General features: G+C 39.7%; 4 protein-coding genes across 13 annotated transcripts; 1 reads left to right on the forward strand and 3 right to left on the reverse strand.

Annotated features, from left to right (window-relative positions):
• Positions 1 to 11,001: 11,001 nt before the first annotated feature.
• On the reverse strand, positions 11,002 to 64,845 carry DERA (deoxyribose-phosphate aldolase). Its single transcript, XM_071549782.1, has 9 exons — positions 64,740 to 64,845; positions 55,149 to 55,246; positions 51,616 to 51,763; positions 50,407 to 50,502; positions 48,418 to 48,552; positions 40,539 to 40,667; positions 18,426 to 18,538; positions 14,778 to 14,927; positions 11,002 to 13,364 (listed from the first exon to the last, which is right to left on the reverse strand). The coding sequence occupies exons 1-9, from the start codon at positions 64,768 to 64,770 to the stop codon at positions 13,308 to 13,310; spliced, it is 957 nt and encodes a 318-aa protein (XP_071405883.1). The 5' UTR covers positions 64,771 to 64,845; the 3' UTR covers positions 11,002 to 13,307.
• A 1,509-nt stretch (positions 64,846 to 66,354) lies between these two features.
• On the reverse strand, positions 66,355 to 73,829 carry STRAP (serine/threonine kinase receptor associated protein). Its single transcript, XM_071551379.1, has 10 exons — positions 73,640 to 73,829; positions 72,569 to 72,704; positions 71,753 to 71,834; positions 71,422 to 71,494; positions 70,632 to 70,728; positions 69,563 to 69,700; positions 68,888 to 69,024; positions 68,033 to 68,182; positions 67,643 to 67,708; positions 66,355 to 67,298 (listed from the first exon to the last, which is right to left on the reverse strand). The coding sequence occupies exons 1-10, from the start codon at positions 73,749 to 73,751 to the stop codon at positions 67,231 to 67,233; spliced, it is 1,059 nt and encodes a 352-aa protein (XP_071407480.1). The 5' UTR covers positions 73,752 to 73,829; the 3' UTR covers positions 66,355 to 67,230.
• A 33,820-nt stretch (positions 73,830 to 107,649) lies between these two features.
• Positions 107,650 to 251,201, forward strand: EPS8 (EGFR pathway substrate 8, signaling adaptor). Of its 7 annotated transcripts, none has more exons than XM_071551386.1 (22): positions 107,650 to 107,715; positions 144,158 to 144,297; positions 192,909 to 192,999; positions 194,050 to 194,123; positions 205,750 to 205,817; positions 207,763 to 207,924; positions 208,120 to 208,269; positions 210,553 to 210,635; positions 212,625 to 212,761; positions 214,514 to 214,587; positions 215,670 to 215,796; positions 216,138 to 216,226; positions 219,738 to 219,812; positions 220,332 to 220,480; positions 222,761 to 222,944; positions 227,126 to 227,259; positions 231,103 to 231,214; positions 232,117 to 232,260; positions 239,919 to 240,156; positions 244,342 to 244,522; positions 245,027 to 245,156; positions 249,951 to 251,201. In XM_071551386.1, the coding sequence occupies exons 3-22, from the start codon at positions 192,938 to 192,940 to the stop codon at positions 250,062 to 250,064; spliced, it is 2,487 nt and encodes an 828-aa protein (XP_071407487.1). In that variant the 5' UTR covers positions 107,650 to 107,715; positions 144,158 to 144,297; positions 192,909 to 192,937; the 3' UTR covers positions 250,065 to 251,201. The 7 variants fall into 7 exon arrangements, with proteins under 7 accessions (XP_071407487.1, XP_071407481.1, XP_071407486.1 ...); XM_071551380.1 differs by lacking the exon at positions 107,650 to 107,715 and adding an exon at positions 108,472 to 109,320; XM_071551385.1 differs by lacking the exon at positions 107,650 to 107,715 and adding an exon at positions 108,472 to 109,268.
• Positions 251,202 to 254,639: 3,438 nt separating this feature from the next.
• On the reverse strand, positions 254,640 to 417,755 carry PTPRO (protein tyrosine phosphatase receptor type O). Of its 4 annotated transcripts, none has more exons than XM_071551389.1 (27): positions 417,313 to 417,755; positions 324,736 to 325,009; positions 314,618 to 314,776; positions 312,474 to 312,626; positions 310,379 to 310,825; positions 309,257 to 309,418; positions 306,336 to 306,535; positions 303,905 to 304,025; positions 301,310 to 301,503; positions 299,053 to 299,164; positions 293,229 to 293,380; positions 290,117 to 290,237; positions 287,066 to 287,205; positions 284,619 to 284,751; positions 283,178 to 283,298; positions 281,223 to 281,291; positions 277,720 to 277,803; positions 274,528 to 274,563; positions 272,868 to 272,949; positions 271,738 to 271,828; positions 271,163 to 271,239; positions 268,763 to 268,897; positions 267,278 to 267,400; positions 265,638 to 265,792; positions 260,929 to 261,064; positions 258,528 to 258,645; positions 254,640 to 257,453 (listed from the first exon to the last, which is right to left on the reverse strand). In XM_071551389.1, exons 1-26 carry the CDS (start codon positions 417,706 to 417,708, stop codon positions 258,541 to 258,543), a joined length of 3,978 nt encoding a protein of 1,325 aa, XP_071407490.1. In that variant the 5' UTR covers positions 417,709 to 417,755; the 3' UTR covers positions 254,640 to 257,453; positions 258,528 to 258,540. The 4 variants fall into 4 exon arrangements, with proteins under 4 accessions (XP_071407490.1, XP_071407491.1, XP_071407492.1 ...); XM_071551390.1 differs by having other exon boundaries at positions 258,515 to 258,645; XM_071551391.1 differs by lacking the exon at positions 277,720 to 277,803.
• Positions 417,756 to 462,751: the final 44,996 nt, after the last annotated feature.

Below are 462,751 nucleotides of genomic sequence, written 5' to 3' on the forward strand. Positions count from 1 at the left end.
TGGAGCGTTCGCAGACAATCACACATGGCACTTCTATTGTGTATTAATAACTGCGCCTGATGGCATCCCATTTTCATGCTGGAGTGTTAATGGGCTGGGTGAGAGAGAGAGAGGGAGGAAAGGGCCCTGAGAGACAAGACACACATCCTCACAAACTGTGCAAGTGAGATCTCTCTCCCAGAATGGAATTCAGTCCATCCATCCAATGGGAGGTTTGATGTGGGTTTCACGGGGCAGGGGACAGATAAAACCTCTGACAAAACCATAGACACTTCACACAGGATCAGTTCAGGTCCTAATGCAAAAATACAGTGTGTAGGGTGAGATCACAGCAACTCAGTTTGTTGAGAAGTATGGCTGGCTCCCAGGCCACCATTTCAGACATGCTCTTCTGCTTAGGCTGAAAAATTTGTTACAGAGCCAATACATGCTAAAAGGTTCTTCACTGAGTCTACTCCTATTTTTGCTTTAAATGCAACACAAGGATTAAATCACTTTTTGTTGCATCTTGCATTTCTAGCAGCAGCTGCCCTGTAAAAATTATGGCTTAGCATTTCTAAATCAAATCAAAATTAGAAAAAAAGGAGGAACATTAACCTACTATGCAGATGGTGAATTTCCCCTGAGTTATTTTTTATTAAATAGGTATCCACAGGTGCCTGTTACTGTCAGAGAAGCCACTGCTCAGCAACCTTGTCAGTAAAATAGGAAGAGAGATCAAGGCCAGACTGGATGCACAGAGCAAACTAACACCTGGTCTGTACAGAGGCAGAGAAGCTACAAGTCTGCAGTGCCTCAGCTCAGGCTTTGAAAGGAGTAATCCTGAATGGCTTAAAGCCCTTTGGTTCGGCACAGTGGATGAGATATAATGCATACAGAGAGATACCTGACTGTGGCGGGTGGCAGAGGGAAGTTGCTTTACAACTTCATTGGTTTACTTCTGAGAGATTGACAGAGAAAGATTGGTGTTGTTGCAGGGGAAAGCTGCTCAATTTGTATGTTTCAGAGCAAATCAGGATCAAAGCAGGTTATTGATTTATTAATGGCATGTAATTAACAGACAATCAGTAAATTATAAATCCAGAGTCAATATCAGCAGTGCAACAGATAAACCACAGTATGAGAAGCTTGCAAAATGTAAATAAACACTTGCAAATTCAAGAATGGCCTTCCATAAGTAATCCTCAAAGGTTTTAACCCCACATCCTTCCACTGCTCCATGTGAGTGATCCCACAAGGTTGCATACGTGGTGCAAGTTCCCACGCCTTGTGCTCTGTACTCTCAGTCCATTCACAGTGTCGATGGGGGAGGAGACACTGCCTAGCCTTGATGGGGTGGGGATGTGAGTGGCTCCCCCAAAAAGGGTGAAAGACCTTGCAGGAGTTTAACACCCAGCACAGGAAAAGTCACACTCAGCAAACACATGCAGAGTTTTATAAGACAGCTCCTGAGCTGCTGGCTTTGAAGAGCCGACCTCCAACCAAGTTATAAAAGTTGTTTTGCTGCACTGCCCCAGGACGGGAACATCAAACAGATCAGTAGACAGATACAAAATTAACCCTTTCTAAGAAGTCAGCTGTTGGAACAGGTGGAAGAAATGTTTTGATACTGTTTGATACAGGTATCCACATAAGAAGACAGGCAACACTGGGAGACGTGTAAGCCTTTAACTGAAACCACCATCCATGTAGACAACATTTTTTAAAATTTTGTCCCAGCTGTGGTCAGAAGCAGTAGCAATCAGACAGGCTTGCTAATCCAGATGTATCCAAACCAGTGGCCCCTTTCAGTACATGTGTTTGGCAGCCCATGTGGGACACCCCAGAGACACCCCAGAAGAACAAGAGGCACAAGGCCAAGTGCTGAAGGAGTGTTCAAAGCTGAAACCACACAGTGAAAAAGCTGCAGAGGGTTTTGTGTCCATGTCTCAGGGTGTCACTGGTTTGGGGCAGGATTAACCAACATGCCCATATCTGAGATACACCAGATAGCCAAACTTTCACTCACATCACCACTGCTGTTGCTTACATAAGCAAGAGAACACTGCCTGCAAACCACAGTCTTTCATCTCTCAGTTTATAGTGAAAGATTTTTTAAGAAAACATATCTATACCAGTACTAGAATTGTATTTTAGTGAAACATTTAGCAATATTTACACTAGAAGAACACTAACAGATAGTGCTGCATCTTTTTACGTATGGAGCAAAGGGCTGACTTGCAACAGACTGCTATTTTGATATGAATACCTTCTGCTTGGGAACTATTCTTAAGTTTATTTTTCAAGTGTTATTCCAAGTCCATGTTATAAAATGTTTATATTTGCACTTAGGAGCATGGTTATGGTATAGATGTAAAAGGGGAAAAAAGCACCCCACAACTGGTGTCATTTTTCATACTTAAAATGTCAGAATGGATTTGCAGAGCTCTCAACCTCAGGCTGTGCAAAGCCAATCCTCACAACATGGGGGGTGCTGCTAAAGTGCCCAGATGCCCCCCAGCCCCCAGCACACTTCCACGGTGCTCGCACCTGCAGAGTAGCCCAAGAAATCCAGAGGGAAACAGAGTGGGTCTGTCACCTTAAGGATGTGAAAGATGTTCCCGTGGCAATAAAAGCATTCCTAAGTGCACCTCCAATCATAAATCATTTTCAAAATTGCTCCTGGCTTTTTAATTTCTTTCATTTGGAGGATTTATAGCACTCTGATGTGCCAGAATGTTTATTCCATGGGCTGCCCGTCATGTGGCGCCCCATTGGCAAAGTACCAGGGTCTGGTCCACGTTAATCTAAACCTCTGCAATGATCATCTGCAGTTTCTAATAAATGACTGACAACTCTGTGTGCAACTCTAGCAGTGATTAAAGTTAACATCAGCACAGAGTGCAGGCTGTTGCAGCTGCTTTTTGACGGCTATTTGCCATTCTTCCTTTTTAGTATTGCCATCACTGAAACAAAAAGCTTCTTGTTTGAAAATTATTTATGGAGTGTTGCAGTGCTTTATAAGATTTTCATACACTACTCTGTGGACTGCTATCCTTTTGGATTAGAGTGTATTCTCAATTTCAGTCCATGGATGAGAATGACTTGATTTCTTTTCATAGTTTTCAGCTCCAGATATGTCCATGAATATGTATTCCATCTTTTGACATCTATGTGCTGGCTTTTGGGGAAGGCTGTGCAGAATCAGAGAAATTAAAGATGGAGCAGACCCATTAGACCATCCAGCTCATCTGGCTCCCCACGCAACCTGGTGCTTTCTGAATGTAGCTATCTTGTATTCAGTTGGTTCTCAGCTGAGGGGCTTCTGCTGCCTCATCGGTGCGCTGCCAAACAACTTCAGAGAATAACTTAAAGACCTGTTGGCACTCACCCTAAATTTCCCCCTTGTTATTTTTGCCTGGTTCCCCTGATATAAACCCAGTATTTTGTATCAAACCATTCTCCTCCATTGCTGGCATTCACATTTACCTCCATCGACATGATATCGCCTGTTTGCATCAGTGACATGCAAAGGCACTGGCCAGGAACCACAGCACACCTCAGGAAGTGCTGAGTGAAAACAGAACAAAAAAATCAATCCCTGCCTCAGTGAGTTAATTGCTCAGATGAACTGAATTTACAAAATGCACCACAGGTAACAAGGAATAAACACTGAGGTCTGGAGGGCAAAGCATTTCAAAGTGACAAAAGACTAAGTTGTCCACACTACCATCTCTCAAACTTTGTAAATGCCACTTTCAGTGACAGTGTTCTTCCCGGGTCTGTCTCTAACTCTTTTCCAGCCATTCTGGAAATGGACATGAGATTACGTCTGTGTACCATTTGCTTTTGATCCCAGTATTCCTCCTCTCCTGATGAGGCACCATGTTTCTGGGCAGATTCACCATCACTCTTCCTTGGATCAACTCACTCTTGATGTGCACATGCCAGCTCTTGCTTCTGGTCTTCCGAGGCCTTTTCCCCCATGCCTTTCCTTCCACTTGCCCTGATCCCAGTCCCTATTTCCTTTATTCCTCTAATCCATTCCATTGTCTTTCTCTCCCCCCAGGCTAGGTTTTGCCTGCTGATGGAATTACACTCCAGCTGGCACCATGCACAATGCTGACACCACAAAATGCAGGTGCTGTGGATCAAAACCATTTTACCCCTTGCCACAGGTTCATGCTCTGAAATATGGGAATTTCACAGATCTCAATCACCCATTCCTAGGTGTGGGCTGAAAACTCCCAGCTCACTCCCTATTTTTATTCAGCTTTATTTTCTGACATCTTTTTAGAAGAAAGTTTAGTCAAGCAAGACATCTACCTAGAAAATTTCAGTCCAAGCAATTAGCTCGCCAACGCCACAATTGGAGCATAATGGTGAATAAAACTTTTATGGCTTTTATAAGTGTTTGAGACTCTAACTTCTGCCTAGAGTAAGTGTAATTTCTAAGGAAGGATTTAAAGCTCTATTTGTGCTTTGCTCATGCACTTCATTACTCTTCTCTGGAAACATACCCTATTGACCAATTATGCTGTGTTCAAACACGCAAGCAGCAATTAACTTACTCATCTGCCTCACCTGTCACACGTGTATTTAAAATTCTGTCTTAGCATCTCAGCATTTCTTAATCTTGTCAGCAAAACCCAAAGCACTGATTCTGAGGTGCAGCACATTTTTTGTCTCTCCGTGTGTTGTACCAGTTTTACACCCCACTGAGTTCAGGAGAGCTATACTGCAGAAAATTAGGCCCAAAGTACATACAGAAGTTTAAATCCGATCCTAAAACACTGTAACACACTGCTCTGAGGCCCTCTAATGGAGACAATTGCAGACACAATCAGCAAAATGAAATGGAATTAACACTTAACAAAGAAATTTCTACTGGAGGCAGCAGCTTGGGGAACACATAGTTAAGAGTGGATAGATAATTTTTTGTTGAAATTATTTTTAGTTATGTATTTATTTGTTTATTCAGAGAAGAAGGCCATGAGGGGTTTTTTAGTGAGAAGCAGGAGTGGGGAGTGAATGAAATTTGATTAGTGGAAAGAGCACAGGTGAAACCTCCTGGAGACCTCTGCCTGTCCATCTTCGCTGGGAGGACCTTTCTGCTGGGGTTGTTCCTGCTTCTCTGCTGTGTCTCTGAGGACAGTCTGTGGGCAGAGGTGGTCCAGTGAGTGGCCATGAATACCTGGCCATCCTCTCTGAAAATCGTACATTGCTAATACTGTCTAATTAGACTGTAGTCTTACACAATAGATGTAAGAAGCAGTTTACCCTCCCGTGTTGCTAATGATGCCTTCAGAGACCTCAGAAAGCAGGACTCCAAGCCAAGTTAGTGTGGGATAAGATAAAAAGGTAGATTCTTTAATGTCGAGTCTAGGGCCTTCAGGAATACATGATGATGTGCCTCCAAATCCTGGTTTCCATGATTTTTATAATATTGTTCATCCAATCCTTTCTTTACACATCTCCTCGGTCCAGCCTCATCCTGCCCCCAGCACACCCCATAAGGATTTGAGTCTGGGGGACAGTGGGACCCCTTCTTCATCATCTTTCTCTTCCTCGTAGTATGCAGGGCAGTTGGAAGTTTTCCAGTATTTTGGCTTTGAGGTCACTCTGCTACTGTTTATGTCTCGTAGCACAGGCCTTAAGATATTATTCAGCTTTTACCTTGAAAAGAAAACTAAATAGCTAAAAGAATTTGAGGCATTGATATGGGATAGGGGTTAGAATACATAATATTGAACTTAATATTAAGACATTCAAATCTGCATTCTGCTACAATTACTTTTAAAATCTATAAAGACTAGAAAGTAAAGAATCAAAAAAACCCTAGGCAACACTAACATAACCATTTCACCCTGACTGGCTGTATGGAATTGCTTTGGGATACAGCTGCTCCTTCCTCTGTGGCACAAGCCAGCACCATGCCAAGATGCTCCTGCTCGTCAGCAGTTCTTCTTAGGACTCTGCACTGGGATCTTACCTGGCACTGCCAGAACAAGCATAAGAAAAGTTTAAGAAATTGTGAAACAGCTTTTCCTTCAGTCTGCTGTGGATACCTTTTACTTCTGTCTCAGCTGCCTCCTCCTTAAGTGTCTTAAAGAAATAGTTGTGGGAATTTGCTCAGGGTAATAGTGGGGAAAGGTAAAGATATTTTTCTCTATCACTGTAGAAATATAATCACTCTAGATCCCATCGGGTTGTTTGAATACACTGGACATTCACACTGTAACAGTAGCCAAAGAGATCTGTCATTTCTGACTTTTCCGGTAAGCTTAGGCATTAGTCACAGAGTTGTGCTTTTTTATTTAAACCTGCTTTCCACACTCAAGAATAAAGAAGGAAAGCATATGAAGATTATTCTCATTTCATGAGCTAACCTGAAAAAGCCAAGTGACCCGTGCTAGCTCTCCAAGAAACACAGCAGTTCCCAGTCCTGCCTTGGTATGTCTTCAAAGTATTTAAAGTTTTTGAGCTTCAAACAAGTGCAGGGCAGGTCACTTTTCAGGTCATGAGTTTATAGGAGCCATTTTGAAGCACATTTAGTAGAAGAGATCTGAGATGACACTATTTTACAGATTAGCATAGGTATTTTTGTGAGTACTTGTCATCTCCAAGGATGAGTGTGGTCTGGCTGCCATGGAGGGAAAAATTACATGTTTGTGTAGATGTTCTCCACTCTGCTGTCATCAAACACTAAACCAACCCATTTGAAAGTGCTGAAGAAACTAGAAGGAAGTCTCTGATGCCTAGATTTATAGTTAGAGGGGCATTACTGGATGATGTGATCGTACCAGATTGCAGGATTTATTTTTTTACAACATTAGAGGACTCATCAACCCTGAAGGGACTAAGGGAGAGAGGATAGCAAGGATGAAACCACCTGAATGTGCAGTACTGCAGGTTTAAAGCTCCAGCTCCCAGGGCTCGGCACACACAGCATCTATTTAACATCCTTGTGGCTTCTGGACTTCACCCTGAGAATTGCTCCAGCACCATGTGCCACAGAGAAACCTCTCCGCACTCACATTATGCTTTTCTTAACATTCAGAGGGAAACAACAGAAGTTCTCCTTTTCCTTTACAGCTCTTTCATTTTTCATCTAATGAAGGTGGAATATAAAATGATGAAGGAAAAACCAGTTTTTCCCCTACAGTAGAATTTCCTTTTCAGTTATTTTTAATCTGACATCTGTTTTAACATGCACTCACACACTACATTTATTTTAATTTTTTCCCTCCCTTGTGTTTTATTATTTACCTCCCGTTCCAAAGAGATCACAAAAGATTACACTTCTGTGAAGCAATAACAGCAGTGGTGATATCTCTCTTACTTCTCACAACTTCTCTTTTTACCCCTGTTTTTCCTTTATCTACATCTTCCCATCACTGCCCTCCCAGAGGCCTCATTACAGTTGGTATCAGACAGGGTGAAGGATTTCACTTTTTTTTTTTAATTGGACAGATACGTACTAACTAGAACACAAAGCACTTCTTGTTCAGAGCCTGGATAGTTGTTCTTTGCTCTGTTTCAATTCATGCCTTTAAATAAGAAAGCACGCTTTAGGTCAGCCGGTGCCTGTACTTTGAAGAAAGCCCCAGGCTCTGCTGAAGGCAGCAGAAAGCAGCCAGTGCTGAGACGTGCCAGCCTACAGCCACACTTCTCACATGATGCTAGCTGAATGTTTCATTTCCCTTGGAAAGAAGATAACATCCTTAATCATCTTACGTGTAATTAAATTAAATTATGGAGCATATGGATTCTTCAGAGTCTCCTAAGAACCTGGTTGTTCAGGTCTGAGCATTAGGGTAGAAAAAAAACAAGAGTTCTCAATGGACCAGAAATCACTACATAGAGTTTTAGCACCTTCCAGACCCAGGACAACCTCTCAAGCAGTGAGAGCACAGGCTGGCTCATGCAGCTGCTAGGCTCATTGGTAAAGCTTTCCACCCTCTTGCTCTCCAGATTGGGGCAGGGGCAGGGACCCCTAGCCCAAGGATTACCAAATCAGCCTTGCCACTGGCTCAACCTAGATGTAGAAGAGAAACTGTTTGGCTGGTTCGCCTGTCTGTTACATAGGTGAGAACTCATTTAAGCCTTCAAATAAAAAGAGTACGTGTTATTATTGAAGTGAAAAAATCATCTTATGAAGTGTTTCCTCATTTTTCTGAGCAAATAATTCATTTTAGGGTTTGGTTTTTTAGGACACTGTAGTGTATAGAGATGATGCTAATCTCCACCAGCTGAGCATGCAAAGGGTCTGTTCAGCAACAAGAAGAGATGACTGAGAAGGGATCTCATTAATGTCCATCAGTATCTGAAGGGAGAGTGCCAAGAGGATGGAGTCAGGCTCTGTTTGGTAGTGCAAGAAATAGGACAAGAGAAAATGGGCAGAAACTGATGTTCGGGAAGGTTCACCTGAACATAAGAACTTCTTTCCTGTGTGGGTGACCATGCACTGGAATGCCCAGATAGGTTGTGAAATCTCCCTCACTGGAGATACTCAAGAACCACCTGGGTGCAATCCTGTGCCATGTGCTCCAGGATGACCCTGCCTGAGCAGGAAGGTTGGACCAGATGTGGTCCCTTCCACCCTGACCCAGTCTGTGATTCTGTGCTTCCTCTATTCCCCCCATACAGAAAGCAAGGCTTGAAGAAAACAAGTGTTGACAGTTCCAGTATGGCTTCCTCAGTTTGTTAACATTATTTAAAAAGCCCTTTGTTTTCATCTCAGCTAAAGAAGCAATTTTAAATTTATGCTTTTACAATTCAGTGTTTTCAAACACTCCCTGTGATCTCAAGAGATCTGAAACTTTTATGTCTCAAGAAAGCTTTGCTTTTAGAAGACCATATTTTCTGCAATTTTGAAGAATTAGCAATCCACAAGATGTCCCCAGTGCTCAAAACAGAGCCCCTTAAAGTCACTAAACTCATTAGGAATAGCTAGAGCATCTTGTTGGTATGTCTTCATTGCATCAATGTTAAATTTCATTACAGGATATTAAACCAACTTTCTCCTGCTAAGTGGTTACTGTGGGTCCTCATGGAGCGGGAAGAATCTGTCAAGCACCTAGAATGGATGAAAAGTCTCTACAACACAGCTAGTTGAGACCCAATAGTCACCCATCACTTGCTGACTCTTGTTTAGTGAGTGGAAGAACTGCAAGCTTTCCTGATACTTCCTGGTTCCATCCATTTGAAATCCTCCCCTCAAATACTTACATACATTGAGATCTCCTCTCAGTCATCTCTTCTTGAGGCTGAACAGTCCCTTTGCATGTTCAAAGATGGAGACTAAAGCTGAAAGCTTTGATCATGCTCAAAGGTGGAGATCAGCATCATCTCTACACATTACAGTGTCTTAGTTTAGCACAATTCTGACTTTCTGGAATTTTTAATAGAAACGGTCTATCAGTAATTTCATTGATGGTGTCTTTGCATATTAAGAATACTCTTCTCCTTGGTTGCCCTGTTAAATAAGAACTGACCAGATGGACAATTTTCTGTCTTTTTCTCCTGGGCAGGTTACATCTAATTAAAAGCAGTTCCCTCCTTTTACTTCTATCCCACATGATAGATATCATCCAGCTGCCAGCACTGGTGATTTCAGCAAAGCTCACCAAGATGTGAATAAAACCTGCTGTTGTTATTTGTGGGGTTTTTCACCCCCAGAGAGGCAGGGAGCCAAAGTTCCAAGTGAGCAAAATAAAATTAAAAGTAGATCAGTTTTTTCTGTCTCAGTGGCATGTGTTATGGTATATAATGTATGTTCCTTGCTTCACAAAGGAAATTAAAAAATGAACTTATATGACTGATGAAATAAAGATATCAAAGTATTACTTGTCCCAGCTGCTATGTGCACTTCACGTATAATTACTATTTAATATCTTTCTTTCCTACAAACCAGGAAAAAAGCTTACCCTCACTCCCAATTCCCTCTTCTTGTAAATAAGCTGATGCAGAATATTCTAGATTTGCAGTTTCTACTTGACTTTCTTCTTAAATTTATTCTCATCTTTCCAAAGTGATGTGGTCTACAAAATGAAGCTATTTAAAATCCTAAATGAATAAGTGTTATAAAAATAAAAAATTAGTATACAAGACCGAATTGCACAAAACATATGCTATACTCTGAAATATATTTAGACATGAGCGCATAATTGCCTGTTCCTTTTCTAATGGCCTGAAGCACAGTACTAAATCTGAACTTTTCCCAAAGTCTGCAGCAATGGAGTGCACCCCCCTCCACAGTTCCCAACTGGGCTCAGGTCCTCCTCCTTTCACGTGCTGTCTGTACAACTGACAACCAGCTGCAACAGACTCGGTAAATCTCAGCTGACCACAGGAACTAGATAGCAGCAAATGGCCATCAGGAAACAGATGGGAAAGATGGAAGAGAGGGCAGTAGAAGTGCCAGTCAGGGTGAAGAGCAGCAAGCCTAGGAGCCCACACTGTGAGCACTTCCAGCTCGCTGTGGGTGGGGGTGCAGATCTTGCCATACCAACCTCTGACCTGAGCTCAGAACACATTAGTCCCTGCATCCTCCTGCATTTGGCTCTCATGGGTTCTCTACTGGCATAAGCCCAGTGGTGCTTCTGGCTCTGCCCAGCCTTCTTCCAACCACAGCAGGGATCCAGGAGCCCCACTTCCAGCATAGCTGGTCTCCAGCCCTGCCTCTGCAATGGACCTTGGACCTGTGCTGTTGGTAGCAGTCTCCTGGATGGCCCTCTGGATGTGCCTTGTTGCCTGTCTCCAGCCCAGTCCCCTACTGCTCCTGATGGGATCCCTGGCCAAGATTCAACCCCTCACATCACTTAGGGCTGTCAGCAGACCAATGCTTGGCTAGTACCAGCAGCTTCTGTAGGAAGAGTAAGAGACAAGGCTCTGGGTCATGTTGAGGGAACAGACACAGACAATGTGAATATAACTTGTGTCACCAAGGAGTTAACAAAGACAACCAGTTGCTCTGAAACACTGAGCTTTCTGCTTATTCCTTAAAAAAAAACACCCCAAAACAACAATCATCTTTATTTAGATGTGTTACTTTTTTCCTTTTTTTAAAAAAAATTATAGGTTTCAATGGAAAAAATGTGTTTCCAACCCAGCTTCTCCCACAACACCTGTTGCTTTGGAGTTGTATAGTATTTAACATCAGTATGTTTGTAATCTTCACAGAAAAGGGAAATTGGTTATCTTTGACTTCTCAGGAAGCTGAACCTCTCCCTCTGCAAATGGTGCCTGTTACCTCTGAAGTGATTAACCAGCAGCAGCACATGTGGACATCAAAACAAAGTGGGGCTGTCCACAGAACTCCTACTAAGTTCATCAATTGACAACAGTTCTGTGGAAACAATGAGCTGTTCTCGGAGTTGAGACTTGCCTCACACAGAGCTGTAACAATGTTGGACCTCCATTAATCTTAAGGAACTACACAGAGTCCTTCACTTAGAAACTAATGCATCTACAAAAACAGTTTGTATCTTCACCCTCAACATCCACAAGACAGACAACAAAAATGGATACTTTGAAAGTGGCATTACTTTCTGTTATGAAAGTATGGAAATACACACTGACATTTATACATGTCAAACTACACAGCAGCAAAATCCAGTGTGTGGTTGCTGGGAGGGCATGGCAGAGGGTCAGCCTGGCAAGCACCTGATGGGAGTTGACTTTGAATAACAGGCTCTGTATCTCTGAAAGCTCAGCAGCAGAATTTTCCTCTCAATACGCAAACAGGCACTGGATTTTATTTTGAAGAAAGTGGCAATGAAATCAGAAAGAAAATCCATGGCAAGAAGGGCCACTTTTCAGGAGAACAAACATCTGAAAAGAGTCACAGCCTCATTGTCTGTGTAGGTACCTAAAGCAGAAAAAGGCTGAGATCCTCAAATGAACTACTTCCTGAGAAATTAAGGCCCATTTTTAGTACTGAGCATTGCATATAGGATTTTGCTTTCTGTAAATGCTGTTTCTCTGATTTTTTTCCCTAATCAGCTTTCCTGTCCAAGTTGGTTTGTAGTGCACTAGTTATTCACGTGGTATAACCAGATAAATAACTGAGTTATTATCTTTATAATAAATCTCTTTGTAATAAATGTACCTTGTAGCTTGATTTACAGCAAAATCCTCCTACTCTTACTTCCATGATGAGAACTATTTAAGTCAGTGAGACTAGTCATAATGATAAGATAATTAAGTTTTTAGCACAACTCTGGTTAGCGAGCAGAATGCTGATATAATGAATCCACTAGCTACAGTTTGATATTCAAAAAGTGGTGATGATTTCAGTATTATTGTTAATGTGCTCTGAGAAAAGTACATTTTTTACATTAAAGGATTAAGCTCCATATAGGACACAATTCAAATCACCTTTTAAATTAAAGAATTGCTTTTAGAATGGCAAAGTTGAAGTTCAGCCAGCAGTGACACCCGCAAACTGACAGTCAAACAACACCCTACATTAAAATGGAAAGATTTGCATTAATGTCTTTTAAAATGACAGGAGACAGGAATGAGAACTTCTAAGCAAGTTAGACTAAAATTTTAAGAGTGAAATGTCTAAAAATAGGCCTCTGAATGCATAGTTAGGCACCTATATAGAGACTGCTTGATTTTCAGTTGTTCTGATCACCCAGAGCTCCCATTAACTTCAGGAGCAACTGTGGATACTCAGCTGTTCTAGAAATCAAGCCACTTTTATTCAGGGGTCTAAATATGGATGTCTGTGCCCGAGTGTGGGGAGAAAAATAAAAAAATAAAAAGAGGGGTTTTTTATACAGAAGACATTTTATAAAAGAAAGTAATAGCCAAGTTTCATTCTTCTTTCCAGTTACAATGCTTGAAAATGAATCAACATAACAATTAATAGTGCAACAGAAGATTTTGTGCCAGAAGATTTTGTCTGAGGTGAATGGAAATCTATTCCAAAATCAGTAGCTCTTAATTAGCAATCTGAAACATTCCATAGATATTTCACATTCTGTGATTGCAAAGTGCTACAAGGCCACCTAAATCATACTCATAGTATTTCAGTGTTGCCATTAATAAGCTTTTCAGCCTGGTCTGAGGAACTTTGCAAGATTAACTTTGCAAATCTGTGAGTATTAACTATTTAACTATTTCAGAAATACCCCTTTTTTCTGCTTTTGGATCAAGTACAACCAGCAGACTCTAGCATATTTTTAAATACTATAAAATATGAAGATGGGAGAATTAGGTCTTTAATTCCATCATATGCACTTGGTTGTCAGAAGATTTCTGAATGCTGTTTGCTTAAAGACCTCTTTTGTAAAAGTAATCCTGAGTTGATTTTGTGTCTAAGCCATTGCCAGTTCATGCTGAAGTGCGTAAGAGCCAGTCACATGATAGAAAATCTGCAAGAAAAAAAGACAATTTATGATGGAATTATATATGACTATAAAACTGAAAGTGTCAAGGAAGTAACAAATTAAAAGGCATGCCAGATGAAGATGATAGATATTTGTTTGTGTGTGTATGTGTGCATAAAATATGAGGTAATGTACCTTTATATACTTTTGTAGGACATGAACTAAGGCTCTTGATGCTGAGTTTGGAAAAAAAAGGTAAAAAGCAAAGACTCTTGATGCTTTTAACTAAGCTTTCAAAAATAGCCAGGTAGAAGCCAATGCTTTACTCTATCATCTGACTTTGACGATTTCAGTATGTTTGTTTTATTGAATATAATGACTGGGACATTTTATCTTCCACATTTTTAGAGCTTTGGTCACAACTGGGACACTTGTGCAATCCCTGGGAAATAAAAGGATACAACCCTCAAGAAATCGGAACAAATCATGTGACACAATAACTGGCTGTGTTCTAAGGCTCAGCAGTAATGGCAGTAGCAACAAGAAAGCTCATGCTGCTTTGCCTTAACCAGCGACATGACTTTAGGTCAAGAGTCAGGCAGAGAGAGACTGGCAATGAAGCAAGCCAATAGTATTCTCATTGTAGGAGTGAGCCAGGGGTTTGCACCAGTCATGAATATAACCAGCATCTCTCAGATGTTCTATATTTCTTACAACGTGTTAGTATTTCAGTTGCTAGGAAAGGTGGGGAAAGGGAACAGATTGGTGCTTTTCTCCTCTCCTGAATCTCCTATATCTCCTGTTTTCCCAGCAGCAACAGCACAAGGACTCTAAAACTTCTTTCTTGGTTAAAGCTATATCACCTCATCTCTTGAGTTTAGTGAACACAGGAGCGAAGTACAGAGGCCTTAATGTTTTGGTAGGTCCTAGGACACTACACTGTTCCCAGCTATGCTGCATCCTTTGGGGTTGATATCCTATGCCAGTGATGTAGGCCATGGGTAGATAGGTGAGAACCCTTCTTCCCACCGGGAACTTCTTCCCCAGGAAATAATCAGCAGCATTATATGTAAGATGAGATGGAACTTTCTCCACAGCATGGAAATGTATTGTGAACAGTTGTGGTACAGTGACACAAAGGGTCTGTCAGGTATTCTGAAGGTCAGCTGAACTGGCAACAGCTGGGAGTGCAGGTGAGTGCACGGCCTTGCTTTTGCAAAAGACTCCATTTATGTACAAACTGAGGCTCTTTGCTCACTGCATTGCAAACATTGCCCAGACAATGGTCAACTGCTGGAATATCAGAGTCCCAGTGACAGTCATGACAGGCGATATTTAAAGAAATACTGGGCTGGAAGTGAAGCTCTACTAATAATTAATTAGATGCATGTTCTGTAAGTCAGCATATTGAGAAAGATGACTTTTTATCTCCACAGTTAAAAGCTGTCAACAACTAACCTGTTGTTCAATGTCTCCCAGCAAACTACTGGCACCCAGGCGGAAGAGCTCTGGTGTCAGCCATTCCACTCCCAGTTCCTCCTTCACCAGCATAAGCCAAGTAATAGCTTCTTTTGCTGTCCGAATACCCCCAGCAGGTTTAAATCCAACCTTGATGGAGGAAAAAAATACATATTTACATTCATCAGCAATCCTAGAAGAGCAATCAGTGTTTGTACATCTGCAGTCTCACAGTGTCTGTGGTGTATGCAACAGCTGTACCCGGTAAGGACCTGACTGCAAACAGGATAAGCTCTGGACTAGCACTGAGAGCTATCAAGCCTCAGCCATTACTGTGAAAGGTAACATTTTCATCCTGAGGGAGTAATACCTTTGACCCCCATGCACTTTCTCAGGAGCTGGGCTTGAGGTCTACTGCACATATTAGACCAAGGGCAGGGCCTCGGACACCTGCATAAACACCTAATGCCCATGTCACAATGTAATTCCAAATATATAACAACAAATACACATGCAATAACATAACACTGAAAATGCTGAATTAAAGCATGTGAGGAAACTGACTCATGGACAGCAGCGAGAGATGGTTGTACTTTATGAAAAGACTGTGTACCACAGTTACACATGATTTGGTTGTACATTCAAACTTATCAGAGGTTTAATTTTTACTAAAATTTTCTAAACGGGAATTAAATTAGATCTGTCTTTATCAAAAATCAAAAGTTTGTGCTTCACAGAAACTGCAGAATTTCTCTCCCATGCTGGATATGCTTTCCAGTCACTCGATGTGAGATATGTGTCGTATTTGGTCAGGTGAACTGCCATGTATGTAGAGGACACATGCCAAGTAAAGCCTATCTTTGAGGTAAAGCACATCTTGAATCCCATGATGGACCTGCTGTGCAGAGCCAGCACTGGGGTGACTTGGCATATACCCCTAATACCAGACTTTTATGTGCCATTTGAATGCATCTCATTTCAAGACAGAGCTTGTGACACAGAGCTATCAAATCCCTCATCAAACATTTTGACACCTGCATTAGTCAAAATATTGGTCTGTAGCAGCTAACTAAATTCTCGGAAAATAAGGAGAATTAGGAAAAAGTGGTTTTGCATTAAAACAAGTAAATCTGAACAGTATGTAGCACACAGCAATTCTTCCTACATTTCCCTCTGCATAAACCTCCACCTTCTGCAAGAATTATCATTTTGCTTTTTGCATATAAGTTCCTGAAATCTCACTGCCTTGAGGATTTCTTTGTACCTCATGGATATAATAGGGGAATCAGAAAGTATCCGTTTTTAAATGTGTTTGGTAATCTTTTCTATATAGTGATTTCAAGACCAACAACCACAGAATAAATCCTTCTATCACACTGAAGCATTGTGATAATAGCGTATTTCCAATAAGATTATAAAGAACAATAGCAGGAAAAGCTTGATAAATCCAAACCACAAAGACTGTGTGTTTGTGGATGGACAAACAGATGAGTCAGTGTATGCATCCATCTGTTAACATTACAATTCCAAAAATAATTTGAACCACAGCAACTGGAAAAGCATTTTCTAGATAATAAATTAAAATAGTTGGAATGTGTTTTCCCTCAGGAAGAGAAATTCTAATGAAATTCGAATTTAAATTTCTTCCTAGAAATATTACAGCTCTCTGAGATAATCTGTGGCAAAACCAAGCAAAACTAAGTTAAGAAGAGAATTAAAAACAACGTTCAGAACTCCTTCCCCTTTTAGCAAATTCTGAAAGTTCTTTTCTTTGCCCCCAAAAAAAGCTGCCAAGACAAGCCTATCCTCTCCTCCATTTACCAGCTTTCCAAACAGAACATCTGACTGCCATAAAAATGCAAAAAGGAAGGGGAGGGTGGAATTTAATTCAAGAGCAGTACAAAGTCCAGCTACCACTTTCCTGCTGTTTCACAGCATTTCATTATTTTGCTTAATAAGTTCATCTCCTCAAGAATTTTCTCTTCACCTTACATTATTAAAAGTAATAAGTTTTTCTGGATTGGGGGTTTTCCCAACAGAAAAACCAATTTATGTATGTCCTTCAATAATGACAGGAAAAGATTATTTCCCATTATATTGCGCACTTTTCATATCACCACCACAGCTTATCAGTCAATAAATGTTACTCTGCAACTTGCTCCTTTCCTTGAAGAAGTTTAATTTCTGTATTAACCTGTTTTTCCAGGCAACGCCTTGCTAGAAAGCATCACTACAGCAGCAAAATTAGTTTGTTAAAGAAACCATTTAGAAATCTCTTGTCACTGATAATATTGTCTTCAGTTAATAAAAGTACACAAAGTCAGTTTACATCTAATTCACTGACACACACATGCACACAGACATAAGCACTTATTCTTAATAACACATTTTATGCCAAGAATGCATCCTTTTAAAGCAAAAGGTGAATTCAACATTTATATCCAATTATAGGTACAAAGCTGTGCTAATGCAGCAGAGCCCAACTTCTGGCACACAGCTCCTGTAAGCAGCACTGGTGCCAAGGTGAGTCACCCAGCCCCAGGGATCTGCCTCTCACTGGTGCAGTGATGATGCCCCCACAGAAACACGACTGTCGGAGCTGCTCAAGTTGTTGTGTGACAGACAGAGATGCAGGCTGGGGAAGTGAGGAGTGAGGACAGCCCAGGGATCCATGATGGCCTCATCTAGATGACTACAGAGAGCAGATGAACACACATCTAACCTGGACATATGTTCCTCAAGCTCCAACAGGCCCTGAAGACATTACAGACCCTATCCCACTGCTCATCCCATGTCCTGACATTGTACCTTGAAAGGCCACCTGCAGAAGGGACAAAAGGATAAGCTGGAGGGGAAGGAAGAGTGGCCAAGAAATAGGGAGAGCCTCTTATCTAGACATATGGTTCCCTTCCCTGAATCTGAAGGTGAGGACAAAGCCCACTGCTGAACACTAGCATCAGATCTAACTGGCAGCCCACACTTGTGTGTGTATAAAAGAGGTGAGAGGTGGCTTAAGCTCTCCTATTAACCTCCTTCTTTCTCAATGTTTCAGCACAAGGGTGAATGCATAGATAGTTCACTACTATGCTCCTTGCTGCTTCTTTCCTCTACTGATACCACTCGACAATGATCTTGTGTACCAGAACACAATGTTCTTCCAGTCCCCGTCTGTCCTTTTTCCCATCCATCCCAGACAACAGGATACAACTGGATCTGCCCTCTTGTTCCCTTGGAAAGCCTCTCTGTCAAGGGAGGCAAGAGTAAAATTTATCCCTTGGGTTATCAGAACAGTCAGAAAATACATTTGTGCACACTGTACAGACTCTTGATGACTCTGAATTTGTATAGCTTGCTGAAGTTTATGGCATTGGTCAATCACTATCAGTTGGAAATTTGCCCTCTTATTAATGGAGATGATCGTTTAAATACCTTAAAAAACAAAATTCAAATCTAAATGCAGAGGGGATGCATTAAGATTGCATGACCTTTTAGGGAATGAAGTAACAGTTACTCAAGGAAGAGAATCCAAAAGTATATTTTTTTAAAAAAGAAAGAGTATACAAATACTAGCAAATAAATCTTATAACAGTGTTATTTCTTTCTGAGTGAGCCTGTTAGTTTAATTTTTATAAAGGTAGTGAGAATTACCTTGTTGCCAGTTTGCCAGTAGTATTCTTTAATGGCTCGCATCATGACTATTCCAACTGGAAAGGTTGCATTTTCCACCTCCTTACCTGTAGATGTCTTTATAAAATCAGAACCTGAAAGGAAGCAAAAAGCTTTACGGTTGCTTTAGAACAAGAGTCACTCTGCATATAGAGAGCTCATACCCTCCAAAGATGTCCTTTCTGCTTCACAGCCATGATGAAGTATTCCTTTAGCCGTGTGTCCCTGTGGCACCCCTTGCTCTGGTGCAGCCAGAGAAGGAGGATGATACTCACACAGTTTCAGAGTAACTAGACATCCAGAGGCTAAATGAACATCCCAGTTCCTAATTATTGTTCTAGCTATCAAACCAGCAATCTCTTCAGGACAGTCCAACATATGTTCCTGTCTAGACACTCAATAGGAATGTGTCTCACTAACCAGGACAAGGGAAATTATTTCCTCAGAAAAAATTCTTCATACAAATCAACATTTTAGTATTTCCACAAGGATCTTTCTGAATAGAAATTATTTTCATCAGGTTTTTTTTTTTTCAATTTAAAGTTGCAACTACTTAGCCATGGTCTGATATAATGCAGCAACAAGGTCAAAGCATCTGTATCATTTGAAGAACAAGAGTTAGCCTTGGCTTAATTTTTTCTGGTTTCTCACTTGTGAACAATCTTGTCCACTGCCTGTGTTAATACTTGGTTAACATTCTTGTGTATTCTTGCTGTTCTGCCTTGGCTTTAAATGAATCCTGCAGCAGAGTAAAACAAAAAGCAAAGAAACTCGCCCAAAAAATTGCTTTGCAGTCTATGATCCTGCGTTGACACAACACAATGATAAAACTTCTTTCATTTCATTAGGATGCACTTCATCCCTAGGAACCTACTTCTTAGAAAAGGTGTACTGTGGGATCATTAATTATCAAAAGTAATTGGGAGAAGAAGAGGCATAATTCAAACATCGTGTAGTAGTGCATCATCCACTTAAGTCAATTGGAACTGCATCTGCTTCCACTTCAAATTTGGCTTAGGGTCCATTTTGTCTCTTACGTGAATGATGATGCCTCTACAACATCCCCTAGAGTAAGGAAGGGAAGTTTCACTACTGGCTCAAACTAAAGAGTTGCCTAGGCTACATTCTGATGGTGTGCTGCAGCACACTCCAGAGAGCCATCTTCCTGAGGACACAGCTGACTGGCACACAGCTGGATCTCAGCCTGATGGGAAGTTAGGACAAAGCCAGGCATGTTTCTATGTCCTGTGATTCAAACATAATCGAATGGTATCAGCAGCTTTGGCTTTTGTAAGACTATGATTTTCTCTGTAGGTTTCCTGACGAGGCACCAACTCAGCCCACTGGTGATTAAGTTGCACCCTCCTGTGACAATTTCCATTCTAAAGAGAAACAAGTTATTTGTGAAAAAGATTCTAACTTCAGAGAATGTGCAATGTGCAAAAGAGGCAATTAATAGTTGATTGAGCTTTGCAAAGAACAGAGCACACAGGAGAGCCAATTGAGTTACACATTTCAGAGTTACTCCCTTCCAGAGAGACATCTGATAGTCACATTAAAACAAGGAACAGTGGAACTTCAACATTGCCAAATTATATTTTTAATTTCCCTTTCGAAATGTAGCACTTAAAGTCCTTCAGTGCAATACTTTTCATTTTTTCTACTATAAGGTAAGTCAAAGCTTTTATAAGTCTGATAATTACAAGTCTCTATGGTACAGTTTCATTAAAAACTTTCATTAAACAACAGCTGCCCTTGTATATGGTCTTCTAATCAATTTGGTCAAACAGAATGACTTCTAATCAGCTGTTGATAAAAATAGAAGATGAAATTTTAATTCTAATAGATTAACCACAAACTCAAGATAGTCTTCAAAATCCATCTAGTTCTATTCTCCAGTGGATTTAACGACTATTCAGCAACTCATTACTAAATAGAACAAGATGAACATTTTCCAGTTCATTAAAGAAATGTACTATGTATTTTTGCATTGTCCTCATGATTCGTTACAGGGAGTCTTAATTACAAGATAATGGATAATGGTTATTAAATGCAGACTCCAGTAATGAAGCTCTATTCATTTGCGAGCCTCAGAGACTGCAAAGAGGGGAAAATAAAATTACTAGCTTCAAAAGATTAACGGATCAAATTATTATTCAATTTTGAAAATCTCATTCAGACTTCATAGAAACAAGAAGAGATTAAAAACTAGTATTAGTACAAAAGTAGTGCATTTATATATTTATTTTTAAATAATATCTTAAGGCTATTACCAGAATAATCAGCTCTAGATGTGATTATTAGACAAACATACAGCCAATTTAGTAGCATCCTCTAACAATGAAAACAATACATTTTTATTTCCCAAACAAATTCTTTTTATGACACAAGAGCTTGCTAGCAGGACTGCACACAGCCTCTCGCACAAGACAGAAGATGCACACTAGCAGAGAGAACCATAATGAAAGGTGTTATTAATGTTTGTATTTCAGGAATGAAAAGGGGAATATAAAAATCAAATGCTGCCATAAAAGGCACCTTATTAAGTAGACTTTATGCCAATCTTGTAATAATAATAAGAGAGTTTCACCAAGTCTCATTCAGGTTTTCAAAAACAAGTCTAAGGAATGAAGTTCAGCAGGAGTTTCATCTGGAAATTTAGGTGATGATTTAGAAACCTGAGTTTTATCACCTGTCTTCTCATTTTTCTATGAATGTATACACTCAAAAAATCGAGGCTAAGGCTAAAATACATGCTGGATGGCTTTTTCCTTCCTTAGAGTAAGGTTACGTGATTCAATGAAGCATTAAATCAAAGATTTTACAAAATGGGTTATTCGGGGTAGATTTCTGGGCCCAGTGAGATTGGAAAATAACATACTTTCTACTCTTTTCCAGTGTAACCACAAGAGTACATTGTCTTTCAAATCAGTGAGTCATGTAAGACTCATTCAATCAGTAAAGAGTGGCAACATCAAAGCCTTTTTGAAACAGCAATATCACACGCCTGTTCTAGGTGGGCTTGCTGCCAACCCAGTGACCCATTGGCATGTGATGCGTTACAGCACCACAGCCTGGCAAGCACCAGCTACACTGGCTTGCTTTCACCAGAAAGCAATGAAATGTCTGAATGAAACTTAAGAAATATGAACAGTGCTGCAGCCTCTGAGAGATTCACTCTGGTCAAAAGCAACTGAGTTCTCAGCACTGCTGGGAGCGAAACCACTCAGGCTGCAGTCACAGGTCTTGTGAAATCAGGCAGAGTGTTTTCATTGAACCATAGAACTATTTAGGTTGGAAAAAACCTTTAAGTTCATGCAGTCTAACTATTAACACTGCCAAGTCCATCACTAAACCATGTCCCTAAGTGCCATATCTACACCTCTTTTGAATACCTCCAGGGATGGCGACTCAACCACTTGCCAGAACAGCCTGTTCCAGGGCTTGACAACCCTTTTGGCTGTCAACCAGTGTTAACCCAGTTGCCAGCCTGCTTGGTTTGAGACATTAAATCTGCTCTTTCCTTACACTCTAACCCCATACAGTGACTCTCAGCCACTGCACTTCAACAAAAACCACTCAAAATAATCAAGCTGAATGTGCAGGCACTAAAAATGTCTTCATACCGTGTTGCCCGAGTTCACATGAATAGATCAGGATGAAGTTGATTATATTATTTCTATTCTAGATACAGAGCCTCATTTATGGTAGCACCATAACAAAGGTGTAGAGCTGAGGTATACAGAAGCTGAGCTCTCTTAGCAAGCATTTGACAGGGCATGGATTGAATGCCCTGGTCTGCCAAAGGTCAGAAGAGCTTACCTAACTGGTCTGCCCTATTGCTCTCCTCTACATCATCTCAAAACGCTACAAAGCCTTCCCGTCCACATAACACTGAAGCAGAGCATGAGAAGTGGAGAATCTTACTTAGATGACATCCAGGAAACACACTCTGATTCCATAATTAAGCAATAAGGAATAATAAGCAGTACAGCAATCGTGGAGTAATCACAACCTTTTGGTTGTGAAGTGTTCCAAATGCCCTTGGGGAATGATTACTTCCTGATAACTACAGAATTTGTGTTGTTGTCTTAGTCTTAATAAAGAACAAAGATGTGTCTGGCAATTTTAAACAAGAGTTTAGATAGAGACATTTACAGAGGAACAATTATGTAAGTATTTGCAATGAGCACAAACATATCTGGGTTGCTGCAACTCAGATATAACAATCCACAGTGACACGGGGGAAACACATACCCTTACAGGACTTCTAGGACTGATGGTAAAAAGAAGCATGCTGCTGAGAAAACCTGCAAAATCACCAGCTGTTTCTACTGACAAAGTGTAGGCCAAACTTCGCGAATGAAGATTTGGGAAGGGCTCTCCCCACGTGGGTGTGCCCTTCCAGCCTGTGCAGGGGATTTTTTAGGTGAGGCACAGCGTGTGCAGAACTGGCCCCACTGTTTAAGTCCTAAGGTTCATCCGCCACGACCGAGCGAGCTTGGGCAGTGACAGTGAAGTCCTTGGGACTGTCACAGCACCTGGTACTAACTGGGGCTGACCCTGCTCAGCATCCGAGATCTGCCAGGATTGGATGGCAGGGAGTCATTTAACTGCCAGGGAATGGTCCTCACTGAGACTCGAACTCAGGTCCGTGGGATTCACAGTCCAGAGTGCTCTCCTTTACACCACGGGACCGCCCTTTGCTGACAAGGTAGCAATGATAAAATAGTACAGAATGTACATAAAGTGTACAGAATGTGCCTTTCCCATTAGCAAGTCATCTTTTGGTTTTATGAGTACCTAAACTAAGGGTCTTCAGATTCATACACAATTAGCCTGACTAGGGTTATCAACCCTCTGAAAATAAGAGGCAGGGCAAGACATAAAAGACCAATGTAGTAGCTAATTCTTGACAACTGAGTCATTATAATTGTTCTACTCTAGCGGCACAATAAAATACTGCTAACCTAACTTTCCAATTGAGAAGAGAATACAAAGCTGTGACAGCTCCCTTTAGAAGTAGCTCACCAGGTAGCTTAAGCTCCATCACACGAGGCTACACTGCCAGACCACTTGGTTAGGTGCTCATGCATGTTTTCACATGCCTGCATCTCAGCTACCATTTCGAAAACTGCTAGTTTAGAACTTGGTCTGTTGTGATCTGTCCATTTTTTGCAATTCTTTTTAAAAAATGCATGCACAGAGAGGAAAAGAAGTATAATAATCCCATCATAGGGCTCCACATTTAATGCCTATTTACAAATAAGACAACCTTTATAAAGACCCATTGTAGCATCTCAGCTTGGTTTTCAAGACTCAGAATGAATATTTCCCCTCCTGTACAGCACCTCTGGAAATAGGGGTCCTGCAGGCCAAATGATGCCCTTAGGAACAATTATGCATGCACAAAAAGGCACAAATTATTAAGTCCATACTTATGCAAAATTCCCATTAGATGATGTCTGAAAGAATTCAGCATCACTGAATTATGCATAGCTTGCTAATGCACTATTATAGTGTCTACCATAGGTCTCCATAGAGTACTATTACTTAATTAGTGTTAGTTTCTTGTGTGTTCATTTAAAATGTGTTTCTTTAGAAGGTTCAACAGGAAGAGCCATACCACCTTCTGTTGCTCAGCTACATAGCACAGGCACATGCTATTTTTAGAGCATTCCTCCCAATCCAATCCCTATGTGGTATGCAGAAATAAATAATTGACATATGCTCTGGGTCCAAAGACCACAGCTGGACTCTCTGTCAATGGTGGTACTGGCTATGGGCCACACTAAAGCACAGAAGGAAACATGTTCCCAAGTCACCTTCCCATATTGCCATGTTGAAGCAGTGTTGGGGGATGCCAGAGTACAGGACCAGTTCAGGCAATTATGTATTGCTGGAACAGACATTCCTCTTCCTCTTCAAAAGTAAAGCAGCAGTATAGCCTCCCATGAGTGATTAGTGGCAGAAAAAGAAGTTTAAGGAATTCCTGTATTGTTATCTGCTTGCTAAGTTTCATGCTTCTTTACCACAATCTCATTTTTCTTCTTTAAAATGCTGTACCATGTTACTACACTCCAGAGTTTACCAGTGTGTGACCTATATTAACCTTATTTCTTTTTGCAGATGGCAATACTGGAACTGGTTAAGCAGTTTTCCTAATGACATATGACAAGCCCAAAGGTAGAAAGAAGAAATAAAACAATGCATCCCAACACCTAATCCTAACCCTACTATGAACATTGAGAAAAAACACACTGTTCCTCAGCTTATTTCCTCATAATGCTGTTTTCCTTTACAGACTATTCTGAGGGCTACTTTTTGTCATAATCCTCTTGATTTTGAGCAAGACATGAAAGATAAGAGACATCAGTCCAAATCTCATCTCTACTCTAGCACAGGCGCAGCTTGAGAGCACAGCGCAGTGCACCCAGGGCAGGAGGCAGTGCTAGTGGCACAGCTCTGGCCCCAGATTCCCAAAACCATGGCCTCCTCTGCCACACAGTAATGACAAAACAAACAGGCAGCCACAGCACACTTTATTCAGTGGAGAGAAGAGTGAACAGAGTCAAAGGAGCAGTCTGTTGGTTGCCATTAGCTCTAAGATGTGCCTGTTTCATCATCTACCAAAGTAGCTGAAGAGTAAAGGGGGAGCAGAAGAACTACAAACAAGTGAAAAAAAGCATGGAGAGTGTGCTAGTGGTAAGAGTAAATACAGGACCTGCCTCAACACTAGTGGAAGTGCTCTGCAGTGTGCATGGAAGCACAGAGCAGCAGACCTGCTCCCTCTCATTGCCACCATCACCATGATCTCCACAATTACACAGCAACCACCTACAAAAAAGGCAGTCACACCTCTCAATACCTTGTTCTCCTTCTGCTGAAAAGACAGTGATGGCTGAATTCTGCAGATTGCTTTAACATCCAGAAGTCACCATTTAGTCACCATTTAGATTACACAAAATACAGGTTATAAAATAACACATTGTCTCTGTGCAAGGGTATGGATATGGACAGGGGCTAGGAGGGGAAGGAGACTTTCCATGATTAGGCAGAGTGTCAGAGTTCCACATACAGCAGCTAAAGGCATGCTGGGTGTTTGAGAAGGAACACACAGGTTGCTGCTAAAAGAGGTGGTTGCTTCTTTATGAAGCAACATAAGGGTTGGCCTCTCAGATTAGATGCATGCACTCGGATTCTCAGTGCTGAGCCATGTCTGCCTGCTGGGCTGGGTGAAGAAGCAAAATGCTGTGGCAGAAACTGGACTTGATTTGAAAATCTCACCCTTTAAGTTTCCTTTACAAACACTGAAATGCATTGCATCACTTACTTGTTACACTTAAACTAATCTAAACAATGATAAACTATCTCAAACTGCAATATAATTAAAACAGCACTGGTCCAGGTCAGGCTTTTTCCCTCTTGGCATTCTCAGATTCTTTTGGATCAATACATCTCAGCCTCTCAAAATGTTGTCCAGTACATGACATATTACAGACTGAGTCTAAAACGCTGATATATCTACCAGTAATAGCATTGCAATTTGGAAGAAAATAATAAATATGTATGACGGTTTAGAATCACAGCACTACATAGCATATTGCATGCCATGTTTTAGCAACCACATTTAGCTTTGTGCTTTTTAACGTTGATAACAACTTTGAAACAAATATGTTAACATTAAAACTCAGGTACACTTATGCATTGTCTATTAGCTTGTAACAAATTACTGAAATTGAAGAAATAGCTGCTTAAAATCAATTTGGAAATATTCCACACTGAATAAAGCAAGTAGAAAATTTGTCTACTTTATCAAGAAGGTGCTATGAATTTTAAAGGTTTAAAAAACCCACCATACATAATACAGTCAAAATCATGACACTTCAATGTCATTTTGAGTGTTTTTCAACACCTCATATTAAAAGCAGTTTAAGATTCTGTTCCTACTCTAACCCAGAGAAAGGCAGGATTGATTTTTAAGATTTAAAAGTCATGTCTTAATGCCACAGTCTGAATCTGTCCAGCATCCAGCCTCTTTGTAATGCAGATGACAGCCAGCATCAGTCCCTCTTCCACACTGTTCTTTACAATTAAAGGCAGCTGGCAAAGGTGGAGGCTTTAGCACTAGGGGGATTTCCAATATCAAAGGCATTTTCCTTAAACACTTGGAACTGCCAGTGTTTTGATTTTTGGCTTTGCCCAAAACCAAAAACTAAAAGGTGCCAGATCTCCACAGACTCATCCATGCTGTGTTTGTTTCCACCTGGCTTTTACAAATCAGGTAGAATAGATTACTTGAGGGCTTGCATATAGAGGGATGAATATTCCATTTCCAATAGTCATGAGATTAATAGGAAAATGTTAGGCACTTTTATCTCATTTTTTATGGTACTCAAAAGCTCACAATACAAACAACTTGCAAACATGTAGAGTCTACCATAGACTTCCTGGGTACAGGTGTACTCCTGATGCAACAACATCTAAAGGGATAAGATAAGGGATAAGACCTTGGAAGGCCTTACCTACAAATCAACAGCATAGCACAATGGAAAAAGGTTGCCAGTTCCCTCCAACAAAAAAAACCCACCAAAACCCCTGACTGTGCAGCCACACTCCAAGCAGGAGGCACCTCTCTGCTGGGGGTCAGGGAACGACACACTTCGAGAAATCTTTTTTCCTCCCACTGCATTATTAACAATGCTTACATGGCAAAACTAACAATTTTATTTCAAAGGGATGCTTTATGAAGGCGTGTTGCTGATAAATTCAGTCGGACTTTTCTAGCATAACAATCTACTGAGCAATACTTCAAAAAATGAAGGAAATCAAAAAGACTCTTAAGCACCATCAGAAATAGGCAGCAACTCTTAAAAAGGTATTTAATATGCCAGGGCATTGTTCTCCACCTCCATTTGTCAACAGCCTGTGTGCTGATCTTATCACAGACTGCAGTCATGGTGAGCATCTCAAACCAAGAGTAACAACAATCTGATTAAACAACTGTGGGTTTTGGTTTAAAAATTATTGAAACTGATAGAGAAATGTTCATTTTGTTAGTCCACTGGCGAAATGAAGATGATATTTCAATCTTCAAATCTAAACTTTATATATAGGTTTTATAATTTTAAAAATATACACTAAATATATATTCTAATTTTGAACTTTGGTATTATACTCTTCTTACTAAAATAATATGAATGAAAGAAATTGAGTATCAAACTCTCTTTGTGTTAGATGTATATATATCCTCTTAAGTATTTAGTGGCAAGTTACCAAATGTCACTATTCATTGTGACAGAACATTTTATGTCTTTCTTACAGAAAAAAAGAAAAATCATCTGTATAAAATTTCTTGCAATATTTCAGAGCCTCCCTCTGGTATCAATGACTTTTTCATCCACACTTACATGTTCAGAAATAGAGGTGGGTAAGCAAAACACTACCTGCGTTACACTGAATTGTCTTTTGCCAAACTGCAGTGGCAGTGACAGCGTCACCACCACTCCAGGAAGTGCAACTGCCCTCTCTCTGCCCCTCCTTCTGTAATCCTGAGCTCCTGACATAACAAAAAGTTATGAGAAATTATGCATTCAGCATTTCACTACATCAAATCACATAGAAAAGCATCTAATGAGTATTTACACTGGAAAACAGTGTTCTGAAGTGTTGCATATTCCTTATCTATCAACTAAGCACTGTATTCACTTTGCTACACATCTTCCATAGAGTGCTCTAAGGCCCCCAGACACTAACCGAAAGCAAAACCACACTGTCTCCATTTAATTACCTATCTCTTCATACTTACTGTGATCAAAATGACTGAGTTAAACAAAATGGTTGCTAGTAACAGGAGACCATTGATAACCAGCAAGCTAAGGTGGGTGTACGTGCGTAGAGTTCAAAGGAAAAAGATGCTGCTGTCGTGCTGTTTACTTTTGGAATGTGAATTTATAAAGGGGAGTGAAAGTGCAATATCAAGTGAATTAGCAGGAATTAAAAGGATTTAAATCCCAGGAACCAATGAAGTCAAAGAGAAATGGAAAATGGATTCAAGCCCTAAAAAGATAAAATTTAACAACTTACTAAAACAGTTCATCATTGTAATTAAAATTCAAGTGCCTAGAAAAAAGTGCCACAAGAAAGATAATTATTTATGAGAATACTTTAAAAAGCCATTTATTGTGAATTTGGGAGAGAATCAGCCTGAAAGAGGTGGTAGTAAAAAGAAATTGTTTGTTTATTCATAAAACTTATTTCAGTCTAGCATACCACTAAGAATCCCTAACATCTGCTCAATGGCAGCTGTAAGTAACATTAGGAACACTCAGCCAATTTATATCTTTCCTTTTTATTAAAAAATAAACAGATCTTTTTAAATTATTCACTAGTAAATTAACATAAAAATCAGTGCTGTAACTATCCGCATTTTGTGGAAAGGAGTCTGCAAGCTTTGTATGATCATGATGATCTAAATCTTTCTGTGTTTCACAGACTACTTTATTCTTTATGTAATGTCCCATCTAATTTAGCAAATGAAAACTTAGAAAACCTACAAGCCATACCAGTGTCACGGCCATGAATAATATAGACAGCATTACTGCTACATCAAGTGTCTTATTAGTCACCTTCTTCTGACTTGAACATTCTTTTCTTACCTTCTCTTTGCCTCCTGCCATTTAAAAACTCCACTCAAACAACCTCAGATCTCTCCTGCTTCTGTCTTTCACAAACAAGGCATTAGACAGGAAGGAGTAACAAAATGCAGCAGTGTTACTAATTACTAATTACTTGTTCTTGTCGGCAGCACACACAGCATACATAGATGACAAAGTGCTCTGCACGTTCCTCTGTTCTGCTCCAAAACTGTGTTCTTAACACAGTAAAAAAGGCACAGGCACACTTCAAACCTAAAAACTTCTCTCTACACCTCATTAACACTTTTTGTTTTTTAAACTTAATCTCTTCACCATTTCAGAAGAAAAATATTACTTTCTTCCCACATTTCTTTCCTGGCTTCAGTTCTTAACAACCAAGTTTCTGCAAACGACCTCTCAAAGTTATTCAAAAGCTTGGAGTAGTTCTGTTTATTTTACCAGGATTTTTTTGTTTTACCTCTAAGCAACAAACCAGCATTTCTGCAGGGCACACTGGAGACAGTTAGTTTAAAGCTAAGTGAGCTGCAATTCCAACCCAGGCACTGGAAACGCTGGGAACAGCATCATTACAATAGCACAGGGCCCATCCAGCTGAAGTTCTGGAGGAGTCTGCCTTAAAGCTGCAACCACGCTGCCACTGGCAGCCAAGCAAAGTGCTGAGAAGCTGAATTTGCTACCATCCAGAGCAGCTGCCAACACAAGATATGACTACAACATAAACTTAACCAGTTAGCTATCGACAGCATGTATATGGTATCAGGGTGTCAGAGCACCTCCTGAAAAATGCTACCCCTCCTCTTAGCAGGGACTAGAAGTCACGAGAAACATGGCAACCCTTTCTGTCATATCCCACCAAGCTGATTTCTCATCCTTTGTGCTTCCTTTGAGTTTTCTACAGCTTCACTATCCAGGACCAGTGGGAAGGCGGCTTTTGAAGATGTAGGATTCATGATTTTGTACTCCATAATTTAAATATAATGCGGTGCATGGAATATGGAACATCATCACCTGTCTCCTTTTTGATCCATTAGAGATGAATTAACAGATCTTCTTGATAAACTACAAGACTTCACCCTTGTGATGTTTGGGATAGGCTGGTAAATTGGGCACTGGATTTGCAATGGAACTGCAAAGGCGATGGAAAAAAGACATTTTACTTAAGATGAAGTCCTAGCATCACCAAGGAACAATCTTTTCTACCGTAGATTTAGGGAGAACTCAACTTGAGAAATCAGCTGCAGCTGTACACTGCAGGGAAATCATTTCATAGCCCAAATGCTAGTGGGGAAGAAACATCAAAAGTACAAATGACAATCACACGTTGGATCCCTGTTGACTTGTCATGAAGATGATGGACTTTGCTGTCAACTTTGTCTTTGAAAAAAATCTCTCAACAGCAGGACTACTACAGACAGCTCTGGGAAAGCTATTGTCTCCAGTAACTATAAAGTAAGCACAGTCAGAAACCAGAAGTTGTCTTATCTGAGAGATGCTGAATTTAAAAACTGTAATTTCAGAAAAGGAATTTTAAAAAAACCCAAACAAATTAATCAGGAACATTTCCCAGGGGATGAAATATCAAAATACAGTATCAAAGAAAGGCGTATCTTCTGTTTCTTTCAACATCTTCCCAACAAAATGTGAGCTTTGGCAGCATGAATCAGAGGAACATAGAATGGCCAGGAGACAAGCTCCAAGTAACCCAGGTACCTAGCAAGCAAGTTCAAGTCCTTTGTACAACTCACCAAAAATACTGAAAGAAACCACAGAGGCAAGCTGGAAAAATCTCTTTCCAAACACCACTGAAATGAGCACATTCCTAAAGAATATTGCTATATCCTGTGTTCATATTCTGATAGAAACCTTTTCCTTTGAGAAAATTACTAATATAAGCTGAAAACATCTGTTAAGAAGACCTTTTGAATTCTTGTTAAACCCTTACAATTATAAAAGGAAGAAACAATGTTAAACACGAGCATAAATGCATTTGCACTTGAACAGTCCTTTTTAGCTCAGCAAGGAATGTTTGTCACATCATGCAGCCAGCAGTCAGCTTGGGTATTCAGTCTGTTTCTCTGCACTTCATGATGTAACACTTCAAAATACAGTGTTAGCACCAGCAGGAAATGATTTGGTAAAAGTGGTTGTCTTTATATTGATCTCAGTGTGTCTGAACACACAGCTTTAACATTCCAGGTAAGGAAACAATCCATATGCTCCTCATGGAAAACTTGTTTCATATGAGTAATTTTTGTACCATTTTATGTCTCAGTATATATTTTACTTACATTTGTGCTCATCTCTTGTTGTGTTTCTTTGTTTTCCACTGTATTCCTGTTCCTTATGATTAAATGGGAGTATTGAAATGACTGTTCATAGTTCTTTAAAACAACCTAATTATATTTAAGATCACATATTCCTAGTGTATTTTTGCATTCAATATCTTTCACTTTACAAGTCTGCCATAAGCACATACCTTCAAATTAGATAAGCACGATCACTAGGCCTTGATACCTCAAAAAACAACAAAAAATGCCAGGATCTACAACCTTAAAATCACGCTTAGTTTTTTTTCACATCTATATTAAGTTTCTGTTAAGGGACTGGATTTCCTAAGTAGTTTTCCTACTTGCAATATCTTAAAAGATACTTTAATATTTCATAAGCCAATTTTATATAATTGATAGATACAGTAAATTAAATATTTATTTCTATTTTTCACTGGTTAGTAGAATTTAACACCTGCTGCTGACAGAATAAAAAAACCAACATGAAATATCAAAGAAATAAATCATACTCTGTTCATCTATTGATTTTACATAATATTTCCATGTTTTAAAATTGCATCCTCTCAAACCATTACCTTCAATACTGGAGCTTCACAGATGCAAAGTTTTCTGCTAGGAAGCCGTGTTATTTTGATAGCATGTTTGACTAGAACTATTCACTGTGTAACAATTTCTGCATCTGAGATGATATGAAACCTCAGAAGTTTTAACTCAAATTCTAACAAATTATTTAACATAGAAACAAGGTTTCATTCATGGGGAAAATTAACACAATAGGGGTGCTTTCTCACCTCTCTGCATCAGTTGTTATAAATTGAAAGTATACCATTTAGATATTCCTTAATTAACTTACTTTGGAAAGATCTTGTACATCAGCAAAAAAAGTGCTATTCAGGCACTGGGGACAGTTTGCTAATACAAAGTTGACCCCTCTCAACAGTATGTTTCACTGTTAGTACTTACCTACTCACTATAACCTACTATTTCACAACAGGTTTCAAAGGTTGAAGAATAGCCACTTTCATAAGGGTCAAGAAGCAGAAATATGTAGATCAGCATTCAAACCCTTCTCCTCAGAGAGAAGGACAAACCTGGGACTTCTGTGGAGTTATCACACTCCTGCCCCTCTACATTATGCTCAGTGCAGGGACCACACCAAAGCACAACAGAAGAAGTGTATGGAAGCACAGCAAAAACCTTTCGTTAAAAAAGAACATTTTGGGTGGAGTGCTGTGAAAAGAGCTGAAGTGAGGTGACCTCCCTGCTGCTACTGTCTCCTGCAGTACACAATACCATCAGCCTAGAGTACCACAGCAAGCTGTGCCAACTCCCACCTGCCTGCCACTACAAGGGCTGGCTATACTAGTAAATTAAGAGTCAGCAATTCCCACCAGAAAATTTCCAGACTTTTTGTTGTTCTGTTTCTCAATTTCAGTTGTGACCTAGGATATTCTATCTTCATGCTCATGCATGGAAAATTTCTGTCTTCTAATAAGAACACATTTCTGTCAATATCCTAATTTACTAAAACTCACAGAGGTCCTATAAAATGTGCAATGTTAATTTTACATAGAGAAAACCAGAGAGGCAAAGAGAGTTGTCAAAAGTCATTCTGCTACCACAAACCCATCTTCTGGATTCCTGACTTGGTATTCCTCTGCTGAGAAGTGCTTGAAAAGAGCACTTCTTTCATAAGTGAGGATGGTGGAGGGACAAAGTCAAGTGGTGTTGGTCACACAAAATCAAACATGTACAGAGCTGACAAGTCATCTGTTTTACACTGTTATTTCTTCTTTGACTTCATTAGAGGGTGCATATTCCTATTTTCTGATTACTGTTGAATACCATTAATAGAAAAGACCTTTCACAAAATTAGCAAACTGAGTTGCCAGGCATCCTGCTATGATGAATATGAATGGCCCCAGAAAACAACCTCCCCTCAGATATGGCTGTATAGGCAGGCATGCAGTTCAGCAAGCACATAAATAAACACATAACAAAACGTGGCATTGCATGCACATCTGCATTTCTAGCTTAACAAACTGCAAACAAATGAGTTTTACTGTATACAGACTCTGTTCTCCCTTCACAGATGTTTGTAACTTTATTTTTCCCGCAACATCTTTGTTTCTCTTATGCATTACTTCTGTCTCTACTTATCCATTCAGGGTTCTGTTGACTCTACTGAAAAGACTTTTCATTATAACCTGCCCTAGCATTTCTCAACCACTTTCCATTCCTTTGCTTCTGATTCTCTACACATATATTACTGAGTTCCAGATAGAATTTTAGGTGTACTTTACTCAAGACCCACATTTTTTTTTGTATTACTAGTCTTAGTATGAACTCTCATCAGTAATTCAAACCTGAGGATACTGTGATTGCATTGTTAGAACTTTTCAACTCTGAGTTTATCTATCATACCAACATTATTTCCAGTGATCAGCTACAGTATCACTATTAAGCAAGTAGGCAATTACCTCATTTAAGCGAACAGCTCTGTAGTGCCTTACTGAACATGCAGTTCTCTACATTTTTACACTACCGGCTTTTTTATTTTTCCGCACTCTGTACCAGAACCAATGAAGTCACTTTTCCCTGTCACAAGCTCTTTTACATTGATTGTATTTAAAGACCATTCATCTTTTGATCTAACTCCTAATTCAAAAACTTTTGTAGTCCATAATATTATTCAAAACTTAGAGACAGACTGTGTCACACTAACTGGCTATACATCTTGGTTTTCCACAGGGTTTTTTGTGCCCATTCCTTGCACTAAACTTTCAGTGATGTTAACCAGAGCTTTGAACATTCAGAATAATCACAGACTACGCAGCGTGAAGGACATCTGCTGCAGCAGACAGGAAAGTGATCAACTTCCAATATAATTCCATAGCATTATTTACTGTCCTGATAAAGAAGGACTGCCTCTTAAAGAAGCCAAATGCCACCACTTCTACATATTCAAGACAATAACAAAGGTTATGTTCCTAAAACGACATCCAGTGCTCCAACTGCTTAGTGTAAAATGCTAAATTAATCTGCAAGTTCAAATTTGTCTAAAAATTCTGAAGGAATGGGCAGATCTTTGGACAAATGAGGTATTGTCTGCACACATGCAAACAGCACAAAACTGACATAAACATCATTTTATGCAGGCCCAGTAAACTGACAGAAATTCAGAAATGTGCTCATGCCCACACTAAACCTAATTTGTACTGCCAGAAGATCACAGCCAAAGAAAATTGGGACTATTTGCTACCATTTGATGATGCAGCTGGGAGAAATCTCTCTGCACTGTGCTTTGTTCTCTGAAGACAAGCAGTGAGATGCAAGAATGTGTTGCATTTCAACACCTGCCTTTCCCAGCCAGTGAGCACAGCCAAACTGGAACACCAAGCAACCCCCCTCACAGTTCACTCTTGGTTGGAGGGAGAGAGGAAATGGCCACTGGGCATGACCGAGAAAGCCTCAGCCACCAGCCAGTGGTAAGTCATCTTCCTCCACAACAAAAGAGGAAGGTGTCACTAATTTGGTCCCAGCCCTATACTGGACTTGCAGACCAGAGTTTAACACCATCTATCACCCTCAAAAACATTCAGGGACAGTTCACATCTGTACAAAGGAGTTGCTTTTAGAAGATGACAGACACATACTGCCCCTGATTTCTGACTTTTTATAGTGTACGGTCTACCCTTTACAGATACACTCTAAACTCAGTACACTTGGTTGAATTTCAGACACCTAAAACAAGACACAAATCAAAATCCTGTTTTATATGTGTTACCAAGCCCTCTTCCTTGGCTTGCCTTGCATTTGGAAATGCTCTGGGTTCTAATAACTAACTGACTTGGTATCAAATTACACCTGAAACTGTAGAGACATAATTAAATCAATACATAATACAATTCACATGCTACTGAGGGAACCCTGGACTTTGGGTTGAGCGTGAGATTTAAAGCCATGAACTCACAACTGATCTCAGTTTGACTGTTGACTTGTCTGTTATTATCTTTGTCTCATACTTCTCAAGGCAATTATAAGATTTATTCTGTGAGTGTCAGTGTATGCTTTCAAGACCAAGTGTATGCTTTCAAGTGCCAAGTACTATTACTTATTCAGTAGTCTTGTTTCCTATGTTAATTGTGTTTGTGCAAAGCAGACCTAGCTTTTCACTCAATTTTGTTAGTTGGTTTCCTTTGCCTCTTTCATTTTTCATGATACATTTGCTTGGCAGAAGTTTTGGATCATGGTGGTCCACATCTAGCAGGAGGAAGGTTATCCCTTGCACTTAGAGGAGTGCTATCATCTTTACAGGCACACCACATAACCCTGCTCAAAAGAAATCTTTGCAAGGCAGCACTCAGAACAAGAACAGCTATTGGTATCTTAGAATTTGTCTTCCCTAATCTTAACCAGAGTATAAAAACCTTATTTAGAGTTGAGGTAAAAGCTCTGTGTAGCCAGGCCTTACTTTGTGATGTTTCAAAACATGTGTGCTCACCTGTGAACTGCAACACAAAGCTTTTTTTCACTGTTTGGCTATATTATTTCTGTTCACTTTGGAATGAACAGCATCAAAGGATCTAAGAAAATTTCTGCTCACACATTTAATGTGTTCAAATTTTCCCCTTCTAGACTATCATCTTATTGCCTCAGACACCTTCTTCTGCTACTTTTTACAGAGGGCTTTGTGCTAGGGGCTTTAGAAGATAGATTTAGCACTAACTTATTTCCTTTCTGAATTCAATGTTTACATTTGTCAGTATATAAACATACAATTTATTGGATTCAGTGCTTAAATGACCTATGAAAAAATTGTTTAAACTCCATACATTAGTAGAACCGCAGAAGAACATACATCACTTCTTCCCGATCTTTACATGGGTACTTGATGAGATACATATAATGAAAACAAGTCTCTTTCACTTGTCACTGTGCTCCCTCAGCTTCCCAAAGAGTGATGTAAAAGGAGCTGTACTATCAAGAGCCATTTTCACAGTCGAAACGACATAGATGAAGTTTTAGCTTTTCAAGTACTTTTACTTAATCACTTCGTCCACCTCTTTTACAGCCTGCGTATCTTAATGAAAATGAATAGTTACACTGAACAATAAAGACTTTGTAACTTGGTAATATGGTTAAAATGTAGTTTTCCAGAATATAAAAAACTTTTATATGACAGAAATACGCAAAAAAGTAATCACAAACTTTACTGAAGTGTTCCTTTCCCACTTCAAGTTCATCTTCCATTGCTTGTCTGGTTTCCTTGACAGTTGTTGATGCTTGTGTCAAAAAATAAAAGTTAAAAAAAGGCCTACCTCCCATACTGTGTACAAGAACCGCTTAAAGACACTATGACAGAGACAGAATAGTTACCATTAGTATGGAGGAGTCAGGCACTCCCACTTATGTTTTTTAGGACTGTTTATTCCAAGAGACTATGAAGACACAGGCTTTAGCGTGTCCTGTAGAAATGGATGTGACTCACAGAGGTATATGCCAGACAGTGAAAACCTCTAGTTTCTCATTGTCCCAAAGCAGAGTCAAAAATGCAGTCAGTTTTCTTGAAAAGATCATGCATTTGAACCATCATCAGGACTTCAAGAAGCGTAACAAATGGCAGTGAATTTTATAAACCAATGACTAAAAATTCCCTGATTCAATACTAACAATTTGTTTTGGTCAGCTTTCTGAAAACAATGTGCTCCTTTGGTAGTGACACAGAGCCACTGATGTGCAATGTTACCCTGCCATCATGTCCCCCTTAGCACGGCAAGGATTATTCTTGCCAGGTGAGTCACTGTCCTTAGAGGGTTGTTAGCCTCTTTCACTCAGAAATAGGTTCTTAAATATTCCACTAGAATTTATCAGATGTCAGTCAAGTCTGTAATGGTATGGTTAAAGGAATTTAAGTTAACTGTGTGCCTGCTTCCATTCTGATGTCTTTCTCCTTAGATACTGTGCTAGAGAAGGAAGAAAACGTAACCATGGAGAATTATTTCAGAGACAATAGGAGCCAAGACCCACTGCTAAAGAGAGGCAAATTGTTCTCATACATCACTGTGAAGCAACACTTTTTCCCAAGTTCTTGCAGGTGCAAGTATTAACATCTTATAAACAGGCATGCTGTGCAAAGCACCAGTTCTACAAGTGGCCTCCACCTCCACTGCACTGCTGGGATCTGCATGTCTCACTCACTGGTGTGCAGCGGATGGCTTCCAACAAATCCTACAAGGGCTGTGGTTCAGAGTACAGCTGTTTGCCCATGGAATTGTCCTGTGCAATCTCCTTTAAATACAAAGTGCATGGGCACACCATCCCAGCTTGAGTGTGGCCCTTACTGTTCTTTTAAAATCCCAGTCAACATGGAGGTGCCCATTTTTTGCCCATTTACCATCCCTTTCCAAGTCAGTGACCTCTGCAGCCTGGACACATGTCCAGCGGCTGAACCCCGACCTGAGAGCTGAATCAGACCAACCATAACATGCCATGGTCCCCACCACATACCAGTAATCCCTCACCCGGCACAAGGAAGACTGTGTAAAAATTTTTGGAAAAGTTATTTGGGAGAGGAGAAAACTGTGCAGTTAACTGCTTTGTGCAAAGCACAACAACCTTATCAAGATGGACTGAGATGGTTAACAGCAAATATACACTGTAAAACTGATCTCCATGTCGCAGAAGAACCTCAGTCAGAGAAACCAAGTCCTACATATCCCAGGCAAGCTTTTCAACCACGGAACTACTGACAAATCCCAACTGTGTTACTCTATCAGAAGGCTGAGAGACATTTTATAAACTTTCTGCAAGTTGTCTAGTGTCTTTGTGCTTCAGAACCTAGGTGAAATGTGTGCATGCTCAGCAAGGGCAACAACATAAACATATATAAGCCTAGGATTTTGTGCTCCCTACATGACAGGCTGGCATCATGTACAGTGAAGTGAAAACAGTGTGAGGACTGCACACCACATCCTCAACAGCACTGAGACAACTGCATGCAAGGCAAGTCTGTAAACCAGATTACTGAAGCTGTGATCATTTTTTTAAAAAATCATCACAAACCAGTAACAAAAGCCACACAGCAAACTAGTTAACCTATTTCTGGAGTCATTTGCAATTGTATTACTTTGAAAACTCAGCTGACAACACTGCATGAGAAGCACTTTCAACAGCACAGCTGAAGGAGCAGCAAATTTTGCTGTAAAGGACAGGAGCAACTGGCCAGGGCAGCACAAACTTCTAAAGCCAGTTTTGCAGTTGAATTCACTATTATACCGTGTAACTAATGTCCTCATATAAAACTAAATACTAGGGTCCAGTTCATCAGCATTGTTACTGTTTGATCTTCAGATAAAACATGCCAGGGCCTGCCATATACACAAGATCATCGGAGGTTTTTTCGTTCTTTTAAATCATGTCGCCAGTTGAAAAAACTGGATAACAAACCGATATTAAAGTTAGGATTGAAAACTACTGTGCCAAGTCACTTGCTCCAAATGCTATAAATACACAAATCAAACAAAATTCAACTGGAATTTGAGGTTCTCAGCAGTTCTGACAAGTTGAGAGTCTGGAAATCTGGCCCTCAATGCATGTGTGTATGTAGGGCACCAATAAACTAATTTTTACACCTACCCACAGAGAGAAAACAAGAGACTGAAACAAGGAAATTACTGCATATATTCAGATAGATAAGTATGTTGGAAAATGAATAACTAGGCAGGGAAAATCATTAACAATAGAGCCATCTGCTGTATTTCAAAAAAACTACACTAGCAAAAATTCTGAAAATGGTAAAACAACCTGAATTTTTCACTACTCTATGTTACAAAAAGTGATCATAATGATTAGCACATCAGTGTAAATGACAGGAAATGTGTATTTCTTACACCTCTTCTAATTAAAAGCAATATTTAGTGGCATAATACTGATCCTCTGTGTCTAATGACACTAATTGATAATGCAGATGAGCACATTAAAAGCCTCAAATGCTTTCCATTCCATTTGAATCAGATAAGGACAATACTGTGCATGGTGACAATGAGGTCAGCAGCAAGTTGAATATTTATTTAAATACTGATAAGACACTTGATTATGCTTTTCTTGCTTTAAAATAAGAATTCCATGTCTGAAGAGTTTACAGTAGACAAAAAGGAGGGGAAGTTTAGAAGACAGATTAATCCATGTGGTTCTTCGTATTTCTTTAAACTTCTAAAAACAAACCTCAAGAAGCCCTCTTCCAAACATGCTGGAAAAAGCCAGTGCCTACAAGCAAATTCCCAGTTTTGCATCTTAAAGATGGCATTAAAACACAGATCTAAAACCCTGGGTAAACTAGGAAATATTGTACTACCACAGCCTCAAATGGATGCTACAGCTTTGCAAAAAAGTAAGTCCTACAAACTATACATAGCCTCTAAAAATTCTCTTCTGTTCATGGGAATGTGTTTCTTATCTTAAAAGTTCAGAATAAAAGAGAGACAGACTCTAAGCATCAGGTTTGATGCAATCAAGTTTTCAAAGACAGGGAAGACTGAAAACCTTTTGAAGTGCCAATTAATTGCAAGTAGTGAGTGTCATTGCTTTTGAGAGTGCCTGTTAAACCCAGTTATACATTAGTCCATCCCAGTGCCTGCTGGAGCCTGCAGTGTTCTTCTGTTCACTGCATTTCCCATACAATTGACTTCTTGAACCTCTCAGAGGTGGTCAGAAGAAGTGATGACAAACCAAAAATGGGACTTGTCAGCACCAGTCTTCACAGGGAAGTTCCTCTTGTATTTAAAATAAACTGATGAGCCATCTACCCATATCATATCTATAGGTCACCACAACTGCCTCGATAAATGTATCTGCCCCAAATGTATGTGTCTTTATTAAATATACCAGATGTTTGACAACAAATATTACTTGCTCCTACAAATCCTGTCATTTAGCAGTTTGAAGTGTTATTTAACATTTCATTCTGTTTTTGCAGGTTATACAAAACAAGAGACACTTCATCATTACACCTGCAACTTCAGAAATTGCTACATTGCATTTTTTTCTACTTTTGACAAAACTAAACTTCTACAACTAGAATTTTTAAAGCATCATAAATAATATAGTAAAGACTTTCTTAGCTTAAAAAGAAAACCACATATATTTACCTGCCATCATAGCTATCATACTGGCTTTGTAGACATTAGCAAGGGACCCGAGTTCACCTGTTGCCAAGATTGTTTTCATATGAGCTTCTCCACAGGCCTTACGGCACTGACAGATCTCCTCATAGAGACCTGTGGATAAAAGAATGTGAAAATTATCAAAGTTGCCTGAGAGACGTTTTCAAGTATGGTTGTAATTTACACTTCTGGCCTAATTTTCAATCTTATAATTAGTCATAGCACTCAAGAACTTCAGATTTGTAAGTTCAATAAATTACATGACTGGAGGTAATTAACAATGCGATGCATTTTCAGACTTTACTTAATAGCTATTAATGTAAGTCCTTCAAAACTATAAATGTGCACAATATGCCAAATACTCAAATACATCAGGAGTAAAAGATGCTATGATAGTAAAGATTGATTTTAGAACAGCTTTTCCAGCAATAAATATGGTAGTACATGGAATCAGAAGTCAGGGACTGTTCCTGTGGGATTCCTTCTGCGTCTGTGTGGCTGTCTGTTGTAGGCATGCAATCTGCAACGGTATGATGATTCCCCTGGCCCTGGAGTTTAGTCCATTACTTAGGAGAAAATGTGCTCCCCACTTTCCCTGATCACGTGGTCCCCGAGAGCCCCTGAGAAGGACACACAGAGACCACCGGAGAGGGAGGAGAAGAAGAGAACGTTTATTGCTGGTCAGGGGTTTATATGGGCCTTGGAAGGATTCAAAATCCACCGATGGGAGTGAGGGGATTTATATTCAGTAGGAGAGGGGTTCAGGTAGCAGGCATGTCGCAACCTTCCTCCAGAGCCCTCAGATAACAGGATATTCTGGGAAGGAGAAGCAGTGACTTTGCAAAAAGACATTTTGATTAACGTTTTGTGCATTCAAACAACATTAAAAACATCAGTTGCTAAAGCATCAACAGTGGCTTCTTGATTTTCTTCACAAATCCATTTCTGGCAGGATTTTCTCCATTCCAGGTATATTAAACCAATTCCTACAAGGGACAGATATGTTTTCTGTGTCATCACTCTGTCTCTTTCACCCACATTTGCCAAAGTATTCAGATGCCAAAGGTGTGACCAAGTTGTATAATCACAAACAATAGTGCCACCTGAGATGCCATAACAAATGCCTCCACTTCCAGCTGCCACTTCTGGAGGATACACACCTCACTTAAATTTCCTACTGCTCTCCCTAGTACCATAGAACCATCTAAGGAAGTCTGATAATGGAACTCAGTGTCTGTGTTTAGGAATCTGAATCCCGCTTTAAGCTTCTTGGAAGTAAGAATTTCCTGAGAAAAATCAACACAGTCTGCTAACATTCTTGGTGAGGAGAGATCAATGCCTGGGATGACACCTCAAGGACCAGCAATTACACATGGATTTGTGTTTATAAACCATTACCACCAGCTGGCCACCAGCCACAGCCAGGGAGCAGCAGGGCAAGCCAGCGTTTGGCTGCTCAGGGACATTGTCCAGAGCAGACCACCCCCGAACAAACTCCTGCTTTCAGATTTACAAAGTGCCATGGCCACAGAAACATGCTTAACTTTCTAACAGTTTCATATTTTCACAGACTCAGTAAGGCCCATAATTTGGACGTAACCAACTATAAAAAGGCCAGAACTTGTGAACCCAGTCAGGTAATGGGGAGCACAGCAAAACCCTTCCACCCTTTCCAGTAAAATCCAGCAGTGCTCCCACTAAAGCTTAAACATAGGAAGACTAAAAGAGCTAGAAATTAATGAAACACAGCTGTCAGAAGTTGGCCACTTGGCAATGTGTAAGAGTCCTCCTGTGTGGGAAGAAAAGCAGCTCTTCAGGTGTACAGCCACCATTTCCGGAATTTAAAATATTTTTAAGAGATGCAAAATAAACTAACAGGGTCCTTTCTACAAATTGTACTCAATCTTCAGACATGTAATCAAAAAGTTCTTTCACAGAAGGCTAAAATACAGATTTAAATAAGTCTTGCTAAAACAGTCCAGACTATAAAGAATAATTTTTTTCAGGAATACTAGATTTCTTTTTTCCCCTCAGTCCTTCAGTGAGACCTGGGAATATACAGCAGGGCTTGCCAGCTGCTGTACAGCTGGACCTCCCTCCATCCACGATGCTGCTTCATCTGATTGATGCCATTGGCACACCAGGTGTCCAGGACTGGAAATGCTAGGGTGGACCTCTGAGACATACTACACACATTAGGAGACAACTGGCTAATGCACTTAGCTAGTCCCTTTATAGACACCAGGCTTCACCTTGTTTCTTACTGTGTACCAAAGGTGTGAATTAATCAGTACTAGCATGCAGTCTAACATGTTTTATTGATCAATTGATGATGCTCCAGAAACCTACATCAAATCGAGACTCAAAAAAGAAACACAAAGGATCTGTGCTCTTTTTTTGTGCATTTAATAACCCTGCTCATGTTAGATCCAAACACAATCTCTTTCCTGAAGCTTTTGAAAAGCCAGAGAAAGCAGCTTGCTTGTTCTTCTACTTTCGGTAACAAGAAGAGAAGTTTTCTCTACCTTTAAGATACGCCACAAAAAATGTCAAAATAAAATCAACAAAATGTACATTTGGGTTGAATTCCATGAAAAGATATTATATCCTCACAGCTGTTGTTCACTGGAGTTAGTACTGCACCTACAGCACCCTCCCTCATAGCTGGAAGGTACTTTTACATGCAATTAGCGTCAAGCTCATTTAAACAGCCTCACTACCTGACAGCACACATCATCCCACGGACAGGAACACTGAGGATCTTCAATCAGCCGTGTCTGTCAGGTGAGCTGAGGTGGCAGAAAAGTGGGCATACTCTAATGGGGCAGGTGTGTAGGTAAGAAATACTGTTCTTTATTCAGAGACCAATTATTGCAGACAACAGGACATTTTCAACCCCACAGTAGAAGAACAAAAAAAATAACCAGAGCATCCCAGTCCCAGTGCAAGCCGGAACTGCTCTGATACAGAATAAGCACAAAAACACCTACTCCTTTCAAATATACAAAGAGACATTTCAGTACTCAGTCAGATTTAAATCAAGACACAAACGACTGCATTATCCTGAAACTTCTTAGCAAATGTCTAAAGTATGGGTGGAGTTAATCACATCTGAAAATGAACACAGTGCTTCAAGGGGTCCCAGGCTTCCTGTGGCACAGTTTGCACTGCCAGGAAGTCCATCACTCAGATCCATCAAGCTGGACAGGAGCAGAATCAAAGCTGGACACTACAGTTCTGGGAATATCTGTGACCTGTGCAGAACACAAGTAACTGACATAGCAGACACAGCTTCTCTGGTTAGCTGTAGTGGCACAAAGATTTTGATAAACCCCAGAGGCATATTTTCCACCGTGAGCTGAGATCAATGAAAAGGTTGTAAGAGACTTTCCTTATGACTACTAATAACAAAGAAAATAAAATCAGAAGCTCTCAAAAGAAATGGCTGGTAGTGTGTAGCATCTTGAACACAGCACCAACATTACCCATTCTCAAAGAGGTCTAAATCTTAAGCCAGAGGGGAAAAAACCAACCCAACCACCTCACAAAAAACTCCACAGCCAGATATCCCATTTAGAAAATACTTGGAGCCACTGATACAGTCTGTAGTAGCTCTGTCCACTGACTTTGCTGTTAAAATGGATGTGACATAAGAACTCTTCTACTTTACACCACTTACTAAAGATACCTGATAGGTTTCATGAATTTTAGATCTGCCTTTACTGGATGCATTTACAGGAGTCAGAAAAAATCAGATTTGTAGAAAAAATGCTTTCATAACTGTGATTTTAATTTCACTGTTATAAAACATAAGTTTTGGAGGATGGTTTTTTCCTAGTTTTCCTAAAATTGCAAATACACAGTACATTATATTGAATTTTAGCAGATATTACATATATCAAAGTAAGTATTCTTTCCCTTACACATTTCTCAAGGAACCATTCTTGACAATTTCCACAGGCTATAATCTGCACTAGATTGTCTAGATGGTCTTTTACATTGGTCTAATACATTAGTCCTAAAAGCCATAAAATAAAGGGGATAATCCCAATCTCTTACAAAGGAAATGAAAATATTAAGGGAGAAAAAACCTCACTGCTTAATTTTTTATGGAATAGCTCTTCTTCAAAAATGTGGTGACAAAATCACTTTTTTTTTAAATTTAATTTATTTGGTGTTTTTATCTAGTCAGTCACATTGACCGATGCTAAGGGTAGAAATTGAGACAAGGAGGTAAGATGTTTTGATTTCTGTTAGACCAAAAGATCAAGGTAATTGTGATAGGAAACTGGAAAATGAGCTGGAGTCCCTTCTGTCTGGCATGTTAATGGCAGGTTTGTTAACAAAATGACAAGAACAAGGCTATCAGCACAACACAACTCTCTCAGTTCTGCTCTCAGCCACATATGTGCAACTCCAGGCTCCAGTGATTCACATGAAACTGGAAAGAGAGCTCAGCTTCAGGAATCTGAGCTGCTGCTGACAATGTAAGACAGAAATTATGCGACTCGATTTTAAGTCAGCTTGCCCATCTAGATACAATAAATCCAACTATAATGTTTCTGAACAATGTGGGGTCTTTTCCAAGTCTCTGGAAAAGGGAGTGTCTTTTCTCTGTACTGTTTATAAAGTGTGTAGCACAAAACGGGATCCCAATCCCTGAACAAAGCCTCTAAACTCATAGTTGAATAATTAACAGAATTGAAAAGCAGTTTTCATAATGAGGTTATATCTAAAGTATTCCATGGATGCAGCCACACTCAAACTTCTTACGGTATAGCTGTTTTTTTCCCTTTTCTACCAGGAAAATTCAACTGACATAGAGCAAGTGATGGATTAACAATACTGCTAAAGCCACTGCAGTATGTCCATGTGTTTCCTAAAAGCTGTGGAATTAGAAGTGACATTACAGCACCCCAGACAACTTCAGAAAGTACAGCAAATCCAACATATTGGCAAGAGGGAAAAAGAGAATAATAAATAAATCCATTTTCTTTCAACAATTTTTTGGTCAATTTGATCACTCCTTACATAAAGACTCCACATTGCGTGCCCAAAGGAAGTATCTAAATTGAGGTATTTAAGCTTAATTCATACTTTGCCAAGTGATACAAGCCAATGTCAAGTACTTTTGAGTAGTATTACTATAAAAGGTAAAAGATTGGAAAAGGTATGTAAATTCATAAATTTAGATCTCTTTTAATGTTGTTTTCAGATGTGATTTAGCTGTCCAATGAAGTTGCTTTCATATTCAGCATTATTTAAAAGATCATTACAATTACCTCATAAATATCTACAACATACATTCTGAGTGTCATAAAGAGCTTCAGCAATATTCAAAAACTGCTTTAAAATAACTTGACATAATTGGACATACACTAAAATATTTAATAACCAAACAAGACTTTGAAGCGAATCACAAAGCAACACTCTTCTATCACAGTGACCCCAATTACTGCACAGGCAAGAAGAAAAGCTAAAAATGAACAGTAAGATAAAGCACTCTACCACATACATTTTTGTCAATAACTTCTGAAGTTGTGAAGACTGGCAGCAGGAGAAAATACCCATAAAAATACATTATTATCATTACAAGCATAAGAAGAGGTTCTGTTATAACTACAAAGCAGCTTTAGTTGATGAAGTGCCTTGAACACAGCCATGGTTACTGCAGTAGACTTCTCAATTTTATACAATATAGGAATTCAGCCTAAAAAGACTTCATCACTCCTAGATTCTTTAAAAGTTCTTTACACATTACTGAGTATCATATCTAATCATTAGATAGAGGTGAAAACCTGCATGTTCACACAGATAACATATATCAATTGAAAGCTAAACAGGAAGTCAGAACATTAGATTTTCACCAAAATACTCAGATCACCTAATGAAGTACTTTTTTTTGCAGTGGGAAAGTTAGATATTTTAATTTTTCACCTGTGGCATCATTATCTGGATGGCAAGTGAATTGTGTTTGTGAGGTAGCTTTTTTTAAGACCATGTAAACATGTGCCACAAATAGATTCATATTCGTGGACAAACTTAGAGAAAACATTTGGAAATTATTTGAATTCTGCCCTTGGTGAAAAAAAAATATAAGCTGCTGCCAAAAATAAGGATGGCTTTCAATCTTGTCATGACTTCAGCTCTGGATAAAACAATACGCGTACCAAATTAAAAGCACTCCCTAATTTACTTATTTAGTAAACCAACAGCTTTATACCACATCCACCATTGTGTACTCCTCCCTTGTAATTTGTGACCACAAAACCCAGTTCATCTCCCACACAGAAAAACCTAACAATGTATGTCCAGTTCATTTCAGTCATCAATACAAACTCTCTCTGAATCCATCCCTGTATTCCTCCTCTGAGTTCTCCTTCATGTAATCCCAGGCAATATAACCTCAAACCTGCACACACAGTTGCCTTATGTGCAGCAAATTGCTGATCTCTGCTCTGTGCAACTTGTATGTTACAGTGGTTTGTACAGTGAAGCCTGAAGCATGATAACCATAGTCATGTCAGAAATTGCTACAAGACAGGCTTTTTCAGACATATTGCAAATTGCCGCTTAAGTCCATCTTAGTGGTCTTTTTTGAGTCTTAGTCACAGATCACTGTCTCAGCTCACTTTGTACTCAAGACTAATACGTGTTCCCAGCAGACCGCAGCTGCTGCAGGGGTACCTGCTTTGCAGACCACAGTGTAGACCCTAACAAAGATACAGCACTGGAAGGTGTGTGCATAGCCTTGCTGCCAGCTGGTACAGGACTTGGTGCATCATTCTGTCTAATTTAAAACCACTCAATCACCCAGTTTTCATATACCAGCAATTTCTGAGGGGATACCTGAACTTACAGTCACTCTGAAAGAAACGAAATCTGCACAATGCACATCCTCAAGCACTCAAACATTTGTAAAGCCTGATAGATTTAAGAGCAGAAGGATGGAGATAGTAAATCCTGTAAAAGAGGTCAAGAGGTTATATCAAACGGAAACCAGGATATCAGTACTGAAGACACAGATGCAGAAACATGTGGATTTTTTGGTTCAATTCTAACTGCTAATTGAAGGAAGACTAAAATCAGAAAACACGATCTATTACCACAATGAGTGTATTTCCTTAACTAAACTCAGGTACCAGGGGTCCCTTATGAAGTCTTCCAAGCAAATAGCATCATAAGGCACTGCATTATACAACTAAAAGGAAAATTCATTCCAAAACAATGATGTGTTTACCTTCGCATGGAGATTAGTTATAGGAGCACTGTCAGCACTTAAAGCAAACCATTCACAGTACATTAAGGAAGCAATTAGAGCAAAAACCATCTTCAGCATTATTGTTCTTACTAATTAGTAGTAGTCTACAGACACCAGAACATCAATAATAATATGAACAGTCAATTTGTACCCTCAATTTTCAGGAAAAAGAAAACTACTAAAATACATATTTTTGTCAAGAATTGAAACATGTATATTTAACAAGGTATCATCTACATTAACAGCCCCTTGGGCTTTCTACGAAACAGTTCAAATAATTAGGCTTTCGCTTGCTAGTTTTTTAATGGTGTACACAAAACACTCTAAAGGCACGGAAGGAATAGACCTGAATTTTCAAACCACAAAGTCATTCTGCATACCCAGCCTGACACAACTTGCAACAGCATTCTTCTAAAATAATGCAACCCTTTGTCATTAGTTAAATAGGGTTTATTTAGCTCAGAGCCCCAGATTATCAGTGACTATTGGGGAAGAGACCAAATTCTTCAGGGGCTGATGTGGTGATTTGGGGAAGAGAAAAAGACAGATACTGCATGTACACAAACAGAGGCTTAAGTTTCTTGCCAAAGAGTGGGTACTTACCTTCCCACTGGCCAGTCAGCACCAGACTTCTGCTAATGACAATGTCAATCTCTCTGGCACCATATTCCACAGCCAGCTTTATTTCAGCCAGTTTGGTTTCTAGAGGGGTTTGTCCAGACGGAAACCCTGCAGCCACTGGCATGAAAAAGGACGCAGGTAGAGGGAAGAAATGTTTTATAAATGTTTTGCAGTTTTATAAATTAACCATAAAATTGTTTATACCTCTAACACACCAAAAAGTTTAAAAGTTATTCTTTTTTTATCCTGACCATAATTCAAAAAAATCTAACAGCACGTCATCCTCTTCACCCCCCAGGAAGCATTAGATCTACCCTCAAAAACCAATGTCCAGCCAGATACTAAGTGAATCTTGTGCAAAGATCTTTCACATGTCTTAAAATTTCCCAGAGTAGCCTACATAAAAAGCAAAATATCTATTGCTTCCAGTAGAACTGAACAAACAAGGAGTGAGCTCACATACAAAGCCATATATAAATTTTTAATTCTCTCCAATTCTTTTAAGCAGTATCTCAAGTTAAATCATAGTAATATTGCACAACAGCTAAATTACAATAGAGCAAAAATTGCTTTCAGTGAGATCTACTTAATACTATGTTTATGATGTTTAAGTACAAAATCCAAAGGTAACTTTGGAAATGGAAAAAATAATGGCTTTTCCAGAGCTTGCCTTTCTCTGACATATACATGCATTTAGTACGTATTTTTCCACTACACAACAATGAAACAGCAACAAAAAAAAATCACCAGAAAACGTGCACCTTAGCATTAAACACCTGATCTAATTTCAATGTTAGCCCCTGCTTTGAGCAAGAGGTTGGACCAGGTGACATCCAGTGCTCCCTTCCAACCTACATAATTCTTTGATTACACTGGATTCAGGACCTGTCTCACATGTGTGGTGACTGGAGAAGAGCTGGTACTGTTGGATTTGTATGTAAAGGCCCTGAACCTGTTGGCTGCTCAGCAGGACATAACCCTGGGCTCTGCACGCAGCTTCAGGATGTGCTGGTTTGGGCTGGGATAGTTATCCTTGTAGTAGGGCCTGTGTTTTGGATTTGTGCTGGAAACGGTGTTGGTACTACAAGGATGTTTTGGTTACTGCTGAGCAGTGCTTGCACAGAGTCAAGATATTTTCTGCCTCTCACCCCTGCCTCCAGTGAGTGTGCTGAGGGTGCACAAAGAAACTGGGAGGAGACACAGCCAGGACAGCACACCCCAACTGCCCAAAGGGATATTGCACATCACAAGCCATCACATCCTGTATATAAACTAGGGGTAAATTTGGCTGAGGGCTGCTGCCTGTGGACTGGCTGGGCATCTGTCACCCAGTGGTGAGCAACTGTTTGTGTCACTTGTCTTGCTTCTGTTTTCTTGCTTTTTTATTATCTTCCTTTTCATTGCATTTATTACTATTATGTTTTATTTAAATTATGAGATTGTTCTTAGCTGAACCCACAAACTTTCCACTTTTACCCTTCCAATTTTCCTTCCCCCTCCCCATCCTGGGAGGGGGGTTGTGAGCAAGCAAGTCTGTGATGCCTAGTTGCTGGCTGGGCTTAAACCTTGACACAGGATTACACTTAAAAGCCAAATAACTGATAGAGAAAATAAACCTTGTATTAGAACTACTATTATTATCATCATCACCATCATCATCATCATCTACTTCATGTATACTAATACTTGTCCAACACACTATCTCAATTTCTCCTATTCAGGTGAGGAAAACACTGATATATTTTAAGGACCTCTTTGAAGAGCTTCCAGCAAAACAGACCTAGTATTCCTGATAAGCTTGAAGTTGAAAGAAAACAAAAGATTAGACAAGAAAAAAATCCTCCCCTTCATTCCCTTCCTTCCACCTATTACCTTTTCACTTTACTCCCTGACAAAAAAGCAAGTCCAAACTATTTGATTTCTCCACATATATTATAACATCAAAATTGTATATTTTTGAACAAAGCTTACCTGAAGCTACAGGTATGTTACAGCCAGCAGACTTTAAGGCATTAACAGCATCAGTGACTCTTGCAGGATATACACAAACTGCTCCAACAGTAATGCCTGCAAAAGCCACAATTCACTTTTTCAGACATAGAAGTCCACTTTCTTGAGTGCAGTCCATATTGTAAGCATGTGTGCATTGCTCTCACCACTCACTTCTGTGTTCGCACTGATGCCTAAGAATTTAATGTAATTTTATTAGGTTTTAGAATCATATAGGCTCTGCTAAGTTGCTCAGATTTTAAGTGCACATATTAAGTGCCTGTCTCACGAGTTTGGGAGCTATTCTCAGGCTTAGCCAAGGCCGTGATGTTTTTTTGAGAAACCACCTGCAAGATAACAGGAGACAAACAACGGAAGGTGGCCCAAATGCCCCTCCCATGAAGAAGGGGGCAGATTGACAGGTCTTTTGGGTGGGCTCTCAATGAAAAGAAGAGTACTGATTGGATGTTAATAAGGGGTATAAAACTTGTGAACTTCCTGACCTAAGGGTCAGAACCCTCAGGTTTGAACCTTGGAAGCTTCTAATAATAAATGACTTGTCTATCTTACTGCATTATCTTGTCACCAGAGTGTCTCTGTTCACAGGGGTACGGGATCTGAAGGCAACAGCACAAGGATCTTAAGCACCTACAACAGGGATATCTGTTCTATTGCACAAATTGTTCAGGTAATTCTCCATATTGCTTCCTCCTTCCCCTGACCTTGGAGCAAGTCTACATCAGCAGGAGTTAAAACTCCAAGATTTTTATTGACAGATTCACAGTTTAATGCCAACACATACAGTTAAAGACATGCTTAATCAGCAAATTACTGCAAGAGAAACTGCACTGCCAAGCTCTGTTCTTACTTGTTGAGCCAGACTGAGCCCAGCAGCAACTGAGCAGTCTTTATGTTAATGCAGTCCTACTTAAATGGTATTCTCTCAAAGTCTCAGATAACTGACCTCATACTTAATACTTCAGCTGTCTGCTGAGTCCATAAATCCAAATTTTAAAAAAAGAACAATCTTTGATATTTTATGTATATGGCTTAAACCAGAGGCCTGATTCCCCTTTCGTGTTCCATTGTATAACTTTAATCAACGGACAAACACCCTTTCTGAAAACTGAAAAATAATGAGGAAATATAGATATTTTCTCTATGAAATACACACAACAAAAGCTACCATACCTTTATCATGCATATCCAAGGCTTTGAGCAGATCCTCTCTGATAGGATGCTTTGCTTTAAAACACAGTCTTTGAACATTTGAAGGAGTATCATCGCCTGAAAGAGTGGTGAGGTCTATGCAGGTGACAGCTTTCAGCAGCCAAGCAGCCTACAAAGGGAGCAAAACAAGGACTGTGGTATTCCTGTTTCCACTTCCAAAGCCAACTGATTTATAAGATGCAGGAATTGGAAGCCTGGCTCTCACTCTGACACTGAGGAAACGTACAGGATATAACATGGAGGATATACAAATAATGGCTTATGACAGACAGGGTTGGCGCATATTTGTTCAAGTCTTGAGCAGTATCTGATACAGAAAAGATATGGAATCAACAGTCTACACCCAGAACCAAAGAATTAAATTCCAATTTTTGCTGCAAACAACTACCAAATGGGGCTCTGAGAGAATCAAACATTTTTATCTGGAAAAAAAGAGCATCCTGTTTCAAATTTAATTCTTGAAGACAGAGATAAAACCCCACCTATGTGAGGAACCTCACTGCTATAATAAGCCCTGTCCTCCACAGTATGTCTGTATCTTTGAGGCTTGTATGCACAAGCCATTATACACATGCTTCAAGAGAAGCACAGGTTTCCAATTGACAGTACCCAGATGAGTGTACATACACATCAGCAATTTGCGCACTTGCATGTTTGCATGCTTATCCTGCTATCAGAGTGAAACGTGGAATCAGGGGGGTTAAGAACCCAAGCTTCTTCAAAACTGGGATCTAGACTCTAGATGGTTCCACTTTCTTTTTTATGAATAGAAATAAAAAAAAATCTGTAATTATTTGATGCAAAGTAAAAAAACAAAAAGCAAGAGCTAAGTGATAAGGCTAAAGCATCTTTAGAAGAAAATGTTACAGAATTTTACAAGACTTATTAATCAAAGAATGGAACAGAAGCATGACTAAAAATTTTATGAGCTTTTTTGATGAACAAAAATTGAGCTTAAGACATTATTTTCAACTATTTTTTTAAGGTATTCCAGCAAATGTTCATTTACAGTGATGGCTTCACTAAAAGCTGACATCTCTTACTGGTCACTTGTACAAGGGGAGACTTTGCAATGGCAAAGTCCATTTGAGTCCATAAAACCCCTCTCTGACTGTCCTGCTCTGTGACATGATTTGTCAGTACAGGCAGCCAAGCTTGTTTCTGCATGGAGGTATTACTCTGCAAATCTTCTGTGGCTGGCCAGCCTACAAAACTTTCACATTTCACTGATGGGAGTCTCCTTTTGGAATCTGCAGTCAATGTGACACTGGAACCTGCTTTGGGGTGACTGAACGAAGTAAAGAACCACCACTGGCCTCTGTTACTCTAAGCCTGACTGTTTGTTTCTGATTTCTCCTTTCACCCTATAATACTTCAAAAGGGTTTTTCACTTTAAATAGTTTTGTGTTTCTTTTACTTGGATTTTTTTATCCTTCCAGGAAATTTTTATCTCATTTCTTACAACATGAATCATAAAGTCATCATGACAAATGTAATCAGGGAGTTCCAAGAACTTTGTTTTTTTTCAAAGGGTCTTTCAAATGTGTATTTTGGGAAACTGGCTGCAGAATTTGAATCTGTGATGCTCCTTACGTTCAAACATGCAAAGGTTCAAACTCATCTCTGAAAAAAATAGCACATGACTATCCTGCAATGATAGTGTTCAAGTACAGAAGAGATGCTTCTGACATTCTTCAAAGTAAAACCTTGCTAAAGTACCAATATTTCTACACAGAAGAAGTGCTAGTAATAAACATTTGTCCTTCAGCCCTTTCTTCTCAATGATTCTTAGTGAACAAAGCCTGTGGCTCTCTCTTTGTTATTTATATAGTAACTTTGGTCAAATCAGAAGACTTCTTCCTACATTACCGCAGCTCCAGTAACTGAAGATAGCCAAGGTTAAGCAATACCCTCTGGATTTTCTCATTGATGCTACTTCCCAACCCAGAAGTCTGGACTGTTTTTGGTATCAAGTAACTTTTTATATACAAGAAACACTTAAGAAATGCTGAGCTGGTTTCTAACTTTCCTCAGTTAACATTCATTTTTTTATTTAATCATAACACAAAAAGCACAAACTTTCAGGAGGCAAAAACAGGCAGGAAGGTTTTTTCTATCACCTCCAAGTAGGATCTTACAGCTACATCAAATTATCCCCAAACTCTCATCTGCAAGATCTGTGCTCATCTGTCTCAAACCAAGACATGAACACACCTTCAGCCACTCCAGAATGGTTGCATGTCAACTATTTTGAAAAACTTTATTAATACTTAAGTGTTATTAAATGGTTCTTGTTTCATTCTATTATGTTCCACTGTTAAGACTGATCCTTCATCATCTCCTTCCTCCAGCTTCCAAGTTTTTAGTTACAGTTGCACAAAAACAACTTGTTTAGTGTGCAGATGGGAGAAATCCCATACATTTTCTTACAGAACAGATGTTTGGTGGACGAGCAATCAGTTTACCTTTTGGACACCACTTAAAACCCCATGGCTGGGAGCATACTGGGAGCTCCAAGTCTGCTGCACAGCCATTTCTCAGACCTAGCCCTTGGCTGAAAGCTGCTGCCAAACCACCTGGAGCATCCCGCAGGCAGTTCTGCATGCCATTGCCCTCTCAGCACTTCCCATCCTGCCACCAAGGGGGCAGATGCCAGCATGTGGCCTTGCCTCACCTGTTCTGCACTGCAGAACACATCAACTTACGCTGCTGACTGCATGACTTTGCATTACGAGCGTCATGTACAAACCGGAGAAACCAAAATGCACACCAGGCCAGTATCTGTCAATTCTGCCTGCAGGGCAGTAACCAGCAGAGGTTGAGGGTAACTGCTAAATCACTCTAAACGTGTGTTGAATGAATTCAAGTCAGCTCTGAGGAGAAGTTCATTTGCACCACTGGCTTTAGAGATGGTTTACATGAACCTATTTCATAGTAAGGTGGACAATAACCCACCATTTATCTTATCTCAGCGGTTGAAAAGTAAGTGGGCTCCTTCCCTCCTCCAAATGCCACAGCCAGTCAGGACTTTTGAATTTTAGTTAAAAACTAGTTAAGCAATGAAATCATACATGTTGAGAATGCTTAAGTAAAGGAAAATCATCCAGGTAGGTCAAACTTGACAGGGACTGTGATCATATCTTACAGCTTTAAAATTAAAAAAATAAGATGGCAGCATACAGAAAAGTCTGTCTGGGAAACAGAATAAATGTGGTGGGATAGTAATATACAATTTAATCCACTCATGAATAAAGATGACTCAAATCCATTTGCGGTTTTGCCACTCATGAGTTAGAAGGTTTTTAACTTGTTTGGATAAATGCGTCACCTTATTCCATCGCATTATCATCAAATACAAATTATTAAAATAAGACATGGACAAGCACATCATTTAAGTTTACATGTATCTTGGAAAAAATTCAATATTACAGCCTGGAGAGGGAGAGTGACTGCTTTACAAATACAGGAACAGAATGCATAAGAAGAGCACTTACTTGCCAATTACCTTTCAAAGTTTTCCATTTTTGAATTCGTTCTGCATGCCTCACAACTGCAGGTCGATTCACATACACTTTTGAGATCCAGCCAAGCTCTGGGGGGAAAAGTAAAAAAATTAAAAAAAGTCTCATCTATTTCTGTGTTCTTTTAATATATGGCATGCTACTTTAGAAGAAAATTGTACCTTGGTTTGGCCCCTTGAAGAGCAAGTTGTGCTTTCATGTCCTTTTAGGGGTTTGTGTACTTATCATCAGTCCAAAATAGCATTAACTTCTGTTAGGGTATGATCTGTGAACTGGATTTTAACATAGAATGTTTTGTTTGCCATTACAACCGAATTAACTTACTGCTGATGAAAGAGGCTTTGTTGCCAGTCCTGGACTAAGTTTATTATACATGTAACATTAAAAAAAAAAACCCACCCACAAAACAGCCTTTTGCCACTGTTTGCTGATTTACTTCTTGATTCTGAACAAATGGTAGCACTTACTTCAGCCCTTTGCTTGCCTGCAGGGTCCCAGGATACAACAGCATTTTTTGCGCATGTGAACCTTTGTTTACAGAAACTGTACCCACTATGGTCAAAAAAACCTCTGGACAAACTCATGCATAACCAAGCATGTTGTTATTGTCTGGGGCTAATTTTACTAAATTTCCTACTAGGGCTGACTAACTGCAGGTTTCCAAAAGTACTGAATTCCTGGGCAACATACCCTTCTGGAAGCTGCCCAATCAGTGCTCACCTTACCAAGGGAGGACTCAAGGTACCATCTTCAAACTTCATGTGCCCACTGAAGGCAGACTGGCACACAATTTCAATGAGTTTCACTACCCATAAACAATAACCAGAGGCAAAGAGAAGCAGATGCTCAACATTTACTACAATAATGAAATTTTCTAGAACCCAAAGAATCAAATATCAGACACTGCATAACAAAGGCTTACGAAGGCTGACTGAAAAAGGAGAACACTGAGGGTTCACGCTCTTGAATCTTTACATTTCCGCTTAGTATGATAAACCAAAAGTGTAATTTTTAATATTCAGATAATACAAACTGTTCAAGGGAGTACACAGGAATCTTTAAAATCTGTCATATCTCAAAATTTAAATAATTTTTCCTAAATACTAATCATATAAACATTCCATAAAAATGCTCTGAAAACAGCATCAACAATCATTAACCACCAATCATCAGCAAATCACCGCCACCAATCAGCAAATTGCATCACCAGTTAAGGTCAGAATAGGGACATGGGTACAGATACTAGGAGATAATAATTCTGTATGACTAAATTTATTAAGACCATGTTATCTCTATGAATCTTCTTTACTACTGCATTAAACTTGCATTTCCCTCAAGCATATTGATTTAAAAAAAGGTTTAAAACTTTAAAAGAAAAAAAAGGCTGATAGCCAAAATCACTAATTTTGTACAGAAATCTTATCCTCTTCTTTTCTTCCTGAGAGCTTTAATAGCAAAAAAAAAAAAGTAGAAAATATTCTAGCCAAAATAAAAGCTCATTTTCCTAGACTTAGAAAAAGCTCCAGAGAAACCAATGTCGGGGAGAGATGACTCAGTGGAAATGCGGGACAAAAGGATTAACAGCTAAACAAAATCTTATTCAGAGTGTAACAAGCCACCGTGCTACCATTTCCCTATTACTACATACAAGATATTAATGAGTGGTGTCTACAAGGTCAAAATGTTGCCTAAAAGCAAAAAGAGTAAACCAATGAAGGAATTTCAAAGGAATCCTAAGGAAGTTATGGATTTCTGTAAGAATTTAGTATCAGAAAGAAAAGGAGTAGCTTGCAAAGTTGCAAACTGGTCAAACAGCAAACTCTTGTTACTTCCCTCTGCTTTGAAAGCCACAGGCTTATCCATTGTGCCCCAAAAGCAGGAAACTCAACTGACATGTAGAAAGCAGATGGGATAAAGCTATTGCTACAAAAGCTACAGCTAGAATTCTCCTCCTTTTTGCCCATCAACAAACGCAAACCATACAGACAGCTGAAACACAAACTAGTGAAACCTTTGCATCCCCTGCAGTCACCTTAAGGTTGAGGTTCCTCTGTGATCAGCAGTGCCCATACACCACTTCCCTCGGGGCCACTACAGGAAATATCTGACAAAGTCCATGAGGGAAGAAAACACAACTAACTAACTAACTACTAAATAAATAAATAAAAGCAGGAAACACAAACTCTGTGTTATAATTCTCTTACTATGTGCCAAGTGCTCAGCTAGTATCATTTCATCATATATTTTATTATTATTATTGCTTTTGAACCCTACTGGGTGCACAGTGACTTTCCAACCCCTTTGGAAAATGCAATAAAACCAAAGAAAAAAGTTTAGATGAAGAACTCAGTTTCTCACTGTCTAACAAGGATCCTTTCAGTTAGTCTACTCTAACTTATTCTGTCTACATTATCAAAGAACACCAAAAAATCCAACTAATGATTAACTTATAAAAACTTCAGCCTTCTGTAGAAGAGTTTGGAAGAATATGAAGACACTGTCCAGTCTGCTAGATAAGGAAAATTCAAGTTTGAGATGAAAATTTAAATGAAAGAACATGGATTTCCCCCATGAGGTCAAGTCTTCATTAGTCATTATTTGCAGAGGATTTGGTCTGATTCATCTTGTGCTGGATTGTGTAGAAACATACACACAGCTATTGTATCTACCCCACCTGACTTTTGAGCATCACTACTCAGAAGGTCTGAGGAATCTTTTCAGAATGTAGAGCACTGCACACTAGATTAGCTGAAAGGAGATAGTCAAGTACTATGCCATTTGGAGAATGGATGAAACAAAAAAGAAAAAAAACCTGTAAACTCATAATCAGGGGAAGAAAAGATGTGGAAAAAGTGAGGAAGTGAAATAAGTTACTACTTTTGCTTTGCCCAAAGCCACCTGTCAAAGTTACCATGTATCAGCTGATCAGCAATAGCTGACCAAATGTTCTCTGCAAATACGATAAAATTCATTGTCTTAAGCCCTTTTCTCTGTGTAACACATTTTACCTTCTGTTTTCAGTAAGTCAAGGCTAATCACAGAGGTACCTGACACATGGCAACTCAGTAAGGTCTCTTATTTAATCCTTGTGCCTACGACAGTTTCCTTGAAAGATCATAAACTTTGGATCTCCAAGTATTTTTCTGAATGTGGAATCTCAAACCACTGTGCACAGCACAGGCAGAAAATAAAGAAAAAAAATAATTCAACAAAAATCAGAACCCCATCCTTTTTTATACAAACTTGAGGAGAGACATTATGCAGCTTACTACATGAAATAAAATCGTGCCATAAAAATTGCACGGCAAGGAAGGACAAAGGTTCTGGTAATACACAGCAACAGATGGAGACTTCCATCTAACACAGACCTTTTATTCAAGCCCATTTCTACATTAATTAAAGCAATAGGCAAGAAAAAACAAATATGTCTCAGTGTAATCGTCTCAAAATAGACTCAAAGTTTGCCATGTGAGGTCTCACCAAATCTTCACATGTATCTCTAATCAGCAAAACTACTCACAGTTCCAGTTTTTCTTTTTTTCTTTTTTTTTATTAAAAATCAGAATTAAACTATTATTTGAAATAGGAGTTACTGCCTTTGGATTCTTGCCCTCCCTCACTCCTCCAAGCTCTATGATGTAGTATCTGGCTAAGGAAAACTATATTTAATTAGGCTCATTAACCTTGCAGTGTGAACACGTCTTTTTTTTTTTTTAAATAAGTCATCTGCTAGTCATCTGCACAGTCATGTGGCTTCAGGGATAAAAGTAATTAAAGCAGTTACACTACAGCTAATTAGCCAATATTCTGTAATCACTCTTCAAGTTTACTTTTTTCTCTGAAGACATTTGAAAAAAATCATTTTCAATTTCTTAACAGGAAATTCATCTCCTCTCTTTGAAGAACATGAATCCAAAAATACAAAGCATTTCCTCAGAAAACAATAAATAAAACCACTTCATTAGGATAATTACATAAATATCTACGGTACCTAACACATTCCTCATTAAACCAACCAAGCTCTCCAGAAGCTTTAAAAAAATGTGTCGATGGCATCCCTTCAGATGGTGAAACAGAAAGCTCAAGAATGCCCGAGGCAGTAGTTTCACAAGCATTTTAAGGCAGCACCGTCCCCAAAAGAAGCTGTCCCCCAACTGGTTGCTTCCATCTCTGTGCCAGAAACAGCATGTGTGCTCCTGCTCTTACCATGAAGACGCGATCAAATGAGTAAGGGAAGTGATGAAAGCTGTTATTTCTTGAGAAGCGAGTGAAACTGTGTCCTGAACCTTCAGTGGAAAATGAGGTAATTCAGCTGGACACAGGCTGACCCCAGCTGGCCATGCACAGCCAAGCAAAGCCACTGAGGATCAGGTCTTGTTACAGTTGTCTTACAATGTATGTTATTTAGAGGCTTGGGGGCTATTCCAGTTTCCTGGAGACAGAAACTGTAGTTATTTTTCCGTAGTGACACTTGCTATGGACCAACAGGTCCATATTTTCGGATGTTTCTTTCTTTATATGACATAAGTTCAGTCTCCATCACCATTCAGATACTCAGGGTGCGACTTCAAAGCGTGAGCACTGAACTAGAAATCAGCTCTACTATCTTGTGACATTAGTGAAATCACACAAGGATCATGGTATCCTCCAAAGCACTTTGAAAAAACACTGACAAGCTCTTCCTCAGAAATCAAGCTGCAGAACAGTAGGAGCCTGGATTCCTGCAGGTCCAAGTCTCCAGTTATTCCTTCGCTTCTTCCCTGGCCTGAAATCTCTCCTCACTCCAATAAACCCAGTTGTCCTGATATAGTCCTTACAACCATGGATTAAAACAGGATGTTGTTACTTGCATAAAGCCACCCCCCAAAAAAAAAAAACCAGTAGCAATGAAAATTCATGTAAATGTTGTTCTGTACCTACTTTGCCCTCCACAGAGGGACTAATTTGACCAATCCACTCAGTGCCTTATTTATTTCAGAGACATCTACCTGTCCTTCAAATTTGATTAAAATTTTCCAGCAGATTCAAAAAGTGTTAGAAAGCAACAGTGAGGAACCAGAGCCACAGTACAGACTAAAAACAGCTATTAATATATTAGAACAGAATTATGCTATCATGAAGAGATGCAACACTTCATTAACTAAATGCCACTTACCAACAGGCTAGCTTTCACATGTAAATGGCTCCAAAATACCAACTATAATTAAAAACATCAATTGAAACTAATTAATGTATTTCTGGCCCTTCAGCTAGAGGGTCTAAGCAACATGGATAGATTTTGGGTTTCTTAGACCCAAGAACATTGCAAAACAACTGGAACTCATTACTCAGAATAAATACATATATTTATGTACATACATACATACATTGACATACATATACATATAGAGTAAAAAAAACATATAATCATAGAGTAATTTGAGTTGGAAGGTCTCTGAAGGTCATTTGTCCAACCTCCCATGCAATGCAGCATCAGCACTGAGCTCAGATCAGGCTGCTGAGGACTTTGCTCAGTTGAGTTTTGAGAGTCCCTGAGGATGGAGCCTCTCTGGGCAACCTGTCCCACCATCTGACTGTTCTGCACAAAGTTTTTCCTTATATCCAGCATGAACTTCTCTGCCTGCTTTCTTACTCATCTCATCAAACAATGCTGTAAAGAGCATGGCTCTGCCTTCTAGATAGACTCCCTGCAGGGATGAGCCAGCTGTGTCAGAACCCCCAAGGCTGAACGAGACCGAACCAGCCCAGGTCCCTCAGCATTTCCTCACAGAGCAAGTGCTCCATCCCTGGACCCACTGTGGTGTCCCTCTGTTGAAGCTGTGACAGTTTATCAATCTCTTTTTCCCTTTGTGAGGCAACAAAACTGGACACAGTCTTCCAGACATGCTCTAACAAGTGCTGGGCAAGAAGGGATGGTCCCTCTTTCCCTGTGAACTGTCCATAAATAGTCCATGTCCCCATTGGCACATCCCAGGAGGCCACTGGCTGTCCCTGCTGCCAGGGCACTGTCGGCTCATGCCCAGCTCGCTGCCCACCAGCCCTGGGGCCCTTCGGCAGAGCTGCTCCCCAGGTTGGATGGCCCCAGCCCGTGCAGCTGCCAGAACTTGTCCTTCCAGGGGGGCAGGGCTTTGTCTCCAGCCCTGCTGGATGTCTGACCCATATTCCCAGCCCATCTGAGTCCCTATAAATGATCTCATTTGCAAACTTTATGAGCAAATAATCCATTATCTCTTCCAAGTCACTGAAAAGAATGTTAAACAGGACAAGTCCCAGGCCAAATGCCTGTAATACCCCGCTTGGTACCAGCCCCAAGGCCCATGACCTTCTCAGCCCAACCATCCAACCAGGTTTTTAGCCATTTCAGTATCTATCCATCCAAATGTCTCATTGTGGATAAAAAATGCTGCAAAAGACACTGTCAAAAGACTTGCTAAAGTTGAAGCAAATGACATTCACTTCTCTCCCCCTGTCAGCATATCCAGTCATTTTATTATGGCAGGAAATTAGGTTAGTCAGGCCATTTACCTTTTTAAATTATAAAAGTAGTAGATAACACTGCCTGGTTTTAAATTTTCTAGTTTACCATTTTTTGCCTTTACCCAAGCTTATTAAATGCCTTTCTCCATGACTTCTGAAGTTGTTGCATCAAAATTGCATCTGCAGGGAACAGAAAACCCATGTCTGCATCCCCACAGTAAAACCAAAGCAGTACGCAACTAGCCTACACTTACAAACCTGACACTCATTGATATGTTTCACTATTTTGTTGTGAAGTGGCATTAAAAAGTTGCATCTGATACTTTTCTGAAACATGACAAAACATGAAACATCTGGTCTATTGTAACTCAGCAGCCTTGAGAGCAGAGCATGAGAGGCAGACTCCTTGCAGCCAAGTACACAAGTATGATTCCATAAACAGTCCCTGTGGAATGAAAAACTTGTAAAATTCTTTATCCAGTTTCTTTAAATGACTTTATGATAGCAAACGTATCAGTGTATTAGGCTAGTGACCTTCTCACTGTGCACATCAGGGTCTTTATCTGTGGAACATGTACCTGTTCTTTACTCCAAGTAAACACCTTCTTCTTCAATAAATGCGGAGTGATAAGGAGAGAAGCAGGGAAGGATTAAGGGCTTTTACAAAGATATATTTATTTTACAAAAAAACCCAAACACATGGGAAAGCACTACATGCTATGACTTGTAAAGAGTTTGGCTTGTTGTTGATAAACAAATAGATGCTTTCTAATGGCAGGATCAGAAATTTACTGTTTAAATAATGACATTATGTAGCAAGTACAGAAACAGCAGATACAGAAAAGCACTCATACAATATATTTTTAAGTAAAATATATTTTACCACTAGATGTCCCTGTTAGAAAACTATAATCCTACACAGTGTTGTGCGAGATACAGGGAAAATCACTTGAATTACTGTTAAAGCTGCTGGTACAGATTTGCAAAACCTTAAAAAGCTGAAGCGCCTAAATCGGAAAAGCAGCAACCATGAAAGAAAAAGGTAAGGATTCAACACGTTCTTTTTGAGTACTGTTGCCAGCTAAGGAACAGCGTTAAGTCAGAAATGTTAAGTGCTGTATTAAGTACATTGTTGTGTTTCAGACACTTATTTAGTGGGAGATCAAATGGCAGGGAGATTCAGTTCTCCCTTTAAAGCAGCCAGCACAAGGCAGCTGCTGGAAGCTGCCACTTAAATGCAGTCACCACTACACCACTCCTCTACCTACACCTGTCCTGAACATCTAACCTAGCTCATTTTGACCACAACTGGTTTAAACAAAGACTACTAGAAAGGGATGGCAACAAGTATCTGTGGATAAACTGAGGGCAGTGGTCTTTACAGGTAATTTGGTTGCAGCTGTAAGGTACAGCCCTGAAGATACCCATCCCTCTGTGCTCTCTTGAGCAGTAGTTGACCATGCCTCTTGGGCAGGGAAGAGCTACTTACAGAAGACACAGAACCTATTTGGAATATACTCAAAGATTATTCTACTGGGTGCAGAAAACCCCAAAGATTATATTGTCCTGGTCTGCTGCACACTGAACACTTTTCCCTTGACTGTGGCTGCACAGCAAGATCTGGCCATACATCAGTGAGGTCACCACATCTGTTCCAATAATTTCCACCTAAATAGTAAGGCCTTCCTGAGTGTATGCCTCTTGGAGAATTACCGTTTGAGAAGAACTGAACTGACTTTACATTCAAGTTTCTGGACTCCCCCCACACAGCAGCACTTAATTGTACTATTCGATTTACAGTAAGGAAAAGCACAACACACACCTAGTTTAAAATAACTGGAGTGCAAACTTTTGTGCTGGCTTGTTTTCCTAAGAGACACTAAAGTTTTATCACTACATTACTAACATATTTGTTTCAGCAAAAAGATGCTGTTCAGATGGCTATAACTGAAACTTGCCTGTCTCTACAAGCAGCCCACAAATAAGCATGTCAGAGAGCAATTACACAGCTCACTTTTAGGAGTTGCAACACGCCTATGATTTCCGTGAATGAAAATGCAACTAACTCTCACTTGTCCACAGGTTAATCATTTAAACTGCAAGTTAATTCTTTAAAAAGTGCCTGTGCTTGTTCTCATAACAGGAGTGCAGCCAGATGACATCACGTGCAGCACATTCCCTGAACTCTGCTCGAGCTCAGGGATATCCCTGTTCCACACCAGCTGCCCTTTGTGTCCCATCTTCCATGATGCCATCCCTGTGTTTCCTCCACTCAACTGTCCAATTACTCATGCTGACCAAATTATCACACCTTAACGGCAGATCGTGGGAAGGCTCATCTCGGTAATTCATTCCACTGCTGCAGTTGGGTTTTGCTGGGCAAAGTGAGAGAGCTGTTGCCTTTTTTCCTTTCCTGGCAGTGAGCAGAAGAGAAATTCTCCCAATTGCTCCAGCCAGGGAACAGCAGAGAAACCCTTTCTTGGCTGCTCTCTGCCTTACCTGAGGCACAGCCACCTTACGGACCTGGAGACCACTTGGAAAATCCCTATCACTCTTCAGAGAGCTAACAAGAATGGTAAGAGGTGAAGTGCCGAGTTTGCAAATATTAATCCAACTAATTCAGTGTTTTGAATCTCCTGGGGAGGAAGAGGGGAAGGAGGATTGTTCCTGAGAACTAGACAGGTGTGTATGAGAGGACGAAATCCAGACTTGTGACAGAACTAGGGCTGTCGAGCCCCGCAGCCCGGCACGCCGCTCGGGGCCCCTCCAGCACAAGTCGTCTGTGACAGGGAAGCCTCAGCTGTGTTCCACCTGGAGTACCGGAGGGAAAATCAGCCTCGTGCCGGCCTCCCGGTTACATGTCACGGGAACGCGCTAGAAGACCTACAGGAACTGTATGTCTGTTTCTCTTCTGTCTTTTCACACACGGCTGTGCAGCAGCCTTGCTCCGACACACCTGGGCCGGCCCTTCCCCGCCCCGGAGCTCCCGGCACGTCCCCGCCCGTTCCCACTCCCGTGCGCGGCCCGCGCTCCGCAGCTCCACCGGGAGAGCCGGGCCGGGCCCCCGCCCCGCCGGCCGCCGCTTACCCAGATCGGTGCCCGGGTTTCGGCCCGCCATGGCTCTCCGCCCCCGCCGGCCAGCGAGGCGGGGCGGGGCGGGCAGAGTTCGGCCCCGCCGGGCCCGCCCCGCACGGGCAGGAAGCGGCGGCGGGCACGGCCCGGCCCGGCCCCGCCAGCGCCACGTGCTCGGCGCTCCCGCGGCGGGGCAGGCGCGGCTGCCGCTCCGCCCGGCCCTTCTGCGGCGGGACCCGCGGGCATGTGCCCTTCCTTTAGCGATACATAACGCTGAACTCGCATGTTTGGGTGGCCATGAGTCAAGTCAAGCTGTAAGGACACAAACATGCACGAAAAAGTATGAAGAATTGCTACTATTGATATTTACATGAAACATCTTCCAGTTTTAGCCCTACCTGCTCAGTGGTAACAAAGAAACCACAAACTCATAACGTCATTGGGTAAAGCAGCTCCAAACACTGAGGCCGCATCCTTTTGCATTTCCCATACCAAAACTACATGACTGCTTTGAGAAGCAACTGTTCCAAAGACAGCAGTCACAGGAGGAGTATACACCATTTGCACTGTGTACTTTATAATACATAACTGCTGTGCAGAAGTTACAAGCTTTCCCATACTTTGGTTGGTTTGGGTTTGGTGTTTTTTTTTCTTTAATTTCTTCCAGTATTTTAGTAGGAGTTCCCAGGTATTAGGCCTGTAGCATCATTAGGTCTATTTCATTTTGATGCATCATATAGCAAGCTGTAAATGCAGAACTAGGGGCACAGTTTAGTGGTGGACTTGGGAGCATTAGGTTAACAGGTGGACTCAATGTTAAAGGTCCTCTCCCACCTAAACTTCAGAATTATACTCCAGACGTCTCTATGAATGAAAACACAGCCTACTTCAAATGTGGCACCAAACCCACAAACTGCAAGAAGTTTCACCACTGGGGAAAGGTGCTTGAATTTCTTGTTTTAAATACATCCTTCAACTTGTAAAAGAAGTTTCCAGAATGAAGTACGAGATTGGGAGCCCTCACTAACCCTAGTGGAATTCATGGTAAGATTGATACAGCTGTAAATCAAAGGGTTGGAAGTTGCCCATTTTTAGAATGGAATTCAGATAATTGAAACACTAATTTTAGAATATAGTCTGTGAAATAATATACCTTTAACACCCCTGATGCACTAAGAAACCATAATTCATTGCATCATTCTTTGTGCTTTGTTCTTATTACTTCCCCCCAGCCCAAGAGGTGAAGCTGAAAGGGACCTCTGTAAACCTCCTCTCCAAACAGGTTCAGGTACAGCAGGCTCCCTAGGGTCATGTCTTGAGTATCTTCACCACCTTTCCAGACAACCTCTGCCAGTGTTTGATTGCCTCTCACAATGGAAAAGTATTTTCTTATGTTTAGATAGAACTGCCCATGTTTTAATTTATATTCAAATGTTAAGCTTCAGTTTTCTAAGATGACAGCATTACTGTACTCTTGGGAAAAAGTCTAAAAGGATAGTAAGGACAAGTATGAATATTAAAAAGTAGAAAGGCATGTGAATAAATATACCTCTGTATAACTTTCTTCTTTCTATACAGAATGCATTATGTAAAACTTTCAGCATAACATTAAAGCAAATGACAACTGAAAGAACAGCAATTATTTTCTTTAATGAAGAAAATATGATTTGTAACCTTGAAAGAGTAACTTTTTTATCCAGTCTGGAGGACTAAACCCAAGCTTTATACAGATTTGCAGCCAACCTCTGAGATTTTCATGTACAACCAAGTATTTCAGGCAGCACGTTTAGCAGTTTTCACTGTTTTTCATTTTAGAGACTCATGTTTACATTCAAACATTAAAGAATAAAAAAAGACACAAAGCTTACAGATCAAAGAACTTGCCACCCTTGGTACCAACATGAAAACATTCTTTTGATTTCCGTCTGTATAATACAAATCCAAGATGCTAGAAAGGATCACGTGATTAATTTGGTTGCTTTTTCATTTTATGAACCCAATGCTCAACAGTAATGTGTGAGTTTGAGAGGCATTTTATTTAGACAACTGAAAACAGTTAAACATTCAGAAGCAGCATACAATGAAACAAAACCCGAACCAAATACTTCTAAGTACATAATCCCTTCTGTTCAACTTGAGCCAATTTTTCCAACTTTCAAGAAAAAAAAAAGGGTAAAAGCCATTGTATCTCTTCTCCATAATAATGAAAACACACTACAATGAGTCTAACTGAAATTGGAGAGATTGGATCTTGGCTTGCACACTTCTTTGAAAACACAGTAGGCAGTTATGCCAAAAAGACAGCAAAACTCCACTACTTGTCTTTTGGGTTTTTATTTGGATACTCAGTTCTCTTACAGACAACACCTAGCCAGTTCCACCGCATTCTCATCAATTACTGCCCATCTTTGCCTTACGTAGAGAGCTCACTCTGGAAGGCTGCTGTTTGTCACTGCTCGCTTGATTTAGTCTTGTATGTCCATGTGTCACGTAACAGTTGCAGTAATCAGGCCTTAACTTCAGGAGTTGAGCTGTACACTGTATCTGAGTTTTCAGAGGGAATCTCTTCTGCAACTAAATAAAAAGAATTTTATTTAACTTTACCTTAGATATATAAACCAAAGAAATTTTGCATCAATATTTTGCATGATTTTTTTAAAGACCAGTTCATTTTGTTTTCTCATGCAGCCTGATCCAGCTATTCAAACCCATCTGTTCAGCCTGCACAGCTCCAGGCACCAGTCTGACACTTACCACATGGTCATTTTCAAGAAAATCCATTCAAACACCTTTTGAAGAGAGTGAAAAATGCCAGAAGATACTTGAGGGAAACTACCTCTTGCATACTAAAGAATGCTATCGTCTTGACTGATCTTTTAACACTTAGCTGAGTGGAAGCTGGCAGTTCATTGCATTACCTATTTCCTCCTCTGCAGTTCCTGGAAGGGTAGTCCTTGCTTTTGCTGCTTCTGCATTCTCCTCTTCTGCAGAGGAAAAAAAAAAACAAACAACAAATAAAACCTCAGTCAGTACCACCCACCCACCCTAATAATAATTTAAAGACAGTAGCTGTCACTTAATTTAGTGCTGAGAAAAAACACCTGGGCAACCAAGTCCATTAATGAACACTCACTTGCAGTTATTGCTTCCCTCCCCCCCAAGCTGAAAGAACCAAAGTACAATATGAAACTACCACCCATAATTCTTTCTAGAGATTCTCTCTTTCAGTTATGAAGGCGAAAATTCATTTTTTACCACTAATGGTAGATATTACTTAAAAAGTACACATGGAACAAGCACACACTTACCAGGAACTACACATTTCCAAAGACCATAGGTTTTTCCTACTATTGTCTGCCACAGCCTTAGTGTACCATCCTCAGAGCCACTTGCATATAACTCCCCATCAGGGCTAAATCTCACACAGTGAATTGGACCAAAGTGCCCTTTGTAAGACTCTATAAGAGAACATACCAAGACCATCAACTTCAGATTTCAGCCAACAACTGAAATTATCAAGTACAAACCGATCAGAAGAGGAGAAAAAAAGACACTCATGGGGGGGCACTTTGTCAATAATTACCTTCTGATTGAAAATAAAGCTTCCATGAATTGGTATTTCAGCAATGTCTAATTTAGGTAAAGTATTAATGTTTTGTTCACTGCAATCAAAAAGGTGCTTATTTATTCTAGAGAAAACTACAAAGCAAGCCAACATGAAATACACATGCTCTGTTCCTTCAGCCACTCCACACACATACAATTTTAAACAAGGAGAGGATCAATAAAAAACTTTAGAAATACACTTTTTGTTTTAAATAAATTTGACCAACATGTACCATATTTTTCATAAAAGCAAGTAGCTGACATCTAATAAATCCTAAAGTGCGACACTCAACACACACCTATTGCAGCAATACAGAATGTGATTTTTTTAATAGGTGCAAAAAGCTGTTGTAGGTTTTAATTAGCTCTAGAAGAATAATGTTAGGTATTTTGAGATAGGAAAAAATGCTTAAACTGATAATATACCTTTTCATCCTCTTGCACAGCATGCTATGCTAAGACCTTATTTGTGTACAGCAGCTTCATTTACTAGTCATTATTTCATTAATTTAATACCCATTTCGTAACTCCTTTTTGATTATAGAAAACAAACATACCTAATTCTTCTCCTGTATTATAGTCATATTTATACAGTTTAAAATCTTCACCGCCTGCAACCAAACATTCTTTAGCAGGATGAAGTGATGCAGAATTGATTGTAGCAGGTGCTTCAAATGATTTAATCTGCTCTAGACTGAGGAATAAAATTTTGTTAACAAAGGTCATTTAAAAAAATAATCCCAAGAGCAAAGAAACTTTGATTCTACTAATCTCAGCTGCTTTTAAGAAAAATAGAATATAACCCCACAGCATTTCTGAAACAAATTTTAATACCTGAAAACTATGCTCATCAGGTTAGAATAAGCAAAACAAAAGCTCACACATTCAGAACTACTTTCTGGAATATGTTTAAGTGTGCAACTTCTTTCTTAAGGACATAACAGAGATATATAATTAATTAGTTCTCTCAAAAGCACCGTACTGACCTCTGGCTGAAACATATTTAACCACAATTACAGTTAGTGTGAAATACAAAAATGGCACCAAACCTTATAGACAGGTGTCACTACCTTATAGAGTAATTGTTTCAAACTCTGCCTCTGACAAGACAGCAAGGAAGGATGTCCACTGATGCCAGTTCTGACAGCTTGGTGATTTTAGCCTTGTACTGTCAGCTTTCACCCACAACCAAGCCCACTACTCAGCCCGTAAACACTGTGTTGTGTACTCACGTTTCCGCACTATGAAAGGCAATAGTCTTCCCGTAGGTTATCACAAGTATCTGTCCTTCTGGAACATACTCCATGCTGCTGACTGACATTGCAACATTTAGTGACTTCACTTCGGTCATGGTACTCCGGTCCCACAGGCTTAAAAGCAAACAAAAATGAAAAAAAAACAAACTCTCAGACTGCTTCAGCAAGTCAAGCAATTTTCACCTCCCATTCATGGCAAGACCCAAATCAAAAAGGCACCTAAAGATTGTGGCTTGAGTCCACACATACTTCATATTTTCAGTGGCATTATCTGAATTGTCACCTAGGCCAAGCTGAAGACACTTCCTTTTTAAAACAATCTTACATTTGCAGGTTGATGCGACAACAGTAAATGGTACACACACAAGTTACTCAAGGATTCTCCTAGAGATTAAAAATCTTCATTTAAATCTCTTAAGTAACGCTCTTTCTAGAAGCAAAGCTTAAAGAATCCATTCTGCCTTTACCTCACAAGACCAAGGGGTACTAATGCAAATTCATATAGAGATTAAGATAATACAGCTTTCTATCTAGGTGCAAGAGCTATTAAATAGAAATTACATTGTTCTGCTGCAAGTAAGAATCTCTGTTCATTAGCTGGCTCTGCTAGGCATGAGATGACACTGGTCTTATCATCCAGACAGCTTAGGAAGCAATCAGGCACATCTTCCACCCTTTCTGAAGAGCATAGTCTGAGGAAGAGTTTTTGTCAACCCCAGCAGCTAGGTTTGTCTGGTTTCAGCACATCTCCTACCAGCTGGGGACAAAGTAAATTAACCATCACTGGACAAGACATCTTACAAAAACACTAAAGCCTAGTCAATTTACCAGCATGGCCAAGAAAGGGGGCTATGTCTATCAACTGTGCACTGCTTCCAGGTAATCTTCCCAGGCTTTTATCCCATTGGATTGCATAATAATCTAGGATCAAATAATCTGTATCACTTGTATCCTTTACCAAAAAAATATAACTATATTCTCACAGAGATTATGACAATAAATAAAACTAAGCTTCTTAGAAAGATGAAAGCTGACATTTTCTTACCGAACAGTTTTATCATCAGCTGAAAGAATCTGTTTGTCATCACTGCTCCATAAAGCCTTTTTAATTCCAGAAGTATGTCCACTGACAACGTCAGGTTCTTAAAATAAAGCCAAATATTTTAGTAAGTGTAAGAAAATGAAATATGTCACGCAGCAGTTCAGGAGCTTTCTTAAACTATATGGATTTCCATTTACTAGAAACTGTAGAATTATTTCCAACGTTTTTGACTTTATTTGTGGCTCTTTTTCCACGAACAGGGTAAATGTAAACTGGGTATCTAATTGACTAATTTTCAAAAACTTGACTAGGTTAACAGCAAGGTTATCTACCTTCATATCAACTACAAGTGGTTCAGTATCAACACAAATTTAAACAATTATGTGGAGTCTTTTTTTTCCTTTCAGACTACTAAATTTTAATTAATTAGACCTATTTTTAGTAAGTCTGCATTGAAGTGAAACACGCTAAGCTTGAAGCCCATTATAGATTAAGTTATGGATGACCCATCCCTGGAAGTGTTCAAAGCCAGGCTGGATGGGGCTTTGAGCAACCTAGTCTAGTGGAAGGTGTCCCTGCTTATGCTTGGAACAAGGTGATCTTTAAGATCTTAAGGTCCTTTCCAACCCAAACCATTCTATGACTTTACTACAGCAAAACTTATATAGACACTACATTTGTAAAACAATCCTCAACTTTGTCTTTTGTAACTCCTAACAGAAAGTAACCCTTTAATTTCAGAATTTGTATTTAACTCCAAAGAAGCAAGGATCAGTTCTGAAAGCAGACTCACCTGCTTCTGGCTTGCTCAAATCATAGATACGCAAGAGCTTATCTTGTCCACCTGTTAACAGGTAATTGCTATCCTGGAACAGAAGTTACAGAGAGTCAACTCTATTTTGAATCAAAATACTAGCCTTCATCTGTAAGAGTTCAAATAACAATTCTTTTTCTCAGATGGCTTCTAATACATTTACTACATTTAACCCACAATCTTAAAAATGAGCAGTAATATATTAGATTATTTGCCTGTTGAGATACACATGTAAAAAGCAGAAAAGTAATAGCAAAACACACTCAGGAGCTTACTTTCCTGGTGAATAAGGTATAAAGGTTTCTCATACCTGTGTAAAATCCACACTTTTGACAATGTGCTTGTGAGCCAATGTGATTAGTTCATCGCCAGACACAGCATCCCACACTTTGCTAAACAGCAAGAGAAAACATTTGTATTTTAGAAGCACCACAACAAATCAACTTGGACAGATCAGTTTGTAAGCAACACTTTCTGATGCCATTATAAGGTTTATCACAAGTGTTACATTCTTAAAAGTTATAACCCAATTATTCAACAAGAATACCTTATATTCTTATATTACCAAAGCTTTTTTTGGACTACCCCATCACTTTCCTTTTTCCTCTTCTTCAGGACCATGCAGACTAATTAGCATTTTACTTTTAAGACAAGGGTAGTTCTCTGCAACTCTATTAATGGAGATTGCCCTCTACTAACAAGATTCAACTTGCCAAATATTAATTTATACTGCAAACAGCACAAACAAAAAACAAAAAAAAATCAAGAACTAATTCAGTAGAACTTTTTTCTAATAAAAGGAAGGTAACTGCTAGAAGCAAGATAAAAATCACTCTTTCAACTCTGCTATAACTGTGGTGCCAGAAATTAGAGCTGCACAGAAAGTTACTCCAGCAAACCAGGATGATAAATAAGCATATCAAGAAGCAATCACAGTGGTTCATCATGTTGGAATCAACTGCAGCTGCTTTCAAGATGCTAAAACTCAAGTTTTTAACTTGGTGAGGCAAAAGTAAGCTAACAATTACTAAAGGAAAAAATTAATCAGCAATTTACTACAGCTGTATCATGTCATCACTACATACTAAAATCAAAACACAGACCATGAAGACACTTAATCACTTACGCTGTAAAATCTGCTGCTGCTGTAGCTGCTTTAGTGGCATCTGTGTTCAAAGTGGCACCCCAAACAGCACCTTTATGGCCTAGAAATGTGCCAATCCAGTCTCCTGTGTCTCCCTGACGAAGCATAGGCTTGCCATCTTCACAAAAACAAAGCCAACATTCAGGTAACATGATAAAAGAAGAAAGCTGTTTTGTCTTTTTTTTAATTCCCCTGCATATGGAAATACCCTACACTCTATAAAGCCATTATTTGCTGAACAGCTTAGATGTTCAGCTGTACTTGCTGTATGCATCTAAACTGCACAGACATTCTAATACTTATCCAAATGAGATAAAAGTTTTCTGATAGAAGTTTTCTTTAAGTTTGAGTTGAGCATTAAAGTTTTATTTTTTACTAAAGTTTGCTTGGGCAGATTTGGTTTTTCACTCTGGGACAGTATCATCAAGCTGTCTGTACGCAGGCACAGTTTGCAACGAGGTACGTTTAAAACATACAGATAAAAATTTAAGTAGTAATAAAAACCCTTTTCTGTAATTTTTTTTCTGGGAAGCTATTAAAGCTACACAAGATACAGAGCTCAACTGGAAGCACTTCTAAGGCAGAAAGAAATATCCTTCTAAACTTCTGCACACACATACAGGTATAATTAACACAGACATCTATGATTAACACACACGCATGTATGAAAAGGAAATGCTGTTCACACACTGAGAAGAACTCTCGCCATTCTGTGTGCAGCAAGGCAGCTGCCCCGGTCAAACGCGAGCTCAACTTAAAGCTCCAGCCTGTGTGCGCAGACGGCAGAACCGGCGAGTTTAAGCCGTTTTGGCGGCTTCCCACCCCTTCAGCAGTCCGGACCCCAACTGTGCGCACGCAGGCTTCGATATCCCGGGATAACCCGGCAACTGAGCACCAGTTGAGCGCTCCCTCCGTCATTCCACAGTCCCTGAGCTCGAGTCACGGAGAGGTGCCCCCGGCACAGCCCCTGGGCCTGCGAGCAGCGGGGCTCGCCCTCGCCCGCACCCACCCCCGGGCAGCGCCGAACAAAGCGGCCCGGCTCAGCCCCCTCACCCTTGCAGGCGCTGATCAGGAAATATCCGTAGGGGGTGACGCCGCTGAAGGCCAGGTCTACCACGGGCCGCGTGTGCCCGGAGCAGGTGAGCGGGGTCTGCCTCATGGCCATGGCGGCGGGGCCGGGGCAGGGCCTGGCACGGACACGGGCCCGGCTGGTGGCGGCGGCGGCGGCGGCTCGGGAAGTGACGCGCAGGAACCGCTTCCGGGCGCACGCGCGTCACGGGCGGGGCGCGGCCCCGGGATGGACGTCCCGCTCGTGGCCGGCCCCGGGATGGACGTTCCGCCTGTGCCGGCCCCGGGGTGGACGTTCTGCCCGGGCCCAGCCCGATGATGGACGTGCCGCCCGCGCCCGGCCCGGGGATGGACGTCCCTTCTGTGCCCGGCCCGGGGATGGACGTGCTGCCCGCGCCCGGCCCCGGGATGGACGTCCCTTCTGTGCCCGGCCCCGGGATGGACGTCCCTTCTGTGCCCGGCCCCGGGGTGGACGTTCCGCCCGTGCCCGGCCCCGGGGATGAACGTCCCTTCTGTGCCCGGCCCGAGGATGGACGATCCGCCTGTGCCCGGCCCGAGTTTCCCTCCCGCTGCCCGGAGAGGGACGGCTTCACTGCCTCCCATTCATTAGCAGCAGGCACGGGCCAGTGCTCCTCTGTGGGGACTGAAAGCTCTTCACCAGTTCCCAGCCCTAGCCTTGAACTGGATTTTCAGTCGTTAGTGGTGCAGGTAAATCGATGCCAGTGCCCGCATTGCCCTGCCCACCTCCCCGTGTCCTGCTGCCTCCCAGCTCTCTGTGCCCTCGGGGTGCTGCTCTGCTCGCTTCGGGCCCCCAAAGCAGCAGCAAAGGACTCCACGCAAAGACAGCCCAGTGCTTTCTGTAGGGCCGGCTCCTCTCGTGGCTCACGGCGGGGCCTGGTAATCCTTTCCAGCCGGGAAGGTGATGGGAAAACACTGAAGGGATATAGGGATTTCAGGAACACATTGCAACATCCAGATGGACTGACAAAACAGACAGGGAAAGCAAGCTGGTGGTGGTATCTGGAGCTGCCATCAGAAGCGTCGAAGGTGGGGTTTGAAAATGTGTCACCAGCCTTACTTAGAGAGAAGGCAAATGGTGTTTCTCTTAACAGCTAAAAACCAGAATGATTGACAGTTACTCATCTCTTTTTGAGTTTTACAGCTAGGAAACGCATTTAAATCGTTAACAGATAATTGAAGTTTAAGGTAACTTCAATCTTTCACAGCTTCTCTATTTAAAGAATAGGCAGTGTTTCGCTTTCTTCTGATATTTCACTTATCACGGCAGAGTTCTCAAAAGTAACTCCCAATGATTTTGTAATTTCATGTACAACGCTATAACTGACATTTCCAGTTTTTCCCCACAGAGCCACAGATTACAACATGGACCTTTTCAGTGTCTTTAAGATTTTCTGGATTTCTTCCTAACAGTGGTATCAGTCTCTCACTGTACTTTGACACAGGCCTGTAGCATGATCTGTTGTCTCAAACCACAGATTATAATCCTGGGAAGTTCAAATGCATGTCCCAAAGCTTTTAACATTAAAAGTCATATTTAAGTAGAATTCCCACGATGTGTGTTTATCTTGATAAAACTGTGACTGAGGAGGTTTTTTTGCATTTATCCCACACTTGGGAATACTTTGAGATCTTAATGTATAACTTTTTTTTCAGAAGAGTGGCTAAAACTTCAGGGCACAAAAGTCAAGTGCATTTTTTATACTTTATATTATAGCAGTGTTTCCAAAATGTATATTAGTCTTAGGGTTCTAAACCTTCCCTGTATCTTCTCTATCCTTGTAGTCATTATTTTTAACTTCATTCCTACCTGTACATCTGTTTTGATTGTGAGTAGAGTCAATGCACACCCAAAAGTACAGGTACTGGGCAGCAACTAGGACTAAACAAAGATTTATTACTTTTATATTTACATTTTTCGAAACCTCATCTCAACATAGGGTTATGTCTCCTGGCTAGAGATGCTGTTTGCATTTACACTTTAAAAATACTCTTCTGGTAAATGATGTTATCAACTTTCTGAGTGAAAAAAAGAGATCCTAAGGGTCAGTGCAGATAAAAACATTCCATTTAAATTATCTTCTTAAAATTCAAGGTTGAGGAACATATAGAAGGGGAACATTGTGTTTAGAGAGGTTTATTTGTAATGATTGCGTAGCTTTGATTGATTTTGTCCTCTATTAAATGGAGTGTGATTTTTCCCCTGCACAAAGCAACAATATGACATCCACTTAGGAGGACACAAAATCTATAACAGGCAGAGAAAGGCAAAAGTATTTCCAATTTGTTAGTAAATAGCTGAAAATTGGAAAAGGAGAAAAACCATGGAGATGTGGAACCTGTAAAATCTAGACATAGTAGAAATCCCACTAGGGCCAAGCAGAACTAGAGGGTACTGTTATGTATGAAGTTTTTCATATGCTGCAGGAACATAAAAATTCCGATGAGGAACATGACAAGTGTTACTAAAGACAGATCCTTAAAATGGGTTTTTGATACCTACTGTGGAACCCAGGCAAACTTTGGGCACGATCCTGCTAAGGACAATAATTATACTGGGTAGAAACTGGTGTATTGATTGTTATTAGCCACTGCCCAATTGTATAAAAGTTATAATTCTACTGGTAGATGGACTCAATACAAGCATGTAGATGATTACATGAACACTGATCCCACACAGTGACCATATGTGCTTCTAGCAGCAGGTGCTTGATTGATTCCCAGTTAAATCTTGATACTTCCCTGCTAGCCCCAACCTCTCTGGCTGCATTTTACACCTGCCAACTCCCCTGCAGGAGCTTCCAGAAACTCATTTTTTTCCCCTTCTGCACTGAAGGTGTTTCCATCCCTACATACACATGGCTGGTTAGGAAGAGTAGGCATCAGGCATCAGGCACTTCAGATACAGTGATACAGAAGGATATGACTTCTTAAACTGCAATTCTGCAAAGCAGAGAAGAACTTTATTATCTTTGGGAAATACGACTAAGGTCATACAGAAATAATACTGATAATAAACCTATCAACATTTTTTTCTTACATCTCTAGTATTGAGACAGAACGGAGGAATTGAAAGTATCCAATGTTTGTCCTAGGCCTGACTTGGGGATATATCACACGTAATTCAAACAGATGGTTTCTTTAGCAGCAGTCTCAGACTTTTTTCCTGCTGCATTCCAGGATAAGTTCTGCATCTCCAACCTAACTCCAACTAGAAATCGCTAATGCTGTGTTTTTTAAACTGAGCATGAGGAGGGCAATTACTACCATGAAGCACGGTTGGAGTTGGGAAAGGAGAAACACTTTGCTGTGGAGCCACTGCAAGTGGAAGAGAAGTGTGTGCAGAAGTGTTCCAAACAGAAACAGGAACAGGGGTGAGAAGGGGAGGGAGGAGCCAAATACACAGCGAGCAGGAGCAAAAGATGATGCTGAACGGATCCAGTATTGTCAGCGAGCTCTTGCTGAGGAGAAACACATTAATGTGGTCATTTCCATTAGAAGAAGTGCTTCCTCTGCGTGTTCAGAGCTGATGCTTTCCTCTCTTGCAGCCAGAGAGCCTTTAGCTGTAGCTGCAACTGCTCTGGAATTTCCTCCACTAATGCCCTCCTTTTATCTCCCTGGTAGCACCTCCATTTAAACAGTTTATTCCCCACAGTCTGTTTGTGTTAGAAATACACTCATTCTGTGCCCTCAGGTTGACTGCTTTTAATACAGATTGTTAGAAAAGATAGGAACTATGAAACAGATCTGTTTTTCAAGTCTAGAGACAGTACAAGAAAAAGAAGGAAAGATGCAAAAATTACTTACAAATTAAAGTCTAGCAAACTTAAAATTAAAAGAATTAGGTAATACTGAGTTTTATTGTTTTAAACAAGATGACTATGTACCATTTAACAAGGTGATTATAGATGAGATTCCAATATTATTACAAATAAAAGAAATATTATTGACAGCTTTTTATTCTAAGTTTTATATTTGTCTATTTCATTATCTAAATAACTGTCTTGTAATGCTAAATATCCATCAACCCCAACTTGTCAGGAAGTAATCAGGCCCTTGTAATTGTACAGAGTAAATTACCCCATTACTGCACAAAATCACAAGTATGCCCATGGTAGATTATACAGCTTCTGAGCAAGATTCTCTTTTACTTAAACATCTATAATTCAGTGTGTCTGCTTCATTAACCAACATCTTTCCAAAGCCCAGGACTGAATTCTCTCAGAAATGATGCGGACAATGAATAAAGCTATCCTAGTGAAAGGTCACGATTCTAATGCTTTGATTAAAATAAAAAATGTGGACACTCAATTAAATTGAGGGTGTTTATTATACATATTTACATTTCAAAAGACTCCTTTATTTTCATGTTCTGTTAGATATCACAGTTGAAAGTGCATTCTCTTGCCACTGAGTGGAGCTCCTTACATATTTATTCATACATTAGTGATCTAGCTGAGATCTACTGTGAGGTGACAGCGATGGTTATTTCAGCTTGTACCTGGCAGTTGTGTGCACATAGCCCTGGAGAAGTTAGAGATGCTTAATTCTCTAAAATAAATTGCTAAATAGGTAAATGGAAATCTCCCTGTGCCACAAGAGACAGCAGCAGGGCAGCTGCTTTGTTAGCAAACCTGAAATATCAGTTATTTTAATGAATGGTGAAAAGTTCATTGTACTCTGTAGGTACAGTGATGTTGATTGTTTTTCTTTGGAGAAGCGTCCTCTACTAATGTGTACAGCTAATTTGGGGGAGGGGGGGAGAAAAAGAATAGGTGTTTGCTGAAGGATGAGGTGTTACTGATGCTGCATGCAGATATGTGAGAGCAAATGCAGAGCGTGTTGCTGTGTTTTCACCAGGGAGAATAATTAAAAATGAGTGCCAGCCTTTAGCAGTCAATTATCACTGAATAACAAGATGAAAGATAAAAGGCAGATGTAATCATATTTCACAAATAATAGATCAGTGTGCTTCTAGTCAAGAAGTCCTTTCTAGATCAGCCTTTCACAGCAACTGACCATATTTCTTCTGGTTTCCTGCAACTTCTTGTGACATAGGTCTAGGGAATGTGGGTGCTGGACCATAGGCACTGTTCTGTTGGGCTTGCATGGCACTACAGTTCGTGTGTGTGAATAGAGGCCAAGGGCATTAGACAGGGAAATGGGATGTGGAGAAATAGGGAAGAGCGTGAAGAGGAGTTTGAGACAGAAGCAAGGAAGAGAAGTGTTTTAGTAGGCGATATATAACACATGGAGGGGACATAGGAAAGTTACCTCAGAGTCCAATTGTGTACCTCATAGTTGCATTTGTACCTTTTTTCCTGTCTCTTCAGGTGAGGTCAGATGTAAGATCACTCCTTGAATGACCATGTTACTGCTAGGATCTCAAAAGGACTTGTTCTTATGAGAAGAATATTGTTCCTAACATTGTTGGGAGCCTTTCCATCTGTGTGGGGCAGGGATCCAGCACATTCAGAGCATACAGGAACATGGAAACCAACCACAGAATGATGAAACCAATAAGGAATATTTAAAATTTTTTTGTCTCTGCCATAATAGCTTCTCTGTTCATCAGTCTTGTGGTCCCTTTCTGTCTTTTGAAAGGAAAAAGTTGATAATGCTGGCCAGATAGAGAGGAAAGTGATCAGAAAGAGAAAGGAGAAACTTTAAGTAGTAAATGTTTTCACTGAAAATATGAGTCACTGCAAAACCAAAGGGACAACAATTGAATAAATTATTAAAACCAAAACAAAATAACAAGGAAATGTTTCCCATGTTTCAACTCAAATGCCTTCAGAACATGCTGTTGCTAAAGTTAATCCTCAGAAAATAAAAGAATGTAAAGTAAATAAATATTCAGGATTTAGGCTGAAAAATGTAAAAACAAAGTTGGGAAAGCCCAGGCAGTCCCAATATAGGAATGTCATACAGAGAGGAAAATACAGTGTCCCTGTGTTCCAAAATCCTGTACTAGGACTGTGCTCAATCAATCCATTTAACAGTACAGAACATTGCAGGAAGCCAATGCACATGAGAGTCACTTAGAGAAGGATCGAAGGTCCATGAACAGCATTACAACAGCACACACAAGGCTTGGTGGGATAGGCAATCTTTAAGTGATAATGAGGGAGATGGGAAGGGGAAATGGTGAAGAAGAAAGAAACGTAGAAGCCTGTTCCCATGCTTACAGTTCTTGTAACCCAGAAGAAGTGAAACAGCTACATTACGGGTATTTTGGTTGCTGAGCTTTGGCTGAAATAAGCCATTTCTATATTTTCTTTCTTTCTAAACCATTCAAAGTGTGATTTCACAGTAAAGGAGGAGACATAGGAGTAACATAATATTCTTTTCCTACTTCTTTTCAAGCCTCATGTTGGAACAATTTGATAATTCAGGCTACCTAAATAAATATTTACCTCTGCAAAAAGAATTTAAATTCATAACAAACCCAAATCCAATTGTAAAAGCTTTGGTAAATGAGAATTTAAATTGTCTGTCACTTTGTTTGCTTTCAGGAAGCAGTTTAGCAAAATTTGTATTCTCTATGGATCATCACATCTGTAATACCTCTCTCTGAGCTTACTGTTTGTAAGAAACAGTAATACAAATTTCCAGGAATGGGCTTTAGCTGAATTAATTCATAATTTTAGGCTGCTTTGATGTTTTCACTTGGAAGATGTTTGTCACAATGCACGATGTTTATACTTACTGTTCTAAAAGACTAAAGTAGTTCAAACATCAGTCTCTGAAAATCAACCATAACAGTCAGTCTCAGTCCTACTATCCTACTGTTTCCTGGTGGGAGTCACCTGTACATACTTTATATTCAAGCACTGACCTGATTCCTCAGAAGCATATCTTGATCCACTGCTGAATTTTACAAGTCCTTCACCTTCATGCTCAGGATGTCATCTCACATGTGCTTCCTGTGTATTAATGAGTCTGTATATCAGAGACGATGCTGACTGATGAAGGATTGCTGTAACTCAGTATTAAATTGGATCATTGAAAAGGCTGATACATCTGCTTCCTTTAGTCACACAACCAGATGTGGCAGGGAGAAGATCAGTAATACTCCTTCAGTGACTTCCTTGCATTGCAATAATGCCAAGCTAGGGTAGCAAATGCTTCCAGCAATGAAAAGAGCTAGACTAAATGCAGAGAACACAGTGAAAATTATTTATGTAATCCATGGCAGCTATCAAGACCTCTACAGGGCAACAGATGTGGAATTCATTTAATATCAACATGTATTGTATTTTTTTCCTTGTTTTCAAAGATACAAGCTCTGCTGAATTCAAGAGTTTGAAAAGAAAGAAGTTAAACCAGGTAGTGTTAGTCAGTCTTGGTGATAAGCCTTTTTTAATCACTTTTTGAACAATTATATATTCTGGTTTTTAGCAGTCACTTACAAGTACAGTTGTACCATTAAAGTTAGTAGTGTAAAATAATCTAATTTCTGATAGAAAAGATTTAGTTTGTAACTTGATTGTGAACCTCTGTTCACCAGACAACCTGACATTTGCTGGTTTATCAGAACAAGTTGAGCATCACAGAGAAATAGCACACAGCAATGTTGTTTTGCTACTACAGTAAATTAGATTTTTTTTTTTTAGTGGAAAGTACTATGTAGCAAACTGCATTTAGGACACAGTAGCAAAATAGCTGAGCTTGAAAATAGAGGATAGCAAGAAAAAGTTAAAAGAGACTACTCATAACTCATATATGACATACATTTATGTTATGTAGAAATATTACTAGATTCTATACAACTTGTTTGCATAGACTGCAATTAATATGATTATCTCCACCCTCAACTTTTAAACAAATACTGTTGCTCTGCAGAGATTTGAGAATATGTTCCATTTCAAGACAACTTTAAGCTACATTTGTCTCTGGACTGAATCCACCAATGTCATCAGTATTAGATCATGGATTAATTTGGCTCATGGTATTATGCTTGGAGTAACTACAATTGTGGGGGTTTGGTCTTTTGCCATGATCAAACTTGGAAAGAAGTTAATAGCAGTGATGGTAGAAGACGATGACCATGCTTTTACAAGTAGGAGACAGAACAGATATGCTTGCAAAGATTTCTCAGGTTTCCCCCCCCCCCCCCTTTTTTTTTTTATTTTGTGGTACAAAGATTATTGCCCCAAGATAAATAAAAATTATATAACTTCAAGGAACTGAAAATATAACAGTGGAGTGAGTAAAAAATATAGGAAGTACCCTCATTACTCTTGAGAAGGACTTCACTCATGAGGCTTATACACGTATTTGGAAATTCCTTAGTGCAATGAAGGTATTTGCAAACTGAGTTTCTGTGAGACTTGTACATTTGGTGCTGCACATCATGTAATTTGTGCCATGCAAAATATGAAATAGGATTTCCAAAAGTGTATTTCTTATTTCCTTTTCTTTCTTGATGATGACACTAGAACAGCTTGACAAGCTCAACGGAGGCTTTAGGTCATCTCAAAGTCAAGTCCAAGTCAGTCTGTGCTAGTAACAAGTCATCTGCCATCCCTACAGGATGCTAAACTCAAAAATCCGATTTGCACATAAATGTTGATGTGACCCAGGTTTTATGTAGTATTTAACATAGATGTATGTATGACAGAGAACTTTAGATCTAGTTTAGAAGTGGCTGGTTGTCAGACTGGACAAAAATAGAAGAAATAGTCTTTGTACACCCAAACTGCTTGATTCCAGGTGAAACCATCATCTTTGCTTATGCATGTTTGTCAGCTGACTGAACAGGAAGCAGGAAGAAATCACAAGTTCCCAGGACAGCTTCACACCCATAAAAAGCCTTTGAAGTTTAACAACAAAGCTTAACTCTAGGGGCATAAGTATAGAACCACAGTAAGGAAAAGTCATTAAGCAGTTAATCATAGGATTTATCTCAAAGTACTCCATTTCTATGGAAACTGAGTAGCTGGCTCTGAACCTTGGAGCACAGCATAGGAATTCATTGTAAGAGTATTGGAGCAGAGATATCCAGTTATGTGTCAGCTAGGATAACATTCGCTCGTTTTCTGCTTGTCGTCTCTTCCCCCTCCCCAATTTCATACCTAATCCTTTAGCTTGATTTTTGTCCTTGTGTTTGTCAGACTTGGATTGTCCCATCTTTGTGGAGGCAGTAAATCCAAAGGAAACAGTGTATTCGGGCATCTTAGAGACATTCCCAGAGATAGCTGGGGCACTCTTGGTTTTTACTGATGTACAGAGGACCAGTTTGGAAATTTTATCAAGTGCAGGCTTTTGGAAAGGAATTTTTCTGGCAAAGAAAAAAAAAGTCATTTTACAGAGCCAGCAATACTCTACAGCTCCTGCAAATCCCTTGAACGTTTTGACCACCTAAGAGCTGACAGCTTCAAACAGATTACAGGCAAAACCCCATATCACGCTAGCATATCTGGACCTTCAATTCATGTTTTTACATTAATAATAACACTAAAAATAATTAATATAGTGCTATAATCAATAATAGGCTCCTGGTATTTCACTTGTTCAAGGCACAGAACAAATAACCATGTGTGAAGTTACTTGGGAGCAGAATTTGGAAACTAATAGCTGGTAACTTATAGAAATTCTATGAGTAATTTAACTGATCGTGTTACATTATAGTGTATCAGTCAAAAAAAAAATAAATCCATTAAAAATCTGCCCAGCACCTGGGAATGGGCTGTTACCACAGCTGGCAAGAAGTACAGAGATTTCCATCTGTGGATCATAAATCAAATCTGTGCCAACTTAAAAGATCAAAACCTATCAGTTAGTCATTTAAAAAAAATAATCAAAAGTATCAGAAAGCCCTCTTGTCAATACCATCACTTGAGAGGCCAACTACAGTTTAATCCTATCGTCTGAAAAAAACTTTCCTTCTTGTGGGAGTTAAAATACATTGGTGGAAAATGATAAAGCTATGCATTAATTCATTAATTGCCTTCTACTGGAAAAAATGGTTTAATTCTACATATTACATTAAACAACTGTCGGATCACCAACACTTATAGGCACTGCCTGACTGTAGCTGAGTCCGAATTGGTTGCTGGAAGTGAAATATTTTTTGTTCACTGTCATAACGAAATAACATTTATGTTCCTGAAGGCATATGGGCTTTTGCCCTGGGGCTCCTGACTAGGCTTGAATACCTTTCTTTGCTTTTTCTGTTGTCTCTTCTGCCTCTTATCAGCTCCTCCATTAAAGCCACAGCTAGTTTGCTGGACATTATCCTTATTGCTTTGCAAATGTTTTGCTAACTAAATTAATGTATTCTCTTCACCCGTTTTCCACCACAAAAGTTGATGACAATGCGGAAGACTCAGATTAAAGCTGCTTTTGTGGCTTTCTGTGCAAGCTTTCAGTTCGCTGCATATTCTCTTGGTCTCAGGAGTGCCAGCTGCTGGTTCGATTCCATTTGCAAAACTGGAATCGGAGTACTCGAAGCGGAGTGAGTTTGAGTGGACACATAGTTACAGGATGTTTGTTCAGTGCTATAATGTGATTGGGTAGATTAAAAAACCCATCATGTTTTCATATGCTCATGATCTGACTGCAAGTAACGCGGAAAATAGTGATAGGAAACATAAGGGTTTCAGGATGAAATCTGTATTAATTCCTTTGCTGAGATTCATAATACTTCTAAAAATACAGTGTTGTGCTTTTATCTTAATAGATATTACTGAAGGTAGCTGAGATTCCACATGACTTGGCATTAAGAATGTAGTTGCAGAGTGTTTTACAAGTAGATCCCCTCTTGTATAACACATTGAACCAAAAGCTAAACTTCCAACTCTTCAAGTCTGTATTTGGATTATTTTTACAAAACAAGTTAAATGAGTTTAAATTACTTCTAAAATATTTTCCAGAAAACTAAATTTAGCTTTTAAATTCCATCTTCACTAGAAAATTAAGATTAAATATTTTTGCTTTGAGATCGGGGTTCATTGAACTCTCCCAAGTCCTAACACATGCACGAGCCAAAAAGCTCCATGAAACAACAGTTCACACAAACTCTTGGGAACCAAATCAGCTGACTCTGGCAGAGCGCAAATGTTTTTAAATTCATTTCAGCTTCTTTTATGAAGATAATCCAAGCAGTACCAACCTGCTCATTCCACAAGCATCTTTTCTGCTTCTCTCAGGACAGAATGATAACATAGGACTCAAAGACTTGCAGTGTTACAGAGTCACAGCCTAGACTTTTTTGTACTGTAGCAACAGATCTTCAGGAGAGCAAATATTTGTTTTTTAATATGGAAAAAATGTCTTTTTTTTAAGAAGCCACAGTATTTTAGAGAAGGCTGGAATGCTCTGTCTCTAATGTAAACGTACAGTACTCCATTTAACATACTTCTTTTATTTATTGTGTTTTAGTAATCAACTGCTGCCTTTGAGAGGATAATAAAATTAGTTTTTATTCCCACACACAAACACACACATACAATGTAAGGTATTGTGACCAATTTACTCTTTTTAGAGAAGCTAAAAAGAAGAAATACACAAGAGCACCCTTGTTTGAATAAATACTGGGCTGTCTGTATGGAATAACAATTATATGCTGAAGCTAGAGCAGATGTATGGGTGTGAATCACATAAGGGTAGGTTGGGGAATTATAATCAGCCAAACAGACCTAGGAATCAATCAGCAGTGGAAATTTTTCTGTGGTTGAACAGCAGATTTTTCTAACTATTATGGGGTAAGATGGGAAAAGTGATTTTTCAGAGTATGTTTTGCAAGTCTGGTGTGAAAGTTCTCAAAGTGTAGGACATGTATTTGTGGCACAGAAATGCAAGAGTAAATGAGATCTGGCACTGCCGTTGGCAGCCACCATTCAGACTGATTGGGAAAAGTTTGCAGACTTTATTTAGTACTCTGCAAGAAGAACAATTCTGTAGTTAAGACTAAAGATGTGATGCTTTTTTTCCTGGTTTTGCTATACACTCTGACCAGGGCCGGATTTGGACTGATTTGTACCACCACTAGCTGTTAGTCTAGTCAGTAGGTGTCAATAAAAGTCACATCTTTGAAAGATGAGGTCAGTGTCTCTGTTAGAAATGATGCAATATAATGGTATATCTTTGTGGACATTTGTGATGTTCCTTTGATACTTTCATATACAGGGTGATCTCTGTATATGTGTAGATAAATGTCATTTGGCTACTTTTCTTGGTCATTTCTGCACTATCATACAAAACATTTCATTCAGTGAGGTCATTCAATGGCTTTCCCAGGACTGTGTGGCCCATTTACTCTCTTAGTTATAAAACAGCTTTACCTTGAACCACCAACACAGACTCACTCCCAGAGATCTTTGGCCAGGAAAAGTCATGCTGCAAATTTTGCTCTTTGTCAGGTCCTTTCTTCCCTCCTGTTGGTTTTGCATTTCATGTGGTGTCATGTATCTCACATTAGACAGTTGGAAATTAATAAAGGCTTCTCTAAGCTGGGTGTTCTAAAGCACCCTCCAAAAATCTACCAGAAGCTCTTCCATCGACATCTCCCATCCACTTGAAGTTAGAAAGCAAATGGGCTGAGAAGAGCTGGGCATTAGCAGTGATTACACAAGACCATTTGACAATTGGGTGGCATGCATTCAGTGACCCACCCAGCGGTTTTTGTTCATCTCCCTCAGATGTTTGCCAACTAAGAAAAGCAATTTTGTCTAGGTGCTTTTTGGACAGTCTTAGCTGAGAGCTAAGACATAAAGGCAAAGGAACAGAACCCAAGCGCTGGAGCTAGAGGGGAGTGTGGGTTCTTGAAGTCCTGTTCTTGCTGCTTTATACCTGCTCTAAGTGGAGAGGTGACAGTAGCGTTTGTAATTTCATCACAAATGCATTAATCTACCAAAAGGCTTATAATATATTATACTCAGTTCAGAACTGAAGGAATATTCTATACTATTACCCTCTACAGAAATTCCATGTGCATTAACTACTTCCCAAAAGACATACAGCTGGTCCTGGCAGTTAAGGGATTTCTAGCCCCTGAATTAAAATAATTCAAAATAATTTGGAAAATGTATGATATTCCAGATATTTAAACAATTTGTAAAAGAAATACGAGTCTTTTCCAATAAGCTTGGATCTGATTGTGGAGTGGTGACTAAGAAAAATCAACCCTATTTCTAGTGATAACTGAAATGTGTCAAGACTTGTTTCCAGTTAATTCACTAAGCGTTTGTAAAATGATATTTTAATGAAAGTAGATTGAACACCTAATTCTATTTCCACGATCTTTATTAGGTAAACTTAAACATTATGTAAAACTTATTTAATTGAAGAAAATATTGTGCTTTAAAAGCAGAAAACAAACCTACTGATTTATCACTTTAATTAAAGATGTAAGAATTTTGCCTGTCTAAATATGCCTGAAATTTGATTTTGGCTTTGGGTTCCTTTTGCAGTGGCAAGAAACCACTGTCACAATATATACCATCCCCTCTACAGACTTTTTCTCTTTTTTTGCAGAAACTATAAATCTTCTCTTACATAAATCTGAGAAACTCATTTGGTAAATGTACACATATGGCATTACTTACAAGCAACACAGTGGTAACACTAGGGAGCAGATATTTGGTAGTTGAATTGATAGGTGATACAAAAAGCATTGAGACAAAACCAGCTGGGCCAGTTGCAATTAGGACAAGGAACAATGGTTTTAAACTAAAAGAAAGTTGCTTTAGATTAGCATAGACTGCCCAGAGAGGTGGTGGATGCCCAGTCCCTGGAAAAGTTGAAGGGAAGATTGGACAGGGTTCTGAGCATCCTGATCTATTTGCAGATGTCCCTTCCATTGCAAGGGAATTGGACTAGATGACCTTTAAATGCCCCTTCCGACCCAAGCTATTCTATGACTTTAGGGTTCTATGTAAAGAAGTTACAGTGGATTTATACCATCATGAAGTGCATTTTCCATTTGTGTCCAGTGTTTCTTCTTGCAGGAGGCACACAGCATCTCTATTTCAAATAACATTGTTTGCAAAGCTAGGTCACCTAGTGCCACTTTTTATTTCAGCAGATCTTGTAGTTTATTGTCCTGTTGTACTAACAGTATGATACAACCACAGCAGTGATATCTGGGATGACTACCTATATGGTCTACAGACAGAATCTGCCAAGTAGGAGTGCCACTCGCAGGGGACAGAGGATTCCTGTCTCTCTGAATAACTTTTACACATACAACAAACCTGTCACATTTGGGCTCCAAAACATGACAATCTGCAAAACTAGCCTGGCATGTCTTCTGACTGCCAAGGAAGCATATTTTTATTACAGGAAATTAAGAGCTTCCTTCAGAGAAGTAAGTCTACCATGAATTTCATAGAAACAGTAGAAGCCTTAAGATAAAAACAGATATCGAAAGCCTCCCCATTTATCACACTATTTCATCCCGGTTTTAGACAAAAATAGTTCTCAGGAAGTAGTAAGGTTTGCAAATCTTTCTGCTCTTGGATTAACTGGATATTAGTAAGATACAGAGAGGATAGCAATGATGCAAAGAAAAACAAAGACTTTCCTGTGACACAGGATAGAAACTGTATGTGGATATTCAATATTTTGATAACATTTTGATAGAATTTCTGGCCATTGATGCAGAAAAACCATTTATATAACACAGTGGAACAGAATAATGTACAATTTGGCCACTCAATACTACAAGGGAGTCAGTCATTCCCTATGTTGTGGTTTAAACCCAGACAGGAACCAAACACCACGCTCATCCTCCCTGCTGGTGGGAGGAGGGAGAGAATCGGAAGAGTGAAAATGAGAAAACTCGTGGATTGAGATAAATACAATTTAATAGGTAAAGCAAGAGCCTCATGCACAAATAAAGCAAAACAAGGGATTTGTTTTGTTCACCACTTCCCATGGGCAGTGAGTGTTCAGAGATCCCCTGGAGAGCAGGGCTCCATCATGTGTAACAGTGACTTGGGAACACAAATGCCATCACTCTCAATGTCCCCCACTTCCTCCTTCCCCCAGTTTTATATGCTGAGCATGGGTAAGGGATATGGCTTTGGTCACTTGGGGTCAGCAGTCCTGGCTGTGTCCCCTCACGACTTTTTGTACACTACCAGCCTTCTTGCTGGCAGGGCATTATGAGAAACAGGAAACGCCTTGATGCTGTGCAAGCACTGCTCAGCAATAACAAAAGCATCTCTATGTTATCAACACTGTTTCCAGCACAAATTTAAGCCACAGCCCCATGCCAGCTACTGTGGAGAAAATTAACTCCACCCCAGCTAAAAGCAGTATACCCTATCAAAAGCATTATGAGATCAGGAAGGAGCAAGAAGTAAGTCCTTTTTCACCAAGTTGTCCTGGACAGAAATCCTGCTCCAGTAGTTATATGATACCACTTGAGGAAAATGGAGTGATATCAACTATGCATCAAGTATAATTGTTTGGATATATAATTTTCCAAAGAACAATTCAACATCAAAAATTCCACAATATTTAATGTTTTAATGGAGAACCAGTTATTCAGATTAATGGTGTGCTGTGCCAAAGTAACAGTAGCTGCCTCCTGGAGCTGATCTTTGTAGTTAGGATGTATTTTCTTCCTTCCATCCAGATTTTAATATGATCAGAAATATCAGCCAATTTATCAGATCAGAGGCAGCATGGCAAAAGCTCATCCTTAAACTCAATCCCATTTCCCTGTATCGTGCTAGTAAAGATCCTGACTACAGTAGCCTATCAGATACAAAGGTTGTCCAAAGGTAAAGACAACACTCAGGTTTACTGCTGAGGAATGCAATGTCTAATTTTCAGGGGGATTATGAGCTGCAGCTATTCTATGTCATTCCTCTGCACTGATCTTTTTAGCTTCAGGTCTGCTCTGGCTGCCAGTTGAGGGGCAGATCCTAATCTTCAAAGCCATCACCAAGTTTTAATCTATTTGTATTGGCAGGGCATCACTGTCTGCATGACAGCTACAGAGCTGCATCCTCTCAGAAAAGCAGCTCAGAGTGTCCAGGACAAAGTACACTGAGGCTGAAGACAGATGGTTTTGGCAGAGAATCTACACTACTGAGTATCTCCTCAAGGGGGTCACACACAGCAATCCTGAACCATAAAACCACTCCTCATATCCTTTCTAAAGTTACCTGTTTTCTCTGTGAAATTTTTCCCTCATCTTTATGGTACAAAATCATATTTTTATGTCAGAAACTTTGAACTGTGAGGTAAGATTACTCAGACTTTTTTACAATCTAGAATGAGTAAACCAGCAGTTAATTGAAAAGCACTTGCACAATAATTTTTAAAAAAATTATGCTGCTCATTTTGGGATACTTTTGACAGACACCCTGGAGTTTGCCATTTGGAAAGAGATGCTGTTATTTCCCAGATGTAAATGATTTTTAATACATCTGCAGACCTTTCTTGTGAAAGACCATTTTTCCAGTAAAACTAAGTTAATTTGAATTATAAAGTAAATCTTTCCTAAAAGAGAAAGATTTGTTACATATTCAACTCTTTTCAGAAATGGTCTCTTCTGCCTTTCCACATATCCTGATGGAGATAATCCCCTGCAGCTGGTGATTCATGCTGAGATTGCTCAAGCAACGGTTTGATGCAAGATTTACATTTGCAGTAGAATGGCTACATTGTGCAAAGGGACTCTTGCAGAAAAATAGATTTATCTTTCCTTTATAAGCAATCAGTGGTGTTCCAAGAGGTGAGGCAATGCTAGGAGTCAGGTACCAGCTTGAAAATCACCCGACCCATACAACAGCCTACAGTTTGCTCCATTTTTTTTAGTGAGGAGCAAAAAAAGGGGAAGCATTAAGCAAAAAATAATGAATTACTGAGCCCACAACTCTCACCTTTATTTTGAAGTTCCTTTTCTGCCTTTTAGTAGGCCAACAGGAGAACTCTGCCTGTTGATATTTATATGAAAGTCTAAGAGAGAAAGCAAAGAGAGATTCCCAAAGGTGCACGTTTTCATACCCACCCTCATCCTTGGACAAAAACAGTGAAATAACACTACTGATTGTTGCAGCTTCATTTTCAGTCTTTCAAAATATCCTGGTTTTACTTGCTACTTCAGACCCTGAAGAATCACAAACTTCACTTTTATAAAGTCATTAGGTCTCACAGAGGAAAAAAATAAAATATGAACCCAAGTGCACCTTAAGGGGTGCTCAAAGTTACAAAGAAACTAAAAGTAGTATCTTAATATTTCACAGCTACATTGCATAATTTGTGATGTTTACAACTAGCAGTTTTGCCAAATACTCTGTTCTAGCTATCAATTTTTTCTGATGAAACCTTTGATAACTTAAATATTAAATGGTCTCCCCTCAAAGACATTTCAAAGATTCCAGTTTCATGATTCACTTGTGAAGGGAGTTATTTTGAATCTTTCCCATGATCTCAGTGTCATGGGATTTTTATTCTCTGGGACCCTGATGACACAAATAACATTAACAGCAACAAATGGTTTATCCATTTTGAATTTATGATAAGAAAGAAAGTAATGACTTCTGGTAACTTCTTAGTGGGCAGTAGCTGTTGTTACCTGCCACCAGTACAAACCTGACTGTCATCAGTTAGGGAAGGCTGCATAGACTCAACTAGATGTCATAAGAGCTGCCATTTATTTTCATGTTTTTCTTGTGTTTTCTGTGTAATTTGTCAAATCACGTATTCTCTCTGCCTCATATAGCATCTGGAAAATGGGATCCTTTATATTTCCTTCTATTTTATGATTAACATACTGTTACAGTGGGGCAGATTCTGTCATCTTTGCTCTTCATAAAGGAAAATAACAGGAGTGCATGAAAATGATAGAAATGCATATCAAGCGTATATCAGAATGGGACCTCTAATTTGAAGACTGTAGATGTATTCATTTATCTGCATGCAATGAATGAAGTTATTAAAAACCTGATAAAACTTTCAAATGGGGTACAAATTCTAGGTACTGCAAGACAGTTTGATTAGCACACTAGCTGGTGGTTTCCCAATGATTCAATGCATAGAGAAGTCCCTATCGCTTCAACACATTTTCCTCACTTCAGACAGACTCTGTGTCCATTCTGTTTCTGTTTTGTAGTTAAATTAAGGACATCAGTTTCTTGGAACATCCCATACTAAACTGACACAGAAAAATAAGTAACGTTTGAAAAGAACAACAAAGGCAATACCAGCGTGCCTGCAATTCTCCTCCTGTACCTGCTCCCCCCTGAGCTCTGTGTGCTTGGTCTGGCTGCTGGAAGAAGATATTCTGGTGAAGCATTGCAGAGGGCTGCAAGGTCACTCTGAACCTCCAGCTCCTCGTTCTGCAATGAAAAAATACTGCTCTTCTGTTCAGGCATCTGTGTCAATGTTATCTCCCTGGAATTTGGTATCAAATGCCTCTGCCTGTTCCGGCTAGATCATGCACTGTGCTTGGGAACTACCAGCTTGTGCTGCATCAGGTTAAGTTCCCACTGTGTCTCATGAATGGCTTGCTTCTGTGGAACAATTGAGGAAAATGTGGCAATATATATTGATATTCATACTGTGTTTTGGCAAAGGATAGAAATTTTTAGAATAATTTAAGCCAAAAATTTGTCATAGCAAGTACCTGAAATATAGACTCCAGACCAGATAGGAATTTTGCTCATGGTCTTTTAATTTATTTTTATAGCAGGAATAAGTATATAAGGGAAGTGTGTTATCTGTCTTTCCATTTCCTACCATGGAATGAGACAGATAATTGTTGTCTCTTCCATTAAGTTTTGAATATAGTTAAATTATATTTGTTAGACTCTGGGAGGTATAAGAACAAAATAGGATTAGTTTAATTTTTTAATCTACATTTGTTGAAAATGTAGATTGTCTAGTCAGGAGAACACAGCCATACCTTACTATATAAGCTATTTTTGTTATTTTGAAATGTTTTATCTTGTTTTTAAATGTGTCCCAATGAAGTTTAGTATTCTTGATGGGATCCTTATTTTTTCAGAAAAGTTTTAAACTGAACAATTAATAATATGATCTAAAGTATCTCTAGATTGGATTTGTGATTTTATTTTAGAGACTGTTCTGGTTTACACTCAGCGTGTTCTAGGATAATAAATCCTGTTGCAAAAATGAGTGAAGTTTTTAATATTAGTAAGATTTGTTTCAAGAGAGATTTGTTTCAAATCCTTGCAAATGAGAAGGACAGCTTTCTTCTAACATTTTTTTGTTTTGTTTTCAGTCTTGCAGGAATTGGATGCAGAACCAGTATCGCCTCTCAGGCGCCTGTTGCCAAGGTCAGCTCTGCAAACTAACTTCATATTTTTCACATGGCTGTTCTGTGCTTCAGCTATTTCTCTGGTGTATTAAAAACAAATAGGCTCTTCTCCAATGCAAAATGTTCATGTCTTTGGTTTATTTCTCTGCCTCCTTTTTTAACCCTTACAACTGTTTAAGCCCTAGGAAGATGTCCTCACCCTCCTACCCCATCCAATCCTGAACTGCCTGCTCTCCAGCAGCCTGATTGCTGTATCAGCAGGAGCTCAAGGTCTGTCTGGGACACAGGAGTAGGCTATACAAAGTTGATAGGGAGGAATTCTTATGGATCCCAGAGTGGTAATGACTAAAGTCAAGGCTGCATAGTGAATTGTTCCTCTAAACAGCTGTGTGGTTCCAGAACTGGGTAAAAGATGGTGGTAGCAGTTGTAGGAGAATGATGGGATTTACAGTGGATTGTCTGTCCTTTTGCAACCACAGTATTTTTTTCCCTGTCTTAGATGTAGGACCCAAATACTGAACAGACATTAGGAGGTTTTCAAAATGAACTGGGGCATTGCAGTGTACAAAACGCTGACCTTCTAAACTCACTAGTTAAGTCTTTATGTTTTTGCTACTTTATCCTGAGTGCTGTGGGAGTTAAAGTCTGGGCTTTAGTCTTGACTGAGCTTGGATTTAAGTGTTCAGAACTTTGAGAAACTGATCGAGTGAGCAGTGTGTATATACCTACACCCACTGATGGCTAATATGCATGTCCTTCCTATGCATGTAAAGTTCTATAAAGAATCAACCGGAAAAAGCATTATGCCTGAAATATGTGCATCATTTTTTAAATGAAAAAATACATCTTGACTTGTGACTGCATAATACTAGTGTCTATGCTTCTTGCTTCTGTATCATATCCTCCTGGCTCCCTGCTGTGAAGGATAGTGTGCAAGCAGTCAGGAAAACTTCCTGACACTGAAAGGACCATGCTGCAGAGATCCTGCTTTCACATGTAATCCCTTTGTTTAAAGATGCCCCAAAAGCACTTAAAGAAGTTGGAGGAGAAATATCCCTGTCCAGGAGCTGTAATGCCAATATAGAGAGATGTGGCAGGCAGCCTCACAAGCCTTGGTATAGTGGCCATAAAACCAACTATAAGTTATCTATCTAGTATTGGAAGTGAAAAATACAAAACAGCTGAGCTTCTCTATATGAGAGCATCCTCTGGACTGTTCAATGTCCAAATTCCTCTATGCTGCACTGCTCTGTGCTTTTACAGTCCCAAAAGTTTAGAAGCCTGACACTTTCTGGCTTTATAACTCTATGCTAAATAAATCCTTTTCTGTTTTATATCTCTAACTTAATGACAAACTTCCTTTTGTAGTAAGCACAGCTGTGACAACACAGGCCTGGAATCCGCAGGATGCAAGAGCAACCCTTGAGCTAAAGAAGTGTTGGCTGTTGGTAGAAGAAAGAAGGTCTCTGCAGCTCTTCATTCGAGTCCAAAAATTAGCTTAGTCGTAGAAAAGGCAATTCTAAAATACACCGTTATGACCTTCAAAAGTATATCTGGCAACCAACTTTTTCTAATTCCATATATCAATACAGAGCTGCAAATGTAACAACCAAAACCAAGAATGAGCCGCAATACAATGAAATAAAGCGTACTACAATTTATGCAACTTAGTGAGAAATCGAATGCAATTTCTTTGCCATATTCCCACAGTTTAAGTTAATGCAAACAGTAAAACTATTAGTAGTTAGCTGTTAGAGTTTATTGCTCTCCTTCTGGGACCTCAGAGGAAACCTGTACTTCATTTTTATTCCTATATGGTCAAAATTGCCTATAAGTGAAAAATAATTTAAAACATGGGTCATTAAAAATCTCTAGTATAAAATAATAAATCCTCTGAAGAGGAAGGTCTATTGCAATAACATTGAAGATTTACTGTCCTTAAATTTCCTAAGGATAGAAATTGATGACTAGAACAAGGATAAGGTCAATATAATATTGTAAATTCAATGAAATACATCAATAAGGATGAAAAATGTAGCAAATCACTTGCTGACAAATGATGATGGGAGACTGTGATGTACTTATTTCCAATGTATTGTGAAATCCACAGTCAAAAACTTCAGTCTTGTCATGAGTTAATCAAGTTCTTTCTCACTTTACTCCAACCCTTAGTCCATAATGACTTGTTTAATAGCAGCAATGAAATTTTCCTAATATGAAAATAAAACTTTATGAAAAGATGTTGATAAGAGGAAAGCCTTCCTGTTGAAGAACAGATCTCCTGCTAAAGAGACCTTCACTCTGTTAAAGCCATCATTCAGAAATGTGGGTATTTTTTCACTATGATAAACATGCTTTGAACAATATTCCTTTGTTGGGCAGCAAAAGAATTTTATTCAGAACTAGAGAATCATTCTAAACTATGCAAATAATCCTTCATATTCCATAAAAATACAGTAAAACACTCACAGATAGAGGAGCTGGGATGGTTACAGTTAAATGGATGCAATAGTCAGTGAAACCCAAGTCCAAAACAGCTTACATTGCTAAGAATTCTTTCAGTTCCTGAAGATTTCTATGAACTGCTTTCTGAGACTACTGGGTTATTCATTAAGATTACAAGATTACCATAATAATAGCTTGCATAATAAATAATTTTTGTTATTAAGATGTATTATTATAACATATTGTTAAGAAGACTATGTCATGTATTGTCTTTTTCTCATTATTTTTCATTTACTCACTCTTAGATTTTGCAGACATTACTATATTATTACTGTTATATTATTGCGGAACAGAAATGCTCAAAAGCACTCAAACCAAGGTTATACAGCAGATAGACTATGGCAATGGACTTACATTAATCCCAGTCCAGATTCCTTAAAATCAAATGCAAAATGCAAAACAACAGCTGAATTAGTGTACAAATGCTTGTGAAATACCACCAAACATGAGTGTCCTAGTTCAGCTGGAGGGACCAGCTAACCCTGTGTGGTGGTGATCAAACCTGTGTATTCCACCCCCTCTATTCATTCCCCAAGGACAATGGGCCATTAGCAGCAGCTGCCCAGGGAGCCATTATCAACTTCACACCCAACCTGAGGGGGGCGGAGCTGCTAATGGGCCATCAACAGCTCAACACCCCCTGGCTCCCAGAGTTAATCACCCATTGTATGAGTCCCCGCCCAGAGGGAGGGACTGAGTGCTCCCTGAGGGTACATAAGTGGTGGGTAAGAAGACCTTGGGAACCTCTTGTTGGATCCAGAGCAGCAGCAGGACCTTGACAGGAGGAGATCACCGCTCTCGCCCAGACCACAGCCCTCGCCTGCACCAACAGGTTTTTCTTTTCCTTTTGCTCTGGATTTGGGGGAACCACAGGGGTCTCAGCACAAGGGCAAACAAACCCCCTTGGGTTTGTGCCCCAGAACACTGGGTTATACTGCTGGGGTTTTGTGAGTTGAAAGCAATTTCCCTTGTGTGTCAGTGTTGTTATTGTAATATTATTATTAAATTTTAGGTCTGACTTATAATCTCTCGTGGTGAGTTCATTTCCCCTGCTGGTTCACCTTTAAACCAGCACAATGAGATAGCCCTAGGGCTACAGAGCTGGGGACAAGCTGGGGACTGACTGGGCCGTGAAGGACTTGGGTCTCCTGGTAGAAAGCCAGGTTTGAACATGCACCAGAGAAGATGGAGGCTGAGCATATGCTGGGCAGTAGCAACCAGAAAGTACCTGCAGATCACAAGAAGTGGTTCTACTTCTCCAACAGTGCTTGTGAAGCCATGTCCTAGAGCAGGGTGTCTGAATACAAGAGCAACAGGGACAAACTGAAATGAATCTAGTGAATGGCCATTAAGATGATTTATTGGGTTGCTGTGATGAACAAAGAGAGTCTGAGAAAGCTGGGTTTCTTCAGCCTTTAAAAGAGAAAGGCTAGGGAAGACATTATTGCTGTCTGTAGCCCCCCAGCAAAAGCGTGTAGAGGAGACAAAGTCAGATATGGCTCAGGGGTGCACAAAGGAAGGATAAGAAGTGATGGGCACACAGGCTGGAGCATGGGAAATTCCAACTGGACGAAAGGGGAAAAAAATCACCATGAACTTGGTCAGCATGGGGACACTGACACAAGAGGGCTGTGGAATTTTCATTTCATGGAGATATGAGTCCTTAAGCAACCTGAGCTAACTTAGAATAAGCTGTGCTTTGAGCACCAGGTTGTACTAGATGACCTCTACAGGTCCTTTCCAAGCTGAATTATCATCTGAATCCTTAATTTTGCTAGTTCTCATTTATGTTAAAATCTCCTTTACCCCAATTCATGCAGTTGTTAAGGGCTTTCAAGGAAATGCAAATAAATAAACAAAATATGCATATAAGTAAGGACACTGCTATAGCAGGGTAAAAAGTAATGAGGTCCACCAAATCTCAGATTTGGCCATGAGTGGCCATCAGCTGGAGTCACTGCTCTGGGCAAGCTGATGAATGGAAAAAACAGCCCACAGTCTGAACGGAGAAGTTCATACCTGCTTGAAATAGGAAAACTTGCTCAGGTCACATGCTGGAGTGTGTGCCAGTGCTTGTCACATCAGTGTCCAATGGGAGTTAACCCCACACAGAGAAGATCCACTCATACCCACAAAATTTTCATTAAAGCTTTCCATTTTCTTGGCCAGTAGCTCCTCAAGGGAGCTGCACATGGAGTTGCATGAAAATTCCTGTGTCCCTGTTAGGACAACCCGATCTATTGTGTATGTTCAATAGTGAGTAAATGGAGACTGCTGACAGGAGTGAGTAACACAACACGTCTGTCTGTGTCTCCCCTAAAGAAATAAGCTATCAAACTGTCTCTCCCTATGCTTCTTGGGAGAAGCACACTGAATGAAGCACACAAGAGAATTTTTCATTTGCCACTAAGCTTTTGAACTCCTTCAAAACTGCTGTAGCATCTTCCTTGTAAATGAGGAAAATTAATTGTAAATTGCTCTCAGCACAGAGAGCCAAACACTGGGGGAGTATTGTCTGTCCATGCTATAGTGATTTGACTGGGGCTGCTGTCAGATGTTATATATGTTATGTTCATCTCAGCACTGAAAAACAGTCTTTGCCATTTGCCCTGTTCTCACAGACAGGGAAGCTCAAACCATTGTTGCTGATTTGTTTTCTGTGTTGCAATCTTCATGCTGATAATTTAACAACCTATAACTTAGATGAGGCTAACAAGAATATCTCTTTGAAATAATTCAATGCAAAGGCACATGAAAGGATAATTAATTCTAGTTTCATTGTACTGTGTGCATCCTGATTTATCTGTTTCCACAGTCATTTACTCGTAAAGTTCAGCAGTAATTTTGCAGTATACACGAGGCTGCTCCGTTTTCCCATAAATTGAAGATATCCTTTTGGATTCAAAGGACTTGGGATTCAGTTTTATCACAATTCTCATCTCACGATCTCAGACTGTTTTGTAGTAATTACATCTAAATAAATCTTCACTGTGTCTCACTCTCCTTTATGTAACAGTTCACTTTTTGCAGAGGGCAGGGTAGAATTTAGAGGCAGAGAATAAGAGAGGAATACAAAGCTGACCAGAGTGCCTGGTTAGGGGAGAGTCACTATCTGGCGAGTGCGTGTGTGAAAACAGAGCCTGCCTGCTCACACTCCCTGGGGATGGACCTGCACTTTCTTTTAGGTGTATGGAAGTCTGTGTTGATTTAAAAAGGAAAAGAAATCTGAGGTATGCTTATTCTTACCCTCATTCCATTTGGCTATGGCATACATGTAAAACACTCTAGGAGGAGAACTTCTTTTTAATTCAGATACAGCACCATGGAGCCTCTGTTTTAAGGGAAATTTAGGAGAGTGTTACAACAAATTTATTGCCAATTCCTGTGGCTTGTACAATGTGTGAATATGCTTAAAAAGAAGGGAGAATAATAATTTGTACAATAGCTATCAAAGCAAATTAGTAATAAATTTAACTTTGCAATAAAGAAAAGAACCAGAAGTTTAAAGAAATAAGAACAGTTAAACATTTTTGTTTTCAAAAGAGATTTGGGATCTTAGGGTGGAAATCCCATTGACTATCTCATTTGTGTTGGCTTTGCTTTTGTTTTCAGACTGGGAAAGAGGAATGTTCCAGACATCTGAGGTTCACTTTCCTCACTTCCATCAAAACAAACAAAAATACACCCCCAAGTTTTAAATGGAAGGAAAAAACTGTTGTAAGCCTACAATGGTTTCTTCAGATGCCACAAATCCACAAATTATAAGTCCTTGAAATAGGTTTCTGTTAGACCAGGTAGGCTAACAGTGCCTTGCTGTGTACATTTCTGGTATGTATTGCTGTCTTACAGTTGTGAATCTGAAAGCTCTTATGGCCCCTCCAGGGAGTTTCCCAGATTATCTATTCTGTTATTTCCAGTAACTGTTTTTCTGTTTATTTTACTTGGGGATTAACTCAATTCCTTCTCTTCCTATTTTTCTTACAGTCTAGAAATACTTGCATCATGAGTGTGTTTCCAATCCATAGTTTATTCATTCTAGGGGTTAAATCATCCATGTCACACTGTAAAAGTTTCAGTCCTTCTCAGTTTTATCTTTTGTCTCCATCCAGCTGCACCAGCCACAAGCATCGCCTGATTGAGACCATTCAACCCTCCTTTTTTAAATTCAACAGCAGTCCGGGTGCCCTTTGGAGTGGTGAATTCTGCTGGCTGACACCACTCCAGAGGAAGAAGAAATTCTTCTCTTAGCCAAGTACTTGCTTATTCTTTTAACATAGGGTCATGTAAAGAGGAAGCACTGACACTATTTTTGTTACTGTTTTGCCTAATTTGTTAGGATACAGAGACTTTTCTCAGCACAGAGCCCTGGCCGTGCTAGGCACTGGACACATATATGTGTGAGGACAAGTCCCAGCCTTGAAAATCTCACCCTTTTTAAAACTGAAACCACAAAAGATGTGGGAAAATGTCTCTGTAAACAAATAGGGTGATTATCATCCTGTGCAAGCTCAGTTTCTTCCTTCAGCTCATTGAAAAGCGTGCTTGTGAAGCATCAGGAGGAGAGGGCAGCTCAGGTTTCTCCTGCTTTCACTGGTGGTTGGGTGCAGAGGCAGGGATGGAGCATGATGCTAAGCTTCAGCGTTGGACCCTTTGTGCTGATATGCTATCACCTACAATGTGATTTGATGACTTTTCCCCATCCTATATGCCTTTCCCTCATCACCCTCTTGTGTCTAGGGTCATGGAAGGGGGGAGAAGTCCTTGATTTCACCATGGTGTGCTACCGAAGGGCATATTGAGATCAGTGGCTGTCAGTCTTGCACACCTCTGGTTTTTGGACCTCTGGCACAGAGGGGTCAAATGCCTGGCCTCTTCCTTCCCCTGGAAAAGACAAAAATACTTTGGGCCCATCACTGTGTCAGTGAGTGCACTTACTTATAAAGAGGTGGGAAAAGTAATGAGGCATTATAATAAAAAGGAAAGGAAGAAGCGGGAGGAATGATGGAAAGGGTTTTATGTGCAAAATCTTGCTATTGATGAAGGATTAACATACAAGCCAAGAATTTTTTAGCCTAATTAAAATCTTAACATACTAACTAATATACAACACACAATTAATTAGTAGTAGTACAGTTACAATACACAAATATTCACAGTCCAAATTACCTAATTAATGTAAAATAAGTCTTATTAATTAAATCTTTAAAAATCATTATACGAGGAAACTAGCCTCACAAATCCACCTTCATTCTCTGGTGTTATGCTTCTTTCTGCTGCTTCACTGTGTCCCAGGGCCAGTGACACAAGTCTTCCTTACAAACAAAAGCCAATAGTGGATTTGTAGCAAGGCATCAGTGTCCCGCATGTCATGTCCCTTGGAGCACTGCCAGCCCTTGCTGTCCCTGTCCAACCCATAGCCCAGGACCCTATTTCAGCCTCCAGGGCCACAGGTCCCCCCAGAAGTGCTGCAGTAGGGCTGGTCTCCAGCTCCCCACAGCCCTGCCCTGACCAGCCCTGAGTCTCTGGAGCCAGACCCAAACATGGGCCAACATCCTGACCCATCCCTGTCCCCACAGCTCTGCCTGGCCATCCAGGGCCCATATCTAACCCTGGCTCATCAACCAAGGGTGAACGGCTTACCACCCTGAAATCTTTAGTGTCATCCTGTGCCTGTACTTCACTGAGCTGTTTCTCATGTCCCCACTTTGGAGGCTTCTGCTGTCCTCCTGCATCATTATACCAGTGTTATAAACATGTCATAACACACAGACTATCAGCTCATTACTATTAGCTGTGTAAAAATTAATATGCCATATGGTTATAGCATATGATTCTGCCATATGATTTTACTCAGCTCTAGAACTAAGTGAAAGTTAAATTCAGCTGAAAAAAGTGAACAAGCTGATGGTAGGATGGCCCTTAGGAGATGGTGCTCTCAAAGACCCCTCCACTATTCAGGTCTGGTGAAAGGCAGTGGCCTCCATCCAGGAGTTTTCCTGAGTACTTTTTCCATGTCCCATCCATTTCTGTTCAATACTGCTTGAAATGTGTGTCATACCACTGGTGGTGCTCCTGCCCAATTGCTGCATCAGTGAGAGAAGGTGCCAAACACTATGAATTTTTATAAACTCTCTGTCCTAGTTACGGTGGCTGGGACCAGTTTATCACTGTGTGGGTGCAATCAAAGCTGTGTATTCTACACCCTCTTTGTCATTTCTCATGAACTGTGAATAATGGACTGTTTGCACCAGCTGTCCAGGGCACACCTGACACCTCAGACTGCAAGCTGGGTGTTAAAGAAGCCTGTGAGATAGGAGGGTGTTCATGTCTTCACACCCAATGACTCAGGTGTGGTAACTCCCCTTGAGGGAGGCATTGGCACCTTTACATCCAGCCTGAGGGATCACATCTGCTAATGGGCCATCAAAGATTCCAGAAATATTCCAGGACTCACAGAATTAAATCAGCTATTGTGGAACTCCCGGCTCTGGGGATGTACTGGACTTTCCTACCTGAACATGAGCATATATAATCTTTGTGGTTTGGGACTTCTGGCAGCACTCATTGAATCCAGAGGGGGACCAGAACCTCAACAGGACTGTGACTGCCACTCTCAACCAGACTGTGACCATCATCCTCACCAACAGGTTTCTTTTCCTTTTACTTTGGACTCAGGGGGACCACATGGGGCTCAGCATGGGGGCTGATGAACACCATTCTGTTCATGCTCCAGGGTGCTGGGTTATACATCTGTTCTTTGTGGATTAAAACCAGTTTTTCTTTGCATCATAATATTTATTGTAATGGTTTTTAGTAAATTGTAACTCTGACTTGTAATCTCTCATGAGTCAGGTTAATTTCTCCTGCTAGTTTAACTTTAAACCAGCACACTCTAGGGTTAAAAACCACATGTTTTCAAGGTTTATCTCTGGAATAATATGGATACAATGGATGTCCTCTGAACTCTCTCACCCCCTCTTTCCTAAGCAGGATAATTTTGAAGTACAAAAGGTTGTTCAGACCTCTGGAAGAACATCTCTCAGTACTGTCTGAAAACCACATACTAAGCCTTTGTTTATTTAGTTAAAGGGGAAACCTTTTGTTTCTGAATATATATAACTGCAGTGAACTTTCAAGGTAAGAAATAATAAGCTAGTGGTGCAAAATAACAATTGGAAGAATCAATTTTAAATTTCATTTTTGATTTTTAAATTAAAAACATGGTTGAGGAAGTAAATGGCATACAAGAAAAGTGATATGCTGTAAACTGTACAAGATGCTTCCCACTTTGTAATATACACACAGTATGTCCCATAGAGTTTGGGATATTTTGGTGAGTTATATTGTGGAACCACTGTCCTCAACTCCTTCATTTACTTGAAGTTGTCCGAGAAGAAGAAACATAGGTTTCTGAACAAGAGGTTCATTGGTCTTTGAGGCAAGATCCTAGACAAAGGTGATGAAACCAGGAGTAAGCCATGAGATAAATATGTGAGGCAATCAAAATATAATATTATCCAAGGCATTCACAATAAAGGTTCAAAAATTGCTTCAAAAGCATGTATTGACTGGTACATCTTTTATATTCCATTTTTTCCATATCTCATACATGGTTCTGCAGTGAATTCTGTAGTGGCAACAGATACTGGGCAAAATTCAACTCAAATAATTGAACCCTGCCTTTCTAAGGCATAGGTTTGTATGGTTGTATTTATGTTCTCACTTTGCTTTATGCTATTGTGTATTGTGCTTGTAAGTTGTTAAGAAGTCATTGCAATCCACCTGATGAGCTTTGTGGAGTTAATTGCTTTTTCTCAGTAGATTTTTATTCAGTATCTGACAGTAGGCTTTAGATTGCTTGCTCACAGTCAAACTGCCTCAGGGCCCTTAAGCCATGTTTCTGTGGGCTCCAGGAAGGCTGCAGAAGGTCTGCTGTGGTAGGTGGCTGCTCCTTGCCCCAGCATATCTGAGCATCACCTCAGTACGAAATCCATCAGTGGCTGACTAAAGTAACGGTAGGATTTAGTCTCCCTTTTCATTAATATTAACCTTCTCTTACTTGTAACAAGCTCAGGAAGGGTCCTCTTTGATTTGGTAGTATGTGTGTTTCAAATGTTGATATTATCACAGGGTTTGTGGTGCCTTAAGGCAAAATCATAGCTGCAAGTAATGCACCTGCAGACCTGCCACATCTGTCACAGACTTAAGCAATTATGAACTTGGACTTTACATAAGCTTATCTGAAAACTGTATGGAAATTAAACTATCTCATGGGAGTCTTCTGTAGGAAAGAAAATGCTTGTAGAGTCTGATTGAGTTTGTGGCTATATCCACATCCTGAGTTGTGTCCTCTCAGTCATAACTCCCAGGACACCTGTGACTGACCCTCTGTGAAATCAGAGACATAGTTCCACTTTTGTACAAGGTGCTGTAATGTCCAGAGCACCATGTCGGGAGCCTGTGTTCCTGGATCCCACTATAGCTCTGCTTCCATGGGACTGGATGCAACGTCCCAGTGTGATGGAGCCTCTTCAACTCTGCCAATGTGGTGTGACCATAAATAATGAGGCATGTTCTTCTACCCAAACGTCATGAGATTCATATACAATGTATTTAAAACTATACATGTACCCATAAACACAGAGTTATTTTATTTGCATTTATTGTTATTTTTATTTCTGATCTCCCAGTGTCAAATGGTGCCATCTTTCAAATTCTGTAATTTTAGGCTTTAATAAAAATACAACATAATGCAAATTTCAGAATATAACTGTGAGGTTCTTCAGTATTAGCTGAGTTTTGGCCATTCCTCCTGTACAATGAAGCTGGTCTTTCCAGATTCATTAAAACTGGTAGACAGTTTTGAGGTCTGTGGCAAAAGCTATGTAACCAAAAAATTGTCATTAGCATTATTAATTTCTTTCCTCAGCTAATTAAGTAATGATGCAATCAGAACTAAGCAATTATATGCAAATGCAGAATTTCAGGTGACCTACACATTCTCTGAACAGGTTGGGCAGTTGAACCAGGCCTTTCTGTCCTTAAAAACAGGAACTGGGACTATAATTTTCAAAATTAAAGTTCAGCACAAGTAACAATAAAACCACATTTTACAGAGTAGTTCTGTCCAATCTAATGATTTTGGTATTGTGGTAATGATATTTCATATGTTTCTCAGAAGCTTAACTTGGTCTTATGAATGCCCCAAATCCTTGTCATTTGTTAGAAGAAAAAAGCCTCTCTCTCTGACATTACTGTTAGGAAACATGAAATCTACCAACCCCAAATCCAAATAAAAGTGTCAGCCTCTTTTTTTGTCAACACCTTGATTACTAAAGAAATGTATTAATTTTAGGTGCTTGACTCAAGAATTCTGAAGGCTTTGGGATGAGCCACATGGTTAAGACTGTTTCCCCCCTCCACCAGAGAAGTATAGTTCAAAATTACAGAAGAGAAAAGAAAAACCAGAAAGTTCTCTAAATTCTGGCAGAACAAATGAAATTTTTTCCAGCAGTTATATGTTTTTCTTTCTGCCTGCCCTCTTTCTTCTCTTATGAATCTGAGATACAAGAAAAATAAAACATCTGAGTTGTAATGGCCTATCCTCTACCAATAAACATACAACTGTAATAAAGCACATCTGTCATGCTTCCCTATAAAGAGCAGAGCATAGATATAAAACCACTGATTGTCTGTGTCTTAGTTTTTTCTGTCTCTGTATGATAGGAATATGGAAGTATCAAAATGCATAACAACATTTGTATTTGCTTTGTAACCCGCTAATTATTTGCTTAAGTTCAATTAGAGTCTCATTCATCAAACATAGTGTGGCTCTTGAGAGGGGACAGATCAAATTCTAGTAATCATGAACATGCTGAGTTTTGCCCAAATGATGTCAGTGGTTCCAATATGGCTTTTCTTACACCTCAGGTTTCTTTCTGGACAGGGTCCCTGACTTCCAAATCCAAGTGTCAGCCATCCAGCTCTCAGTGCAGAGATTAAGTAATGCGCAAATTAAGGATTTGGGTCTGATTCTATTCCTGCCAAAATAAATGGCAACACTCCTCATGGCTCCAGTAGGAGAAAGGTCCTCTGCATTACTTCACTGGCTGATTGTGATCCACATAGAATTGTGCAGAAAGAGCTGCCAGATAATTTGTAACATCACAGAACCCTTGTCTTACTGGAAGGCTTTTTATCATCACACATTTAGCTTCAATCCTAGCCATACATTTACGTGGTTTGTAGTTGATGCATTAGTAGTTGGAATGGCTGGCTGGCAAGTTTTTAATTCATCAGTAGTGGCAGCTTCAGGATGAAGAGTTGGTTCATTTATCCTAGTCAACTCTGTCAAATAATCTCCTCCATGGCTGTAATAACTAGGAATGAGGAATAAAAGTCTGAAACCTCTGGCAGCTAGACTATGGGGAAAATAGGGAAGGTGCATGTTTAGTGATGCAAACTCCAAATAAAGTAAAACAGATCAGAACACCCAGTTACACGATAGAGGTGTAACTCCATTCTCTCTGACTTGGAACACAGTCATCACAAGGACCATGAGCAATGACTGATTTTTTTTTTCTTTTCAAACACCAAAATTTTCTGCAGTACAGAGCGGTCCCTCATATAACTTGGTCAAAGTGTTTCTCGACAGCTCTTCGAGGCAATCTTATCTATCAAAGTCACTGAGAACCTCCGTGGAGTTCCACACCATGACTGGACTGTGAGAGACACCTTGTTCTCACCTGACATATTGTCTGCCATATCCTTGAGCTCTTCTGCATAATAATTTCTTGGGTGGAAATGAGAATTCTGGGAATTCTTTGCACTTCTTTGGCTCTGTACCTGGGATACGGTGTATAAGTCAGCCATGAATTTAGAACAATTAATTACATTCATTTAGTGTTTTCTAAAATTGATCTAAATATATATATATATATATATATATATATATATATATATTTATCAAAAAAGGATGACATGGCATATTTAAGCAGAATATTTTAAAACCAGACACAACCAAAAGGAACTCCCAATCAAACTAATGAATGACCTTGGGACTAGAAGAGTCTCTATGCTTATTCTTCAAATCATTTCTTCTGCATAATTTTCTAGATGGTATCATGTTTAGACTTAAGCAGAATGTTTTCTAAAATTTTACATAAGCAGCAAATAAATACTTTCTGTATTTGTGACTTTATTTTTCTTTTAGCCTAAAGAATGGAGGAGCATGGACTGATAGCCAGTCTCTTTTGTTTTTCTCATTTGCTGTGGATTCCTCTGGGTTTACCTTGCATTTTTATGACCTAAATCAGGAACAATTCTGCTGTTTCTCACTGAGCTGCACGTGCCTTAAAATCAATGGAAGAATCAGCCTTGCTGTGTATATTTTTCGTCTGAAAACTCTATGGATACAGTCGTGTCTGTTTTCAATGAGAGTGGAAATTCCAGTATCAAATAGTTAATCTTAAATCCCCAGCCTTGCTGCAGCCAATACTGTACAAATTGAACCCTTGCCCATCACTTTTCAAAAGAGCTTGAGCAGTGGTGCTCCCCACGGGTCTGCAGGTTTATTCCCCGCACTGTGCCTTCCATCCCTGCAAAGGGATTGTATACACCTGCAAAGGAGATTTGGACAGGCTGGGGCTGTGGTGCTTGGCCAAATTCCATACAGGAAGGGGGGTGTCAGCAAACTGCTGGGTCTGCCAGAGCGTTGTGTAAGTCGTTCATTGCATGTAAGTCCTTCTGCAGGTTCTCAGCATGGAAAGTATCTTTAGGCTGTTCTACAACAGGAGAAAATTCTTTGGCATATTTTTCTCCAAACAAACATTGATGAAATGCCTTCTTCATCCCCTATGTTATAATAGTCTGCTTCCTAAATGCAGAGATGCTAACTTCTTAATCATATCAATGTTCATACCTACTGTACACATCCTGAAGAAAAGTCCATAAAAAGCAGAAATAGAATTTATTCTTCCCCAAATCTTTCTCACTCCCATTTATCCTTCTAGTTTCCCTTTTCTCATTCTCACATCTCACTTTGCACATTCTTCTTTATTGTCTCTGTTCCTTTAAAATATTTTCTTCTCAAGTAAAACCAAACAAAAATATCAGCCCACAGTGGTCTTTGCATTTGCATTCTGTCCTTTGTTAAAGGGAATTGGAGCAGGGGGTGGTCTTGGGCTGCTATCCAGGAAAGAAGGGGGAAGAGAGGCACTGTTTATCCCTGCCAAGGACTGAAGCAGTCCCCAGCCTTTTCTTTAAGAGCATCTCTCGTATTCCTTCCACCTCTCATGGGGTAAGCACTTTCATGTATAAATTACTGTTATTATTTACCTAGGAAGAGTGTGTATGGTGTCTGGCACAGGTAGTTTGGAAATGTCTGTTTATATGTCAGTATTCCTGTAAGCTTCATTCACACAAATTACCTTGGTAGCCTCTGCATAATCCAGTTCTTTAAGACTTGAAAGTTTCTTGGAAACAAACTAGGTAAGTTTATGGTATCTGCACATTTCAATGCTTGTTTAGGTACATAGAAGTGGACTTATTTCAAAGGGGTTTTTGTGCTTTCCTGTTTTGCGTAGGGCTATCTGGACCATAAAAAATAGAACTATCAGAAGAAGATGCAGCATGACAAGGGGCTGAGCCAGGAAGGGGAAGTTGGCTGAACTGCTTTTTTGTGCTTTTTTTTTTTTTTTTTTTTTTTTTTTTTAAAGCAGGGTTAAGGTGAACTCCTAAGCAATCCTGGAGTGAGGCCCCACCTCTCCCAGCCTGACCTGCAAGCTCAGGTTACTTTCTCCTGTCTGGTTCACAGGATCCCTCAAGAGTGCCTCATGCCTGCCTGCTGCCCACACTGCCTTCAGCCCTGACCCTGCCGAGAAGCCTGGCAAAATAACACAGTTTGTAGAGTTCAGACCTTTTTTCAGGAAGATTTGCTGGCAAACACCAGGTCAAGCATGGACTAGCATCACTTGAGAAGAGATTCAGCAACCAAGCCACTGCAAGCAGTAGCTGAGTAATATTGTCCTTTCCTCTTTTTTAAAAATGGTAAAATCCAAGTCTTTCCTGAAGGAGCTGTCAGGGGCACGACTCTGGGAGTGATGGCTCTGACTTCACCTGCCTCTACAAATGAGTCACAGAGTGTTATAAAAAGCAAGGACCTGCCAAGTCTCACTTCTTGGAACTGAGTGGAAACTTAAGCAAGCAGCTGCTCTTTCATTAGTTTATACTTTTCTACTGCAGGTTTCTTGAAGAGGGCCTGGAATCACAGAAACTTTGTAATATATGCCATGCTTGGATAGCAGTGACTCAATGGCTGTTTGGTCTAGATAAGATTCTGATCTTCGTGAGGAATTTTGGTGAAGCCTGGAAGGAGCCTCAGAAACATAATTAAGTAGGTGTGTAAGTCTTTCAGGACTGGCAATTGAATCTTATCAAAAATCAGGAACAGAAGCTCAAAAATCAGATTTGCCCTCCTGTATACTACTTGAACAGAGGTTCTTATATCTGATGCTGTCAAAAGATTTATGTTTTTAAGCTTTTCTCTGGAGTCACAAAAGGCAAAAGCTTATTTGAAAGTGAAATCAGTGAAAACAGGTTCTCGTGGAACAACACGATTTTTTAGGAGAGGAAGTGGCTCCTCATAGAAATCACGGTTGTAGCGTGAGGACTTTGGCTACCTGTAAGCGTGCCAATAGTGTCTGTACACGGGACTGTTCTCTGCACTGTAACTTGTCAGAGTCGGGAGCGATGTGGTGCCAGATGGAAACGACATAAACAGCTGGGGGATTTCATCCGGGATTTCAAGCGAGGATGGGAGACATGTGTTCTCGTCGTCCACTCGTTCCAAAGGTGGCTTAGAAACACCTACTTCTTCGGGGAAGGATTTTGCTTTGGAGTGTGGGTAGGTCTGGCGTGTGGCTTTTTATTTAATTTTTTTCTGAACGCTTACGATGACTTCGAACAACTCCCATATTTCAGCGCTGCTCCGGGAAGCAGCTCTCAGCACCTTTGCTTTGCCTGAGCGCCCGGAGAGGCGCGGCGGGAGCGGGAGAACGCGTGGGCAGCCCCGCAGAGCGGCCGAACGGCGGCTGTGTCGGGCCGGGCCGGGGCTGTGCCGTGGCTGGGGCCGGGCCGGGGCCGTTCTGGGGCCGGGGCGGGGCGGCGGGCCGGCAGAGGGAGCTCCGCTCCGCTCAGCTCCGCTCCGCCGCTGCTCCCGGTGACCGGCGCCCGCCCCGCGCCGCTCCGGCACTTTGTTGGCTGCGCTGAGCGGAGCCCCCGCGCCCGCCCCTGCCCGGAGTACCGGCTGTCCCGCCCGGAGCCCCGCGGCCACCGCCGCCCCCGGGGCGGGAGGAGGACTCGGGGGAAGGTAAGGGGCTGGCGGGGCGGGATAGGATTTCCCCCGGGCGCCGAGCGCCCCTTTTGTTCCGCGACGCCAAAAGCCGGCGGGGCAGCGCCAGGCGTCGGAACAGGGCGAATTGTGCGGCGCTGCCCCGGCCCCGCCGCCGCGCTCCACTCAGGCAGGGGCGGCCGAGCACCTCCCGGCTGAGCACCTCCCTCCCGGGCGCCAACGGGCACGGCACTCGCTGCCACAGCCGTGCCCACCGCCGTGGTTTTTTGGCCACGTCCCTCTCCGTGTGTGTGTGTAGGTGTGCCTGTATTTCCCTCCTCCCGCTGCGGTGACGCCGCCGCCACACCTGCGCGCACCTTGCCCGCCGGGCTCCCGCCGGCAGCGCGCGGGGTGAGGATCCGCCGCTGCCCGGGAAGGGCTCCATCGGTGCCGGTGCCCTCCTGCTCCTTCCTCACCTTCTACCAGGTGACTTGTCTTTCAGTCCTGATTGTGGTGCTTTTTTAGCCAGTGGTCGAGCTGGCTTTTCCATCTGTATTGCTAGGAGCGGGCGAAAGGCAGCTTTCGGGTGGGATATTCCTGTTGCATGCCCGCGTTTCTTTGATGCTTTCCCTGCTATCTTTCGTCTCTCGCGGTTCAGCCCTTTCCCTCTATCTAGTAACTTTCCCTGGCGTTTTTCCTCAGTCTGCCCCTCTCACCGCCATGACGCGTACTCCTCCCCAGCGTGCCGGTGACCAGGCACACGGTGGAGCAGGTTCGTGGCATTCTGCAGAGGGATCTGAGGTGCTGCTGTCCCCCTGTAACCTCAGCACGACTACTTTGTATCCATGATAAGCGAGGGGACGTCGCAGCTTCCCCTAAACCGTAGTTTCAAGCCAGTGAGTAACAGGCAATAGAAGAAAGGTTGGAACAAGTTTTTCTAAAGGATGTTGTTTGGGAACCAATCCTCCCACTCAAAAATTGTGCTTTACCTTGGCTCATGGGGCTTATACCTTTCAGAGTTACATACAGTGGTATGACGTTTTGTGGAGTCTGCTCTGTTTACTTGAGGTGAAATACTGAAGATAAAAGTATTGCTGCTCTGCATTGTGTCTACTGAAGTATTAACCAAATGATGGATCTTGCTTGCCTTTGCAACGTAGATTATATTTAAATTATGCCTCTCAATCATCAAAAATATGGTCCTCCCTATTGACCATCTGTCTTCTCATTTGTGATTGTGCAATGTCTATAAGTCAGCTACAAAAGTTGCTTACATGGGAGAACATAAAAATTACTATTTTTGTTGTTAGCAACTGGAAATACTGAATCAGCATTGCGTGTCCAGTCTCTATTCCATGGAGCACCCATGGAAATGCTGCAACCCTTGCCTTCTGAGAAGAGGCCTCTCCTAGGCCAGGCTTGAAATGAGTTTGTATCCTCTCAGCGAGCAGTGGGATTTCCAAAGAGCTTACAGGTTTTCCAAGGTGTAAGGGAGATGCAGCCTATCTCCTCTTGATTCACAGTTCACAGTGAGTGTAGCATTATTAGCATACAGGTATTATCAGGTAATGAGATACTGTGCTCAAGGCTCCAGGTTGCAGCTGCTGGTTGCTTTTAATGGGAGAGTCTACTGTGGAGATATAAGTGGCTTAGGACTGTAATTGTCAATACAAGCTGACTTGTATTGTCAAACACTCATAATGGCTGCAGTATTGAGTTATGCCTTCTCATAGCTCAGAATGTGTGTTTCTGGTTTCATATAATTTTGAAAGCAGTGAAAGCATCCCATTAGATTTATTTGGAGGGAGGTAACACCTCACAAGCAACAACACCCAGTAGTGATTAGGTGCTGAGTTATTTATAACAGTAATAGAGAGGGCAGGATTAATCTAAAGTTACTTCTGCTGTGAAATGCACGGATGGAAAAAAGATACAGAAGTTGTGCACTTGGTGACAACTAAATTATTAAAATATAGTTTATTTTCTTTCTGTCAGTAGTCCAGCTGTAGATGGAAAATCGGTCACATTAACTGCTGTGTTGTTTTGTCCTGTGTGTGCAAATTTATTAAAATCTGGTCTCTGAAGTCAAATAATTGAGGCCCTGAGGCTCAAAATAGATCAAATATATAAAAACCTCTAAGTTACTGTGGTGAGATAAGAGAAAACTTGAAGTCCACACGATGAAGACTGCACGGATAGATTGTTTGCTAACTCTGATTTCAGAGTCTGCCACTTGTTGCTCTTACCCTCCTAATTACAGTTCCTCCCTCTCTTCTTTAATGGTACATGACTGGTCCACGGTGTGAGATTTTCTCGAAGACACAGCTTTTAGCTGTGCCAGACAGAAAACGGAAGTCGTTTGGTGTGTGACCCATCCAGACTTCTGTGAAGTGGGGCTGATGGCCAGAAATAAGAGACTTAACATGTCTTAGCTGTGGTGCTTATGGTGCAGTGTGAGTGGCCTGATCCTTGTGTCTCCATTCAAAAGTAATCAGAAAGTTGCTTTTGCTTGTGTGTGTGTTTTCTGCATGTGGATAAGTCTGTTTCTTACATTTCATTTGAAACCAGGGTTTCTTCTTGCTTTCTCACTTAACAGCATCTGGTTCTGTGTGCCCTTTGTCCATGGGGTTTCAGAGTTTCCATCATTCTAGTCCTGAGCTGGATTTCCAAGGAGGCTAATCAACAGCTCATGGTTAGAAGGCTTTTCACTGATGTTGTGTACAGAGAGCAGTGTGATGCCTGAAATACCCTTTTTTCTGATGGTAAGGCCATACTTAACATAATACCTATTAAATTAACAGTGCAGTTAGTGTGTTTTTCAATGTGAAAACTTGATATATGAGACTCACTTCTTGTTCTCAGTATTAATTCTCTAATTTTTCCAGTGTTAAATTATTTGCATTACCAGAAACTAGAATTCCTGCTTTTGGAATCTATATCTGGTACTGTTTTATCTTAACTCCAGAGCTGGATTCTGATTTATCCAACAATTTATTTGTCCAACACACTGAATTTCTCAGTTTTGTACAGATCTTGGTTTAACTCTGATACTTAGGAATTTCAGTTTTCTACCCTGGATCCCAAGTTAGATGAAGGCTGTCATCTGAATTTTACATTTTGCTGGGAATTTCTCTCCATGGTGCCCATGGAGGAACTTAGGTATAAAGTTATAGAAAGTTTTATCTAAGTTAGTGAGACTGTCTGGGGTGTGTGTAGAAAACATTTGCATAACTGTTTATAAAACAGAGCTCTTCAGTCACTGAAATGGAATGTTAAGGTGTCTTTTATAGCTCTTGATACTCAGAGATCCTGCATAATTCTGCTTGTTCCCTGTCAAGGTTAGTCACAGCCTTCTTGGAAAGACCATGACAACGTGAGAAGAAACAACTTTCCCATCTGTTTTGTGGGGAGGCCTTTTTTTTATTTTTTTGTATCTAATTGCGTGTCATGGACACTGGGGGGATAAAAAATGAATCACAAATGGAAATGTTGTTAGCATTAGCTTTTTAGGATCTGTTTTTATTTTGAACTGTGACCATGAGCCCATAATCACTAACACATGCCTTTGACTCTAATGTCAGTTTTAGTAAAATTTTTAAATATTAGTCAACTCAGGGCCTTGAATTGCTACCAGTTGAATGCTTCCAGTCCTTTCTTCCCTTCTCTCTCTATGCCACTGTCTCGGTAATTAAAGTTAGGCATGCTGTGAATCTCCACAGGGTTAAGATCTAACATGGAAATAGCAAGTTACAAATTACTTTCTTTGCATTTATTACCTTTGTCTCTTTGTGAATGGACTTCAACAACCTTATACATTCTGGATAGGCAAAGTTAGCAGAATGTGTAGCCTCAAAGGTTCAGAGTTAGTATTTTCCATGAAGTTACCAATTGCTATGGGATCTTCTGTTGTGTAGTTTACTGATGCATCTTCATTACTGTGGTGGTGTGACAGGGTATTCTACTTGCCTTTGTTCTTAAAGCCTCACTCACGTTGTCATTTTGACCAACCATGGAAACCACTATGCTCTCTGTAAAGCTACAGAGGAGAGGAAAGAAGAAAAGCAAAACAAAACAGTATAAAAACTCACGTGTAAAATGGTGAACATTTTGTTCTGTAATACTGAGAAACTTTTAAGTATTTCAACAGAATATTTAGAAAAAAAGTCACAAATTTCAAGAATGGTATCTGTTGAGGGTGGCTTGGTGTTATGAATGTTCAGTAACTAAAAATAGATTTTGTACAGATAACTTGATGTTTGTTTTGGGGAGAGGTTGATTTGCATTTTGATTGGTGGTTTTGGTTTTTTTTAAGAATGCATTGGTTTTAGATGAGTTAGAGGATTTATCTTTTAATAATCTAAAATGTTGCAGGTATATATTTTCTAGATTTTGCAGATTACTACTGCAGGTAAGGGAACGTCCTATTTCTTTCAAGATTTCCATGAGTGCAGAGGAGCTATGTTAGACTGACTTCATGGTGAAGCTGCCAGAGCTGGTTCCTGGGGCAGGGGGCTGGAGTTTGCAGTAGCTGCTGGATGCTACAGACTGAATCTACTGCAAGAGTTTTACTGTAAGCCCAAATGTCTGTAGCTCAGGAATGTTGTAACTGGAAAATGCAGGGATGCCTCCTGGGGATTTGAGTGTATTACTTTGATTTCTGCTCCTGCATGTAAAAGCATTTTTAAAGATTGACCAAGTAGAGAAACAGGCACCAGGATTGGTGCTTCTCCCATCAGTACTCCCTTCTCCTCCCGCTCACCTTCCAGAATTGTCTCAAGTGTAACTTGGAAGCTGAAAATGAGGTGTTAGCAGTACCTGTTTGTGGCTCATTACATGGGCCCAGATCATTAGGAAGCCGTGTGAAAGCATATCCCACCTTCCCAAAACAGCTGCTTAAATCTTGATCCAAAAATCATGGGAAATATATGAGATCACAGAAGTCCCTTTGCTTTTCAGTACTTGCAGATACCTGGTGATACACAAGATTACCCCAATTTTATCAATGTTTTAACTTCAAGTAGGCTTTCACGTTGTTATGATTAGTTCCCTTAATGCTCCTAGTGAATTGTATTTCACCTGAAACGTGAACTTTGCTTAATGAGCACTTTCTTTCATTCTGGGGTGGTTGAGAGGGCTTCATTCATCCCTCTGAATGCTCCTTTCATGAAGACTGAGGACTCTGCTCTTCATTCTCATGTACTCTTCCTTCTTCCGATGCTGCTGCTCTTTTTGCTTGAGTCCACAGTGTTTGAGGTGTTGTCTTCTCTATTTCCTGAGTCAAAGATCTCTTTGTTTATAGTGTAAAATATAATTTGGAGTAATTAGAATTGAGAAAGCTTTCATATTCTAATCCATAAGGGATTTAACACTTGGTGTTTTGGGGAGTTAGGTATCTGGTTAATGCAGGGATTTGATACAAGTTCAATGCCTGTGAGAATACATCATAAAAGTATTTTTGATTGCACAGTTCTATTACTCAGAGCATGTGACTGTGAGACCTTTGTACAAAGAGTGAGACATTAATCTCATACATTGAATTTTTCATGTAGCTGAGTGCATATGACAATGATTTAGCAAAGAGAATGCAGTAAAATTGAGTTACATGATGAAACGTTTGTGATATCAGGTTGTAATAAAATTCAACTTGATGTTCTTCTATGCAATTTTAAAAATTGCGTGGAAAAGTCAGTCATTTATATTTGTGTCTCTAAAGTAATTTTGAGCTTTGTATATGTCTTGAGAAGCCGGCGAGTGCATTATACTGCCTTCAGTTGGAGATATAAATATATATCTATGTTTTAAATTCAGAATTGGGTGCCAGGCTGTGTATTTAAATATATGTTTTCTTCCTCCATGTCATCTCAGATTCATGAAGTGGAATTACTTATTCTCTTCTCCACTTCTAGCATTATTTATTGCTTGGTGATTCTTCCTGTGCTCTCACAACCTTAGTGTAATGTTTCATCTTTGTTTCTTTCTCTTCCTGTATTCAAGGATGACTTGTCCAGGGATGAGGGCAGAGGGCTGGGAGTTAGGAGGGTGGAGTCTGTTTCTGTTTTAGCTGCAAACTTCGTTATGGGTAATAAATCCATGCTAACTCATAATTAGACTCTTGGTGCTATCACATAGAGAGGGCAGGACAGCGGAAGGAATCTGGACTTTGTACTTTAGTGTCCATTGGGTAAGTCAGTCCTGTGTGACGAATGTCCTATCTCTGCCAAGAAACAAACACAGCTTCTCCATTTCAGTCACAGTTTCTCGTCTTATGGCTGCTTTACTGCTGCAGTACTGCTGAATTTTGAGCTTACATTCAGCTTTGGTCTCAAATCCCCCTGTTCAGCCTGGCCCCTGGCTCAGCTCTGAATGTCTTCCTTCCTTCTTCACTTGCCTGAGTCATGTTTGTGCACCATCTTCCATGTTGTGGTCCATCCTACAGTTGAGTCTTGATATAACTTTAGTCTCCTGTTGGTTTTTTTCCCTTACTCACAAGTCAATTCTTTTCCCCCTTTTATGTCATTAGATTTTATTCCAATGTCTTCTGAAAAACATTTCAAATCTATTGATCTCAGTGGGGAATATTGTATGTGAAATTACATGGGTAGTCAAGTCTTTGTGGGTTAGGGTTTTATAAGTAAGGTCTTCTCTAAAGGCTTAATGCTGTGTATTTTGTCTAAGCAATAATTTTAAGCTCTTTTCAAGCAGTTCTGGAACTCAAGACCTTCATGGGAGGTGTTGGAGTGTGTAGGCTTTTGTTTTTCCTATGTGAGTGAGGTGTCTAACACACATAAAGTCTGTTCAATAAATGTCTTGCATGTTTATTCAGAAAGATACTCAATATATGGTGGAATTGTTCTTTTCTACTTAGGTTTTACAGTTTTTCTCACTTTTTATATGAAAGCTAAATGTCAACATGCAAGAAACAGAAGTGTTCATATGTTTCTTAACTAGTGACAGAGCAGAAGATTGAGAGCTATAAAATCTTTGTGGAGATTTCTTTTAAAAGATTAAAAAAACTAATAACAAAAAAAAAAGTCTATAACTGGGAAGGAATAAACCCTCTTCTGCAGCAGTGCAGCACTTACAGGTCCCAGGACTGAGAGGTAGTCTGTGCTGTGCAGTATTTCACCTGATGAGGAATGAGCTGACAGCACTTACATTCTTGACATTGGCATATAAAAGAAGATATCCTTTAGAGATGATTGACAATTGGTAGTATAGGAAAAGAAACATAGTATAAATCACAATTAGCCTTTAGGATTTTTTTATTTAAGGTCTGCTTTTGTAAAACATTCATGACTTAATGCTGAACTGTTTTTATTAATGTTCTTGTGCTTATCTCACATAACCAGCTTGTTAAAAGCGGATATGAACACTTTTTAAGCCTCTGGCTTATAAATTGTGAGAAAGAGAAAAGAAGATTGATTCCAACAGGCTTGGAGGTAGATTCATTTCTCTTCTAGTTTTCAAAATTAGAGGAGGAAGAATTAAACTGCACTCTTAGTGAGCCAGTCAGTTTCAGCCAGGTTGAAAATCATTGGAATGAGCTCTAATGTACAATGTAATTGTAAAAGCCTAACTTAAACTGAATGCAGAGGAATTCTGTTTTGGTAAATTGATGATAGTATCTCCAAGTTATTTCTGCCTGAAGTAATGAGTGTGAAAAAAATAATAACAAAGGAGCAGTGAGAGGGAATAATTATTTTGCTAATGTCTCCTGAGGATTGGAGAGGGCTACTCAGTCACATTATAAGAATATTGTGCTCATTGAACATGGGAGAGGATTGATAATAATTGTGCTTTGTAGAAAACTTCTCTGTTCTTTTTAGTATAAACATCTGAGATAAGATGGAAAAGTCTGGAAGAATGCAACATCATCTGTGAGTTCTTTCAGCATTCTTAGTTGCTTGTTATGAGATCTTGATTTTAACATTGGCAGACATTTCTGGTGGGTTTTGGGGGGTTCCAGTTTACTAAGTGGGGCAAACTCCCTATGGCAAGTAATCTGGGTCGAGTAGTATCTTAATATTTAGTAAAATGCTTATTTAAATTGCAAGGATATTTCCTAATAGCTTCTGGATTCATTCTAATTATGAAGACCTGAGTTAACATGTCAGAGAGATCATACAAATCTGGATCATGAGTGTCATGACTTCATAGTGTCTGTTCTGCAAGGACTTTTACAACAGAGATGATGCAAAGCAGGTAACTGATTCAGTCCTTTAGGATTATGTGTAAGCAAATTTTCAGACAACTTTGAACGGTATTAAACAATGAGAAGAAAAGACACCATCCCTTTTAAATTTTTTTAATGTTAAGGAAATCTTACCTTAAAAACAACCATCCAATGTACAACCACAAAGTTGTTCTGCATAGAAAAAGAAGCAGTTTAAACACACATAACCCTCAGGCCCATATGGAGGCAGTCCAAATGCTGCATGGTAGGTTTGGAAAAGGTTACTTTAGGTGCTCAAAATGTTTTCAGTACCCAAGTGAAAGACAAATCGTAGAATTGTATTAAAGCTGTTCTCTCTTTATTGTATGAGAGTGGTGACATCTCATTGTGGATAAAAGTCTGGAGTTTCTGAATAGCTGTAGGAAAGAGCAACTATTTTATGCTCTCTGTATACAGCAATTAGATAGGACTTTATTACTGTGTTATCCTAGACTGTAACATATTGTAGGGTGATGTCCCTGATAAGGCCTGATGGGTTGAGTGAAATGCCTCAGCCCCCCTGGAGAGATGCTCCAAGCAGAGGACAAAGGCTTTCAAACTGATAAGATTAACAAAAATGGAGTGTTAAGACATAGCATGGTCTTCTTTTAGGATATCTTCAAGGGCCCACTTCACCTCAGGGCATCATCATCACCTTCCCAATAGATTGACTTAGCCACACAAACCCGCGTGGAAGAAAAATAAAGGTATAAAAAGTGTTTGGAGTTTAAACTCCAGCAGAGGAGAGGGAAATATGCCAATGTCTCTGTGAGGGTAACTGCTGCAGCTCCTCTTGGAACAATGTAGGGGTGAGGAGACCGTGTGCTTTCTATTTTTTCTAACTTTACTTTTTTAACTTTACTTTCTTCCTTTCTCACTTTGATTCTTACTTTATAAGCATTTCTTTTACTAAATGTGTTTTGCTACCTTAATACTAATGACAGTAACTTGCTTCACACTTTGCTACTTTATATTGGTTATTGCTTTTTGCTTTGTTTATTTTGTAAGACCAGCTCTGTTTTGCTCTATAGTAACTTGCTTCACTTTCAAGGTGTAGTTTTTTTTCAACATGTATGTTGATAAGAAGCAGCTCTGCTCTTCCCTTTTGTTTTGTGTTACAGAGAGAGTGGTGTGCAAGATATTTTATTGTCTTATGTTATTGAGAGAGTGTCTGAATAAATGTTTTATGTGGCTGTGTTTTTAGTTAGTAGTTCTTTGTTGCTAGTTTCTGTCTGTCGTGAAAATGGGATACATTGCTGTATTGTAACTTGAGTTTAGTGTGTTTGTCTCTGTAGAATGTGTTTGTGCTGGTTTCTTTTGGGATCTTTTATTATCAATTAAATACAATCTTGCAGCTGAACGTTATCACCAGCAAAGCAGAATCCACAATAACTGTCACATATTTGTATTAATAAATGTTATTTTTGGAGCTGTTGTGAGAAAAGTTCTTTTTTGGCTTAAGTGTGGCTTCACATTAGAAGTCAGAATCCCTTCCAACCTGTGGACTGTCAGTTAAAAACCAGACAGTGTTGGGGAACATAAGGCTCTGATTCTCTAGAAGTGCTTATTGCTAATAATTTTCTCCCTGGCTGAAGTGAAGCTTCACATTAGAGGTCAGAACCCCTTCCATCCTGTGTGCTGTCAGTTAAAAGACAGTGTTGGGTACATAAGGATCTGATTGTCTGGAAGCACTTACGGCTAATAACTTTTAATTAATACAGTTAAGACTAGAAATCTTTGCATTTCTGTCTCCCTCCTCCCTTTCACGTGACACATATAGTAGTATAATAGCTATCTCTTGACGTACTAAAAATCTGCCTCAGGGTTTATAATTTTAAGGCATAGTATGAAGTGCTGTTTTAATAAGGTTTGATCCTTACACATTTTAAGTGCACAGAAATGTGTGTGTTGAAACCCTGCTAATCCTTCATTTGCACAAAGTCTGACTCTTTCCGTGTCAAGGAATTAATGGTGTTCTTCAGTGAGATCTTGCATTACTAGATAGTAATTATTTTTATAAGAAATTCTACACTGCATTTGATAGTGCTTTATGAATTATCATAATAAATAAAATGAAATTGCTGTTGTCAAAACATATGAGCAAAGTAATCTGATTCTTATTGTTTTTATATTCAGTGGCTCATGGAGTTAAGTGATATCCAGTGAACTTCTAGGCTGTTCCTACAAGCTGGTGAGCTTTGCTATGTTGTGTTGATTTGCTTGTACTTGTGACAAGTTAAACAATGGTGTAGCTGACAAGGAAAAGCTCCATTGAGGAGATGACAACACATCTCTCCTCTACTTCCTCCTTTGGCCATGTACTTGAAAAAGGAGCAAAAAGGCAAGATGTATATTGGTTCACTTAATGAATTCAGGTCCTCATCTGACCCGTGATGATGTGACCTCTGGCAATTATTGTATGGTAATAGGCTTTGAACTAAATCATCGGAGGAGTGCCTACAGCAGACATGTCAGGGCAGTGCAGACATATAAAGCTGATTTTAGTTGTACTCTCCCACTACCAGAAGCAGGTTCCAATTGCATGGGACACGGTGGTCTCCAGGCCTCTTGGCTGACGATAGAAGTCCTTGTTGCTGTGGCTAAATGGGTCCAGTACCCGAACCTGGGAATAATGTCTTTACTGTAGACACGTCCTCTGTCTGTGTGCTTCATGGAATTCTGCACCTAGCTAAAGCAGGCCATACAGAAGATGGTGTAAGTTACATCATTTGTTTTTCAGGTGGATAGAGTCAATGCTATTCAATTTTGGAGTATCTACCTAGGATTTTTCCTTTGGTTTATTACAAATACTTCTATGGTCAGAGTTCTTTCAGCCAGTGACTGAAGGCAGTCAATTTCAAGAGAAGGTTATTATTTAAACATTGTGTCTATTTTTAAGTCAGAGAATCTATAAAACCTGTTTAAAGCCACAAGAGTTCATTACATCATCTAGTTTGACCTCCAGCGTGTATGAAGGAGGTGAGTTTCTGCCCTTCTTTTTCTGGTAGAAAAATATTTATCAAGTTTTCTTGTCCTTCTCCTCAGGAGAAGATAGACATAGTAATTTAAACTAACTGTCCCTGGCAAACATTGGCATTTTTCACAGGTGCATTAGTGAATTTTCAGTTCTGTGTCTGAATCATGTGAATGCCAGTATGTGATGCAACCCTCTAGAAGTTAGCATTTGTGTGTGTATGTGTGTGTGTATATATTTGTATATATATTTTTTTTTCCAAATGGCAAATGCAATCCAGATTTCCTCTTCTAGATCTAGACCTTTTCCCCAAAAGGCTGATAGACTACAAGCAGCTGATCCTGGAGTCTCTTATTTCTTTCTCTTCATGCTTCCTTGTATGAATTGTGTAAACTCAAATCACTTTCTGAACTACTGTAACCTTCTCTGCATAGTAATGTTTTGCTAACTTGGCAGATAGAGCCACTTCTCTGCGAAGTAGTTTGTAAGAGTTAAAAGTTATATTACCCTGGGTGGGGGTAATCCATGGAAGTGTTGGGGAAGTTCTTGTGTAGGTTTACTTTGACTTTTGAGAGATTTGGGGCCTTCCTACCACCTAGACCATGGAGCCGGTGCTGTACAGAGACTGGCATGTCCAGATGCATGCTGTGCTAGTACTTCCAGTAATGCCAGTAATAATGCTTTTTCTTTATGGCCATATCTCCCTTAGGTCTTCCACTAAACAAGATTTGCAGATGGCACTTTAGGGAATTCAGTAAATTGAGTTCAAAAATTGGATTTGTGTGGGAATGTGTCACAAGTCATGCAAGTCCTCCTTGATTTTAAAACCTCCCTCACAGAGTTTCAGTGCAGTGACTTCTTTAGGATGTACAGAAAAGTGCATGGTAATTTTACAGATGGCAGTTAAATGCCTCCCCGACGCCCGATCCCATCAGATCTCGGAAGCTAATCAGGATCAGCCCCGGGTAGTACTTGGATGGGAGACCTCCTGGGAATACCGGGGCTGTAGGTTCTAGTCCTGAGGACTTCGCTGTCACCATCCAAGCTCGCTCGGCCGTGGCAGATGAACCTTAAGAGTTAAAGGGTGGGGCCAGTTCCGTGCACCCTGTGCCTCACCTAAAAAATCCACTGTGCAGGTTCGAAGGACACACCCAGGTGGGGAGAGCCCTTCCCACATCTTCGTTTGCGAAGCCTCGCCATACATACAAACATACAATTTTACAGATGGCTTTGGTCTCTTTATGCGCCCTGCATGGGACTCCTGCTCCCAGTAATGAGGAAATGTTCTGAGGGAGTGTGCTTGCCATGATGACATAAAATAACAGAGACTTCCAGTTATTCCCCAGTTCTTAGCCTGTGATAGATGTGTGCCTTCAGGGATCAACTGACCTTAAAAATGATGCAGCTCTGGAGCTTGGGGTCATTTTTGTTGTACAAAATATTTTTTAATAGGCATTGGGGTGGTGATAGTGCACTTACTGATTAGAAACTGTATGTGATTAGCATTCTCAGTCTGAGTGTGTGCTCTCAACTTTAGACACATAGTCTCCCTAGAGCTCCTAGAAATGCACTGAGTTATTGGTCTGGCAGAAAAAAAGAAGAGGGCTTTTGCCCTCCCTTTTTCCTCATTTATGCCTTTAAGACAATGTGTGTACATATTACATGCAGATAATTTTTCAACTTTCTTTGCAGTTTTACAACAGCTATGTATTTTGTTTTCATCTAGATCCAGTGTCTTTCCAGCAAACCCACATCTCATAATGTATATATTGTATGTAATGTCTGTTCTGCTGTCTTCTGCAGTTGCTGTGTTCTCTACAATGATACAGCTCATGTATTGTGAATCTGATGGCACACGGGCTCTGGTGCATGGTAGTACTCAAATGTTTGTGCCTTAGCAAAAAGTCTTCTCCCCTTTCACTGGATGGAGAGAAATCTGTAGTTTCAAAACTTACCAAGAATTGCCTAAGACTTTAAATTTACCAGTTCAGCCCATTTGGAAATGTTCAGGGATAAATCATGGTAGCGATGTTCGTGAAGGAGTTACCTCAATTGTGGGTAAGAGTGTTGTGGCAGGGTCAGAACCTTGATCTCTAAATGCCTATTTGTTCCACTGATATTAATGGAACAAATTGCCTGTCTACCTGTTTAACTTAAATCATTGTGAGATTGAGGCTCAAAAATCTCAAATTAAAAAACCAACATCCCACAACAAAACAATAAACCAACCCCCAAGAAAATTTGTGTGCTTGTTTTATTAATAGAAAGGGAGATCATTTGGAAACAATTTAAAATAATTTGTCACCATTCTTGTAATTTTTTTCTGTCCCCATCCTACTGTGAGACACATCTTCTATTTGAAATGTGTACTATTTTAAACGAGCATTATGTTTTCATGAAAACTCTGCTGGGCAATATCGAACTCCAGACTTAAAAAGCAAATAAACAAAGAGAAACCCTCTGTTTATCTGAGATGAGAGGACTGTTTTTAAAAGAAGGAGAGAAAGAGGATCTAAAACAGCCTAATGGTCTGTTTTGTCTCTCTTTAATGTTCCTTAATGTTCTTCTGCAGTCCTCAGGAATTACACTGTCTCATTGGTATGTCACTGGGGTATGTGCTACAAAGAAATCTTAAAATGCTGCTATCTTGAGACGGCATGGTGAAGAGAGGCAGAAAGTGCTGCAATATGTTGTTTGATGCATGCTGATTCTGATTTTACTCTGTTCAGCTGTAGGTTTCAGATGAGAGGTGGACATTCAAAATTGATGTAAATGCTTAATGACGGGTGATGTCTCTTAGATGCTACCTGTGCCCTACTGAACTAAATTTGAGGACTAACATCTTTTTTAGGGGGCTGTTAATTTTATACATAGCTGAGATCTCTCTGTGTGCAAGGTTGGCTCTTTGGGATTTCTAATGCATTAAATTTGGCAGCTCATCCCCGATTTTACTTGCCATTGTCTAAAACAAATCTAAGAAGCTTACTACTGTAAACTGTCTAACCTCTTCCTCTATTGAAATCCATCGCAATTTCCAGCCAGTTGTTAGGCTGAAGAATCAGTTGTCATGTTTGAGTATTGGCATTGTAGAGGTGGGTGTATTAGCAGTGGTAAGTGATGTGGAAGTGAAGAAGTGGGGGCTGTTGACTGGGGAATGAGCAAAATAGTATTGTATGGGGGCTTACTTCACCTCCACTAAAAACTTAACGATCTGACTGTTGAGAGCTAGGAGAGCTTCCAGGGTGCCCTGTCACAAGGCACTTCAGTTTGTTTTCACTTCATTTTTTAGCTAGACTTATCCCTGTGAAGGCTAACAGTTAAATGGGAAATTAAATTGACATTGTTAATTTTTTTGCCTATGACCCCTAGGTTTTTCATAGCATATGGATGGAGGGTTTGTTTCCACATATTTTTACAGTGTCCAGATCTTTTGTGCTGGCTGCAGACCTCTATTGCCAACTACTAGACAGTGAAAGCCAAAATGAGTGCCCTGACCACCCTTGAAAATGAAACCCCCAACGATGGTACCAGGTGAGCCTGTGACAATGGTAGCAAACAGTGGTCTGGAGTGGGGATGTCAGTGCTGCCACTCGGGGGAAACAAGAGCTTGTAGCTATTATCCTTTTTTATCATAGTTCAGTCCGCTAAGTCTTGTGAAAACAATAAACTGGCTCACCTCCAGTACTGTGATTTTTATCTTGAATTAATAATAAGTTGTCTTTTCTCACAAAGGCTAGTGCTTTTGTTTGAAAGTAAAATTGCTTTATCTTCTTGAGGATTCTAACATGTTAGTTAGTACACTAAATATGGTGGGATTATTTTGATAATAATCCTTGTGCTATCAGACACTTCGATCTGCCCTGGATTTTAATGAGTCATTCAAAAGCAGAGCTCTAGTTTAACAGTCTGACTATGATGCTCTCTCTCAAATCAGTTACCATTTTGAGAATGACATCTGAGTCTGCCTATGTTTCTGCATGACTGGAAACTGTCACTACTCATTTAAACTTACTAGTGCTGGAAATGGATATGCTGGTTCATCTAGAGGGGATGAAACATGAGGCACCAGCATTCAAATTTAAATGTTGTTCCCCTGAGTAAAGGAAGAGGTGACTGTAGTGATGAGGGCTTGGACTAGGCAGGGGTGAGAGCTGCTTTGCAGCTCAAAGACGTGTTGCGTGCTTTACCTACTGGTTGTTAAGAGCAGGTTGTGGCAGTTTTTTGACAATTCAAGAAAATAGTGTGCTCTAAGATAAAAGTTTCATCAGAGGATACAAAGAAGATTATACTGTGGAATGCTGAAGATTATTATGCTGTGGAATGCAGGAGATTATACTGTGGAAGACACTAAATTTTTCTCTCAAGAGGAACCTAAGTTGGGGATGCTCTTTTTTGGAGGAGGAAAGAGCATTTGAGAAATTAGACTTTTAAGAAAGCAGGTGCAAAGCTCTGGCTCTAAGCCAAGCTTCTGTAATAGCTCTTGAGAGTCCTCACAGACACTGAAGGTATGCAAAATGATTCTTAAAAATACAGACCTGGGAAATGAAGGCCATGACCCTCCATCTATCTTTCAAGGACCCGAAACCCTCAGGATATGTGAGCATTGCTGGCATGGTCCCTTTTCTCATCTAAAGGGCTGTGAGCCAAAAGAGTGGAAAGACAAAAGGAATCCCTGTGTGACTTCAGCTGTGATTGGCCCTTAACTCTGCATTGAAGCTGCTGGTCTTACAAGGCTGTGGTGTGCAAACCTGCATAGTTTAATTTCTTCATTATTCTCCCACTTCATTATATCTAAGTATATTCCCAGTACAGAGATTATTTTCCCCTACCTCTTCTCTCATTCCTATGCCTAAATACAAACCCAGAGCTTGCTTGTAATAGGAGTCTTTTGAATGACAGTACCTTCACCATTTGAGACTAGTGGTGTGCTAAAATGTTCAACTGACATTTCAGAAACTTAAAACTGACCTGACAAAGTGTGGTTTATTTTTAATTTTTTTCTTTCTTTTTCCGCCCTCTTTCCCTTCTTACAGGAAGTTGTAGATGTGTCACAATTTTGGTGCTGATAGAGAGTTGCAAAGGTGACTTTCAAGGGTGATGGGAATGGTTAGGACAGACTAGATGTTACTAATGGATTTGTGATTTCCATACTACCTCTGAATAACCCATTTATTTCTCTGAAAACAAACTAAGAGTTGTGACTGTCGGCTTAACCACCAGCTATTTTAAGGTAAGCTTACAGTTCTGCCAACCTCTGATGCAATGGCTTGGAGGCTCTTTCTTGACAGATAATAATATTGGGAGGAAAAGGAAGTTTTGCAAACCTTAAACTTCCTGAAGAAAAAAGGCTGTCAAGATTCCTTTGAAAAAAATTAAAAACAAAACAAAAAAATTCAGTGAGTCATAATTTACAGGAACATCAACTTGTTTTTCTGTGATAACAAGATATAATTTTTTTCTCATTTATGCCAAAGGAAGGCAAACTTTGCCAGCTTTTTCACTTCTGCTACACTTCAGTGTTGCAATTACATTTTACGGAAATAGTATGCAATTTCATTCATCAATAAAATGAGGATGCTTCTGAATAATTAATAGAATCTTTTCATGACAGGTTTAAATGTTGAATAAGCGCAAATGAGGAATCAGTTGGAAAAAAGTAGGAGGAATTTCGAAAAGGCAGTATAAATAACCATATTGGACATTTGCAGAAATGCTTATAAAGGAAAGCCATTTCCATTGTAGCAAGTAGTCTGCAGCTTACTGTTTTGGAAGAGAATGCTGCTTCAATTGACAAAATTGATTTCTATAGCATAGTGGTGAGACTGGCTCAGACTAAAACTGAAACATTCTCTTATCAAAGTACTAATGCTAATTAGTGAATGAAAGATATCCGATTTGAGTAGAGGTATGTTTCCTATATGAAGTAATGACCTGATCTTAAAGAAGAGTCTTTCCTTATCAGCCTTTGAGGTATTGCACTAGGCATTGCACATTTTTACAACTCTTATGCTAAATAACATTTCTAAAGGATATGCTTTCGTTTAACTGAGGTGTGCTAAATGTCAGATTTTAAGCTCATGGAGACCATCCTGTTCTCTCTTTCTTTTCCCGTTCATAACTCATTGGATTCTTACTTTTGAATACCTGTTGTGTATAGGTTTTTATTTTCTCAAGACCTACTGGGGGAAAAAAATGGGTTTATGATCTTAAGTAAAATATTTTTGTTCATTTTGTTTTGGTTTTTTTTTTCAGTCACTTAAAATAGCACTATATCAATAGTTACCTTGGGCATTTTGTTCTCGCAGTTGCAGCAGTGTGGAGCATCAGAAATCTGGTTTGTCCTGGACCTTGAAAGGAAAGTTGCTATGGTAACTGGTCACTGGATATCCCATTTGGGACATGAGTTAGGTGTGCACACTTCATTTAATTTTCTAATAGTCCTCTGCAGATGTGTTAAGTGTGTGAACTCCAATAAAACATCTTTGGTGTACTAAGAAAAAGGAATCCCTTCCTCTGTCTCTGCCTCCTTGTTGCTACTGCCTGTTTGTGATTACCTTCTCACTCTGGTGCTGAGTGAGCAACTGGAGCTGCTGCTCCGGAGTTTCCCAGGTGCTAATAGGCAGGGATGAAGTGTCTGGCCCAAGCTGCTGATCTCTGGTCCTATGGCTCTGTCTTCATCAGGGCAGTGGTTGTGGGAAGGGGATGCTGCAGGAGCTGAGCACAATGCTCAACACTGAGCAGAACTGATGCCGGGGCTGAGCAGGTACTGTCTGCACTGCTGGGTTTCTGCTCCTGAAAATCTCTCTTCCCCATGTTTAAAGCAGCTGGCCTCCTATACCCTGCCAAGGCATTGTTTCCTTCAGAAGCCCCACACAGGTAAGAGCTTGCCTTCAAAGGTAGTGCCTCAGAGGCTGGACCCTGTCCAGAGCAGTTCAAGCATCTCCTTTTCATCACCCCTTTCCTAAGAAGATAACAAGAGCAGAAAGGGCTGCATATGAACTTAAAGGAAAGAAGGAAATCTTGATGGGGATGAAATGTAAGGATCCATTGTGTAAATATTTTTACATTATCTAGTAAGATTAGTGCTCTCTTCTTTGATTTCTATGCTTTTTTTGCCAAACTCTAGTCAAAAGAGATTTTTTAAGAAGCCAGCGTCTCCCACATGCAAGAATGTGATGGCTGCTCTCTTTTTTTCTTCTGTGTAAGATGTTCTCTCTTATTTTGGGTGATGGTTTAGCACTCCTTCTGTGGTAAGGCAGTGGGCCAACCCTGTTGGTGCCCCCAAGCACTCAACGGAGCAAAGCACAGTCTGGATCACAGATGATGAGCTGGGTGCCTCTCGGAGTTTGCTGCTGGATTGAATTATGGTGTTGGGTTTGGGTTTCTTTTCAGTCTAGCTGAGGGGTTTAGCACCACATGTGAGCTGTTTGTAGACAGCAGTGGGTCTCACGTTCTGCAGTACATTTGGATGAGGGAGAAGAGAGGCTGGGAGGGATGACAACCCCTGCTGTTTGTGTACTTCATGTGCACATTCGGTTGAGATACACCTGGACTAATTAATAATGCCAAAAATTCTCTGTGAGAGTCTCTCTCACCGTGGTCAGGTCCTGCTAGCTTCATACATTCAACTTTTGTAATTTTTTGTTAGGCTTGTCATATGCCTGTAACTTTATTCAGTTCCAACAGTAAGCTTCCTGTTGCCTGCTTCTCATCCTCAGCTGATTTGCCTTAATGAGTGATGGCTGTGGTGCCTTTGGGGTAAAAATAAAGAACAGATGAGTCTTGAGCCCAAACTGACTTTGAACCCTGATTGTGGTGGGGTTTCCTTGACGTTGTGGTAAGTAAGAGGCCCTTTTCCCAGTTCAGGAGGTGGAAAACTCTATAGCTTCCATTTGACAGGATATTACAGGGTGGCAATTCTTTTTTTTTTTTTTTTTCCCAAGAAGCACAGGAGAGAATCAAGTTCTCAACTAATACTGCCAGTTCTTCTTTGCCCTTGAAGAATATTCCTATACAGGTTTTGGGGGTTATTTTTGATTTGGTTTGTTGTGGGGTTGGTGGTGATTTTTTCATACCAGTTTTAGTAAACAAGTTGAACTTGCTCAAGGCTAGAGATACAAAAAAATTCAGGGTGGTGACTTGAGATTTATGCTGAAGCATGTTTGCAGAAAAGCTCTGTTACCAGCTTGGAAGCCATAGGTAATTTGCTCTCTGTAAGTCTCCTTGAAGAGGAGGCAAATGTAAAGTATTTAAAAAAATAAAGCTCATGGCTGACTTTCTGCCTGTCCTAGAGGTGGAGGAGAGGGAGTTATTGTGCATGTCCACAAGTTTTTTTTTTTTGTTCTTGTTTATAGTGTTGGATAGTTGGGAGTGGGGTGATACTTTACATAGTTATAATTAGAAATCTGTTGTTGATGCTTTGCATCTTAGTCCTGACTTGAATGCAGGTAACTATTCAGTTTTGTAGAACAGGTATAATTTATACCTCCAGGGCACTGATAAGTGTGTAAGGCCTCAGATATTTGCCTTCCCTCATGCAAATTTACTGAAAAACATTTGTCCAACTCCCTCCTTGTTATGCTTTGTTTTATGTTTTGTTTAACCTGGAACATAATGAAGTGAAACATGAAATTAGTAACAGCTTGCAAAGGGGGAAAATAGGTAATACAGACTGTTTAGTATCGATCTTTTCTTCATTGTTGGGCACAAGCTAAATAGGGAGCTCCTGCATCTCCTTCTGTGTCCCACTGTTTTCCCTGGGAAGTGCTCAGCTGGTCTTTGAGGTTTGGGCGAGACATTCTCCTGTAGGCTGTGATAGATAAATGTAATTTTCAGCACCTGTATTACAAGGAAATTCACCGTGAAAATAGTATTGGAAACTGTCAAATCACAAAGGATTTGCAGATTTCTAAAAACCCCCAATATGCCAAGCTAAAGTTAGGTTTTTAGGAACTGTCCAAGCACTGATATATGGCAAAATAATTCTTTTCTTGCCTGGCTAGAGGACTGCCAGCTTTCACATTTTTAAGAAGAATCCACAGGTAACCTGAGTAACACATACTCATATCTCACTGGAACTTAAAAATTATGATTTACAGGACTGACAGACTCTTTGTTGTATCAATATTGAGTGGTTCCAGTGCAAATAAAAACACACTTCAAGTACCTAGAAAAGAATTAGACTGAAAAATAAGTCATATTTTTAATTTTCTGAATTGTTATGTCTCTGAGTAAATCTTGGACGCAAAACACTTTTATTTCCCTCAGGAAGACAGGGGATTATACATAACATCCTCATTTTCCTGTTACTGCAGTATTTTTACAGCTCAGTAGTAAGTATTTTTTTTAATCCATCAGTGCTCACTGTGTTGGTTTTGCCAATGCATGCAGTCATCATTTCTGGCAGTTTCATGGAAATCTGTAGTGTTCCTGGGACAAAGCTGTGCCGTACTATTGCTACTCACTGCCAGAGGAGGTATTTAAATTCCCAGCTACCTGTTGACAGCACTATGGTCAAAACTTTTTTCTTGGTCCCTTCTGCAGGCCTCCCACAATTGCCAGTATTGGTATAAATAATGAGTGGTTAAAAAAAAAATTACCAAGTGACTCTTAACTCCCTTTTCTATAAATATAGCTTCTTCCTGCCTATTTTCCCAGGAGAATTGGCTCTAATGTTGTTTGTTCTACAAACTATGAAGTGTATGTCTCATTACTTTCACAAGGCTAGATCAGGGAATCTTGTGAAGTCACTGGCCCAGTGTCTCAGTTTGAGGGGCAAAAACCAAAACGTTTACCCACAAGCGGAGGAGGGGGTTTCCTCCACATAATCACGCCACTCTTTATCAAATTTAAGAAAAGGAACTTTAATCAGACAATGCATACAAAAAGGATAACTGTTCTTTACTGATATATAATATGTAGGTATAGATATAACTGTGAACAGACCAGACCAAATTGCTTCCCCCAACACCACAAGAAAAAAACACAACAACAACGAAACCAGTAAGTTTCTTCCTGAAGAAAAGTTATAGGCAGTGTCTGTGTCACAACCCGGCTGGCTGCAGGGTGAGCTCCCAGATGAATTCTGTCTCTCCCTCTGTCTCTCGTCCCAAATGAAGAAGGAAAACTGGAAGTGGGGAACCGCCGCGTGTCCTGGAAAGCAGCTGTAACTTCTCTCTCCCAGGTCGCTGCCCCAGCCGGGGCGGGCAGGCCGTGATGCTGCAGGTGGCGGAGAGACTGGGACCCCCAAATGCAGAAACCAGAACAGCCGTGGCAAGGAGAAAAGAAGCGGCTCAGCAAGAAGCAACAGCAGCAGCAACGAGGAGCAGGAGAAAACCGGCTTCCCTCAGCAGCACACACCCCACTCCGCATTCAGCCGAGCTAGAAGTAAAAAAAAATGTCCCCAAACCCAAAAGGGACAACCTGCCCCCACCCAAGAAGAAGATGGTAGCAGTTAACTACCTCTTTCGTTAACTAATGGCATGGGCAGTAAGTGGCAGGGGAGAGAATTTACATAATAATTCCAAACTACAACACCCAGCATCACTACTAAGCAAATATTTACTGAGTTAATATATGGATGCTATAGATGATAAAACTTTGAGCTGTTACAAAGTACTTAGGTGTTTTTACATTGTAGGGGTAATGTGTCATCTCTCAGTGGAACAGCTGCCTTAGTCTCAAGTAGATGATGACGCACACAGACTGAATACTTTATCTTCATTCTAGTGCTGTACTTGGAGTCATCCTGCATCTACATTAATTTCCTATAAGGAAAGATTTAGAACTTTGAAATCCTGGCTTTGAGCATCATTCTTCTGAAATAATAAATTGGCATATACCCTTGCCATGTCATGGTTTGTTGAGGTCCTGAGGCAATATGTAGTGTAACAGAATAAGCAGTGCTCCAGTTAACACAATCATTTCTTATGTAGAGGGATGCATTTATGCCTTTCAAGACAAAGAATCTTTTCACTATGTGTCCAGCTATTCTCATAATTCTTTGTGGAGAATTACCACATATTTGTTTTTCTTTGAGTGGAGAAAGAATTTAGCATGTTCTTACTGAAAAGCCCAGTGTTTGAAGCTACATTTACACGAGGATTAACTTTATTAAAAGACTTGAAGGTCCCCGTGGAGTTCCCTGAGCCCAGTATTAAAAGTTTGAATTTTCAGCCTAAGATATTAATTATGTTTGTCCAATGCCTAGAGCACTAGTAAATCAAATTAATCTTAATTAAATTTAAGCCTGTGGTAGAAGGGAAAAAAAAAGAAAATTGTAATACTGTAGAGTTTAAAGCTTGAAAGGATAATCAGACAAGCAGTCTTAATTTTTCTGGTTAAAATGTAAATACATTTTACGTTCACATTTCTGTAAATACATTTTAAGTTACTCATTTTTAGACTGGAGAAGAACTCCTGTTCTTATGTCTTCCTGGGAAGAGTATTTTTCAGACCAGTAGGTTGAAAGCTCATTTGATAAAACCCATCTTATCATGCTAATCCTGTAAGTTATTTTGATGAAATTTGCAACTCTAATATTAGTATTAGAAACAAAATTCCTACATTGGATGTTTCAATATGCTCTAAAGAGAAAAAGCTAAAAGTGATAAAGGTGATAGCCACTTGTATGTGTGGGTTTTGTGTGTCTTCTCAAGTTGACTTAAATCTTCCATTTAAATCCTGTGCTAGGAATCCTTAGATGTGTGAGACCGTGCAGAATTACTTAATCTCCTAAGGATGTCTGCTTTTTAACAAAACAGATGCCAGTTCTGCATCTTGAGGTATATTTCTTGTTTCTGAGGAAAATTTTGCTTTTGATTTAAGTCTAGGAGAATCTTTTTAAATGTTTGTCCTCATCGGACTAATATTGCCCTCTATCAAAGCAACAAAACATCTCAATTTCTTATTCTGTAGGGTGTATTTAGTTTTCTTTCATATCTTCTTTTTGTGTCTCTTAAGAAAATTTGTGTACAAATAAACATAATTAGCTTTTTTTTTTTGGGTTGCTGTATTAGATTTCAATGTTCTAGAGCTGTGAAAGACAGTTTTGGTCAGTCTTTTAGGAACATTCTTGTTACAAGCTGTCATTTACTTCTTCCCCTGGGCCGTTCCTTCATCCATCTTGTTCTAAAACAATTCCTAGAAGCTTGCAGGAAGTTCTGCACAGGATGTGCTTGGCGTATTCCACTGACATAATTTACATGTTTTATAGGTTTGTGTTCTACCTGGGTAACCTGATGTATTTGATGTTTAAGAGTTTTTTGACATGGCCTGACATTGACAGCAGTGTTTTGATCCTCCTGGGAAGTGAAAGTGTTTTCTCTGGAGTATGATCTTGATGCATCAGGTTTCTCGCTCTTCTTTTTCATATGTACCTCCTGTGTACATCCTTCCTTTATTTTAACAGTCTTTATTTCATCCTGGCAAACAGAGGGAATCTGTGGATTTATTATTAAACTCCAGTAAGGGTGCACAAATTGTTTTGAAGTTAAAGACAAATGACACTACTTGGGCTGTGTAAATAATGCAGTTGGTTACCTGACATAATGGCAATACTTCTAGAGTTTCTCACCTCCTCACATCTCCCACAAACAACTGGTAAAGTTTAGCTTTCTGTTAAGCTGGTAACTGTTACTTTATTCATTAGGCTTAAAAAGGAGTGTCTCTGCTCTAGGGTCTTTGTAATGTTCCAAAAAAAAGAAATTTCCCAGGAGAGTTACCAGAATTTTCCTCTTTGGTGTAGATGAGTTTTGCCTTAGGAGAGGTTGAGAGGTCTGCTGAGCACCCAGCCACTCTCCTTGCTTTTGAGAGGCTTCTGAGCAGGTCACTGAGACCAGTTTTGTGACTAAGTTAGCGAGTCATAAAGTAGTTTGGGTTGGGAGGGACGTTTAAAGGCCATCTAGTCCACCCCCCTGCAATAAGCAGTGGCACCTGACCTTGAATGTTTCCAGGGATGGGGCATCCACCACCTCTCTGGGCAAGCACCTTCATTGTAAAAACTTCTTTCTTGTATCTAATCTAAATGGACATTGTTTTAGATTAAAACTGTAATCTCTTTTCCTATCACAACAGGCCCTGCTAAAAAGTTTGTCCCCAGTTTGTTATGCTGTGGTTTATTGGACTATCTAATAAAATGCAATGATACAAATGTTAACTTTAGTTAAAATCACAACATACACAGATATTCTGTGTTCACAGGCAAACTTGTGTGCTTAATAACAGTATAAGACCGAGGACTTGGTGGTTTGGTGACAGATTCCCACACTTCAGCTGAGCCGTGTTCTCGCTTCTGGTAGCACAAAAACTTGGTTCCCTTACTGCCCAACAGGCAGCTTCCTCTGCAGATCCCCAGGCACCAGAATTGTCCTACCCAGCGGGATATTGACAGATTTCTGCTCTGTGAAAGGAGAGAGATGGTGAAGAAGAAAAGAGATGAGAATTGTTTAGGAACTTTGTGAGTTTGCAGTAAACCTGCTCTGAACACAGGAAAAGCTTTCTCCTTTTTTTCCAAGCCTGGTAATACACATGTGCAAGATGTATTTTGTGGTACTCACATTGCCAGCCTTTCCATTACAAACTTGTATCTTATGTTTTGTATTTTGGCCCCAAGTTTATTGCTGTGTGGAAAGATGTGGCTTAACCTCTTTCCAGCTGCAGTGAACACTGTTTTTCACATTTTTCTTGAATTTGTTTACCAATTCAGGTTTTTAGCTTTTGTTTCATCACCATGAATGTAAAATTTTATGTCCCCGATTGCAAGTCTGAAAGTATCTTTTAGAGCAAAAAATATGAAGGTATTTTAAATGGTTAGAGCAGATTTCTGATTTTGTTTATCATTTCTCCCACAAGAACTCTGGTGGCAAGATTAAAATGATGAAACATTGGATTAGGAACTGTTTGTTCAGAGGGATTTTATGTTTGAGTGTGTTCAGCACTGGTAATGATAATACATAACTCTATGCAGTGAAAAAAACAATTAAAATACTTTGTTGATATTGGCAACACAAAATTTTAGGCATTTTTGGGAAACTTAAGGACTTTGACCTTTTTTTGCTTCTGGATGGGATACATAGAAGTCCCTTTTGGTTATGTAGAATTTTTAATGTCCTTATTCTGTTTGTTTTGTAGCAGTGTTGATTTAAGTTATTGTGCATTGGTCATAATTGCCAGGCAAAAAGCAGTGGGGAAATGCAAGAGATATACAGATTGATTAATACAGAACTAGGGAAAAGTATTCATATAATCATGGTTTGGGCAATTTTCAGGGAGGTAGAGCATTTTGCATGTTTGTTTTTACCAGTTAGCCCAGGATTAGGCTTTTTTTTCTGTTTGTGGTGTAAATCCTGCCCTTAGCCTACAGTGAGTGCTAATTAGACTTCTGTACTTACATGTGCAATGTTGCACAGTCAGTTCCTTATTAGTAAGTCAGATAAAAGCACAGATGAGATAATATAAGAAGGTCAAGAGAGTCTGGGATCAGATCAAGGACAAACATACTTGTTCCAAAATTGTAAAACAGAGGAAGAGAGATACTTAGAAAAGCTGGAAAGTATTTAAGCGTGAGGATTTCTGTTTTGTACACCCTTAACTTGCAGAAGGGCATTAGTGCAAGACATTACCAAAAGCATTACATTTTAATAGGCTTCAATAAAAGAAACATTAGCAAGAAAACCTTTATAGAGATGTGGTGGTTTTGTGTTGTTGGTCTGGTTTTTTTAAGAAGTCGAACCTTTCAGAAAGCTGTCTCCTAGCTTGGTGGGCTTTTTGTTTGAGGTTTTTTTTTTCTTTTTGTTTGTGTTGTTTTGGTTTTTTTGTTTTTGTTTTTTTTTTGTTTGTTTTTGTTTTGGTTTTTTTTGTTTTTTTTTTTTTTTTTGAATAGGAATTAGTAGTTGTGCTCTAGTGGGAGCATTGTAGATTCTTTGGAAGGAAGACAGTGGCCCTAAGAAAATTGCCACCTTGTCCTCGTTGCAGACTATTAGATTTCTAATTCTTCATTTGTCACAATAGCATGTTGCTTTTTTTGTTAAACCTCATAGTTGGCCTGAAAACATGTTTGCTCTCTTGCTCTCTCTTTTTTTTCTTTTTTTTTTCCCAGATGTATTACTAGACTAATAAAAGCTCCTACAAAACTTGCTTTTCATAGTGCATTGATTTTTAGGAAGATTTAACTTGGAATGTGATACAATGAAATACATTAAAATATAATAAACCATTAATTCATGAAGTAGAGATCATACAGAAAATGATGATGACTGCGGTCAGTACTAGTGATGGAGTAAATGAAAAAAGGTCATTAGCTGCAGAATTGTGTAACAGGTTGCTCTGAGTTAGAGTAGAAGCTTTGTGACTTTAATGGGCAATAACAGAAGAGATTAGAAAACATCACTTACAGTACAATGCTTTGATCCCAGGGGACTAGATGGACAGTTATGGTAACTGGAGATGAGTATAAAGGCATAGGTAAGAAATGATGTTTGAGAAAATGGGCAGATAAATTGAAAATTCTGGCATCGCCAGATGTCTTGATTATGTGCCAGTTTGTGACTCCGAGGGAGAGGGTGGAATGTACTCATGAAGCGTATCTGGTTTCTATAATTGAATATAAACAATGTGACTCTATGAATGAGTATGGGAAAACAAGTACAAGCTTGATAGAAGTTTTAGGTGTTTCAGAGGCCATGCTTATGGAGGCTCGGTCTTCTCCTGAGAAAAAAATTTAATGAATCCAAGTTTTGATATAACTGTAAAGCAACTTCTGATTATATCATGATGGGGAAACTCCCATTGCTCCTCAGCTACAGAGAGAAAATTATTGGCACACAAACTGATTTATTACTCCAGGCCATGCTCAAAATAACTTTTACTATGATAGTGGCCATAATGTGGTGGAATTCTGTAGGTATACTTTCCTTTGAGGAAGCCCCTGTACTTTCCTTTGAGGATGTTATTGCAAAGGGTTGCCTGAATTTGTGCTTTACTTAATAAACAGAAAATATTGAAGATATTTCTGATGATCAGCTTTGCAGTGTGGTAATGGTGCTAGGAAGGGCCAGATTCCTTAACCTATGAACTAATACTGTGCACTAATAAGTGCACAGTATTAAATTTTTAGCAGTCTGAACCAAACTTTGTCTTTCACCTTTTGGCCATGAGTTTTCTTCTTAAGTATCAAATTACTGACCATTCGTTCATGCTCCTCACCCATCCTTTTTGTGAATGGATTCCCTTTTTTCTGTCTTCCTTCTTTCACATCTTTAGAAGTCTCACACGGTCAGTGAGCTATAATGAATTAACACAAGGCAAAATAGACAATTTTTTCTAAACCAGCTTCTTTATTTTTTGAATTAAAGTCCAGATGCTGAGAATTCTGTGTAGTGTGTTTTGCCTTTCTGAAAAAGTGAGAGAGCCTGACTTTTCAGGCTACAGTGGAACAATTGCCTGGATTATTTCAGCTCTGATTTTACAAGAGAGCCAGCAAAGAAAGGGCTTGATAGCAGGCAGATGGGAATGTTAATTTTCTTTGCTACTGAGCACAGTGGACATTTTTGTAATCTCTAGTGCTGAGATACTCAAAGGATGGATGTTGTTTTACACTGACCTGTCCATACCCTCTGTTAGCCTTTTTCTGTGGAACGTCATGTGGGGTTTTTTAATCTTTTTTTTTAACCTTTGCTGAAGACAAAAACTGCTAGAAGAACCAGCACAGTTCCTTTTCACAGCCTGAGCACCTGTGCAAAAACATCCCCTTCTAAGCCAGTACTACGAGAGAATGCAAAGGGTGAACAGGGATATCATGGTTGTTTTTGTCACAAGGTCATATCTGAAAGCTGGTATTTAGAATGTTCTTCAAGTCACATCAAACCTAAGTCTGGGAGTCAAGGGCTCAACATTGCTGCTCTGAGCACCCTTCGGAGTGACTAGTAAGAAACCTTCCTCTTCCAGAGCCCCCCTGGTCCTTTTCAAAACCCAAATTATTTTTCTTAGTGCTTTTTCTGATACCACATGTGATGCTTCCCACACATCTTTTAAGCTACATCAGTCCTTGTCAAAGGTCTGAGGAGTTGTAGTTTTTAGAGCATTCACAATCTAACAATGCCCTTTCGTGGGAGTAGGTGCTGAATTTATGCTGGAGCTGTGAACATCCATGTTTCTGTTCCCCACTGTGATACGCTCTATGCTCATCCTTTTAAAGCCTGTAATGGTATTTGAAGACAGTAATCTAATCTTCCTGAATAATATGCTGCTCTGAGTTTTGTTTCCTTACCTTTCCTTACTGAGTTTTGTTTCCTTACCCTTTATGCGCATGTGTCTAAAGGGACAGATTTTGTAGCACTAACAAGAAATCCCATCTATATGTTGACTTCATAAAGGCAGAAACTTAACCTCTGGAGTTTTTTTATTAATAATCTGTCTTCAATTTAAAAAAAAAAGAATAGTTTTAGAAAATCTACCAAGATATGCCTCTGTAAGGGTTTATATATGAATGTATTTGACATTGTAACTTTTATGTGCTCAAGTTAAAAAGTGAATCCAAGTTGCATATATGAAAAACCATAAAATCTGAGACTAATACAATTTTCTCCCTATTTCAAAATAAAAATCATACTGATTGGCTTTATTGTCAACCCTGTAAGAAATTGAAGCTGGGAAAAAGGCAGAAGAAGGAAATAGTGACAAGTAAGCAGCCACTGAAATCTAAGTTAGCTGTCAGTAAACTAAGTAAGGCAATAATGTACAGAACCAAGGAAAGTAGAAACATCCGAAGTGTGGTGGTAATAATAACAACATCTATAGTAATTTTGAGCTCCTGTGGCAATGAAGACAGACAACTTTTATACATCTGACTCAGATTTACAAAACTTTGCATCACATTTTGCAATTCTGTTGTCTTTCTATCAGATTTCTGTTTGTTTGGTTTTTTGTTTGTAACATTCCCAGTTTCAGGTGGTATTTTATTGGTCTCTTTAGGATAACTATTCTCCAGTGAGATTGTAGTGCCGCATTTGAAAATTATGTTTTTGAATATAATATTTTAAGTGTTTGACTATGAGTTGTGTGGCAGCTTCCATTTCTTTTGGAAATCTGACACAATGATGCAGCATATTAGCCCATTAGACTGACAAGAGAGTGGTATTTGTGTAGCAAGTATGATCAATATGCCTGTGGTACATATTGGTTCTGGAAGCCGTTTTACAAAATGAGGATTTTGTTAGTGAAGAAACTATGACAAATGTACATGTGAACAGAACTGTTGAAGAGTTGGGCATTGTAATAACGCCAAGGTCATGGGTTCAATCCCCTGTGTGGGCCATTGACTTAAGAGTTGGACTTGACGATACTTGTGGGTCCCTTCCAACTCAGAATAGTCTGTGATTCTGTGATTAATGTGTTTTTTGGAGTGCTCAGTGTCCTACTCTAGGGTAGAGGGTGTATATTACATTTTTTAGTTTTAAATTCATTACTAGTTCTAAACCGGGATTACAAAACATCACACTAAAGGGTATCTTGTTTCTTTTGACCTTACCAATAATACTCTTCTCTTTGTCTTGCGAAGAAGCTTATCCCTGTGAACTTACCCATCAGGAGTAAGACCAAAGGAAGTAAAAGGTGAAACAAAGTTAAGAACAAAATATGTGAAATAAATTGATATGTGATGATTTCAAGTTCTTTTTTCCGTGCTGTGTTACCATCTCAACGTACTGCATCTCTTTTCTCCACAACCTCAAACCCTGCTGCTGGTGTGCATCAAAAGACTAGCATTAAAAAAAGAAAAAGAAGACAAAAAGCAAAAAAAGTTAGTTTCAGCTGCTTAGAATGCTATGGGAAAAGTGGTTTTAGAAAAATAGTCAAACCCCTCCCACCCCCCTTCCAAACTATCATTACTAATTTCACAGAGCAGACGTGGTTCTAGATCTGTTCAGGTGACCAGTTCCACTCACTTTGAAGGGTGTGACTGTACTTTTTCAAGACAAGGCTATGCCAAATTAATTGATTTTTTCCCTTATTATTAAATAGGTTTGGCTAGGCTACATTTACTTGGATTAAATACAAGCAAAAAGAAAGTTCACATTGGTTCAGGAAGTTTGTTTTGTGGTTCTTTGGAAAAGAACATTCTGTCCTCTCTTTGCAAAACTAATAACAGTCTTTTGGCACAGACGCTGTTCTTTGTTGATACCTTACTTTAAATTATCTCTCACTTATTTTGCAAGATTAAGTATCACAGTTCCTATTTCCTGGCTAAATTCTGCCTTGTATAACTGTGCTTTCACTTTTTAAGTCACATCTGCAGACGTAGTTGGACAGTACAATTAGATCTTCTAAATGGTTTTTTTCCAGATCTGTTGATGAAAGATACAGAGTAATAGAAATGGTGATTTTGAGTTGTGGGATAGTAAGTATTGTTTATAAAACAGAACTTCTTTAGAAGTGATTATATCTCACTGTAGAAATGAGCATGTAAATATGGGCTGTGTGATTATTGGTGTTAAGGAAGAAGAGCTGTAGAGGCACAGAGTAACAGTAAAACATCCAGAACTGTGAGAGATTTTTATTTATTGTGTAGCTGAGGAATTGTGAGTGAGTTTTGTAGAGAAACATCTTTTTCCCTTTTAACTTTAAAGTACATTATTAAGCTACTCTGTTACTAAAGGAGTGCTGAGTACAATGCATTAGTGTGCTTATGTAGGCATTTCTCACATGGGAGAATCTGGCACGAACTCCTGGAACTGGGAATGACAGCAGGGAAGGAAACGCACTGTGCAAACTTAATCAAACAAGGAGCAATCTTTAGTGCCCTCTTTTGATAATATATTCAGTGGAACCAGCTAGGGAGGATCTTAAATGATGTTAGGAGGTTATTGGACTGATTCTTCGAGTGACTGTAACTTCTACTGTCTTGGGCTTTTACTAGAAGGGAAATGAAAAATATTTTGTACCTTGTAAGAGGCAGTTCTTCTTGTAGTAAGTAATATTTGCAGAGTGATAAAAGCAAAACAAATCTCTCCTGCAACAGCTTTGAAGTGAGCTGAAGGTTTCCACACACATTTGGATGTAAATTTTGAGAGAGATATCTTTTATTATAAAAAGAAAACACAATGAAACCCCCCAACCTTTTGAACTTTCTATTTCCATACATTCAAATCCAAAGACTGAAGTATTTCAAATGTCATATCTGTCTTATCTTTCCAGCAAAGCCTTTTCCTATAATTAAAAGGGCATCAGTTTTTCTAATTGTTGCCAAATCCAATCCAAGCTGCCCACACAGTCATTTCACCTTTCCATCCCCCTCCCATCATTGTCTGATATTTTGTTTGCACAGTCATTATTCATTAACTGTGTTCATGTCCAGGGCTGGAAATAGTAGAATCAGATTAGCAAGGAGGAGCTCAGAGACTGACCAGTGAAATCTTTTTTTTTCTTTTTCTGTTTTACATTGCCTTTCAGATGAGAATCCCCAAACATGTCACAAATTTCAGAGATAAGGAGCTTGGAAACAATGAGTAGGCTAATGTTTGGTAGTTTCTTTTCTTAGACTTCTTTAGTCTTTCATTCTACTGAGAAAAATTCATTTCTACTAAGAAGCTACTGAGGTCAGAAGTTACTGCTGAAAAAAGAAAGAGGTCTAGTCTGTCCTCTCTTTTTTCCTTTTCTATTTTTTTTTTTTTTTTCTTGCAGAATCACATAGAATCACTAGTTAGGCTTAGAATGGACCTCTGGAGATCATCTAGTTCAACCCATCTGCTAAAGCAGGTGATGCAGGAACACATACAGGTGCATTTGGAATGTCTCCAGAGACAACTTGACCTCCCTCGCAGCCTGTTCTGGTGCTCTGCCACCCTTAGTGTAAAGAAGTAATTCCTCATATGGAGGTAGAACTTTCTGTGTTTTAGTTTATGGCCATTGCTCCTTGTCCTGTTGCTGGGCACCACTGAAAAGCACCTGGCACTATCCTCTGGACACTTGCTTTTGAGATATTTTTATATATTAATGAGGTCCCCTCTCAGTCCTCTCTAGTCTAAGTAGGTTGAGATCATAAGAGAGATGCTTCAGACCCCTCATCATCTTTGTGGCCTCTACCTGACCTCCTCTAGTAGTGCCTTATCTTTCTTGAACAGTGGAGAGTTGAACACAATGTTCATTCCAGATGTGGCCTTGCCTGGGTGGAATAGAGGGGCAGGATCACCTCCCTCAGCCTGATGGCCACACTCTTCCTGATGCACCCCAGGATGTTGTTGGCCCTCCTGGCTGCCAGGGCAAACAGCCAGCTCATGGTCAACTTGTCACCCACCATGACTCCCAGGTTGTTCTTAATGGAGCTACTCTCTAGTAGGTCAGTCCCCAGCTGGTGCTGGCATTTGTATTTATTACTCCTCAGGTGCAGTATCCTGTACGTGCCTTTGTACATAGATATAGATTTATCGATATATATATAGGCATGTGTGCAGCTAAACATATGCCCTGTCTCAGAGCTTTATAGATGACCATGTTCTATTTAGAAGTAACTATTGAGCATGCCCTTTTTTCGTCTGGCATATCTTCAGGTGGCTGAATCTGCCCCCCGCTCTTTTGAGACATGCACACATAAAGATCTCACTGTGATTGCTCCCAAAGGCTCTTTGATCTGTTGTATTTTCAGCCTTTGGCTTTGGTTCCTCTTAAATCAAAGTCAATCCTCTTGCTCTGACCCAGGGTATTGACAGGCATTGGGTGTACTACTAACCATACCTGGCTCTTAGTGCTCCTCAGCACTTGCAGTGTGGTTCATTAAGAAGACTGACACCTTTTATCCATGTTCTGGAAGGGAGAAAGTGGACATGGAGGCGTAGAGGTCCTTGCCTGAGGTCAGTGAGCTGGGAAAGGCTAAGGGTCATGGCTAGGAAATGAGTGTGGGCGGAAGGCAGCCTGTGCTGCCTTAAGGTGTTATGCCCATGTCTTGCCCTTTCTTCAAAGAGGGCTTCTTGGTCAGAAAACCATTAATTGTCTGTCTCCCTTTCAAATACTAAAATGTTGAATTTTTGACAGAAATATGTCATCAACAGATAAACCACCACTATAATCTGGTCATATTAGTAAGCAACTTGATATGGTTTAGTACATCAACTAGTTTTATACACTACTTCCTTCTTATATTAATACACAACTACTGGATCAATTCAAATTGACTGAACTGACATATTGTCTTTTGCCCTATTACCGAATTGACTTTGTTATTGCTTCTTCCTAGTTCTGTTGCTATATCAAATTGATCTGTATTTTCTAATTATTTTTAATTGGATTTATTGTAAAATGGAGGATATCGCTATGGGGCTGGCCCTATAAGGACAACAGAATGAAACCTCTTGTTGAAGTCACAGAATTGGGATAAGGTCAAAATCAAAACGATATCCTAAAGAGGGTAACTCATAAGAACATTTCACCATAAACTGGATGGGTTTGCTAAAATTTGAAGGACTGGCCAGTGCCTGAAGTGGTGCAGCTATGAAGCTGGAAGTGACTTGTATTACTAGTTTAGAACAAAGAGTTAGATACGATTGAAGAAATTAAATAAAAAAGGACAAATTCTTGAGCATCAGATTCAAAATTGTGGGATGGCAGAATTTGAAGGGAAAATTGGAGAATACCATGACTGTCATCTTAACAAAAAAAAACCAAACACAAAACTCCACGAAAAAGACCCTCCAAAAAACCTAACCTACCTAAGCTCAAAAATTAAAATATTTGCTGTCTCCTTTCTCTGCCTCTCATTTTGGTGTTCACCTTATTCATCTTTTCCTCCCCTGAGTGCCCCATGGGCTCAAGCCCTACTGGCTTGGGAGTTTTTTGAGCTGTCCCCAGTTTCTTCCAATATGTCTCTTATTCCTTTTGGGTTTGCAGACTTCTCTGCTGAGCCTGTCATTTCAATGGCTTTGTAAACTCCTCACCCCACCCTTGAAGAGGCATCCGGCCTCAAACTGTGTGAAGCAGGTTTTAAGGTGGAAGCTGTCCAGTTATCCTGACTATGAGGTTCCTGTTAACTGTACAGAGGAGTTCTTTTTGATATTACTGGTATTTAAAAAGTTCAGTAGTGGATAGTAGTGGATGAACTCTAATCAGAACTATACTTCTCCCTGTCATGCAGTAAAGGAAATCACATTTTAAGAAGGCAGGGATTAGCAAGTGTAACTCATTGCATAATGTGTAGTGGAATTGCAAAGCTGAACCTGTTTCTTTTTCTGTTTTTTCAGTGATTTGACCTGTTGAGCAGCTGCCTTTGAGCAGCATCTGGAGAGATGCCAGCTGCTTGAGGTGAACCAAGCAGTGGCAGGGACAGCACCTACCTGGTCTGAAGTTTCAATCCCCGTGGCATTTGCACAAGTGGTCACTGGTGAGTTGTACATATGCGCATCTTCTCTCTCTCTCTCTGTCTCTTAAACAACTGATATCTTGTTGCAAAAACTGTAAGTTTCCTGATGCAAAGACTCGCCTGCCTTGCTTGTCTTTCCCAGAGAGTGACTGATGAGCTTAGGGAAAATAAGAGTGATCTGAGTTACCAGCTAATCTTAGGAAATACTTCCTATTTTTTTGTATGGACGGATTATTTTCTCCTTTCTTCCACTCAATGAGTAACATCCTAGTGAGACCAAACTTCAAATCTGCAGCATTTGTGTGTTATACTAGATGGTATTACTGTGCCTTTTTAATTAGAGGAGATTTTATACTCCCATCCTTAGGGCTTCATAGCCTCATAATGCAAGCTGTGAGGTTCTGATAACAGAGGTAGTGACTGGCTGCTGTCAGCATGAGGGTGAATAAAAATGTGTGTGTATACATGCTGGTTTGCTCCCTCTCCAGCTGAACAGAAAATGAAACTACTCAAAGCCTTTTATGTAAGTGCATGGATTTTGGTTTTTGTTTCTTTTTTTTTTTCCTATCTAAATCTCTGGATGGCTGTACACAGACAAACTTCATCCCCAGCTTCCTTTGGAAAATACTTGTATAGAAAAGAGCGTGCTTGTTTTGACCTCTGGAGCATGATCCCGTTTCTAGTTCAATACTAGACATACCCTCTCTGCAGAAGATAATAGCTAGCAATTTTTTTTGAGGGGAAGGTGATTTCTGTGATTTTCCTTGATAAAACAATGTCAATCTGCTTCTTCCAGCTGCTGAAATGCTGTGATTCTTTGACAGAATGTGTGGAGTACTACCATACACCTTGTAACACCCTGCTTTATTTAAGACTCTCTCATGCTGGGCTGACTGCTCTCTTCCTGGAAGTGTGGCACCAAGAAATTATTGATGAGATGCAGCCTGGTCTACAAAGCGCATGTTTGCTTTTAAAAACAACATGTGCCTGTAGCTCTAGCTAATAATTTAAATATCTCTGTGGAATTTGGGGGAAGTAGTCCCTCTGTACATGGATAGGTTTCCATTTTAGCATCAGCATAGTACAGCTCCGCATCAGGTGCTGTACTGTCCTATGGAATGCCAGGGTTGATGATTGGTGCTTTAAGCAGAACCACTTGAAGATGTCTTCTGGAGACAATAGAAGGAGCCCCCTGTAAGGATGGGCGCAGAAAGGGTAATACACATGTGGGGCTTGTCTGACTCTTTCAGGTTCTTACCATGTTGTTAAGAATGCTCGTTGGAATGTTTGGACAAAAACCTGAAGGGCAGTGTTGTATTACAACTTAGTCTGGCCTGAAAAGTTATGAGGGTAATTCTGGCTTTATGCTGGAAGAGGCAAAGGCAGAACAAGGAACTAAAGTGCAGTATTTGAAGGTCCAGTAGCCTATTAAGCCAGGCTAAAACAAGTGGACTTTAATTAATGGGAAGTTTGGAAAAACAAAGTTGGTGCTGTTGTCACATAGCCACTGTATTTTTGGAATCTGGAAGATACCTGTCCTTAAGTTCCTTTCCTTTTTATTGCTGCTGCTCTTCCTGCTTCAATTCAAGTGTAACAGCTGCTATCTTGGGAACCACTGGTAGTATATTCAGCTCCTTTCTGCTGGTGGAGAACTCTGAACCCCAGGACTTAAATAATATAACAACTTTAGTGCTACTGGCAGCAGCTTTGGAGGAGAAAGGTTTTTAAATTGTTGCAATTGATTTCCACGGTGCCTAGAAATAGAGAAAGCAAGGTGGTAATTGAAGTAATGTTTTTTATTTAAAACTGTTATCACTTGTGTAGGTGCAGTTTTTTCTGGCTACATCGTTATTAGGAATTAGAGACCACAGATTTTTCCAGAGTCCTAATAGTTACAATGGAAGCATGTCTTTGTATTGGTCAGGGAGGACACAAATTTAAGACAAGTTGCTGTCTGTTGTATCTCAAGTCCCAGTCTGACTCAGAATGCCAACATGGGTGAGAACACAAAAACCTTTGCTTCCCTGTAAGCTGGGTGGGAAACCATCTCCATGTGGAGAGGTTTACTCCAAAACCCAAGATCATCAGGAAGGTACATTGAAAATTCACTGCACAAATAAAGGTTGAGTCAGCCAATGCCTACTTATCAGGTTGGGTAGTGATTATGCCATGACATAAATCACCTTGTGCTAGGGGTACATCCAAGTTGATGGGTTTGCCTGTGGCTGCACTTAAGAAAAGTGTATGAGCTTAAATGCAGGTTTGGGTTGGTTTTTTTTTCTTTGTGAGAGCACTCTAGAGCATAGAGCTTCAAGTGCAAAGTACATGGAGAGTGTCTTGTTCTTGGGGTTATATAGCACTTTGCTTGCAATCCCACTCTATTGCTTTTTGCTATCTGCAAATACAGTGTGATCTTTTGAAACTGCAGTTTGGATATCCATCTGTAACATGAATTTTCTCACACTTTAAAAAAAATTATCCTTTCTTTGCATTTCTATTCCATCTTAATTATAGTGTTAGAGCAGTATTATAATAGAATCATAGAATATTTTACATTGAGGGAATCTTTAAATTCCATCTAATCCAGCCCCCCAGCAATGGGCAGAGACATCTTTGACTAGATCAGGTTGTTCCGAGCCCAGTTCAACCTGGCCTTGAATGGTTCCAGGGCTGGGCTATCCATCACCTCTCTGGGCAACCTGTTCACTACTCTCATTGTAAAAACTTTCTTCTATTTATTTCAAACTTCTTTTAATTTAAAACCATTATCCCTTGTCCTGTTGCTGTGGGCCTGCTGTAAGGTTTGTCCTCATCATTTCTGTATGCTCCATCCAAGCACCAAATCACCAAAGCAATTGGCTAATACAAATATTGCAGAATCAGGTGAATGAACCTGTTTCCTCACATAGTTGTTGCTGGGATGCTGAAATGCACTGACAGAAATTGTAAACCATCAGAACTCCACAAAAGATTAGTGACTAGTTATCAATGATTGTTTTGAAACTTGAGGAAAATGTAACTTTAAGCAACTGATATAAATCAAATCACTCTTTTCTTAGTATACATTTTGGTTAGGTCCATGAATCTTGATAAGTATTTCTGGTTCTTTCACTACAGCAAAATTTAACCTGTTTCTTAACAGGAGGAAATGAGCGATGGTGAGATTTTGTTATCTGCTCCAATCACCTGTGTTTTTGATTTAAAAATCAAAATTTCTAGGAACCATTGAATTTTTTAAATCCTATATTTTTAAACAAATGGTTACCTTATCTTTTAAATCCTGATACCTGGCTGCCTAGCTGGGGGATGTGCTTTAGGAGAAACAGAGAGATCTGGATGTTTTGTGTATTGTCAGTGCATGTGGTGTGGCTGCTGGTGCCCATGTGCCCGGCTCTGCAGGCAAAAGATCAGTGTCACAAATGAGAGCTACGCTGCTCGCCGGGTGTTGACAGCTTGTCATTACAGACTGTTTTTTTATTCCTGGCTTGTACTTGTAAAGATTCAAAAATGATTGTAATCTCTCTCCTCAACTGACTTGGGAAGCGCTGGGGTTTGCTCTTTCCAGATTTGGGAAAAGCTTTTAATTTGTGCTGAGTTTACAATTATTTTACTGTCTCAGCTGGATTTTCATAACATATCCAAAATCATTAATCTCCTGTGGAGTGAAAGAGGATGTTAAGAAAAGTGATGAGGGAAGAGGAAGGATGAAATGGTAGTTAAATAGGTTGGGGATTTCTTGGTTTTAGGTGGGGTGTTTATTTTATGGTATCTATTCCTGGTACGTCAGGGAGCACGTGGGAAGGTGGGGTGATGTTGGGTACATGTAGCAGTGTGTGGCACTTGCTCAGCTATGTGGCAAGAAGGAATTGTATATCAGCTGGTTTTTCTCTCCCCTTTTAAGTGGGGCTGTAGAATTTTTTTGTTTAATGCGTAAGCGTGGCCGTTCTCTGCTGGGCTGCTGGAAGTTAAAACAGTAAATGAAATCTGATGACATAAAAATAAACCCAAACAAACAAGTCTGCTGTAGGGTGCAGGGGGATAGCACCTCTCATCCTCTGCCATCAGAGGAACAGGGCTCTTTGACTTGGCCTCCACCTTTGTTTGGAGGTTGCTGTGGTGATGAATAACCTTCGCAGAGGGTGTGTGAGTGAGAGTGTGCTCTTGTATCCAACAGTGCTGCTGAGCACACGGCTTCTCACTCCCCCATCGGAGCGTGTATCCTGGCAGTGGTCAGTCACTCCCCAAAATTAAGTTAAATAAAACCCCTCTTGTCTTAGAGCTAGTTATTGACATGGTATATATCTACTGGTCACTTCCCCACATTGTTTTCATACCAGGTGGCAGGAGACTGGGTGGTGTCAAAACAAAAGTTTTTTTCCATTACATGGAAGGGGAGTTGCAGGGTAGCTGATAGGCCTTATTTGTGCAAGCTTATGACATGTGAGCTTTGTCTCATTATCTGGATTTAAGGAAGGATAGTAGGTAGACAAATAGACTGGCAAAGATACTCTTTAGAAGGAAAGAGAAAAATATTATTGTCTAAGAGGGCTTTCTTTTTTCTTTCCTTACCATTGCAAAGGTTACATTTTTTATAATGACAAAAATTTTTTTCTTTTTACTCTCAAATTATTAGTAGATATTGCAACAAATTATTATTAAATTTGCTGCAGCTCAAAACAAGTATGTTTTTCATACTAAGATGCAAAAGTCTGGTCTTACAACTGCATATTCATACAAAAGTGACTATGAAAACTAGAATTCTACATGAGCATTACATGCTTTCTTCATGAAGTCACAGATGTACAAGTATACTTTGATGGTACAGGTATCTGAAGATTTTATAAATATCACTTCTAGATAAAGAATTGCCTTTGAGAAGATCTTGTAAACTTAATTTGTTTTTCCCCACCTCAGAAAACCCTAGCAAGGGTTGGCAAGAATGTATTATCACCTGAGGCAGCTCATGGGGAATTTTCTTCCTTGCATATTCCCCTCATTCCAAACATCTGTGAAGGTGCCCTATACATAGCTTGTAGGAAGTGCTCTGTGAAAAATTGAGTCACTCAGAGGTGATCCAGTGGCCATGACGAACAGTGAATTCTAATTCATAATTCCTGAAATTAAAAAAAACAAACAGAAAAACTCAAAAAAACCCAAGAAAAAGATAAAGGTCTGAATTACCTAGCTCTGTGTCAACTCCCCATCTTTTCTTATGCTTTCATAACGGATGGTTTCATTTGTGAGGCTTGTTCTTGACTGAAGCCATACTGAAAGACCAAAGAGGCAGATGAAAACTTTTTTAAAAGCAGTAACACTCTTTGCAATATTCAAAATGAAGGAAGCAAAGGTAGATCCATGGCTCTCCATTCTGTGGCTGGTGGGTCTTCTTGTTGAATTAGAACACTTGGGGAATTAGCATCCTCTCCCTCCAGCAGCTGTTTGAGGCTTGTCATGTTCTAGTTTTCCCTGGCACAATTTAAACATGCTGTCAGCTCCCTTTAGTGGCTTGTTCAGTTAAAATCACCTTCAGTAAGAAGTATTTAATTACATCTTCTAATGCCTTATTTAGGCTGCCCTCCTGGATTTTTGAGACTCTGGAGAATGTTGCCAATAGAGTGGAGCCAGCATTTACAGGAATAAATTAATGGCAGTCCCATAGCTGGGCTTTTTACATCTGACTCATTCTCCAAGGCTGACATCGTACCTCCCATACTTCTTCAAATTCATTTGTTCCGTTTCAACTCAGTCTTTTGAAATATTTTGTGATGAATGAGTTTGCTGTACAAGCCAGTGATCAGCACCAGCTGTTCATAGTCATGCATTAAATTGAATCCATTTGTCAGTGGACTCCTTAAAGGGTGAGTTTCACATTGTCAGGGGACCTGATTATACCAGAGCAGTATCTGGGTGCTGTTTGCCAAAAGAAAAGAACAAATCTAAACAAAATGTACTTGAATGGGTTCTGGGATACCCCTGAAGCATCATCTGCAGAGCTGTGATTTAGGCTGCTGAGATGAGAGTGAAATGGTTCCACACAGCACTTCTGCACTGACATGCAGATTAGTGTTCAGATGTAGGCTGAAAATAGGAGATGACCTGCAGTAAGCTTTATAGAAATCATATGTGGTGCTTGCTGTTTGTTTTTTAATCCTGACCCTTTAATGAATCTCATCACCAGCTCTTTACAAATTTGTATTGTTGCATTGTATGTCAGAGGATGAGCTGAAGAGAAGTCATGTAGTCATGTTTTATTCAAATTAGCAAAAGGAGACAACACAGCTTTTTTTTTTTTCCCCAGTATGCAAGCATCATTTTTTTTTTTCATCTACAAGTGGAGGAGGGTGAAATGTATCTCCCGAGGCTGTTTTATGAACTGCATTTAAGGCACCATTTGAAAGCAGCAAATGGTTGTTTCCTGACTGCATTAATTGTTCTTGTAATTTTAAGTGAAAGCTTCAGTCCATAATGTTCTCTGTAAATTACATACTGGATATGGAAAACAGCTGGTTCATGGCCTGCAGTCTGTTGGTCTTATCCAGAGGTAACTTCTCTTGTTTTCCTTCTCCCAGTTTGTTCCTTACCAAGACTTATGTGGTGAGGACTGGACTTGTGCTAGGATACATGTATAGCTTTATGGAAGAGCATTCCCTACAGCACAAGCTTATTCACCCAAGTATGTAATTTTCATTGCATCATTTCACTTTAGGAAAGAAAAATTTTCTTAGAGGAGCAGAGCAGTGGTACAACGTCTTTGGCCACTGCAAAACTCTTGCTTTTGTAATAGCAGAGTCGTATTTTATTTCTGTCGTGGTCTCCAGTCACAGATACGACTGATTGCTGGTGATCAGATAAATGTGATTTTACATTGCTGGTGGCAGTAGGAGATGTGATGCAGAAGTTGATCCATTTCCCTGTTATAAGCTTCTCTGTCTCACTTCTGCCATGGCAGTCTGCAAGCATTGCTGCTCAACAGTGCAGCTTGCATTGCTGCTGCATTCCTAGTGCAGGGCTGAGCCAGCACTTTAATTAACACTTAATTCAATGCTGGCAGAAGCAGAGAGTGAGTAAAAAAAAAAAAAAAGTAATACACCAAAATGGAACACCCACACTGGCTTTATGAGCTTGTATTTCATGTCAGTGGCAGCTAGTATGGTGTCTTTGAAGCATCTGTTGTCCTGTGGTAAGAGAAGGACCTCTTTAACTTTTCTTTAACATGTAGAAAGCAGCACTGGAGCCTGTTATTGTGGTGTACCTGGTAAATACAGATGATTATATTTTTTAGCGGAAGCTCATTAACATGTTCCACATGGAGAGGGTGAGAATCGCAGTTTGGGTGAAGAGATTGATTGATGTTGGCTTGTATTAAGAAAATATGCTTGACAGAAGGAGTCAATACATGCTCTTTTTTTTTTTTTTTCCTGTAGAGTGCATTGTTTTTCCTGCATGTATTTAATCAGGAAAATTAGTGAGGAAATGCCATTTCTTAGCAGCTCACAGTGTCTTGTTATCTTCCCTTAAAATACTTAATAGTGTTAAAACATAGTTATTAAGGTCTGACACTCATTTGAACACACACTTGGGACTTTGTATTATCAACATGCAGTATCTGTAAATTAACTGTGGAGTGTTCAGTCCTTCACCATTTAACCCAACAAGCAGTAAAAGCTGTGCACCAGTGAGTGTGTGAAAAGCTGTGTTCTGTGAACCCATATATTAGTATGTTGCTCCTCCCTCAGAGTGCTCTGACCTCTGTAAACTGCTGGATTCTGATTTCAGCTTTTCAAACTTAACCTGATGGGCCTGAAAGGAAGGATTTGTCAGGAGAGGCAAGAGGAAAGATCTTTTTCTTCTCACATAGAGAAATGGAGGTGGACATGGAGAGCCTGCTGAAAGGGACAGAATGTCCACATCAGGAAGAGCCACATGGTGTGTCATCTCCATGAAAAAGCTTAGAGGTGTGTCTGGAGGCAGCATCAGCCCACTCAGCTCCCACATCTCTCCCCAAGATCACAGAGTTGCAGAATAGTTGGGGTTGGAAGGGACCTCTGGAGATTATCCAGTCCAACCCCCCAGCTAAACCAGTCACCTAGAGCAGGTTGCACAGGTTCACATTCCGGTGGGTGTTGAATATCTCCCGAGGAGACTCCACAGCCTCCCTGGGCAGCCTGTTCCAATGCTCTGTCACCCTCACAGTAAAGAAGTTTCTTCTCATATTCAGATGGAACGTCCCATGTTTCAGTTCAGTATGAACAGGCAGGGTGTGCTGAGCCCACCACTGCAAAGGTATTTGGAGAGGCAGTATTGATATCTGAGAGGATTATGAATTATATTCTTGATACCTTGTCTATGCTGTACTGGTCATTACGGACGAAATTATTAATGTTTAAAACAAAGTTCTTTTTCTTCGGCTTTTACTACTACTTGTAAAAAATTAGCTTTTTGGCACCATGGTATGCTATAAGCAGAAAAACTGATTGGTTTTGGGGGATCTTTGTATCTTTACTTTCTCACTTGAAACTAAATGAATAATATTTTTGATGAATATCAGTGACTGAATACGGATTTACATCACTGAGATAAATTCATAGCATGAGTGGTATAATTAGTACTGTGTAAAATTTTAGTTTTTTTCTGATTTTATTATATTTGTAGTAGCAAGTGACATGCTAGTATCAGATTTAATTTTTATCAAGTGTGCACGTGCTGGTATTGGTTAAACCATGACAGCACAGATACTTTATTCTTGGAAATGCAGAGCTGGGAGTGGATTAAGGAGCAGACAGCACTGACAGAAGAGCTTTGAAATCTGTAACTTGCTGCAATTCTTAGTGAAGGTCTGAAACTGTAATCGTTGAACCAATAAGGATGTGTTAGACAGCAAAACATTTTGAAATTGCTAGCAACCTGATTTTCATGTAGTACATTTTAGTAGATAGTCCTATGCCAGTATTATTAAATGTCCTCTGTTTCTATTGTAGCTATTATAGCAGAAGCTAAAATACTCTTTGATGTCATTTGAGGATGGAAATTCCTTCCACTTTATTTATTTATATATTTAGAAATTAGATATGAAAGCTCTATTGATGTATAGAAGATGTAAAATTAATAAATTTTTTGCTATAATATATTGTTGCCAACATCTTTACTGCAGGATTTTTTCTTGATGCAGCCTAGGTTACAAATGGAAGAGTTTACTTTTTTGGAAATTCCTTTCGGTAAGTGAGGTGAAATGCAGCCTGCTGTAAGCCATGCAGAATTTCTTACTCTTGCTTCTTGCTCCTTACTCTCTTATCTACTACATCTGGAATGACTTGTGTAGAGGGAAAAGTAAAAGTCTACTCGGTGCTATTTGGTTACAGTCTGTATTCCCTAAAAGCACTGTGTAGTAATATACTGTGTAACCAAATAGCATCTGTTGTGTAGTAGCAATGAGCTGAAGGTTACATTTGTTTCCAGATTAATTACCAGATTTATTTACCTAGAGACAATTTACTTTCATCTCTTCCTTAGTCAAACACTGCTGTGATAAAGTTGTACCATGTGAAATTTCACTGGGTCTTATGAAATTTGCTTTTGGCAAAAAAGGAAAACTACAGTGACGTGATGGCTCTGAGTGAGTAGAAAACCCACTGTGGATTGACACTTCACTGAAACCTCGACCACCAGCTGAATACTGAGCTATAGCTGTTGGTGCTTATGTGCATTTTAAGGTGACACAAACTTATGTGCATTTCTTCTAAACTTACCATCTGCTTCTATTTGTGGGCAGCACATCTTGAGTAAGCAAGTAGGTGCATTAGGAATTATCTCATGTTTTCTCTCAGGGAGAGGAGTGCACACTTGTAGTCATTGATGTGTCGCTTGCTGTTGGTCTCCTCTTTGCAATTGTTCACTCAAATGCATGTACTAGTTAGTGAGAGAGGGCTGAATCATAATATGTCATTTCAAAGAATAGCCACTTTCCTACTGGTGTAATTTACATTTCACTCCTCAGCTGTTGCAGTTAGGTCAAGGCAAACCTGCAATTTTTTGTTACAGGCTGCTCTGTTTGAAGCTGGGTATATGACAAGGCATCAGTTTAGTATGAAGCTCCTAATATCATAGATTGATAGAATGGTTTGGGTTGAAAGAGGCCTCAAATGTCATCTAGTTCCCATCCATGCCATGGGCAGGAACACCTTCCATTACACCAGGTTGTTCGAAACACCATCCAGTATGGTTTTGAATACATCCTTCCAACTTCATCCCTGTCTGTTGTCCTTTCTTGCAGCATAATCAAGAGGCCTTGCAACATACCGTAGCTCTTGCACAGGTTGTGCAACACATGCTCTGTGTAACTCAGGGCTGCACATGTGTTTTGTCTTTTGTGCCTAAATAGCATTTTGGGTAAAGAGGATGCTGCTGTGCTACTCTCTTGGTAGACTTAATTGCTTATAAATAGGGATCTGATTCAACTGACAGCTTACACAGTATTGATATGTTCCTGTGAATCTGTTTTGAGTAGTGGAGAGCTCTCCAGACAGCTTCAGGAACCCAGGAACTTTGGCACCTGCCTGTTTAGTGGAAGGTGCAGCTGGTTTCCTGTAACAGAGGTGAAGTGCAGAAAAATACACTCCATAGCAAAGAAGGAAATGCAAATTCCCTCTGTGAAAAGCAAGACTAAAGTTCAGGATACTGGCAAGATGCACCTGTACAATTTTATAACATTCAACTGCAAGCTCCAGTTCAAAGTTTGTTTTGAAAGAGGAAGGGTATAATTCTTAGTTTGGTTTTCACGCTGATCGCTCTTCAGGATGAGGAACGGATTTTATCTGTCTAAAATTTGTAGTGAAGATCACAAAGATCACCTGCTTTATGTTGTCGTCCGCCACAGAGCATTGCCTGCTAACAAATGTGTATCAAACATGAGTCATAATGGTTGTGTATTGCAAAGATGGGCCCATTTTTTACTTGTTTCCTATTGTTTTTCTCATTTAAATAAACCTCTTGGCTTTTCCTTGTTGTATAAATGAATTATTATTATAGTTCTTACAAGTCTTTCCTGTGTGTTTTAAAAAAACAGCAGAGTTTTTCTTCTGTTAAATTGTTTTTCATGCTTCTTACTCTTGTTTGGAGAAGAGGAGGTCCAAAGAAGTTCAGACCAGAGATCTTTCTATGTCTTTGTTACTGTTACTTGACTTCTTAAAAAACCCCCACAAACCCTTTCTACCATATGACCATTTATAAAAGCAGTGTCTCACTTATATGTTTTCAGTTATACATGCTTTTAAAATTCATTATCAATATGAAAAATGCAACTAGTCAAGCAGCTTCAAGCCACAGCCCCCCTTCCCTACTCTCTTCCCCCAGTTAGTTCCTGCTTTCTGTGCTTCTGACACACACGTGTACATGGAGCACTGAGAATTGTTTTCTCCACTCTTTTCTCACTGGGCTTATTTCCATCTTTACTGGCAAAGAAACTCTTAGTATTGAAACAGACAAACTCTTCAGGTGCTGTTTATAATTTATTTTAGAGATTAAGTTTGCACCCACAGATTGTAAGTGGGATGAGTTCCTGAAATCTTTTGCTGTTTTGACATTCCAGCTTTGGTTTGAGCAGCTGCCGTCTGCTCTCGGCTTTTCCTCAAAGTTATGCAGCTGAGCTTACTTCCCATATGTTTTCAACCAGCTCTTTAATCTCCTGCCTTGGTACCTGAGTCCTGGGTGACCTGGCAAAGCAAAGCTTTGAAGGGTGTGTGCCCTGCGTGACTTTCTGTTGCATCTAGAATACATGGAACCTGTTACTTTGTGTTCTGAATTGTACTGTGCTCAGGTGTTGGGTGTTATGTTTGCTGTTGAAATAACAGAGCATGACCGTGTGCCATTGGTAGAAAATGTGAGGTGAACTTTGTGGTGTATGTGGGAAGCCGTAGGGATGGTATTGAATTAAACACTGCTCCTGTAGATCTCTGTAGATTCAATCCCCTTTGACAAGTTTGGTAGGTTTTTCAATGCAGATTAGAGAACATAACCCTCCAAGTAGCATTCATGTTGCTAGGAATTCTCGCTGTTCTCTGTTCTGCTTTGTAAATTTAGATTTTTTTTTTCTTTCAAGTTATGTTCTTTAAATATTACAATAAGTAGTCAAGTATACCTTTAAAAAGTCCTTATCATTTGTGGTGTGACAGCACAATAAAATGGACCTTGGTACTAGGAGCTTTGAAAAGAATGCAGTAAATGACTGGATGTTTACCTTGTAAAACTGCCTTCTGTGCTTTGCAATATTCACTGACTTAGTGCTTTGTTGATAGTACATTTATGATGCCTTCAGATAAACTACCCTGAGTAGTTATACTTGGATTCTCTTCTTTCCTCTTACAATGGTATTCAGTGTTGTAAAATGCTAATGCAATGGATAGGTGTTGCACAGAAACAAGGTAACCATTTACTTCATGAAGAAAAGGTTTCTTGGTTAACGCCCTTGGAAAACTCAACGAGGAATGTCATACAATACTTCACTCATAAAGAAGAATGACACCTCTTTGCTGATATGCAAAGTTATTTGTCATTTAGGGAAGAGGTAAAGCAGCATCTCCAGTGTAAGTAATGCCTGTATCTTAAAACTTTTTTTGAGTTGAAGGTTTGAAAGAATGTGTTATTAACTATGAAAGAATGTGATGTTTGCTGTTTGAGTATTTTAAGGATTTCAATTGTCATTTGTTGAAGTAGGTAGCAGGGTGTACAACACTGATAAATCTTAGTCTGTCCTTTGAGCATTTAAAGCTTATCACCACTGAAGGGTCTCATAAAAGATCTTTGTTAAGAATTTAAAGCACTGATATCACTTACACTTTGTACAACTTCAGAATCTGATTGAGATGATAAAACTGTGATTATCACAACAGTTCTGGGCTTCATTCGAAATTACTTTCTGGACACACTTCTGTTTTATAATAGAGTCCAGCTCAGGTTGATTTTAGCTGTGAGAACACAATTTCCTTTATGAGTGTTAGGATTTTGACCCAGAAGTTATGAAGGGTGTTGATTCTAACTACTTTCAGCATATATTTAAGGTTTAGGGTCAATGTGTACATTTGCAAGCACATCCTGCAGTAGAAGATTTAAATTTTCAAGTTTGATCATAAAGGAAAAAACTTGTCTGGAATCTGATCTGGATTTTTTTTCTCTGGTGGATTATATATAAAAATCAAACTGAAATTGGTTTCAAATAGTGAAGAATCACTTGTTTTGCGTACTGGTCTAAAATAAAATTATGTTCCTATACTAAATTTCACTCTAACCATTGAGAGAGGATGTGATGAGAGCAGGCAAGACTGTTCTTAGTTTTAGAGACTGGGGAAAAGGAGTCATTGGGATATGAATCAGTGAGAGTCTGCAGTGAATCTAATTAAGGGGAAGAATGAGAGTCACCTCTCTTGAGAAATTATTTTCTTTATGGAAGAAGGAAATCTGTTTTAGGGATGATGTGGGCAAGTGGCTCTGGGACATCTCTGAGGTGGCAATGAGTAGTAGGGTTGCCTCTGGTCTAGGAGGAGCCATGAAATGATGCCTATTCTTCTGTTGAGCTGTGCCCACAGCGTGTTTGGCACTTGCTGTGGCTGCAGGAGCAGGTTCTGCTTCAGCTCAAAGCAAATCAAGTATCAGTGGAACCTCTGTAGGAACATGGAGGACTTTTTTTTTCCAAGGGTATTTCTTTAGTCTAACAGATTATTCAACTATTTTCCTGTTGACTTATTGCAGTCACTGTTTTCAATTGCAGCCTTGAAGTAGGGCTTGTCTGTCAGTAGATACTGAGGACAGCTGTGAATTCAGGGTGAGGTAAGAGGAGCTCTGCAGAGGTGATGTGGAGCCATGGCCCAACTGGGTCTGGGGAAGGAGAGAAATAAGACAATACACCCTTTGGAAAGGAGCACACTGTGGGTTTGGATGAGCATGGGGCTGGGTCAAGCCCTCTTGCTGGTGCAGTGCCTGTGGGTCCCTGCAGTGTCTCCCTGTGCACAGCTGTCCTTTCCCTCTCAACAATGTAAATCTGTGTTGAATTCAGCTGAACTGAAGCCACTCTCCTGTAACCACTTCTAGAAAGTGGATTCTTGACTATAATTTTTTCCCCACTTGGCTTAAGAATTTCTATACATTTTCAGTACAAATTTTATAATAAATTTTATAATTTGTCTAAAAATTGACATGTTAGCTCGATGTCCAAAGAATGCTGCCATTTAGACTTTTCTTTCTTTCTATAGTTCTATGTGTTCAATTCCATATCTACAGGCAATCAGGGATTACTAAAGATGTCACGCTCAGGAGAGGAAGAAACTCCACCTCTCCTATCAGAATATTTATAGCTGCCACATTACTTATGGTTATGCCTGTGCTATGTTAGTTATTACAACTTTATCATATTTATATGCCATTTACTAGTCAAATGCTAATAAAACAAACCCAGAAAATTAAAGTATGGTAAAATATCCCATTTTATTTTTTAAAATATTTGATATTGATATTTTTGTAAATACAGAAAATACTTTAAATTGTATTTTAACAAGTAGTTATGAAGAAATATGCCTTCTATTGGATCCTAAATGACTAAAAATTACCTACTTTAATTTTATTCATTATCTCTGTTATTAGAACCTATATTTAACGTGGTTATTCTTTGATCTTTTCAAACCATATTCATTCTTATTAAGAAAGCTAATGTTTTTACAGTAAGCTTTCTTTTTTTTTTCTTTCTTTCTCAACTGTAAATGGTTTGAAGTAAATGGATTAAAGTGCTTATCAGTGCATTATTGAGAAATATGAAAGGCCTGAGTCCAAAGTAACTTATGACACCTTGTTCATCCTGTATCTTGATGTATTCCAGTAACAAAAACTCTTTCCAGAATGTCTGGAACACTTTATACTCTGATCTTGTGAATGGTAGAGACAATACTATGGTTGGTCCACCTGTCTGTAATTGTACTATCTTTACCTCAGTTCTTTTCGTAATGAGACTTGAAAATCCTGGTGGTTTTGTTTTTGTTTTGATTTTGAAAGTTCTCTTTTTGAACTGAACCTGGAGGACTGTTTTATATAATATATCCTTTACTGTTTGAAGGGAACAGGGGTGTTAATTTGATGAAGTTATCCACCATTGCTTTTTTGTCACACAACTAAATTAGCCAAGAGGACAGCAAAAAAAGAGTGCCACAGGATGGTAGAAAATCATATGAGTTTTCAGCAACGCTGGTTTAGTTTTGGGTCAGTAGATGAATGTTTGGGCAGTCCAGAGATCAGGGTATTGAGTCCCTTTGTGTTCTGTGGTTATTGTCTCAAGGGAGTGACTCACAGATGTAAATGTCAGGCCACACCTATATTGTCAGGCTTTGGTCCTGCTGGGGAGCAAGAGAGGAGTTGTGTCAGAGTGCCAGGCTGTTTGATCGAAAAAGAGGGCTGTAGGGAGTGGAAAGGAGGGATGCTCCCAAGTTACCTGCTCTCCTTTTACCTGGAGGGAAGGTGGCAAGCAGGGCAGGAACTTCCCACTATCTGGAATCAGCCTGTGGGAAATTAGTGGAGCCACAGTGAACTAACAGCAGTATCACTCCACTGTTTTGGCATTAGCTCTTTTAATTGCACTACGTTTTTTATTTTTTATTTTTTTCTTTCTCCTCAAGAACAAGGTCTTGCCTTTTGACCAGCTTTGCTTCTCAGTTCATTTGCTAGAAGCAGTAGTTTCTTCCTGTGGATGTCGATGTCCTCCTTTTATTCGTGTTTGACCTTCAGAATTAGTCATCTAATTAAGGAGTTGGTTGATCCACATAGCCTGTCTTTGACTAAATTGCTAAGAAGTAATTTTTTGAATATTAATGGTGGTAAATACGGACCCCTTGAAGTCCTAGTGCTTACAGAAGAAGCTGCAGGGTTTTTCTGCTCCTGTGTTCAACCAGCCCCAGAAAAGAGCACTGTGATTCAGCGTAAGTGGCTTTTTGCTCAAACTCCTTACACTCAAACCCTCGTTCAAGCTACACTTGAAAGCCTCCCTTCCCATCTTTGTTTCTCAGTGACTTTGTCATGATTTATGGTATGTTTTAGTATTGATGTAACATTTCAAAGATATTACTGTAGAATGACATCTTCTGAAGGTCCTGTATTGGCATTTGGAAAATATTGTTGAAGTTTGAAGTCTGAGTTAAAAACCCAATGGTACTGAAGTTTGAGGTCTTAGTAGTAGTGAAGTTGATAGTAGTAGGAAATGTTTTAAAGATACAAATTCTACTTTCTACTTCAGGTAAAATCTTACTGCAGATTATTATAACCTAAATATTTTTCTTAAAGATTTCTTCTAATATTTTATTTTACAATATTTATGTTAAATAGTTTAGAGAATTAATATTTTGCCATCTCAGTAAAACTATTAAATTGTGGACAACTCTACTTGGTGTTCTTGAGAGGGTTTTTAGACTTTTTCCATGTATTTTTAAAATGCCCTGAATCTCTAAGTGCTGTGTGCTGTGCATACTGAGTCATGTTAAAGGATTCCCAGGTGCAGCTTCCCCTGCATCTCAGTGCCTTTTAACATGAATTCAAGATACTAGTTGTGCATAGGCTACAGTAGCTTGATGAGCAGTGATGACTACTTCAGATGCAGCACTGATGGCTGTCCTACTTTTGGGTTTATTGTCCCTCAGTTTCATTCTCCATAGCACACAGCCCTCTCTCCTCTTTTCCTGAAAAAGACAGTATCAACGCCTCTATATTTTAAAAATACTGTATATTTACTTTAGTGCAAAGGGGGAATACTACATACAGTTCATCAGACTTTGTACAGCAGTGTTTGTAATTATTTTGCTTTAGAAAGAGGACTTTAATTTATTTTCATTTGTGTATTTATTCATTGTGAGCTGTTAAAGTGCTTGCCGAGTTTCCAAAGACAAGTTCTGAACATGAGCTAAGTGGATGTTTTCAAGTAGCTGAATAGTATTTGGAGACCTAAACACGTGGGAGAACAATACTCTTTCCTCTTTCTTTTTTTTCTTTCCTTCTGAAAGCTTATATTTTTCCTTCTTTTTGTTCTTTGAGCCCTAGGATTTACAGTGATGTTTGGCATTAAAGAATGCTTGTATCAAACTCATCCAGTTTTAATTCCTTTCAATACATAATTAAAGAGAGCAAAGCAGAAAATGCTAGATTTAACAGTTTCATCTCTCTCTATTTTTGTTTTTCAGTCACAAAACAGAGAAAGACAGACTTGGGATAATAGCAGCTATGAATCTCAGAGATGTTTTGGAGCGGGCATACAGTACTGATGCCAGTCCGTGTTTTGCTTCCTCATTACAAGCACTTTTGTTTCAAACCTCTTTTGTTTATAAGGATTCTGAAAACACTCCTAGATTTAAAATGCACAAGGCACTTGGATTCACCAGAACAAGTGTCAGTGTTTAGATATTCACCAAGAACGAATCAGGTACCATTTTAGCATATTAGTGTGCCTTTATAGTTGCTGAGCTTCTGTCACTACTAGTAAAGTGCTACTATTAGTTGTCACTAAGAGATACTTTCTGAAGTATCTCTATGGTTCCTGATTTATTTTTATTTAAGTATAACACCTTGTAACTTCACAGTACACAGATTATTTTACAGTCTCCCACTTGGATTTCTTGTAGAAATTAATTAATTTAAACAGCCATCTAAATCTGAGTGATTGTAGTACACTGAAGCTGGTGCTGTCATCCCTCTGTTCTGCTTAGTCCTTAAAGACTCTGCTTGGTCAAAGGTATCAGCAGTTTCATTTGTACTATCATCAACTTCTGCCTGCCTGAGTTTTTCAGGTGACTTGCATGTGTCTAAATCCATGTAGTTAGTAACTCACAACATATACAATATCAAGACTCCCTAGCATTGGCTGGAGTCTTAAACTATAAGTTGATATAAAAACCCAATGGTACAGGGAACATTTGTCGATTAACCTGACTTGATTAACTTGTCGATTAACCTGTCTCTAAACTTGAGTTTAGAGACAATCCTTTATGATGGGCCCTGATTATGTTCTGGCTTAGCAGAGTTGGTTTATACTACAGTAGAGGAGGGTGAATAAGAGATGCAAAACAATGAAACGTGTCTCTGCTTCTTCCCCATGGGCCAGCACCTCTCATCTGGGTCCCAGTTGGACTCTTGGTGCTCATAAACACACTTTCAGGTTTTCAGTTTTACTCAGAATTTAAGGAGAGAGAGGGTAGTGGAAACCACATGAATGAAAGTGCAGGACTGCAGCCATAATGAAGAGCACTGAGGACAGTCTGACTTGTAGCAGCCTCTCTAGGAGTAGGATTGAGTAGAGAGTCTTATGAATAAGTTTTTGACTGTATTTTTTTTTAATGTATAGCACTGTACTGGTTTTCCAGTCATCCGTTCTCTTCTCAGGAAAAGAAGGGTATGCAAATTTAAGTTGCGATGAAAGAGGCATGCAGAAACAAAACTGAAAGCATCCTTTCTCCTATCTCTTTTTCCTTTTTTTTCCTTTCTTTGCTTGTAAAAAGAAGCTGAAGATGTGTCTTTGCTTCAGGAGAGACCTCCTTTCAGCACTATATCAAAGTGCAGGGGGCTGTTAACCACTTGTGAGTTTTCATTTGGAAGAAAAAAATTAGTCCAGTTACTCCCTTTACTCCCTTCTATGATCAGCCAGGTACATAACTGAGAGCTACGAGGGGCTATTTTTTTTTTTTGTCCAGATCAGGAGAGGGAGTAAAATGTTAGAAGTTAGCAACAGTTTTAATGCACAGATGTGAATACTTTAGTAACCCTCATGTCATATAAATTCCTAACACCTATCCAAACATCGACATTAGTCTAGGAAAAATATTGTTGTTTATTTTACTGCCTGGCTTGTTAGTTTGTACTGAAATCTCTGTTTGCAGCTGAGCTGAAATGTATTTTAATTCTGTTTTTGCTAACAAATGCTTGAAAAATCTAGAACTCTCACGCTGCTTATGAATTAGAACACCTAGCTTGTTTAACTTTGTAAACAGTAATACAAACTGAGAACATTGTGGCAGATCAGTAGATGTGTTATGTGGAGAAACTGCCCATCCAGAGCCAATGCTCTTTTGAGCATCTGTTCAAAGGGATGTGGGGTGAGTGGACCTGCGTATATTCAACAATCATTTCTCCAAGCCTTTTGCAAAAAAGGAATTCAATTTCAAATCATTATGCTGAAAAGTTTTCCTGTTTCAAGATTGAAAATTTGGCCATGAAACCTTTAGACAACCAAGTGTATGTTTGTTTGTTTTGTTTGCTTGTTTGTTTCTCTCTCCCCTCCCCCCCGCCCCCCCCCCCAAGGGTACAGCAGAAGCTTTAACTCTGATGCCCATTAACAGGAGCTCATGCACAGTTTGCACCCTGTCCTTCATAGTGGTGCTGTGCCTGCTTGGGAGGAGGCATTTGAGTGACTGTTCCTTACTGTCATTTCTAGACAGATGGTGGGTTAGTGGAATTTCAGGAAAAAAGGTGGTTTTCATCAACTTCTCCCCATCCTCTGTTTCCTAGGAAGGATAGGGAAGTATCCAGATTCTTACTGAATAACTGGGTTGAATAGCAAAGGGCAAAGGTTCTGAAGTGTTACAGCAAACACAGAGCCCCATAAAGCACTATGCACAGTCATTTCAGAAAGCAAAAATCAGCCGAGGATTGGAAATGCAGGTGACAGGACAACTTTTAAAGTCCAGATAGGTGGAATTGAAGAGACACTTCAATTGTCTCTGCATGTGTAACACCTTGTGTCATCGCCTGATTCTCCATGGCAAGTGAGCACTTCAAGAAGTGCAGAAAAAGGTGATGATACACAGAAGTGCTTAGGGGAGTGGTACAGATGTTGGCCAGGAGGTAGAATGGGGTTTGGAAACAGAAGTGCTGATGTCCTTAATTTTTTTTAACATGCTGGCTCAGCTGTGTGCAAGGTTTATATGATTTGGGTTTCTTGATCTGTGTTTTTTATGTAAGCTCTTCTATAGCAAAAGCTTTGATGTAGTGATGCAACTGTACTCTGGTGGGCACCTGTCCAATAGGAATCCATCTGCTCCTGCACTGTGTGGTATTTGGTTGCAGAGTTGAAGGCAAGTCCCTTCCAAAAGGGATGCTCTGTTGCACTTACCAAAACAGTATGTGTAGCCATAGGGTAAGATATGCAGCCAGCACAAGCAGCAATACGGTGATGCCTAGGAATTGATGCTTCTAAGACTGGACCAAAAAATCTTGTTGTGCTGCGGTGTGGACAGAGGCTCATGTGAGAGACCTTTGATGTATTTCTTCATGCACAAACACAAGAGCTACGTGTACTGTAGGTTTGTTTAGCTGGTAGAGAAAGGCCAGCACTTAGCAGGTTATGCTTATCAAGCCCAAAAAAGGAAACAGTCCATGAATTTGAGGCAAAATCTGCTAATACTCTCTGAAAGTTTGCCTTTGTCTTCCACTTGAGTCCTAGTAACTTGCAAAAAAATTACATCTTGGTGATTCCTTGTTAAACAAGAGAACACCATATGCTACTGTTGGACTGTCAGCGGTACAAAAGGACATTTTCCTGATACCAGCCTGACACTTGCTGACTGAGAGCACATGCTTGCAAAGTCTTTTGTTAGAGAAAGTAAAGCATGGAGAGAAATCTTCTTCCTGTGGTGGAAGATTTGCTGGACTTCGAGATTCAGGAAGTGTAAAAGAAGCCAGATGTAAAATTTTGAGAAAGGTAGAATGTGGCAGCCTGGAGTAACAAAGCTGCAGTTAGTGTGAGGCCTCAGAGGACCAGGGATAGCTTCAAAGCTGCCTTGGGAGGGATAGACAGAAGTGATTTTCTTGCTCTTTGAAATAGTGGAGTAATGAATGATATATTTTGCTGTCATGGCAGTTTCTCACCAAAAGATGCATTTATTTTTAAACCAAATGTCAGCATATGAATATCAAAAAACTAAGTTGCTATATGCAAATTTTTGAAGCATATATACATGTGTGTTTCACAGGTAGTGCCCCTTCATATTGGCAGAGAGGTGTTTAAAAATGGAATTTCTTCTCCTGTACCAAAGTGGTCCGTGCCAGGCCCGCAGCTGGATCAAGATGTATTGCAAGCCTGCAGTTGTACCACCTGCCTTTTAGTGCCTTCCCTGGGGTACAGCCTCACCATGGACATCTTTGAGCAGTTTGAACAGCTGCCTCTGTTAGCAGGGTAAAAGAGGACGTAGCAGTAGTAACAGATAAGTGCTGGAAGGTGAACTGGTAGGAGAAGCCCTCTCTCCTCTCCCCAGAGCTACTTTGGCTTTGCAGGTGAGCTCTGGCAGGATTCAGTCCTGGCCCAGAGACAGATCTTGTGAGCCTCAGGGTGCAATGGCTGTGGAGCTCCTGAACTGACAGCTGTGCTGATCTTCACCTGATAAGGACCCAGCCTTTTATGCCAGGTTAACTTGAACAGTATTTAATTCTTGCAGAAGCTTGGTATAACTAAAAGGCTTGGCAGCTTGGGTCCTAAAAAACCAGGAATTCGAGAGGAGTTGATTTTATTGTGTGCCAAAACTCTACTTGAAGTGTCTGACCTCAAGGTGCAGTGAAAAAGAGAACAAGCTCCCTTGATCTTCTTTGGCACCATTTTCAGACACTTTGAATGTAAGGAAAATATTTTGTTCAAGTCAACCATCCTTTTAAATCTGAAATATGCAACGAATGGAAAGCTCTTGACTGTCAGTAACAACATGAAACTTCTAGTAGATTTGTTTCTGTTCTCTGTCCTAAGTTTTTGTCTTGTTCTTTTGTGTCATGAAATGTCTCTGACATTGCACTAGTACATCCATAGTTACTGGCACAAATGGAGTGGGTTTAGTAATGCTTTTTTAGAATTGATATTGCCTCCTCAGTCTCTGTGTCTGTTCATTAAGATAAACAGTTTATTGAAGTTTTAACAACTTCATTGAGGCTATTTTTTATAAGGGAAAGAATATGGAAAAAAGAAAATTAATATGACAGAACTTCTTACCTAAAAGTGAAAAATGCTACTTGGCTTCTTTATAAGAAATTTCAGGCTTGATATAATTACTTTTGTAGGGACTTTCTATAAAAATTGGTAGTGTGACAGACAGTAGCATCTTATACCATCTTACTGAGATGCTAAGAAAGATGCAAGCACTTCCAGATGGAAATACAATGTATGCTGTACTTGAGAGAAATAGTTAGCTTTCAGGAGCTTCAAGTCAGATAATGGTAAGAAAATAATGGTGTTGTATTTTGTCTATGAGTCCTGGGAGGCTTTGGAAGCAGGTCTTTTTGTTTTCCTATCTGTTCCTTCTTTCAGAAGTTTTCTTATCTCTCTGACTTTGAGATTCCAAAGAGCAGACACTGGTACTATTATTTATTCTAAGTATTGCCAAAATATACTCAAAAATATTTTAAACCCTTCACTTTCAAGGATATGTTTCCTAATAGTTTGTAAAATGTAGTACTTTAATGCTGAGAACTTGCATGGTCTGGTTCTTTTCCATCACTGACCAAGCAGTCCCGTAAAAAAAAAAAATAGTCATATTCTGGTAGTATCATAAAGTTTTTTTTTTCTGGTCTATATTCTTCCTTGAAACGATGAGCTGGTATTTATGACTATCTGTAGGTTGTTTTTTATTTTACGTGCTATACCTGCAGGCTACACATGTGACATTAACCTTTGGCTGTGAGAACTGTTTGTTAAATCTTTTACATCAATGCACTTACAGATTTTTTTGTCTAGTTTCCCCCCTTTAGTGTTGCTTGCATCTCTAGCATTCTACAAAGAAAAATTGCAGCTCTTGAATTTGGAAAGTGCTTCTTTAAGTACAAGGCTGGAATTTCTGTTTGGGTTAAACATTTCCCGGTCTCGTAGGCCAGTTTCCCTTCCTGAGCACTTTTGCATCATAAAGATTGTGCAGAGTGAAGCGTGCTCCGATACTGTCTCTGTATCCCATTACCTGTTATTGAGTGGTGCGGCAAGAACTGTCCAGATATGTAATTGAAAATTAATGAAGAACTTTGCTTTATATAGAAGACAATAATACTCAGTTTGCTGCACAACAGTAGCAAGGATATCCTGTTTCAAGCAAGCATGAAAGTAGTAGAACCTTATTTATCTCACTAATCAGCAGCAATCACTCCTGACTGCACACCAGCAGCAGGTCTGCGGAGTGCAAAGATGCCATTTTTATATTGCTGTTTATCAGACCAGAACTACTACCTCTCAAGGCATTCATTTCATTTATTTTGGAGACTGCTACTTTTGCCACAGGAAAGTATAAATCCATTTGAGCAGAGTCAGCATTCAGGAAAAGTGCTTCAAGCCTGCTTTTAGAAGTTACTTCCTTTATTTTCTCCATTATTTCAATATTTATCAAATAGGTTTAAAGAAACCTTCTGTTTTAGTCACCTTTATGCCACCCTAGAGCTGTGTGCTGGTTTAATGGTAAACTGGTGGAAGAAATGAACCCAGCTGAATAGAGGTTACAAGCGAGTTACAATTTACTAAAAAGATTACAATAAATACAATGATCCAGAGAAAAAGTCGGTTTTAACCCAACAAAACCCAGATGTATAACCCAGCACCCTGGGGTATGAACAGAATAGTGTTCATTGGCCCCTGTGCTGAGCACCACATGGTCCACCTGAGTCCAAAGTAAAAGGAAAGGAAAACTTGTTTGTGAGGATGATGATCACAGTCTGGTCGAGAGTGGCAGTCACAGTCCTGTTGAGGTTCTGGTTTTCCTCTGGATCTGATGAGTGGTACCAGAAGTTCCCAAACCCCAAGATTATATACCCTCAGGTTCAGGTGGGAATGCCCAGTACCTCCCCCAGGTTTAACTGTGAATCATGGGATATTTTTGGGATCTTTGATGGCCCACTAGCAGACATGACCCCTCAGGCTGGGTGTGAAGGTGCTAATGCCTCCCCAGAGGGACGTTATCACAGTTGTGTCATTGATGTGAAGACAGGAATATTCCCTATCTAACAGAGTTCTTTAACATCCAGCTTGGAGCCTGAGGTGTCAGGTGCGCCCTGGGCAGTTGGTGCAAATGATCCATTATTAGCAGTTCATCAGAAATGACTCAAAGGGTGTAGAATACACAGTTTTGGTTATACCTACATAGTGATAAACTGGTTCTGGCCCCTGTAACTAGGACAAGCTGTTGATAAAGTACTTATGGTAAAACACCCATCAGCCTGCATGGAAGTAAAGCAAGCTGGAGTGTAGCACTGGACCAACACGGTGTTTTCAGATACATAATATTTTCATTGCTTTGCTGTTTTGGGTATGTGCAAATTTCCTTGACTTTATTTTTATCATTTAGCCAGTGGATGAAGGTCCAAGAATACTGTTACTGTACTGTTTGCAAGCACATAAAAAGATACAACTTAGGTGTGAACCAGCATTGAGTTATGATGGAAAGAAGAAATAGAGGGAATTAATTATATTAGAGTAATATTTTGTCTGGATGCTGTAAGAGGTTTGGGATTTGAGGTTAATTGTTGAAAAGAAATATTGTTTCCAGTTTCTAAATATGTGATGTTTTAACATGAGGATAGCTGTGGGGGCAGAGAGAAGGTGAAGTAGGTTCAAGAGTAAGAAGGTGAGCATGAGTTGATGCAGAGTTCCTGGGAGGCAGCTGCAGCCATGCTGAGGCTGAGCTTGCAGTCCCTATGGCAACTATTCCTGTCTGTTATTTAATGTATACTCTGTGGCTCCTCACCCAGCATCTTATCTTGACTTTGAGACATAACCTGAGTCTAGAGGACAAGCGTGGCATACAGTAAACTTCTCTTTAAAATTGAGATTATTTCCCTTAACAGGAAAACTGTCAATGTAAAGGTAAACATGTTTGTCTGTAGAAACAAAATAAAAATGCTGACAGCTGACTATCCAAAAGTTTGTAAGTCACCACTCCAGGGTACAGAGAAGCTGTCTGAACTCAATTCCATATCTTGACAGGTTTTGCTTATTCATGGAGGACAGGAGACCAAAAGAATCTGTGAATGAGCAAAAATACAAATAAAACCAATCTTAAAAGTGACCTCAAAAAGTTTCAAGGGGTTTATGTGAGTTTGCAATATTCAGGGCAAAGTGAGAAGTATGTGAAGTTAAAACCAAGCTACCCCCCACCATCCCTTTCCTGGTTTCTTTTCTTTTTTCGGTGGGTTGGTTGGTTGCTTCGTTTGGTTAGTTTTCAGTTTGGTGGTTTGATGTTTTTGAGATTGTTCATGTTATTGCTTCCTTGACTTGCAAGCAAGGACTGTTGGGGGGACTGGGCAGGTTCAAGTAGTTGTTCTTGGAACTTCTGCATCTTCTTTTAAGTTGCAAGACTTTAGTGTTTTTAATGAAGTTGGCTTTCTCTCCAAAGTGTGAATTTAGTACTTAAAATCAAATAGTTAATCAGTGTTTTAAAGACTCTTTTCTCATCTACTCTGACCTTCTCCCACCAAGGTCATTCAGCTGTACTACAGAGAGGAAGTGTGGAAGGAAAAATGTTTTCAGTTTGCCAGGAACCACTATAACCACAAGGGATTTTCAGCAGTTGGTCATAATAAGCACTGTGATTTGTTAAAGTACCTGGATTTTTTTCAGAACATTCTTGTTGCTGCTGTTGCTGGTGGAGAAGCAGTTACTCAATTTTCCAGTATGGTCGAAATGTGAATAGAAAAATTTATTCTTTTTTGGACACACCTTCTACTGTGGCCTGCTTTCAACACTATCCAAAGTGACTATTTTCAGGCTTGTTAACTTAAGGGGGTTTGTTTCTGCGTGTGGGAACCATGACAAACTATAGTGTAGGATGGTCAAATCAGTGAATAATGTACAGTCTGTTGCATTTGGCATAGCTCCATATCGTAGCCTCGATGTCTATGTCATGTCCAAGGAGACAAAGCTTACTGGGGCATATTGAGGTGCTACAGTTCTTATTTAAAAATATATCTGTGTGTACCTATATATGAATTATGCTTATCCCAAGCATTTATATTAATTTACAGCTTGAAAGATTCTCTGTGCTAGATAGTAATGTTCATTCTCTGCTCTGTGCTGGAGGATGGAGCTTGTAACTCAATCGCTCTTCTCCCCGCGGCCCCATAGTGAGGCCCTCGGCTAAGGGGAATGTATAAACAGCTGCAGCAAGGCTGTCACAAATACGGATGTGTCTTCATGCAGTGAGATCTCTGGGTCACCAGGTGTCCGGGTTTCAGCTGGGAGAGAGCTCATTTTCTTCCTGGTAGCTAGGACAGTGCTGTGTTTTGGATTTAGGTTGAGAATAATGTTGATAACACACTGATGTTTTGGCTGTTGCTAAGAAGTGCTTAACCTGAGTCAAGGACTTTTCAATGTCTTATGGTCTGCCAGTGAGGAGAGGCACAAGAAGCTGGCAGGGAGCGTGACCAGGACAGCTGACCTAAACTGGCTAAAGGGATATTCCATAGCATAGAACATCATGCCCAGTATATAAACTGAAGGGAGTTGGCTGGGAGGTGCCAGTGGCTGCTCCAGGATGGGCTGAGCATCTGTCAGCAGTCGGTGAGCAATTGCATTGTGCATCACTTGTCTTTCTTGAGTTTCATTTCTTTGTCTCTCTCATTTTCATTACTGTATTTATTATGCTTATTGTTTGTAGTAGTAGTACTGTATTTTACTTTATTTCGATTATTAAACTGTTCTTGACTTAGAGTTTTACTTTTTTTTTTCCTGATTGTCCTCCCCATCCTATCAGGGGCAGGGAGGGTTCAGTTCTGTGGTACTTAGTTGCCAGTTGGAATTAAACTGGAGACCAGGGACCATGGAAACCATTACTAAAAGCGTTTTCAGGAACCCTGTGTTATCCAGCAGGCTGTGCTTCGTTCTTCAGAGAAATGTTCTGTTGACTTTCACCCACAGTCCTTGCTGCTGCCACACTATCCAGCTTCCTCCTCTGGGTTCTGGCTGCTATCTGTACTTGATATGCTGCCTTCTCCTTAGTCTGGTTGTCTCAACACCAGCTTTCTTGAAGTGCTGCTGAACCACATTTGAGTCACAGGTTGGCAGCTGTGACTTGTCAAGACCTGTTCTTGATCCTATTCAGATGTAACAGGACATAAACAGGGGACTAAAATGGAAGAGTTTATTTTACTTGAGGTCAGGAGCTGTTTATCGATCACTTCATGAATGTCTGGTGTTTTGAGGAGTCAGTGTGATTATTGTACATGACTCATAGATCATATCTTGGTCTAACTTAGACATTAGTCTTGTTTTGGTAAGGAGATTGTCACTAATGTCCTCCAGAGATCACTCCCAACCTAAATTATTCTGCAATTTATACTATTATTTAAATATAATACAAATAAGGAGTGGACACTGCAGTAAATTAACTGGTTAGCACAGCTCAGAATTTGGAAACAACAGGTGATTCACAGGCTAAAAGATAAACGAGAGCGAAGTATGTATCTCTTTTGCAATTCAATATACTTGCATAGGCTGATATTCAAAGGGCCTTGTTAAACCACTATTTATTTGCTAGGTCATAGAAATAAAGGTCTGGTATATATTTGTTATGAATGTTGTTAACAATTCTTCTTCTTAACTCTCCTTAAAAGAAGGCTATCCACAAAAAGTTTACTACTAAGGCTACACAAGTGGTATGTGTGGGGCAGGGGAATCAGCTTAGGAAAGAAGGAGTAACTTGCAGCTTTTCTTCACCTCTGATAGGTCATTAACACACTTGTATTCATTTATGCCCATTTAAAAACAACTCAGTAACAATAAGGTGATTTGTCCACTAGAATAAAACTTTCTGCAATAATAGATTTTATTAGTGATGTATCTGTGTATATTAATTTTGCAGTTGACTTATGTTACTGAATCATTGAACTTCCATTCCTCCTATAACTAAGCGTTTGTTTTTCTGCTACTAATGTTCACAAAATATAAACACCATTGGTTATAATGATATGTGCTCTCCTAATATGTTTATACTATAAATGGTGATTTGTGTTCTAATATATATTGCCTACTGGTGCATAATGGGGCATTTTTTTCCTTGAAGTAGAAGAATCATCATACACTTTTGGAACTAGAACAATAAATACCGGTCTTAAATGGTACCAACATGTTCTTGGACAGAAAGATCAACACAGGAATTAGTGCATGTTTTATACCTTATGATAATCAATCTTAGTTACGTGAAGCTACCTTTATTTTCAGAAGGCAGTTATTGAAAATTATCCTCTTATGGCTTGCATGATTAATAACTATATTACAAAGTTACAGCGTTCCAGATTTCCAGGGCTTTTATTTTGGGTCATCTTTGCAAGGTGTTCAAGCCAGCCTTGGGAATTTGTGAGGGTGCTGGCCCCACTGATAAGGGTTGTTCACGTAAGCCATGACATGGAGTGTCCAGATATTGCCCTGAACCATGCCTTAATTAGTACTCTGTTCATGATTGTTCTCATAATAATCCTGGAGGTTTGGGGTTTCTTTTGTGGGGAGGAGTATTCTCTTTCTCTGTGGAGAGGGAGATACCTTTAGGGCCATGATGGTTGCTGCAGTAAAGATGCAAATGCAGAGGTAGCTGGGATGACATCTAGTCCAAGCTATGGAGTATAACCACCAGTTTTGAGTTCCCTTGTCACAGGGAATTGTGGCACATAGGTCCTTCTGCTCTACTGGGTGCACCCTCCAGCTGTGGCCAAGACAAATCTGGTTGATTCTGCCTTTTTTTTTTTTTCACTCTTGAAGTCTGTCCTGTGGTGTTACTTAAAGGTGGGTATCTCCACTTACTCAGCTTATAGTTCTTACTGAGTGCTGGGGGTTGCACTGTAAAAATAGAAACCAGTGATTTATGTTCCTTCTTGGTAATAAATGACCTTGGGATCTAGCCTGTTAGGACTTAAACTGTAAATAATTAAGCTTTACCTCTGTGGAACCCTCCTCATTCAGCCCAGTCTGTTTCTAGCTGTAACTTTGTAACAGTTAACTTCTAATTCTTTGCCGGACACTGTGGTCTTGTAACGTGGTCAAAACAAATAAAAATTAAAAGCTACGTGCACTTCTTTTTATGTACACGATGCAATAAACACTGTGCACAGTCAAAAACCAAAAAGCTGTTGTAAGTGCTGAATAGCCATGTGTTAGTTCCAACTTGGTTTACCAGCTCCAAAATGGGAGCAGGCTCTGAAGCTCATTGATTCTGTATTTAATTTGAAGGTCTGTCAAAACCATGTTTTGTTCTTGACTAGCCTGATACTGACAATTGATACATTTTTTTCACTTCCTATCTGAAGAAAAGGGGGTGTGAAGAAAACATGGACGGATGCAGTTGATGAGGTGGAGGTTTGTAAGTTTCTGAAAAGATTAAATATCCTTTTTATATAATTTTTTTAAAAAAGGTGGATAATTCAAAAAGTGTCAGTTGTCTTTCATGGTCTAGGTTTTTTAATCAGGCAAGACTAATATTTTGGGCATTCTGAGCAGTCTGATCTGTGAACAGCAATGCTCAGATTACAATATGAGATTTAATCCTGTGAGCATATTGTGGTGAGATAAATTATTGACTGAGGCATTTGGAAGCAAGTGTTAATGATGACAAAAACATCCAGCTGAATGCACTACTGCACACACAAATACTACGTCATGCTTTTTCTTCTGAGAATTGTGTAGGTGCATGTGACTGTCTTGATTGTTAGAAATATTTTTCAGAATCTGTATTTAAAAGAGACTAATGTAAGCTGGGCAATTGGCTGCTCTATGGTTCCTTCAACCCTTTTCCCTAAAACTCCCTGAAACAGAGGTAAAAAAAGGGAAATGACAGCTTTCCTATGTAATGAGTCTGGTTTGCATCTAGTGATGCTCTTTTATCTGTTACTCTTGCAAATCCTGTGGACTTATTTTTCTGCTTTTGTAACTTGATTTTAAGTATTGACCTGTTGATCTAAATATTTCTTTTATTAGCAATCACTTTTCAAGTGTATGTTTCCTGTGTGCAGCAAGGTGGGGATTAAAATTTACCAGGGATTTAAACCAAAAAAAAGCAAATGAAAAATGAAGTGGAAGCAAGGTTTTCTTCTAGTCTTGTTTGTATGTTTTGGAGAGAACAACACAGCTGGGTGGAACTCTGTAGGATGTGGACACCAGGCAAAAATATATTGTAGAGATACAGTTCCCTCTAGATAATTGAAAAATACACAAAAAAATCATTATGCTGCTTACAATTTCCGCTGTTACTCTTGTGGCTTGAAATGTATCCCAGATTCCTCAAGTTTTGTGCAATCTTTCTTCCATAAATCTGGAGCTGTGGATGCTTCCTCCCTGCTCTGCCACACTTTACTCTTGGAAAGGGAGTCGTCCAAATGGCACTTCTGAGTAATGAACCATCTTGTGTTCAGGCCAACAGTGTGAGTCAGGAGTGAGAGATACCTTCCATTCCTTGCCTCCACTTGGACGGGTTTGGAAATCTCTGCAAAAGCATTTGTTGTCAGTTTGGCATTAATTTTGATACTGCATGTGGCTAGTTTTCTGCATCGTATGTGTTATCCCCTTGGAGTACACTAAAACATGAGCAGGAGAGGAACATTAGATAAAAACAACCTCATATTAGGGAAGTGCAAATTACATGACTTCACAGTTTACATATTTCCATTTCAGGAGCAATCCAAGAGAGGATCATCTCTGTCATCAGAGCTGCCTTACTAATTTATGTACTTGAGGATAAAGACTTGTTTGTTAACCATTCAAATCAAATGTCATCTGCTGTATTTCTTTGTGTTAGGTTCATTACTGGGAATGAGGATGGATGCTGTACAATGTATGCCCAAAATTTTGAAGGAGAGCCATTGCTGCCACTGTTTTTGTGATCCCGGAACACTTTGTCCTTCTTGTCACTTGGCAGAGCCATCTGATCACGTGTTAGGGCTGCAATGTCACTTCTGCTCATGGCTAAAAGGAAAGTGGATGTTTAGCATCTCTGGAGCTTCTGGATTGCACCAAGCCTGAGCAGGAGAGGGGGAGGTCATGCTGTTGGTGGTACAGGTGTGAAGGGAGGTGGTTGTGAAGTCCGGCAAAGCAGTGTCTGTCCTTCTAGCGGACATGAAACCATTCAGTGCCAGGGAGGGGAAAGCCCTGAGCACAGTGAGAAGTAGCCATCTGCTAAGCCATACTGAAACTTGGCAGGAGTGAACTACACAGGAACCCCATGTGTTTGCCAATCGATCTGGGCAGCAGAAAAATTGTTAGGACAGCTGCTGGGATTTCCCTGATTGTAGAATGAGGAATTCACTCCCTGACAAAAATCTGTCATTTCCTAATAAGTCCCTTGCAGAAGCATACAAATACTCTGTGAACTTTCAGAAAAAGAGCTATATGTGCCCTTCAATGGAGAAAGAGGCAATGAGGGAGATGGAAGCAACAGGGCTTGGCCTTGCAGAAGCAATACAGGGCTTTGAAACTACTGGCCACAAGTGCCCTTCTGTGAATTTAAAACTGTGTGAGCTTCTCCCCTATACCTAGATAATAAGCTCTCAGTATTTTTTCCAAATAAGGGTGCATTTTGGCAAGTGTTAAGGCTGCCAGCTGAAAACTGGCATGTCTTTCCCTTTTAGCCAGGTGTGAGAATTGAAACTGAAGCCGGCCCTTCCCCCCCCCCCCCCCCCCCCCCCCCCCCCCCCCCCCCCGCCCGTGAAGTACAAGATAAACTCCTGGGTGACAGGATTGCAGGAGAGGAAGGGCAGTGCAATTGTGCTCGCAGGACTACATTTCTGCTGAAGAAATCTCGTGTCTCTTCTGCGTTTTTTTTCCTTTGGGTGTAAGATTTTCAAGGGGCGCTGCTCCAGAAGTAAAACTGGAAAGCTTGTGCCTAGGAGGATGGTCTTGTAGAAGGAAAAGGGCTGAATCCAATGGCCTTCTCCCTTTCTAATTTCTGTAATCCTTAAACTCCCCAGTCTGTTTAGATCTGTGATCTTATTCCATATTCCATATTTCTAACTTCTGTTGGAGGAAATGGATTTATATATCTCCTGTGAACATCACCTGAGAGCCTGGCACTGACTGAGATGGATGTATGCCTGGAAGAACTGAATCACAAAGCTGAATAATGGCAAAGGAAGCAAATTATTTTTGGATATGTAGTTTACCTAAATGTCACCCTCAATGCTCTGGACTGCAGCTGTGCTATGTTCCTTTCAACAAAGGTCATGAAGGTAGTTGGCTTGGCCAGCCTGACTAGATATTAATTGTGCTGATGCCTTTGGCTAGAAGTACTGGCCTCATTGTGCATGACATCTCTGTTCCTACCATGCAATGCACCATCCCAGTTAATGGCTTTGCTCCCACCAGCCTTCCTTTGTGGCTGATGAGAGAAACAGCCACAGCATCCCCAGAGTGGGTGATGTGGTTGGGCCACAGGGTCATTACTGGAGGAGTTGGCTCAGGCCCACATGTGAGAGGTGAAGGATAAAGAAAAACTCTCTGCCTTGGGAGAGGTTTTTGCAGACCATCACCAGCTGTCACATGGGTATTTACAAAAACAGCTTCACAGAGCTGAGCAGTAATCTGAGCATGATACAGGGCAGTCTGCTGCTGAAATACTAGCTGGAGGTGTGACTGAAGGTCTGCCCTCACCCATGGCCTCACTGAGAGTGGACAGCTGAAGCCCTGGGACCATTTTACTGTGGGATGGGCAAGGGGCATGGGGGCTGGGAAGGCTCGTGTCACTGGAGCAGTAGACTGTATCTCTCCAACTTGCTTTTGGAAACGAAACAAAATGTCATGTTTCAAACCAAACCAGTGGCAGTTCAGTGACACCAGACAGGTGCTGCTGTCACATTGCCATCTGAGAGACAGAGCATCCATCTGCAGACTGCAGCAGAAGGAGACGTGGTGCCTCTGATGCAAAATCCATGCTGACCTGTGGTGCCAACTGCAGTCTGTGAGGTTTCCCATGGTATAGTGATGTCTTTTTGCAATAAAACTTGGTTAGAACATTGATGAAGTAGTGTATGGATTGCTGGTGATGGGTAAAAGCAAAATGGGAGAGAACAGAAGGTTTTAAAATCTTTTCAGAGCCTAAGAAAGTGGCTGAGGACCATGAGGCCAGGCCCCTGCTCAGCAGAGGTTTGGTAAGTAGCAGTTTAGTTGCAGGCAGTCTCACAGGGTTGGTTGGTAGTAAATGTTTTTAGAATGTGACTCAAGTGTGGGTAGTCTGGGGACTATCTAAGCTGTTTGTGGGTGGGCAGAGGTGAGGCATCTGGCAGCCTTCCTGCTGTCCTAGCAAAACGCCATATCCCTGTGGAAAATCTTACCTGGGTGATAACCTCAACCCCTGCAAGTTGCCCCTCTACATGAGACCTCAAACTGACACCTACAAAGAACTTGAGGTATTTATGTCATGTTTTTATATCCTTATAAAGGCAGAAAGAGTGCATAGCCAATTAGAACAGTAATTGCTTTTGCTATTTCACCTAAACCTACCTGTGAATGAGTTTTCAGAAAGCTTAACGGAACAGATGGGAGACATAAAGTACTGTATCCATTCACACACATACACAAAAAATTTCCTACATCCAATTCTTTCGGTCCCTCTGTTGAGAAAGGCAATATTTACAATTGTCAGTGTTAATTTTCTCAGTTGTCATCCAACCTAATCAGACAGGAGATGAAGAACAGTCATGTCCTCAGTGCAGATGTCAAGCTCAGTCCCCATCTTGAAGCCTTTGCACAACATCAGGAACTATTTTTGAGTCTACATTTGAATTATTTTTTTCTCAAATAACATTTTTCCCCCCAGAAGGTCTGCTGTAGATGTGCATGAAAAAAAGGAAAAGGAGGAAAAAAGCATAAGGCTGAATTAAACAATATGAGGAAAGAGAAGAGGTTATACAAAGTTCAAGAAGCAAAGGGATATGGTTTAGAAAAACACTGAGAAAATGAAAGATAATATATAGATGAAGTAACTGTAATATTGTTCCCCCTGAAACTTGCCTTGTGGGCTCCTATGGGAAAATAGAAGTTGATGTCTGCTTACTTTGGATTGCCTGTCTGGAAAAACATATGAGATGATACCCATGAGATGACATCCTTGTAGACCTATTTCAGTGTTGATATGAGTGATAAGTTATAAAAGAGAGAGGAGGTAGCAGTAAGCCAACTATTCTTGATCAAACAAGACTGAGGAATAGGATATTTTTATAAGCCCAGTTTAACACTGATTCAATGCATGTTGTTGTTACCTTTTTAGACTTTTTCTAAAATTAAGAACATAATGTATTTTGGGGTTATGTCATGGACAGAAGCTGTATGAAGGGAGTTTAAATTGCAACAAGGATTTAGATACTTATGGAGAAAAACTTTTCCAGAGTAAGCCTAATGACAGCCTGGATTTCCCCAAGCTTGGTTTTTAGCTTCTCCCACTAGAGGCCCAAGGAAGAGGTAGGGAAGTACTACTTTTTGGGAAATACCTTGGCACAGTTGTCCCTGCCTTAAGGATGTGAGATGACATTCTTCCTTTTCAGCCCCATTTCTGTGATTGTTTAGGAAAGTGTTCAGAAAACCATTGAGTTTTGGGGAAGCACATATGCACAGGCAATTGCTATGTTCTGAATAACTTCCCAATAATTTTGTCCAGGGTCTTTTTTACTGTGGGTCTGCCACAGCCCTGCCCTAGGTTAAGCAGCAAGCATCTTGTCTAGAGGTTTGCATAAAAGCATAGATATCTAAGTATTTATGTCAGTATGTGTCTTAATTCTGTATATGTCTACAACATGAATATACTTTAGCCTCTTTTATATTGTTTAAATAAAGTTGTTTTCAAAATGATACATGATAAAGCTAATGATTTAGCATGATGATGAAACATTATATGAAGATATCTGAAAGCTCTTTTTCATAAAATGTCTTCTTCAAAAGATTTATTTTTATTCTTCAGTCTTAGTTTCCTCTTCAAGTTGCTTCTCACAGTAGCATAAAGGCAAATGTAATGGAATCAAATACTAAGTAGCGAGAATGGCAAATATAAAAAAGGATAAGTAGAGGTAAAAAAGGTTCTGCTTTTCATAGGATTGCAGAAGTCCTTGGGTTCTTGCTAGAAGTGCTGGATCTAATCCAATGTGCTTTTGTTGGCATACATGAACAAATTATCCAGGACACAGCTATTTTTCTTACTGTAGTAAAAACAGGGACACTGAATAGAGGCTTTGTGAAGGACAAATATTTTCCTTTGAAATGGGGTGGAAGTTTAAAGTTTATCTAGGGTGCCCTCTAGAAAAGGGAAAAAAACTTCTCTATCTCACTGAATAGAAAATGTATTATAGGCAACTCACAGTCTATTAAATAAATTAATCATTGATGTAGTAAACAACATTTCTTAATTGCCTAACAGTGTGGGAGAAAGCTCTGTTTATATAGGCCATCATCCCTCAAAAATTTTCTATGGGTACCCCTTCTCCAGCATCTTTTGCAGGGCTCTAATGTTTTCCAGCCACATGGGTGTAACCAGGAGGATAAGGGTGTTATGGAAGATAGTATTTAAGATAATGTTCTTTAAGGGCTGTCTCCATGGGTAATTCTTATTTCAATTGAAGTTGTAGCTCACTTTGTTGTAGTATCATTGCCATTCAGAGTCAAGCAGCCCTTGAAGTCTGACAGTTCTGTTCAGTATCATGTATTAGAAGTATCTCCTGTGAGTATCATTTGTGCAAGATCCCCATAAAGTAGTGACTCAACTTGAAAGATAAAGACCTAATTATTAAATCATTCTTAGGTCTGTGGGAGGATAACCATATCTTTGAAAAAAGATTTTAGATGAGTATTTCTTCAGTTATGTTAAGATCACTAGAATCACCTCTAGAACAACTCTTGAAGAGCTTGGAATTGAATGGTGCAGTCAAATTTCCCCAACTTCATCTTATTTCACTTATTTCACTCACACTTATTTCTAATCAAAGAACCGGTTGAAGAACAGTAAATCCATGTTCTGAAAGATTTTTGAAATTTATCTTCTTTCAAAACCTGTTGGAACTTTAAAAAAAAAAAATCTCCTCTGAGGTTTCCTGAGAGCAGAGAGTCTTGGTCTCCTGACCCAGACTGAGGTTTCCATTGGAAAACTGTCTGTCATCAGTTTAAAGAAAAATTTACACTGAAAATGCCTCAGCAAATGTTTTCAGTTGAATGAATGAGCAAATTGCAATAAAATTCCTGGTTGTAGCATTTCAGAATCCCATTCTAGTGACAGCTTGTTGAATTTGGCTTGGTAACTTAGCAATGACAAATTTCTGGGCAAAATTTTCTTGTAATATGTGAAAATTCAAACTCCATAATTAGAGGAAATTGGAGCCATAAACGTTTGTTTTGCACTGATTACAATTTCTCCTTCATAAAGGTTTCTAATTTTGTTATTTTTAATAATTGCATATTTGCTGGAAACCTGGTATGTGATTATAAAGGCATGAAAAAAAGTATATATACTTCTGAAAATCAAGCCTGGATATTCATGTTAGAGACTGCTTTTGGAAATGTGAATTTGTTAATTGATTGGGTGTGGGGGGAAAATCACATTCATACATTTGATCAGGTAATTTAAAACAAAACAAAATGTCAAAAATTTGACATTAAATATATGTTTTCATAATAGTAATGCATGTATAGGAAAGGCTTGACCCACAGTAGTGGATGAGAAAATTTTATCTGTACAGAGAAACATAAATAATTCAAACTGCAAAATCAGAGACATGAAACCAAAAGTTTAAGTCTATTTTCTTCCCAGAAATTGTGGGATCTGTTATTGTTAGGTCTATTTTCTTCCATGGAACAATTGCTGAGTTACGTAAGTGCACTGTAAATACTGCAGCAGGGCGTGACTTCAGTCAGCTGTGACCTCAGTTCAGTAAGTTCTTTTACACTTGACTCACTTTGTGCTGAATAATTGTAGCCTCAGTGTGGACTAATCAGTTATGCTTAGATGTTTAAGATAGTCCCTTTTGTTTACTCACTGAATTCCAATATATTATTTTTGGATTATATTCACATTGATGTAAACAAAAATTGATGCCCAAAATATTTTTTATGATACAGACAAGCATCTCCAGCTGATGTTTGGATAGGGGTGAGTTAATGTGTGTCTCCAAGTGCTGAGAACTGCATAGACTGTGGTCAAGGTCATGCATCATGCACAGTCATATGCCTATTTTTAACTTCAGGTGAGGGGAGGTTGGCCTTGAAGTTTATTGTTTCAAATTCACAGTTCAGAAGGAAAACACATCACAGAAATGCTGTCTGATATTAGAGTTACTGGCTATTTGACTTCACAGTTCTGTATGAGCAAACATATCACACAACTCTTCTGGTATCTCATTACTACACCCTGCTGAGGAGCAGGAAACGATTTTGGATTACCTGATTGGTGTCAAGGAGGAATTTCAAGTAGAAGGAAGAAAAAGTAATGTTCCCTTGAAAAACACTTTTTTTTCCAGTGCATATTTTTCAGTGACAACAAAATAGTGGTATTTTTTGACAATATTAAACTGAGTATTTCACTTGGCACCACTGAGTGATGGGATTATAGGTTCTGTCTTTCAGAGGAGGGAAAACTGAACGAGGCTTGTAAAAGTGTCTGCTGGTGCTAGGTCTTAAAATAGCTTATAGTGCAACTTATTCTCCAATTTTATTTAAAAATTAATTTGTTTGCTTCTGCCTTTTCTCTCTTCTGCCTTGTTTTTAGAATTTTCTTGTTCCCTTACTGTATGAACACTGTATCTAGGCTGCTTCTGACAATGTCTCCTACTATTAATGAAGAATAAAAGAGGTAGTAATCTGGGTAGCAACTTAGATACCAATTTTCAAGAGCAGTATTTCCCCCCATAGATTAAAGACAAAGCAGTTTTTGTAGGTCCTAGAGTTTGAAAGAAATAAGCTTCATGTAACACAGGGTAAGTTTTAAAGAAAACATACAGTTTTCTGTTGCATATATCTATAAACCAGCTTCAGAGTCAAACTTTTTGCTGAATTAGGGCAAAGGTTTGACTGACAGGTATTGGCATTGTTGCTGCTATTACCTACAGCTTCGTAACTGTATGACTTTGAGGACAAAGTCTAGTTTTTTTAGGTGTTTTAGGTGTATATGACAAGTGAAAACCTGGTCCCTTTTAGGAGACATGATGACTAGATTTGGAATTAATTCAAATGCTTTCCAGGAATCATGTGTTAATTTAATATTTTTGTATATATATGATGTTGCAAGTACATTGAAAATATAGGGGAATATTTTGAATTACTTCTGAAAATATGAATGCTTTACTAACTTCTCTTACATAAATATATTAAAAACTTGTATAATCGCCCAAGCTGGTGTTGGTGGTGTTTGGTTTAAATTATGTTACCTAAAGTCTTGATCTTTTGTATATTAGCCTTGTGAAGCCTTATTTGCTGCTTTGTTTGCATGTTATTTGTTTCAGTCCTTCGCTAGGGAAGTTTGAAGAGTTGGCGTTATTAGAGTAGCATTATTAATTTATTTGTTAAGTTTTAAAAGAGAAGTTTTAGATTTGCTGTTGAGCTCCACTGTAAGCTTACCTTTCATCTCAGCTTTGCTAATTTGCCGTGGTCTGATCAGTATTTTTCAATCTTAGGTATTTGTTCATGTTCGTTAAAGAGAGACTTTAATGGTAACTAACCAAAGGGAAACGGCTCCCCAGAGAACACGCCACACTCAGTGTGGGGGTGAACCCAAAAAGCAGTTTATTATTGAAAGAGCCGACCTATACAGGGTCGGTTAGGGGAGGTACTCGGAGCTGGGTGGAAACTTAAGAGGGATTGGGTGAAAGGGGTGTTGGCAACCATTAAATATTCAATAAGAACAGAGTCCTGGAAAGAGGAAGGAAATCTGAGGGGAGGGTTTTGGAACTTGGGCGCGATCAGTCAAGGGGAAGGGCAGAATGGATAACTGACAAACTGAATGGCCAATGGGGAAACACTTGTCAAGTGACAGGAGAACTGACCAATAGGGACTCATGGATTGGGGCACGATGGGCGGATGGGGCAGGCCCATTTCCAGTGGCTCACTGGCAGTGGCGCAGGGATAATTCCCTCAGGAGGGGACGCTCTGGTTCGGACTCCCCGGCAGGTCCCAGAGCTGCTGCGCGGCAGTGACACCCACTGTGGTGGCTGTGGCTGTGTTGCAGCGTGTGGCAGGAGCTGTGCTCGGGAGATGGCCCCAACGCCTCAGCGGTACAGCATTAGGGACAAACCGGAGAGGGAACACATGGGAAGGGAATGAATGTGGGAGGTAGAAACAGTGCAGGGGGGTACAAAACAAAAAACCCATACAAAATCTTCCAACATTCAGACTTCCAGAGTTTCAAGTCCACTGTCTATCCCTATTCCCATAGGTTCTTCTTCTTCTTGGTCTTCATCCATCCAATTCTGACAATATTCTCTCCATTCTTCATATGTTACTTGTTTCCCTACATTTCTCCCTTAAATGAGCTTCACAACAACTGCCTTTAATTTTTTTTGCACCTTATGGAAAATTTGAATCTTACAGTAAGATACAGAGTATGAACTCTTTCCACAGTAAAGTTTGAGGCTTTTCAGATATATCTGATTTTGCATTCAGAGCACTTTACTGGTGAAAGAAATGAAGATTTAATTAATAATGCTCTATCATGAAAGAATACCATCAATGGGTGGTCCATAATGGTATGAAACTTGTGTTTTTAAGATGATTGAGAAACCAGTGTATGTTGCTTCTACTTATTCTTAATTTTGTGTCTTTTAATTCAAGATTGTAACCTACGACTGACATAGAAATTTGTTTTTCTGTGTGACTAGCTGATGGACTTTAATAGACATGGGCCTTTATTTGATTGATTCTGTGTGCTGTCACATTCAGAATGGATGTCAGCTGTGTGGGACATTTGTATATGCCTTGCTTTTTTTTAAAAAAATGTGGTTTGAGTAGGGAGCAATAAGAAAGTCTTGCAATGGGAGTCATCTCTTGCCATGTCTGAGCCCACAGTAGCTGCAGTGTGTGTGTGTCTGGCTACAAGGTCTACAAAACAAACTGAGAAAAGAAAACTTGTGAAAGCAAGAATTTAATTGCCAAAATTTTATTAAACTAAATTAGAGAGGCATTGATGAGTGTTCTTGTCCTTTTTTTCTCTTTCTCCTCCTCCACACTACTTTTAATGATATGGTTAGAGTACGTCATTATATAGTTCCAGTTCAGCTTTTGTTATGAACTCTACCACGCCAATTTTAATAATGTCACTGTGTCATGTCACAGCTATTAACTTGCAAATAAATGTGGATAGGTGGTTAAGCCAGTTTCATTTTGTCAGCTTGCAGGTGTTTTAACGATGTTGGAAGTTCTTTCATTTTTTTGGCCAGAATGAGAGGAAAACTTTATCTAAACTGAAGGATGCTGTCTTGTTCGTTTTTATATACTTATAGTTACACCACAGTGAGTCTTATAATTTCTTGAAATTTTCGCAAGTGCTTCAGTGCAAGAAATTGTTGAAAAGCATTTCAGCAGCTACAGTCATAGCCTGTTTTCAAGGTGAAAGGGAAAATTATGTCGAAAATTCATGACCTCTTTGATGTGTTATCTTCAGGGAAGCACGATCAAGTGGCATCTGGATGGAAGTACCCTTTTAACACTGTTTCTTGCTGAATTTTCTGCTTAGTTAAACATGCACATTTGTATTATAATATTGTTTATGTTTGTATTTCTAAAGTGGAATTGATGGCTTGTTGGTTGCACACTGCAAATTGACTTTCAAATTAGTATCTTTTGAAATTTAACGATCTTATCTGAAGTATGATGTAACAAAGAATAAAAGGAAGTAATGAAAAAAATCAAAGTGTGAGGAAGGGAAATACAACTGTGGTTTCTGTGCTATGTGACCAGAATTCACGAGTGAGTGGTTCCAAGGCAAGTTGGGTTTGTTTGATTTTGGTTTTATTAAAAAAAAAAAAAAAGAACAAAACAAAATGAAAAGCAAACACTAAACCCACCAAAAACCCAAACCAGAACAAGTTTTTGTACATCTCTTTTCAGGTGGAGATATTGAGTATGTTGTAGCCATGTTGGAGTTTGGATTTATGAGTAAAATAGTATCCTTTCCTAGCTCACTACTGTACTTGAGGTAGACTTATCAAAGATACTGATTTTTATGGTAAATTATAATCACTTTTTTCTACTTCCCTCTACAAACTCCATCATATGCCATAGACACCTTCCTCTTTAGACTGTTCTGTATGTATGGAGGTTGTTGGGAGGGTTTGAGGGTTTTTTCCTTTTTTTTTCCTCCTTTTTTTCTTTTAAACAAGAGACTAGTCTTCCAGCTGTGGTGTCACATTCTGCAAGGTCTGCATAATGATCCTGATCTTGGTAATTAATACTCATGTTGCTTTAGATGAGGTAGTTAATTCCCTAATTAAAAATAGCAGCTTCAATGCTTGGCATATTTATTAACGTTCCTTTGTTGCAATAGGGATTTTAAGTCTTTGAAGCTTTTGTATCTGTTTTATTTTCTTTCAATACAGTTAATTATAAATCATGGCCCAGACCTGAGTGAAATGAATTGAAATACGTTGCCATGCCAGAATAAGAACATGGTTTTGAGCAGGATCTTTATTAGTGTGTCAATAATAAGAGCTAAGTCTAGGAACACGATCTATCTGAAATTTATTAATTCAGTTCTTTCTGTTGGTCTTCATATTTCTCCCCTTTCTTAAAATAAAGGGATAGCTATCTTAATTGTATTGTTAATATATTTCCTTAAGAGTGAATCACTGGAAAATATCATGGTGAGAAAAAGAAGGCCTGAAGAACATTTTTTATCCCAGTAGTTTTTCTAACAGCTAGCTTCTCTTTTAGCTAACAATTATTGCTCTGAAGAGAGGTCTTGCATTAACATATTCTAGTCAAAGTTTTATCATCATCATCATCATCATGGCTAAGCTTCGCGAACGAAGATTTGGGAAAGGCGCTACCCATGCTTGCTGCAAACGTGCTGGTGGCTAAAAAGGCCGATGCGGGATAGGCAAGTCTGGTCACAAAAGGCATAGTGGAATGTCTCCTTAGGTGATATTGGTGAGGAATGGTTCTTTTTGTGTTGTCTTTTCTCCTCAAGACTGATTCTGCGTGTGTTCCCAAAGGAAGCAGCAGTGTCATAAATGGTGTGTCTCCATGAATCCCAATTGGAGGCCAGAGTGCCCCATTGGTGACAGTCAATATGGCCAAGGCTGAGGTGTTCTTTCAGGGACTCCTTATATCTCCTCTTCGGGGCTCCTCTCTTGTGGCAGCCAGTGGCTCCATCCTGGAGACATGCCCTGCCCAGCACAGCTGCGTTCTCATCAGCATGGCCTCGGTACTGGTGCCCCTGCCTGTTTAAGAACAGTCACATTAGTCCGTTTAGGATTGAACGGAGGCAGTGCTGATGGAAGTGTTTGAGGAGCCACCGATGGTGGCAGTAGATGACCCATGATTCAGACCCATATAAAAGAGCAGACAGTACAAAGGCTCTGAAGACACTGATCTTTGTATTTTTCTTCAGATGTTTATTGGACCATACTCTGGTATGGAGTTTTCTGAAGGCTCTGTATGCCTTTGCCAGCCTGTTGTCTATCTCTTTGTTGATCTTAACCATCCGAGGAAATGATACTTCCTGGATAGGTGAACTGTTGGACTGACTTAAGCTCTGAATTGCCTATGGTGATGTGGGAATGATAGAAGACTTCTTGAGGTGCAGGTTGGTAGAGAACTTCCGTCTTCTTCAAGCTGACTTCCAGCTCAAAAAGCTCAGCAGCCTCTGCAAAGCAGGATGTTAAGCACTGCAGACCTGCTTCTGTGTGAGCAACGAGGGTGGCATCGTCAGCAAAAAGCAGCTCACGGACAAGGTGATTCAGGGTCTTGGTGTGGGCCTTCAGTCACCTTAGATTGAATAGGCTTCCATCGGTACGATATCGGATGTAGATGCCGTTTTCTTAACTGAGGTCTGCTGTGGCTCTTTGGAGAATCATGCTGAAGAAGATTGTGAATAGAGTTGGTGCAAGAACGCAACCTTGTTTCACACCATCGGTTATTGGAAAGGTCAAAGTCTTCTACTTTGATAACTATGACAAGAAATTTTCATATATAATTTATCCTAACCCTCCTGCTGAAAGGAATATTGCTAATGAATTTAGCATATTCCTTCTTAACAAAGGACTGAGAAAAAATAATAGATTTCAGAAAATGTCAGTGAAAATCAAAACACTTTTTGAAACTGGAAAAAACAGCATTGATCAAGCTTGTCTGCTGCTCTGCACGGTGGAGGTGGAGATGAATACACTTACCAATCCTTCTTCCTGGGCAGTGCTGTGTGCCTTGTCCTGCAGTGTTGTCCCCTGCCTGGTCAGAGCTGTACTCAGTTGTCTGCCACTGTTGCTTGATATGCTCCTACCTCTCTGACTCCTTACACAAACAGGTAAACAATATTCTGGGTTTAAGTTCAGCTTTCTCTAAGGAGTGAAATTCAGGGAGGAGAGAGGGGTCACATCCGGTCCTTTCCTCTCCATTCCCAGGTTTCTTTGGCAGAAACTCCAGTTAGCTGTCATTGCATCCAGCAGAAGGGTTCTTTGGGCTGCATTAAAATCTAAACATAGAATTCAATTTAGTGCAAGTTTGTATAAACTAAAATGCAGTGTAATTAGTGCTAATGGCCCTGCCAAACAATTGCTCTGAATCCAGAGAAGACCTGAAAGTTAACAGCATTTTCAAAATCATGTTATTGTGGCAATTTTATTACATTTTTACTTGCTTGGACCCAGGACTGTACACTCGAGTATATATAAATATTCCTTTCTCAGTAAACTCCAGCTCCCTCCTTTCCCCCCCTCATATATAAAGAGTAGCTTGAGAGAGGCAAGGGGAACAACAGCCAGAGCAGTTGGGAGTGAAGTCCAAATGTTTTGTGTGGAAACTACCTCAGTGGAAGGGCCTGACTTTCAATTTTCTGCGTGATTTTTGTTGTCACCTTTTTGACCAGCCCTTTGGATGCTCCAATCCACTTAATAGGAATCTGAAAACATTGCAACGCTGTTGCCAGCTCAAGCAATAGCAGTTTGTCTCAGAGAAATTCTGGTATCAGTGTACTGGGGGTGTAAAAATCTCAGGATCATTTCTGAAGTATTGCTTACCTATGCATGCATGTGCATCTTGGTGTTTATGTTGAACAGCCAGCAGAACTCGTGTTTGCTCTTGGTTGTGCTCTGAAGCAAGCCTCAAAGCAGAGGGCAGCAGCAGCCTTTCATGTGGCTCTTCAGGATGTATTTCTGCCAGGAATTTCCAATTTGTAAAATCTGTGCCTGGATTGAAGATGCATATAGGAGACTGATGGGTCAGAACAACAAGGTAGACACAAGGAGATACTATTTAAAAACTTAGCATGGGTAGGAAAAATGTGTATGAGTGAGCACGATGAGGCTGGAGAAGAAACAGGTGAAAAACAGCAAGTCACGCAGCGAGTAGATTTTGTACATTCTGTAGAAGAGTGCTCAGTGCTGGGAGATAGCAATATGGTCCATTTTTACTGAATGCACAATGAGGTGCAGTGTAGCATGGGTTCATCAAACGTTTTAGTTGTTTTTGTTGCTCCGTAATAGTTTTAACACGGACAGCTGGAGACAGAGTGTCCTGGTCTGACATTGCTACACTATCAGATCTGCTTTCGAAAAGTGTTGCCTTGTGGCAGTCCGCTCCTCGTGTCTTTTAGGCAGGATCTGCACCCAGTGCCTGTGTTCGGGATGGGGAAGAATTCTTTGGGGGTTTCGGGAGCACATGGTAACAATGGCTTGTTGCTAACAACACTTTCTTAATTGGTTGCTAATTCTCATTCCAGCTGTTCTGCTTTCCTTTTCCTTACCCTACATCTTTCTCTCCTTAACCCTTACCCCTCCATTATTTCTAAAATACCCATGTCTTTACATTTTTTCTTCTTTTGTTTCCATATGATATTGTGATCTGCCACTGGATGGGACCAGTTGCTTCAGGATAACTGGTAAAGAGCACCAGTCTCTGGAATATCCAACTTTCTTAAAGGAAATAGCTATGCCTTTCTAGAAAAGGTGGGAGGTTTTTTAAATGAATTAGGGGCTTTTGTTACTTTAAAACTCCTAGGAAATTAAGTGACAGGACATGCGAGTTGATGTGTCAGTTTTTTGCACATGAATTGCATTACTTTCATTAGACTGCTGTGCTACAAGGTGAGGAAGACAAAGAGTATTTTTGCATTTGGACATTTTTAAAGAATTAATATTTATAACTGATCTCCCCGTGCTTGGGATTAGACCACCTGCAGACTACTAAATAATCAAACTTCTGTCTCAGAAATGGTTTGTCTGTTATAAAGGCTGGGCCCTTGTCATTTACATAGCTGATGGCTACCAGTATACTGGAGTCCTTTCAAAAATAAAGCTGATGGCAGCAGTGGATTTATTTTTGTTCAGTCTCTGATACTGTTGGAGGACTATTTAGTGTTTATTTGTGTTTATAAGTTTCATATTTAAAACTATTTTCTTACTGGGCTTAATAACATATTACTTTCATATGTTTAAAGATAAAACACCTTAATATTTGTCTTATGCATTATTATTTCATCTGTTTTCTTACTATTCTTTTCTTTGTAAATTCTTATTTAGTTTTTCTGCTTGCAAATACTTCTTTTTCAGAGTAGGCTTGATTTCTTTGCAAGATGCTGAGACATGAGCATTTTTATCCATATTCAGAAGTAAACTGTTGATACTTCAGGCCTGCATAAAGAGGGATTGTACTATTAATTGTGAAGGATGTTTATTGTAAAGTCTAGGACACCAGTGTATGTTGCTGTGAACTGCTGGGCTGAGGTGAAAGGGAAGATTAAAGAGGAAGTGGAGTTTATTAATAGGCACCTGTTTGACAATGGCTTTGCAGTGTGCAGTAGTTGACTTTTGCTACAGGACTGACTGGTTAAAAGAGATGAAAGAGCATTTGAGATGAGAAATACAGCTGAGAGAGCTGTACAAGTGGAATAATAAACAGAGTACTGCACATTCTGTTACCCTTCTGTGGGTTTTCCCATTTATTCATCATGCACTTAATTAAAAAAAAAAAGAGTTCTCCTAAAATGGTTTTTTCTGAAACATTTAGGTTGAAAGAGATGAAATTGGCTGATAGTTTGGGGGGATTGTGAATAGTTTTGTGGGGCTTTTATAAATATATAGATTAGTTATAAATAATTATGGTAAAGCATTTGTTTGTAGTCATATTCAAGAGCTTTCTTGAACCAGGGGGCAGAAGTATTGCATAGACTCTTGAAATTGTCACATCAGGGTTGTTGTCTTGGCATTTCAAAAGCATTGGAAAATTGAATGAGGGACAGGAAATATTGTTGACTTTACTCAGCTTTCAAATAGCAAGTGGTGTTTTGTTTGCATATCAGCTAAAACTGACTAAAACTTTTGTGCTTACCTGCCAGAACAAGCTGCTCAGCTTCATTGCTGCTTTAAAACATCAGTGTCTTGCTGACTTCAGAGGCTCAAGCTTGAATTTCTAATATATTACATTCCTTCTACTTAAAATATCTGTTTCACCACTTTCATAAAATTAAGTGGAATACAAATACAAACCAAGTATTTGTCAGATTAAGATGTCAGAGGAGAGGAATTATTCTGAGTTTTAAACCCAAGGATTTTTCCCCAGATCTCACTTTAAAGCAGATAGTTGCAGAATTTGGTATAAATAGGGCTATGAAAAAGATTACAAATGCTTGATTATGCCAAACAGAATTATTAAATAAGTGCTATTTTATACAATGTGTACATGGAAGGTAGAGGAAATTGGAGATACCAAAAAAACTATGGAGATAATTTTTTTAAGTTTTTTGGCTCTGATCACAGAGTAAACTGTTAAGCAGGGCAGCAAACTGGGCAATGCTTGTAGGTGGTAAGAATTAATAGCTGATAGGAAGTGTTGAAGAACTTAATGGCATCATGAGCATGAGCTGGTCCATGGAGCCGCTGAAATGGAACAGGGAGTGCACAGTGGACTGGCAAATTCTGCTGAGAAAATGAGTAGTTGTATCCTTTCAAGTCATGAGACAATTTCAGGATGCTTCCCAAAGGTTGTAATTGCTAATGAGTTGAGCAGCACTTGGATAGTAATTTATTGGAGACAGTTGCTAAGGACTGCACTCTATAAAAAGCATCTTAGAGCAGCCAAAGAGGCTACCAAGTTGGACATGTGATATGTTTGCAGAGAAATGAAAGTAAAATGTGGGTATGTCAGTAAAGAGGTTTGGCAAGGAGCAATGGAGGATTTAAAACTAAATCTAATAGATAAAAAAAAAAGATATACTAAGCCAAGTTACTAAGTATTTGCCCACTAAAAGCAAAATCATCCTTCCACATGATTTCATTTGGAATGTGAAATAGTTTGGTTCTAGTTTGTTTTGTAAACTGCATCTGAGGCAGGAGGTGTCAGGTGTTCCTCAGAAAGATATGAAAACTACTGTGTTCTTCCAGTACAGAAGCGCAAAAGCAGCTTGCATATCTTTTGAACTGATAGAACTGTTTAGAGCTGAGAACAGATTGCTATTGTCTTTTTGCATGAAAGAGAAAAGTAGCAGAATGTATGTGGATACAAAGTGCAATAAGTCCTGCAGATTCATCATCTGTTGCTTCTCTGTAAAACAAAGAAGAACAAAAGTGAGGCAGTAAGTTGACTTAGTGATTCAGAAGATAAGCTGGTTATAAGGTGACTTTAGTACAAAGCCTGGTTGTGCTTACTTTCTAAGTGAAGCTTGTGTTAGGTAAAAATTTTATCTGTTATGCTTTTGACTATTTTGCAGAGTTAAGTCTTTTTCTTTTTCTATTTAATGACTGAGATGTTGACAAATATTCAAATAGTATTATTCATATATGTATGTAAATGAAAGAATATTTATCCATGGTAAATTTGAATATGAAAGGACTATGAAAGTCACTTTCCATAGTCAGTTTTAACTTCAATGCACATATTATTTATTTAAAGGAGAAGGCATTTGTTTAACTGTTTCGTCATAGCCTCGTTAGCATGAAAGGTTTCATTTAGCATGCTAGACTTTGAGGATGTTAAATGCTGTTTAACACCCACCCCCCCCCCCAACCTCCAAACTTTAAGTCCCAAAATAGCTAACCAAGTTTCCTTTTGTTTTTATACGGCATCTTTCTAACCCTTCAGCTGATACATTTCATAGAATATGTATCAAAAGATCATTTCAAAAGGTTCATTTGAAAGAAATGAACTGAAATCATGCTTGACTATTAAAGTTACCATTTGGAAGATCTTGTTCACTAATGCAGTAGATGTTGTTCTTTGTTTTGTGAGCCTTTTATTTCTAAGGCTATTCCTAAAGACCATTTTATCAAAAATAATAGCTTTGTTCACTAAATTATAAATTATTTGAAGCAATAACTATCAAATTGCAATTGGGAGAAGTTCTGTAACACATCTTTAAGGCACCACTGTCATGCAGTTAATAAAAATTGAGCTTGTTAATGCAGTTTCTTTCCCATTTCAACCATAATTTTCTCATTATGTTTGTATTACATCTGTGTTGAACTTTCATCTTTTAAGAGACTTCAATTCATATGCTGTTGTTTCTTTTCCCAGGTCGTTTCTCCAAGTAAGTGACAGTAAGAATGAACGGACACATATCAAACACCCCTCCTGGTGGATATGGAAGTTATTTTCCTCAAATGAAGTAAGGTTATGTCTTTGATTTTTCTTTTATGGACAAAAAGAAAGTTGTATTTTCTTCTTTAAGCTTTTATTTCAGATAGAGCAATAATTATTAGATCCCTTTGGAATTATACAAAGCCAGTTTCTGTAAAAGAGTGTGCAGCTTCCAAACGATGGAACTAAACTGACAGATACCATCTGACTGGTTTTTGTATTAGTATAAGGGTAAATCTATATTACTGAATGGACTAATCTCGAACAGAAAAATAAATTGCTGTAACCATAACATGCTTATTGTGTTACTCAGAGAGGTCTTTATATGCCTGAGATGTTTAAGAGTTAGCTCTAAGTGAATGCATGTTTATGTATAAAAGATGAGGCTGCCTTTCCTATCTGTGAGAAAAATAGTTTCCCAGTAAACAGAACTGAGCACCTGTTAACCTGAAAGTGCTACATTGACTAAGATAAGAGGATGATCTCTGTATCAGGAGCATGACACTAGGCTAATTCGCAACACTAATGAGAATTTACCCGTCTGATGCCAAAGAACGTGTATTCCTATATGGAGCGTGACATCTGTGATATCCTTTGCTTTTCATATTGTTGTCCCTCTAAGGTGAGCTTGTATATGACTCATTCTTGTTGTTACACAAGAAGGAAGTCATAATGCCTTTTCATTTGCTGTAGACAGTGATAGTCTTACATTAAAAAGAGTTAAAATGGTTGAAAACAATCAACATTTGTGTATGCAGGGAAAAAACCTCAAAATCCTACCCAAGTCTTTGGCATAGTCATCATTATTATTGTTGTTATTGTTATTATTAGTATTATCATTATTTAGTGATATTGGTTACTTTACATTGTATTAATGCAGCAAGAAAGAGTGCTGAAAGACATGCAACCCAAGTGAAACGTTGTTCATTATATTCATGGGACAGAACAGACATCATTTACCTCTGTTACTGATGTTGTAGGTATGGGTAGTCCTACATAAGGGGAGGGTTTTTTCAGTGCCTCTTTCTATGTGCCAAATGCATCTATACAGAAGTTAATCAGAAATGTTTTCTTCCAGTGGCTATGGCTCCCCAGCATTTGCTCAGGCAGAAGGGGAGCAGAACTCAAGAACAAGTGCAAAAGCTCTTTATGGTAAGACAGCAAAAAGTCTCTAAATTTCTATGCTAAATTGTTGCTTAAATATTGATTGTGGTGTCATGGTGGAAATATTTTATACATATTAATCTGAAAGTGTATGTGCAAACACATGGGTGTGTATGTCAACTAAATTAAAAAACGAAGTGATTTTATGCCTACTAAAGTGAACTAGACTAACTAAAAAATGGTTTTGCAGTTTCCTAAGCAGAGAACTCCCACCTGCTCATTTTTAAGACAGCAATTTATAAAGCATTTGTCACAAAACTAAGAGTGATCCTATAGCTAAGGTATGTACCAGGGAGAAGGCATTTGGGGCCTAGCTTGTGCTACAGGTTTGATTCATGACCTGTGCCTCCCCCTGCCCTCCCCACCTTTATCCTCTTAGCAGGAAAGGGATTAACAATATTATTCTACTTTGACACAAGGATTTAATGGAAATGAGATTTGATGTAGCAGATTTGGAGTCCTGTTTGGCTTGCTATTTTCAATAGGCTTTGTGGCTGTCAGATGTGACGTTACTTAAAAATGCCTAAACGCTGTTGCACTTACCAACCTCAAACGCTGGTATTTGTCTTGGCTGTATACACTACTCTGTAGCCTAATGCCAAATCACTGTGGAGGCAGAATGCAGTCATGTTCCTTGCCAGCCAAATCGCACCATTTTCAGGTCATCCTGCCCCACTGTGAATATATCCTGTTCATAGGTGTGCTAGTAATGGAAGTAGAAGCAGCAATGAGTTCCTGAGATGTTCTGCTGTGTAAATCTGTGTCTGTTGTTAAACGCTCTTTTGAACGTCAGTGCATCTGATGAGACTGGAGGTTTGCAGTGAGAACCTGGTCCTGTGCAGGACTCCTTGCACCTCAGCCTGCTCTGCCCTCTTGCATCTGCCACCTCTTGTGCAGGTTAACAAACTGAAAAGCTCAGAGAGCCCTGGCTAGTAACTGCAACATGCCAAATAGTAACTAATCTTCTCCCTCCTGTTTTGGGTGTGGTGGTGGCTGGGAGTGACCTTAGAGGTTAGGGGAGATATGGTAGCATGGTGTAAAATCATAGAATTGTTTAGGTTGGAAAAGACCTTTAAAATGATTGAGTCCGATCATTACCCCAGCACTGCCAAGTCCCCCACTGAACCATGTCCCCAAGAGTCACATGTACATGTCTTCTAAATACCTCCAGGTATGGAGACCCAAACACTTTCCCTGGGCAGCCTATTCCAGTGTTTGACAACTCTTTTGGTGAAAACATTTTTCCTAAATATCCAATCTAAACATGATGTTGCATGTGAATCATTCTAAATTTAAATTTACTATTTTTTAGTGGTGTGCTACAAAAGTCAGTCACTTGACATAGTGCTGAAGGCTGGAACTGCAGCTGAGGAGAATTCTGAACTGATCATTTTAAACAGTGATTTCTGCATCCTGTATGAGTTCATTCAACAAACTGAGTGCAAGTGTTGACAGAAATAGTAGGTTGTAACAGAAACCAGCAAGAGACTTGTGGAAAACTCTTAGCAGATTATTCCTATATGAGACGTTATGAGAGCGTTGTGATTTTCTTTTTCATTTTGTGTCATCATCATAATTTTTCAAGGGAACATTGTTAGATCACTAAGTGTCTTTAAAGTTTATGGGCTTTTAAAATATCATCTCTCTGAGGTTTTTCATATCAGACATGATGGGATAGTCATATATCAGTAGAAGGTGGGAACAAGTGAGTAAATTTGATGTATAATGATAATCATCCTTTTACTTCCAAATTACTTAATTAAATTCAGGTACTAATTGAAAATTATTGCCATGTAACTGCTGCATGGTGGCTGCTGTAAAATTAATTGTTGATCTTGGTTCTCTTCTGTTGCTGTAGATGTATCACAAAACTGTAGCTGCAGTTGCCAGGAACTGAGCGAAGTAGACTCAGTTATACTGGAGCTCCAAGTGAATGTGTATTAGCACAGCTTTTAGAGTGAAGTTTGCACATTTTACTGCTTTTGCTCTGTTTTATATATGTAAGTTATGGGGCTGTCAGTATCATCAAATACATGAACTGGAGAAAGCAAGGAAAACACCAAAAACCTTTCTCAGATTCAGGGCAATTATATTTTTCTAATTTTTAGCAGCCAAGTTAGTATTCTGCTGCATCCCACATTTGCCTCTTCTTCCTTTGTGATTTTAAGACTTTTTGTGCATGCTGTCCTAAGGAGGGTGGAAAGCAGTTGACTGATAGTGGAATTGTTAAAATGCTTATTATGTAGTATTTTATTTATGATTAATAACTAACTATTTTATTTGAGATTCATGAGACTGAAATCCTATAAAGCAGATTGGAGGCATCTAAGCCTTTTTTTGTATTTTACATTAGGTACATTTATATTAAATATATGTATTTTATGTAAATACATAAAGCTCACATGTTTAATAGATTTGTTTGTATTATACTGGAAAATATATTTATAATTTTACTGTAAAAGTAAAATGAAGTGTTTTTTTGTTTTGATAAAATGTGACAGTGTGACATTAGCAGCAAACAGTCCATGAAAAACTTCTTTTCTTGGAAGACTTTTGAATGTCATTTGGACTAAGCCACCTATCCATGGGTATCAACAAATGAAGATGGTACCTGGGCTCCTAACTGACTACTTGATCTTGAAGTCAATTACTTCCAAGCACTGTAAAGACCAAATTAAAAAATATTTTTATTATTACTACTACTATTGCTACTGCTTATTATTATTATGTATATGTATGTGTATATATACATACAGGCACATTTATGTCCTGGCATGAAGTTTGTGTCTTAAATTCCAGTACTGAGGTGATTCATGATTGTTCAGTCTTGAGACATAAGGTTGGCCACAGTGCTATGGGAAGGGAGGCTGCAATTTTATTGGTGTTACTGACAGTTCAGTTAGAAACTAGACCAGAGACATCACTATCTCTGATGTGGCTGTATGATAGCATAAGCTTCCTGCCTTTTTTCTTGTGTCAAATGATCCCTTTGTTTTCACTTATTTCTTTCCTGAAATGAACTGATTTCTATTTGCACGATATATCTCCCTCTGAGCTGGGAGGGAAGGTGCCCTCTGGACATTATTACAGGGTTTATTTCAGCACTTACTTCCTGATCATTCCATCTGAAGTGGGTTTTGGCTTGTACTGTCATCTGTTGTCCTAGCATTGGCTTCTCCATCTGTCTTCAGCAGCTCTGCTTTGTGGGGAGACATTGCAGCGTCAGTTCAGGACTGTGCTGGAGTTTTGCCAGTTAGTGACACCATGTGGAGCTAAATTGGTCTTCACAGCACATCAGAGAAGACTAAGTGTTTTATACACTGTGTTTATATTCTCATGGCTGTGATTAGATGCTAGAAGTGAAATTGCCTGTGTATTTTTGCATCGCTCAAATACCTCATTCAGAGCAGGAACTGTAGTGTAACAAATTCAAGGGAATCACAAGCAGGACATAGGTGAAGTAAATGAGCTCATTGAAAGAAGCTATCCAAGTTACATGCTTGTATTATTTGATGATCAAATGCGTTAAATTGACATGGACTTCTAAACGACACACTTTGTTTGACAGCTAGTTCCACACAGCCATCAGAGAGTAGCTTGTGATACAAGTCTCTGAAGGTGATAGTGTTTGCTTCTCTGAAAATGAGATTTGTTTTGAACTCAGGTTTTGACTTTCCTCCTTGGATGTTTAAGTCACCTCTCTTGCAGTTTGCTCTGTCTTGCACTGAGTTTTTCCAGCTACTGCAATAAATTCTTAAAGGGCTGTCAGCAGTCAGTTCAAGGCAGATGCATGACAGTAAACTAAGTATTGGGCTTTTCTGCTTGATAATGTGTGGTAATAATTTATAGTGTTATTCCTGGATTCTTAGGGCAGCTTGTGAGGGATACTCTTATTCAATGTCCGTGTGGATTGCCATCAGAATTCCGAACTTTGTCTCTTTGTATACTGTATAGACAATTTCCAGTTTGCCTGTGGAAGGGGAATATGGACCTACCTTTACCCTTCTTTGTGTTTTCATAACCATAGCATTGATAACATTTATTACATCTGACCTGTGCAAATATTTGTAAGATATTAATTGAAGTCTAAGCATCAATATTCCTCCCTTCTCTTTCATTCTTTTAGAACCTGAAAATCTATTGTGCCTAAATATCATAGCCCTAAGCAACACCACCCATGCTTCAGGTCATGTTAAGACAGAGCCTGAGATCTTTTGGTTCTGAAGAAAATTTTCCTTACATAGATAAGGACTGTGTTGGTTTAAAGGTGAACCAGCAGGGGAAATGAACTCACCACGAGAGAGATTATAAGTCAGAGCTAAAATTTAATAATAATATTACAATAACAACACTGACACAAAAGGGAAATTGCTTTCAACTCACAAAACCCCAGCAGTATAACCCAGTGTCCTGGGGCACAAACCCAAGGGGGTTTGTTTGCCCTTGTGCTGAGACCCCTGTGGCTCCCCCAAGTCCAGAGAAAAGGAAAAGAAAAACCTGTTGGTGCAGGCGAGGGCTGTGGTCTGGGCCGAGAGCAGTGATCCCCTCCTGTCAAGGTCCTGCTGCTGCTCTGGATCCGACGAGAAGTTACCAAGGTCGTCTTACCCACCACTTATGTACCCTCAGGGAGCACCCAGTCCCTCCCCCTGGGCGGGGACTCACACAATGGGTGATTAACTCTGGGAGCCAGGGGGTATTGAACTGTTGATGGCCCATTAGCAGCTCCACCCCCCTCAGGCTGGGTGTGAAGGTGATAATGGCTCTCTGGGCAGCTGCTGCTAATGGCCCATTGTCCTTGGGGAATGAATAGAGGGGGTAGAATACACAGCTTTGATCACCCCCACACAGGGTTAGCTGGTCCCTCCTGCTGAACTAGGACAAAAACTTAGATTTTTCTTGCTGTGATCCATATCTCTGTGTGGACTTCTGGACAGTGGCACAGAGCCAGGCTACAGTAGAGTTTATTAAGCAACTTTGTGATTTGCAACATTGCGGCACCCCCTTCCATTTGGAAAATGGGTGATACAAGACTCTGGCTATGTCAAGTTCTTTTCCTAGCTCTAGTACTGTTGCTTTTGTCTGAAACAGTGAAATAGTTATCTTTCCAAAGTATGAAATGGTCCTTCACAGAAATAACTGGGAGAGCTCAGGAGTTCTTGGTGTAGCGAGGGCAAGGAACGGAATGAGCTATGGCAATCTTCAGTCCTATTTATCTGTGTCGTGTTCTGTCTAGTAATATTTTGACTTGGCTGAAAGTCTTCATTTAAGAAGTTTCTTTTTGTTTTCTGGTGGTTTAGATGCTTTCAAAAATGGTAGAAAATCAGTACCTTTTGTTATCTCTGAAAACAGAAACATAGTCTGTTCCTGCTGATTGGTGAATTCAGTCATTTCACGGAACATGGATAGCAGTAACATCTGTCCCTATCAGACAGCAGTAAAAGTAATAGTTTCTGTGAATCAATGTGTCTGTTCCTTTGGAAATTTTAGTGGCTGGTAGATCTTAAATTCAGGACCTATGAATGAAGTAATATGCTGCTTTTAAGTTCATTGTTGTTGTGTTGTGAGAGATTTTATTTTACTCAAATTCCTCTGGGTTGCATTTGCTATAGATTGTGATTAAGAATTTAACTTAGGTATCTTCTGCCATGATCCATTGATTTTTTTTTTCTTTTACCCGAGGGAAAATCCTTTTGGTAAATAGTGTATAGTGTGTCAGCAGGGTTTGAGCTAACTGTGGTGTTAAGGCTGCACTGTATTCTAAGTGGTAGATGCAAGAGCTACAATCAGTAGAGCATATAGAAAAAACCCAGTAGTTTTGGTAGTTTTATTCAGCCTTTGATAGTTTTATACCTCATTTCTGGAAGTCTCTATTGCAGTATTTTACTTTAGCTTCCATAGCCTCTTCATGTATGAAAGGATCCGTGAGAGGCTGAGATTGATTGGGAGAGTGAAACAGAGCATACAAAATAGTATTTTGTTTTCAGTATCCGTGGTTGACCCCAACCATGAGGACCTACCCACTTGCTTCCTCACTCCTCCTGTCTTCTTCCTGCAGCAGATTAGTAGAGAGAACTGGAAGAGCTAAAGCAAGAAAAAACCTGATGGATCAAGATAAATATAAGTGAAGGAAAGAGCAGGAGGAAAAAAGACTGAGACAAAGACAGTCACTCACTACCTTCCATAAGCAGACCAATGTCCAGACTGTCTGGGCAAGAACGTTTTGGAAGGACTATCCACCAGTTTTATTGCTGAGCATGACAGTATACAGTATGGAAAATCCCTTTGGCCAGATGGGGTCAGCTGTCCCAGCTGCGTCCCACCCATCTTGTGCACCTCCAGTCCACTCACTGGGGCAGAAGAGTGAGAAATAGAGGATGCCTTGACACTGTTCAGCAACTGCTAAAACATCTCCATGTTATCAACACTGTTTTGGTTGCAGATTCAAAATTAACTTCATCCCAGCAAAGCCCCGTCGTGTTTCAGTGCATCAGCAAATTCTGTTGCTCATTTTCAATATTAGAGTATGTGCTACTTACACTTGAAGATAAGTCAGGAGATGTTTCAGAGTTTCTCCTAATGCAGTCAAATTATTATTGATAGACAATAATCAGCCACTTTGAGATGTGAAAAAGTTGAGAGACGAAAGCTGCATTTCCAGAAGAATGGCAATGGGCAACTCTGTAGAAAAAGAGGGAGTTGTATATGGATGAAAAAGACTGTGAGAGTCATGTGCTTAGATATATCTGACTTGAAAGTAGAAACACATAAGGATTGTAGGAAGGAGCAGCCGTCCCTTATTTCATATGGATAAAGGAGGACAGAGAACAGGTTTGCAGGCTTATATCAATTTTCTTGGAAGTTCAGGGCACGTCAGCAGGATGGGGTATGAAAGAGTTTGTGTCCCTTCTGATGGCAAGGTGAGAAGTTGTTAAGGGTCGTGGTAGAATCTAGGAGCCAGGCACTAGGAGAAAGTAGAGGTCGAGATTTAATTTTGAGCTCCTGGCAAAAACTGCGGGAGAGGGGATGAATTTTAGATGCCTGCTTTCCTTTTCTCCTTTTCTCCGTTTCTCCGTTTCTCCTTTTCTCCTTTTTTTTCTCCTTTTCTCCTTTTTTTTCTCCTTTTCTCCTTTTTTTCCCCTTTTCTCCTTTTTTTTCTCCTTTTCTCCTTTTTTTTCTCCTTTTCTCCTTTTTTTCTCCTTTTCTCCTTTTTTTCTCCTTTTCTCCTTTTTTCTCCTTTTCTCCTTTTTTTTCTCCTTTTCTCCTTTTTTTTCTCCTTTTCTCCTTTTTTCTCCTTTTCTCCTTTTTTTTCTCCTTTTCTCCTTTTTTTTCTCCTTTTCTCCTTTTTTTTCTCCTTTTCTCCTTTTTTTTCTCCTTTTCTCCTTTTTTTTCTCCTTTTCTCCTTTTTTTTCTCCTTTTCTCCTTTTTTTTCTCCTTTTCTCCTTTTTTTTCTCCTTTTCTCCTTTTTTTTCTCCTTTTCTCCTTTTTTTCTCCTTTTCTCCTTTTTTTTCTCCTTTTCTCCTTTTTTTTCTCCTTTTCTCCTTTTTTTTCTCCTTTTCTCCTTTTTTTTCTCCTTTTCTCCTTTTTTTTTCTCCTTTTCTTTTTTCCTGTTTTCCTTTGTTTTTTCCTTTTTTCCTACTTTGCATTATGTTCATATTATGGGGAGACTTTATTCATTCTTCTCTCAGTGGAATTTATGCCAGGCACTCAAGAAAACCATCTCTTTGAGCCTGCATGTTGAGCATCTGGGATGACCCAGTATGGGAAAGGAGACCCACTTACTAACTATTGAATTTGTGAAAGGGTTGAAAAACAAAGGTAGAGGAAACACCCTCCCATAACAGAAGCATTTTGCCTCATGGCAGGGTACATCTTTTAAGATGTATTTTGAAGGGTGAGTAATTTCATGGTGCAGCCATAGTTATCTACCTCCAGATCCTCTATAGCACTGTTGGCAACTTCCAAGACTGCTATAGGCTACTTCTTAGCTCATCCAAAACCGAACAAGAATCAAAGTATATCCTTAGTTGAATGGGACCCACAAGGATCATTGAGTCCAACTCCTGGTCCTACATGGGTCACATCATGGACCTGAGAGTATCATCCAAATGCTCCTTGAACTCTGTCAGGCTTGGTGCTGTGACCTACCCTGGGGAGCCTGTGCCAGTGCCCAACAGTGTTTTTTTAGCAGAAGGGCCTACAGAATAACAAGAAATGTCGGTTGATGCCCCTAGGCCTGTCAATGTTTAACAGGCATTTGGACAGTGCCTTTAATAACATGCTGTACTTTTGGCCAGCCCTGAAGTGGTCAGGCAGTTGGACTGGATGATTCAACTGGAATATTCTGTTCTACTCTAAATGATAACTTAGGTCTCTAGCAGGTTCTAATACTCATTCTACCTGTAAGAAAGAAATAAATGGGTAAATTGGAATTTAATCTCAGTATGGACTGTCAGTTGTTGTGTCCATACTTTTTTGTTTATTAATACAAACACTGGTTGACTTCTGTAAATTGGAAATTGTATTGAAGTTCTTGTTACTATTATGTTATAATTAACAATGCAGAATGTGCTGATTTAAAGGTAAACAGCAGGAGAAATGAACCCAGCTCAGGAGAGATTATAAATCAGAGTTACAATTTAATAAAAATATTACAATAAATGCAGTGACACAAAGAGAAACTGGTTTTAACCCACAAAACCCAGAAGTATAACCCAGCATCCTGGGGCACAAACAGAATTGTGTTCATTAGCTCATGTGCTGAAACCCACATAGTTCACATGAGTCCAAAGTAAAAAGAAGGGCAGTCCTGTTGAGATTCTGGTCCTCCTCTGGATCCGATAAGTGGTCCCAGAGGTCTCCAAACCCAATATTATATACCCTCTGGTTCAGGTGGGAATGCCCAGTACCTCCCCCAGAGTGGGGAGTTCCACAATGTGTGATCTAACTCTGGAAGTCATGGGGTATTTTTGGAATCGATGGCCCATTAGCAGACACGTCCCCTCAAGCTGGGTGTGAAGGTGCTAAGGACTCCTCGGAGGGGAGTTATCACAACTCCTATCTCACAGCTTCTCTAACACCCAGCTTTCAGCCTGAGGGGTCAGGTGTGCCCTAGGCAGCTGCTGCAAATGATCCATTGTTAACAGTTCATGGGAAATTACATAGAGGGTTTAGAATACACAGCTTTGATCACATCCACACAGAGATAAACTGGTCCCAGCTGCTGAACTGGGACATAGAACTTGAGGGACTTTCCATGGCTCTCAAGTGTAAGCAACCACAGATTGTATTAACATTCAGAAAGCTCTCTCTTCTATAAACTCTCTTGTTCTCACCATGACATTGTGTGTTGAACACCTTTCCATCATGTGTAATTGTGAATGTGCTGCTCTGTGGAAGTAGGTAAGTTAGTCAGTCTTAGCACAGGACAACATTTACGTGAACTAGAATAAGGAATGTGTTGCAAAACTTATTCTGCTTTTTAACTCTTTTGGAGCCTCTACATATGTCAGACTTTATTTATTTTAAACAATTCCAACTATTATTGTTTGCAGCATTTGTAAATCTTACAGTGGATGTAACCTTTCTTATTCTTGTTTAATAGTGTAAAAGTTATATTTTTGCTCCCCAGAAAGAAAATAATAAAAGTCAGAACTGAATATTTAATGTATTGTTAATTGAAACAAATGACTTGGGTTTTTTAGAAAGCATATATTCCTACTGGACAGCATTTAACTAGCATTTACAGTCCACAGCAGAAGACTGCTAACTGATCTCCTTAGAGATGCAAATAATTTCTATGAGATTAAACTAGATACTGCTTTTTAATCCCCTTATTTTGTTAGGAACAGATGGACTTTACTTCTTCAGATCATCATCCAAACAAAAAAAGAAAGGTAGCAAATCAGACAGTACTGCTTTACTGACTGGTGTGCATGCACGTGTGTATGTCGTGGTTAAAAAACAACTAACTAAAAAAATAATATAAGTAACATGCTGCAAAAGCAGAAATAGTAGTTACAGTTGGAATCAATGGTGGTCCTCTGCCCTGGGATTTCGGAATAATGGATAATGAAAGTAATGTATCTATTTTGAAATATCCGTACACCTAGCGAAAAATTCTGATAATCTGTGTTCTTAAGTTTGAGTGTTTGTACAGTACACTTCTCTTGCTAAAAGAAGCTGAGTAGCTGCTGTACAGGAGCAGGATGACTGATGCATGAGCAGCATTTTTCACCATGGGAGAGGGGCCCCAAGTCTGTGATGCATTTCAGAAAATGTATTGATTTTCATGGAAGTTTATTTTCCCTGAGAAGGGGAGAGATAAGGTGTTTACATAAGGTGACAAGTGCTTCTCCAAGTGACATCTGAAAGTGAGGTCACTGCTGTCTTTGTCAGCCCTTGGAATTCCAGTATGAAAGAGCCCTGGTCACAGAAGAGACTTTTGTGGTGTGGCTTTTATGGTGTCCTCACTGCAATCTCTGTATGTCACAGATCATATGCTTGGTAGTATTTAGTATTTTTTTATTTTGCAAAAAGTAACTTAGCCTTCCTATCAACAAAATCATACACTTAATTAACCTCCAAGTACTCCAGGTACGATTAAATTGATGTATTTTGTATGTAGATGAGGTACCTTGCTTCTGAACAAAATCAACCTCCCTATTTTAATTGAAAATCGGAAATCAACATTTTTAATGAAATGAAGACAAAGAAATCGCTTACTTGCAGAGTTTCCTTAGACCACTCACCTACTGAATTTCCCAAAACAAAGCTGGTGTTTCAGATCAGGCACAAAAGTGGTTGTAGTGAAAAAAAACCCAAATCTTCCGAATGTTGCATACAGCTTTTTATCACACAAGTTGACAAGTTTTCTTCAGCATTCATCTAAATTCATTATTTTGTGTTATGGGTGCATGTTGTGTTTTCATTTTGCTTTTCCCCTTCCATCCTCTCTTGATTTAATATTAATCCATTGTATTGAGTAAAAGGTAAATGATATTTCTGATTTTGCAGCATTGTGTCTTGCTGACAAGTATTTCTGTTTTAGAGATATTTTGGTGTGTATATGTATTTCCATGCCTATTTCTACATTAGTAATTCATCAAAACTGAATGCTTTATGAAGAAATAAGGGATGAATCAGGTCTGCTTTGCGTGCGGTTTTGTTGTTTTGCAGATTTAACATAAGAAGTATGTTATGTATGTATCAGAAAATACTTTTGCTTTCAAGGACCTTCATACAAATATAGTAAGCCTGATGCTAGTTATGATATTGCTACTAAAGTGGCAAGCCAATGATTTTCATAATCAGTCTTCCCAAGAAAGTGTTTTCAGTCAAAACACTGCTCCCTTCCAGTGTTCCTGGCTTACTGGGATGAGATAGCTGGCTTTTGTTTGCACCCGCCAGCTCTCCGTTAACATTGTTGATATAAGAGTGGTCCTTGTGCTGGACTGTGTGTGGGTGGTGGTATTTTCTGTTGAAATACAGAAATTAACCACAGCTTATCTCCTGTTCTCATGTACACAACTTGTCTGAAGTATCTCTGAGAGATAGTCAAAACACAAAGATAAGAAATTAAAGGAATAATTATTCTTCTTTTTCTTCCCTTCTCTAGAACAAAGAAAGAATTATGCACGAGACAGCATCAGCAGCATATCTGAAACGTCACAGTATCACGTAGAGGTGAGATGAGGAGTTATATACCAATTACAGCTTTTCAGTTAAATGCAGGGGGTTTTGTCTACATGATTTTTGAGGATACATATGCTTGAAGACACATATATCTTCCAAAATATCCTGCCAGCCTGAGGTCACTTCAGAATAGATTACAGTGAAATGTCTCAAATTCTGTAGCTTTGCCATAATAAGCTGAAATTTTAGATACAGAAGAATGTAAGTAAAGTGGTGTGTATTTGGCAAACAGACAGACCTTCTCAATGGGGTATCAATTCAATGTGTTATGCTGCCCTGTCTCTGAACCTGGCTTGTTACAGAGATGAGGCAAGCTGGACAACGCTGTGCTGTTGGCAAGGCATGCTGGATGATATTTAAAACTAACACTTTGATCAGATATAATCAGCAGAGATATTAGCATGTTCATAAAGAGTTGAGCATTAACCCTTAAAGTCCCAGTTAGTCTAATATGTAGTAGTTAAATATTCTGCCTGCACACATTCTTCCCCAGTATGAAGTACAAAGTATGTGCTTGCCATCTTAAGCTGCTTTGCAGAATTACTTGATGCTGCTGGCGTATTTTATCCAGGAATAGGTATATTTAAAATATTCAGCAAAGTAAGCCTGAGTACCTATATGTAGCCTATTAAGCACTTTTGAATGTAGTGCCTAATTTGTAGTCTTAATCTGGCTGAAACTTCTCCTGCTGCCATCAGACCACTGTCATGGGTTAAGTCAAGTCTTGCAAATACCATATATTCTCAGCTCCTTTTTGCAAGGTTTTAAATCAGCTGTAGGTTGTGAGATCATATGCAGAGGAGTCTCAATTTCAAGTGCTTCAGTCCTGTGATCAGCTTGCAAATGAATATGTGTTGCTTCTAATTGCCTGTTTTTCTTTGGTTTCTTCATAACAGTTTTGGTCCTGTACTGGCATAACAATTAGTACTTGCATTAGGAGTCTAAGCATTTCTGTGTGAGCAGCCAGTAGGGAGTTTGTTTCACTTCACTTCTTTTAAATACTTGGATTATATGCAATTTACACCGACCTTCTTCTCTTTAATTGCTAAGTGTCATTATCCTGTAGTAGAAGAAAGCACAGTTAATTTTATTTATTGATTGATTTTTGAAAGTTATTTAGAAAACAGATGTGCAGACATGTATTAAACTTGGTTCAGTGTTACCAGATCTTCAATAAGAATGTGAAGCTGGATTTATGCCTGAGTAAAATGAAATAATTTTGTGGGTTTTTTTGCATGGTTGGCATGTTGAAGGAGAAACTGCCACAATGATAATGTCAGGGTAACTAGTTGAGGGGATGTTTGTGAAGTAATATTTAGTTTCTTGACCATTAATTGAGTCTGGAAAGTATTCCAAGTTGATGGTGAACACAACTAGTTATTAAACCATGTTTCTACTATGTTCCACATAAACATGAATGTCCATAAGGTACCCCCCCGGGATGCAAGCCCATCCTGGTTGCCATCAGCACACTGGCTGGCATCCCTGGATGAGGTGAGGACACTCCAGGTCAGGTTGGTAGTGGAGGTACATTGGCAGTGTGTTTCTGGGAAGCTTCTGTTGGCACCTCCTGAATTCAGGTTGCCAAGAGAGACAGGTTTTCACTCCTCAAGAAAGCTAATTAAAACTCACAGTTTAATTCTAGCTTTGATACCCGAAAGATGTCAGAATATGCCTTCAAGTCTAACTGCTTACCACAGTGAGGAAATGACAGAGGGTGGAAAACAGCAAGCTACAAAAATCAGTTGACTTAAAATGGCATTACGGACTAAACAATATTTCTTATGTCTTATAGGTGGAATCTGTCATATACAATGGCACTTTTAATCATGAATAATTTGCATTGCTACTTCCTGGCAATTTGAATACTGCCACTCCTGAACAATAGGGAAAATTGCAATCATAATTTCTTTTAAATGTATGTTCCATTCACTAGCACTTGACCACCTTTGTTCTGGACCGAAAAGAGGCAATGATTACAGTAGATGATGGAATAAGGAAGCTGAAATTGTTGGATGCCAAAGGCAAAGTGTGGACTCAAGATATGATTCTTCAAGTGGATGACAAAGCTGTCAGTTTGGTGGACTTGGAGTCAAAGGTAAGATCTGTGAGTGACAGGCTCATTTTCAGAGAGAGAGAAAAAAAGAGAGAAGCAGAAGAATTATGTATGTGGGATTGAGGATTTTAATTAGCTTATTATCACTTTCTCTTTTTAACTCATGCAGTTTGTCTGAGATCAGGACACTGTATAGTAAGGTGGTGTTTTGTGTTTTTTTTTTTTCTCTTCTGGCAGAATGAACTGGAAAATTTTCCTTTAAGCACAATTCAGCATTGCCAAGCTGTGATGAATGCATGCAATTACAATTCAATTCTTGCATTAGTATGTAAAGAACCAACCCAAAACAAGCCTGATTTGCATCTTTTCCAATGTGATGAAATTAAGGTAAGACAGTAACCGAGATCTGCTGTGACTTATTTGAATAGGGGAGATTTTATGAATTGACAAGTACAGTGGATAAAGTCAAATGAGCTGATTCATAGAAAACAATTCTGTACTTTTATTCTTATAAATATGCCGTAAGTTTAAAGCACTTATGATATCAACACTATTTATAGTAATTAGTAATGTGGTGTAGTATGTATTGCAAGAGGGTGATCTGGTTTCTAAGCTGAATCCTGAGTGCATGGTCAAATACATCCTTATTGTAAATATTGATTCTTTGGCTCTGTAGCTGTTAATTTAGGTTTGCAAATGTGTAAAGCTCTGAAAAATGTGTATGGTTTGCATTTACACTTCTGAAAAGAGTGGTGTAAAATAGTTTATCTTAAATTTATCTTATAATCGGCAAATAACTGATCTGAGCCCTGAGTCTCACCTAGTCTTTCCCCTTTTTCTGCTGTTTTTGTTGCTGAGCAATTAAATATTCTCTGTATTCTCACCTCTCTGCATCTCTCCTCTGCTGGAGAAGTCATGAAAGGGAAAATGTTACTTGCGGGAGGGGCAAAAGGAGGAAAAAGATTTTCTCTGATTAAAATATTACCTTCAAATGTAAATTTTTTTTAATGTATTCTGCAATACCTCTATATTTCCAGAGTTATAAATTTTAATTTCTATTATTTCTCTGTAATAGACATTTCTTTCAATTCAAAATGATAGTTTCATGGGGATTTTTTGGTAGTAGTTCGTTTCATTGTCCTGAAACAACAGATTGCTAATCACACTGTGCAACCAGTTTGAAATTGGTATAATGAGGGAGATGTGAAGATGATTGTGTGATTTGTAGCACTGAATTTGCTGTTTCAAAGGAAAGTGGGATCCTGTCTGAAGTTCAGGTGGCGTTATGTTGAATAATGCAGGGATCCCTTTTAAGGTCTGTTTGGATTCAGCTTCCCAGAATGTAGAGGTGGTCTCTTTTCATCAGACTTTCATTTTCGAAGTTGTTCCTCTGTGTGCTAATGTACGTACAAATAAAAATGTAGAGTACATAAGCATGACATGAAAGTTCAGATTCTGCCCTTTCTTCTGAGGTATTGCTTGAGGTGGTGATGATACCCTGGGTTTTTTTCCTTACCCATGAAACAACTTGTCTAGTTTTGAAAGTTTAGGTCTTTGTTGGCTTTTTCCTGCTTTCAGTTGGAAGTTACCATGAACTGCAGGAGCTGCTGCAATGAAAATTAGTTCAAATCAATACTTTTTGGGGCATTCAGTATTTTCTAAAAAAGAAAAAATTAAAATAGTAAAAATCAAGATGATTGCTTTAGTGGAACTCTTCTGGATTTAAGTTCTTCTGATCCCCTGAAGTTTTTTCTATTGATTTTATAATCTTAAAGTATCCCTCAAAAATTATTCTGTAGTACAATTAATTATAGCCTGAGAAGTCCCTTAATCCCCTTGGATTCTAAATTCAACAATGTCTTCTGGTCCTAGCAGAAGGTATATATTCCTTCCAAGAAATTACGTACTCTTCTGCATTATGAGGATACATGGTCCTTGTAGAGTGACCCAGACACTGATAGATTTGAGCTTTGACAGCCTTTGTAGGAAATTAGTTTGTCAGCTCAAGACATGTAGCAGAACATTCTAAATCCTATGAGAAGCCATGACCTATTTAATGCAAGATCTATTAAAATAATGCTTTAGATGTGCATCAAAATTTCACTTGTGGGCCACTGGTGGAGGCATTCTGTAGTTATGGAGTGGCAGGAACCCACAGATTAGGGAATATTCCGAAACATTCATCTTCTGTTACGCCAAAGAGAACTTGGAGGCTATCATTATTTCCAAAAGGAATTTGTATCATTATGAGTTACTTTTCTAATTATGCTGCTGCTATCTATAGTAGTTTTGTTGCTTCTATATATAGTAGATTTTGGTTTTTTATAGTATAAACAAAATACTTGAGAGAGCCAAAAATGTAGTTTAGGCAATAATGGTTGACATGAGATAATTACAGCTGTTCAGACAAATTTGATATCTGGATTACGTACTTGTCTAATGAATGTGCTTGAGGTTGGAGTAGTGACAAAAATACCAACTCTCAGACTTTATTCTGTTGTTTGTTCTGCTTATGTGTAAAATAATTAGTCCCAGAAATTTTAAATAAATGTGATTTGATAAGGTATTCTCTAATCTAAAGGTGCTCTACAGAAAGTGCTCTACAGGAAATAATTAATATATCTGGGTACTCTAGCTGGTGACTGATGGTTTCTGCCTTTGTCTCTTTAGGCTAGCTTTATTCATGAAGATATTGAAAGTGCAATCAGTGACAGCAAAAGTGGGAAACAAAAGAAGAGGCTTGAAACCCTGAGGTAAAAACCTAATTTCTTTGCAGTGTATCGGATCATGAAGTAGTGTAACAGCATTCAGAAGCTCTTCAGGTCTGTCTGCTGTATTTTGGCTTTTTTGTTTTGTTTTGTTCAGAGTTAATAATATACTTTCAAAGCCCTATGTAGAGGTCTTGCTTTAATAATGTTCTCATGTTCTCTCAGTTTATAGTGTCACTCTTACCTTTACTGATTCCACCTTAGTAATGAAAACATCTGAGATCAATACCACTTGCCAGAGAAGGGCATTGCATGTCTCAGTTCTCCATATGGGTCAAGTAGTTCAGAAGTTAAATTAAAACCATAAATGCCCCATAATTACAAGTAAATAAGATTATGTTAAAAAGTTTTGGGATCTGAAAATGTTAAATAAAGCAGCGAGTGAAGATTGAATAGTCTTCCTGCTGAAGACTTCTTGTTTCCCTGGTAGCAAAAGCTTCTTTACCAGTTGGAAAACATCGGGGGAAATAACCTGTTGGGTTCAGAGAAGACAAATACAGAAATCAGAGGTGGCAAACAGAGGTGTAAATACAAGGGCATGACTGTATTAGATAGTGAATGGTGATGGTAGTATTTGAAAGGTTAGTATGTAGCTGCGTTCTCATAGTATCTCTCCACAGTACTTTTGAGTTCAGACAGAGAAGTCTCTGCTGGACAGAAATCATTAAATTGCCACCATTATGTGAACGAGTTTATAAGAGTTTTGACTACCTGTGAAATTCTGATGTGCAAATTATAAAGTTTTCCCGTAGTAAGTGACACTTCTGTAAAACAAAGAAAAAACTGAATTGTGTCTAACTTCATTTCTATTTATAAATTTAATAAGTAGACTTTGCTGTTTGTGGGACTGTAGCAAACAGGTATGAGCACAAAGAGGCAGTCCAGAGGGACTCAAACACACTGGATGTGCTGGGAAACTAATGAGGTTTAATTGGGAAAAGAATGTAGGTCAGTGCATCTGTTGGGACAAATAATCTGAGATCTCAGTCTCTGAGGGCCGTGAGGCCAGGAGGTCATGCGTGTGTGGCAGCTTAGTGCTGGTTACTCCCTGTCATGTCGTGTGCCTGCTGGCATCAGGTCACAGGGAGAGACCCTCCTGCCTGACATCACATTGTTGAGTTGCTGCAGGTTATCGACAAGTGAAAGGGAACTAGAGAAAGGAAAGGCAAAGAAAATACTTCTTTGTGGTTGTTTACTGTTGAAAGACCAAACAGCATTTGACATTTTAGGGTGCTGTTATTGAATGCCATGAATGAGATGGGATTATAAAGAGATGAATTTAAGGTGAAGCTCTTGCATTTAAATAGGGGTGTGGGGAAGGGATGGAGGTGTGTATGGCTGGAGCTTTTGGGATTTTATTGTCTGTTGGTATCAAGCTGTAGAATGGCTTCAAAGACCTGTTTCCTTGTGGTATTTAAAATGACACTAAGAAATGGTAAAGTGGAAAACTGCATGGGGGAAGATAGATAACATTCGTATCAAAACAGGATGAACAGGTCCCTGTTACAAAAAAAGAAAATCAACCAGTTAGCTTGCCTTTTGTTGGTAGGGTTTCAAGAAAAAGGTCAGATTTAGGAACTAAATACTTGTGATCTCTGAAAGGTAACCTCTTCTAATTTTCTTTCACACAAAAGGCAAGCCCAGACAGTAAATCTGCATATGGTGGTAACAATGCCACCTACTAGACCTAAGCCAGTGAGTTTACCCATATAAACTGGGAGGTCTCATCATGTTCTTTGGCACTGCTTGGGGATTTCTCAGGTGATGGAGGTTTGCTAGCCCCATCATGGAGTGGGTTTCCTGCTGTGTTTAGCATATTTGCACATCAAGGTCTTGAATACTTCTTACTTGGCAAGTCCATAGTATGGTCTGCAGTAGAAGAGGTCCTTGTGAAGCCTCATCTCTGATTACACACTAGAGAATAACACATTTTTCCTTCAAGTGTCTCTTGTGGGCTTTCTCCTCTTCCTCTAGAATGATATCCAAAGCTGACAGTGCCATCCCACCGCCACCACGGGCACCTGCCCCGGTGCCACCAGGGACCATCACCCAAGTGGACGTGAGGAGCCGCGTGGCAGCGTGGTCAGCATGGGCTGCTGAGCAGGGGGACTGTGAGTATCACTGGGTGCCTGCTGCCACACGGAGGGGTGCAAGCAGTTGTTCTGGGCAGTAGATTTTTATGATGCTTGGTAAGAAAAAAAGTAATTTGGAAGGACCACTTTCATAGAGATTGCAGTAACTCAATAATGAAGTGGTTGTACAAGGTCATCCCTCTGCCCTTGCTGAGAGCAGATATGATTATTCTCTGAGTCTAGTTTGAAATGCCCCAAGCCACTGTCCCCTGATTTGAGGAATAAGATCTGACTGTCATAATCTGACTTGTCATTTAAGTGCATTTAGCCATTTTCTGATTTCTATTCAGAGCTGCCTTTTACTTGTGCTTAGCTGGATGAGGGTGTGGGCCACTGGTTTTAATCTGGGCTTTTTTGTGAATATGATAACATTCAGAGAAATCAGTACTGTCATAACTCCAGTCATCTAATGTTCCAGTCATCTATTCTTCATTAATGGGAAGAGCATAGGCCACATATTTCGGACAATTAAAAAATATAATTGGAGATTAAAAGGTGACTTGAGATCAGCATTATTTATTTATGGTACATTTATCTTTGCAAGGGCCTGTATGGCTAAACTGCCTTTTTTTTAAAGTTATTTTTAAAACCTTAACCAAGAAATATTGTATCATTCCCAATGGGTTTGGATTTTTGTTTGCTGGTTGTTCATGGGGTTTTTACATCTCTAAGTGAACATATTTTGATCAGATTTCTTTATAAGAAGTTCACCAGAAAGAATAAAGTTTCTTCTACAAAACAGACTAGTAAGATTAAAGTGAGGTCTTTTTTGGCTTTTTGGCTTGGGTTCTTTTAATAATAAATACTGAAACTGTAAAAGTAGATCTTGGAGTCTTTGTTAGTTTTTGTTTATTAAATTATATCACTTAACAAAGTGCACAACTATACAAAGAAAACAGCTTAAAATGTTCAGAGAAATCTGGTATGTTAAGAATTATTTAGTCTATGTATCTGATCTGTCTTGAGTAATGACTAACTTGTTCTTCTGCTTGACTTCACACTTCAAAAAAGTCTCATTAGTTTGTCAAATGTCTTGTGCTCAGACCAGTTGTGGATCTGAGTTCCTGCAGTTCCTTTTATTGCACTCATGTGGATCTTTTCTAAAATGTTTTCACTGAAATCCCACTTGTTCACAAAGTGCAGTACTTAGTGTAAGTTAAAAATGTAAAACTTAGAATTTCTCAGTGTTTGCCCTTGTTGTTTTCAAACCACATTTACTGATTCTGTTCATTGTTATTTGGAAGTACTGGTTCTGTCACATCATTCCCTCCTACTTCGGTGTTGTTAGAACTGGCATCCCTTTTTGCTAATTACCTTTTACATCAAAATTGTCTTCAAAGTTGTTAGTCATGGCTGCAGTCTTTCTTGCTTACTTTTGCTGGAGAAGCTTTCAGCATATTTTCAAAATAAAATGATTCCCAATTATGTTGTATTTATAATCTACCACTTTGTGCTGAAATCTGATTTTCAGCTTCTTTGATTAAGTTCAGTTATGCAGTTAAGTTGACTGAAATTCAACAGTCTTAGCTTTTTTGTGAGACTTAGCAGGATCAGGCATTGGAGTGCAGGATTTTCAGGTTTTGTGGAGTCCTTGCAAAGTGAATGGTACAAACAGTTTTGTCCATCTTTTTCTTGGCAGTTGTATGGTTTAAAGCATAAGCTATATAGAAAGTATTATATATTAATATACTAATTCCATGTATATGGATTCTCTTCTTCCCTTTTTTACAGTTGAAAAACAGAGACAATACCATGAGCATGAAGAAACAGCAGAGATGATGGCAGCCAGGATTGACAGAGATGTTGTAAGTGAGAAACTACAAATGATGTTGCTTAATGTCTGAAATTTTTCAGCTCTGCTTTATGAGAAGACTTTTACCACACAGGAAATTCAGTTCTGGGGAATAGCTTTCCAGGCAGCCTCTGCTTGTGTGGTAGATCTAAAAATGAATGGGTGGTAGTTCCTTTTCTTGATTTTGTTCTTTAAAAACAAAAAAGAAAGGTGGGGGCTTGGGGGTGAGAGAAGTGACAACACACTGAATGTGTTGTCAAGTTTTCTGCTTCAAAGAGCTAGAAATACAAATTGTGACTTTGTGTAGTAGACCAAATTTAGCAACATAAGGAGTAAAAAAGGACCAATTTTAGCTAAGTAAGAAGTAAAAAATTGCATCGGTGTCGTGGGACTTGGATATGTGTAATATCTGGAAAATAAACCTGATCCCTTCTGAAGACACCTGGACCGTATTTACTGATAACTTAAATTTTTCTTGCCTATAAGCAACAATATTGAGTGTATGTGAGATTAAATATTGCCCTGTTTTTCAGGTGTAACTTTCTACTTTTCAGTCTGCAGTTGCCCTCAGCAACATCAGAGGGTCTCCAGAAAAGCATGTCGGGGCCTGCTGGATTTGTGTCTATGTATTTTCCCCAAGAGTTCATTCATTCTCCCCCACTTGCTCTTTGAAATAATTCTTAAAAGAGCACTTATCTACAAGTAGCTTAACTTGTAGAAAACTTCACCAAATAGCTTAATACTTAGAACTAAGGGAGATCATGAAGTTACACACTTTAGGAAAATGCTATCCATTCAAATAATTAGAATTTTTTCATGTGCTGTGAGAGAAAATGTAATACTTGAACAAATTGTATAATTGCAGTCTGAACATAATGTTGTTGCTCATGTTTTAAAAACATCCAGTGGCCTTAAGTTTTAAAAAAAATAAGATTCAAAATGCTTTACAGGTGTGTAAAGTTAAGAGCACAATGAATTAATATGCAATGTTCTAGCATGAAGTTTTCCAAGGAATCTGGTGTCTGAGAAACTGGACATTTCATATATATTCTATATATTCTGTAGAGAAACAGTTGCTTTTCTTTTCTCCCACAGCAAATTCTAAACCATATTTTGGATGACATAGAGTATTTTGTTACCAAACTTCAAAAAGCTGCTGAAGCATTTGCTGAACTTTCGAAGAGGAAGAAAACTAAAAAAAGTAAAAAGAAAGGTCCTGGAGGTAGGAGTTCTTACTGGACACAGTTGTGTTTCTCTAAGGATCATTGCAAATGTGTCTTTATATTGTTTTTTTATCAGTGTAGTAATTTTTTTTACTTCAAGCAAATAAATTCCTATGGAATATATTCTTAGACAAAAACCTGTAGAAACTATTTGCTTGAAGGCAGTGGGGAGTGACTAAATAAAGGTGTGACCACAGAATATGCTCACTGCCTTGGTTCTATATTTACAAAATTCTGTAAGTTGGTAAATTTATTATGTATTTATGTGTTTACTGTATCTGGAATATCTATAGAAGTTATTTATGTATAAATGGATATATAAAAGTCTTTTGTTCCCCAGAGGGAGTTCTTACTCTTCGTGCAAAGCCACCACCTCCAGATGAATTTGTTGACTGCTTCCAAAAATTCAAGCATGGCTTCAATCTTTTGGTATGTGATCAGTTTTTTCATAGGATAGCTGATATTAAATATAACTTGATCTTTGGTTTCCCTGCCTCTGCAAATTAATTTGAGTGTTAGTTTTGCTTCATTGGTTTTCCTCTGGCTTATTTCACTAGTTTGGAGTGAAGAACTCAAATTATGGTAAAAGATCAACAGGAGAAGGAAGAATCAGTAATGTGATGGATTTGCTTTGTAGTTACTTTTAAATTTTCTTGGAGGTTTCTGCTGTTCCAGAGGGTGTGGATTGTGGATGCTTATGTTTGATGCCCCTGAGGCAGCTGCAAAAGGTTATATTGTTTTGGGAGCACATTAGTAAAGTTTTCTGCCTTCTGCCTAACCTTCCTGTTGCCTCGACCATGGAGAGAAACCTTCTGGGGACTTAAATGCTCTACAGCTGCTGTGCAGAGGTGGTTATGCCATCCAGGGAATGGTGAGCCTGGATCTGCACTGTCTTGGTCTCTACTGCTCTTTCAGAAGAAGCAACCCCACAAGTATTTTCTTCAGGACTGCTAATATACCTGGAAATGTAATCTTGTTTGTTCCTTAGCTGACACAGGGGAAGATAGCTCAGCTGATACTTGGCTAACCTTAGCCTTTCTACTTTTCCCTCTCCATCCAAGGCTGATCTGAGGGAAGACCAGGGCTGACCATCTCTGGCGTAGGTTGGCCTTTGAGCTTTGGAGTGCTAGTCCTCAAATTCTCTACAGAGTGACTAGATGAGCATATTTCTTTTTCAGCATTGTTGAGTTTCTTCTTTTCCTGGTTCTTTAAAGCCTTTTACTTGGGAAATTTGAGTTTGAATCATAAAAGAATTTCTAGGAACATCTCTTGGTATCACAACTCTGTTGTGTGCTTGCCAGCATCACCAGCTGTGGCTTTCATTTAGTTTTATTCAGCTATGCCCATCAGACTCTGTTCTTGTTGCCATCATTACCACAGAACCTTCTGGGCTCAGAATGTTCCATGCAACAAATTGCTGTTGCTTTGTAGGTGCTCAGTAAGAGATGCTAATTCAAGAGCCTTCCCTGGCATCTCCTCTTCTGCAAGTGGGAATCTCTTATTCAAGGGAGGCAGCAAGTAGAACACCCTCAAAGCATTTACTGTCAGATACTGTCCCTTCCAATTGCTGGGGAAGCTATGCCAACAGGGAAAATACTCTTGTATTCACTGAATCAAAACAGCTTTTTTAGTTCCTCTTAGGGAATGAATTCTGATTGCTGGTCTGTAAGAGATATTTAGAAACATTAGGAATGTCTGTTTTTTTAAAAAAATCCTTGCATCAAGTGCTGTGATTCTGACTTTAAATGGTTGCTGTTTAGAGGGGGACTGGATGTCTTGGAACAGGGTTATCTCATCAACAGTACTTGTAAGGTTTGTTTATTGACATTCTACTTACTGCTTTCTATATTTAAAATAGTTTTTCACCCAAGAACAATCTGTACATCCTTGAGCCTTTGTGTTCTGTGGGGAAAGCAGTTCTTGTTTTGGTGCTCAGCAGCATCTAGGGACCTGCGTTCTAATGTTACACTTGAAGAGTTTGCTGTAACAGTGCTTTGCTTCAGCATTATTGCAGGAGCCAGAAAAGCCTAAAGTTTTGTTTCTTGACAGTTCATGACAGACATAGAGAACTGTATAAAATGTAGAATTTTGTTTAAGAATAAAAAGAGTAGCTAGAAGTATAAAATCTCTGCCAGTAGAATGGAAACTCTTTTAAAACTGTGCTGAAAGCTTCTAGAAAATGCTTGCCATCTGTCAAAAACCTATACTGGAAGTAAGTTGTTATGACTGAAGAACAATATATAGGAAGTTATTAGAAGTAAAAACACATTCTTCTCCTTCCTTCATTTGGAGGGACATGCTAGTAGGCTAGGTATAAAAGCAGAACAAGGCTAGCCAAAAACAGTTTGAGGAACAGATGGCAAGATGCAATAAAATCTACCATAACTTTTAAAAACATATTCAGACATGCTTCTTATCTCTGGAGCCTGAAAGGCCAATAAATCCTCCAAGAAGCTGTATCAGTGACTTTTAATATTTTTTTCTCAAATTTTTATGTAATATTGTTGGGTTTTTTGAAAAGCTTTGATAGTATAGTATGTTTTTGAAAACTATTTTTTACTGTTAGGGCACAAGAGATTTTCAGTTGCGAATTGAAGAACTGGTAACGGGTTAAAGAACAGCAAATCCAAATGGCAAGTTAAAGGCCGATGGATAGAAACCCTCTTTGAATGGACACCACTCACCCGTCTATTCCAAAAACTATATCAGCATACCACACAGTATGTTACATAACCTCTTTCAAACTGTGTTTCTTCCAGAGGAATGAAAGTGGTTAAGGTAATGCTGATAATCTTTAAAGCCGTTTCAAGGATCTGAGGCAACCAGATATCCTTGAGGTACCTGCACAAGGGGTGCAGTTCGTAGGAATGTATATTAACTTGAGGAAGAAGCAAACATACATCTTGCAAAACATAATAATGTCTTCAGATCCACCTCTCCTTTGATCTTATTTCTTAGGTTTTCCAAGACACATCCAGCAATGTTGCACAGTTTCTAAAGAAACTGAGCTACTGTGAGGTTGAATGTAGCTTTTTAGATACCTGTAGCTTCTTAGATGCTTGTTTAATGAAATAGAAAACAAATTATAGGACTAAAATACCAGTTCTCAAAGTGTAGTAAATTAGCAGTGGTGTCCCACACATGCCTCTCCCGAGGCTATGACTGTCCCACATATTTACAGGTGTTCGGACAAATGGCGAGCAAAGTCTGCAAATGTAGAAATACCTCATAATAAGAGAAAAAGTGATAGATGAAATTCAGTATTGATAGACATGATAGTCGTGGGCAGGTGAGGAAAAATCTCATATATAAAACAAATGAGAACAAAATGCTGATCTAATAGAGATTCCTGGGAGAAAGTAATCTGTGTTCAATGCAAACAACCAAGCAAATGTTAACAAACATCAGGGAAAAGAAGACAACTGAAAATTAATGAATAAAGAACATCAATATGCCATTATGTTCAGGACTTTATTTTGTTGCCAGTCTGGCAAAATTGAAGAAGTTTCAGGGAGGACAGGAAAGCTCAAAGGAATTAGTTTAGCTTGGAAAAGACCAAGCTGAGGAAGAATGTACTAAATCTGTAAATGGTTATGAGCATTGCTGGAAAATGTGAGTAGAGAAGGGCAGCTTAGTTTTTATTTGGAAAAGAATTTACAGAATGCTAATGAAAGTAAGAGGTGTCAAATTTCCAGACGAGATGCTGCTTCACAAAGCATGTAATTCAGTTGTGGAACTTCTTGTTTTGTACAATAGTTGCTACAATATGCATGGATTCAAAAGCAATTGGAGGAATGTGCACTTGGGCTTGGTGGATGTTGCAGATAAAACTCTGGGTTTAGGAGCTGTGGACTGACCAGAATGGCCATTCTTATTTAAAGTATTTATGATCATAATAGTTAAATATTTCTTAAAATTTGTCATTTTTCCATTCCTTCAGGCTAAGTTGAAGTTCCATATCCAGAATCCTAGTGCAGCTGATCTGGTCCATTTTCTCTTTACCCCACTACATATGGTAAGCTTTTACAATTTTCTCAGTGTTTTCCTTCAGAACTCTTGTATCCTCTGTAACCTTTTCAAGGATAACAAGTGGACAATAACTAATAAGAAATGTGTATATCTCAGTATGAAGTTTTCTTTAGAAAATAATTTATACCTTTTTATGCATATATGCCTATTAAATATAATTTTTTAAATATCTTTAGCTTTGTGTTATGCTTTGTCATTATAATTTTTAATTAACAATAAAAAAACCTGAGATCTTCTAGATAATGAAGAATTGAAAGCATGGCCATATGTTTGTTTAATGGAATTATGTGTGGCTTTGATCAGTAAAGCAAAAATAACATTGCTAAACATGGGTCTAAATAAAAAATGGTTGGTGACCAGAACAGCAGTTGTTCAGCAGTGAATAGTTTTGTTCTTCTGTAGGACATTAAGACACATTGGCAGCACTGTAGGTACCGTATATTCACAGTAACTTCCATACTGACAGTATGTATGCTGTTTGTATTCTTTTAATCCTTGGATTTAGGTGGTACAGACAACAGGAGGCCCAGAGCTTGCTGGTACAGTACTCAGCCCCCTCTTAACAAAAGATACTATAGACTTCCTGCGATACACTGTCACCAGTGAGGAAGGACAGTTATGGATGTCATTGGGTGACACATGGACCAAAGCCAGGTGAGGATGAGTCTTTGCACGTTTCAAGAAGATCTCTAAAATCAAATTTATTGATGTGGTCTTAAGCAGATTATCCAGCCCTCAGTAAATTCAATATATTTTATTAGGCTTTGGACTCATAAGAACTGTTCTTTGAAGTTTTTGGAAAGGAACTTTTTAGTCTAATTGGGATTTGGTATTTCGAGGAAGAGAAAGTGTGGACTGTTGTTTGTTTTGGGATTTTTTTAATCTGTGATATCCTGAATCTCTTGACAAAACCTTTTGCAGTCATTTTTTTCTGAACTGTTCCTCGCATTTTTCCAGCTGTTTTTCGTAGTTATTTTTCCAACCCCATCTGTCTGGTCTTCATTAAAAATGAGTTTGAAGAAAGTGCAATAGAAAGGTGCCGAAACATTAAAGAAGAGCATACAGATGTCTATTCAATTTCCAATAATTATTAAAAATTTACAATATCTTCTTTAAAAGTCTATCAATGCTATAAAAACCATTTATAATTTTGAAACAATATTTATTGACTCAACTGTGCTACATGTGCATATGTTACATTTAGACTTAGCTGAAAGTTAACATCTTTATGCATTTGTTGATTGTGAGGTAAGTATACAGTTTGAAATCAAGTGAAATGGACATGCAAAAGAAAAATATTAGCAAAGAACATTTTGACTTTGTAATCTGTGGTAGATAAATACATTTGATGATGATAAAGTATGCAATCTTTTGGGCTGGTAATGTATCATGGATTTTGTGTTTATTTATCCTTGCTCTTAGGTCTCAAATTGGAACATAAATGGCTCCCAGATGCATTAAAAAATTAATTGGCTAATTAAAAACTGATGAGTGTTTTGCTGGTAAGAAAAGCATCATGGAAAGCCCAAGAGCATGAAGCGACAAAGATCATCAGAGTAGGGACAGTGATGCACAGGTCTCTCCCTTGATTTCACTCTGTTGCACGATCAGGAACGTCCAAATTTGTCCTTTAGGCCTATTATTCAGCCTGCTGCTACAAAATGAGCTGGAGACAGGAAGTGCAGCTGCTTGTGATATCCAGAGAGCTTATCCCAGCAAAGCACCATTCACTTGCCTTTGCTTGCTTCAACCTCTGCCAGATTCATAGCAGCCTGTGGGGTACTGGCAGGGGAAATTGCCTCATAGCACTGGAGCCCCGTGCAGGGAAAATGAATCACTGGCTAAAATAATGAGCTCCTTGTCTTGGGAACTACCCTCATCCATGCATTTAGTCCATTCTTAAAAGAAGGTTAATGGAAAGAGAAATAGCTCATGTTGGGTAGTGAAGAATGAAGCACTTAGAATGTAGTTGGTTGACCTGTGCAGATTAGAATTGATGCTCTGACTGATCTCAGCAGCCAGAGGTACACCGAGGTGGGATGTAGCAGCAGAGTTGAATGATAAAACTCAGGGGTAACTGACCTAGCTCGGGCCTGCTAACCAGCTAGGAATTGCTGACTGCTCGTGACACTGGCAGCATTTGTCCCTTAATTTTGAGCAGTGTCATCAATGAGCCTATTAAAAGACTAATGTACATTCCCATTCATGCTTCCATTGTGAAGACACATTAATTTATATTGCAAGATGGAGTGTTAAGTGTAGTGCAGAAGCAGAGCATGAAAGCATTAATTTGGGTATTTTATGTTACAACACAGAATGCTAATAGAACTCTGAAAAGTAGTACAGTATTTTATAAAGATCAGTCTGGACTATGAAATAGCAAATGTGATGATAATTCCTGTGTCTTGGAGCATGTAGAGTTGGGTGAGGGTTTTTTGTCAGTAAAAGCTATTTAACTTTTTGGTTTAGGTGTAGCTAGGCCCCCTGAGCTTTCATGCTTAACACATGCTTTCAGGTGTTCTTACAGAGCTGGCTGTTTCTTTAAAGTCTTTTGACTGGTGCTTTCGCACAAAAACAAACCATAGCAATATTTTTTTCCTTTTCACTATTAAAACAAATCCCAGATTTGTTTTGATTGATTCTTCTATTGCCAATCCTTTGGTACAAGGTAGAAGTTTGTTTTGTTTTAGTACTGTGGTCAAACCACAACACGTGTCCTTACGGCAGGTGCAGTTTCTTTCTGCAGGGAGGGTAGTTGTGGTGAATAAATGTTTTCTGCTGATTTTCTGTGTTCTAACACAACTCTGCCTGTACTATAATCCTAGCCTCTCCTGTATGCTAATAAAGATTCTAAAGCATTTTAATTTTTAGTAACCTATTAAATCAGTATTTGTATAGCCCTTGATACAGATACTTAATTTACTTTTCATACAGAGCCGATTGGCCCAAAGACCATTTTATTCCACCGTATGTCCCCCGTTTCCGAAATGGTTGGGAGCCTCCTTTACTGAACTTCATGGGAGCTCCAAAGGAGCAAGAACTCAATCATTTGGCTGAGTCTGTGGCAAATGTTGCAGAGCAACAGCGAAAGCAAGAGATGAAAAGAATATCTGCTGAGGTAGGTTACCTGTGACAGTGTTCTGCAAATTAGCTGAAGTCAATACCAACTGCTTCCTTCCTCAGGAAAATCCTCATTGATACTGTTGTAGTAACCATTTTCTGGCATCTGCCACATCAGTGCAAGCTCTTTGCTCTTACATTAAAGTTGTATGAAACCAAATACCCGTTCAGCCACCAAAATTACTATTAGGAGAAATTTAAGGCTTTTGCCCACTGCTCTCCTTGTACTTCAGAGGACTGTCCAAGCCCCTGAGGTTCAGTTTGATTCCAGCCCTCTGCTATCAGATCACTTTGATTTGGATCATATATACTTCAGGCAATATTTGAACGAAAGTACTCTCAAATGTGCTCTCCATGCACAGACACATAGACTGAAAGAAATAAAGTACCCTTTTTGTGGAATTTTGAGCTTAAACTGCTTCTTCATAAATATGGAATATTTCATTAATTTCTTAATACTTTCACTGTATTGCAAGTAAGTATTCAGAAGTGCTATCAGGGCAATACGTACAAGTAATACCTGCCATACTGTAATTTAGGCCTACTTCTGAAACATAACTGCTGGCTGGGAGAATTATTATATGAAATACTTACCCAACTTTTTTTCCAAAGGAACGTGATAAATTTAGCAAAAGTTAGGTTGTTCTTTTTAGAGAGTGGAACCATGCACCACCATCTAAAGCCTTCAGAGAAACCAGAGAGTATTTACTGATCAGCTTTTTAGTCAGCCCCTTTGTTCCTCAACCAAGATTCTATCCCTATTTTTTCAGTAGAATTAGTCAGAAAATGAACTTTGATTTTTGTCAAATTTTTAAGGATATGTGTGAATTTTCTTGCTTTCTAATAAACAAAAAACCCCTATCGCCTTTTTAAACATGTAAAATTTTTCATTGTGAGAAATTTTTGGAGGGGTGTACATTAGATATAATTTGAATTTTGATTTCTTTTTCTGTGCTGGTTTTAGTTTAAAGTTACTTAGGTAGTCCAAGGTCCCCTGGTAGCAGCTATGATATAGAAGGGTACCTAAGAATTTTCTAGGTTCACTTTATAGTTTTTTGTCTATTTTTGTGGAACAGTCTACATCAGTACCATACTTGGAGTACATCTTAGTACAACAATACTGAATTTTGTCTTAATTTTTAAATATATATGGTTTAATCTGTCAGTAAAAAGGTTGCATTTGGAAGAATATTGGGGGGGAATGATTAATGGCTGTTTTGGGATGGTGTTTTCTTGCAGAGTAATTCTCTTATTGGAGACAATAAAGCCTCTCCAGCAAAAATTTATCAAACCTGCCTAGTCACAGTAAAACTTTGTTTTCATGAAAATCTCTGTTAGTAAAAAAAAAGGTCTGCTCAGCTATAAAGATAAACAAATTTGGTAAAAAGTCTGCCAAGCAAAGGAGGGTAACATGGTACATATCTGATTGCTTAAAACACTGTTTGGCTTTATGCCTAACAAGATACACAAGAAGAAATGTACCAAAAACTAAGTTATTGCCAGTACTTCACGTTAAGCGAAAAAGCATTCAGTAATGTTAATGGGTGCAATAATGTGAAATGTAGGTGTTGCCATTGCTGTCACCCCCTTCCCCTGTCATCTCTCCAGAAAGTCTCATCAAACACTGTCTCATTGTTCACTGCTGCTCTACATTTCCATGTGGTTTTTTGTTTATATTGTGCTCAATAATAAAAGATAACAACAACGATAATGTATGTATATGTATGGCTAGGCTTAGTGAAGGAAGATTTGGGAAGGGCTCTACCCACTTGGGTGTGTCCTTCAAGCCTGTGCAGTGGATTTTTTAGGTGAGGCACAGAGTGGGCAGAACTGGCCCCACCCTTTAGCTCCTCAGGTTCATCTGCCACGGCCGAGCAAGCTTGGATGGTGACATTGAAGTCCTTAGGACTAGAACCTACAGCCCCCAGTATTCCCAGGAGGTCTCCCATCCAAGTGCTACCTGGGGCTGACCCTGCTGAGCTACCGAGATCTGACAGGGTCGGATGTCAGGGTGACATTTAACTGCCTATACAACAACAATAATAATAATAGTAATTATGACAATAGTAGTGAAACCTTTTCAGTAGTACAGAGAAAAGAACTCTGATTCTAAGATTTTAATTTATATGTATAATAACCTAAAAGAAAATTGAAGGGGGAGAATATATTGAGGCGGTTTGGGTGCTTGTGTTTCAGGGGGTAGATTTCATTCTTTTTCCTGATGGTAAGGTTGGTTGCATTGGTAGTTGTTTATGCAACTTAGCCTCTTTGTCTTAACCTTCAAGAGACACACATATACACACACAAATATATATCTGTATATCTATGTCTACCTATCCCGGTTCATTGGAGCTGTTTTTGTGCCTGGCTCCTGGGATGTCAGGCCTTAGTTTCATGACTGTCACTGATTCCCCCAAGGTCTTGGGCAAGTGCTTTAACCTTGGTACCTTGGCTCCCTGTGCCCATGCCTCCTCAGCACATCCCTTAGGGGGAAGAGCACTGAGCTGCTTAATAGCTGTGAAATGCTGTAGGTACTCAGCTGGGAAAAGCTGCATGAGCGCAAAATACTACTTATCTGTAGCAAAAAGGCCACCCTGGAGTGGGTGATACCAGAATAATTATTCTTTCTTAAGTCTGACATAACAGCTTGTTTAATGAAGAGTGATGGAAAAATATGATGAGAATTTAAGTTTTCATCTCTTGCCACTAATTGGCCCTGTGTCTCAGTGTGTCATTGATCTCCCAAGGACCACGTTTGCCTGTGGAGAGCTGCGCTGTGCTGGCAGTAGAGAAGGGGGTGCATGGTGCTGTCCTGCCTGATAGGCAGGGGTTGCTCTGGCACCAAGAAAAGTACATTGGAGGTTCCTTCTCATGAGAATATTTTTTCTTTTCTATCCCTGAATCATAAGATCTAGTCACACGTGCAACTCCCATCAGAGGGATTTCAAGGTGGAGTCAGTTCAGCAATGAGGACTTCAAATGGTGAAACAATCATCAGAGAGTCCAGTGAGGCTAAGGCAGTGCAAATTGTGTGTGAAGTAAAATGAACTCCTGCTTCCAGGGTGTCTTGTGATGTAAGGTATATGCTAGATGACACTTGCGATTCTTTTTCGAAGAGGTCTTAATAACACAGTTTCAAAGAATATTCTGTGGTGTGGGGAGTTTTGTTTGGTTTTAATTTCTTTTCCTAAACCCTCAGTCCCCTAAGCAAGTGTCTCTGAGTGCCAGGTCAGATACTTGGAGATAGGTTTTTCTTGTAGCCACACAGAGAAAAAATGAAAACCAAATAGTAACCCACAAGAAAGCAAAAAACCCCAACAAAGTAGGCTTAGAGATTTGACAACTGCTCATGAATCTCTGCCATTCTAACTTGGGCAACTGGATGGTGGTATAAGGAAAAGATACAGAATGAGCAATTTCAATATCATAATGTCTAGAAATTAACTGTTTTGCTTGTTTTTGTTTGGAGGAATGGTGATTAAAATATTTCTTACTTAGAAGTAGAGCATCATTGGTGGATTTAGAGTGGGTTTTTTGAAAGAATCTCCTAAAGGCTTGAATCTTCCTATGTATGTCCTTGTGATAAATTGTAATGATTTTCCTTAATTAAATTCCTTAATTATACCAGTCAGTACCCTCCCTTTTGCATTTCTTCATTGACTATAATCATGTTCAGTGAAAGGGTGTGACATAAATGAGCCGCTTCATATTATGATCCCGCAGTAGAGGTAATTTTCCTTGTGAGGCTTTATTTCTTATACAGACATAGTTGGCTAGCTAGAGATTTCTGGCTTCGAGTGTACCCCTAGAACAAAAAGCAGTTTTGCAGTGCAGCTCATTTTAATGCCGTTCACCCATTGTTTGTAAGTTATGTTGCTGTAGTGATATCTGAGAGATGACATGGACCTTGCCCCAAAGAACTGTTTTTCTAAAGACTATCCACTGCAATATTAATGCAGTAGGATGACACAGGATAGAAATTCTTTTATTCTTATTCTTTTGATCTCCATGTTTATGTATTTGAAATGCAGAAGTTATTAACTTTTCATGGCAGAACCACGGGCACCTGAGGATGCGGGAATGCTGACAGGGACCCTAGGGGTGCTGGATTAAGTGAGTAGGTGGTGCCGCTGATGACACTAATCCACTTTGTGGCTTTGTTTCTCTTTTGTCTTGCAGCCTCCCGGTGTTCCTGACTACCCTCCGTCGGATGGGTATGCATTCAGTAACACAGTTTACAAAAGAGGGCCTCTGCTGGACCAGGGGGCGGCTGTTGCTGCCTTTAAGCAAACTGTTACCCGGCATGTAGATAGGTAACCTGAATAAACGGCATACGTGGTGCTGTGGAAAACTGTCCCGACTTACTGCTCTTGGGGTGGCGGTGTCTGTAATTACCTCTGGTTCTGTCTGGATCAGTTCAATATTTCTATTGAGGAAGTGATTCTGGTTAGCAATGGGTACTCTGCTTTTGCTTCTCTACGCTGTATAATTAAGATTCTTTTCATATAATTTCTGTGAAACTACCCTGTTTATCTATGATGTTAAGTTGATGCTTTTGTCAAAAATGATACAGTGGAATTCCAACCCAATTGCAAGCACAGAATCCTCCTGTTAGGGTTCAAATTTTAGTTCTAATTTGCTCCATATGTTTAAATATACTCTTTGCTCTTTTCAGCACTACAAATAATGACAAGTCCACTCTGAGATCCACCTGTCCTGGTTTTGATTGATTGTTTGATTTGCTTACCTGCTCACTATGTGGTCTGTAGTCTCCTACTTTTGATTTTCTGGGTTGGTATATACATATCCATTTTCAGAACAGCCTTGTGTCTTCCATTCTTTTTCAAATGTTACAGAAAATGCCCTCAAATGTTTGCACAGCAACCAGTGTCTTTTTGCACATCCTCTTTCACTCCCATCATTTTAGCCTACAACTGAATAACTTGACAAGATCAAATGCAGCAATCCTTGGCCCTGTCTTTGGGGAGAATTTCTACCAGCACAAGCTGTGGAAGTAGATCAGTAAAGAAGTGTTGGAGTTGCACCCTCACACCAAACCATATTCCATATAAGCCATATGAACAGTATTTTGGCTTATGTACCAAACAAGAAGTTTTAAGCTAAGTTTTTGGGATCAGATTGCTGATAAATGATACAACTATTGTAATCAAAACCCTTGCATAGTTCCTAGTTTTACTCTTAGTTTTTAACTGTGTGCTAAAAGATCCTGTTGTTAACCTGCATGCAAATTCCCATGTGGTGTGTAGGTTGAAGACTCAATTCTTTTCTTGAACTTCGGACTTACTCTTCATAACAACAACAGCAGAGTAGTCACCTCTTAATTGTTTCCTCAGACTTGATTGTCTGTTGCATTCTTGTCTCAGGACCAGTCAGCTTGAAATAGAGATGATTTGTTCTAAAAATCCCTTACTCTTATCTATAATGTAAGGTAAGACCCATTTTATCCTTTCAGAGCAAGAGTATTCTGTGTAAATGTTGTTGCCTCCACTTCATGTTTAGAGAATGATTGAACTGTTGTATCAGTGTATCTGGCTGCAGCTGAAAGAGTCATCCAAGCCTCCTTTGTGATGGGTAAAGGGTATTTCTAAGAAGCAGTTCATGAAAGGTGAAATTAGTCTTTTGAAAGCTATGAAATGGAACATGCCTGTTTCTCACCACTGATTGTAGAAAGGAGTCTAGATGGCTAGTACTGATGCAAACATCCACAGTGTGTCCCTGTCTTACAGTCCTTTCAACACAAGCTTCCGTTTGTTAATCGGCCTTTGAGACATGTAATACCTGCTTGGTGGGAGCTGATTTAAAGTTACATTTTGAAGCATCTGTGAACAAGGAGGAAAGGGTTTGGGGAAGGGAGTGAGAAATTCAAGTTGACCCTTTCAGCCATTATTTGCGGGTACTTGATCAAAGCTGACATTCCTAATGAGCAGTCTGAAGGTAGTGACTAAGCCACCCACTACCTGTTGAGGGGCAGGTAGGTTTAACCTTGTCCATGGAAATTTTAATCACACCGAACTTATTCCAACATGCCAGGACCACCAGTAAGTAGTGCTTACCTTGGGTGATGTAAATAAACTGTCAGAATCTTAAACTTTCAGTGTGATATTAGTAATTTTGGAAACTATGATGATGAAAGAATACTAAATATTTTCAGCAAGTTTTGCTGTCATTTGAAGAAAAGCTCTCTGAAAGACCATGCAAACCCCTAGGCTCTCAAGGAGAGTGCACTGGAGAGCAGAGGGCTGAAATTAGGGTTTATCTTGATAGGCAGTTGGGAATCACAGGAGTGGATAGATGGAGGGAGGTGTTCAGAATATTTGTGCCCAGAATAAACTGGTTCGTTAGGATGGGCTTGAAGCATTAGAGTCTCTCCAGAAGCATGCAGCCATTGCCTAGCTCATGTTCTGGGCATGTTGCTGTTGAGTGGAGTAAAACTGAAATGTAGGCATTTTTAAAAATTCTTTCTGAGTGATGTTTTTTAAAGGAATCAGGATAGTTAGGTATGGACAAGGTAGGAAGACACAGTCATTGAAATCATAGAATCAAAGAATGGTTTGGGTTGGAAAGGAACCTTGAAGATGATGCAGTTCCAAACCCCCTGCTGTAGGCAGGGAGACCTTCCACTAGACTGAGTTGCTCAGAGGCCCACCAAATCTGGCCTTGAACACTTCCAGGGATGGGGCATCCACAGCATTCCTGGGCAACCTGTTTCAGTGCCTAACCACTCTCACAAGTAAAGAATTTTTATCTCATGTGTAATGTAAACATGTCCTCTTTTAATTTAAACCCATTCCTGTGTCCTGTCTCTACATGCTCTTGTAAATAGTCTTGCCCCATTGATAAGTTCCATTCAGGTACTGAAATGATTTTGGAAAGGCAGCTTAAAAGTAAAACCACTGTCAGAGCTGAGATAGTAAGAAAGGAGTTCAAAATTGTAAGAATTTTAGGTGGATGGCAGAAAAAATTGGATTACTCACACATTGTTCAGCCTCATAACAACTGTTCTGCAAGTTGGGATTCATCCCCTGCTTTTCACTCTCCTTAAACACCTTTACTGTTTTGTCTTTCTTTCAAAATAATCTTTCAATCTAAATATGACTCTTCCTTGGTTCTGCTCTTCAAATCAACTGAGACAGTTCTCCACAGCCATGCAATAGCCAGGTAACTGCTGGATTGCTTAGGCACACCTGGGGGACCCACAGCAACCCTCTGCACTTGTATCCCTGTTCTGCGATGTGTGCAGCATTTCAGGCATTGATTACTGCATGTTTTCATTGGCTGTTCGGACATATTTATTTGGTTGGTTTACTGTCTGGTATGGGTTTATGTTGTTGAGTGTCATTTGCAATAAGTGAATAATGTTACTGGGGTACTTTTTGGATCTCTTGTGAATGGACTGGGGACCTCTCAACTTGAGGAGGTGCTACATCAAAATAAACCTGCTAGGTTCTTAACCAAAGGCATTTTGAACAGATCTTTCCTCATGGAAACAGAAAGACACAGAGCTAAATGGTGGTATGCCTCGTTCTGCCATTAACCCTGTTTCTAACTGCCAAGAAATTCTTTCATATTTTTAATTGATGAAGTAACCTGAGATTGTTAGAGTTGAAGGTATCTTATGGTCAGTTAAGAAAACTGATCTACAGGAGGTGAGTGTTTTTTAGCGTTTAAGTCCACTAGTGTTGATGGTAAGATTCGAAGCAATTTATGATGAACACTAGAAATACAATTTCATACAAAGCACAAGCTATCAATTATATAGTAAATGTAGTCATTTGTTTATATGGCAAATGATCGTTTAACCTTCTATGGGAAAACAAACTAAATATAGTGTACATGTTTATTTTAAAACAATGGCACCTACTAATCATACATTGTGCAAGCAGTGAGCTGATACAGACCTCAAGAACTGGTAACCTTTGTAGTTTAACCACCTCTTTCTTTAGTTTTATTTATTTTTGATTTCTTTTTTTGGCACTTAAGTCAGTGTATTACAAATAGGTAGTTCTACAGGAGCATCATGTTATGGCTAAGAGGAAGGGGGTTTTTAAATGTTTTGCTGCTTGTTGGAAGAGGGCATTTGTGTTTTTATTTGCTTGAATGTCTCACTGAACAATAGTCTGATCTTTGCTTTGCAGAAACTATGAAGCGCACAATAAAGCACAGAGCAAGAAATATGCCAAATGCAAGTATGAATTTATGGCAAGAAACAACAGTGAGCTTTCTGTCATGAAAGAGGAGATTGTAGAGGTAATTTTGTTTGCAAAGAGAACACAAAAATTTCTGGTACTACTCAAAGCTGAGAGTACCTTTCCTGTGGACAGTGTGGCTGTCCACAATGTTTGCTTCAACATGCTTGATTTATCTCCCTCAATATGGAAAATTCAGTTAATTTGGTTTTGCCTCATTTTTGCAGACTTAAGAAGGGTGCTGTAGGGATCCATGCTAGAAATATATTTGTCTGGTTTTTTCCATCTTCTCTGGTGTTGCTGTTAAACAATTAATAGCATTTAAATAACTGGTTCTAGCAAACACTATCTGTGTACACACACTGGGTATAGTGCCAGACTGTCCTTTCCTGGAGGAGCTGATACCTTGAAAGCAAGATAGCTTTGGAAGGAAAGGAGCAACAAAGAGAGAAAATGTTCTGTAGGAGATTGTACAGCAGGTAGTCAGATTCCTGGCTGTTCCTGGCCATCCTGCTTCAGTTCCCTGTTTATTCAGAAGTGCTGTCTCTCCAAATTTGTACTTTGCCAGAACAATGCCCTTTTACTTGGGTTATTGGTAATTACTTATTCCCTTTGTCAACAGCATATAGATTGTAGAGATGCCAGCCTCTCTTTGCAAGTACTTGGTTTTAATTCCCCTGTCTGATCCAGCACATCTGAGTTTACAAAGCTCCATTACACACTTCTCTTCCATATGCTTTCTTGAGAGCCCTGTTTTGAAAAGTGCAGTTCAACCAAGTAGAATTAATGATGATGATAATCAAGGAAGCTACAGTGATTTCTTAGGGACATATCTCTGTAAGATCTGTTGGCAGTCACAGAACGCAGCAAAGTTATGCCTTTCTCTTGAAATTATGCACATCCGGAGTGCTGGCAGGAGGAAAGTCAGAAAAAATATGTAATTAATTTACCAATTTATTTCAGATTCTGGATGACAGAAAGCAGTGGTGGAAGGTTCAGAACAAGAGTGGCAGCACAGGCTTTGTGCCAAACAACATTTTGGACCCTCTGAGGAATCAAGAAGGTGGTCAGGGGTGGCCAGAGCCTGTGTATACCCGCACCATCCAGGTACTGTCTCCTGTTGGGAGCAAAATTTTCCTTTGAAGTGTGAATGTGTGCATGTGGAGGAGGAGGAGATTCACAAGGCTAAGATAGTTGCATGTTCCACTGATACATCAAAAATCATTTACATTTCCTGTACAGGCTGAGTGTGATTTCTGTATTTCATATAGTCCAACTTGAGAATAAAGGTGATAAAGACATAGCAAAATGTTTTACTTTAAGTTTGGGGTTTTGCTGTTTATATGCTTAAAGGTGGTAACCTGAATCCTAATGGATGCGTATGTATTTATTTTAATTGCAAATATCCTTTGTGGATTGATAGCTGTTGATGCCAAAGAAGGAGTTTGAATTATTTAAGGTAGGGTCATCTTTGTTTTTCCTAGGAGAGTGAACTCGAGCTATTCTTATTTTCTGTCTTTATATGTCTCTATCTCAGTCTTGAATTTATTGAATTATTGTAATTTTGTAGTCATACAAAAGAGACATATTTGCTTTTGAATTCACAGAGCAGGTATTTTTCAATTACTATGTCTGTGCATCAATAGCACTCTGTTATCCTGTCCTAATTCTGGTTTTCTTTCTTTCATGTAGTGGTGTGGAATTAAGATTTTTGATGTTGTTGTTTCTTTTATGTGTTCTACAGAATTAGAGAGTAAAATACTTAAAAAAAATCTTACATCAGTGCAATTGTCCACTCAAGTAAGGATATACAGGATGAAGTTTTAATATGTATTTTTAGACAAAATTTAAAGGCTATTAAAATAGGAGGCTATATTTTCTAAGACTTGTTTCTTTCCTTTTATTTCTAATGATCTTGAAAGTTTAGGCAAACAAGTTTGGATTAAGCAGAAATTCCAGGCCTCCCTGTCAATCAGACTTTTTAAGTCCAAATGCAAAACAAATTTCTGTTGAAACTTGACGTTTAATTTAATCTAAAATTCATTCCTAGTGCCTACACATTCCAACTATGACTGAAAACCAAGAAATGCCATAATGTTTTGCACAATAATGTAGTAGACCTGTCTTGAGCTTCATGGACTTGGATCAGACTGTTTCAGAGCTTTCCTATCCATAATTGTTTGCCTGTGATGTATTGGCTCATTCTGAATTATGGTTTTGCCTGTCTGCAAAATGAAGCATGCATCTGGAGTGCTTTTCAAATCCTTATCTAAAGATCTGACTTGGCTTTTTTTAATTCATGTGCATGTCCTTTTATGTGTTTGGAATTTGCTAACAAGTCCTGAGCAAACCAAGTACAGTTCTGAGTAGAGGTTCTTACACTGTTCTTTGTAATGCACTGCAGGCTTTGCAGTTTTCTGTTTGAAATAATGACAGGACATGGCATATAATAATCATTTCCACAAAACATTTTCCATGGATGTATGAAAATTAAGAGTCAGAGAACTACCATAAGTTTGCTTATTTGTCTGCTGGCAGGTTATTCCCTACAGCTTGATCATATTCAAATGTGAGCTTGAAATACTGTGAAATTATTTAAGAATAGGATGAATTGCACAGGAGAAATGGAGTCTTTACCAAGACATGTCAGTAATGTTGTTCTTAACTTCAGGGTGTTTATAATAACTTTAGCACTCCTGTGCATGCTCATTTGTCTGTTTTCCTGTGATAGATGCATGGTTCATTTGGGATCTGTTTGCATAATTGTATTTATTTTCATAACAGTGCTATGAGACATTGCTGCTGTTTCAGAAAGAAATGAGGCATTGAAGGGATGACTGCCTTGCCCAAGGTCAGACAGGAGAACTTGTGGGTAGAGCAGGAAATTTAAGCGGTTCTTGTCAGTGCCTTTGCCAGACCCTGAATATGAGCAGGCTGAGCACCTGGTCTGTGCAGCTTTTGCTATTCTCCTAAGTTGTCTTTGGTTTTCAAAAGGCTGCTTTCAAAGTAGTCTGTCCGCTGCACTAAGCCACAGATGAGAGTTGTGTCCAAGGTTAGTATCTTCATTTACAGACTAATGGCCTTCAATGCACTGTTCACCAAAGGATGTTTCCAGATTACTAGGAAGGATTAAGGATTCCATTGAAAGAGATAATTTTTTTCATTTGACTGTGCTACTGACAGACACCCTTTCTCTGAGAGATGGATGCCTCATTATCACACTTATTCGCAGAGCTGCAAAGTTTATTTTACTCTCTGTTCCCTTTCCTAGTGACATCTGAGCTCACACATTAGTTTAGGCCCTGATTTTTCACTCAATCCCTTTCAGGATCCAGGTCTCAGATTGTTGCTTGAAAGCACTAAGGTGATACTTGCAGGAACACTGCCAGCAAAATAGTAGATATTTCATTGTTGTAACATTGTCTGTCTTCTGGTCAGCTGAATTAGTTTCAGGAAACAGTATTTTTGCTTCTTTGGTACCTTTGTACTTTTAGGAGAGGGTTTTGCTGAATTCTTCTATTTTCTACTAATGTTAATTTTTGTTTATAAGAGTTTTCTGTGCTGTTGGTCATTTAATCTGTCTTTTTATTGTGAACCAGCAGTGGTATTTCACCATTTCATTATGTGTGAACATAAACAGTTTCCCAAGCACTGTGATTTCTTAATTTCTACAAGTACTGCTGGTGAACCTGTAATTCATCATAGTATTTCCTATTTACTGTGCATTTTATTAATTTTTTTAATGCTCTTGAAAACAAAATTTGAAGAACTTCTTGGTGGGCATGTTAATTACTCTCCTGACACCTTTTGCTAGGTGAGACAGTTATATTATCAGTGATGTGTATGAAATCCTTAGGCCCAGAGAGTAAATGTTAAGTCAAATGCAGTCCTGTAGTCTTATTTTAAAAAAACATGACAGTCCACAGTGAGCAGGTACATAAGAAGGAGATCTAAGGTGGGTAAACACCAAGACATGTCTCAATCTCATTTAGGACAAGTGTCCTTTGCCTTTCTTGGTGATCTGCCATCAAAACCTTCTGCTCAAGTCTGTCTGTTTATCATCTCACTGAAAACACCGCTGTGGGACGTTATTTTGCCTCAAGCACAGTGTTTGTGCTCTAAGTTAGTGTCATAGTATCATACTCTTCTTTTGCCAACTGGTATCCTTCCTGCAGATCATGAAGTGTTTGATAATGAAGAGATGCAGAAGCCAGGTGTTCATTTTGCAGTAGCCAATGAGTGAGATGTCATAATTCTTGACCAAGAGCCAGTGTCTTTTTTTACCTCATTTCATATCAAATTCTCTTTAAAGCTGCCATCAGACCAAGACTTTTTGAGGGCTTTTAAAAAAAATGAAGAGTTGTTTCCTGTCCAGTTCAAAATTGTTCCAATCCCAAATTACAGGATGCCACATTACACGAAAATATACTCAGTAGTTATATGTTGATAAAAGATAGGACTTGAAAGTACCCTGTTTGTTCTTCCTTTCCTTCTTCCTTTCCTTCTTCCTTTCCTTCTTCCTTTCCTTCTTCCTTTCCTTCTTCCTTTCCTTCTTCCTTTCCTTCTTCCTTTCCTTCTTCCTTTCCTTCTTCCTTTCCTTCTTCCTTTCCTTCTTCCTTTCCTTCTTCCTTTCCTTCTTCGTTTCTGTTACAGGTTTAGGTAGGTAGGCAGACCTAAATTTAGGCTTTAGATTTCAGATTAGGCCCTCCCCTCCCCTCCCTTCCCCTCCCCTCCCTCTACTTGGAAAGAGACTAAAACAGGCAGTTTTGTGTCTGCGTTAATGAGAGCATTTCCCAGCACTAGCACTAGTTATGGCTTTTTCCAATGCCCCTTTAATATTGTGCATTTATCATAGTTTGAATATGCATATTTACTTTAATGCTAAAATGCATTTGAAAATACGTTGTTCTGAGTCTTTCATAGTCATGGAGATTTAGGGTTGATAGCATTAGCACTTTTACTAAAACCTATCTTACTTTCATTAAAAATAGATTGAATTGTATTGAATCCCGGGGTTTTTTTACAAGATGCAGCCTGTAGTATGTTGAAAACAGCTTTGGAACTTTATTTTTTTCCTGTAAAAACAAAGATTTTCTGGCAAGAAATAAGAAAACTAAATGTAGTTCCAGCAAGTTTTTCAGGTATATCCAGATTCTTAATCAGTGTGTGCAGGTATCATCACCATTCCAAGTAATCTAAAGAATTTGTTCCAATTCACATGAGTTGAAGATTACAAGTTTATTCTTAAAAGAAATAAAAATATGAGGAAGAAGGAAAAATAAAATGCAGAACTGTTCATTGCTCTTATTGCTGTGATGAAACGAGTGAGTAGCTAGTCAGCAAATTGTCCAGGGAGGTGATTCTACCCCTCTAGTCTGCACCAGTGAGTCCCTCTAGCCTGCTGCAGACCCCACCTGCAGAACTGCCTGCAGCTCTGGGCTCCTCAGCACAGCAAGGACATGGACCTGTTGGAGAGAGTTAGAGGAGGCCCCTAAGATGATGAGAGGGCTGAAGAACCTCTCCTAAGTGGAAAAGCTGAGAGAACTGGGATTGTTCAGCCTGGAGAAGAGAAGGCTCTGGGGAGATCTTCTGATGGCCTGTCAGTACCTAAAGGGAGCCTACAAGAGAACTGGAGAGGGACTTTTACAAGGACATGTAGTGATAAAACAGGGGATAATGACATTAATATTAAAGAGGTTTAGATTGTATGTTAGGAAGAAATTCCTTACTGTGAGAGTGATGAGGCACTGAAACAGATGGCCCAGAGAAGGTGTAGTTGCCCCATCCCTGGAAGTGTTACAGGCCAGCTTGGGTGGGGCTTTGAGCACTGTGATCTAGTGGGAGGTGTCCTTGTCCATGGCAATGGGGTTGGAACTGGATGGAACATCAAGTTCTCTCCCAGCCCCAAACCATTCTGTGATTACATGTCTGGCAGCAGTGACCTTTATCTCATTTTCTGAGCTGAAACAAATAAGGACCTTTTTAAATACTTGCTGTGACTTAACTCTTACTGTTCCGTTCTACAGTTGCAAGTGTTCTCTACGTTCACTTGATGATCTTCAATTCATTGTCAGCTTTTTCTTTGGGTTTAGCATTTTATTAAAACTCTTTCTAAGTTTCTTTCTGGGTAGATTCTTTGAAAAGAAGTGATTGCTTATATGCATGTTTTGCAGCCAGCACTCTGTTTATTGTTCAAAAGAATATGAGAATAACTCACTATGTGAGCTAGAAGAGTAATAATTAACACTGATGTTCCTTTGTTTTAAATTGCTAACGTGCATGAAATTTCAGGAGTGATGTGTGAGGCAGTTACTTTTTACCTTTCTGACAATACTATTTGATGTGATTTACTCCGTTTTCCTCACAGCAATTACTGGGAGAGCTTTCAGAGGTAACTGAATTACTCTTCTGATATTGAATCTCAAAACTTACTCTTTTGTACTATGTAGTCACTAAATTCCATAGTGCATGCTTGGTTCTTTTTGTAGCAATGAAGTGGTGGGATGAATGTGTGGATGTCCTCAAAAGATCTGGAGTTAAAAAAAGGAGTATAAAAAAAGAAATGTTAAATGTGATTCAAATATTCAATTGGCTTTTGGGCACTGTTCAACAAAATCCAAAGTGAATGTCACTGTGACTTCGTCTGTAAATTCAGAATTTGAGTGATGCTTAGAGATTAATTTTTGTGTTCACTCCAGCAAGTTGTTTTGATGAGCCTTATGATTGCAGTACAACATGTCTTTGAAACTACTGCCGTAGCATCTGTTGAGAGCTACATGTAGTTTTTATCTATCACTTTTTCTGGATTATGATTGTGGTGATGTGCAGTTGATGCCTTGCTTTGTAATGAATCCTCTCTATCATAAAAAAGTCCTTTTTCTTTGTATGTTTTTTTTAAGAAGGTCAAGGCACACATGAAGGTACATTGTGGGGATAACAGTCTAATAATTGAAATCTGTGAACAAGATTAAAAAATGGGAATATCATTAGAACATTTTTAGTATCTGTGAAATTTTTAAATTCATTAAGAAGATTTTGGATATAGCATGGTACATCTATATATCATAAATTATGGTTTATTTGCTACATACCTAGTAGGGCACTCTCTTTTCACCAAAGAGCAAATTTCATAAATATATTTATTCTGCCTGTTCTCTTTTGTACTGTGCCTTTCACTTTTCTTCTCATTTGACATTCTAAAAAGTATTTATAGTCTTAACATTGAGAGAATAGAATACAGAAAAGTCAGTTGTGATTATTTTCTTTTATCTCCCCACAATGCACTGCACAAGGTAGACACAAAACAGTTGAGAGAGGAATGCCTTTGAACATCTAAATGCTAAGATAAAATAAGCGAACAATAATGTTTGTTTCAGTAACTGATTATTACAATTTAAGTGAAAAATTATGTAAGGGGAATAAAAAACTGATTTCTTGGGCTTAATTTACTGGCCATAGAATCCGATGGGATAAGTCTTCTGCTGGTGTAACGTGATTGAGCTGCAGTGGTCCCAATTTACATTCTGTACAAAATGCCTTGTCCATCAGCTCGCCTTAACCGAGTTGGGGATTCCTGTAGAAGGGCAGTTGCTGACATTTAATGAAACTTTGATTGTTGTTAGGGCAGTGATCTGCTGCTCAGATTCTAACATATGGCTCCTACAAATATTTCCCGTATTGATCTGCTGTATACCCTCTGCCTCCAAGGAAATAGGGAAAGTTATTTCAGGAAGGAGCAATGAATCTGGGGAATGTACTCATCTATCTTCATACTAAAGTAAACAGACTTCTCATAACTAAGAAATGAGACATCCTTATTGGGTAAACAAACTTTAATACTGAACTTTCAAGCTGTATTAGTCCAAAATTGCAGAGAGGGAACACTGTTAAACAGTGAGATATGGAGTTTGAACTGTTTGAAAGAAAAGGGTAGCATAGGTTGCTTATGGACTTGTCTGTCATTGGGATTGCTTTGAGAAAATACATGCACCTTCCTGTAACTGGTGCCATTCTAAAGGCAAAGAAGAAGAAATTCCTTTCCAAAGTTATTCTTGAGACACCTGCTAGTTAGTTATTAGCAGCAAGATAACTTGCATGTTGTTAGAACTTTGCATGAAGGGATGGGAAAAGAAACAACAGCCCTATTCCAAGAATTGTGGAATTCCGGGATTGGTTGGTTTGTTTTTTTTTTTAATTGGATCATTGCATTGCGGTGATATGCAGTGATCACACTGATAGCTGAAAAGGTACAGCAGAATCAATAGGAGGAGAAACCCCTTAAATACTCTCTGCAGTTCAAGAAACAATGTGTTATCCTACCCCTAGTGACATTTGTAAGTTAAAACCTTAGCTGTGCTTAGATGTGGCCACTTGTGTTCATTTTTCACTGTCTTTTTATGTAACATCTCTAAAATACATATTTTGACAGTGGTCAGTAGTTCAGCAATTTTAATGCTATTAAAAAGCATCAGGTAAGAGAAGTTTGGGATTAAAAGCAATTTAATTTAGAGAATTCATCTGTTTGAAAGGAGAAAACATGATTCAGATGATTCCATTGCTGTGAGCTTTGTGTTCCACAGAGAAGGAAGTTGATGGCAAGCATTGATGCCAGATCAAGTTTTGGCAGTTTTTGGAACTATATCTGACAATTGAGATGCCTTTGTGTAATAAATGACAGCAGTTGGTGCAAAGCTTTCAAGCAGAAACCTGAGTTTGTCTGCAGTCCAAATTTTGTTGTTGAACTGATTTTCTCTGCATCTTTCCAGAAACAAAAGACGGACTATGTAGCAAAACAACCTGATCCAGTTCCTGCTACTCCTTCGCCACCTCCCACACCTGCTCCTGTCCCGGTGGCTGTCCCTCTCCCTCCCAATGCACCAGCTCCTATTCCAGTTCCCGTGCCCAAAGCACCGGCAGCCGTCAGCCGCCAAAGCAGCACCTCCAGCGACAGCGGTGGGAGCGTTGCACGAGACACCCAGAGGCAGAAACAAATTCCTGTGGATCGTAAGTTTGCCTAAGAAACAATAGAAAAAATATTTCTCCCATTCCTGTGTGTTTTGCTTAATCCTAAAATTCCTTAAAATTGTGTTTCAGATAAAATGATTATGAAAAATTTAGTTTTAACCCTGTGTTTAAAATACAGATTTTCTGTGTTTTTTTGTTCTGACCCTCCATAGTCATATTGGTAAGTAGGGGCAAAACACTGACACTTGTCACAGTCCTAAATTGTCTCCTTTTATGAATGTCAGGGATATCCAGTCAGTGGTTTTCAACACTAGAAATGCCCATGCTGATATTCTGGCTATGGACATTTTCCACCTAAACTCACGGTCACATTGCAACTAAATTGCTCTTAAAATTAGTAACACTGTTTTTACACTTGAGTTCATGAACATGCATATTTCTAGATCACTTGCACCATTCTGAAACATGTATCCAAGGCTTGCAAGAGGACTTAACAGATCTGGCTGATGCATATTGCAATAGTGTTGTTGGAGACTCATGATCAGGTCCCCCTGACTTGGTCAAAGCAGCAGCAACTAGCAGGCCATGGAGCAGATTTTCATGGCCTTGTCTTATGAGGCAGCTCTTTAGCTGAAAAAATTTGGTAATGTGCATCCAACAGTCTGAGGCTTTCATGAAAAGTTCTGATTAAAGCCAGTGCTGAGGCTGCTACTCTGTGCTGACTGAAAAGCAGGTTATATAGTCAGTAATTTCTGTCCTAATTGCACTGCAAGCAATGTGATTGCTTGGCTTAGAAATAACTGAAACATGTAGGCAAGCATTTGCTGTAGCTTTTAAAGTAATAGCTGTTAAAATAATGAGCTTTTTGTAGTTCAGGAGTCAACAACTTTTCCCATCCTCAGCCTCCCTGCCTCATCAGAAAATCCTACTCCCACCTAAGGTTAGACACTGGCATTGAGTGTAATCCTTTCTGCTGAAGGGCTTCTTTTTCTCCTGTCCTCAGTGGATGGGAATTGTGTTTCTGTAGATAATAATCACAGTCAGTCAGTGGAGCCTGTGTTGGCATTGCCTGGTGGAGGGCAAGCTCTAGCCTAAGCTCTGAACTCAGGAAAGCTCTGGGACCTTTTTAAGAGATTCACCTAAAGGATAGTCTGGCTGGAAATGATAAATGACAAACAGCCTGGCAGGAGAAATAGGCTTCACTGCTGCTTCTGAAAGAAACAATAGGGCCAGCTTCTGCCATGGAACTATTTTGGGCAGTTTGTTACTTAAATAAAATCAGAAATCCAAGCAGTTACAAAATGTGGAAAATGAGAGTGAATCTGACACACACGCTTGCACAAAAATGATAGTTTTATTTCCATATAAGTACTTTGCATGCCATAGCATATCTGTGTCCTTGAATCCATGATGGCCTTCTCTATCCATCTATGGAAAATGAGAAGACCATCTGTCTCAGTTTAAAAGAAACCAAGATGTCTATCAAGTGAAGTGAGGAATCCTTCTGTACTAGAAAGGGGGCCTCTTCTCAAAAACCACCACAACCTTTGAAATGAAGAGACTTTAACCAGAAAATGTAGAGAAAAAGGATAACAGTCAGGGGCTGTGGTGACTCACTCATGGCCTCTGGCGAGGCAAAGATGGGTAGGGAGAGGTGTCGATCCCAAAGCTCATGTGGGAACAGCGGCCACAGAGATGGGCTGAAACCTTTCCCGCAGACTGTGCAGGAACCCTCTCACCATCTTCTGTCCAAAAACATTGAGGGTTAGCAACTCCTCTGCAGATGACGCCTGTAGCAGATCCAGTCAGTGGTGATCATTCTCTCGGAAGAACAGCACAGGGCGCCCAGAGTTGAGGGGTGAGTCAGGACTCCCCTCCTAGTGCTTCCACCAGCCCAGCAAGCAGCAGCTGGCACCCAAGCAGATGGAGGAGCAAAAAAGTGTGGTGAGCACCAGGAAACCTCTCTCTCTCCCCACCTCCCTCAAACCTGTCCCCAGCCATCATGTTGGAATTCAAAGCTATAGGCTATTCCTTTGTTTAAGCTTTAGACAGTTAGCTGGCTCTGGGAGCAGGTAGTGAGGGGCTGGGCTTCGACAAGCCATCTGGTTCTGGCTTCCAACTCCCAAACCACTGTGTTGGTAAGGGACAAAAAAAATTTCCATGAAAGATTTTTGAAACTATAACACAATCCTGGCTTCAGGTGCAGGATGTGAGGTGGGAAGGGTTGCTGTAGACTAAGTGGTTACAAGAAATCTCTTGCCCTCTCAGCCCCGCTGAGGCCCTGGATCACACACAAGAGCTTCTGTATCCTCCCAGAGTTGTCACTCAAGCCCAGTTAATGGCTTCAGGTACCTCAAAGCCCTTGTAGGATAGGGACCTCTCCAAAGGTGATGGGCAAACCCTGCCTATGCACCTGCTGCCCAAGTACCCACCTGACTCCTGCAGAGAACAATGCAGAACCTGCTCCACACCCAGGGTATCTTGTTTATTTCTGATAACGTGTCTAACAACAGTAAGAATCTGTTATCTAACAGCTAAATATTTGTCTTTTGATATAGTCATGTCTAGATTAAGTGTAAGTCTTTCAAAATCTGTGTAAATAGAAAGAAGACAGCAATGTTCTCCCTCTCTTCCTACTTGGGAAAATAACAGGTGCATGCTTTGGTTACATTGCCTAAAGGCTTTACTCATATAACCTATTTCAGATTTTCAGTATCACTGAGCGTATGCCTCTTGGGCTCCTGATTCACACTCTGGGGAGGGGGAAGCCTTACACAATAGGGCCCGAATGCCTTAAATATTATACTAGAGGGATTTTGTCATCTTTCAGCCTGGGGCTGTTCGGTAAAATAAAAAATGGCTAAATCAAAGTTTTTTCTTTTTTTTGTTTTGGCTGTGATGATTAAAAAAAAATAATCCTAGAGGCCTGTGTAAATCTTGTTTTTATTTGTGTAACTGCCTAGAGATGTTGATCCCTGGAGAGGTTTTGAGAGAATAATCTTACATTTTTTTCATATTGAAGTTGTGTTGTTTTCTTCTGTTCCTATCAGTATAATGGGAAAAAAGGAATAGCTTTTGCCATGTGAGTACATCAGCAAAGGTGCTATTGTTACTGTTTGTGTATAAAAGTGAGAAGGTTGAATAAAGATCACTAAAAATATCTTGGCAATAAAATCCTGAGGATTTTTGAGATAATTTGTGTTGCTTGTCAAAGGATTTTTATAGTTGTTCCAGAATTTCAGCACAGAGAGTTTAACTTTGCTAAATCAGTACCTTCTGTGAGCTCAAGTTATTTACATCCTTCTGGAGTCACCTATTTTAGTGAAGTTATCTGTAGAAATTTCTATATACATTTTAAACAGTTTTCAGGGTTATTATAATTGATTTTGTTGAAATGGCTGGAAAAGCATTTCAGTTTGTTGCCTGCTAATGACCAGGAACTGATATAAATGATTCAGACAGATGGGTTGTGGGGGATAGGGAATTCATACAGTTTTGTTTAAAATAAATAAACAAACAAACTCTTGCCCATGACAGCAACTGCTTTTTTTTTATTATTATTTTTTAATGTAAAATGTGGCAATGTTTCAGCTAACAAGTCACTCCAGGCTTGGAGTGAATTCAAATTTTTTAAAATCCCTTCAAAAATGTGACTATTGTAGTAGCTCACTAAATGTGATATGTGTCAGCAGCTGTGAAATATTTTTCCCTACATCAATTTGCATTAAAAACTTGAACTTTCAATTAAAAAAATGTTAATGGAAAGTGCTACCTTTCCGCAGTGTAAACAATGTTATAACCTTCTTGTGGTAGTTTTGTCCTCATCTTTTTTTGTTTTAATTTTTAAAACATGACAATTGTAGTTGAAGAAAGGCAGACTATGACTACTGAATAACCCTCTCTGCCCATTTTCTTCTGCAGCTTGGGTGCTGTCAGACTGATCTACACCTCTGTATGACATCCAGCTAATCTCTCCTTTCTAGGGTCTTGGTTGAATTCATTTTGGGTTTTTATTTTTCACCTTTGTTTTGTTTTGCAAAGAGAGGATTGAGAATACTGAAATATCCGGGGGGAGGTGGGGGGGGTGGGGAGGAGGAGAACAATAATTCAATCAAATCTGATGAATGAATCTTTAAAGGTAAAAGATTTAAAGTGGAGTGTAAGAAGTGACCTGGCTTTGATAAAGCATCCTTGAGAATAACTCCTGTGGACCTCTCTCTCTAGGCAGGAAATCACAGATGGAGGAAGTGCAGGATGAACTTGTGCACCGGCTCACTATCGGCCGGAGTGCTGCCCAGAGGAAGTTCCATGTGCCACGACCCAACATCCCGGTAGTTAACATTACTTATGACTCCTCGCCTGAGGATGTGAAAGCGTGGTTGCAGTCCAAAGGATTCAACCCTGTGTAAGTTTGAGGGCAAATGTAGGAAAACTTCTTTAAACTCTTCTCTTTGGCAGTAAGTAGGATGAGGTCTGACCACTTTTTAAAATTAGGCAGCCTTCAGGAAGTCAAGAGATGTCAGTCTCCCTCTGGGAAAAAAAAACTGTGGGTTTTTTTGTGATATATATAGGTATATAGATATATAGATACACACACACACACACACACACACACACACACACACACACAAATGTATATGTGTGTGTGTATATGTACCTAATATATATCTATATACAAATAAAAGTACATTCAATGTGGTTATAAATCTACAGAAGTATAGATACATATTAGCCTCCACCAAAAGGTGGTACTTAGGTACTCAATTGACTTCAAGAGTCCTGTTGCATAAATGTTTTCCTTAATTTAGTATCACTACCTGAGGTAATGTGGGATGAAGACAACCTACTTCTCTCCCTTGGCTGGTGTATTTTTACTTATTCCTTGTTTGTTCTCTTGGTGTGACCCCAGGACTGTCAACAGCCTTGGTGTGCTGACAGGTGCTCAGCTCTTCTCCCTCAATAAAGAGGAACTGAGGACTGTTTGCCCAGAAGGGTCAAGAGTCTACAGCCAAATTACGGTACAGAAGTCTGCCTTGGAGGTATGGATAACCCTTCTTACTGACCTAATCTGGGTCACCAGTTTTGAATCTGTAGAAGTAAGTAACTAATTCTGTGAAGCAGATGGTTTTTCCTCAGTTCTCATCAGATTGATAAGCATTACTTGTATGAGTTATTTGGTATTAATTCATTGAAAGAGGGGTCCAAAAAGCATTAGAAATAGTACTGAAGTTTAAGATATTTTGTACTGTAACCAGACTGCAAAAAGACAAAACAAGCCAAAAAGGACTTTGGGGGAAACAATGGGAGAGGGTAAAATGCCCCTTTTTTTCCTTTGCTTGATACTTAGAATCATAGAATCAGTTGGGTTGGAAGAGACCTCTGAAATCATCAAGTCCAACCTTTAATCCAACCCCACTTTGACTGTTAGATCATGGCACTAAGTGCCATGTCCAGTCTCACCTTAAAAACTTCCAGGGTCGGAGAATCCACCACCTCCTTGGGCAGGCCATTCCTATGCCTGAGCACTCTCTCTGTAAAGAACTTCTTCCTGATATCCAACCTAAACCTCCTCTGGCAGAGCTTAAGCCCAGGTACTCCTGGTACTTTTGGTGGTGGTGTGTTAGTTTTGCTTTTTCTTTGTAGGGGAGATTTGATTTATTAGGCATGAGAAAGTGGTAGAATGAGGTTACTGTTGAATCTCAAGGCCTTTCAGGCACTTGCATTGGAGGGTTTCTAAGTGTAGCCAATACTTCGAACATTGTGCTAGCAGTGAGCAAAGGATAAAATATTGTATCTCTTTTGCTCTGCAGAAGTTTGCTTTAATTACAGCAGAATTGTTTCTGAAATACCTTAAAAGCTTGTATGTGCAGCTGTGCTGGAGAGAATGCTTGCCAATTTTAAAACAGCAGAATTAGAGACGCACCTACTTCTCTTTTTTAAATTTGATGTGGCATATGGAGAAATGGACTTGATAATGTCTAGAGGTGAGATAAACCCGAATGAGAAGCTATACTCTCCACATCCTGTTTAAAAGAAAATCTTGGCATTTAAAATGGTTTTCTATCCTCTCATGAAGCCGAGTCTGTGTTGCTAAAATGATTTTAAGCATTAACTGCCAGGCACATTTTTAAAGACAGATTTAAGATTATGCATATTTTATAATTTACCTGATCAGTGTGGATCAGAGAGCACCACTTTTCAACACTGTTAAAATTGCTTTATTCCTTTTTTCAAGTCCTATTTTCCTTTTAGAGGAAGGGAGAAATATTTCACTTTTATTCTTAGGAATATAAGTCACTACAATCCAGAGCAATCCATCATTTCCTAGAGAAAATACATGCATGTTCTTCAACTTTTTTGAATGTCAACAATAATTTCATTTTTGTAAGGCTGCTGTGGACTGAGATGGAAATGCCTTTGTAGTGGAAGTTGGTTTGAAAAGCAGAGATGCATTGGATTGGAGGGATCTGTCCTTTTTTCCCTTTGTGCTGTTATTCTGCTTTCCTCAGTTAGATCTTGCTCTCCAGGAAACTGAAAAGTCCAAACTTGTCTAATAGATGCTCTACAAGTGTTAATAAACAGGTACTGACAGTTTACCAAGGTCATTCAATTTTGTTAGTGAAAAGGTAATTGAAATACTTATTTCTGTCTTGACCTTTGAGTTTTAAGTGATGAATTTCAGAATTTATGCAATTCCTGCTGGCTTTAGCCTGTTTGTTTAATGTTATCTTCAAAGCAAGCTGCATCTTCCTTTCTCTCCCTGTAATATTTCAAATCACAGGGGTTAGGAAGACTGTTCTTGTTTATGATAGGCTATAGGAATGAGTACCATAATGAAAATATCTACATGTCACCTATCAAAGATGAGCTTACATGTTCCTCACAAGGCTGTGTCCTTACTGCTGAAATTGGAAACACTTCTAATAACAGAAGCATTTAAGCACACACATACTTGTACCAGTGTCAGGCCTATTCTACAATTTGACTGCTTTTTAAATGCAGTTACTGCATTATGGGGTTTGACCACCATAATGGTCCTACATGATTAATCAGTGATAAATTTTCATGAAGGTCTCTGGCATCCTTTGTGTAGCATTTGTGGTGTCATATTGCAGTAAGTGCCCTGGGTATTAAATATAAATAGCAATAAGAGCCAGAGACTGAGCAAACCCACACACTCTCTAGCACTACAGAACCCCATACCTTGCCTTTTTTTGTAATTTCTACTTGGGATCTTCCACAGGTGTTTCTGGTTTCAAACCATTTCCGCAAACAGGGAAAAGCCTAACTCTCAGATTTAGAGCTGCATCCTAAATACAAACAACCAGATCTTCACAGTTTATTTTCAGGGTTCTTCTGCCTTAGGCAGAAGAATTTAGTATTTTATAATTGTAATTCCAGTTCTTGGAATTTAATGATTTTACCCGTACAAGGAACAAACTTTATTTTCTTGATAACTCTATTCAGCCCTGAATCACACCATAGTTTAAAGCATCCAAGGAACTCCTGTTGGAGTTGTGTGGCCCCCTGTATGAACATGACCAAGTAACAGACTGCAAGTGCAGGGAAGGTGTTTGGGGTTTAAGAGCTTTCTGGGCCCGGCCAAGCAAAAGTGAAAGATAACTCTGTATGAGACTGGTGTGTCAAGACAGCAGAGAGGTGTCATAGCCAGGGCCAGACAACTCTCCTCTGTCAGAAGAAATGGTGGTGGCCAGCAGTGGTGTCCCAGGAGGAGGTGGGATGCACCATGCTCTGTGTACTGATCGTAGTATCCCTCTTGGGAGCTCTTTCTGGGGCTGCTCCAGAGAGCTGAAGTTGACCTTATATGACAAGCACAGGACATTACAGCAGCTTCCCTGGCTATATTTACTTTTACTTTACATGGTTTTTCTTTTTTGTTGCAAGGTGAAAATGTTAATAGCTTCCATGATTATGGGGTTTTTACGTGTCCATTTCCTTAACTACTGTTGAGCATTTCAGGCTTTGGTGTTGAAAAGCGCAGACACACAATGTCCTGAAACAGCACTTCTCTCATCTCCAGAAGGGAACACTTGAGTTCCACATTCTAAATCTCTTTCTGCTCCATCAATGGGAACAACAGGCACACATTGCTTTAAAAATGGAAATGGTTTCTGTCTAATACATGTATCGGATTGTCTGGAAGATCAGCTTATTCTCTTTGACACCTTGGTGAAAGTAATGACTCAGGCACAATCCCAGAAGAAGGAGTGACTGATGGAGTTTATTGATACTTGATGATCTGGTTAGAGACTAAGCTGGGTAAATCACTATGACCAAGGTCTAGCAGTCTGTTCCAGAAGCTGTATTCCTAAGAACGGCCCTAGGCTGCTTAGCTGCGCAGTACCTCACCTGGGGTACAGGATGTGCCTGTTGTGCTGTGCCACAGGTGTATTGCGGTTGCTTTAATCAAGCAGCATTTCAAGCTTATCAGTCATGTTATCACTGATGTTATCAGGAAGGCAAACTGTTTCAGCTTGGGCTGCTCTGTTATTTTCAGAAAAATATTTCTATGTGCCCTCTGATAAAGCATGTTGTTGGGTATCTGTTGATGTTTTCTATGCATGACTTCAGTAGTGGGCAATTGCTGCACCTGCACTGTATCTGAAACCAAAAAGGCAAGGACAAGAATTAAGACAAATAAAACTGCTTTCTCACCTTCAAAGAATCACTTACAAGCCCCCTGCTTTGCCCTTCCACTCTGGGAGAAGAGAGCAATGGTAATTTAAATAGAAGGAGCATTGTAGCCTCCCTCTCTGTGGACACCTAACCTGTCTGGCCAGGTAATGGCACCAGATAATGCGTTGTAATGGATATTATGGGATAAATCTAAATTAAAATGTATGTAATAAGATACATTTTCAGTGTTCAGAATCAGTTGAAGGATTTTCCCCTCAGCAGTCCTCAAATTTCTTTCGCATATTTCAAAAACAGTTTCTGCTTCTTTATTCAAACACTATTTTGGAAGCTTTGAAGGTCATGTCATGGTCAAATAATACAGTAGCAGATACGGCTCTTGCTTTATAATATCTTGGTTTTATTCAAAGTCATGCACACTTAGGGAAGTTCTGCTCTAGTGGATTGGATATGTGTCCTAGCCCTGCTAATAACTTCATTTATGTTGTCAAAGCAATCTGCAGCTGGTTCAGCAGACCTGTTTTTCACCCTTTATTTCAATAAAGCCTTGTCCTTAAAGTACTTCACTGTTGCTAATATTGTAATGTGATTCAGTTCCTAGTATTGTGCTCTAAATTTGAAACCTGTGTCTCTGAGTCACAAATTTCAATTCCCAGTACTGTGCTCTGAGTTTGAAACCTGTGAGCAGCAAATGCATGATGGTGTATCAGGTAATGGGAGTGACTGAGACTGAATCCTTACTCAGGCTGTGGCTGTGCAATCCCGTGTGTGTGCGTGAGCTTTGTGTTTACATAAACCTCAAACCATCAGGGATTTATTTTCAGTCTTTTAGTTTCTAAATATTGCTGCCCTGGTTTTTAAGTATTCAAAAGTGGAATCCTAACAAACTTGCTGAGCTTTAACCCTGCTTTTGCTGAAGCCATATTTCACTCCATAAATATGCAATACTTCCAAGGTCTTGTGTGAGGATTAAAGATACTCAACAGTGCTGAAAGGTGAGCTCACACTTTTAATCTGCAGAGTTTTTTCTGCTCTGTATTTAAGAGTAGTGTAAATACTTTCCTATTGGAACTGCAAGGTGAGTTTAATTTGTTCAAAAACCTGTCTTAATAAAATGTCAGAGGAACTTCATCACCTGCAAAAACCACAAGTAAACTCTTTTTCTTTTTTGTTTACAGGCCAACAGTGGTAGTTCAGAACTGCAAGAAATTATGAGAAGACGGCAAGAAAAAATCAGTGCAGCTGCCACAGATTCAGGTGTGGAGTCCTTTGATGAAGGAAGCAGCCACTAAATGTGTTTCCTCTTTTCTTTAACTCCATTGCCCATAGCATCATACTGATCCAGCTTTGCTTTAGGAAGCAGTGAAGGGGAATGTCTTACAATATTGTAAACTTAAGTAGGCAACATAGAGAAAATTTTCAATAGTCTCCACAGAAGGACCTGCTGCTGCCTTCTCATCGTGAAAAATAAACAGATGAGAAATTCAGTGGAGCTTCCTGCCAGGTGAAAATATTGGTACATGATTCATTTACACCCAAAGATGAGCCCTGGATTTATGGGAATTAACATGACAGATAAATTGGAGCATGTCGTTGTGATTCTTCTGAAGGAAGCTGAGCCAGCAATAAAAAAGCATTTGAACCCTTCAGTAACAGTAAGATTCTGAATCCCATCTCTTGCTGTAGTGTGCAATTAAGTCTTTTTGGCTCAGTCTTTGTCATGTATTTGGCTGCAGGACGTTTACTTGAGTTGTTGATGCCAGCAATTGGAGAGGAAATGTTTAGAGAATGAACAGCAGCCCAACATAGACTGAATCTTTCTTGCATCACTCCCAAGATGTTTTATTACTAATGATGCTCTTTCTAGCAAAATAGTACTCTGTACATCGATTTTATCACTACTTCACCTGTGATGAACTATAATATTGCACAAGAAGTAATAACTAGAATAGAGTAACATAGCTCAAAGAGGTGAGATCTGCTGTAGCTGGCCATGCAACAACTCACAGTACATTTTTTTTAATATACTTGCATTTTTTGTCTATAACTTAACCCATCAAAAGAACAGTGTATAATCTAGACTTCTCTGTGTGTTGATCCCAGATATCAGTTTTTCCTCATGTAAAAAGCTATTATTCCTTTATAAATGTAATCTTTTGAAAAAGTGAATTCCTGAAGGCAAACAGGGGGGGAAAGAAAGAAGGAAACATCCTTTCCAGAAAATGTTATTTTTGAAGATGAAATGATTTTTGTCACAAAATGTTCTGTTATGTCACATGGTCACGTGATTTTATATATAATATATGTATTATATATAATATCACTTAATTTAGACAAATTTAATCATCTAGTTCGATTGAGTTTCATAGTGCCTTTTTCACATGAATCAGCTTAAAGTCTGCAATAAACAGTATTTCTTGTCTGTTAAATTGTTGTATCTTTGTGGCTACAAAGTACTGAAATAAGAAAGTAATCCTGATTTTGGCCATTAGTTTATTTTTCCTCTGCATACAGGGGAAATAAATCCTATTAATTTCTCACAAAAGAAAAATTAAAATCTTAATAAAGGTGTTTAGTGCCATTTATTATAAGTGCCCAGACAAGTACTACTTCTGTGTGTTGGTTATGTGTCTGCGTATGTTTTTACATTGAATATATGTTACTTATGCCTATCTGCATAAGCATGGTCTTATTCAGAAATCGATCAATAAGTGATGAATTCTAAACTGAAGATTCCAGCACTAGTTAGCAATCACTGAAAATGGATTCTTGTCTTATCCAGTCAAAGAAGCAAGGATTCTTGATTGCTTTCTTCTTCTGGGAAACACTTGAACCAGCAGATCTGCATTATGGCTACATCCATTCAATGTACATTCAGAACTTTAGAGGGGAAGATTGTCTATCTCACTCACTGCCTGTCATTAAATGCCAAGCCCAGACCTCCTAATGCTATATTCTCCATCTCACAATTCCCTCTTCCCCACCCTCTCCAGTCAGATGTGAAGCTGCTCTCACTTGTAAGTACAGGAGTAGGAAACTTGTTAAAAGGTCTTTGAAATTCCTGTTTAAAAATTAGTCACTGTTTTTTCTCATGGAAATTATCCAATTCCATTAAAAGCATTGTGGTGGTAACCTGCACCTCTATTCCCCTGCTAGTTACCAAAATAGGAAGCCAATATTTATCTTCTCGGCAAGCTTATTCTAGCATTCAGCATATAGTTTGCTTTTGCCCAGAAAGCAGCATCAGCTCTGAGACTTTTCTGAGTTTGTGGAGTTTGGCATGCCAGGGTCTCAGAGGAAGGACCCATGTTTCATCTCTGAGGGAAAAGAGGTGGCTTCATAGTTGGGTTTTTATTGAAGCTGGATTTCTCTGTGGTTGTTGTTTAGAAAGAGCCAGACAAGTTTTAATGTGGTCAGTGTGCTCAAAGGCATCTTTGGAGATACTCGGGGCAGTGGGGTGGGGGTGGGGTGGGGGGGAGGAAACCTCTTCCATATAATGAAGGGATAAACAGAATAACCTGGGATCTGTTTGTTTCTGTCTTTTTTCATAGTTTCTAAATCAGCTATAAGGACTTAACAATCCAGTACAACTTGAGTTGTATTTTACCCTTTAACTTTGCTGAACTATCTTTATGATTTCTTTGTTACAGTCTGTAACAGTCTGGGGCCAAGGCAGATTATTACACTTTTTGCTGACATTTCCTTGGTGGTTTAAAGCACTGCAGGGAGATTCACCCTTATGCTGTGCAGTTTTTAAATTTTCAGTTAATTGGGAGTTATAAGAAATCAAAAGGAGATCTCATTTGAGGTTCCTCCAGTGAAAATGTTTCCTTCAAAATATTCAGTGGTTTAACTGAAAACAGTAGTAAAATGCAGTGTTTCATTCAAAATGTTTTCTTTAGGATTTGAGCAGTGAAGCTTATTTTTTAATACTAATTTTTTAATACTTTCATGTGATACATGAAAGATGTCTGAGAAGGAAACAACTGTTTTTTAAATGGCAAAAAAAATGCCTTATTAGATGTTTGATAAAGTAGGGACTACTTTGCTATTTTGCTATGAACAGTCTGCCTTTATAACTGTGTGGAGGGAGAGAGTTCTAGCAGTGTATATTCCCTCAGCAGTTTTATGCTTTCAGAGCACAAACTTTTTAACGTCAGCAAGGCACTTCTTCCCACTCCTTTAGGCTGCTTGTTCCTTTGGGATGACGTGAGGGGAGTAAACCACTGTGGAACCTCACATTTAATTCAGAAAGAACACTTCTAACCAGTACTGATTTATGGAGCAGTTTACTTACCATCTAGCAATCCAAATGTTAAACAGTGCTTTATTCAGAGAGATTGTGATCTAAAAGTGAGATTTTATACATATTTGTATTGCTCCAAATATTTTGCTGTATAAATATTGGTAGGTTTGGAGGTGTCTGGGAGATGAGTACAGACTTCCATGATTGATGCATGCAGAAATCAATGGTTTATGAGGCAGGACATACCCAAAATGATATGATATTTGAAATGTGCAGAGCTCCCAGTGACTTCGAGTGTATTCATCAGTGTTTGTGAATCTCTAAAAGCATCTCTTTTAAGTGCTTTGCTGACAGTAACATCAGTATTTCAATAATTTAAGGGAACAAGCAAAAATAACTGTAAGATGTGAATTAAGGCTTTCTAATTTGGAAACCTGTAAATCACAGAATTTTTACTTTGTTTCTATTGTGAAGGCGTTTTGAGTTTTCAGCTTTTTAGGTCATATATAGAAGCAAGGTATAGCTTGAATACCATGCCCTTGTCCAAGCATGTATCTCCACTCAGTTTCCTGGACTGTGTCTCATGCATAAGGGAATCATGATTATGAATAGCCAAACTACTGCTTTATAGGAGCCCAGGGTTTTTATTATATTTTCCCTCAACTGTGAAGTCTGTGTAGTGTCTAAAACAGCCCTGTATAAGGACTGAGTCTGATATAGCAAGACTACTTGAGGGAATACTTCCATGCTCAGCTTTTGCATACTTCCCAACAGCATTATGTATGGAAGTGTATTGGGTTCTGTATTTCAATATTTCACAAACATGTTGAATTTCTACTGTGTCTATGTTAATTTTCTGCTAGTAAGTGCCTATTTAACTGTCTTTGGCTCTCCTGTATCTTCTTTCAGTTTCTCTGCGTTGCTTAGTTTGCAACTCTGGCCTTCAACTACTCCCTCAGCCTTCAGACCAAAATGAGTAACAAGATACTAGTCTGTGCTTGTACTCTTTGATAATTTTTTTAGTTTAAAAGAGGAGATGAAAAAAATAGGGATCCTTTCAAGATGTTTCCCAGCCACTGCAGCAGAAAAGCTCAACCCAGCCTGATCCTATGCACATCAAAAGCACTAACATCATTATCCTCTCACAAGAAGGGGCTGAAAGTAACAGCTCTTGCTGTGTTAGTGAAACTACAGTTTTCACACAAGCCCTTTAAAAAGTTAGAAGTGGGAGGGGTCTGACACTGCGGTTAATGAATAGAGGGAGGAAAGGGCCATTTTGATTATTTGGCAGGGGAAATTTTCTTCTTTTGATGGAGGAAAAAACCCAGTAAAATGAAGTAAGGCATAAGTAAGGCTTCCCAACCTGTTCTTAATCCTTGTGTAAGGTTTGAAGGAAAGAGTTCTGAAGACCCAAGGATGTCAGGGCTCACTGCACAGGACATGTTAAAACATTTCCACACATGGCCCTAAATACTTGCACTTCTAAATGCTGTTCTTAGGTTTACTTGTTTGTTCCTTGCATGGCAGCACACACAGTATGAGGCAACAAGAAGAAAACCTGGTCTGGTTTCAAATAATGGTCACTCCCTTTGCAGAGCTGCTTTTACAGCCATCTGAGTCAGTAGATGCTATAAGAGCAGCAGATCAATACAGAGCATCAACAGTGTCAGCACAGCTATGGATGTGAAACCCTTAATTCCAAAAACCTATTCCAAAACTGAAGCTTCAGGTAGCTTTACAGCTGCAATGACTTGAGAGTTTTATTTTGACAGATGCTGGAAACAATATTAACATGCAGCATGAGTCCAAAACATTCTTTAGACTTCTTTTGACAAGGTAAAACCAAAAATATGACATGTCAATTCAGGCTAAAAGGCTCTGCATGAGTCTTCTGAACCACAGTGTCTTCCAGACTTGTTTGTTGCTTTACTGACATTCTTGAACACTGGGAGTTACGGTTTCCACTGTCATCCCAACATGCCTACTTATGCAGTTTTGCATACTTTGTGTGGTAGGAAAAGGTATGTTTCTGAAGGAGTTTTTGTTGTAATTGGTTTTGTGATTAAGTAGCTGTTAAAGGCAAAATATACACTTATTACTGTGCAAATGAACTATTTTTTACATGCATTCAAAAACTGTCTAGTAAATTCAGGCTATTCAGGCAGTGCTGTTTGCAACAATGTGATTTTGGCATCTTTGCAGCAATCTTGTACAGCCAGCTCACACTGTTATATTTTGTGGGCACATGAATGATTTAGAAGTAACGTGCTTACTCTGGTCTGTGATACAGAATAAATGTAGACTCAATGGGCAATGGCCAGCAGGAGTGAGGAGGTTTTTTTTCCCCCCTGCAAGTTCTCTAGAGGGATGCGAACATATTTTCTGATTAAATATGTAATGAAACTCTGAAATACATTTTTTAAAAAAGCGTGGAGGCAAGGTCTAAATGGTCAAATGCTCATTTATAATTCTGTCTTCTGTTCACATTAAGCCAGACAAATCTTTGCTATTCCTACTGCAATGGTTGGCCCTCCAGCTGTGGCATGCCAGTGAAATGAGAGAGAAGTGTGTATCGTTGAAGCCTTTCTTGTTAACAACCTACTTTCTGAAGATGGTACATCCCTCTCTATGCATCACACATGGAGAAACAGCATCTCTGGTTTAGGACTGGGATTAAGTATTAGATTAGATGCATGGAAACAGAAGGAGGGAAAATGAATATCATACCCATTTAGTAATGAGAGCTAGAGTCATGTTTCTTTAGTACCTTTCACAAGGACCTGTTTTATTTGTGGTTTATGTTATGCAGATTTGCATATTTATGTATGGGATAGTTTGAAAGAAGTTTTGCATGGTAACCAATACAATGTCGATGCAGATATTAAAGAAGTATACACCTGTTAGTGGAATAACTTTGGAAGAAAAAAAGAGGAGTATCAGCTGAAGGAGATTACTAGGCTCCTGGAAGTAGCTGAGCTACTGAACTACTCTCTGGTACTCTGCCAGGTGGCAGCAGACCCTGGAATGAATGACATAAAAAGCATATGGATGTATGTTTGCTGTTTTGCTGACAGTGACTTCTTCACAGGTAAGCAATCCAGTGTGTTTACTTTCAGTTCAAGTTTGTTTTGTTTACAATGAGTACCATTGCTGCTGACTTCCAATGAGGTGGCACAAAGCAACAGGTTACAGAAATGCCATCAACATCCATTCTGACAGCATCCATGTCACAATACACAATGATGTACTGGAATTATACAAAGACAAAAAAAAAAAAAGAAAAAGAATATATATAGCTAATTATTCTGACTAGAACTGAAACTGACAGCCACAAAGAAAAGAGCCCCCCACCCTGACCCCAAAGCCCCTGCAGGAATCCATACTGACGCTTTGGCAGCCTTGTAGCAATAAAGCAATAGCCCAAAAGTCCTTCACATGCCAAAACCTTGTTTTCATAACATCATAAATACCTGGTTCAGAAAGCACTTTTTTCTCTTTCTGCTCCACCCCTTCAACCTGAGCCAGCTTCATGTTTTTACACTGGGTTAATAATTCTCAAAAATAATAAACAAATGAGAGGTATAGGCACCATAGACTGCTCAATGAGTTAAATGCTGTAGTAGATATGCTAAGATATCCCAGCTTCAAACTCACTTGCTCTGTGATTAGATTGATCTAAAACAAGAGCCTGATCAATGGCATTACTGAAAAGGCTGGCAAAAAGAGCAATCCCTCTGCTTAATTAGCAGCATAGTCAAGAACCAAAGCCACCTCATCTCTGTGTTGGCTGCCGGCTTCATGGTTTGGATTTCTGCTCGTCAGTCCATTCCTCAGGTCTTGTGCTCCCCCCAAGCCCCACGTCCATTAGTGCTATAAGGAAACAGTCAAATTCATGTACCCAGCAACACCCCCCGCCCTCCCATCCCCTTTTCACAATCTCCAGATTTCTTCATGTATGTTCATGCCTTGCTATTCACTAATGAGGTATTATTAGATACTAACAATGCCTGTTCTCCTAGGGACATTAGCACTGACCAGTGACATGTGAAGAAAGCTCTTCAGTCAACCATTAAAAAAATATTGCACTTACTTTAACCTTAAGCCCAAGCTGCACAGCAAAAAATTTTAAAAAATCAAAGAAATTAACCCCCAATGCTCTGGAACAATCTCGTATGCACAATAGTGTCTTTTCCTTCATGTTGTTCAGTTGAATTTGGTCCAGTATTTAAAAAAAAGTCCAGAAATTAAACAGTTCAAAAGACACCGCAGGCTTGTTAAGGCTTTGTCTCCCCAGTGCTTCAGAAAGGTAAAAGTTTTTTTCATTGCTCGTGTACTGCAAAGCAGCAATCTCTTATGGCACAACACCTGGCCGCTCAAACCATCAACACAAAAAAAATCAGAAGCAAGGGAAGATGGGTGTGCTTCATGGTCTCACCTAGAACCAAACAAACAGAATGCTTTAGAAATAAGAAAAGGAAATAAATACAGTTCTTGGCATTTGTTTTTACTGACCCTACATACAGGCTGAGGTGGCAGCCCACCTGTACAAGGCAGCTGGGTTCTGGGACTCAGATTAGACAAGTAAACTGCCTAAACATTAGAGAAAGTGAGGCAAACTGGGGCTCGTTTACAGGCAGGGGAATGATGGTCACAGAGGTTAATAACAGCACATAATAGACACACAGTGGACAGAGCTGGTGGTGGTGCCCTCAGCCCAGCTCTCCCCCAGCTATTTGAGGAACCAAAGTGTGCTGAAAGACTGCAGCTTCCTGCTCCACACAAAAGTGACTATTACAGTTATGGCTCATTATTACTGCCACCTACTGAACCAAAGCTCAGTGGCAGGAAGAGCAGTGACATACATCCTCATAGTTTGTCCTCAACAGCAAACCTCTTGCTAGACCACAGCCAAGTGCTTTGCTCTGCAGATGGGGACTGGGCTGGGCCAGTTGCATACAGCAGGTCAGGCACAAGGCCTGTGTAGAAAAGCAAGGTGGTCACTTTGCTTATGCTAGTGGAGGTAGTAGCATGAGACCCTGCTGGTTCCCTGGTTCTAGATTTATGAAAAAATTTCCCCAGCATTTCATGTCAGAGCTTTTTAGTTACCCTTTCGCCCTCCAGCAGAGCATCCCCAAAACTCCGCTGGCCATGGTAAACTGGAATTTGGTTAAGTTGAGCTCAGAATAACTGAAGATATTAAAGTAAGCCCTCCTCTCCTTTAAGCTTTGTAAGGAGTGTTAGGAGAGGTTGCAGGGAATGGTTAGATGCCTCACTCAGGAGTTCTGGATTCTCTGTGAATAACAAGTGAGCCCATATACTCTTCCACTGCCATGGAAAGTATAAGGGAACAGGCTACATGGATTTTCCATGCACTCTCCATGTGAACATCAGAGGGAAATAAGGCTTGGAAAGCTCCTGAAACAAACATCTGTGATGCTGGCTGCTGCTAAGCAGCTGGGATGCGAAGCTGTGGACATGGCACAGGGCTGGGCTTGCCTTGAATTACCACCTGTGACTCTGAACTAGGACTTGCTGACGTTCTCATATATGACATCGCTGATGCAGAACTGCTGCTTCTTCTTTTGCCACATCAGTTGCACACACTGGTGGATAAAAATGTACTGTTCCTGGAAGAAAAGACCAAATGGGTGGGCATTTTTGCACCGTAGCATGGCAAAAAGAGTGAAACAGTTTGATAGTTCAAAGTAACATCCTGAACAGCTCTATCTCTTCCATCTCAGCCCCTCACAATGTACAGTGAGCTATCAGCTCCCAAAATAATAGCCCACAATTGTTACAGAGAGCCATGGGGGAAGCATGACATCCACCTGGCTAATAATCACTTGCTAATAACCTGAATGATGACAGAAGAGAGGAGTTGAATCTGAGCTAAAGTGGGTTTCCTTTACATTGCCTAAGAATGAAGGAATTCTAAGAAAGGTATCTGAACGCTTTATGTGCAACAAATTGCATCCATGCCATATGTGCACCTGAAATATTTTAATGAGAGTTCTTTAGTGTTTGACTTTCTTTACCAATAAAAAGATAAAACCTGGTTTTGTTCACATAGCAGTTAATTAATTGGAGAGTTACCAACTTCTGTGCAGGTTACCCTGTAAGTAGGTTGGGTCAATCAATGCACCCCTGTATTTATGGAAAGGTTTTTGTTCAGCCAGACCGTGGTTATCTTTGGGTTTTGTTACAGACTGACTTTTCTTAGCATTATCATCAGGCAGATTAAACACTGTAATTCAATTTAGAATAATCTTAATTGATGACTTTTTGATTTCAAAAAGAGAGAAGGCAAGTCCTGATGAATCCTTACACTAACCTTTATGTGCACAAGGCATAGGGAGCAAGTGGATCTCAAGCAAAAACATCTGTCCCAAAACCCAAGTCTGGATTTCAGGCCCTGTCCCCAGTGGCCTACCAATGCCAGAAGATATCAGTAAGAGTCTGAAGCATGTTTCAGATCACAAAAATGTCAAGATTTGCTCACCCCCACTAATTTGGTGTGACTGGTTTCATTTCAAGGTATTCACCATTCTCATGCTTTTTTCGGGTCTGTGCCATTTGTTTTTTTAAATTGCACTTTGAGACATTGCCAAGTTTCCAGCATACAGAGCAACATGAACTCAGGTGAGCTGTCACCAGTTTCAGATTTTGTAAGGAAAGACTTAGCAGTGGCCCTGTGCCTGAGCATCAGTGTCACATCTAAGGCCAATCTTGGCTACTGCCTGGAGCAGCAGGAGCTCAGCAACTGCCTTTGACATCAGCCCCGGCAGGCAATGAGGTGCATGAAAGAAAAAATCAACCCAAAAACCCCCCAAAAAAGCAACAACAGAAAACTCAACAAAAACCCCACATCAGTTCTGGAGTGATAAACACAGCTGCAGCTGAAAATACCATGAGGATTTTTTATTCTGCTTTTTACATAAGATCTATCTTTGGTTTAACACAGTGAATTGTGATGAAAAGTGGCAGTTTGATAGGAATGAACCAAAATGGACTGAGAATAATGAACTTATTTTCATCTCCAGATGCTAGTTACTGTCACTGCAGGCAGGTGTTTTTCCTCCCCTCCTTGCCTCTCTCCTCTCCTCTTTAAAATTTTGTTGCTTTGCTCTGGATTCAACAATCCTTGGCAACAAATTATCTGCCAGACCTATCCTGAAACAGTGATGGTGGCACTTCCAACAGGATGGAGGTTGCCAGCATTTACTATGTCAAACCTTATACTGGAAGAGCACAACAGGCATGAAATCTTTCCCTCATTACCAGAGCAACAGGGAAGTTTCAGATGCATAAAAGCTTTGGCTTTGAAATACTTTCTGATTTTTTTTCCCAGTACATTTTCTCCTGATGTTGTCCTTCAAACAGAGAAAGAACTATCCAGCAGATATTTAGGCAGGGAGAAGGCTGAGGAGGGTGTCTGGCAGTTTCAAAATCCTTCTGTCTGTTCTGCTTCTTATGTGTATTTCCATTGTGGAATTGAATCCCTATTCTTGGCTAGGTGATACCAACATGATACTCAAACAAGGCTGCCCAATACTGATATAATTTCATGAGCTATTAATCCCCCCAGCAAGACCAAGTCTTTTCAATGTGGTTTGAAAATTTTATATGTTAATCTCTTCTAATGCATTTTTTGCATATTAATTTCACAGAAGATGAGAATAACTCATTCCCTCTGGAAGACAACACTGAGATTGCAGATATATTATCAGACTCACCTATGCAGCAGATTAATAACACAACAATATTACAGCAAAGATGGCAACTTAATTAGATCTGTTCATAGCCATTTTGTCAACTGTTCTGGGGTAACAACAGTCAATGGATGCAAATACGCTCTGAGGGGTATGAAATGGAAGCAATACTTTCACCATGTTGAAGCGAACTGATCTTACCTCTGTCTGCACCATGGACATTCTGTAGGACCTCATGTCAGACACCAGGCCCAGTATATCGACGAACTCATGGTCACGGATGTGCTGTAAGAGCCGATCCAGGGCAATGAAGGTTCCTGTTCGTCCCACTCCAGCACTGCAACACACACAGACATACATGACATGCATCTCATTTCAGACTTTTCTGAAGGAAACACAGAGGATAATCAGCAGCACTGCAAAAGGCAGGAGTTCAGCAGCTGTGATAATCAGATGGAACAAATCTCAGGTCAGGCAGGCTGGATAACCTGTTGGATTTAATGCCATGCAATCCATCATCCGCTGATGCAGCAGAGTGCATGGCTCTGCAAATATTTCAACTTTTTATGCTAGTCTTCATGCATTTGCATGCAGAATGTGCATGCACATGCTCATCCACCCTTGCTTATCTGCTCTTCTTGCTTTCGCTGCTGCCGTCACAGATTTCATGAGACTCCTCTAACTCTGGGGGCTGTAGCCGTAAGTGCACAGACCTGCTTGTCAGCGATCACTGGACAAAGGCAGTGAGGGTTGAACTTGCAGAACTCAGTTCCACAACTCTCCACACCGCAAAGCTCTTGGCTTGCAAAGGCACTGCACTATGGCACTTCATCCTCAAAGAACAAATCACCCAGAAGAGTCTGCACTCCAGGTTTCTGACTTAAAAGCATGAGACAGAAATAGCAACCACTTGGCTGAAAATCTTCTGTTCCTTCCCAAAACAGTTAAGTAGTATAAATGGGATTTGATTTTCTAATGTTATATAGAATCATAGAATTGATTTGGTTGGAAAAGACCTCCGAGATCATCAAGTCCAACTCTTTGCCCAACTCCAGTCTGTTTACTAGATCATGGCACTCAGTGCCATGTCCAATCTCAGTTTAAAAACCTCCAGGGATGGGGAATCCACCCCCTCTCTGGGCAGCCCATTCTAATGCCTGATTACTCTCTCTGGAAAGAATTTTTTTCTGATATCCAACTTAAATTTCCCCTGGCAGAATTTAAGCCCGTGCCCCCTTGTCCTATTGCTGAGTGCCTGGGAGAAGAGACCAACCCCCACCTGGCTAGAACTTCCCTTCAGGTAGTTATAGACAGTGATGAGGTTACCTCTAAGCCTCCTCCAAACTAAACAACCCCAGCTCCCTCAGCCTCTCCCCATAGGACTTATGCTCCAGTCCCTTCATCAGCCTTGTTGCTCTTCTCTGGACCTGCTCCAGCACCTCAATATCCTTTCTGAACTGAGGGGCCCGGAACTGAATACAATACTCAAGGTGTGGCCTCACCAACACAGAGTACAGGGGAAGGATCACTTCCCTGGTCCTGCTAGCCATGCTGTTTTTGATACAGGACAGGATCCCATTGGCCTTCATGGCCACCTGGGCACACTGTCGGCTCATGTTGAGCTTCCTGTCAATTAGTACCCCAAGGTCCCTTTCTGCCTGACTGCTCTCCAGCCACTCTGTGCCCAGCCTGTAGTGCTGCAGGGGGTTGTTGTGGCCAAAGTGCAGGACCTGACACTTGGCCTTATTGAACTTCATCCCATTGGAATCAGCCCATCTCTCAAGTCTATCCAGATCCCTCTGCAGAGCCCTCCTGCCTTCCAGCAGGTCGACACTCCCTCCCAGCTTGGTGTCATCAGCAAATTTGCTGATGATGGACTCAATCCCCTCATCTAAGTCATCAATAAAGATGTTAAACAGGACTGGACCCCACACAGACCCCTGGGGAACACCACTAGTGACCGGCTGCCAGCTGGATGCAGCTCCATTCACCAGCACTCTCTGGGCCCAGCCCTCCAGCCAGCTCCTAACCCAGCAGAGGATACACTTGTCCAAGCCATGGGCTACCAACTTTTCCAGGAGTATATTATGGGAGACAGTGTCAAAGGCCTTGCTGAAGTCTAGATAGACCACATCCACAGCCTTCCCCTCATCCACCAGGTGGGTCACCTGATTGTAAAAGGAGATCAGGTTGGTCAGACAGGACCTGCCCCTCCTAAACCCATGCTGGCTGAGTCTAATCCCTTGTCCAGCCTGAAGGTGCTATATGATTGCACTCAGGATGATCTGCTCCATAACCCTGCCAGGCACGGAGGTCAGGCTGACAGGCCTGTAGTTGCCAGGGTCCTGCTTGCAGCCCTTTTTGTGGATTGGGGTGACATTCGCCAACTTCCAATCATCTGGGACCTCCCCAGAGAGCCAGGATTGTTGGAAGATGATGGAGAGCGGTTTGGCAAGCTCTTCTGCCAGCTCCCTCATCACCCTTGGATGGATCCCATCTGGTCCCATAGACTTGTGAGGATCCAGCTGGCTCAGTAAATCACTAACTGTTTCCTCCTGGAATACAGGAGTGCTATTTGGCTTCCTGTCTCTGTCTACCAGCTCCAGAGGCCAGTTTTCTTGAGAGCCACCTGTCTTACTGGTAAAAACTGAGGCAAAGTAGGTGTTAAGTACCTCAGCCTTCTCCTCATCTTTGTTAATTATATTTCCCTCCAAGTCCAACAGAGAATGTAGGATTTCCTTGCCCCTCCTTTTGTTATTAATGTATTTATAGAAGGAATTTTTCTTATCCCTAACAGAATTGGCCAAATTAACTTAAAATTGCACTTTTCGTTCCCTGATTTTTTTCCTGCATGACCTAGCTCTATCTGTAAATTCTTCATAAGTAGCCAGCCCTTTTTTCCACATTCGGTAAACTTTCTTTTTATCCCTGATTTCCTTCAGAATCTCCCTATTTAACCAACCTGGCCGTCTTCCCCTCCGGCTGGCCTTTCGGCACACTGGTATAGGCTGTTCCTGTGCACCCAAGACGTCCTGCTTGAAACATGTCCATCCCTCCTGGACCCCCTTGTTTTTAAGGGTTGTTTCCCAGGGTATGATCTGAATTAGTCTTTTGAATACGCCAAAATCTGCCCTCTGGAAGTCCAGTGTAGAGGTTTTAATGATGGCTCTCCTTGCATCTCTGAGTATTGCAAATTCTATTATTTCCCGGTCGCTGTGCCCCAGGCGGCCTCCAACCACTACATCTCCCACCACCCCCTCTCTGTTTGTAAAGAGTAGGTCTAGCAGGGCCTTACTCCTGGTAGGCTCATTTACCAGTTGATGAAGGAAATTGTCCTCTATACGCTCCAGAAACCTCCTTGACTGCCTCTTCTCTGCAGTATTAAGCTCCCAGCAGATACCTGGCAGGTTAAAGTCACCCACAAGAACAAGGGCTGGAGATTTTGAGACATCTGCCAGCTGCTTGTAGAATAATTCATCTCCTTCACCAACCTGGTTGGACGGTCTGTAACAGACACCCACAAGGGTGTCAGCCTTGTTGGCCTTCCCCCTGATTCTGGTCCACAGGCACTCAACCTTGTCACTGCTGATCTCAACTTCAACAGAGTCAAGAGACTCTCTAACATTTAAAGCCACCCCTCCACCTCTCCTTCCCTGCCTGTCCTTTCTGAAGAGCTTGTAGCCACTCATAGAAGCACTCCAGTCATGCAAGTCATCCCACCACATTTCTGTGATGACAACTACGTCAAAGCTTTCCTGTTGCACGACGGCTTCCAGCTCCTCTTGTTTGTTGCCCATACTACATGCATATATATATCTCCCCTGGCTTACAGCACCATTCGTGATACTAAGACTCCCAGAACAATATCCCCCATGAATTTCTCCATGAAGTTACAGGGGAGAGCTACATGATTTGCTGCACTTCCAAATGCTGTAATTGTTTGCCCTCCAGTAGAATATTAAGTACCCTATCTGGAAACTAGAGCTGATATTGCTATACAAGACTATTTTCTGAGAAGGAAAGTGTGCAAAGTGCTGGGAACAGTCACTCAGTAATGACCATCACATCACCACGAGGAAAGACAATGCTGATAGGTCCTGACTCATTGTGCACCAATCTAACTATTTCCTCTGGGGTGGGCAACGCAAACCTGGACTTCCATTAGGAGTAGGTAACCATAATGTTACAGGTATTCATCCAGTACAAACATCTATTTATGTATTTCTAAGAAACTTGTGAGTAGTAACAAGGGGCTACAAAGAGGTTTGAGGCAGTTGGGAAATGTGTATCAGGAACCAATCACCACTAACATGGCAGCTGCCCCCAGAGAAGACAAACAAATGAACATCTTAATAAATAGGGCCAGATGACATGAAAGAGAGAAATCTGATAGTATATAAAATAATACTCCTTCAAAAAAAAATCAGAAAAAAACCCATGTAACTGCTAGCATGGGATATTAGTATTACTGCTGGCACACTGAATGTTCCAAAAGCCAAATAGCCAGAGGAGGATGATCTGCACAGACACACATCTGCAGGGGAGCAGCACGCTGCAGCAACGCCTGGTTGTACTACACCATCCACATCACAAAGGGGTGGAAATGAGAGAGCAGGGGCAGGCTCTGAGCTGGCGTAATTCAGGATCATCTGCTGGGCCTCTTTGAAGCTATTTTTGGATTAACACTGAAAATGATGACTCCTTAGAAATAAATGCTTGGTGTCTATGGCTGCAGGTTGAAATTCCAGCTACTCTGCAATCAAAGCAGGGGAGTAGTTCTATGCCCGTAACACCAGAGAGAACCATCTTCAGCTAATATGTGAGTGGAACCCAAAAATCTCTCCTTCTAATCCTTACCCAACCTATTTAATGTCACAACTTAGAGTTCTTCATTTCCTTGGAGCGTTTACCTGCAGTGTATGATCATGGGGCCTTTAGTCTTTGCTGATTTCTGCCTGACCATCTGTACAAACTGGAGGATGTTTTCGGCAGCATTGGTTGTGGGGACACCGTGATCTGGCCAGGCAGTGTAGTTAAAATGCACCACATCTTGCACCTCATCAGCCTAGTGGGAGAAGCAGAATAACAGCAGGTTCACAGGAGTTTTAACAGTACTTTCACACTGAGAACTACTTGTCATTTTGTGGTGGTTTTCTTCCCCAAACACAGCCTAAGAAAGTCAAGTCAGACCAAAAAGTGGTAAAGAATGTACACTATTTGATTTAAAATGGGAAGGGATATCAGGTCATTATAATCAAAGGGGTATGAACTTCTTGTTTGTGGGTTTTGAATTTAGTTTTTGTTTTTGTCCCTGTGGTGGTTCCATTTTATGTTGCTTTTAAATGAAGAACTGTTGCATTTTTCAAGTTTGGACTTTTCCTATTCCATTCCCTCTCCTTTTGTCATTTTGCCAGAGATAAAGAACAATGCTGTTGGCAAACAATCAAGACTGTACTCTAGAGATTTTCTTTTCAAGTTTTAAAGAAAAAAAAAAAGGGAAGAGAAAATCATTATAGGGTGAAAGGAAACATTTATGAAACTACTCATAATAAAAAACTTCTATAATGCTAAAAATTCTAACTGGCTTTAAATGAAATAAGATCCTCAACACAACACATTTTGGTTTTGAGACTTTAAGGAACTCAACACATGATGAGGGATGGAGGGCTGTCCTCACTAAACCCCATAGCAAGCAATTCCTTTGGTTTTTCCATTCTGGTCTAAATTTCCTACTCCTTAACCTAACAGATAACAGCTGATCCTTAGGCACAGGATATAAAAAAGGGAGATCAGAAGGCACCCTGGGTTTGGTAAAGGACAGTTTTCCTGACCTGCAAACCACAGTCTTTTCAATCAACCCCCAACAGCCCCACACATCGTGATTTATGTATTTGCACTCACAGCCTGCCCCCTGCACACAATTTGGAACACAGTGAGGCAAGGCTGGGCAGGACTAAGGTCCTGGGCCAGTGTGGAATTGCCAGTGTACAGCTTTTCCCATGTTCCCTCTATATCACTAACCTTCCCTTCATGAGCTGGTGCTGGCAACGAGCTGATGTAGGAAACAAGGGTGGTAAGAAATGCTTGAAAGTCTGGAGAGCTTTAATTTGGAAATCATATGCTCTCACGTGTGTTTTAATACTTAATAGGAAGACATGATTATTGCAGAGTTACCTTCTAGAAAAATAGTTTCAATTTCTACATTGGTATTTTCAAGTTTTCAAGAATAATTTATAGCAAGAAGGTGTGCCCAAGAGACAGAAAAGAAGAAATCTGCACATTTGTTGTCACTAATTATTGGCACCACAGAAGCATCCATTGCTCTGGTACTACTTTTGTTTCAGTTTTCCACTTCGCTGAGAAATTCAGAGAGACAACAATTTTAGAGGAAAGTTTTGCAATTTAGTTATTAGCCTGTGTGGAGTGAGTAAGGACATCAGTCTCTCTTAGGTGTATCCCACTGAATGGGAAATGGACAAAAGTTAAGGAAAAGTTTGGACTGAATTTACTCCCACTCCTTAGGCAGGACTATGCAAAGTTTTTCACTTACATAGCTAATTCGGAAACTTCTGTAAACCCAGTCTGTGTGCTCTTCCTCGCTCAGCATCTCCACTGTGATATCCCCATATGCAACAGGGTCTTCCGTAAAAGGCCAGTAATGGTCACATTTCACCTAAAAGGGACATAAATCCATACATAGATGTATTTATATAAATATACACACACATAAAGAAGCACAGTCAAAAGTACACAGAACCTCTGGTTTAGAAATGCCTACAGTGCTGTTCCCTTGATGCTGCAATAAGAGGTAATTTATCCTGCAATGACCACTCCTATTTGTGTAACTGGCCATCAGCTGTACATTGGAAGGGTAGAATTAGAATAGCAAAGAAAGGAAAAACAGTGTATTTGTAGATTGTTACTTTTCCTAATACAATAGGTCTAAATGGAACAAAACAGGGGGAATGAACGTGTACTTATAAACTTATATTCCAAATATTTCCCTTATAACATCAAGAAAAAATATAAAGCATCATACTTGTATTATTATTTAAAATTAGAAGAGCAGAATCACAGAATCTGAGGTTAGAAGGTTCCCCTGGAGGTCCTCTTGTCCAACCCCCTCACTGCTCAAGCAGGGTCACCTAGAGCCAGCTGCTCAAGACAATGTCCAGATGGCTTTGGATTATCTCCAAAAATGGAGAATCCACATGCTCTGGGCAACCTGTGTCAGTGCCCAGTCAACCTCACAGTAAATAAGTGTTCCCTGATTTCATATTTAATTTAATGTGTTTTTTGATTTGTGCACATCACCTTTTGACCTGTCACAAGGCACCACTAAAGGAATCCCTTGTCTCCATTCCCTTTCATCAGGTATTCATATACAGTGACAAGATCCCTTGGTCCTTCTCTCTTCTGGGACGAAGAGTCCCAGTTCTCTCAGCTTCTCCTCATGTAAGAGAAAAGGCTTCATAAGAAGGTCAGGGAAGGTCATAAGAAGGTCAAATAAGGTCAAGGAAAGTCAAATAAGGAAATTCAAATAAGGAAAGAATGAATAACGTCAGGGACGGTCAGAGAACATCAAAGAATATGGGAAGGGTCAGGGAAGGTCAGGGGAATTCAAAGTAAAAAAAGGTCATGAAAGGTAAAAAGATTGAAGACGGTCAAAGAAGGTCATGGAAGGTCAAAGGGGGTTGAAGAAGGTCAGAATAGTCAAAGAAAGAGAAGGTCAAAGAAGGTCAAGGAAGGACAAAGGAGGTCAAAGTTCAGGAAGTTCAGGGAAGGTCAATGAAGTTCAGGGAAAGTCAAAGATCAAAGAAGGCTAAAAAATTAAAGAAGGTCAGGGAAAGTCTGAGAAATTTAAAAAAGGTCAAAGAAGGTCTTGGAATGTCTGCCATAGGGGAAGTGCCATTCCAGGTCAGGTTGAGATACTGCCTCATATTTAGAAAACAGTGCAAAGACATTCACTCTCCAGAAAATAACAATGCTTTCAGAGTAGTTTCTTTTACACTTCATACAAGATTTTATTACATACCCGTCTTTTCTCATTGCACTGAGTGAGCATAACAATAATTTGAGATTTTTGCTGGAGAATCATCTTCCAAAAATCATTCCTAGTTTCTGGCAGTGGTCCTTGAGTTGCAATGTATTCCTGGGGTGCATTATAACCCTAAGAAACAAAGAGATAGGTGCTGTTTACAAATATGACTACTGCTTCAGAACATGTATTTTTCTTTGACATTCGTATTATTTTTAGCTTGTTCATGTTCAACTTGAACGTCTACAAGGGATTTCTAATATGAAGAAACTATTTTATGATTTTTTTGTATTTATTTTGTGGTGACAACTTTTGCCAGATTTTGATGCTCCTGAAATGTAAGCAATCTAAAATGAAGAACAGAAGATGAAATGGTTACTATATAAATAATTTGTCCAGAGAGCAGAAAAGGCAACATCAAAAAAGCAAGTAAAAAGAACCCTAAAGCAAAGTTTCAGGTTCTTCCAGATTATGTAACTTTAGGGTTTGTTTAATTACAGGCATAAAACTAGTTATAAATGCTCAGCTTGCTCATCCCAAGCAGTGCCTGTGGTGATTTTCAGTCCCTGGTGTAAATGGAGGGTAGCAGTGAACAGGATTATATGCACTTGCTTATGTCATAAAGACTTGAATTAATAAAATATTAATTAGAATTCTGCTTAAAATAATAGAGAACACGCTGAGTCAATGTTCTTAACAAATGCTCAGATGCTTTAAATCCACATATTCCTTTTTTCTATTCCTATCAACATGCTTTTTAGTTGGAAAGATTCCTGCCATGCTCCAAAATCAAGAGAGTGTTTTTAAGACCATAATAAAACATCCACAGAATTACTATTTTCGCATCGGCTATAACCACATTTGCTGAGACTGTATTAAAACTGCATTTTGAAAGTTATTTTATATTCCTAGGAAGAGTGAAAAATGCATGCAACATGCACCATGATCCTATGCAAACTAGGCAAATTCTGTGGATAGTAAAACTATTTGTGATGTGGGAACACTTTCCACAAATGGCTTCCTCCAGACATCTCTACAAGTCAGCTCAGGCTGAGCTTTTGCACTACACAGAATTTGCTCTCTGTTTGTCTGCATGGGCTATGTCTAACCTAAGTGTCAAATCTCTGTTAGCACAGGGACACAGATCCCCCATAGTTTCTGTTTGGAGGCAGGGACTCAGTGGAGAAGCGATCCTCAGGAAATGCTAAGCATTCAGATGACATGTTTGTCCCAGTTTCTATCATTAGCATTGTGCTATAAGTATTACTAAAGAGATGTAAAGCAGAATGGAACATCAAAAAGAGACCTCTACTTAAAATTCTATTATCCATAATCCCATGTCATAGAAGTTTCCTGAGTTCTTCATGATGCTTTTGAACGCTGGAACATTTTTCTTTCTTGATTCTCAGCGAGCTCAGGCACTTGCAGCCTGAGTGCTCAAGGTCATGCTCTTGGTACCCAGAAGCCAAGTACAGGCAATTTGCTTATTAATCCATATATGGGCAATGCCACGGTGACAGAGAAGTGGCTTCACTGACTCATCCGAGGGCTCCTCCCTTTTCCATAATGCTGACTGAGCACTCTCGACAGCCAGCTCTATCTTCTGTTCATGACAAGAGGGCAGAAATGCTCATCTCTCTGTGGTTCCCAAGTAAAACACCTTTTTCTAAATGGATGCTGTAGTGCTCTACCTCCTGTCCATGCCAAGAACCACAGTGGATATTGCTCTCCAGTTTCCACTGAGCCACAGCACGCAGGGATAACAGAGGGACAAACCTTTGTGGCAGTGACTGCACAGGTGAGAGTGGGAAAAGCTGATGAGGTTTCAGCCAATCCCCAGTGTCAAAATGTTTGGCTACAGCTCTGTGCACGCTTTAATTATCCTAAAACCGTGGGTGCTACTCTCTCGTAAGTGGCTGATCCCTGCTGGGAGCACCACAGACAAGGCAGAAAGAAGAAATTCTCTTCACACACCATCCGGGCTTTGTGCATTTTGTCAGTTGTGGAGTGTCTGGCTTAACCCTTTTATCTTGTGCTGTAGAAATCTAGAAAAATTTCTCATTTAAAAGTTTATGTTTTTCCTAACTGTCTTAACAGGCCACTGAATCACTTAACATTTCCTCCCCATTTCCCTATCAGTCCAATCTAGGTGTCAAAAAGATTCACAGATCGCACAGTGCTACTGTGGCAAAATTTGCTAAAGTCTTCCCCTCTGCCATCTTTTTTTTCCTTTTATTGGTGGTTGGCATAAAACACAATTCCCTGTAGGTAAAATATTGGAAGCTGGTGCTGAGAACATGACTGAGCTTCCAGGATCTACTGTGCTATTTGCAGGGAACACATTCTAACTGCTATGCAGGACATTTAACTTTACACTGACAAAATCTCTGTACTCACAGGAATGTAGTTGGCATTAATGTAGTCAGATCCCTCTTCTTCATTCATTGAGACTAACCGAACACGACTAAAATCATCTGTAAAAGGAAAAAAAAAATTAAACAGTTTGTCTCTCAAACGTGGCACTCATCCCCAATCAGGCAAAATTAAAAACAGTCCTATAGAAACTTAAAAAAACCCTATTAAAATTAGAAAATGCTCATATTTACCAAGAAAATGATGTTTGATTCATGGACACATCCTCATTACTGTTCTGGAAAACACACCCTCCAAGTGATGTCCCTTTGGGCTCCCTGAGGTTTCATTAAATTTTTAAGAGAAATATAGTAACACTACTCAATAGCAGAAATGACCTTGTGTTTCTCACCTCCACACTCTTGTGATAAACATCCCCAGGAAGTTAAGTCTATTCAAAGCTAACAAAAACCATCTCTTGCCTAGTTCTCCGTAAGAGCAGATTTTTACAACAGGCTTTTACCAGTCAGAAAATCTGTCCTGATTTTCCAGTTTTGTTATTAAAATTCTTCTTCCCCTTGCTAGGGACTTCAGCAGGATTTAGTATGAATCGTACTTACATGGCAGGATATTTGTGTAGCGATTTTTACAGCGATTCATGGGAAGATCAGCAGCAAAGTGGGGTATGTCAAGCCCAATCAGTTTTAGCTCCTGAGGTAACAGAAAGAAAAATGCCAAGGTCAAACTCACAAACACTCAAAAACCAGTTTTTTGAGAAGAATTACTTGTGACAAATACCAGACAGAAAATGTTCATAAACCACTTTATAAACTGACAGCTGGAGTACCCTGACTTTCCTTATCTGATGCCTCTGCGCTGGGCTCCAAGCAGCTGGAGAGCAATGCTGGGAGCAACTCTGAATGCTGCTAAGATGCTGCTGCCATCCAGGCTGTGACTGCAGATTGTTCCTCTCTACCTACACTTAATTAGCCAAAATAGTGTCAAAAAAGAGGGTTGCAAAGTTACTTCTGTGGTGGTCAACTGCCCCACTTAAAGGGCTTTCTTCAATTCCTCAAGTGACTTTTAAACTTGGGGGAATGCTTGGAAGATCTTTCTAGTCATTACCTTCAGTAGTTACATCTAGAATATGATGCATCAAAGGAATTTTCACTGCCAGCAAGGGATCATGGCAGCCACCCTGCATGCTGGTAACACCTTGAGAGTCCTCCCCACACTATTCCCATGTTTAAAGCTTTGGGAGATACCCTGAGGATAGGGATTTTTTAGTTTTATACTATTAAAATGGCTTTAAATTCTGGGTTCTAAAGGGAGTGCACCTGAATTTGTCTTAGAGAGATCTCCTTGCTCTTACAGAGATTTTTGATGCTACTTTCTCATCCTAATGAGATCTCTCAAATTAAGGGGATTTAAGATACAAAATAAAGACATTCAAATCCCAAATTCAATTCAGGCTACCCGAATGTTCTAAACTTAAAACGAGTGTGTTGTTCTGACGATTATCTTGAATTTGATAAATGATGAGCCAGTCAAATAAGTTTACTAAAAATGCAGACTTTAGCAACAACAAGGTCCATTTTTAAATTCTGCAGAAGTGGAAGTGAAGCTGACCCACCCAGCAGCAGCTCACATGGACCAACACAGAGCACAGAAACACACCACATGAACTTAACATCTTGAAAACTGTTCGGGCCATGGCAAGTAACAGAGAGCAGAATCCTCAGAGATGTACCTCAAATTGCAGAGAAAATTTGTAATCTGAATCTTTGGCCATATCCTTGATGTATCCATCAAAATCATCCAGCTGGACAGGGCTTTAAAGGAAAAATACACAGAAATTAAGTAAAAAAAAATCCAGCTTTTGTAATATCTAATTTCTATTTCCCCCAAAATAGTGTGACCCTTGGGAATGGTCCTATGCAGGGCTAAGAGTTGGACTCAATGGTTCTTGTGAGTCCCTTCCAACTCAACATGTTCTGTGATTCTGTGACTTTCAAGTGATAAATACACATTTGCAAATGTTAATGCTAGAAAGCAACAATAAAGAGGAACCTTGTGGTTCAGGGCCACCAAATGGTGGATGTATTCTTCATTACCTGCATCATAACTCAACAGCACCATAAAGAGAGGCTGAGAGGGGAGTACTGACCCCTCTAGGTGTGCTCAATGCTGCAGCTGCCACTGCTGATTTGATAAGCACCCTGGTTTGAGGGGTTGGACTTACTCTACCCACATGAAACCACTAGTATGAATGTCCATGCACCCTTCCTATGATTATTCATTGGCCCCTGAACTGCTCTTGCAGGTGGGTACATCCCCAACACACAGGTGGCACAGTGAGAAGTCATGATCCAGCACTCCATCACAGGGCCACTCTCAGTACCATCCCACCAATGTGCTTCTGGCACCAGAGCAGCTGTTGCTTCATTTCAGTTATCTCTTGTGCCATGAGAAGTGTTGCTTTCAAAAAATTTCACTTCTGGAAGAGACACTTTTAAAGTTCATCTGAGCGTTGCTCATGAAGAGAAATGGATTTCATATTTAGGCTTTTATTGTTTTAGAAGGTCCACCAAAAAAATTCCCCTAAACCATCATTTTAGATGCCACTGCCCTGACTTTCTTTGCTGGCTTTGAGAACTATACACATTTATCATTAGAGGTCAATTTCTCCCAGAGAGATGACAGTTAAAAAAAGTGGTATATAAGTATAGAAAACCATGGAGAGGTTCAGCAGGTATTGAACTAGCCTAGATTTAGTAACTCTCATCATTCACTTTTTCACCAGGTGAGGATCTATATGTTAGTACAGGTAGAGTCTCTGAATATAATGTAGAAATAATTAGGCTGATGCTCTGAATAACAAAACACAGGTAAACAGCTTCTCTCATCTAATTATCATGCACTAATTTACAAGCTACTGAAGCATGTACACAGTAATCTTCTCATTTACTTTGAGGCAATATGCCCAAAGGAACCTGTCTTACCACACTTAATTACTCCTGTTTACCCGTTAGCATTAATGACCTAATGTTCTAGCAACAATGGTAATGAGAGCCTGATGTCAAGAGGGAAATATCAGTAGAAATAAATGCATCCCAGTTTTCCACCCTTTGTCATTTTTAACTAAGGATAAGCTCTGTTGAAATCACTAAATTGGATAATTGATCTTTTCCCTGATGACTAATTTTCTATCTGTAAGGAGCTCTTTTACTACAATCTGTTGAGAAGAACTGTTTTAGTCCAATTATTGTTTGTTTTTCTGCCTTCAGATATTTCTCTCAGGATAGGTTTATCAAGAAGTTTTCTCTTTCTGTAACTGCAATACCACTATGCCACGTGCTCCATAATGCATATTTAGTCTTATTCCTTTAAATATCAAAGAAGTTACATACTTGGTCAGCTTTCTCTTCTTTAATCCATTTTTACTCCTGTAAAAAAAAACAAAAACAAAAAGAAGTGTTTTCCATTCATTAAACTGTCATCTTTATTCAAAGAAAATACTGATTTAAGAATGTATGCCTCCTGGTCACCATCACACTCAGGAGGAGATTGGTGATAATAGCTTGGACAATTTTAAGGGGATAGCAAAATTTCTTTTGACTCCAAAGTGATGCATGTGAAAAGAAAAATCCTTCAGAAAAGGAAAATCTGTGCACAACACAAGCAATGGGTCCTCTATAAATCTTGACCCAATGGCGCTGTTGGTTTAGGGTGGGCTGGGGCTGAGTCCCCAGGGCCTGAGCCTGGCTGAGCTCAGCAGGGGGCTGTGCTGCTGCAGGGAACATGGCACCAGTGTCACCTGGACTGGGAAACTGGATGTCAACACTAGAGAGCAACTGGAAAACCATTTGTAGACTCAAGAAATGGGGAAGGAAAAAAGAAAGGGCCCATTTTATAACTTGCTTACGATGATCAGTGAAGACAATGGCCAATATCCTACTGACCTCAGTGGGACTCAGGCTTAAAACTTAGATAATTTTAACTGATTTTAACAGCTAGAGACAGTAATGTAGTATAGTCTGCACATGATTTATAAGTGATACAATTCACTGGTGACAGTTGTGAGCAAATTTTTGAATGTGTTAAGTAGTACAACCCAAAGGTCTAGACTTAAGAACTGCACGACACAACTAACAACGTGGTTTTTTGGAGGGAGGTGTTTGTTCATTTCATTGTTGCCACCAAAACTTAAGCAATTGATCAGCTTAAATACACAAAGTGACCACCCTGGAATAATTTGGCTAGAGGTCTGAAAACACTGATAGCTTTTGTTAAATCAGCCACAGGGCCCAAATAGATCCTTGCTTAATCAGAAGGAATTTAAGCAGTGTAATGTTTTTCTTCCTGGGCATTGAACAATATCTGTTCATTTTTCACATTATAGTAATGCTATTTTTTATTTCATGATGATATGAAAATGATTTCTAGATAACTTGGTTCACAGCTTTAATTAGTAAATGAAAAGAGAGGCTTTTAAATTCAAGACATTGAAAATATATAGAAAAATATTAAGAAGTGGAGTATTTTTATTTTTCTATCCTACTAAGTTTAGAAGTTAAATTAAAAAACAATAAAATACTAATTTCCAAAATTAAGTTTTACAAAATGTTCAGTTTCTGGAGCAGCCATATCCTGTAGCAATTTTGGTATTTTTTCAAAGTACAGTTCCATTTAGATGGGGAGCTTTGCCTGCAGAATTAACAAGACCTATAGCAATACCAGCTTTACATTAATGTGGAGATTTACTTTGCAAAGCCTTACTTTGTAAATACTATAAAACTCTTATAGCATCTGTACATTCATGTGTACTGTACATATAAACTAATTCATTCCAAGCATCTATTCTTCATATTTGAAGAATTTTTCCAATGAATTCTTAAAATTAATTTCACTAAATTATTCAGCACATCTCTATCCTCTGTGACTATGGTAAACCTTTTAATGTTGGGCATGTTGGAATTAATTTGAAAAGAAAAAAAAAACAAACCTAAATGTTCTTTATGATGGGGATGCTTCTAAGAATGCTTCTCCAAGGAACACTTCAAGAGGCAATAAAACAAAGATCGACATACAATTCTCAGCAACAATTTCATGTGCTTTGATAGTCTCAAGAGGCCTTTCTTTCTTGGCATTGCAATTGTTTTCTGAATGTTCATAAATATTTTAAGCCAATTTGTGCACAAAACAAAGACATCTGAAACATTATCTGGTGTTTCATCTGTTATTCCATTTACTCTACAGATTAAAATACAAAGAGAGGGATTAATCTCATTCAACTTCTGCTCCTGTGAATTTAATAATCTAGACTAAACTAGGTAGATTGATTGAAGAGAAAACATCTGGAAAGGTGAGTTAATGCATATTAATGCATATTAAAGGAAAAAAGGCAAAGGGGCAAAAGAAAATGAAAATTCTTTTTTTGCAGCAGCGCCACCACTGTATAGCTCAAGAGTTAGCTGAGTTTACATCAGACAAGTTACAAGTCAATATAATATTAGCTTTGGAGAGCTGTGGAAGACTTCCATCTGCTCTTTAGTTGGGGGTATGTGTGCAGAACACGCTTTTATTTTCATGAAAGAAGAAATGGACCTCTCTTTAGTTACATAAACACTCTCATTTCTGGGCCTATTCAAAATTTGGATAGGTTTTTCTTCAAACCCACTGTGACACAAGGAAACTCAGCCTCAGAAATCCCTGTGCTGAAGATGCTGATGTCTGCTTGCGAGTGCTTTGGTGCCTTATGGTAAGACCAGGGAAAATGTTTTGGGAAAAAAAATTCTTAACTTCAGTACCACATTTTTTGAAAATCACTATAGCTTGGACTCAAGACCATCAGGAAATTATGTTTATATAAATTAGGCACTTTTGGATCATAGTGAATTATAGTTATTTGTTAAACAGTTTGTAAAACAGTTCTGGGTTTTAAATACACCCATGGCTTTGTTATGTATTTTCAAAAAAATAATGAGTTGTTTGCTAAGTGTTTATAAATTATTTACAGGCTAAAGTATTAAATATACACACAAACACAATGAAATGTGCACACAGTGATCCAGTTCTTTCAGTTTGGAACTTCTAGCTGTATCAGTTCTCAGTGAACTGGTTTTTTCCAAAAGCAAAACTTATACTATGTCAGGAGAACATAACCACACCTTTAAAAAAACTAAAGATATTTGACATCACACACCAAAACAGGTGGAGCATGATCAAGCCATTTCAGTAATAGAACAGCAGCAGCAGAAGTCAGTGCCAGGCAATGAACAGGTGAATAACTGGGACAGAACAAGCCAGAACTTACAATGAAGTGGCAAAAATTGCGAAGACAGCAATGAGATGAATGTGATGACCACCACAAGATTAGCTTTTTAAAACCAAAATGGGTTGGAGCATAAACGGATAAACCAGATGAAGCAGGGTAGCAAATACTTTGATACCCACATCCTCTCCAATTCGTGTTCTAGTACAAGAAAATTATATTTTCAAAAACTTCAACCCATTTGAAAAAAAGGTATCCCACATTTATCATGTAATAGAAATTAACATTGTTTACACATTGCATATGGAAAAACAAATAAATCACTTACCAAGGATTAATATAAAATGCCAAAAGATAATCAGTCCAAAGGCATGAGGGTAGCAGAGTTAGGAAAGCAAATACACTTCTACGCCTGTGAGCATTAATAAATAACATACATAAAGATGAAAAAGTGAGGAGAGTTAGTAAGACAAACAAAGATTAGGAGATCAGCAAATTCTATTTTAAAAATCAGCTAATCCCATATATCCTTCTTCTTACTTACTTCATAAGAATATTATTAGCATGCCTAGAATTTTTACTCTTCATCTTGACACCTTCTGCAGGATTTTCAGCTATACAGCACAAAATTCTGTATGATCAAAATAAATGTGTTTTATAGTATTGATTCAGACCTGTTATTCCAAATTTTGAGTAAAATGGGTATGAAAATATCCTTGACAGGTTTATAGCTATTACATAGGTAGTACTATTTTCTGATGTTTTGAGATACTTCAGGACTGACATGGCTTGTTTTTACCATATATAGCTTTGATAATCTCCCATGTTTTTTTCCTGCAAGTGAGCCTGTGGATATCAGAAGATCTGTAACAGAGATAAATTCAGATGCTTCCAATATTTCTTAATACCTTCTATTGAGTCAGATTTCTGAAAGCATCCATTTAACATTTTGCAGTGCTTTAAATTATCCCTTAGGTTTTCAGCTAGACAGTGTTAGAAGAGTTTTTCTAACTCTGGTTTCTATTAATAACTATTCTTATCATATTTAATTGTGGCTAAAGGAAATATGAGCACACTAAACTTCTGTATTTGTGAACTGTTTACTAGATTTTGCTATGCATTAACCCAGTAAACAAACATTGCTCTAGTGGAAGGATATTTGGTTTCGTTTTTTGGTTTGTTTGGTTTGTTTTTTTGGTTTTGGTTTTGGGTTTTTTTCCAAATACACTCTCAGTGTGTTTTTTCACCTTCAGAAAATCTCCCATCTTAAAAAGCAATTTCATCCTCCTGCAGCAATTCTAAAGAGGAACCACAAAGTGAAATTTCCTTGTTCAGTACTCTTGGCTCTTAGAAAGTCAGTAGATACTGTTTTACCCTGACAAACAAGTCTTGTCAAATGTAATAATCTCTAATCTTAATCTTCCAACCAGTGAAGGAAACTTTTGCCCACACATTGAAAACTCCAAGTTACGCTTTAATGGGTTTTGCTGCTGTAAAGAAAATGGGCAGCAGTTTCCCCAGGCATTGGTAGGAATTGTGTGGGTCAGCCAGAAGCAAGAGCTCTTTCTTGTTAATCATATGCCATAGCAACTGCATCATCAGGCCTTAGGGCTCATCAGTTGTTTGAGTTTCTGTGGGACTGAAATAAGGATGAAATATGGCTGTCCATAAACAGATCTCTGGTGCCACGATGAGGTTTCCATTAGGCTCAGAAGAGAGATGTGATGATTTTGCTGGAATACTCCTCTTCCCTTTGGAAAACTTTTTACTTCCTCTGCCTACAGAGGCAAAAGGAATTATTTAGGCCTAGGCTTCTTTCATCATCAAATCGTCAGGAAAATTTTTCTCCACTTTATCAAATCTCAGGCTAATGTGCTTGCAAACCTACTTAATATTGTTCACAGATGAGGAGCTCCGATATCTAAATCAATTGATTTAATTCAACATATGAAAAATGTGTAACTGCCCAATAAATACAAAATTGCTTTCATGCAATTATGTAGTATCTCACATACTGCTCAGGTGTATTGACCAATGTTACTTAAGTAAAAGAAAGGGATGCAGAGATTGCTTAAATCCTGAAAACTCTGCTGACCTGAGCTTCCCTTAGGAATCAGTGGATACGGCCATACCCCCCTTACTAGATTTTCTGGAATGATCCCAAAAAAATTAGGGTTCTTAATCCTTCTACCTGTCTTTGGTGCCATAATTTCCATTTGGTTGCCTGGATGGATGGTGAATCTGGTCTTGACATTAGACAACAGACGCACACAAAACAACTCTCAGAGAAATAAGGACCATAACATTAGGGCCCACTGCCATCAGTTACAAAAAATTGTGGAGATATTAAGCAGGAATTTTTTCCCCATTTTATATTTTTATAACATAATCTATGTGTGTGTACATGTATGCGTATATACACATACATATATACACACACGTACATACACATATACCAAATAAAGCAACAAGAACCTTCATTTTCACATCAAAGCTTATTAATTAATTGCTTTCCCCTAGAAAAATACTCCAACCTTTTATGGTTTTAATACATCTGTTGCCAGTTTAATAATTTCATTCAGGCTTGGCTATTTAATTACTGTGAGTGTTTGATCTTCTGCCTTCTTTGCCATTAATACAGTCCAAGCAAAAGAAGCTGAAAGATGGCCTCGTTTGTATGGCATACAGCTGGCTGCTATTAAAGCTAAACCAAGCAAGGGAAGCTTGTTTAACATCCAGTTAATTAACAGCACAGTGAGATATTGAGAAGATTCGCAGGGCTTGTTAGTTCAGTTTGCATGCTTATTAGCAAAAGGCTTGTTGTAGTGCAGTGTCAATTCATTTAATCCTGTCCTTGCTGGCAGACTGTGTCCTATGAGATCATGGAAGCAGTTCCCTGCACACCAAGTCTTCTTTCCAGCTTTTTAGCTGTCAACAAAGCTGACCATGGCTGTAAAACCAAGGCATGTATTTTTTCCTTCTTACATATTGGAATGGAGCTGATGGTATGCTTTTAAATACCTGTGTTTGGACTTGCCTTGAACGAGAAGAGGCTTTTGCAGAGATTTCTAGTAACAAAACAGTAAACCTTGAGTTTATCATCCCTGCTCATTTGATTCGCAAAATAGAAATGGAAATGGCCATGCTGGTGCCAGTCAGGTAGTTCTCAAAGCCTTTTACTGCTATAAAAACTAATCCTACAGACTTCCTTTGTTCAAATACTTCTCATCAGCTGATGGTATCAGTGATGGTTTAGGGTCCATACTCAGTGTCTGCAACCCTTGCAGGTGTTTTTCTAGACTAGTAAGAGTATATTTAGGATTTTTTTTTTCCCCAACTGCACTGAACATTAAGTTACAGTATATCGTTGATTTGGCTTGTCCTTGTCTTGCAATGTAAGGAAATATTAATTAATGTCACTGTATGAAGACAGTTGCTAATTAGCCACCTATGGGCAAGCTTACTCCTGGATTTAAATATATGGAAGTGCTAATGGATTTCTAGATCAATCTTCTACAGTTCTGTTATTTTAGGAAATGTGTCTGTAAGAGAAAGGAAAAAAATATCCTCCCAAAACACGTCTATGCAACTTAGCTGACACGTATACACATAATTCTCTACTAAAAATAGCAGGTGATAGAATGCATGTCTTCAGTCATCATTCAAGAAATAAAATACATTCAAGGAATAAATTACTAAATTAGCAAATATAGTGATTTAATCCTAAAGAGGGACATCAATGACTTAAAAAATAAGGACTTTAAAATTGTAGATAATATTTGCCAAAAACCAGAGATAGGAGAAAACATAAGCTTTGCTTCAAATACTCACCAGTTATAGGGAAGCTTTCCATCTCTCTCTAAAGATGCAAAATTCACAAAAGTTCCAGCTCCACATTCCCTGTGTCAGGAAGACCATTAAGTTACCATTTTTGGATTTACAATCCTTGCAATTACGTTGATTTAACAGAGAACTCTTGAAGTTGCAGAAAAGTGCTAAACACTCACATCTGTGGCTAGGTCTGAGATAATCTGTAATAAACAGGACTGAAATCCCTTAACACAGTGGTCTGAAATCAATAAATGTTCAGCACCACCTGAGATCAAATTATCTAAAAATGTTTATAAAGAGTGAAGTGAAACAAGGGAGAAATTGTTAACAAATTTCTCAAATAGACCTCTTCTTCTGTCCAGATTTGTGCTTGCCATAGTCTGGCACTAGCCCTAGTTTCTGGCCTGAGTATAGATGCTAAATTTTTACCTTTCTATACCAAATATTTACTGTTCCCACTCTAAGGAGATGTTTAATTATGTCCTTTCCATAGGATCATGGTAATTCAGAAAAAAACTGTGAGGAAAAGAAAAAACAATTCCTGAATAACATTTCAGGGAATTTATCATACATCCACTTTTTCAGCTAAAAATTATAAACTTGACTGGTTTTGATTCCTTGATTTAAGCAAACAATTTCTTGCAGCTTCTTATTTGATTTGTTTTTTTAAAAAAATTCCTTCTGGGGTGTTTATCTTCTGTGGCTAGAAGCAGTGATGAAGAGAAGAAGAAAATCTGAGGGTTGCCTGCACAGTAATTAAATAGGAAAGAGAATTAATTTAGCTCAGATTTTCACGGAGCCAGTTACATGTAATAGGAACGAATCACATAATGTTTTTCTTCTGAAAGAGATAACCTGCAAAACAGGTGTGATATGGTCATCTGTTGCATGGAATAAATAGATTAGATACATAAAATGCAGTACCTACTAGGTAGTTAAGTGCAAGATTTTTCTAAGTTTTTTTACATGGAATAATTTCCTTTCTTGACACAGTTAAGTAAAATATATTACATAGAATATAAAAGGATGAAGACTACATGACACTTCCAAAATCAGGAGCTAAAACACATATCTAGGATTTGAAGAAATTGCCACAGTTCACATAGGCCATAACATAACCCACACTAAAGTGAACTGTTACAGATAAGGTCATCTAAAAAAGGGAAATTGAATTTCAGTAGTCAGGTAAAGTGATTGCTGCATATAACTGAAAATTCTGTCAAAAAAGAGTTACTCTGATAAAATAATTTTTTCCTTTTGCTTGTGTGACAGAACAAAATGGTATCATTAATGATATAGCTGAACAGCAGAACATGAGATCCTGCTGGACTAATGTCTCTCAGTGTATAGTTGGCTGCATCCTGACTGCATAGAAACACAAGGTGTAGGTGAGCCAATATGGCCTTTCCCATGCTCCGCTTCTCATTTGGGGGCAGATCAGCAAATGCTCCAGAGAGAGACTCTCAGGACCCTGGGCTCATCCTCCCGTGTCCCAGGGGTTTGGCTTCCATGGCTCAGGCCTTACATAATTTCCAGAATGCAGCACCCTGGACCAGATGAACAAACTATGTTATCTGTTGATATGGAAAATCTCATGTTCCAAACCATACCAAAAATTTGTGCAGCATCCTGATGTCCCACTCATGTCCAGTTGCCTCAAATCCTAATTATTGTTTACGTTTCTGAAACAACCCTTTTGTAATGTGACTGCACTTCTTATAGACTCAATCTTGCAAACCTCAAAATGAAACAAAGGTTGAGACTTATAACTGAGGTCAAGAAAGAAAGCAGATAGAGGGAAAAGATATGCTACTCCTAAACAGCAATAAGACAATTATTTTAAGGTATCCTGTTGACAAGCATCTTGAGTAGCACATTCTTAATTGAAACTATTGTCATGATGTGTTTGTTGTTGTCTGATTTTTTTTTTGTAATTAACCTAAATTTGGACTTACCTGGCCATTTGTAGATGTTTTCTTCTGAGTACAACAAGAGTTACCAGCAGCAGTCCAATCAGAAGGATACTCAGGATGGCTAACACAGAGATTACCACTACATTGGGATTCATCTCAGTGACTGTACATGCAAAAAAATGACTCTCAGTTATTTAATTCAGAAGAATTGACAGCTTTGTTTTGTTTTCCACTGTATTTTGATAGTGCTACTTTTTTTTAACTGATCTCAGTCTGGAGTGTTGCAGAGAGAAAAATCTACTATAAGAGATAAACTTAGAAAGTTTCTTTGGGGAAATGACTTCACTCTCGCATTTTTGTTAAACTTTGGCATGTTCTGATTTATTTTTTTTCTTCCCTTCCTAACTGACATTTATAACGCAAGAGAAAATGGTGACAGTTATATGAAATACAGATATCCATCACCATCTATGTCTGGAACATTTCAACTCACTTTTTCTTCAGCAATAATCAATACTTTTTCTGACTCAGAAGTAAAATAATAGGTTTAGGCTCTGTCATATACTGGGTTGAAATTGATTAATTATTCTGGAAGATAAATTTAAAGAAAATATTCAGTTTAAATAAGAACTGAAATCAGCTTTCAATAACAAAACCTTGATTTATTTTTGTTCTGTATTATATGGTTATCAACTGTACTACTATGAGACCAGATAGCCTGTTCTGCTCATTATATTTTACACTCTCTCTACTTTAGGTGTGCAGAAAAACTTTACATTCACAGTTTCTAAAGAAGCATTTTTTAGATTAAAAACACGGAGAATTTTAAGCTAAATATCAGACACTGAACTCCAGCATGGAGTGGTGTATGATGTATGGGACAAGTGACTAAAGCTATGCAACTCCCTAACTAAGCAGAGATGACACTGATCATTGTGAAGGGGAGATTTTACAGAAAGGTCCAGTGTTTTGAGCAGTTCAACATCATTATTTTTGTTTCAGAGTCAGTATAGAGCCAATCTTCATGACATGCCCACAGATCCTCCATCAGGAGCCTTTTGGCTGTGTCTGCTCAACATCCTGCAGTGGCCCTTCTCTCTCACTTCTTTGCTAAATGCAGAAAGCCTTAACAGCTTATGAATGTGATTTTGGTCTTGTTTGGGCTTGTCTGAGAAAACATTTTTCTCCATAAATGTCATCAAACATTACCTGATGTTCAGTATTGACACCACAAACTAGGTCCCTGATTTCTAAAACCCAGTACATAATTTAGCCTCAAGTTTATATTTTTCCAAGTCAAACTCCATGTGGAGACTTTTCTAAGGGCTTTTTAAAGCTGCTTCCCCATCCCATCCACATCTGGCAGCCTTTCAATGATACAAACAACCCCTGGGACCAACATTACAAAATGCAGCTTTAGCAAGCAATGGAAAACAGATGTAGCTGGATGAGGAAGAAAAAAAAGCAGGGAAGTGCTGCTTACCCATGGTGGAAACCACAATGAAAGTGGGGATGCTGGGGCTATTGTGGCTGAAGGTGGTCACGCTGCAGTTGTAGGAAGTGGCAGGGGTTAGGCTGGAAATGGTCACAACGTGTGAAGAGACGGTGACAGGTTCCTGCAGACGTGGGGACGAATACACAAAAGTTTGTCTCTCCCATAAAATTGAGAGCACAAGTCAGTGTTCCATATATTTGACTAGGTAAAGTCAGACCGGGTGAAACAAATCAGCACCTTGAAACCTAGGGAAGATAATCAGAACCTACCCTTGAAAATAGGCAGGTAGTCTGGCAGAAAAGGGGAGAGGAACAGGCTGAAAACAGCAGCAAGAACAGCCCAGAGCAACTCAGGGACCCCAGAGCCTTTTGGGGAGGGGAGGACAGGTGCCTCACAGCAGGTTGGTCAGGCATATGCCTGGTGGGGGAAAGTGCTGTGACCTCCAGGACAACCCTGGAGGTGGGTAGAGCTTATGAGCTCTGGTTACTAAGCTATACAAGCACGAGGAAAACAAAGTTATTTTTATTCAAAACACAGCCAAGACAGTCACAACCTCTCCACTCTCATATGAATGCATGTCATCTCTGCCTCTGGGGCAGTTCCTCCGGATGTGAAGACCTGTGAGACCTTTGAGTGGGTAAGGTGAAAAACAAAGCTAAAGAAAAGCCTTTTGGCAGTAAAAGTGATCAGAGATTCTACACTTCAGTTTTTCTAGCTAGTAGAAACTCTTTACATAGCATATTTTGAAAATGTTTTCAGTCCTGGCCTAATTCTAGGCTTGCAAGGGGTCCTGCTGTAGTACAATTCTGAAAGGGAGAAGACTGAGGTGAAAGGAGGGGTGACACTTTGGCAATTGGACTTGGTTGGATGTTTTCCGTTTTCCCCTCTGGGAAATTTAAATTAGTCAACCAAAATCCAAGACATTCAGACCCAGAAATCTGTTGCTTTTCATTTTGCTGATTTAAAGATGGAGGAAAGGGACAAAAATGTCCATGTAAATAGCACAGAAAATCACACAGAATTTTCACCAGTCTAATTGGAAAGCATCCCTTTTTGGAACTCAAAAAAGGAGCCCTTCCTGTTTTCTTCATAGAGACAGAAAAGAGACTGATGAATCTAATGAGAAGTGAGCTGACAATTCCTGTGCATTACCCAGTGTCAGATGTTCACGTCAACGAATGTGACGCCCACTAAAGCATCTGCCAAATGGAGCACTTTTCCTGATGTTCTCAATCCAGATTTGCTTTGTACTAAAGTTGCAAATCCTGTGGTACCTTCCTTACCTCACTGCTATTTTGAGTCTCTGCTAAGTGATAAGTGATGACGACTTCATGAACTTTAACTATAAAAAGTAAAAAAGCAGGAACCTAGATGTGGAATCTCAACTATCCAAAAGATTAAATTACATTTAAATATTTTTCCCCTTTAATAATTGTCCCTTTTTTATTTAGAAAGAGTATTATATAATTCAGATTGGTATTCCATAGCATTAAAGAGTGTGCAAGTCTCTTGTGTGATAATCAGTGGTTTAAGTAGGTTATTTTTCTGAATGATTCTCCATTATGTGTGGCAGTCCACATGAGACAATGATGTTTCATGGCACATAATCACAGCGATCCACTATACCATCAGCTAAACAAAGTAAACCTCATATATTGCACTGAATGACAAGCAATTACAACTACTGCTGCTCTCTATTTTTCACAGAACAGCATTTTCATCTTAAACACTCCTATATTCAGGTGGTCTCTGAGCACAGGTACCTAACTGGACAGAGAGAAAAGGAGATTCATATCGCTTTTCTGAAAAAGTGGATCTTGAAAATACCCTCCTTGGAGAAAATACATCCTCCTGAATGAGGAGTAGCCACATTTGCAGCATAAAGGTACTCCCTGAATTGCAATAAAGCTACTACTAAACTTAACTGGGACTACTTAACAGATCTCAAAACCAGAAATAAAGTATGTAAAAAATAAGTAGATGCTGCATGCATGAAAGATGTCATGGCATCTAAATATATCTGTTGTCCCCATTCCTTATCAAGCTACATGACCATTTTGCCCTTCTTGCTAATTGACATTCCCTTACTTTTGTGGTCCTTTAGGTTTTGCATAGTAGTATTTTAGAACCATTTTCATGAGTTTGACACTGTTGGGTGCACTGTCCATAATTTCTGTCCAACTCATTATAATGTCACCAGTAAGATAGAAGCCAATCTTAATATTGAAAAATAACAAAATATTTTAGTATTTGAAATGCTTTATTAGTTTAGCTTTCAAAGCTTTAATTCTGAACCACCTTTCCACATCTGGTATATGATATCATTGGGCTTTACAAGCACATGCCAAGTAGCAGAAGCCCAACCAGAAAGCTGAAGGACCCTGTCTCAGTTTCAGAGATGAAGAGCACAAACCAAAGAAGAGAAACTTACATACCTGGACTTTTGTTTCCTGACCATGTCCAGCCTGCTGGCAGTAGACTTCAAAAAAATCAGCCACTCCTTCTTCCATCCACAGCAGAGTCACGGAGGTCTGAGTCTTGTTGACAGCAAATAGTGATTTTGGAGGGGCTGGCTCTGATTAAGAGGAAAAAAAATATCCTTATATTAAGCTTATCTGTAAGTTTCCAGACAACTGAGAAAAATGAAAGAAATGAAAGCAATGCCTGATGCCCTTCTATCTTTCATTTCCTTCAGATAAAGTCTGGCAATGTAAAACCTCTCACAATGACAGACTACCACTGTAAAATGGGAAGATGATGTGTGTTGGTTTTTCTTCTCTATTTAAACTGTTCTCTATTTGGACAGATGGATAATTACTTCACTTCCCTTTTCAGCAAAGCCCTTGTTTGAAGATGATCAGTGGATTCCATTAATAGAACAATGTTAGCAGAAACTCTCTCAGAGAAGATGATTGTCCACCTGTTAGCAACACATTTGGTCTGAGAAAGCTTTTCTTCTCAAGGCCTGCTCCAGGAGATGATAAAGAAGCCGCTTTCCACAAGCAAAGACTGTGTAGGTTCATTTAATTGTTGCAGAGGAAATATTTAGTCAATTACCAGTTTAAAAAAAACACTTGCAGTCTTGTTTTTTCTTCTACTTTTGCCCCAGGCTAACATTTAAGGACCTTGGGCATCCTGGGCTCTTCTAGCTTGCTTTCAGAGACTGCAAAGTTTGGTTGTACATTTCTGAGCTGTTCTCCCCAGTTTTCAGATTTCCTAATTATGGATGTTTAATTAAAACTGTAATTCTCAATCAATGAACTGATTCCAGGATTCTAACAGACTGCATACAATGAGCAATGCACAAGAACATTCTGGTTTTATTTTCACCCTTCACAAACAGTTTCTTATTCTCATTCTGTAACATGGTGTCAAAGGAACCTGGATGTGATGTGTAAGATCCACCACGCACAAAGGCACAAAGGACTTGTTCAAGTAGTTACTGACATTTTGGAGATGTATTTGATCCTGAAACAATCAGATCTGTGTTGGAGGCTGCCAAAATTATATTGGCATATAATTTTGAGGAACTGAGGCACATTGACGTGTCACAGGGATTGCAGTGTATATATTGACCCAGGACTACATAGGAAAGCGCCCCTCTCCCATAATTACATCCATATATCTGCTCTTGGATTCGGAAACACATTCCATCCCTCACTCCAGGTAAAAAACTGGCCTCAGATAAATACTATGTTTGCATTTGGGCATCATCCCAAGCAAATCCTCCTTTTGCCTCCAGCAAATGGCTTGATTTTTCTGCAAGTGGAAAGTTGCCAGGATGAAGCAAACATCATGGAGGGGAGAACATTTGGCAGGAATGCTTAAGTGACTGCCAAGTGCCGAGTCATCTATCACTTAGAGTCAGTTTCCACTACAGCTATTTACAATTCCCACTGCTCCCCTCAGAAACAGAGAGAAGGAAAACCTCTGGTATAACACCCTTAGTATTGTCTATTCAAAGTTCAAACATCATAAAGGAAAAACCCCAAAACTCAACCCCACAAAAAAACCCCACACCTAGAAGTCTAGAAGCCATTTATCAAAAAAGAATTCATTCCGTCTTCTCTTTCTTGTCTATGAAAGGGAAAATACCCATCCCAGTTCAATAACAATGCCTCTCCATAAGGAAAGGAGGATATAACTATGCTACAAGGTGATTAATGAACATGAATAAAACACCTGAATAACACAAAATGAATAATACTTGTGGATCTGACTGTAGGATACAGCTAACTGGCATTTTGAAATACCCCCCTAGAACACTCGGACAATGGTAGCAGGGTACTCACTGTCACCCACCCACCCACTCAGCCATAGGAACAAATACATGTAACTGTGCACAGAAATGAGGCACGGAGAAAACAGGGGACAGGACTTGCACTGGGAAGAGAAGATTCATGGAACTTGTCTACATCTTTCAAATATTGCCTTTGGTAAAAAGACATGGATTGTTGTGACTGCACTGCTTGCCCCAGCACTCTTTAAGAGATTTGACTAAGAGTTTTGTGAAACATGAATGGACAATGTTTGCTTCAAGACCTCTAATGCAGTTAGAATTTATAGAGTCCTTTAAATTAACTTCCTTCACTGTGACTCACAAAAGTTTTATTATTAATGTAGAGAAGATAATCTAGTTTGAAATTACAAACTTGTCTTTACCCACCTTCACAGTGGAGTTAAGGCCTGTCAAAGCAGTTTGGCACATTTGGAAATTTCATGATTTTAGGTACCTAGGGCTCAATTCTTTGTACATTCAAAAGACAAGTGAAATTTCTTAAGGTACAATGGTGCAGTGTCCAGCCTTCCTCCCAGGTAAAGGAAGATGTTAGGCAGAAAGTTATACTTTAAAGTCTTACCTTAAGAACCAAGTTCTCAAGTCTTCTTTTGTTTCTTTATTTGTTTCAGAACGAAGGTGGGTTCCACAACCACAAATCTGACTGTTTTTATCGAGAGTATTGTCATTGATTTGTATTTAAGGGTATGTTTTTGGTGTTGGAAGACTATGCAGATGACCAGAGAGAGAGAAGGGGAGACAGGAAAACAGACCAGGTGGTATCTGCCAGGAGTGCAGGCCCAGAAATAGGATTCCCAGAAACGAGGAAGGTTCTGCTTTTTAGTGAAAAATTGGTATGTGAATCCTGAGTTGCTATTCTCAAAACTTGCATGTGTTCAAAACCTTAGGGAAGCAACTATGAAGTTGTTCTCTTAAGAGAGGCACTAAGTGATTTCCACTCTCCTACTTCCACTTACAGTCAAATTTGGACACTCTTGCTCCTCTTGAGCAAAACTATTTTAGGAGAGTAGTTTCACGTATAGGAATGAGATAATATTCACAGTAAGGTGAAAATTAAAGCTTAGCAAAAGAAATTGGGTCACAGGTACATAACTGAAATAAAGAAGATGCTGCATCTGCTGACAGAGTTACTTCTGCAGTCAAACAAGAGAAGGAATGAGTTTCTAATTTACAAACAAGCATTTCTTACCTAATTTCACAAGCTGGGGCAGGGAAGTATTGCTCCCTCTTTCAGTACAAGCAATCACTGAAAGGTTGTAAATGTCCCCCGGGGGCAAGCTCAACACTGCAGTCATCACATTGCGTGTTACCTAAATAATCAAGACACACCAACTTAAATATGATGCAAAATTAATCTGGGCACTTAATACACCACAAAGAAAGTTCTGTGCATTACAGCACATGTCTTCTGCATACTCTAGACTTGCTACATGAACCAGTTCCCACTGACAACAACTATGAAAACATCAATGCTTGGCTGAATAGCACAATGCAAAAACAAGACAATCTTAGACAACATTTTCTGTATAAAAATTTTAGGAAGAAAGAAAATTTCCATCACACCACACACACCAATCTTGCATCTAGATTTTTCAAGTTCTGCAAAATGCTAAAATGCTCAAAAGCCAGGGACTTGGGTACCTTGCAATTTTAGAGCAATTTAAATCAGGTCAGATACCTCTAAGAAGAGCATACAACCAACATGCAGGCAAAGCCTTTATATAGCCTACAAATCTGAAAATTAAATCCAACTGGGCATGTCTAAAACCTGCTTGGAGACCTGTTGACTTGACAATAGATCTCTGAGCTTGACTTCATTCATCTGCATGTTTGAAATAAGGTATGACCCAAAACTGGGCTAAGCTTCAAAAGATTGTGAGTAACTTCTTCCTGTTGTTTTAGAGGTAGGCTCCTCATTTCTCCAGGGTCATGGAGAAGGATGGAGAACTCAGAACAGACTGGTTTTTGAGCACTTGTAGACTATCTACAAAGGGCATGTTCAGGAATCTTGTGCTGGTTTTCACAGTCACTTAATTTTCAAGCTGAAGTTTTCAGTTCCAAGAGAAACTGACAGTTCTGAATAAAGACTAATAGGACACTGCACATAATTTTCATCAGTTCCCTAAAAACTGATGAACACCTGCAGCATCTTCAGAAATATGCAAGTAGTAGGAAGACAAAGTCAGCATTGTCTGTGACAGTGTTACCTATTTATTTCAATAATCCCACAAGAAAAACAACCATAAAAATAATCTTAACAACCTCAGTAAATCATATTATGAGATTACAATATAGTATGACTTTTAAAGGAAACAATTTCTGAAAGTGACTAACAGAGCTTAGGAGAACAAGTACACCCTGATGCCTGCAAGTGTGTACTCATATGAGCAGGACCATAAATGTTAGCTATAAATAAGTTATTGAAGGATTTTCCTAAAGAATACTGTCTGGGTTTCCTTGTCTTGAAAAGAATATAAAGACAAAAATTTCTAAAGACATCCCTAAAGCTTTTACTTTATTTGAAGATATACTGTATTGTAGATACCCTCTATTTGTAACATTTGTGTTTAATGTAAAATTACAAGTTCAATTTTATTTTTAATTTGATTTCATATTAGATGTTTATTTTAGATTAATTTAATATACAATTTTCCTAGTCAATAAAGCTAAGTGACAGTGAGTCTTTGGATCCTCTGATGTCTGAAGTAACTGATGAGGGAATTTATCTTAATGAGTTCAAGGTGTATCCTTGAAAGAAAAGCAGTTTGGAGTGCACCCTTAAGGAGGAAGGAATCACCTAGAGAATGTGACAGACCTTGTAGCCAGTAAAATGTTTCCATGTATGCTTAGAGAACTGACTAGCCAATAGTGTGATGACACGCTGTATACAGGAGTAGATAAAAAGTGAAGCTGTAACTAAAAATAAAGCTTTAAGCACTTTGTTCTAAGTTCAAAGCCTTCTGTTCCTGCTGCTGCCTGAACCTGTATTGGCCTCTTCTGACCACCATAACTAACTAACTAATTCACCTCTACCCGTACAGTTAAATTGCAGAGAAATCAGATTTTTACTGGAAGAATAACCTTACAGAGATCATGACTTTTAGAGTGAAGAGTAGAGAGGGATATCATTGCACAAATATTTTAGAATTCAATTGCTAGAATATTTTATTTGTAGGAAAAAGTAAAATATAGAGTTTTCTTTCTTGTTTGAAACAAAGATCCAAATAGTGAAAGTTCTTGCTGTTAAGAAACGTCATCATTTCTACTAATCATGTAATTAGATTCATGCTGGAACAAGCTCCAGATGGATACACTCTTGCAGCCATAAGGAATCCAATGAAAGCTAGGTTACTCCATATAAATCAAAAGTTGCTGATGGATTTGCACTTCTGCTGAAAAAACACTTTCAATTCAGCATCTGCTCAGTTTTCAGTAGATGGGAAAACTTCCCTTTGAAAAAGACCAGATACTTTCGTCCTGTCAGCTATTGAAAGGTCAATAGTGACATGGAAGACAGTCACAGGCCACAGGCTCTGTGGAGCTTCACTGCTGGCTGTACACATTCCTGCTCTGCTGTACTCCACCACTGCAGCAAACACTTCTCACTGCATGTCTAGGGCCTGCTCTTTCACTTTAGCTTAAACCTGTATCTCACTACCCTGCAGCACCATGACTTTCATCCATAATTGGAGTCCCTAGATTTCTTTTTCTAAGTGATTTTTCAAAGTGTTAAGGAGAATATATCAAGAACACATCAAAACATCTCACAAGTTTTCTAAGCAGTGCACACATTCTGGGTGAAATTCTCATTCCATCAGTTAGTGAAACTTGTATTCAAACATGTACAATGAAAACCACATAATTTATACTGATTGCTTTTTACTAAAGTCAGAAAATGGGAAGTTATCGTACATGGCTTGAATGAACTTAAAAAACTCAGCCAGTAATTTACTCTGGTTATTAATACATAAAATTTGAAAAGATCGTATCTGTTCACTAAAAAAATTACTCTGTTTTACTGTCTGCAGCTCAGAAGTTTGTAAGCTGTTTTGAATTTATCTAGATTACCAAGACTAGCACTGGATCACCATAGAAATATTTTGTCCCCTGGCTATTTCAAGATCTCAAGTCTTTGGAAGCATGCGGTAATACTGTGGAACTTTAAACTTGCTGAAACTTTGTAATACAAAGTTATCAACTCAGGAAAACAAGTCTAACCAAGTCAAGGAAACAAAACCCCACAACAACAACAACAACAAAAGCAGCAAGCCCAGAGAAATGAGTAACATATCCCCACTCACACTCTTCTTGATTTTTTTCTTTCCTTCTGCAATGACCATCCAATGCAGCATCCTGGAATGAGAAAGGTCAGTACCATCTCCTCCATAGGTCCAGGTGACATACAGAAGGTGGTTGTAATATTCTGTGGAGGTAATCTCAGGTGCCACTGGTGCTGAAGGAAGGAGGCAAGTGTGTTACAGACAGAGTCTAACACAGTTGATTACCAAATCTAGTAATAAACTCTGAATCCTTCTTCAAATGGTACTGTTGTGAAGAGAGTATCACAAAGTTAGCAGAAAAGTATTAGTAAAAGCTAATGTATCTGAGCTCTTCCTGAAAGATACAAAAACCACCATTTAACTTGGGGGATAATCAGACTAAAATACACTTCTTTTTGCAATCTTTCAGTTTATAAAAAATATCATGAAGCTACTGGTTGATACAAATAATTTTTTGAGTCAACATTTATAAATGGAATCCAAAATCAAGTTAAAAGCCTCACATGTTACTTCACTGTTATTGCACTGAAAAGAAATAATGAATTGTTACACTGAATAATTGTGATAGCTTTTCCATGGGCAAAAAAACCCAAACCCGAACATCTTTTCACTGAGCTCACATCTTTCTAGGAGGAAAAGTCAAAACCCTGCAGTTTTACAAAGAAAAACTTCTTGCATGAAAGTTATGATCACCTTTGTTCCCAAGGTGAAAGTCCCACCACCACAGAGGGCAGCCACAGCCGACAGCCATCTGAGCACCAAATGTCCAATCTTACAGGCATGTGGTAGCTACATACATTATTAGGTATAAAGTGAAACAGCTCTTGTCCATCCTCTTTCTCCACACACTCAGCTTCTGCCCAGTACTGTCCTCTGTGCTGCACAGCTCAGACTGCCCCACCACAGGCTATTTGATGGCTTGTTTTGTGCTGCAGCTGACAGCAAGTCCTTGGCTCCCCATGCAACCCAAGAACCATACAATGATTTAGGGTGGAAAAGAACTTTGAGTCCAATCATTAACCCAGCAGTGCCATGTCCATCACTAAACCAGGTCCCTAAGCAACACATCCACATGTCTTTCAAATACCTACAAGGATTGTGACTCAACCACCTCCCCTAGTTACATCTCTCACCAGCTGTGTCAGGAAGTAAGACACTCCACATACTTCCATGCTTTGCTGTATTTCCAGCTGACATCTCGTTAGTTGAAGTCCCCCATAAGAACAAGGGCTGGCAACTGAGAGACTCCTCCCAGTAGCTTACAGAATCCTTTCCATGGAACTCTGTCACTGAGCAGAGGAGTTTTCCACCTGGGCACACCTCCAATGGGGTTGCTCACTTCTGGCACTAGTACTGGCCCAAAAGCAGGGCACTTTCTGCAGCTGGCACCTGGGTGACAGTGTGTTCCCACCAGAGCTCCGTCTGGGCAGCTGCACCAGCCATGGTGGGTGCAAAGCTTTAGAGAGGCTGTGACTTTCTGGCAGGTGGTTGATTTGGCAGGACTTCAGCACCCTTCCTGCATGCCCTTCTGTGCAAACTGCCATGTCAGCTGCTGTGCTGTTTGCTTGCCCTGTTTGAGGGACTGCTGGTCACCAGCATTACCCATATGTGGGATGTAGAAGAAACATAGCAAGCTCCAGAACAACTCACCTACTCCTAACATAGGTATTTTAAGACGAGAATTACCTCCTGGAGGTGTGTCTCCATTTACTGCAGAGGGAGCATAGCTGGTCAGTTCACCTTAATTGCCTAATTAGAAATTGTAGGTCTTCAGTGAGGAGTGAAGTTAATACTGAGTGGAAACCCAGAAGTGAAAGTCAGCGATGGGTAAAGATCTCAACCCCCTCTCAAAGTGATAGTAGTGGGATAACCTGGATAAAACAGGGAAACGTATGAACCTCTGTGCTTGGCAGATTCTTAGGAAGAAACATAGGGAAAATAGTATGGACTGATTGGTCTTCCCCTGCACAAGCCCCATTGAGACCAGTGTGTTTGTGCAAAGGCAGGTCAGATGCAGCTTCCTCCCCACCCCCAGGTCCCTGGGTGCCAGCACAGCTGCGGGTGCCATAGGGCATCGGAGCTCAGGTCCGTTTGAAGGGGCCACAAGATGTCACTGCTGCTTTCACGAAGGCTCCTATGACTCTGGCATTGAGATATTAATTAGTGAACAGGTTTACTGAAGTAATCACTGAGGAAGGCAGCAAATGCAACGCACAGACAATTTAGAGCCATTTAGAAATGTTTAGTAAGGACATTCTCCCAATTTCATAACGAAGATGCCCTTTTATGCTGTTGAGAGGAAACAGCTCGATTTATTTAAAGCAATGTTTCTTTTAACTTTTTTAACTTTTAACATCCTTCTGTACCTTATTATTGATAACATGCTTTCCTTTGTAATGTTCAAACAAATGTTTGCTTTAGTGTCTTACAATGAATGTCCAACACATGTCAAATGAGATCAAGGGCCAGGGCTTATGTGAACAACTCCCCTAACACCATGTTGCACTGGGAGCTGAGTAGCACAGAGAGGCTGTAGGAAATTACATCCCACTGCTGATCTGGTCCAAAGTGACAGCTGAAAGCAGCTACAGGCAGCAGATGTGGTGGTAGTCACCAACACCAACAGTCTGTCTTCCTCACTCCTTTTGCTTCTCCAAAGATAAAAGCATTCTCATTGCAAAAAGAAAATGCTGGGGGTCCAAAGAGCCCTTGCTTATGATTGCTTTAAATCCATCAGTCACCACAGCAGCACTGGCAGCACCACAATCTCTCCCTGATTTAAAACAACAGCATTCAACTGCTGCTGCAGGACATCCAAGTCTCTTGGATCCCCCAAATCTCCCCCATGGTGCTGGCGACATCTGACCCGTTGTTGTGGGAGAGAGCTATGTGTGTAATCTGGTGTCTTGTAACAGCCTTTTCATTCCAAATACTGCAGTTCAGTAAGGCCCCAGCTTCACTATAGACTTCACACAAGCAGTGGGATCCTGCTTTAGGGACATGGTTTGTCTGCTCTGAGCTTTCTGCAAGGTGCATTCTCAAACTCCAAGATGATCCCTCTACTTCGTTTTTAAAACTCAAGCTTATGGTCCAGGTGCAGAGGTTAGCTCTCCAGTTATATATAAAAGAACTGACAGATCGTGTACTGTAAACACTATGAAACCTCCACTCCAGTATTTTAAAATTCAGGGCTTTTTGGTGCGGTTTGTTATCTGTTTTAATTCCTGGCAACCTGTGCAGAAAGAGACCAAGTGCTCCATCAAACCATCTGTTCCCTCTCTGGAAAGAAAGAGGCTGAGGGTGATAAGAACTCTGTAGTCCCTTGATAACTTGAAAGAGTGAAAAGGCAGCACCTGCTGGAGACAAATATTTCAAACCTGCAGACATGACAAATCAACATGCCACTTTCTCACAAGTTAGCCCGACAACAGTCCCTGGGTAAAGTTGAAAAGATTGTAAGTAATAAGGCAATCAGGGGATAGGAGTGTATTTAATGCTCACATTAAGTGGTGACCCTCTTGATAAGCACTTGTAATTTAACCAAATCAGCTTTCTTTGTTAGGACAGTAGGATTTTATTAGCTCATTGCTATTCAACATTTTCATCAATACTCTGAAAAAGCAGTGTTGATGAACCATGCAAGTAACATGGCAACTGGTAGAGGAGTGGAGGATTTGGATAGGGCTGTGTTTCAAATTATTTCCCTCTATGCTGGTCAGGCTCAGAAAAAATGTATTACAAAGTGCCAGGTGCAAAGTTGAGTCTTCTGAAAAATGGCATGTAGACAATACTTCCCAAATGATAAATTCTGCCAGAAGCCACAGAGTGGAAGTAAACCAACACAGACCTCCAGTGGGATGTTACTGCAAATGCAATCATCTAGTTGCACAAACAGGAGAACTTTGAATAGGGAGCTGATTTTGCCTCTAGGGGAGTATTCAGCAGGCTGGTATTACACTTTCAGTTTTTATGTACTTTAGTAAAGACAGTAATAATTAGAAAGGCAGAGTAGGGAAAAGAAGTAACATGGGAAAACACCTTGTAGTGAGAGAACCTGAAGAGTTAAATGGAAGCAATTTATTAACATAAAAAAGTGAAAACTAAACTCTGTATAGTGAGAAGAAAAAAATCTTCATATCTCTTCAGTCAATAAGGTAAATGTGCAACAAGAATTTTAGACTGGATACTGAAACTAGAAAAATTCAGATCAGAAATATAGGGTGTAAACTTTTGATAATGAATTAACTATTGATACAACTTTCAAGTTGGATATTTTCACTAATGACCAGTGCCCTTTTTTAAGAAAAGTTTTGTCAATCATAAATGGATGACATTAAGAGATTCATCCATTTCTGATTTTGTCTACATCTGCTAGAAATTGATCCATTCTTCATTTAACAACAGTAGCAGTCTTTACTGTCATCATACAGAGATTCAGACTGATACTGTTGACAGCTTATATTTTAGAAGAACCTTAATCTCCCTCATTTCTGCTGCTGCTTTCCAGTGACACAATACAGAAGTGAGTGTCCCGCTGGAACATTTCCACTCTAAAATGCTGAGCCTGGTACCCAAATCAGTTGGAAAAGACACTTCTTCCCTCATACAGCAACCAACCAGCTGGAAAATTGCTTCCTTACAGTGCTACAGAAAAGTTGATTAATGCCAAGGGACAATGAATACCCCTGGAGACCCTCTACAAGGCTATGGTGGGTGTTATGAGTTTCTGATACACTGGAAAAGTGCCAGTGTAGCTTATGATCAGATGTTTGAGCCTGGGAGCGTTTCTGTTGACTTCAGGGGAGCTACGACTGATCTTTTTTTGTTGTGGCTCTGTCAGGAACAGGCACTGTATTAAACATCCTTGCAAATAGGTCTTACTCAGTTACTTCCTCAGGTACATTCTTTTAGCCTCTCACAAACAGAAAATCTGAGACTAGGCTAATGTCTACTTTAGAGTAAATGGTTGGGACATTATAGCCTGATTTTTCTCACAATTTGATCACCAGAAATTGAAAATCTGTAGGATTTTCAGAGTCATTCACTCATTTTCAGTCATTCAGTCACTTGATCATATTCAGAGTGAGTCATAGTTCATTTCCTCTCATGGTGCATCTGAAATATTTACTGCCTTCAATCACCTATACTTCTGCAAGGTGAACAAAACAGTGGCACATAAAAGCAAAATGATTCAATGGGGAACTTGGACCTAACTAGCCTGGTTGCTAAGAACATGTGGCAAGTTGCTAACAGGATCTCTTTTATGCCAGTCCCTCTATGGCTGATATGTTGGACATATTGAAGATTCAAACCTGAAGACTGACAAGAGATGCCAGAGTGTGTTAAATACATGGCTGTTCCCAGCTGGAAGAGGGTAATCCACGTGGTTAGACCAATTTACTGCAGCTACGAATCCAGACTACCAATTATTTGCCAGAAAATACACGGAAGCCTGTTTCATAATAGTAGGTAACCTAAGAATTCAGGTTTACCTATTTATTTAGTACCTTCTTCATATGTCAAGCATATGATGTGGTAAAAGATGAGCAGGACCACTGGCCCTCACTGGAGCCAAGCATTCAGCCACTTGGAGGACTGGAACAGTGTAATCAAGCACTGCATGGCATAGGAAAATTTTATATATATTTATTAAAACAGTCTTCAGAGCCTTCCTTAAAAATAAAATTATAAACCAAAAAAAGCCCTAAACCAAACCAAAAACCACTTAGCTAGTAAATATCCTAAATTCCAACTATCTGTAGGTGAAACATGATACCTAAGTCAGACTTTCTTAGTGCTTCTCCACCAAGGAGCATTCACAAAGTTTTTCCAGCTGGCTGCTTACCTGTTATGAAGCTGATGGTGGAACTATCACAGCAGCTCAGCTCTGGGTCCCCCCAAGTCACCATGGTGACCCGGAAATTGTAATACCAAGCAGGCAGCAAGTTGGCTATTCTCTGTAAAGGGACAAAATCCACCAGCGTGAGGTATGACTTATGAAATACAACGTTTATATATCTAGTACCCACATTCATTTTACTGAGCTCTCATTTCTTACTTCAGTTGAAACCTCTGAAATTTGGCCATCACAAAATTCTGACGTGATGAAGGCAAAATATTTCATTGGAAAGTGTACACTTGTCTATTCTGATTAAACAGGTTTTGAGGATATATTAGAAACCATGGTGTTGACTCAAATATTGTCACTTTAAAAGATGGGGTTTTTTCCAATTTTCAAAGTGTATTTCACTTTCTATTATTATTTATTATCAATGAAATATGAATGAAACATAAATGACTTATGACACATAAATTATCTATGTAAATATAAATGAGATAAGAATGAAGTATAAAATTCAAGATACATTATAATATCACATATAATATTTCAGTTAAAATTCAAATACTTCCCTTGACAGCACAAAGCACTTCCAATATTTAATTTTTATGTTTAAATTAAAAGCCTTGTAATATTCCTAAAATTCAAAATAAAAGAAAATTGGAAATAACATATACTACCAGACAATGCAAACATAGGGTATGTGATCTATATGATTTTTGAAAAAAGTTGTACTCAAATTGACACCAAGATCTTGAAGATGCTTGGACTTCTTCTGACATGTCCCTGCTGAAATACTGAAAATAACAACATCACTTTGACAACTTTAAAATAAGTTGCAGAGCACAAAATGAATGAAGCAACTAAACAGAATGAAAAGGCAAATTCATTTCCAAACTTTTTCACAACTCTTAAGCCTTCAGGAAATAATATCTGATGATTCAAGTTGTTGGATAACTTGATTTTTGATTCCCCTGCCTTCTCACTGTTGCTTCAGAATACATCACTCACAAATGTCCATAGATTATTGGGAAAGTTGTAGGCCATAGTGAGATTCTGGAGCACCACTACAGAACCCAAACAAGGATCCACCAGTACCTACCTGTTTGTTAAATGCCATAACAGAAGAACAGGTAGACATTCTTTTCCTAATTGAGTCTTGCTCTATAAAATTATTCTTTAAGAAATGCTGACTTTAGCTGTGATACAGCACTGTCAAATTTCAGACTGAAATTCAGACAAAGGAACTTTGTTGGCTTCCTTGAGCAGGATTTGCAACAGTAAGTGACAACATCATCTCATTTTCTAATGAACCACATTAACTCTGTGTGATAGTTTTACTTCTTAGATGACCCAGCTCACTCAGCTAGTAATCTATTTGTGCTGAGTCATGATTACAAGATATTAATTATTTGTTTACTAAGTTATTTTTGTTTTTAATTTCCCTGGAGATTTATAGTCACGTACCCAATTACAGTTAAGCCGCTGTAGCCAAAATGACTCTACAAATGGTATTATGCAAATAAATTACTGCGGCTATCACCAGCAGCAAAAGTTATTGCTGTCCTTTTTGCATACTCAGAACTTTCTAATGAGCCAGTTTCAGCTAAAATTGCTTTCTGTCTTGCACTACAGTGAAATCTGAATAAAATCTGTTCACTTACTCTAGGAAATAATGGAAAAGAGGAAGAAAATTTCACTTTATACCTGCAAAGATGCCTGTGAGTATATGTGTATGTGTGCTCTCAAAGAGACCAGTGTACACCTAATTAAAACCCTGACATAAATCTTTTTAGCCTCAGAAAAATGAATGCTATTTTCACAAAATCATGTCTGCATCTAAGCCTTCTGGATGGCACACTGCAAGACTAGTCCACAAGCCCCAAATCCATATTATCAATATTAATTATGTAGATAAGGCTTTGGACTGCAACCCCTGAGGAGACGATGGAACTTTTAAAGCCTTGACTGATAAACTGACCCACAAACTGAACCTGCCTCTGGATTGCTGAACAACAAAAAAAGAGGCTTATCTCCTGTCTCATCACTCTGAAATTTAGCATGGTTCAGCTGGCATTTCCTTACTTTAGAACACAAAATGCCTCCAGCATACTAGCCCTTAGCTCTGTTTTGCTTGGAAAAAATGTGCCAGGCTTAAAGACATATATACATATTCATGGAGAAAAAGGTGCGCAAAGAAGTGTCACAAGGTGCCAGGACCACGCAGGCATGGAAAAGTAATAATCAGTAATAGTCAGTTTACCACGGAGGCAGTTAAGGAGATGGTTGCTGCTATTTCATAGTAGGTTGTCCACTCAGAGGTCATTGTTGATGGGTTGAAGTAAAACATTTCTACAACATATTTCCTGAACACCCCAAGGAAAGGCCTGTTCCAGCTCAAAACCACAGCGGTAGGTCCCAAAGGGTAAAGCGTCAGATCCTTTATTCCAGTGGGCACTATATAAACCAGAAATTATAGTTAGTAATGTGTATGTGTTATCAGTTTCACTTTATTTTAAAACAATACCTTCCCTTAATCAAGTTCTACATATTCTGGTTTGTTCCTTACTTTAATTCCCAAGAGCTCCCTTGTCACAAGCAATTGAATACCATTTTTTTAGCATTTGTACTCCAGTTTAAAACTGCTTTTGCAGAAATGACTACAGACCACTTGGTGTTGGCTGTTCAGCTTGAGATAAAGTACAGAGCTTGCTTTTTCTTAAATGAGAGTTCCATTTTACTTTGAAAATCAGGATGCTTAGGAGATATTTCAAGATGCTCAAAAGCAAAACCATCAAAAGCCGTAACACCACAAGAAAGAACATTTTTTATCTTTAACCCTCCTTCCCTGGGGGACCTAAAGGTTCTGTCATGTATTGCTATTATTGCCTCACAGATGGTGACAGTGAGAAAGAAGAATCAAGTGATTTGAAAAACGTCCCGTAAGGGTCAAGTTCTGCAACCTGTACTGGTCTGGAGGGCAATTATTCTTCATTACTTAACTAAGGCAACTTAAGTAAGTACATTGCTAACCTTTGCAACAGTTGCAGAGCCCTGACTATTGCACACCAGGTCAGAACTGAGACCAGCACCCAGATTACTTCAGCCCATCTTAGCACATGATCACTTTTATCTTTTTAAATCATTTACAATGCCTTTTCTTTGCTTTCTCCAAAGTGCTAATACTCACACAGTGAAAGTGAGCCTTAGGATAAACATGGGGAGAATGGAACACTTTTTAAACTGGATTTTATTTTATTTGAATTTCATTCATCATTAACACCCACTGATAATTTCACAGAACCAATTTTTTTTGCAGTTCTAGTATTTTAATGTCAAATTCAATATCCTTTTATGAAATGAAAACTCATACAACTGTTGTGTTAGTGCATAAAAACTTCCACTTTATAATAATAAACCTATGAGATGTTCTGTTTAGAAACCGATTGCCATTTTGAGTTTAGCAAGACACTTCTATGGATGTGAGCCTACATGAAAGCAGAGAAAATGAAGGAACTTACTTTGGGAATACATGACTTTACTTTCTCAAATAAAAATAGAATTTTGTAGTTTTTTTGAACTACAGTGAGAAAGAAAATCAAAAGCATTTGCAAAACTTGTTCCAAGAGAGAAACTTTAATAATAAACCATATAAATATATTTCACTATCTTTTTACTGTACTGAAATATACCATACTTCTAAAATTTTTATTCAGACACAATTTATGCAAATATATAGGGAGTTTGCCTAAAATGAAAAGGCCTTTATCATATTTATTAGCCCACATATTTGCTTTTATATAAGGATTTAATTGTTAAAAGGTTATTTTTCCATTTCACTTTCTTCCCTACATCACAGAATGAAGCAGAATTAAAATACAAAATATCTGTAACTTTCAGCCACCTGCTCTCCCACTGGGCAGACTAATTGTCAAAAGGAGAAGCTGGGTGACTCAGGTTGAATACTTCTCTGGAAAAGTAACTCTGTACCCTGAATCTCTTTCTCTTTGCCCTCTTCTTAATACATTTTGTTTAAGTGATAAACTTAACAAAATAAATTATACTGAAACTACTACATTCTGAATTCTTTCCTAAATGACCCTTTATTCAGGAGCTTGGTGGAATCCTGAATTACAGGTATAGGGGCAGCAGCTCTGCCTGTCGGACATAAACCCACATTTTTGAAAATGTTGCTCTCAGTCTCAGAGGGTTCTTCCCATCTTCAAAACCCAAAGCAGAGAACATCAAGTTTCACCGTTATACTCAAGAAAATCAAGGCATACACAACTGAAGTTGGTTATGGTCATTTAGTACTATAGGAGATAAGCTAGTTCCCCCAACTCAGCATTGTGGTCTTCAGACTAGATCACTTTATAACCTTCATAAAGCACATTCGCAACCAACTTTTTAAGAGCAGTCCCACACCCTTCAAGAGACAGTGGGAATGAACCACCTATAGGAAGTGCCCACATCTCTCCATCACAACCTACAGCTGGCTACACCTAAGTGAGGTGACTCCCACCCTAAATGGCATCAGTGATGAGCACCACTAGAGACAAACACATATTCAAGTGTCCAAGGGTGAAGACAGTTCTTTGCACAGGGTTCTCTGTGTATAATTCCTGGCCATAACTGCTCTATTTAAGTTTCATAACATTTAAATGGAAAATATCTTCCTTCCACTGAGAAGGAGTATTTTCATCACCTCAGTAATGGGCTAGGCAATAAAAGAGAAATAATCTCACTAATGTTCATTAGACTTGAAATAACCAACATGACAACTCTTTTATGAACATACTACACATATTTAAAAACAAACTTAAACAAATACATTTCAAAGAGTAAGTGCTGGAATTACCAATGGAAAATGTAACGGGGTCAGAAGGCGGCCCAACCAACGGTCCTTTCCGTAAGTAGACCACAACTTGGTACTGGGCACCAGGAACAAGATTTTCAATGAGGCTGCTGCTTGAATTCACCTAATAGGAAGGGAACGTGTCAGATATGAAGTCTTTACTTGGTTAATTAGAAGAATATTGAGACTCTACTTGAATGACTCTAGTTACAAAAGCATAAATCTGAACCCACTGGCATCGACAGCAAAAACTCCACTCATTAAGCCCAAAATGGCAAAACTGTGAAAGTGGTCAGGACTGACTTGACAAAAGATCTGACTCAGAGAATCACACTTGCCTGGCTGCATAAGGTCAGCTGTCACACTGCAGACCAACTCTCTCCCGCTGTCAAAGTTTATTAAAAAATTCAGGCTAGATTATTCATTTTCAGGTGATATTATTCAGGCTGGAGTATTTATACTCTGAGTTTTCAATGAAAGCCTGAGGCTTTTCATCCGTCACCTGATGCAGCCATGTGAACTAAAAGCAGCATTATGGGAAAGCTGCATTATGGGAAAGCTGTCTTCTCAATGCATGAACTAAGTGACTCCAGTGAAATCAGAGATCTCCCCTCCACAGCATTAAAAAACGTGACTAAGGGGCATTTATCACCATCAAAATTTCTGCTGTGCCACACCAGGTTTCAGTCAGAGATGGAGGCAGAATGCCTGACCAAGTGATTCCTGGTCTGATACAATATGAAAAGTCTTATCTCCTGACAACTCTGCTAACAGCAGTTGCACAGTGCAGCTTGAGGAAGAGTCTTCACACAACCCTTCTAGAACTGCAGGCTGTTATTTCCTACTAATATTTTCTTCACAACCTTTCCAAAGTCTGTATCGCAGCCACATCTGCACTGGTGGTTTACTGCAACGCACATGAATGTATCAGTGCCAGCACAGATTTAGTGAGGAACAGAATTTGTCTTTACCAGCTGCTTTGGAAAGCTGAACCACTTTAAAGTCATGTACCATGTTAGAATGGATAGAAATCTGCACTTAATTTTGCCCTTTTCAGCTTATCAAGAAGAAATCAAACCAGCAGCTATATTGAACAGGTATAATGAGCTTATAGAATTTGATAAAAAAATTGTAATGGCAGAAAGAAACAAATAACTGTATTTAGAACTTTCTGCCTACTGGCAATAAACACACATTTACAGATATTTTCTTTATTCACAGATTAGCTTTAGGTACTTGTTTTTGAGTTTGCAGATGAATCCTGTAGTATTTACTTAATTCATAAACTTTTGATCTGTGGTTTCTAATCACCTACTGTACAGTTTTGCTTCCCATTTAAATGACTGTACTTTTAATAAATACAAAGAACTTAATGAGATTATAAGCTGATTCTGAAAAATAGTTCTCAAATTGTCATGAAAAGACACTTCCACACCTTTAAGTTCACAGCCATTCTTGAAATGAAACTCAAATTTTTGATAAAAATTCATTTAAAAAGACATTTTTAAGGGACACAGTCTCTCAATTAACTTGCAGGGCTATAATCACAATGTTGAAGGAGATGAAGATTTACAGGGAGTGTTAGAGGTCTCCTTCCATTCTCATGGGTCAGCAGAGGGTGCAGCAGGACAGCACTGCAGTCCTTTGCAGACTCCTCTATCACACATATTTAGGGAGCCAGACAGAAGTCATGGCACTGCTCAGAAGATGGCCTTATCAACTTCTTGGTAGTGTTACGAAGACATGGGCTTAGAGCTCTTCCTGACTGAAGCCACATGCCACTGATCTGTCACAGATACAGAATCTGATGTGGGGTTGCCCTCATTAATGGTTTCAAGTAACAGAAAACTGACATGTTTTGAGGTTCAGGATTCCTGATGGTTATAAACACAACTCATACAACAGCAGTAAAGAACTGTTGTCCATACAAAATCACAGATGGTTTGATTTGTTATTTACTTCCCAGTGCTGACACCTTTTCCTATGGATGAAAAGAGCAGCTGACTTCTCATCATGTCTAAACTTCCAGAAAGTTTACAGTTGGGCTCTGTATTAATATGTAGGATAGCTAAGAAATTATTTATGCTAATTTGATGCTAATGAAGCATGTGAACACTTCATTTAATACAAATGGATTACAGCACAAACCCAAGTGTTCTTAGGGCATGGCACCATCTTGCCTACTGCCACAAAAACGTCTCAAAGGGTACAAAATAACTCACAAGCTTGAACAAAGAATTTGTTGCAGCCAGTACAACAGAAACTCAATTTTAACAATGCTGTGGTGTATTCCACACTTCCTTTCCTAAATGCTGTGCACTCTGGTACTCCGCAGTCCTGAGTCTGACACAGCCCTGAGGCACGATGATTCCAAACTGCAGGATGGTGGGAAATTTTTCCTAGATTTGAAAAGCCTCCAGCTTCTGCTCCTTACCTCAGTGCAGTAGTGTTTTTCAAGTCTTTGACTTTCCTTTTGCTTCTGACATGTCAGGGAGAGCACAGACACAATGGTGTTGTTGCCGCCACTCTCATGTGATGCTGTCCAGGATGTCAGGGCAGTAGTGGAGCTTAGCACTGTCACAGTCACATGCTGGGGCTTTTCAGTGAGCTCCTCTATCCATTCACCTGTGGGACCTGGGACATGCCCCAAAACCACATGTAAGCAAGCTACTCTGTCCATTTGAGGCACATATGTTAAAAGACCCCTTCTTTCATGGAATTATTTATTGCTAGTGAGCGAGGCTGGACTGACAGTTGTCCATCTCCACAGCCTTCAGACAGTCAAGGTGAAAGCCCTTGGGAAACAGTCTGTGGCTCAAGTAATTTCACCAGTAGCAGAGCATATGACAAAAGAAATGTGACTGTCTGAAAATTCCGATTACAGTATTTTGTACTGCTTACCAGAAACCACCCAGAAATATCAGATTTGCTTCAAGGTAATGTTTAAAAGCAGTGATAAGCAATAATGTACAGACCATTGACCAATATTAAAGGATAAGCACACAAAATTTTTCACCTCTCCACATACTGGCATACCCTCCCAGCATGCTATCAAGCCTTGAAGCGTGAAGATCAAGTTTGCAGAGGTCACCAAAATGAAGTATCTCATTCTCCATCAGACTTTTTGAAGCACTTGCTAGACAACACAGCTTTATAGATAAAATAACAGTTTGGAAAATAACTTCAGCTAGACTTGGTCAAAATTTCAGATTTCATGAAAATAGCCAGTTTGTCTTGTCACTTCAAAGTAATGCTTGTGACAACTCTCTCCTTGACATTCCTTCTTCCATGCAATCCTAACAGCAATTTACATTTATTGATAAAATAAAACAAATGCCAGAGCAAGAATGTGGTGTAAGATCAGCCTACAAGATTTGACAACCCACACTACTATCTGAGTACAACAAAACCGTCCTATAATACTACAAGCCAGTAATTTGATGGGATGGTTCACTGACTGAATGCTACCAGGATAAGATAAGACTGAAGTTATGGGCAAAATTTATTCATGGGCAGCAGACCCATACCCATGCAGATAAAAAAGAGTAATTTGATCATTAGTCTCTGTAGCCAGTGGATGTATAGGTAGTTTTTACTATTCAGAAACTGTTTCAGCATTGGCATTAAGGGAATGGAGATACTTCATGTCACAACTCAAAGCTGTAGCCCCCACAGAAAAAAGTCTACATTCTCAAACTTATAAAGAGACATGGAAGAACAATTTCAATATAAGAACATTTATGCACATCTCCAATTTGGCATACATAAAAAAAATCTATCTAAAATACTAAGGATCTTGCATTTAACAGAATAAATAAGAAAACTGTCAGGAATTCTCATCTGGTTCTAAAATCCTGCAAAACTAACAGACAAACCCCAAACGTTCTCATATGTTATATGTAAAATTGAAATATCTTTATATTCCTGTAACATCTCAATACTTTATACTCAAGGAGATTCAAGTTCTTCCTTAATCTAGCCACCCCCACCCCTATATTTTGGATTAATATGTCCTCATTTCTCCCAGGGCTCTGCCTGCAGGGAGTATATTTGATGGAGGACACTAATTTTCATATTGCTTAATGAGAGTAAGCCACACTTTGTAAAATGGAATAATTTTTGGTACTAAAAGCAATGCTACATATATGCATACTTCAATACTTTTCATATAATGAAGCTGTCTAGTAATTATTCCTAAAGAAAGCCAGAAGACCATGAAACTATAACAGCAGAGATACTTTCTCTCATGTGCTGCTTTTTTCTCTTTTTCCTTTGGTTTTCAGTTACTGTTTCTTTCAACTATAAAGTTTTTTTTAAAAAATAGTAGTGATAGTGGAATTGCTAGATGCAGTCAAGCATTATGAATCTAAGTCTAAATAGTTAGCATTTGTAATTGTTATGAGTTACTAAAGATGCAATCTTTATTTGTAACGTACTTAAGTACTTGAGTACACCCCCTTTTAATACAAATTTTTCTCTCAGCTTTAGCTACTGTGTCTTGTTGCAGCATTCATGATTTGGGGAGACAGTCTTCCATTTGGGGGGACAGTCTTTCCATATGGAAAATTGTATCGTGCTGCAAGTATTCCCCTTTCTCATTGTATGGGCACTCTGTAGGGTATATCTATTTGCTTTCATAGAAAAATATGCAAAGGTGACCACAACCATCAGGTGAATAATGATCTGAATTCACCAACATCTGTCTCACTTGCTGATCTAATTGCCAGTCAGGGTATTAGTTTACACAGTAGTGTATTATTACTTTGTCTTTTACTAAATTTCCCATGAAGAAACTCTGGGATTCTACAGGGAAATAATAAATTAATTTTACTCCTTTAAATTTAGCAGGTTGAACTACTTCACCTACTGTAATTTGCTCCATATTCTCTAAGAGACCGTGCAATTTCAGAGTTCAGTGTGTGCAATTCCCATACCCTCAGCCTGAGCTGCCCTTCATCCCTAACCCAGTACAAACAACATATTCCAAGAGTAAAGAAGTTAAATATTTCCAAGACTCTTTATAACCACCAATTAATTCTTGGAATTAAATCCTCATTTTGGAAGATGCAAAAGGGTAACTTGCTTCAGCAAGCCACTTCTGAACACTGGCTAGTGACTCCATCACATCACTTGCTTTCAGTTCTTAAGTCTGCCCAGATGACATGATGAACACCCATCCAGACAGGAGATAACACATAATATATTTGCACTATATTTCCTTCTCTGACACAGGGAACTCCAGAAGACCAAACTCTTCTGATCTTTCAGGAGATGCTAAAGATGCCACAGTGGTCAAACTCTACATTACAGTTATGCTGTTCTGGGAGAAAAAGGTGGGTTTGTTGAAATACTTACTGATATAAAAGCTAAGTGTTTTTGCTGATTGACTTCCACGAACTTCACAAGAGCCAGAAGAGCTAAATGTTGTTACAGACAGCTTATATTTTCCTGGTTCTTTTAGTTCAGCAACAAATTTGTGAGTGTCCTCACTTACTGTCAAAAATTCCGTTGAGTTCTCTAAAGCGGGGAGGGGAAAAATGTGTAGATTAATTGAAATTTGAAAGGCTCCAGCCACTAAGAAATTTATTCACATCAGAAATGTTAATGTTTTTTCTGCCGTGAGATTAAAAGATATTCAAAAGGACTGGATTTATGGGGGTATTTCTTGCCATCAGCACAAGTGTAAGTAATGACAAATTTTGCAGTATAACAGTACAGGCCAAATTTTCATTCTGTGGAAGGGATGATAAAATAGGGTTGCCGTGATTGTACAAGTGAAAAATATCACATCATGGGAGAAAAGGAGCTTCCAATTTTCCACCTATGACATTATATTCTGAAATAGAAAATAGTTTTTCTCAGCATGGAAAGTCTTATGAAAACTGTCAGAAAATAAAATTAATTTGGATAAAATAAATTTTAAACAAGAAAATCTTAGATCAACATGGCAATTTTCTTGTATCTCCATCTCTTGAAAAGCTTCCCCATTCTCTACCACAGCTACCTTGTAGCCTAAGGAATGTATTTGGTAGCTGTAATCTGTGACAACTGCTGATTTGAATCGAGACTGCCTTTTCTGTGTGTCCCCTCCAGTCCAGCTCTCCCTGAGAACCTTTCCAGTGGCAGTCTATGGTATAACATACCTTCTTTGTGTCAAATTTCTATCAGTTTATTTCTCCTTCCTTTGATACCAAAATGAATTTACAATAACTACAGTGTAAACAGTGAGACAGTATGTACCACAGTATAAATGTTTAACAAAAGAGAAGTGCAAACTGTGATTTACCTCTCCTGCCTTACTTTTATGATGTCTAGCCAGAACTAGATGTTATTCAATGCAAGAAACTGCTCAAGAAATACAGGGGATCTAACAACACCCTCTGAAGTACAGTACTAGTTAATTAATAATTTGTAGAAATAATCCACCAATGGAAATAGAGACAAGTGGTATGAGAAGGGCATAAGGCTCTGCTTTACCTTCCCTTTCAATATTAATATGGAAACCATCGAACGCAGTAGGTGGCTTTGGAGGTAACCAGGTCAGCACCATTTGTACAGGAAGGAAGGGAGTAGCCTCTGGTGTGGGTCTTCCAGACTTGTTGGCATCATTGGCCTCATAATCACTAGAAACTGCATTGACAAACTCCTCTTCACCCTCTGATGACTCAGCTTCGTTAGACCACCAGTATGGCTGTGATGTGGTTTCATACTCAGTGTTGTTAGAGTATTGGTCTGGCCAGTCTGCAGATGTGTTTGCTGCTGGAATTTCAGGAGGATTGTCAGAAAAATGGCCAAGTTTTTCTTTCCTTATGATGTCTTGTGGTCCCATAAATGATTCTTCTGCAAAATTTCCACTGTGCTCTTCCCAGTTGTTTCTATTGATTGGTACAATCTGAACAGAAATGTTTCGAGGTGGGTAAGGAACTAAAAGAGAAGCAAGGATTATCCTTTTAATGTGTGTTCTGTGCACCTTGAAGATGTGTTAATTCCCCAGACAAATAATATTTGCAAAAAAACAGTGCATCTAGGGGTACTTTGAAATAACTTGCTCTCTTAATATTCTCCTTTCTCTTACATATACATATAGCAGATGTGATTCTAGTGGGATCAAGCTGAGTATAACTTCACAGAAAAATCACAATTCAAGAATATCAGGAAGAAAAGTAGATCTGAAGTCTTCAGACTTCAGTCTTCAGACTAGTGTTATTACAGCAGCAAGGCTACTTGAGCGTGAACTTTTAACAGTGTATCTTCATTTATTTCATTTTAACAGTGTATCAAGGAAGACCTTGATCATGGTAAAAAATACCTCTATAGAAATGAATTGAAAAATATATGCAAAACTAATACACGACATAGTTCGTATTTTAAAAAAATGACCTTTGCATTGCTGTAGGGCTTTTCATATGCTTTTAGCAGCCACCTTTTCACAAGCATTAAATATCAGTTTAAATTTTAATATTTGTGAAAGCTTGATATTAAGATTTAGATCTCCAGAAGACAAGATTCTGGCACGCAAAGCAGTTACTTCACCTCATGCCAGGAGATGATCACATGACATTTTGTCTGGCTCACTGTAACTGCCTGTCTGCATCTCCTTACACACAATAAGTGTGAGTTGCTTCTGCAAGTAATTTTGACTGGCAACTTTTATGCTGGCATTTTACAACACACTGATTTGTTCACCCATCCTGGTCCAGCCACGCCACTAATACAAAACCAGATACTATATTGTCATTGTAGTTTATGTGAGAAATAATGGATAGAAGGGCCGTAGGAAAGAAAAATGAGATCCTGTTTCTTGCATTCTTATGGTTCAGTATTTCAATAATTATATTTAGGATCTTCAGGACAGAACTCTGCTGGCATCAGTTGGCTTTGTTCTGTTCAAGGCAATGGACCAACACCAGTGTATTCACCTGAAGATTTGGCCTTTTGATTTTAACACTGGTTCAATTCACTTTGGATCCTGAGAAATGTCTGTGGTCCAACAGATAAACAGAAAAGTTTTGGGCACTGTCCCAAGACCAAATTAAATTAGTTCTGGACCCTGAACAAATGTAATTTTCAGCCTTTGCAATATTGCTGTCTTTGAAATTAAAAGTTCATGCTTCAGGGCACAAACTGGCCGCCAAGTGGAGCAACTATGACATTCTTCTCCATGATAGAAAACTGCACAGTGAGGAAGGCCTTCTCTAACAGTTTAGCTATGATTGACTGCACGAGGAGACAGACCAATAGAGATAGATCAATAGTATGCTCAGTGCAGCTATTCTTGTGGCTTAAAAATTAATTCCTAGCACAAGGTCTAGGATAACTCATGTGAAGCAGAATTTATTTTCTAAAAAGCAAGCTTCATAACAGAAACACTCACACAAATTTCCCTTTGCACTGCTTGTACACATAACCCTATGGAATAGCCACAGCTTTCTCCCATGCTTCTGGCCAGGAGCAGCTTGCAGGACTGTTTCCACACAGATCCTCCTCTCTGTGGAGTCAATCCCCTCCCCAAAGCGGAAAGAAAAGCAGTTATATAGAGTTGAAAGAAACAATACGTCATAATTTTCTTCACCTGTTCTGTGCTGTTTGGGCTCGTGCTGGACTCCACTATATTCCACTAGTGTGCTCTTGTTGAAGGTTGCTTCTGATACCAATTGGAATGTGATGTTACTGTAGCATATACCCGGCAGCCAGTGATTGAAAACTGTTTTACCTTTAAAGAAATCTGCAGAAGGTTTAAAAGGAAAAGAAGAAAGGAAAATGGAGGATAATGCATCAAACCTTCACTTTCTGATAATGCAACTGCATGTGCTGAACTGGCAGTGTTTCAGATGTTTAAACCTTGCTCAGACTGCTCTGAGACACGAATTGTAACATATCAGTTTGCCAACACTTTTTCTGGCTGTCAAAGTCACTTTGCTACCAAAAAAAAAAAAAAAAAGGAAAAAAAAGGAAAAAAAAAGGACAAAAAACCCCAGCACAAGAAACATGAACTGCTTTTCACAGGCAAGGGAACTGAATCTGGCAACCTGTTCCACATGACACTGAATATCTCAAAGAGCATCTGACAGTTCCTGCAGACCTTTAACTGCTGCACACAAAAGCCTCTTTGGTCTTTTGCTGACTGAGGCACAATGCTCGGGGTAGATGTTCAAAGGAACATCCATCATGCAACTGAGCACAAGCTGCAGTGCTGAGGGTTGAGCTCACGTCCACCATCAGTTCACATGCAGGCTGAAGGGAAGTTGTTTAGGGCTATTTGGTTACAGGAAGGAGTGTGCAAGCTGATTAGTGAATCTCTTAATTTAGGCTGACTTTTTTATTTAACAGCAGCTTTAGCATTATTGCCCCTGGAACCATCTATTAGCTGTAGAAGACAAAAATTACTGCTAGTATCCCTTTGGTTCTCTGGAAAGAGGTCACCCATATTTTCCGCTGTGATCCAGACTTACCCTTCCTAACTTTTCACACTTCACAGCACTGGATATGTGATTTCTAGCCCCACTTTGTATGGAAGCAAAGAGACACCAACATTTTTTGACCTCCTTTTGGAGGTGCTTATCTCCCTCTGCTGACTTTAAAGAAAGTTTACAGTGATCAGTCTTCTATTCTGGGAGCCTCAATTCAGTGCCTAAAATTCAATCCAGCATCTATTGGATCGCTCAAAGGCATTTTACTGCCACTATGCAATGTAAATCATTGAGGTTTCAGGGCCCACAGAGTATGTGGGTCTTTCTCGCCTCTTAAGGTGCTTTCCACAGGACAGTCACATTTACGTCTCTGAGACAGATGCTGTGCTTAAGCTATAGTGCAGGGCAAAAGAGAGTTCAGTTATAAACAAATGAAAAAAGAAAGCAGAATTTACCCTTATTAGATAATTTAGGTGGTTAGGCTGGTTGTTTAAATTGTTTAGGCTGAATGTCTAGACAGTTAAATTGATTGCCTTTGATTAGATTATTTTAAGAAAATTGAAATTTTTATTATCCAGCAGGGTTTAGCTTAGGGATAATACTGCATGCTACAGTAAGACACAGCATAGTGCTATTAGCACTGTGTCACTGTATGGTGAAAAATAACTGCCAGGTTTAAATCCTGTACCAAGAATCGGGCATATTGAAAGGATTTCCCTGCTCCAATGCATCCCAGAGCTTTCCTATCAACTATTCACCAAAGATGAAACCTTGGCTAGAGGGAAGAGACTGGGAACTTTTGTTATGCTTTCAATCCAGAGATTTCACCAAACATACATAGAAAGCAAAAATGTATATCTCTCTTTCCTACTGAGTTTTGGGTTTCTTTCCTTTATTTCTTTTCTTTTATTTTGAATTACAGGGAAGCAGGGAAGATAAAAAGAAATGATGAAAAGATTTTTCAGATTTTAGTGTACATGTTAATTTGGAAGCATCAGAAACTGGGAATGTCTCCCCAGGTTGATTTCAGACTGAACTAAATAAAAAATCTAGACCACCAAGTCTTCCTCCAAAAATCCAAAAGAAATGAAACATCACTAGAACTAGAACAGAAGCAAGTTTAAAAATCCCAAGTGAACCATCAGCTCAAATCAAAGATCCATCCCTTACCTCATGATATAAAAACTATCATATAAAACAAACATTACCAGAAATATAAATCGTCATAAACCACACCCAGAACTACTGTTTAAAATGTTTCCAGAAAGAGTTAGTGTTAAGTTTTAGCAGTATAGTTTCCACCTACCTTTGTACAGCATTGTTCGGTAGTCTTTCCCTTCCCAATAGCTTATATTTACCCTGGTAAAAACATTGTACTTCTCTGGGTACTGAATTTCAAACAATACTCCTGTTTCTGGAGATGATTTGTAATCATAAATAGAAACACTGCTCACAGGAAGGGGCTCTAAAGGATATACAAACAAAAAGGAAAAAGAGTAAAACAGGAGGAGATTAATAGGCAAACTGAGTTCTTCACATACATACACCACCAATGAAATAAATTATTTTCCTAGGTATGGCACAGACACTCTTAAATCTACCATGTGATATTCAGAGCTTCACAGAGGGCTAGGGCAAAACTACTTGGGACATGGTCAAAGCCACTATTTCTGTGTCTCCTCCTCTTCCAAAACAATTTATGTTCTTGACACTCATGCTTTAAGAGAAAAATGTCTATATTTGCCATAAAAAATATGGTTGGATTATAGCAGTTGTTATTTAAGCACTCACAGTCATCACCTCAGAAAGATTTTCACCTTTAATACTTGCCAATCATGTAAAAGCGCCCGGACAAAAACAACAAAACACTTGAAATTGCTTGTGACTTTGGCATAAATGTAAGCTTTCAAGACTAGCTGAGAAGCTTATCAGTGTAATAGCCAAAGGAAGGTACACAAATGAAGATTTTCTATTTTGATATCTACACATTTCTTTATTTCATGGGTAGTTATGCAGTTCCTATTCTTACCATGTGAGAAGACCACCATCTTCAACGTGTTTATCCACACCAAACTTCTATAAAATATAGCAGAACCAATACTACCACTTAACAGATGAAGAACTGAGCTATAGAGAAGTAAAATGGTTTACTGGAGGGCAAAGGGAAAGCCTGTGCACAGAAGGGAGGTAAGCATGTCACTGCCAATCTAGTGCTCTGAACTCTGAGCCAAGTAGGCTATGAAAAGTAAGTATAACATTCTTGCCTCCTGTGATCTGGAATATAGACCAGTGTAGCTCCATAACCTAAGGAAAGCTGTGTCAATTCACTGCAGCTAGGAGTCCAGATTATTGCTAACAATAAGAGAGTCACAGTTTTATTCATTCTTCTTTTGACACCAAAAAAATCCCAAAAAACAAACAAAAATAATCCCTTTTGCTTGATGGTCTCCTCAGCAAGAAAAAATTGATAGCAACCCAACCATATATTGGTTAAGAAGGCTGTCTTGGTTTTGTCCCAGCCTCCAGCTTGAGCTGACCCTCCTTCCCCCTCCTTCTCCCCCTGCTCCCCAAAGCAGGGAAAAGGAAAAAAAGACTTGAAAGAAGCTGAGCCAAGTCAGTATATCTATCTATCTATACATATGTATATTGTCTAAATACCTACAATTATATGTATAAAATTAGCACCCACAATAGTGAAAAGGGAAAGGGGAGGGGAAAAGGGAAGGGAAAAACAGGGGTGACAAGAAGAGACAGAACAAAAAAAAATGGGTACAGAAGAACACCCTCGTCCACCCACAGAGTAAACCAGTACAACACAATCCCACCACCACTCTTAAAAGAAAACTAGCTTTTCCCTCTCACATGGGGTGTCTCATGCTATTTCCCCTGTCTCCTGCATGACTCTGATAAGGGACTGAGCAGCAGCAGTGGTGAACCCTCTGCCCTCTTTCTTCACCATAACCCCAAGTGAGAGCAAACCCCTTATCTCCCCTTCTCTTATCCGTGGGAAGGGGAAGAAATGGGTGAGGAATACCTAGGAAATAAGCTCCTTCCTAGTTACATCTGGTTACCAGGCAAGGCCTGGGCCAAACCATTACCAGGGCCAAGCAGATATTCAAAACAAGGTTATACTGTTAGTTGAAATTTTTCATGCTACCTAGAGATATTTCATGTAATTATGCCTATATACTTATAATTATTGGCATGTTGATTCAGTTCTTGCACACTGTAGTGATTAGACTGCAAAATTCAGGCTGTTGATCAGCATGGCCTTAGAGGACCATTGCAGTTCAAGTTCTGCTGCTGTAGGCCCTGAAGAAAAACTCATAAAATAATTTTCTACAAAGAGCATACAGTCACAACAGGCAAGAAAAAGAGTGGATGAAAAGGACGATCAGTATCAGTATCAAAAGGGGAATTATCCCACAGATGATGGAATAGGTTAATTAAACATAGAAAAGCAAAAGAAAACTAAATCCCAATGACCAGCACAGTATTTTCACTACAGCATTTACTTTCCAGATGTGATGAGAAACAGAGATGAAAAACAACTGCGAACAAAACCACAGATGCAAACAGAATCTCTCACCAAGTCTTAAGAAGTAGTTGTGTCGTCACTTTTAACTTTGTCAGAACATTGAAATGCAATGGTGTGGGATTATTAAACTATTTCTCATAGCAAAGACACTTCATTAGCTTCACCAGATACATATCAGTATATATAACCTCTTACTAATAGAAACTCCCAATTTCACAGTGATGAGATCTGTGAAAATTCTGCTGACATTTCATTAGACTAGAAACAAACAGGAGTAAAGCAGATCACAGGAAACAAAGCCTACCCTCTTCTTTCCGCCAAGACTCTTCCCATTCCTTATTCTAAAATAAATAGTGGATCTGACTATCCACATGACCAAAGGGTTCATATCACAGCTCACACAGCACACCATAGTAGTTTAAATGTCAGTAACCAACTCTGAACAGCATGCTTACATGCAGTCATTTTTCATGTCAGCGGGTGCGCCCTGGGCTTTCTTCTGCTATCTCATTCACATTTGAGGTCTTGTTGCTGAAAGAATTACTGAAACTTTCTTACCTCAGTGATTAAATTACCTCATTTATTCCTTCCTACAACAAATCAAATAAAGGGTGGAAGTTATATTCATTTTTAATCCAAATGATTTTTCCTCCTGATGCTTTGATTTAATTAACCAATAATTGAATTAAGCGGTAATCACCACAGACTCTCTTTCGTGTTGTTATCTTCCACTCACTCTCCTCTCCTTGCTCGTGGCTGATGTTAGCAGAGTAGCAGGAGTAATATAATGCAATTTAAAGATTCCTCCATTATCTTACTTCCTTTGGCACCAAATCTTCACATCAAAAGCTATTTGCACACTGTGAAATTAAAAGAACACTCAGCAGATAAACACCATGTTCTGTTTTTCATTTACTATCTGCTGATAGAGCTACTAAAATTAAAGAATATGTAAAATGCCACTCTTCACTATCTATATTTATAATTCAGATCATAAACAGTCTGGTCTTTTTAATTTTACAATTTTCAGTATTTAGAACCCAATTTGTCACAAATTTCAGTAGTTCTCAAGAAATAACGTAAATAAAGTGAAATCAGAATCACAGAAATATAATACTTAGAGCTTTATAAACACTCAGTACTACATTGAATTTATATTACAGAAGGGACCTAGAGCATTTCAGTGTCCATCTAGCAGCTTGTTTAAGGCACTTCTTCATGTACAATCTATTTTTAGACTTGCAGATTATATTAAACACAATAAACTTGCAAGATCAAGACCTAAATTTGCCTTTTTTCTTAGTGTCTTAGAATCTCTTGCTCCTATAGCAATTGCTTTCCAATTCTATCTGTTTATCAGAAATTCAATTTCTTTGTTTATCTAAGACTTTAAAGCATTTTGCATTTAGTATATAACTTGCGCTATACAAGCACCAAGATAGTAAATAATAAATAACAGTAAATAACAAGTGCACCTCACATCTTCCTCAACTGCCCTGGAAAATTCTGTATCCTAAATCCTCCCTTATTGCATTTAATTTGTGCCAGACACATTAATCTTTGCAATTTGGGGATGGGAGGGGTGGGCTGGGGGTTACATTAAAAATCAGCACCATATTTCAATCCAAATCAATTTTTCTGTAATATTTGTAGATTGTGTCACTCTACAGATTGAATTAATGATTTATTATTGTGGTAGCTTAAATGTAAGCATTCCATGCAGATGGTTGAAATGGGACTGAGAATCACTCTTTTGCTTCTCACACTCAAACCCAAATTAATCATTATTTTCCTCCATATTGTGACTTCCATTAAAAAAATGCTCCATTAATGGAGTCATATAACTCCCCTGGGAGTCCCCTTTATTCACATGAAGAAGTTGTGAATTACACAATTTTCTCTCCAGGATGACATTATTTATGTATCTATATGACTACTGGGAGTAAGTCACAGCCAGGGTAAAGCTTTCATTATGCTATAAACTTTAGTATTGTTTTATCTCTTGCTAAAACAAAACCTTCTTTTGAGGTTAAAAAGCTGTTGTTTAACAGTTTGGGTACATAGTGTTCAAGTTTATGACAGGTAATATAGACATCATGTGCTAATGCTTATGAAAGGGAATGTAAAGGAAAATCTAAGTAATGATGGTATATAACGTAATTTCTACATAGGATTACACAGGATGATAAATAAAAAGATGATATAAACCAAAAAGTAACGTCGTCATAAGAACAAAGGCATATCTATTGTTCTTGAACAGATTTAGGCCAGTAGTTTAGATTATCCTTACAATGGAAATTACAGCAGGAAATCATACGGTTGCAGTTCTTTCTAAGTTTTTTTTTTTTATTCTGTTAGAGAGTTTTGTTCAGCTTAAAAAGAGGGTAACATGATTTACTAGGGAAAGCTGAGTACTAATGGACCTAGATGCTATTCTGAGTTACATTTCAACCAGCCTTTTAGAAGATATTTCCCATCATCCTTTGAGTAAGTTTTAAATTTCATTAGGAAAAAACCCCAAAACAAACAACAACCAATCTCTGAAGCACCTAGTTCAACAACTTTGATCCATTAACAAGCCAGAGGAAAGGATCTGACCTGCTGAATCAGTTCCCACAGCATCTGGCACAATGACAACTGAGCATTAACTAGGTCTAATGCCAATTGCTTTCTGAAAGCTGTAGATCAGAGTCCATTGGTCTCAAGGAAAATATTTTTATAGAAGACAGAGGCAAAACTCTCCCTAAAGGGAATATATTTTACAGAGATGTAGGTAAGAAATCATCAGATTTTGAAACAATGAGACATTTAGCACTCAAACCTCTGAATCATCAGCTAAAATAAGTCAGGAAGAGCTACTTTTAATTACCATCAAAGATCCTCAAATCCCAATTTCTCCAGTTTCCACCAGAGATATATTTTTCCTACAACACACAATAACTTTGCCATTGACTGCTTCCCCCATTCTTTCAAATGTACAAATATTTTCCCTTCGCAGTAAGAAGAAAAGTTGACAGTGAATTTGAAAAAAAAAAAAGAAAAAAAAAGAGGCTATATGGGTATGAGTCACCCTAGAAAGACAAAACAGGGCTTCAAGGTGGGAAATGGAGGATGAGTGAGAATTTCAGTCACTGATTTTACAGTCGTGCTCTTTATTTCTCTCAAACTACTTTGAAATCAATTAGCAATAAGGTGGAACTTTCTTTCAAATATTGGAAAACACTAAATGAATTATATAAATTCTGGAGTTACTTCGCTTCCCTTGAAAAGCCAAAGCTTCAAGAGGACAGTAAAGCAGGTTTGAAATAGTTGTGTTACATACCAGAACTACTTATATAATTTTCCAGACTAAAGATTGTAAAGAAGGTCACTTTGACATGTAATAACAAAATTGCACGCACAGGAATCTGGACAGCTTGTTGAGATTCAAATGTTACAGGTTTCCTATCTAAGAGCTGGAGGCACTCTGTTCGTATCATTCTTCTAATGTCCCAGCTCAGGAAGCAACGCAAGGATGTGAGCTGTGCTCAAGCTGACAAAATCCCTGGGCTCTGATAAGACATATTGCAACAAATAGCTCATTCTTTGCATTACAAAAATCTTGAAAGAACCTAAACAAGGAAACCCTATAATTTGCATTGTTTTGATTAACATGAGAAAGCCCCAGTCAGAGACAAGCAGAACATAAATTTAGAAAAGGTCCAAATTAACTATGTAAATCTCAAACGGGAGCATACCAATGTGAATATATGCATGTATGGCATGCACACATGCAAGACAAGGACATGATCCAAAACAGCCATCATGGCTTCACCGTGGACAAATTGTGTCTGACCAATCCGGTGACCTTCTGTAATGGAGTGACTGCAATGGTCAACAGGGGTAGATTGACTGATATCACCTACCTAGAATTCTGTAAGGCCTTTGATATAGTCTCACATGGCATCTTATCTCTAAACTGGAGAGATATGGATTTGAATGGTGTGGAGTATTCAGTGGACAAGTAATTGGCTGGAGGGACACTGACAGACAGCCGTTATCAATGGCTCTATGTCCAGGTGGAGGCCAGTGATGAGTGGTGTTCCCTCAGAGCTCCGTCTTGAAACTGATGCTCTTTGATATCTTCATCAATGACATAAGACAGTGAGTCCAAGTGCGCTCTCAGCAAGCCTGCAGTGATGCAGAATAACGAAGGGATGCCCTCCAGATGGACACATTCTAGATGCAGGCCCATGAGAACCTTATGAAGTTCAACAAGTCTTAAGTGCAAGATGCTTCACTTCAGTTGGGACAATCCCAGACATGGCATCATGGTTTGGATCAGAAATAGTGTGTCCAGCAGGACTAGGGCAGTGATCATTCTCTTGGACTCAGCACTGGTGAGGTTGCATCTCAAATCCTGTTCTTGGGTTTTGGCATCTCTCTACAAGAAAGATATTGAGGTGCTAGAGCAAGTCCAGAGAAGGACAATAAAGCTGGTGAAGGGTCTGGAACACAAAATTGATAAGGAACGGCTGAGGGATCTGGGGTTGTTTAGCCTGAAGAAGAGGCTCAGGGGGGACTTTATTTCTCTCTATAACTACCTGAAAGGAGGGTGTAGTGAGATGAAGGTCAGACTCTTCTCCCAAGTAAGAAGCAATGGAACAAGAGAAAATGGCCTCAGTTTCCACCAGGGGAGGCTTAGATTGGATATTAAGAAAAAATTCTTCACTGAAAGGGTGGTCAGGCATTAGAATAGGCTGCCAAGGAAGTGGTTCAGTCACCATCCCTAGAAGTGTTCAAAAAACATGTGGATGTAGCACTTGGGAACATGGTCTAGTGGTGGACTTGGCAGTGTTGGTTAATGGTTGAACTCAATGATCTTAGAGGTAATTTATAATCTAAATAATACTATAATTCTATATTATATATATTTATGGAATGTTATTTTATGTTTTTATATATCCATATTTATGCACACATATATGTACAAATATATCTTTTGTTAGCTTTTAAAAACTTTTCTGGCCAGAAACCTTTAAGGGGTAAAATAAGAGTCTTCTCTTACTCAAACAGGTTCTTCTCTTCAAAAGTGAAGAGACAGCCATTTCTTGCCAATTTACTTAGATGGAGCATATATCACTGAGAAATGCCAACAGGAGAAAGGAAAAGTCATCAAAATATACCATTGGAAAGCAGAGGTCTTTCATTACTCTCACTGAATTTCTAAGTAGCCAATGTCTTTGAAGGACCTTGGTCTCATTTTGACATGCACAGTTTGGATTGACACTGTTCAGATCTCCAGCATATGGCCAAGTTGAAAGACTGCATCTCCCCACACAGTTTCCTTTGCAGACATCAGGACATCCCAGAAAACTGCTGTGAAAATTGAAGTGCAGCCTTGGGAATAACTGCATTGGCATCACTGGCTATCCTGCTTGATTTATTTTGTGGCAGCCTAATGAATGGGATCAATCTGACACTGGTAAAGCTCTCTTAATACCAATGAAATTAGAACAGGAATTTGGTCCTAGAAGTTAGTTGCAATGTGCCATTATTTTATCTGTAAGATGTAGATGGAATAAATTAGTTAGTTCTAAGTCTTTTCATGGTTAAAATAAAACAAGAATGTTAAACAGGCTGAGAGAGCATATGGCATGAAGAAAAACATGAAACAATCCTAATTATTGCCTACCAAAAAATCAAGTTAATTAATAGTCATAAAATTATGTAAAACAGGCACTGGACAATACCAATAGGAGGAAAAAAACCCCAAAACCCAGCTATCACCTCATGAAGTTTTGTAGGAGAAGCCAGTGGTCACTACAGGAGTTTTAAGTTCTCATCTCAAAAGCTGAAAGATACTGAAATACCTTAAAAAGGCCACCCTGCCACACTGTCTTTTCATTCCAAATTTACTTTCAGTGCTGTAGTTCTGTGTTCTAAAAAATGAACTGTCTTAGTAGCAGAGGCTGCTAAATGACAGGTAGCACCCATCAGTCTGCCTGACAGAAAATATTATGCAGAAAGGTGGACCTTTTCCCTTCTGAAGCTCACAATTTGCTTTTACTGTTCAGTACAGCATCCTTCAATGCTGCCTGCAGGAACGTGTTTTCTTTTCCATGAACCTGGTTGTTTTTCTGTTGAGACAAAACCAGAGAAACCCTTTGTTCCCTTTTTGTTATGCAAATTCCCCAAGCAGCGCTGGCTGACTGCCAAAATCACTGGTCTTTCAAATGTCTGGGTGAGCAGCAGAGGCCACAGCAGGAAACCCCAAGATGCTGCCAGCACACCCCCATAAGACAGGTGGTGAAAAGGGATGGGGTCTTCTCCATAAGAAAAGACACCACCAAGATATGGAGGAGGGAGAGTGACGTGGGATATGCCCCTTGGAGCCATCAGCCTAATGCTTTTTCAGGAAAGCCTCGAGGAAACCCCCTGAACCAGAAATGGGAAGTCTGGGGCTGGCTTTGGTGGGCTTCCCTCTTCCTTCAGAGATTACCTGCACACCTGCATGTGCACCATCTGTCATCTTGGATCACACTTTCCCTGCTACTAGAGACTTTTGTGGGCTCTTGAAATCAAAGAGCAAAAAGCCCTGTCTCATAGCTGCAAATGCAGCAATCAAAACCTGCTAAAAATGCATACTGGGGCTGTTTTTTTCCAGCTGTATATGACACTAATTGGATTAGAATTAGTCTTTTGTCTGCAAGGTTAAAGCAGTCAAGGAAAAGGAAATTCGGGCTGCCTATGAATCTCAAAGCTGCTTGCTACACAGAGATGTTCTTGCACATATGCCTTAAGAGTTTCAATACCCAACAACATGATATTTTTCTCCCTTGGGAACTCTTTATGGTTGTCCTCATCATGGCAGAACTTGAGCACACTAAGGAAGGCTGAAGAAAATATAGGTGATGCAAAATCCTGTTCCTCCTAAAATTCAGGCACACTCAGTAATATATGAGCCTGCTTTAATAGGCTTGGAATGCTATTACAGTGGATGATGTCTCCCCATTGACAGAACAATAGAGGTATACAAAAATCATAGGCATTCCTCAACTGTAAGCCAACTAAGCCTACCCATAGATTCCAAGGTGCCATTTAAGAAAAAAAAAATCTGGAAATTGGTGAATTTTTATCATCTTCCAGATGAAGAAACCATCTTATATTCTACAAATTGCTTTCAGGTTGGCACATGGAAACAGTTCTGGAGCAACTTCAGAGCCAGAAACATGGCTGTAATCACACAAAAATCTGTGGTACTTCTCGTGATGACAGAGTAAAGAAAATCACATGTCTCCCCCATGATCAATGTACCTGGAAGTAGTCGGAGACAGGCTACCACAAATATGGTCTCCATCAGAAAAACCTTCAACTGTACTGGCAAGAAACACATGGTTTTGGTGACTTTTAGTACTGCTTCAACATATAACACTCAAAGAACATTGTTACAGCATTAAAAACAGAGTAAAACTCACCATGTAACAGGTGTGCTTACACTGAAATGTCAGTCAACACTTTTCATGGCTTTTACTAGATTTTTGGAACTCCTGGTTCAAAGGATTTAGGAGGAACATCTGAAAAGGGGATTCATCCATCATACTATTTCAGTATGTCACACCTCAGTGTTCACAAAGGGACAGCCCAGGGAAACCTACAGTCATTCCTTTCTCCTTTGCCCAGACCTTGTGAATTTTCACTCAAACCTTCTTAGGGCATCTTCCCTACTATTCTCACACACAGATGCATCCTACACACAAACAGAACCTACTGAAAAAAAAAAGACCCCATGCAACCTTCTTCAGAAGAAGAACTTCTGAGGAACCCGCCTCTTTCCCCCTTCCCCTTCCCCTCCCCCCCCCCCAAAGACAAGAAACAGAAGGAAAAAAGAGTAAGGTGTCACTTACTGGTTAACACAGTGACTGATCTTGCTGACTTGGAAACCATATTTGAGTTCACTACCAACAGAGTTACTATGTAATACAGGCCATGGTATTTGGCATTAAACACCACAGGGGCAGGTAAAGTGCTATTGAATTCTTCAAACTGGAAAAAGTAGTTCTTGGATTCTCCAGCTATCTTCACGACATATACAGAGGATGAGCTCACCACATCAGATGCTTCCAGGGAGACAATGATACAATTGTCTTCTCGGACAGTAACTTGGAAAGGTTCTGCATTCTATAAAACAAGAATAAAGAGTTTGCAGAAGTAAAATCAATTATTTTGCTTTCATATATTTCCCTTGGTATTCATAAGATACTCAAGGTATATTCGCAATAAAGTTACACTATATATGTAAGAGTTAACAACAAATCCTAGCAATTATTTCAGACTGCAATTCAGTCAGCCACAAAGTCCACAGGCACCTGGTTATCAGGCCCGTCCCTCTGCAGCAGAGACTCGATTCTGCCATGAGGTTTCTGATGCTCTGGATACTCCATTCCTTACATCCCAAGGAACAAAGGCTCTGTCATTCTTTTCTGACAGAAAGTGAAGTAGAGCAGAAGGATGAAATTGAAAAGGGTATAGGGGCAAGAGAATTTCTGATAAGGTCTCAAAGACATTTAAATCCCCCAAAAGAGAAGATTAAATCAAGACTCCTTTATCTTGCAGAAACAGGATAATATATTCCTCAATGCAGTATATTCTGAAAGCCTACAACTGAAGAATAATTCTTGGCACTGACTAAGCTTTTCCAAATATGCCCATTCCAGTGAGTACCAGATGATAAGCAGTTCTCAGCACTATGTCCATAGCTTTGGCTGGCACTTACCATTTCCTAAGATATAGCATTTCATTTCTAGTATTTCTTTTATTAGTAGTAGAGACAAAGGAGAAATTTAAACTTGTTTTTATGTATCATGAGCATGTTAAGTCATTGACAGCTGAAAACCCTTTGCTTGTTATTAATTTCAAACCAGCTATCAGGACAAACACTTGTTCTCTACAGGAATTTCAAAACAGATTCATGGTAATGAATGAGAAGGAGTAGTTCAAGCTTACATTAAGAGTTGCTTTTTTGTTTATTAGATCACACCATTACTTAGAATTTTTTACCCCCTGTAAAAACTGTAATATCTGGTATTTTCAGTTACCAACTTCACAGCATCTTTTTATCCTTCATATTTTTCACAGGTTGAGAGATCTCATGGCAGGGTGGCCAACCATGGCTAGTTTGCAACTCACCCATTCAATCAAGTTCTTCCTGCAGCAAAGAGCTAGACACCTCCTTCAGGGATTAATTCTAGCAGCCTGGCTACCTCCTGTCCTATTGTAGTTTTGTTTAGTGGAGATTCTTCCATAAGAATAATCTTTCTGGGGTTTGTGCTGCAGGAGCCAGGATCCCTATTTGGAATTCACACATATGGTGTTGCCAACTCCTGGCATTCAAAAAACCCAACAACAACAAAATCCTCACCAAGAACAAAGAATACATTCTAGGAGTGTAAGATTTTAAACAGTAGTTCATCTTTTTGTATATTTATGCTACTATCAGTGGGCTTTGACATTTGCAATGTACCTAAGGCCATATCATCCCATAGGCAAAACTACAGGCTTGAGAAAAAGGACTTAAGCAAACCCACTTATCTGATTCAACATGAGAACAAGGCAATAAGTATATAACCAGTCCAGCCCAAACAGGAGAACCTGTCTAGACAGCTTCAAGCTTTCGCTTAAAAATACAGGCAATGCAACTTCAGCTGCTGATTTGACATTTAATTTGATTAGTCTTTAAAAAAATTACTTTTAAATTGTTAAAATTTTAGAAGGCAACGCTATCAATGGAAGAGTATTTTGGAAGAATATTTTGGTGCAGAAGCCTAGGTGATTTTTGACAGATGGCAGAGCAATTGCTTCAAGGGGTTTACAATGTAAGACTACAATTATGTAAAAGCTTCCATGTGTTCTCCTTAGCCCCAGCTGAATTCAACAGGCTGACCCTTGAGTAGATCAAAACACTACATTTCGAGTGATTGTATTTTGTCTTAAATCACAGTCTAGCATTTGGATTCACAGATTCAAACCTTTAACTGGGGATTATGTTTAGATCTAGTAAAAACCAAGCATAAGTCCTCTTATCCTTCTTCCTCCCTATTTTCTGTGCACTAAGAAAATGTGGAATGAATTTTACTTTAGCCCCCCTGATGTCCAAAGACAGGAAAAGCAAGCTGCACATGAACTGACTTATCATGAGTTTTATAGTGAACTGGCTCATCTGTGTGTTATTGTATCACAGAAACCAGGGTTTTCTTTGAAGACCAAGCAAGGATTCAGCAAGGTTATTTCCACATATTAAGCTTGAAGTGCATGTATAATCCCTGTTACAGTTTCAGAATCCTTCATGGAATTTCCTTCTAACAGCATAGAAATTTTGAGAGTTAATGCCCAACCCCGCATGCCACCAGATAACAAAAGGGTGGCCAACTGCTTTGAATTCCAGCTTGATGGCTGAGGGAGGTGGGGAGAGGTTTGTGGCTGGTGCTGGGAGTTCAGTTAGTTTCTGGTGGCTGTGGTGTCTGGAAGTTACTGTTTGCTGAACTGGTGAGCTCCTTTCTAGCTTGGCTGTTCCTGCTTTCCCCCCTCGAACTTCTCCATGTACCCTGGGCTTCGGAGGGAGAGGGAGCCCTTTGGACTTGCTGCGGACTTTCTGAAGACTGATTCCAGCTGCAAGGAGTTGCTGAGAATCACCACCCCACTCATCCCCAACACCCAGCACCTCCTTCTTTGGACAAAGGACAAGGAAAGAGTTTACTCTGCCAGCCCCTAAGGAAGGGTTCCATCCTACCCCCACATGAGTCTTACAGTCCCCTTGTCTCTGCCTTGCTGGGAAAAGACAGTGATCTTGTCTTGCAGCCAGCCAAAGTGAGACACTGGCACCTAGTGTCTGCAAATTGCACCAAGGGAACAGATACAAAAAATTCAGTTTCCTTTAAAGGGTTCATTCTTTCCTTTGGGGGTGTCACGTTAAAGGGAGGAGGGAGACAGAAATGCAAAGATTTCTAGTCTTAACTGTATTAATATAAAGTTAATAGCTATAAGCACCCTCACGATAATCAAAGCTTTATGAACCCAGCACTGTCTGTCGACTAACGGACAGCACACAGACTGGAAAGGTTTTTACTCCCTGAGGACCTCACTTAAGCCGTGGAGAAATTATTAGCAATAAGTGACTCCAGAAAGATTAGAGCCTTATGAACCCAGCACTGCCTACCGAACTAGGACAGAACACAGGCTGGAAGGTTTTCTAACCTCTGATATGAGGACCACACTTAAGCCAGGGAGAACTTATAGATATATAAGCGCCTCTAGAAGAAAAGTTAGAGCCTTATGAACCCAGCACTGCCTGCCAAACTGCTGGACAGAACACAGGCTGGAAGGTTTTCTAACCTCTGATATTGAGGCAACGCTTAAGAACAAAACAGAAAAAGAAAAGGACTTCCCTCACGATAGCTCCCGAAATAGCATTTATTAATACAGGTATGTGACAATGACTATATGGGTTACTCAGTCGGTGATAACATTTAGCTGCAGGATTGTACAAAATACCCCCAAAGGCACCGGCACAACACACATGTCAAGGGTCACCCCAGCAGTATCCCACTCCCACAACAAACTTAACTAACAGAAGATTACTAAACAGAAGCACAACAGTTCAACACCACCTGTAAACACACTCAATAACCCAAAAGAAAAGCAACAGGAAAAATATAGCCACTTCCCATTAACACACATACACGCAGTGAGCTACAACAAATTATAATTAATAAGGTATAAGAAAATAAATTAAGAATTTAGTTGCTTACCCCTGCAATGTTGATGGAATGGGGAAGACAGGGTAGCTCGTAGGTTGTCCTCCCAGAGGTGGAGGTTTTTCTCCCCAAGTTGCAGTTAAACTGCAATTCTTTTTATATCTTTTTTTTTCTTCTTCTTCAGGTGGTTGTGTGACTAATAGTCAATCTATTGGGGGCAGGGGAGGATGATGCAGATGCCTGAGGCGGGGGGGCCCTTGAGCAGTCATAGAAGATACAGCAAAGGAAGGCCGTGTTACTTTTTAACATCCATCCTTTGTTAATCTTATCAGTTTGCCTTGCTGTTGTCTTCTGCGGGAAGCACCCCTCCAGGGGGCTGGGTGTCTCCCTCAACCCATCAGGCCTTATCAGCTCATCACCCCACAAGGGGTACAGTGTAGGTGTTTGTTCTGTCCTGATTTTGGTTACATACATATATATATATATATATACACACATACACACATTTGTAGCTAAGAACTGTTATCCTTTGTTTCTATACATTTTTCTGACAAAAACACCTAAATTTCAAAGCTGTGGTGATTTTTGGGTGTAGGAGGCCCTTCTTTTCAGGCCCATATAAATATCTTAGTTTTCTTCTAAGATAAGACAATCTGAAAGAAGTCTGTGGGTTTTGACCTTCCATAGACTCACATTTGAATACTTCACTAGAGGAAAAAGAATGGTGTTATCTCTAAAATTACTCTGGTTTTTCCTTGGCCTTGCCACTGAATCACATGGTACTAACTCAACATGCCTACCTTGCTATGAAAAGACAGATAAAAGTGCCAAACAAATTTATATATGCCAACAAACAGTTCCAATCAAGTTCCTTATAGCTGCTTGTATTAGAAATCATCTCTGATGTTAATCAAGTACAGCTGGAATTTGAACATATAATTGCAGTCATCAACACTCCTAAGATATAACTAGATGCTTTCTAAGAGGGCTCATATGGGTTGTGGTTTTATTCTTTGATTCTTCCATGGGATTTATATTAAATATGTTGAAGACTGTACTTTCACTTTTATCCCTCAATGTTTTTGTGAATTCATAGCAAAAACAATTCAGCAAATGATTTGCTGATCTTGAATAGTTCTCACAGAATTGGCATAGAGTGCCTCTGATAGCTAAAGAAAACCTCTCAGACACATGTGTGCTGGTTTAAAGGTAAACCGGCAGGAGAAATGAACACAGCTCAGGAGAGATTATAAATCAGAGTTACAATTTAATAAAAAATATTACAATAAATACAATAACACAGAGAGAAATTGCTTTTAACCCACAAAACTCAGAAGTGTAACCCAGTGCCCTGGGGCACAAACGCAAAGGGGCTTTCTTAGCCCCTGTGCTGAGCCCCATGTGGTTCCCCTGAGTCCAAAGCAAAAGAAGGTAAAAAAACCTGTTGGTGCAGATGGTGCTTGCAGTCTGGTGAAGAGTGGTGTTCAGAGTCTGATCAAGAGTGGTGGCCTTCTCCTGTCAAGGTTCTGATCCTTCTTTCAGTCCGATAAGTGGTTCCCTGGGGTTTTCAAACCCCAAGATTATGTACCCTCTGGCCCAGGTGGGAGCACTCAGTCCCTCCCCCAGGGCAGAGAGTTACACAATAGGTGATCTGACTCTGTGAGTCAGGGAGTATTTTGGAATCATTGATGGCCCACTAGCAGACACGCCCCCTCAGGCTGGGTGTGGAGGTGCTAACGACTCCCTGGAGGGCAGTTATCACAGCTCGTATCTCACAGATGTCTTTCACACTCAGCTCACAGCCTGAGGAGTTGGGTGTGCCCTGGGCAGCTGCTGCAAATGGTCCATTGTTGACAGTTCTTGGGAAATGAATAAAGGGTATGGAATACATAGCTTTGATAATCCACACAGTGATAAACTGGTCCCACCTGCTAAACTAGGACAATATGCTATAGTTACCTATGGCAATACCTGACTAGGGTAAATAACTTTTTCTGAGTCCCTTACAACCTTAAGCATGTGGGGATTGTGAAATGATAGCTTCCCTCCTTCCTGTGCCTGTGTCCAGCTGCTCTTGAACCACTGCTGCCACATAGAAGCATTTTTGAATGACATCTCTTTAGTAGCTTCATGCCTCATCCATCCCATGCCTGTGCCCCCCTGCATAATGCATCCCTCTCTTGAGTGGTATCTTTTCAGTGATTATGTGTCCTTCTTCCACACCACTGTATGCTCACAGGGTTTTAAACTGCTGCATGCATGAGACACGTGATTTGAAGGAGGCATCTGTTGTTTGTTATCCATTGGCTTTTGGAATAGCACTTATCCTTTAACTTTATCTCTAAGGTTTGGATTATAGAATGAAGTGGCAGATAAGGGATGAATAAAAAGACTTGGCAATTAACATGTCATAAGATGAAATCTCCTTTGGGATATGGATTTCACTTTGTCACTGTTTTAAAAGAGCAGACCACTCTGGTCATCCTGTTCTTCATGTTGTATGAGGTTAAGTATACCAGCCAGAACTGGGCTTGTGATTTTGAAAGTAAGGCCAGGAAAAAAACTGAACATTTTTTCCTAAGCACCGCTGGAAGTGACAAACGTGCCCTACTTAACTAGATCGTAAAATCAGTGTATCTAAAGACTGACAGCATCAGTAGGGTAAATACACATTTCATTACTTCTGGTCAGCTACCTCCAGGATTTAATTTGCTGGTGTCACAGCTTGAGCGGCTGTTTCATGCCTGTGGGGAAATTTGGCAGGGCTTGTGCATTCAGAACCAAATGATTAGCTCCTACTTCCTTCCTAGTTTATTATTACAAGCTCGTGCCACGATAAAGCACTAAGAAACAAAAAAAAAAAAAAAAAAAAAAAAGAGGGGGGAAGTAAATCCCACAATGTTGATGCCTGTTCACAGTAATTTCCAACATGGGGATGAGTCATGCTACTGGAATTTCCAGCCAATATCCAGGTCTCAATTAAAATAAAAAGGAAAGGGAAACAAGGTGATATATATCATGTCAAATAAACAGTATTCAAAGAGTAATAGGAAAATAAATATTTTGAAGCAGAGCTCAGAGTTGTCTTTCCTGAAGTCTATATCCTCAGTGCATTTCCTTATAACAGAATGAGTTTTACAGATGAGGAAGAGATCAAAGTTGCAAAACTACTACTAATTTTAAATTATCTAGCTTTTGAATGTCTCACTCTGAAACACATTGTACCAGAACCCAACTACCAGAAGTGCAAGTAGTTACATGTTCTGCTCACTTTAGTGGAGCTGTGAATGCTCATCAGCTCTGTAAAATTGAAGTACTGGTGACTACGTCACCTTATCAAATGCTAAACAAGTGGAACCAAAATCCCAAACAAATCTTTGTCAGCTTTTACAGAGTAAATACTGCAGTACCACAGTGTTCAAAATGGGCATTTGAAATCCCAAAAACTATGAGGATCTACTTCTTAGGCATAAATATAATCACCTACATATATAATGTATAATATTAGACAAAAATAACACCAATGCAAGTACAACAAGACGATATTGAACACTATATCCAGACCTCTTGGAAGAAATACTGACTATTTTGGGAGTGATTCTACTACACTCAGATATATTTTTTTTCGTATGGCCAATAATGCTAATTTCATTCTAAATCATATGATGATTCACTCTCACCATGATTCATCTTAGTTGATTTTACGTACTTAGATGGAATGACTAAGGAGCCAGAATGACCTTTTCACAGAGTACCTGTGGATTCATCTGAGATTGGAATTACTTTTGAAAGTGTGCTCAACAGCCAAAGGGCCCGTGGTCCCAGACTGGCAAAATTCCTGCAGTCCTCTATCACTGAGTGCAGTGAGTCCAAGCCTTACAACAATAACAGATTTCAGGATCTTGGCCTCTGCTATAGTCTTGCAGTGGTACCTCCACAGAAAGTACTGAAGAAATAAATAGTATCACAAAACATGCTTCTTTGGAATTGCTAGCTATAATGACTAGATCCTATAGTTTAGGGAAAAAACCATCCTTACAGAATTTAGGGAGTGCACCCTAAGCTTTTCACATGTTGCAGTGGATTCTGGAACAGTCACAGACTTGAGTGCTGACTGCAAGAAGAAAGGATTGCTTGAGAAGGCCTTCAAGACTCTGAACAAAAATATTACAGCCTTGTAACAAAAACTTAAAAGACTTCTTGAAAATAAGGGGTTTTTTTTCTGAGGCTTTTGTTTTTATCTACACTTCTCCACAGGTTGAGAAAATCCCTTGATGAATAGTCTTTAGAAGAAATCCTCCATGGGAGAAATGCAAACCCATATATTTAAGATTTTCCATGCTAAAAAGGAATATTTTAACAAGTGAAAAGACAGCAAAAGCAATTCTCAATAATTTATGATTTGTGATTCAGGTTAACACATCATTTCTGGCATTCTGCTCTATGAATAGTGCCCTCAGCACTGTTGCTATTCCTAGTCTGAAAAAGCCAGTAATAACAATCTTCTGGTCATATTTTATAAATGAGCTTCAACATTTCTTTGCTCTGGGAGACAGTTTTAAAAGGACAAGTATTTTTTCGCATTTCTGCCCCCAAATGTAGAATATGAAGGTGTTTCTTTTAAAGAAACATCATTATGGTATGCACATACCACCATGTTTTGGTGCCATTCTGAAGTTAATAGTCTGAAATAAATTTTTCTTCACACAATGGTACTACGATAGCATTAAGTAAATGATAGAATGCTAATTTCAGTAATGCTAATATCTTTTATGTATCACATTATTAACATTTCCAATATTTAATCATTTATTGCTAAACATATACTTTTATCCCATCTTTCTAGTGTAAATTGGAGAGGGCAAAGCCCAAGCACTGTCATTCAGAGACCATGATGCTGAAAAAGTTTAAAACTAGGTTAGAACTTCACACTCTAATGGCATTTCTCCCTGTTATTGATTCTGACTATGTACACCCCAAATACAACACTAATTCCCACCCAGGCAGATACAGTTTGGTTTCTGTCCACTCTAGATCTTTAGCTTCTCCCTAGTACTTATATTATATCAGAAAGGATAATTCTGAAATAAAATGTGAAATTGGTTCCCTTCCCCAATTCAGACCTTCACAGAGCCTTTGCAATTAAAGTTTATCCATCCCTTGTGGATGTACCCAAACACATGCCAGATAAACCATATATTTTAATTCAAATGCATCCTCCCTCTTGACCCCGTATGTGAATAAGAGAAATCAAAAAAGGGCACAGAAAACATCACACTACCTCATCAATTCCCTTAACTCTACCAAACTGCCCCTTCTCCAGTCAACACTTGTTCTTTGCCTCTGAGAGAAGAGCATGAGCAAATTTCTGCCTGAACAAACATAAAATAATCAGAGTTGTACATACACAAGGTGAGAGGATGGCATCACATTAGATGGTTTATCTGCTCAATTCCAAAAAGGACAAGTTAGGGAGAAAGGGAAAGAAAGATGTACTTTCCCATATATATTATCCTAAGAATGGACACACCTTCCATCACTTGGGAGTAAGTGCTTTCACAGCACAGCATCTACAGGTCAAAATATATGTGACACTTCAGTCTGCTCTCCATCATGGAGAAAAGGAGAAACAGATAAGGCTGAAGCAGAAGGCAGAATGAATGAGTTAATTAATTAGCTAATTAATGTAGATTTTGAACAATTTGAATTATTAGAAAGAAGTTTCTCCTTCCATGATGTGAAACAATCTCTGAGGTGTCTTACATTTCAAAGTGCCCTACAGGAGATGAGAAGGAGTAATGGAGAAGATGTGTTTTGTTGATGATGAAGGACAAATTCATTCATGCTGTTTAGTGCTTCAGCTCCAGAATTGTGGATTCACCTCTGCAAATAATGAAAGTCTGTCATATCAGCTTCTGATGCTAAAACAGCTTCTGAACAACTACTGATGCTGAAAGGTGATATTAGAAAATCACACAGAAAATTTCTGATGTTCAACAGAACATCAAGTCTTCCATCCCTATTGTGTAGCTGAGAGGAACTGCAACGGACTGTTGTCGGTTGAACTTTGTCTTAAATGCTTTGGCAGAGAGTATGACAGTAGGGTAGAGACTGTGCCTTATGGGTACTTCAGAAGTGGAAATGTCTTAAGGTCTTAATTTTTAATTGGTAGGGTGTATATATACCCTCTTAAGTACACAAGTGGGCTAGTTCTCAAAAACAGAATCCAATGTTTTGCTATTAGAGTTCTCCCTTGGGGAAACTGGAGACCAAGGTGGTTATCCAAGTCATTTGTAATCACAAAGAAACATAAGGAAAATGGTGGAAGAGAACAAGACTTTTTGTTCCTCTCTCATATTAATCTTCAAGAGAACAGACCAGACAAAATGAATTTACTTGTAGATAGAGGTTATTCCAGAATCCTAACTCTTTGTTCCAAATCTGCAAGTGATTTTAAGGGGAATTAGGCACCAAAGTGCTCTTAGGTATTTTCAAAATTCTGAGTCTACTGGAGAGGTTTTAAAATTTGAAATCAGAATCCATTCATAGAAAAAAATAATCCAGATTTTGTTTTGTAACATGAAGAATTCAGATGCAGATCCCCATTTAAGCTGCTGACTTCACTTGGTCTGGCGGTCACCTTAAACAAGCAGTCTGCCTTATTGTCACTCATTTTTCTATCACCTCCCACCCTAAGTCCCCAGAAGACAAGCTCCAAACACCAACCACTTTCTTCAATGGTCAGAGAAATCATGACACAGTCAGGAAAACAAAAGTCTAAATCCAGATCACTAGTTTTCATATTCTATGCTCAAAAATACTTATTATCTTTCTGCCCCAAGCCATAACCATAATGTGGGTATGGCTATCTCTGAAAGATTGCTTACTCAGGCTCAAGTACAAGTTTACTTTGCTTTCAGATCCAAGCGGAACTTGATGTTCTGTACTTTGATTACCTTGTGGTGTTCACGTCTTCTCTAAATTTGCAAGAACTGATAAGATAACCTGATGACATTTTCTCTTGTTATTTATACATAGTTTCTGCAGATGAATAGGTTCTTTTCTTGCTAAAATATTTGTTGTGCAGGTTGGGGGAGGGGGATGTGTGGTTGTTTTGCCCATTTTTTGTTGTTGTTGTTTTTCTTCCCAACCTGTACCTAAAGAGAGACAAGCAGACAATGCCATTTCCCTGATTACTAGCAAATGATGAGCTCTGTAATTCTCTGTACAGCATAGGGTAAATTGCACAGAACATTTCAGTTGTGGTTACAGCCTGATTTTCAATTCATTTCTAGTGTGGCTTTAGGCTCAGTTCAGCTATTTGTACTGATTTGATAAATTCATATCCATGTAAGAATGCTTTGTCACACTAGTTCTGGCAACATGCTGTTCAGAAGCCATAAATGCTACCAAACTCTTAACACTGTAGAAACTCATAAGTTGTCACTACCACCTTCCCTGCAGGGATAACTCCAGCAGGATTTATTTGGTCATAGTGAATCAAACACTTGGATTTTAGTGCAGCTGCCACTGGTTGACTTGAAGGAAGTGAATGAGAGGAGTGAATACCAAGAGCTTAGGAAATGTGTCAGGATGCTCAGCTGTTGGAAAACCTTTCCAAATGTAACACTGCCACCCCACCTGCCCAGAGGAAGAGACTGGCCAGAGGAGAATTGCTACTGTTGCCTATCAGAGGGATGACGGCCCAGGTTACTGGATGATAGATGGCTTTCATGAAATACATAATTCTGCTGTAATGTCCTCTCCTAACAGCTTAATAGCTTCAATTCACTGAGCTGGATCTTCTGCAACTGTGTTTACCAGACCAGGAAAATAATTATTCCTTCTAATTCAACTCTAATACACAGTCACCACATTTATGTTTCATGGGACCCACTTGTGCACTGTCACAAGAACTTGAAATATTCTGCACGGTTTTGTGAGTATAACTGAGACTAAATATGCTGTTGCCTTCAAAGTGAGGACATCTTAATGACACATTGGTCAGAACATTTATGGTGAGACTTCTGAACTTAGTGTGGGATTAATCTGGCTTCATTTTATCAAAATAAAAATTGGGCATATGGTCAGATCTTATCATCTAGGTTCCTTCTGTACTCTGTAAGGAGAGAAGGATCTGACGAATTTGATTTATCCACTTAAACTGCCTTCTGTGGATGCTTTTCTGTCTCTGTGCAACTTCCATTCGAACTCTATCAAGAGTTAAATGAGACCAGAAACATCAGCTGTGTATGGTATGATGGCAGCTGCAACTCAGATTTGTAAAGTCCTCTTTATGTGTTTTGGTTCCTAATATTTTTTGTCTAAATTGGCATTACAAGGTTTTTTTATTTACCTATTCTATTTTTCAGCAGTCTAAAAGTACATGATGGCCATGAGCAAGGCAAATAACTTTCAGCACACAAAGGGTCCTACTCAACAAAAGATGTAAGCATGTTCATAAATTTTTTGTGATGTCACAAAGGCAGGCCCTGCATACAAAGAATCAATCAGAAGACCAAGGTCTCTCTTCTGGAGTTGCCTAAGAGTAATAAATCCCCAAAACTTGCTTTTAATTTGTTTTGCATCTTTTACGAAGTGAGGTGGCTAAAAAGTCATTCAAAGGAAAATAAAATCTTGATTCATTACGTGATGCTGAGACCACTGTTCTGTGGGTCTAGTGTTCTCTTCACAAAAATTATTATTCCTTGATGTGGTAATGTTTTTTTCACACTTGATTCAGTGGCCAAGAGGGATGCAGATGAAAGGTTAGAAATACATTAATCAACCTAATATGTTAAGCTGAGGTAGCTCAGTAGTAATGGTATGGAGAGTATATAGATTAAACTTCTAGCTGGTTTGGCAGCTGTATACCCTGTGAATGCAGAATTTAAAGTACTAAACTTCAGACAGTAGTTTTCTTTTATATATTTCTCTTTTAATACCTGACAGAGCTTTTCTCTAGGCATGACATTGGCTAGCCAGGCAAGAGAGGGCTTAATAAACTCAGAGACGAAATCAGCTGAGAAAAGGTTCTGTGGAAATCTTCAATGGGAAAACTGTTCCCTATGGTAGAATTGACTGTAAAACAAAAATAGATAATTTTAGAACACTGTTACCTCATTTTAACTCGGGATCCTAAACCTTTATAGTATCTTCTGAAAAGTATGAATTTATAAACAACATGACTTTAAATGAGTCAACATGACCTTTCGCGGACAGTAAATATTTACTGTGCTTTATTTCAGAGGCATTAATTCATTTGTAATACAAAATAGACAATACAATATATAATACTGTCATTGTGACATTTAAAAATATGCACAGCTTAAAAGTGATAATGTTTTCTTTCCTAGTTAACTTCTAGATATGAGTTTCCCATGCATCTGTTTATGCCATTGTTTCATTTTTCCATTTTATGAAGTATTTTTGCCACCAGTGAAAGAGAAGGAAGAGGATGAAGGATGATGACATGGATTTTTTTGGCTTTTATTTACTTCATAGCAAGTGGTGCTTCCGTACATAAACACTGGTCATTTTGCATTATACTAATCCAGGCAAAAAATACATTAGTCTAGCTGTCTGACTGCCAATTGCAATCTTGGTATGGTCATTTCTCAATAACTGCAATGCAGAGATACAAATCTTTCTTATCCATTCCTGCATTCAAAATTCAAGCAACAAATATATTGCCTTAGCTCTTATCCACTTCACTGACTGAATCAAAGCATTTTTCACGATCCTCCTGGGAGCGCACCTGCCTGTACTTAAGAATACCAGCATATATGTGGGTCTTCTTCCACAAATGTGACCATGAAAAGTTGCTAGGCTCAGTTTTGTGAATGTATATAGATGTCTTAGATTTAGAAAATATCTACAAGACCTTTCAAAAAAAACAACAACAACCCAGAGCTGGGTGCCAAGATATTATTTTTGTGAGTCAAGTGTGCCCCTTTAAATCTCTTTGGAGCATGTTCTCTTATGTACATGTGTATGTGTATGTACATATACATACACAACCTACCCACTAGAAAAAGATGCAAGAACATGCACACTGACAGCACTGAGCTCCTATGGTAATGAAGCTGTTTCTCTTAGTTATTTATGAATGGTTTCTCTTAGTTATTTATAGCTTTTTTAATCTTTACTAGGTCCTTACTGACATCATTGAGTTTTCCCTCCTTCTCCATTCCAGTGTGCTCATACAGCAATGAAACCTCTTTTTCATTAATATCAGTCTACGGTGTTGTTTCTCAGCTCAGTTTTACTCCCAATGTGGTTTTTGCCACCTAACTCAGGTACCAACAGACTCAGTGGACAGAAGCACACTCCTAACCTTGCTGCTTCCCATCAGCCTTTAGAAATTTAAAGCAGCAGAAGAGCAGGAAGGTTTGGCATTTCAACAGGGTTCTTTATGTGGCTGGTAATAGGTTATATTAAATACTTTAACTCCAGGTATGTCCTTGTGATGTGAGGAGTGGGGAGAGCACACAGAAGAAAACCATGGAACACTTATGTCATGAAGTTTTCTGTCTATCCCTGAGACTTCAGAGGAGAAACTCATCACCCGACAGGACTGTGAGCGCCCCACAACTCACAGCTCCAAAAGTTATTCTCCACAGCTTAAACAACAGCAGTCACAGACTGGGTGCACACTCATTGCAAGCACCAGGTAAAAATGACTGGCTTAAATCACCCCAAAGATGTGCTTTATTAACACAATCAGTTACCATAGATCAGTCTAGAAACAAACAAAAAAAATATTTATCTCTGGTAACAAAATTAGCTATACTTTCCTTATCTCTTCTGCTGCCAACACATCTCCTAGTATGAGTGAACACTCATACTTGCAGTAAGTATTTGCATGTTCGTGAATAAACTATAATCAATTTGACAGTATTCTTTTTTCTCATCTTATTAGCCCTGTGAGCTCTTCATTCAGTTTTCACACTTCGCATACCAAAAAAACAGGAAAACGTCAGTGTCCCTATAAAGTTGCACATAAGTGCAGAATGTCTATAGAAATAAGATAATTAAACCCTAAGACCAGAAACCATGTTCCAAAAAGCAGGAATGTCTTAGTATTGGCTACAGTAAAAAGGGAAGCTGGGGAAACGTTCAATTTTTTCCCTCCATTTGTTTCTACTTGAAAGCAAGTAAAAAAGGACATGCATGAGTGATGGTAATGGAAGGCCTATTTGTGTTCAGTTCCCTGCAGAAACAGTACAAGGACATATCATCCTTGTGAAATAATTTGTCCTCTATTCCTTGAGCCAGATGAAAATCCTGTTATGTACAAAACAACATGTGCGGATGAATACAGATTTGGGGAGTTTTATTATTCTCTCAATACACTGCCTTGGTGTAACTTGTCTTCACCTCTGTCGTAAAATGGCTTCTTTCTAAGTGTCTCACGCTGTCATAATGTGTGTCTTTTTCAACTAACCAAGAATAGAACTGAAAGGGCACATCAGCACTGAGCAGTCATTCATGTTTAGGAATCTTGCTATAGAAGAAAACTGACATGTGCTCCTGAAACAGAGCAATTACCAAGCGTGAAATCAAAAAATCCCAGCACACCAATAGTTAGCAAGGCATGCAGAGCAAAACTAAAATGAGAGAGCTACATATATCTTCATAGTCTGGACAGCTTTGCATTTCAGACATCTCTATGAGTAAATAGCAGTTTCATTCTCTAAGATGAGCTCTGTGCCTCATGCTGACGGATTTGAACTCCTGAAAAATCTTCATGCTGCTATGAGTTACAAGGTACAGTTATCTCACTCAGTCTCCTCATTATACCCCTAACCTGACAAGAAGTTTGTGGAGTAAAAGAAGATTCTGAGATCTAAAGAAAGATTCAAGACCATACCTGTGTCACTTAAGTTGTGACCTGTGTGCCAAAGTTTTCTGCTCTAGCAGTGTTAAGAAAAAAAAAGTAGGTCCAGTAGTGTGCCCAGTGCAGCACAGTGCACTGGAGCTTCTTCATCCCATGAGCCATTATGTTACCATTAAGTTTTAAGGGCTTATAGAGCAACTCCTTCTTCCATATCAAATTAAATAATTACAAAAGAAAAATAATTGTAATTCCTACAAGAATGAGGCACCACTCGGTTGAAATCTGCTGCAATCACATTACAAATAATTCCAAACACACAAATGCGCAACTTTGCCAGAAAAAAGCAGTCTACACAAGGGAAAACAGAGGCTGAAAATTAAAGACCATGCTGTTTTATTAAGCTGTCCTAGAAAAGCCAGTAGCTATCATTCAGATGCAAGTCAGAAAAACACAGTCATCCAATATGGCATGAACATAGCTACAAATCAAATGCTTACAGTTATCATAAACTGATACTATACAGTTTCATCATTGTAGATGTGAGGATGTCACCTTTTCCATTCATATGTGAATCCAGTCAGTTCTCCTTGGCTTCCAGTTTACCACGTTAATGGCAAGATCATCCTTCCTTATTTCACACCACAGAAGTTGTGATCTCAACACGTCCCAGGATCATGCCATCCCTTGCAGCGGCTAACCCCAATGTTGCTTTGATTTGATCTCATGGCTAGGCAAAGTATCATCAAAGGCTTTTGCAGTAGCTGCAGAGTATTCTCACATTCTTAAAGGTATTTACATATCCAGTATAAAAATTTTTGCTTTTAAAAATCCACTGGGACCAATTTGTACACTCACAGACCTGAAAATCTGACCTTTATGACTTCCATGTCATGGGCCAGAGCACAATTCCTGCAAGCACTAGGCTAACTCTCACTGATGTTAATGTTGATTTATATTTGTCAAGAGAACTCACATATTTAACTGGAAGCTTTATTCCCACTTAAATGTTGAAAAAAATATTAAGAATGTATTTGATACCCTCATCTTATATGGCTGGCATTGTTTTGTTTCATTTTAAGTATTTCATGTTAGCTATTCCAAGAAATTCCAGCATGCTTTTGCAAAAGCAGCTCAGAGAGAGGATCTAGGGACAAAGACCAAGAGCACAGATAGAATAATTATCACAATTTAAACAAAACTCCTCAAGGGACAGAAGAAGCTACAACTGTGATAGCTAATTGATTTGATTCTACATACACCAAAAAATGATAAGAAGGATTTCATCCTAGTTAGACAGATTTATTTTTTTAAGAGGGATTTAATTAAATATCCCTCAGATTTTTTTTTCTTTGAGATTTTAACTGTCAGGCAGCATATTCAAAAGAAAAACAATACCAATCAGGAAGTAATTTGCATTATGTGTGCTGCTTGACTTCTTCCTGGCAGAAGGAGAAAGAAAGGAAGTTGGGGGAGGAGGGGAAAAAATTGATTCAGTAATTTAAGAAGTTAAATACATTTCTCTGTCTCAACAGAGGGGGGGTGTGTTCTGCTGTGGTGCAAGGTCTATTTTATTTTTATATATATATAGTTATATATAGTTATATATATAGTTATATAGTTATATATTATGAAAGCAATATATATATATATTATAAAAGCAAGGTCTACTTTAGTGTCTGTATGTCATGTTAGAAACTGGAGAAACATAAGGGGCTTGACAGAGCATTATTTGCTCTGAATAATAACCCCATGGAGCCACTGCTAGTCAGAACTGTTATTACATCTTGGGTGATCAAATTCGGGGGCTCCATCCACACAGCACAGTCAGTGCTTGATATGGGCAGATGTTGAAGCTCTGTTAGACTGCCTTGGCTCTTCCCCTGGTTTGGCTGCCTGCCCAGGGCTGCCACACAAGGACAGATGCACTGCACAAGCCATTCAGGCTCTTCCCTTCTCCACTGGCTCCAGTTCAAAACTACATATTTGTTTATAAAATTTCACGGTGGATGCATTGCTCATATTCTTAAAGCCTTGTTTATAAATGTTTTATTTCTCCTGACTTTGGTTTATCTCAGCTCCTGTTATCCTACATGAGTGTTGAAATGGACACTTAGTATTGAAAATATATTTCCTGTTGTTTTGATGATGGCAGCTTTCTTATTGAATCCCTTCACTGGTTATCCCTCACAGACTAAGGTTTTGTCCTTTCTGCTGGAGACTTTTGCTACCATTACCCTGCTGTTCCCTGCCTCCTGTTCTGCCTGTAACAGGAGATACAAGTACCTATATCAGCTTCTTTCGCTACTGCTCCCTATATATGATGCTGTCTTGCCATCGAAAATAAAGAATGTCTCTGTTTTACAGAGGTTTGTAATAAACCTCAACAGCTTGTGTTAATTTGGTTCATGTATATATTTAAAAATTATACAAGTAGGAAACATATTTCAGTTAAAACATACATGTAGTTTGCTCCTATATTCCTCACCTTTAAAATTAATTTAAAAAACCAGTAGTTTAGAACCTGTTTTGTATCTATGATTGATTTATCTGTGTTGCATTCAGCAATCTCTCTCTCTTTCTTCTGCGTTGGTTTTTTCTTGCTCCTGACTGATGTGGACTGATGCTGCTCCTTTGGAGACCAAGCTAGTTACCTCATCCACTGATGACAGCAACAAGCCCAGTATGTTTCCAGCCCTAGTGGGAGCTCTCACTGCTCCTTCAGTCTGCATTGCAGCCATCCAGCACAGCTACAAGATAATGAATCTATTTCAATTTTCATTGTTTGCTCCCCAAAATGACAAAGGTTTTGCATCTCCTTTGTTCTGTGCAGAAGGATGTCATCCTTAACATGCAAGACCCTGACCTGAAGCGACAAGACAACCCCACCAACAATCTTGTTTGAAAAGCCTTTTGTTGTGAACTATTTCCTAATGTCACTCACGGTGGCCCACAAAATCCTACTGCTAAGTTTCCACTTATTCTGTGCACAGAAACAGTGCTTTCTGACAAGAGACTGAGAAAGCCAGCCTGAAATAATCATGTATTTCTCTATGCATGATCGCGCCAGTGACTAATCCCCATTTGCTCCCTTAACTGTCTACTTCTGTCTCTCTCCCTTTCAGAAGGCAGCAAGCCCACTCAGTTCTGAAAACAAATGACAGTGGAGGAGAAAATGTAATTTGTCCTCATGTTCTCTCCTCCACCATGTTTCCTCCCACTCCAATTTCAGTAGCAAAGGAGTATGTTTTGGTTGACAAGCTGAGCCTGCATTTTTAGCTATTATGTCAACAAATAGTAATGAAAGAATATTTTTGGTTAATTATGTGGCTCCATTGTTTGTATTGCAGCTGACTGCAAAAGACTGGTGAAAATCTGCATGGTTCATGGTACAAATGTATTGTGAGAAGTGCACAAAACATAGACTTCTTGGACCATCATTCAGTTTTCCAAGAAGTTTGAGAACACTTCAGTCTTGTAACTTTCTTGCCACTCTGAAGGACAGGATCCTAAACTGAAGTTCAGATCTAGAAAATTTAAACTGAAGAACTTACCAAAGCTGATGTCAAGACTGGAAACTGCTCAGTATTTCTGTGATTTTATATCTTTCTCTGAAGAATTTCTAAGTACTTTTCTAATACATCTTAATGAGATCTCAAAAAGAATGCTATAAATACAGTGTCATATGTATATGACTCATGTGGCTCATTAATTTTACATCACCTAGACTGTAGCTTGAACAAGAGTGCGGAGCAGCATTCAGGCAAATTCCTCTGTAAGAATTTCACCAAAATAGCAGTACCTGTGTCTCTTCAGGGCTCAATCTGCCTCAAGACTGACTCTAGTTAGCAAAATTCATGCTAAGAGAATTGTTCCCTGCTTACCACAACCCTCTCATTGCATAATTGTCTTGCAAAGCCACAACTGTACAGTTCTCTTGACAAAAATTTAGAGCATTCTCCTAATAAGAAAATAAACTCTAAAACAACGTGCATCTCCTATGTTAAACACACCATATTACCCCAACTATCTATAGCAGGGTGTAAGGAAGAGAAGGAACTTTGCTGGGCAATGGAAGTGGATCCAAAAGGTACAGATCCTCTGTGGGACTTGATTTTAATTATAAAGCAGGAGGAAAAATCAATATTTAATCTCTGAAACTTACATATGCCCTTAACTGAAAGACATTTTTACTTGCTTAATTAACTATTAACACTGAGTTCCTGAAAAGCCCTTAGTAATTTCAAAGTGTTCACTCTACTCCTGTGGCAATTACCCATTAAGAAGGTTCTACAAACAGAACAATGATGAAGACATGTGAAGGATTTGCTTGCATGGTACTTTACAGGAATTGTGAGCCAGATAGATGCTTTTTAATTGAGATAGATAGGACACTATGGTCATACATGTTGAGGAGAGGTCAAGCATATTAATATGAGATTAACACTAGCTAGTGTAGCTTCCTGCTAGCTTAGGGGATGGGTAGGTGAGCTAATGCCTGTCAGTAAACTGCCATAAGCTAAATCAACGGTTAAAGGCCCTACAGAGAGTAAATAATAAGAGTTGAAACCACAGCAACTAGATCTCTTTAGCCCAGTCTCAGTGGAATCAAGGAAGGTGGAAGAAACCACCCATTTTACAGTGATTTATCTCTTTGCTGTACACAGGATGATTGGCATGGTGGAATTCGGCCAAAAGAAGTAAGGTAAATTCAGCAGCAGCAATCACACAGGTGAGAGCACTGAGACAGGGTGGAAGGAAAGTAGAAAACCCTCCTCTCCCAAAGCAAAGAAAGCAGGAGGAGAAGGAGGAGAGGAAGATGCTTCAAATGGGACTAAGGACAGACAGAGCAGCTTTCTAGAAGTCTCAACTCCTACACTTCTTACACTGAAACCCATATTCCTCTCCTGTCTTTATGAATGGTTCCTCTCTTCCTGATACTAAATAACTCCAAGCTTCTCAATGTTCAAATCCGAGAACAGATTCTATAGCTAGAATCTACCTCTGAACTCTAAGCCATCCATAACCACAGCAAATTCTCTAAGTTGCTATGATTGCTAAGAATTCAAGACTGTAGATCTTGATTTAAATGGAAAAATGTCTGTTCTCTGCCTTTGACAATTCAAAAAACACACTGAAGTTTAAACCAAGTTAACTGATACATTGAAGCCTTTCCTGTAGTAATTAAAGACTGAATTAAGAACTTTGCCTTTGAAAACATTTTTATCTCACCCTAGTGTGCTGTACTGTAAGTAGTCTGCATGGATGTGTGTTCTGTTTCTTTGTCAGTACAGAAACACTCTGGCATTCAAAAAATTTCAGCTGGAATTGTGGGGGTAACATCAGAAAATTCAAGTGTATCTGCTTGCATGTTGCAGCAACACAGCACAGCCCTCACCCTATTAGCTACCGACTTGCTAAGGATGACCAATCCATGAAAAGCTAAGAAAAAAATTGATGACAAAGCATGTGCAATCACTGAGAAACAACCCAAGAGAAACTTCTGTGCACTGGCATTGGTCGACCATGGACTATCTGGGAGACAGCTGCTCCTACAGGCTGAAAAGATTTATCACTCTTTGTGGTAGGCTATAATTTGGAAAAAGTATCATAGCATCATAGAATCATAGAATTGATTGGGTTGGAAAAGACCTCCAAGATCGTCAAGTCCAACCCTTGGTCCAGCTCTAGTCCATTTACCAGATCATGGCACTCAGTGCCATGTCCAATCTCAGTTTAAAAACCTCCAGGGATGGGGAATCCACCACCTCTCTGGGCAGGCCATTCCAATGCCTGATTACTCTCCCTGGAAAGAATTTTTTTCTGATATCCAACTTAAATTTCCTCTGGCAGAGCTTGAGCCTGTGCCCCCTTGTCCTATTGCTGACTGCCTGGGAGAAGTAGTGCTCTTGTGAAACACCTGATAGAGTTAAAATTGAAATGGTCCCTATTCTAATGAGATAATAACTTGGTAAGAAATTACCTTAGAACACTACTGTATTTCAGGGGAGGAAAGAGACAGCTGGGGAAAGGAGGTGGAATACCTCATGTGGTGGGAAGAGCAGCTTATTCCTTTGACCTGCAGAAGTTTGGGTGAAGCTGTGTAGCAATTCACCAATGTGTCTACCAGTTTCTGAACTTTTTCAAGACCAGAGGCTCTAAATTTGGTACTTTCCACTATATATATTATATCTGCAAGGAAGCTGGATTATTTATATATATTTTAAATTAGCTGGTTACCTGAGCTGTATCTATCACAGTCCAAATGCAGTTTATATAGCATTCATTATACAAATGAGGTTTTAAATGAACATAACTGTTTATTCAGAAGACATCCATTTAGTGTTAGCATTTCTTCATTACCCAAAATGTATGATAATTGTCCATGTAATTCCTTCAGCAAGTTAATTGCACGCAGTCCTGCTCCTCAATGGGAATTATCTGTCAACTTCACATAGTAATTATGCATCAGTCTAAGTTAATATTCATTCATGTTTTTGCATATGTAGGACAGTACTGAAGACTCACTTCACAGTAAGGTGAGCTACTTTTTCAAAAAACTATAACAGTAAGGCTTTTACAACAAAACTAAAAAACATGACTCCTGATTCAGAGATTTAAGTGCTACCATGGCATGTGATGGGCTGCTCAGTACGTAGCGAGAAAAATCTTTGAGCAAGGGGTCATGAGACATGCACTTTCCTCCAGGTGTTGGATACCACCAAGTCTTGTCTTCTGTACTCCTCAAAGTCAAAACAGTCCCCTCCTGTCATGGAAGTGAGGGTTGATGCAGGGTATGATGCCAGCCATAGGCAAGCTGGGAGAAGATGGCAACCTGGGGGACCCCGTGGTACCTGGGCAATGCCTGTTGGAATGCTCTTCCACCTTCACCTGCTCCCCTTTCTCTGCATGGGCAGGCTCACTCCAGCTGGGTTTAGTATGCTTCAAGCTGCTAGCAGCACCTGATCCCATTGCTTATAGGTGACTGCAGTGTAAATTAGTCTAGTATTTCAGAAAGCCTGGGAATCTTATCTGCCTGTAGGTAAATTCACAGCAGTACATTTCTCCTATATTCATTTCACCATGAGTCATCACAGTAATGAAAATACTATGTGTGAGCTCTGTGATTCCCTAAGATCTTAAAATGCAATGACCCACTGTCCATCAGTAATCATTAAGACATAACACAAGACCTTGAGATCGTAAGATCTTAAGTCTGAATCTTCTGTTGTTCCTTGTACCTAGTTCCTCATTGTCCATCTCAGGCATTTGTACCACTAAAAACAGGAAGAGAAAGGTGTATGCTGAAACATCAGAATAGACAGAGCCATATCACTTTTGCACACACATGATTACAGGGTGAAAGATAATGGTAAATCATGGTAGTAACATTCAGTCCTTCAAGAAAAGATTCCCTTTGCAGGAGGGGTTGGACAATGCATTTCTGCAACTGGAAATGTATTTTGCATTTTGCACTAAACTGATCAATTTTTTTCTGCTTTCATTGGAAACTGACTTTCATTTTTAACATAGTTCTGCAAGTGTATCTGAAGAGTTTTATTGTGCAAATGGATTCAGTTCTGACGGGAAGTATTTTTTACCCCTGCTACATCTGAGACTGAAGTACAGATCTTGAGGGAAATCCTTGAAGGATGGAATCACCATTGCCTTCAGATCACATACCAGATACTAAATCAGGCACATTGTTGACTGTCATCTCCAATTTATCCTATGTGAGACAGCACAAAACAACACGTACCACAAAAGGAAAAGCATCAAACAATATGTGATATAACCTAGCAAATCTGTCAAGAAACAACATCTTATATACGTACTTGCATGTGCATATCCCCAAAACCCCACAAAGAGTATTCAGAATAAATGCAAATACCCAAGCCCAAAAAAATCTGACAGAAGAAGATCTTAGCAGCTAAAAATGTGAGGATTGAAACTCAAAAAGAAAAACTGACTATCTAGGTCAGGTTTTGTCATCTGTTGGTGGCTTGTCTCAGCCTTTCTGAATATTTTTGTTCCTGATCCTTACACAACCTCATGTTACAACTATAAAAAAAATGCAGTGTGTTTTCAGATCCCATACCTTTTGGTTAACTCAATAAGGCGCTTTACAAGACAGGTATTTATAATACTATATTTTTATTAGATATTTATAGAGGAAAATACATTGCAATTGAGTCTGTATTCAGAAGGGAAAATAAATCTCTAGAATACAAACCCAATCCAGTCAAACCCTTTATGATCATCAGGGCATCCAACAATGATGCAGAATATGAAGTAACTTCAACAAGTGTGTATTATGCAGAGTCTACAACATTTTATACTCTGTGCAGGGAGTAAACAGGAAGATCTAAATTAAGTGACTCTACTGACGTTAGCATAAATCACTTCTTCCAGGCACTGCTGCATTCTTGTCATACTCCTCAGACGATTAAGAAGAGCACCTCCCTACCAAAATCACCTCCTCTTTTAGACTTCATATTTCTGTAACCAACACAGAGAACAAGATTTAACCAAATTGCAACAAACGTAGTCCAGTATTTATCTTTTACTGGATTAAAAAAGTAGGCAATCAAAACTTGTTTTATAAGAAATCTCAGCACTCAGCACCAAAGTGAATCCAAGGTCAGTAGTGCCCTCATGGGTCAGTTAGAGACCAGCATTAACTGAGACCTCAAAAACCAATTCCTTTCTCACAGGGAGTCAGTAAGTTACAAAGGAAGGTTTCAAAGAAGCAAAATCAATACAGAGAAACTTCCAATATCAAAAAACAGACTGCCTGTTCCCTCAGTATCTTACCACCCGTCCAGCACGAGGAAGTAGAATGTGCATTTCCATTTTTAATGCTTTGTATTTCATACAGGTGGGGAATATTTCTCATTCATTCCACCTCCCTACCAAGATGCAGAGTCAACAGACAACAAAAGGAAGTTTGCAGGATCCATGCAGCATTAAAGTGGTTTATGCCTCCAAAGTAGAAAACTTTGGAATATACTTTCTCTACATAAAACTCTCTACTCCAAACCCAGGTCCCCATGTCAGCTTTCTATTGGCAGCATTCATTGGTTACATTTATTTTGGAGGTAATGTCTGACCATGTACAAAAATCAGACGTAATTTTCTTTTGAGTTTTGATACATGTTACTCTATGTCTCTCAGAGCAGACCTCAACACACCTCTAAGGGTCAAGGGTGATACTTAAAGTTGTCAGCGATACGCTTGTAGCTCTTCTGCTGACTTCAGAAGGGCTTATACTTCTTAGGCTCTGTGGAGAGGAAAAACTATGTGAATTCATCAACATCTTTAATGCCCATATAATAGGGTCTTAGATGCACAGCTCAAGATGATTAAGGAATGGAAATTGTAATATTTTAAAAAAATCTAATTTCTTATGTCAGGATCATAAAAAAGCCTAGAGTCAATGAAATGCATCAATCTTTCTAAAACGCTATATAGATATATGACAAGCACTTAAAGATTCTGCCTATTCAAACACATTTCTGTACATCTAAGTAGGCCAAGGATCAAAAGCCAGGTTCAAATTTATGCCATTTCGAATTTAATACGGTGAATAACAGATTTTCAGCTGGTGATCTGAAATATTTTTTTTGCTATTACAGTTCTTCGTTCAATTTTCCTGTTGTGTTTCTGGTACATTCAAGTCCCTATACTGAATGGATATCAGGTATGGAAAAAAAAATCAAAAATTCACCAGCTGGAAAAAGCCTAGATCTAATCAGCAGTAACATTTATTTGCAGGACTTAAGAGGAAATACTTAATTTTTTGAATCTGCTTAGCTTAGCTCAGACCTGGTTATGGGATCTCAGAAAATGATAATTACAAGACAGCACTATATAATCAACTGCCACATAATTCTTTTTGCTCTCTAAGCAAGTTCAAGGAAACAGCCAATGTGCTTTTGTGCATGAACTAGCATCCTATTTTATTATAGAATTTCATTAAAGTGGTCTAATTATACTTTATAGGAAATAAACAATTTTCTTTTTTTTTCTTTATGTCCCAGAAGGCAGATCCCTGACGAGAAAGATGTGAATTTTGCTGGTTTTTATATGAAGTCTAACTATAAGAAAGAGAGATCTGTCACCTGCACAGGAGATGTCCAAAAGAACAGGCGCATGGCAAAATTGCATCCTGAAATAAAGAAATAAAATATGTGGAAGGAAATTAGTTAGATGAGGTGTTAGATCAGATTGATGAAGTGTCTGTTTGATGACCACTGAAAAGGGAATACCTCTCTTGTCAAAGATATCTTACACATTTCAGCTGGTATAACGAAACAGTAATTAGCTTTCAATGGAAACTCAACAAAAACAGAAAATAAAGAAACGGCTTCAAAAATAGTTGCTGAATAACATAATTCAATATTTTCTGTCATTTAAGGCAAATGAAAATCAGATTTTCACACCTTGGGGAAAAAAAAGTTTTGCTTTTAAAAGTAAAGTACATAATTTATGATTTTTCAAAAACCCCCTGTCTTTAAATATACAAGAATAGTAGGTTTCTAAGGCTATTTAACTAAACGTGATTAATGTAAACCAAATAGGTATGGATAGCTGAACTTGCTTCCTCATTAAAATATTTGTAGTCAATGTAAATATTTGAAAATTTTGGTTAAAAGTATTGCAGGTGGTACATCTCATCTCCAAGACACCAAGTGTTGGGGTGACAGTGAGTGCATCCCTTAAGGAAAGCTGTTTGGAGTGCACCTTAAAGACAAGGAGCTACCTGGAGTGTGTGTGGAGTGTGACCAATGAGAGGCTTTGGTGTATGTGAGGTGAATTGGTTAACCAATAATGTCATGGCATATTGGATGTGAGAGGATATAAAAGGTGTGGATGTTACTGACTGAGATTAGAGCTTCTAGGTTCTGAAACTATCTACTACTCCTGCTACTACAAACTCTCTGCGAATCTATCTTGAATAAAGTCTTGTAAGCCTTCTGATCAAGCCTTCTGATGCCTGCTGTGCCTGAGCTCTTCTGACCATCATTCACAGTGCACCCCTGCTTGGGACTAAGGGGCTACTCCTACAACCAAGCATGCAAAAACCTTGTTTATTCAGTATTTTGTATTTTGCAACTATGTGCATATAATTCCTTTAAAAAGTTATCCATAGCAAGAGCCAAACCATAGACTTTATGTGAAAGCTTTTCAGTGGAATGAATAATGAAAATAGCATTGACAAAATTATTTAATGCCATCTGCTCTTTTTGCAATGCTCCAATCTGGCAAAGAGCAAGGAAAGTCACAGGATTTTCCACCTGCCAACATGGGCAGCTTCCTCTGCCCTTCCTGCAGCTGCCAGCATGCCCTGATGGAGCCAGGGCAAGGGACATGGCAATCCTGTACAGCAGCATGTCTGTCTTTGAACGCTATGGCTGGAAAACAGGTTGGAGCTATCCTAGCCCTCAGGTAAGGACATCCATGCTCCACAGACTCAGGGAATTCATTTTAGTGCACTTTGTCCCACACTGTCTTCCCATTAACCAGTACCTAAAATGTTGGCTTGGAAATTTAGCCCCGACATTTTGGAAAAACCATAAGGGGTCCAAAACAACAGCTACTGGACATGTCTGAAGTAAGTACTCCTTGAACCACAGATAGACTAACCCTACGCCTTCCTTTTCTGACCAGGCTCTTTTTCCTATATTACAAGAAAGCAAGCCTTTTTGTAATTCCTTATCTTTCCTACTATCTCACCCTGCTGCTGAGCCCACACTAGCAGGTGACAGATTGTGGAGTGGGCTTTTAGAGATCTTGTAAATGCTTATCTGTTGTAAATCACAGCTTCATCACTTTCAGTGCTGAGCTGTATCAGTCCAGGGTTTGACTCTGCATGCTGCACTCTAGAGCTGCAGTGCTGTCACCGTCTCTGCAGAGAAGCTACCAGCATTCCATTTGTAATTTAAATTAATGAAGAATGAATGTTATTATTTCTGCCACAGAAAAGGAGCTCCCAACACACCAAGAAAAAATAATGATACCAAGTTCATTCTTCAGCTGCGACTCTTCAGTGGTTTTACAAAGGAAGAAAGTAACATTATCCTGTTCCACAAATTAATGCACAAAAAGGAACATGTACCCAGCAGAGCTACTAGCAGATCCAGGGACAGGCTCTCATGAAAGGCAAGGAAAAAAAAGATATCCACAAGAATGTAGGACAGATTAGAAACCTAGAGAAAAACAATTCAGAAAACTCAAGAACTAGATGCCTAATAAAGCAAAGCTGATCTGATGGCAAAACAAGGGAATAGTGTACACACTTCTAAACATTTTACAATGAAGCAGGGATTTCTTTTACTGTGGACTAATAACTTCCCTGCATTTGTCCATCTAGATTCAATTGTAACTGAATAAACTAACCTTTCTTTTGACAAGACAGATCATAAAAAACCCCACCAACCAACCAAACCAAATCATAAAACCCCAAAACAACCCAAACTAAATCAAACCAAAACAACAAAAAAAGTCCTGTGGAGAAACTCTGAAATGCAGCCCCAAGGACCTGACCCAACTGCACATGCAGGATTTATTGTTGGAGTTTATCATTAATGTGTTTTTCTCTGTAGGGGTTTATGTTTCAAGAAGTTCTGTATCCCCTGCCCCCTGCAAATGTATTCTACACATTCTCCCCACCGCCCCGCCCCGCCCCACAATCCCTAAGCCTCTATCGGTCAGTTATGAGTGTTTCCCCATTTGTTACTCAGGTTGTCAATTATCCAGTTTGCCCCGCCTCAGACCCATCGTGACTGAGTTCTTGAGCCCTTTACTCAGATCTCCTGTCATTGGATGTTAACGGTTACTGACACATGTTTTACCCAACCTCTCCTAAGGTTCCACCCCCTTCTAAGCCCTATCCTGAACCAACTCCTTAAAAGCCAGCTCTCCCATTGAATAAAGGCCTCTTGATTTCATCCCCATGTTGTGTGTGGCATGTTCTCTGAGAAGCCGCTACCTCTCAGTTGGTTTCCGTTAATACGTCAACAAAAAACAAATAAACAAACAACCCTCTCCCCAAACCCCACATGAAATTATTACTCTATTTCAGAAAAAACAAATAAACAAACAACCCCCCACCAAATCCCACATGAAAATACTACCTTATTTCAGAAAACAGGTAAAGTGTAGCAGTCAAGAGCCAGGAGCACGATAACAGCATTTAAATTTCTTCCAAAGCTTGATAAAGATCCCTACAAAGACCCTTAATGCAATTGCTCCAAAGAGTTACAGCACACAGGGTCACTTCTAGCTTGGCACAGCTTGAAGGGAGATTCATCTCAGCTGTGAACTTGATCCAACTGCCTCTGTTCCAATGTGAACTGCCAAACTCTCTGTTCTACTCCATGGGGCAAGATATAGAACATGAGCGAGGCCCTGGGCCATGGAGGTCCCACATGGCTGCACTTTCCCAGTGAATGCTCCGGTCAGGGCCCTCAGCTCCTCTGAACATCCCATCCTGAGACAAATCATGGCCCATTCAGAATTTCCCAGTTATCTCAAAAAACCGCCCTCAGTAATCTCTCATTTAATGGTAATGTGAGGTCTCAATATTTATGCAAATGTAAAAGTAAAGTTTTAGAATTTTAGGATTATGTATATTTTTTTTCTAACCTGAAATTAAGCCATCTGGATTAAAATCTTCTGGCTGTAGCTGTCAAGGAATCTTAACTAGCATTATTAATGTGTGACAGGTTGTCCCTGCAGATATACCCCTTTCAGGTGATAAATGACAACATGTGTAATTATGGTTGTAAGAGAATTCTGGATAAAACTTCTATCCTTTAACTGTCCAGTTACTAAGAGAATATGTATGACCAAGATGAGGAATTTTGTCCCACATGAAAAAACCAAACTCAAACCAATTACAACCAAAATCCACAAAGTATGGTGGTATAAATGAGACTCTATATTTGGTTTGTTAGTAACAATTTATTATTGTGACACTGCTTATCAGCTTATCTCCTAACCAATAAAGTGGAATGATTTACTAAAGCCTTTAAAATAAGACCATAATCCTTATTTTAGGGACCACATTATTGCATAAGTTCATATAGGTAATTCATTTATGAAGTTCCTAGCAGAGTTGGAAAGAGACTCTAGACATTCTAATTTCTTATCCTGTGCTTAGAGGTAGCAGCTTCTCTAAACATTTACAGACAAAGTCTACTCCAGATAATTCTCCAACTCAGTCCTCCAAAAGCTTAAATAGCCTTTATGTCAAACACATCCAGAAACCAAGTGCTTTCAAACAGCTGTCCTCATCCGTTCACACTATTGGGGCTGGTGCCAAAACACCCACAAGCATACACTAAGCATCACTGGCTGCATTACAGCTTCACCACATGTTTGCTGAAAGCTGGCCCTTTGCACTTCACCTGACAGTTTTGAGTAAAATCTCATTTCTCTCCTCCTCCTCCTCAGTTTCAGTTTTTAACTTCAGTTTTATGTTTTATTCAGATCTCCAAAAGACAGGGTTGGAGTCATCCACATCCTCATTACCTGACTGTGCACTCATCAGCGCACTTGAAATGGGAATCTGAGCATTGCTTTGGCCCAGTAAAACACATATCTATTGAACTCTCAAACAGGAATTGTTTTTAAAAATGTGAGGGCTCCAAATGCCAGCTTATTTATCCACCTCCAGCTGTAGCTCACCCTCCATTGTACTGCACTAACAGAAATTTGCTATTTGTCTTTTGGAGGTGAGCTTGGCTACTCCAGCTTTGATGCTGTGCTTTGCAATTAAATGTATTCCAGCAGCCACATGGGGGAGAAGGAAAAAAATACAGCTTCCAGTTCTGCAATGACCTACTTACAGCATTAAAGCACTGAGGGGAAGGGGGAGCGCTGGGGAGGAGAGAAGAGGTCTAACTACAGCTTAATGCAAGCTGACACTGATCTGTGCTTCAGACTATAGAGCAATCAATAACAGATATGACTTCACATCCCACAGAAAACATTGCTAAGACAAGGAAAGTTAATGACAGGAAGAAATTAATAGAAGACCTTGGTTCTTAAAACCTGCAGTAGTTTTAATATCCTCAATTCCTTTCTGCCTTCCCTGCCATGCTCCATACCACTGCATTCCTAAACTCCGTGTTCAATTCATGACATTATTCAAGCTAGAAACATTGTATTGATTGAGCAGTGTACAGCCACAGGCTCCCTGTCCCAGAATACCTTCTGCCAAGACTAGTACAGACTTCTCATTCCTCCTTCTCAATGAATCAAGCAAGGCAAATGAAGAGAATCAGATTTATTTAGCATCACTAAGCTAAGTCAATGTCTGAGCCACAGATTGGCTCCAGACCCTCTTGCCCATGTTTTAAATTCCTGCCCCGTCTCAACCTTTTTTTCCACTTCAGATTGTCTTTAAGGCAATTAAGTAGAATCATTAGAAAAAGGTGATCATGGGAACATTTTTTGCATTCTGTCAGGGATCTCAGAATGCATTGGATTTTTAAACACAGGATGTGCTTATAGGTATGGTTTATGTTTTCAGTGTTCCACTACCCTGGTTTATGGCACAGACAACTGAATTCCCGGACTTCATAATAACCACAGTGCTTATTGGTGACAAAGTCAAATGGAAGCCACACTTAGCAGTGCTATAAGCTAGACTCTTTCAAAATGAAATACAGCTGTAGTGTGTGAAATGCCTACTGTTTAAGTATCCATGGGTTGATAGCCCTGATAAAATCTTGATGGGTTAAAGGAAACACCTCAGCCCCCATAGGGGTGCTCCCAGAAACCTTTATCAGAGAAAAAAACCCCCAAAGAACAGTGGCTCTCCAAAAGTGTTCAAGCCAAGTTGACAAGGTTATAACAAAGAATGGAGTGTTGTGGAAATAGCGCGGCCTTCCTTTGCCACATATTCTCGGAACACAGGAAGCCACTCCTTACCCCAAAAATAACTATTGACCATAGTCACTCAAACTACCTGAGAAAAAAGAAGTACAAAAAGAGATTGGACATGAGCAAAAATGGGGAGAAATGCCATCATCTCTGTGGGGGTAGTTGGCAAATCACCCTGTCTCCTTCCACCTCCTTCAGACAATGTAAGGATGAGCAACCATGTACTCTGTTTTCCTATGCCTTACCACTTATCTCTTAAACCTTATATTCTCTTATAATGCCTATTACCTTATACTTCAACTTTTACACCTATGCCTTACTCCTTTATAATACTTTATACTCTTAAAATACCTTACTGTCTTTCACTTTTACCCTATTGTTACCTTATTTTATAGACAATGTAATTACTAACTGGACTTTGCTACTTATTTTACCTTGCCTTACACCTCCTAACCCACCAGGTATATATCTTACTTTATATTAGTTCTTGTGTTCCTTTAAGGTGTGCAGTGCTTTTTAACATGTTTGTTAATGGGAAACAGCTATATTCTTTCCTTTTGCTTTGTGCTACCAAGTATGTTACTTCCTTTAAGGTGTGTATGTAACATGTGTTAATGGGAAGAACCTATATTCTCTTTTTGCTTTGCGTTACAGAGAGTGTTGTGTGCAGTTCATTTTGTTGCTTTGTGTTACCGAGTGTGTTTAAATTTTGTTTTAGGTTGTTTTGCTTCTGGTTAGTAGTTTTCTGTTGTTACTTAAGTATGTGGTGAGGGGAGAATGTTGTTTGAGTCTGTATTGAAGGCTTAGGTTGGTGTGCTGTCTGTAGAGTGTGTTTTGTGCTGGTTTCCTTTGGGGTCTTTGTTGTCAACGAAATGCAACCACGCAGCTTGAACGTTATTACTGACCACACGACCGATATAGTAATTGTCACATACATGTATTAATAACAGGGAACTGCTACAGAGAAGGTTCTTTCTTGCTAGTAAGTGGGGTCTCATATTAGTGTATCAAAAATCCTTCCAGACAGTGGATCTGTCCAGTGATGTCCCCTTAAGTGAGATGCAGATAGACTGATTTGTGTTGAAAAAGGCTTTGATATTCTGATGACACTTATAGCTAATAACTTTATATTAATACCAGCAAGACAAGAAATCTTTGCATTTCTGCCGCTTCTTTTCCACGTGACAGTACCACAGCAAATGTTTTGAAAGCTTAACTGCAAGAATTGACCTGAACACATCAGTAGGCATTTAAAAATATGTTCATTCATTTGTAGCTTTTTGTATAATACATTATAAAATGAAGGAAACCCTTTTAACTTCAGCTGGTGTAAATTCAGAGTAATTACCTGAGGACAATCACTTGCTTTGTTGTTGTGTTGTTGTTGTTTTGTATGTTTGTTTGTGGGGGTTTTGTTGTATCAGATGAAATAATAATCTTCAGTCCTATTTCCAAAACTTTACAAATATATTTGAAATATCAAACATAAATGTATAATGGCTACCCTGAACTACAGCATCTAGGAAGGATGGGGGAGAGAGAGAGAGAGGTGTAGGTGAATACGATTTTTCATCCTTCCAGCCCCACCTCAGACAAGGAGCAGTATCCAGCAACATCACTTCCCCTAATCAGAGGATTTTCAGCCTGAATTATTAGTTTCCTTCAGTATTCTCTAGCTTAATAACAGCATTGCTGGAAGGAATCATTCACATCTGTGGAATTTACTAATCCTCTTCTACAGCCATCACAGAAATTGGCTGTTCTCCCTTTCGCCTGCTATTTCTGAGTCACACTACCTAAGGCTGTGAGCTTGCCATATCTGATAATTGAGACAGGGTCTGCCATGGTCAGTACTTCAATAAGAGACAGCCAGAGAGAGGTGAGATGCTATGGAGATGATGCTTGTTAATCAATGGACAGCAAATCACACTTTGCATGACTCTGCACAGAGCATCAGTCCCCCAGTACAGTCAGTTCTGATACAATTTGTACAGAGCTGGAAACTAAGAGAAATACTGTTTCTACTTGAAATGACAGTCAGAATACAATAATTTAATGAACAGGTCTAAGTTAGTCAAAATCACTACGATCTATTGCGATTGATAAATTCCTGAATTAATGTCTTACAAGAATGTTGGCAAAAAACACCCTCCATTCAAATCACAGGAAAAATCCCATTGCTCATGAGGTCAGAGGTTTCATTTAGCACTGTATCCCTGCATGTCTGCATTGTCATAGAGTAGAGGAGTTCTAATTTCAAATTTACTCAGCCTGCAGCATGGCATCAGATAAACCAGAACTTTCTAGAGTCAGTCAACTGCACCTATTTAAAAATCTTTGTGTCACCAAAATCCAGGCATTTAAATGAGCAAACAATTGAGAAGAGGGGGAAAAAGGTGTTGGTTTGCTAGCTTCCAGAAGTGTCCCTCCCTTGCAGTACCCTTCTGTAAATGTTAATACCACTGCTTTTCTACAATTTGGAGAAGAGGAAGAGTAGAATTTCCTTGTTGTTTTGTACTGTGCACCCGAGATCCTGTCACAACCTGTCTTAAAAGACATCAGTGTATCACTTTATCCACAAGTACTGTAAATTATGTACTTTGCCTTGCAGTGACATTAAGCCTCAACAGTTGTAAAAACTTTGGAATGCTTGGATGAAAAACATCTTCTAAAGTACTCTGTATAATTAATGTGACTGCACAGACTCTTCCTCCTTTTTAAGCTGCTTCTTCAAAAGCATTCTAAGCATCTAATTCCTTTTTTCTTTTCATATAAAGATGATTGATTGCATATTTAAAAGTATTAATTGGTTCAATGATAAGGTTTTTTAAAAACTCTCGACACTTCAAGATATTGTGAAGAAACATTGTAATTGCTCAAATAACTTAAATTGTTCATACATTTTCACAGGTCCTTCATACATTCATTCAATAAAGAGACCCTTATAGGCAAGGAGTTTGCTATTTATTTAGAAAAGGCTGCTTGGAAGTAATGGACTAATACTAAATAATTTGTAGAACATTGTGCACAAATTATAAAAAAGCATTCCAAACAACTGATCTCATTCCTTGGTTTAATTATTTAGTTCTTTTTAGGCTAGAGCTATGTGCCTGGTATATTTGCTTCAGATCTTGAGAGGGTATTGACCAGGTTTTCTGAAGTCTTCTGCATTATTTATCTCCTCCTACCATAAGGGGTCTGATAGGCATACTGTTTCAATAATTAAATGTCAACAATTCATGCTGTTGGCCAAAACCCAGAGGACCTTCATAAATAAATAATAACATCTTGCATTTTTATAGCTTCTTTCATTCAAGGGTCTCAAAGTGCTCTGCGAATATTCATTAAGACCCCCCAACAGCCTTATATGGTTCTACCATAGGTTTTTCACAACCAGGAAAAACAGCACGGACAAGGATCAACTAGTCCAAGGTCACAGCTCAAGCCAGGGGAGCCAAGATGGAGATGGCCAAGAGCTCAAATGAACAGCCGCTTCTGCCAGTTCTCCTCACCAGACTCTGCACTGGAGCAGCAGGAAGCAGATGTGACTCCAGGGAACTCACTGCCATGTAACAGCAACAAAAGTGGGGCAGGGTGAGGGGAAATCATTGTCTGCTCTACTCTTAATCTTTGTTTTAAACATGTTTTATTACCACACTGTCAAGGAAAATGAGGGAGAAGAGAACAATGCTGCATGGTCCACTTGTGTGACCCAGTATTGCTATTTCTTTGTTACTAATTGTAGTACTGCAGCCAGCAGTGATTTCAGTCAGAGCAAGGAAATATCCTGTTTCCAACCTAATCTGTCAAAATGTTCATTTTAAGTCACACAGCTGTGTTTCGTTCGCCTTTCTACAGTCATTTTTGTTAACACTATTCTCCATGACCTCTTTTTCACTCCATACCGAGGAAAACAAGAATGATCATAATGATTTTACATTTCTGCAGTGGCTTTCATCCTACTGACATGTTGAGAGCAATGATGAGCACAGAAATAACATAATAAGCTTTTTCAGGCATCCTTTTCTTGAATTAGAACTGAGTTTCTGAGGAAAGACAGGCTGAGTCTGAAAGCTGAGAGCACATCCTCACTCTGCTCACTGAGGTACTTTTAAGCCATTAATTCTGCTTTCAGTCCTCCAAAGAGATGAGAAAATCCACACAGAGGTGATCCCAACAACTAAACCAAACCTCACATTATGATTCTCACAACAAATACCAAGTTCAAAAAAGTTCCAGTAGCATGGTCTCACTCCATTGGAATTTATTTCTGGTTGCAATGCAATCCCTAGATACATGCAACACCCAAATGCGTATTTTTAAACAAAGAAAGCAACATCCAAAAGCGCTTTCACTCACATATAGCACTTTAGGATCCCCAGCTCCCCACTGCTTTCAGAGGAAGGTTAATGTTCCCCATACCTTACCCAGCTGTCACTACATACATATATACACATCCACCCATATAGAGTATATGTACATACTGAGTACACACACAAAGTACATCCTCAAATTGGCAAAGATGTTTAAGACTGACTAAATTACAGCATAAGTGATTTCTTAATTCTCCAGTAATTAGTACCATTTTTTACATGGTTCAATGTATACACCTGTTCCTGATGTGGCTTCCTGAAATTCTGCACCTGAACTTAAGGCTGTTATTATAGCTAGGAATATTTACTAATTTTCAAGAACTAATATAGATTGGCTAATAGTGCTGTAGATTTCACATTTATTTTTTAAAGAAATAAACCATGACTGCCTTTTCCCCCCCTTCAAATAAATGGACCACTTTACTCTGTTGATGAAAAAAATTAAGGGGCTCTGATCATAAACATGACATAATGCAATATTCATGGGTCAGAATACTCACACTGTTCTATCTGATCTTTAGGGATGCTCATTGCTAGTAAGAATAAGATAAAAGATTATTGAAATTTAAGTCTACAAGGATATATGTAAGACTGTATTTAAGTATTTAAGGCTATGTAATTGGATCAATAAAAATTAAATCAATTTTTTACATTGTGAAAATCAGTAAAAAGTTTATGAAAAATAGGATATATGATGCTTTGATAATAGTAATTCAGCCCTTTTCCCCTGCAGGTTCTTTTCTTAATGCCTGTACTACTCTTTTATTTCTTCAATCGCCCTTCACCAAGCTTCATGTATGCTGTGAGTTCCCTTTAGCTTGCAGAGCTATATATTTGGAGCAATTTAGGAAAAGTGTAAGTTCTTTCAACTACCATATTTCTGTGTCCATTGCATAGTTTGCAAGTCATCCTTCCTCACATTTTTTTCATTAAGTAATCCAACCCAGAAAATAATTTATTGCTGGTTTTGTCTTTAGGTATGTGAGATACAGAGTTGTGGAATACAATTACGAAAAGACAGGAGACCATATGAAGTCACTTATTTGGCAGCGATGGTGCCAATGTGGTGGATGTTGAAAGACCTTTTATCAACAACCAGCTGACTTACAAACTCGTTGGACCTATTTCACCCATATGCATGCATATGATTTTAGAGTGCCTTCTAATTGAATTTAGGTTCAGCATGTGGTTCTGTGTCAGAATAACACGAGTTCTGTTGCCCAGCTACAATTGTTCCTCAGTTTGCTACACATTTACAATAAATGGTCCCATCACAGCCTTTGCAACCTAGTATAAGACAAGCTCAAAGGGGAAGAAGTTGTTGATGTGGGTGGAGTGACCATGAAAACAAGAGGGGACATATTTTGAAAGTAACATCACTGTCTAAATTTGAATTCATAAAGAACTTTTAAACTCTTTCTCTAAATGCCTAAGCACATTTGGTCAACATCCCACATCTACTGTTTATATAAGATAGTGCTTTACTGACTGAACAGCTTCTCCATGGGATACTGCTTCACAGTGTCCTATAAACTGAGTACAATTGAATTCCACCATGATCAAGGTACGTACATGCTGTTGGACTGTTACCTGAGAGAGTTTCACATCAATTTATGTCTTCATGGAAATCTGTATGTGAGAGTGTGTGTGCATGTGAGTGTCCATGCACATGTATGTCCAGCAAACATGTAAATAATTAATTTAGATAGACTTAAACCTGTCCCAGAAGATTAGGATATTGTCCCATGACAGCAAACTCCTTAATGCTGGATATTCCAATATTACTACTGAAACGCAATTTTATTCACCTTCTGTAGTACTCTGAATACTTTCTGCTTTCTTTGTCATCTCCTGAAGATCCAGCAAGCAGTACAAAATAAATACAATTAATTTTCAAAGAAGGCACTATTGATCCCATGTCCCTGCTCTATTAAAATGACATTTTGCGCTATGCAGAATGACTGATGCAGAAGTTATTTAACCTGACAGATCCCAAGAGCAAGAAGGCAATAGGAGTGCACTGCATCATTATTCAATAGATAATGCTTTAACTTAGCTTTGGAAAGGCCATTCTTATATACGTGGTGCTACTGAACTAATACCTTGTTACACTTTAAAAATACATAATCCACTTTTAACATTCCCCCCCTTCCAGTAAAAAAAACTATCTTAATTCAGTCAAAGCAATAGTGACTGAAATACTGCTAATTTCTATTCTTTGAATCCAATTAAGCTACTAAGCTCGCCTCAATAATATCTGTATTCTACAATCTGTTTTAAGTTATCCTCTCAGTTTCTTTACTGTAGACCTTTAAAAAGAAAACAAACATAATCCACCCCATCCCCCAACCCATCCCAAATCCTGTATATGAAAGTGAGCAAGATTCTTAAATTTGACTCTTAAGACTTTTGCCTTTTGTGTGCGAAAACTTGTATCTACACAAGCCAAAATTTTGAAGTTTGAGTCTACAGGAATTGTCTGATCCAATAAGGGAGATTCCACTCAGACTGAGATGCAGAAGTAATCAGCTATTACACTAGGACACTTATTCCAACTTCAAGAAAGTTCAGATCTCTGTCTTCTGTCCTGATCTTTCCACCTAATGCATAATCTGGAAACTCTCCTAGAAGAGCTAAACAAAAATCTTAAATTAGGAGAAAAGACTTGTCAGACTTCAAGGCTTTTACTCCAGAGAAATCATTTTAATGGTGACAAAAGCATTATCTGCATGAATGAGGACTACTTATACAGGGCTTTTACTTCCTTCACTGTACTCCAAGAAGCCCACACACAAAACAGGAGGAAGCAGAGACCTTGGGAAATGCAGCAGTGCAGCCACTCCAGAGCATTGCTTTCCAGAGTCTCATTAGTGCTGCTGAACAGCGGTTCATTTATGTTTATTTCAAGTATCTCCCAGGTACTGCATATGGACTTGCTTGCAACTACAGCCAAAGCACTGAAATAAAGAGCTAATTGCTAATCTCAATTATTTTTTTTAATTGAAAGATCTTGAGTCACTCAGGGTATATCCACTGAAGCTTTTTGCAGACAGATGGAAAAATTATTTGCCCAGGCTTTGGGCTGCCTGTGTGTAGCCTAGCTTCATCCAAGAGCCACAGAAATACAATTAACATGACCCTATGCTTAAGTTAATCAAGCTCTGTCAAGAACTTTCCCCATGCAATGTGTTATCAGCCTACATGAAGACTGATGGTTTCACTTCTGCTATTTGCTTCCACTCCAGAAAGAAGTAAAAATGAGCAGAGAAACAGAACTCTAGCAGCACGTGAACTTTTCAGTAACTAACTTGATCTTCATCTTTCCCAGATAAGAGCGTAGGGCAGACCAGATAAGGAAATAAGCATAGAAAGTGAAGGGTGAAGAAAGCATGAGTGGCAGCCTTGTTGCATGGATGGCATACCTATGTGCAGGGGGAAGCAGGCAGCCCTTTTTGTCCCACTGGCATATGCAGCCCACAGACGTGGCATGCTGCTGGAAAGCCTCAGCATCCTGCCATTGGTAGAGAAGACTGTTCCCTTTTTTCTCTGCCATACCAGAAATGAACTGAGTTTGTAAAAAGGATTTGTACTGTAAAGTCATGGAAAACCCTTGTCTCCAGCAAAGCATGGAAAATAAGCTGTCACTGACAGGGTATATCAGTTTATTTAGGGCATTTATAGGAGAGCTTCTCACCTCCTACTGCCTTATAAGGAGAGATGAGTTGTCAGTGCTGGGCCACCAATCCCTGACAACCCTATACTGGAGTCAATATTTTTTACTTCCAGTGTAAATTCAATTAGATATGTAGCATGGGGACCTCTATTTGTACCTGGCTGCAGATGAGAAGTAATATTAAGCATAAGAAGCAGAGATTTAAAGTCAGCAGCGTGGCTTTATTGTCTTTGTTAGCAAGTCAAACAGAACAGATCAATCTTCCAAGGGACCTGACCAGCAGCAGCAAAATATTTCTAACACAAACAGCTGCATATTAACAACCACTCTATGGTAAGGATCCCATGTGATAAACACACCCATGGGAATTCAAGGCTTGTGGTGGTAATCTTAAAAGTTCCCAGAGGTCTGGTTATTTTGCAATCATGTTGCAAGCCTTGTCAAGATGCATTGCTTAATCAATCTCTGCAGAATCATAATGCTAACTGGCTTTTCCCTAACAGGGTAACCAGCACCAGCCCATGAGATGTACTTCTACACAACTATCCTATATTAAGAGAGCAAATAAATCACAACTGGCCATTACTGGTTAAATAATACCAGTCATTCAATCTGACAAGGTTTGCTAAGAGAGAAGGAAACAAGAATGTTTGATCTGGTCATTTACCTCCTAATGTATATATTTATTACATATTTCTTTGCTTACTAGTACCCCTTGATTGATAACAACTTATTTTACTAACTGATCATATTCTCAGATTTAATTTTGCAAGGCAAGAAGGCAGCACTCCATTCTCTATTATAATCTTTTATACTAATCAGGCCAGAAAAAACCAACCAATTTTTCTTCAGGAAGCCTTAAACCTCTGGTCAAGCCATAAGACAGTTTTACACAGATACCCAGTCTTGGCATCACCTCTATCAACTTTTCTTTGCCTCATAATAGATAAAAGAAAAACATGTATAAAAGAGGTAGGTATTAGTGTATTAAAGACTTACAAGTGAGGAAGAATCTATTACTTCTAATCCTAAGTATCTAGAGAGATTAATTATCCATAATATATTTTTTCCATAGGAAATTCAGCATCAAATCCTCAGATCTAACAGAATAAAAAATATAGAGATCAAAACACTATGTATCATCAGAAGTCTCTTTTCAATGTTGTTTTTTCTAGACCATAACCAAATTGACTCCTTTCCTTCCCACAGATAAACTAACTAGACCAAGCTTCTTTAATCTCCCACTCAAGCATCATTCTCCTACTTGTTTTTCCTAAGCCTTTTTCAACTTTATGGCATCTTTTTTTTTTTTGAGATATATAAAAAGCACAGCTTAGAAGCAGTCTTCAGAGTCACAAGACCAGGCAGTTGGATGTAATTATAAGATCCAGAAGAAGCTGAATTTTATTAGTCCAGAAAGAAAATTACTGGTGGAATTGCATTTGTTTGTAATAAAGAAACCCTATAACCAATAATGGAGATCTCTGATAGAAATGAATCTAAACTACCCAAAGACAGCAGAAATAGATCTAGGAAGAAGTAGAGATATTAAGAAAAGATAGTTTGTTTTCAGTACTATTATCTTTTTTGCACATTTGCTGAAAGGTGAAATCCATCTCTAGAGAAATTCAGAATCAGCAAGGGACAGTTTGTTAAAACCACATACCAACTCTTACTGAGGACTGAAAAGTGTCTCTTTCTATCCTGCCTTTCATGAGGAATCCTCAATCTTTTGTCCAAGTGTTAAACATAAATATGTCTTGCTTACATGAAAGATTCAAGGCTGGTTGTCTGGAATTACATCTATAAAAAAGAGCAGGAAAACCTAATTTGATCTCTTTCTGTTCTTCCTCAGACAGTCCACACAAAACAAGCCATGGGAAAGCTACTGGATTTAACTTCACTGAGGAAAAAAAAATAACAATTTAAGGGAAAGGTTTGCACTTGAGGATGAGTAGAAATGGAATCCTCATAAAATGTGATCTTCATGCGACATGAGCCTGGCCTACCTGGCCACCCTGACCACAAGGTCCATGTCTGCAAAGCAGCACCAAGCACTACTACCTCTGCTCTCAACCAGAGGAACCAAACTATCACACTGAAAAACATGCCATCAAGCAAATACCTTGTTCTTTGCTTTTCCTCAGGCTCCACGCTTTTAGGTATCAGATCCAAGTGATCCTCATGTCCTGAACTGCAAACAGGGTTTAAAATGCCATGGATCAGAGTGGTGATAACCAAGACTCTAGTCACAGTGTGACAGTGACAGGGTGGCAAGAAAAAAAACAAAGGGATCTGACAATTTTTTGTTAAAAGAACTTTAAAATCCTGTTCTTTTCTTCCCCGTTAAATCCTCTAAACTAAATCTGCTGATGTACTACAGCAATGTGCTACAGCCCAAGACATATCAAGATATTGGCTACTGTTGTATAAATGAACTGAATGTTAAACCTTTGCTAAAAAGTGAGAGAAAAAGAGAAGAGAAAAAAATATAAGCTCTCCTGATCAGGAAACAGTTGAGAACATGTCTAGAAAAAAAAAAATCAATGTGGTGCAAGCTACTGGAGTCTGCGGAGATCCTGAAATGACAAATCTCACACCAATATTTATCCCAGGACCTATTGATCTGGAGGAATTTCATCAGCTTTGTCTTGTTTCCTCATGTCTAATCAAAGCATTTCCTATCCCCACAACTCTGCTATCCTCACTGGATGACAACAAGACTGTCAGGATGCCGTAGGAAACATCATGTTATACTCCAGTAAAAATTTTGCATAGTTTTCAGATAACTATGCCAGACACAGGTAAACAGCATCTCCATGAGCCTTACATCATGTAATGTAGAACTGCATGTTAATTTTGTCAGAAAATATTCCTCCGTTATGAGGATGTAACGTTTACACTGGTAAGTGCAGATATAATCTTTGTTATTCTGCTGCAAGTGTTTTGGTCTATTAAGAATACAAATTCCAGCAGACTTGTTTTTGGAGAATATTGTATCTGAGCACGTGTAAATTGAATTCAACATTAGAGACAGTGCAGATTAGTACAGAAAAGACTTTCTATGTCAAAAGAGCCAGGGAAGTACTATGTAACTGCTTTATAAGAAAGAAAATACAACTGCCAATAGTTTACTGGTGCTGGTTATAAAAACATCCAGGGTTTTGAGTTGTGGGTTTGGTTTTGTTTGTTCATTTTTTAATGGGGGGGTGTTGGGGAAGAATATAAAAGAAACTAAGGTTTTTCACATGGCAGAGTAAACCTACCTGCCTGAAGACCTCAGAAACAATGCTACAATTTTAACATGGCAGGAGGAGCTAGATTAATAATTTAAGACATGAAGCATAAGCAGACTTCCCTTATTCTTAGCACCACCTTCTCACAATGCAGTTCAGGGCTCCTCACTCAGGCGGGATGCTTGCTGCCATGTCTACTGTAGCCGACTCACAATCTGGACCATCAGTAAAAAGATGACCTCATCTGCATTCACTGTTACTCTTGTTTAGCTAATGATAAAACAGCACTTCTCCTTAGGTGGAAATCACTCCTTCTAAGAGAGGTTTGTGTACAAAATACTGTATATCCTTCCTTGTGATATATCTGGCTACAGAGGAAAGAATTTTATTTTACCCTTGCATATATATAATGAAAAGAAATTTTGCATATTTTTTGTTGCAGCATGCCACTCAGCATTATTTTCCTTGAGCCTATAAATTTCAGTATTAGTTTTTAGGGTTTTGGGGAAGTCTGACAGATACTACCATGTAAGCATTTCACTAATCCATTGTTTTCTCTGCATTTAGTCATGTACTGTGCATTGAAAGAAATGCCTTTCTAAAACACAGTAGTATTTGCTGTTCTCTCTGTGTAGCTGGAGACAAAATCTTTAGCAGCTTTTCAGACACAGAAGTAGAATGTCAGCATACCCATTCTTTGCTCATACCCTAAACACATGCTTGAGAAATATAATTTCTCTGGGAATTTATGCCCAGTCAGCTGTGGTGTCTTTGAAGACTAATCTACTTTTTCCTTTACATATATATATGATAAAAGAGGATGAACAACACAAATTGTGATCTCCAAGGTCTAAAGGCCTCGAATTATCTACAGAAGGCAACTGCAAACACATTTTCTATGTATTGTACCTAGAAGTGTTTCGCTGTGTGCTAATTTGATCTACCCAGCTATTGGTGAAGCACCCATCACGGCACTAGCACATTATCATCACTTTCCCTTTTAATTTAGATGCAGTCACTCCTGATAATCTCTGTTTGCAGACTGAAAACCCAAGAAACTGTAGGGGATGTTTCTCCATCCTCCCTTCCTGCTCAGAGATTCAGCATGTGCTCTGGGGCCTGAGGAGACAGCCTGGTGTCTTGCTGAGGACCCCTTCACCAGCAGTTGGCCTCATTTAACAGTGTTTAATTTTCAAAATTCGTATTTTTCTAATGCAAAACATCAAGAAGGTAGCTTCAGGTCAAAGATTACAGTTGATGAGAAAACCCAGTGCAGAGCTCCTCACCTTTCTGCATGATCTGAGGGGCTACACTGTCTTGCTTTGCAAGAAAAGGAATATACAATGCTCACAATGCCATGAATTTCTCCATCACACCAATGTCTATCTTGACTATTGCAGTAATTTAAACACTAAAGGATAGACTATGCCTAAGCTCCCATGCTGGAGGGAAGTGGAGTGAAACTGTGGCATAGTAACCCATTGCCCTGGCCCTGGACTCAATGCTCCAGCTGTGTAGTAAGTCACTCACCAAGAGGTGAGCTGTCAGATCAATGTCAAACCACCTCACAGTCAACAGCCACACAGCACCATAGCAAATGGGTCCTGGCAACGGGAACTTCCAAATTAACTTTCATAGACTCAGTTGGTTAGAGCACGGTGCTAATAATGCCAGGGTCACAGATTTGATCCCTGTACCAGCCACTCACTTAAGAGTTGGACTGGATGATCCCTGTGTGTTCCTTCTAACTCAGAATATTCTGTGATTCTGTGACTGTCATTGCTGACACAGATGGCCTTTACTTTCAGCTTTGCCAGCAGCTCCACCTCGGTAAAGACACCCTGTATATGAACGGTCTTAGAGGTGAAAAGAGCTGCTGTCATATTCCCAGTTTTCCCCATGGGACAAGGCCTGCAGTAGAGGGGTAGCACGAAGCAGCAGCGTAGTCCCCAGGCAAGGTACACCCACCCCTGCGCAGGTTTGTGTTGCAGTTTGAAATGCTAAGGCAGCAGCTACTGGTGCTCCCACCCAGCTCCATAGAGCTGTCCACTACATGGCAGAAAACCCCACATGGAAATAAATACTGATGGCCTTCCAAGACTCCTTCATATTCTACCATTTTGCATTGTTTTTATACTAGTAATGAGTGATAAAGCAGAGGCAGAACATAGCCACATAGATATAAACAACCTACTTTACTTTCTTTGAGAAATTCAACTCTCTGCTTCTCTTTCCATTCCCCACTCCTCTCTCAGGAGTGAGTGAGCATTTGTTAACTTTGGCTTTGAACACATGGGTCTCTAATAACCCTCCTAATTTGCTTTTCTTGGCAAGCACTCTGCACCAGCTGCCCCTGGCTCTGTTATTAGGGGATGACTATGAAGTTAAGAAAACACATACATGCGCATGCACACAGGCACACAGACACACACACACACACAAAGTCTTGAGTAATTATACGTGCAGTACCTGCTTTTTAATGCCCTACAGTGTAATTATGTTCTTCTGAGCTCAACTTCATTCTGTGCAGAACAGCTGAAATCCCTAATTACCAGCAAAAACCCTCCAATTTGCTCCAGAGCAAGTGGTATCATTAACCCAACTTACTATGTTCCGGTTGTCAGGTAAGGGCTATGGAAATTTCATACACATTTATAGGTTTCCTTTTATGAAGTGTAAACACCACATTCTGAATAAAACACTGAAAAAACCGCACTCCTCAAGAGCAAAACCCAACAGCCTGACTCAGGCAGGAAAGTCACCAAACCGAGCATGGAAGACTTGCTGCTGGATTTCAGGGTTTAGCCCTAAATAACGAGAAGTGCCATTTTCTTTATCAGCAAGGGTTAGAGTTTGAAATATTGCATCTATCGGGGGGGCACCCAAAGGGGCCAGGCTCATGTAGGGCTGGTGGTCAAAAAGCATACAACTTGCCACAGCTACTTGGGTGCCCAGAGCAAAATCTCACTCAGATTTCAATTTATGTGTTTATTTTTGAATACTCAGTTTAGTTTTGGGCTGCTCACTACAAGAAAAATATTGAGGTGCTGGAGCATGTCCAGAGAAGGGTAACAAATATGGTGAAGGGACTGAAGCATGTACCTAAGAAGCTGGGATTATTTAGACTTAAGGAGGCTCAGGGAGACTGGATCATTCTCTACAACTGAAAGGAGGTTATAGCATGGTGGGGCTCTGTCTCTTCTCCCAGGTAGCAAGTGACAGAACAAGAGGAAATAGCTTCAATTTCACAAGGGGAGATTTAGATTGGACATTAGAAAAACTTCTTCATAGACAGGGTTGTCATATATTGGAACAAGATGTCCAGGTAAGTGCTTGAGTCACCATTCCTGAAGCTATTTAAAAGATATGTAGATGTGACACTTACAGACTTGGTTCAGTGGTGAACTTGGCAGATTCACAGACTTCCCTTGCAAACAACAGGGAATACATCACTGTAATAGGCAGGGATTGGGGCCATGTTCTTTAGTTTTCACAGTCTTGACTCATGCTGTTGAATAGCAAGCACACTTTGGAAGTCGGTACACGGATTCAGATATGACAGACACAGATGCTGAGAATTCAAAGAACTCCTGAATCTACTATGCAGAAGTTCTAAAAGAAACTTAAAATCTGTGACTCAACCATTTCTCTACCAGGAACTCTAACCCACAACATCAGTCTTTTAGACATCTACAAGAGATGATAGTAATAATTTATTTTTTATGTGAACATACCCTCTTTCCAGCAACTAAAAGGTGAAATAAAGCAAGTGACACAATTTTAGTAACTTCCAAGCAGATTTAATTAAGGAAACTCCATTTTATTGCAGACAAACTGTCCTAGTTAATCTCCTACTCATAGGTTTTCTTCTCACTGCATTTTTGTGCAATTAAAACAAGACAAACTGGAATGCCAATTAAACTCCTTTTGAAACAACAGGCCACTTTTTCTGACATGTGTTTAAAAATGCATGAACTGACATCTTTGCAAACTAATTTTGGCATTTCTGCAGTGGTCCCAATTGCCTGTATTCTAGGTTGCTGCATTTTATGCCTCAGGAAAGCAGAGAACATCAATTACTAACAGCCTCTGCATCGCAGTACTGTGAGGCAGAAGAAAGGAGAGAGGTTTCTTAAAGCAGCTGCTGAGGCAAGAAGAACCTATGTACTTTGGCTTGGAGAGAAAGAAGAGATAAGTCTGTTTCCCGACATTTCAGGGGCCCTATTTGTTATTCATTTGTATTGATCTACCCCAGACAGAACCCCCTGAGGAGTCATGATCCCCCTGACCTCTGCCAACCCTTTCACTGCTTTCACCAACCTCACACCTTAGTCTTCCACTGTCCCATGCAGCACTCCTCCCACTCTGAGCCATTTTCTTGAAGAGGAGAAACTTTCAGTCTCATGGGAAAGGTGGCAAAGATGATGAGTTTCCTCTCTGAATAGTCAGTTAGTGGATGTATCTAAGGTTTCAGGGTAAGATAAAGCCACACATTCTGGAAACAATTCCAATATTCCTCTCTGAGGAAATGTTCAGTTAATGGGCTCCACAAGCTTATAGCATGGCTTCTGAAGTTTGAGCTGGGGGGTAGCTCTAGAAGTGCATTACTCGATAACTTCTAGAAGGACAGAGGTTGGATACAAGGAGACACTTTCTCTTGTGTTACAAATTACAATTATACCAGGAATGATGATAAATAAGGAGAGTATGTGCCATTGCTTGGAGGAATTGTACTCATGCATCACATTGCTTCACTCAGAGTGGTCATTTCCTAGTCAAAACTCTCCCCCAGTCTCCCTCTCTGTGTAGCCACACAAGTGAAGTCATGGGAACAGAAGTAGAGACAGAAATAAGCAGGTGGAGGTTACAGTAGGGGCAAAAGAGGCAGGCATGGCTCTGACCAGCATCAAAGGAAAAGCTGTGAAACTGCCACCTTATAAAAGAAACTCTGAGGCCATGGTGCTGCAATTGAGGTGTTCCTGCAGCACTGCTGCTCCTTGCTGCCCTACTTGCAGCATCACCCAGCCTTTTCATCCCACAGTCCTGCCAAGGCAGACTACTCTGGGGCTCTGCTCTGAACCCAGTGATTAAACTGATTTGGGTTAAAGGAAAAACACACAGGGAAAGAGAAGAAAAAGCCATGGGAGGAAAGGATAACCAGCACCATGGTACTGTTCAAAGCAAAGACTGGCAAGCAGCAGGGTTGGATTTCACTCTGACACTGGGATGGGAAAAAAGGATAAGTGGGGGAAACCCAAAGCCTGAATGACTGACAAAGCCCCTGCTTTGCAGAGTGTCTGCTAGATTAATAATCTCCAAACCATCCAAATCTTGCCTGCCAATTTAAAGTAAGTTGTTTAAAATTTGCTGACTTAACAATTCACTCTTGCTGCAATTCTGTTCACTATTTTCCAGCACTCTTCCATGCTTTTCACCTGCCTCTTCTAGTGAAGGTATTGTGCAGATGCTTCCACCTCTGCAAAGTGGGTGGAAGAAATAATAAGTCATTGGTAAAAAATAAGACCTGGTACAAATACTGCTGCTTCTGTAGCAACCTCTCACAAACCAGGCCCTACATCAGTTTAATTATGTCAGCACTGACACTGCTAAAAGGCATGAACGTATCTTCCTTCCTAAGAGACTATTTTAATTCTGTGCCCTTTTTCTTCTCTTATGCTCTGTTTTCTCTCTACTCTTATTAAAATTGCTGCATATTTTCATAAGAATCACACCACAAAATATTTTATTTCCTTGCATTTTTCATCCATAGGTTAATAAATAACTTGTCACCTTTGTAAGTTCTGCTTGGAAGCAAAGATTATTGCATCTAGTGGGAGTACCAACTACAGTCTGTTTTGCCTTCTGAATATGCAATTTTTTTTCTGTGTTGCCTCACTTGAACATCAGTTTAAGTGATGCGACATTGTTCTTTTCCCTTGCAGAAAGAACATGACATGAATTTTTCCCTATTCTTCAGCAAGATGACACAGAACTTGCAACATGTTCCACAGAAGACAAAAAACACAAGGTAGAAGAAAGGAAAGAGTGCAGCAGGGAAAGGAGAAAAAGCCAGATTAAATGAAAGGGAAGAAGATGGAAAGGTAAGACATTCTCATTTGAAAAGTTTTGTTGCCTTTAACTGCATCTGAACTTGTTATTTTGGTTTAGATTTCGTATGTTTCATCTCTTCGAGTCATCACTTCTGTGTATATACATGCTAATGAGGCCTAAAAGAAATTGAGCTTATAGTCAAAAGAATAAGGATATTATTAGAGTAATTAGAGTTCAGCCCCCTCTGCTCACAGCATCCCACTAAAAGGGCTTCATTTCCGGACTATACATTCAGTCACTCATGTTGGAGCACTGTGTATTACAAACTCATATTGTGGCAGCTCCAACCAGAAAGGCTGGTGTCGGGGTGACAGTGTGTGTCTGGATCTCTTAAAGTCTGAGGTGATTAACAAATGCATCCTTACGGACCAGAGAACCACTTGTAGAATGTAGATGCCTTGTAACCAGTAGAATCTTTCCATGTATGTTAGGTGAACTATTGACCAATAGTGTGCTGGCATGTTATATGCAGAAGTGGATAGAAGTGTAGCTGTTACTAAAAATAAAGTCCTTTGTCTTTGGTGAAACCTTCTGATCACACTGCAGCCTGAGTTGCCCCTGCCTCCTCTGACTGTCGCTAAGCTAACCTACTTTACCCAGACAAAGGATGACCCCAGTAGGCTGGGAGGACTGTCATGAAACCATCAATAATTATGGTATTTACTTATAAAATGCCGGCCTGGTGAAGCAGGTGGAGGACATGAGAGCTGCACATCTCAGATGAACACACAGGTCCCTAAAATTCTACCTCTTCCAGAATCAGTCTTTCTTCAAAACTGAAGTTTTCATCATTCACCCAGTAATATTTTCAGTGAGAAACTCCTTGAAACTGATACATGCCTAAGTAGAGTTCTAATTGAGGCACAAAAAACTAACTCAAGAAATCATTCCCAAAAAAAACCCCTCAATTTGAGGCACATATACACACAGCTATTTGTGCAGGAAGATGAACCACTGTGCCATGGTTTTGAATCTGAACCAAAAAACAAATTAAACAAATCCCACACTCATATAGTGGTGTTCTGTATTTCTTGCTTATGTATTTTATTTTATTTCTTGCCAGCCTTTTTTGCTACCAGTCAGTTATTTTGAGAAAAGATATTTATGATGGTGGCATATACTGTTCTCTCCCTGCATCCAATAGTTAAGCTATACTGTACATCTGCTTAGTCCTGTCAGCTCATATCACAGCATCACTCAATCTTCAACCACCTGCAGCTGCAATATTGCTGATCAAGCTGCCTCGCTTTGTCTTTCCTAGTAGCTCTCTGATGTGGAACTAGCCTCTGTATTTCTGTTTAAACAGCCCCCAGCACAACTCCCCAGACTGTATGCATGTAAAAACTTCTCAAAATCTGAAAATATGCAACACTGAAAGAGATTCCAAAGGATTTTTTTTTAAATTAGGAAGTTAAAACCTACTTTCCTTCTCTAGACAGAGACTTAAAAGGTCATGTCCTAGCTAGTTCACATATTCATCTGAGTGCTACACACTAGTCCAAACCAGAAGTAATTTCAGAGAACAGAGGTAAAACTATACCAAAACAAAAGCTCACACACAGTTTGTGACATACTACATCTATGATCTATGCTAGTTAAAACCAGCCAAAATATTTTATAGCCCTTGACTGTAAGCCTTCAGCCTATTCTGATGACTAGGGTTGCTTAAAAGGTCATTTGCAAGCCCTTTGGCATTGTCAATTTATTCTGTAAACCTTACAAGTATAGGACATACCAACCCAGTAAGCAGGCCAGTTGAACTTCAAGATGAGAGTGACCCCACAGATCCCTGGTATCTCAATTTCTGCTAAGTTTGGAATGTACTTGTTGAAGAACAGCAGACCTGTAGAATCAATTCTTCTTGTGCTTAGGGGCCTTGACATACCTTTCCAAGAGGGCAGACAAGCCTAGAATAAGACACCTCTGGTCCACAGAGCAAGTTTTAGAGTAGTCCCTGCTTTGCAAAGGAACCAGATCAATAGCTGGCAAAAACTGCAATTACAAGAGTTTACTTATTTTAAAAGCTTATTTGAACCTGTACATGTTTTAGGGGGGCTTTGCCTTAGCCTGACAAGCTGACTGTAGTTGCCTTGAACACATTTTTCACTGATGTGTTTGACATAGGTAGGGATACAACATGCTTTATTGTATGCTGTTGTGTTTTACACCACCACAACACAGTAATGAACCACTGATGAGTAGCAGACAAGCAGCTAAGAGCAGACTTATTTTGTAGCATTTTGTATTTTGTATTGAGGCAAATATGACCATTATTGAAGCAAACAAAATGACATACATTTGTTTCCATAAGATGTGTCCTAGGGTCATTATTTACTATAATGATTAACATTCATTTTCATTATGAACTAGAGACGATGGAGACTATTTATTACCAATGTTCATTGCTTCAAGAAAAAGCATTTTATGATTGATGTTGGACATCCAGTACTACAATCTTGTCACAGTAAATTAGTATCTAGCACCCCCATGAAAGGCCTGTCTGCAGGTGGTGGTGTCATCTTTTTTGAAGAATATGGTAACTATAATCACACTGTAATCTGGCTACGGGCCATAATCAAGATTCGTATGTGCTAGATGTTGTACAGAGCAACAACTAGTCCTTTCCCTAAAGAGTTTGATTACTAAAAAAACCTCAGACAGACAAAGTGTGGGAAAAGAAAATGTTAGCTGAACAAAGTAGCAAAAACAGTATAAAAAGCCCTAGACAATTGTCCTAGTTCAGCAAGCCAGGACCAGTTTATCACTGTGTGGGTGTGACCAAAGCTGTGTATTCTAAACTGTCTATGTCATTTCTCATGAACTGTTACCAGTGGACCATGCATCAGATCCAGAGGAGGACCAGAACCTCAACAGGACTGCGACCACCACTCTTGACAAGACTGCAACCATCATCTGCACCAACAAGTTTTTTCTTTCCCTTATTTTTTACTTTGGAGTCAGGGAGAACCACGTGGGGCTCAGCACAGGGGATAACAAACCTCATTCTGTTTGTGCCCCAGGGGGCTGGGTTATACTTCTGGGTTTTGTGGATTAAAACAAATTTCTCTTTGTACCATTGCATTTATTGTAATATTTTTACTAAATTGTAACTCTGACTTATAATCTCTTTTGTGTTGGGTTCGCTTCTCCTGACGGTTTACCTTTAAACCAGCACAACAATAAAATATCTGTAAGTTTTTAATACAAACAATAATATAGAGATTATTGAAAGAAACCTAAGGCAGGGAAGAAAATTAATGTACATCTTCAAAGTTCCATTTTTGTTTTTTAACCAGAAGTTCCTTATTTCTGCAAAATTTCTACAAGAGTCACAGCTTTAAATGGAGGGTTGGACCTGATGACCACCAGAGATGCCTTCCTGTTTTAATTATTCTGTGGCCTTCTAACTCCATTGATGACTAATGAGGGATCTCCCTATCAACCAAGAATAAAAATAATTGTATAGAGAAAAAATAAAAGAAATTTATTTCCCAGCATCTCTGGTCTCAAGGCTTGTTTTTGAACAGCATGCCTAACCACCTCAAAAAGATATGGCCATATCTTAGCATCTTTGCAACAACACTCAGATAGAGGTTTAAAGCATGACAAAGGACAGAAAAGCAGCACTTTACAAAGCTCCATCAAATCATGTAGACAGATAGCAGTTAGCAAAATAAAAACATCAAATAAACAGCCTGCAACTTCATTATGCTCTCTCCTCCTAAAGTACCATTTTGAAGGAAAAAGCTTCACTAAAAGGGACTCCAGCCTCAGTCTGGGCAATCCTGAATACCTCAGTACCAGGACTGCAGAGACGGATCATCTTAAAGGCACTCTGACCCTCTCAGATAATGTCCTGCACCACACAGGCCACAGGTTTCAACCCACCAGTTTCTGGATCTGGCTGTATAACCTGAAGTTGAGGTGGGAGGTATCACCCAGATCATCAGCTAGAACTTCTCAGGGAGGAGGATAGGCTACCTTGCAGGGTCAGCCCTTTTTGAAGTGAAAGCAAGAAGACACATTTAATTCAAGCAGCAGCAAATGCACACAGATGTGCCATGTAAAATACCAGAGTGATTAAATGATGTAAAGGAGAGGTAGTTAATGACTGATGGGTCACTGGAGGAGGATGGCTTATATACTCATGAGGAATGCAGGGAGAGCAGAATCCATAAGTAAGCAGCCTGACAAGAATGTACTGACATTTCATAGACAAACACAGACCCATTTGAATTTCCACCTTCTCTCCACCAACAAAATGCAGTCTAGATGCAGTGAAAAAATTACTCTCTTTCCCACCTTGCCAGTAGCCTTATTGTACCTCTAGCAGCACTTATTCTACATGTTCAGTCTCATTAGCTTCACTAGGGCTCTGCTTACTGCAAGATCAAAGGAGTCTTTTCCTGGAGGGTTTGTGCCATTGATAATTTGGAGATGTGCAGTAAACTTAATCTATCTGCACTATACTACAGAGATTTGAGGCAGGGGAAGATTAAAGTGATTTGCCTAAGACAACAGATGCAGTTTGAAGAAATTGAATGCAGGTTTCCATAAAGCTCAGGCTTAAAGAGAAATCTCTTCACACATTAAAAGCCCCCAAATACATATTTGGAGTATTAGGCTTTTGCTATCACTATATTGGATATCTAAAGAGGGAGGATTTGAAATAGGCTTATGTTTGTCTTTTTGACACTTTTTTACCCTTTTCTTCTTCCCCAGCATATCTTAATTTTGACTATGAGAGGCCTAATCAAATAAGTCACACAAGTCTTTTGCATACGTATTTTATCAGCAGATAATAGCTCGGGGGGAATGCTTTTCCAACATGCTTGTGTGTGCTAAAAATACTTCCCAGTTACAGTCATTTTAGAATATGCCACTCCAAGAGGAGGTTCAGATGGTCAACATTCATAGTCCAGTTCTGGCTGTGGCCACAGTGCACAATGAGAAGGGTGACTGAGGAGGCAGTCGTGGCTGTGATGGGTGGCATTGGGAAAGGTAGGGGCACACATGCCCCTTGGACTTGGGGATAAATAATGAGGCTCCTTAGGAAAGCATTTGTAGGGGTTTCCTCTTTTCAAAAGGTTTGAGAGATTGATATAGGTGTGACAGCAAATATCACTTTGGCTTTGATAATGACATTATGCACAGCTAGCCTGTTCTTTGGCTTGTTAAATTCCACATTTCCTGTGGCAAGAGATGAACGTTACTCTGTCACTGTTTTTAGGGCTTTCTGCCATGTTAATCTGATTATCTATGACAGTTTCTGTCAGTTTGTTAGCGAACATCCAATTACTCTGCTTGGCTTTTAAGTTTTCATATTTTTCTGGCTATGGGCCTGATTCTGGGTTCTTTGTCCTCGTGTCTTTAGTAGAAATTTTAATGTAAAAACAATCCCACAGGATCAGAACTGATATACTAGTGCTTTATACAGAGTTCTTTAAAACAGAATGCAATCTTCATCTCTAGCAAGCAGAAGTAAAAAAATGCAGAACTGACAGCTGAAATATATAAATGGCCCTGCACTTGATCTGACTACATTTCTGGAATTGAAATGTGTAGTATAGAAGGGAAGTGTTGGGGTATTTCCCTCTTCCTTAAACTCTTGTTTAGATCTTGGTTTTAATTCTGTGTCAAAAAAAGAAGGAGTACAGTACAGTTCTATAAATAAATGACACATCTCAAACACAGAAATAAAACCAGAATCAGGTGGAGCCCTTTCCAAGCCATTTGACATTGAAGACAGTATATTCAGTCTGTTATTTTCTTCTTACACATATTTGTTTGCTTGGGCTAGACTAATATGAGTGGAAAGTGGCAAGCAAATAGTAAGCTATAAACAGACAGAAAAAAATAATGCCCACACCATTATAAGGAATTCAGTGCCTAATGCTTACAAGTCACTAGCTTTTAACTCAATTCTGAGGATCCAAAAATATTTTTCCCAAAGTCAGCTGCCACTTCTTGATGTCTTTGTCAATAAAACCAGTAATGTATGGGCTTCATGAATGCCTGCTGGCAAACTCTGTACCTTTCACATTCTAGTCTGTTCTAAATGTAAATTTTTTTCAACACTGACTGTAAATAGCATATGTCTATGCAAGAGTTTTTTGCTGTAAAAGACTGCCCACTATTTTGTACAATGGTATAGCTCCACTTACAACAGCATCAGCAGGAACTTGGCATGACTATCTTCTGAATGTACCTAATATAATTGTATAAAGTTCTATAAAACAATTATAAAGATGCTGGAAGATGACTGGGTTTTTTTTTCTTTGGCTCTACGTCTCTATCACTGCCACTAATCATCATCAGCGATACCTGCAGTAGTCAGCAATTCCTCTTTCCAAATCCTGAAAAAAAGGGAGAAGAGCTTATATTTGGCAGAGCTTATGTTTGTACGTCAACACAAAATTTAGTGGAAGCAGCCATGACACTTTAGCTCCTCACAAGCAAAGTTTCACCAGAAAACAAAAGTTCTCCTTCAGACCCAGCAATTCTCTTCTCCATCACTGTTGCTTTCCCTCACTGCAAGACACTGGCAGGGAAAGACATGTCCCAGTAAAGATATACTTCTTCACAGAAGGAATGCCTATTAATGCATAGTTCTGGTCTATAATAAATGCTTGCAGATAAGGGTTTACAGTCAAAATTTTGGGAGCAGACAGTGCTCTCTTCCTGCCCCTCCACTCCTTTGTGGAAGATGATATAACTGTCCCCTGGGGCCACGTATAGCTCATCCATTCTGAAAAGCATGATAACAATGCCTTCTATCCCCCCAAAAATTCTGCATCTCTCCAAGCAAATCAGACTAAAGGTAATAGCCACCAGAATTATTTGATAATACTTTTCTTAAATGTTGTTAAGTGGGTATAAGTTTCTATCATGCCAGATGTCATACTAATAACACTGCAAATCAAGCCAAATTCCATGGCTAAATACTAGGTGGAACATTCTGTAGTATCACAAACTCCATCCCACTCCATGGTAATTTGTTTGCAGAGGTCCTTCCAAAATGGGCCTAAGCACACTGGGTGTAACTTGGCAGAGATTCTTCATAGTCAGAGTACTACCAGCCACTATCAAGCAAGGATCTTACCAACAGTTCCATTTCCGCACATCTTAAAAATGATAAATGAAGGATCAGGCAATAAAACTCCCAGCATTTTCTTCTCTAAGGAATTTTAAAACTTGAAAAAGTCTTCTCTTTCAAGTGCAAACTTAAAATATATGCTTGGATAACAGCAAGGTTGGGAATCAGATGTTCAGAAGGAAAGTGTGGTGTGCTTCTGCTGCCCCTTCACCCCTCTGGCCCCTCTCCAAGATGATTATGCTGAAGAGAAGCAGGAGAAAAGTGTGTGTGTGTGTGTGTGTGTGTCTGTGTGCCTGTGTGTCCGTGTGTGTGCCTGCCCGTGCCTCCGTGTAAGAGTCTGTGTGTGTCTGTGCCTGTGCCTGCTTGTGTCTGTGTGTGTGGCAGTGTGCATGTCTGTTTATGTGTGTGTGTCTGTGTGTGTGCCTGTGTCAGTGTGTGTGTGTGCACAAAGAGCATGAAGCGGAGAGATGGGGAAACAAGGTAATCAAATCTCACAGCTTCAGTCTATCACTTACAAGAGTTAGCAAGAAAGACTGCAAGCCCTCCCATTCTGCCTGCTATGATATCAAACAAACCTGCACTCTCGGGGGTTTTATGGGGTTTTACATTGTCTCAGAGTTCATGAATGCTACTTGAGCCAGCCTGCTGATCTAAATGGGCCAATTACCTACACCAGCAGCCAGGTGTACTAGGAAACCATTTGTTATACCAATTCAACCCACTGATGATCACTGATAAACAGGTTCCATAACAGAACCACCTTGTGAGATCTGTGGAGCTACATAGATGAAATTTGTTTCTCTGTTACATCTGTTCAACAAAACTGAAAGTGATTATGTTCTGAGAAAAAGGTGGAAACAGAATCTAGCCCACACTCCTGGGTCTGGGAGATAGGATTATAGAAATCAGTAGCTACTATCAAGTCTCCAGAGCACTGTACTAAACAGAAGTTTATAAGCTTACAGCACAATCAAATGAGCAGGGAATGACAGGAGGACTGCTCACTGTGCGTCTCAAAGCAGAAAGATTAAAAACTCTTGCACACTGCAACATCTGGGGGTTTCTGAAAGGCAGTTAGAGAGGGTAAAAAAAAAAAGAAGGAAAAAAAAAGGAGAGCTTCAAAGTTTTAGTGGCAACAGGTAACAGGACAGGAGCACAAAGGCAAAGAAGTACACAGGTAGTGGACACTTATCACACATCTCCCACAGAGGAGGTGCTTCTGTTAATATGTCCACCTTCCTTCATGTATACAAGTGTTGGCTAATTTTCTTTAGTAAAAATATCTAAAGCTTTCACCACGGGGTTAATCAGAAGAATGCTACTTCAAAGTAATAAAGAAAGAAAAAAAAACCTTTCTGCTTTATTTCACCTTTAGGCTAGAAAGGAAAGGAGAGCATTTCAGTCTTCAAGAAATTTAACACCAGTTTCACAAGGGCCTTTAATTTGTATGCAGAAGCAAATAGTTCTCCAAGGGACACTTGGCAGCCAAGGATCATCGGCCACCCTGATCTGTCACCTGGCCAAGCTGTCGCAGGGGCACAGCAGCGCACACATAAAATGCTTCATTCTCCTTTAAAAAAAGGCTGCTCCTCTAAACCACAGAGTCAGCAGCTACAGCCTGCAGCTGCAACAGAGCAAATATTGTGATAATTCTTTCATATTCCCTCAGAAAGTTAAGAGTGGCTTAATTCAGTCATAACTTGTATAAAGGTCTTGAAGATCCTTAAATGAAAGGTGTAAAACAGCCTGACTGACTATGTTTAATCCATTTGGTAATGACCAGTATAGTATGAAGAGAATAAGTCAAACCAGTAAGTTCAGGGAGAACATAACACTATCTTGCTGCTTGATCTATTATTAAATACAGTGGTATATTAGATGCAGTGCTTGTATAGTTATATTGTTGGCAGCTACATATAGGAGCACCTAGAAAACTGAAAGCCAAACTGGAGGAAAAAACTTTCTCTTTATATCATTGTTATTGTCCATATAGGCCATTCCTTTTCTTCAGAAATCACTTTCACACAAATGAAATGGACAAAAATCAGGCAGGTAAGAAGGAAATATGTATGTATAAAATCACCACCAAGTATGGTGGATTTATAGGCAGGTAAAGAATGTGAAATACCTGTACATGTTTAAATATTCATCATTATATTTTAAAACTACTCTTTGCTCTGCTGTATTCACCCTTTCTTGCCAAGATGCGTAGGCAGTAACACAGTCAAGTCACTGAAGATGTTTGGAGCTATTTCCATAGCAACAGACTGTGGTGAGGTAATACACCTGAGATACTAATGACCTCAGTATGGAGTCTGGATGCTCACAGATAAATGAAATGAGATGAGATGGATGGAAATTTTGACATATCAGTGGGGTTTTTAATGGGCAGGAGAATGAATCCATAACAAAAATTTCCAGATAAAATAGTTTTTCCTTTGTATCACTCCTAGTACATATATTCTTGTCAAAGACGGGAAGTTAAAAAAAAAAATAAACGAAGAAGCCAAAGCCATGCTTGTGTGTTCAGGAAAAGCAAAGCTGACACAAGCAGATTGTTTACCTCCTTTTTGCTTCTGTGTGTATAAAGGCACATGCTCTTCCTGACTGAACACTTTTAAGTCCCTAGAGAGCTTTCATTTACTTCAGCAGATTTTAGTTTAGGATTAGCACAAAGATCCAGTTTCCCTCCTTCCCTGTGTCACTCTCCCTAAAAATTCCCCAGTTAATTCTTGCCAATAGGGGCAAGAATCAGAAGAGCAACTACAAATGTATAACACGAATTTGTGAGTGCATGGAAGACAGCAGGAAACATTTAAATCTAACATACTAAAAATCCTACTATTTGAAACAGTAGAAATGTCTGCCATCTCTCACCATGGCTCTGAAGAGCCTCTTCCAGCTCACTGCAGTACTGTCTGATTTCCCCTGTCTTGCAGAGGAAGACCAGGACCAGCCAAGAAGAGGGGAAAGGTCTCCTTCCACAAAGACAAAAGGATTTGAACCTAATATTTAGAAAATACCTCTCTCCCAAGGCAGTACTTATCCTCATTTGCACCTTTACTCTTGGGCCACTTTGTCCATAGGCAGAAGGCAGATGTGGCTGGAACTGTAGCCTGGGCTAATTTCAGCTCTTTGCCTTCAGTGAGCACAGGAGCTTTGCCCAGGCCCCTCCTAACTTTGTGCTTCTGCATAAGCCAATAAGAGACTGAATGAAGCTGGACCTGTGCTTGAGAAGTAAGATAGGCATGAACAGTCCACGGGAAGGTAAAAAAATGAATGAAATCCACAGATAATGCCAAAGTTGGTCTGTTTTCTGATGTATCCAAGAATAATTTCTCTCCGTCTTTCCCTCTTTAAGTCAATCCTCTTTGTGATTTCATCAAGATGCAGTAACTGCCAAGAAATAAACAATATTTCTCATTTGCAGATCTTGTTGATTGTCAGCTACATAACCTACAGTTCCTATAGCTGTCTCTACTCCAGGACTCCATATAAGTTCCTGCTGAAAGCCAGAATCTAACCAAAACCAAATCATTTTAACAACCCACCCTACAAATACTGACAATAAGTCTTTAAATCCAGACTGCACCAAGCCAGGGTTTACATAATTGATAAATTAAAGGAGAGAAGTTCACTCTGGATTCTCACTAAATGCCATAATGAAATTAAAAAACTACACTGTTTGCACCTGACTCATCCAGTGCTAATGCCAGGGCATTGGGCAGCAGGGATGTGGCCTGGCTCATGTGATTTGCAGAGCTGCAGAATAACTGTGCAGTTGGGAAGTGGGTTAAGAACATCTGAGGAGATCCAGCATCTGGGCAAAAAAAGATCCAAAAGCTTGCAGACCAGGTGGGGCAGCATGGGATTGTCAAAAAAGGATCACTCAGAAGCAGCGGTGTCCATGCTCTGCAGAGGTGGGCATGATTAGACGTAAGTTCTCTTTCTAATTACTTGATTTTTTTTTCTGATATATTAAAAGTAGTACCAGGCAACCAGTGTTTCTTCTTTCCCTATAGTTTCACAGAAAATGCTTTTTGTCAAGATACACAAAAAGCTCTGATAAGCTGCAAGAAGATCTTTTCTAAAATACTCCTTCAAAAAGATGAATTTGCAAGGTATTGAACACTGTTAAGGCCCTTTTTCCATCATTTCTTTGAAAGGGGGAAGGTACTAACTACAAGGAAACAGAATTACGTTCAACATGGTCAAAGTCACTAATGCTCCTTCAGTTTCTTAATGAGCATCCTTCAGTAAAACTATTGCACTTTGCATTTTGAAGAAGTCATTAACATGTAATACAGTATTGACCAGCAGAAGTCAAGGTGGGTACCAGGATTTGCACTTTCGTACTTCTGACAGAACAACTGACATGGGATCCCACTCCATGGGTGCCATGGAAGCAGGCGATCCAGTCATTGTGGCCAGATTTTTAAATCTGGATCTGAGGTTGTCTGCCCTCAAAAGAGAAAAGACAACCATGTAGCAAAATCACTAAAATGGGATACAAATACCCAGTACAGACATAAGCACTGGTTGGCTAATTGCTGTTAAGTGCCCTTTGGGCAGAGATTAAGTGAACAGGGCTTAAGGGAGCAGAGAAACCAACAGAAATTTGGACCAGTCCTTCTTAGCAATGACTTAGAAAGCCATTCTCTTTGCCTATCTCATTGTCGAGGATAGGCACATAGCTGCTAATTTTCAGAGGACTAATTTCAGTCCATTAGAAAAGTCCACCAAGTTTCGGTTTGATTTTGTGCATGAGAAATCAGTCTGTGCAGTAGTAGGTAAGTACTGGTGATGCTGAAAAAAATCAGTCTAGAGACAGATGTACATGGCAGAGAAGTAACAAAATTCCAGAAACCCCAAAAAAACTAACCAAAACAAACCCCCAAAATCCACACCCTAAAAACCACCACAATACTTTGTAAATGGCTTGAAAATTAAAACATACAAAACATATTAGCTAATTCTGAACTCATAAGGAGAAGACCACAGGCTTGCCCTGCCACAAGCATAACACTCATTCTGCAGAGAAACGAGATTTTCCAGTGAGAGAACTGGGTCAGTAGAACTGGAGTCTAGGCTTGTCACTTCAGCAATTTAAACACAAGTAAAATCAGTGTTTAAACTCCAGGCTCTGAGTCAAGCAATGTAAATGGATGCCATACTGAGAGAAATCACAGATAAACTCAGTTTTGCTGTGTTTGTTTACTTCTTTTTAGTCCTGCTTCACCTGAATTTCCCGAGAGTTTGGTGCAAAACTTCAACCAAACAACCCAGTTTTAGCATATGTCACAGAAACTAAGATTTTCCTCATGAATGTTTATAGGCTGCAAATTATAGTCGTTGGCATTGTTCACTTCATGCCAAAAAAAGCAAGTGTCACATTTGTTTCACTTAACAGACTTGGTATTTCTGTTGATATTTCTACCTGGGTTTGAAAGCAAACAGGATCTGCTTTTCATACATATATGAATTCAAGAAGACTATATTGACAGAACTCAATACAATAGTTTCACCCAATTAAGACTCACACTGAGTATAAAGGATGACAGTATAACACAACCTCGAACTGTCTTTTACTGTAATTAAAAGTGCCCAATAATGTTTATGACCCTTTCCTCTTAGCAGCTGCTCCATGATTTAATGCTAACAAAAAAGTGCATTTTGGAACAATGCTATTTTACTGCAATCTTCTCCATATTCTTGACCTTCCCAAGAAGCTGAAGGCTGTTTAGAGGACTGAGGAAGGACAAATTGGTGTAACTCAAAAAGCCAACTGCAGTGCAAAGAGAATGGCAGTAATCAGTCCCTGAAGTATGAGAGCGAAGGTCAAGGAGTCCATGAGCTAATGTCAGAAAAATGCAAGACATAAAATTTGCTTCAGAATATTGAAATCCTAATCTACATCTTAAGACTATAATTTGAAGATACCTCATTCACCAGGCTGGTTTTTTTATTTTTAATTACTTCACAACTCATTTCATCTGCAGCCATTTTACACCTGTGCTATGTCAACTTCTAAAGGAAATCAGAGCATAGTCCCCAGAGTCCCCTGAGACCACTCATCTCCTTGAGATTTTCAACACTTCTTTGTCACAGTGAAATCAGAAATACACTGGGAGTATTTTGTGGCTTGAGGCATTTCGTATTTTCATTTCTAGGATGAAAGATTTATGCAAATTCATATACAATAACAGAGATCTTTGAAGCTTCTAAGATGTCCTTTCACTGCCAAAGGGTTGATGGGAATTCAGCATTTCCATTCAGCAGCTTTCCCTTTCCTGTGTAAAACATTATTTTCTCTCTTGCAAAATTTCATTTTTTAGAATAACTGTTAAAATTACAGCATTAAATAATAATAAATCCTGTTGTCACATTCCTGTTGGTACTATTGGTTTAAACCACAACTGCTCTTAAGGTAAACTTCTGAGTAACAGAGCACAGCATGCTGAACACAGGGCTGTTACCTGAGGGATGTTGCTTTTGGCCCTCTGTGGCTATGTGCTTCACAGAAAATGAGATTTGCAGAGGTGGAAATTAGACAGCTGTCTCCAATTGAATTGCAATGAGATTTGAGGACCAATTTTCCATAAACCTGGAAAGCTGTAGTCAGGATCATACCCTGGTATGCAGGTAAACGACATGCTATCTTGGCCGCTTTCTGCTATTGGATGGGGTGGAAATGTGCAGGTTTGCTACAGTTTCACAGCTCTCTCCTCACCCTGGAGGGCTAAACCATTTCATTTTTTGGTTTCCTCCCCCTGCCAATTTTATTCTAAGCTGAGTTGACAAACCTCTTCATGGTTAAAATGGGCTTTGGGCAATTTGTTACTGAATTAAGCTGCTTTTCTTTAGACTTTCTATTCTGCAAAGCCTTTCTTCTACTTCATTTACCTTTCTTTCCAAGCATCATTCAGATTTCTATATTTTTATTTTTTGTCACTTGTTTTAAATGGTTTTTTTTGTATATTATATGTAATATTTGCAATAGTATTGAGATAATCAGCCAGGAAAAATTTCTCCAGGCAGAAGACCACAGAAAATTGAATCTGTACATTTATGTCAATATCCAGTTTATGTGAAGAGAAAGAGCTAGAAAATTGTTAATGGTGGAGTAGAGGAGGTGCCTTTATCACACCAGCTGTTCCTGACATAGCCCTCTCCATTGAGCTATATTTGTGCTCTAAATTATGGCTAATTAGGAAATGAAGAAGTGAAAGGAACTAGTTGGAGGGATGCACAATAACTCTCAGTCTCAGAGACCATCTCCAATAGAGTTTAATCCACTGCGGTACAGATGAGATATTGAGGAAAATCTCACATCCAAGCTAACAGGAACATGGGAAAGCTATTGACAGATATAAAATGCAGCATTCTATTCCCATATGGATAGTCTTATCCTACTGTATATTGTCTGCCATGTATGCATTCAACTGTACAGATCAAACTCCACTCCTCCCCACCCTCCCTCCCTGCACTGTTTTTCATTTTTTGGTGGGATTGTGCAGATAACTTTTGGCTCCAAATCATCCTTATATTAAATTCAAAAGAGTCCTCTTCTCTGGAGAGACCATCAAACTGCTTACTAAGAGAAACAGCAGACCAGAGTTAAGCCAGCTTCCCCACAACAGGTTAGTGATCTGCAAAAATTAACTGGAAAGAGGAAGGGAAATCCTGCATTCAAATTGAGTGGTTCTGTTGGATAAAATGCTGAACCTGTGCTCCTCTCTAACAAGGTGTTAAAGAAGATGCTAAGGGTGAGAAGGTTAGAAGTTAATGCCTTTCTCCATCTCATTCAAATATTGAAGATGGCTGTGTTTGGACAGTGAGAAATGTAGACTTGTTTCAGGTAGATGGTCAATGAATAGCCTTCCTTTTCAAATGAAAACCAGAATGATGATTCCACTGACAAATCAGTCTTACTGTTTGCAATATTTTTTTTAGATAAAACCCAATTTAAGAAAATGGAAACACTTTAAGAGATTTAACTGTTAACTCAATTTCTAAAAGAGCATTTTAAGATCACAGTGTAGTATTAACATGTAAAGTGTCTTTCTATTTTCTACTAAGAAAAGCCCCAAATTTCTCAACATCTAATAGAAGCACGATACTGTTTCCAGTGCTGGGAGAAGCAGTATGTAATTACAAAACTGACAGAATAGATGGAGGAACATAAGAAAAATCATTATGTCACACAACCTTGAATTACAATGATTGCATAGGGAAAAGCTGCAGAATAAAGTCTTACCTAGTGTGAGACCAGTGCTAATGCTCCCATCGACTTCACTTGTGAAGTTTTTACAAAGGTTTACTTACTGAACACTTGGGTCATCCTAAATCATTTATAAAGGTTACAGTAGTTATTAATTAGGTTTCTAATCGAGGTTTCTATAGTATCTTCATAATGCCTTCTAATTTACAGTACTATAGGAGAAATACACTTAAAATTATGACTCACTCCTCCCCCCCAACATTACAGTTGGGGCGGGGAGAAGACATGGTTTTACATCTATGCAAGCATTATATCTGTGTTCTGAAATTCAGAAGATGCACAAAATTTCAAGGCAAAGGCATGAAAATTACAAAACAAAACATTAATTAGTCCTTTCCCTTCTTTTCTCCTTTGCAAATGTCTTAATACCTCTCCTGTGTCACATTTTGGAGGAATTTTCTCACTAGCCACATTTATGTCACTTCAATTTTATGCCTAAAATATTTTTTTAAAACATCAGAAAATAGAGAGGGGCCAAACTCAGGGAACTGAAAACATAGACTGCAGTTCTATAATTGTTTGAGAAGGAAACTAAACCTACCGATGTTTCTTATATACAGCATGAATGACTCAATACCTAATGGTTACAGCAGGAGCAAGCAGATGATCTTGTGATGGACACAAATACAGATTCATCCCAACAAAGTGCCTCTGGGAAAGAACTGTAGCATGTGGAGTTGGCAATACTTTCAGTGGCATCTTTAGTGTGGATAAGCACTGGGATTTTGTCTGCAGAATTATGAGTTTGGCAGCTTTCTTACGCAGAACGTTTAGCTAGGAAGAAAGAATTTGCCATATGTTGATTCTTCCTGGCAAATGAATATGAGCCAGCTGCAATTATAAGAGTGTTGTCTCCTAAATTCTTCCTTCTTTGTGTGGGATCTTCAGCAAAACCTAGCTATCAGGTTGGGGTGGATGTACAAATAACTGAATGCAAAACTTATGTTCATCTTCCTCGTAGTCTCCAGATAACCCTGCAGTCATTTTCCCTCACTATCAGGTAAATAATGCATTCCCAGGGGGATGGAACTTATATGCAACTTGTCATGTAAGTGAAGAATAACTAATTACACTCTTATTTACAGTTTGATAAGAGCATTAAATAACAAGTAACTAGAAGAATTCCAAGATGCTGAAATGTTTGCTCTCACCCACTCAATGTGTAAACACAAGGGGAATTAAATTAATTTGGCTCTGACTTACAACATGGTCCCTCACAGTGACAGGGCTTGGTTTTTGCAAAACAGGAATCACAGACGCCTCTCTCCTGAAGCTGAAATCAAATATTGTTGATGTTCCACATAGCAATAAGATACATCAGCAGTCTTAAAAGTCATGAAACTCCAGTTATCTACTCTGACATCCTCTAGGACTTCCGTGTTACTCAGATTATGACTTGAGATATATCCTTGATTTGTCTGATTTTTTTCAATTCAGATAATGTTCCTGGTCCATGTTTCCATTTGTATTTACAAATCCCAGCACCTATACCTTCCAAAAATCAAGAGCTTCAAAACTATCTTGCCCAGCTAATTACAAAACCACTGATTTCTGAAGAAAGTGAGAAAATAATTTTAAGGCAAATTAAAAACACCAAATAAATAAAAAGAAGGGACATAAGCCAGGCATGAACCAGTTGCAATATCCATGTCATATTCACTTGCACCTTGCTTAAAATTTTTTTCTGGTAGAACTAGAACATCCCTCACAGGTCTCTTAATACCCCTCTATAGTCACATTAAGACCTCTGCACTTGCCAGTGAAACGTGTAAGCTGTTCTTCCGCTCAGTAAAAATGAGGTTCTAAGATCTAAATTGTGATCATAAAAGTGAAATAAAAAGCAGAAAGGCAGAAAAAAGAAAGCAAAAGAGGCTGCTTTTATTTGAACCATGAAAAAGTCATTCCCTGGGATTAGCATACTTTATTTCCTTTGGATATTCTTTTCTGAATTAATTTCACTGCATTTTGATAATGATCTTAGTGAATGAAAATAAGTTGATTGCAAAAGAAGTTATGCTAATAGGAATAAATGGCTTTAAGGGACTGGAAAGTGGATATATGGCCTTCTTTATAGGTTCCTACTTAATCCAGTTCTGAGGGCATTAGAGAGCAAATGTTGCTGCCTTCTTGTGGCAGTAGATAGGCCTGGCTATGAGGTTCATCCCTAAAAACTAGGGGAACTGCAAGAGGAGCAACAGCCTCAGCAGAAGGGCAAAGGAGAAGGTCAAAGAAAGCACTTAACTGGCATGTGCTAAGGAAAAGTTCAGCTTTCACTAGTCTGGATCCAGCTAAGGCTGTATCTGCATGGAGGTGTAATGACGGTCCAGGGTTGAAGAGAAATTCTGCCTTTCAATAGAAATGAGGCTATGGCATCAATTACCCATTTCTTGATTTTTTTATGTTAACAAAGGGAAGAGTAACACAAGTGAGAAGGATTCCCATGGGCTAAATTATTATCAAGATAAATTGAGTGATGGCTCTAGAAATTATAACCATCTGTAAGGTATCTGTGCGGTACAGAAAACTCCCTCCTATAAACCCAAGGAGAAAAGCTACTTATTCTTTTGTGTAAGTAGTACAAGATTGGCAGATGAAATGGAAATATTCACATGGGTATTAACTATTACCATGCACTGCTGTTATTATTCGGTTTTCAAGTGAGAAAAACCATTCCTAGCCACACATTTTATTCAAGAAATATTTGTTTAAAATCATATTACCATAGGATCCAGGCATTACTTTATGAGATTTCACAGCTTATGAGTCTTGACATATGTTTAATTATCAGGCAGTGTATGAGGGATTTTTTACCTACTCATACTATTTTACATAGAAGTCTTGTGCCATGATATGAATAATTGAAATACATACATTAAGTACAACTTGTAATAAAAGCAATGTATTATTCTCATTTGAAAAGGAATGACACCTGAACCAAAAATCTAGGAAATAAAATTTACTGTGACAAAAAGAGAAAGAAGATACAGAAATCTGACACATCCCCAAAATCAAAGCAACCAGACAATCCTATCCACATCTTTTATCCACTGGCACAATCTGCTGACCCATTTCCCTCAAACTCAGGCACCAGAAATGGGTTGCATCCAGAAGGATTTCTGTGAACCACATCTCCAGCCTTGCTTGTTTCAAACAGCTGTCAAGTCCATTTCACACTACACTTCAAAGGCCAATTTCCACCTTTCAATGGGTGCTACCAATGTGAGCTTCAAAACTGTGTTTTGTAAAAACAATAACACAGACAGTTAATAGAAAAAATACTATAGAGGCTGATTGGCACACAAATATTTTAAGAACATTTAAAGAACATTCAATAAACATGAACATAAAAAAGGAAACCAAAAATATAATAATAAAAAACATACCTAAGCAATCAAAGAATGCCCCAAACTTTTTCTTCTGTGTAAAAGAACTGCCACAACACCATGTTACACTATGAGAATCAAGTAAAAAACCCAAACTACTAAATGGAACCCAGCAAGGAATATAAAGTGAGACAATGTAGTTTCACTGTGTACCATAAGAAGTATGTAAAGCTAATTTTACTTCTAGCATTGATATTTCAACCTATGAGGAGTGAGGAGGATGTTTTACAAATTAATCTCATATGAGTTCAAGTCACTTTTAATAAGCAGATTAAGCTTAAAAAGAATAAATGTTACTGTTTCTCCTTCAGTCTAACATAAGATCTCTGTGCCACCTCCTGTCACTTTCATGGATGGGATAACAAAAATTAAAAGCTAGCCAAGAAATCTAATGAACTGCTTGCCAAAAGAAGTGAAATTTTCTTAGCTACTTGTATAGAGGTTAATACAAGAAGTAGGAATCTATAGACAACAATACAATAACCAGCACAAACAATTTGGAAAACTTCTACAGTCTGTGGAGATCCAAAAGCTGGGGGCTGATGGAGTAAATTACCTTATGACTGTACTTCAACCCTTATGCATTTGTGTTGTGATACTGAGGATCCAACATAGGTTATGTTTTCTGTAGTCAGAACTGACTAATCATATGGCTTTTCATGCACCCTAAAAGTCAAGTTACTTTTTTTTTTTTTACATTTAATTAAAGATTTTAATGCTTTGGAGAGAAGGAAATCTAGTATTGAATGACACGCCTCCTGTTTACTTCTCAATGAGTAGTACAACACAGTTTGAAAAACTACATTATGACATATCCTAGATACAAGCCATTGGCCTTGTTTTCTTCTGCATAAGAAAGCCTTGCTTTTGGATGCATGATATCAAACTATCACATGGGCAATCTTTTAACAGGTTAGATAACCATCTCAAAGTCTGTATGTTTCTCTCATGCTTCTTCAGTATTTCTACATCTAAGTGGAGAAGAAGTGCTCATTGGAATGGAAATGCATCCAAAAAATGTTGGCCAACTCCATCTCCAAAAAAGCAAGTGGAAAGTCACTAATAACTATTCCTTTGTATCATCCATGCTTTCTTGGCTTAACCTGTAATATAGAAGGGAAAGAGGACTGCCTATGTTTCAGGCTAGTTTCATCACTAAGACCTCAGGGTGAAATCCTAACTCTGTGATGGCAGTGGAAATCAATACTAGATTTAAAACACTTGGTTGAAGCTTTAATATTCACCTCCCATTAATGTTCTTCTAAATCTCTACCAGAGCTTTGAAAACCTTTATCCAAATTACTTCATTTCAAACTGCTGAAATTACCCAGAAGCTTTCATGAACAAGAGATACTGAAATTTGTCTGCTTTTTGCAGCATATCGTACGCAGCCCAAAAAGTGCATTTAAGAGACAGGAACTTCAGTTACAACATCCAACGAGTCTAATGGGAGTTTCAAAATTATAGCGGAACCAGAGGTCAGGCAGGTTTCACTGTGATGCCTAATTAATATTACAGATACTGCTTCTCCTATCAGCTCTGAAATTTGTGCAAATACCATGTCAGGTTTTGGCAATGCTGTAGACTGATACAAAAAACAATCCTATACAACCCGTTATACTAAAGGGGGCAGAAACAAAAACACCACCCAAGGAAAACATGGTACTGAGAAAATATTAATGATCTTTCTCTCCACTACCTGAAAGATTTTTTTCTTGAATAATGAGTGGGAAATGTATGTACAAGGTTTCCAGACATCTATTCTTTCAGCACCATATACCAAATCCCCAGGAGCAGTTGTGCTATTAATGAAGTTGTCAGTTTCAAAATGATATGATTTTTTTGTAGCAAAAAAGACCCACAAAAATTATTGCCATGCACTGCTGGAAGAACGGTACTTTTCACTTTTCCATATAATTTACAAGCAGGTTTTAAATGAAATTTCATTTGAATCTCAGTTTTCAAGGATGCCAGGAAATTTCCAATGCTGCATTTTATTTGGAATTTGTTGCAAATCCCTCTGCCTGTGCTGTCATGTGGGCAAGAAAAGCCAGCATGTGGACAATACAAGCCATAAGGGAAGAAACTCCTGGGCAGAGGGGCTGGCTGCTGGCAGAAAATGTGGAGTTTCGTCACTGGATTTATGTAAGTCCCAGCTGAAACTATTGGGGCACCTGGTCTGAGCAAGTTGAATTCATGCTATCTGTGACTGGGTTTGGAGGGTAAGTTATCACACCTTTGCACCTATAGGAAACACCTGGGATACATAATCCACTCCTCTCTACTGAGTATAGAGCAAAATATACAGCTCATGCCCAGCTTATGCACATCTTTTTAACAGCTAATATGAGGTAAAACAAATCTCACTCCAGACCCGGGTCTCAGCGGCAATGGCCAAGGCACAGAAAGCAGTTTCTCTTGTGAAGGGTGGACCTGATGCCAACACAGGCTGGTGATCCATCGCTCTCGGGCGCTCCTATTGCAAATCCAGCTGCAGTCCATTGCCAAGCAATTTTAATATGGTTATGCTTCACAGTCTAATTCTGCTACTTTTCCCTCATGTAAGAAGTCCCACTTAGTTTAACAGGATAACACACGGGGAAGGGAGTTTGGCCCTGTGCCCACTAGCTATGGAGCAATGCAAACATCAGTTTCAGTGCAGGCTGCACACTCTGCAGCTGAAGCCCACATCACCACAACTCTGCTGTTAACGGTAGCTGACCTGATTACATTAAAACCAGTTTATGCACATGTGCCTGAGACACATTCATGTATCCCAATTGTGCTGTAGACCCATCCAGCCAAAGGACCAGTGAGTAATTGCTACCAGCACAGGGGACCAGTCCCAGATCTTGCCTCCTTGCCTGAGCGTACTCTGTTCATTATGTCAGCAGTGCACCGGGTCACACTGACATTACTTTGGTCAGCTCTGCTGACACCACTTCTACAGTGCAGAAATTCCCAAAAAACATGGAGAGAAGTCTGATCTGAGCTCACTGATGCCTACCGGAGTCTCCTCTTAAAATCACAGGATCATTGGAAAGGACCTCTAAAACGATTGAGTCCAATCAATAACCCAAGACCACCTTGTTCATCACTAAACCACACCTCCAAATGAACAAATGAAAATAAATCCAGAGGAATTTAGATCTGAAGCCATGTCTCTTGTGCTCTGTATGTAAGAGACCAGTTTCTTCTCTTTTTCTCTCAATTTGTAGGTTGGAATGGATTAAACAATGCAAAAGCATGATCCTGAGGGTGTCAGGCTGGTCACTAATTTAGGGGACTAGTCAAACAAGAAATGGTTGCTTTACCTAACTAAGACAGAGCATAGTGTTTAAAGACAGAGCGTTTGCATTAAAACAGATAATTCAGAATTATAAATGCTGTTGAGTCTGAAATTCTGATTGTTAATCTCTCTTCATATAAAAATGTTCTACTGACAGACATTGTAAATCACTTCCTTTTGCTTGCAGTAGATGAAGCCATCACTCAAAATGCTTAATTATAAATTTGAATACAATTTAAAGGTGAACTTTCTGTAGTTATTACTAAGGGCAGAAGGGCAATGCTGATGGTGTAATACTAATGTTAATGCATTACTCATGACTGAAATTTAGTTTGTATTCAATAAATCGCTCATTCCTGTGATCAGAACAGGCAGCTGTTTTCTCTCCTGGATCTTACTCCCCTTTCTGGATTTGCATTAGGTGTGCCATGGGCAAGATACCCAGCTGTAAGCTGTCTAAAAATGACATAATCTATAATTACAAAATTAAAACAAAACAGAAAATAAAACTCAGCAGCTTCATTGCATGTTAATGACAGGAAGGTAAGATTTGTGGTTTACAAACTGCAATTAAACACAGATATGGAATCATTAAAATATAAAATACTGCATCATTAATTTTCATTTTCCTATGAAGATGAGATAGACATTAGCAAGTATGTGAACACCAGTGCTAATACTCTCTACCCCACTCAGCATCTTTAGGACTCAGGATTTAACTATCCTTTGTCCCATGCTAATCTGCAGATATGCTTCCACTTTAGCAGAAACTTTATTGAAGTAAAAACCTAAAAACAAGTAAATGCTTTGATTTCAGGTCACTTTATTAAATAATGGCAAATACTTTGAATGTATTTCATCTCTAGACTCTTTTTCAAGTGACAGCTATGTACATCTAGAACAGTCTTACTTTACAACAAATCATTTCTAGAGATTACCAGAAGGCAATTGAATTCCCAAGGTTATAATTGGTCTGGTCTTCATCAAAATTTTGGCCATTCATTACTATTTGTTCTTGTTGCCCATTAAAAATGACCATTTAGGAAATGCATTACAGGACATGAAAGGCATTAGTCTTAGCATGATTCTTTCAAAAATTTCTAGGCTACTGGCTTGCTGCTCCACCTGGGACTGTGTTAATGTGTTATTAAGGAAATCAAACTCTTGGACTTGTATAGAAACACACATGCAGATGCTTCTGAAGGCATTTGCAGTTTCTCCTAACACATTCATAAGCATAAAGACAACTCTTGCCTCTTAACTCAGTAAGTTATCCTGCACATGGGTTGGACCTACTGCTTAGGCAAGGCTCCACAGCCTAGTAGTTCCTATGAGCAGTACCCAACCTGCTCTGGCTATCAGATGTTCAGAAACTGAGGATGATTTGTAAAGTCATGTCTGGACAGTATTTCTGCAAGGAAGAAGAGGAAATATCTACAAAGCCACCTGAGTCTAGGCACAGCACCCTGAGGCTTGCTCATTTGTCCCTACCATGTGCCCCAGCTTTACCTCCACAGCTCAGACCCTCTCTGCTCCCTTGTTTCATGATCCACATGCCATTCAACATTCTTCCAACCACACCGCCTGCTTGAGATCCCCACACACTAGTGAAGCCACAGAGTTGTTGAGTCCTTAGCAGGACACCTCTCTTGAAGGGGTCTCACATCATCCCCAGCTACAGCTTACAGCTGTCATTCAATTCCTTGGATGTCAGAGCCTGTACCTTGCCACTAGCTTTCCGTTCATGGATTGGAGACCTCCAGGAAACTCTCTGAAGATAACCTTCACAAAACAAGCTTTGGTGGCTTTGGTTCATTATTTATTTGCTCTCATAAATTGACAAGAGTGACTGTTTTTTCAGCAAACACTGGAACAAACAGTGATATTCAAAAGCAAGATAATAGACCTTTCAGAGGAAGCATTTCTGCTAATAATGTGATTGATTAAATTCCAGTAGGTTGTGTGGGAGCCCCACCATTGTTAGCAATTGTGGGGTTTGAACTCTAAGAAGGCCTTGGTATAAATCACATAACCATAGCAATAGTCCTGGAAAAACTATTTTATGGGCCATCAACCTGTCCTGGTTTAAAGGAGGACCAATTTATCCAGTAGAAAGCTTAGAGTATGATAAATGGAAGAAACATATATTTGGACAGACAAAAATACCCAAACAAACTTGCATTAAATGATTCCTATAAAAAGGTGAAGGTAGTGGCAGGAGAATAAACATCAATTTTAAGCTCTTCACAAAGGCTTGAAACGTCCATCCTAGTAAGATTACAGTATAATATTTTAAAGACAATCAACCATTTCTAAAGAATTTTTATTTTGGGGGAAAAAAGAAGTTTTTAAACAAATCTATTTGTATTTTACAGTAGCATATGTATGAGGTCTGCTGTTTGTTGATTCTGTGATGGTCTCCCATAGCCAGCTGGTGGTGGTATAATGCCAACCCAAAGAGCATGTGGAGATATGTGCTCAGAGATATCCAAAAGCTGCCTGCACCTAGTCCTAGACATCCAGCTCTAGGTGACCCTCCTTGAGCCAGGGCTGGACCAGATGATCCCCAGAGGTCCTTTCCAACCTCAACTATCTTGTGATTCTATGAACTGTAAAAAGGACAAGATTCTGAAAACCAGAATAGTTACAGACAGCTGAGCTGAAAGTCACAGGGACTGATGCTGAGTTTAGCTACTTTTCATAAAAATCAGTGTAACAACATTGCTTTAGACAAAGTTCATTTGAATTCATAGTATAGGTGAATAAGCTGAGTAATTGGCTCCTTTTTTTCCCTGGGAAATATTATCTCTACTTGAATAGCAGTAAAATATCTTCAGTAAAATAGTCGTTTCATGTAATCATAGTCTTTTTGTGACAATTTAGCATTCCACTGAAAGTTAACTATTGAGCTAAATAGCTGTAAATGGTGTGTACAAAGAAGCCTTTTCTTTGACTGTTATAAAAAGCAATCCAAAATGTTTACTGGAGAAATACAATTTCATGTAGAAATGAAAAGCAAAATACTTGAGAAATGAGGTTACACAGTTTAGGTGATAAGGGGGTGTTAGAGGGTGGATGTGAGCCAAAGGGGATTGAGCAGAGTAAGTGCAGATGGAGGAGAATCAGGATTGACAAGTGAAACAGAAGGGGAAGAAGCGGGTTGGAGAGGAAACAGGCCAAGGAATCAATACCAAAGGGACAAACACTAGAAAGGATAAACGTGAGAAATTGGCGAGTATTTTATTCTTGGAAAAACACAGATCTCAGACAATTGCAACTATTTGCAAATACCCTCAAGTGGTTGTTAGTTGTTGAATTTTCCTTGACTGACCTGCCCTGCCTCTATGTTTCTTTAGAGCGGGCTAACAGCTTAGGACTGAAATGCACTTTCCAGAGAAAAGTAATGTTAGCTGGGAAGCTTCTTAGGCTTCTCTATCCCTGCAAAAATTATAAAATAATATTTAGAGATCAATCCAAATTATTATTTTGCCTTTCAAACTTTCTGAATGCCCAACACCTACAATAGTTTTTGCACAGCATTAATAAATAAAACATCCACTAACTCTGCCCATTAAAAAAATCATGTAGTATTTAATTCATGAGGGAAAGGAAAAAAAATTTTGTCTTTTCAATTTGCTAGAAATTTCTTTTAACTCTTCAACAAGATGCTGCCTCAGAAGTGCTCCTTGACTCCTCCTCAAGTACCAAACCTAGTTTCACAAACTGGAAACCAGATTAACCTACAGGTTATCCATGGATAAGCTCCCTGCCAGCTTTTTAGATGCCATTCAGCACTCTGTCATGATAATAAAAGTGGTAATGTAAGTCCTTGGAAAACATTGTGCTGAGGTTCCACAATGTGGCTTGCACTCATTGTGTGTCAGAGAGAGATGTACTAGCACCCTCCAGTTGCACTGTGGAAAAAGATAGGGTACTAATTACCTCAGAGGGAAAGGACCAGTTGAATGCATGGTGTTGCAGTCTCCTCCACAACCGGTAATGATGTCTTTCTCTGAAAATGGGGAAATACCGCATCCTTCTCCAGTACAGAGCTGCAAGGATGGAATAGTACCAAGAGCAAAGCAATATTAGCAATGCTGGCTGACCACCTGCCTCCATGAGCCCTGGCATGACTCACAGGCAGGGAAAGCTAGGATACCAGAGCAGCTGGATCCTCCCCAGCACCTGGGCAGGTCGCTGCCCCCATCCTCCCATGTCCTACCATGAAGCCACGCTTGTGCTGCAGCTGTACATGCTGACAGCCAGCATCAAAAACCAACTCCTGACACAAAATTGGGGGAAGCTACAAAGCCAGGTAAATTATTCTGCTTTGTCTTCTCCTCCTGTGTGGGCTTTTGCAATAGGGACAGGATGGAATAGGAACAGCAGCAGGTCAAGCCCTCCTTCTAGTTGCCCAGTGAAATCAGGCTGGCTGAGGGGGTGGGGGAACCACCCAGGAGCAACCTGGGGGAAACAAGCCAGGACCCAGTATCATCCTGTTTCCACGTTTCTTCTGTAGTTCACATGCTACAAGCTACCAAAATCCAACTGTTTCTGTAGAAAACAGCATCCTCAGAGACTCCCCCATCACTGTCACAAAACTGATTTTTTTTTAAATTAAAAACCATATGTGCTTAATCCATCACAGTCAGAACAGCAGTATTTAAACTTATGAGTTAGTACTGGTCAAGTGACTCAGTCAAGGTGTATCTTTATCCTGCCTCTCAAACTAAATGATTTACAGATTGATCTGATTGGTTACTTTAACCATAACATCTTTCAGCTCCTCTAGTAGCAGAGATTTAGCATTTCGGGCTGAGTACATATGTTGGATAAGAACATAATCCTCAGCTCTGGGCATAGGAGTTCCTAGTAAGAGGATGGTTCTGCATACAAATTGAAAGTACTGAGATGCAGAAAAGAAAAATACACTAAACCCTAACACGCATATTATGAAGGCCTTCTGGCATCAGAAAAAATCATCAATTATTTAGCTTGACATCTCTAGAAACAGAGGGACTAGAGGGGGGTAAAAAGCAGCAAAGGAGAGAAAAAAATTGATAGGACCTTTACTCCAACATACCAAGTAATGACTTTGGATAAAAATGCATACAGAAGAAATATGCCAATCTGCAAAGAGGAGAAGAGATAAATGAGACTAGACCATTTCAGCAGAGAAAAATTAGAGACCTCCCATTTTACAGCCATTTCTAACAGCATGGAGATGGATTTATCAGCAGCAAAAGGGAACACTCCTCTTTCCCTCTATTAGCCTTCTTAACATAGCAATGGGCATTCCTGGGTGCAGGATAGGCACATCTCGCTTCCTCTCATTCAGGCTGGGGTTCATCTCCTAATGCAAAAAGACTTTTCATTATAATTGAAAAAATTCACATCCAGTCTGGCATCCAGTGATTACCAGACATCCACCACAAAGTACTGGAGGAACAGGGTGTAGCATTTCTGGACAAAAATATTAAGGATCAATTCAAGGCATCCTCTGACACCACTAGACTTTGTTCTTTAAACTTTTTAAAGACAAAATCCTCAACACACTATGAAAAACCACAGTATATACAAAAGTCCTGTATCCATGTGACATTTTACTGTCAGGCAATTCCTGTTTTAATAATCTATAAACCTTCCAAATTATTAATATCAACTGAAATCATGCATTTAAACTGTGCTGCAGGCAAGGTGCTCTGTGGCTAAGTCATATCAGCCTGGAACCCTTTCCCACATGCCCTGCAGCCCTGCTGGGCTCAGCAACGTGTGAAGCACACCTCAAGATTTCCTCCTTCTCACCACCCTCACCCTGTGCAGTGGAGGCCAGAGAGTTCAGCATAGCTAAATCTGGCTTTGAAAAAAAGTTGGAATTAGAGAACCAAACTTTCTGAAACCACAGTCTGAGCACAGCTGATCTGCCCTAGTCCATGCCTGACATCTCAAAATCCCTTCTATCAATTTCTTTTATGCTGAATATAAAGTAGTGCAGAGGTTTTTCCCTTTTTCCCCATAAACTCATCTGCTTCCATATAAGCTCTGTTCTCCAGTATATCTTCACACTCTCTGCCAACACCTTTTACTTCTCAAGTGGTAAGCACATTCTACAAAACAATCTTTCTTTCTTCCCAAAATAAATTAAATCTGGCATTGTAGGGTCTGCAGGGAAAAAAGCATTGTTTTGTTTCTGTAACAGATGATATTATGAGACTATTTTTTTGTAACTGTAAGATATGCTTTTGTGTTATTCATTGGAAGATCTGACTTTTTAAACATACAAGCACAAGGCTTTTTTATAGTGATATTGTTTGGAAATCAGGAATTATGGAACACAATTAAAAAATATAAAGGCCATAGAAAAATCACCATCTTGGACTTTTTAAACTAGGGTGGGGAGGCTTTTCTTATTTGGGTTTTTGTAGGGGGTTTTGGTGGGTTTGGGCTAGGGGAGGGAAGTATTTTTTTTAAATTCTGTATTCTGCAGTTAAAAAGTAGAAATCTGCATTCTAGAACAGACAAATAAACATCTGAAAGTATGAGCTAACCATTTTAAGACAAAATCTGTGAAAAAGCTAATGGATCACCAAATTAATACTCCTCTCCAACACTATAAATAATTAGTAATAAAATGCTAGTATGATGTGGAGTAATCACAGCCCAAAGTAACTGTTCCTTTGGAGCTCATTAAGTGTATTGAGTCCCTGTAATCGTCTATTGATTTTAGGAGTGGTGCTTCAGTTATCAATACAAAAAGCATAAGGGAAATTTCTAGACAAGATTTCACATATTCCTTTGAGACATGTATTTTTCCACCTTGATTTATACAAGTTTCTCTCATTGGATGCAGCGAGGAGAGATTCCTCTACTCCAGCACTAAGCCAGTCCTATGCCATGAGCCTTTCATTCATGTTGCTCACAAGTACCCCCATGGTGAACCTGTAATGGTTTTCTGCATGCCTAAGACCTAAGCTTGTAAAACCCAGATGTGTTAACTCGGAAGGAAACAAAAATTTTTTAAAAAGGAAAAAAAAGAAAGAATATAACAAATCAAAAAAACGCATTGAGAAATGCGAACCTGGGAAGTGACTTTGCAGAACATTTAAATGATAATTAAGGCACATTCTAACACTGGCAGCACTAAGAATTTGATCCTTGATATTATATTTAAAGCTCAAGTTTCAAGGCACTCATGAATGCAAGGAAGCAAGCAGAGTTCAGCATAAAGCTTCTGACTGTAACTCAGAATATGAAATTCTACAGGGAAAGACAGCCCAAATTATTTTTAATTAATTCAAAAAATATTCCAACAAAACAGCCACATTAATAACACAGTTTCATATTTTCCATCCCAATTCATGATTCTTAAAAATTACTTAACTGACTGTCATTCCTCTCCTGCAGGGTCCTAAGAGGTTGTCCAGAGAAGTGGTGGAATCTTCATCATCACAGATACTAAAAATTGATCCAGACATGGCCCTTAGCCCCTGACCTACTTGGCCTTGCTTTGGGCTGAGGTTCAGACCAGATAGTCTCCAGACACTCCTTCCAGCTTCAATTACTGTAAGACTCTAAACTGTTAGAGGTGTCCCTGTATCCTCTGAGACACTCCTCTATACTATATCCTTTGCCATTTTGATGACAAGCAGGGGACGATTCTGAGTTGTGCTTTCTCCACACCCCTGGTGCAATCTCTTGCTTCTCCCTTTTCTCACATCCCGCAGTTGCCCTCTATACCCTTCCAGCTATGCAGTGGAGCGAGGAATATCAGCACTACTGTCATCCTAGAGCCAGCTAGAGCAGATACCTATGGTAGTCCACTAGCTCTCATATGCTTTAATCATATAACCAGCACTCATAAGGGCAATAAATCCCTCCCTCTGGGGGAAAAAAATTGAAAAATCTTCCACATAAAAATAAAAATGCCCTGATCAATAAGTGAGTTTTACCCACATTACATATTGACAATGACCAGTGGATGTTATAAAGTAATTACAAGACATCATTACTAAAAGCCAGTTTCCAAACAGGTTATATCTTTACTAAAGATTAGCTCCCAAAAGAGAAGGGATGCAGAAATAACCTTGTCCATAACTGGAAGAAATGAAGCCTGCAAGATACGCTCTGGTGCGTTTCAAAATGCCTCTGTTCTTTTCCTTCTTTTCCATTTTATCTCCTAACCTTATAATGTTCACAAATATGTTTTATTTGTACATGAAATAATATCACCTGCAACTATTCCAGTCACACCAGTCCTTCTGGTGAGGCCATAGGGAAGGCACTCTGGCTCTGCTCCAAGCTGAACACTCACACATCATGTAACAGACATGCCAGAATTTGTATCCTCCACCTGGACACTTACTGACTTGAACCATCCACCACCTTCTGTCGTAATGCCTACCAGGAAAAATTCGAATCTAATTGTTATGCTGTTAAGCAATACATAAAAACTGCTTTGTCCCACTATCAACAATGATGTCTGCCTTAGCTAACTGGGCTCTGATATGTTGCTTTGCTATCTTGGTTTCAGATGTGACAGTTAATTTTTTTCCTAGTAGCTGGTAGAGAGCTGCATTTTGGGTTTAGTATGGGAATAATGTTGATAACACAGTGATGCTTTAGTTGTTGCTAAGTAGTGCTTAACCTGAGTCAAAGACTTTTCAAGGTGTCATGCTCTGCCAGTGAGCAAGTGCATATTAGTCTGGGAGGGAGCGTGGCCAGGACTTCTAGCCTGAACTAGCCAAAGGGATATTCCATACCATAGAATATCAGGCCCAGTAGATAAACTGAGGGTAGTTGGCCAGGAGCTGTTGATCACTCCTCAGAAACAGGCTGGACATTGGTCAGCATCAGATGGTGAGCAATTACATTGTGCATCACTTCACAGAATCACAGAATCTGCCAAGTTGGAAGTGACAAAAAAAGGTCATAGTCCAACTCTTGGCCCTGCACAGGACCATCCCCAAGAGTCACACCATGTGCCCAAGAGTATTGTCCAAATGCTTCTTGAACTCTGTCAGGCTTGGTGCTGTGACGACTTCTCTGGGCATCCTGTTCCAGTGCCTATCCACCCTCTGGGTGAAGAACCTCTTTCCAATATCCAACCTAAACCTCCCCTGACACAACTTCAGGCCATTCCCTCAGGTACCGTCAGTGGTCACCTCAGATAAGAGATCTGCCCCTCCTCCTCAAAAGGAAGTTGTAACTGCAATGAGGTCTCCTCTCAGTCTCCTCTTCTCCAGGTGGAACAGAACAAGTGACCTCAGATGCTCCTCATACAGCTTCCTTTCGAGGCCCTTCACCATCTCTGTTTCCCTCCTTTGGATACTCTCCAATAGCTCGATGTCTTTCTGTGCTGGTTTAAAGGCAAACCAGCAGGGGAAATGAACTCACCACAAGAGAGAGATTATAAGTCAGGCCTAAAATTTAATAATAATATTACAATAAAAACACTGACACAAAAGAGAAATTGCTTTCAACTCACAAAAACCCAGCAGTGTAACCCAGTGTCCTGGGGCACAAACCCAAGGGGGTTTGTTTGCCCTTGTGCTGAGACCCCTGTGGCTCCCCCAAGTCCAGAGCAAAAGGAAATGAAAAACCTGTTGGTGCAGGCGAGGGCTGTGGTCTGGGCGAGAGTGGTGATCTCCTCTTGTCGAGGTCCTGCTGCTCCTCTGGATCCGACAAGAAGTTACCAAAGTCTTCTTACCCACCACTTATGTACCCTCAGGGAGCACTCAGTCCCTCCCCCTGGGCGGGGACTCACACAATGGGTGATTAACTCTGGGAGCCAGGGGGTATTGAACTGTTGATGGCCCATTAGCAGCTCCGCTCCCTCAGGCTGAGTGTGAAGGTGATAATGACTCCCTGGGCAGCTGCTGCTAATGGCCCATTGTCCTTGGGGAATGAATAGAGGGGGTAGAATACACAGCTTTGATCACCCCCACACAGTGTCCACTGGTCCCTCCTGCTCAACTAGGACACTTTCTTATACTGTGGTGCCCAAAACTGCACACAATATCCAAGGTGAGGCTGCCCCAGTGGAGAGCAGAGAGGGACAATCACCTGCCCAACCAGCTGCCGATACTTTGCTCCCCAAGACGTGGTTGGCCCTCCTGGCTGCCAGGGTACTGCTGATTCATATTCAACTTCCTGTCAACTGGGATCCCCAGGTCCCTTTCCATGGCACTGCTTTCCAGCATCTCATTCCCCAAACTGTCCATACATCCGGAGTTGCCCCATCCCAGGTGCAGAATCCAGCATTTCCCCTTGTTGAACTTCCTATGGCTGGTGAATGCCCAGCCCTCTGAATAGGTGAGGTGTCCCTGCAGGGTTTCCCTGCCTTCCAGGGAGTAAACAGATCCTCTGAGTTTTGTGTCACCTGCAAACTTGCTTAGTATCCCTTCCAGTCCTGCATCCAAGTCATATATGAAGATGTTGAGGAGCACAGGGCCTAAGAAGGAGCCCTGTGCAAGCCCATTAGGGACAGGTGGCCAGTCTGATGTTCCCTCAGTCACTATCACCTCTTGCACTTGACCCGTGAGCCAGCTGTTCAAACACTGCATGATGTGTTTATCCAGCTGTGTACTGGACATTTTGTCCATAAGGACACTGTGAGAGACAGTATCGAATGTTTTACTGAAATCCAAAAAGATTACATCAACTAGCTTTCCATGATCATCTGGTTGGGTTACCTTGTCGTAGAAGGAAATCAGGTTTGACAAGCAGGACTTTCCTCTCCTGAAGCTGTGCTGGCTGTGACCAATGACTGCATTATCTTTGGGGAGTTTATAAATACTTCCCAGAATAATCCTCTGCATAATTTTCCCAGGTACTGAAGTGAGACTGACAGGTCTGTAGTTTTTGAGGTCCTCCTTCTTGCCCTTCTTTAAAATCAGGACAATGTTCACCAGCTTCCAGTCAGCTGGGACCTCTCCAGATTCCCAAGACCACTCAAAAATCATTGAGAGAGGTTTTTCAATGACATCAGCAGCTCTTTGAGGACTCTTGGATGAATCCCATCAGGCCCCATTGATTTGTAGGGTCCAGCTGGAGCAACAGATCCCACACAGTTTCAGGGTTGGCTGGGAGTTGATCATTCTCACAGTCATGGTCCTCCAGCTCAGGGCACTTAGACTCCCTTGGTCTGTCATTTGTGTTGAAGATAGAGGTAAAGAAAGCATTAAACACCTCTGCCTTGTCTCTGTCCCTGTTTGTGAGGTGACCATCCTCATCCTGTAATGGGCTGATGATATTTCTATACTGCCTGTTGTCACTTACTTATTTGAAAAAACTCTTTTTATTGTCCCCTTCATTTCTGGCATTTTCAACTCCAACTGAGCTTTGGCTGCATGAATTTTCTCCCTACAGAGGCAAGCAGCATCTCTGAATTCTTCCCATATACTTGGCTTTGCTTCCACTGGGTATACACCTTTCTTTTTTGCTTTATTTACAAGAGAAGTTTCCTGCTCACCCAAGCTGGCCCTCTGCCTTGACTGCTTGACTTTCAACATTTGAGAATTGCTGCTCCTGTGCCCTTAGGAGGTGATGTTTGAAAAGTGACCAGAACTGACAGACCCCAGCACCTGCACTTGTCTTTCTTGGATTTTATTCCTCTCTTTGTTATTTCTCTTTTCATTATTATTTTATAGTATATTACTTTATTTCAATTTTAAAAACTTGTTATCCCAATGGAGTTTTTTTCTGCTTCTCCTCCCTATTCCACCATGCAGGGTGAAGTGGCTGCATAGTGTTCAAGCACAATACTTGTCAAAAAGGCTCCTGCAAAGTTTGGGGCATAGATGACAAAATATTTTAAAAAACCCCCAACCCCAATTTCTGTATTTTTAAAGCATATTTACAATATGCAGCAAATATTGACATAGATCCCATTTAAAGCTGTTGTGAAGCACCGTAGTCAAGGGGCCAAATCAATTTTTTTTCCTTACTGATGCTCTTAATTTGACTATGCAGCCTTCTAATTCTCAAGTTCTAAAGCAAACAGAAACAGGTCCATGCAGAAACAGAGCTCCATTAATCTCCACAATTGCTCTGCTTATACATCTAAGAACACATCCATTTGTCTCATCTTCATGCAAAGAGTTCAGAGGGTTTGATTTCACCATGGTTTCCTCCAAGCAAGAGCAGTTCTACAAGTCAATATGTAACTTGGACTCATTGCAAGCTGTTAATCTAATGGTGTATTTGAGAAAAATTATTCCAGACATCAATCTTAAATTACTTCTCAAATTTTGGTTCATTTCTGCATTTCAGATAAGCATATTCTGAACAGGCATTTTAATTTGTGTTATCACAGCTATGGAAGTCTACAGGTTTCTAATTAAGTGGAACAGTGTAAGTGAAAGAGTCTAGGAAACAATGGCTGTGTTCAGGATGCACCTGAGCTGAGCAGTTTATGTTCTGAAGTTCAAAGGGCCCAGATGGTCATTGGGTTTTGCTACAGCTTTTGACTCAGGTAGCCTATTAAAGAAGCAGGGATAGCTGTATTTTTCAGATTTAGATACAAATAAGTATCTGGTATTGGTGTAGAATTTGATTTCCATCCATCCATGTATCTTTGCTAATGCTGTAGCATCAGCTGAAACGTACTTAAATCTGAACTCTTATTCAAACAGCCCTTGAAATGTGCAGAGGAAGAGAAAGAGGAGACTGATGGCTCTGCCTGGAGAAAAGCACCCTATTTTTTGCCCAGTGCTAGTTGCAAATCTTAATTTCCCTACAAAAAGGGCTCTGCTTGTAGGAGCAGAAGCACTCACATTAGGTCCTACTACACTGGCTTCAGCAGTGAATTGAAACACACCAGTTCTTGCCAATAGAGAGCTCCTCCTTTAAACAAGAAAGTTGCTTAGGATTTATCTGATGGAGTTTTTTTAATCTATCAGACTCAGATTCAAAATCAAAACAATGCCATGGACTCCAGCTTGTCCTACTGACACTGCAGTGAGCCAAAGGTCACTAGCACATCCCAGTTGGCTCTGTGCTGCATGTCAGACTTCACAGCATCACCCAGATGAGATTTCAGTACTTCCCAATACAGCTTGCTCTAAAGCCCATTTAAAGCAACATAAAAACATTCACTGAGTTTGCTTGGACTTTGGATCCATTCCCAGAAGCACAGCAGACTTCCTGATAGCTCCCAGCATCCCAGGAATTAGAGGAAACCAATCAGTTCTGGTTCCAGCTAACAGACATTAACACTGCATGTAAACAACAGGTGAGATGACCAAATTATTATCCCTATTCCCAGAATGCCTCAATTTCACTTAAATGCTGGTGACATCATATGGTGCCACCATTCTGTAGTTTTCATGATTCCCCCCAGTGCTGCTGAGGAAACCTGATGGGGCTTCAGAGCCTTTGAAGTCTTGAGTTAATTTTCAAAAGGTTTAAAAATAAAAAAGCATTTCTGGTTTAACATGTTATTTTGCAATGCAACTGAGAAGTAATTTTATACCAGAGATCATTTTGAAATACACTTAGATATTCACTATGTATTCATTTATCTTTCAAAAAATGTCATAATTTTTCTTGCTGTATTTAATAACTGTGAGTTAATTATGTAAAATCCCATCCCATCTGCTTATTCCTTCACACAGCGAAATTAGAGGGCTTGATTCTATAGTCATTACTCACACAAGGAGAGGCATTGATTTAATGGACTTCCTTGAAAAGGGATTACAGTATAGGATCCTCTGATATTGATTTTGTGACATCATAATCTTTTCCTCAGAAGCAGGCACTGATGACTCAAGATAATATCAGCACAATATTAGGCAGGGGCAGCAAAGTTAGGGAAATAAAATTATAAAAAAAACCTCCAAACCTCCTAATTTACAGTAAGCTGACTGCAATAAAATATTACGTATTTTCTGTGTTTGGAATAAAAATTCTCTTTGAAAAAAATATCTGAGTGATGTTTCTCTCTTTCATCTCTTGCCCTGCTTACAGTTACTTTCATGAAACTATTGTGAGCTAGAACATTTTTTCATAGGTTAATGGGTTCTCTTTGAAGGGATTAAAGTTGCATTGATTATTAATTAATTTTTGATGATTTAAACTGAAGTAAACTTCTAGAAGCTCTGAAGAGCAACATCCTGTAGAAATCAATACCAAATAAAAAACAAAAGTAGCAAACAACAACAAGAAAAACCCCTCTGCTCAGCTCCCGGGGGAAGCAAGTGTGACTTCTGTTTGGAAGGTATACCATCCCTTTGAGAATAACAGCAACTGGCATATATGATAATCATTTCTGCGTTATCTAGGGCATCCTTATTTTGATGTGTCTATCTTTCAGACTTCCGGCAGAGTCTGCAGATATTTTGCATACAGAATAAAGATAGGCACAGCAGTGCTAAGCAAATAATAAATAAACTAATTTCATTGCTGTTGGCAAATCTTCATTTCTTTTTTCTTAATTCTGACTTACAGTACCTTATGAGCACACTAATTAGCATTCTTTCTGTGGATTGTTTTCCCCTACCAATTCTCTCCACTGTTCTTCACCCTATTTAATAGGATGTTATGGTGTTTTGTCTGGTGTTTTGTTTGTTTTCTTGCTTGAACTTAAAATTCCTTGCTGTTTTTAAGTAGAACGAGACCATTCCTTATTGTTCAACAGATCAGCAAGGAGTAAAGATTTTCCATGATGAAATTACTTACATATTAAAATGATTTCCATATGAACAAAGAAGACATGATACTGAATAGCTGCAGTACAGATAACAGACAGGAGCCAAACAGCAGATTACACAAAGGGAACAAGACAACTGGGAAACCCTGCAGTCGCTCTAGGGACTCATCTTGGCCTTCAAGAACAGTCCCTTCTCAGTTGATTTTAGCGATGTCTCCAGAAAATTATTGAAAGCTGTTAAATTTAAAGGAGCTGTCCATCTGATTGACAACTTAGCTCTCATCCCAAAGACGTGGCCTTCATATGATATGGAAGGCAACATAACTAATTGTAGGACTTAAAGTTTAGACAGCACAAAGGAGCTACAGTTGTTCAAACCCTTGTGACATGGCTAGAAGACCCTATGCTTCAATAAACTAAAATACATAAGGGCTAAATAATTTCAAAATCACTTCCGTTAGACTGACAGGCAACCTTATCTGTTTTTACCAGAGAACCTAAAAAGAAATTTAGGATTTTTATTCCCCAAGAGGTTCATATCTTCCAAACAACTACCTCATGTTAAATCTCTGACTGACATAGGATAATAGCTCTGAGTTATTTACTTCTGTTATCTCTGTTCAGCTCCTCTGAAGTGCTCAGTCCTTGTGTTTAAATGCCCTACTCAAATTTTTCCATCTCATATATTACGTTTTCTACTCAGTCAGAGTGTCTATTCCATATATTCTCTTCTCACATCCATGCTGCCACCTGAAGATCAGTATACTAAAAGCTGAGTTTAATTCCCTTAAAAACATCTCCTGCTAGCTCTCTTCTCTCTTCCTATCAGCTGTCACCAATTTTTCCATCACTGATGCTTACTGTAAAGCATTCCTTCTCTAAACATGTGCAAGAAGAGAAACGGCAGAGATAACCATAGCCAATAGTCATTCGAGCACAGCAACTACTACTTTTGCTCTGGTACAATGTATTATGTTTATGGCAAACCAGACATGATGTATTTCACTTTGTTTCTAGAACTCCATTTAAAAACCACAGTAACTTCCTAGCATAAGAATGAAGGAGTTCCCAAAATGGAACACATCATGTTTGGCTTGCCATAAAGACACCAAACACCTCCCTTAGGAATTGCTCCCTTCACTGGCTGCATTCATTCAAGATTACACAGTGCTATAAAAAGCAAGGTAACCATTCTGTTTCAAGTATCTCCCTGTTATCCTACATGTGTGGCAGCTAGCATATGTTGCCACAATTCTCTCAAAGATTTTCCTCTTTTCAACTACACATTGATAGAAATTCAATCAAAAATAATTTGTAATAGTTTTTGTCTGCAAAAAACCTTCAATAAGCTGGTATCTTCATTTTATAAGTGTACTTCCAAGTACTAAACTCTGTAAACATCTTAATTTTGAAGCATTTTTAACATTTATTAAAATCTGATTCTTTCTTTAAATTACATTCAATTAATTTTTGCCTTAAGAATAGAATCTTTAAAATCCTGTCTAACAAAAGTGGAACCATTAGTCTACTAGAAGATAAGAGTGGTCAAGATGACAGTATCTATTTCTCCAATGGAAAAGGCAAATAATTCTAAAGAACACTTTGATTCTAAATTAACTGAGCTTTTTAAGTCCTTCAGCAAATAGACCTGTTTTCAAAGGTTTATTTTTTGACATTTATTTTCCTGACCCATATGACTATGTGAAAAAAAATTACAGAAGACTTTGTTCAGTTTTATATTCATTCTGAAGCTCTGTAAGGTCATTTCAAGACCTTCCTGGTTTGCTCTGTGTGGTGACAGCAGAAATGCAGAGATAAGTGGGCTTCTCAAGTTCAGCCAGCACACTGCCTGAGAGCCCTTTAATCAATTGCTATGGGATCACCACAGGTAAGTCTTTATTCAGCAGTCCCCATCTTAACCAAATGAGGGATCACCCTTGAGTGCAGCTTCTGACTGAGCTGAACTTAGAAATTGCCTTACTGACCTTGCGCAATTTCAGTCTCAGGCTCATAACTCCTGCAGGCATTAAAGGTCTTTTCTCAATGGTCCACTTGTCAATTCACCACAGTGAAACCAGAAATTTGCCAAAGGGTAATAGCAGGCTCTTATTCCACAAGCAGAGAGGGTTTTGCAAATGCTTACTACGGTTCTGTAAACATGAGCTGGCAAAATCATCCTATTCTCTAGCTTTGCCCTCTAGAATCACCCCATTGTAGAAATAACCCATGAAAATTATTAAATGACAGAGAACATGACTTGTAGAAGTTTTGGTCTAAGGATGACAATTGATAATAAATTTTTTTAAAAAGAAAAGTGTATGCTTTTTCTGGTAGGATATTTTTTCCTCCCATACAGCCTGAATAGTCTCAGACAAGTGGTTAGCAGAAAAGACTTTTACCTCAGTAGTTCCTCTGAGCCTGTCCCATCATGAGGAACCCTTACAATTGTTTTCAAGCAAAAATGAACTGGTAAGATAGGTTTGGTTGTTGGGATTTTTTAAATTTATTTTGTTAAGATATTAGTAGAATACAATCATAAGGAAAGAAAGCAAACTTGTTTTCCTGGTAAGAGCTTCAGCCACAATCTCTTGGAGAGAGAAGAGGTACTAAAAGGACTCCATACCAAAATTCACATTAACACATTGCTTTTCCCAGCTAGGAGGAAAGAGTGGTGACACACTGGGGCTCCCAGTTGTGAAATCAGCCTTTCTCTTAAAAAAGTTTCTCCCACAGATAGAGGCAGTATCCTGATGGTATGATTTTTGCTTCAGATTACTAACTTAAGATGTAGATATTCTTGAAAATTATACCAGTAGAAACATATTTCCTTTGTTGAGTAAGGTTGAGCTGAGTAAAGTCTTACAGAATCTGAATCTCCTTAAATGTCTTGGTCCATGTAAACCTGAATTAAGACTTCACTATGATGCCAAGCTCCATAAACTGATGTAGTATTGGACAGAATTCTACCCTGCTAGACACAGAAAGCTGTCCTTGCTAAGAGGAAGAAAGAAGGTGTTGCTGCTTTATATGAAGAGTATATATAAGACTGATATACAGACATCTCAGTCTCCTGGAGATATGAGATGGATTATTTTATTTGTAAAAAGTTTTTCTGAAGAATGTCATCCCTCCTGTTTAGTCCATATATGGAACTACTGTGACAACCAGTTTTCTCATTATTTTCCTACTGAGAGCACTGGTCAGAATATCTTGGAGGTGTAACAGATTGTAAATCATGTCCCAGCATCAGGTTTGGCTTCTTCAAGATGCTTTTGTCTTCTTGAGCTCTACCTTGTCCCACAAAAATAATACAACAAGGCATAAAGTCATAGAGATGCAAACTACCAACAGCATGGGATGGGACCTCTGACATATCAGTCACATAATCCAGAGCAGAAGTTCAACTGGTCAAAACTCACTGTAGTATGACTAAGGAAAGGTTGTTGAATTGCAATTAAAAAATAGGGGAAAGATAACATCAGCCATGGGGATCAGGGAATGTGCCTCCTTTTTGTTGTTCATTATTTAGAAGAACAGCTTTTCCTTTCAGCTGTGATCAGCCATGCCTTTGCCACACCAAAATGAGATGACTACAGAGCAAGCTGCCTTCCATCCATTCTGATTGAAACAGCAGAGAACCCAGACCCATTGCAAAATGGTAACATATTAAGAGATTCCCATAGCAGCATAGTTGGGGTCTTTTCTCAGAAGCAAGACACAGCCCTGCTCCAATAAAAAGTACTATAAATTCACATTAATATGGAGCTGACATACAATGCCTTTCTTCTGCTGATTTCTAAACTACCCATGACATAAGAAAAAGTACTGAAGAAAGAGAATGATAAAGGTTTGTTATGGGTTTAGCCAGGTGGGCCTAAACTTAGGTTTTAAAGTTCAGCTAGGCCTAGGATTGTCAGCTGATTTGAGCTGGGCTGAGTTAGCTAACAGCTGACTTCTTCCAGCCAATAATATTGTATTCCATACCATACTACATCATCTCAAAGGGTGTAAAATCCAGTGTGTGGGAGTGGCTTAGTTAGTTCCATCATGGCTGCACTAAGAGGAGGACATCTAGCAGCTCCTCTACTTATGCTAGGCCCTGCTCCTGTTGCCTGTGCTTGCATTTTGTTTGCATTCAGGGAAGTAGAAATATTTTGCTGTTATACTTTCTCTTTCTTGCTGAGTGTCTTTTGGAGTGCTTATGAATTTAGAGTAATGGGCTTTGTATTAATTGGGAAGTGGGAAATTATTCCTTGTTATATATGCATAACTTGTGTAAGTGTGTGTTATATTGTAGTTCTCTCTCTTAGTTTTCTCTTCTCTGTATACATACATGTAGTTAGTTTCAGCATAGACCTGGCTTTGGAAGTTTTTTTTCCTCTCTCCCTTTTCTCTTCCCCTTAGCTGGTTGGGGGGAGGAGGAACCCTTTTCACTCTGTCTTGGACAGTTGGCATTTTGCCAGCTCAACCCAGGACAAGGTTCAAGATCACATCACTGTATTTCCAAAAACAATGTTATGGTACTACCCTGAAGCACAGAAAGCATTCACATCACACTGTAAAAGAAGGAACTAAATATTAATAGCCAGTGAGCAACATCAGGCACATGACATGTACTGGGCAATATCCCTATGTGATCCCCTCTAGCAGTTTCAGACAATGTCAGGAGTTGAAATAAACTGGCACCATTACTTTGCACCATGAAATAACAACAATCAGAAGAGATGAGAAAATGTGCTTTGAGCAGTTTTATCACTGTGCAAATGATTTTACAAATTGCCAGATGGGCATCAAGGCCACATCAAGCAGATTCAGCTTAGCAAGTGACATTTGGGCTACTAACATTGAAAAAGCAAGTACACAGACACCAGTTTTGCCTGTCTTCAGATTCATCAGTTCAATGCCACTTTTTTCCCAACAAGAGTAACTTCTAGATGAAACATCAATTTAATAACTTAAGGCTGGATAATTTTAGTATTGCTTCAACAAGTAAACAGCACAAAACTAGGGAAAGCCTTGATTTGAAATTAGTTGTTTTCAATTATTTGTCACAGCAAAGAATTACACAGACATGAAAGAAAACTCAGTGAATTTCAGGCTCAGGAAAATGGTCCTACTGTGGTGATCTGAAATAAGCACTGTTCTTGCTTCCCCAGCTTCTCTCTTATAACCACGTTTACTTCAATTGTCTTCTGAAATGACACTTCTCCTCTTATTGTAGTGTCTGTCTGATAATAACACACAAGATAACTAATTACAGTAGACTTGCTAACAAAGTCATAATCTAGTCACACAAGGCAATACAGATGCACCTCTATCAGAAGATGCAACTTTACCTTCTCTTACATTACAACATTCTGCTAATGCTCATCAACTTTCTTTGTCTTTCCAGTCCCATATTTGTTTGTTTTATTCAAGTGAGAAGTGATGGTTACTTTTCAACAGAATGCAAACCTGAGGCCTTGGATGCCTTCACACCTGACCAAATTTCTTGAGATTTACTATGTATTTTACAAGTATAGTATTTTACAAATTTCAACTATTATTTTCTGTCTTGCTTTACCACAGTAGTGCTGGTAAAAAATACACATCACCAAAACAACTTAATTTCTTTTTTAAAAAGCCAGGATTTAGAGTAATGCGAACTGTGTGATTGTGGGATAAAATTGCTACTGAAAACTGTGTGCAGTTCTGTATTTGGGATCAAACTAGAAACTTTATATTTCTGCTGGGCCATAATATCCCCACTCTTACTTTCTTATAAAATAATTGTTTTACTTTTTTTTAATCACAAAATTCTATGGAATAATTTTTTTCTGCATATTAACACTTTATCTTGCATAAATGTATGTTTCAGCAGTTATGAAAATGAGACAGCTGACAGTTGACTACTATATGTGAGCAGATGCTGTGAAAGCTTCCCTTTAAATAGTTCTGTCAATGCAATGTCAATTTTAGAAGCAACACTACTGCTGTTCAAGGACATGATCCCGCAAACTCTTATTCACACAGGGAGTCCTGATGATTTCCACAGAACATTTACAATTATAAGACTCTGAAAGGTCAGGTCCTTAGTTGCAGAGCTCTCCTTAATAGTGACTGACAAATACACAACAAAGTTTATAGTAGTGCCGAGCTCTGTTCTTTGTGGCAATGGCATTTATAGTCAGCAGTATTCACCTAGACAGTAAATACATTTTATTTCAGAAGTTACACGAAGCATATTAAATATGCTTGAGAAACCATTAAAGGAGCGCAAGTGCAAAGATAAAAAATGTCATGTGAAACCAAGCTTGCAGTATTAGGCAGAACTTTGAAAAATTAATCTGCCAAGAAGACAGGCTGAGCCTGAACATGGCACAGAGCTGATCATAAAAGAACGTTCAATTCTGCCAGGATAAAAACAAACCGATAGACTACCCTCCCCTTTGTTAGCTACATCTTCGTTAGCAGGTCTCTTGGGGGGGTAAAGGTAAGAGATTTACGGGAGAGCCCGGCGCTGTGGACGCGCCTTCCGGGCGGTGCTGAAGGACAGCGCGACGACGCGGCTCGGTCTGCGAGACAGCGCTTCCCAAAACGCTACATCGCCCCTCTCCCAGCACCTCGGCTAGGAACTGGGTAACTTTGGAGGGGGATGTGGGAGAGAGAGCGCATCTCGACCCGGGGCACGGCGGAGAGGGCTGCTCGCTGTCGCTCCCCCAAATCCACACACAGATCCCGCGGGAGCACAAAGAAGGGATAGCCAGGGATGCGCCTCTGCCTCCGTCGTCCCGCGGGAGAGGCGGAGCAGGCAGAACCATCGGGCTATGCACGGGCGCGGCGGTCCCCCCAGGAAAACACACAAAGGCAGCGTGGAGGGCGCTCTGTGCCCACGGGAAGGGGGGACCCGCATCTCTTCCCTTCCCCAGCACTTACCTTCAGCAACACAAAGAGCCAGAGGAGACAGGAGCGAGCCCCTGGGGCCCCCCGCCGGCGGCGGTCGGGCATCGAGGAGAACGGCGGCCGCGGCCCGCGGGGGCGGCCAGGCAGAGGGGGCTGCTGCTCCTCTGCCCCTTGGACCTCCGCCTCTGTCCCCCGCCTCCCTCTGCTCGGCTCCAAGCCGTGCCCGGCAATGGCGAACTGCGGCAGCATCAGGCGGTCGGCGACGGCGCCAACCTCTCCGCCGAGCGGCGCATCCTGCCGCCCCCCGCCCCTTTTATTCGGGGTTTGCGGCGGGGAGGGGGAAGAGGAGGAGGAGGAGAAGGAAGAGGAGTCGGCGGCGGGTGGTGTCTCCCCTCCCAGGAGTTTGGGCGATCGCGCCTTTCTCCGCATGGGAAGGGGTGGGGAGCGGTTCTCGCCGACCACGGGAGCTCCAGCTCTTCAGAGGGGGCGGCACTAGCCCCCGGCGGAAGGCGAGGGACGGGAGCCGAGAGCCGCTGCCCTGTCTCCCCGGCCCTCCCTCTCCCAATAGCATCTCCTCCCTGTAGTGCAGGAGAAGCAAAGAGGAGGGCAAAAATACGTCCCCACTATAGTTCCCGATCAAGCAGACCAAACCCCTCCTCAGTGTCATTCTTCCTGCCCTGCTCCCCGCCGCGATCAAGGGACAGAAATGCCGCGAGCACCCCAGGGTGGCTCGGCTGGCGGGACAGGGAATGGACCGGCCAGACCCTGACCCGGGCAAGCCCGGCCCCGCACAGGGCTTCGGCTCCTGCGGGAGGCGGTTGCTGAGCGGAGACACTGCTGGAGCTACAGCTCCAGAAGCAGTAGCCGGTGTCCAGGTTATCAGCAGCAGACACAACGCAGACTTCCACACGGCTGCTCTCAGGAATCAGGTTAAGCGTGTGGACAGCTCATCGGACGTTCAAGATATAGATCTGAATCTGCAAGGAGTGGAGGAGAACTCACCCTGTCCCACAACACACTCAGGACCAGTAATTAGAGGGGCACACGGAGAAAACTGAGGTCACATCCCCTGTTGCATATTCCCCCAGCATCCCACCCGGCAATCCTCCAATCAGGCCCTGATCAGGGCCATCTCCAAATTCAAAGATAGACAAGCTATTCAATTTAACTTAAGCTAATGTCCTCAGAAAAAAAGGGTGGAAAGATCAAAGCACCTTAATATCTCCCCCTTCAACCACCGTGATGAAAACAGTCTTTCCAAAATGAGACTACATCAGAATCTGGTTTGTCACAGATCACACCGTCTCTCACACGAGTATAAATTAGGATGCATCCTTGGTGGCACTCTCAGAGCTATAACAAACATCGATCTGAACAAAATAGGGTTTAAGCATACTAATAAAGTTGTGTCTGGAGTGTTAAAATTCAGAGCAATTTTGGATCTAGGTGTGACTCCATTGCTCATAGTAAAGAGCCACCACCTCACTCTTTCTTACAAAGATAAAGTAATTGCTAAAAGTAGATTCTGGGATTGTTTTCAAATTTTCTAAGTCATTTAGGCAAGATGAACTCTATGAAAAACTTGTGGGAATGTCCTTTAAACTGAACAATTGCAAAGCTGTTTTATAACAGCATTACTAAATTCAACAATAACAGATCTGAGTTTCAGAGCCCTGCCTGGCTTATACATGGCATATTTTTATTTCCTTATAATCTGGACCGTCAGACAATAAAAGCTTGATTTCAAAGTGGTCAAAGCTAGAGAGGGATGTCCTTATTTTTGTACTGAAAGAGGCCCTTGAGCAGTGATTTGACACACTTGATTGGGATTAATCCAAAAAATGAAGGAGAAATGCAGGTCTTGTGTAGATACTGGCACAGAGCCTAAATTTAGAACTCCAAAAGGAAAATGCTACTTATATCTTCATTTATAAGAAGCTGGGGACAGAAAAGCCCTACTCAATGCTTCCAGTGAAGGAAACAGACTTCTCTAGGGTACCCATCACTCTGTTGGTGTTTGGAGTATTATTTGAAATTGGTATGCAAGTGGTTAACCATAGCTAAATTTCCTTCAGTACTTGTGTTTACAATGAAGAGAGAGGTTATCTGAAAGACAAAAAAAGTGAATTTCTTGAGGAAATTAAGACTGTCATCAGTACTTGAGAGCTGTGGATTGAACTTTGGGCTAGGAGACTCTTGTTTATTTAGAAAATTGGACTGCAACAGTCAGTAATTTTTGACCTTAGGACTGCATTTTATGCTTCTTTCTACACCAGTATTCCACTAATTTACAAATATTCAGACATTAAAATTATGTTGACATAAACAGATTTTAAAAAACGAAGATACATACAAAGAAAAAAATTAATTCTAGTAGAATTTTAGCCTTAGGACAACACTATCTGAATCAAAGAGAGTAAAGAATAGGTGAAAAAAGTGAGAAATGTTTCTGGAATGAAACATTCAGTAAAGTACCAAGACATTAAAGCATTCTGGTCTGGCTGCTGCAGCAAAGAAAAATGCAGCAAAGACAATTCAACGGTTGCATTCTTTTTAATTTATGGGAGGCCCAGTGAGACTCAACTTTTTCAAGAAGTTCCAGTGCCTTGGAAGATTCAAATCTGCCAAAAGAATCTAACTCTACACAAAATTATAATTAAGACTTTGTTATTATTAAAAAAAAAGGTAGCTGCTAGCATCTATTCAGGAGTGTGTTAGACACAGGCAGTAGAACAGTTCCTCTCAGTGAAAGTCCACACCCACACAGGAAAAGAAGGTATAACATGAGTAAAGCTAACAAGCAAAAATTGGCTCTAGGCTTTTTCAATGGATGAAACCTGGAAAGACACACAAAGCATTTCTTAAGAATGCAAGAAGTTAGGATATGAAGGGTGAGCAAAATTTTTTTTTTTACTGAGTAGGAGTGAAAAGAAATGCAGAGCAGAATAAAAAAGGAGGATCTAAGGAAACAAGGGCAATCTTATTTGTTTATAGAATCTAAAGAATGAAAACAGTGAGTCTATTAATAAACCAGCAAAGCTTTTTAAATAACAAGACAATGAGATATCTTTAATGTATTCATGGAAAAAAGAAACAGAGGAATTAGTAACTGTTTGCAACTGGACAGTTAGAGAAAGATACTGATACAAGAGTATTCCAGAAGCTCCAAAAGTCCTTCAAGCCCTGATCCACTGGTCAAAGGTATGACAACAGTCAAAAGGCTTCTGAAGAGCTGTATAACCCTCTACATCAGATCAGGAGGAAAAGAAGAAAGCATTCTGAAGCACACCTCACAAATAAGCCTGGAATTCCATTTATATGAACAAAAACCATGCAAACATTTGAAAAAAAAATATTAAAAAGTAAAAGTCAGCAAAACAGTGCTCAAATGGGGAACACATTCTGGAGTTAAACAGGGCTTTTTCTGAATCAGATACTGTGATTTTGGCAATTTGAAATAAAACTTGTTTTTTTCTCTCTTCTTTTCATTCCAGAAATCTGAAAAAAAAAAACCTTCTTCACACAGTACAAGCTGAAACGTATCTTCAGTTACTAAGACAACCCTATAGCAAGGACTAAATCAAAGACCTGACCTTGGCATTTGTGGAGCTTCTGCAATACAGGACAACTAATTGAACAGGGAGTCTTTCATTTTACCACCAAGTTCCCTTCACTCATATAAAACTGATGTTTGTGAATCTCTGTCATCTTTTCCCAGAATTTATCAAAGGTCATACATAGCATTATAGGATATCCTGAGTTGGAAGGTACCCACAAGGATCATCAAAGTCCGGCTCCTCCATTATTGCATGGATACCTGACAAGAGCGTGTTGCCTGACATGCATATTTCATTTTCCCTTTGGAATATGTTCTAAGCATATACTTGGAAGGCATCCTCAGTTTTTCCTGGGCAATGATGCATGCTGGGCTGCAGCACATACCTATCAGAGCAAGTTTAAGGGACTTTGGTTCTCTTTAAGTGCACCTGGCAAAATTATGGTGAAGCAGAGCATTTAGAGAAGACAGACCTGACAGCAAGGTATATAACAGGGTACTATGACAGAGAGTCCTGTCTGTACTCACTAGATTTACTGTAAAATCTGGGGATGAATTATTTTCTGACATACAGTATGCAGGAACATAAAAAAGATATTGCAAGGTATTATAGGACACATCACTAGAAGACAAAAACATTTGAAAGAAAATCCTCCTGCATTTTAAGAACACCATCTACAAGCAGGAATCCACATCAAACACACTGTGTCAAGAGCTTCTTATGTAGCTCATCAACGTCTTGAAGGATATGCTACTGACAATGTGCCTTTAAATTAATGACCTGATGAATTAAAACAACTGTGGTCACTTGTAATCAGTAATTTAATGACCTGATGAATTAAAATAATTGTGGTTACCTGTAATCAGTGATTTAATGACTGAAACTTCCCAACTAAACCAGTATTAATTAACATATACCAACCTGGATTATCAGAGAAAAATAAAAATCAAGGTGTTTTTTGGTTTCAAGTATTTATAAAAGTGTTCCTACTGGTAGCTTACACGGACTTAATTTAAAGTTTATGGTAAATTCTTCTCTTGCCCCTGAAAACCCAAAAGCAACACTCAGTCAGATATCCAGACTTTGTCTGGCCTAGGAAAATTGTAAATTAGCAATTTTTCTGAGTTGCAGCATAAGCCCAAATTTATATGAAGCTTAGAAAGTCTGGATAAACATACCATGAAATGAGGTTTATAAAACAAACCTCCCTGTAGGTAGAAGTCATCCTAGTGCATGAAGTTTTAGAAAAAAATCTATTTTCCAGTGACAAATGGTCTTAGGAAAATAAAGAGTGGATCCTTCCTAAATGTATTCACACCTAATGCCCTTTCATTTCAATGACAGCAATGAATAAAACAATAACATAAACAAGTGCAAAGGGTGTCTAGAATGATGTACATGGGTTGGCACTTACGTATTCAAATACAAATTTATCTTAGCTTCCAGTTTGAGAAGTACAGGCCCTGTGACTTTTAAAAGTATGTCCCATAGTCCCCCTAACAAACAAGGTGTCAGTTGTTTGGGTTTTTCCTTAAGATCTGTCTCTTCACAACAAAAATGATTGACACACTTCAGCTGTGCAACCTGACCAGCTTCCAGATGCTATTTAGTCTTTCAGTGCAAGAGAAGCAGCGAACTAAAGTGCAAAAGGTAATTTCCCTTTCTAAAATAGCCAGAAATCTGTCTTTGATATTGAATATTTTCCTCATAAATAAGCCTATGAGGAGTTTGTCTGATATTTCTTTCCTTGAACACTGTGCAGTGTTCACTGAAATAATGCCTGGAGAGGAACTGGGTTGTTTTTTTTGGAGTTTTTTGCCAGAATAGAAGCAGTAAACCTACCCATAAAGGTCAGTAAAATTATTTTACATTTAAACAGCTTTTACCACTTTCATTTACCTGTCTTGGGCTATCTGGATGCTACAGGATTCCTGAGAAACTGAACAAGTTCTGTAAATAGTTTTATATATATAAAAAAGTTAATACATGTTTATCTTTCTAGTGAGCTATTAAATATTATCAGGAACCATCTCTTTTATAGCTCTCCTTCAAGTCTCAGCAGATAACCTGCTGCAGTTTCTAAATGTTCTTATTTTGAATCATAACCTCAGCATTTCCTTCCAGATGCAGCTTGCTTCTCCATATTTTTCTATGAACTGAGCACACTGAAGACACACTGACATGGGAGAAAGAGGGAGGTTGGGAATTTCTGACTGTTTTTATCACCTTCTCCAGCCATATAAGTTGCTGGGGATTGGGAAGGCAAGTATTTTTTTTTCTGCTTAAAATGGCTGCATCTTTATGGAAGTAATCCTCAGCAATTCAAATGAACATTATGTTGGTGGACCATCCAAGCATTTTACTGCCCTGCAAAAAAAAAATAAAGGAAAAGTATCCAAAAGAAAAAATGGGTTCCAGACTGCTCCAGTCAGCCACAGGCTTTAGTACCTTTCACATCTAAAATATACTGACTTCCTCTGACCCTCAGGGGCTCTATTGATTCACAGAAACCTGAGTCACAGTTAGAGGAAACATTTTTCTTCCCAGAAATTTGCACTAGGAGCAGAAATTTTGCACAGACAACACCTTTCTTTTCTTCCTTGGCATCTCTGCTAAATTTTTTTCTCTGTCTTCATGGTATGGAGTTATTCCAATATAAATGTGCATACCTTAAATCAGTGCCTTTTCACTCCCATTTCCCAAGTAGCTTCAATAACCAGCCTTTTTGCATTAGCAATATTTTTTGCCTATGCAAATATAATAATATAAGCCTCTACATATTACTTCCCAAACACAGATATTGTAGCATTTTTCAAAGGAATAAGAATAGGTGCCACTTTGACTCTGCAGGCAAGGGAAGTACATAGTTCATATGCTCTATACTATCAGAAGTCCATGAGCAGTAGCACCTCAGAATCAAAGCTTCACATTAAAACTGAAGAAAAAGAAAGCTCTTGTGTGGTCTGCAGTCAGATTTGCTGCCTCTTCAGCAGATGTTACCTATGAATGGACAACAATGTGAAATTCAAATTAAGAAAAAAGAACCATTTCATTCATTTTGCTCTAATATCCCATTTTTTTTACCCAGTCCCTCTCGGTATTGCCACAGTAGTACCCTTAATGCCACTCCTTTCACCAGGGTAGAGAAGCCCTGACCCAGCCTGGTGGGATCCTACTGGCCAGTCCTGACTGCAGACTCACTATGCTCTTCCTCACCCCTTTGCAGGGAGACACTCTGCTTAAAGAAGGACTCAGCATCTTTCCTCTGTTTCAGGAAAGCCCAGCTGATCAATCAGGCAACAACATGCAACTAAAGCAATTGGTCACACTTTTTGATTAATTGTGCCAATTACCGAGTACTCAGAGTAAACAATTTCAAAAGCAACAGTGCGGAAAGTGAGCTTGCAGCTATGTGAGAATGGGTCAAAATGCTTGAAACCATAAATATATTCATAAAAATCCCATTTCATTCACTAACAATTTACTTCTGAGGGAGTGAATTTCATTCAAAGGAGAGAGAAAAGACAAGATTCAGTAAATGTATTATTGGCACAGTCAGGTATTCTTATCACTGAGGAAATTAGATTGGCAGGATTTAAGAGAATTTTGCTTTTATATGGAAATAGAAATAAAATCTGTAGGTTTACTAGGTAAAGCAACAATGTTTGCTATTTAATTTCAGTCTTTAACATTTGAAAATCTACAGGGTCAAAAGGACTGTCAAACACAAAGTTGGATGCAGGATTTTTTTTTTTCATTTTTGCCTTCCTGTGCATTTGTGCTGGTTTAAAGGTGAACCAGCAGGGGAAATGAACTCACCACGAGAGAGATTATAAGTCAGAGCTAAAATTTAATAATAATATTACAATAACAACACTGACACACAAGGGAAATTGCTTTCAACTCACAAAAACCCAGCAGTATAACCCAGTGTCCTGGGGCACAAACCCAAGGGGGTTTGTTTGCCCTTGTGCTGAGACCCCTGTGGTTCCCCCAAGTCCAGAGCAAAAGGAAAAGAAAAACCTGTTGGTGCAGGCGAGGGCTGTGGTCTGGGCAAGAGTGGTGATCTCCTCCTGTCAAGGTCCTGCTGCTGCTCTGGATCCGACGAGAAGTTACCAAAGTCTTCTTACCCACCACTTATGTACCCTCAGGGAGCACTCAGTCCCTCCCCCTGGGCGGGGACTCACATAATGGGTGATTAACTCTGGGAGCTAGGGGGTGTTGAACTGTTGATGGCCCATTAGCAGCTCCGCCCCCCTCAGGCTGGGTGTGAAGGTGATAATGGCTCCCTGGGCAGCTGCTGCTAATGGCCCATTGACCTTGGGGAATGAATAGAGGGGGTAGAATACACAGCTTTGATCACCCCCACACAGGGTTAGCTGGTCCCTCCTGCTGAACTAGGACATTATCCACCCCTTATTCTACTCCATCTAGTCATTCCCAAATTAATCCCCTTTTTACCTATACATATATATATACATATATACAATGAAACATTACAAACTCTTCTCGCTCAAAATTAGGTCCCCTTGTGGTACACAACATGTTTCTCCATCTTTTTGCATTACCCACCAAGTGCAACCAGGTCCTTGAGCAAAAACAATCCCTCGGATGGGTTTGCCTTTGTTTGAGGTGGGACTAACCCAAACAGTCTTTCCTAACATACCTCTCATATGGACCACAGGGACTTTATCTCCATCTACAGTATTCAAGAGTTCTGATTGGGCAGGGCCAGCTCGATTGAGGGAGCCCCGGGTGTTGACCAACCAGGTGGCCTTTGCCAAATGCAGCTCCCAGTGTTTGAAAGTTCCCCCACCCAACGCCTTCAAGGTTGTTTTCAGCAGTCCATTACATCGCTCAACTTTCCCGGCAGCTGGAGCATGGTAGGGGATATGATACAGCCACTCAATGCCGTGCTCTCTGGCCCAGGTGTCTATGAGGCTGTTCTTGAAGTGGGTGCCGTTGTCAGACTCTATTCTCTCTGGGGTGCCGTGTCTCCACAGGACTTGTTTCTCAAGGCCCAGGATGGTATTCCGGGCAGTGGCGTGAGATACGGGGTATGTCTCCAGCCATCCAGTGGTTGCCTCTACCATGGTCAGCACGTAGCGCTTGCCTTGGCGTGTTTGGGGAAGTGTGATGTAGTCAACTTGCCAGGCTTCCCCATACCTGTATTTCGACCACCGTCCACCATACCATAGAGGCTTCACCCGCTTGGCCTGCTTGATGGCAGCACATGTGTCACAGTCATGGATAACCTGTGAGACACTGTCCATGGTTAGATCCACCCCTCGGTCACGAGCCCCTCTGTATGTCGCATCTCTGCCCTGATGACCAGAGGCATCATGGGCCCATCGGGCAAGAAAAATTCACCTTTATGCTGCCAATCCAGATCTACCTGAGAAACTGCGATCCTGGCAGCTCGATCCACCTGCTCGTTGTTACGATGCTCCTCATTAGCCCGGCTCTTGGGTACATGAGCATCCACGTGACGGACCTTCACACTCAGCTTCTCTACCCGGGCAGCGATGTCCTGCCACATCTCAGCCGCCCAGATGGGTTTCCCTTTGCGCTGCCAGCCGGCCTTTCTCCAACGCTCCAGCCATCCCCACAGAGCATTGGCCACCATCCACGAGTCAGTGAAAAGGTAGAGTCTTGGCCACTTCTCTCGTTCAGCGATATCCAAAGCCAGCTGAACAGCTTTCAGCTCTGCAACCTGACTTGATCCACCTCATCCTTCAGTCGCTTCTGCAACTTGACGTGTAGGACTCCATACAGCTGCTTTCCATTTCCGGCTTGTCCCTACAATGCAGCAAGAGCCATCTGTGAAGAGAGCATATCGCTTCTCCTCTTCTGGTAGCTGGTTATATGGTGGGGCCTCCTCAGCTCGTGTCACCTGCTCCTCTTCTTCTTCAGAGGACAATCCGAAACTCTCACCTTCCGGCCAGTTGGGATTGATTTCCAAAATCCCAGGGCGATTAGGATTCCCTATCCGGGTTCGCTGCGTGATCAGAGCGATCCACTTACTCCATGTGGCATCAGTGGCGTGATGGGTAGAAGGAGCTTTTCCTTTGAACATCCAGCCCAACACTGGTAGTAGGGGTGCCAGGATGAGCTGTGCCTCAGTGCCAATCACTTCTGAGGCGGCTCGAACTCCTTCATAAGCTGCCAGGATCTCTTTCTCAGTTGGGGTGTAGCTGGCCTCAGATCCTTTGTATCCCCGACTCCAGAATCCCAGCGGTCGTCCTCGAGTCTCCCCAGGTACTTTCTGCCAGAGGCTCCAGGATGGGCCATTCTCCCCGGCTGCAGTGTAGAGCACATTCTTCACATCCTGTCCTGTCCTGACTGGCCCAAGGGCTACTGCATGGGTAATCTCCTGTTTAATCTGCTCAAAGGCTTGTTGTTGTTCTGGGCCCCACTGGAAATCATTTTTCTTCCGTGTCACAAGGTAGAGAGGGCTTACAATCTGACTGTACTCAGGGATATGCATCCTCCAAAAGCCCACAGCACCTAGGAAAGCCTGAGTTTCCTTCTTGCTGGTCGGTGGGGACATAGCTGCTATTTTGTTGATCACCTCTGTTGGAATCTGGCGACGCCCGTCTTGCCACTTCACTCCTAGGAACTGAATTTCCTGAGCAGGTCCCTTGACCTTACTTCGTTTAATTGCAAAACCAGCTCTTAGGAGAATCTGGATTATCTTCTTTCCTTTCTCAAAAACCTCCCCTGCTGTGTTCCCCCATACAATGATGTCATCGATGTACTGTAGATGTTCTGGAGCCTCACCCTTTTCCAATGCAGTCTGGATCAGTCCATGGCAAATGGTGGGACTGTGTTTCCACCCCTGGGGCAGTCGATTCCAGGTGTACTGCACCCCCTTCCAGGTGAAAGCGAACTGCGGCCTGCACTCTGCTGCCAACGGAATGGAGAAAAAGGCATTGGCAATGTCAATGGTGGCATACCACTTGGCTGCCTTGGACTCCAGCTCATACTGAAGCTCCAGCATGTCCGGCACAGCGGCACTCAGGGGGGGTGTGACCTCATTGAGACCACGGTAATCCACCGTCAGCCTCCACTCTCCACTGGACTTTCGTACCGGCCATATGGGGCTATTAAAGGGTGAGTGAGTCTTGCTGACCACCCCTTGGCTCTCCAGCTCACGAATCATCTTGTGTATGGGGGTCACAGAGTCTCGGTCAGTGCGGTATTGCCGACGGTGCACTGTGGCTGTGGCCAGTGGTACCAATTGTTCTTCAACTTTCAGCAGTCCTACAGCAGAAGGGTCCTCTGAGAGGCCAGGCAAGGTGCTCAGCTTTCTGATTTCCTCTGTCTCCACAGCAGCTATGCCAAAGGCCCAACACAGTCCCTTTGGGTCTTTGAAATATCCATTCCTCAGGTAGTCTATGCCAAGGATACATTGGGGCTTCTGGACCAGTCACAATGGGGTGTCTATGCCATTCCTTCCCAGTCAAGCTGACTTCAGCTTCCAGTACAGTCAGCTGTTGGGATCCCCCTGTTACCCCAGAAATAGAGATGGATTCTGCCCCGACGTATCCTGATGGCATCAACGTGCATTGTGCACCAGTGTCCACTAAAGCTTTGTATTTCTGTGGGTCTGATGAGCCAGGCCACCGAATCCACACAGTCCAATAAACCTGATTGTCCCTCTCCTCTACCTGGCTAGAGGCAGGGCCCCCCTAGTTCTGGTCATGGTATTCACTGCGCTCTCCCTGTGAATATGACCGGGAGGTTCCTTCAAGAGGATCGGGCATAACATCATCATTCCTATACTGTCTGGAGCCTTGCCCACGAGAGACCGGAGCAGCCTTCAACCTTGAAGAATTCCCTGTGTTAGTTGTGCCTCTTTGTAATTCACGTACCCGAGCTGCTAAGGAATAGGTGGGTTTCCCATTGTTGTAGTTTGGGATTATTATGTAAATTCTCTCCCCTGCCACTTAACTGCCCAGGCCAGCGGTTAACAAAAGAAGCAGTTAACTGTGATCGCTGGGGTGGGGGCAGGTTTGTCTCTTTTGGTTTTTTTTTGGATATTCTTCTCAGTCTTGGCTCGGCGGAACGGGGGAGTGGGGGCTCCAAAGGAGGCAGGCTGCCCTGCTGGTTACTGCTGGGGTTTTCCCTGGCTGTCTTGCCGCTGCCTACTTCGGACTACTTTTTCCTGCCGTGCTGCTGCCTGCCTTGGATTTGCTGCTGGTTGCTCGTACTTTTCTGCTTCTTGGACGGGGAACACAGGGGGAAGAGACTGAAGTCCATCTGAAAGCCCACTGCTCGTCTGTTTCGCTGGAGAGGGACTGAAACTCACTCTGCAGCCAGCCGGGCTGTGACAAGGACACTTAAGTATAACCTTTTCTCCCGAAGGAAAACCTGCTGGGTTTTGTTCTTGTTTTTTTTTTTTTTTTTTTCTCTTATGGTGTTGGGGAAGTGGGTTGCACTAGTCTGTTTACATATATATATATATATATATATATAGCAGTTATCCTTCTTGTATTAAAATTCCTTTTCTTAAATTTGATAAAGAGTGGTGTGATTATTGTGGAGGAGGCCCCTCCCCTGCTTGTGGGTAAAACATTTTGGTTTTTCCCCTCAAACCGAGACACCCATCCCACTTCCTCATATCTTCTCCATGCTCATGGAGGTAAAACCACAGATTGCCGCGTGGAGTGTACCCTTTCTCCTTAGCTGGAAGACGCCTGCTTCTGATGGCAGAGACTCTCGTTTGTTCTGGAGAGATATGGAAGAGTCCTTCCTTAATCTTCTCTTCCAGTTCAGCCAGTTTTGTTTCCACAGCTGAGACGTGGGCTCATAATGGAGCAGTGACAGTGTCTTCATAAATCCTGAGTTTGCTGACCAGTGCACCCACCTTGTCTTCTCCCTCTCTCCACTGCAATGTTGTAAGGTAGCAAGAATACATTTCTGGCCCAAGTCGTGCAAATTTTAACTACATCTGGGATGTGCACTGGACACCATCTGGACTTTTAGGGAATCTCTCATCCTCTGAAAAGATTATCTCCAGTACGGCTAATTCCCTTAAGCACCGGATACCTTGTTCCATCGTGTTCCACTGTCCTTGCTGTACGTGAAGGTCCTCCTTAAAAAGATATCTTTCCCTCACGCTTGACAACAGTCGCCGCCAGATGCTGAGAGTTTCCTGTCTCTTTCCAATGCCCTGATCAATGACAACATCTCGAGAAAGGGATCCCAGCTGCCTTGCCTCACTCCCATCTAGAATTGTATCACTGGCTGCAGCATCCCAGATTCGAAGTAGCCAGGTCAAGATGGACTCATTTGCCTGTCGTGTGAACTCTCTCCGGAGCTCACGCAGCTCTCCCAGGGATAGGGACCGGGTGATTATTTCTGGCTCCATGTCTTCTGCTTGAGATGAAGGTCCTGACTCTTCCTCATCATGCACTATACGAACTGATTTGGTCTTTGATTTTCTTTTCTGGACAGGGGCAACTGCTATCGGTTTCTGTTGTCCTTCTGGCTCCTCCATGGTTTGTGTGGACATGGTGCTGGTTGATTTGTTTCCCTTCCTCTCTGGCTCAGTCGTGGTCTGGGTGGACATGGTGCTGGTTGATGTATCTGTCTTCCTCTCTGGCTCAGTCATGGTCTGGGTGGACATGGTGCTGGTTGATGTATCTGTCTTCCTCTCTGGCTCAGTCATGGTCTGGGTGGACATGGTGCTGGTTGATGTATCTGTCTTCCTCTCTGGCTCAGTCATGGTCTGGGTGGACATGGTGCTGGTTGATGTATCTGTCTTCCTCTCTGGCTCAGTCATGGTCTGGGTGGACATGGTGCTGGTTGATGTATCTGTCTTCCTCTCTGGCTCAGTCATGGTCTGGGTGGACATGGTGCTGGTTGATGTATCTGTCTTCCTCTCTGGCTCAGTCATGGTCTGGGTGGACATGGTGCTGGTTGATGTATCTGTCTTCCTCTCTGGCTCAGTCATGGTCTGGGTGGACATGGTGCTGGTTGATGTATCTGTCTTCCTCTCTGGCTCAGTCATGGTCTGGGTGACATGGTGCTGGTTGATGTATCTCTCTTCCTCTCTGGCTCAGTCATGGTCTGGGTGGACATGGTGCTGGTTGATGTATCTCTCTTCCTCTCTGGCTCAGCCGTGGTTTGGGTGGACATGGTGCCTGTGGATTTACTCTTTTTCTCCTCCTCCTGATGATGCTGTACCACACCAAGCAGTGTGCGGTAGGCAGTGGCCAGGGCCCAGCAGGTTGCTGTGAGCTGCACATCTCTGGGACTACCAGAGCATCTTCCTTTCACATAGCTTAGCATTTTGGCAGGGTCCTGCAGTTGTTCTGGGGTGAATTTCCAGATCATTTGAGGAGAAAAGGTCTCCAAATACTGGCCCATATCTTCCCACTTCCCGTGCCACTCAACATCATCCGCTCCCAGGGCAGGCCTCCAGCAAGTCTCCTTAGAAAGCCCAGTTCTGACCCTAAACATGGTGTATACAGTACAGAGGAGACAAAGCAACACTAACAGCACTAACAGTAAGATTATGCTGTCCCTAACATCAAAAGGAAGCTCAATATTTTCAATGATTGTTGTAGCAGAGGTGAAAAGGTGGAAGTAACCATCTTCGCCTGTTTTCCCGACAGTCTGGGTGCTATTTTTAATGAGAATCCCAGAGGTAACAACCCAAACCAGGACAGGCACACCAGACTGAATATACATTCACAATGAAATTCATTGCTTCTGATGTTATGACAACATAAACATAGTATATTAATAAAGCAATTTTGATCCTTCTCCCTGGTATTAAAGAGAGCATCAAAATAGGCACATGGTTCCCCATGTGTCGAAATATGAACAGGCCCAGATACACCATCCACATGAATACATCAAGCAACATGGTAGTCAGGGAGTTTCTGTATCCAAATACCCAAAATGAAATTGTAATTCTGACTTCTCTCTCGTGGCCCCACGTTGGGCACCAAAAGATGTGCTGGTTTAAAGGTGAACCAGCAGGGAAAATGAACTCACCACGAGAGAGATTATAAGTCAGAGCTAAAATTTAATAATAATATTACAATAACAACACTGACACACAAGGGAAATTGCTTTCAACTCACAAAAACCCAGCAGTATAACCCAGTGTCCTGGGGCACAAACCCAAGGGGTTTGTTTGCCCTTGTGCTGAGACCCCTGTGGTTCCCCCAAGTCCAGAGCAAAAGGAAATGAAAAACCTGTTGGTGCAGGCGAGGGCTGTGGTCTGGGTGAGAGCAGTGATCTCCTCCTGTCAAGGTCCTGCTGCTGCTCTGGATCCGAAAAGAAGTTTCCGAGGTCTTCTTACACACCACTTATGTACCCTCAGGGAGCACTCAGTCCCTTCCCCTGGGCGGCTCACACAATGGGTGATTAACTCTGGGAGCTAGGGGGTGTTGAACTGTTGATGGCCCATTAGCAGCTCCGCCCCCCTCAGGCTGGGTGTGAAGGTGATAATGGCTCCCTGGGCAGCTGCTGCTAATGGCCCATTGACCTTGGGGAATGAATAGAGGGGCTAGAATACACAGCTTTGATCACCCCCACACAGGGTTAGCTGGTCCCTCCTGCTGAACTAGGACAGCATTATATGTGGGCTCATTCCAGAGTATTTGAGAGAAGATGTCCAAGAGTATGAAGGTAAGCAAAATCTTTTTCAAATATAAGTGTTGGAACATCTCTACAAAATAAGCCTTTTCATTTTCAGATTTGCTACACAGCTACTTGTAAGATCCTTATTTTTTGGAAGTTATTTAGTAGAGATTAGTATGATAAGTCAGCCAACTGTTTTTTCTAGCATGACTTTCACCTTCAAGAATATTCCTTCACAGTTCATATAGAAAGAGCTGGGTGTGAAAATATGCTAAGGCTGCGGTTTGCTGTCACTACCCTGACATCTTGAACAACCCTTTAAATCAAAAGAAAGATAGCAGACCTGAGCAAGTCAGTCAGGTAGCTGTGCTGGCAGGATTAATTAGGAGAAGCTGAACCTTAGTTGCTGTTTTCAGTTGAAATCAGCACCAGTGCCTCTTTCTCCAACAGAGGAGCTGAAGCTCAGGTGGGGCAAGCATGAGTTCTCTGAGCACACCTACAGGTTTCCCTGAACACCGGAAGATGTTCACTCTCCAGCCAACCCCATTAGGAGGATGCCAGGCAGGTCTGTGTCCACCACCAGCCATTGAGCAACACCAAGGGGATGATGGGTGATACCTTGCTCTGCCTGGGCTTTTAGTTGCTTTGCTATGACTGAGAACAATATGTGTTTTTAGTCAACCTATTTACTTAGTGCTGGGGGAGGACAGAGGATGAGAGCTGATTGCAGTGATATTGACCTAGGTCAGACTGGCACAGATGAGGGAGAAGCCAAGTGCCTGTCCTGTCCCTGTGAAGCACACTCCTGCTGCTGTCCTTATCCAGTCCCAGTGGTAGTACCAAAAGCTATGCCCACCCAATGGCTCAAAGTGGGATAATAGATAAGAAGGCACACAGCGGCCAAATCCAGTGCAGGTATCAACCTAGTAAACTAGGGAGTTTTATTCAGTTATGAAATTCCTGTGTCCTAAAGGAAACCATCTGATGTTCCAAGTTTACTACAAAGCAGAAAGGATTTTACAAGGAATAACTCACATTGATTCCAAAGAGAAATCAAAGTTCGAGCTGACAAAGACTAACATATTGTCTTCAACCCTGACCCACACAGTCCTTACAGGGTACTGAGATAACATGAGGAAATATTGTACTTCAGAGACATTTTGGGGACTTGAGACTATCAGTCTCCAAGGGGTGGAAAGAAAAAAAATTAATACATTGCTGTTAGCCCTGTGCAGAAGAGTCCCTACATTGGTTTAGCCAAGGTTATCAAATCCATGACAAATATGAGGTTCACTTTCTTATGCTTTCAGACAACCCACAAATCTCAAAGTGCCAAATGAACTAAATTGCTATGAAATTAGAGTAATACAAAACTACGTGCAACAATAAGACCCAGAACAATCTTCATTTCCATGGCATTTTTGTCATAATTAAAAATATTCATAGAGCTTTACAAAGCATGAAATTACCTTGGCATTTCCATATCGTAGAGTAGAACCTTGGCATTAGCTTGGGGTAAAACTCTGGAGCCCTGGGAGGCTGCACATTACACATCAAACAGGCATATATAGAGCTGTTCAAATATATGCTGAACAGTTAGACCCTATAAAACTGGAGGCAGCTACAAAATGGCTGGAGTGGTCCAGTGCTTTTGGACAAGACAGCTCTGACATTTTCTGTCAGCTTAGGAAATCTACACAAAGCGAGAGGTAGATCAATAGTGTAGAAAACATCAAAATGACATTATGGGGACTTTGAGAGAGGTAATGTGTTTCCAAGCACAATAGCTTCAGTTGCAATAATTAAATGTGCAGCTTTACTCAGGCTGTGCACGGCAACAGCTCCTCTGAAGTAGACAGCTAGCTGACATGACCCAAATACATACAGAGGGCTAAAAAGCATAAAAACCAAAGGCTCCCTGGTACAGTAATTCTCAAAATTTGAGTGCAACTAGAAGCAGTTAATAAAGGGTGATGATCATGAGATTTGATACATCTTAAACTTCTATCCAGTTCAGGAAGTGAGAATGTGGAATTCCCCATTTGAAATGTGAGAAGTGATGTGAGTACATTCTAAGAACAGCTTACTCTATTAGAGCAATCCATTCCTGTAACAAACAGCTACTCAAGTCAATGGATCCGTTTATAGGAGAAAATACCAGTGTCAAAGGATTAAGATCTTGGTCCATGGAATTCACAAGCGGAAAATAATTCAAATACATGCCAAGAATTCTTTGGCTTAGGGGTTCACACCCATTTTCTACCCATCCTAATGTGGGCAGCATAACACACCCTGCTCTCCAAGTCTCATTATATATTTGCTCCCAGGAGGTTCACTGAGGTTTGCTTCTAACTTGTGGAGCATGCTGTCCTTGGACAGCTTGAAATTAAGGGGGTTCTACTATTTCAGTAGTATACATGAATACTTAGCAGAAAGGCACAGATACATGCTGAGGTTCAGAACACCAAGACACAAATTTAAGTACTGTTTTTGCAAGTGTATGACCAGGAAAGACCTTGTGAAAGGATACATATTAAAAATCCCCCAACTCTGCAGTTTCTGTCCTGTCACTGAGTGAAACAAGTAATGTTCTAATATCAAGGTGGATTTGAATGCATTGCCATCAAAGTAATTTCATTTGACAGAGATGAGAAATGGGATCTTGTTATATATGGCAACATACTTTATTACAAAAATCAGACTGTGCTAGAAAAAAACAACATAGCATTTTGAGGTCAGCTGAAGTACCTGTGGAAAAGAGGATGAAACTAAAATGGCAGACAACACGCAGATGAAAATACAGATTTTTCAGGATGACTTTTGGTACATTTTAAGTCTCAGAGGCTTATCTGCAAGATTTCTGTCAATCATCCTCATGGCATTTATCCATTCAACATGAATTAAGGTGTTTTATAATTTTATGGTGCCATATTGATTCAAGTAGTCAACGTGACAATAATCAGAAGCTGGTGAAGCTGGTTAGTGTGCCGAATACAAGCTCACTGTTGCAATTATAGGAAAAAACTTCTTCTGGACCGAGTAGCCACAAAGGCTCAACTGACAGTGAAAATGCTTGTTTTCTTCCAGAGTCTCATGAGCAGAGTAGACAAAGACACACAAGGTAGCCATGTTCTTATCACTGGAATGGAACTAAGAAGGTTGGAAAACAATTTTAAGAAAAGAGAATCAAATAGTAATGGAAGTCAAAAACTTACTGGTAAGATCATTACCCATGCAGAAAACATACAGATGGACATTTAAGATCATGTTTACTCTGAGAAAATTCTCATACAAAAAAACATAATCAGGCAATACTCTGGCACGTAGTCTCAAGAGTAAGCAAAAGCCTCCTCTGGTAGCAACACATTCAAACCCTCCAGATTTCAAATGAGACACAGGTGCTGATGTGGCACCAAGCATAGCAGTTTGAGGTTGAGATTAATCATTGCCAGCTGCTGAAGTACTTGCTTTTGCCCCTCATCCCCACCTACAGTACTGTAGGAATTCAAATATTTCAAATATCCTCTTTTGCCAGACTGTTTTAACAGTGCTTCTCTTTTGTTGTTACCAGTGCATTATCTGGGTATAACTTTACAAATATGGTGTCATCTATGGATTTTATGGTTTCCACTTATTTACACATCTTTATTCCATATTCTTTAAGTAAATGACCTACCTTACTTTGCAGCTCTACTGAGTACCACTTATTAAGGTCTTTTAATGTCAAAACATCCTGCAATTTTTTATTTTTCTTGCCCTTTCTCTGCAAAATAAAAAAGCAAAATAAAATCAACTGAGGAAAACAGGCTTGGTAACCAGCTATTCTTAGTCCTTTATATGCATATCTGTAAACTGTTGTGATGCTCATTTTCAGTACGAGCTCTCCAATAACTCTAAAGTATTTGAATGTTAGCATCAATGCAATCAAGTTAAATTTTCAGCAAAAATGCATAAAATTAAAGCACTATCAGATTACACTTTGTTTTCATACACTTTAACCTGCACCAAGCAATATTTTGACTTTCATTTTAGTGTGGCAAAAAGCTTCACAATCTTAATTAATTAAGCCTTAAAATCCCTCTCCCTAACAGGAAAATCTTACTATCTCCATTAAACAGATAGGTAAGCTAGAGTCAAACTGTGTCTAATTACTTGCCAGACTAAATGACACAATCCTGGAATAGAGCCAAAAACTCCACTTCCCCAATTCCTTCTGCTTTATCACCAAAAAACATCCTCTGACTCTGGGTAAGCATGCACAAACTGCCTCAGTATCAGTCGTTGGCTGGGCTCATAAACAAATTTCACTGCATTTCCCTTTTGGTCTTCAACATGGAAAAACTCCATCAAGGCATGTTCTAATTAATATAGGAAGACGGTCAGTATAATATGTTGACATCAAAGCTTGCATTTGCTGATAGTGTAAACCATCTCATTAAATGGAAAGAATTAATTATAACAATTTATCAATGTCAAGTGCTGAACTAGAGACTCCCAAAGCAGTGAATGCATCATTGCACCTTGTTTGAACTACTTTTCCTTTGCTGACAAAGTCAAATATGAATGTGCCAATGTTTATGAACTATAAAGCTTTTTCAAATCCATGCATTATTGTCTGACTCTCTTTTGCCATAGTAAAAATCAATACAAGCAGCACACTAAATTAGACTAGCTGTAAGTGATACAGTGCATGTGTAATATCTGTGGTAGCCTTCTGACTATGTTAGTGCCTTGCAGCAAAATTAATTAAATTGTTATCAAAGATAACTCTATTGCTTAATACCTTACAGTGTTTAAGGAAAACCTGCAGGTACGTGAATGTCATTGGAAACTTATAGCTACTGAAGTATGCCTGTGCAAACTTGGTAAGACTTCACAAGTGTAACATTGAATTGGTAGGACACATCTATTAATTCCTATTGCTCAGGTTATTCCATGGGTTGAGAGAGACATTCAGAGATATGCCTCTAAAATTAGAGGGATGGGGCAAGGAGATATACTGGACTACTCAATACAGAAGGAACACAAATACACCAGGGTATGGATGTACAACCCATTCACCAAGTGCTACAAAAGTTGACACTGACAGTATAAATCTCACAGCAGCAGCGATAATGTGCCCCTGGACCTTGTTTGCAGGTGAAAATGTAGCAAAACACTAAGCATAATCATCTACATCACAGAAAACAAGTTTGAATACCTCTCATTCTTTATTCCCTTACTTATTAGCATAAAGAAGTGCAGGGATATGGCCAGAAAAAACGTTAGTTCAGTTCTCTTAAACTTTGTTCTTACTTTTCTTATAAGCAGAAGCACTGCAGCAGCTTCACAGCAACACTTGCTCATGCTGTAACCTTGCTCTCTCCTTTTCTGTCTGTTACACCAGAGCAGTTGTGCAGAGGATAAAATGCATAACCAAGTACTCCTGTATTCACAGGCATTCTCAACACCTGCGCATTTTATTAATCTCTCTTTAGGGCTCAGTTTCATAGCTGACAAATTGTCTAGTTAGCCGAGGATCCTGATCAGTGTGTATTGAGTTGTTTTACCTGATGGAGAGCATTCAGCCAGGGCAAATGAGTTAGCAGAGCCCTGGGGCTCCACCTCAAGATTAAGCAAAAGAAGAAGGAAAAGGGACCAGATCCAGGGAAAGATAACTTTATACATCCAAAACTGTCGGTGTCAACACCCAAAACCACCCCCCACCCCCACTCCCCATGTTCCTTCCCCCTCTCTGTGTGTTTTTTCCCGAGGATTTTCATGCTGTGAAGGTGCCTTGGCAGTTTCCCTGGGTCTGGGAGAGTTCTGCACCCCTTCCCTGCCCTGCTGTAGCAAATCCCACCGCTCCTGGGGCAGCACAGGGCAGCAGGCATTCCTGGGACCCATGTGCCCCCTGCTCACCTTCCCCACCCTGGATGTCCCCGTGTGGTTTCTTCCAGTACCTGAGCCTAACCCTGCCCCCAGATGTGCTGTCCAATCCCCTCCAAACCCCGCCCCTGTTAGGACCCTTATAACTCAGACCCCGATCGGAAATAATTTAAAAAAAAATGTAATTAAATCCCTCCACCCTCTTCCTGCCTCTTGACACACGTGCTTGTCTTGGCTACACTGAATTACACAGAGTACAGAGGGTTACAGGGAATTGCTCCACCATCAGCCCTGCTGGGGCTTGACTATATTGTCAGCAGACTTTAGCTAAATTCTCTGAAACATTGCCACGGTGTGGCAATTGAAAGTATAAGACTTTCAATTTTTTATTGAACTGTTAGACAGTTTTCTATTGCTGTAAAATCTGCTTTTAACTTTAATGACAGAAAATGTTAAAAAGAGAAAGATTTCTGGCAAAGAAATAGCTCCAACAAAGATAGAGAAAACCCCCACAAACAAACAGCACCAACCCCTTCCCCCACTCCCCAAACTAAACAACAAAAAAACCAGGTGCACCAAAATCACAGTGATCTTCAGACACTTTATTAACATCACTGAAACCAGTTACTGTGGTATTTTAAAACTAATTATTACACAAGTGTGTATTACACAAATACTATACTATCATAACTTACCAATTGCCAATTTTAAGTATCCTAGTAAGTGTAAGTCCAAAAGATTAAATGGTCATTTTATACTCCTGACTGATGGCATGCAAGGCTGATTTTTAATGATTATTATTATTTATGTGACTCTTGCCATGGCATATTTAAAAGTAAGGCAGGCAGAATTTACCAATACCTCACTGTGGACAGCAGAGTATTACCACATGTCTCATTGCAGGCAAATACATCCATTTACATTTTACTTTTTTATTAATTAAGGCTCTTCAGATTTTAGTAAGCTGTTATGGAGGGGAGTTGACTCTCGTGTGGGGCAAGCACCCTACAGACAGCATGGAGCCCTTCCAGACCCTTCATCATGGAGGCTGCAATTCTTACTGTATTAATCACCAAGGGTTTACCACCTCACTGCCAAGAACAGTTTATCCACATGTCTAAGGAGACATGCTAGGGAGAGAGAATAATTTTTAAGTTTTACTGATTTAATGAGAAAGATTTTAGTGCAGACTTTAAATTTCATAGAAAGATTTTAGCAGCTCCTCCCACCAGTGCCATTGTTATAGGGTAAAAAAAACCCCAAAACAACCCAAACCCAAAACACCAAACCACACCAAACAAACACACACAGATCCCTCAAATAAAACCTACAAACCACCCCCAGCACACACAGGTCTAATTTCCTAGTGCCCACAGTTTCCAAAACATTCTTGAGTTTGGAAATAAAATCACACTAAAATAAAAAAAAATATTTAAAAAATCAGGAGAAAAGAGGTTTGGTTTGGTATGCTGATTGTGGGGCTCTTTTTAATTACTTTTAAATTCAGATAGTAATGCTGACAGAGTTGTTCCTGTTTTAGGCTTAGAGAGGATCACATTAACTATTTCTCATGACAATATTGTTCCTTACATGCAAACAGAGAAAAAAAAAAACAAAAAAAGCAAACCAACCTCATTTAGCTTTTTTCCTAGAAGGAAGTAAAATAATGTTCCCCCTTTCTCCTTTTCTCTCTACACAATAACACTCTGTATATCTTAAGAATATAAAAGAATGTAAATTTCCATCTTGAGGAAAATCCCAGAATATTCACATACTTAGCTAACATTGCAAATGCATAATTCATTCAAAGAAATGTTTTGCTGATCTCTCAGAAGTAAGGAAAAGTGAGGTACTAGAGAAACTGTGCTACTCCTGTCCACAGAGACCCAAAGTCCAATCCCATGCATGGCAGGCAAACGCTGGATATCATGCTGTTTGACATGACAGGTTGCAAAGTAAACATGAAAAGTTATACCAGTGTGACAATAAGTCAGGTAACATTCAGAAGCTGGAAACAGGAGAACTAAATCTAGTAAAGAGCTTTTGAAAATACCTTGCTGTTATAAAGACAAGTAAGGAGAGGGATAATTGCAGATTACCTAGTTGCTTTGACATTGTGCATTTTGTCAAATACAAAGAACTGGTCACACTATTTATATTAAAAAAAAGTATTAAATGCAAAGTGTGCTGGTTGTTTTACATTGGAAGTAAAAGATGTATTTTTTTCTTCTGTAGGAAGAGAAATTTTCTTTGGAAAACAGTTGGTATTTTTAACCTAGCCTACTATTTGATCATGCTGGTTTAAAGGTAAACTGGCAGGAGAAATGAACCTGACTCAAAAGAGATTGCAAGTCAGAGTTACAATTTCATAAAAAAGATTAAAATAAATACAGTGATACAAAGAAAAGCTGGGTTTAACCCACAAAGAACAGATGTACAGCCGCAGCACGCTGGGGCATGAACAGAATAGTGTTCATTAACCCCTATGCTGAGTTCCATGTGGTCCCCCTGAGTCCAAAGTAAATGGAAAGTAAAACTTGTTGGTGAGGATGATGGTCACAGTCTGGTCAAGAGTGGCAGTCACAGTCCTGTTGAGGTTCTGGTCCTCCTCCTCTGGATCTGATGAGTGGTACCAGAAGTCCCAAAACCACAAGAGGTCCCTTGTTTAGTTTTAGGCCTAGCTTTAGGCTTTAGTTTTAGAGCAGGCCTTGGATTATTGTGGGATCACAAAACTCCCCGAATGTGGGAAGATTGGTTGAGAAGCCTGCAGCCCCTTGGAAAACCAACAGAACTTGAAAACGACGCCAGTAACAGAGTTGAATAAATGTCTGCAGATATTACTGTCCCTTGCATTTAAAAGAAATATAGATTACATATGTAAACCTTGCTCGGTATCGAGAGTGTAAAACCTATGTCAAATTACTCTTTGTTCTTCTCCCCCTTGTTTCATGAATAATGGATTAGCTTTAGGCCTCTGCTGTAGACAGATATACAAACTGTAAATTCCTTAGTTAAGAACTATTTGCATGTTGCCTGCACCTGGATTGTAGAACCCTATATTAAGCAAGAAGCTGTACAATAAGAGGTCTTTATTCCTCCCTCCGAATAAAGTCCGTTTTTGACCGTCTCAGATTATCAGCTGACTCAAGTTGGGTCAAGACAGCTGACAGCTGACTTTTACTGGCCAGTGGTATTCCACACCATATTCTGATACCATCTTAAATATAAAAAGAGAGGGAGGAGGAGCTTCTGTCTCTTTTGGATCATGGTTGGGTCCTGAGAAGATATACTGTGGTGTCCCCAGAGAACCAGGCCCAGCACCAGCTCACCACTATGTTGTCTCAGGAAAGTAAAATGTTTATTCTTAGTTTTCTCTCTGCTTAGGTCTGTCCCTCGGGAGACTGAGTTCTCTAGGGTGATTTATAGCTAAAATGGTGGGATTCGTGTTCGATGGGGAGTGGAGAGCAATTGTTTGTTGCCTCTAACTTTTGTGGGTGTGTGTTATACTACTGTTTTTAATTTTCTCTCTTTCATTTAAATAAATAAACTAGTTAAGTTTAAGTCTTGGAGGGGTTTTTTTCCCTCCCTTTGCTTGGTGGGGAGGAAGAAGAAAGCTTTGTCACTTTGGTTTATACTTGGCATTTTGCCAAAGTATTCAAACCAAAACAGCAGGCAGAGAGATTTTCTTTATGAAACAGTTTGCATTTTTAACCTAGTCTATTATTTGACTGTGCTGGTTTAAAGGTAAACCAGCAGGAGAAATGAACCTGACTCAAAAGAGATTGCAAGACAGAGTTACAATTTAATAAAAAAGATTAGAATAAATGCAATGGTACAAAATAAAACTGGTTTTAACTCACAAAGAACAGATGTATAAGCCAGCACCCTGGAGTATGAACAGAATGGTGTTCATTTGCTCGTTGTGCTGAGCACCACATGGTTCCTCTAAGTCCAAAGTAAAAGGAAAGTAAAACTTGTTAGTGAGGATGATGATCACAGTCTGGTTGAGAGTGGCAGTCACAGTCCTGTTGAGGTTCTGGTCCTCCTCTGGATCCAATGAGTGGTACCAGAAGTCCCTAAACTGCAATATTATATAAGTTCAGGTTCAAGTGGGAATGCCCAGTAGCTCCCTCAGGGAGAAGAGTTTCACAATGGGTGATTTAAATCTGTGAGTCATGGGATGTTTTTGGAATCTGTGATGACCCATTAGCAGACATGAGCCCTCAGACTGGGTGTGGAGGTGCCAATGCCTCTCCGGGGCTGACTCACTGGTGTGAAGAAAGGAACACCTTCCTATCTCACAGGATTCTTAAACACCCAGCTTGTAGCCTGAGGTGTAAGGTGTGCCCTGTGCAGCTGCTGCAAACAGTCCATAATTAAAAGTTCATCAGAAATTACACAGAGGGTGTAGAATACACAGCTTTGGTCACACCCATGCAGTTATAAACTGGTCCTGGATGCTGTAGCTAGGACACTGACCTTCTTAAATCTAAATTTATAAGAAGAAAATCAAGTCTCCCATTCAGAGATAAATGTGTGTTGGAACACATAGTAGGACCTGTCCTACTGAGTCTAGAGAAATTCTCCTTATTTTGTAGAAGTACTAAGTGTGAAGGGAAATTAGTTCTGTATCATTCTTAGCTGCTTGTGATATTTCAAATGTCATTTCTGCTCTCTATCCTTCCAGATATATCATGCAGAATAAGTACCATAAAACCCACAAACAATATCCACAATACTTTCTACTTGAGGGACTCAGCCACATGGAATTTAAGAAACAAATAAATCTAGATAACCCCTAAGGTATGGGTTTCCTCCTTAGCAGGACAGTTAACGCAGTGATTAATACGCATTTCTCTAGAATAAATGCAATAGTATGTCACCAACATGAGTCAGACTCACTGGGACTAGCTGTCTTAGTTTGAGGGAAAAACAAAATGTTTACCAAAAACCAGAGGAGAGGATTCTTCTTCAATAATCACATCACTCCCTATTAAATTTAAGAAAAGGAACTTTAATTAGAAAATGAATATAAGAAGGATAACTGTTCTTATATGTATAACCAAAAACTAGTAGCAAACCAAAACAACTACACCATACCCACAATGAGAAAACCAATCAGAACAAAACAAGACATGACAAAACCTTTAGATGAAATTGAGTTTGTCTCTGCTCTTTCACTGGTTCAACTATATTTGTAGACAGTAGGGGGTGCTGCTGCACCTGAGCTGTCAGTGGAGCCTCCCTCTGGGGCAAAGCAGTCAGCAGCCAATAACCTCGCTGAAATGACTCACGTGGGGAGAGATGAAAGCCGAAGAAAAACCAGCAGGCGATGCAGAACCTCTCTCCCTACAGACAGGAAAGCTTCCCTTCTCTCTCTGAGGGGTCAGGTGTGCCCTAAGCAGCTGCTGCAAATGGTCCATCGTTAACAGTTCATGGGAAATGAATAGAGGGTGTAGAATACATAGCTTTGATCACACCCACACAGTGATAAACTGGTCTCACCTGCTGAACTAGGACATTCCCCTTCTGTAACAGATTAGCTGCACCAGATTAGCAGACTAATCCTTCCCATTACTTTAATTTGCAATTAACAGATTGCAGAAGGGAGGCTTTAAAGAAATATGATGAAAAATGTGCCTTAAAAGGAGAGGTCTTTACACTGAACCCAGTCTTAAGCACAGTCAAAAGGAAGGGTGAGCAGGATGCACTTGTTTGAGTGAAGTGGTTATTATTTCTGTTCACCAGGCAGCACTGCTGAACTGAGCATCTACATATGGTGTTTGTAAAGGGCTGTATCAGTCTGGGTGTCGGAGTAAAGTAGATTTGCAGTGGTCAGAGGAGGCAGAGACCACTCAGGCTGCAGTCTGATCAGAAGGCTTATACCAAAGACAAAGGACTTTATTTTAGTTACAGCTTCATTTTTATCTACTCTTGTATATAACTTGCCAACACACTATTGGTTAATTAGTTCACCTAACATACATGGAAACATTCTACTGGTTACAAGCTATCACACATTCTACAGATGGCTCTCTGGTCCTTAAGTGTGCATTCATCAATGACCTCAGACCTTAGGAGATCCATACACACACAGTCATCTTCTACATCTGGATACCACTCAGCTCTTTTCTGGAGTGGGTCCTGGTCCCAGGGGGCAAGCTCTCCTTCTCTGGTGGGCAAAACATGCTTCTCTAGACAAACATGTGGGACAAAATGTTGAAGTGAGCGAAAGGTTGTCAGAAGAGCAAGCAAAGCATGAAATACTTTTGTCAAAACCAAACATCGTACATGCCCCTCTTTTTAGCTGGAACAGTTGGTTGTGCTTCTATGAACACACAAAAGGCAATGGCAAAAACTGAAGTGACTTTAAAAGGTCACAGTAAATTCAGTTAAATGTTTTAACAAAGGTATACACTTTTATCAGCCGATGTGATTCACTTTGTAGTAAATTCACGCAGTTATCTGGAAAAAAATTCAAATGTTTGAAAAGCTTTTACTATTTCAATTTTATTTTCCTTTGTCATCTTAAATTTATGTTTGTTTGGAAGAAAACCTAAATCTAAAGCAGCAAGCAATCAAAAAATACTACCACCAAGTGAAAAAAATTTGATCCCTCTCCTTCTGCCTTTTCGATATTTTGACTTATGGAACTGGTAATCTTATTTGCTTATGGATCTAGGTCTCGCAGACAGTTAGTTATAGAAATGAAAAAATAAAGGAACTCAAGTGGACTAAATCTCCTTCAGACAAAGACTCTTAGAAAATACAGCTCCTGCTGCCAGACAGGACTCTCCCTGGCACTCATGACCACACAACTATTTTCCTGACATTTAATCTCAGATTCTGAAAAAATTTCCTAGCTGGAATGGGGAAAAATGAAGCCTTCTTTTAATACATATACCACAGCCTTCCTATCCGATACTCTACAAGAGCACATTCTCAGAACAAAAAGCCAGTCTTCTAACATTGCTAACGTCACTTATTTATTGGTATCTGTCCTAGTTACAGCAGCTCGGAGCATCCTTCCACTCTGTGAGTGTGACCTAAGCTGTGTATTCTACAGCCTCTGTGTAATTTCTGATGAACTCTTAATAATGGACTGTTCGCAGCAGCTGCCTAGGGCACACATGACACCTCAGGCTATAAGCTGGGTGTTTAAGAAGCCTGTGAGATAGGAAGGTGTTCCTATCTTCACACCAGTGACTCAGCTGTGATAACTCCCCCCTGGAGAGGCATTGGCACCTTCATACCCAGCCTGAGGGTGCATGTCTGCTAGTGGGCCATCAAGGATTCCAAAAAATATCCTGTGACTCACAGAGTAAGTAATCCATTGTGACACTCCTCGCCCTGGGGGTAGCTATTGGACATTTCCACTTGAACCTGTGAATTAGAGAGTCCTTCCTCTGACACTAAGGCTGTAGGGCTGAGATGTTCCTCCACAGGAATAAAGTTGAGGGTCCAGAATGATGTCCATCTGCAACAAAAAAGTCAGAACATTGTACTTTTGTTACATGGCACGAACTCATTCAACACAAACCAGTCTATTCGCTGACAAAAATGCATTTTTGCAAAGCACTTCTCTGCATGAAGTAAACACAGTGTAGCCTTCACTTTATTTGTTGCAACCTTGGGTTTTAAAGAAGTTTTTTACTAAAATAGGGGACATTGCAGACAAAACTCTATTACATGATGAATTCCTGCTGGGGAAATCCTCCAAATATAATAGATTTCTCTGAAGCATCTTGAAGCATCAGGGAGATCCTGGAATGGCTTTATAATTCTGTTTTGATTCCACTGGCTCTTATAAACAATACATTTCCTGTATACTTGCCACTTGTCATTGAAGGATTCCCATTTGTTCTGAGTTTGCATTACAATTAATCCTCTTCTAGCAAATCACCGCAGGCCAGATGTCCTCAGCAAAGCTTAAAAACATTAAAATGCATCCTGCCCTTCCTTTCCCTTTTATGATCTGCATTCATTCTGACAAGACTGGGGATTTATGGTCGACAGAGGTTTACATATCACAATTCACAGGATGCAGCAGGAGCAAAACTCTAAAGCAGAGGCTGAAGTATGGCCCCATTTGCTTCTCCTTGGCATATGGTAGTGTAACTAGGCTATGAACACAACACAGCTTTCCAAGGAAGAAGAGAGAAAGAAATCAAGAGAGTGAAGAGATTTCAGGTGCCCAGTTCTAAAAAAAACTACAATCTGATAAGAACTTACCAATGTACAGCTGCAAGTGATATAGACTACATCAATCTGATGTCTTTCCTTTGAAATAAAGCAAGGAATATTCCAAGTCCCCGAGAGAATACAAATATCACAACCATGAAACTAGCCAGAGAGAATAGAAAGAGGAACATCAAATAATTCTGAGGCTCTAAATTATTTTAGAAGGAGTTTATTCAGTTCATTTTCATTTCATCCCACACGCTTATAGTCCAGAACAGTTACTTGAATTCATGTTTTCCACAACACAAAATTACTAGTTTAAGCAGCTGTAGTTTCATTTAGCATAACATACAAGCTCTACATTCCATTAGGTATGATGTGTTTAAAAAAATAGTTTTCAAGCTTCTCAAGGAGGAGAGATTCAGTATTACATTTGGATTAAAATACAGTGTTGGAAATACAGTTCTTCCCTTCTTGCACAGTCAACCATCCTTTCCCATTCCCAGCTGCATCTGAAAGAAGAGCAAAAAATTAGCCCACCTAATTAATATTTCTCAAAAATATAAAATATATGCCATATACTATTATAAGATGTCGGGATGGACCAGGACTTTATTAAGTGGCAGAAGTACTACAAGCGATGGGTCGACGAAGATGCAGAAATCGGAGAGCCTGAGGCTGTGGGCTCAAGCATTTCATATATTGATTTCTCCCCTGTTAATGGCGTTGGTCATCAGGTCTACCCATAATGTTTCCCTATAGGAGTCCCTGTCCAGGTTCTTCTTCCCAGAACCCCCTTAGGTTTTTCCCACCAACCCTACCCTGATTGGCCCCAGTTTGGTGCATTGCAGTAGTTCTCCTTTTATGGCTCATTGTTCCCTATTGATCCTTTCTCTGTACCTCCCCTTTGCTCATGTTTTGACCAATAGGATGCTTGACCCTTCCCCTTCCTCCTCCCATTTTCTGGAACTATCCCCCGAACCCTTTATAAGCCGGGCACCCCAATAAACTTGCTTCTTCTGTTGCCACCTGGCCTCAAGTGTGGTCCTTCCTTGGGGAGGCTGCGCCGGGCTGGGTGCGGAGGGAGCCATCCCAGGCTTCGAGAGGCGGCCTAAAGGAGCTGCTAGCTGACGGCCACCGTGCCTCTCGAAGCAGAAGACCCGTGTTCCTGATTTAGGAGCTTTTTCATCCATCGATAATTGGCGCCCAATGTGGGTGTATCACCCACTTGACAGACACTTGCAGCCCAGGGCGGCGTGAGTCCTGCGGTCATCGGTGGACCCCAGTGGCAGCAGCTCCGGCAGGGGTCCCTGGCATTTCCAGCCTAGTGCTGTCCATCCCTCGTTTTGTCGGACCAGGAGCCTCGCCGTCAGTCTACCATCGTGACTGCAGTAGGTAGCCCACTGGGTAGCCCTCAACCCTTACTCCTTTTTAATTCCTCATTTCATTAGAAATGGGAGGGATTCTCTCTAAGAGTGAAAAAGATAATTACCGCCGCCTTAAAGCCATCATTATGCAAGCTAATTGTCCATGGGATAAGGCTGCAGTAAGATCGCTCACGAAATGCATTTCTAAGGACAGATACGAACTGCCTTTTAATTTGACCCCTAAAGAATGGGAAAACTTAGGACAAAAGCTTTGGGCAGCTGCAACTAGGAATGATGATCACGCAAGAAATGCCGTTATGGCGTGGACATTGATTCAGGGCATCCTGGAGTCAGCACAGAGCTCGGGGAATCCGGGGGGCCTGGGATTAGCGGGAAGTTCAGGCAGCTGCGGTCGATGCGCGGGTCTGGCGTCATGTTCAGCATGTGCCCAAAGGAACAACTCTATTGCCCTCACAACTAACACCACCGTTGACACAGCGATGCCCTGCAGAAGTCCTAAACCCACACACATTAGTTTTCAACAAAATGGCTCCCAGGGCCTGAGGGAGAAACCTCCTCAAAATGGAGGTCTGAGGGACAAGGGGGAGGTGTTCCAAGCCACACCTTGGGGAATGATGTCAGGAGGGGAGGGGTCAGCCTCTCTGGGAGGCGGTCCCAGGGATCCCCTGCATCATGCCCTGCCCCAGTATGTAAGGGGCAGCCCCGGTGACTCCCTCCTCCCAGCCCCACCCCCGGTGGAAGGCCATGGCAACAGTCATCAACTTCCTGTCCAATATGGCGGCGCCCATGGCCAAGGCCTACATGGCCAAGGCCTACACCAACCTACCGGAGGGTACCAAGCATTACCACCATCGACCAATCCTTTCTTATCACACAACCTGCCATCTAATACTGCTGCGGATTTTTCTGTTATGAATCATCACTCTGCACATCCTACTCGTCTTACTCGTATGGATGGGAGTGCAGGAAAGGTTACGGACTTTAGCGGTCTACAGGCTATCCATGCCTTTCCTGTATATTATGACGGTAACCAGGCTTCCACTTGGGAGCCGCTCCCAGTACCATTGATTACGGATGCCAAGAAAGCCATCACTGAGTATGGCTTGTCCTCCGTATATGCTATGGGAATCGTGAGATCAATGTTTCAGGCTTTCATTTTTACTCCTAATGACTTGAAGGATCTCGCATGGACCTTATTGAATAATATGGAGATAACCATGTTTCTTGATCAATGGTTGGCAAATATCCAAAAATATGCACATGAGACAATTGCTAATACGCAGCGGCCCATGCAGGAGACCATCAATATGCTTTTTGGCTTGGGAGATTATGCATTCAATGCCACTCAAATGACTATTCCAACTGAACATTTAATAACTACTAAGAATTTAGCTTTCAGTGCCCTGCACACAGTTGCTGAAGCATCTCAGGTTACACCTTCATTTCAGTCCATGTTTCAGGGTCCTGAAGAACCTTTCATGCATTTTGCGGAGAGACTAAAACAGGCGATAGCTAGAGAAACAAAGGAAAAGACTGTGCAAGACATTTTGTTCAAGCAACTAGCCATCTCCAATGCTAATGCTCAGTGCCCGCCGGTGCTGAGAGCATTGAAAGACCCAACACCATTGGAGATGGTGAAAGCTTGTAAAGACATTACACAGACTGATAAATTGGCTAATACTTTGGCAGATGCACAGAAATCTGTGGGGAACAGCATTGGGTCGCACCTCGCCAAATCTAACAAACAGCTTGTGAAGGAGGTTGCAAAGCAAGTTACTCAAGCCCTGGCAGCAGCGGCCAATCCTATCAATATTAAATGTTTTAACTATGGAGAGCCCGGACATTTTAAGAACAATTGTCCTAAAGCGCAAGCGCCGAAGCCGGTTCCACCTGGCTTATGCCCCAAATGCCGAAAAGGCCGGCATTGGGCGACCAAGTGCCGATCCCAATTTGATCGTCAGGGTCGGCCACTGACACCAGCCCCGGCTAGGAAAATGTCACTGCCAGGAAACTCCAGTCAGAGTGCTGCGGGCAGCACGATGACACAAAATGCCTTCCCATTGGAGACCAGCGGGGCACGCCTTCTTCCGACAATACCGGAGGGAGAGCCCTCCCAAGTCGGAGTGAGCTGGGGCTGGCAGTTGCCCAGTCAGAAACCCTAAATACAGGGGACTTCCATATGGTTGCTGCTGGAAATGAAGACCACCTTAATGAGACTTTGCTTGTCACTGGGACATCCCAGGCCTCAGATATGGGGCTGCTTGTTGCTCCCACAGTGATATCTGTCAAGAGTGCTAACAATGTTTCTGTTTTTGTTAAACCATCTTTCCAGCCAGTGCAGCTCGATACAGAGGATACTGTTGCCCAGCTGATCCAGCTCTCCAGAGAACCATCTGCTACAGATACAGTACAGGCAGCCTGGGTTCACACTCTGACAGCAGACAGACCAATGTTGTTTTGTAAAATTTCTTATCCTAATCTAGGGCAAGACATACAGATCAACGGACTTTTAGATACAGGCGTGGACGTCACTATTATAGCATCTAAGGATTGGCCACGAGCATGGCCTACCAACACTCCATCTATTGACATCAGGGGTCTTGGAGGGGTACAAATTCCTCGTCAGAGTGTTTTTCCACTTCTCGTCCATGGACCAGAGGGCAAGTCTGCCTCGTCCCGGCCCTTTGTTCTCGACATTCCGGTAACCTTGTGGGGGAGAGATATCATATCTCAGTGGGGACTGTCGCTCCAAATTTCAAATTTGTAATGGGGGCCACTGGGGCGCCACAGGCCCCTCCCCTCACCTGGACCACTAACACCCCGGTCTGGGTGAACCAGTGGCCCCTGAGGGGAGAGAAACTGCAGCAAATTAATATTTTAATTGGAGAACAATTGGAGAAAAAGCAATTGGTCCCTACGGACAGTCCGTGGAATTTTCCTATCTTTACTATCCAGAAGGCTTCAGGAAAATGGAGGCTTCTTCATGACCTGCGGGAGGCCAATAGTTTGATAGAGCCTATGGGAGCATTGCAGATGGGCTTACCATCCCCTGTGATGCTCCCAGAGGACTGACCGCTAGTCGTCATTGACATCAAGGATTGCTTTTTCAACATCTATTTGCATCCTACCGACGCCCGCAGGTTTGTGTTCACAGTACCATCGGTGAACGCCTCAGAGCCTTCCAAACGTTATCACTGGACTGTCCTCCCACAGGGAATGAAAAACAGCCCGACGACTTGCCAATCCGTAGTGTCGGGAATATTGGGGCCAGTGAGGCGGCGTCATCCAGGTACAATAATCTATCATTATATGGATGACATTTTAATTTTGGCAGTTGATTTACCTTTGTTAACCCAAGCACACATTTCAGTTAAGGAAGCCCTTGGGGCCAATGGATTGGAAGTGGCACCAGAAAAAAACTCAGACTACCAGCCCTTGGAAGTATTTGGGCATGCTATTGTTTGACAAGACATTTGCACCACAAAGGGTGACAATTCCGGCCACTGTCAGGACTTTGAACCAGTTACAGACCCTTTTGAGAAACATAAATTGGGTTAGGAATTATTTGGGTCTGTCAACTGACTTTCTGTCACCACTGTTTCAGCTACTGAAGGGGGATTCAAGTTTGTCCTCTCCAAGAACCCTTACTCCAGAGGCAAAGAAAGTCTTTCGGGAAATTAACTCCTGCCTTTCTGCTCAGCAGGTCCATCAGATGAGACCCGGTCTACCCACGGCTTTGATCATTTTTAGAGGGGAGAGACAGCCTTATGGTGTCATAGGCCAGTTGGATAATAAAGAGAAGAAGTTTCTTTTGTGGGAATGGATTTTCTTGAGTTTTCGGTTTTCTAAAACAATTACCACCTGTCCGGAGATGTTGGCGAAAGTTTGCCACAAAGGACGCTTAAGATTCTGGGAAATCTCCGGGCAGGACCCTGATTTTATTTATATCCCCCTCACTAAATCTCAATTATGTTATTATGAAATACATATGTTTGATTTCCAGTCTGTTATGACACATTATGTTGGGAAAGTATTGTATCACCTTCCGGCTATTCCGTGTTTACAGTTCTTATCTATTTCTCAGCCTCGGTTGCAGTTATTTTATTCTCAGGTCCCACTACAGGATGCTCAAACAGGTTTTACAGATGGTTCTGGCCGGACAGGGAATGCTGTGGTTGCTTGGCTGGACAATGGACAGTGGCACAAGGATGTGCACCAACTTGCAGGCTCTTCACAACTGGTTGAACTCTCGGCAGTTATCAGAGCTTTTCAGCTATTTCCTACTCCTCTAAACATTGTATCAGATTCTTCTTATGTGGTGGGCATGGTATCAAGAATTGAAAACAGTTACTTGAAAGATATCTCCAACCAGCAATTGTTTCAAATGTTTTCCACTCTCTCAAGGGTCGTTCAGCACAGGGAGCATCCCTTTTACAACCAACATGTGAGAGCACATACAGACCTCCCTGGTCCTGTGGTGGAGGGAAACAGGGTGGCCAATGAGGCAGCAAATTCGGAAGTTACTGTTAACTTGGCTCCAACTCCTAATAATTTTGAGAAGGCCAAATTATCTCATAAATTTTTCCATCAAAACATTAAAGCGTTGCGAAAGCAATTTCATCTCTTGGTCAGCCAGGCTAGGGCAATACTGTCTGCCTGTTCGGACTGTCAAAAGGTAACTCCGGTTCCAGCGGAGGGCGTTAATCCCAGGGGACTGAGTCCCTTGGACCTTTGGCAGACGGACGTGACACATGTACCTCAATTTGGCCGCCTTCGTTATGTACATGTGTCGGTAGACACCTGTTCGGGACTTATTATGGCCACAGCGCATACAGGGGAGAAAGCCAAGGATGTTAAACGGCATTTCTTCCTTGCATTCACTGTTATGGGCATCCCGACATGGGTAAAGACTGATAATGGCCCGGCTTATGTTTCCACTTCGTTGAAGGAATTTTTAATCTGCGGGGAATTTCCCATATCACTGGAATTCCCCACTCACCACAGGGTCAGGCAATTATAGAGAGAGCTCACCTTACACTTAAAAACATGTTAAAAAAGCAGGAGAATTCGGCAGTAGGGCTCTCCCCTCAAGAGAGGTTGAATAAGGCACTGTATGTATTAAATTTCTTAAATAGGCTCCACAACAATGCTCCCCCTGTTGAAAGACACTTTGGAGCAGGAAAGATGAAAAGGAATGAGGTGAAGGTCTGGTACAAAGATGTGGTGACTGGGGAATGGGTCGGCCCTGTTCCTCTCTTGACATGGGGGAGAGGGCAAGTCTGTGTCTCCACAGGGTCCGGCCCAAGATGGGTACCATCTCGTTGTGTCCGTTTTCACCAGGACAATGCCAACGGCAACTGGACAGAGGAAGAGGAGGAATGGCACCTGGACGTTATATTTGCCGAGGAAAAAGAGTTCTCATCTACACCTTAGTCGCGATGCTGCTGTGGAATGAAGCCAAGGCAAAGCAACAATCGATCCCATCTACAGTTACTACTTTGTTGACTCCGCCAGCTCCGACTTGGGTGATGTTTTCTAAGCAGAACATATGGCTGAGTTTAGCACGGTCACTGAATATGGATTCCATTTGCTTATCTACCTTAGATCCATCTAATCCATTTAAAACATGTGTAGTGGGTCTGCCTTGGTCACCACGGGAATGGGGAGAGTTTAGAAATCAATATGCCCCATGGTGTGAGACCATGACCACTTTAAAAACCTGTTTATAGATTGCCTCACTTGCCCTGATAGAACTTTACATATTAGAGAAAACTTTGCGTATCAATGGCAAAGGCCTGAGGAGCTGGAAATTTTGGGGAGCGTAAGGGCCCCTTTGTGCTTTTTCTTTACACCACAGTCGCAGATTGCTGAAGCACAGCAGATTGACATTACATCTCCTCAGCCCTTTGCCAATCTTAGTTTTTGGTGCAAGGACGAGGTCTCATATCGAATTCATGTCCCCCCAGAATCAGTGGTCTTGCCCAAAGGGATTTTCCTCATCTGTGGTAAGAGAGTATGGAAGATGATCCCTAGGATGGCAATAGGGGGCCCTTGTACCTTTGGAAAATTGACACTCTATAATCCGGCGGTATTTATGCGATCTGAGGGCTCGCCTCAGGTCCGTGAAGGAATAAATATACAATCCCAGGTATCGCTGCACAAAAGGTCTCTTAGGATCCGCAGGTATTTCCAGGGGCTAGGACCACCCCTTAGCTTTCATCCGCCACCACCAAAGACACCCCCCCCGACCAAGGACAACCCCCTGACCAAAGATAACAGTTGCAACCACAGCTAAACCTCACCCGCCAGAAGGTATGCAACATCTACATGAATTTACAGCAGAGTGCAACTCTAACATGCAGTTTTGGTCAAAAGGAAAAAACATTTGGGTGGGGGCACTCATTCCTGCGATTGGTACAGTACATGCTTTGGACCTTCTAACAAAGATGGGTTGTTGGCTTGCCAAGGAAGCCAATGCCACTAGTGAAGCCTTAGAGGAACTGTTATTGGATACTCAAGAGAATAAGAAAGCTCTGTCGCAAAATAGAGCGGCTACAGATTTCCTACTTCTAGTCAATCGCCACAGATGCTAGGAATTTGAAGGGCTTTGTTGCCTTAATTTTTCGGACCATTCCACTTCCATCCATTCACATATCAATCAATTAAAATCATTGGTGCATAATATCAAGCAGGATGATGGGTTACGGCTAGAGGATTTGTTTAGTTGGTTGCCTTTTCAGGGCTTGTCAGCTACTGTTAAAAAGGCTATAATTTGGTTCCTGATCATTCTGTTTGTGATTTGCTTATTTATGTGTGTTTTCCCTTGTTTGTTCAAGTGTTTTCAAAGTTTCAAGTTCTTCCAGGCCCCGCCACAGGCTTACCCGGTAATAGAAAATAAAAAAGGAGGAGATGTCGGGATAGACCAGGACTTTATTAAGTGGCAGAAGTACTACAAGCGATGGGTCGATGAAGATGCAGAAATTGGAGAGCCTGAGGCTGTGGGCTCAAGCATTTCATATATTGATTTCTCCCCTGTTAATGGCGTTGGTCATCAGGTCTACCCATAATGTTTCCCTATAGGAGTCCCTGTCCAGGTTCTTCTTCCCAGAACCCCCTTAGGTTTTTCCCACCAACCCTACCCTGACTGGCCCCAGTTTGGTGCATTGCAGTAGTTCTCCTTTTATGGCTCATTGTTCCCTATTGATCCTTTCTCTGTACCTCCCCTTTGCTCATGTTTTGACCAATAGGATGCTTGACCCTTCCCCTTCCTCCTCCCATTTTCTGGAACTATCCCCCGAACCCTTTATAAGCCGGGCACCCCAATAAACTTGCTTCTTCTGTTGCCACCTGGCCTCAAGTGTGGTCCTTCCCTGGGGAGGCTGCGCCGGGCTGGGTGCGGAGGGAGCCATCCCAGGCTTCGAGAGGCGGCCTAAAGGAGCTGCTAGCTGACGGCCACCGTGCCTCTCGAAGCAGAAGACCCGTGTTCCTGATTTAGGAGCTTTTTCACCCATTGTTAATAAGACTTTCATCTAACTAAAATAAGGGACTTGGAAGTAGTGGCATTCAACTTAACAGTATCTAGAATGGAAAAAGTCCTGTCAGAAGTGGACTTGTGAAGAAAATGAAGAAACTAAGTCTAATGCCTTAAAAACTGAGGGTTTTAATGTTGTTTAAATGTACAAGATGGAGTCTGTTGTACTTTTTGCTAAATCACCCTTCTTCTTCCCAAAATCCCGAGTTACCCTTATCTCCCACTTTGGAATGTCTGCAGTGTCCTTGATGAAGACTCAGAAAGTTTTCTCATAGGCCTATATCTAACTCTTTCTATTGATTCTTAACCCTTGAATTCTATTGGTGAAAAGTCCAAAGTCCCTCAGGATTCCTATTGGTCATCTTCTGATCCTCCATGAACACATAAATACCCCCTTCTGTTATCAATAAATGGCTCTGGCTCTCTCTCTTGTCCCTCATCTGTTGTCCCTGTGTAGTCCTTGCGAGCTCCCTGGGGTTGGGGCAGCAGGGGGAGCACACCCCTCTAGGTAATGAGCTAAGCCCTGGACCTAGAGACTCCCTCTCAACTGCTGCAGGAAGTTATGCAGAACCTTTACAGGAGTAAGAGATAATTCAGAAAGAAATGAAATATGCTACTTTTACTACCAAAGGATGAGTTTCTCAGTTTTCCCACCCCTTCTTGGACTACACAGCAGGTATGCTGTCACCCATAGGGCAGAACAGGACATATTTCTACCTTAATTTTTCTCAGAAGAGCCATGTGTATGTAATACTGTAAGAACTTTTTGGGGTTGTTTTTATAGTGCTCACTGACAGAGATGAGTCACCTTTCCATCTCAACTTTTCTCACACCAGCAGCTCTCCTGCTGCAGCTGACCACTTGTCCTCCTGCATCCAGGCAACATACTCTGTATGTTTTCCATCTGCTTCATTTGTTTATTCCAGAAGAAAAACCTATTTTAATATAACACTTCCAAGAAATACAGATTTTTATGCTGCATTCCAGACCTTCACTTGAAAGAAGTCAGAATCATAGACTTGTTTGGGTTGAAAGGGACCTTAAGCATCATCTAGTTTCAACAGTCCTCTGCCATGGGTGAAGACATCTTCCACTAAACCAGGTTGCTCAGACCTCCATCCAGGGCTGGGGAATCCATAGCTTCTCTGAGCAACTTGTTTCAGTGTCTCACCATCCTCACACTATAGAATTTCTTCCTTTTATCTAATCTAACCCTACCCTCTCACAGTTTAAAGCCACTTCCTTTGCCCTGTTATTGTGTGCCCTTGTAACAAGGCCCTCTTCAACTTTTCTGGAGGTCCTTTAGGTACTGGAAGGTGCTATAAGGTCTCCCTGGAGACTTGACTTCTCCATGCTCAACAACTTCAACTCTTAGCCAGCCTTCATGGAAGGCACAGATTCAGTGAAATTAACATAATGTATATATTTATTAATTCCTCTGCACATCTTATGAAGGGAACATAGCCTTCTGAAAAGTAGCATTTTTTAGTGTCTCTCTGAAGTGAACCCAGCACCTGCATAAACAGAACAGAGGTTAATTCAATGATGCCCATTTCTTGAATTTGGAGTGTTCAGATACATCATCATGCTTTTACTTTGGCTTTTTTATAGACATGAACACATTCATAACAGATCTTTTAAATAAAGACATATATATACATATAGTACACTAGTGAAGCATTTTCTTTTGGTTTATAACAATTTTGTTTCACTGTTCATTCTTGTTTTTCATTCATAAGAATGAAGGCGTAGAACTACTGTATGCACTACAATCAGAATGTATGATTAATGAAACTATAACAAAATAGAAATATTTATTTTAAATCTGCATTTAAATATAATACTACTGAATAAGCATAAATATCAGTTTAACTTACCCTTTGTTGAAATATAGATTCCCCTTGAATGTATTTTTTTTAAATGGTCAGTGACTGCACTAAACCAGAGACCTGCCAATGATCGGCAAATTCCCTTCTGGTGTAACTCACCTGAGGCCAAAATTCCCTGCAAGTATAACCCAGGAAAGTTAATGAAGCTACTGAGGAACACACATTGCTAAAGAGAGTGGTGTCTGACTGCAAATACTCAGTTATAGCCACAAAGAGAAATTTAGCTGGATCTCCAATACTGTTACCTGACCTAAGGAGGGAAACGAAGAGAAAAGGAGGCCTGGGTGAAGGGGAAACCTTATTGCTCTTCACAACTACCTGAAAGGTGGTTGTAGCCAGATGGGAGTCAGTCTCTTCTCCCACATGACAAGTCTCCTGTCTCAAGGACAAAAGGAAACAGCCTCAAGTTGTGCCAGGAGAGGTTTAGATTTGATATTAGGAAAAATTCCTTCTCAGAAAGGGTGTCAAGACCTGGAACAGGTTGCTCAGGGAAATGGTCGAGTCACCATCCCTGGAGGGATTTAAAAATCATTTAGATAGGGTACTTGGTGACATGGCTTAGCAGTGGGTTTGGCAGTGCTGTGTAATGATTGGACTCAATGATTTTAAAGGTCTTTTGCAGCCTAACTGATTCAATGATTCTATGATTAATAATTTCTCTCTCTTAAATCAGTGATACTTGTATTTTACAGCAGAATGTTTTAATTACCAGTGTCTCAAAATAGCACTGCATTTTGCATTTGATGAATATAATCACTCACCTGTGCTGGCTAATGCCCTGCCCAAAGGCTCACCACCACTCAGCGGGCTGCATAGGGCACACTCCAATCCTGCCTTTAGGTTTCTGCCTGTGTGCCCCTCACTGGGCAGGGCTGCCGTGGCCCCTCCAGTTTCTCACCAAAGCGACCCGCAGGTGGCAATGTTGGATCAGTTTTTAAGGATTGGGTTACACACAGGGGCCTGGAGATATAACACAGTTTTCTTCTCATTGCTCATATTTTCCATTTCATAGATCACTTATTTATTTTCATTCTACACTGGGCACTCACTGTAAGATACATTCCAGTGCCGAACTCACTTCCAGTTTGCTGATACTTGTGCCTAATTTCTCCCTGTTTACAAGTTTCCTAAATGTGTTTTCTGGACTGATAAAAGTTTTGGGAAGATTTAGGTTTCATTATATTCTCTGCTTGATGCTTTCTGTGGCCTACACTTGTCTGACTTTGACAGGCTCGAAGGAGGCATAAATAAGCACTCCAGGCTCAATACATTTAAGACTCCTTTGGACCAAGGATTTATTCCAGAAGCTTCAATATTTTAATTACTGCTACAAGTAAGAGAAAGTATTCATAATTTCTCTTCCTTTTCTTTTTTTTCTCCACAAATGTGCAGCTGGCAGATACTAAGTCCCCCTACACCTCATTATCAACACATAAAATAGCATGAGCTGCATATGGGTTTAGCCTTATATATCATCAAGCCAAACAAAGGTACAGAAATTCAAAGGCAAGTGCAGCAAGGTGGCTGTGTACACACCTTATCACACCATACTGGCTGATCCTTACTTGGGGAGTCCAGAGCCTTTTGGACCCACAAGCTAGAGCAGAGAAAGCACTAAGTTCATCTTTTCTGGGCTCCTCCTCCTCCTTCTCCCTCCTAGCCACACAAAAAATGCAGTTAAGAGAGTAATTGGGAAGTCCAAGGCAGCAGCCCCTCTTGTGGCTTGATACTCTGCTGCAGCAGGGACCTGCAATGAAGTGGCAGCTGCATCGGAAGGTGCATGGATGTGGCTCAAGGGGCTGGGAAGGCAGATAGAAGCAACTCAGCAATACCCATGGCCAGGACCTGATCGCTCAATGGGCATGAGAGAATGTAGAAAGGAAACATTTCTTCCTCTAAAAGTCTGTAGGCAAGACTCAGAACAGCAGCAAGAGAAGATGATAACAGTGTGAATTCCTGCATAAATGCTGGCAAAATATTTTAATAAGGAGTGTACAGCCAGGAAGTGGAAAGGAATTTTTGCTCAGCTGTAGCATCTCTGCTGGAAGCCAAAAAGATCTTACACATCTCAGGATCCCAGCTTTCTTATCTAGGCAAGAGAGAGAAATTTCCACCTTCTTTAGCAGAAGCACTGGAGAGAAACCAACACTTGCAGCTTGTGATTAACTACTGCAGCAAGCAAAGGATTATTTTAAAGTCTCTTAGGTACTTTTAAAATTTCCTTAAATCTAATATTACACGTGTAATGAAACGCATAAGTTTACATTGCTCAATTAACCTGCATTTGTTGTGGGACTGGTGAAAGGATACACTGCATCTTCTGCATATTGGTTACTTTGAATCTTTTTTAAACTGTCTGAAAGATACTATTTCTTGATATATCTTGGTTTGGCCTGGCTTCCTTCCTGAGGCCAAGCTGCCCCCCTCCCCTCCTGCTCTTTTAAGCGAGGGGGAAGAAAAACCAACTGAATCACCAAAAGCCCGAAAGAAGCCTGAACGAAAGTGAATTATATCAGAATATATATATTTTTTCAGATATTTACAATTATATTTACAATTTGTACATACAATAGGGAGTTCCTGGGGAAAAAGGAAAAGGGAGGGGGGGAAACAGGGACAAAAAAGGGACAAAACAGAACAGATAAGTATAATCAAAACCCCAAGAACTAGCACAATACAGAACTAGCAAAATATAATTTCACCAACTTCCCTCAAAAGAAGGCTAATACTCTCTGATCTCCTGCATGGCAGATAACAGCAGTCACTGCAACAAGCCTCAGGCTTTGATAAGTGAGACTAATGCAGACACTCACTGTTCCCAAACCTCCCCAGAAGAAGAGGAAACTTCCTTGTTATGTAAAAATATACCAGTTACCCCCTTGTTATGTAAAAAAAACCCCAAAACCAGTGTGGGATACTGGGAAATGGGCATTTCCTTAATTACAACAGGTTACTAAGGAAAGCCTGGATCAAAACTATCACATGATAGTCTCCCAGTGGTTTACCAATGTGTACCCTGTAAGGTCCAGAATCAGTTCAAAAAAGGGTGAGAAAAAAAATGACAGTTATATTTTTATCAAATATTTCAAAGCTTTCGAGATACAGAAGTAATCCTCAAAGGTCCTAGCAGTTGTGAGGGGAACCAATCCCATTCAAATGTAAGTATCAAATTTAAGAACCTAGGCACAGTAGGATTCTTCTGTAGTCATTGGAGAGAATTAGCATTTTCAGAGGAAATTCAGATGTTAAACTTTCCATAAAGACTGTACCAGTGCCGAACAGTGACTGCACTTCTAACTCAGGCATCTGAGGTATCAGGAATCCCTAATTTCTCAATTCTTGATACGCTGTTTTTATAGAAAATCAATCACATAGCTTCCATGATTTTTTTTTCTTTCTACATTAATTTGCATGAGCTTGAGGAAAGTAGTACAGAAACATTAATAACTGCACTAGTAACCACAGATTATGCTTCACCAGAATTCACTATGGATTAGGAAAAAGAATGTGTAGCTTATTTCAGATACAGAATTTATCTACTGTGAATATCGCTATCCCATAGCAGAATATACCAACATTTGAACTTTTGTTTCACACACTCTACTAGCAGCAGGACTGTGATCAAAAAAAAAAACTTAATACTAATCTCTCCCCTCAGAAATCCTCTGGAGAGCTTGCTGCTGAGAAACTCCATCCTGAAGGCTGCCAGAAGCTCTAACCAGCTAATATATCAGAGCTCTAGTGTAGCCAGTCTACTCCCCCATTCTCAGGAAGAGTTAAAATAATTCTCATGAGTCAAACTACAAATCTAAGAATAAGCAAGAAAATATGCATTACTACACTCTGCAAGACTGTGAATGGATGATGGTGATCAAGACAATGCTTTGATGCTGCATCCAATACATTCTTACATATATTTCAAATCCTGTGTGTCAGCACAGTAAGCCACAGGTGCATAGAAGCATGTGGTTTACTTCCATGCTTTATGCCAGGCAGGCATGCTTACAATTTTTGCCTTTGTTGGCACTCAAACAGGGTAAACTTTAACAAAGCAGTTAATTTATCATAGACTGAAAGGGTATAAACTAGATGTTTAGAGTCAGGAGACATTTCTTCCTCTTTCCATTACAAGCCTTTAAAAGGACACATAGTATGAGCCAAGGAGTCACTATCAGCATCAGGCTTAAGGAGCACAAGTGACTGTTGCTGTGCAGCTCCTTCTCATTGATTTTACAGTTTCTCAGATACAGAGATGCATTATACCCATAATTACACTTTCATAAGTCCACCCGAGTAAACTTTCTCAGAATATTAAGTCATTCAGCTAACAGCAGAAAGCAAAACCAAAAGGGATCGCTCCCTGGGATAACACCTTTCTTTTTTGTGTCTTGAGTGAATACTAGTTTCAAACTTAAACATGCAAGAGGCCACCAGTTTTCCATTTTCTGCAGAGTATATGATTAACCCCAGTTTGACTGAAGTCATGACAGTACTGGGAGGGTTAGGGTTAAACTGTACCCAAGTGGTTTTTTTGAGGATCCTCCCACATTCTGAACTATAATCCAATAGGTTAAGTTGTAGGATGATCTATGTGAGTCCTTCAGGCTTCTTGTACCCCACAGATTTTCAGATAAGTGTAGATTCCCTTTTTTAGGAATGTTGTTAATGACATAGACTATAATGGACGGGGGGTGGCGGTGGTGGTGGGTGTTATTGTTCTATATTATTTTCTACCACCGTGTCAAGTGTCTTTATCAAGAAAGCAGCATTATCCCAAGTTAAGCTTTCGTACCTTCACACAGTAAACACAACTTTTCTAAACAAGTAACCAGTGCTACAAGTTTCATTGAGGCTACTTCTAGAAAATATTATTTCTCAATTGAACTAAAGCGACCCTGGAATATTGTGTGTGAGCAAGTGGGACAGCAGGAGGCTAAAGATCAATATCCTTCGATGTATTTTATAGAGCAGATCAAATAGTTGTAAATTGTCCATGAGGTGGGCAAAATTAAGTCAGATAAGAGCAACTGTGGTCATGCAGAATTTCAGGACTTTGTTCCAAGACTAGGTATTTGGAAGCCAGTGATTAAATGCTGGAAATGTTTCAGATAATTAGAACCATTTATTCAGTGGGAAAGGGTATGAACTGCATTTTCTTAAGGAAAAGCAAATATCGAAGGACTACTACCAGCTTGGTTGAACTCCAAAAGCACATCTTCCCTATGAAGGTTAGATGATTCCCATGTAGGGTAGTAGACAAAAGGACTCTTGTTGGTTGTTTGCTATGTAATGCTTATTTACCACATATAATGAAGTGGTATACTGTAGAAGTTTTATTAGTAGGCATTTGAGTGGTCAAAGTCTTGGTGGGGGGTTTGCAGTAAAAGGTAATTATGGGGCAAACTTTGATTTGCATGAGAGCGTAAACAGCTGGAGGTCTATCTGAAATCTGGATGTAGC

The sequence above is a fragment of the Pithys albifrons genome, chromosome 3 (genome assembly GCF_047495875.1).
Source record: "Pithys albifrons albifrons isolate INPA30051 chromosome 3, PitAlb_v1, whole genome shotgun sequence".
NCBI classification, from domain to species: domain Eukaryota; kingdom Metazoa; phylum Chordata; class Aves; order Passeriformes; family Thamnophilidae; genus Pithys; species Pithys albifrons.

Coding starts and splice junctions, on each gene's coding strand:
- PTPRO (XM_071551389.1), bottom strand. CDS start 417,708: ATGCGGAGAAAGGCGCGATCGCCCAAACTCCTGGGAGGGGAGACACCA. Junction 277,804..281,222: donor GGAAAGCTTCCCTATAACTG/GTGAGTATTTGA, acceptor TAATGCTCACAG/GCGTAGAAGTGTATTTGCTT. Junction 268,898..271,162: donor TTAATGCCAACTACATTCCT/GTGAGTACAGAG, acceptor TTTGTTTCTTAG/GGTTATAATGCACCCCAGGA.
- EPS8 (XM_071551386.1), top strand. CDS start 192,938: ATGAACGGACACATATCAAACACCCCTCCTGGTGGATATGGAAGTTAT. Junction 193,000..194,049: donor AGTTATTTTCCTCAAATGAA/GTAAGGTTATGT, acceptor GTTTTCTTCCAG/TGGCTATGGCTCCCCAGCAT. Junction 232,261..239,918: donor TGTATACCCGCACCATCCAG/GTACTGTCTCCT, acceptor GCATCTTTCCAG/AAACAAAAGACGGACTATGT.
- DERA (XM_071549782.1), bottom strand. CDS start 64,770: ATGGCGGGCCGAAACCCGGGCACCGATCTGG. Junction 40,668..48,417: donor GCTGACTGGCCAGTGGGAAG/GTAAGTACCCAC, acceptor TTTTATCCACAG/GTCTCTATGAGGAGATCTGT. Junction 13,365..14,777: donor TGGGAGACATTGAACAACAG/GTTAGTTGTTGA, acceptor TTTTTCTTGCAG/ATTTTCTATCATGTGACTGG.
- STRAP (XM_071551379.1), bottom strand. CDS start 73,751: ATGGCCATGAGGCAGACCCCGCTCACCTGCTCCGGGCACACGCGGCCC. Junction 68,183..68,887: donor TAATACAGGAGAAGAATTAG/GTATGTTTGTTT, acceptor GTTCTCTTATAG/AGTCTTACAAAGGGCACTTT. Junction 67,299..67,642: donor AACTGCAGAGGAGGAAATAG/GTAATGCAATGA, acceptor CTTTTTATTTAG/TTGCAGAAGAGATTCCCTCT.